At 40.8% G+C, this 576,716-nt stretch overlaps 1 protein-coding gene across 1 annotated transcript; it reads right to left on the bottom strand.

Moving 5' to 3' along the window:
* Positions 1-191,427: 191,427 nt before the first annotated feature.
* LOC130100419 (protein unc-13 homolog C) lies at positions 191,428-455,039 on the bottom strand. Its single transcript, XM_056265875.1, is given in 37 exon segments — positions 191,428-191,717; positions 220,035-220,194; positions 220,882-220,974; positions 226,603-226,750; positions 240,968-241,048; positions 252,425-252,484; positions 254,396-254,519; positions 254,609-254,749; positions 255,470-255,558; positions 273,834-273,911; positions 276,395-276,472; positions 277,930-278,073; positions 281,113-281,209; positions 301,776-301,902; positions 344,538-344,623; positions 352,274-352,364; positions 352,367-352,406; positions 364,658-364,786; positions 370,734-370,823; positions 374,805-374,873; positions 375,562-375,715; positions 386,257-386,420; positions 389,150-389,265; positions 392,088-392,257; positions 407,786-407,927; positions 410,089-410,316; positions 414,549-414,768; positions 427,411-427,482; positions 428,611-428,616; positions 430,331-430,409; positions 431,656-431,705; positions 432,894-432,916; positions 439,872-440,820; positions 440,914-440,951; positions 441,099-443,460; positions 453,860-453,897; positions 454,562-455,039. Coding segments are annotated over 35 exon segments (6,747 nt in total). The 5' UTR covers positions 443,224-443,460; positions 453,860-453,897; positions 454,562-455,039; the 3' UTR covers positions 191,428-191,431.
* Between the last annotated feature and the right edge of the window lie 121,677 nt (positions 455,040-576,716).

Genomic DNA, 576,716 nt, shown 5'->3' with positions numbered 1-576,716 from the left:
CGAGTCCTTCTCCTGAACTGAAACAGAGATACTCAGCCCGAGGGCGAGATTACTCTATTCCAGTTGACCTGAAGACCCAACTGGCTATGGAGCACTCGAAGGGTAGGACTTGTACTGATACTTCGTACCCTCGACGTCAGAACACAGAATGGTCTGTGGAGCGGAAGGATAGAGATCTGAAGTACTGTCCTTCAGGTCGAATGCTGCAGGCCAACCTTGGGGACGGAGCATTTGAAAATGCATCTCTGTGTAGTAATTGAATGGAGGCTTTCGAAAAAGGGCCCGTTTCAATTGACACAGGTCCAAGATGGCCATAACCCACCAACTATCTAGGGTACAATAAAGTACGGGTCTATAGAAACCGGCCTTCATATCGGCTGGAGGAGAGGCCTAGGATTGCGACGTGCGCACACAGGACAGGAGCAGCGCTCAACACGTAGGTGTGATAAATATCACTAATCTTAGGAGCATCTCAGCTCAACACCTAGGTATGATGAATATCACTGAGCCAGGGCGAAGCCAAGCGAAATGAATCGCAAGCCGAGTCTGCTGGTAGTTTCGGGGCCAGCTGGAGCGGTAGGAAGCATCTTCAGGCTTACACACACCGTGCCAGGGGCCAGGGAACCACAGACGTACCCGAGGTGGGGCAGCGAGGTGGAGGACAGGGACCTGGCTCGGAAGGCCCGGAGGCGGCCCGAAGCAGGGTCTGAGTGTGGTGTATGACACTTACCTGTCTCCACGAGACGGCCAGGGATGCGTGAGAAGGCATATGACCGGGTCCTCGAACCGCACCCAGCTGCCGTGCTGGCGAACAAGAGGGGGCTGAGGGGTGCAAGGCTTACAGGGTCGCACACCGCCAGACTCGCCCTCTTGGAACCCAGGAACAGAGAAATTCGCTCTTTCTTTGGAGTGTGGGTACCGCTTGCTCCGCTTCTTTTGGGAGCAGCGGAGGAACAGACACACACACAAACAAAGACTCCACCCGGCCCTCACCCGGGGGGAGGGAGTGGATTGGTGACGAACTCCCAGAGCATCCTCCTCCATCCCTGAGCGGCCCGCTCCGGAATGCTTTCGCTGTGGCTTGCCACCTGGCTTGGCAGCGCCTGGAGCGGGCTGGGCGTCCCTACTGCGGCCGGCTCCATGCTGAGGCCTGGCTGGAGGCTGTTGCGGAGGCCCAGTGGGAGTGGCGGCAGAGGAACGCCCTCGGCGACGAGCAGGCGGAGGAACTGCCACCGGCGGCGGAGTGGAGGCAGCAGCGGGCCGCCGGGGCAGGATGTGCCGGATGGCCTCCGTCTGCACTTGGGCGGCAGAGAACTGTTGGACGTAGTTCTCCGCCGTGTCGCCGACCAGCCCAACCTGGGAAATTGGGGACACCAGGAACCGAACCTTGTCCGCATCCGCCATATCAACCAGGCTGAGCCAACGATGGCGCTCCTGGACCACTAAGGTGGACACCGCCAGACCGATCGCGCATGCCACGACACTCATGCCCAGAGGGCGAGGTCAGATGCAGTGCGATGCTCACCTATGAGCGCACGGTCTTGGCTACCCTCGTGCATGTCCATGGGTGCCCTGGCCTGACAGACCTGTAGCAGCGCCATGGCATGCAAGAGGAGGGGGCTTGCCCACAGGCTCTGTAAGTTCTGCCCGTCGGAACGAACGAGAACTCACAGGCCTTAGGGGGGAGACGAGGATCCCCCCAAAAGGTAGCGGCCGCCGGACACAGGTGCACCTATGTCGCGACAGACCGCTCCACTGGAGGGATAACCTCGCAACCCTTCACCTCTCCTCCATCAAGGGTAGTGAGGGGGGAAAGCTATTCAGGCAGTTTCTGGCAGACAGGAGTGTGTGATGCATTTCACGCACGCCAATTTCATTGGCTCGTTTTAATAGTACTCGAAGATGACAGGCTCTCTAAGCGTGATCCCAATCAGTCGACACGTCGACTACGTCGAACGTGAGCGACTGAAAGGGAACACCTGTTCAATTGCTCATTAATGCAATTATCTAATCAACCAATCACATGGCAGTTGCTTCAATGCATTTAGGGGTGTGGTCCTGGTCAAGACAATCTCCTGAACTCCAAACTGAATGTCAGAATGGGAAAGAAAGGTGATTTAAGCAATTTTGAGCGTGGCATGGTTGTTGGTGCCAGACGGGCCGGTCTGAGTATTTCACAATCTGCTCAGTTACTGGGATTTTCACCCACAACCATTTCTAGGGTTTACAAAGAATGGTGTGAAAAGGGAAAAACATCCAGTATGCGGCAGTCCTGTGGGCGAAAATGCCTTGTTGATGCTAGAGGTCAGAGGAGAATGGGCCGACTGATTCAAGCTGATAGAAGAGCAACTTTGACTGAAATAACCACTCGTTACAACCGAGGTATGCAGCAAAGCATTTGTGAAGCCACAACATGCACAAACTTGAGGCGGATGGGCTACAACAGCAGAAGACCCCACCGGGTAGCACTCATCTCCACTACAAATAGGAAAAAGAGGCTACAATTTGCAAGAGCTCACCAAAATTGGACAGTTGAAGACTGGAAAAATGTTGCCTGGTCTGATGAGTCTCGATTTCTGTTGAGACATTCAGATGGTAGAGTCAGAATTTGGCGTAAACAGAATGAGAACATGGATCCATCATGCCTTGTTACCACTGTGCAGGCTGGTGGTGGTGGTGTAATGGTGTGGGGGATGTTTTCTTGGCACACTGTAGGCCCCTTAGTGCCAATTGGGCATCATTTAAATGCCACGGCCTATCTGAGCATTGTTTCTGACCATGTCCATCCCTTTATGGCCACCATGTACCCATCCTCTATGGATAATGCACCATGTCACAAAGCTCAAATCATTTCAAATTGGTTTCTTGAACATGACAATGAGTTCACTGTACTAAAATGGCCCCCACAGTGACCAGATCTTAACCCAATTGAGCATCTTTGGGATGTGGTGGAACGGGAGCTTCGTGCCCTGGATGTGCATCCCACAAATCTCCATTAACTGCAAGATGCTATCCTATCAGTATGGGCCAACATTTCTAAAGAATGCTTTCAGCACCTTGTTGAATCAATGCCACATAGAATTAAGGCAGTTCTGAAGGCGAAAGGGGGTCAAACACAGTATTAGTATGGTGTTCCTAATAATCCTTTAGGTGAGTGTACACTACTGTTTGAGTAAATGCTTCTGAAAGAAGTCTCTTCTGCTCACCAAGGCTGCATTTATTTGATCAAAAATACAGTAAAACGGTAATATTGTGAAATATTGTTACAATTTAAAATAACCAAAATGTAATTTATTCCTGTGATGGAGAGAAACAATGAAAGAAGGAAATTAAACATCATAATAAAAGTAGCAAAAGTAGCAATCTGCAGGTGGATTTTACTAAAATATCTGATCTTACATCAATTATGCCTAACTAGACACCATGTAAATAAATGTACATTTTTTGAGTTAAAGGTCTTAAAGCAGTTTCATCGAAAGGATACACTACCGTTCATAAGTTTGGGGTCGGTACGATTTATTTTTACGTTTTTTAAAAAAGACTCATGCCCACCAGGGCTTACGGTGGCCCGAGAGAGCTCAGCGCGCTGCAACTTAAGAAAACACGTGCAAATAAAACAACCGCAAATTAAGAAAACATCTTCATCAGTTTTACAACACACGTGTGCTCCAAATACTCACAACACATCCAAATACAGAAACACACTGCAAAAGTTCACAACACATCCAAATACAGAAACACACTGCAAAAGTTCACAACACAACCAAATACAGAAACACACTGCAAAAGTTCACAACACATCCAAATACAGAAACACACTGCAAAAGTTCACAACACATCCAAATACAGAAACACACTGCAAAAGTTCACAACACAACCAAATACAGAAACACACTGCAAAAGTTCACAACACAACCAAATACAGAAACACACTGCAAAAGTTCACAACACAACCAAGTACAGAAACACACTGCAAAAGTTCACAACACATCCAAACATACTGCAAAAGTTCACAACACATCCAAATACAGAAACACACTGCAAAAGTTCACAACACATCCAAATACAGAAACACACTGCAAAAGTTCACAACACATCCAAATACAGAAACGCGCTGCAAAAGAATGCACGGCGCCCATCAGCTGAATAGCTGTTTTTAGGACAGAAACGTCTTATTATTGTTAACATAACTGTTGCAAATAAATACATTTTATACAAAAAGGTTTGTATAATATGCTTTATTTATCTGTGTGTGAGTGTCTCAACTTTAAAAATTGCTGTCTCATCTTTGGACCCTACATTACCTAACATTTCTTACCTATGAAATTTATTTAAACATAACATTACAAAAATGTACAAACATTTTGAAATATAATTACATTTTAAAATGTTTTTACTGCATTTTTGATCAAATAATTGCAAAAATCAAGAAATTTCAGCATCATGATCACATGATTCTTCAGAAATCATTCTAATATGCTGATCTGCTGCTCAAGAAACATTTCTTATCAATGTTGAAAACAGTTTTGCTGCTTCATATTTTTGTGGGAACCATAATAAAAAAGAAATTCAGAATTCTTTAATGAATAGAAAGTTCAATGGAACCATTTAAAATGGAAATCTTTTGTAACATTATAAATATTTTTACTGTCACTTTTGATGAGTTTGAAAATGAGGGAATACTGGACATGGGTTATGAATGAATGGGAGATGAAAGGAGCTTGTGTAAGTGTAGTATGGTAATACTATAGTTCTCTCTCTCTCTCTCTCTCTCTCTCTCTCACACACACACACGCGCACACACATTCTCAGTTTGTGTGCTGTTCAATAATGCTCTATAATTCTGCCTCATTTTTGCAGTAGGGATGAAACTCCCTCTCTCTGGAGAAATGATCGGTTGAACTGCAGACCATGTGGGGCCTTGTGATATTCCTCAGACATGCTTACCGAGCAAGTTCTTCCTCTGCTCTTCTCCTCTTCTTCTTACCTTTTCTTATCAAAAAATGAGATTACACTTTTTTCTCCTCTGTCTTTTCTTCTCCAACACAAGCCTGGCATCCCCTGTGTACCTAAACGTCTTTTTTACAAGATACTTTTTCTTATACAATGTGAAAAATCATGCTTGTGTTCCAGTAAGAATTTCTGGCTTTTCCCTTCCTCTTGAATTTGCAGAGATGTGGGTGTATAATGTGATATGAACATGACAGTTACGCAGTAACTTTTTTTTACTCTAAATTGCCCTTAGGCAAATAAAAACCATCAAATGATTAAAGTTAATACTGTGATATTAAAACTTGATTAGCAAATGTTTTTCAGATGTGTTAACTTGCAAAACAAAAGTCTATACTACCGTTCAAAAGTTTGGGGTTTAGTAAGATTTTGCTTAAAATAATCAAAAGTGACAGTAAAGACACATGTAATGTTACAAAATATTTCAATTTCTAATAAATGCTGTTTTTAACTTTCTATTCATCAAAGAATCCTGAAAAAACAGTATCAGGACTTTCACAAAAATAAGAAGCACAACTGTTTTCAACACTGATAATAATAAGAAATGCTTCTTTAGCCACAAATCAGGATATTAGAATGATTTCTGAAGGATCATGTGTAATTTTTTTATTTTTTTTATTTAACCTTTATTTAACCAGGTAAGCACTTAGAGAACACATTCTCAATTGAAACGGCGACCTGGCCAAGATAAAGCGAAAACATGAGAATGTAAACATGAGTACTGATGCTGAAAATTAAGCTTTGCATCAAAGGAATAAAATACATTTTAAAATATATTCACATAGAAAACAGTTATTTCAAATTGTCAAAATATTGTATACTATTTCTGTTTTTCATTGTATTGTACCTGGTGAGCATAAGAGATTTCTATCAAAAACACACACATCTTACAGACCTCAATCTTCTGAACAGTAGTGTATACTTTTGCTGAAACAAATTTGGGATCTTTAACTCATAAAATAATGTCTGGTTAAGCATAATTTATGTAAGATCATGCATGTTAACATACTTAATGAGTTTTTAGTAAAATCCACATGCAGATTGTTACTCTATTTCTTTCTGTCTATCTCTCTATTCTCTTTGAAATCAGTTGTCTCATGTCCAGATTCTATTGTCTCGACAGTTTCTCCTTCTGTGTGTTTTGTTGAATCCTGTCATGCATCAAGTCATACAGAGTCACATGGACTCAAACCCATCACCGTCATATTCATATTTAATTAGTATTTGTGACTCATTGACCACCTGCCGAGTCACTTTATTGTTAAACACCAATCACGGTTTTAACGTGCACCAAGAGAGCGATATTTGAGGCCTGATGCAGCTTGCACATTAACACTAATGACCTAAAGCACCACACAAACATTTAACTACAGTCATTCAGTGATCGTACTTGATCGCTGCAGTTACAAGACCAAAAATGTAGAGTTGTGTTTGCCTGTGCAAAAAAATTCTGCATAATATAGGATGTCCTGAGTGGTTGCTAGGGCAGAACTATATGCAGTTGCTATGGTGTGGTTGCTGTTCAGTTGCTAGGTGGTTGCTTTGTGGTAAAATGCTGTATGATATAGGACAGTGGTTCTCAACTGGTTTGGCCATGGGACTCACATTTTCCCATGGTCATCAAGCCGTGACCCACTTTTATATATATAGAAATTTGTTTTTAAAAAAACATATCAAATTTATTTCACAAAAACTTTTGACACACACACACGTACCATCCCAATTTACATACTGTACTGTACACATAAATTGTCCCAAATCAGTTTTTGTTAATACAATTAAGGAGGTATGCAATTGAAAACATTTTGTTATGTGAACTTGAAAAATAAAAGTTTATTTACTTAATACTTTTAAAGGAGAACTCCGGCGCAAAATGAACCTTTGGTCTAATTACACATTGTTACCTAGTCAACCGTTATCTGAGATTTGTTTTCATGATTATCGAATGTAAATAGTTTTATCTCTAAAAACAGTTTAGCCTATAAAGCTAGTATAACGCTAGAATATTGGGCATAGAGAAATGACAAATAAAAATCGCTTGTTAATACCACTAACAAGGCTCAAAATAGCCCCACACTAACACGGTAGCATAATGAGGGTCCCTACCTTCAAACCGAAGCATTGAGAACTTTGTCAGTGTCCAGACAGTTTAATAAGAAGATATTTTAAACATACAGTCAACTTCGCGTATACAGACAGGAGCCATCTTTGAAAAACAGTCTCTACCAGTTGATCTACGAACGCCGTTCCAAGTGCGCTGGTGAGATGTGAACGAGCTATAAGTTGTGATAAGGTGAGCGCGAACAGTAGGCTTGGATCGGCGTTCGTATATCGACTGGTAGAGACTGGTTTTCAAAGATGGCTCCTGTCTGTATACGCGAAGTTGACTGTATGTTTAAAATATCTTCTTATTAAACTGTCTGAACACTGACAAAGTTCTCAATGCTTCGGTTTGAAGGTAGGGACCCTCATTATGCTACCGTGTTAGTGTGGGGCTACTTTGAGCCTTGTTAGTGGTATTAACAAGCAATTTTTATTTGTCATTTCTCTATGCCCAATATACTAGCGTTATACTAGATTTATAGGCTAAACTGTTTTTAGAGATAAAACTATTTACATTCGATAATCATGAAAACAAATCTCAGATAACGGTTGACTAGGTAACAATGTGTAATTAGACCAAAGGTTCATTTTGCGCCGGAGTTCTCCTTTAAGGCAACAGGTTTCCTCGCTTTTTTTAAGTTAAGTCAGCTGATCACTTTTTACAGTGTAAGTGATTTACACTTGTGAGGTTTTTTTTTTGGTTTTTTTTGAAAAGCAAATACCATGAAAAGCAATTTAGAACAGAACTGGCAACCTTCGGGTTACAAGTCTGACTCTCTAACCATTTGGTCACAACTGTTTTTGGTGTTATATTTGCTTTTAGGGACAAGCCAATGATTTTCTCCCTGCTAAATTTCAGAGATGTACATTTCAGAGATTGTAGCTGTGGCACAAAGCAGTGATACTGTATGAATCTAATGTCTTGAGCTATTGCAGGGTTCAAATGCCATCATCCTACTGGTTACCAGTCCTAAGCTTTAATCACTAAACCACAACACATACGTACAGAAAGCATTCTCATTTTCTGAGTGACCTTTTAAAAGACATCAGTGTTGTGATCATCGACATCATCGACATGTGCTGTCATTATACTGGGATGGTAATAGCATCCCCCCGTGGAAAAGACAGCGCTGTCATAATGCATTTAAAATGTCTCATCACCATCGTAAACAGAGTAAAACAAACCAATTGTGCCCCTCGCTCTTGTTAGCGATGTAGAGGACAGGCGTCATATTGGTGCCTCTCACAGCGATGATGATGATTTGGGCTGCTATATTTAGATTGTCTCTGTTCAAACTCCCTGCAGGCTTGCTAGTGCCATGTAGCTGCTTTTATGGAGAATCCAAACACAAAATTAGATCTTCAGGTGTGGTCCTGAAACTCAACAGACTGTTTCATCTATGTTTTTGTTCACTCCAAAAACGAGCGTTAAAAAAAAGAACATATTAATGCATTTAGTTTCACCCTCAAAACTTTTATCACCCTTCATAGAACAACAATCAAATCTCAGTCTTCATTCCTCATATTTTAATAAATTTTTTTTTTTTTTAAATATTTAAATGTCCACATCAACACATGTAAGAAGCAGTTCCCTATCGGTCAGTCACTACAACGTAGGTCAGACTGACCAATAGGAATCTCGCTAGAGAGGCCAATCTACTTCGAGTGAAACTAAAACAAGCCAATGCACATTGGCATGCAATCATTTGCATCAGCTGCGCGTCCTCGTCAGCGCGGGTATTTAACAGCAGCTGTTATGATTGCACACTAGCTTTTTGCTTCGGAGCCAAACGCTTCATGGTAATCCTACAGAGTGTGAAACTTGGCAAGCCTTCGTTGGATCTCTCCTTGTTCGGTGCGGGCGTTACAGCACGGCAGCGCGAGCAGTCTTGTGTCCTCTCTCTTCTGTCTGTCTTTTTTGTTTTGTTTTTTTGAGCAAATTCAAAAAAGCTGTTTTAACAGCTGGTAAGGTGCGCAGTTCAGCGCTCAAAGGCTGTTCTCACAGCCGGTAAGACCTGCCAGCGAGAGAGAGAGACAGCGCACAGACGGGTGCACATTCCCGTCTGTGTTCGCAGTGACTGTTCCCCTGCGTGCTTCAGCACCAGTGAGAGTAGTCCCTAAAAGAGCTTACACAGATAGACAGCGTCTTTAAAAAAAAAAAAAAAAAAAGATGACTTTCTATCTGTGTGTTTCTGGATGCGGTCGTTACCTGGGCTCACAGGATGGTCACAAGCGCTGCCTCGTGTGTCTGGGCATTGAACACGCTGAGGCAGCGTTTGTGGATGAGTCATGTACCCATTGTGGGAAGATGACCATCACGGAGCTACGGTCGAGACTCCTGTTCCTGCAAAGGGGCGGAGTCCCCGTGCCTCTGCCTCGTTCCAATCCTCCTCAGAGGGTTGCTTCGGGCGGGGGCGCGGGTGACCTGAGGATCACGGTGAGCGCGTCTCCTTCGGGGAACCAACCCCCTAGGAGCCCTCACCCCTCTCATGCTCCGCAGCCAGTTGAGCTTCCATTGGAGAAAGCTGGACCATCCTCGAGGTGTGTACCGGTTGTCTCCTTTGGGGCTCCCAGTGACCAGATGTCGATCGCTGCATCGGAGGGTGGGTCAGACCTCTCTGCGGACGACGACTCGGCACCGCTGCCTCCTTCGGGGTTGCCAGCGGTGCCTGAGACGGACCCGGAGATGATGACCATGCTCTCCCGGGCCGCCAACGGGGTCGGGCTCGTGTGGAATCCTCCACCGTGTCCCGAACCCTCGAGGTTGGATGATTGGTATCTCGGGGTGGCGCGCGCTGGTTCTCAGCAACCCACCCCAGTGCCTTTCTTCCCGGAAGTGCATGAGGAGCTTACGGGAACGTGGACGGCACCTTTTACTGCCAGAAACCGTTCCGGTGGCTTCTCCTCCCTCACCACCCTTGATGGCGGGGCAGCTAAGGGATACACGCGCATCCCGCCAGTGGAACGGGCCGTTGCTATGCAACTGTGCCCTAACTCCACTCGGCGCGGAGAACCGTGTCTTCCTTCCCGGGCCTGTAGGTACTCGTCGGACCTATTCGACGAGGCTTACAAGGCCTGTGGGGAAGCTGCCTCTGCCATGCACGCCATGGCGTTGCTGCAGGTCCATCAGGCCAAGGCACTGAAGGACCTGCACGAGGGTGGTCATGATCCACAAGTTCTCCAGGAACTTCGTGCCGCAACGGACCTCGCGCTTCGTGCGACGAAGGTCACCGCGCGGTCAGTGGGTCATGCGATGTCCACCTTGGTGGTCCAGGAGCGCCATCTCTGGCTGTGTCTGGCAGACATGAGTGAGGCTGAGAAGCTACGGTTCCTCAACTCCCCCGTGTCCCAGACCGGCCTCTTCGGCGACGCGGTCGAGAACTTCGCCCAGCAGTTCTCGGCTGTACAAAAGCAGACTGAGGCCATCAAGCATATCCTGCCGCGGCGGTCAGCTGCTGCCTCCAACCCACCGCCTGCGGCTCCTCAGTCTGCTCGTCGCCGGGGGCGTCCTCCTGCGTCTGCCCCTGCTCCCGCGCTGCAGCAGCAGCCTCCACCTAAACGGCGCCGTGGAGCCAGTCGCAGGCAGGCCGCCCCGCCCGTCCAGGCCCCCGCCAAGAAGGGTGGCAAAGCCAGAGGTAAGCGGCCCCAGGACGGGCGACCCGGAGATGGAAGGGACTGCTCTCCAGGAGACGATGACCGCATCGCTCCTTCCCCCGGAAGAGGGCCGGGTGGAAAATCCTGTGTTTCGTTTTGTTCCGCCGCTGGCCTTAAAACCAGCGGTACCCAAATTTTCAATAAAAGAGCAGTTTCTACCATCTCTGGGTCCGAAGAGGACCCGGAGAGCAATGGGGGGACAGAATCCTCACCACTCTCATCCGCCTCCTCTGTCGCCAGTGAGCAGCAGTGTGCAGTTCGAGAACGCCACCGAGCCGCCTCCTGCACCTCCTGCCCCGTGGAACCAGGTAAGTGCTGCACAGCACACACAGACCCTGCTACGGGCCGCCTCCCAGAGAGAGCCTCCCGAGCCACGTCCCTGTGTTCCACCTCGCTGCCCCACTCCGGGTACGCCTACAGTCCCTTTGGTCCCGCTTGCACGGTCTCTGAGAGCCTGGTTAGCGCTCCCCAGTCCGTCTCGCTGGCTCATTCGGACCATCAGGCTCGGCTATGCGATTCAGTTCGCCCGGCGTCCCCCCAAGTTTCGGGCCATCCACTCCACTACAGTGAGAGCAGCCGATGCCCATGTCTTGCGTGCGGAGATCGCAGTCCTACTGGCGAAGGACGCGATAGAGCCGGTCCCTCCAGCCGATATGGGGTCAGGGCACTACAGTCCCTACTTCATTGTACCCAAGAAAGGTGGTGGGTTACGACCGATCTTGGATCTGCGAGTTTTGAATCGGAGCCTCCACAAGCTACCGTTCAAAATGCTCACGCAGAGACGCATTTTCGGATGCATCCGTCCCCAAGATTGGTTTGCAGCGATCGACCTGAAGGACGCGTACTTTCATGTCTCGATTCTTCCTCGACACAGGCCGTTTCTGCGCTTTGCGTTCGAGGGTCGAGCATATCAGTACAAGGTCCTGCCCTTCGGGCTGTCCTGGTCTCCCCGTGTATTCACGAAAGTCACGGAGGGGGCCCTTGTTCCCATGAGAGAACAGGGCGTTCGCCTGTTCAACTATCTCGACGACTGGCTTATACTAGCACACTCTCGAGATCAGTTATGCGAACACAGGGACCTCGTGCTCACGCACCTCAGCCAGTTGGGCCTTCAGGTCAACTGGGAAAAGAGCAAACTCGCCCCTGTGCAGAGGATCTCTTTTCTCGGTATGGAGTTGGATTCGGTCGCACAGACAGCGCGCCTCACAGAGCAGCGCGCTCAGTCGGTGCTGAACTGCTTGAACACGTTCAAAGGCAGGACAGCGGTCCCACTGAAATTTTTTCAGAGGCTCCTGGGGCATATGGCAGCGGCAGCAGCGGTAACTCCGCTCGGCTTGCTTCATATGAGACCGCTTCAGCACTGGCTTCACGGCCGAGTCCCGAGATGGGCGTGGCATCATGGCACTCACCGGGTGGCAATCACACCGGCCTGCCGCCAGACCTTCAGCCCGTGGTCAGACCTCTCGTTCCTTCGGGCAGGAGTCCCCTTGGAACAGGTCTCCAGGCATGCTGTGGTTTTCACAGATGCCTCTGCCACCGGCTGGCGTGCCACGTACAACGGGCATGCAGTGTCAGGGGTGTGGACGGCTCCCCAACTGCATTGGCACATCAATTGCCTCAAATTGCTAGCAGTACATCTCGCTCTGAGCCGCCTGAAAAGGCCGCTACGGGGCAGGGACGTGCTGGTCCGTACGGACAACACTGCGACCGTGGCGTACATCAACCGAGAAGGTGGTCTACGCTCCCGTCGCATGTCGCAACTCGCCCGCCATCTCCTCCTCTCGAGTCAGAAGCGTCTGAGGTCGCTTCGAGCCATGTATGTCCCTGGCGTGCTCAACCGTGTGGCCGACGAGCTATCACGAGCTGTGCTTCCGGGAGAATGGCGACTCCACCCCCAGGTGGTTCAGCTGATCTGGAGAGAGTTCGGAGAGGCTCAGGTAGACCTGTTTGCCTCTTCAGAGACCTCCCACTGCCAGCTGTTTTACTCCCTGACCGAGGGAACACTCGGCACGAACGCACTGGCACACAGCTGGCCCCGGGGCCTCCGCAAATATGCGTTTCCCCCAGTGAGCCTACTTGCACAGACACTGTGCAAAGTCAGGGAGGACGAGGAGCAGGTCCTTCTGGTGGCTCCCTATTGGCCCACCCGGACTTGGTTCCCAGAACTCATGCTCCTTGGGACAGTCCCTCCCTGGCCCATTCCTCTGAGGAAGGATCTTCTGACTCAGAGACGGGGCACCCTATGGCACCCGCGTCCAGACCTCTGGAAACTCCATGTCTGGTCCCTGGACGGGACGCGGAGGTTCTAGGTGACTTACCCCCTGAGGTACTTAACACCATCACTTCAGCACGGGCGCCGTCCACGAGACGTGTTTACGCCCTGAAGTGGAACCTGTTCGTCGAGTGGTGTTCTTCTCACCGAGAAGACCCCCGAAGATGTTCGATAGGGTCTGTGCTTTCCTTCTTGCAGCAAGGGTTGAAGCGAAGGCTGTCTCCCTCCACCCTCAAAGTACATGCTGCAGCTATTTCAGCTTATCACGACCACGTAGATGGCAAAACAGTGGGGAAGCACGACCTGGTCGTCAGGTTTCTTAGGGGGGCGAGACGATTAAATCCTCCTCGACCCCCCTCCATACCCTCTTGGGATCTTCCCCTGGTGCTTCGAGCACTTCAGGATGTTCCCTTTGAGCCTCTGCAGTCAGTAGACTTAAAGCTTCTTTCCATGAAGACTTTGCTACTGGTTGCACTGGCCTCTGTCAAGAGGGTAGGAGACCTGCACGCATTTTCGTTCGACGAATCGTGCCTAGAGTTCGGGCCGGGTGACAACCATGTGGTATTAAGACCCCGGCCTGGCTATGTGCCCAAGGTTCCTACCACTCCCTTCAAAAACCAGGCAGTGAACCTGCAAGCGCTGCCTTTGGAGGAGGCAGACCCAGCCCTGGCTTTGCTCTGTCCCGTTCGCGCTCTGCGTATGTACGTGGACAGAACTCAAAGCATCAGGACCTCAGACCAGCTCTTTGTCTGTTATGGAGGCCAGCAGAGGGGAAAGGCTGTCTCCAAGCAGAGGATGGCCCACTGGATAGTGGATGCCATCGCCTTGGCTTACCAAGCTCAAGGCGTGCCCTGCCCGCTCAGGTTGCATGCACACTCCACGAGAGGCGTTGCATCCTCCTGGGCGCTGGCACGTGGCTCCTCGCTAACAGATATCTGTAGAGCTGCGGGCTGGGCGACACCTAACACGTTCGCTAGATATTATAGCCTACGTGTAGAGCCGGTCTCCTCCCGTGTTCTCACCCTAAACGGGTAGAAGCACCGAGAGGCCCGGCTCTGTCGGCTTGCTGCACCCTACTGTGCACCCTTATTGCTCCAGAGTGAAAAACCTGTCGAGTCCTCCAAAAACCCCTCGGCCCGGACATGGCGGAGCGTCCGGTGCCAGGCCTTTATCCGCTGAATCCTTGAGAACCGGATCTGGGCTGGGTTCCATATGTGTGACCCTACGGGGATCCCATATGTGTATATTTTCCACGGCTGCTCCTAACGGAAGCCTGTGTCTTTCCCTTGGGCTAAGTCACCCACTATCTCATATGTAGTACAGCCTTCGGGCTAGTCCATATGTATTCCCCACATAACTCCTTGAAGTAAGTGGCTTCCGCAGCGTCCTCCTTCCTAACTGAAGGGCACGCTTTCCCAGTGTTATCCAATGATCTCACTGTATGGGTTATTACGGAACAACAGTGACAGATACACTCTGTGTGTAGCCTCCTCCTTTCGTCCTTCTAGGCAAGAAGGTGTAGAGGCTTGCATGGGGCGCTGGATGGGGTGCAGCAGCTGTGGCGCTTTGGTAGGGATTCCTATTGGTCAGTCTGACCTACGTTGTAGTGACTGACCGATAGGGAACGTCTCGGTTACATATGGTAACCCTCGTTCCCTGAGGGAGGGAACGGAGACGTAGGTCCCGTCGCCACATCTGCTGCCGCCCGCTGGGGCGGCCAGCTTTTTCAGGTTTGGCTCCTCAGCAAAAAACTAGTGTGCAATCATAACAGCTGCTGTTAAATACCCGCGCTGACGAGGACGCGCAGCTGATGCAAATGATTGCATGCCAATGTGCATTGGCTTGTTTTAGTTTCACTCGAAGTAGATTGGCCTCTCTAGCGAGATTCCTATTGGTCAGTCTGACCTACGTCTCCGTTCCCTCCCTCAGGGAACGAGGGTTACCATATGTAACCGAGACGTTGTGTTTGGTGTCAATAACGCCCAACCTGCCATGACACGTCAGTGTGCACAGTTTCTGAATCTGATTTCAGATGTGAATAAGATTTCAAAGCTTTGTTGGGATGAGTGAATAAAGACTAACTTAAATTTGGGTCTAACCCTTCCTCACATAAATCTACTGTATGATTTGATAAGACTTACAACATACATCATATGGACTACTTGTAACTTACGTTTATGGCCTTTTTATGGTTTTTACTTTTTACAGATGTTTACTATCAACTTTCTTTGCAGTATGAAACAAAGCTGCACAACGATTTCACTTTACGTTTCACATAATAAACAGGAAAAAAACAGAATGCAAGGTTTGAAACAACATAAGGCATTTTTATTTTTGGGTGAATTTGGCTGAAAACATGAAAACCTGTTGATACTTGGGAAAACGCAACTAACAGTTGGGATATTACCTGTAAAAGTTGTATGTCTTAAGTAGGAGATTTTGTCTATTTTAAGCAATTTATTTATTCCCTTCGCACTTTTAATTTTAAAATAATTCATTTGTCAGACTTAGTGCATTTAAGGTCTGAATTTGTGAAATGTTCACCTGTAATTGAACCAATGATTAAAGACATTTGGGATTGTTTGAGGATTTTTTAAAATCGAGCATTTCCAGAATGTATTCAAAGTGAAACTTGATCACACGCAGTATATAGCATGTTTTTTTTATCATTGTATTGAATGCATTGTAACAATAAAAGCTCAAAAGATATTTTCTAAAAATATTATTGATTTACATATTCAAGATACTGCGCATAAACGGTTAAAAAAAACTTCTGAAAATGTTGCTTTTCAAGAGAGACATTTATGTTTGTTTTTCTTACTGAAAAACAACACTAATATAATGTTTAAGAAGAGGATTGTGCAATGCACATGTTGTGTAGTTGAGTGTGTTAGTGTGTGTGTTTGTTTGTGTGTGTGTATTTGTAAAGCACTTATGAACTTGTTAGCCCTCTATGGTTCAGATTAAATATTTGCAGGTAGTTTCATTCAACAGCAGAAAATACGCTGTTGAGACAGATTTGCTTATCGAGTCAAGCCAGCTTGTTTTCAGACTGTAATTGAGGGGCTCTTGTTCTCTGGCATCTCTCCGGCTTCAGTCAGCCGAGACACTGCTGTGGTCTGAATAGAACAGAGAGCAGGGATACAGATTTATAGGAACAAAGTGACTTTTTATTGTTTATTTATTTATTGTTTGTTTTTTTTACATTTGTATGTTGTGCATTTCTTCAATAAAGCTGAAACTCCAGAACTAACAGTTCACTTGATCTAGGTAAGCACTTAAAGTCACCATGAAATCCAAATGTACAATTCTTTTTTTTTTTTATGGAATATTGCAGTATTTATTATCGGCCTAAATGATTTGTGCACATGATTATGTTTGTTTTTTTATTCATGTGCCTTGTAATCTTTTAATCAAAATAACTTCCTCTCCCTCTTGACATATGAGGAAACACCAAGGGGGTAATCCACCAGCCGGAAACTGAAGTCTCCCCGGGGGCCGCCATTGGCTACCAAGCCTTCACCTGCTGTTAGCATTCCATTGACTCCCATTCATTTTGGCATCACTTTGACAGTGAATAACTTTACATCTGAGGCGTTTAAAGACTCCATTTGTCCATTGTTTATTTCTAAAGAAACACGACAATATATAAAAGGCTCCATTACCTTGTATCTTACGTTATGCCCCCGTAGAAGCAGTTTTTGTAAAAATAGGCTAACAATTTCGTCATAACATGCGACTCTCTGTCGCACAGTAGAGAAATTACCGTATAGACAGGAGGAGAAACTCGCGGGCAATCGGGGGGACGTGGAGGCATAAAGTCAAGGGAGAAGCCCATAGAGAGTCATAAAGTTGCTCCTGCTGCTAGCTCATGGACAGCTCTACTCACGCTCTCCGGCTCTGCAAGATTCAGAAGGGAATGATTAAGATTCCTCTTGTTACAGCTACCAGAAGACGTACAACTGTCAGACAGGTTGCTCACGTCACATCTACGTCACATCTACGTCGTCAAGCTCAGTTTGAGCCTGCGCAGTGCGCTTGGCAATCAGGAAGTGAGTGCTTCTAATTGACTTCACTTTTCTCCGTTGAAGTCTATGGGGTCGCTGTGTCCATTTGTTTTAATGTCTATGGGAAACACAAAGGCCAAATTCCCTTAATCAATCATCACAATGAGTAAAACTGGTCTTTTTTTGGTTCATGTTTCATGTCAGTCATGTTTCATGTCTTGTCATGTGATTTCCTCTGTTAGTTGTGTGATCCTGCCATGTGTTCTCCATGTGATTGTGTCATGTTGTCATTGGTTCATTGTTTCATTGTGCACAGGTGTCCCTTGTCTTGTCATTAGTCTTGTGTGTATTTAAGCCCTCATGTTTGCCACGTGTCCTTGTCAAGTATTGTTTTCTGTTACTGCTGTTTGTGAGTTTCATGTTTGAGTGCCATGCCATGCCATTAGTGGTGGGCAGATCGAGGCTTCGTGAAACACTGTAACAGTTGAAGCAAATGTGGCGTATTGTGTAGAGCAGGGGTCTCAAACTCAACTTAACTGGGGGCCGCTGGAGGTAGAGTCTGGGTCAGGCTGGGCCGCATCAAGTATTCCACAAAAAATAGTATTCAAGTATTCCAAAAAAGGAGCACAACTGATCCAATCTTCATGAGCTGTCCTTCTGACAGTTGAAGTTCATTTTCCTTATACACAAAATCTTTGTGATACTTCATTTTACAAACATTCTTTTTCTTTTCCTTATAACACATATTTGTGTACTTGTATACTTATATTTGCTTATGTCCTTTTTATTTTCTTTATACAACACATTAATGATATTGAATGTTTTTTTTTTTGGAAGGCACATTTCCTTTTATTATACTTAGAAAAACGATTATTGTTTTTGAAATACAAATATTTGCAGTCATGTCTGCCCGTCTTAGGACCTGTTTACATATCGCGTCTTTTGCTCGCTCAAGTTCGTTATTTCAAATGTAGGTGCGCGGTATGCGCGCTCATAATGGAAGCGACGCGGTCGTGGTGCCACGCGCTCGTTTTTTCCAAGCGCGTGCGCGCCGCATCGAGATACAAACATCTCAACTTTTCAGAATGCCGCAAGCGCACCGTAGCTTAGCAACGGCAACCGCCCTAGCACTTTGGAAAAAGGAGAACGCGGCGTGCCTAGCGTTTTCTACGCGTTTTTGGGCGCTAAATGTGAATTCAGCCTTATTTAATTATTTCTACACATGTATAGTGTCTCAGGCAAATTACTGACTTTGCACAAATCAAAGCAAACCTTCTTATCAACCTGCTGGACACATATTACAAGCTCAAAATGATTATTCTCACATTGTTTTAGAGCAGGGGTCTCCAACATGTCGCTCGCGAGCTACCAGTAGCTCGTGGCATGTTCACATATCGCGCTCACATATTTTGCTTGCTCAAGTTCGTTATTTCAAATGTAGGCACGCGGCAAGCGCGCTCATAAGTGACGCGCTCATTTTTTCCAGGCGCAGTAAGTTTGTACTTCGCGGTTGTCTATGACAACTATTGTCAACAAACCCACCGTAAGCTGTCATGAGACTATCTATGGTAGCCCATAAGGGATTTTTTTTTTTTTTTTTTTTTTAAACGCGGCACACGCAACGACGGGCCGCACTAACATTAAACTTTAATGTCAAGTAGGGGGCCACAAAATATCACCCCGCGGGCCGCAAATGGCCCGTGGGCCGCGAGTTTGAGACCACTGGTGTAGAGGCTTCGAAAAAATCCAACACCTGTCTCCATGGTGACCCCTAGTGGTCAGACCAGTGTAAATGCAACAAAAACCCGGGCCAAACATGCATAAAACCCCTTTTACAAATCTATTGCAAATGTTTTATTGAAAGTAAAATCTTTCAAATGTAATTATCTAATCATCTAACAAGATTATCAAGTATGTTCTTTTATCAATTGTCAGGGTTTGTTTTTTTAGTTCTATGAATGGCTCAGCTAAACAGGCCAATAAGACTATTAACTTCCATTATTCGTTTTAATTATACTAATGTCTAAATTAGTCTACAAATGTATAAAACTGATCAGAGATCAGGTAAAACCCACAGACACTTATTCAATGGTTCTCAGTGAATCCTCATGATTCTTGGGTTGACAGAGATCATCGCCCCCAGCGGTGAACCATTGAAATTCCGAAGTGTTCCGAAACGTTTCGAAACAGTTATGACGTAATGAAGCCTCATTTACTGAAATCACGTGACTCTGGGAGTTTGATACACGCTCCGAACCATTGATTCTCAACAAACGACTTGTAAAGGCTTCGAAGCTTCATGAAGCAGTGTTTTGAAATTGCCATCACTATCACTATTGCCATTGTTTTATGTTTGATCATGTTTTTGAAGTAAAGCTGCACTTGGGTTCTCACTTCAACTTGCTTCAGTGGACTTCATAACAAAAACCAAAGAATATAGTTCTGATGTGCAGAAAATTATTGTTGAGCTTCACAAAATAGAAAGTGTGAAGAAAGTGTGGCTGTAAGAAAATAGCTAAAGCATTGAAAATACCCATTTCCACCATCAGGGCAATAATTAAGAAGTTCCAACTAAAGATGTTACAAATCTGCCTGGAAGAGGACGTGAGTCTATATCGTTCTAATGCACGGTGAGGAGAGTTCGAGTGGCCAAAGACTATCCAAGTCAAAGTTACTTTATTGTCATTTTTTGCACATTGCATGGCAATTGTTAAAAACGAAACACAGTTCCTTCAGGAAACAACGGTAACATTCATGAAGACTAAGAAAAGACAACAGTAATGTAAACAATAGATATACAAAAAGATGGACAATAAATTATACAAATAAATAAAGCAATATATGTGTATATATATATATATATATTTACACATATATTGCTTATAAATTATAAAATAAAAACTATTATAATGGGGGTATGGTCACAATCTTTTGGTGGGTTGGGGGTGGTTAGGTGCACTCAGGCTTGCGGTTCAGAAGTCTGACCGCTTGCGGGAAGAAACTGTTTTTGAGTCTGGATGTTCTGGCCTGGATGCTTCTTAAGCCCAATTTATACTTCTGCGTCGAACTCACGCCGTAGCTACGTCGTAGGCTGTGTGTAGCGCGCGTACCCTTCGGCGTACCCTGACGTGCACCTCTCCAAAAATGTAACAACGCGTCAATTCTACGCGTACCGCAAGCGCTGTAATTGGTCTGCTAGAACCGGTCCCCGGCTTTCACATGCTCCCTCTGCATGTGTAATTGCGCGTCAACGCGGACAACGACGCAGAAATATAAATGAAAACCAACGCGTAGTCTATAGCGTAGAGGCTCCGGCGTAGGTCCGACGCAGAAGTATAAATCAGCCTTTAGCCTCCTCCCAGATGGGAGGGCCTTGAACCAGATGTGGGAAGGGAAGGGAACCAATGGCAATCTTCTAGATGGAGGTTGCTTTTTTCACACACCTTGTGTTGTAGAGATCTTCAATAGCAAGAAGGCTGGTCCCAGTGATACACTGTGCCGACTTCACTACCCGCTGTAGGGCTTTCCTGTCAGATGTAGAGCGTTTCCATACCAGACCGTGATGCAGCTGGTTAGTACACTTTCAATGACACATCTGTAGAAAGCAGTGAGTATAGAGGGGGTCATGCCTGCTCTCTTCAGCCTTCTTAGAAAATATAGGCGTTGTTGGGCCTTCTTTACTAAGGAGGAGGTGTTCGATGACCATGTGAGGTCACTGGATATGTGCAGGCCCAGGAATTTAAAATTCTGTGTGGTTTCGACTTCTGTGGCTTTGATGGATAAGGGCTGGTGTGGGGCTTTGGTGCGTCTAAAGTCAACAATCATCTCTTTTGTCTTGTTGACATTCAAGGCGAGATTATTGTAGTCACACCAGGCTATGAGTTGGTCCACTTCATCACTGTATGCTACTTCGTCATTGTTGATGATAAGCCCCACCACTGTAGTGTCATCTGCAAACTTCACAATGCTGTTGATTTGGTGTTTTGCAGTGCAGTCATTGGTCAGAAGGGTGTATAACAGTGGACTCCCGTGCTCAATGTGATGGGCTGAGAGGTCTGTGTATTGATTTTGACAACCTGTGGTCTGTTGCTCAGGAAGTCAAGAATCCAGTTGCACATTGATGTGCTTAATCCAAGTGCTGACAGTTTTTCAATTAGTGTCTGTGGGATGATTGAGTTAAATGCTGAGCTAAAGTCAATAAACAGCATTCTAACGTATGAGTCTTTGCTCTCCAGATGTGTGAGGGCCCGATGAATTGTGAATGCGATAGCATCATCTGTGGAGCGGTTATGTTTGTCCGGACATGTCCGCCGAGATGTGGATCCCCAGGAACTTAAAACTGGAGACATGCTCAACAACCATTCCATTGATGTGGATGGTGTCATGTGTTCCTCTTGACTCTTTCCTGAAGTCCACGATGAGCTCCTTCGTTTTGGTGGTGTTGAGGAGCTGGTTATTTTCAGTGCACCATGTGGCCAGGTGCTTGATCTCCTCCCTATAGGCAGTCTCATCGTTGTTGCTGATGAGACCAATCACCGTAGTGTCGTCCGCAAACTTGATGATGGAATTAGATCCATACACAGGCTTGCAGTCAGAGGTGAAGAGGGAGTAGATAAATGGACTTAGCACACAGCCCTGTGGTACACCAGTGTTAAGTGTGATGGACTTGGAGCAGGTGGAGCCGGATCAAACATTCTGGGGTCTATTGGTCAGAAAGTCCAAAATCCAGTTGCACATGGAGGTGTTGATGCCCAGGTCTCCAAGTTTAGCTATTAACTTAGTTGGAATGACAGTGTTGAATGCTGAACTGAAGTCAACAAACAGCATGCGTGCATAAGTGTTCTTATTGTCCAGATGTGTGAGCACAGAGTGCAGTGCCATGGAAACTGCATCCTCTGTGCTCCTATTACTACAGTAGGCAAACTGGTGTGAGTCCAATGTGGATGGTAGAGAGTCTTTTAGGTGTGCCAGGACCAGCCGCTCAAAGCACTTCATAACGATGGGTGTGAGTGCTACAGGGCGGTAGTCATTAACCCTTTGATGCACAACATGGGTCTAAATAGACCCGACTGAGTTTTCATCTTCTATATCTTTGCAAAAAATTCATTTCATCATTCAGTATTCCAGGTATTCCTCAATTAACTTGTTTTAGATCATTACAAATCCTTATTTAAATTTTTCCTTTCTTACTTTTCAAATAAAAATCTTTTTTGTATCACTACCCTTCTAATGCGCAACATGGGTCTAAAAAGACCCGTGTTCATGTTTCTTTGCTGAATATTTGAAAGAAATGTATTTTATCATTTATTAATCCAGGTATTCATTAAATATCTTGTTTTTGATTTCCACAAATCATTATATTTATTTTTCCTTTCTTACTTTATAAACAAACACGTTTTTTGTATTTCTACATCAATTTTACACACATGGGTCAAAAATGACCCATATAGGAACCTTTGATATTTATAAATAGTATAAATATATTTACTGCAGAAAACTATTCATCTGCCACACATTTCACAATTCAACACGGCTGCTTTTGTATATTTCATGCATGTAAGTTTTATTTTATAAAAAAAATTTCACAGAAAATATTTTATATTTTGTGAAAGACATCTAGATATGGCCTAATATTTGAACGTTTTGGCTAAGGTTACCTTGACCTTGAAATCCATTACTAATGCAAAAGAGAAACATGTCCAATACTATTAGCTAGCTTGCGGTCGACATATTCTATTTTATCTAATAGCTAGGTCAACAAAATAAAAGTTGCAATAGAAAGTTATATACAAGTATATATTGTCGCTGTTGGGCAGACACCTTGTACCTCCATATTCATTTTTATTTGTGGTCATAAATCAATGCTATCGGTCACAAAAGCCGTCGTGTGGTGGCGTTCTGGTGCACTATGGCTGCTGTCGCATCATCCGGGTGGATGCTGCACATTGGTGGCGGGGAGATCATTGGTGGTGGGGAGATCCCCCTACAGTTGCACTACAGTTCAATTTCAGTGTTATCGGTTATATGTGTGTTATGTGTGACAAAGTGGCCAATAAACATATTTCAAGTGTTACAGTAAATGTGTTGATCTAAACAACTGTGACATTGGTTATTTTAACAAAAAGCTTTCTTTATTCTTTTGTTTTATCACGCTTGCATAGATGGGTCATTTTAGACCCATGTGTGTAAACTTGATGTATTAACACAAAACATAGGAAATATTAAAATATAATTTTGTGATAATTGAAAACAAGATATTTAGAATATTCATAAATCATGAAATTTATAGATCATGAAATATTAAATGCTCAAATAAAGTGATTTCAAAAGGTGAAACAAAAAAAATGCCAAGCCATGCATGAAATAACATAGGAAATGAATACGGGTCTTTTTAGACCCATGTTGTGCATTAGAGGGGGTATCCATAGCTTGCGCATCAAAGGGTTAAGGCACATCAGACTGGAGTGTTTTGGCACTGGCACAATGGAAGTGCATTTTAAGCATGTTGGTACAGCTGCTTGGGCAAGAGACAGGTTGAAAATGTCTGTAAAAACCCCAGTGAGCTGCTCCGCACATGCCCTGAATACGCGTCCAGGGATGTTGTCTGGTCCAGCAGCCTTGTGCGCGCTGATCCGGCTCAGTGCATTGCAGACATCTGTGAAGGAAAGTGTGATTGGCGGGTGGTCAACTGAGGGTTTGAGCTTGGTGGCAGATTCTCTGTTGTCTCTTTCAAAGCGAGCATAAAAGTCATTTAGCTCATTCAGGAAGTTGACATCAGTGGCTGCGGGGGAGGAGTGAGTGGGTTTGTAGTCACTGATGGCCTGAATGCCCTGCCACATGCGTCGAGGGTCAGAGTTGGAAAAGTGTCCCTCTATCTTTAGCTTGTAGCAGTGCTTGGCCTCTTTGATGCCCCTCTTCAGATTTGCTCTGGATGTACTATAGGCGTGTGCATCACCTGATCTGAAGCCAGTATTGCATGTCTTCAACAGGAGTCGCACTTCCCTGTTCATCCATGGCTTCTGATTTGGGTATGTGGTAATCTGCTTCTGGGTTGTAACACTGTCAATGGTGGTATTGATATAATCCAGTACAGAGGAGGTGTAGCAGTCAATGTCCGTGTGAGAGCCACTAGTGGCTTGAGAACCTAACATACTCCAGTCTGTGTGTAGAAACCTCTCCTGGAGTGTGAAATCTGCCCCCGCAGGCCACACCTTAATGATCTTCACTGATGGCTTCACACGACTGATGAGAGGTGCATATTTGGGGGTGAGGAACAAGGAAAGGTGATCTGACTGTCCCAGGTGGGGTAGGGGTGTCACAACGTAAGCTCCAGCCATGTCTGTGTAAACATGGTCTAAGGTTTTGTTTCCTCTGGTGTGACAGGAAACATGCTGGTGAAATTTCGGTAGCACTGACTTTAAGTTTGAATGATTAAAATCACCCGCAACAATAAACGCAGCTTCAAGGTGAACAGTCTGTTGTTTACTGATGGCTGCGTAAAGTTCTTTCATAGCAAGCTTGGCATCAGCATCCGGGGGAATATAGGCTGCAGTTATAATGGTGGAAGTGAACTCCCGCGGTAGATAAAACGGTCTACATTTGACCATGAGAAACTCAAGGTTAGCTGAACAATGTCTCCCAACAATAGCAGAGTTTGTGCACCAAGCTTTGTTAACCCTCTGGGGTCTGAGGTGTTTTCTGGGTCCTGGAGGTGTTCTGACATGCTCTGACATTTGTGCTTTTTTCTGTTACTTGTGACATTTTCATGGCTAAAGTCTTATTACACTGTATTCAGCACAAACTCTGCTACAATAATATGTCAGCAGCATGTATGTAAAAGTTTGTAGTTTTGAGATAATGACGTTTATGCGTGTGTAACAAGTAGTGCTATGTAGTGCGGTAGCTACTCCGTTTCTGTGTGTATCATCGGTATATCAGGACACACGCTATGGACCAGAACTTTAGGTTCGCTACAGAGGGCAAAAATGAGGTAAAATACATTAACACAAAAACCAGACAGACCAGGAAAATTACTTTTACCAAGATGGTTTCCTTTTACTTTTTGCAGGAAAATTGAAATGAATGAAAATGAAATGAAATAACAATAAACAATAAAATTGTATAAAACAATGGAGTTGTCTCTTTCTCTTTCCCTTTAAAGAAATGTAGGTTGAGCTCCTTTTGTGGTTACTTGATCTAATTAAATCTATTTGTATTATATTTATTTACTTTAGTATTTAAATTGTGTTTTTGTATATGAATTTGTTTTTAACCCTCTGGGGACCAGAGTGTTTTTGGGGCCCTTGGGATGTTTTGACATGCACTGACATTTGTGCTTTTTTCAGTTATTTATAAACATGTTAATGGCAAAGGTGTAAATTCACTCTATATAGCACAAACTTGGCTACCATGAGATCTGAGCAACATGTATGTACATGTTTGTATTTTTAATAGAATAATGTTTATGCGTGGTTATTGAAAAAAATAAAAATGAAAGTTGCTGAAATAAGACCACAAAACACATATTGATTATTTCTTCACAAGACTTTTGAAAATTGTATCACATAGCCTAGAATATTTGCTCCAAAACTATGTGAGAATCATCCTGACTACTCATTCAGATAAGTCAATAAAGTCTTTTACATTTTTAATGACGTGTTTTGTTTGAGAAAGCTTTATGCAGGAGGCTTGATCTCTCATTAATATGTATGGCATTCCACACCTGAGAAAGACAAAGACCCTCCCATAATGGCCCTATTAGGTGCTATCAGGCCATATCATTACAGGAGCCTTGCACAAAGAATGAGGAGATTTAAAAAAGAATGGCTTTTAGATTGTTTGGATATTATAAGGAAAATACAGGGTGCATACGTCTGGACACTTCTATCACACACCCTTCACCATATAGACATGGTTTTATTTCAGTTCAAAGTTAGAGTTGGAAACATCTTGAAAAGAAAATTGTCTTTCTCCATAAATGTCTTAGTTTGATCATACATATTTTAAAGTTGAGGATTCATTATTTTGATATAGCTTGAACAAACACTATAACATCTTAGTTGATTAGTTTATTGACAAAACAAACTATATATTTAACATATGAGCAGAAACTCCAAAAAAAGCTTATTTGATGTCTATTTTAGAGTAAAAACTTTATCCAAAACGAGTCAACGAAATGTTGTCTGTTATTTAGTCTGTAACAGTGCGTATCTGTGCGTTCATTCATTCATTCACACACACACACACAAACTGTGTGACACAAACATGATTCACATTTAACAGTATGCTATTTTTCCGTTTACAGACACTACGTTATTCTATATCGCGATTAGAACAAAGCACTTGCAAAAAACACTTACTTCTCAGCTGAATCTGTTCATCCTCGAAGTGAAAATAACCCAGTGGTAAATGTCCCAGGATTGTTCCACATATAGCCGCGCAAGACGACAGTAGATTAATCTGACTAAAAAATAATGTGTGTTTTCAGAGTTCATGGGCGTTAACGCGTCTCAATGTGTTGCTTCACATATTTGCGTTTGAATAGCGCGTGCTCTCCGTAGGCGTGTCACATTACCACAGATAATCAGCTGAGAGAACGATAATGAGATGGGCTGACACGTCTCTCTTTTTATATAGATGACATAAACGGAGAATAATAATTTTAGTTTTGAATCGGATCATTTAAAAGTACAAACTCAAATGATTTAAAAGATATATTGCTTATGGCTGGGTGAATAGTATTAGCTGAGTTGTGTTGAAGATTAGAGACGTGCTCCAGAAAAAAAGTTCACGGTGACCGAGAGGCAGAACGCACACCCTGTTTATTTTCTTTATTTTACAAAAGCACAATATTTTATTTCGATTGTATGTGGGCACATAAAAAAGTAGACATTTAACAGATTATTTTCTCATATTTCTTAACTCTATATGAACAGAAATGATGGTAGTACTTTAAGTCTATTTTTCTGCTATGTGAAAAAAAACGAGCAAAACGCGCCGGCGCGTTTCTGGTCCCCAGAGGGTTAATAGACTTGAATTCAACTTTAGTTTTATGTAATTTCTCGTGTTCTAATTTATTATAGTTTTTTGGAGCTTTGTTTCTAATTAATTTGGCAGAATTAGAACCTCTAACCCAGAAAAGAAAAATACAATTCAAGTAACAGACTACTTAAAGAAAAATAACAATTTAACTGAAAATAATACACACTTGACAGTAATTCACTGTAGATAAACAGTTCTCAGTCTATGGCACAATTGTGTGTTAGTATGCAAACACAATTAGTCCTTTGAATCCAACGATGAAATCAACAAAGGTGAAAGTCTCTTGGTATGGTTGTAGTGCAAAAATGTATGTAGTGCAACAATCAGTTCTGTACGATACTCAGTGTTGAGGTAATTGCTGAGAAATACCACAAAGGATGAATTCCACTTGTGACATCAGATAAGGCACTTCACTCGATGAATCGCAGGATTTCTTGTCTCTTTTAGGACTTTTCAGCTGGGAGGCTCGCCATCTCAGGATCACAGCTTATTCCCGAATCTCAAAAAAAACCTGACTTGTTTATACAAACAGCGCCATAAACATCATAGGCCATTAGTATGACTTTTAAACTCAATATATCGTTCATATATTAACTCAACTAGGTGAAAAATACTATTTGAGCACTTTTGTTACTCAATGCATTACAAATCATTTTCCTAAATTATGTTACTCTGCTTATTTAGCATTTGTGAGGTCTTCAGAAATACAATACATACAGTTACAACACATTACACACACCATCTGAACAATAAATGCATATAAACCCATATAAAACACTTCAGAACGTGAATATAACTCATAAAACACTTCATTTCAGAGAATTGAATATTATATTATCATGAAACTCACCAAATCCAGGGGATTTCAATACACAATTAATCAGTCACATCGGATTCTACAGGGCTCGCAATCACTCCAAAATCAATCATTTATCACACTAGAATAACCCAAATAAGATTATAATAAGGGTTACAACATCATACAACTTAATATTTAAGTATATTAAACAAGGATGAATGTTATATTTGCCTTTTGATCCACTTTGATTTCACTCGCGATCTGTGAAGCTCGTGCTCTCTCTGCAATTACACGTGTGACGTCATACACAGCGCCCGTCTTATGCCAAACGTATGGAAGTAAAATAATGCCAAATGTTTTTGAAACAAAAAGCCTGTTGAATTGCACTACTTGAAAAAAATATGCATTGCATTAACCCTAGTTGTATTTGAATGCATTGTATTTTTAGGGCTTGCATTTTTATGGGCTGAAATTTAGCATGGTTGAATATTTAAAGCTGCAGTCCGTAGCTTTTTTAAGTTAAAAATAATCCAAAATAATTATATTAAAAAAAACTTATTCTGCCAGTGGTCAAAACTATCTGCTTGCCATAGCTAGATTCAAAACGGTTAGCTTGTAATAATGATTTTAATTCCAGTGGTACTGGTGGGTTTCCGCGGGAAATTCGAGCATGTCTTTGCGTCATTACGTCACACCCGTACACATAAAGAAGGAGTTTCGGCTAGCCGGCTATACTGCGCGTGACGAGATGTTTAGATGTATAGCCGGCTTTTCTCGCAGCACTTTACATAATTAAACTTATGGCATCCAGAAAGATCCAAACAACAATCATCAGTGTCAACTGGAGATTCAGCAGTTATAAAACCCAAAAGACTTCGTACTTCGGATTTAAGGTGGCTAGAGAAAGAGAAAGAAACCGTCTCATGCGAACACAAGGATTTAAACATCGGCGGGGCTTTTGAAAAGTGCGTGAACTCCGTGTTTTGAAGGGGTTCAAAACGGAAGAAGAGACGGCTTTTTTCTGCTGAACAAGTAAGACATTAAGACATTTCAATAGTTCAATCGTGTAACAGTACGTTTTCTTAATTCACACAGTTGTGGAGTTTCCTTTGTTGTGCCTTTCTCGTTTTGCTATTATGGAGAATACGAATTCTGAACTACACAGGTAACCATAAAACACATTAAATTTAACATTAGTCACGCAATGCTGATGTGATGTTGTTAACATGAACAATTTGAGAACAAAGTAGGCTATAATTTGCACGGTTGCTGTAAATCGCGTTCATTAAATCTAACGAAGCTTATCATGTCGAATGCTTTTTCCCCCTTAGTTGGTCAGAACAAAAATGGATGTTACTTGTTCAGAAGACATTTTCTTATGAAAATTCTTATGTTGGTCGAACTTTCAAAAAGTGAATCTGTGATTCTGCATGACAGTATCCACACAGCGCAGGTGACTGACAGCACCACTCGCCTCAAAACACTGTGTTCATCCGCGCTGTTTCATGCCGATTTACAACCCACGTAAAGATGATAATTCCGCGAATCACTGCAGTTACAGATTTCGAACAGAGAGATGGCGACAAAGAGGAAAAGCTACGGACTGCAGCTTTAAGCTGTGAATATTTCAATTCAAAACATTTCAAACACATTTTCATTAGTAAAATTTCAATAATCCATATTCATCTTTCATATTTCACTTCCAAAATATTCAAACTGATTAAAAATACAACCTATAATATTCAACAGGCGGGTTTCAGTCCATTTCATTTCGCTTTGCAAATTCGCTTCCACAAATTTAGTGGTTCAAATTCGACAGTAAATTCAACGTTGACATCCAGGAGCTGCAGGAAAAGCAGTAGATTACCGAGAATAATCTCCATCTGCTGTTAGTCGACCTCACCAGCAGGAGGTGCAAGCGCGTGTTGTTGACGTAGACCAGAGCAACAGTTAGAGCAAGCCATTCATTCATAAAAACTTATTTACAACAATGTAAGTGTATTTGTGATTATTATGACGTCTGTTTTATGTGAAATTCAGTGTCTTCACGATTACTTTTCCTGTGTAGCCTACATGCATCTTTCTCTACCGTGAACGATATTATAATGTTATTCCCCCGATGCGGATGTACAAATCCAGTGTTACATTTGAGTTTGACATATATTTCTCTTGGTTGTTTAGTTGCCTTAACCTTATATTGCGGCGATTGTGCTGCATGCAGTAGCTACTAGGGTTTCCCTCAATACGTCAGGATTCCCCTGCTGGACATATAAAACGTTTAACGTAGCTTAATGGACTAATACAGTGATATAAATTTAAAGACCAAACTCGCAGGCTAGCAGAAGGACTCAGAATATGAACTTAACGCGCAAAGTTTAATGCTGAGCGTTTCTCTGTGATACTGGCATAAATTTGGCTTGACATTGGACATTCGCACATTTAGGGACCGTCTCTAAAGTTACATATGACATTGGTATACACGTTTCTAACTTCAATAGCATTTGAAGAGAACTACTTACAGTCATAAAACCAAATGTAAAGTGTTCATGTAGGTGTCAGGCATAATGCGCAATTTATTAAAATAGATTGAAGTTTGCTATTGAAGTTAGAAACGTTTAGGCCTATAGGACTACCAACGTTACTTTAAAGACGGTCCCTAAATGTGCGAATGTCAAGCCAATTTTACATTTAGTCTTTTAGCAGACACTTTTATCCAAAGCGATTTACAGTTAAACTAACAATATAGGACAACAATATGAAAGTGCTATGACCCTTCCCAGTTTAATCTAATGCAGTACATGTACAATACATACTTCCCCAATAAGGTGCGAGTTTGGTCTTTTATATATCAGTCCTTCCAGAAAAACGCGGAGTTTTTTTGTGATTGTTGCGGGCAAAAATCCTTGATTATGCGGCCCGTTTTCTTTAAAAATGCGATGGAATATGCGGGATATTTATGCAATTTTTTGCGATGAAATTGCGGGAACTTGCAAAAATTGCGGGAACACAACATGACATCATGACTTTGCGTAAACATACACGCCACTTTCAATTCAAGTGGCGTGTTATCTATACGCATTTTGAGATATCCGCGTGTATGTCCACGCCGAAAACTTTTGCGTGTATGTGTACGCCGTTAAATGTCCGAGTGATTCCGCGTGTATGTGTACGCCGTTAAATGTCCGAGCGAAACGAAGCAAAATCTATATCTACATCTGTGGAGCGATATTTCTTTTCCTAGGATGGTAGGAGAACACTCATAAATGGTATTAACCCCAGTGACGGGTAGGTTTAGGGACGGGGTTGGGGTAGGTCATATATTTATATATACATAATACAGTAATATAACGTTAAGTCAAAGGCGTTGATAAACACGCTGAAAAGCGATTATGCGTGTTGATAGCACGCCAAAAATGGAAATACGAATTGGCGTGTCATACATACGCCATTTCATGAGATCAGTCTGGGGAACAATTGCGGGAACTTGCAAAAACTGCGGTTTGATGAAAAAGAGAAAAAAAAGTGATTCCCCCAACACCCTGTTCTCACTAGGCTACTACCTTAATGTAAAGAAGCCTTTCTTATTACTTCCTATGATAAGCAAGCATACTACATCACAGAAAGTGCTGGAAATATTTAATTTCTCATCTTGTTTTATTTCAGACTGTAACGAGTGGAAATAAGGTGTGGCCCCTTTAAGAGCTGCGCGCTCCCTGTTGAACTGTCTGCAGTATTACAGTTTTTTTCAGTCGCTAACAAGCGTTTGTCCAACCAGTAGTCACATTTTCAAAACTCTAAACACAATTAGCACAGCATCGGTCTATTGTGGCCATACCATTCACACATTTCATGTCGTTTTCACACAATATGCAGTCAGTGAACACATTTCCACAATGCTTACATTTTCTTAACAGACAAGTTATACCTCCCAACAAAATTATGGATTGTTTTTGTAGTATTTGCGAATGTTAACACACACCATCCCACAATAGCAAAAACAATATTCCAAACCTTAGATACAGTATAAAAACCTCTGCTCCTGCAATGATATCAGTTCAAAAACAATATATCTCAGCAAAATAATAAACAAACAATTGAATAATTGACACACAGCTGATTTATGTTGGGTAAATTGGGCCAACCCAAAATTACCCATTTTTTTTCTATTACATTGACACTTAATCAGTAAAATTAGGACTTTGAGGAGTGATGTTTTTGGAAACAGAAACAGAAAAAGACAAACACTGTAATGTCTGGACGAGGAATAGTTAGAGCAAGGGGCCCAGGGAGAAGAGCAGGAGCAGTGAGAGATGCAGTGAGAGGTGCAGTGAGAGGTGCAGTGAGAGGTGCAGTGAGAGATGCAGTGAGAGATGCAGTGAGAGGTGCAGTGAGAGATGCAGTGAGAGGTGCAGTGAGAGGTGCAGTGAGAGATGCAGTGAGAGATGCAGTGAGAGGTGCAGTGAGAGATGCAGTGAGAGATGCAGTGAGAGGTGCAGTGAGAGGTGCAGTGAGAGATGCAGTGAGAGATGCAGTGAGAGGTGCAGTGAGAGGTGCAGTGAGAGGTGCAGTGAGAGGTGCAGTGAGAGATGCAGTGAGAGGTGCAGTGAGAGATGCAGTGAGAGGTGCAGTGAGAGGTGCAGTGAGAGATGCAGTGAGAGATGCAGTGAGAGGTGCAGTGAGAGATGCAGTGAGAGGTGCAGTGAGAGGTGCAGTGAGAGATGCAGTGAGAGGTGCAGTGAGAGATGCAGTGAGAGATGCAGTGAGAGGTGCAGTGAGAGATGCAGTGAGAGGTGCAGTGAGAGGTGCAGTGAGAGGTGCAGTGAGAGATGCAGTGAGAGATGCAGTGAGAGATGCAGTGAGAGATGCAGTGAGAGGTGCAGTGAGAGATGCAGTGAGAGATGCAGTGAGAGGTGCAGAAGTGCAATATTTGATGAAAACATGTGGCCTAACCCTGAAGATCGCAGAGATTAGATACAGTAATTTTGTGCTTTTTTGTAAGCAATACTGTAAAACTTTTTCTGTTCTATCATACCGTGTTTCTACTGTACCTCCTGTTGTAAACAGTAAAGGGAAAAAACTGATTTGCTTTTTACTAGAATGCTTTTGAATGTGAACATTACTGTACATGTGGACATACAGTTCCACTAAAGAGATTTAGTGTAAAAAGGTTGGATTGCATGTTTTGCATGCAAATACCTGTAAAACTGAAACATCAAAGTCTATGTAGTTTTTGTAATGTCAACAATAGCCAGTATTTTGAAACCTGGTGTACTTTGATTGACTGCATGTACCGTGTGAAGTGAAAACAAGTGTTATTCTTTGACAGAATAATTTTATTTTGAGACAGATTTCCAGTGTTTTGGTAAAGTTAGTGTGTGCAGAGAAAGATGTGTTCTATTTTGAAATGAAGAGTTAGTATATATTTAACAAAATGTGTTTTTGAGAAGAAAATTAACCATTTGGCCAATTGTGTTTTGTAGGTGTGAGTCTGTGTTAAGAGTTTAGAAAAAGTATCTGAAGTATGGGTAAGTGCTTGTTAGCGATTGAAAAAAACTGTATATGTGACCTGATCCAGCAAAATGAGTCACAGTGACCCAAATTTCAAAATGGAGTTTTTGGTATTAATGGAAAGAGGAGACCATAAGCTTTCAAATGATATCCTAGTCAAAGTCATACCTTGATTGGTTGTGAAGATATACACATTTGAATTATAGTCGTCTGCCCTCTTTTTCCAATTGAAAACATGAGAAAAACGCTTTTAAAGTTTTTTGCCCGTTTTTTGTTGATATCTTTCAAAATCCATTCCATTTAAAGGGATAAACTATTTATTTTACAGCTTAATTTGACCAAAGACATTAATATATATATATAACTGCTATTAAGCCAGGCTGAAACTCAAATTATTAAAAAAAAATTATTTTAATAAATAATTTAAAAGGCACTTTTACAAAAAATTACTAAAATCAGAAAGATTGAACAGAGGTGCTACATTTTTGATTGAGAGAAAGTGTGTGTGTGTGTGTGTGTGTGTGTGTGTCTCTCTCTGTGTGTGTGTGTGTGTGTGTGTGTGTGTGTGTGTGTGTGTGTGTGTGTGTGTGTGTGTGTGTGTGTGTGTGTGTGTGTGTGTGTGTGTCTGTGTGTGTGTGTGTGTGTGTGTGTGTGTGTGTGTGTGTGAGAGAGAGAGAGAGAGAGAGAGAGAGAGAGAGAGAGAGAGAGAGAGAGAGAGAGAGAGAGAGAGAGAGAGAGAGAGAGAGAGAGAGAGAAAGTGAGAGAGGCAGAGAGACAAAGAAACAGAGAAACAGAGAAACAGAGAACAAATAATGCTAGCCTATGCAATCATATCTTTGTGTAGACATCAAACATATTGTAATGGATTCTCCTTGCAGATAAATACACTCACATCACTAATTTCACTCACTCACATCCATACACAATAAATACACTCACTCAGATTCAAATTGGACATTAAATTCACATTTCAGCTCTTTTCTTCTTTGCTGGGCAGGGAGAGGGACAACTTACTTTCTCAACTGGCGGTTTTGGGCATGTAATGTCCTTTGTATTTTCTGTGCAAAACTCACGGATATTTTTGTACAGATAAGTCTTTCTTTTCAAATCCAGGCCAGGAGGCTTGATGACAGGGGGTCTCTGGATTGGTGGTGCGTCCTCTTGGAGCAAGCATATTCCTTGTTCCTCAGAGGTGGCAAAGGCCTTGTAAAATACCCAGCCAGGATGGTCACTGCTCATTCTGAAAAACACAGAAAATTGGGAAAATTAGTTGTAAAAGATCCATTCTCTATTATATGCAGAAACCCATGTAACACAAAAGCACACACCCACACACACAGCACTTGAGCATAATAGACATATGCCATTAGTATTATAGTACCATAAATTACATACCGATAATGCTGGTGTTGGGTTATTCCCGGGAGATGTGGGAAGAATGGCTTCAGGAATGACTGCCAATCACGCTGCTTCACTATGACTTCCCCATCTTCCCGTCCAACCAGTTGCGGGATGTTAACTCCAGTCAGTGTGCTGCTTCGAACAACATCAACAATATCGTCCAGGCATGATACCATCTTTCGGCGATAGCTTTGTTTCACCAAGCCAAATGCCCAATCTGGTGCAAACTTTGTATGGCCCACAATGAGAAAGTTCATTGAAATTGTTTCATGCAATCCATGAAGAACTCTCCATAGCAGGTACTGTAGCACAGTATTGTTCTTGTTCTGGCCTACACAGTTGTCACAATGTAGCTGGACATGCTTTTCACCCATGCCATATTGAGTGAAGAAATTATCAAGGAATGACACCACAGCATTTGGCCCTTTGGTGATGCATACACTCTCAGCGATAAGGTAGTTAACCTGTCTCGGAATAGCCTCACAGTTAATCCCAAACAAGCCACATTTTCGAGGGGTTAAGAAGTACATAGGACCAGGCTGAAGTGGATTGGAGGGAAAATGCACCTGCTGGGCAAAATCAAACGAGTAATGCATTGTGATTTCTCGGGAGCATGGATCACAAGGACCGAGTTCATGAATGCCATGGTCTTTTACAGTGTCCTTGGCTTTCTGAACCATGTCTTGATACAGTGAGCGTTCTAATATCACTTTCATGAGGTGGTCTTCCTGGTTTCTGCATCGCTCGGATTTCTCTGCTTCGGTCAGGTTGGCAGACTTGTAGATGGTCGAGTTGTTTTTTTGGCATTCCCAACACAAGTCAGTCATTGGCTTCGTCCGGACTATGTAGGGCACAAGGGTCTTCCACAGGCGCCGAAAGGTCACAATGTTGACCACCCGATGTTCTGATAAAACAAAGTTTCGGAAGAACTTCCTCAATTTGGTTTTGATGCACTTATTAATGCACTTTAAAATTCACTTTAAAACTTTTCCATCAATTACGGTCTATCATTAACTGACAAGCCTTTCACTAAAGATCACTCATTAACAAATAAAAAAAAATAAAAAAACATTCATTATCACATTGTTAAGTTATTTTTCAGCATAATAGGTTTATCAATTCAGCACTGAAATGCTCATTAATAAAGAATACCTACCTCCTGACCTAACTGCCTGTTCATAGGCACGAAAAAATGTGGCCTTGGTGTAATGAGAGGGCAGCAACTTGATATCAAAACGTTTGTAGCCAGGGACTCGACCTGGAAGAACCAGTCCGTGAAGCTCTGCGAAGTTGACGATGAATGATACCACACGACAGATGTCATCATGCGTGAGCAGGCGCTTGTCTGATTTCTGACGACCACCGGATGCTTTTACACGGGGGGTCAACCCATGTTCTTTGTAATGCTTCAGGAGAGCTGTCAACTTGTTTTGGCTTAAGGCCAATTTATACTTCTGCGTCGGGTGCGCGCAGTAGGTACGGCGTAGCATACGCACAGACGCGTACCATACGCCGTACCCTTCGCCGTAACCTGACGCGCACCTCCTCAAAAATGTAACTACACGTCGCGACGACGCGGACCGCAAGATCTGTGATTGGTCGGCTTGTAGCATCGCGTTTCCTCCTATGCATTTCCGGCGTGTTCTTCTGCACCGCCCGCCATTTTTAAATTCTAAGTACAGCGAAACTGTTAAAAAAAACTAAAAATTTACCTTTTCCACCTCGATAAGCTCCAACTCCAACATGATCTGCTCTCTTTCAGTCGCCATTGCTTGTAGTAACCTAAACTCAAAACAGCCGCGAGGAATCTTCTTCTTCTTGCCGCGAGGAATCTAAACACAGTGGAACATTAAAACCCTCCGCCGCCAACTAGCGTTTCGGCGCTGTACTGCAGAGCAACGCAGACCTAAACGCAGAAGTATAAATGCTCATGACGGCGTCGCCTACGTGCATAGCCTACGCCGTACACTACGGCGTACACTCGACGCAAAAGTATAAATTGGCCTTTAGGCTAAAATAAAAACAAGAACAACCCACTGTCACTAAAATCCAGAGCAATGCATTTCGCCATAATAGCTAGTTCTGAATTAAGAGCTGCTTACATTTTTAAAGTTACTTACCAATGTAAAAACTTGAATGTCTCTCGACAGACTCTCTTGCCATTAACGTAATTGTCTGTCCTTTGGTGCTGACGCTCTTGCTGCACTTTCTTCTTTGAGCATCTTGTCATCTTGGAATTGTGAAAGTGGCAACTCAGTTTCCCCAACAGGACCAGGTCTTTCTCGTATTCGGTGAGAGAGGCCATAGACAGACGTATCTCGTAAACGAAATCTAAATCAAATGACCGAAAACACGGCTCTCCGTCATTGAGTTTACACCCTATGCAGCAAAATGCGCGTATTTTTGCAAACTCGTCATCTCGCTCACTACTCACTACTTCACAATTAGACATGACCCTATTAACTTCCCCGACATCAGTCACAGGCTGTTCAACGTTTTCATCATCATCGTGATCCTCTTCCACAGGGCTGTCACTTTCGCTGTCATCAGAGGATGACACGTCTCCAGATCCAAAAAAATCACTGACAAGCCTTAGCCACTCTTGCTGACCAGCAGCAGAGCTTAGGTTAGAAGCCTCCAGTGAGTTCAATGCTTTGGCGACTTTGCTCTCTTTTGACAGCGACATTTCTCAAATTAATAAATTTAATCTTTCTGAGGAGATCTGCTAGCTTGTTTATACAGAGCACTGCAAGTCTGACAGGAGGATGGCTGGACCAATCGCGTGCCGGTCAGTCGAAACGGGGCTTCCCATTGACAAATGATCAGCGTTTGTGTACATTTCTAAGCTTTTTGATTGGTTCTATACAACGTGTAACACCATATTTGGAGAGCAGTAGTGACGTTTCAGGGGATACCCGGGAAAAGCTCTGAGGTGACGAGAGGAGTTGAGAAAAGCAATGTTTCATTTCCAGCGAATTTAGTAAAACTTTGTAAACTTTAATTGTCATTTAAATACCTTTACTCAATTATCTGGACTACGAAACTTTGGGAGATTATTTTTGAATGTCTGTTCTTTGAAAATAGCACAAAAAAAAAATCTAAATTTTCATTGTTTTTCCACATAATCGACCCATATCTTAAAATGGAACGTTGCGACTTCCGACTCATTTCGCCAGATCGGGTCACATATTGTATGTGCCATGCGCCTCGAACACCCCATGTGTGCGGGTAATTTCTGTTTGATGCTACTTCTTTTATCTTATTTTGTTTATTAAGTAACGATGTGGACGGTAGAACGTGTGACAGACAGTTATACGAGTTATATTTGGGAATAAAGTGCGAGTTGTGAGATGCCAATCGTCTCCGTGAGTCTGTCTGGCCTCTGCAATCACTTCAGCTGTGAGCTATCCCTATTTTTCTTCCCGACACAACGCGTTACAAGACCTTAATAAACACATCAAACTTACAAAACATTGATGAGTCAAACAAGTTCTGTAGCTTTACTAGAGGAATATGCTACAACTTCTGTAAAAATGAATAAATTAAATATTAAAAAATAAAGTGTGCTCCTGTTTTACAGCTTTTCAATGATGTTCACGTCGCGTAATTACATCACTTCATAACGCTCCCATGGCAACAGGGGGAAACGGCTGCTCTTGTGTGAAGCAAACGCAACATTTTCCAACTTTCTGCTAAGATATATGTGACTTTTTTGCGACGAAAATGCGGGGATTATGAAATCATGCAAGCCCCGCATATTTTGCGCGGAAATCAGCAATTTATGCGGCGAAATTGCGGAGTATTTGAAAAAATGCGACCCCCGCATAAATATGCGGACTTTGGCTGATTATGCATTGAATTCAGCGATCGCATAATCGCGTTTTTCTGGAGGGACTGATATATCACTGTAGTCCATTAAAGGATAAGTTCACTTTTAAAAAAACTTTTGCTGATAATTTACTCACCCCCATGTCATCCAAGATGTCCATGTCTTTCTTTCTTCAGTCGAAAAGAAATTAAGGTTTTTGATGAAAACATTCGAGGATTTTTCTCCATATAATAGACTTCCATGGGAACCAGACGGTTCAAGGTCCAAAAGACAGTTTCAGTGCAGCTTCAAAGGGCTTTAAACGACACCAGACGATGAATAAGGGTCTTATCTAGCGAAACGATCGGTCATTTCAAAAATAAATAGAAAAGTTGAAGTTTAAAAAGCACAAATGATACACGTTCGTGACTCTCCTGCTCGAACTCGTTCATCAAAATGAACAAATCTTTTTTCGAGTCATTTCGTTTATTTTTGAAATGGCCGATCGTTTCGCTAGATAAGACCCTTATTCATCGTCTGGTATCGTTTAAAGCCCTTTGAAGCTGCACTGAAACTGTCTTTTGGACCTTGAACCGTCTGGTTCCCATGGAAGTCCATTATATGGAGAAAAATCCTAGAATGTTTTCATCAAAAACCTTAATTTCTTTTCGACTGAAGAAAGAAAGACATGGACATCTTGGATGACATGGGGGTGAGTAAATTATCAGCAAAAGTTTTTTTAAAAGTGAACTTCTCCTTTAAGCTACGTAAAGCGTTTTGTCCTGATGGAAGGGGAATCCTTGAGTATGATGAGGTATTGAGGGAAACCGATTATAATCCCGTTCATGATAGAAAAAGCTGATAACATGTAAGGCTACACAGGGAAAGTAACAATGAATGAAACATAAAAACAGCTTTTGTGCCTTTATCATCTTTTCCGCATATATACTGACCCAGATAATCGTCACAAAAAACTTAATGCATGCTCAATTGTTGTAAATGAGTTCCCTTTCAGGGGAACTCGAGCTGCGTTTGAGACGCGGTGGGAACGCTCTGCGTGATTGCGTCATGAAGCACGTGTAAAATCAGTCCAATGGAAGCCCGATACGTCATAGGTGACGTCATAGACCAGGAAACTATAAAGCACCCCTGAAAACAGACCGCGACAGCTTCTGTTGTCTTCAGCAAGCGCTCGCTGTGATTCTGTCCTTGTCTATTTATTGTTGTTTGTCAAGCCCAATATATATATCACTATCTATCATTATGGCGAGCAAGCAAGATTATAGACGTTGTGTTGTTCCCTGCCCTCATTACATCACGGGTGGGGACACACATCAGCTTTTTGTTGCTGTTTGGGAGTGGAGCTGACTGTGAGCATTGCGAGAAGCTGTCCGTGAGGACGCTCCGCTCCCGCCGGGCGTTCTTCGAGGAGGACGGTTCGGTTCGGTTCGGTTCAGTTCGCGTTCCCCGCGCGGGTCTCTCTGTTGCCGAGGCACGGAGACGGCTCGCATTTCGGGGTTCGCAAACGGATCTGACAGCGGGGGTTGGGACGGGCTCCGCCCTTTCTCAGCTTTCACATGCCAGATCTAGTGTGCTGCGATTTCCAGTTCCGAGGAATTGGTATCGTTAGTGTTTTGTTTAAAAAGGAGAACAAAACAAATACAAATCTTTAGAAAAAGGCAGATGTTTGAGTTTTCAATGAATAAATAAGTCAGCTCATAACTCTGCTGAATAAAGAGGAGCTTTTTTAAAGGAGGTTTTATCTAGTGCTTTTGCCAGTTAAATATTTACTGGCCAGCTGAACATTATGAGATTGAAAATAAAGAAGAGTTTGTTAGATGAACTATCTTAAAACAGGAAAACTCTGTATCTCAGCCTCCTCGTCGGGGACTGCGTTTTTTTCCCTATCTCCACACTGAGGTGTCGAGATCGTGGAATAAACCGGTTTGTATTTTATGTGTTTAATCCCCAGATGTCTAAATAGTAATGTTTGGGTATTAAGTATCATAGTATGACAGTGCCTCGGGTTAAAGAGACGCTTGCGAGCTTTCTCTCTCCCGAGTCGGCGTCATCGTTATTAACCCCGACGTTACCCACCAGCCATCTTAAATAATGAATAAATTTTTATTAGACAGCGCTGGTGGGTAAAGTATATAAGGACATGGATGAATGTGAGGGGCGACTCTCTGAGGAGGGTCGCAGCGCTGCCAGTTCGGTTGTTTCCTGCTGGTGGCCGCAGAGTGATATATATGTATATACATATACGTTTTTTCTGATATAAAGATAAAGGAAAATTAAGATATAATTATGTCTGTTCTTCTGGACGCTCCGCTTTCAAGAAAACTAAGAAATAAACCATTCAGCGGCGTTCCAGAGGTTTCTTCCTCACCACTCTAATGTTCCTGAGACTGCTGGGAGCAGTCTCGGCCTATTAAGCTCCTCTCAGCACAAAGTGCAAAACAGAGCGTCGCCATTCGGGCTCCTCCGCAATTGAGGGGTACCTGGGTGGCGGTCGCAGTCTAGCCAGTTAGAGACATGCAAGATCTGAGGACTGTTTTATCTCTAAAATAGCTTTGACAAAGAAGAAGCCCTGACGCCGAGGCGATCAGGCTTCTAAGGGTGGTCCCCTCTGGGGTAGGGACGGTTTTGAGAAATCGTTTCTCCTCAGCGCCCTTTGGGGTGCGACTCTCTGAGGAGGGTCGCAGCACTGCCAGTTCGGTTTCCCTGCCGGTTCGCCGTTTCAGGGCACCAAGGTGTCAGTGTCCCCAAACGAGCCTTCAAATAAGAAAAAAAGAAGAGCAGTCAGTTCGGTTTCCCTGCCGGTTCGCCGTTTCAGGGCGCCGAAGTGCCTGCTTTTTTCAACGATCCTCCGAGGAGGGTCGTAGGAACTAAGCTAGTTAGTGGTAGGCAAGATCTGAGGACTGTCATCATCTCTAATAAAGCTTAGACAAGAAGTCCTGTCGCAAAAAAAACGAGGCTATCAGGCTTCTGAGGGCTCCTCCGGGGCAGGGACGGTTTTGAGAAATCGTTTCTCCTCGGCGACCTCTGGGGTGCGACTCTCTGAGGAGGGTCGCAGCGCTGCCAGTTCGGTTGTTCCCTGCCGATTCGCCGTTCAGGGCACCGAGGTGTTAGCGTCCGAGGTGTGAGCGGTCAGTTCGGTTGTTCCCTGCCGGTTCGCCGCTTCAGGGCACCGTAGTACTGTTCAACCAAGGGGACGGTTTTGAGAAATCGTTTTTCCTCTGCGCCCTCTGGGGTGCAACTCTCTGAGGAGGGTTGCAACGCTGCCAGTTCGGTTGTTCCCTGCCGGTTCGCCGTTCAGGGCACCGAGGTGTCAGCATCCCCATACGATCCTCCGAGGAGGGTCGTAGAATGGTCAGTTCGGTTGTTCCCTGCCGGTTCGCCGCTTCAGGGCGCCGTAGTGACTGTTCAAACAAATCCAGAGGCCAGTCTTGAGAGACTGGTTCCCCTAGTAAAAATTTCTGGCAGCGTGGAAACTACTGCCACATATTTCTCAGTGGGTCCTGCACACTATAGAAAAGGGTTTCAGAATTCAGTTCGGGTCTCGTTCGCCCAGATTCCTAGGGGTCCTCCTCTCATTGGTGGACCCCGAGCAGGCTTTGGTTATGGAGCAGGAAGTACTGTCACTTCTGCAAAAGGAGCTGTAGAAGGGGTTCCTCCTACCAGCAGACAGCCATTACTTCATTGTTTCCGAAAGAGGATGAGGGAGGTTCCCGAGGTTTGCTTTCGGGGGCGAAGCATACCATTATCGGGTTCTTCCATTCGGCCTAGGTTTATTACCCCACACCTTTACAGTATGCGTGGATGCAGCTCTGGCTCTTCTGAGACTCCAGGGCATTCGCGTATTATATTACATCAATGATTGGTTGATCCTAGCTCAATCTGAGTTTATGGCAGTTCGGCATCGAGATGTCGTTCTGTCTCATTAAGGATGTTGGGGTTGCCTCTCAACGCCAAGAAGAGTGTGCTCTGAGGACCACTTTTCTAGGTGTAGCGATTCTCACAGCCGTATTGGGGTATATCTAGGCCAGTCACTCACTGTGAAACAGTTTCAGACTGGTGGGTCTCATGGCAGCTGTGTCCAACGTAATTACTTTTGGCCTTCTGCACATGTGACCCCTGCAGTGGTGGCTCGGGACCAAGGGGTTTTCTCCGAGGGGAAATATGTTTTCGCATGATCAAGGTTACGCGGCTATGCCTTCGTGCCTCGGTCATGTGGAAGAACCATGGTTCCTCGCCCAGGCCCAGTGTTGGGGGCTTCTTGTCGACGCATATTGCTATCGACGGATGCTTCCCTCACAAGTGGGGGCGATCATGATTGGTCGCTCGGCGAATGGCGGACAACACACTGATGGTCTCGTATATCAGAGCAGATATCCTGTTGAGGCAGGGGCTGAGGCCCAGGGATTGGAGTCTTCACCCCGAGGTGGTGGAGCTTCTTAGGGAGAACTTTGGTCAACTAAAGTCAAGTCGACCTTTCACATCGTTTGTACAACGCTTTGCTCTATTTGGTTCTCCCTCACACATCCAGCTCCGCTTGGACTGGATGTGATGTATTAGGTGTGGTTGACGCTACACCGGTACGCATTTCCCGATATCTTTGCTCCTGGGAGTTCACCCTCATTTGGAGTTTGGATACTGTGGGCTCGGCCTCTGGGGGGCCCGGCTCATAAAATCCGGTCTCTCGACTGAGGTCGTTGAGACCATTCTCCAATCCAGAGCTCCTTCCACGAGAAAACTATATGCATTGAAATGGAAATTATTCTCCACCTGGTGTGGTGATCGTCATTTAGATCCTGTTAACTGCCCTGTTGGTTCAGTTCTTGATTTCTTGCAAGACCGTTTCTCTGCTAGGTCATCTCCTTTTACCCTAGAGGTTTACGTGGCGGCTATATCTGCCTACCACACCCCTCGGGGGGGTACTTCTATCGGGAGAGATCCTCTTATTACTCGTTTTCTCCGTGGTACACTGAGGTTGAGACCTGCACTGCACTCTAGAGCACCGGCTTGGGATTTGGCCATTGTACTTGAGGGTCTGGCTTTGGCTCCTTTCGAGCCCATTGAAGAGGTTTCAGAGGAATTCCTCACTCTAAACTTTATTTCTTTCGGGCAGATGGGGCTCGTCAACCTTGGATGGTAGCTCATCTAGGAGAAGGTAACTCTGATTCCAAACCTCCGCTGCCTTGCGGCATACCCCTTCAGGGGAAAGGCTAAGGGAGTAAACCCTGACAGAAAATCCGGAGCTGGAGTCCCTAAGGCGGCCTGACATAGTATCGTCTTCACCGGCAACTCCTGCGGCGCAGCTGGAGCCAAGCTGTATCGACTCTGTCTTTCCCTTGGATTCTTCAGCTTCGCGGAGAGGGGGGGCCTGCTGCATGGGCAACAGCTGGCCCTCCATATAACCCTGCCCAGGCTCTGTAGCTCCACTGGAGAGGACACTCCAGCGCCATCGCAAGATGTCGACTCAACACGGGAGGGGGCAGTTACCGGTTATAAGCTCATCCGATTGGTGAAGGAAGCGAGCGCCAGGGGTCCCCTTCGATGGTGGGAGAGGTCATCGCGCCTCATTGGACAGCTACCGCCCGCCTCAAGCTGGGCAGCCCCCAGTCAGTAAGGTGCCGTCCCGCCATGGCTCACCTGCCCCACTGGGTGCGTGGGGATTAGAGAGGCATCTCTCGAAAAGTGGGCCACTAAACACTCGCACCAGGCAAGTCAAAGGAAGAACCAAGAAAGAAGCCTCCAGCTCTTCGTTTCGCTAGCTGGAACGTCAGGACCATGTGTCCAGGACTAACCGCAGACCTTCTGCAGATCGACGACGCAAGGAAGACGGCCGTCATTGACAGGGAACTGTCACGACTGAACGTCGACATTGCCGCCCTACAGGAGACCCGGCTGGCTGACAACGGCACCATTAGGGAAACAAACTACACTTTCTACTGGCAGGGGAAGTCCCCAGACCAACCCAGGCAACATGGTGTTGGCTTCGCTGTGAAGAACACACTTCTTCAAGTGTAAAGAGATCCACCAGGTGTCATGGAGGCACCCCCGATCCCACCACTGGCACCAGCTTGACCTAGTCATCACCAGAAGAGCGGACATTGGTTGCGTCCTCCTCACCCGCAGTTACCACAGTGCAGACTGCGATACGGACCACGCCCTCGTAGCAAGCAAGGTGCGCACTACACCCAAAAGGTTGCACCACTCCAAGAAGAAGGGTCGCCCACGCATAAATGCCTGCTGCGCCAGCAATCCTGAGAAAACCCAGCAGTTCATCAGCAGGCTGGAACACGCCCTCAGCGAGGGAGTGTCAGCAGATGACACCATCGACTCCAAGTGGCCCCGCCTCCGCGACGCGGTTTACAACGCCGCCATCACCGCCTACGGGAAGAAGGAGCAGAAAAATGCCGACTGGTACGAGGCCCACTGGGAAGAAATGGAGCCCGTGACTGAGGCAAAGAGGAAAGCCCTTCTGGCCTACAAGGCCAATCCAAGCCCTAGTACCCTACAATCCCTCCGGACTGCCAGGAACAAAGCCCAGCAGACCGCCCGCCACTGCGCCAACACCTACTGGCTAAACCTCTGCAGCAGCATACAGAGAGCTGCCGAGACAGGAAACGCAAGAGGGATGTACGAGGGCATCAAGAAGGCAACAGGCCCAACCCCCTCCAAGACCGCCCCCCTCAAGTCCAAGACGGGCGAGTTCATCACCGACCAGGAAAAGCAGATGAAGCGATGGACGGAGCACTACCTCGAGCTATACGCGACGCTGAACGTGGTGACTGACACGGCTCTCAACGCCATCCCAGACCTACCAGTCATGGAGGAGCTAGATACCCCACCAACCATGGACGAGCTCAGCAAAGCCATCGACTGCCTTGCCTGCAGGAAGGCGCCAGGGAGCGATGGAATCCCTCCAGAGGTTCTAAAGAGCGGGAAACCAGCCCTGCTACAACCACTCCACGACCTCCTCTGTCTCTGCTGGGAACAGGGCTACATCCCCCAGGACATGCGAGACGCTAACATTGTCACCTTGTACAAGAACAAGGGAGACCGTAGTGACTGCAACAACTACCGGGGCATCTCCCTCCTCAGCATTGTAGGCAAAGTGTTCGCCCGCGTCGCTCTGGCCCGCCTGCAGACCCTCGCCTCCCGCGTCTACCCCAAGTCCCAGTGCGGCTTCAGGGATGGCCGATCAACAGTAGACATGATCTTCTCACTACGCCAGCTGCAGGAGAAGTGTCAGGAGCAGCACATGCCACTCTACATCGCCTTCATCGACCTCACAAAGGCGTTTGATCTGGTCAGCAGAAGCGGACTCTTCAGGTTGCTGCAGAAGATTGGTTGCCCCCCACACCTGCTTGCAGTGGTCACGTCCTTCCACGAGAATATGCACAGCACAGTATGCTACAACGGCGCAACATCCGAAGCCTTCCCAGTCAGCAGCGGAGTGAAACAAGGCTGCGTCCTCGCGCCCACACTATTTGGTATCTTCTTCTCCATGCTCCTCCAATACGCCTTCAAAGACTGCAGCGAGGGTGTCTACATCCGCACCAGGTCGGACGGCAAGCTCTACAACATAGCCCGTCTCCGTGCCAAGACCAAAGTCACAGGGGTACTCATCCGTGAGATGCTCTTCGCTGATGACGCAGCCTTGACCTCACACACGGCAGATGGACTTCAGCAGCTTGTCAACCGCCTCTCACACGCCTGCAAGGAGTTTGGATTGACCATCAGCCTGAAGAAGACCAACGTCATGATACAGGGAGCAGAGACCCCTCCAAACACCGCCATCGACGGGTACAGCCTGGACGTTGTTGAGAACTTCACGTACCTTGGGTCCACGATCTCCAGCTCGCTATCCATCGACTCTGAGATCAACAGCAGAATCGCCAAGGCAGCCGCAGTCATGGCCAAGTTGAATCAGCGAGTGTGGAACAACTCCAGCCTCACTGAGACGACCAGACTGCGCGTGTACCAAGCCTGCGTGCTCAGTACGCTCCTCTATGGCAGCGAGTCATGGACCACCTACGCAAAGCACGAGAAGAAACTCAACAGCTTCCACATGCGGTGCCTGCGTCGCATACTGCATATCAAGTGGCAGGACAAGATCCCCAACACCGAGGTGCTGGAACGAGCCAACATGAGCAGTATGCATGCAACGCTCAGCGAAAGACGGCTGCGGTGGCTTGGGCATGTCAGGAGGATGGACGCAGGCCGCATCCCCAAAGACCTCCTCTACGGCGAGCTGGCTGAAGGCACCAGAACCACAGGGCGCCCCAAATTGCGCTTCAAAGACGTCTGCAAAAAGGATTTGAAGCAATGCGGCATTGCCCCCAGCGCATGGGAGAGCCTGGCTGATGATCGCTCCGCTTTGCGACAAGCAGTCCGGCAGGCAACAATCAAAGCAGAAGCGGCACGAAACGACACTGCCGTGGCAAAGAGAGCTAGGCGGAAGCAGCGGCAACAGCAGCCTGACCAGCCATCCCCCTTCTCCTGCGCCCAGTGCGGCAAGGACTGCCACTCTAGAATTGGTCTGCACAGCCATTCCCGGCGGTGCAGATAGACACACCGAGCTACACCATCGTCTCCCGAGACGGACGGCTGCCGACGACGAAACTTTATTTCTCCTTGCTATTTCGTCTATCAAGAGATTTGGAGATTTGCATGCCCTGTCGGTTGCTCCATGTTTGGAATTTGCACCTGGTATGGTGAAGGCATTTCTCTACCCTAGACCGGGTTATATTCCTAAGGTCCCAGTTAATGTTGGGGGCCCAATAGTGCTGCAGGCCTTTTATCCTCCACCTTTTATTAATACCCCAGATCAGGAACAACTGAACCTGTTATGTCCAGTTCGGGCATTAGATGCCTACGTTCACAGGGCTGCCCTGTGGCGTAAGTCTGAACAATTATTTGTCTGCTTTGGGTCACTCAGGAGAGGGTGCCCTGCATCTAAACAGGTGATGAGCAAATGGATAGTCGAGGCTATTTCATTAGCTTATCAAGCGTCCGGTCAGCCTTCACCTATGGCTGTACGGGCCCATTCTACTAGGAGTATGGCGGCCTCTACGGCCTTAATTTCGGGGGTTTCCCTTCTTGACATTTGTAATGCGGCAGGATGGTCCTCTCCGCATACATTTGTTAGGTTTTATGACCTTGACCTCTCCACACCTGGGGCTAGATTGCTTGCTTCTTAGTGTGCGCCAAGGACTTCACACAGAACGGGCATTTGTCACTATGGCGTAGTGGGTATGGGGTTCCCACCGCGTCTCAAACGCAGCTCGAGTTCCCTTGAAAGGGAACGTCTCAGGTTACGTATGTAACCCTGGTTCCCTGATAGGGAACGAGACGCTGCGTTTGCCTGGCATACTTCCTGCATACCCTGATCGAATTGCTTCAGACTTTTCAGAAGCTGTCGCGGTCTGTTTTCAGGGGTGCTTTATAGTTTCCTGGTCTATGACGTCACCTATGACGTATCGGGCTTCCATTGGACTGATTTTACACGTGCTTCATGACGCAATCACGCAGAGCATTCCCACCGCGTCTCAAACGCAGCGTCTCGTTCCCTATCAGGGAACCAGGGTTACATACGTAACCTGAGACGTTTTTACTGGTTTTTATGAATGAATGGCTTGCTCTAACTGTTGCTCTGGTCTTCGTCAACAACACGCGCTTGCACCTCCTGCTGGTGAGGTCCACTAACAGCAGATGGAGATTATGCTCGGTAATCTACTGCTTTTCCTGCAGTTCCTGGATGTCAATGTTGAATTTACTGTCGAATTTGAACCACTGAATTTGTGGAAGCGAATTTGCAAAGCGAAATAAAATGGACCGAAAACCACCTGTCGAATATTATAGGTTGTATTTTTAATCAGTTTGAATATTTTGGAAGTGAAATATGAAAGGTGAATATGGATTATTGAAATTTTACTAATGAAAATGTGTTTGAAATGTTTTGAATTGAAATATTCACAGCTTAAATATTCAACCATGCTAAATTTCAGCCTATAAAAATGCAAGCCCTAAAAATACAATGCATTAAAATACAAGCAGGGTTAATGCAATGCATATATTTTTTCAAGTAGCGCAATTCAACAGGCTTTTTGTTTCAAAAACATTTGGCATTATTTTACTTCCATACAAACGTCACGCTTTAACCTGATAAGGAGTAGTTCACTTTTTAAAAAACTTTTGCTGATAATTTACTCACCCCCATGTCATCCAAGATGTCCATGTCTTTCTTTCTTCAGTCGAAAAGAAATGAATGTTTTTGATGAAAACATTCCAGGATTTTTCTCCATATAATGGACTTCAATGGTAGCCAAACGGTTCAAGGTCTAAATGACCGTTTCAGTGCAGCTTCAAAGGGCTTTAAACGATACCAGACGATGAATAAGGGTCTTATCTAGAGAAACGATCGGTCATTTCAAAAATAAATAAAAAAGTTAAAGTTTTATAGGCACAAAATTTTCGACTCGAAAAAAGATTCGTTCATTTTGATGAACGAGTTCGAACAGGAGAGTTCGCAAGGCGAGCATTTGTGCCTATAAAACTTTAACTTTTTTATTTATTTTTGAAATGACCGATCGTTTCGCTAGATAAGACCTTATTCATCGTCTGGTATCGTTTAAAGCCCTTTGAAGCTGCACTGAAACGGTCATTTAGACCTTGAACCGTTTGGTGCCCATCAAAGTGCATTATATGGAGAAAAATCCTGGAATGTTTTTATCAAAAACATTAATTTCTTTTCGACTGAAGAAAGAAAGACATGGACATCTTGGATGATATGGGGGTGAGTAAATTATCAGCAAAAGTTTTTTTTAAAGTGAACTAATCCTTTAAGCTGCAACCCCACTTTTGAAAAATCCCCAGAAATGGCATTCCCAAACTGAAACAGATGCAGTTCATGAACCCTTTGTACTAAAAGCACAAGTAAGATCTCATTTGAAAGCTGACACTTGGCAGTTTATTGTAAATGTGGAATTAATTAGTCATAATGAAAAAATAATAATTCTAAATGGCTTCAAAGTTTTGTAAAGTTATTAGAAATTTATTTCTATGAAACATCTTCAAGTTGGCATTGTATCAATCTAGAAATGCACTGCAACTAAAGCCACATGTCTGACCATGTTATATTTAAAATTTGAAGATGATAAGTCTAAAACTCTGCATTTAGTTAAATGTTTTTCAAGATCATGTCATATGACTTTATTTTGATTAGACTCTAAAATGCAAACTGGTGTTTATTGTCATCTTCTAGCATCTATTCAGTCTATTGTCTCTGCTGTTTTGTGGTGCAAAACAAGCCCCATTCAGTGTCAGTCTCCCCTGCACACATTCACACCTCTCCAGCCTGGTTATGGCTCTAAATATGCTTTTCTTTTGTCTGCATTATAATCACTAACGACTGGCTATTCACACTGTTTCAATCACTCATTTCTTTTATCAAAGTTATCACTTCACATTTTAAACGGTATCAAATGCCCTTTTTGAAAAAAGAAACATTTCAGTAAGCATTTATATTTAGAAAAAAATCATAAAAAATATCAGCTGTGTGGCAGGTGCACCTAGAGTTAGCTAGCATGTTAGCTTAGCACACCATCAATACACGACAATTTATGAGATTTAAACCATGTTTGTGCTCCAAACTTACTTTATAACGCAAGTCGAGTGTTTTAAATAACCTTCTGTGATCTGATTTGGCTTCAGATAAAAAAAATAAGACAGAAAATATATTATTTTATAGAATTCTGCACAATGATAAAGTCTATATCGATTAGCATTACATTATAAATATAATCTATTATTATGAAAATACCTGACATGGCTTGAAGAACACAGGTAACTCAAATATCATTGCAATCATGTTTATTTTCTTCAAAACGTCTTTATCTGCATGTTACAGCGATCTCTGGAAGCTTTGTTTTTGTGTCAGGACTTCCTGAATGTCACATGGTTATGGCACTTCTTCGTGTGTTCCATATATGGACTAACATGTGCACATGTGCACACAGCGCCCTCAGACTGCCAGTATGGATTGAAAACACAGTACATCAGAGTATCCAGCGCTCATAATGATTACATCGACGCATTTGGGTATAAATTCAATAAATATTATTCCTGTCTATAGAAATCTGATGTAAACCTATGAGAATCTATCAATATTTCTCCAAATCTGCACATGTTTGAGCTAAAAGCCCTGAGGGACGTTGTTTTGTCAAGCTCTATCATGACGATCGCACAGGAGTTTTTTTTCTGAATGGGAGCGGCTGACGCTCATAATTCATATTAAAGGTAACGACTCATTTTTTAATTACATAACTCCTGACACAAATTAAGACATAACTGTCACTACAAGTTTCTCAGAATACAATAGTGGTCAAATACTGAAACTTGAGTCTTATATCTTTTTAATGATGTATAGTTTGTAAAGGTTATAACATTAAATCTGATAGTAACTTTGAACTATTTAAAAAAAAAAACGCTTAAGTGCGCCCGCGCTCTCTGGTGAAGCTTAACAGGTTAATTATTATAGTTAATTTAATTATTTTAATGTTCATGGCACAGCAGAACGACGTTGGCAACACATTATGTTACTTATTTCAGCATTTTGAGTGAGAATATAATTATTACAATTATATTATATATATATAATATAATGCTTCCTCAGATTCATAAGATTCAGCTGACTCCAACCTGCTTCTCTGCAATGGAACATCAGGTACAGTTTCCTCAATTTGCACAGCATGTGTATCATCGTCTTTTCCCTTTTTGTTTCCTCCAGGTACATCCAGTGTCTGCTGTTCGACTTGAGGTGAGTGGTTTCTTTCTATCAGGCTTTCCCTTACAGGTTCTGCATGACCGGATGAAGATTCAGCTTCAGGTAAGTACTGTGTATCAGTTGAGGTTTCGGTACCAGGTAAGTACTCTGCTTCAGGCGGAATCATCGTCTCTGAATCATCATTTGGGACTGATGGTATGTCAGGTGAGATTTTGTTTTCAGGATCAGAGTTAAGAGGAACCTCTACATGCTTCCTTATGACATTGTATTCCCGGATGAATCTTTCTGAGGTAACAGCTGGCACTTCAGAGACCTGGGGTACATAGTACATTTATGCTTTGTCTGGTTGCCCGTTTTCTCTGAGGTTTTGCCACATCAACCTCATCCTCAGCAAGTGAAGACAAAAACCCACAAGGTAGCAATAAATCTCTGTGCAGTGTTCGTGAGGGACCTTCTTGTCTCTCAGGTCTCACTGTGTAGACAGGTAGTTCACCAGCACGTCCCACTACAACATGTACCACCGGATCCCACCTGTCGGCCAGTTTATGTTTCCCACGTAACCTCACGTTTCTGACCAGCACACGGTCACCTTCCTCCAGAGACGACTCAGTCACTCTGCGGTCGAAGCGGATTTTGTTCCTTTCTGCAGTTTTGGCTGCATTCTTCTGAGCTAGCTTGTAGCTTTCCTGAAGATGAGTTTTCAATGACTGCACATACTGTGAATGAAACTTGGGACTTTCATGATTCACTGAGGTGTTATAGGTTAAGTCTACGGGCAGTCTTGGCTGTCGTCCGAACATAAGTTGGTACGGTGTGAATCCTGTAGTCTTGTGTTTTGTACAATTGTAAGCATGTACCAATGGTTTCACAAAGTCTTTCCAACGTGTCTTCTCCTGAGCTTTCAAAGTACCAAGCATTCCTAGCAGAGTGCGGTTGAAACGCTCGACCGGGTTCCCTCTAGGATGGTAAGGTGTAGTTCTGACCTTTTTGATGCCAGCGATTTCACAAAGTTCTTTTATTGTCCTGGACTCAAAATCAGGTCCTTGGTCGCTGTGGAGCTTTTCAGGCACACCATAATGAACTATAAAGTTCTCCCAGAGACTCTTGGCGACTGTTCTGGCTTTTTGGTTTGGGGTGGGAACTGCGACCGCATACTTGGTGAAGAAGTCTGTTATCACCAAGATATCTTTGGTGTTGCTACGGTCGGGTTCCAGTGACAAAAAGTCCATGGACACTAACTCTAGTGGCTGGGTGACGGATGTTCACTAGAGGTGCTGCTCTTTCTGGCAAGGTCTTTCTACATACACAGCGACTGCAGGTCTTAACTTTCTTTTCAACATCAGTAGCCATCCTTGGCCAATAGAATCGGGACTGGATGAGATCAAGAGTCCGTTCTATTCCCATGTGACCCATGTCGTCATGCAGACTCTCCATGGTCATGGCTCTTAAGTCAGGTGGAAGGACAAGTTGGTAAGTTGTGTAGTCTCCAACAGTTCTTTTGCGATAGAGAACGCCATCCCTTAGCTCAAGTTTTCTCCATTCCCTTAACAGGAAAGGAAGTTCTGGAAGCTCACGTCTCAGTGCAGGCAAGACAGTGTCTCCTGATTCTAATTGAATAATTACTTCTCGCATGGCTGGATCTTTTCTCTGTTTTTCTCTTAACTCCTGTTCTGACATACAGGGAACAACTGAAGATCCTTCCATCTGCTCGTAATCTTCTGGAATCGCTTCCGGGCACATAGAGAGTGACTCAACAAGAGTGACACAACTGCTGTTACCAGCTTGACATAATGAATGCTTGTCACAGATTGCTTGTATTACGTCAGTGGAAACCAGGGTGGAATTGGCCGCTTCAGGTGAGTGATACAAGGCAAACTGACGTATTCGATCTTGTTCTTTCTGAGATGTTAAATCATTCACCAGATCACCATGAGGCCGTCTTGAGAGTGCATCTGCGTCGAGATTGTTCTTCCCAGGATGATACTGGAGGGTAAAGGAGAAGGTAGACAAGGCAGACAACCACCTATAGCTAGTCGCATCCAACTTGGCTGTGGTTAAAACATAAGTGAGGGGGTTGCTGTCTGTGATCACCTTGAAACTACTCCCATACAGATAGTCGCAACACTTCTCCGTAACTGCCCATTTCAGGGCTAGGAATTCCAGCTTGTGGGCAGGATACCTGGCCTCGCTCTTTGACAATCCTCGACTGGCATATGCAATCACTCGCAGGACGCCCTCTTGCTCTTGATAGAGCGCTGCACCTAGTCCGGTAGTGCTCGCATCTGTATGGAGCACATACGGCAACCCAGGGTCTGCAAATCCTAATACTGGTGCTTCAGTGAGTTTTTCGATAAGTGTTTCGAATACTTGCTGGCAGTCATTGGTCCATCGCCCTCCAAAAGGCACTTTGGGATCAAGGTAGGCTTTTTCCTTATTTTTCATCTTGCAACTTTTTTGAAGAGGAGGATATCCTACGGTTAGTTCATTCAATGGCTTCACTATTTTCGCATAGTCCTTGATGAATCGACGGTTATAACCGGAGAAACCCAGGAAGGAATGCAACTCTTTCAGATTTCTTGGACTAGGCCAGGTCTTAATGGCTTCTATCTTTTGAGGATCCGTCTCCACACCGTTTTCTGAGACAATGTGACCGAGGTATTTCACTGACGTCTGGAAAAACTTGCATTTTTCCAATGAAAGCTTTAGACCATAGTCTTTCAAGCATCCCAAAACATGAAGAAGGCGTCTCTCGTGCTCGTCTAAACTATCTGAGAAGACAATCAAATCGTCCAAGAAAACTAGGACTTCTGAAAGGTTGATGTCACCCATGCACTTCTCCATCAGCCTTTGGAATGTGCTGGGAGCGTTAGTGATGCCCTGAGGCATCCTATTAAACTCCCAAAAGTTCAATGGGCATACGAAGGCGGTCTTGGGTTTGTCTTTCTCATCTACTTCGATCTGGTAATACCCAGATTTGAGATTGAGCACTGAGAACCATTTTGAACCTCGAAGTGCCGAAAAGGTTTCCTCCAAGTTGGGTAAGGCATACGCATCCTTGATAGTCTGAATATTCAACTTGCGGTAATCAATGCAAAGTCTTATATCGCCATTCTTCTTGCTTACTACAACTATAGGAGAAGAAAATGATGATTCTGACTCACGAATGATTCCTGCTTCAAGCAATTCCTCTAGATGTCGCCGAACAGCTTCAAGATCGTTGGGATGGATTGGTCTTGCTTTATGCTTGAAGGGGGTTTCGTTGTGTAACTTGATACTGTGTTTCACTTTGTCTGTTTGACCAACATCCATGTCATGCAACGCAAAGACTTCGGGCATGGCACGCAGTTTCTGAGTGATTCTCTTCCTCCACTCCTCAGGCAGACAGGAATCACTGAAGTCGAAGCAGAGTTCTTTGTCAGATTTTGCATGGACACTGGACACTGAGCAAACAGATTGCATGACGTTGTGTGACATTACTTTTTGCAAAGCATGAATGTCTGCAATCACACTCTTGCCAGGGATGATAATGTCATGTTCTGTTTCGTTCCTTAACACCACTGGAACCTTGCGTGATGGATACTGTGGTAAGTTTAGTAAACAACTGGCAACTAGCAGTCCTCCAGGAAAGGGTGAACATGAAGGAGGCTCCATCACAGCCCATTTTTCTGTTACTTGTCCTCTTACACTCACCACTCCTTCCAGAACGACATTTTGTCCCGCAGGAACAACAGTAGGAGTAACATCAGGGAGCCTAACGATTCCTATGCTACTGTTTACTTTCTGCTGGCGTCGGTGTTCGATGGTCTGAATCACGGCTCTGTAGCCAAATGGAACAGCTTGACAAACTGAATCATTGGTTTCAAGGTACTCTTCATATATAAGATCCAAAGTGTTTGTGCCTATTAACACCTTTGGCTGGGCAGTGCCACCAGTTTCTGGGATCACCAAAGCAAGAGTTGAAACTTCAACGTCAGACCCAAGGAAATCTCTGGGAAATGCGATTTTCACCTCAACATAACCCAGGTAAGGTACTGCTTGACCATTTGCTGCTTCTATTTCCAGCAGGTTATCCAAAGAAATGATGCTTAATCCAGGCAGATTTTGCTCATAAAAAGACTGGGAAATGGTGGTCACTTGAGACCCTGTGTCAAGTAAACAAGGACAAGGGTTTCCTTCGATGTTCACTTGAGCAGTGCACTTCATGCCGATTAATCCTTTGGGTAGACCAGCTGGACGCCATTTTCCATGGGACTTCAAATTGCTCATATTCGCTGACTTCTTGAGACTAGTTTGACAAGTGACAGCCCTTGTACGTCTCGCTAAAAGGACTGGACGGCGTTTAAAGCTCCTGAGGCTCTTGGACCATATTGACTATCCCATAGGGCTTGGCGCTTTTTCATTATCTTCCTCTTATCGGTCACTAGGGACGGGTTTGGATCATTTTCGCAAATTGAAGCAACATGCCCATCCTCACCACATTGAAAACAATAGCCTGGCCTGGGCCGATGAGGCGGCTTGTGATCAGCTGTAGGAGGGTTCTCTCTGGGAAATTGTATGCTCGTCTGCTTCATTTTGCTTGATGCTTGATTGTTCTTTGGCTCTGGGTGCTTTTGGACTCTGAGCTTTGTCATCTGACTCTGGAGCTCTGTGACTTGTTGCTTTAGCTCAAGAACAGCGTCGGTCGAAGTCAACACACTTCTTCCAGTCTGTTTATTCTTTTGCTTGACAAGCTGACTCTGGAGCTTAGCGACTTGTCTTTTTAAATCATCGACCTCAGTTCCTTCTGACATTTCGTTTTGACCTAGATCAAGAGGATTAGCAGTGACAATATGGGAACTGGCTCTTTGTCTCTGTGCACCTAGATGCTGTCTCATGCGGCTTTCTTTGGAAAAGTGTTTGTTCTCCTCACTGCGCAACTGTAAGAGTAGCTCAGGGAATGGGGGTGGTCTGTTCCTTTTATGCTCAAGCTGAAGGTTGGCTATTAGGGTGTCGTCCCAACAACCCCGACAGAATTGTTTCAGAAGTTGTCGGTCAGCTTCATCAGCAGAAATACTGCCTCTTTTCATCACTTTGAGAAGGTTAGTGTGCAACCGTTGCAAGTACAAGGAAGGCTTTTCACCTGCGTTTTGCAGCGTATTCAGAAATTTTGCGAAAAGGTCATCCCCATCCTCTACGGTATCGAAAGCGGAGTCCAAGATATCGAGGTAAGCAACAGGTAAGGCTTTTGGACCCAACTGCTTGACAATTTCAGATGCTGGCGGCAGTAGGCTGTCTAAGATCCTCCTAGATCGATGTATGTCAGACAGTGAAGGGTCTTGGAGAATTAACTCTACACTGTTCCGCCAGGTGTCATAATCAACTTCGCCAGTAGGGCGAGGAACTTTGCCTGAGAATACTCGTAGCCTGAACGATACACTAGAGGATGAACCTCCATCACTTTTCACAATGTGCTCAACGACCATTCTTTGGACTTCAGGTGGGTTCACATCCTTTGCCTCAAATGTGGGTGAAAGGCATCCTGTAACCACTCTGTGGACTGTATCAGAATTCCGTCTTCCTTCTGAATTTTCAGCTCGCTTGGGTGGAAAAGGAACGTCAGATGAAGAATCAGTCGTTTGAGACGACTCAAGATCGTTTGCATAAGTCAGATTGTCAGCAACGGAGGCAGCACTTGAGTGAAGCTGCTCTTTCAAGAGATCATCGAAAGATCTGCCAGTGAGCTTCGCTATCCTTTTCAGTTCGGCAAAGTACTGGTTTGTTGCATTCTCAGTTACTGCTGACGGATAGACACTTGACAGAAGCCTTATGAGATAAGCAACATTGTGCGGGCTCCTAAAAGTGTAAGGCAACATGGGTTTAAGAGCCACTACTGCAGAACAACTGCTGTACTCTACTATGACTTCCCTATGGTAAGGCGATTTGGGATTATCTATGGAAAGGTGTCTATGGACATGACCATACTTGTTTAGAAAATCAGTCAGATCTTCATCAAGTTCTGTGTTTGTGAGTCCACTAATTATCACTGAGTTTTCAATTATGATGTTTTCAAGATCAACTATCTCCATATTGACACTATTTGCACTATTTCAAATTTTAAAGTTATTCTCCTGGTCTCTTGTGTCTTTAAAGGTTTAAACTTACTTCTTTTTTTTTTTAAATACTACAATGCCCTCCTGGCTGGCTCGCCACTGACTGTAACAAGTAGTGCTATGTAGTGCGTTAGCTACTCCGTTTCTGTGGGTATCATCGGTATATCAGGATACACGCTATGGACCAGAACTTTAGGTTCGCTACAGAGGGCAAAAATGAGGTAAAACACATTAACACAAAAACCAGACAGACCAGGAAAATTACTTTTACCAAGATGGTTTCCTTTTACTTTTTGCAGGAAAATTGAAATGAATGAAAATGAAATGAAATAACAATAAACAATAAAATTGTATAAAACAATGGAGTTGTCTCTTTCTCTTTCCCTTTAAAGAAATGTAGGTTGAGCTCCTTTTGTGGTTACTTGATCTAATTAAATCTATTTGTATTATATTTATTTACTTTAGTATTTAAATTGTGTTTTTGTATATTAATTTGTTTTTAATAGACTTGAATTCAACTTTAGTTTTATGTAATTTCTCGTGTTCTAATTTATTATAGTTTTTTGGAGCTTTGTTTCTTATTAATTTGGCTGAATTAGAACCTCTAACCCAGAAAAGAAAAATACAATTCAAGTAACAGACTACTTAAAGAAAAATAACAATTTAACTGAAAATAATACACACTTGACAGTAATTCACTGTAAACAGTTCTCAGTCTATGGTAGTGCAAAAATGTATGTAGTGCAACAATCAGTTCTGTACGATACTCAGTGTTGAGGTAATTGCTGAGAAATACCACAAAGGATGAATTCCACTTATGACATCAGATAAGGCACTTCACTCGATGAATCGCAGGATTTCTTGTCTCTTTTAGGACTTTTCAGCTGGGAGGCTCGCCATCTCAGGATCACAGCTTATTCCTGAATCTCAAAAAAAACCTGACCTGTTTATACAAACAGCGCCATAAACATCATAGGCCATTAGTATGACTTTTAAACTCAATATCTCGTTCATATATTAACTCAACTAGGTGAAAAATACTATTTGAGCACTTTTGTTACTCAATGCATTACAAATCATTTTCCTAAATTATGTTACTCTGCTTATTTAGCATTTGTATTCAGAAATACAATACATACAGTTACAACACATTACACATACCATCTGAACAATAAATGCATATAAACCCATATAAAACACTTCAGAACGTGAATATAACTCATAAACACTTCATTTCAGAGAATTGAATATTGTATTATCATGAAACTCACCAAATCCGGGGGATTTCAATACACAATTAATCAGTCACATCGGATTCTACAGGGCTCGCAATCGGCTATCTTCCACTCCAAAATCAATCATTTATCACACTAGAATAACCCAAATAAGATTATAATAAGGGTTACAACATCATACAACTTAATATTTAAGTATATTAAAGAAGGATGAATGTTATATTTGCCTTTTGATCCACTTTGATTTCACTCGCGATCTGTGAAGCTCGTGCTCTCTCTGCAATTACGCGTCTCATTTCAGTGACGTCATACACAGCGCCCGTCTTATGCCAAACGTCACGCTTTAATTATTATAGTTAATTTAATTATTTTAATGTTCATGGCACAGCAGAACGACGTTGGCAACACATTATGTTACTTATTTCAGCATTTTGAGTGAGAATATAATTATTACAAATTATATTTATTTTTCTGATCAGCCCAATTTTAACCTGGGTTACACGTGGTTTGTGAAAAAAATAAATAATAGGCTTTATGCCACAGCTTCACTACTTCCTGAACTTCAGCCAGCCCTTTGTTTCCTGTCTGTCATTATTGGACAAACTGATTAATCCAGGTGTGCCTGGCCTCAGTAACAATAATCAGGCACACCTGGATTAATCAGTTTGTCCAATAATGACAGACAGGAAACAAAGGGCTGGCCGAAGTTCAGGAAGTAGTGAAGCTGTGCATGAAGCCTATTGTCACTGAAATAAGATCATGAAACCCATACTGATTATTTCTTCACAAGACTTTTGAAAATTGTATCACATAGCCTAGAGTATTTGCTCGAAAACTATGTGAAAATCATCCTGACTACTCATTCAGATAAGACAATAAAGTCTTTTAAAATTTGTATGACGTGTTTTGTGTAAGATAGCTTTATGCGAAGGGGCGTGATCTCATTAATATTACTGCTTTTCACACCTGAGAAAGACAAAGACCCTCCCATAATGGCCCTATTAGGTGCTATCAGGCCCTATCATTATGAGGAGCCTTGCACAAAGAATGAGATTTAAAAAAGAATGGCTTTTAGATTGTTTGGATTTATTTACAACACAACATAATCCAAAGATACACAACAAAGGACAAATCTAAAGACAGAGGTTTGAACAGTCACACAACTTTGTGCCATTCCTGAAACATAGTACATACCTGTCATTTCCAAGGTGTTTGATTTTTCATTTTACCATGTTCATGTACAGAGACTCATGTGAATGTTGAAGTCAGCAGGACTCATCAGTGGCATCTGGTCCCTGTAAAAAAAAATAAAAAAAAATAAACCTGTGAACAAGCTGATATCAAGAGAAACTATAGGGCTGCACAATTTTGGGAATACATTTTAGATTTTTCTGGTTAAAATTATTATTAAATATATATGAACACCAAGTTTGTTGTGCATTGTTATAGCCTATGTGTAGGGCTGCATAAAATAATAACAGATAGATAGCAGGCAGCCTATACATCGTTAAAAAGGAACACTTCAGTAACACTACACTAGACAAAAATATATGGATTATCATATGTTACTTCAAACGTTTCCATTCGTTATGAAATGAGATGAGTAAAAACATGAAGCCTAATGTTTGGCGTGTTTTGCTTTTCAAACCCACAGCGCGAGTGACTCAAACTCACAGCGCATGCAGAGGACATTTACTGAAGCGATCGAGCCGCTCCAAACTATGAAACATTATTCTTACCATATTATACATATCTACGTGTGAGCAGATATCCACAAACACAGTATTTAACAGTTAACACAGGTCTAAACATTATAATATTCACCATTGAAGAATAAGCCTACTTTATAGCATGCTGTAATTATCGAAGATAAAAACATTCTTGTGTGTACATGTATATTTATTTAGCATTAGGCTTCATGTTTCACTCCAATCTCATTTCATAACATTTTAGTCTGGCACCAGTTTAACTAGTAGCTACAATGTAAAGTATATACAACCATAAGATGCTTATTATGTGTCTTACCTTAAAAATCGTTCTCATAATCAAATCGTGTTCTTCTAATTCTTCAGAGGTAAATCCAAGGTGCACAGACCAAACACTTCCAAACTCGACGAAAAGCAGAGCAGGACTGAACTTGCTGATTCTTTGTTTTGAGGTGATGAGGGCGGTAACAGCTCTGCGTTCCTCCGCGTGGATCATTTGAATTTGAACAGCTCGCGCGTGTGTGGGCGTGGTCACATTAGAGTTAATGAGCTCCGGCTGAAGAAACTGTACATGTCGTTGCTTTCATACGGATTACTTAAACAGAGAATATTTGTTTTTGGTATGATTTACATCATTTAAAAATGGAGACTCAAAGCTTTGTAAAGACATAACTCTCACGTGTGGGTGGCAAGTATTTGCTGAGTTACAGATCATTTTCTATCGCGTTTCAGAATGAACTTCACATTGAGAGAGACGACAGAACGCGCATCATGTTTATTTTCTTTATTTTACGAAAAACACAACATTTTGTTTTTATTATTAGTGTACCCAAATAAAAGTAGACATTTAACAGTTTTGAATTATGTATAACACTTGCCTGTATCACAAAAATCGACAGAGTTATTTGAGTCTCTTTTGCACTGATAAGAAAAAAAGAGAGACAATCACGCCGGCGCGATAGCCGACCCCAGGGGGTTAATATAAATACACAATCCACCACCTCTGGTCTTACCGGAGCCATCTAATGTTCTATATGCCCGGAGTGTATGGCGTCCCGCTAGCTCAATAGCATTGTCCGGAATTCCGCTGTTTAACCATGTTTCCGTGAAGATTAGGATATTACAGTTCAAAAGTCTCTTGCTGTATGTAATACGGAGTCGAATCTCCTCCATTTTATTCACCAGCGACCGTACATTGGCAAGGAAAATGCTGGGTAAAGAGAGCCGGTGTAAAGATAACAGCTCTGATTCTTTTCCTATAATGCCTGATGAGTTTGAACACCTGACAAGAGATCAGAGACCATTCTTTCATAAAGATTCCCAGGTCCATGTTTTCTTCTCTTCAGCTCACCCCACTCATTTTCTATAGGGTTCAGGTCAGGGGACTGGGACGGCCATGGCAAAAGCTTCATTTTATGCTCAGTGACCCATTTTTGTTTTGGATCATTGTCCTGATGGAAGATTCAACCACTGCCCATTATAAGATTTCTAGCAGAGGCCATCCGGTTTTGATTTTATATCTGTTGGTATTTGTTGGCGGATTAATAATGGAGAAATTTGAATGCTTCTCGCAGCGATGTTATTACTTCAGTGGCGAATTCAAATGTTTTCTTCACTGGATCTCTTAGCGCTGTGTAGTAACAGTGTCGCTTGATCAAGATCGGCTCGTGCTGCACAGAATGTTGCTGGTCCGAACTGATAAACGGTCCGTGATGCACAATATAATGAGTAGCGCAGTTTCGTTCCGCTTTCATTACGTTTGCCATTTGATGTTGCGCAACGTTGTGGTGGCCGCGCCGTCGCGCCAGCGCGGATTTTGTCGGCAGGAAAAACGGTCCAAGGAATCGTTCGGTTTGTATGCGTACCGAACCGGAAGCCTCGTACCGAAACGGTTCAATACGATTACATGTACCGTTACACCCCTAATTGTGTGAGTATAATGCATAATACAAGATCTGGCAACTGGTCAACATTAGACAAACATATTGGTCCGATTATTCATAAAGGAGTTTGGGCCATGCAAATTACGTGAGTTTCCCGGGAGAAATAATAAACCGGGAGGGGTCCGGGAGATAGGGCTAAAAAACGGGAGAAACCCGGGAAAAACGGGAGTGTTGACAGGTATGGTCCACACACCTCGCTGATTAATAATTTTACTGCTTTAATTTGCACTAAATAAGCTACAGATATCTTCTTATAATAAATTATCACAGGTGTGTATGAATAACAATAAACTATGTGTATATGTCAACGTGTCAACAGGCTTGAGTCTTAGCAGGCATTTACACAACACAATTTTCAACTAAAAATGAGTATCAAATTGCAAGTTTGTGAAAAAGAGACTGTTATCGTGTAAACGTCTCCAAATTATCGCCTCTGTGTAAACGTACCCTTAATAAACTATTAAAATATGCAATATGTTCATTGACAGTCAGCAAAGAATCGTTAATAATTGATTGGATTTTACTGTGCAATTCTGGGTACAGCCTTTATATGTAAATGAGGTGTAAAGCTTGTGCACAATCAAATAACCTGTGAATGTAATTACAGCAATGTAAGTGCAATAATAAAGTTAGGATGTACGGTAAATTATTTAAGTTGGGTAAGTAATGACTTTGTAGGATGATTACATATGTTTGTGTGAGATTAATTGTTTGTGTTGTGAAGGTGGAAGTACATTAAGGAACTTCCACACTACATTACAATCTTTAATGAAGTTAACTTTAAATCAGAATGAACTATTTTGCAGATCTATGCCCATCTAATCAATTCCCAGTGGAAAAAATCCTGAGGATCAAATCGCTCATGTACCCGCCGAGAACAGCTTTATCTCGACCAGTCCTTCAGGAATTTGCCGCTGACTCTTATGTAGATAGTGTTTAAACATGAGGTAATTCATATTGTGTATATCAAACGGGCAAACTTTGGCCTTAATAATCTATTACTTGTTCTAGAGCAAATAGATTTAGCTAAGGGCAAAGTTTCATAGCTTTATATTTTTATTTAACTGAAATCCTGTACTATAACTAGCGCTGCTGTTATACTTTTGACTGAACTGTTTTCTTGTTTTTATTTCCTATTTTACAAACAACTTATACTTTTTATAATGGCTAATGTTATGTATTTAAAAATTATTTTTCAATAAATATTATTTTTTATAATTAACATGCTGTATTTGGTATTGAGAAAGGGTCCGTTAGTGATTATGATTTTGACTCCAGTGAAAGTGAGCTACATTATTACACCATTAGATGGCAGCAAAGACTGCATTTATGAGTCAGTAGCAAAGACTTTTATATTGAAAGGGACTAAATATGGAGGACCAAACCTATAAAAATTAAAAATGAATAAATAAATACGCGAAGAAATGTAAAAAAAACTAAAATAAATGACTATTTATACTTTTATTTCCCTATTTATGTATAATTATATATTTATTCTCATATTTATTATATATATTCACATTTATTTCTTTTTTCATTTATTTATTTATGCATTTATTTATTTCCACTTTTATTTATGTATATATGCATTTATGTCTACATTTATTTATTTATACATTTATTTATTTATACATTCATTTATTTATTCATTCATTTATTTATACATTTATTGCTCTGTATGCTAATGAGGGGGGCGTGTTTTACCTCAGACATAGCAATCGAGCTCAGAGTGGCAGTGCTGAAGCTTTGAGGCCACATTGACACCTTGTGGTGTGACCAAACACTACGCAAGAGGTTTGTGGACGTGACTTTACAGGTGTCACAGGAAATAAATGACTTAGAGATGGGCAATATGGACAAAATCTTATATCACGGTTTATGTCCATTAACTTTACTTAGCTATTTAGGCCTACCATACATAGGTCAACACTTTATTCCGGACATGGCCGTAAAACATCAACAGGTCGGGATTTCTAAAATGTCTGGGCACGCATGAACAGAATCCGCTGATAACAGACACTTTGACACGGAAGCGCGTCAAATTATCCACTATTAATCACATTTTATGCCATGCATTGTAGATCCGTACACAGAATCTAACTGCATTTTTAATGTATCTTCCAAAAAGAATGTTGACAGCAACCAACTTTTCCATAAAGAGGTGATATTTCCGCTAAATTGATTTCCTGGGGCATTTTTTAAAACCTTATTAAATAGTAGGCTATATCATCATGTAGCCTATAAGTTTTTAAGATTAACTGATCAATTTAGTTAATAAGGCAATAGCCTACTATAGGGCTGTTGCCAGTAAAATAAAATCAGTTTCAACAAAATCCATCTTCGCACTGCAAATGTGGGACTTGCGGACGCTGACTCTGAATGGCAGATATTATTTACACAGACTGTTAATGCAGAGGAGCCATGGATGCATTTACACTGCAATTACATTTGCATAAATAATGTTATGAGATACATTTTTTAATATAACATTTTGAATATTGAAATATGAAATGATAGAATCGGTGAAATTATAAGTTTAAAATATTCTAAAACAGCCAGTAGGTGGTGCCAAGCCATCGTCTTAACGAGTGAGTTCAATCATGAGGAAATTATAAGTTCAGAAATTATTAATTCAGACGATTCGTTCTAGACTACTGATACAGTGCTATTTGCTATTCTTGCAATGCTAGTCTATTTGAACGAATCGTCTGAATTAATGATTGAACTCACTCGTTAAGACGGTGGCTTGGCACCACCTACTGGCTGTTTTAGTTTCATATAAACTTATAATTTCCTCATTCTATCATATCAATAGTGGATAATTTGACGCGCTTCTGTGTCAAAGTGTCTGTTATCAGCGGATTCTGTTCATGTGTTGTGGTGAGATCTGGTATTACTCTCAACTCCTGAAGAGCCCCTGGTATCAAAGTAGCCAGGTAGCCTTTTGCTGTCAGGTCAGAATGCTTGGATAAAGATCCTTACTAGCTCATTTAACATATACCAGTAGATCTAGGTGTACCACAATAATTTACAATAAACAATAATTTATCATCAACAACCATTAATCAAATTCATGCTTACCCTCCTAGAAGAAGAAGCTTCAGTGAAGTCCTGGTCTTGCAAGAATTATTTTAATGCTCTGTCTATTACTTATAGAACTGTCTTTATAAGCTGAAGTAAAAAACTGAACAATATTTGTCTTTATGAAATAAAAATTTATTTGAACAAAAGATAAAGTACTGGTTATACAATGATTAATATTTGTAGCAAAATAATAAAAGGTTACAGGTTATAATACTTCAGCTTATCCAATCTCAACAGGGCAGTCCTGTATGAGTGGAGAAATTACAAAGGCTGTTTACCTTGTATGCAGTTCAAGCAATAAAAAAAAATAACTTGGTCTCATCTTGAGCATTTCAAATTAAAATGATACAGCAGAGCAAATGAATCAAAAAGAGTTTCAGTTAAGAAACTGGACTGAAGAGCAATTCTCTTCAGGGATGCACATAAAATCAAAATCTGAGATGCAACAACTTAACATTGAAAAGCAGTCATATTTATACGGAACTGGGTTACATTGTTCCTTAAGCAATTTGGGTTTTTTCCAGAAGAAGTATATCATGTGAGAATAACCTCTTGCCACATACATCATATGATCAGGTCTCTGTTGCTTCCGATGGGGAGGCTTCCGGAGTAGGCACTATCCTCCATGCGTGTGCATTTTTTCTTCCTTTACGGTTTTTGCGTTGTTTTGGGTTTCTTTTTGAGTGTGTGTGTGTGTGTATATATCTGTACGTGTTTTTGTAAGTTCATTAAAATCCATACAATCTCCTACACCCCCTCTTGAAGTTACAACAACACTTTCATATATATTATTTCTAGGATAAATGACATCAAGTTTATCAAGTTTAATATTAAAAACATAAACGCTGGGCACAACAAAATCCAAACAGCACTCATAGAACCTATATCTCAATTCAGATTCTCTCCGAAAGAAGCCAATCGTCAGTCTTCCGTGCTGTGCCAACAGACTGCCCATCGTTTGCCGATACCATCTCCAGCTCACCGGCATCCACCGGAATGAGTCCCTTTCCCTCGGGGCCTGATCCATTCTCAACAGATCCCTTGGAGACAAGGCCAGTTCGGTACCACTGCCCGTCAGGCTCTCGTCCAACACTCTTGGTTCCCACCGGACCCGTGTCAGACGCTCCAGACAGATCTACATTTGGATCAATGACAAGCACACAGACCACTCGGCCGTTAATACGCGCCTGTCTTGTGCAGAAGCCCAGGACCTCCTTATTATTTCTCAAATAGGTCTGAATGTTAGCACAGCACGCATTCTGAGACATTAGCTCTTCATTGTTAATAAAAAGTCCAAATACGTCATCTAACTCGATGACTATCCATTTCATGTCAAGGAAAAATCTAATTTCCCCATAGGTAAAAGACTGAGTGCGGTCTGGACCTTCTACACTGGTCCCATGTCTACTGAAACAAATACTTTTCATTTCAGCCATTTTATATCCTTTTTTAATTATACATTCTGGACAACAAAATCTAAATTCATTGTAACGTCTTGTGTAAGCTTCGATTCTCATAGTATAACATTTGAACACAAAACATTCATCACAGATCATGAATTGCCCATGTCGTGTTGCAATCCTCCAGTCATCTGGAACCTATCACAATAACACAAAACCATAATGATAAAGCAAATAAAACAATTCTCAGTAAATTCTCGGTCGTTCAAAGTAAATATAATAAGAAAAACAAAAGTCGTTATTACATTATACCGTCTAACCAAAATAAACAAAAACGAAATCCAGACATATTCCTAATGACTTGAAGACATGATCTTTCAAACTGTCATTAGACAGTTGTTGCACATCAGGGGGCCCTCCTGATCCACAACAACCCAACGACTTGATCAGTCACCACACATCAACATGCCACAAACTCTTACAATTTCAAATTAAAAAAAAAACAAAAATAACAGAAAAACTAAAAGTTTTCGTTGATTGATGCAAAGACAAAGAGAGGGACATGAATAAAAAAAAAAAAGAAAAAAAAAACTTTTTTTTCATGTCCTCCTTTGTCTTTTTCTTGCTATTGTACATTTTTTTTCAGTACTTTTCCTTCGATTATCTTACATCAAACATACTGCAATTTATTCCGACAATTGTCAATTATTTTCCACATAAAAGAATAATCATTAATACCAAAAAGAATAGCAATCATAAATAGCTTTGGTTCGTTCACTTGTCTCGAACTGCCGGCTATAAGCAAAACCAAAAAATAAAGGACAGCCAATTTTTTCACCAAAGGCCGCAAAATAGTATTTCTATTTTGTAATAATAGTATTGCAACAATTCCTTTCCTTCCAAACAATTTGACATATCTCGCACTTCTCAGCAGCTGAGACACTAAAATTAACACTAACGAAAAATCATTCAAGAAATTATAAAGGCTAAGGCTTAACCTCTTAACGTTCGCCAGTGCGTCAGCACACTGAAGCGTATTTTTTTTTATTTAGTTCAAATTTACTATCAGATTTTATGTTATACCTTAACAAACTATACATCATTAAACAGATATAAGACTCAAGATTCAGTATTTGACCACTATTGTATTCTGAGAAACTTATAGTGACAGTTATGTCTTAATTTGTGTCAGGAGTTATTAAATGAAAAAATGAGTCGATACCTTTAATATGAATTATGAGCGTCAGCTGGTCCATTCAGGAAAAAACACTCCGTGCTGTCGTAATGAAAGCGATTCACAAAACAACGTCCCTCAGGGCTTTAGCTCAAAAATGTGCAGACTTGGAGAAATATTGATATATTCTCATAGATTCACATCATATTTCTATAGACAGGAATAATATTTATTGAATGTATACCCAAATGCGTCGATGTAATCATTATGATCGCTTCTTATTGAGATGGGCTGTGTTTTCAATTCATACCAAAAGCCTGAGGGCGCTGTATGCACAATAATAGTCCATATATGGATCATGAAGAAGACCCATAGTCATGTGACATTCCAGGACGTCACTGATATAGAAAGTAGCTGACAGAGATCGCTGTAACATGCAGATAAAGATGTTTTGAAGACAATAAACATGATTGCAATGATATTTGAGTTACCTGTGTTCTTCAAGCCATGCCAGGTATTTCATAATAATAGATTATATTTAAAATGTAATGCTAATCGATATAGATTTCATCATCGTGCAGAACACTATAAATAATAAATTTTCTGTCGGATTTTTTTTTTTATCTGAAGCCAAATCAGATCACAGAAGATTATTTAAAACACTCGACTTGCGTTATAAAGTAAGTTTGGTTCTTGGTTCAAACATGGTTTTAATCTCATAAATGGTCGTGTATTGATGGTGTGCTAACCTAACATGCTAGCTAGCCCAGGTGCACCTGCTACCAGCAGTTATTGTTTTATGATTTTTTTTTTCTAAATAGGAATGCTTACTGAAATGTTTCAGTGCATTTGATACCAGTTTCAAATATTTAGTGAGAACTTTGATAAAATAAATTAGGGTTTGAAACCCTATGAATAGCCAGTCGTTAGTAGCTATAATGCAGACAAAAGAAATGCATATTTAGAGCCATAACCAGTCTGGAGAGGTGTAAATGTGTGCAGGGGAGACTGAGACTGAATGGGGCTCGTTTGCACCACAAAACAATAGCTAGACAATAGACTGAATAGATGACTCAGAAGATGACTAAACATCAGTTTGCATTTTAGAGTCTAGGCTCAAAATAAAGTAATTTGACATGATCTTGAAAAACATTTAACTAAATACAGAGTGTTAGACTTATCATTTTCAGATTTTAAATATAAAATGGTCACACATATGGCTTTAGCTGCAGTGCATTTCTAGATTGCTCCAGGGCCAACTTCAATTTTATTTTCATGAAGATGTTTCATAAAAATACATTTCTAATAACTTTACAAAACTTTGAAGCTATTTAAAAAAAAAAAATCATTATGACAATAATTAATTCTACATTTACAATAAACTACCAGGTGTCAGCTTTCAAATGAGATCATACTTGTGCTTTTAGTGCAAAGGGTTCATGAACTGTATCTGTTTCAGTTTGGGAATGCCATTTCTGGGGATTTTTCAAAAGTGGGCTTGCAGCTTAACAGGTTAAACACATCAATACTATTTGTTCTGGCATTCGTTGACTTAGTGCTCCTGTTATCCAATGTAAGGACTGGGCCAGGGTGAATCTGAATAACTAAATACCTTCGTGCTAAAATCCCAAAGCCTTTAGCCCCAAAAGGCCTGGAACTTGAAAAAACACACACAAACACACACACACACACACACACACCTCCCCCACAGCTGACACCCACACTCAGGACAGAGCGTGGTTTCCTGTTACGAGACACTTGTATGACTGACTTGGAATTTGATGTTCAAAGAGAAAGAAACTTCTTTTCTTTAAAAGACATTTAACCCGATATATTCTATGTGTTTTTATGTGTGTCCATTTGCCCATGTCACATTGTAATGACTATAATTTGTCCGTAACTTAAAAGTGAATTATAAATACCCTAGGTGTATTTTTAATGTAAATGTTTACCTATAACAGTCGTGTTTGATATCGTAAAAATGCCCTTGACTTGACTCAGCCAGATATATGTATGAACACACCGTAAAAGGTATGATTATGTGCATAACACATCTCTGCAGTAGAAATGACCCTTCCTAACACAGGTCATAATTTAATTAGACAAGCAGTCTGACAAGACAAAGAGAAATAAAACCCAAAGTCCCGCCTGTAAACTTCCAACCCTCTAATTGGCCAAGCCAACAGGAAGAGGCTGGATTTCTCATAGTGTGATAAATGACGCTTCTCCCCTGCGCTCGCTCTCTTCCTCCCGTGTCATGATGTAACGTCTCGCCTCCGGGCGAGCTCTTCGCCTTTCTTTTATTTGTTTCTAGTTTAGCTGTGTTTTTCATTTGTAGATAAGTCTCTGTGTTTAATTCCAATCGACGATTGAAAAGGAAACCCCGTGACCGTGACATATCTCCTCAGCAAATCCATCTACCAGGGACCTTTAAACGAGCGCGCGCTCTCTTTGAAGGAGAAACACGCGCACGTGACCACGTGACGCGCCGGACCGAGAGACACACACGCTTCTTCAAAAGCCATGGAAAGATGCAACGTTAACTCCGCGTGATTTCCCCGTAGAGATCTTTATTCCCTTTTTGTTAGTCAAAGTTTTGTTTTCCGTAGCCGACTCAGTTCACTTCCACGAAGTGAAACGAACTTAGCCGAACTATTTCCCTTTGGAAATGTTACAACAAAGACTGTAAACCTCCGTTCAACACGCGCGCCACGCAGCCCACGTGACGCTTCCTCACACCCAAAGGACTCAGCTCACGCGGCCAGACAGGGCCGTACAGAAATGTTTCGGCACAGAGAGAAACCATAACATACGTTGATTGCAAGTATAAATCTCTTTATAGAGCTTCTAAGAAGTTTTAAGATGATGTTCCGTGTTGTAATCGGAGAGGTGAATGTCTTCCTGCCAATGAAATTCTCCCAATTTCTCTGTTCTCTCTCTCCCCATCCCCTTTCCTCTCTCTCTTACTCGCTCACGCGTGTACGTTATCCATTGTCCAAACTTTATGCATTTCTCGTTCATTGATGTCTTATTGTATTGTTCATTGTTGTCTATGTGTTTGTAAATACATATATCCCATGTAACCGTAGTAAATACATAAGTAGTCATGCCTTTATTAAATCCATTATATTCATTTTGATTGATGTTACTGTGTCTGCTCATACTCCAGGTCTCTGAAATGAATAGATCAAGCTACGGCTTTGCTTTATAAAATAAAAATACTTTTAAAGAGTATGTGTTTATAGGGCAGAAAACCCAGTTCTTCTGGCCAGAGAATTGCGTTTCCTGAAATCCTATGAAGTAAGATGATATGTGGGATTCCCCCAATATTAATCTGACAATTGAGCTAATTAAATTTTACCTGTCTGTAAAACGTGATCTATGCAATCAACTTGTAGTTAAAATGCAAGGATACACGTATGCATGCAGGTAAAGTGATAGATCCTCCCTTAGAGGGAGAGTAAATTCAATGTAAGATTGATCTAATCCAAACATGTATGAATAATTATTAATTACCAATTATTAATTAATTTATGCAAATTCCCCACGGATTAGATCCGCCCTGAATCCTTACAAATGGTGGAGAAAATGCTAAGCACATTTTAAACTTGTTTTATGAGCAAAATCAGTTTTCAATCTATGTCTATATTGTGATTTAATATTGTACGTGCGCCTCGAGTGAGCGAACGCAATGCGAACTCACCGCTGCAAAATAATGTCTGACATTCCGTTTGCCATTGTTAATAACTAAAAGTAAACTGCAGTTCATAGTATTAAATTTGTCCCACAAAAAAAGAAACCTCTTTTGAACGACGACATTTTTAATGTTAAACTCCCCTGTCCGAACGATGTTCTTCTGTCAGGGTGAAGACAAGATTTAGTGAATCGATGCTCTTTCACTATTCTTAAAAAGGCCTTATTTTATAATCGTTAGATTAATGATAAAAACTCCTGGTTAAAACATTGACTTAGCTACTCAATTGTAAAAAACCGAAAAGCATATTATCACAAGTGCTATTTGATATATGCTTGGAGTCGAAAACAGATGAATAATTCCTGTTTTCTCTCGCACAACGCAGCGACGAATCCTGCTAGATGTGCTTGTAAAACATAGCACCGAGAAAAAAAATCCAACACTGAAAACATTTTTCAATCATAAAATGCTATTCGATAAATGTATGTGTGTCCGAACGACAGACGTGTAATTCCTGTTGTCCCTATGTGTGTGTGTAGGAAAAATCCTGCCACGCCGTTTTGTGAAATATAGAACCGGAAAGAAATCCGTCGATATTTAAATTCCGCACTATTTCGGATTGATGCAGCAATTGAGGCGTGTAATTCTTTGCACGTCCTCTGAGACAGTCACTTGTGAAAGCAGGCGGGTTGCAATGCTACTGCCAAACGCTAGGGCGCGCCCTTGAGTTTCCCAGTATCAGACGGCCTCCACGTCCTGACTTTACCCTCCATGAGCGCAATAGCGCCATCTTGTGGACACTAGCGGTAAAGCGTCTTTTCTTCAATTTTCTCTTCCCACAACTTCAAAGTTTACCAGTGAGATTTTGAACTCGTGTTTCTAACTTTCAATGCATGGCAATTTACAGCCTCGTTTACTAACATGATTTTCCCTGCCTTGACTGTGTGCACTTGTTTTGGATTTTGGTTCAAACCACATTTGAACTTAAAAAAATTCAAAATTATGTCTTAGCAGTTTCTGATGACCGCTCTGTTTTGAAATGGCTTTCTCCCAGTTGATCTTATGTTGGTTACTACCACTGACACCTCACTGTGGTCGTGATCATCAAATATAAGGCCAACCCTTAATTTCCTACACTTATTCAAATTTGGTTTGAAACAAACCGATTTCAAGGTTAATTTGAATTAAGTCTCATTGCCCGTTGGGAATTGTTTTATGGCTTTTTCTATATTTCCCTTTTCAAATTATTTTTAATAATTTTGATTTGATTTTATTACAACTGTCTCCTTGCTGTTCTAGAAGTTACTTAACATCTATGAATACGCTTGATTTGAATCGTATTTAAACCAGTTTGAATGCAATTTAAATCAAGTTCTCTGTCAGCCAGCTTGACCACTAAGAGGAAGTGGCCCAAAACCCTTTGTGGCCCAAACGCGCCACTACAGCCTGCTTCCTCCTGTGCTCTTCCTGCGGCTCTAAAACTCTCCTCCGAAGGGAGACTAGGTTATTCTGATAATTAACATTGTCATAATTCCCTTTGTTTTTACCATAATTTTAGTAAAGCCGTTGCCTTTGATTTTTCTAAAAAAAAAAAAAAGACACTCAATTTGATTTAGATAAAAGAGCTTTAATTCACGTTGAGGTTCAATTGTTCTTCATCCTGTTTTGTGTTTGTAGGTAGAAATCTCTCTCGGGCTGTGGCAATTTGACAGTCAGCTCTGCTCGAGGTCCGGCGGGTGGTTCGTCTGATCTGCGTCACCAGCACTGACTGAGCACGGGTCTCGGACTTTCCTGTATCTTTCCCTTCGTGCGGCCCGCAACACGACATTACCAATTCGGCACCGCCGGTTGTGTTCCAGGTCAAGTTGCTTGAAAGGGCGCACCTAGGTACAGATGCACCGAATGGCCCGGGACACTGCTGCCAAGTGTTTGGGGCGACAGAAGGACCAACCACGATGCTGACTTCGAGCGGAATGACCTCATTTCACCCCAGGCAAACTAGAAAAAGGTATTAAACCCATCCACTTAGTATTGGCCACAGAATCTATGAATTCCCCCGGTCATTGAAGCGTGTGGCTCCCTTCTCCTCTCCGAGCCACAAACCGCAGGCTTAGGCCTCCTCTTCCCTTGTAACACTTCCTGTGTACTATTGACGCCATTTCATTACAGAACTTTCCATCTTTAATGGTTGCATGTTACTTCAAACTTTGCTATCTTGCCACTGCTCTTTTCTGTTATGCTCTGTTCCTTTCAGTTCACCTAGAAGACAGAGCCTATCTGAGACAACAAGGAACGCTGAATAATAGTTTGACAAACCAAGCCGTTAGCATCAACAGGTGACCACTAAGCTACCGCCCTGTTAAATTTTATTCAGGCCCATACCGACCCACCTAAATTGTCCCACCGAATGATTTAACTGTCTGCATCAGTTAACCAAAATTTTCATACACGGCATAGCCGGTATTATAGCTCGTTAGACATAGACGAACTTGCATTGGTCTCTCTGTGTGTGTTGTGTTCCTCTCGCCCACAGTGAAGCCAGTATGTTCCGGTCCTACAGTCCCACAACCCGCTGGGACAACATGGAGACAAAGAGCAAAGAGCAGCTGGACGCAGACGTGGACACGCTAATGTTGCACCAACCCAGCCAAAGCTCCCACGACAAAGACTGGGCCAAACACGTCAAAACCTCGCTTTCCAGCTCACCGCGCAAGCACGCCTCCACAAAGGAGCCGCATCGCCCTGGAGCACAAGGTTGCAACGCCGAGGATGACAACGACCCCGAGCTACAAAAGGAAGTGGAAAGACTTCAAACTGCCCTGGCTAACCTTCATCGACACAGACCGAAGTGAATAGTCAGAGAAAAGAACCAGAGAGGAACTCGACGAGAAACTCCGACAAAGTGAAGCCTCTTGCAAAGAGCAGAGACCGAACTGAAAGAGACTCGAAAGCGCACGGCCTGCGAAAAACTCAAAAGAGGCCCGTGCGACCATCCACAAGCCCGTTCAACAGAGACAAGATCTCGAACACGAACTTGGCACCGATCACACAGAGTCGCCACACTCTGTTAGACTGCAGCATGACCTGAAAAGGGGAAACACACACCACAAGTTTCCCCTGACCGGTCCGCACATTTCAGCCAACGCACAAGAGCTGAAAAGGGGGGGTGAAAAAGCCCGCCTTCCACACATCTCTGACAATCTACAGGACATTGATTTTTCACCTGCAGTCTCCAACCGGTGAACACACGTCACAGACACCCAGCAGCACAGACCTAGAAGAACCTGTGCTACCACCACCGGCTCCGAACGAGTTTGCTGTGGAACTTACAACGAACCTGTGACTGAGGACACAAGTTTCAAGAAACTTTCCCTCCAAAACCCGTTAGCCACCATAGTTCTTCTGCCCCCACGCAATGCCCACTCAACGATGCGTGAAGGTCCCCTCAGTAAGAATTCCTAAAACCCCAAATTCCTGAACTGCAAAACCAGAAGACACACTGCACGAACACCGTGCAAGACTCAGCTAAAAGGTCCTTGATCAACATCGGACATAAACTTTTAAAAGTAGATGAAAGTGTGCTCAAAGAGTTGCAAGACTCTGCGTCTGTAAAATTAGAATTTTACTGATTTAAAGGAATCTTAGACGGACATGTAAGCCTCAACGGCCGACAGACTATGCACGACTCTTTTGAAACAAACGGTTTCTAGATGTTGAGTAAATCGGCACCGCTAAACATTAGGTTCCGTGACAGTGAAGAGTTACATAGAACACCAGCTCCAAATAGGGTATACGTTACCTTGACGCCAGAGTGTAGTAAAATCACCTGAGTTCTAAACTACCGTTAACCCACGGGCGTGCACTTGATCATCGCGATCCAACTAAAACAAAACGTGCAATACGTGTTTCGATCGCTGGCTTGTCTAAATGCCGATAAAACAATAGCTGGAATTGACATCTCTACTTCAAGTAAAAGAGCCTTAGATTCTCAACTGGTATCAGTAACTTCAGCATTAAAGCGTAAGTCTGTGTGAAAAAGGTATCATCTCAGCAGCTTGTAATCTGTACCGATATCCATTCCGCTTTGGTTAAAAGGAAATCCAAATCGCGGTATGACTAAAACCTGTTTCTGACAAAGAAAACTCAGAACAGTGTTATCTATGTAGACCCGGGTGATGCTCCCCTTTCTACGATGTAAAGGCCCTCAGAAAAAAAAAGAAAAATAAATTTGTTGCTAGATTGATGTAATTCACCTAAATTTTGGCTGCATCTACAAGCAGAAAGCTACTAAGCGATCAAACCAAGTCACGTGCTGAAAAATCAGCATTTATGCACGAGAAGGGACGTAACTACATGCGCTTAGACAAGCGTTGACTTGCAGCAATTCTATTTCCTTACTTTGTAAACAAATAGAATAAGTCATGTAAAGTAAAGAGCAAAGTTCCATTAGTACAATTAGCAAATGCCAAAACACATCTGCAGTTTACTAAATGGAACATCAAGTTCTTGAAAAACAAAGTATAGGCGCCTCCTGTTAACCCGTTAAAACGTGTGTGATTCATGTAAAATGTACAGACATTCTTCAAGTACTGTTGAATTGTTCTGACATGCTCTGGTTCCCATGACAACAACTTGCCACAGGAAGTGTTAACTCGTAATGTCACTTTTGTAAACAAACCAGCCTGGGTGGCTAAGCTAAATCTAGCCTAGCATCCAGCTAACTTAACCTAGCTCCCGTACAGCATAGACTAAGCTAAATAACTTCCACAGTTAGCAGCTAGCATCATTTACTTGAACCCTTAATCACCGCCTGTGTTCCACAGGGCAAAGTATTCTAGAATACTTTCCTCAACACCAGTTAGGGTTTCTAATTATCCACTTTCCGTGTTTGCAATTCTTATTAGCTAAAGTTCACCTTCACTGGTTTAGGAATACTCCTTGCTAACCGTTGAAGACTAACTTCGCAGATCCCCTGTTAATTAAACTTAAGTTTAACTACATGTAAACTGCGTAACTAACTACAGAAGAATTTGTATAACCATAGGAAGTTTCATCTGCATGTTGACTAAACCTTTGGAGGGACACACACGATGTGGTTTTGAACATGCAACCGCTACAACCCACTATAAAGTGTTGATCAAAGCAAATCCAAAGTTTAGTCACTAATGCCACTGATTATTCTCGACTTCAGATCATTCCTGTGTTTGATCATTTTATTCCATTTTGCTTTAATTTTTATTTTATTTTCCTCATTAATTATTTCATTCCTTTGACCTTGATAATAATAGCAAGCAGCTATTCCCTGGTCTATTAGGTCATCTATATGATTTAATTTTTTTTTTTTGGCCTCTCTTGTCCGAGTGTGGTTCCATCTCCTATAGGGCCAAGAAAGGAAACAGACCTTCTTATTTGTTATTTTGGCTTAATTTCAACCAGTGCACTCGTTTTGTGACCCTTCAACACCACTACTAGAGTCCTGAGGATTGACAATAAGCAGAATTTAAATAAGAAAGCACCATCGGAACCACACAACACTTAGCCTAACAGTCACAGCTAAGATAAGGACACAAGAGACACTTAGCTTTATGCTAAATGCTTAACGAACCTATTAAGCAGTAGTTCTGAACTTTTAGGGCCACGCATTAATCACTCACAACAAGTGTGCCAGAATGCCACAGAGCCCCTGCCTAACCGCTCATCAGTCACGACACCAGCCCAGACGCCAAGACTTCTGTAAAGCCTAATCAAAAAGGGGGTGGCACGAAAACTCTACCTAACCACCACCAGAGACATTGATTTGAGCCTTGAAGGCCTGCTAGACACTAGCTCGAACACCACGCTAATGTCAGCCCAACTCTCTGAAAGACTCAGTGCTACAGCTGAGCATCAAAACGAACTCTCAAGTCCCAAACATGTGAGCTGAACGTGCAATCCTACAGCCAAAACAACATTTGGCTCAAAACAGGTAGCTTCCGTTCACCCAGTGTACCGATCACGTACCCACTTCCGATTGGCCAAGTTCTGTTAAATCGCTTTGAGCCTTTAATAGACCCTAAACAACTGAATGTCTGAGCTAAAGTTCAAAAACCCCTCCCCCTCCAGTCACACAGGTCAAGAGAACCTAACTGGCAGGTCACAGAGGTCACAAGAACTCCCTCAGCCAGCCATAAAGGCACAGCCTCAGCACCAAATGGAGATGTGAACTTGCTACCCTGCACCTTTCAGCTCACCAAAGACTGTGACTAACCAAATGAACTTTGAGACAACCACCTCTCTACCCCTCCAACCACCCACGACCGCCGTCTGCACCCACCGACAACCGGTGCCTTCAGCCAACCTGCGTCGACAAGCACATGCTGCGTGCACTAAACAACATTCAGCGTTCTGCACCTGATGCCATCACCGCGCCACAGCTTGTGATGCCACAGTGCAAAAGGGGGGTAATGCCAATGTATGCCGCTGCACGCCGCAGCACCAGAGACACTTTTTCCTCCCTTTCTCTCTTTCTCTCTCCCTTTCACTTTTACCAGGATGCTGCTGTGCCTCCAGCCAACCAGAGGGCAACCGCACTCGGACATCTCACCAGGTCTGGCACCAGGACTCCTTTTCTGCCGGACCCGCACTCAGAAAGTGAATGTGCCACCTGATCCTTACAACGCCTACAGAACACACTACCCCAGCGTAACAACACAATACAGCTGGGTAGGTGCCGATGGACAAAGGACTCCCGCACTCACGCTGAGACCGTGGTTGAACACATGCTCAAGCAACTTGAGAAAATGACTGTCACGAGCACTCACAACAGAGTGCATCCCTGCAGACCATCGACAAGACACTAAAGGGAACTGTGGTAACTTTAAACACTCACAGCGTTGAACCCCATGCACTCCAACACTCACTCCATGAAACAGCTGTTTACTGTCTTCCAGAATGACTTTGCCCAAACTCAGCTGATAACAGCCCTGATGACAAACCTGCTGCAGGGGGTGAACTCCTCCATCGACAGCCTCGCCAGGGGTAGAATTCCACCGCACCTGATACCCTTAAGCCTCGTGAAAACCGTGCTGGCGTCCGCCATCACCACGCCAACTGACTCTTTACAAATACACCTTTCCTACTCTCTGGGTAGTGCCATCCCTCTCTGCGTCGACTACAAGCAGAGAAGGGGGGGGGGGGCTTTCTCTCGAACTTGCCCATCATAGAGTCAAGCCGAATCTACCGGCTCAAGAACATTGTCAAGGTCAGATTTTGAAAAATAACATTCACATCAAGATCCACACGCCGGACGGGGTTGACTGCAACGACAGCAACACAAAGCCGTCCTAAGCTCCGAACCCGTACGTGTGCACATTGACCAAAGAAATTCACTATCTCTGCCCTAACAAGCCTTTCCTCAGAGACAACACTGACGGAATCTGCGGGCTGCAGATCAGCGACACCCGCTGCCCTGCCGAAGCCAAGCTACGCACTCAAGGCATCAAGACCCAAGCAGAGAGTGTAAGTGACAGGCGGCTCGCTAACACTCCTGTGCGCACAGCTGCACTCACTTACGACCAGAATGACACTGACACCTGTGTCACCTCGCTCCACTAGAGCCTGTGAATCCAAGCACCGGAAAGTGCCATCCTTCACCTTGACGACCTGGCATGATACCATCTTCCATGCAAAGAGTACAAATTAAAACTGGAAATCCCATCCTTCTCCAGGTACCACACTTTCACCCTAACTCCAGAACGGGAGTTGTGGTTTGCGAAAGGGGGGGTGATCCCAGCTAATTGACATTGCTCCTATCGACACAGCTCTCCAAGCTGTGTCTCTACTACCCATTCTGACTACCTCACCTGTTGTCCAAGCCTGGACCGCAGACGACACTGCACGGTGTACCTCTATGGTAGTCAGACACACCCTGACACTGGGCTTGACCTTCATCCTATACAGGAGACTCAACGAGATACAAACATCTTCAGCCAAGCTCACGAAAGGTTTCGGACGAAACCCGCAAAAAGGGGGTGCCAAGTCAGAGACCAGGCCAGAGGCAGCTTCGAACCTCATAGAGCTGAATCCTCAGCCCTAATAACCACCTGCTGCATGAGTCATGATTCACCTGCCATCCGTCCATTGTGATGATTGTTGTCCGATTAAGTCCACACAGGGACTTCATCAGACAAAAAGGGGGACTGTAAGGACTGGGCCAGGGTGAATCTGAATAACTAAATACCTTCGTGCTAAAATCCCAAAGCCTTTAGCCCCAAAAGGCCTGGAACTTGAAAAAACACACACAAACACACACACACACACACACACACCTCCCCCACAGCTGACACCCACACTCAGGACAGAGCGTGGTTTCCTGTTACGAGACACTTGTATGACTGACTTGGAATTTGATGTTCAAAGAGAAAGAAACTTCTTTTCTTTAAAAGACATTTAACCCGATATATTCTATGTGTTTTTATGTGTGTCCATTTGCCCATGTCACATTGTAATGACTATAATTTGTCCGTAACTTAAAAGTGAATTATAAATACCCTAGGTGTATTTTTAATGTAAATGTTTACCTATAACAGTCGTGTTTGATATCGTAAAAATGCCCTTGACTTGACTCAGCCAGATATATGTATGAACACACCGTAAAAGGTATGATTATGTGCATAACACATCTCTGCAGTAGAAATGACCCTTCCTAACACAGGTCATAATTTAATTAGACAAGCAGTCTGACAAGACAAAGAGAAATAAAACCCAAAGTCCCGCCTGTAAACTTCCAACCCTCTAATTGGCCAAGCCAACAGGAAGAGGCTGGATTTCTCATAGTGTGATAAATGACGCTTCTCCCCTGCGCTCGCTCTCTTCCTCCCGTGTCATGATGTAACGTCTCGCCTCCGGGCGAGCTCTTCGCCTTTCTTTTATTTGTTTCTAGTTTAGCTGTGTTTTTCATTTGTAGATAAGTCTCTGTGTTTAATTCCAATCGACGATTGAAAAGGAAACCCCGTGACCGTGACATATCTCTTCAGCAAATCCATCTACCAGGGACCTTTAAACGAGCGCGCGCTCTCTTTGAAGGAGAAACACGCGCACGTGACCACGTGACGCGCCGGACCGAGAGACACACACGCTTCTTCAAAAGCCATGGAAAGATGCAACGTTAACTCCGCGTGATTTCCCCGTAGAGATCTTTATTCCCTTTTTGTTAGTCAAAGTTTTGTTTTCCGTAGCCGACTCAGTTCACTTCCACGAAGTGAAACGAACTTAGCCGAACTATTTCCCTTTGGAAATGTTACAACAAAGACTGTAAACCTCCGTTCAACACGCGCGCCACGCAGCCCACGTGACGCTTCCTCACACCCAAAGGACTCAGCTCACGCGGCCAGACAGGGCCGTACAGAAATGTTTCGGCACAGAGAGAAACCATAACATACGTTGATTGCAAGTATAAATCTCTTTATAGAGCTTCTAAGAAGTTTTAAGATGATGTTCCGTGTTGTAATCGGAGAGGTGAATGTCTTCCTGCCAATGAAATTCTCCCAATTTCTCTGTTCTCTCTCTCCCCATCCCCTTTCCTCTCTCTCTTACTCGCTCACGCGTGTACGTTATCCATTGTCCAAACTTTATGCATTTCTCGTTCATTGATGTCTTATTGTATTGTTCATTGTTGTCTATGTGTTTGTAAATACATATATCCCATGTAACCGTAGTAAATACATAAGTAGTCATGCCTTTATTAAATCCATTATATTCATTTTGATTGATGTTACTGTGTCTGCTCATACTCCAGGTCTCTGAAATGAATAGATCAAGCTACGGCTTTGCTTTATAAAATAAAAATACTTTTAAAGAGTATGTGTTTATAGGGCAGAAAACCCAGTTCTTCTGGCCAGAGAATTGCGTTTCCTGAAATCCTATGAAGTAAGATGATATGTGGGATTCCCCCAATATTAATCTGACAATTGAGCTAATTAAATTTTACCTGTCTGTAAAACGTGATCTATGCAATCAACTTGTAGTTAAAATGCAAGGATACACGTATGCATGCAGGTAAAGTGATAGATCCTCCCTTAGAGGGAGAGTAAATTCAATGTAAGATTGATCTAATCCAAACATGTATGAATAATTATTAATTACCAATTATTAATTAATTTATGCAAATTCCCCACGGATTAGATCCGCCCTGAATCCTTACACCAATAAACAATTAACCATAAATTTATTGAGAAAATACTCACTATGTTCTTTGGTCTTTCCTCGCAATGCCAAGTAGTATTGCTGTGATTGGCGGCCATTTAGTCTAAGCTGCTGTTGCGAACAGAGGAAAGTAAGAGAGAGAGAGAAGAGAATATCTTGGACCGTCACCAACTGGAGTTCCTTCACCTTGTCACGCTCTTTTTGATCTCTCGCAGCCCACTGTCACTGCGAGCTGTCAAGCCTCCGCCTCCGACTCAGATACATGAGGAACCAAAGCCTTCCTGTCTCCTGCTGAGCCAGGCAATTTCGAAAGTTTTTTGCAGACCAGCCCCAATTTCGAAAATTTAATGAACATGATTATAACGACTATAATCCCAATGACAATAGCCAAGCAGATTATAGCTATTTTTATGTAGAACCAGGATTGTACGATCAAGTCCCAAACTGAGACCGCAAATTCTTTAACGTTATCCACTACCCATAAGATAGCCTTTTTCGGCACCTTCCAATACACGGTAAAAAGATCGCCCCTATTTGGCTTAATTAATTGAGATTCGAAGTCCCAGAAATATAGCCAAGATGGTCCCATGGAAAGGCCTTCAACAAAATCGTCAACTGGATAGAAAAACCCCCCTAACTCAGAGGCGTCATTTATCAAAGATGAAAACGCGCATTTCTTCATGATTTGATTCCGCGCAATCATCATCAAAGGAGCCGCGCTGGTTATCGAGCTTATATCCCCCCAAGGGGTAACGCTACCGACTCGTCCTGCCCCAATCAAATTCAAATTTTTGAAATTACAATAAACATGTTCTTCGTTATGCAACCATGTAATGTTTGGACTAAATAGATTGCCTGGTGTTTTAATTTTCCACGAGTCAAACATTTCTGAGCTACAATACTGTTCCTTTGCTGGAATCCACAAATATTGAACTTTCTCATTGTGTCTGTATACAAATTTTCCGAGACCCATATTCCAGACGTTCGATCTTATGATATCACTGTCTATTACATGATCATCTGTCCTCAAACTGTGTCTGGAAAATGAGTTTGAGGTTTTAATATCGAATTTAGGAGAAGCCATAAGTACTTTATATTCAGTTTTTCCTCCACTCCGCCATTCAGATGGTTTCAACATTGGCAGATAATATTTAGTACTCCAATAGCCATGAGCTAAAGTTCTCGTCTGTAGTCCTATGGTTTTATTATTTCTATGCCAGGTAATTGGGAATATATCTACATTGTTTGGGTGATTATGGAATGACCTCCAACTAATAGTTTTCGTCGTTGTTTTATCCAGTCCCATCACCACTGGAAAAACATCCCAGACTCTGTACAAAAAGTTAGAAAGTCCAATCCATCGTAAATTCCCTTTATTCATCGCATCACTATGATTTCCCCAAATCCCCTGATTTGTATGGGTAATTCTATGAATTCCGTCCCAGCCCATAGTGTACAAGGTAATTGCGGACCTATATTGTTGATCAGTCACATTAATCAAAACATAATCCATAATACCCGAGTAATTAGCTAGTTCTAAGGACAAACCTGGCCTAGGCGCATAGTCTAATGTCAAAGGGTGAAGCCTCTTTCCTCCCACACCATTTGTCCACAAGGTGGTGTTGAAAGACCATGACGAGCGCCTACCCTCTGCTTTCACCATGTCGTTTTCAGGGTCCTGAGAAATCATCCAGTCGTGCCATAGTCTTATGATATTAATGCCATGATGCTCAAATTCTTTATCGTCCCATTTTGAGGTGCTATTCAAGTAACACACCCACGCGGTCGTTTTCCCATAGTCGGCCCTACAATGTCTGTCAATATTGTACCACAACTGGCTTTCCGGTTTACTACTCAGAAACTTGTTTTTGGTCAAAAATGGGCATTTGTTGTGCTTTTCACACATTTCGACTGGCATAACCATGTTTTCGCATGTTACCCAGTTCAACTCTACATAGGCCGGTTTTGGTTCATTTTTAAAAATCCCTATTATTAACACATACGGGTTCAGTCCTTTAGGCCAATAACTCTGCTGTACTGGGTTGAAATTATCTTCATTATTCCATGTTTGGTCCGTAATGTGGTATCTTCTGCCCTCTGGGGCAGATCTACCATTACGGCTCTTGGCGGGTGAGACGTCATCAATTTTAATCTGCACGGACTTTACCTCACCACTTTTTCCCAACCATTTTTTATTGAACACAGGAACCACTTGTTTGGTCAAGCAATCCCAGTCCTGTACTCCTGTTATTTCTAGAATAGGGCTATCCCATATTTTATACACACGTTTGCTAGACGTCAGATTAGTGATATCAGAAAGATTATAGGCCAAGCCCCTTAATTTAACATGTGTCTGGTTATAGCCGTCAAGAATATTCCATCTTAACCTGGTTTTATTTTTTACAACTCTTCCTCCATAAAGAGCTGGTCCCTTGGTAGCACTAACCCTGCTAGAACCAGTACAGTTCCAAAATGATTTATCTATATTTTCTATCATTCCTTTAAACATATCTCTTATCATTTTAGAGCCATATTGTACACCACCGATATTCACCGTTTGTTTGTAACAAATTTTTAGCACTAATTTTTCGACAACAGAACAGGAGGCTACTCCAACCACCTCAGTTTCGTTGTCGACTGATAGTCCAAAACATATTATCAAAACTGTTATCACCAGAACTGCTAGTGATGACAACAGAAACAGCTCCAAGTTGCTCCGATCCCTTCGCAACTTTAGGTACTTCCTTTTCAGATGTTTCCCTTCTTTCGCCATCCTGCTTCTGTAAAACACAAAAGGACACAGAGACATACATCAACCTAAACTTTCCCTATCTTTCTTCTAATCCAGATAGCCACTCTGCCCAGTGAGCTTGGTTTGGCAATGATTGATCTGATGATTTTGACCCCCTCTATGGCTTTCCCAACTCCTAGGAAATCAGTTGTAGTTGTCAAATGAATTTGAAACTGCCATAGTTCACTTCTGTTGTCCGGGCCAATTTTAACTTTCACACTGTCTGTCCCTACAAAATTTTGTTGTGATCTAGCTCTAACAGTTAGAGAGGTTTCCCTGACGTAATGGCTATATTCTCTTGGCATATAAATTGGATATTCTTCCTGAAAAGACATTTTTTCCATCAAGTCAGTAATCACATCCTGCAAAACTGCCTCTTTATATACCCCATTGACTTTATAGCTCATCGAGTAGTCACCCTCATACAATGAATCCCTTATGACCTCTTTCCAGAGGTCCAGGTCACTGTCCCTGGTCAGTGTTTTATCTAACACTCCACCTTTCACTAATGGGTCTGAGTCCATCGGAACCGGGCCTCCTGAACACAACAATCTATCCCACAGGAAGGCCTTTTCTGTGTTAGAGGCCAAGGCCAGAGGATTCACCTCCCATTCCCTCATGATTTTGTCATCGGCTAAGCAACCTAAGCTAGTCTCACTCTTTCTAGTTTGCCACACCCCTTTCTGGCTGGTCACTACCATCCAGCGTTTTTTCAAGAGCAGCTTGCATCTGACACATTTGGCAAGCTGACATTGGTCATTTAATGTACATTTACATTCTTGTCCACGAAGATTGTATTTCAATCTGCAATCTGTGCAGTTTTTACATCCACAATTTCCTGTGGTTAGTTCGTATTGCCACACATTCCAAAGTTGCCTTTGTGTCCGGCATCTCCCGCAAACAGTCACGTCTCCCAACGCACAAGCCCCAATGGACTTATCTGTGCTGAACCATTTCGGTAAAATTGTCAGTTGTGCTCTTAGCCAAGCCTGACTTTCTCTTATCTCTCTTGACCCCTCCCAGAGCAGGCTGCAAACTTCTTGTTTGCTACAGAACACACAGTCGGTAGGCTTTTTCCGGGCTGATGGAGTTCCCTCTCGACAGTCCTTGTGCCATGATTTCACTAGATGTGAATCACTAAAATCTTTACACACCACAACAATGCCTTCTGCTGGGCACATGACACCCTGTTGAAAAGACACTTTGGCTGTGTTAATTTTATTCATAGTCTATTTATCAATCTTTGCTCCCCACGAGATTTCTGATTGACCAAATCCCGTTCGCTTCAAGTCTCACTGTTGTGTTAGATGTTAACTCAACTACCCTGTCTTCAGTTCCTGTTTTAGCCCTGAACCTTTTGTCTTTGTGTTTTAGTAGGATGTAAACTGTCTGTCCTACCTTAAACGGGTTTTTGCTTGTATCAGTTGGTTCGGGCTTTTGGCTAGGTTTGTCGACCCTGTAATTAAGATAATGCGCACAAAGATTAACGAGTGAATCCCAGTCACCTAAGCTTTGATTTTTTTACAAAAAATTATTTTGCCAAACGAACAGCACGTTCCGCCAATCCGTTCGATGCTGGTTGGTATTTAACTGCTTTAACTAAAGTTATTCCATTTTCTCTGCAAAACGTTTCTACTTCAGTCCCAGTCAAATTATGTGCATTGTCCCCACGGACCCGCTCAGGTTTCCCCCGATATTTAATCCATTCTTTGAGACTATTAACAACTACCGCGCTCGTCGCCTGTGAACACGGATATATTTGTATGAAATTGGTACAGTTGTCCACTATCACTAAGAAATAAACATTCTTTTTTCTCGTTTGAGGAAAAATCGGTCCAGCATAGTCTAAGCTTATTTCTTCGTGTTCCCTGTCAGTTTTGATATGTCCAAAATCATGATGTACACTTGACATCACTTTTCTGCAATCAGGACACTTAAGCTTAATTTTCTGATATGTTGTCTTTAAATTCTGCACATGCAGACCCATCTGCTTACAATATTTCACAACATACGCCGTGGAAGGGTGATTCAGTTTGTCATGCAGCTCTTGCAGCAAGTTCCCTTCACTCGCTTTGGTAATCGCACGTATCCTAACATATTGGTCAACTTCCCTGTTCCCAACGGCTGCCGGAGTTTTCTGAATCGTATGGCTTGATTGGTGCAACACTCTCGGTTTCACAATCTTGGCATTTTCGTTTATACTTTTCCACAATTCAGCTTGCGCCAACGGTTTACCTTTAGCATTAAAGAATTCATTCTGTTCCCATGTAGACAGGTTTTGAACAATGCCCAGATACACATATTCGCTATCGGTTACCAATACACACTTTTTTCGGTTATCTTTCATGTGTATTATGGCTTTTGCAACGGCTGTAACCTCAGCTTCTTGCGCACTTTTGTCATTGTCTAGTCTGCCTTTTTCTTTGTGAATAATTTTACCTTTTAATTTGACCATAAATCCCCACCATGTTTCTCCTTTTTCTGAGCTGCCGTCAGTGAAGTAACAAATCTGCTCAGGGTTTATTTCGGTCTTTTTGTCCTTCTTCTGGGTTTTTTCATTTCTAAACTCGAATTGCTTATCGTTGATAATTTTCGTCCATTTCGACCAAGTAAACACATGAACTCGTTTATTTTCATTAATCAAGTTCTTTGCTTCCCTTGCTAAAACGTTGATTCCTTCACCTTTAGCAACAATGATGATTAATTTTTCAGCAGCTAATGATTTAATTGTGAGCAGATTTTTAACAATTGTGGCCAAAATATCTACAGGTGACATATTCACATGCTTTCTTTGGTTAGCTGGCTTTTCGTGTGAAATGAACATCACATGAGATTTTGAATTTCCTTCGTTATATAATATAACTTCCATTTCTTCAGTCGTATTATCAATTTTGACTACAAGGTTTTTATCAGGATTTCTCCTGATAATTCGTCCTGAGCACAAAGCCATGTCAATTATATCACGTTTGATTTTTTCAAGTTTTTCATTCCAATTAAAATCATTTCCTGCTGTAGCTTTATACAGTATTTTTGCTTTAGCACTGTATCCTGGAATTAAATCTCTCACAAAATTTAATCTTCCTAACAGGCTTTGTAACTGTCTCAAGCTTGTTATTTGTTCATTTTTCAATTCTTCTAGCCTATCTTGAGTTGATTTCGCTATGCCCCTGTCTGTTCCTGAAATTTCAAAGCCTAGAAAATCAACTTTTTCTTTTCCTAATTCTAGTTTTTTCAGGTTTAAAAGAAAACCAGCGTCCGCTAATCTTCTAATGGTTTCTGTCAAAACTTTCATGTGTTCGTCTATTGTTTGCGTAGCTATTAACACATCGTCAATGTAAACCGTAATTGGCAATCCTTCCAATATTTCCAGTATGATTGCCTGGAATACATTTGGAGAATTACAAAAGCCTTGTGGTAATCTGTTATAAACATATTGTTTACCTTCAAATGTGAAGGCTGTCCTTGCGCGACTGTCCTTAGCTAATGGCACTGACCAGAATCCATTAGCTAAGTCGATTTTTGATAGTATTTTACCCTCATTCAAACCATTTGTCGCGTCCCTTGCATTAATTAAATATCTCGTGTCAGGCACAGTAAGTTTGTTCAACGATTTAAAATTGCATACGAGACGCCAAGAACCGTCCGGTTTGCATACGGCTTGGATTGGGGAGTTTGTTGGACAATTTTCTTGTACACTTATGACCCCTTTACGAGATAATTCATTTATTGTCTCTTTTATTTCCGTATAAGCAGCTTTATTCAGCGGATACTGCCTTTGTGGCGCTGGGATTCCTCCCATTATTGTGTACTCATATTTTTCGTCTAACTTTCCACAATCATTTTTACTCTTTGCGCAGTTATTGTATTTCTCAAGCAATTTTCGCAATTCATCTTTTGGCAATAGAGTCTCTTTTACGACTCTATTAATCTCATACTCCAGGTCGACCTTTTTAAGCCATCTGATTTGTTTATCATTATCAGGATTTTTGTCATTCATTTCCTTAATATAAATTGCATCTTTTAGACTCATCAAATTTGAACTGTCCACTATACAGTGTAATCCCTCCCAGAGATATCTATCTCTGGATACTGGCTTCATTTCATTACTAAAACCATATACTCTGTATTTACCATTTAATTTAACGGCGCTAGGAGGTAATTTGGTTACCGAGGTTACCGAGGCGCCGGTGTCCAAGAGGAACTTAATACCCTTATAATTTATAAACAAATCTTGTTCTTTGGTTTCTTCAACTAATTCAGAAGCAATGGTCGCTTTTCCTGGAGCTTTTTTGTCCTATTGTTCCGCTTCTCTTTCTGCTTTGTTAGATTTGACTGCGCGAGCTCTCTCTGTTTTTGGTTCCGCTTTTTTGTTCCGCTTTTCTATCTGGGCTTTTCTCTGTTCATCTGACATTTTTGCCCATGTTTCTTTGTCTATGTAGCTATTTTTCTTTTCAGACATTTTTTTCTGTACTGGTCTGGCCTGCTGTTTAGGCTTTTGATATACGGGATTTTTTGAGGGTTCGTTTCTACTTGGCTTCATTCTATCATTATCATTCACTCTGTTTTTTGATGTTTTAAAGCTAGCTTTCTGTTTTAATCTAACCCCCTCTTGCAGTCTATTCCTGCCTTGACCCGAATTTTCTTCCCTTATTCGTTTAGTATCTCTGTCATACCTTACTGCGAATTTTGACATTTCAGACCAGTCAGTTTCTGACCCCCACCTTGCTATTTATTTGCATCCTGGCAGTTCTACGGCCAGCTTTTTTAATTGAGCTAACATTTTTGTTTCAGTCCAACCTTTGTTGGCTCTTTCGGAAAGATATGACCACAATCCTGTAGTTTTCACAACTTCTACTTCTTTTCTCAGTTCTGCTTTTTCGTCTGTTCCTATCACATGTATGTAATGGGATTTTATGGTTTCTAATTTTAATGATATTCCAGTATGATGTCTGATCATTTGCTCTATAAGGCTTGTTGATGCATTTAGGGATTTTCCTAAATCAGCTACCATTTTTGCCTTTTTCATGTTATCTTTTACCCCTGGAAATCTCATGTTTTGTAGCAGCTGAATTGAGGAAACCCTGTCGCCTTTGGCATGTCTCGACGGACCTCGCCTAGGTTGAGGACTGTCTTCTTCCTCTTCTGAATTAGAGTCTCTTCTCCCTTTTCTTGTCTTGCCATTGCGGCTGCAAGAGACAGATCTACCATTTGTTTTACAGGAGAGAGTTTTTCATTACTTCTGTACTCTCTCTCTGCGTCAGAATTCAAATAATCATATTCAGACTGAGAATCTGAAGATTCTCCTTCATTTTCTACACTTTGTCTATATGATTCCCTACCACGCTCCTCGCTATTTCCTCTGACAATTATTTTAGGTGATTTGTTGTTCCGTTTAATTGTTTCTTTGTTTCTCTGAGCTTTACCTCTATTAGGTGTTGGCTCCCTATGCGTGGCCTTTCTCATTTTTCTTACGTCATTAATTGTTGGTTCTTGTTTTTCTTTCTTTTTTTTTCATCTAACAACAAGTAACATAATGACTTTTGCATACAATCTAGCTGTTCGGCCAGCATGTCAACTTTGGCCTTGAAGCTAGTTCCTGGCATATCTAAGATTTCATCTGAGGTTGGTCCACTGGCCAGTTTAGCAATTTTTTGTTGTACCCCGGTAAGAGTTGCTAAATACGAATCTTGCGGATCGAACACCAGACCAGGGCAGGTTAGAAATGTTCTACCTCCTAGGCTGTTATGGTCTCTTTGTAGAGAGCTGCTTCGCCTCTCGCAAGATTGGCTTTTAGATCTCTTATAGTTAATTTTCTTTCTTTTAGGTAACATTTCATCTTCGCTATAGTCTGAACTAGAACTATCACCTGACTCCTCCTTCACCGGTTTTCTATATTTATCTTTTTTCTCGGTGGAAGTCTGACACGGCCTAAACGCTGACTTTTTCGTTCCCCATGATTCTCCTTCCCATTTCAGGGGATAGAACCCGGTTACGAAATTCTGGTGTTTAGGAATTGTTCCTGACTCTATTGGTGTCATTTCACTAGCTCTGTCAATGCGGCTGTATTCACACTCAGCTGCCCCCTCCCTGTCAGTATGAACTGAGGGGGATGGAGATCCAGCTGAGACTCTAGCTCTCTGGTCTGGAATTCCGACTCTAGTTACCCGTATGTCTTTTCCTTGAACTATTGGTATGGTAACATCACTGTCCCCAATTTCTACCGTAATTTTATCACTTTGAGTTTTTTCACTAACAACCTGGACTAGTTTTCCTAATCCTTCAACATTAGCTGTGTACAAAGTGCAATCAATGGCTAGTAGTTCTTCATTCTCTTCTAGCCCCGCTTCTCTCAGTCGCCTAGTCAGTTTATCTTGCGGGAGCAAAGCGATATGAGTTATTTTGTCCATGACTGTGTGTCTGTTTCTTAGAGAGTTTTGGTAATTATCTCTTTGTTTTTGAGGTTCTATAGTTTTGGGTACTCTTGTGGTCCCACCGCGCTGTCCTCAAGATTTATTACCACTTTTCGTGCTTAACAGTATAATTTTTCTCTCCCTGAAGATTTTCTACAGTTAACATGAGGAATTTACCCTCTCAGTAACTTCCTCTCTGCACTATGGAGACACTGTTTTGCGGATTTTAATGGCGTTTCAAGTCTGATAATTATTTTTCACTCGGATTCATTTTATTAAATTAATAATAATGAAATCCCGGACGAGCCCCCATGTGGTGAGATCTGGTATTACTCTCAACTCCTGAAGAGCCCCTGGTATCAAAGTAGCCAGGTAGCCTTTTGCTGTCAGGTCAGAATGCTTGGATAAAGATCCTTACTAGCTCATTTAACATATACCAGTAGATCTAGGTGTACCACAATAATTTACAATAAACAATAATTTATCATCAACAACCATTAATCAAATTCATGCTTACCCTCCTAGAAGAAGAAGCTTCAGTGAAGTCCTGGTCTTGCAAGAATTATTTTAATGCTCTGTCTATTACTTATAGAACTGTCTTTATAAGCTGAAGTAAAAAACTGAACAATATTAGTCTTTATAAAATAAAAATGTATTTTAACAAAAGATAAAGTACTGGTTATACAATGATTAATATTTGTAGCAAAATAATAAAAGGTTACAGGTTATAATACTTCAGCTTATCCAATCTCAACAGGGCAGTCCTGTATGAGTGGAAAAATTACAAAGGCTGTTTACCTTGTATGCAGTTCAAGCAATAAAAAAAATAACTTGGTCTCATCTTGAGCATTTCAAATTAAAATGATACAGCAGAGCAAATGAATCAAAAAGAGTTTCAGTTAAGAAACTGGACTGAAGAGCAATTCTCTTCAGGGATGCACATAAAATCAAAATCTGAGATGCAACAACTTAACATTGAAAAGCAGTCATATTTATACGGAACTGGGTTACATTGTTCCTTAAGCAATTTTTTTTTTTTTTTCCAGAGGAAGTATATCATGTGAGAATAACCTCTTGCCACATACATCATATGATCAGGTCTCTGTTGCTTCCGATGGGGAGGCTTCCTTAGGCACTATCCTCCATGCGTGTGCATTTTTTCTTCCTTTACGGTTTTTGCGTTGTTTTGGGTTTCTTTTTGAGTGTGTGTGTGTGTGTATATATCTGTACGTGTTTTTGTAAGTTCATTAAAATCCATACAATCTCCTACAGTGTGCATTTTAGAAATCCCGACCTGCTGATGTTTTACGGCCATGTCCGGAATAAAGAGTAGGCCTATGTATTGTGGCCATAGACAGTAAAAGAAATGGACACAGCGACCCCATAGACTTCAACGGAGAAAAGTGAAGTCAAATAGAAGCACTCACTTCCTGATTGCCAAGCGCACTGCGCATGCTCAAACTGAGCTTGAAGACGTAGTTGTGACGTGAGCAACCTGACTGACAGTTGTACGTCTTCTAGTAGCGGTGCCAAGAGGAATCTGAATCATTCCCTTCTGAATCTGACAGAGCCGGAGATCGTGAGTATTAGCTGTTCATGAGCTCGCAGCAGGACCAACTTTATGACTCTCTATGGGCTTCTCCCTTGACTTTATGCCTCCACGTCCCCCGATTGCGCGGTGAGCTTCTACATCTGTCTTTACGGTCATTTCTCTTCTATGCGACAGAGAGTCGCGTGTTATGACGCAATCGTTAGCCTATTTTTACAAAAACTGCTTCTACGGGGTCACAACGTAAGATACAAGGTAATGGAGCATTTTATACATTGTCGTGTTTCTTTAGAAATAAATAATGGACAAATGGAGTCTTTAAACGTCTCAGATGTAAAGTTATTCGCTGTCAAAGTGACGCAAAAATGAATGGGAGTCAATGGAATGCTAACAGCAGGTGAAGGCTTGTTAGCCAATGGCGGCGCCCGGGGAGACTTCAGTTTCCGGCTGGTGGATTACCCCCTTGATTGTGGCAGAGGGAAAAATATTTTTCCTGTGCCGCCATATTAAAACGCTAGTATACTTTCTCTTTGTCAATTTCATGACGTAAAGGGAGGCGTGCGTTAATTAATGGGGGAAGCCAATTTAATGGACTAGGCTCACGCACCTGGGAGAAAGAAGAAAAAAAGAGGAGAAAAGAAGTTGGAGTGCCATGTGGAGTGGGGCTCGTGTTTCTGTCGGTTGACGCTTCCAGACGTTCTGTTTTCATTGAGTCGGTGAACTGGCGCAACGCACCTTCACGGATTTCATTCAGCCAGAGGAAAGCGCGATCGGGAAAAGGTTCACCTCAGAGTCCACGGCGGTTCCAGGCACTCATCCGAGACTTTGCGGTCTGCTACATTCGTTTGGGTCAGTGCCATCAAGCTTTGCTTCCGCACAAACATTACCACGCTCTCTCAGAGACGCACATCGTCCGAAATTACACATGCCGGCCGGACACACCCACTAACTATACCAACACACACACACACACACACATACTTCCGAGGAGTCCAGTTGACTGATGTTTATTTTGGTTGTTTTAGTATTTTGTCCCTTTTTCTACTATTAACTGCTGAGTTACGGTGTTTGTGTGCTTGGAAAAAATTGTACTGTTGCGGAAAATCTGTTGTGACGTTTCTGCACTGATTCGCATTTTGTATGTTTTTTTTTTCCCCCTTGCATGTGCGAAAAAAAGAAAAAAAACACCAAAAAAAAAGTAGTGGGGTTTAATATTATGGTACGACTATTGTTATTTTGTTTTATTTGTTTATTTTCCTCTCCATCTGAACCGATTTTGGGAGATAAAGTTGTTGTACGTGTTTCTTATACAGCACTGGAATTGCTCACTAATTTTTGACACTGGAATAAGTTTTGTGGCCATTAAAAAGTGATGGGAAGCAAACCCCAGACTATGTCAATTTTGTATTTTGAAATGTAACAGGTGGTTGATTATGCTATCCTGGGTTAATTTTTGACAGGCATACACCTGTCTGGTGCCCGAACAGCGACTTAGAATATTTATTGTTGTTTTGAACTGTCTTTTGGGGCCACCACCGTTACACTATTTATACTTTTATTTCCCTATTTATGTATAATTATATATTTATTATCATATTTATTATATATATTCACATTTATTTATTTATGCATTTATTTATTTCCACTTTTATTTATGTATATATGCATTTATGTCTACATTTATTTATTTATACATTTATTTATTTATACATTCATTTATTTATTTATTCATTTACATGTTGTCTTTGACACTCTTCATCATTTGACGCGCTTACACAGATTGATACACACGGGAGCGGTTGAAAGCAGCGTCTATTTTAGCGGATATATTAAGCCTGGGACACACCAAACTGATGCCAAAAAACTAGCGCTGATGAAAGCCGACTGTGTTTTCGCCTCGCGTCGGGGGAAAAAAGCTGCACTTGAACACACCGAGAGAACTACAGCCGACTGACTGTCAGCTAGTACGCACGTTCTGCGCCTGCGTGTAAATGAGACAACTTCTATTTCTGAAGATATATTCATCTATATTCATCATTCAAAAAGTGATACCGACGCTCCAGATACACAAACCATAAACAAAGCAGTGCGTGCTTACCGTTTTGAATATCAATCCTGCTAAACAGGGTCTTTATTCCACTCCGCTCGTGTTAATATTGAAATATTCGCCAAGGAACACTAAGGTAAGATGAAGTAACATTAGAACAGCCTTCTATCCGTACCGGTTTGACTTCTTTGCTCGCTGTTTTGCTATTATTCTCATGCACTGACTCGTTCACTAAGCTGAACAGCCAATCAGAGTTCTCTCTCTCACCGGCGGCCCGACACCGATTCAACATGTCGAATCTGCCGAAAAAAAGCAGCCGAGGACCAATTTCAGCCGACTGTGCGGAACCGTGTGGAACACACTGAGAAAACTTAGTCGGCCGACGCACAAAAACTGCCCGACGGCCAACCGTCGGCTTGGTGTGTCCCGGGCTTAAGGGATCCACTGATAGACGCCTGCTTTTAAACGCTCCCGTGTGTATCTATGAAAGCGAGTGCTCGGTGAAGAGCGTCAAAGATGTCTCTGTTGAGCGCGTCCACACAATGGCCAATCAGAGCTGTTTAAGGGCCTGTTCACATATCGCGTCTTTTGCGCACTCAAGTTCGGTATTTCAAATGTAGGCGCGTGGTAAGCGTGCTCATAATGGAAGCGACGCTGTCGCGTTGCGACCATTGACTGTAAGAAAAATGGACAAAGCGTCTGTGTTGTCACCCATAGACTTTCTGAATAATGGTTTTGAGGCCGTTTATGGGGGGTATGGGCGGCACCATTTTTTGAAAATCTTGGGAAATCCTAACCCCGCCCACCCTCTGGCCAATCCATATATGGGTAAAAGGGCGGGCTTTGTGTGAGACTGAGGCAGCCGGTGGACACGCCTCTTCAGCCAAGCAGCCTCAGCTATCTGTAACGTTACAAGATCGACTGGCAGACTAGGCTACTTTTTACAGTCTATGGCTACTACATTCACTGCAAAGCTGCTGAAGAGTACAACTCATCAAAATATATTAACACTCCAATGTGGGACATATCAGTCTATTCTTATGTTACATTTATTACATTTGGCAGACGCATTTACAGTGTTTCAAACGTCAGTTATAACCGGTTTTAACCATAGGTAAAGTACCTCGGACGCTAACTTATCTGAGGCGATTTAATGCTAACTGTTACAGTGCCACTGCCCACAAACATTGATGCTAAATAGTGCCAACTACGTGAAATAGTAGTGGAATGTCACTTACCGGAAAAAAATGGAGCGAAGTACTCCTACAGTGTCGGTTAGTGCAGTTTATAGCAGAGCAACCCATTTTATGTACGATATTCCAATACAAATGTTCAGAAAGGATACAGAGGTGGTATGATGTGTTGTCAGATCATGGCCGAGACGTCAAATTTCAGGAATTCCACTCGGCGCAGCCCGTTATCAGCTGTCAATCAAGCTGTCAATCAAAGTTAACCACACCCTTATTTGTCGTACATTTTATATCTAAATACGATCTAAACTAACGAGTTAGAAAAAAATTCACCCCCCTCACAGTTGCCAGGCACTCGGAACCTATCGAAAAATACAATAAAAGTCCATGGGACTGTCGTGGCAGATTCTCGGTCTTGGTCTCAATTTTCAAAGTCTGGTCCGGTTCTCAGAAGAAATCTTTCAGAGTCGAGGTTTCGGGTCTCAGAAGAAAACAACTTTATTGAGCAGTTCAACAAAGTGAGATGGTAGCTAGTCATCTGAATCTTACAATGGTCAGTACTCAGTTCTTATACATTTTCTTATCTTCAGGTGTCCAATTAGTGCTCTCTCCGTTATCTTTTCCTCTTTGCTCCTCCCTACTATTTCGCCACAATTATGTTTTCATATTGCTGATTCAGCTTTAACTGTGGCCAACCTTTAGCACATATATTTTTTTTTAAATTGCTTACATACATGTTTTTCAGGGATTTCAACAGACATGATCTTTGGACTTATTTTTTATGTACTTCTACAGTCGTACCTTTACATAACCTTTGAGCTTGTTTTTCCATACATGAAAATACACAAGGATTCTGTCCTCTTTTTACATCACCTTACATTCTTCAACAGGCCTACTTTTATTTCTGTGGACAGCAGAATTCTCCAACAGGACCAACCTGTAAAAACATGAATTTATGCTGTGAAAACGGACATTTTAACATGGGGTCTATGGACATTTGCTCCCTTTTGGGACCTGCCCCTAGCGGATTTTCGATGTATTGCAGTTTTTCGCACTTCCGGGTAGGCTTCATTTTTCAGATTAGAACGTTGCCGCTTGGTTGCGACGCGCTCGCGCTCACAATTGCACCGTAGGTCTCGTAGCTGATGGTTGCTTAGCAACGACAGACGCCTCCAGAGCGCAACCGCCCTAGCGCTTTGGAAAAAGGAGAACGCAGTGCGCCTAGCGTTCTCTTACGAGAGTATCTCTCGTACTGCGTAATAGCTTTACGCTAGGGGAAAAACTCTTTTCCACGAGATATTGAAGCCAAAAATTATCCTTAATTTTTTATTAACCCTCTGGGGACCAAGAACGCGCCCGCGCGTTTTGCTGGGTTTTTTTCACATAGCAGCAACATAGACTTAAAATACTCCGTCATTTATGGTCATATAAATAAAATCAATACATGATTATAAACTATAGAGGGTCTTCTTTTTTTGTGTACACTCACATTAACATCACAACCTTGTGTTTTTTTTTAAATAAATAAAATAAACAGGGTGCGCTTTCAGCTCACTCTGTCTCCGCAAAAATCTTTCTGAAACATGTCTGGAAAATGAACGGAAACTCTGCTAATACTTATCACACAAACATGAAACATACGTCTAAAGAACGCTTTAAATTTCTACTTTTAAATAAAACAATTCACATTTAAAACAAATATTCTCCTGCAATGTAATCTGTCTGAAACTAAAGAGAAGTACAGTTTCTCCTGTCTCAGCTCATTATCGTTAATTTGTTCACACCCACTCGCAGAGCGCGCTATTCATAAGATAATGTGTTGAGGCCATTTGCAAAATAGATAAACGCCCCCAGGCAAATGCTGTAAACACACAATATTTTTTAGTCAGATTAAGATTCGTCTTGCGCGGCTATGAGGAATAATCCTGGGACATTTACCACAGAAGGGCTGGTTTATTTTCACTTCGAGGAGGAGCAACAGATTCAGCTGAGAAGTGTAAGTGTTTTGTGCTTTGTTCTAATCGCGATATAGAATAACGTTAGTGTCTGTAAACGGAAAAATAGCATATCCTACTGTTTAAATGTTAATTATGTTTCTCTCTCTCTGTGTGTGTGTGTGTGTGTGTGTGTGTGTGTGTGTGTGCGTGCGTGTGTGTGCGTGTGCGTGCGTGTGTGTGCGTGTGTGCGCGTGTGTGCGTGTGCGTGTGTGTGTGTGTGTGTGTGTGTGTGTGAATGAATGAACGCACAGATACGCACTGTTACAGACGAAATAAAAGAACATTTATTTGACTAGTTTTGGATAAAGTTTTTCAAATCAAATAAGCATCAAATAAGCTTCAAAATAAAGACATCAAATAAGCTTATGTTTTGTCAATAAACTAATCAACTAAGATGTTTGTTCCAATGCAAGCTATATCAAAATAATGAATCCTCAACTTTGAAATATGTATGATCAAACTAAGACATTTATGGAAAAAGACTATTTTCTTTTCAAGATGTTTCCAACTCTAACTTTGAACTGAAATAAAACCATGTCTATATGGTGAAGGGTGTGTGATAGAAGTGTCCAGAGTATGCACCCTGTATTTTAAAGAAGAACATTTAATTATTTGCGATACATTATTCATTCACAAAGAATTCAGGGACATTATTCATTTCCCTAAAGGTTAGAGTTTTCCTCATTTTTTAAATTAAGGCATTAAGATTTTTTATTCCTCTTCTTAGTCAACTTTAGCATGGGTGTTTTCACTTATTCTAAGCAGTGTGTGTGTGTGTATATACACTACCGTTCAAAAGTTTGGGGTCAGTGAGAATTTTATTTTTATTTTTTGGAGGAAAGAAATCAATACTTTTATTTATCAAGGAATAATTAATTTGATCGAAAGTGACAGTAAAGACATTTATAATGTTACAAAAGTCTTTTGAACTTCCTATTCATCAAAGAATCCTAAAAAAAAAAAAAAAAAACTATACAACTGACAGACCAACAACTGTTTCAACATTGATAATAATAATAAATGTTTCTTGAGCATCAAATCCTCATATTATACTGATTTGTGAAGGATCATTTGACACTGAAGACACTGACACTGGTGATGCTGAAAATTCAGCTTTGATCACAGAAATAAATTACACTTTACTATATATTCACACAGAAAACAGCTGATTTACACTGGAATAATATTTAATACTATAACTGATTTTTGTTGTATTTTTAATCAAATAAGCGCAGCCATGGTTAGCAGAAGAGAATTCTTTTAAAAGTATTTAAAATCGTACCGACCCCAAACTTTTGAACGGTAGTGTATATATAATTAAAAAGCAATTTTAACCAGAAACCAGTCCTTTGTTGTGTATCTTTGGATTATGTTGTGTTGTAAATAAATCCAAACAATCTAAAAGCCATTCTTTTTTAAATCTCCTCATTCTTTGTGCAAGGCTCCTCATAAGGGCCTGATAGCACCTAATAGGGCCATTATGGGAGGGTCTTTGTCTTTCTCAGGTGTGAAATGCCATACATATTAATGAGAGATCACACCTCCTTGCATAAAGCTTTCTCACACTAAACACGTCATACACATTATAAAAGACTTTATTGACTTATCTGAATGAGTAGTCAGGATGATTCTCACATAGTTTTGGAGCAAATATTCTAGGCTATGTGATACAATTTTCAAAAGTCTTGTGAAGAAATAATCAATATGTGTTTTGTGGCCTTATTTCAGAAACTTTTATTTTTAAGTTTTTCAATAACCATGCATAAATAATATTCTCTCAAAAATACAAACATGTACATACATGTTGCTCAAATATTATGGTAGCCCCGTTTGTGCTATATAGAGTGAATTAACACCGTTGCCATTAGCATGTTTATAAATAACTGAAAAAAGCACAAATGTCAGTGCATGTCAAAACATCCCAAGGGCCTCAAAAAACCCTTGGTCCCCAGAGGGTTAATGTAAAACGCTTTGCAGCAGCAAGCAGACATAGGCGAAACAGCTCGCGCGCCTATTGGTTGCTCTTGCGGCAAATGCAGCAGCCTATCGAGAGAGACTCTGCGTGACGTAATGACCAATGGGGGCAATTCGCGCCCATATCGTCACGTCCCGCCAGAAAGGGCGTGGTCTCACCCTATAAATATGCTCGTTAGGCTGGTACAAGCTGATTTTTATCTCTTCAGCGACGCACACGCATCGCTGGATCCGGAGTGAGAAGCCGCGCCGTCGAAGCAAGCCTTTCAGCGGGACGAGCTCTGGAGTCGCTGGCCTCGCCGCCTTCAACTGCCGTACCTGCTGCGCTTTCCGGCGTTCTATATCCTTTTTATACTCTGTGTATCTTTACTCTGCTGAGAGTGTTTGCTCGCTTACTTGACGCGACTCACACTTCTCTTCACAAAAGAGCTGCGTCTTTTTAAAGATGCCATCCTGTGGCTCGTGCCGCGCCCCGCTCAGCGACGGAGACCGGCACGTCATCTGTGTTTCCTGCCTGGGTGAGGATCACGGCGGATGCCCTCATTGCGAGCTTTTGCCTATGGTGACTCTGAGGACTCGCCTGGCATCATTCTCCGAGCCTTCACCACAGCCCGCCGTGGTGCCGCGCCGCAAGAAGCGCCGCGCCCAGCGCGCTCCCGAGCTTTCTCCAGCCCGCCAAAGCTCGCCGGTTCGCCCGCCAGCTTCGCCGGCTTCGCTCGAGTCGCTCACTGACGGACAACGGCCGCCGCCTGCCGCCGCGTCCGTCCACGAGTTCGACGAACCCACCGAGGCGTGTTCTCTTCTGGCATCCGATAGCGAGGATTGGGCGAGCTCCGTGGACCTCCCCTCCGCTAGCGTATCCCGCCAGACCACTGGTAAGAGAACCGGCATTGAGACTGAGCTGATGCGTCTGCTCTCTCAGGCCGTGGGAAGCATCGGCCTCGATTGGGAGGCGCCCGCGCAACCGCCGCGCAACAGGCGAGCTCTGTGGACCTCCGCCTTCTGTCCGCGAGTCGTCAAGGAAACGGGCCAGCATCAAGACCGCGAGCCCGAAAAACCGCGGCTAGCTTTCTTTACGTTATAATAAATCTACCCCGCCCCCCATGGGCGTGCGTCACCGGCAAATGAGAAAAGAGTGTGTTTTAGTCCCCGCCGAGGCCGGACTAATCTCCATTTCTCAAACATTTCTCAGCTCCTAGTTTGAGCGGCTGAAATGTCATTATTGCAGCAATGAGCCTGTTGTATAACACGCACACCTGCATACAAACGCCGACACACACAAAACTGTGATGACGCTCTCTTATCTGCTTGTGCTAGTGTAGTTCTCCCTGTGGCCCAGTGGCGGAACCCGAAGCTTTCACGCGAGAGACCCGTGTTCGATCCCGGCTCTCGCAGCAGATAAAAATTTAGTCTCGCCGCGGCCAGACTTCCACCGAAACTTTTCGCTCGTTCAGTTCCAGAAAATGCGACTGTTCCAGTGTATTTTGCAGTAAACAAGCTGGTACCACGGCCCGCTTGCCTGCACATAAAGGCCGTTTCCATGGCGACCCAGAAAAATCATATAATCATTGTATTTCTGGTTTTCCGGCCACAGCCGATGGTGTTATAAGTGTAATAAAATGCTCACAGCCCAGTGTTCATTTCTACACACAAACACAGCCCGCCACGGTACAGGGCTCGCACAAATGAAATCGACGCATGTCAATTGTGCATTAAATGTAGTGAATGTGCCCACAACCCAGTGCCCACAAACACTACCACGGTTTCTGTAAAACGAAACCAACACAAGTCTTCCTAGCCTCCTAGGAAATCGATGGTGTTTCAGTCTCGCCGTGGCCAGACTTCCACTGAAATTTTCGCTCGTTCAGTTCCAGAAAATGTGACTGTTCCAGTGTATTTTGCAGTAAGCAAGCCAGTACCATGCCCGCTTGCCTGCACACAAATGCTGTTCCCACGGCGACCCAGATAAATCACATAAATGGTGTATTTTCTGGTATTCCGGCCACAGCCGATGGTGTTATGAGTGTATTGAAAATGCCTACAACCCAGGGCTCATTTCTACACACAAACACAGCCCGCAAAAATGCAGGGCTCGCACAAACAAAATCGCCTCATGTCGATTGTGCACTAAATGTAGTGAATGTGCCTACGTCTCAGTGCCCACAAACACTACACACCACATGTCCCACGGGTTCTGTGAAAACGAAACCAACACGCATTCAGTCAGCTCAGGCCGACGGTGTTTTTCAGTGCAGTAAATGTGCCCGCTGTCCTGCGCCCACATTCACTCACAGACATGTTAAGCCCCTCGGGGCTCGCCCCGTTCTCTCTCCCTCAGCAAACTGCTATAAGGGTTTTGAGCGCGGCCAGGCTGCCCGCCGCGATCGGCGCGCCCCCCGCCTCACACACTGTAAACACAGTGTCTGCGTTACAGAACGCCGGAGCTCTCTTGCCGTCACTATGTCTCGGCCAGAGCCCAGATCTCATTCTACCCCTAGCTATTCACGCGAAAGTGTGGGCACAGCTTCCTGGGGTATCAGAATGGGTGCTGAACACTATAAAAAGAGGCTATTCGCTACAGTTCGCTCGACGTCCCCGCCGTTATACGGCGCCCGTCGAGACGACGGTGGAAAACGAAGTATCTCATCTACTTCGAGCCGAGATAGCGAAACTACTGAGCAAAGGTGCTATAGAACCTTTATCTCAAGCTCAGAGCAAAGGGGGCCTACACAGCAGATATTTTCTGGTACCGAAAAAAGATGGAGGTCTCAGACCCATTTTAGATCTGCGACAGCTGAACAGAGCGCTTGTGAAGCGCCAGTTCAGAATGCTTACGACCAGGAAAATCCTCGCGCAAGTGCGCCACGGGGACTGGTTTATGTCAATAGATCTGAAAGACGCCTATTTCCAAATACAAATAGCGTCCCATCACAGGCGATTCTTGAGATTCGCTTTCGAGGGCCAGGCATATCAATACACAGTCCTGCCGTTCGGCCTGTCCCTAGCACCTCGTACATTCACGAAGTGCATGGACGCGGCGCTTGCACCCCTGAGACTTCAGGGCATGCGAGTCCTGAACTACTGGGACGATTGGCTGATTCTAGCTCGATCACGATCGGAGCTCATAGAACACAGGGCCGCATTACTCGAGCACCTCGAGGAGCTGGGCATCACAGTCAATTGGGCGAAGAGCTCACTGTCTCCCAGTCAGAAAATTTCCTTTCTGGGAACAGTGTTAGACTCGCTATCCATGACGGCACGCCTGTCACCAGAGCGCGGACTAAATATTCAGCGCGTCGCGAAATCCTTCCGCCACGGCTCGATAGTTCCGCTCAAAAGGTTTCAGAAAATGCTGGGGCTGATGGCCTCAGCGGCCTCTGTACTCCAGTGGGGCTTGCTTCGCATGCGCCCACTGCAGATGTGGCTGAAAGCGCGGGTTCCACCCAGGGCATGGACAGCGGGTCTGTTTCGCCTCAGGGTCAACCTACAGTGTGTTTCAGCTCTGGAACCTTGGAAAATAACCGACTGGTATCAGTCAGGTGTGAGTCTGGGGACCGCTTCGAGTGTGAAGGTGGTGTCTACGGACGCCTCCACCTCGGGGTGGGGAGCGCTGCTCGAGGGCAGACCGCTAGCTGGCCTGTGGTCAGAACGGGAAAAGCTCCTTCACATAAACTGCTTGGAGATGATAGCAGTCGACAAAGCGCTACGGCGTTTTTGTCCCCAGGTAACAGGCCCCAGGTAACAGGCCACCACGTCTTGGTCCGGTCGGACAACATGTCAGTGGTGGCATACATAAATCGCCAGGGCGGCGTCAGGTCACGAAACTTTCACAGGCTGACGGAACGCCTCCTGGTCTGGGCTCAGCACAGCCTGCTCTCACTGAGAGCAGCGCACGTGCCTGGTCACCTGAATGTGGGACCAGACAGACTGTCCAGGAACAATGTTCCAGCAGGGGAATGGTCGCTGCACCCGCAGACGGTCCAGCTGCTGTGGAAAACGTTCGGCAGAGCACCGGTGGACCTATTCGCGTCCCACGAAAACGCTCATTGCCCGGAGTTTTTTTTCGAAAAGCAAGGACGCGCTGGCTCATGTTTGGCCCCGCTGCCCCCTATATGCTTTTCCTCCTGTCTCGCTCCTGCCTCAGGTGTTGGAACGAATCAGGGAGAACGGATGCCCAGTGCTGCTCGTAGCTCCGCTCTGGACAAACCAGACGTGGTTCCCTGCCCTGATGCAGCTGACCAGCACTGCCCCATGGCCTGTACCATTGAGGAGAGACCTCCTCTCTCAGGCGGAGGGCTCGATTTGGCACCCTCGCCCGGAGTTGTGGTCCCTGCACGCATGGGCCATCAACGGGTACCCGCTAGCCTCCCAGAAGGAGTGTTAAACACGATCGCGCAGGCTAGAGCTCCGTCTACCAGGCGGCTCTACTCCTCGAAATGGTCTGTTTTCTCTGCATGGTGTCAAGCCCAGAGCTTTTCACCTGTGGAATGCGGGGTTTCGGAAGTGCTTTCCTTCCTTCAAGAGCTACTGGATAAGGGCAGGACCCCATCCCCGCTCAAAGTATATGTGGCGGCCATAGCAACGTTTGCAAAACCGGTGTCTGGCCAGTCGCTGGGGAAAAACGACTTAGTCGTGCGTTTCCTTAGGGGAGCTCGGAGGCTGAACCCTCCCAGGCCCCCTTCAGTCCCGACGTGGGACCTTTCCACGGTCCTGGAGGCCATGAAAGGCGCCCCGTTCGAGCCAATCCAGCTGGTGGACATGAAACACCTGTCGTTCAAAACAGTGTTTCTCATGGCTCTCGCTTCAGTGAAGCGCATAGGGGACTTGCAGGCGCTTTCAGTAAGCGCGTCGTGTATGGAGTTTGGGCCTAATGACTCGAAGGTCATTCTCAAACCTAAGCACGGGTATGTCCCGAAATCCCTCAATACACCGTTTAGGGCCCAGGTAATTTCCCTGTCCGCCCTTCCGGTTCTCAGTGAGGAGGAGGACGCGAGTCTCCTTTGCCCCGTCAGGGCATTGAGAGCTTATGTGTCACGCTCGTCTGTGACACATAACGGAGACGGAGCAGCTTTTCGTTTTGTTTGGCGGGCGTTCCAAGGGACTCGCCGCCTCAAAACAGAGCCTATCCAGATGGATAGTGGATGCCATTGCGCTCGCTTACTCTGCAAAGGGCCTACAGTGCCCCTTGGGTGTCAGAGCGCACTCCACGAGAGGCGTGGCCTCTTCGTGGACTTGGTCGAGCGGGGTTTCCCTGCAAGATATCTGTACGGCTGCGGGCTGGGCCTCGCCGTCTACATTTATAAAATACTATAACCTGGAGGTACCCGCCTTACAAGCTAAGCTTTTGGCGGTCTAAAATTCAGTGCTATCTGCCCCGCTGTGCGGCCCAGATGCTGAGTTTACTGCAGCCCCATGAGTGTTGACACACGTATGGCCACCCAGATCAGGCTGAAAGCTTTCACCCTGGCTGCGCGTTTTATTGTCATATGATAGCCCCGCTGGGTGCTTTTTTATAGGGAATGACGCTTCCAGCCTCTCTTCCTCCACTCTATGTGAGTTTATGGTGATTATGCACTACATGAGCCCTGGGCTTCGGCCCTTGGGACTTTGGTGTTGGATCCCTGTACGCACGGCGTGTTGCATTGTGTTCCCCTAGCGTAAAGCTATTACGCAGTACGAGAGATACTCTCGTAAGAGAACGTACTCGGTTACTAACGTAACCTCGGTTCTCTCTAGAGAGGGAACGAGTACTGCGTATCTTGCCGTGCTTGGAATACGCTCTGGTTCGCTTCAGCGATAAAAACCAGCTTGTACCAGCCTAACGAGCATATTTATAGGGTGAGACCACGCCCTTTCTGGCGGGACGTGACGATATGGGCGCGAATTGCCCCCATTGGTCATTACGTCACGCAGAGTCTCTCTCGATAGGCTGCTGCATTTGCCGCAAGAGCAACCAATAGGCGCGCGAGCTGTTTCGCCTATGTCTGCTTGCTGCTGCAAAGCGTTTTACATTAATAAAAAATTAAGGATAATTTTTGGCTTCAATATCTCGTGGAAAAGAGTTTTTCCCCTAGCGTAAAGCTATTACGCAGTACTCGTTCCCTCTCTAGAGAGAACCGAGGTTACGTTAGTAACCGAGTACGTTTTCTACGCGTTTTTAGGCGCTATATGTGAATGGCGCCTAAGAATCCGTTCAACGGCGCTCAAAATGCTAGAGGGAAATGCTGGTACCGAAGTCGGTACTTTTTGACTATTCAGAAATAAAGTGGGGCCGAAAAGCTCCATTGTAATAGTTGTAGGCTAGTATATTTTAGTTGTTTTAAAATATTTAGTTCCACTTTCACTTTAACTGTTATGATGATGATAACATAATGATAATATAATTTGTATGGTAAAAAAAGAAAAAAGAAAAAGAATGTATTTTAAAAAAAAGAAGCAAAATACAAGAATATTTACCAAAGTATTTTCAAAATACAAGCACTTTTACAATGGAGCTGGTTTTAGGACAGTTTGAGAAAAGGTTAAAGGTCATCATAGGGTTATGTCTCATCTGATGGGTTATTGGGGTCAAACTGAAGTTGTGTGGGATTTTAAGAAGAGGTTTGTTTTAGCTTGTTCTGCTGTTAAAATAGAGTGAGAAAGTGAATCACTGGCCAAATGTGGGGAGACAGAGACAAAGACCCAGAGTTTTGCCATGTAGTGGTAGCGTGACAGATGGCTTGAGACGCCTGCGCTTCTGTTTTGAACGGAGTAACATACACATGCTTATATTTATCATTCACTCTGCTTCTCACTTCAGCTTGAGCAAGACTCTTACACTCTGGGTCTTTCAATTGAGTTACAGACAAATCTACAGCCTTGAGTTGGTGTTTTGTGTCTAGATTGTCTAATTGTTTAAATGACTCAATGCATCATTATAGACACTACAATTCTTTGTCCCCCTGTGGTGAAAATCAAGCATTTAATGTTGTGTTGTTTTTAATATGCTTTAAGACAAACCATGTGTCTACACCATCTCCTTAAAACTGCAGTGAACCAAAGACAGTCTCAAATCGCTGTTTGAAATCGCTGGTGTTTCTGACATCACAAAGTTTGTAACAATCACGTCAATGTGTGATCGTCAACGAGTGGATCTCTGAGCTGGTGTGAGAGTTAGTGGAGACGGGGCTAATTTGCATATTCATAGAAGCATATACTAAAGGTTGTAGTTACATTCAAGCTATTTTAAGGCATGAAGTTTTTTTTCGCAAGGAAAAAACTTTTAAATATTTATTTTGGTGATCAAAGATGAGTTTTAAGGGATACAATTATTGACTACAGCGGGACCTTAAATTGATTTAAGATTTAAGACTCCAGCTTCGATATTTGATCACTGTTTATGATAAATCTGGTTTGCAGTGACATTAATTTCTTAATTTATGCCAGGAGTGCAAAATTATTCATCTGTAACGTTCGATATTTTGAATAGAATTCATCACTCATAATGCATTCAATCACATTTTCTCCGGTTTATTTGTGTTCACATACATGCAAAATACAGCATCCATCAGGGCTCTTAGTCCAATGGTGTGCATATTTGGAGAAATAATGATTAATCATAACATTTCGTCATACAGAATAACATTTCTATTCATTTTTCACTGAATTATGCCTTTGGCATGACACGGTCCTGTGTACACTTCCTCATTCTGACCTCCGTGACAAACAAAGCTAAAGACACATCTCTTCACCTGAAACAAGAAGCTAATAAATGCACGATTTCGAGTATATGTGGTTTGTGTGTGATTTTTGTGCGATTTGGGGTATTTTCATATGAATAAAGAATACATGCTAAGCAAGGTAGCCATTAGCTGCCTATAAAATGCTAAATATAACATATTTCAACATCCTTTTTTGACTTAAAACCATTTTAAACCGTGACCGGAATATGATACAAATACTCTATGGTGTTATAAAGTGAGCTTTAAGTAAAAGTGTAATATTAATCTTTTAAATTGTGTCATGTAGCTCGATGCTACTTGTTGCTCTAATCCACCTGCTACAGGAGCTTTTCTATTCCATATTTTAATTTGTTAAAAGAATTCACATAAGGTCCCAAGAATAGTTTTTTTTTTTTCTAACACGACTTAAAATAATAGGTGGATTATTCATGTATAGTGACGAAAGAGGTGAAGATGGCCAAGCCATAATGCCAGAATAAAGGGTATAAGGGCTGAATTCAAACAAAAGAATATGGATAAAAGAATAATGAAGATTAAGTCTCATCGTGGCAGAGGTGTGAAAGGTTCATCGATTGACTACAATAAGCATGAATGGGCCAGTTCTCCTCGCCAGACATTAGTCAAAGACTGTAAATGGGTGTATACAGGGCAATAAACTATTTGATAAGCATCTTATCAGATTTTTCTAAAAAAAACCTCCCCTGACATACTCTTAAATCTTCACAGCATGGATAATTTTAGAGATATCATCCTCACATTTGAAATGAAGCATGACCACACTTCTGGCTACACTGTAGTTGTGGTTATAAATTGTTAAACTACATTCATATAATATTTTTATACATTTAATAAATATATTCTTAATATTTTTTGTTCTTATGTTTGAGCTTATATCTCAATATTAATAACAGTCTGATTAATTCTGAGTCTTGAACTGTAAACTCTCAAGGGTTGGCTTTCTAAATATATGTTGGTTATGTGTCTATTCAGAATGACTTATGAGCAGCAACCTTTTTATTTTGGGTATGTCATGTATGCCCCACGTGCCAAAATTGGGTGTGTCTTGTAAGGGGTTAAAGATTTATTATATTACAAAATATTTTAAGTTTCAAATAAATACTGTTCTTGTGAACTTTCTATTCACCAAAGAATCCTGAAAAAAATCACCTTTTCCAGAAAAATATGAAGCAGCATGACATAATCAGAAATGTTTCTTGATTAGCAAATCAGCATATTAGAATGATTTCTGAAGGATCATGTGACACTGAAGACTGGAGTAATGAAAATTCAGCTTTGATAACAGGAATACATTACATTTTAAAATACATTTACATAGTGATAGATTTTGTATTTCAGTCATCAGATTCATTTACATTGTGACTCTGCCTTAGATAGAGTTGATTACATCTAAAGCAAAGTTGATTAAATCTGTGTCTGTAAAGGTGTATGGCCCACAGAAACTGATTGGTGTGAATGACAAAGAAACAGCATTGCACAGAGTAGATTGCAGGGTAGATCTATCTCCTGTGGGAGGCCCTAACACTTTTCTATTGTTTGTAGCCCATCATGTATAAAGTTCTGTCTCACAGACAGAACTTTGGGTTAAGATTGTTGAAGGGCGACATGCGAACATCACTGCTGATGGACTGCTACACTACAAACCTTCAATAAATTATTCTCCCCACAAGAACTCTGGTCAAGCTTACTTATTTTATGTATTGGAGAAATCTAATACATTGGCGAGCCACCCAAACCACTGCTCGGCCAAATACAGCAAAATCTAACAATAGAAAATAGGACAGTTATTTTAAATTGTGAAAATATTTTAAAATATTACTTTTTTATGTAGCCTATATTTGATCCAATAAATACAGCCTTGGTGAGCATGAGACTATATATATAGATCTTACAGACCCTAAACTTTTGAATAGAATTTGGCTAAAGTAGAATAATTCAGAACAAAATAAAGCTCTCCTGAAGGTTTGTATTAAATTTAGCTAGAAAACCTCTAGCTTGTAATAATAACGAACTCACTCCATGGGACAACATGTCCCGCTATAGTATTTTAACCTTAATGTGTCATAAATTATTTTTCAAATATACATATACTCTGAAGTAAAACGTAATAACTAGCCCCGAACTGCTCAATAAGAGTTTTCAATAACCCAAAATCATACATGCACCCAAAATCATACAAGCACCTAGAGTCTCCTCTCGACAGCCGCAATCGGGACAGCTGGCGTCTTCCTCGCAGATGACAGATTTAGCAGAGATTGAACAGGAAGCCGGGAGATCTGTGTGTGATTAAACAGGACATAGATCCAGGCGGCGAGTGCATGAATGGATCAGCGCTTGAATGATCCGACGGTCTCGGGTGCCAAAACCCCTCCGAACGCATCACACCAGGATCAATAGAATGAAGTACAGCTTAAGGGAGCCGTACTTCAGCTGAAACTTGGCCCTTATGCTGATCTACGACAACTGTTAGGCTGTAAATCTGAGTAAACGTCTGTAAATCTACAGTAGCTAGATGAATCTGGGTTTTGTAGTGTAGTTAGGCTACTGTCTGATTCTGCTGATCTTAACTCGCATTATACAATAGGCTATTTTAATGTTTATAGTCTGAGTGACACTCATTATCAATTAATTCAAATATTTAAGAAACACCATTAGTGATTTATCTTTCCTGTGGGAGAGGTTGTGTAACTAATCAAAAGCATCCTGGAGTTATGGCAGGCTGTTTAGTTGATTTTGCATTATTACTGATAAAAGCATCATGATGGTGAATACGACTCCTGACCTGAACAGATTTCTGCTGTCATTTGGTTTCATTGTACCAGCGAGCGAATGTGCGTTTTTTGTCTTTATGTAGTCACAACTTGAATTAGTAATTTATGTCCCGAATACAAAACACAGTTTAGCACTTTAGCTGCTTTATTTTTGCATTCCACGGCACATTGTATTATGTACAATAATGAGCTCACAACAGAAGCTTATTACAGGACATTTTTGGGTCGTAGGATTTCTGGCTTGTTACAGTAAAATAAAGGTTTTCACAGTAATGCCAAAAAAACCTTCTCTTGTAGCCAGTAGAAAAGACTAAACTGACAGAAATAATTAGCTGGAAAGGATGGTCTGAAATGTGTGAAGTCATTAGCTTCTCAAGAAACACAGAGTCTGTAAATAACAGATCTGAAAATAATGCTGTAGGCCTATTTTTCAGTTTGATTATGTATCGCTCTTGTAGAGAGCTGTGGATTTGTTGTTGCATTTTCTGTTCCTCTCAGAGTTGTTCAACGCTTTGTGCTCCTTATCCAGGGAACCGGAACTGTGTGAACATGAGCAGGAAGAGACTGAGGCCTCGTTTACACTGTCAGTGAAATGTTACCCAATTCCGATTTTTTACTCGTATGCGACACAGATCGGATGTGTTCTATGACAGTGTAAACAGGAAAAAAACGCATGCATTCGGATATTTCGAGATCGGTTTCAGGCCTCGTTCATATGTGGAAATAAATCAGATGTAAATCGGATATGTGCCAATGCGACTGTCATGTAAACAGGCAGATCGGATTTTCCGAGGCATTAGGCTCCGCGGTTTAATGACGAGAGAAACCCCGACGCGCATCTGCAAAGGGACGGATGGCCCGACGAAACATTGTGTCATCGTAGGAGAGGAATGTGGACACACGTTGACACAACATATCAAAGGTTGGCTTGCTCATCCTAAAATTTCGGACCCACTGCTCCTCGTTAAAGCCCGCCACGATCTCATGAAAGTGCGTTTATTGCACGATTTTTTTTTACGTGGCATTTACGCCAAAAATAGTTTTTGCGTGCATGATACGCACTTTATGGCGTTTAATACGCACGTTTACAGTGCGTATCATATGCAAGCAATACATATTTTGGGCTTATAAATGGCATGAGAAATAAAATTTGTGCTATAGATACTCACTTTTATGAGATCGTGTTGTATGTTCCCACCTGTCCTGAGATCTCGCTGCGCGTTCGTCCATCTGAGCAAGAGGACCCCTTTAAACATGCGCGATGTTTCAGTCAAGTGTAAACACATGACTCGGATATGGGTCACAATTTAAAGAATGTGTAAACGGACGGTAAAAAAAATCGGATATAGGCAAAAAATCAGAATTGGGCATCAAGACCTGCAGTGTAAACGAGGCCTGAATGTGTCCAGGATCAGAACAATCACAAGCCAAGAGTGAAAATCTTTCAATCTCTGTTTCCACCTCAGGAACTTTCCCCAGGAATTAGGGACTTTGGGGTGGTACTCAGTGTGTTTCCACCGCAGGAACCAGGGTCTAAATTAAGTGCCGGGTAAAAATGTCCCCCTCAGAAAGTCCCTGCTGGCGAGGTAGTATTTTTTTTTTCAAAGTTCAGGAACTTTCGGGGGTGGGTGTTATGAGCCTGAGTCATTTGTTCATTGATTCCATCCTGTCCTGTGTATTATTGTCTCTGTGTATGTGCATGTGCTTGTTTGTGTTACAGGTGGGTGGTATCTGGTGATAATTTGTTGGAGGCTGCGATTGGTTCTCCTCCACACCTGATCCAGATGAAAGGACCGCCCCAAACACTCAACTAGAGGCCACTATTGTGCCATCATTGGTTTTTGGGATTGTAATTTTGGGACCTGTGTTATTCTTGTTAAATTGTATTTGGTTTTCTTTTGTTTTAGGAATTGTAGAGGTTAAACAAAAAGATTGTTTTTGTTTGTTACTTTGGTCTTGTCTGCCCCTGAGCTAAACCCTTTTGGAAATAAACATATTTATTGTTGGTATCTCTTTGGTAGTGAGAGTCATTCCTTTTCCTGTTACGGCTGACCCCTAGCGGTCGTAACAGAAATTGGGGGCTTGTCTTAAAATACATTTTCCAAAAACTAATTGGAGTTTTGTCATCGCGTGACTAATGGTGTGTTCACACCGAACGCGAATTTAATTATTTGCGCGAGTGGATTACATACAAAGTCAATGCAAAGACGCGAATAGACGCATCATTCGCGCCGGGCGTTGCGAATGACGCGAATTGGGCAACGCGTTTGCCCCGAATGTCTTCCGCGCAAGTTGAAAAATTTGAACTCGAGCGAATGTTCAAGCGTCTAACTAGACGCGATAGACGCGTATTTGACGCTCTATTCGCGTTCGGTGTGAACACACCATAAGAACTCCTGAAGATTTGCCAAATCTGAGGAGCTGGTCAGCATAGATCCTGTCGATCTACCTTCTCCGTGAGATCCTTTACTGGCAGTCAAATTGAAAGAGTTAGAGGTGGAGCTGGGCAGGCAACGTTACCAGAGTCAGCTGTAGCTTGTACGCACAGTTGAGCTTGAAACCAAGCAAGATATCAAGCTCAAGGAGCTGGAGATCGAGCTCAAAACTAAATCACCTGTTCACCCCTCAGCTGTTGATGTGCCTGGCGTGAGAGTGACTGTGCCATCACCCATCATTGTTTCCACTCCGAGTCCTGCTCCTGCACCTCGACGCAAACCACGAGTAAGTCAACCTGAATTTGACATTAGTCAAATTGCACTAGTCCCTTTGTTTCGAGAGAGCGACGTTGACACTTATATCACTGTGTTTGAGCAAATTGCCACCACGTTAAAATGGCCTCGGAATGTTTGGCCACTGTTATTGCAATGCAAACTCGTCGGTAAAGCTCAAGAAGGTTGGACTATGATGTGATGAAAAATGCTGTTTTGCACGCTAAAGAGTTAGTCCCCGAAGCATACCGGCAAAAATTCCGTAGTCATGTAAAAAAACTCTAGGCACTCTCGTGAGAGACAAAGCAAATTTGTTTGAAAAATGGTGCGCTGCTAACAAGATGGTCACGTTTGAGCAGCTTAAAGAGCTAATAACGTTGGAGGAATTGTTTACCAGAGTAGATCATGGTATACTTAAACGAGCAGAAAGTTTCCTCTCTTTCTGAGGCTGCTGTTTTTTCTGATGAGTTTGTGCTTACTCATAGAGTAGTGTTTTTGGCCTCAAAGCGTAATTTCCCTGACCGGGTTCGCAGTTCTAAGGATACCGCAGCGGTACCTAAGAGCGTTTCTACTGTAGACGATAGTGAAAGCTGTGAATGTTTTTATTGCCGTGAAGTGGGTCAATTCATTGATACTTGTCCTGTTTTGAAACACAAAGTTAGTAGGAAAGCAAATCCTTCGAAAAGCGTTTCATTGGTTGCACGACAGATTTTGTCACCCGAGCATGTATCTTTGAATACAGTAATTGAGTCTACTTTTGAACCGTTTATTTGTGATGGCGTTGTATCATTGAACGAAGATGAGTCGGAAACGAAGAGTATCCGCATTTTAAGGGATCCCCGCACCCCACAATCGTTTATTTTAGAAAGTGTGTTATCATTCTCAAAACAATCAAGTTGTGATTCCGATGTGCTAGTGCAAAGCATTGATCTTGCAGTAGTTAAAGTTCCTTTGCACAATGTGTTCTTGCGATCTGGAATCGTTTAAGGAAATGTTAAGCTGGCAGTCCGAACTGAACTACCTGTGAAGCGTGTATCGCTCATTCTGGGGAACGATTTGGCAGGTAAAAAAGTTTTCTGTCTACCGGAGGTAATAAATGTTCCTAATGTGAACGAGGAAGATGTGTTGAAGGAAGATTTTCCTGATGTGTTTAGCACGTGTGTTGTGACACGAGTTCAAGCTCACAAATTTAAGGAGACTGTCATTCTTTCTAATTCCTTTGTGTGCTGATGATGCCCAGTCAGAGAAGGAAGCTGAGGCAGTTGAGATAGATGTGTGTGCACTTCCTAATGTTGATCTATCCTTTGGTATGCCACAGTTAATTGAAGCACAACATGTTGATCAAACTTTGAGTCACTGTATCTCAGTTACTGTTGTGCTGTCGGAGCATCCTGTGGTGTACTACCTTGAAGATGGTGTGCTGATGCGTAAGTTGACTCCAAGTTACGCAGATAATGACTGGATCACTGTCTTTCAAGTGGTTGTCCTGAAACCTTACAACATGAAGCACAACATGTTGATCAAACTTTGAGTCACTGTATCTCAGTTACTGTTGTGCTGTCGGAGCATCCTGTGGTGTACTACCTTGAAGATGGTGTACTGATGCGTAAGTTGACTCCAAGTTACGCAGATAATGACTGGATCACTGTTTTTCAAGTGGTTGTCCTGAAACCTTACAGCAGGTAATGAGTGTTGCGCACGATCATTAACTTTCTGATCACGTTGGTATTCGAAAAACTTACGATTATTTATTGAAGCATTTCTTTTGACCTTCGATGAAATCAGATGTAGCCAAATTTTGTAAATCCTGCCACGCTTGTCAAATGGTGGGCAAACCAAATCAAGTGATTCCCCCAGCCCCACTGAAGCCAATACCAGTGCTGGGTAAACCATTTGAAAAACTTCTGATTGACTGTGTTGGTCCATTGCCCAGAACGGGCAATCTTTTAATGCTGATGTGTTGCTTCGGCCAGGTTTCCTGAGGCAATACCGCTACATTCTCTCAAAGCTCCTACGATTGTCAAAGCAATTGTGAAGTTCTGCACTACATTTGGAATGCCAAAATACATTCAGTCTGATCAAGGCACCAATTTTATGTCCAGAGTGTTCGCGAAGGTAATGAAACAGTTAAATATCAAACATTAGGTATCCAGTGCGTACCAACTTCAGTCACAAGGCGCTATCGAACGCTTTCATCAAACATTAAAATCAATGCTTCGAACCTTCTGTGTTGAGTGTGAAAAAAAATGGGATAAAGAGATCCTGCTCTTGTTATTTGCCGTTTGTAATACTACCCAAGCGTCACTCGGGTTCAGTCCCTCTGAGTTCATCTTTGGACACACTGTTCGTGGTCCATTGAAAATTTTGCAAGAGCAAATTCTTTCTTCTAGACATCAAAATACTATTCACCCAGGCATGAGAAATATATCTTTATAATCATTTAATTGTCTGCTTTTAAATGATCTAATTCAAAACTAAAACAAATAGTCTCTGTTTATGTAATCTGTATGAAAAGAGAGAGATGTCAGTCGTTCTCATTACAGCTCGTTGTCTGTTAATGTGATCACGCCCACGGAGAGCGCGCACTATTCAAACACAAATTATCTGAGGCAATACATGCAAACCTGTGAACGCCCACATCAGCTGGATAAAACACATCAAGTTTAATCAGATTCATGTACTTTACGTTGAGACGCTGAGAAATACTATCGTAATAATAATCCTAGAAAATTTACCTCAGAAGTGCTGGTTTATTTTCATTTCGAGGAGCAACGGATCCAGCTGAGGATTGAATAGTAAGTTATTTATTCTTAAGTGCTTTGTTCTAATCGCAATATGGAATAGTGTATGTAAACCGCAAAAAGACTGTTTAAATTTGAATCGCATGTCTGTGAGTGAATGAATTCATTAATGAACAGCTTTTACCAAACTATATTGCTTTACTGAAATGAATAAAAATCGACTGAAATATGTTGAAATAAAATGTCTTTGAATAAGCAACGTATTAAACTGCAAATTAACATTTATATGCCCTAATATATCATAAAAACGATATGTTACAGGTGAAATATGAAAGACAACATTTAGTTGACTAGTTTTGGATAGATTATAAAGTTTTTACTGTAAAATAGACTGCCACATCAAATAAGCTTTTGTTCGCCAATTTGTGCTCATCATTTAAATCTATATATGTTTTGTCAAAAATAAAGTCATCAACTAAGATGTTATTATAGTGTTTGTTCCAATTTAGGCTATATTCAAACTAATGAATCCTTAACTTTGAAATACATATGATAAAAAGTATACTTTATTTTTTACAAAGAAAGATTACACTTGAAATATTGTTAAAGTTGTAACTGTAACCTTTTTAATAAAAAGCAAAACATATATTTACAAGGTAGATGTAAACAAAATCTTAAAAGGTCAATATGAGGCTTTTTATTGTGTTTTATTAGTGACAAATTTGGGGAGAGGATACATATTCCAAAACTTTCTGAAAATACAGTATGAGAATTAACTGCACAATTACTAGAAATGTTTACCTTGCATATTATACAATTTGAAGCATACACAATTTGTGGAAAAGGCAAAAAAAATTCAAGATGTTTCCAACTCTGAACCAATTCTGTAGTATATATATACAGTGCTTTAAGTGGCCCAAAAGAGGTGGCGGTACTCTATTATTATTTATTTATTTATTTTTTGCTGACTCCCCTCCTCCCCTGAGGTAACAACAACAATATTGAAGGGGTTTTATATAAACAGCAGTCAACAGACGACCTTATAAAAAATAATAAATCCTTTTATTAGTTTGTGGATTTGCTTTAGCTAGAAAGAGCTACTGAACATAAATAAAATGTGCAAAATGGTATTGAAAAAAATACCCTTAGAAAGAGCTACAGTAGAAAGAGCTACTGAACATAAATAAAATGTACAAAATGTGGATATGAATCCAACTGGAAAAACTTGTGAAAAGATATATTTTGATTAGTCAAATAGCAAATAGCATATAGTGAAGCTCTATAGCCATCTAGTGGTTAAATTGATTTTTATTTTATTTTAAAACTGCATTTTCCAAAAAATGGCCAAAAATCTTACATTAAACCATGTAAAATTATCCATGTTATCTCCATAAATGAAAGTTAGAAATCTGGGTTTTTTTATAAAGTGAATTTGACATAAAATGCTGTTTTTTTTTTGTTGTAAAAAGCCTTTTTAAATAAATATTTATTTATTTATAGAAATTTAAAAGATATCATAAATCCTCCAAAAACTGCACAAATGTTGAGTAAAAACATTAATAAACAGAGTAAAATTACATTTGTAAAAAAAAAACTTTTATTCTGTTACAAAATTAAATGTTATTGTCTGGGGTATAGAGCATCACAGCAATGATGTTTTCGTCAGTGATGACGATAACGAAATGATTTCGTTGACGCACTTTTTTTATGACGATAACGCGACGATGACTAGCTAAAAATGGCTCTAAGGTGATCAAAACATGATGAGACGTTTTCGTTGACGAGACGAGGCGGAACGAAAATGATAATAAGTCTGACGTTCACAATGCATGTCATTTCTGCCTGTTTTGCGTGCAATCTGTCTGTATTGAGCTAAAAAAAAAAAGTATCAGCAATGCTGCCGTTTCCTATCCTTGTTTTGGGTAACGTTACGCGCAGCACCCGGCCGCAGCGCGCGCGCACACCAGATTCAACACAACAACAACACAGGTTTTATCGTAGTTTAGTCAAGTCAATGGAGTCGGACAAAAACTACGATAAAACCTGCTGGAAAGCATCTTTTGCAGCGATTTTTGTGTGAGCATATCAGTGACCCTGACCACTCGGTGAGTTTCACGTCTTTGTAAACTAAAGTTTAATGCGTTTTATGAATGATTGTTCCAGTGCACATAGACAACCATTGTGTAGGTTCTCGGGACAACAGCATTTGTCCAAATTTCAATCTTAACCGTTCTATTTCATCAGAAACGATCTTAAAACAGGGCTTTAAGTGTAAAATACCGAACTAACCACTTAAAGACGAAATTGTTTACAGTATTCAGGAATTGTCTTATTCATTTTTATGCTCAACACACTTCAAGTGTCATGTTTGTTTCATACTTTATATTCAAGTATGCATTCCTAACAACCTATGTTCAATGCACCGTATTATTTATTTATTTTATTATTTGTGACCCGATCTGGCGAAATGAGTCGGAAGTCGCAACGTTCTATTTTAAGATATGGGCCGATTATGTGGAAAAACAATGAAATAATAGATTTTTTTTTTTTGTGCTAATTTCAAAGAACAGACATTCAAAAATAATCTCCCAAAGTTTCGTAGTCCAGATAATTGAGTAAAGGTATTTAAATTACTATTAAAGTGTACAAAGTTTTACTAAATTCGCTGGAAATGAACATTGCTTTTCTCAACTCCTCTCGTCGCCTCTGAGCATTTCCCGGGTATCCCCTGAAACGTCACTATCTCTGCTCTTTAAATGGTGTTACACGTTGTATAGAACCAATCAAAAAGCTTAGAAATGTACACAAATGCTGATCATTTGTCGATGGGAAGCCGTTTCGACTGACCGGCACGCGATTGGTCCAGCCACCCTCGTGTCAGACTCGCAGCGAGCGCTCTGTGTAATAAACAAGCTAGCAGATCTCCTGGCTCAGAAACATTAAATATTATTAATTTGAGAAATGTCGCTGTCAAAAGTGAGCAAAGTTGCCAAAGCGTCATCAAGCCCCCTGGCCATTGCACACTGAGTCCGCGTTTTTTTCGTATGCGTTTTTTCGTATTGATTCGGTGGCTCCGAATTGTCAAAACACCATTCAAACTGCTTGCTACGGATGCGAAAAACTTAGGCTACGATTGTTTTTATATAACGGATGAAAGTTTCGTAGTGTGCACGCGTGATTGACATAACGTGATTGACAAATGTGAATGAGTGTAGCTATTTATCTGCAAGCAGAATGCATTACAATGTGTTTGATTAACCCAATATTTAACTGTTGGTATCTCCGTTATGAATTTGTTACGCTGTTATTGTCAACTAGCCTACACTAAGATATGATTGCATAGACTAGCATTATTTGATCTCTGTTTCCTTGTCTCTCTGCCTCTCACTTTCTCTTACACACACACACACACACACACACACACCCTCTCCCTCAAGCAAAAATGTAGCACCTCTGTTCAATCTTTCTGATTTTAGTACATTTTTGTAAAAGGTAGGCCTACTGTTAAATTATTTATTCAAATAAAAACTTTTAAAATAATTTGAGCTTCAGCCTGGTTTAATAGCATTTATATATTAATGTCTTTGGTCAAATTAAGCTGTAAAATATAGTTTATCCCTTTAAATGTAATGGATTTTGAAAGATATCAACAAAAAACGGGCAAAAAAACTTTAAAAGCGATTTTCTCAGGTTTTCAATTGGAAAAAGAGGGCAGACGACCATGATTCAAATGTGTATATCTTTACAACCATTCAAGGTATGACTTTGACTAGGATATCAATTGAAAGCTTATGGTCTCCTCTTTCCATTAATACCAAAAGCTCAATTTTTTAATTTGGGTCACTGTGACTCATTTTGCTGGATCAGGTCACATTTTGTTTCAGAATGTTTGCAACTTTGCAGTTTGCACAAGTTAAAGATAGACAGGGTTGTATGATGTTTGTGTTTACAAATAATATGCATCTTGTTGTTGCACTGGCAGACAAGTTGAAGTGCAAGTTGTAGATCATAAGTATGTGTTCCTCAATAGCTTATATGTTGGGCACGTTGTTCATTGCACTTTAGCAATTTCTCAAATAAAGCCACAATTGCCAAAGTAAGAATGTTTTTATTCCTGGCTTTTTTGGAGTAAAACAGTGATTCCAGTCATTCCACTGTTACCACTTTATCTGTGTGTAATGTTGTAGTAGCTCAATTTTTTTTTGCTGTTTAAACTTTAAACCATTCCTTTATTACTGTGATTACTGGTGAAAATAGCATTTAATATTCATGGAAAAACTATAACTTGAAATATGGGGATAAAAGGTTTCTGCCCAATGTGACAATGAAGTACAGCTTGGCAATGGCACTGCATCTCCATCAATGAGAAAGTCTTTATTATGCAAAGGTTAAGGTTAGCTGTTGTTTTATGAATTGCAACACTTGCAACCTGTCAAACCTAAGCCCATTTCCAATACTTTTTAACCTAAATGAATTTGTTAAAGACTAATTTTTTTTTTTTTTTTTACTAAAATTGACTAAAACTTTACTAAAACCTTTTTGTGTTTTCGTCGACTAAAACTTGACTAAAACCTTTTTGTGTTTTCGTCGACTAAAACTTGACTAAAACTATTAAGTTTATAAGTGACTAAAATGTGACTAAAACTTAAAAGCATTTTCGTCCATAAGACTAAGACTAAAACTAAAAGGGCTGCCAAAAACAACACTGCATCACAGTCCCGCCCACAGCCCGAGAGAGCTTCGGTCCCGGAAGTAAATTTCCCATTCATTTCTCCCATTGATGTTTTGGAAAAACCGTATCTAAAGAGTTTTAGAGCATGTCTGAGGATAACCAGCTACGGCTGAACTCATAAGCATACAACATATTATTTCGAGTGAAAAAAACGAAGAGAAAATCCAAATAAAATCAAAGGTACAAGACTGTGTACATATTTTCATTTCCGAGCGAAGGAACTACTCATCCCATAAACCACCGCGCCTCACTGAAGTCGACTGAAGCCACAACCGCTAAAGAGCCTTTTGAGCGACTTCCAAATCTGACGACGGCCACGCAAACTTTTTCCTCCAGTGAATTTTATATAGTGAATGTGCAGGGAAACTCCTTTTCTGATTCTGATTTAACCCTCTGGGGTCTGAGGTGTTTTCGGGGTCCTTGAGATGTTTTGGCATGCTCTGACATTTCTGCTTTTTTCAGTTGCTTATAAACATATTAATGGCACAGGTGAAATTACACTCTATATAGCACACACAGGGCTACCATAATATGTGAGCAACATGTATGTACATGTTTGTATTTTTGAGAGAATATTGTTTATGCGTGGTTATTGAAAAAACTAAAAAATAAAGTTTCTAATATAAGGCCACAAATAACATACTAAATATCTGTCCACAAGACTTTTGACTAGTGGATGTTGTCGCCTAGAGTTTTTGCTTCAAATTGATCTGAAAATCATTCTGCCTAATCATTCACATAAAACAATAGATTGTTTTAAATTGTGAAAAACATTTTTTTGTTTGCAAAGGCAATATGCGGATGGGCGGAACGGCCCAACCCCCTCATGAATAATTAGGCAGTTCTCACCTGAGCAGACTGCATACTAATGAGCCTTTCATTCAGGGGTGTCACACAAGAAAGAATGCAAGGACAATATATATATAAATAAATAAATATTTATACACACACACACACACACACATATATATATATATATACAAACAATCAAAATATAAATGAAAGCCAAAAGCACATTTTTAGTCACACCTTTTAGCCATCCACATACCATTTTTAGCCATCCACCGCGGTAAAAATAAACCAGTCGCATTTCAAAGTCGTTCGCGAAATGACCGCCAGGTGGCGCAAAGGGACATTTAGCAAAACGTAAGTGGGTCTAATGTCTGTAGTCTAAGGATGAAATACTACAAGTTATGGTAATTTCCAAATAAGCCTACAACAAACATTTATAGCCTACTCCGTAATTGTTGGTCATACAGATAAGATATAATCTTTTAAAACTGTAAAAGGCTAAAGTAGGCCTACACTCACAGGCTAAATACAAAACGTTTTCTCGCTCATGTGAGAAACGGACGTTTGGGTATTTCTCAGTGAGAAAATTCATAGCCGAGCGGTAGAACTTATGGTTCATCATCAAGATGACACGGGTTCAAATCCCGCACAAACATGGTCTGTTGTAAGTTTTAGATTTATTTAGATTTGTCTAGCTCTAAAACTCTGTTACACCATACAGTTTTTTTGCTTATATTTATAAAATACACTTATCATGCATTTCCATTTTACACTAAGGAACAAAATAGTATCCAACAGAACGACTTTGCATCTGTATAATAATAGGCTACCAATCGTAATTTCAAAAGCAGTTCTGTAAAAAATAAATATATATATCGCCTATATATATATATATATATATACTATATATTTTTTTTTTCAGGGCTGCCAACTCTCACGCATTGAGCGTGAGACTCACGCAATTGACCCAAATCTCACGCTCTCACGCCACACCCCCGATTTCTCACGCTGAAGTGTCAACCCGGTCGGTCAAATTCCTAAAAGATATAGTTTATCTATAGATCTACCTGTTGAGCCACTCGTGATCGACTAGTTATACCGCAAATTAGTTAAAATATCCCGTAATCTATCTAGAGCGAGCGTGCATGCGAGACAGATATTGTGCTCCAAACCATGCGCGCGCATGGCAGAGAGGTCTGTTCCCTACAACCTAGAGTTTTTAAAAACATGGTTTTAAGTAAAGTGTGATTTGCCAGGGGGGACGGGGATTTCCTTCTGGTCTAAACATCCCTGCTTCTGCTGAATTATTTTAATCCCCACACCCCTCCCTCCACAGCTAATCAATGCTATAGGCTACTTCACCAATATCAAATATATAAAATAGAGATATGCAACAGGCACGTTTAAACGACAAACAATAAGATCAAAACCAGCGTTTCAGTTGTTCATTAGTTCCAGTGGCCCTAATGCATGCACGGCTTTTCAAAATTTCACAAAGCGTGTTGAGATTATTTTGAATGAAATATTGAAGTTTATAATTAAGTGTTTTGGCACACCACGCCGAGTGGCCCTATGCATTTTTCTAAAGTCGGGTTTTATTCTGGCATGGTGAGTTAGTGTTCGACAAACGCGGCGGTGCGTTCATTTAGATTAATTTATTTTTCTCATTATTACAGCTAAAATAACTTAATAGACGACTCCGTAATTTTTTGGTCATACAGATAAGAGTAGAGTAGCTTACATCGTTCAAAACTGTAAACTTGTATTCATATTAGGCTAACGACAAAAACAGTATATCTGTCGTCTCTGTCTCCGGGAACTGCGCGTCACAAAAATGAACCGAAAGCCACTTCAGCTCAGTCACGATAAGAAATCGGCTATGTCTAAAGCCTTTAAATGTCTAAATATTTAGGCTAATAAATGTTATCTGATTATGTAGGCTAATCCATATGAAAACGAGAGGTACAGATGATCTACTCAAACATGTAATGTAAGCGCTTCCCAATGAGAAAATGACAAGACAAGGGTGAAAATCTCGCTCTAATTAAATGTAGGCTAAATCGCCCTGAATTAAAATGTAAAAACAGATCAAATAATGTATTTGTCGAAATGTTGCGATATTGTTTCATTTAAGTTCATAATTATTCTATAAATGTTATTTAATTTAGCAGCATTGGAGGGACAGTTGCTGGACAAAGGTGTTAATGTTCCTCTTTCATATGGAGAGTGTCGGATAGCCAGCCTGATGAGCAGGCAAAATTATTGTAAGGATAAAACTGTGTCCAAATGTAGGCCCCATATCTTATTAAATTATAAATATTGTAGTTTATTTATTGTAGCCTATTTAAAGTTTTTTTCACACAAAATTCCAATTGAAGTTATTGTAAGGTGAATTCAACAAGGCATGCTGTGTCTTTGAAGCAACAATTAAAGGCTAAATAATTTTTTCGTGATTTGTATGGCTGACACGCAGCGACATATACAGTATTATCAGCTGTATGATGTGTTTTTACCCTGAAATGTTTAATTTCGAGAGATACCCGGCGCGCGCAGCGAGGGAGACTAAATAAACTTGTTAAAAAGAGATCCAGCGCGAGAGAGGCAAAGAGAAACGCATGTTTTTAATTTAATTATGTTTCTTTGGACAATTTTCGTTTTGTACTGTTTTAATTGTTTAATTTAGCTGTAATTTCTTTGGCAATACAAATTTAAAATGTCGCAAGAATAAGATTAGCCTAGTGTTTCTTATTTTGCATCGCAAAATAAATAAACTCTAAACCCGATGCAACCCTGTTTTAAATTTAAAAAAACTGTCCCGACACTTTATTTAAACCTTGAAATGTTCGAACTTGGTTTTTAAACTTAAGTAATTTTAGTGTTCTTTTACATTACACAATAATTTAGCAGACTAAAGACAAGCTTCTTCATTTTCATTTTCTGATGCAATCGGCTGACAATCTTCCTTCATCAGTTTTTGTCGTTTGTGCAGCGGCTGCGGTTCTACAGGAATGTAGCAAATTTATGTTGTAGGCCTAATGATAATTAAACAAAACTCTTGACTTTAAATAAGTAAACAGTTATAAACAGTTACCTATTTAAGCATCAAGGTGGTAAAATATAAACGCTGTAGGACAACATCGGTTAACAACATGTAGGCTTATGCTACATTGAGATTCGATCTCGGGTCGCTTGAAGCTCCTCGAAGCTCGTGTTGTTGCGTTGCTCATTGAGCTATCGTCTGTAGGCTGTTAAAGTTGTAAAGCCTCATTGATGTAGCCTAAATGTTTTTATTGCAATGTTTTATGTTGAAATGTTTTCATTATTTATTCAATTACATTTCAGTAGCCTAATTTCAGTATTGTGATTATGAATTATTTTAACTACGTTTCACTTGTTGAATTCATCTGCTACCAGCTTTCAATCGCTCTGAATCAGCCGCGGTGCGGCAGATTACGCATTAGAGAGAATAAACCGGAATAAACGAACACTTTTCAGAGTCTATGATTGTAGCGGTAAAAGGCAGCAAATACACCACACATTTTACCGCCGCGGTGGAACGGCTGATGTGGGCATTGTCATGGCTTGCCTCGACATTTGCATTTGAATAGCGCGCGTCCTCCGTGGGCGTGTCAGATTAACGCGTAATGAAGTGTAATGAGCTGGGGAAAAAAATACTGACAGCACTCTCTTTTCATACAGATTGCATAAACTGAGAATATTTGTTTTTTATATAAATTACTTCATTTAAAAGAAGAGAATTCAAGCTTCATAAAGAAAAATCTCTCGTGCCTGTGTGACAAGTAATCGCGGAGTTACAGTTAATCTTAGGACGCGTTTCAGAATGGACTTCACTGACAGAGAGAACGCAGAACTAGCATCATGTTTGTTTTTCTTTATTTGGTGAAAAGCACAACACTTTGTTTTTATTGTGAGTATCCACAAAAAAAAAATAGAAACTTAACAGAATCTAATGATGTATCACACTTATATGTAAGATCAAAATCAACCGAGTATTTTGAGTCTCTTTTGCACTGATAAGAAATAAAGCGAGACAATCGCGCCGGCGCGATAGCCGACCCCAGGGGGTTAATGAAGCTTATATGTAAAACACATTGAGCATCTGGCTCGCTCATAGGCTGTACTGTGGCAACTGCACATCCAATGGCGCGGGCGCCTCTGACGTGCGACCAATGAGCTAGCCCTACGTCATTACACGATCTTCAGTCTTCACGGACCTTCGCGGGGTTTAACCAGACAGTTACACAGCACGCACTGTGATACTCTATTTGTATTTTAACCGAGCAGCTAACACTGACAGCGGCAAAAGCGACGCATGCGCTTTCACTTGTAAAACTCAGGGTGTATGGGTAATGTAGTCTCTGCTCTCAGTGGGACGAATTAGGAGGCGTGCATTGTGAAGGGAGCTCTGAAAAGCGGCAGTGCAGCCAAATGATTAAAACAGTGCAAATGAGCGTACCGGTACGCTAAAAGCACGTTCTGGGCGCACGGAGAGGTGGCGGTACGCTCAAGAGCTATATTTGGAAGTGGCGGTACTGAGTACCGGTGCGTACCGGCCCACTTAAAGCACTGTATATATATATATATATATATATATATATATATATATATATATATATATATATATATATATATATATATATTATTTAATTTGTCCTTGCATTCTTTCTTGTGGCTCAGTGACACAGCTGAATGAAAGGCTCATTATGCAGCTCATTGTGCAGGTCATTGTCTTCTCAGGTGTGAACCACATCATTATTCATGATCATTCACACCGCCACACATATTGCCTTTCCAAACAAAAAGTGTCTAAAATTTAAATCAATGTATTGTTTTATGTGAATGATTAGGCAGGATTGTTTTCAGATCATTTTGAAGCAAAAACTCTAGGCGACATCCATTAGTCAAAAGTCTTGTGGACACATATTTAGTATGTGTTTTGTGGCCTTATTTCAGAAACTTAAATTTAAAAAAAAAAAAATCAATAACCATGCATAAACATTATTCTCTCAAAAATACAAACATGTACATTCATGTTGCTCACATATTATGTTAGCCCTTTCTGTGCTAAATAGAGTGTAATGACACCTTTGCCATTAATACACGGGTTTCCTGTTTACAAACATTACAGGGTGTGTGCGCATACCAGAGGCAGAAAGCCAGATTGGTGAGCTGGTCCGCTACTGCAACAACCTTAAGTATTGAAGCTTTCCTTATTGTCTGTATTGTTTGTATATAACTGCTGACTCAATAAAACGTCTCGGGTTACGACTGGAACCCTCGTTCCCTGAGAAGGGAACGAGACGCTGCGTCGAGAATCGACACATTGGGGAACGCCTTCGGCATGAAGCGTCTGAAGTCAACTATTCAATCTCGATTGGCGTAGCCTAATCACGTCACTCATGACGTCGCATGTGACGGCGATACGGAAGCTGTAAAAGGACGCCGGATCATAACAGCGTCAGCTTCTGATTGGTCGAAGCAAGTCGTTCTCAGGAGCGCGAAAAGTGTGGCCGAGGGACGCAGCGTCTCGTTCCCTGTTACAGTCGTAACCCGAGACGTTCCCTTTCGAGGGAACTCGCGCTGCGTCGAGAATCGACACATTGGGGAACAAAATGCCCACTGCGCCACACTGAGAGAATACGCCCTGGTGTGAAGCATCTGGCATACTCACGGACGATAGGAATGAGAAGGCAGATCCAACCTAGATTGTCATAAGATTTGGTGTAAGAAGGGGAGGTCTGGAGCCGGTGGCTCAACGGACCCAATGGATTGGAACCCCAGACAGTAAAGAAATATTAGATGAGAGGTGAAGGCAAGAGCGCACCTCGAATATCAGTTATGAGAGGTTTCCGTAGATAACCAACTGTCTAATTGAAAAAAGGGGGATAGCTCCTAGCCCTTGATACATATCTAGATAGATCTAACTCCTACCAGCCCGAGGCCTAACATAGGGGCCTCCAAGGCTACGACCTTGACCATCCGACACATGCGATGGAGGATGGATTACCTGAAGAATCATGATACTGCCTACAGGTACCTCAGTGTCAAGGCAGAAATAAAGTAGAGTGGCTGCCACGTCATCACGTAAGAGGGGGCAGCACCACCACTCTTCCAGGGAGCAGGACGAGCAGGAAGCAGACTCAAATAGATTCTTATATGATGAATACCCGGAGAATCATGATATGCACCTCAGTGTCGAGGCAGAAATAAGATAGAGTGGCTCCCACGCCCTCGAGTAAGAGGGGGCAACGCCACCGCTCTTCCAGGGAGTAGGACGAACAGGAAGCAGACTCAAGATTCTTAAATGTATTCTCATATAACTCATCCACAGGACATGACGGGTGCCAGGGATAACCCGTCAGCCTGATGCCAATAGGCTAGATGACAGGATTCATCCTCCAATCTACAGGAACATGGAGTTTTCTTAGTGGGAATGTCCCTACGAGCTCACCCTTAGAAGCTTGCGGAGGGCACTAAGGCCGCCACAGAGGCCCTAAGCATGAACGGGAGGTCCCGTTAGAGAACAGGATGGAACGCCAGTACTGAAGCCAGTGGGCAGTATTTAACTGGGTTCAATGCCGTACCTAACCTCTTAAAAATATTTAATTCCTAGTAGAGTGGGGTTCTAGAATGGATGACCTAACCACCTCGATGGAAAGGGCAACCTATTTATGGGTTGGTCCCCCTCAGGGGCCAGACCCATAGTCTCCATAACTCCGGCCGTGGATAAAATATTGTACCACCGGCCTGGGAAAGAAGATCTCTCCTAATAGGGACTCGCCAGGGAGGACTCTCCAGGAGACTTATAAGGTCCGAGAACCGAATTCAGGCCGGCCAGTACGGAGCTACAAGGAGTAAACTCACGCCGTACCTCCTGACCCTTTCCAGAACCCCAGGGAGCAGAGCTATCGGGGGAAAAGCGTACAAACGTGACCTCGGCCACATCTGTACCATGGCATCCAGGCCCAAAGGAGCTGGATGTGAGAGAGAGTACCAGAGCGGGCAATGAGTGTTCTCATGAAAAGCGAACAGGTCAACCTCCGCTCGGCCAAACTCCTCTCCATATAAGCTCAACTACTTCAGGGTGGAGCCGCCATTCCCCGGGCCTAAGCCCCTGCCTCGACAGGATATCTGCTCCCACATTATCAACCCCAGGAGTATAAATAGATCTAATAGAGAGAAATTTATCCTGGGACCATAGAAGAATCTGATGTGCCAGTCTAGAAAGAGGGCGTGATTTCAGGCCTCCTTGGCGGTTGATATAAGAGACCACCGACCTATTGTCAGTCCTAATGAGAACATGATGGCCTCTGAGGTCTACAAGGAAGTGCCTCAGGGCAAAGGATACAGCCAACATCTCCAAGCGATTAATATGCCATGAGAGATGATGGTCCTTCCAAGTACCTCGGGTGTAACGGTCCTCCATAACCGCACCCCAGCCCGTGCGAGACGCATCTGTAGTCAAAGTTTTTCTCTGACATGGTGCTCCCGAAGCCGGGCCTTGAGACAGGAACCATGGTTTCTTCCACATGACAAGAGCACGAAGGCATCTGCGCGTAACTCTGATCATGCGAAAGGGGTTCGCCAGCGGAGAAACCCCGTGGTCCTGAGCCACCACTGTAAGGCCCTCATGCAGAGCAGACCAAAAGGAATTACGATGGAAGCTGCAGCCATGAGGCCCAAAAACTCTTTGAAAGTGTTTGACAGCGATGGCCTGGCCTAACCTAATACTCTTTATTGTGGTTAAATTAGTATTTATACGAACAGGAGACAATTGTGCCTGCATCGTGACTGAGTCCCACTCTACTCCCAGGAACGTAGTCCTCTGAAGAGGAGTTAAGGAACTTTTCTTCACATTGAGTGTCAACCCCAATCACCTCAAATGACGCAAAACAACATCTCAATGTTGAATCGCCAGTTCTTCTGACTGAGCCAGAATGAGCCAGTTATCTATATGATTTAGAATACGGATCCCCTGAAGTCTCAATGGAGCAAAGGCAGCATCCATACATTTAGTAAAGGTGCGAGGAGATAAGGCTAGGCCGAAAGGAAGAACCGTATATTGATAAGCTTTTCCCCCCAAAAGCGAATCTCGGAAACTTCCTGTGATGGGGTTAGAAGGGAACGAGGAGTTAAGGAGCTTGTGGATCTATCACGACAGACCAGTCCTCGGAGCTGGTTTGACTGATATTCGGTATCTTGAATCTAAACCCCCTCAGAGGTTGATCCAGTACCCTGAGATCCAAAACCAGGCCTAACTCCCCCTCCCTTCACAGGAACTATGAAGTGCCGGCTGTAGAACCCAGGCTCCCGTAAACAAAGAAGAGCCCACGTTGAGGTCTCCTGTGTTAAGAGGGACTAGACTTCCTGTTCCAAGAACCGACCCTGCTCGGGGCTGGCCAACATGTGAACCACCCCCAGTAGATAATATTTTTTATATTAGTTCCACTATAAGCAGGACCCCCTAGGCTGTATTTTGAAGACCCCTCAGGGTGTCTAGATATGCCATTATGGGGACCAGTCCCTCGAGACTGGTCTCGGCTATAAATTTTCAAACGGCTTCGGTGACCTGAAGCAGCTAACTGGCAGGAACTAACCGAAATATGCTCTCTACAGACCTCCTGAGAGGCGGCGAACTCGATAGGGCCGCAACGTCTCCAGGTGGACACTGCCATTTGTGTTCGCTGGAAGCCGATGTGTCCCGAGGCGGCGGGAACCAAACATCGATTTCCTTAGGGCTGCATAAGGTGGCGAGACTCTTGTACTCGCCCTCCTGGGGGAACGCCCATAAGGGTCCGCGTGTTACGACAAGACCTCTTGGTCAGAACCATCTTAACCCGAGAGACAGTCCTCAGACCTGTCTTCGGTATGGAGGACTTTGTGCGAGAATGTTTCCTCTGGCCCCAAGCCTTATATGGGGGGGGGGGGGGGGGCACGAGAGGCAACCTTCTCAAAAAATATGAGGAGCTGGCTAGGGATGGGAATTGAAAACCGGTTCCACTCGAGAACCGGTTCTAAGTTTTACGATCCATCGATATTGTATGCCCTCGACGTTAACGAGTCCTCTTATCGATGCTCCTGCTCTGAGTCAGCCATAGTATGTAGGCTACAGACCGTGAACTCACAACTGTCCCTTTTGTCCTTTATCAAGCACCATAGCACGGCATCCAAAGCGAATTTTTGTACCGCCAAAGTCTTATTTGATCGGTGAGTAATGTAGATGAAGTGCTGCGCTTGTGACAGGGCGCATGTTTAACTGAACGATCAGAGAGAGAGAGAGACCCAGTCGCGCGCGCAAGCGCGCGCACTCTCTCTCTTCGGAGCAAGGCAGCTACACCGTCTCAAAACTAAGCGCTGTCTTGCTCTCTCTCCCTCGCACATATTAATCAAAATAAACGACACGATGGTAAGGTCGGGAGACTAAAGTTTCATGTGGATCATTCGGAGATTTGTTTTTCCTGAATTACCGCTGGGTGTGAATTGTGCTAAAATACATTGCCTTATCTTCTCTGAAAAGCGTTCCGCACATTCAGCTGACATAATCCACACTTTAAATAAACGAAAAAAACTATCCAGTGATGAAATGGTTTCTGTGATGACACACATCTTGTGGGATGTCCCAACCGCCGGGGATAATCACACAACGCGCACACGACACGAACTAATGACTCATTTGAACTGATTCGTTTTAATGAATGGTTAAAACAACTGATCTTTCCAACACTGAACTCATGGGACGTTTAATCGGTGTATAACTAATCGGTAACAATTTACAATAAGGTTCCATTTATTACATAAATTACATAAAAAAACTTTTTTTGTACAGTTTGCTTACTCAAGTGTAAGCTTTAAAACAAATAAAACCACTTGTTTTTTTTGCCCGAAAAAGCATATGACTACTTTTTTCCACACAGTGCTATCAGGAATCGATAAGAGAATCGTTAAAGAATCGGATCGATAAGCAGAATCGTTAGTGGCATTGATATTGATAAAATCTTATCAATTCCCATCCCTAGAGCTGGCGGCTGTCCCATGAGGTTGCCCCCTGGCAGCAACCCCATGAGACCTGGACTGACAACTGGGGATATCTGCTTGTCGCTCTGCCTTCTGAAGCCTCTCGACAACGGTTCTTGTCGCGTCGCCAAAGAGGCCAGAAGGCGAAAGGGGGGCATCGAGAAGGAAGGCCCTGTCCTTCTCCCCGATCCCCAAGCGATTTACCCATAAATGTCTCTCTGAGACGACTAGTGCTGCCATAGAACGGCCAATGGCACGGGCCGTCTCTTTAATAATACAGAGAGATAAGTCAACCACTCTACGAAATTCAGTAATACCGTTGAGTGAGACCTACCAGTTATCATCCACCTCTTTGAGGAGGTCAGCCTGGTATGCCTGTATTAACCCCATCGTGTGTAGGCATGCACCGGCTTGACCCACCGCCATATATGCTTTCCCTAACAAATTCGAAGTACGAGATTTGGAGGGAAGTGTCTGAGCTATCAGGGGTGACGCAATGTCGGGGAGAAAATATTTTGCAAAATATTCCTCTACCCGAGGCATATCACCTCCTAACCATTCTTATTAGATTCCCTAATAGATGTAAATATATACATGGGGGAAAATAATTAAGATGAACATGGATTTTTCCACGATCTCGACACCTCAGTATGGAGATCAGTGAAAAAGGGAAGGCTCTGACACGAAGATTGTGACTGGGTCTGCAGGAAGCGCTCATTCATTTTATTTTTCTTAGTCGCTTCCTGCTTATTAAATGGCCATTCAACATTTAATTTAGCCACTGCCCTGGTTACAACCTCCAGCAACTCTTTTTTTTTTTTTTTTTTTTTTCATAACGGGAAAATGGCGAACCTGTGTTGAGAATATCTAACTCCTCGGAGCCAGATAAATCAAACCCCGGGTCTTTAACACGGTCGGAAGAAGCCGCAGCGCGGGCTTCCGAACTGTGCGCGAGACCAGTGGAGCTGGTAAATAAACACTGAGAAAGGGTCGCAACCGTCTCAGTATTATATGCCAGCCCACGTGCGAATCCCATGCATACAAGCGGCGCGCTGCCTTGACAGCCGCGAGACCTGATGCACTGGAATCACGAGCCTGATCTATTTGATTGAACAGGCTCAAATGCGAGCGGAGCTCTTTCATATAAAAAACAGTTTGCACAGACAGCGCCCTTGAGCGCTGCTTGTGCATGCTCCACTCCCAGACAAACTACACAGAGTGAGTGTGCGTCACCCTCGCTTAAATAACGCGGGCAAGGGGACGCACACTGACTGAATAGTTTCTCCTTATTGTTCGCCATGATATATATATATTTCAGAGTGGCAGACAACACCAAATAAGACAAACAGGTTGACACAGAAAGCTTGCTGAAGACCAGAAGCTGACGCTGTTATGTTCCGGCGTCCTTTTATAGCTTCCGTATTGCCGTCACATGCGACGTGATTAGGCTACGCCAATCGAGATTGAATAGTTGACTTCAGACGCTTCATGCCGAAGGCGTTCCCCAATGTGTCGATTCTCGATGCAGCGCGAGTTCCCTCGAAAGGGAACGTGATTTTAGTTGGATGTGTTTGTCTGTCTTTAATTTTGCAGTGTTACTGTGATATATGTATGAATTATCATGTTAGGCTAGTAATGTAATAGCCAAAGTTAGTAGTGCAGCATCTACTGGACAGCCCGAATTTGCTTTTATATAAGTTACGTTACGCTTGTTTACGTTACAGACACCACCACTATGCTACTAGCCTACTACACGAAACACGTCTTTTTTCTGCCTCCCGGTTGCGTGCTCAAGCAGTGATGACGTTGCCGAGAAATCCATGTATATGTTTATAAGCAACTGAAAAAAGCACAGGGCATGTCAAATCATCTCAAGGACCCCAAAAACACCTTAGACCCCAGAGGGTTAAGTTAATTCTATTAACTGATCAAAATATTTATAATCAATTATAACAAGTTATGATTGATTATTAATATTTCTTTAGAGCTAATTTGCTACAACACACTGTGCGGGGGTTGGCAAAACGCTCACTTGGTTCAGTGCAAACCCAAATGAAAACTCGCTAAGATCAGAAGGCTGTACAGCGTTCATTTCAGACTGGAGACAAAGTTCTCATTTTACTTCCAGTGCCAGGTTCAGCACTCCATGCTAAATTCGCTCGCCCTTCCCTAGTGAAAAAAAAGTATACTTTATTGTATTTGAAATATATTCCCCTTTTCAATAGTACATTGCAAATATACTAACAAAAATTGTACTATCTCTAGCTAGTCCCAAACTTGAGAAAGCGTCCAAACGGTCCATAGGGCGTGGGTTCGCGGACGGTGGTTGGCGGACGTGCGCCCCGACCCCCCGACACTTTAAAATATTTGCACTTTAGTATATTTTCTAAAAAATACATTTTTTAAAAATATACTTGAAGTGAAAATTCAGTTTAGTTTTTAAAAGTGTATTTATTTGTACGTTATTATGTTATGGGAGACCAGAGTTCGAGACCTGGCTCGTGGACCTTTCCTGATCCTGTCCCTCCTCTCTCTCTCTCTCTCTCTCTCCCACCTCACTTACTGTCCTTACTGTAAAGGCGAAAATGCCCAAAATAGATTTTTTTTAAATAAAAATAAAAAATATACATAAATACACTTATGATATATTGCTTGTATGTCTCGAAGACACTCGTAATGAATTTGTAATGTACTTGTAACACAAATAAAGTACACTTTAATATCACTAATCAAGCATGTAATTAGTCCTTACACTGCCATATACTTAAAGCTGCAGTCCGCAGTTTTTCCTCTTTGACGTTATCAACTTTACGTGAGTTGTACCTCGGCACGGCACAGCGCGGATGAATCTAATGTTTTGAGGAGAATGTGCAGCTGTCAGTCACCGCGCCGGTGTGGATACTGTCATTCGCAATCACAGATTCTACTTTTTGGAAGTATGACCAACATAAGAATTTTCACCCTAAAATGTCATCTGAACCAAGTAAGTAACATCCACTTTTGTTCTTCTGACCAACTAACTAAAAAAAACATTGCAGTAAATCGCACTGATTAAATCTAACGATCGATTATCATATCACGTCAAGACCATGCAAATTATACTTTGTTCTCAAATTGTTAATGTTAACAACATCAGCATTACATGACTACATTTAAAGCCCTTCAGATATTTATGCTTGTTTTCACATGGGCCTGCTTGCAGTCTCTTTTTCCAAACTCTCAGTCTAAAGTCTTTTGCATTTTATAACGGGTGAATCTCCAGTTGTCACTGGTGATTGTCGTTTGAATCTTTCTGGATCCGCCATCAAATTAATACGTTTAATTATATCAAGTGCTGTGAGCAAAGGCTATAAATCTCCACCTCCAAGATCCTCACACGCAATATAGCCTACTAGCCGAGACTCCTTCTTTATGTGTACAGATGTGACGTAATGACGCAAAGACATGCTCGAATTTCCCACGGAAATCCAACAGTACCACTGGAATTAAAAACATTATTACAAGCTTACCGTTTTGAATCGAACTAAGGCAAGCAGATAGTTTTGAATACTGGCTGGTTATGTACTTGCTCAGTGTATTTTGGATAATTTTTAACCCAAAAAAGTTACGGACTGGAGCTTTAAAGTATACTTGAATTTGGTCAATTTAGTACACAAAAGTACAATAAATACACTTAAAGTTATGCTTTACTACAATTTAATTACAACTAAAATATACTTAGTACAAAATTAATTGTTTCAAAATAGCACACTTCAAGTTAACTAATCATTAACACACTTAACCCTCTGGGGACGGCAAACGCACCGGTGCGTTTTGGCAGATTTTTTTCACATAGCAGGAAAATAGACTTAAACTACTCCATCATTTCTGGTCATACAGAGTTAAGACATATTAAAAAATAAACTGTTAAATGTCTACTTTTTTATGTGCCCACCTACAATCGAGATAAAATATTGTGCTTTTGTAAAATAAAGAAAATAAACAGGGTGTGCGTTCTGCTTCTCCGTGTCCGTGAACTTTTTTTCTGGAGCACGTCTCTAAACTTAAACAAAACTCAGCGAATACTATTCACCCAGACATGAGCAATATATGTTTATGATCATTTAAGTTTGTACTTTTAAATTATCTAATTTAAAACTAAAATAAATATTCTCTGTTTATGTAATCTATATAAAAAGAGAGAGGTGTCAGCCGTTCTCATTATCGTTCTCGCATCTCATTATTCCGCTAATGTGACACGCCCATGGAGAGCGCGCGCTATTCAAACGCTAATGATCTGAAGCAACACATTGAGACGTGTAAACGCCCACATAAACTCGGTAAACACACTATATTTAGTCAGATTAATGTACTGTCGTCTTGCGCGGCTGTGAGGAATAATCCTGGGACATTTACCTACCTCAGAACAAGTGCTGGTTTATTTTCACTTCGAGGAGCGAGCTGAGCTGTAAGTGTTTTTATGCTTGTGCTTTGTTCTAATCGCGATATATAATAACGTTAGTGTCTGTAAACGCAAAAATAGCCTACTGTTTAAATTTGAATCATGTTTCTGTGTGTGTGTGTGTGTGTGTGTGTGTGTGTGTGTGACTAGTTTTGGATAGATTATAAAGTTTTAACTCTAAAATAGACATCAAATAAGCTTTTGTTAGCAGTTTCTGCTCATATGTTAAATATATAGTATGTTTTGTCAATAAACTAATCAACTAAGAATAGTGTTTGTTCCAATGCAAGCTATATCAAAATAATGAATCCTGAACTTTGAAATATGTATGATAAAATGTATTGGCCTACTAAGACATTTATGGAAAAAGACCATTTTCTTTTCAAGATGTTTCCAACTCTAATTTTGAACCAATTCTGTAGAATGGCCCATATAACCTATTTGAACAGGATTTGTTTCCAGGTATGACTAAAAATGTGCTTTTGACTTTCATTTATATTTTGATTTTATATATATAACTGGGTGGGGCTTTCTGGGATAGTCCTAAAAGTGTTCAGGTCATACTTAGAAGGGAGAGGTTATTATGTGAGTATAGGAGACCATAAGTCTGAGTGGACATCCATGACATGCGGAGTCCCCCAAGGCTCAATTCTTGCACCACTCCTGTTCAACCTGTATATGCTCCCAATGAGCCAAATAATGAGAAAGAACCGAATCTCTTACCACAGCTATGCAGACGACACACAGCTCTACTTAGCCCTATCGCCTAACGACTACAGCCCATTGACTCCCTGTGCCAATGCATTGATGAAGTAAACGGTTGGATGTGCCAAAACTTTCTTCAGTTAAACAAAGACAAAACTGAAGTCATTGCGTTTGGAAACAAAGATGAAGTTCTCAAGGTGAATGCATACCTTGACTCTAGGGGTCTAACAACTAAAAATCAAGTCAGGAATCTTGGTGTGTCTCTAGAGTCAGACCTTAGTTTCAGTAGTCATGTCAAAGCAATTACTAAATCAGCATACTATCATTTGAAAAATATTGCAAGAATTAGATGCTTTGTTTCCAGTCAAGACTTAGAGAAACTTGTGCATGCTTTCATCACCAGCAGGGTGGATTATTGTAATGGACTCCTCACTGGCCTTCCTGGCCTTCCTAAAAAGACCATAAGACAGTTGCAGCTCATACAGAATGCTGCTGCCAGGATTCTGAGCAGGACCAGAAAATATGAACATATCACACCAGTCCTCAGGTCTTTACACTGGCTCCCAGTTACATTTAGGATTGATTTTAAAGTATTATTACAGGTATATAAATCATTCAATAGCCTAGGACCTCAATATATTGCAGATATGCTCACTGAATATAAACCAAACAGATCACTCAGATCATTAGGATCACATCAGCTAGAAATACCAAGGGTTCACTCTAAGCATGGTGAGTCCACTTTTAGCTATTATGCCAGCCGCAGCTGGAACCAGCTTCCAGAGGAGATCAGATGTGCTCCTACAGTAGTCACATTCAAATCCAGACTCAAAACACATCTGTTTAGCTATGCATTTACTGAATGAGCACTGTGCCACTGTTCGTCCGACTGTTTTTACTGTACTTTATTTTATTTTTTATTCTAAACTGTTTTAATTATTCTTATTTGTTTTGATTATTTTATTTTCTCCTATGTAAAGCACTTTGAATTACCATTGTGTATGAAATGTGCTATATAAATAAACTTGCCTTGCCTATATATATGTATATATATGTATGTGTGTGTGTGTGTGTGTGTGTATATTGTCCTTGCATTCTTTCTTGTGTGACACACCTGAATGAAAGGCTCATTAATATGCGGGTCTTTGTCTTCTCAACCACCTAATTATTCACAATGGGGTTGGGCCGTTCACGCCCATTCGCATATTGCCTTGGCTAACAAAAATGTTTTTCACAATTTAAAAGAATCTATTGTGTTATGTGAATGATTAGACAGGATGATTTTCAGATCATTTTGAAGCAAAAACTCTAGGCCACAACTTCCATTAGTCAAAAGTCTTGTGGACACATATTTAGTATGTGTTTTGTGGCTTTATTTCAGAAACTTTCATTTTTATTTTTTTCAATAACCATGCATAAACAATATTCTCTTTTAAAAATACAAACATGTACATACATGTTGCTCACATATTATGGTAGCCCTGTTTGTGCTAAATAGAGTGTAATTTCACCTGTGCCATTAATATGTTTATAAGCAACTGAAAAAAGCACAAATGTCAGGGCATGTAAAAACATCTCAAGGACCCCAAAAACATCTTGGTCCCCAGAGGGTTAAAGTATACTAGTCTGGCTGAAAGTATAATTAGTAGGGGTGTGACGAGATCTCGTGCCACAAGATCTCGCGAGACTAAATCATGACGAGATTTCTCGTCGAGTGAAAAGCTGTCTCGTGATATCGCCATGACTGAGCGTGAGGGTGAGATTACCATAGAATATTCCACCGCTACACTCACATTCGCCTAAACTATCGTTTTGCTGTTTTTATAAAAAAAATAAAAACCATTATAAAATATTGTAAAAGTCTGCTCTGCTCATCCAGCACGAGTTGCCGTTGCAATCAGTGCAGCACGAATCACAGTTCACTGATCGCGTGAGGATGGCGGAGGATTCGTTGCGCAACATAGACTAACGTCTGATAAATGTATTATTGTAGAATGCACGCTCAGCACAGCTGCTCCCTATACACAGAGTACGCGCGATCACGAAAGTAAAACACAAGCTCCCTAATGTGCATTGCGCACAAATTAGGCCGCGAACATACAATAGTCCCGTCTCCTAATACCCATCTCTGGACTGTTTATTTGCGGCTATGGTCTCAGTTTGCACTTCGAATATATTGAGAGAGTACTGTAATGTCTTAAGGACAACAGACAAGGGAGGCTCTATTTCTGAACTTATAATCGGAACGCAAGAACAACTGTAGAGACAAACACACCAGCCTCGTTTCTCTCTACCCGGCCTTTTCCGAACTTACCGCATTAACCCTATAACTGCCGGTGCAAAATAAAACAGCAATTTGAAAACAATGGGCTATATGCACGCATAACTTCCGCGTTTGATGCAAGGATGCTCTTGCGTTTCCGGTTGGGGAGATTTAAAGCGGAGGAAAACCGAGGAAAACGGGATTATGGCAGAGTCTTCAAAATTTACTGTCCTCTCGTCTTTGAAACGAAACTTTAATACGTTTAGATGTAATTTTATATATAGTTATGTTTATTTAATATAATAAACAAAGAAGCATAAACAAAACGAGGGGTGTCTGTTTTGTCTGTTTTGTCTGTTTTTGTGACTAACGTTTCTTTAGTATAGCAATAGAGTATAACATACATAGCGTGAGCACGGCAGAGAGGGAGAGAGCGAGAGACCTTGCGAGTGTGCCTCACGAAAGCTAGTCAACCCGCCACCCCCCCCCCCCCTCCCGTCAACAATCCAGTCACCAAGATATACCTCCCTGAAATGACTTCTTGCAGGTTGGGATGTCTGCCATTGTTGATTCCAAAGCCGGTGCTGGATAAACAGCGTGCGACAGTAGGCTGCGGTAGGCTAAATTATTTACGACAGCGGTAATGGACAATTCCGCTTCCAACCTGTAGGGCGACCGCTGAGGAAAAGTTCCGTGGTGTTGCTTTAAGGAGAAGCTAGGAGATACTAACTATGTTGTTAATACCCCTGACTGTAAAAGGAAGTCATGAGTTTGTCACGTTAATATCCTTAAGGCATACGTGTCACGTTCTGATTCTAAGGAGGTTAACATACATGTTGCTACTGTTATACCAGATACTGTGCCATTGTCGGAATATTCACCTGAAAGTGATGATTTGAGAATGAATAGTGCCTCATTCTTGTCTGCTCTTTTACCAAATTTTGAAACTTTGTCGAACTTGTCAAAAAAATTGTCACACTTATCTGTATCTGCCCATGCTGATATTACCAATCTTATTAGTAGGTATCCGACCTTGTTTAAAGATTTTCCTTCAACTACCCATGTAATAAAACATGATATAGATGTTGGTCTGCACGTCCCAGTTAAACATAATGCTTATCGTGTCAACCCAGTTAAAAACTATCTAATGAAGCAAGAAACTCAGTACTTGCTAAAACATAATTTAGCAGTTCCTAGTGCCAGCCAGTCCATGGTGTTCACCATGTCTACTTGTCCCTAAGTCAGATGGTACCTCAAGGTTTTGTACCGACTATAGGAGAGTTAATGCTTTAACCAAAGCTGATTCCTTTCAGCTTCCTCGCATGGAAGATTGCGTTGATCGTGTAGGTAACGCTAAATTTATGACTAAACTTGATCTGCTTAAAGGATATTGGCAGGTGCCACTCACAGAGCGAGCATCTGAAATCTCTACTTTTGCCACCTCTGATGTGTTTCTACAGTACAGAGTAATGCCTTTTGGCCTTCGCAATGCTGGAGCTACCTTTCAGCGTTTAATGTCCATAGTGTTGTCTGATGCGTCTAATTGTGAAGCTTATCTTGATGACGTTGTGAGCTATTCAGATACGTGTGAAGACCACCTCAGAACTTTGGACGATGTCTTCAAACATCTGAGTCAGTAATCTCACACTAAACTTGTCAAAATGGATATTTGGTATTGTCACTGTTACGTACCTAGGAAAGGAGGTTGGTAATGGTCAGGTTTGTCCGCTTAACTCAAAAATACAAGCCATACTTGATTTCCCAGTTCCTAAGACTAGGAAAGAGCTCCGTCAATTCCTTGGGATTACTGGATATTACCGCTGTTTTTGCAAGAATTTTTCTGACGTTGCCTGTCCTCTCATTAGATTATTACGTAAATCAGTCCCATTTAAATGGTCTTTGGAATTTCAATTCGCTTTTGAAGCTTTGAAAACTTTGCTTTGTAGCTGCCCCCTGTTTTGAACAGCCGTTCTTCTTAGAAGTTGATGCTAGTGGTACCGGTGTGGGTGCCGTCCTACTTCAGACAGATGCTGCTGGTTTGAATTACCCAATTAGTTTCTTTTTAAAAAAAATCCACAAGCATCAGCTTAAATACAGTACCATCGAAAAAGAAGCTCTTGCCTTAATTCTCGCTCTCCAACATTTTGAGGTCTACATTGGTTCGAAAACAGCCTGTTACTGTTTACACTGACCATAACCCTCTTATATTTCTTCAGCACATTGATGCCATTTTATTTTGTATATCTATCTTTCAACATTGTTTTTGGTTTAGGGTTAGAGTTAGAATTAGCTAGAGTTCTTACAAGAACCAGGAAGTATGACCATATCAGCCCGGTTCTGTCAACACTGCATTGGCTCCCTATTAAACATCATATACATTTTTATATATTGCTGATTACTTACAAAGCACTAAATGGTTTAGCTCCCCAGTATTTGAGCAAGCTCTTAAAGGGTTAGTTCACCCAAAAATGAAAATTCTGTCAGTAATTACTCACCCTCATGTTGTTCCAACCCCGTAAGACCTTCGTTCATCTTCGGAACACGAATTAAGATATTTTTGATGAAATCTGAGAGCTGGATCACTCCTCCATTCTAGTCCATAGGCTTCTTCAGGGATTGAACTTGCCGGCCTCGAAAAGTTATTAAAGACATCGTTAAAATAGTCCAAGTGACTACAGTGGCTCAATCTTAAGTTTATCAAGCGTCGAGAATACTTTTTGTGCGCAAAAAAACAACAAAAATAACGACTTTATTTCAACTATTCATTTCCTTCTCTGTGGGCCTCGAGTCAGTTCACTAGTGTAATAGCGTAAGCTTCTGTTGTTGTACGTCACACGCATCACGCACATGACCAGCGTCGGCCAATAGTGAGCCTACGTGTGACGTAGCTCTACGGAATCACACTACGTTAACTGACTAGAGGCCCAAAGAGAAGGAAATGAATAGTTGAAATAAAGTCGTTATTTTTGTTTGTTTTTGCGCACAAAAAGTATTCTCGTCGCTTGATAAACTTAAGATTGAGCCACTGTAGTCACTTGGACTATTTTAACGATGTCTTTAATAACTTTTCGAGGCCGGCAAGTTCAATCCCTGAAGAAGCCTATGGACTAGTATGGAGGAGTGATCCAGCTCTCAGATTTCATCAAAAATATCTTAATTCGTGTTCCGAAGATGAACGAAGGTCTTACGGGGTTGGAACAACATGAGGGTGAGTAAATACTGACAGAATTTTCATTTTTGGGTGAACTATCCCTTTAACACATTATAGTCCTTCACGTCTATTGCGATCTCAAAATTCCGGCAAGTTGATAATACCTAGAATATCAAAATCGACTGCTGGCGGTAGATCCTTTTCCTATTTAGCACCAAAACTTTGGAACAGTCTTCCTAATGTAACAGGTGTTATATTCATTTAATAATTTCACTCAAAATCTCTCCCTTTGTTATTATCATTTGTTATATTTCTTTCATTATTTTGTATTCTGGAATTATTCTTTTAATACTTCATTTAATTTATTCTTCTAATTTTGATTTCTATTAATTGAGATGTCATATTTCTATGGTTACATGGTCATTTTGCAGTATTGTTAAATACGGTGCGTGGTTCCTTTAAGACTCATGTTCCGGTTACTCTCCTTCAGTTCGCGGTAAATGCGACTGAAGAGAGGTGAGTTGTACTGATGCTCCGTCTAAAAAGTTTGATATGAGTTTTTGTTTATTGCAATACAACATTTTTGTTCTAAAATGCACTTTAATCTTATTCAAACATGTATGAAGTTTGTGTGAATAATGTGATGAGTTATAACATGTATTTTCGGAGAGAATTCATTAAGCATGAGTGTGCAAGCTCTGTTGGCTAAAATAATGCCTTTCACTCACAGGCTGAATTGTGAGAGAAGGCCACAGACTCACTTCTGATCTTTCTTTTTATTCATGCAGGAATGTTCTCTTTCATGCTTCTCTTAATATTGTTTTGAATTTATGTAAAATGCTTTATTTTTTTATGAAATCTTTTGAACAAACAGGATTTGATTATATGAGAAACTGAAATACATGTTTATAAAGATGTCAAAAGTGTCAAATGTCTTTCAGTTCGCGGTAAATGCGACTGAAGAGAGGCTGAATTGTGAGAGAAGGCCACAGACTCGCTTCTGATCTTTCTTTTTATTCATGCAGAATAAAATCTGTCCCGAGTAATTTCTGTTGCCCGGTCTCGTTCATCTACCAACACAACGCAGACGAACTAAACGAAGACCGGTCACACTAACATTGTCCGGGAAGCAGACACACTCTGTCAATTCAAATCTAGACTAAAAACACATCTCTTTGACCTACTGTAGCATACACAACACATTATAGACGTCTATAATTCAATGTTAGGCTGCATAGATTAGGTCAGCCGGAACACTTCCCATAAATCCTGATGTACTTGTTACATCATAAGAAGGATGACGTCATGCTAATATTAGTCTCTCTGTTTATCCCTAGGTTTACCGCAGTCCGCCGGATACAGGCCGTATCCAGATCTGATGAAGGACCTGCGCCTGGACACAACGACAACGCAGTCCTGAAGTGTCAACTAGTCCCTCCCCTGTGAAGGCCTCCCTCCCTTCCCTTTACCTCTGTACAGATAAAACGTTGTCGGGATAATTCCGGTTCACGCGGCTACGCGGAAGCGATAAATAATTCTTTATTATAAATTTTTAAGGCCAGACAAGTAGTTGAGGGTTGGTTTGCAATAAGGACTACACGCTTGTGCACATATATATTCAAATGTGGATACCTATAGACTAAACAGGCATGCGCATGTGCACGCCGTCAGCGTTTTTGCGGGCTTGCGTTTTTGAGATTTGCGGATGAGCGGGCCGGAGCGCGTTGAGTGTTTTTTCTGTTAGAACGGTGTCGTGTTAGCGGCCCCTAAGTTAATAACTAATGATCTTTGCAACGAAAGTGAATCAATCAAAACTAACTTTAGCTGGACAATAACTTTATTCTAGAGCTACTGTAAAGCCAAAACAATCTCTGTAACTGTAATCTCCTATTATCACTGTAAAGCTGCTTTGAAACAATCTATATTGTTAAAAGCGCTATACAAATGAAGGTGACTTGACTTGACTAGGGAGGTAGGTAAGTTTAAATTGTATTTTCTTTTCTTTTGTTTTAGAAATTGTAGAGGTTAAACAAAAATATTGTTTTTGTTTGTTATTTTGGCCTTGTCTGCCCCTGATACTAAACCCTTTTGGAAATACACATATGTATTGTTGGTATCTCTTTGGTAGTGAGACTCATTCCTTTTCCTGTTACGGCTGACCCCTAGTGGTTGTAACAGTGGGACTTGGGACCGCAATTTGATTGGGTGACTCCACGCAGCATTTTATTTCAACCATCATTTTTAAAATCTGTTGCGTTGCGTGCAGTTGTTTGCTATTCGAATGGAGTTTAAAAAATACAACCGCCGACGAGGTTCAGGCTTTGTTAAGCTTAAATTCAGAGGATGAAATCCAGCGGGAACTGGAAAGTAGCGCGCAGTCCCACGTCACCGGACTAATTTGCCTAATCTTTATGGTACTTTAGACCGCAATGGAAATAACAGCAACAGGTCTGGGAGAAAAAAAATTCCTGGGACAAATTGTTCCGGGTAATTTCGGTGGAAATGCGGCTTTAGTGTCAGTTAGGTTGTGTGGTGAGACCAAAATCTTATCACTTTAAAAAATAAAATCATTTGGCAGTTTAGTTTCCAAATATAGTTAAGTTGACACAACTTAAATTTAGTTTCTTATATTTTTAACCAACTTAACGTGCAAAGTTTTCACTATCTCAACTACAGTAGTGGATAAAGTGATGCCTGGCCTAGGAAAATTGACATCTTCACCCTTTATTCAAATATTATTAAAAATTTGTTACAGATTTTGTAAGCATATTGCATAGTTGAGCTTGAAGTTAGTTGCTTTATTTTTGATAACGCAATGAAGCATGCCAAATTGTGCGGACATATTTTTTAGCCAGGCTGTTATACAAATAAATTATGAATACATGAAAAATCAAGAGAGACCAACAAAATATTAATAACTGATTATGTGTTAGTCAATGTATGCTTTTTCCTGAGCGTTTTGTTTTTCTTTTCATAGAAAAATAAAACCTATAGTTGTAGTTTGCCTTTTTTTTTTTGACAAATAATTTCGTCAGATAAATACCTTAACTAAGTTTAGGGTTTTGCTCTTATATAAAATATAAAATATTTTTCTCACATTTTAATGGTTTACTCGAAGTTGTAGGGTCATTATAAACAAAAATCCCATCCAGACATGTCAGGGTTCTTTCACTTCTGTCAAGTTAATTTCTTGGTTTTGTGACAGAGCCCTGACACTCCTGTTTTGTCTTGTCTTTGTTTGAGCGCGCGGTTTCGAGCATGCTCAAGCTGTGCGCTCTTGTCTCTTTTGCCTTGTTTCATGTGCGGGGCGTGGTGTTTGGATCCCGGCACTTCGGTAAGTTTGGCTTCGGTTCTGTGTCGGGATTCGGATGTCTCGTTTTTGTGAGCACATGGCTTGTGATTTGTTTTACTGGCCATGTGCTTGTGTTTTAGTCATGTTTGTTGTGAGCACATGGCTTGTCATGTGTTTCCTTGTGCCATATGCTCTCCTGTCCATTGTCTAGCCCCGTCCATCTTGTTACCTGATTATTAGTTAATTTGCTCCACCTGTCCTCTCTCATTACCTGTTTTGTTTGTCCTCCCTATTTATTAGGGACCAAGCCCTGAAGGGGATAGGCCCTATTGTGTCTGTTAGTTTTCTTCTTATTATTTTTCCCGAATTGGAGTCAATGGCAGCCCTATCAACGGAACATAGAACAATGATGAAATTTTGCACACTTGTAATGATGGTAAATGAATAGTAATTGAACCAATTTTTGAGTCTCTAGGAGCAATTCTATAGCGCCACCACCAGTTCAAAAACTCAACATTGAAATGGTTATAACTTTTGAACCCTTTGATCTAGAAAAATGAAACTTAGTATACCTGATTCCACTCATTATGGTGATCCCAATCAATATCTTACATTAGACTCCGCCCATTACAGTAGTGGCCATTTTGAAAAGTACAGTATTCAGTCTTTTGCTACTCCTCCTTCAAATTTTGTCCAAACATTTGCTCAAATGATCTTTGGACTGAGCCGCAGAATTTCATGACATACTGGTTAAAAAAAACTTATGATGTTGCAAACTTAACGAAGTCGACCCAAAATTGGTTTAGAAGCTGTAGCTCGGCCAAACTTTGATCAATCGAAACGAAAATTGGTACACTTCATTGAAACATGACATGTTCTGAGGGTCCGTGCCAAATTCGTGAACAGCGCCACCTACAGGTCATAACATCTGGAAAATGGCTATTTTGGCCAATGACTTTTGAACAGTTTGTCAGAAAATCATAAATGTGGTATCTATGGATTCCTTGTGTCATGCCAGATCTGTGGATACTGATTGCCAGGATTGGATGTACCACGTGTCCGCCATTTTGAATTTTGTTATAAATTACAATATCTTTTAAACTATTTGGCATATCTTTACAAAATTTGGTAGGGATCATCAACAGCATGTCCTGAAGGTACATGTGAAGTTTGAATAAAGCGCCACCTAGTGTTCCAAAGATATACGTTTTTTTGCAAAAAAAACCTATAACTTTTGAAAACATTGTTCGAAATTTGATTGCTTTATGTCATTGTCCATTGGTTTATGCCGATTCCGGCGATATCTCATTTGTCATTTTCCAACAATGTGACTGTCCGCCATATTGGAGCAAATGATAAACAGTTTTTTCACTACTCCTACAAATTTTGCCCAATTTTGTCCAAACATTCTCAACATCATTTATCACACAAACACAAACTTCAGCTGCTCGTTTAATGCTTCTTGATAGTTATATGTCATGTGAAATAATAGTCTAGCATATATCATACTTTCTCATTACTTAACTGTGACTGGATGGCCCAAGTGTCGGAATATAAAACAAAAGTCTGAAATGTGTTAATTAGCCCAGACAGCGTTTACACTTGGCATTAACATGTGACCTGTATCTGGATGTTGTCCACATACACATTGAAAAGACAAGTGTAAACGCGCTTCTGATCGGAATGTTATCCGATCAGCATGTCTAGGTTCGGAGGTAGTCGAGGACGCATTGTGATCTCAGTGTAATGTAAACGCAATCCAGCCATCGTGTCTGCATTCACAGGTGGACATCACACAAAACCCCGCCCACTGTCATTATTCCCCCTCCTCTCTCCAGGAATTGTTGCACGTAGCGATACAGTCGAGTGCGAAGTACATCGCAAATATACTGAAATGTTTGCTTTCGCACCCTAAAGTTGCAGAACCATTCATTTTCTGTAAAGAACACCCATTTTCCCCACCACAGCTGGCAACGTTCTCAGATACGTTTCTCTGTACCGTTTCCATTACGGAATCTATCCACATTATTAGTACTTGCAGTCTCTTTATCCTCCTCATTTTGCAAGATTTGTAAAATGTACCCCGACTGAAAACTGTTTTTAAAAGAAAACCCACCACTTCAGGTCGACTTTGCACCGGAGCCATCCTTTTTATTTATTTGTATTTTTTTTCGGAAATGCGAGATCCGATCTGTTATACAGAAAATACGTAACCAAGTCGTTCCCTTTCAATTCGGTCACGTTCAACGTACCGACTGATTGGGATCCCCATTAAAACGGCACTAGTGCTGCCACCTTCTAGTGCCTAGACAAAAGCCTCCTAACCGAGACGTTCCCTTTCAGTTTGGTCACGTTCGACATACCGACTGATTGGGATCCCCATTAAAACGCCACTAGTGCTGCCACCTTCTAGTGCCTAGACAAAAGCCTCCTGATCCCCCCGCATTAATGAGGCGGAGATAGAACAGGGCTTAGACCAGGGAAGTCACTGCTGTTCCGCAAGACCCACTCAGTCAGACATGGACAACGCTAGTGTTATGCCCCGTCTAGGGGTAAAGGACGCAACATGAAATGAAAGAGTGGAAGCAGGAAATCTTTTGAGGGTTTATTGAAATCAAACAAAAAGTAACATCAAAATAAATAAATAGGGAACTTTTCTTCGGGAGTTGACCCTGCCAAAACAACAAACAAAACTTTGACCTCTTTCCTAAAACCTAACCAAAATAAAAATAAAATGAAAGTACAATATACTAACTTAACTCCCTAACCAAAAACAGAGATCAAAAGGTTTACAATAAACAATAATGGAGTCAAACTCCTTACTTTCCCAAACCCTCAAACTTTACAATGACATACAAAATGCTTACAAGCTCAAACAAACAGTTTTGAAAGGGAAGTCCAAATTAGTGTCAGTAACAGTCAATAGGGTCGAAATACCAAACAGTTTCCTACTTACAATCTGTAATTATTTTAGAGAACAAAAAATGATCACTCTTAACAGTCAAAATTCATCTAATCACGCTTACACAGCCATCTAAACCAACAGTTCTCTCACAACAACACAATTCCATGTTCATCCTCTTGTAGTAGGACAGCACCCGCACCAGTTCCTCTGGCATCCACTTCGAGTTTAAATAGTTTGGTGAAATCTGGGGCAGCAAGGACAGGAGAACTACACAACAAAGTTTTTAGAGAATCAAAATCAATTTGACAATTAGAATTCCAAACAAAAGAAACATCTTTTCGAAGATTATCAGTAAGAGGCCTTACTACATCTGAGAAGTTTTTACAGAAGTTTCTGTAATACCCGGCCATGCCAAGAAAACGCCGTAATTCTATTTTTGACTCCGGAGAAGGGAAATCAATGATGGCACGAACTTTAGATTCCACTGGTCGAACGGTTCCATGACCGACCTCCTTACCTAAATAGGTGACATGGCAGAAATCACATTTTGTTAAATTGAGGGCGAGATTAGCTTCTTGGAATCTAGAAAATATTTCCCATGTATCAGAGTAACAAACAACATCATCAAGGTAGGCCTCACAATTTTTCACATTAAACAACACCTTACTCATCAAATGCTGGAAAGTGGTAGGAGCATTTTTCAGGCCAAAAGCGAGAACCTTGTATTGCAAGAAAATATCTGGAGTAGCAAAAGCAGAGATTTCGGAGGCACGATCAGTGAGTGACACCTGCCAATACACCTTAAGCAAGTCTAACTTTGTCACAAATTTTGCCTGACCAATGCGGTCAACACAATCGTCTATTCTAGGAAGAGGGAAAGAGTCTGATTTAGTCAACTGATTAACTTTACGATAATCTGTGCAGAAGCGTGACGTTCCATCTGGCTTAGGAACTAAAAGGCAAAATTTGTGACAAAGTTAGACTTGCTTAAGGGGTATTGGCACAGCTAAGCCATGTTGGCACAGCTAAGCCATGCTCAATTAAGTACTGTGTTTCTTTCTTCATAATCTCACGTTTTACTGGGTTGATACGATAAGCATTTTGCTTCACAGGATGATGATCACCAACATCTATATCGTGCTCCAACACATTTGTCACAGTGGGCACGTCTGAAAACAGTGAAGAATACTTCACAATCAACTGAATAAGTTCCTTTTGAGACAAACTAGATAGGTGGGAGAGTTTTAAACTAAACACTGCAAGAGTTTCAGAATTTTTCAGAGAAATGTCAGACAAACAAGCATTTCCAATTCCAAGATCATCTACACTAGGGGAATAATCTGAGGGGCCTGCACTCACAGACAAAACAACAGGAGCTGGAACTGGGCATTTAGGCTTAGGACGAGAAACATACAATTTTAGCATATTAATATGACAGACTCTCGTTTTCCTTTTGGGGTCAGGGGTTTCTACTACATGGTCTGTGTCACTTAACTTGTCCTCAATCCTGTATGGACCTGCAAATTTAGCTTGGAGAGTTAACCCAGGCAAAGGTAATAATACAAAACTTGATCACCAGGCTCAAATGAGCGTTTATCATATCTGCTTTTCATTTGGGACTGTGAACTTTCTAAGTCGTGCTAACTTCCAGACGGAGTGCAATTTTTCATGGAAAGAGCTCACATGATCTAACACATTTTTGCCTGTAACTAAGTGATTTTGAGAAAGAAGTTGTTCTTGCAACATCTTCAACGGACCCCGAGGAGAATGTCCAAAGACCAACTCAACTGGGCTGAATCTAAGAGATTCCTGGACAGTATTTCTGACAGCAAACAACAAAAGAGGAACCTCTTCATCCCAATCCTTCTTATTTTCAAGACAGTAAGTTCTAAGCATAGACTCCACATATAACTCCTTTAGTCGGATTGCAAGCATTTTTCCTTTTGGTGAAGAGGGATTATCGGGATCTATGCGTATGTCTTCCTCAGACTTGAGCTCCGTTTCTAAAGCTTCTAAATCGTCAGAAAACACTGGATTTGTTGCAACACCCGTTACCTCATTTTCACCAGGTAAGATCCTTTGTTTTACCAACTCCTTGTGGAAGGCCTCCTTAATCTCTTTAGTACCTCTTTAGTGCTTTGAGGCACGTCTATATCAAAAAAGTCTGCAATTAACAATAAATCATCTTTCCGACAAGTCTCAAATTGTTCTTCTGTAGGCGCAATCGTAAATTTATTAAGTTCAAATTTTAACGTCATAGTAAACCCTCTACTTCCTCCCTCACTAGATGAAAACCACCAGGCAAACATGAGAAAAAAAAATTCTGCAAAAGCAGTGAGCTCACAAATACACAGTTTCATACCCTGTCACTAAACGTGTCATACATTTAATAGGACGAGCCCGCAATTTCATGTTATGCCCCGTCTAGGGGTAAAGGACGCAACATGAAATGAGAGAGTGGAAGCGGGAAATCTTTTGAGGGTTTATTGAAATCAAACAAAAAGTAACCCCCCCCCAAGGAAGTGACATCAGGACTTTTTAAGGTGTGCCTCGAATCGAATGCACCAATCCCGATGAGCCAGTCATTGGCCTGCAGGAGCCAATCAGCACCATACCTGGACACAAACACTTTCAAAACAAAAGAGAGAATAGAAAACAATTGGTTGTAACACTAGGAAAGCGTGCCCTAGACGCTGCGGAATCCACATCCTGCCCGTAGGGAGGTAACATGTGGAGGATACACATATGGACTGGGCGTTACCTGGCAGTACAACATATGGAATGCCACTGAGGTGGCTCCAGCCTATAACAGGGGGGAGACGCACCCGTCAAAGACAGCAGAGCGGGCTCTGCCAAGGGAAAGACACGGGCTCGCCGCAGGGAGCCGTACCGTGGAAGAATACACATATGGGATCGCCGTAGGGATCACAACATATGGACCCAGCCTATCACAGGTTCCACCAGTGCATACGAGTGTTAGGCCTGGCATCGGACGCTCCGCCACGTCCGTTGCTGAAGAGTGTGGAGGAACTCAACAGGGTTCGGGAAAAGAGGAACTCTACTGGAGCAAGAATGGCGCACCTATCCAGTCCATAGTAGGGGAATGGCGCAGGAAGCCGACACTTCGAACAGGGCTTACAGTGTAACTGGCTTCTATGCCAAGAGAGCACACGGGCAGCAACCGGCTCGACACGTAGGCTATAGAATCTAGTGTGCATGTTTGGTGTTGCCCAGCCTGCAGCTCTACAACATCTGTCAGTGAGGCACACTGTGCCAACGCCCAGGAAGCAGCTACACTCCGAGTGGAGTGGGCTCGCAACCCAGGGGGCATGGTGCATCTTGGGAATGACACGCCAAGATGATGGCATCCACTATCCAGTGGGCCAACCTCTGCTTGGAGACAGCCTTTCCCTTCTGCTGGTCTCCGTAACAGACAAAGAGCTGGTCTGAGGTCCAGAGGCCGCAAAGCAGTTGGGGGCCCGTCCAGGGGTCTCATTTATAAAGCGTGCGTACGCACAAAACGGGGCTGGAAACGTACGTACGCCAGTTTCCACGCAAAGGTTGTGATCTATAAAAAACAAACTTGACGGGAGAATGTGCGCACCTTTAAGCAAACTTTGAGCCATGCGTACGCACGTTTTGGAGATGGAGCAGTTTGGCGACACCGATGGTGAGCTGGAGCTAAATGTCTTTTTGGTCAGCGAGCACGTTGGGCCGTTTATTGAAACTGACGCAGCCTATCTAAAACCGTAAATCTTCATTATAATCATAAATACAGTGTTCTGTGAAATATGTTCACAATAACAGTTTAAATAATTAAAACTATGTTTTACTTCTGATATAAACATTTAGATTAAATATGCCATTCTGATTAATGGAGATAGACACTTAAATTACATGAAATCATTACTGAGAAGTTAAAACATTTTTTTATATTCAATAAATAGAAATATTTGTTGTGGATGCAATGCTTTCAAACACTTTTCCTCTGGCATGCTGTGTTTTAATGTTTTAACTACAGAGATAATTGCTTATCATGATAATAGCAGATTGTCTGAGAAAATAGTTTTGTGCAAATAATGCACTACACGGTCTATCTGTTTCCATTAAAAATATAAATCAATTAAAAATACTCTTTGGCCAGTGGAAAAGATTGAGAAAAACTTTCTCTGAAATGTATTTTACACTATTTGATTTATTTATTCAAAAACAAGGCAAGGATATAGGCTACTAAATTATTTTTTATTAATGTAGCCTAACTAATGTGACGGCACATCCGTATTTCATATTTTCCAAATGTCTTGTACCGTTAAACATGTTATCACGTGGATGAATAATTATATGCAAATGATGTGCAGATGAGGATATGCATAGTAAAACTAGGTGTTATAAGCTCCATATATGGTTGTTTCGGGGAGGAGACGCATGTGCGCACAATCTTCCGCTGACTGGGATTTATAAAGTGAATTCTGCGCAGGTTCTGGCGTACGCACGGTTTTATAAGTCCGAATATTTGTTTGCGTACGCCATTTTTGGCTTTCGGACGCACGTACACTTTTAGTAAGGATTCTACGCACAGTTTTATAAATGAGACCCCCAGATCCCCGTTACTGCATGCCCATTATACGTGGCCCGCCAGCCGGTGTTGGTGGACACTTGTTCTCTGGCCCGGAGAAATGAAGGTCTGATCACGGGCTGAGGGCTTGGCGGCAGGCCGGGGTGATTGTCACACGGAACCTGCCACTCTGCCACGGCCACCTCAGGACTCGGCCGTGAAGCCAGTGCTGAAGCGTATATGGAGCAATCTGAGCAGCGTTACTGCGGCTGCCATATGCCATCTGCTCTTGACAGTATTCAAGCAGTTCAGCACCGACCGGACAAGTTCCTCTGTGAGGCGTGACCGACTGTTGGACCGAGTCGAGCTCCATACCGAGAAAAGAGATCCTCTGCACGGGGGCGAGTTTGCTCTTTTCCCAGTTGACCTGAAGACCCTACTGGCTGTGGAGCAATAAGTCCCTGTGTTCGCAAAACTGCTCTCGAGACTGTGCTAGTATCAGCCAGTCGAGATAGTTGAAGACACGAACACCACGCTCTCTCATGGGAGCAGTGGCCGCTTCCGTGAGCTTTGTAAAGACGCGGGGTGACAGGGCCAGCCCGAAGGGTAGGACGCTGTACTGATATGCACGACCCTCGAATGCAAAGCACAGGCAGGACCTGTGTTGTGGAGGATGGAGACATGAAAGTACGGGTCCTTCAGGTCGATCGCTGCGAACCAATCTCGGGGATGGATGCATTTCTGCGTTAGCAACTTGAACGGAAGCTTGTGAAGGGCCCGATTCAAGAGTCAAGGTCCAAGATTGGCCGTAACCCACCTCCTTTCTCTTGGGTACAATGAAGTACGGGCTGTAGAAACCTTCGCCAGTAGGACTGCGATGTCCGTGCGCATAACAGGGCACCACAGACAGGCACCACAGACATACCCGAGATGGGGCAGCGAGGTGGAGGAACAGGAACAGAGGAATTTGCTCTTTCTTTAAAAATTTGGGTACCGCTGGAACTCCGGAGAACCAGCAGTGGAACAAGAACACAAACAAAACAAAGATTCTCCACCCGGCCCTCCTCTGTGGGGAGGGAGTGGTTCGGTGACCATCTCCCGAAGAGCTCCTTTCTCCATCCCTGGTTTGCCAGTCTTCAGTTACTCTTGCGCTGGTGCTTGCCACCTGGCTTGGCAGCGCCTGAAGCGGGCTGGGCGGGCCGTTCGCGGCCAGCTCCACGCTGAGGCCTAGGTGGAGGCTGCTGTGGTGGCCCAGCGGGAGCAGAGGCGGCGGCAGGCGGATGCCCTCGGCGACGAACAGACGGAGGATCTGCCACCGGCGGAGGATCTGCCACCGGCGGACGGGTGGAGGCAGTAGCGGGCCGCCGGGGTAGGATGTTCTGGATGGTCTCCGTCTGCTTCTGGGCGGCAGAGAACTGTTGGGCGAAGTTCTCCACCGCGTCGCCGAATAGCCCAACCTGGGATATGGGGGAGTCCAGGAACCGAACCTTGTCCGCATCCGTCATGTCGGCCAGGTTGAGCCAGACATGGCGCTCCTGGACCACTAAGGTGGACATCGCCAGACCGATCACGTGAGTCGCAACCTTCTTGCCCCGGAGAGCGAGGTCAGTTGCGGTGCGGAGCTCACCCATGAGCTCACGATCTGGGCTACCCTCGTGCATATCCATGAGTGCCTGGGCCTGGTGGACCTGGAGCAGTGCCATGGCATGCAAAGAGGAAGCGGCTTGCCCACAGGCTTTGTAAGCCTTGCCCGTAAGAACGGATGAGAACTTACAGGCCTTAGAGGGGAGACGAGGATTCCTCTTCCATGAGGTAGCGGTCGCCAGACACAGTTGCATCGTGACAGACCGCTCCACTGGAGGGATAGCCTCATGACCCTTCACCGCTCCCCTGTCAAGGGTAGTGAGGGGGAGGAACTACTTAGGTGGTTTCTGGCAGAGAAAGGTGCCGTCCATGCCCTAGTAAGCTCCTCATGCACTTAAGGGAAGAAAGGCACTGGGGCAGCGGGCTGACAACCAGCCCGCCCCGCCCAGAGAAACCAATCATCCAACCGAGACAGTTCGGGACACGGTGAAAGATTCTACACGAGCCCGACCGCCCCCGGCGGCCCTTTTTAGTATAGCTGCCATCTCTGGATCTGGCTCGGGGCAGCGCAGCCGAGTCGTCATCTCCAGAGCCCAGCTCATCCTCCGATGCTCTGACGGACATCCTGTCCTCTGGAGGGGCCCCGAATGAAACGGCTGGTCGGTCCACTACAGAGGGACCAGCGCACTCAGCGGGGAGCTCCATCGGCAGCAGTGCGAAAGAGGAGTGAGGGACCCACAGGATTTACCGGGCGGGTAACCCCTCACTGTAATCCTCAGATCACCTAACCCACATGGCACTTTAGCTTTCTTCTGGGAAGTTGGCCCAGAAGAAACACTAGAGCGGGGCATGGGAATGGGGACTCCTCCTCCGCGGACGAAGGCAAGTCTTGATTTCAACACCGCGATGGTCATATTCCCGCAGTGGGAACATGACTCATCCACAAAAGCTGCTTCAGCATGCTGTAAGCCTAAACACGTGATGCAACTATTGTGACCGTCAGAGGGGGACAGGGCACGACCGCATCCAGAGAAGCACGGATGGAATGGCATCTTGAAAAAGACGCAAACGCACCCGTGTTGCTCTTTCAGGAAATGGGACCCTTCACCAGTGCCGGAGCACACAGGAGAATGACCGCGGCCACACTGACAGGAGATGGTGCAGCCTGTAACAGTGAAGCACTCACTTCTTTGCCCTTTATATGCTGATTATCTATCAGAGTTAGTACTGGCTGCAGATAAGGTCTTAATTGTTGGTGATTTTAATATATATGTAGATAACGAAAAATATGCATTGGGATTGGCATGTAAAGACATTCTGAACTCTATTGGAGTTAGACAAGACGTGTCAGGACTTACTCATTGTCGTAATCATACTCTAGATCTAATATTATCGCATGGAATCAATGTTGATGCCGTTGAAATTCTGCAGCAGAGCGATGATATCTCAGATCATTATCTAGTCTCGTGTAAACTTCATTTAGCCAAGGCTGCAAAGTCGACTCTGTGTTACAAATATGTTAGACCTATCACTTCTGCCATTAAAGATCGCTTTATTAATAATATTCCTGATCAGTTTCATCTCCTCAGCATCCCAGATAGCTTAGAAGAACTCGATTTTGCAACAGAAACTTTTGACTCTCTCTTTTCCAGCACTTTAGACACAGTTGCTCATTTGCGCTTAAAGAAGATTAAAGAAAATAGTCCAACGCCGTGGTACAACGACCACACTCAGGCCCTTAAGAGAGCAGCCAGAAAAATGGAGCGCAACTGGAAGAACTGCATTTCATGGAAAGAGAGCACGATTGTGTACAGAGAGGCCTTAAAAGCTGCTAGATCTGCTTATTTTTCAACCCTATTTGAAGAAAATAAACAAAACCCTAGGTATTTATTTGAAACAGTGAAAACCGCATTTTTCCATCTTAAAAATATATCTAAATTACGTCATATGCTCTCAATGACAAATGCGGAACAGTTAGTTCAGGCTGTAACGACTGAGACAAATCAGACACAATTGTTTGTTATAGTTGGCAAGTTATGTTTGGAGCTTACTCTGTGATCTGTGTTCCCATCCCCCAACAGGGGCAAGAAGGGTCTTAGTTACCATGACCATGATCAGATAAGTTGGTTTTATTGCTGTTAAAAATGTGGTCACATGTTCAAGACAGAGACGATGGGGAAGACAGAAACAGCCTTTAAAACAGACTTCCCTGCATTAATTTATCGATGAAGGATTTATAAATGAGCATGGATCCCAGAACATTTTTGTGGATGATTTACTGTCTTGTATTTTATGTATATTAAGTATTTGACACTACGGTATGTATTTTATTATACAACCAACGGTCATTGTAACCTCACCTACACCATGTTTGGTCTCTATAAATTGGTACTTTGAAGATCGAAATGACTGTGTACATATGGCGATAACACCAACATCTTTCATCTTTTCATAGAATCTTTCATAGTGTCTTCATCAGCAATCAATCCAGCTGCACATGCAAATGAGCACGCTTGAAACAAAAGATCCATGAATCAAATTCTCCCCCTTGGAAACTCCACCTTTCTTATTGGTCGAGCCAGCCCTGAGAGGCTGGGACCTTTCTCCGTCTTTAAATTGCACCTCCACAAGCCCTTTCCTCTCTTGTTTCCTGCTTCTTGACTGCTGGTTGATGTCTGTGGGGACCCCCACCGGGGCCCATGGGCCCCAGCAGGCTGTGACCAGCCACTCTCCCAACAGAGTCAGACTGTAGTTTCTTCAGTCCAACTCAGAGGAAAACTCCAACTTTGCCATTACTGAATGGGCAACCATCAACTCTTCCGACTTCCTCACTCCTTGGTTGCCTTTGTGGCCTCTCCGGCCCAGGACCGGCAGGTCACAAGCTGCATGTGCCCAGCCATGTGCTCATGGAGAGAAAGAACTTTCAACCAGAACAGGGTCGAAGTAACCTGGCAAATTCATCATATTTTCTCCATCCAACGGAGAAGAAACCGATTGCAACTTCAATGTTTGACACTCTCGGAGCCATCAACATCCCTTTCCAAGAACTTCAAGAATTGTTTTCCACTGCAAATGCCATGCAAGTATCAATTTAATGAGGTGCTCTGAAAATTATAAGCTGATGGTTCTTTTCATTGTTAATTTTCCCATAGTTCCATTTCCTGCTTCCGATTCCATTCTTCCACTCACCCTTTTACCCATGTATGCATATGTTTAGATTAGTTATGTTTGTGATTTAGTTAATAAAACTTGTGCACAATACGTATTTGGTTCTGATTCTCTGCTTGCAACTAAGTTTACTTTACGATTTATATTTTGACTACAGGCTCTTAGTACTGTACAGTAAGAAAGACATTTCCCTTCCCCGGAAATGAATACTTCTTAGAATTAATAAACAATTAACGCTGAGTGTTCACGGGACGAACAGGTGGGTTGATTGTAATATTAATTTTACTACATTAAGTTAATTATATTAACTTATCCAAATATTCATAATCAATTATAACCAGTTATTATTGATTATTAATATTTCACAGAGTTAATTCGCTACAATGCGTTCATGACATCAAGGCTAGATTATTGTAATGCTATTATGGGTGGTTGCCCTGCACGCTTAATAAACAAACTACAGCTGGTCCAAAACACTGCAGCTAGAGTTCTTACCAGAACCAGGAAGTATGACCACATTAACCTGGTTCTGTCAACACTGCATTGGCTCCTGATTAAACTTCGTATACATTTTAAAATATTGCTGATTACTTACAAAGCACTAAATAGTTTAGCTCCCCTGTACTTGAGCGAGCTCTTAACTTATTATAGTCCGTCACGTCTATTGCAATCTCAAAATTCCGGCCAGTTGATAATACCTAGAATACAGTGGCGCGCCGTGCATTTCACACCTAGGCCTTCAGTGGTGTCCTACCCAAATTAATCCACCTCTTAATGCCATCATTATGATGCCACGACTATATAAACCATCAATATTATACAGAAACGCAGTACAACAGGCTGTTGCATCACAGACAGGTATCTCATGCAGCGAGAATGAATGCCATTACTAAAGCAAGAAACCCTAGGGGCCGTTCACATATCGCGTCTAAAAATGCGCCGCTTTCTTTAAAAAGCGCTTCTTTCCACAAGCGCTTGCGCTCCCATGGCGTCTGACATTGATATGCAACCATGAACCGCGCTCTCCATACAAAAATTCAACACGTCTCCTTCACTGCAGCCACAGCAGCGCCACATACATCATCTCTAGCAGAAGCATCCGCTCTCGGTTTTCCGTGCATTTTTTAGTAGCAACCTTTTGAGTACTCCGACCATGAATTTTTTTAAGGGAAATTGTGTGTTTTTTGTGCAAATTCTACAGGAAAGAAAACGCAAAAGCATAAATGGTTCTTAAAAAAGTTTACCAAATGTTTTGAACAATCAAAAGTATAGTACATTTCTTTCAGGTGATACATACAAAGTATTTTTCATTCAAAAAATATTTAAACCCACATTTATTTATTTTTTAAAATCGCGATTTTAATAGTATGAACTTTTTTAAAATAATATAATTTATGAAAATAAAAAAATATATTTTTCGATCATAAATTTACAATAAAAAATAAATCATATTCAGCACAGAAAAAACGGGGCCCGGGTTAGCCAGGGTTGACTCACTGTATAAACAAATGTAGGCTAAATAAAATGCATTATAGCCTACTCACCAAAACTGATTATCTGTACACAAAATCCATTCTCCTTTCTTTTCTCAAGAAGACTTCAATTACACTGTTGTACAGGCTATTTGTACGTTTCAGTTCCAACAATAATTCCCTTTCTATCGCCATGGAGGCTAATGCTAAAAGTCGAGTCTGTCCAGTCTTATTTCAGGCATGCGTTTTAATTCTCTTTAGGGCTGAGAATGTCCGCTCGACAGAAGCAATGGACACAGGGACAGTCAGCGCCAAACATGTCAATGTGTGTAGCTGCCCCATGCTCTCACACAGATTTTTCTGCTGAAGGAAATGAAGGAGATCAGCTGGACTTTTGCCTTCAAAGTCTGTCATGGCATACATTACAGTCAGTTCTGTTTTTAGCCGGGACAGATCGAACAGTGTTCCGTGACTCTGTGTCAAGCTGGTGAAGGCTGCATGCGGGAATTTTTTCCGGTATGTCTGAAACTGCTGGGGGTTGAGGAGGGAGAGAAATATTTATTTTTCGTGGTCTTGAAATCTATTCCGTATCTGGCAAAGAATGTTGTCCAGAACAGTGCTGTGGAGTTGGTGGTAGTGTGCACGAAGGTCTCCTTGTGCTGGGCCTCTCCGTGCGCTCGGAGCGCCTGCGATGCGCGCAGTGGCTTCATAGATCTTCATAGGCCAAATTGGCCCCTCTCTCGCTCAATGGTGTTACAAAACTCATTTACCCTTGCCAGACAGAATTGTACATCCAATGTTTTGCTCTGTAGTATTGCAAAAAGCACATCTGAATACTCAAAAATCCCATTAAATGTGTGAAGCAAAAAACAAAACTCAAAATCATCCAGACGTGCATTAAAGCAACACTAAGTAAGATTTTTTACCTTAAAATAATGTTTCCAAAATCGTTTCAGTGGTTCATTAAGTCGTAACAGGGTGAAAGGCACTTCTGTATTCGCTTTGCGGTCCTATATCTGCTATAACCACGCTATGTAAGATTGCCAGATCGGGTCGCATTTCTGTAGTTCTAATGAGACATAAGAAAACTACAAATTTGACTTGCTTTACGTCAAGCTTTACAATAGTAATTATTTTGTTTTTCTTCGTTTCTGATGTCGCAATACATCATACTTTCATGAAATCATGCAACGTACTCTACCTTGTCTGTGTACATCGTTCATTCCAAAGCCGGTGCTGGATAAACAACGAGCGTGCGTGCGACAGTAGGCTGCGGTAGGCTAAATTATTTACGACAGCGGTAATGGACAATTCCGCTTCCAACCTGTAGGGCGACTGCAGAAAAAATGTTGGTGGCAATACTTGGTGTTGCTTTAAATGCATCAGCACATCGCACAAAGTCCTCGTCATACTCATCATGATGTTCCAGTATGTGGTGAAACAGCTCCTTTAGGGCAACTCTCTTTTCAAAAACTGTACTGACCAATCTTGATGTGTATTGCCACCGTGTTGGTGCCACACGAGGTAGACGCCGCTGGGAAATTTCGTCCAGTAGTTGCGTGCGCGGAGAAAAATGCAGCTATGCCATTTAGGTGGGAAAAAAGATCTTGCATTCCTTAAGCTTTGAGGCCCCTTGAGTCAGTACTAAATTCAGTCGATGTGCATAGCAGTGTATGAATAAGGCCATAGGTGCCCTCTCCTTAACTTTAGCCTGCACCCCATTTAGTCCAGATGACATGACCGCTGCGCCATCAAAACACTGTGCCACAACTTTATCTAGGCATTCGCATTCTTCCAAGAAACTGACAATTAGAGCAGCAATGTCATCGGCTCGCTTGCCACTAGTGACATCTTCAAATCTGACAAAGCGCTCCTTGACACCCATGTCCGTCACATAACGCAAGGACCATTTGACTAGTAAGTCAAAGTCCAAATCACAGTCTTTGCTGTCCCAACTTAATTGATATAAGTAGTGTAGAACATTATATAGAAACTGTGTCTATTCCTCGTCTAGTGAGGCCAAACAATAATAGTGTAGGATCTAGGAAAAATCTTATTGTAATTAAACCAGAAAATCTAAATATCAGTGAACAAAAACAATTTCTAAAACTAGGTATTCTAAACATTAGATCGCTCACACCTAAGGCGGTTATTGTAAATGAAATGGTCACAGATAATAGCTTCGATGTACTTTGCCTTACTGAAACCTGGCTTAAACCAAATGAGTATTTCGGTCTAAATGAGTCTACTCCACCAGGATACTGTTATAAGCATGAGCCCCGTCTGATCGGTCGTGGCGGCGGTGTTGCAACAATCTATAGAGATATTCTTAATTTTACTCAGAAAACAGGTCACAGGTTTAATTCGTTTGAAGTACTTGTGCTAAATGTTACGCTCTTAGATGTAAGAAAGAAATCCCTATTATCTCTAGCCTTGGCGACCGTATATAGACCTCCAGGGCCATATGCTGAATTCCTAAAAGAGTTTGCAGACTTTCTCTCAGATCTATTGGTCAATGCCGATAAAGCAATAATTGTTGGAGATTTTAACATACACGTAGATAACACAAATGATGCGTTAGGGACTGCGTTTACAGATTTATTAAACTCCTTTGGGGTCAAGCAAAACGTCAGTGGTCCCACTCATCGTCTAAATCATACACTAGATTTAATTATATCATACGGAACCAATCCAACCGATATAGATATTATACCGCAAAGTGACGATCTCACTGATTCCTTAAGCTTTGAGGCCCCTTGAGTCAGTACTAAATTCAGTCGATGTGCATAGCAGTGTATGAATAAGGCCATAGGTGCCCTCTCCTTAACTTTAGCCTGCACCCCATTTAGTCCAGATGACATGACCGCTGCGCCATCAAAACACTGTGCCACAACTTTATCTAGGCATTCGCATTCTTCCAAGAAACTGACAATTAGAGCAGCAATGTCATCGGCTCGCTTGCCACTAGTGACATCTTCAAATCTGACAAAGCGCTCCTTGACACCCATGTCCGTCACATAACGCAAGGACCAGTGCAAGCTGCACTGCATGCAGCGCCGCCGCTCCCACCACGCGCATCACGCGCTGTGCGTAGGGCACCAAGTGCTGAGGGGGCACCAAAAATAGCCTAATGAAAAACCAATCATCAAACTTCTTGTTATAATCAGATTCAGCGCGTTCTTCCTCTTCATTCCGCAGCGGCGCCGAGCAGAGACAGAGAGCACGTCAGAAACACAGGACAGGGTGTGTGTGTGTGTGTGTGTGTGTGTTCATGTGTGTGTTCATCTGAGCCTCATTGGTCTGTCACTGCTCGTCAATGTCAGAATATTTGAGATGACCAATCAAACCAAAGTAGGCGGGCTTTATGTTCACAGACGCTGAGCGCGAATTTTAACAGTGCAACTCGACGCTTCAGTGTACGGTCAAGTGCGAGATAAGATGTAAGTAGCTAAACTTAACTTTATTTGACAGTTTTTTTTAGGTCATAAATGTTAAACGAATGACAAAAAATAATTAGGCAAACTAATATAGTTTTGTCTAATTTCGCCATTTTGAACTGAAAATAGGCCTATGTAACATGTAGCCTAGTGTAATAGTTTAGGCTACTGTCATTGTGAGGGGACAAGAAACATGAACAAAGCCGTTTTCATCATGTTAGGCACAGGATTTATAATGAATGTGTACATATTGAGAATAAAATACAAATTGTAACCTTTAGTAAATTAAAAAAGCCAGCTTTAGGAGGGGAAGAGACAGGGCAAGATAAAAACAAAGAGAAAAAGAGTGTGATGCTGATGAGGAGAGAAAAATAATCAGCTGCCCACTGACATGGTTTTAAAGCTGTTGTTATCGAATTATTTTTTTTTTTTTTTGCCTTCACAACATCTTAAAATGCACATCTGTAGTTCAGAAAAATCCAAAATTTCCCCCGAACACCCCTAACTAACCTGCCTCAAATTCGGGATCCCAGTGATTATAAAACCATGCCATTGCATGGTAATGACACTAGTTAATAGTAAGCATTAGACCCTAATCTAAAGTGTTACTTTTTAGCTTTTTAATTTTTTTATAAATCATACCCTCATTGGGGGCTTAGCCCCCCTAAATGAAAATCCTAAATGAAAATGTTTTTTTTTTTAGGGGGGGCGGGGGGGGGGGGGGGGGGGGCATCATAAAGGAATTATGCTTAGGGCACCAAAATGGCTAGCAGCGGCACTGACTGCATTACTCACGTCAGACGTCTCGTCCACCATAACAGCGACAAAGGGTGCTTTTTTACTCTCCCTTTTAATCACTTCAGCAATGGCATTAATCAGGTTGTTTTGTATTTTGCCTGACGTCTCACAAAACACTTTGTTCGTGGACAGGTGGTAATGTAAGTCTGTTGTTTTCAGCGAGAAAAGAAAGAAGCTCCATATCCATCCTCTATTTGTGGATCCAGCGCTTTCATTGTGTCCCCGAACCGAAAGTTCTTGTTTACCCAAAAATATGACACAATCTATCAGTCTTTGGAATATTTCCGTTTTTCTTCACCTCCATTTCCCTGCGCATCTGTTCATTAAGCTGTAGATCCACTCATGTTTCCCCAAAAGTTTTCAAAAGCACCGTTGCTTGTAGATGTCCGGCGGTGCTTTGGTGTCTCCCAAACTGAAAGGGAACTGAATATGAGCAGTAATGGTGATGCTGACTTTATCAAACACAACTAACAACGACTTAATATTCTATCTGTGGCGCTGCATTAAACCTTTGACGTGTTTCAATCATCAAACAGAAAGTCATCAAAGCTCAGCCTGCTGTTGGGAGGGACTCACAGTGTACTTGTCCTTTATTAGATGACATTGAGGAGTTTATCCATATTTCTTAAATGACTGAGACACTCTCTCATTACGGTTTGAGTTCTCATTTCTTGTGCAACAGCTTGTGAGAACTGGACCAGCAGGAGGATGGGCGGATCTTTGTCATTCCTCTAGCACCCTGTGGAGCATCATCATGATACTAACGTCTTTCACACATCCCTGCTTAAGATTTTCTCTGAAAACATGATCTCATTCACTCCGCTTATGCTTTCTGAAGGGAAACCCATCATACAGTAAAACAGTTAATCTTAAAAAGATCATGTACATGCATTTGGAAGGTGCTTTTATTTAAAGCGAGTCACATTTCATTCACGGAATACATTTTATGCCTTTTTATTTAACATTTTTATTTTATTTTCTAATTCACTCCTGCATTTAAATGCATTTGTAACTCCTGAAACTTTGCAGTGTTTACATAGTGACCAAACCTTCTTGCGGGCATCATGTCCTCTGTGAAGACGAGACCTTTATTTCCTGATGGAATGATAAACTCAAACATATTCAGAGGTGTGGCCGTTTCTGTCCTTGAAAGCAATTATTACGATCCATAAATATGCCGCGTGCTGTTCACAAACACTGTCACATTGAACTGTCAAATGAATGTCGACACACACGGACAGATGCAAGTGAAATGACATTTGAAGTCCTTGTCATCTGCACAGATGCTAAAAGACTTTTGTAATGTGAGCATGAGCTTCGGGTCGCAACCGACATTAAGTTCTCTCTCTACTCTTGGTAATGCATCTCTTTCTGTCTTTTTCTCCTTGTGTTTATGAGCAGATTATTATGAGCTGGTGCGAGAATGTGGGTTGAAGGTTAATGTCTTTTGGCTGCTTGTGTATGTACAGTATGTTTCTCCGTGCTTGATGAAGCAGGACAGCTCACTTCCTCGAGACATGTCCAATAAGGACAAACAGCCATCTGAGAATCGCTGCGAGACCAATGACACCGGAGCGTGTTTTTCCCCAAGACGCTTCCTGAATTAGAGAGGTTTGTCTTTGTCTGTTTTCTGAGGCAAATGTCCTAATGGCTAATGCAAGAAAAGCCTCCAGATCCGCTCATCCTTAATATCACTGAAACGACCAAAGACTTCTCCATCTTAGTCTTCTGTCCTTAGATGTCACCAAAATAAATATGAACATCAGAAAAAGTGCTATATACAATAGTGGCCAAAAGTGATGTAGGGGATATTTGTTTTTTAATGACCCTACAAATTTGATTAAACCATAAAAATATGTGGGAAAATATTTGATATTTTTTAAATATTTTAAATGTGAGAGAACAAAATTGACAAAATTATTTGACATAAAAGACAAACTATATACCTACAGGTTCTATTAAAAAAAAAGCATAGAAAAACAAAAAGCTCAGGGGAAAAACTATACATAATCAGTTATTAAAGGAACCGTATGTAAGATTGTGGCCAAAACTGGTACTGCAATCACTTTCAAACGACTGTAGAGCGGTGTATCCCCTCCCCCTCCCTCTCCCTCTCCCTCCTGACTCGAGGTTGCCAGATAGGCTGCAGGATTAGCAACGTTGGATTCTGTCTTCAAATTCTTCTCCATTTTCAGCCGTCTCCATCTTTCAAAGGCATCTCCTACACAAATGAGCTCATCACTAAATCAAATTCTTCTACATCCCACCTGGACCCCATCCCCACCTCCCTTGTGAAGACCTGTTTACCTGCCTTAGCACCACTGATAACCTCCATTATCAAATCATCTTTGTCAACTGGCATAGTCCCTGCATCATTAAAAGCTGCGATAGTCAGACCCACATTGAAAAAAACAGGACTGGACTGTAATAATCTTAATAATTATCGTCCTATATCAAACCTGCCCTTTTTTTTTCTTTTTTTTTCTTTTTTTTTTACCTTTATTTAACCAGGTTAATCGGTTGAGAACAGGTTCTCATTTGCAACCGAGACCTGGCCAAGATAAGGCGCAGGGTACAAGGCGACATAAAATTACACATGACATGACTGTGTTTGTAGCTCCGTCGAATTGATTCATTAATCCTTGATTTTCTTCTTTACCACTCATTTATAAACAAGCACTTTCTATTTTTATATCGTGTGAACTTATCCTCGATACTATTCCCTATAAAAAACAATCGGATTGCTTTGATATCGCTACTTAGATCCAACTTTGCGAATCTCGGCTACTAGCCTTTCAGCCCGCTAGCATTTCACGCGTGGCCTCGCCCCTATCGACCGTCTGATTTTACACCCGTTTCACTGAAAGGATACAGGTTATATCCAGCATTCCAGTCCTAAATTAGTAGTGATATTGGTAGTATCACTACTAATTTACTGTTCATCTGTTATAATGGCGAACATATCGGATGTGTGTCTAACGTTACCTCTGAGTGCAGGTGAGGACACATTCGAGCTGATTTCGGTACGATTGGAGCTGGAATCGGTGGAGAAACAGATCCGTGGTCTGCTGGAGAAACAAGCCGAGCTGCGGGATCGGCGATCAGCGCTTGAAACGTCACCCGCCGATGCTCACAAGTCAGTGGTTAGTAACTTTTTGACTCCAACTTCGTCTACTCCGTGCGTTTCTCTGCCCAGGAGGACGCGATCATCTCTGGCTTCATTCACTCCGGCACCGACACAACACCATGGACCCTGGGTGATCCCACAGCGGAAGACACGAGCCAGGACCAGAGCAAGAACCTCTCCGCCCCTCCCGGTCTTCGAGATCTCCACCCGGAACCGCCTCTCCCCTCTTCGCGAGTTGGAACGCGACGACGCCGTGATCATCGGCACTTCCATGGTCCGTCATGTCCGTGCTACCTCAGGTAAGGGTGAGGTGCGCACTCACTGCTTTCCTGGTGCTCGTGTTCTTGATGTCGCCGCACAGGTTCCCGAGATCCTGAACGGTGAAGAGCGCGTCGGAGCTGTGGTGCTGCACGCGGGAACGAACGACATCAGGCTGCGGCAGACGGAGGTTCTGAAGAAGGACTACAGGAGCCTGATCGAGACGGTACGCAGCACAGCGCCTGAGGCAACGATCATCGTGTCTGGACCGCTTCCCACGTACCGACAAGGACAGGAAAGGTTCAGTAGATTATTTGCACTAAATTAATGGTTAATGTCATTGTGTAATGAACAGAAACTGCTCTTTGTAAATAATTGGAATCTGTTCTGGGAGCGACCTAGGCTCTACCGTGCTGATGGCCTGCACCCCAGCAGAATCGGAGCGGCTGTTCTGTCGGACAACATCTCCAAAACGTTACACACCAACTGACTAGTAAGTCAAAGTCCAAATCACAGTCTTTGCTGTCCCAACTTAATTGATATAAGTAGTGTAGAACATTATATAGAAACTGTGTCTATTCCTCGTCTAGTGAGGCCAAACAATAATAGTGTAGGATCTAGGAAAAATCTTATTGTAATTAAACCAGAAAATCTAAATATCAGTGAACAAAAACAATTTCTAAAACTAGGTCTTCTAAACATTAGATCGCTCACACCTAAGGCGGTTATTGTAAATGAAATGGTCACAGATAATAGCTTCGATGTACTTTGCCTTACTGAAACCTGGCTTAAACCAAATGAGTATTTCGGTCTAAATGAGTCTACTCCACCAGGATACTGTTATAAGCATGAGCCCCGTCTGATCGGTCGTGGCGGCGGTGTTGCAACAATCTATAGAGATATTCTTAATGTTACTCAGAAAACAGGTCACAGGTTTAATTCGTTTGAAGTACTTGTGCTAAATGTTACGCTCTTAGATGTAAGAAAGAAATCCCTATTATCTCTAGCCTTGGCGACCGTATATAGACCTCCAGGGCCATATGCTGAATTCCTAAAAGAGTTTGCAGACTTTCTCTCAGATCTATTGGTCAATGCCGATAAAGCAATAATTGTTGGAGATTTTAACATACACGTAGATAACACAAATGATGCGTTAGGGACTGCGTTTACAGATTTATTAAACTCCTTTGGGGTCAAGCAAAACGTCAGTGGTCCCACTCATCGTCTAAATCATACACTAGATTTAATTATATCATACGGAACCAATCCAACCGATATAGATATTATACCGCAAAGTGACGATCTCACTGATCATTACATGGTAACTTTTATACTACGCACTGCTGAAATTTGTCATGCTGCGCCACGTTATAGACCAGGCAGAACAATCCTTCCGACCACTATAGATAGATTCTCAAATAGCTTACCTGATCTATCTCAGCTGCTAAGTGAACCCAAACAAACAGATGAACTAGAGGAAATGACTAGCAGTTTGAGCACCATTTTCTCTAGTACATTAGATATTGTTGCACCAATTAGATTAAAAAAGGTTAGAGAGAAAACTAAAGCACCATGGTACAATAGTACTACACATGTTATCAAGAGAGAAACTCGTAACTTAGAGCGTAAATGGAAACAAACTAATTTAGAGGTCTTTAGAATCGCGTGGAAAGACAGTATGTCACGTTATAAAAAGGCTCTAAAAACAGCCAGGGCTGAGCATCTCTGCAAACTAATAGAAAATAACCAAAATAATCCAAGGTTTTTATTTAACACCGTGGCTAGACTAACAAATAAACAGACATCACCAGAGCAAAATATTCCGTTACAGTATAGTTGTAATGATTTTATGAATTACTTCAATGAGAAAATAGAAAGCATCCGAAACACAATTGTAAATGTACAATCCTCTATGGTGTCTTATGATTCAGCCTCAATTATGGCCCCTCAAGAACAACTGCACCGCTTTACAACTATAGGACAGGAAAAGCTAAATAAACTTATTATTGCATCTAAACCAACAACATGTTTATTAGATCCAATACCCACTAAACTACTGAAAGAAGTGTTACCTGTAGTGGAAGAGCCTCTTCTCAATATTATTAACTCGTCTTTATTTTTAGGTCATGTTCCAAAAATATTCAAGCTGGCAGTAATAAAACCTCTTATTAAGAAACCGCAATTAGATCCAAATAACTTAGCAAATTACAGACCCATTTCAAATCTTCCATTTATGTCTAAAATACTAGAAAAAACTGTGTGCGCTCAATTGTGCTCTTTCCTGCAAGAAAATGAGATATATGAAAAATTTCAGTCAGGATTCAGACCGCATCATAGCACAGAAACTGCGCTAGTTAAAATTACAAATGATTTACTTTTAGCTTCTGACCAAGGCTGGATCTCAATACTAGTTCTACTCGATCTTAGCGCTGCGTTTGATACTATCGATCATAAAATACTCTTGGATCGACTACAAAACTACACTGGTGTTCAGGGACAGGCATTAAGCTGGTTTAGATCGTACTTATCAGACCGTTACCATTTTGTCTGTTTAAATGGGGAAAAATCGAAGATAACGTCAGTAGACTATGGAGTGCCGCAAGGATCGGTGTTAGGCCCTCTGCTATTCTCAATATATATGCTGCCACTTGGTAATATTATAAGAAAACATGGAATTAATTTCCACTGCTATGCTGATGACACTCAATTATATATTTCATCGCGGCCAGATGAAAACACTAACTTATCTAAATTGACAGAGTGTTTTAAAGATATAAAATGCTGGATGACGTGTAATTTCCTGCTATTAAATCCAGATAAAACGGAGGTATTACTTATTGGTCCAAAAAACTACCCACAAAATCTCTTACAATACAACTTTAATTTAGAAGGATGTCCTGTTACTTTATCCACTACTGTAAAAGACCTGGGTGTTATACTAGACCGCAACTTGTCTTTCGAAAATCATATTTCATATGTTACAAGAACTGCCTTTTTCCACCTTAGAAACATTGCTAAATTACGTAACATGCTATCTGTTTCTGATGCAGAAAAGTTAGTTCATGCATTCATGACCTCGAGACTAGATTACTGTAATGCTTTATTAGCTGGTTGTCCTGCATCCTCAATAAACAAGCTACAGTTAGTGCAAAATGCAGCCGCTAGAGTTCTTACTAGGTCAAGAAAATATGATCATATAACACCAATTTTATCATCTCTACACTGGTTACCTATTAAGTTCCGTATCAATTACAAAGTATTACTACTGACCTATAAAGCCCTAAATGGTCTAGCTCCTGTGTATTTAATGGACCTTCTATCGCCCTACAATCCATCGCGTTCTTTAAGATCCCTAAATTCGAGGCTTCTGGTCATTCCTAGGATATCTAAGTCCACTAAAGGAGGGAGGGCGTTCTCACATTTAGCTCCTAAACTCTGGAATAGCCTTCCTGATACTGTTCGTTGCTCAGACTCGCTCTCCCAGTTCAAAACTAGATTAAAGACGCATCTCTTTAGCCAAGCATTCACATAATGCTTACCTTTTATACCACTGTTGAATCAGATCGAATGCATTAATATTATGAACAGCGGCTACGCTAATTATTTCCCATCTGCTCTTCTGCTGTTATCTCGGGACGCTAGGGGAGGGGAGGGAGGGAGGAAAGGAGGGGAGGGAGGGAGGAAAGGAGGGGAGGGAGGGAGGGAGGGAGGAAAGGAGGGGAGGGAGGGAGGAAAGGAGGGGAGGGAGGGAGGGAGGAAAGGAGGGGAGGGAGGGAGGGAGGAAAGGAGGGGAGGGAGGGAGGGAGGAAAGGGAGGGAGGGAGGGAGGGAGGAAAGGAGGGGGAGGGAGGGAGGGAGGAAAGGAGGGGAGGGAGGGAGGGAGGAAAGGAGGGGGAGGGAGGGAGGGAGGAAAGGAGGGGAGGGAGGGAGGGAGGAAAGGAGGGGAGGGAGGGAGGGAGGAAAGGAGGGGAGGGAGGGAGGAAAGGAGGGGAGGGAGGGAGGAAAGGAGGGGAGGGAGGAAAGGAGGGGAGGGAGGAAAGGAGGGGAGGGAGGAAAGGAGGGGAGGGAGGGAGGGAGGAAAGGGAGGGAGGGAGGGAGGGAGGAAAGGAGGGGAGGGAGGGAGGGAGGAAAGGAGGGGAGGGAGGGAGGGAGGAAAGGAGGGGAGGGAGGGAGGAAAGGAGGGGAGGGAGGGAGGAAAGGAGGGGAGGGAGGGAGGGAGGGAGGAAAGGAGGGGAGGGAGGGAGGAAAGGAGGGGAGGGAGGGAGGGAGGAAAGGAGGGGAGGGAGGGAGGGAGGAAAGGAGGGGAGGGAGGGAGGGAGGAAAGGGAGGGAGGGAGGGAGGGAAGGAAGGAGGGAGGGAGGGAAGGAAGGAGGGAGGGAGGGAAGGAAGGAGGGAGGGAGGGAGGGAGGGAGGGAGGGAAGGAAGGAAGGAGGGAGGGAGGGAGGGAAGGAAGGAAGGAGGGAGGGAAGGAAGGAGGGAGGGAGGGAGGGAAGGAAGGAGGGAGGGAGGGAGGGAGGGAGGGGAGGGGAGGGAAGGAGGAACGAGGGAAGGAAGGAGGGAGGGAGGAGGGAGGGAGGGAGGAGGGAGGGAGGAGGAGGAAGGAAGGAAGGAGGGAGGGAGGGAATGAAGGAAGGAGGGAAGGAAGGAAGGAAGGAAGGAAGGAGGGAGGGAAGGAAGGAGGGAGGGAGGGAGGGAGGGAAGGAAGGAAGGAGGGAAGGAGGGAAGAAGTAGGGAAGGAGGGAGGGAAGAAGTAGGGAAGGAGGGAGGGAGGGAAGGAGGGAAGGAGGGAAGGAGGGAGGGAGGGAGGGAGGGAGGGAGGGAGGGAAGGAAGGAAGGAAGGAAGGAAGGAGGGAGGGAGGGAGGGAGGGAAGGAAGGAAGGAAGGAAGGAGGAAGGAAGGAAGGAAGGAAGGAGGAAGGAAGGAAGGGAGGGAGGGAGGGAGGGAGGGAGGGAGGGAGGGAGGGGAGGAAGGAGGGGGGGAGGAAGGAGGGAGGAAGGAACGAGGGAGGGAAGGAAGGGAGGGAGGAAGGAGGGAAGGAGGGGAGGGGAGGGGAGGAGGGAAGGAGGGGAGGGGAGGGGAGGGAGGAAGGAACGGGGGAGGGGAGGGAGGAAGGAACGAGGGAGGGAAGGAAGGGAGGAAGGAACGAGGGAGGGAAGGAAGGAAGGGAAGGAGGGAGGGAAGGGAAGGAGGGAGGGAAGGAAGGAAGGAGGGAGGGAAGGAAGGAGGGAAGGAGGGAGGGAGGGAAGGAAGGAGGGAGGGAGGGAAGGAAGGAGGGAGGGGAGGGAAGAGGGGAGGGAAGGAGGGAGGGAGGGGAGGAAGGGGGGAGGGAAGGAGGGGAGGGAGGGAGGAAGGGGGGAGGGAAGGAGGGGAGGGAGGAAGGAGGGAGGGAGGAAGGAGGGAAGGGAGGAAGGAACGAGGGAGGGAAGGAAGGGAGGAAGGAACGAGGGAGGGAAGGAAGGGAGGAAGGAACGAGGGAGGGAAGGAAGGCAGGAAGGAACGAGGGAGGGAAGGAAGGAGGGAAGGAAGGAGGGAAGGAGGGAAGGAAGGAAGGAAGGAAGGAAGGAAGGAAGGAGGGAGGGAAGGAAGGAAGGAAGGAGGGAGGGAAGGAAGGAAGGAAGGAGGGAGGGAAGGAAGGAAGGAGGGAAGGAAGGAAGGAGGGAAGGGAGGAAGGAGGGAGGGAGGAAGGAGGGAAGGAGGGAAGGGAGGAAGGAACGAGGGAGGGAAGGAAGGGAGGAAGGAACGAGGGAGGGAAGGAAGGGAGGAAGGAACGAGGGAGGGAAGGAAGGCAGGAAGGAACGAGGGAGGGAAGGAAGGAGGGAAGGAAGGAGGGAAGGAGGGAAGGAAGGAAGGAAGGAAGGAAGGAAGGAAGGAGGGAGGGAAGGAAGGAAGGAAGGAGGGAGGGAAGGAAGGAAGGAAGGAGGGAGGGAAGGAAGGAAGGAGGGAAGGAAGGAAGGAGGGAAGGAGGGAAGGAAGGAGGGAAGGAAGGAAGGAGGGAGGGAGGGAAGGAAGGAAGGAAGGAGGGAGGGAAGGAAGGAAGGAAGGAGGGAGGGAAGGAAGGAAGGAAGGAGGGAGGGAAGGAAGGAAGGAAGGAGGGAGGGAGGGAGGGAAGGAAGGAGGGAAGGAAGGAGGGAGGGAAGGAGGGAGGGAGGGAGGAAGGAGGGGAGGGGAGGGAGGAAGGAGGGGAGGGGAGGAAGGAGGGGAGGGGAGGGAAGGGAGGGAGGAAGGAACGAAGGAAGGAGGGAAGGAAGGAGGGAAGGAGGGAGGGAAGGAGGGAAGGAGGGAGGGAAGGAAGGAAGGAAGGAAGGAAGGAAGGAAGGAGGGAGGGAAGGAAGGAAGGAGGGAAGGAAGGAGGGAAGGAAGGAAGGAGGGAGGGAAGGAAGGAGGGAGGGAAGGAAGGAAGGAGGGAGGAAGGAAGGAAGGAAGGAAGGAAGGAGGGAGGGAGGGAAGGAAGGAAGGAGGGAGGGAGGGAGGGAAGGAAGGAAGGAGGGAGGGAAGGAAGGAAGGAGGGAGGGAGGGAGGGAGGGAGGGAGGGAGGGAGGGAGGGAGGGAGGGGAGGGGAGGGAAGGAGGAACGAGGGAAGGAAGGAGGGAGGGAGGAGGGAGGAAGGAAGGAGGGAGGGAGGGAGGGAGGGAGGGAATGAAGGAAGGAGGGAAGGAAGGAGGGAAGGAAGGAAGGAAGGAAGGAAGGAAGGAAGGAGGGAGGGAGGGAGGGAGGGAGGGAAGGAAGGAAGGAGGGAGGGAGGGGGGGAGGGGAGGGAGGGGGGGAGGGAAGGAAGGAGGGAGGGAGGGGAGGGGGGGAGGGAAGGAAGGAGGGAGGGAGGGAAGGAGGGAGGGAGGGAGGGAAGGAGGGAGGGAGGGAAGGAGGGAGGGAGGGAGGGAGGGAGGGAGGGAAGGAAGGAGGGAGGGAGGGAGGGAGGGAAGGAAGGAGGGAAGGAAGGAAGGAGGGAAGGAGGGGAAGGAAGGAGGGAAGGAAGGAAGGAAGGAGGGAGGGAGGGGAGGGAGGGAGGGAAGGAAGGAGGGAGGGAGGGAGGGAAGGAAGGAGGGAGGGAGGGAGGGAGGGAGGGAAGGAAGGAAGGAGGGAAGGAAGGAAGGAGGGAAGGAGGGGAAGGAAGGAGGGAAGGAGGGAAGGAGGGAGGGAAGGAAGGAAGGAGGGAAGGAAGGAGGGAAGGAAGGAAGGAGGGAAGGAAGGAGGGAAGGAAGGAGGGAGGGAGGGAGGGAAGGAAGGAAGGAGGGAAGGAAGGAGGGAGGGAGGGAGGGAAGGAAGGAGGGAGGGAGGGAGGGAAGGAAGGAGGGAGGGAGGGAAGGAAGGAAGGAGGGAGGGAGGGAGGGAGGGAGGGAAGGAAGGAAGGAAGGAGGGAGGGAGGGAGGGAGGGAAGGAAGGAAGGAAGGAGGGAGGGAGGGAAGGAAGGAAGGAAGGAGGGAGGGAGGGAGGGAGGGAGGGAGGGAGGGAGGAAGGAGGGAGGGAGGGAGGGAAGGAAGGAAGGAGGGAGGGAGGGAGGGAGGGAAGGAAGGAGGGAAGGAGGGAAGGAGGGAGGGAGGGAGGAAGGAAGGAGGGAGGGAGGGAAGGAAGGAAGGAAGGAAGGAAGGAGGGAGGGAGGGAGGGAGGGAGGGAGGGAGGGAGGGAGGGAAGGAAGGAAGGAAGGAAGGAAGGAAGGAAGGAAGGAAGGAAGGAAGGAAGGAAGGAAGGAAGGAAGGAAGGAAGGAAGGAAGGAGGGAGGAAGGAAGGAAGGAAGGAAGGAAGGAAGGAAGGAAGGAAGGAAGGAGGGAGGGAGGGAGGGAGGGTCGAGCTAACCTCTGTTTTGTTTGACAATACTTCGAACATCAACAAGAAGTGACGTCACCCAACATCACTTTTTTTTCAACCTTTTAGGATATGCGCCCCCCCTATATTTCTATCCGTTACGATATTGATATATGAACTGATGTTGTCAAGTAAGCTTCATGCTTTCCCGTTGCGAACGTGCACTCCTCTAAACTGTGGCCTACGGGTGCTGCACTGCTAGTTGACTGCTGCTCATTTCCCCCGAGAATATCATGTTCACAACAACCCTTTAGAAAACGTAACTCCTTTGTGGATCCTCTTGATCTGCTTTCTCCATGTTTCTTTGACTAATCTCAGTGTCTCAGTCTCACGCACGCTGCACGCAGGTTAACCATGTTCGACACATGTAACTGGGAGTGGGGCCGTCCACACTGTTTTATCCATTGTAGGCACCGCTCACGTTGTGTTTTCGGCTTTGGAAACGGAAAGAACACAACTCCTCCAGACAATCTCTCGGGGTACCTAGTGTCCGATTTACAAACGCCGTGGGCGCACCGCTTCACCATCTTGCTTGGAGTCAATGTTTGACGGACCTGCTCACATAGTAACGGTTGCTATGATGTGTGATTGGACAATGGCCGTTTTGGGGGAGGGGCCGGCAAAAGGTCAATTTACCATTGAGTTTTTCAAAAAATTCTCTTCCGGTGCATGTTTTTTCCATTGCTGAGCAAAATAACAGATCTTCAAGAAATTTTCTCTCATGACGGTAGCGAACAAATATAAGTAGTTGCGAGAAGTTTGAGATGTCTGTCGACTCGTCTAATTGCAATGAAAAAAAAATTCCGTCCCATATTCTCTCAATTAGTTGACAATTGATGTCGGTTGCCATTTCAGTAATACGGCGGCTCGTCTGATGGTGGAATTTGTTCAACGTTACTGGCAAACTTATCTCCAAACATATTTCTACAGATGGCCATTGGTCCTGGATGAATGAGGCTCTCTGCAATTGTATGAGGCTTTTTGTCCTTGGCAACTAAATACGCCACCTCATATGATGCTGTAAGCGCTTTGACTGCCACAGTGGTTTGGCTGGTCATAGTTTGTTTTTGATTTTTTAATCCTGATTCTTTACGGCGAAAAAAGTCAACCGGTTTATCTTTTAACGTCGGGTGTTTGGTTTGTAAGTGACGTATTAGTTTCACAGGTTTCAAACTGTCATTTGCAAGCACCTCAGAACATACAACACACTGTGGACGTGGTTCGTGATTAAGTGTGATGCACGTGAATCCGTATTTTATGTACTGTCCGTCATATTTTAGTCATTTTGATGCACCCAGGCCTTTGGTTTTTGCTATTAATCCTCTCTGCGTGGAAAGCCCAGTTGATGTGGAAGGTTCGACATCAATTTGCGGAAGTTGTACGGGTTCAGTCGGACACTCTTCTTCTTTTTTGCCTGACGGTTCACCCGTTTTATCACTGGTATTATTACGTTTAAGCCACCGGTCCATTTTTGTTTTGTTTTAATAATTAGCTTGAACTCGATCCCGTCAACTATGCTCCTCTGCCCTGTAGCCAACTAATATGTAAAGGTCGCCTCACCTGATTAGCTGCGGGACTAATCAGATTGCCCCCTCTAGTGGATGACTAAAGATTTGCTATCTTACATTCACGTTTCACTTAAGCCTCTGAATTCACAGTTTCTCGCGCCCCCCTTAACAGGTGTTGGCGCCCCCCTAGGCCCCACAGGTTGAAAACCCCTGACTTAGAGCACCTTTAAGAGGAATAAAATGGCTAAAACAACATGTAAACCCATTAAGACTCAAATATATATATATATATATATATATATATATATATATAAACCATCTTGATATATATTGAGCGGTATAAAACACGTGTCTTATGTGACAGTAGCCACATTTCCATTACCCTTCAAATTGTGCAAATTGAAATGTTAATTGAAAATACACCCAATGGAGACACGTCAATTTAGCAAAAACTCCCATATATCGCTAAAAAGTTTTTACAAAAGGAATTTTTCGTAAAACTACAATGGAAATTTTACACGTCATCTGACGTAGATGGCACGTTATATTTGACGTAGATGGTGCGAGACAGAGTTCTTTATTAAACTCATAAAAGACAAAAGATTTACGGGAATACTGAATACAAAGAAATGCCACAATCAAGACCTTGAAGCAAATATGAGGGAGAAACACCCAGAAACAACTCATACATGGCCGCTCCCAAGTATGAGGGGCTTTCCTTGCCATTAATGCTTGGATAACACGCCTACGTCTCCTTCGATTAATATAATGGCTGGTGCGGTGGCTGCGATATACGTAAATCTACCAACATCCATTGCCATGGTTTTTGGAATGACTTATCGCGAGAGGAAAAAATGTACGTTTTAGTCGCATAACATCGGTTAATGGAAACGCCGTCATTACGCAATAGTGTTTTATCGACATTTAGAAAATATCACAAAAGTTTTGCGCATATCTGTAATGGAAATGCGGCTAGTGTCACAAGCTGAACTTGATTGCAGATCATCAGAAGTCTTCACATACTTCTGCTTGACTTTTATCCAGAGTTTCAAGATCTGGACTCAAATATTTATGATAAATGTAAATTGTACATTAGGGGATTTGGGGTCGTAAAACTATAGGTAGTGGGGGCCCCTTTTGAAAATTTGCTTTTGGCCCCCAAAATGCTTGGGGTTGGCCCTGATAAGTTACCGGACTTAGGTATCTTTTTGGCTACTTTTTACTTTGACTGAGTATCAAGGATATTAGCAACTTGTACTCTACTCACTTACATTTTAAACTCTTTACTCCAATAGACATAACATTTTGGATGTCATCATGTCACCTAACTTTTTCTGCAGCAGTTTATTTATGCTACAAAAGAAGTAATGTCACCAACTACAGGACATTGTAGGTACCATATCTTCTGTGTTTTGCTCTTACTCACTTAAACTGGTCAACAAGGTTACTTTCCACGAATAAGAGTGCATTAGCAGGTAGTTTCTGAATCTCAGGTGTTTCATATCTGAGGTGAGGACGTGGCGGCAGCCGAAACCAGCACGTCTAGTGCAAGTAGGCTTTGACTTTTTATAGACTTCAATTATAGTTAACATTATTTTATTTATCCATTATATCGAAGAGACCGTTTTAAAGAATATTGGTTTACTTTTGCCCTTTTTTGAGCACTTGAGCTTAACTGATTCTTGAGTGCATATGTTTGTAGACGTCTAAGAGGCTGCTGTGTCGACGGGTACAGGTTTTTTTACTTTAAAAAATAAACGTGATTTGTTCTCCTCACAAATCAGCTGTTTCTTGTTTTTCACTGGCATGTCTCTTAGTTGTTGAGAACTAGAGCATCTTTGAGCCTACATTCAGTCAGAGTAAAGTACTTCAGTACTGTTAAAATCAGTTAAAAACAGATTACCTGGTTTCACAGACAAGGCTTAAGCCTATGGGCTACGTGCACAGGCGAAGGAACGAATTTCCGGTTTGTCTCGAAGTTGGCGTATTCATTTCCGGTCGTTCTATTTACATCCTAGCAACCAAAGCAGAGCCGTCGGCGTTGTTCGCAAAATGAGTGGTGCTGGTGTACGAAAGAAGTACAATGTGCGTGGTACATTTAAACTGATGAAAACTGTGGCCGGCTCAAAGAATCACTGCTGTGTGCCAAGTTGCTCGGCTTCAAGTCGACACAACAGTATATTAAGTTTTCATCGGTTTCCTCAGGAGGCTATCCTATGTGCTAAGTGGCTGCACAGAATACGGAGGGCGGAATTTACAGTCACTCAAAACACGAAGGTATGCAGTCGTCACTTTGAAGAACATTTAATCCGGACGACTGCTAAGGGTAGACGGGTTTTATCACGTAATGCAGTGCCATCGTTGTTCCACTGGAACGACTACTCTGTGAAGAGACATGCCGGGGTTTGGGAACGGCGTACTAAACCCTCGAGTCCAGAGCCTGAGGACATCGAGGATGAGGCCGTCCAGATGGAGCACGAAGCCCGACCCACTGTTTGTGTTGACAGAGAAGAGTACGAGAAGATGAAGGCAGAAATTGAGGCCTTGAGAGAACAAGTCCAAACTCTCCATCTAAACAATTCTTTTGGACTTCAGCGATTTGCCTCATCACCTGAGGACATTAGATTTTACACCAGGTAAGATGTACAATCCCACTTTCTGTTTTCAGTGTTGGACAGTAACTAAGTAAATGTAATCCAGTACCTAAATGTTACTTTTCTTGGGGAGGCTAATTATGTGAATTACTACGTAATTGTTATTGTTTGCTCTGGCCTATCGGTAGTGGATCCTAGTCTGTCATTGCAATGGTCACTATTATACTTGGGCTATTGACTCCTCTGTGCGCAATATTAATGTTATCATAACCAAACTCAACACAGCATCAGTCGAAACATTTTGCATTTACCTTGAAAAATAGAAAACAATGAAGCAAATAAAAAAAAAAACCCAGTGAACAGAATGAGAGGCTAGGCTGTGTAATTTCAACAGCAGTGAATATTAAGTGATTTACTTTCACTGATGTACAGTATTTGTGTACTTTGTCTGCCATTGTCCGTTTCTATGTGTTACTACAATTTTCTCCGTTTTCCCTTTCTCATGAGGATACTATATTTCAGATTCCCATCTTACAAGCACCTAATGGCGTTTTGGAGCCTGATAGAGAGTGCAACATCCAAAATGATCAGGGTGACCAGCAGAGCCAAGAGAGCATCTTCCACCAGCACAGTCACTGAAAGCCCGGTCACCAGACCAACTGTAAGTGTGCCCTTCTCATGGTTTTATACACATGGTTATCTGTGAGGGATTTAATTTTTATGTGGGTGAATGTACACAGAAGTCTCGGTTCGGTTCATACCTAGGTTCAGACAGTTCGGTACAATGGAGGGAAAAGCAAAACAAAAAATGTAGAAGGAAATTTTTTATATTGTTTATGTTTTAGGCTGTACCACCAAAAGAAAATAAATGTCTTAAGCCTTGTATTTTTTTAATATTTTTTATTAGTAAAGTAAAGGCAAAGAACCAGTTTATTTGTAGTGCATTGACAATAGTTTTATATAATTAGTTTATTAATTAAATTAATAAAAAGACAAAGACCTTGAGATATGTTTGGTAATTGTACCTGAATGAATTTAAAATTAATTTGCTATATTTCAGAACACACACACCATATTCCAGCATTGCAATCTTGACATCGCAGCCTGTTCATTATAGCCACAGAACTTCAGAACTAAGGCGGGGCTACAGATTATGTGTCCCTAAAGAACCCGTGTATCTAACAGTAGTTCCGCATTACAGTAATTAATTTGCACGCAAATTTTATTTATTTTTTGTACCGTGTATTCTCCGTGTATATTCATGCACCGAACCATGACGCCCGTACCGTTTCGGTTCAATACAAATACATACTGTTCCACCCCTAGTGTGTATGTAATATAAGCTACTGGATGTCTAAAATGTCCTTCAAGATGAATAAAGTATCTATCTATATATTTCTCCCCAACCCTTAGAAACTGCTGGTGATAGATGAGCTCTTCTTGTTCCTGACATACCTGTCCACTGGCTGCACACAGAGGGAACTGGCTCATCGCTTCAAAATACATAGGACCACAGTAAGTCGCATCATCGTCACCTGGGCCAACTTCCTCTACACTCTGCTGGGCTCAGTCTGTTTTTGGATGTGTCCTGCAGCTGTTAAGGACAATCTTCCACCAGAGTTCAATGCATACAGTGACACACAAGTCATCCTTGACTGCACTGAACTACGGTGCCAGACACCATCTTCCCTGGTTCTACAAAGTGAAGTGTTTTCACACTATAAATCACATTGCACTTTTAAAGCCATGGTTGGTATGTCCCCTCATGGAGCTCTGACATTCATCTCGCCCCTCTTCGAGGGCTCCATGAGCGACAAGGAAATATTCCGTCAGTCTGGGATCAAAAACCTCCTTACCCCTGACACAGCAATTATGGTGGACAAAGGGTTCTTGGTGGACGACCTGGCCCCTGGGACTGTTTACCGCCCAGCCTTTGTCATCCAGAGGGCCCAAATGGCAGAGGCAGATGTGCTGGGAACACAGTCAATTGCTCGCTTGAGGGTACATGTAGAGAGGCTAATCAGAAGAGTGAAGGAAAACAAACTGTTTGAAACCACAATCCCGCTTGCCATATCAGGGAGTATTAATCAAATTTTTACAGTCGCCTGTCTACTCTCTAATTTCCAAAATGGCCCTCTGGTCAAGACCTGGGCAAATGAGGTTTGAAATGTTGACCTTGTGTTGAATGGTGTATGTGCATTCTTAAAATATATGTTATTTATTTATATAAATGTTATTTATTACACTAGGTATATGGACTCGACTTTTATGTGCTGTTTGTCTAAACCAACATTGTAAAAAGTAAATCAGCCAAGTTTGCATGTTTGCATTGTTTATTACGTTGATCAGTTACATGCATTTTCGCATATAAACTTTTAAATAAAATTGGTCAACTTTGTCTCTGATGACCTTGAACACTTCTACGTCTCTGTGTATTCTATCAATCAATGTGTCTTCCTCCGCCGACACAACAAAATCACACCACGTCATACCACTTACCAACAGCTGCCCCTGAATTTGGTAGTAGTACGCATGTGATGTCTTCAGCTCCATTTTGCCTAAGGTCATTTTAACATAGGGACAGTCAACGTAGTTTTTAACATTTGGGCACTTAATTTCTAGAAGACCAAAAGGAGAGGGTTCTGTCGGGTCAAAAACTAGTCCATCCGGAGATGCTCCCAGCCAAGGCGTGTCTGGGTGGATTATAAATCCACAAGGATAGTGGTTGACCCTCTTTATTTGAGTGTACTCCCATATGGCATCAGCCTCCAACTCCAGTCCTCTTCTCATGGCCTTTGTCTGATATGTTCCCTTCAGAATCCTATCAGCCAGACTGTCCTCACATTTGTTGCTGACAAAGCAGATCTCCCTGAAACAGGAGGCAGTGAGTCTTGGTCTCCGCAACTGGTGCCATTCCTCGCAGGAGCTTTGGCTTCTTGTGGCACTTTCCAGTTTATTTGCCATGTCCCAGGTCACCTGTAGGCTCTGTAAGTGCCTGCGCTCTGCCTCAGTGGTGTTAGACATGTAGATTGAGGGCTGTAAGTGGTAACCTTGCAAGGGTAGGGATGGACGAGGTGGGGCAACGTGGAAGGATAGATCTCTATGTGCTGCTGCTGGCTGTTGGTAGGCAATCGGGCTTCCGGCTTGCACCATCCCAAGGGCAGAGTTGACCAATGGAACCTCACAGCTGATGTTCATGCTACACACCATTGGCGACTCCGCTCTGGAGAAGTCGGCATATGTCTCAGTCACCTTGGGATGGAGTAGTGTATAGTTTAGCAATACAACTCAACATCAACTAAGTACAATTTTAGTTCTATGCACACAGTATCTGGCACATTTTGTACAGCTCCACACAACATTACAAATGGTAAGACTGGTTAAATAAGAGGGTAAACTCACCCGAAGGACGGAAAGATCAGGTAGATCCCCACTGAGGCCTTTGTAAAGCGTGCTCCTGCGAAGTGAAGTGTAAAACATGTATAAGTGGAAATGCTCGATGGCTTATAGACCTGAAATCAAAATACACATGTATTGTTACAATATTGCTTTTACCTTATACCCTCTGTTGTTGCTTTAGGACGGCTCTTCGGTTTAGCAGACAGCACAGCCATTTTGTCCACTGGGCCTGGTTTTATACCCTGTAGTGTTTGCAGGACATACTTTAAGCACATCTCCAGTAAAACAACATAACAACTACAAAACAGTAATTAGTTTTATTTTTTTGGTTGACTTACCAAAGTCCTAGGTTTGTGCCACTGCTGTTCTCCCTCAGTACAGCTTAGCACCGGGGGGACTACAGGCACCTTCAGCTGCGAGTAGTGGGCTGACTGGTACAAAAGAGCAACACAGTGGTTGCACAGCGCAGCTCCAGCAATGCAAGAACATTTATGGTGAATCAGCTGCACAGGCTTGCTGTCTTTAAGCACCACCTGCAATGTCAGAATGTCATAGTAAGTCACAATTTATCATAGCCTGGTCAGTCATTCTTTTAGGATACTCATTGCTTACAGATTATTTTAAGATACACAGTCTTGCATTGTGACTCATTTCTTTAGACCAGCAGACCACTCCTGATGTTGAATCCTCTGTCTAACATTTTGAAGTTAGGAGATAAGACAATATTCTAAGCTATGTGTTGGATTAATATGCTGAATATTATGCTCTATAACTCTTATCTCATCTTCTTACATTATCTTATCTTCTTACTAGGGCAGCACAATATATCGAAATATCGCAAATGTATATATCGCGATATGCATATCGCAACAGCTTGCAATAACTGGGGTCATTATCAAAAGACAAAGAGAAAATAACTCACTCTTGGCTGAATAACTTTTGTCGCTTTAAAAAGAATCAGTATATATTTAATTCATACAGTGAAAACTAAGCAGTGTTTATTTTTTACATTTGATTATTCAGTTTCTGTTGTTAAATAATCCTAATGTAAGCCTTCCTGAACCCCTGAACCCTGGGGTTTACACTGATGTTAAAATAACACTTCTTATGCTACAGTAAAACACTCCGTTTACTTTTAGAAGCTGTAGGGATGTTTTCTTGTCACAAGAACAATGTGAAACGTATGTTGGTTATATCATTTTAAATATATTTTTAATATAATTTAAGTTTATTTTACACACTTTAAGCATTATCGTATCGCATATCGAATATCGCATTATTTAATGAGTTATTGCATATCGCATTTTTCTTCAATATCGTGCAGCCCTACTTCTTACATTATCTTCCATTATCTTATCTTATCCATAACTAGCATCACCATACACTCAAGCTGTGAGGTTTCTCTTTTTTCGTCAGCGACCTGTAGCACATTGCCCTGACGACCACCTCTCCTGAATCCTGATCTTTTATGGAAACTGACGGAAGGAGGAGTAACGTTATATCATTTGTGTTGAATAACAACATTAGTATTTGATAACAAGCAAACATTTATATTCATTTATATTAAACATAATACATTTATAGTCACAAACACTATCTGGTACTTTTACTAGGTAGCGTTAGGCAAGCGCTAACGGTAGAAGTCATCAGATACTTACCCTCATAGTTGTGAATGTACGAAGAAATGTACATTTTAAATCCCTTGTCCCTCTTACTAGTCGGGGTGCGGGACAGGGCACCGACGATCCTGTGGATGTCGCTGACGCTCACTGCCGGTAAGTGTCCGAAAGACACCGGGAAAAGGAAGAACTGCTAGCGGCGGCTGCCATTTCTGTGGTAAAATTCTAGTCGTGAAATCGACAGGCTCATAACCGGAAATTGATATGCCAACTCTGAATGAAATCGAACGTTCGCTCCGCCCATTGTGCACAGAGCCTATAGTCCCAGACTAAAATGCATGTTTGAGCTGTTTTAACTGAAAGTAACTTGCACCGAAATACCTGTACCTTAAAATATGCAGTGCCATTGTTTTGTCTCAAGATGCACACCAGTAATGTTTTGTTTTCTAAGGCACATTTAAAAGTTACTTAAATGTCCTGATTTAACTAAGACCTAATCCTGGCTTAATCTAAGCCCTGTCTGTGAAACTGGGCCATAGACTTTTACTCAAGTGGTGAAATTGAAACTGGTGACTTGTAATGGATTAATTTTAGCTGTAAGGTATCTGTCCTTTTGCTCAAGTATGATTTTCATACTCTGTACACCTGTGCATGTCCCATTGTCTCTATTAATAGCTTGTTTTCAAATGACGTCACGCCACTGCGTTGCCATGGCGCGAAATGCAAATGGAGGGCAGGAAGTGATAAGCACTATAACAAACTCAAAATGCCTATGTTTTGCGTCGTTTATGGTTACTTAAATCGATCAAACCACGAGGAGTTTTTATCGTGTACCAAAAGTTGTTGTTCATAAGGGGGGGGGGGGGAAATGCAAGAAATTGACTGAAAAACTCTGGAAAAACAGCTTGCAAACGGTACCTACGTCTGCGGTCGGGAGGAGCCGAATGGGAAAATGTCCGTGTGTGCAGTGATCACTTCGTCAAAGGTGAGTTAATACAACTTAAGTGGCTATGTTTGTGTAACGTTTCCGAACTTTGTAAAGTCAAAGTATGTCTGTAAGACGAGGTAGTTGCTGATATCTACCGCCTCGATGGCAGGAAAATCTTTCAATTCAGTTGAAAAATCGCTCCTCTTCATAACGTAAGGATCACGTCCAACATATGTTTGATTTTTTGTTTATATTTTTCTCTTGTAATAGCGTGTAAAGTAGTACAGTACGGACTTTCCTCCATCTCGTCCATTGCGCTCTTCACTCCCTGCCCTCCATCTGAATTTCGTGCGTCACCATAATCACGTGACTGAAACCCAGCTATTGTTTGAGACAAAGTTGATATTTGTAACCAATGAGAAATCATAAGCTATAAAACAGCAAACTCTTGGCAAACCTGCTTAAGTTATGAAAAATGTGAAGTTGATGTGTAATAGGTCATGAGAATCTTAAGTATATCTTCTTCTGTATGGTCTCATGTCATTATATCAGTCGTTTTAAGATTTTTCATAATAAATGCCCAAACCAGACTGTTAAAGGGCATATGCATATCAGTCTCCGCCTCCTCGTGTGTGTCCTCGGCTCTGAGCAGATTCATGAATCACAGCATGTGCTGTTTTTGACACAGAAAAGGGGCGTTTGATTTGTCTTTGTGTAACGTAGGCCAGTAAAAGCTGTGCGTGTAAACCTCGTTTCGCTGGCCTCAAGAGGCGCTAGAGGCTGTGGTCTTTAGCGTCCTTGTTAGCGCGCCCGCTTCCCACGCCGTTCGTGTCCAGCTCGGAGCAGGTTGAGTATAGGACTGGTTACATTTGTTGCTGTGAACTGAATGAGAGTGAGGTTTAGGGGGTGAGTGTAACAGATGTAGACCAGAAAGAGCTGTGCGTGTCAACCTCTCCCCACGCAAGGCCAAAGAGGAAAACCGAGGGTCAACAAAATTAAACAAACAGTGAGCTGATATTCAGCGGCATTTGTAAAAGATGCAGCAAACACCTTCAACATTACTCTAAGGCCTTCTTAAAGGGGTCATATGTACATGCACTTTTACAAGTTGATTGTACTGAAATGTGTGTTGGCAGTGCCTGTACACAACCATCATATAATGATAAAAATCTATCCAGTGTTTTTGTTTTAATCTCATATGTTTTCCCCTGCCTCAAATTGAGCCGTTCGTTTTTGTGACGTCAATAAAACGGACGCCCCTCCCACGATTGTTGATTGACAGCAGTGTTTCAACACATCCCCGCCCTGAACGAGCTGTCATCATAGTCCGCTATTGTTGATACGCTGGAGCAGAATGACATCTAAGCGATTGTGGTGTTCTTTTCTTGGGTGTAATAACGAACACAGCAGTCATTTTGATGTTCCTAAATCCGAACCGCTGAAGACGCAGTGAGTTTTGTTTTCGAAGGGAATATTCCCCACGAGCAACATCAATGCTTTTATGTTTGCGCGAATCATTTCTCACCAGACTGCTTTATAAACGAGGGTCAGACTCAGTATAAAGCTGGTTTTGCTAAGCTGCTCCTGAAAAAAGAATCGGTACCAACTATTCATGTCCCTGCTGCACCTCCAGAAGAAGTGAGTGTAAAATTGTATATTTTATATTAATCTTTGCAAATCGCTTGCACGCTTCACGATGAATGCGGCTAAGGTTTACACTCAGGGTACATTACGGCATGTTTTCTATACGACGTTCTCAATATAATTCATAATCCCACGTTTATAATGAACAACGCGCAGTGTTGGGGAGTAGTTAACTACAAGTAGCGACGCTACTAACTTTACATTTTTCAGTAGCTTGGCAGTAGCTCAGTTGGTTTTTAAACAGTGTAGCTTTTCCAGTAGCTAACTACATTTTGCAGCAAGTAGCGGTGTAGCGCGAGCAAAAGTTACATTGCGTTTTGTCGAGCCTGCGCAAATCAGCGCGATGCAATGATATTCTTCTTGTTAGATTACAAACTAATTTTTTGCCATTACCGCCACCTGTTGTTTAATCACGCATCTTGCGGCTAACGGTTCACTGACCTACAGAAGTGGGTTGACACACCCCATGATGGAGCAAGACGTGGTGGCAGATTTGGAGGATGGAGAAACAACTAACGTTAATTACCATGGCCTTATTTGTCCAAGTTCATGTCTCTCAAAGAAACGACAAGTAAAGTTTACATTTTTGTATGCAATCTTTGCAAACCAAAGTTTAAAACGCTGTATTCGTTGAAGACCTTAAAGGAGAACTCCGGTCAATTTTAACATTGAGCTCATTTTTTTGTACATTTGGAGTGCTGTCAGTACAGACAAAAACGACAAAAATCGGTGTTGCCTACACCGTGTTATCCTCTTTTTAAAATTTGCACCCTGTTGACTTCAATGGGGCAAGTTCTAAACCTGCTTTTAGCCTCTTAACAACCTTAATATGTCATTACAAGTGCACAGCCATGTGAGTGGTGTTATTAAGAGTGACCACGGTCAATCTGACTGCAGTAGATGTGCAAGATATTAATAAAAATGATGTTAATTCAGCCAGCTCACATACCTGTATTTACTTCCTGTTTTCGTTCGAAGTCCACAGTAGTCAATTGTCGAGTTCGCGCGCGCGATCATTGGTAACTAATATAACTACTGATCGCGCGCGCGAACTCGACAATCGACTACTGTGGACTTCGAACGAAAACAGGAAGTAAATTGACCGTGGTCACTCTTAATAACACCACTCACATGGCTGTGCACTTGTAATGACATATTAAGTTTGTTAAGAGGCTAAAAGCAGGTTTAGAACTTGCCCCATTGAAGTCAACAGGGTGCGAATTTTAAAAAGAGGATAACACGGTGTAGGCAACACCGATTTTTGTCGTTTTTGTCTGTACTGACAGCACTCCAAATGTACAAAAAAATGAGCTCAATGTTAAAATTGACCGGAGTTCTCCTTTAAGCACAAATTTAAGGACGCACATGTGAGTAATGGTCATTTTAAATGTATTAATTATCCTGCTTTATTGCTCTCTATGTTACATCAAGTTTCTATTTCTGATTTAATTACAATGACCCGCCATGATCTGTCCGCCAGTTTGGTAATGAACATAAAAGACCACTTACGTTTGCGCCATCGTGTTTTGACAGACAGTCTGAGGTATTTGAGTGTTGTGTGTAATAAAACAATACTCTTTGAAATCATAATTGTATTGCATTGTTTTAAACACTAAATATTTTACTTAAAACATTCCTCAGACACTTATTCAGTTATTTATAATATACGTTGTTCAAAAAAAGCAAAAGTAGTTTCAATGTAGCTAGCTACTTTTTGATAGTAACTTGTAGTGTAGCTAACTACTTTTCCAAAAGGGTAGCTTGACTGTAGTTTAACTACTTTAACTTACGAGTAGCTCGTAGCTTGTCAAACTACAGTTTCAGAGTAGCTTCCCCAACACTGACAACACGTTATGGTTATTGTGTTATTACAAACTGAGTACGTATACATCAGTAAACACATAGCGTTCGTACATCTCACTAAGTTACTCTGCCCTGCCAGTGCATACAAAGATAGATCAAAGAGACATTATGTTAACCAACCATTCAGAAACGTCCTGTTCGAGCCTTAATTGTCGAACTTCTTCGGGGCCGTCATCTTGTTCCGGGTCCGACTCCGGTTCAAACTGATACGGTTGCACAGATGTGTCCTCAGAGACTCCCGCTGCCATTCTCTCTCTCCAAAATATACCCTCAACTGTTGTCAAGGCAACACTCCACGTGCGTTATGTCAAAACGCCCGCAGAACAGAGGGGTGGAGTGAGAAAATGCACTGAAACGGCGTGCTGAAAACAGAGCCGTTTTTGACCAGGTAAAATTAGTGTTTTCTTACAATACTAATGAGAATTTTTAATTAAAGTATATTACAAACTTTTCATTTAGACCCTAAAGAATCAAATTAACTTGTATGAAAATGGCATAATATGACCCCTTTAAATAGCCCTCTTTCCCCTTTGAGACGCTGCTGAGAGATTGATGACATGGGTCAAAGGATTACTATAAACCCACGGGAAGCGAAATATTGGCTGATTGCTGGTTTGGTGATTATGGTTTTTAAGATGTCAGTTTTTCATGGTGAGACACAAGGAGCATCACCCACAGCACATTAAAGTGTTAACCACTTTCTCTTTAATTTTACAAAATCTGCATTAAACCGAATTGTCTGATGTTTATGAGGAACCAAATGTTTGGAACATGTTTGCTGTCAGAAGCTCGCACCACATCTGTCAGTTTACATGCTTGAGTTTGACCTTTCCAATATGGTGGCAATCTCTGCAAGTAGCTAATGCAGAATCGACATATTTATATTTATTTATATTCATATTTATTGTCGCTTACCATATGCTGAGCGATGAGGATTGTTTTGAATGTAAATGTGGCGGGTCTAATTTCCCTCCTGCTGTCTCAAAAATCAACAGTGTGTTACCACATACTGTGAGGAAATCCGTTGTTGTGTAACCAACAAATATTGTTAAGAGCTGATTGTGGCCATTCAGATGAAGAAGAGAGTCTCATATTGAGGAGCAGTTTTTAAAAATATCATAAAAATAGTGAGAACAACTCAGTGTGAACAACTGAATTATAAGGTAAATGCCATGGCATCAGTCAAGAACATGTCATAATTCACCCCCCCAAATCCTAAAGAAATTATATACAAAGTGTATTACAGCATTTGCATTCTTTAAAAAATTACTAATATAAGTTTGAGTAATGAGAATTTGGAGGGCAGGGTTAATACAGTACACTCCCACTCATACAAGTAGCCAGAGGAACATTTCTCTATTTACAGATATGACGAGACACGCACGTGTGAGTGATGTATGTATGCAATTTGTAGTGAAAACCATCCCGACAGATCTAAAATATAAACACTTATAATAGGCTTAATATTAGTCCCACGTATAGCCAGAACTTCAGACTGACGTCAGAAGTTCTGGACTCCATAGCAGCTTTCATTGGCCAACGACTGCCCAAGACAACGTCTGACCGACATGTAAAGCAAACAATCAGTTTGTTTTGTTCCGTTTCATGTTTAGGGGCGTGAAAAATAACAGACCACTGTGTAAAACTCTTGAACTCTTGGTATTTTAAAGAGTCTATGCCACGAACTTTACTTACTTCACATTCTTTTGAAAATCCAGCATTTAGTTGATCCTGATAAGCGCTCATTGTCACAGTTGTGAACACGACAGCTTTCTTCTTTCATGAGGGGGTTTGGCATCACGGCATCTTTGTTTCCAGGAGAGGAATGCTAAAGAACGTGACACACACGTCTCCCGGAAATTCTGTAGAATTCAACCAATCAGATGACGACTTCTAAACTCCTGAAGTGTTTCCAATTTTGTATGCCATATGCATCAGACGTTCAGCCAGCGGTCTGCGGGCGTGACGTCTGAGGCTGAGATTAGCTTACCATAGTAAATCAGGGTAAAACAAAACACGTTTTGGAAGAAGGATTAATAATGTATTGACTCATTATTTAAATTGTGTTAATTCTGAACAGAAAAAAGTTACATAGTGTACCTTTATATCAGGGGTGACCAGGGCATGTTTTTGTGAAACTCACCCCATAACTCCCTCTGAATGTTCAATGATAAACCATAATGCTAATAATTGAGTGAGTTGATAAAGCTGCTTTCCTAAAAAATGTAAAACAATGAGACATTAATTACAATTTCTCACTAAATATATTTACATGACATACAATTTGCCATCAGTGCAATACATAGGAATGTTGCATAAATACCAAATGTTAAACTTTTTCCTCTGTAAACAAAAATAAATGAGATGACAGCGATCGATATGACTCTTCTTGTAAAGCAACATTTACCACATTCATACCAGATAAAACAACTTCACAGAAATTATCCTGAAAAACTCAGAACCCGGCCCATAAACACAATCAGATATGATTCAGCAATACTATAAACATGATTCATGTACAGTATGTAGCACGTGTACATAGTATATACTGATTTTCATACAGATCATGGATTGCTTTTGTATGAATATTTTCATGTAACTTTGGCAGTTTTTTTTTTTTTTTTTTGGAAATCAAAGTTGTTTCAAAAAATAAAAAGATGATATCAAACAGTCAACAAATGTGATGTAAGCTTGCCTTTCAGAGCCCATGTTCACAGTGATAATTCAGAAAGGCTGAAAGCCTATGGTAAAAAAGAAAAAGGAAACGTACAGGAACTAAACCTACGAAACAAACAAAAATAACATACCACCCCTCCTGCCTGGACCGACAGCACTCAAGGTGGTTTTCATTGTTGTCAACGACTATAAAATTACAAACACGTATGAAGAGATTCGTAGCAGTCATCGCCATTTTAAAAAAAATGGTCTCTTTTTAAAGTCGGCTCAAAATACAAAACGTTGGAGGGGAGAGGGTCCGAGCCGATGCCCACAGTCACTGCGAACACATGGGAGAGACGTCACCAAGAAAACGAGACATGCACCACCAGTGCTGTGTGAGAAAGGGTGTGTTACCAAAAATGCAAAAAACAAACAAACGAACTACAAAAAAATGGTGTGAGAATGAAAAGACGAACAAAACCGTTACACACTTAAAGAGAGGATGATATACACCGGACAAAAGAATCGAGCAAATTTAGAAAGATACCAACTTCACCAATAATTCATATGTGTTTGTTTTTTGTTTGTTTTTTTTGTCCTTTTTTTTTTAAACTCATCAGGTTTGGCACTTTATCTGAACAAATACAGGATCTGTTCAAAAAGACTAATCGTCATACAAAACTGTATTCAACGTCTCTTGAACATAACTTTGTAGAATATAATATTTGATAGAGAGCATACGGTAGGTAAACACTTTTGTACGTACTTGTAGTTTAAAATGAACATTCCAACAGATGTTTTACACACATGCACAAAAACAAACACAACCGTCTTGCGTTGCGATATCCCTCCCGCTCTTTTTTTTTCTTCCCACCGGTTCTTTACGATACTTCCTCGGCTGACCGGGTGTCTGATTTGAGACGTACGAACTCTTTGGCCACTTCGTCGTTGGTCCTTTGCGAGAGTATTCTCATGATGGTCAGACCGGTATCGTCCATCGTTACGCTCCTGGCGAGCGGATAGCAGGCGTTCAGGCTGCCCTTTTCGGCCAGTTCTCTGAGCTGCAGGACTGTCAAGCCGATGATTCGGTCCTCTCGGGCGAAGCAGTAGTCCTTCACAGAGATGTGAAGCTCGTAGGCCTCTGGGCCATGTTCGTTACTCAGCACGCTGGACGGAGAAGGTACAAGAACATTTATATTAATACACATCAATGTATTATACACACGTTCCGGGTGTTAATTGACTGCGACATGCTGTCAATTACAATTCATCTCATCCCTCGGTTTGTAAAAACAAACAAGTGTACACATAATCAGGGCCGGATTTATCTTATATTATGACATAGGAAAAATAAATTTTTGTGCCCCCCATAAAAGATGAAGTGCTACGGACAGGCTATTTAAGACAGTATTGGCTATGACTCAACAACAAAGAAGACCGTATTGGCTATGATGACTCAACAACAAAGAAGACCGTATTGGCTATGACTCAACAACAAAGACGCTCTTCTCCGCTCCTTAGCCTTTATATACAGTATATACAGGTGAAACTCGAAAAATTTGAATATCGTGCAAAAGTTCATTTATTTCAGTAATTCAACTTAAAAGGTGAAACTAAATATTATATAGACTCATTACATGCAAAGTGAAATATTTCAAGCCTTTATTTGTTATAATTTTGATGATTATGGCTTACAGCTTATGAAACCCCCAAATTCAAAATTAGAATATTGTGAAAAGGTTTTCATAGCTGTAAGCCATAATACATACATAACACATGATAACACATAAAGGCTTGAATTATCTCACTTTGCATGTAATGAGTCTATATAATATATTAAATTCACCTTTTAAAGCTGCAGTCCGGCGTTTTTCCTCTTTGTCGCCACCTCTGTTCGAAATCTGCAATTGCAGTCATTCGCGGAATTATCAACTGTTATGGAAGTTTTATATTCTATTTGATTTTTGGCTCCTTATTCCTGAGTTACGAGAACAGAGAATCTTGTTTTTCTGTATCATGTTTATACAGCTGGAAAACCCACGAGAAGACATCTAATAGGGTGAATACAGAGCCCACACCTTCTGCCCCCCAGGGGAGCGGAAGGTAATTTAGGTTGTAAATGAAGACCTTTTGACTTTTCAAGAACAAACGACAATTTGACCTGCCTGGGAAGGAGGGGTCTTTTACAATGCAAAAGACTATATAATGTGCTGCCTGCAAAAACTGGCAGGTCTTGTTCATGCCACGAGGCAGCTGTCGTGGAAAGTTTTTGTGAACAACCTCCTCTAAAAGAATAAACATCTTTTAGAGTACAATTTGACTCTGATGTCTCTTACTATGATGCTCTTTGTTTAATTATTGATTTTGCCATATCAATTGGTGTCAGAAAGTGGAGATCTCACGGCGTTTCCTTTCTGGTCCTGAATACGATTTTGACGACTGATCATCCCAAAGCAACAGGCTCTGGTCTTACCTCGAAAATTGAGAGAGAAGAGCTAAAACGGCTTTCAGGGCCAGAAGGAATCGACTGAAGATCTAAAGAATCCGTTGGCAGTAAGCATCTGGGGTAAGAGACCTAAAATTTATTTTATTTTTGTTTTTTCGTATGGTGTAATTTGATATAACTATTAGGCGAACCATAGTGGCTGAACTATCTGTTTGGTACGGGCAGAGAAGGTTTTCGAGGGGTGAATTGAGGTAGTGACGGGCATTCCGGCTCTTAGAAATAAATAAATTATAAAAAAACTGACACGTAACAAAATTCTTTATTGACACCTGAGGAAGTCGGATCAATTTTTTTTTATGCCGAAAACTGAAATTGACACCTGAGGAAGTCGGATCAGTTTCATACAATCGGAAAGATTTGTTGCTAACTTGTTTTTTGTGAATTACTATACCCGGTAATTGTAACACGTGGACCAGCACGAACGAACCCGTCACTACAAGCCAATTTTATGCCGAAAACTAGCTCGTAAGGCGGATGAAGGAGCCGCCGTGGCTGATTATTGGTTTTTCCTTGAGTAAACCATAATTACCGAGCATATTTGCTAACCTTGCCGGATCGAGGTGACAGAACCGGGTCTGTTGAAGACGTTTGACAGATTTAGACGCGTCGAAATTAAAAATCCAAGACAGTAAGATTCAGCCAACATGGGATCCTCTTTTAGTAGGCCTAAGCAAGACAATTTTTTTACACACCAGTTTTCGGTCAAATGAAAAAGAATTATGGTTGCAAAAGTGTGTTTGTGTTTTCCAAAATGTAACCGAGATTGTGTGGAGCTGAAAACCCGGAAACTGGACCACGATCTCGACTGCTCTCCGGTCCGAAAACGCACAGGAAGCAGAGCGATTGGGAGCGCGAGCAGCGGCAGAAGTAGCAGACCGAAAACAACCCAAAATGGCAATTGTGCTACGTAAAACAAACAAACCTAAACAAAAGACGAGAGGAACGGAGAGCAGGACGGAGAGGGTCTGGTTCGGGGCGAGCGGGTGGCTTTAACCACAAGAACAGATAAGTGATCATTTATTATTAACACGCAAGCACGACAGACACACACACACAGACACTATCCTATACTGATTTAAACTATGCTATCTGAAAGAAAGAATCTGTTGTAAAACCCTGTGTGTTTTGAGATAAGAGTGAGCGAACTATACGGGCTGAAACTGTTTTCTGTGGTGCGAGATCAAGAGATTTAAGGCATAGACTGAGGCAAGAGGTCCTCAACCAAGAAATTGAGACCCTAAACAGGTTAAGAGATTTTCTAAACTGAGGCTGAGTCAAGAAGTTTTGACCGAGAATTGAGCTCTCGCAAAGGTGAGAAATTGAGACCTACGAACAGGTCAAGAGATTTTGCCACATCAGGAGAGATAGATAGCGTTCAGCCAGTAGGCTATAGGATCACCTACAGTTTTACACACCCGTTTTTCTTTGTGTGTGTGTTTTTGAGCAATGTTGTGAATAATGAAACTCTGAGCAGTATTTTCTGATGAATGATTGAAAAATGCACAAAGGCTAAATTTGAGCCACATTGGGCTTATGAAAGGCAGATAAAAGATTGTTAACTGGGCCCAAAGATGATTTGAAATTGGCTATAGATTAAATAACAACAGTTAGAACAGATTTTATGATGCTTGATAGAATGCATTGGAAGTAAAATGAGCATGATTTAGATTGAAGAAACTTGGTTTATTGTGTGTTTGAATAAAACAAAACAAAAACAATTGCAGTGTTATTTAATGACAAGAGACAGTGTTCTTAATTTATCTGTGTCCAGGAAACACGAATTAGCATGTAGAGAGGGATAGCAGAAAGAAAGTGTGGGGGTTTTTCCTGATAGAAGTTGAGTGAATGCACAGCTGGAGGCTGCAGGGTCAAATGCTTTCTAGAAAGATCAATGAGATGATAACAAGTCAGTCAGTAGAGAACCCAGAGAGACCAGTAAAAAGTTGGTTTGATCTATACAGTTTCATATAATATAGTTTATGCAATAACCAGATTGTGATATATATTATATTATAATGACCAGTAATAGCTTTAGTCTGTTGATAGATAAGCATTGGTTTAGAAGAGGAAGGAAAAGAAAGAATCAGAATGTAGAAATAGAATGTAGAAAGATGAGATATGCATGTAGGGGAGCAAGATAGGCAGGAACACTATTAGTGTTGGAAGAAAACACCAGATAAAAAAAGAGAACAGATAAAGAAGGAGCTGGAATGTAAAAGAAAAGAAAAGAAAATAGAATTCATGGAACTATTCATGAACGCCTGTTGAATCAAATTAAGTTGAAATATGAAAAATAAGTTTCAGAATAAAAATAATGATAAAATATGATTGAAATGATATGAATGCGCTTTATTGTATTGATGTTATGAAAACAAGGGTATTGAAGAATAGATTGGCATATTTTTATAACAAAAAATTGAAGATACAAGGAGCTATGAGTTGAAGGTGCAAGCAGCTATGATAGCCGTCTGTGTAATTTAGAAATAATGATAATGTTGAGTTGAATCTGCAGACTTGCCATTTTATAGAAGAATAGCTTTGAAAACAGTGTTGATGAAAAATGACATGCAAAATTTCTTTATGCTGTATGAAGAGTAACTGAACAGTCATGATAGTGAGCTGAAGATGATGTTTAGTTTTAGTTGTTTTGATTGTCTTCAGCAGAGCCATTTAACATATGGCTGTGAAAAGAATACAGAAAATTGCTATTGTGATTGAATTTGCAACTGAGATTGTATTGCTGTTTGCTTTCCTGAATGGGACAGAACTGCAAGTGGGGGTCAGAAGGACCACTATGTTATATTGTTCTAACTTCACAGAGGTGAGAACAATAAAACGCCCACTGTTAAATTGCATTTCTAACCTGTTAGATCGAGTTTCAATGGGGTTGAGAAAAGACAGATAAGAAATGAGTTGCAAAATACTTTTAAAGGTATTTCTAATTGCAGATTGGTAAGCTCTTAGAAAAGAAAACCATGAAAGTCAGATATTAAACTACGATAATTGAGAAACCTGACAACTAAAATTTAGATGAAATTTGAAACATTATTATAATTTTTTTATATTAAGATAAAATAGGCTAAGCAGTGTGAGGGGATTAACAGTTGCTAGATGTAAAAAAAAATAAAAAGGCATTTGTTTAAACAAGAGCTTGTTAGTGTTGACCAAGAAAGAACTAGTAGTTGATATGTTGATTTTAGAAGACAAGCTTGTGGTTTGGCTGAAACAATTTGCATCTGAATCTTGTGTGCTGGGCTGAAGCTGCCAGCAGACAGAGACTCAATCTGAGTTGAAATTTGTAATGTCTAAATTCCCTGCATGGGCAAGAGAAACTATAAAAAAATTATGCTTGTATTGAAAATGTAAAGCATGGAAAACATGCATTAAGCTGGGCTAGAGTTAAAAGATAGTAGATAAAGTCTAAAGTTAGAAGTTATAAGAGTGCAGTGTGCCAGTCCTGAATGCCTAAGCAGTCTCTCTCTCTCATTGAAAGACAGCTAAAAGCTGTTATGTGTGCCTAAGTGTTATAAGTGATAATAAGCTATTTATAGCAAGGCACAGTGTTTCAGTTGAAAATCATAGACACTGAGATGTTAAAAGAAAAAATTGCCATTCAGAGGGCAATTTGTATTTGTAAATGTTTTAGAAGTAAAACTGAATGAAAAAAAAAAAAAAAAAAAGTATTTAAAATAATAATACAGACCTTAAACGATAGAGATGACATTTTGATTAGCTTATTTCAGGACCAGTAACTTCTTTGTCTGATCTTAGTCTCCACCATGAGACAGAGCCGATGGCTTAAGCTACAGAAAATGTACACTGAATTTACGTTTGTGATCTAAATTCAGAGTATAATCTAAGCATTGCGATTTTGCTGAGGATGTTTAATAGATTGATTTGATTAAACACTGTTGTTGATGTTTTAGGACACTCCTAATGACTGTGATGGCTCTTGAATGTCTTTTCACCCACACCCAAGGAAAAGTTTGTATAAAATATTGTCAAATTTTAGAAGAGCTTCTTTGATAATTCTGCCCAATTGGATGGAGCTGTAACCAGTGTGCTGGGTGTCAGCCCGACGACGGGTACGATCTTCCGAGGGCCATAGGGGGACAACCCAAGCCAGGGCTTTCATCACCACTGGGCACCTGCCCACCAGGTTGTGGAGGTGTAATCTGTGCGAAGGGAGTGGATGTGATGCTACTTTGGGCCAAGAGCATCAGAGAGGGGACTATAAGGAACTTTAGTCTGCCTCGACCCAGAGTCCACTCCCAAATATACTTTTAGAATGAACTCATCCTCCAAAATGGCTTAATTATCACAGAGATAAAAGAAGTGGAGTTATTTTGTTTCTTCACCATTGGGATTCAACACATCCTGAGCAAATGATAGTCAATTGTAGAATGGGGCCGGGACTGTGAGACACAGGGAACCTTATCAGAAAATGGGGTGTCTCAACTTCATTAACATACAGACCACAGCTGTTGATATGTTAGTTGCCTGAAGGGCAAGGAAAATGCACAGATGTCAGGGTATCGGGACAAAGGCATGGTGGTGGCTTAAGATGAAGACAACTCAAAAGTCTGAATAACAATGGTCAAAGTTTAAGTGTAAGGAATTTAAACTCTTATCTAAATTACAGCCTTAGGAGGCTGATTGAAAAGATTAATCGTTTAAGGTGAGAGAGACTGCTTGAGGGGAGGAAGGGATGGTATTCTGTCTTTCTGTTTTCATTCAGACAAGGAAGCTGAAGCAATCTAATGATAATGAATCAAAACCAACACAGTTGACTTTTCTAAAATCAAATGAATAATGAATAAATATGTTTTGAAACTAGTTAAGAGGCCATAGAAAATAATTAGATAAAAGCTATAGGAATATGCAGGGTTTAAAATATCATTTAAACTGTAAATCTTTTTAGAGAAAAGATATGAATAAGAAAATACGAACAGTTCATAGATGTATGTATTTGATGGTGATTGCACTTTATATCTTGGTAAGTGCGAGTTTAGAGGAGCTACTCTGTCTGAATAGTGTATGTCATTTAATCGTTAGAAAATATTGTTTTATCGTCACTGATGAGTTAAGGCGAATAACAAATTCAAGAGAGGTTGATAATTTTGAGTCAAATTGATAATCAAGCTTTGTCTGCTGGTCATGAATTTTGGTAATTTATGATGCACAGGTAGATTTGAATTACTTTCTGGATCAGTTTAAGTACTGATGAAAGTTGGAATTGTGAAGTTAAAAGAACATCAGTCATGGGTTGGGATAAACAAAAGGTTATATATTTTATGGCAAGAACAAAGTGACACATTGGCTCAGATATCGAAATTCAAGAGAGCCCTTAACATTTATGATTATTGTAAACAAAGGGAAAATAATGACTGACATTGACAAGTCTGTACAGCACGACCTGACCTGACAGAAACAATTGATGACTTTGGATACACTGTAAGACTGAGGGCTGTTGGCCTTCAAATGCTCTGATAAGAGGGCAAGATTGTGTTAAATTGATGCAAGAGTTAATTCATGCATCAAAAGGGGGATGGTAACAATTGAAAATTTGCTGTAAATTGCTGTATTCTTCTCCATAACAAAATTGCAGGACTGTTTCGACGGGAAGCGCTAGGGCGAAAAGAAACTATGTGTACTTAAACTCAAAATTTGTTTTTCTCTACAGAGCATGCAGATTTTGATACAGGCTGTTGGGTTTGGTTGTTTCCTTGGTGGAAAACTCTGCTATTTTCAATATAGCTAGAGTAAGACCAGATAGAGGAACATAGAATTACCATGTGACTACGATGTGCTTCACAATTGCATTAACCATGAAAATGTTTTTCTCACAACAGGAACTTTGCACCTTTGTCATGCTCCTTAACAAAACATTGGTGTGGGAAGATTTTAAGCCAGATCACATCTCATACTGACGTTCTCATGCTGGCTCCCTGTTAAGTCAACAGGACCAAATTTTGCATCACAATTGTAAAACCCACTCACCGTTGTTTTGGGGCATGATGAATTTACACATAGCCACAGCTAAATACAGCCACATAGATGACATCATTTGATCTTCACACAAAGTCAAATCTGCATCTATCTGATTCTGTCTCACAAAAGTTAATGTTTACAATTTTTAATTAGGTCTTTACATCTAGACTTAATTATAACTGTGAATTTCATACAGTAATTGTTTGTTTTGTTTTTCTTTGGTTTTACTTTATCATTTAAGTGTTTCATTTGTCTCACCAAGTTAAATTTTAAAGTGTATGTCTCATTTTCACCCAAGCTGCTTATTTGGATTTTGTCCATTTTACTTTCAACAATGTTTTTGGACATTAATTCATGAAATGGGGTTTTTAACCAGCATTTGTTGTTTTTGTTGTAATGAAATGTATTTAAATGTTCTCCCTTGACCATATTTTGAAGTACATCAATTTAAGAAATGTTTACAAATTTTAATCTGACCATTCCAAACCTCTGACCAATGAGGAATGATATTATTTTTTATTTTATTTTATTTATTTTTCTCTTTATTCCTACCATGTTTTAAACTATGTCTGAGATGACTGAGGGTCTGATTTTATGTCGGAAGTGCGATAGCAGTGTTTATCCATTTAGCCCGGTCTCAGGTAAAATGTTTACCTATTTTCTACAAACTGTTTACTTTTAAAATTTTGTATCACCTTCAAAATTCTTTCCAAAATTCAAGCAGAGCGATCAGGTACAAAAATCAGATATGAAGAGTACAAGAGCACATTTATGGGTTTGACGTAGTGATGATTTGGATAAATATGATGATTTTATTTGATTGAATCAAATTGGTATTGATATAGATTTAATGATTTGATTGGTTCAAATGTGTACAGGAAAAGTAAAAATCTATTAATCAAAGTGAAGCATAAGTAAAAGTCAAGGTTAATTTTGAACAACTACATTGGTTAGAAGAATGGATAAAATATAAACCCTTTCTCTGATAGATTTTATTGAATATGGTTTTAAATAGCAAACTGTACTGCCAATTTCAATGTTGTAATGTTTGTCATGCATTGTGATGTGTTTCCAGCTCAGTACAGAGACTGATGGGGGGCTGGGATGTCTGTTCAATTGGATGAATGTGACGCAATGAATTGTGTTTATTGAAAATCAAAGAGAATGATAAAAGAAGTGGGAAATTGTTATGGAAGTTTTATATTCTATTTGATTTTTGGCTCCTTATTCCTGAGTTACGAGAACAGAGAATCTTGTTTTTCTGTATCATGTTTATACAGCTGGAAAACCCACGAGAAGACATCTAATAGGGTGAATACAGAGCCCACACCTTCTGCCCCCCAGGGGAGCGGAAGGTAATTTAGGTTGTAAATGAAGACCTTTTGACTTTTCAAGAACAAACGACAATTTGACCTGCCTGGGAAGGAGGGGTCTTTTACAATGCAAAAGACTATATAATGTGCTGCCTGCAAAAACTGGCAGGTCTTGTTCATGCCACGAGGCAGCTGTCGTGGAAAGTTTTTGTGAACAACCTCCTCTAAAAGAATAAACATCTTTTAGAGTACAATTTGACTCTGATGTCTCTTACTATGATGCTCTTTGTTTAATTATTGATTTTGCCATATCATCAACTCTACGTGAGTTGTACTTCAACACCCTCGACACGGCACAGCGCGGATGAACACAATGTTTGAGGAGAGTGTGCAGCTGTCAATCACCGCGCTGATGTGGGTACTGGCATTCAGAATCACAGATTATTCTTTTTGGAAGTGTGACCAACATAAGAATTTTCACCGGAAAATGTCATCTGAACTAGTAAGAAACATCCACTTTTGTTCTGGTTCTGACATTGCAGTAAATCTCGCTGATTAAATCTAACAATCGCTTATAAGTTATCATATCACGCAAAACCCTGCAAATTATACTTTGTTCTCAAATTGTTAATGTTAACAACGTAAGCAAGCATTGCGTGACTACATGTAATGTCCTTCCGATATTATCCTTGTTTTCGCATGGGTCCAGTTGCAGTCTCTTCTTTTCTGTAGTCACTCCGAAGTCCGAACGAAGTCTTTTGCATTTTACAGCGGGTGAATCTGTTGTCACTGGTGATTGTCGTTTGAACCTTTCTAGATCCGCCATCAAATTGATAAGTTTAATCATATCAAGCGCTGTGAGAAAAGGCTATAAATCTCCACCTCCAACATCCTCACACGCAATATAGCCTACTAGCCGAGACTCCTTCTTTATGTGTACAGATGTGACGTAATGACGCAAAGACATGCTCAAATCTCCCGCGGAAATCCACCAGTACCACTGGAATTAAAAACATTATTACAAGCTTACCGCTTTGAATCGAGCTACGGCAAGCAGAGAGTTTTGAACACTGGCTGGTTATGTATTTTCTCAAATATGTATTTTGGATAATTTTTAACCCCAAAAAAGCTACGGACTGCAGCTTTAAGTTGAATTACTGAAATAAATTAACTTTTGCATGATATAAAATTTTTTCGATTTGTAGTGTTTCGCATCTTGAGTAAAGAAAACACTGTACTTATTCAAACAAGCAGTTCTTTATTTTCCCTTGCATTGCAAACAAGCAGAGACGATCTAAAACAGTGTTCTCAAAGTGTGGGGCATACAAAAACCTGAGCTTCTGAGGTAGCCATCAAAAGAGCTCAGTTTTTTTGTTTATTTAAATTATGTGCTGATCTATTTTTCTTTCTCATTGTTATATTTTTCAATGTTTCAACAGCAACACAGATGCCGTCTTTACACCGGGTGCAACTGTTATAGGGTGCAACAGCTAAAAGCCGTCTACACTGGACGCGACAAAGTAACCGCTGCAAATCCATTTGTCCTTAGTGTCAGAAATAGCGTGAGCGCTTGGAGTATGTCATAAATAGAACGGGGCATCAGTTTATTGTCGGGGATTTGTCGTGTCGCATCGCACTGCATCCAATGTAAACAGAATCACTGATTATAATGGGTTTGATTGTATTCTGCCATGTTTGTCCGCTCGTGTCAGGTATAGACACGGTGAAGGTGAAATAAATGCTGGTGCTTTTCATTGCCAATTTTCAATTTCAAGTAAATAATCTTTCATTTGTAAAAATGTTTTAATGGGGGCGGCAGTTTTTTTTTAAAGGTTTAAGGGGGGAGGTTTGAAAACCACTGCTTTAAAATGTGCGTGGCACTTCATTTACGATAGAGGCGAGGTTGAGTAATGCGGTTTGACCGACAGTTTGATGATCCAATGGAATTACAAGGTTTAGTAATAAACTCTTTTTAATACTTTTTCATTGTGGCGGTAGTTGTGACCTAATGTTTAGTGAGTCAGATTGGTATCCTGAAGGTTGCGGGTTCAATTCTCAAAACTAGCGGGAAAGGACTGAGGTGCCCTTGAGCAAGGCACCAAACCGCCAATCGTTCCCTGGGCACCACAGCAAAATGGCTGCCCACTGCTCCGAGTGTGTGTCCACAGTTTGCAGTGTGTGTGTGTGTGTGTGTGTGTGTGTGTGTTCACTACTACTCCTAATGTGTGCACCAACTTGGATGGGCAGAGGACAAGTTCAGAGTATGGGTTACTATACTTGGCCTTCACATAAATATTCGCAAAACCCACAGACCCTTATTTCGCCTCATTGTAATTGGGTCCCGGGGCCCCCCCTGGATGTGCGAGCATAGGCACACATGGTTAGAATGCCTATGCATAAATCCAGCCCTGCACATAATGCATTTCCAATGGAAGTCATTGTAAGCCATTGTAATGGCTTACACACGGAACAAGACATTAAATCGAAATAAACATAAAAACAAAAACTGTTTAGAAAAAATAATGTAGGACTTATACATACTGTATACAGGTAACACTTTTTTCATTCATTAAGATTAGATAACTTCATTAGTTAAAATGAACTAACAATGAACAAAACTTCTACAGCATTTTGGTAATTCTGCAGAATGTTAAATCGAAATTTGTATCTGTTAACATTATGAACTATCATGAACAAACAATTAATAAAGGCATTTTTATTAACTAACATTAAGAAAGGATAATACATTCAGTGAAAATATATTGCTGGTTGTTAGTTCATGTTAATTAATGTAGCCAACTAATGTTAACAAATGAGACCTTATTGTAAAGTGTCACTGATATTTATTGCTTACTTGTTCCATCCAATATTTCAACTCCTGCCATCGCCATGACAAGTTGGTAAACTTGTAACTTTTGCATAATATGCTCAATAATTGTCACGGTGTGGGTTTTGTGTCTAGTTCCTTGTTCTTGTCTGTCATGTGATTCCCTGTTTGTCATGTGATCCTGCCATGTGTCTTGTCATTTGTTAATTGTCTGATGATTGTTCACAGGTGTTCCTTGTCTTGTAATTAGTCAGTGTATTTAATGCCGCGTTCCAGGCAACCTGTAACCCGTGTTTTTCCAACCTTATACCCGTGAAAGTGCACTGGAACGGCAGTCAAACCCGTGACTTCCCACCCGTGAACTCGTACTAGATCGATGTACTCCCAGTTACGAGTTCTGACGTCACATAGCCCGCAAAACCATACAAAACAACAATGGCAGCCCCTACGGATGCAGTGTTTCTGCAGGCGGTACACAGTGAGAATACACTTTAGGACAATATAACGTTGCAGTCAAATTAATAATAATATAATAATAATGATAATAATACACACAAGATTATGTATTACAATGTTATGTGTCTGAAACAATAAGTATGTATATACACACACGATTATGTATTACAATGTTATGTGTCTGAAAAAATAAGTATGTATATTGCGCTCAGATAGTTTGGCGTGACTGGCCTGGAATGCTACAAAGTCGTGAGTCGTGGTTTGAAGTCGTGATTTACATGCTCAAAAACCTGCCTGGAACGCAGCATAAGCCCTCATGTTTGCCCTGTGTCTTTGTCGAGGATTGTATGTTTCTAGTGTTGAATGTTCTCTTACGAGAGTATCTCTCGTACTGCGTAATAGCTTACGCTAGGGGAAAAACTCTTTTCCGCGAGATATTGAAGCCAAAAATTATCCTTAATTTTTTATTAATGTAAAACGCTTTGCAGCAGCAAGCAGACATAGGCGAAACAGCTCGCGCGCCTATTGGTTGCTCTGCAGCAAATGCAGCAGCCTATCGAGAGAGACTCTGCGTGACGTAATGACCAATGGGGGCAATTCGCGCCCATATCGTCACGTCCCGCCAGAAAGGGCGTGGTCTCACCCTATAAATATGCTCGTTAGGCTGATACAAGCTGATTTTTACCTCTTCAGCGAAGCACACGCATCGCTGGATCCGGAGTGAGAAGCCGCGCCGTCGAAGCAAGCCTTTCAGCGGGACGAGCTCTGGAGTCGCTGGCCTCGCCGCCTTCAACTGCCGTACCTGCTGCGCTTTCCGGCGTTCTATATCCTTTCATACTCTGTGTGTATTTACTCTGTTGAGAGTGTTTGCTCGCTTACTTGACGCGACTCACACTTCTCTCACAAAAGAGCTGCGTCTTTTTAAAGATGCCTTCCTGTGGCTCGTGCCGCGCCCCGCTCAGCGATGGAGACCGGCACGTCATCTGTGTTTCCTGCCTGGGTGAGGATCACGCGGCTCTCGCGCTCGCTGACGGCGGATGCCCTCATTGCGAGCTTTTGCCCATGGTGACTCTGAGGACTCGCCTGGCATCATTCTCCGAGCCTTTACCGCAGCCCGCCGTGGTGCCGCGCCGCGCCCAGCGCGCTCCCGAGCTTTCTCCAGCCCGCCAAAGCTCGCCGGTTCGCCCGCCAGCTTCGCCGGCTTCGCTCGAGTCGCTCACTGACGGACAACGGCCGCCGCCTGCCGCCGCGTCCATCCACGAGTTTGACGAACCCACCGAGGCGTGTTCTCTTCTGGCATCCGATAGTGAGGATTGGGCGAGCTCCGTGGATCTCCCCTCCGCTAGCGTTTCCCGCCAGACCACTGGTAAGAGAGCCGGCATTGAGACTGAGCTGATGCGTCTGCTCTCTCAGACCGTGGAAAGCATCGGCCTCGATTGGGAGGCGCCCGCGCAACCGCCGCGCAACAGGCGAGCTCTGTGGACCTCCGCCTTCTGTCCGCGAGTCGTCAAGGTAACGGGCCAGCATCAAGACCGCGAGCCCTAAAAACCGCGGCTAGCTTTCTTTGCGTTATAAGAAATCTACCCCGCCCCCCATGGGCGTGCGTCACCGGCAAATGAGAAAAGAGTGTGTTTTAGTCCCCGCCGAGGCCGGATTAATCTCCATTTCTCAAACATTTCTCAGCTCCTAGTTTGAGCGGCTGAAAATGTCATTATTGCAGCAATGAGCCTGTTGTATAACACGCACACCTGCATACAAACGCCGACACACACAAAACTGTGATGACGCTCTCTTATCTGCTTGCGCTAGTGTAGTTCTCCCTGTGGCCCAGTGGCGGAACCTGAAGCTTTCACGCGAGAGACCTGTGTTCGATCCCGGCTCTCGCAGCAGATAAAAATTTAGTCTCGCCGCGGCCAGACTTCCACCGAAACTTTTCGCTCGTTCAGTTCCAGAAAATGCGACTGTTCCAGTGTATTTTGCAGTAAACAAGCTGGTACCACGGCCCGCTTGCCTGCACATAAAGGCCGTTTCCATGGCGACCCAGAAAAATCATGTCATCATTGTATTTCTGGTTTTCCGGCCACAGCCGATGGTGTTATAAGTGTAATAAAATGCTCACAGCCCAGTGTTCATTTCTACACACAAACACAGCCCGCCACGGTACAGGGCTCGCACAAATGAAATCGACGCATGTCAATTGTGCATTAAATGTAGTGAATGTGCCCACAACCCAGTGCCCACAAACACTACCACGGTTTCTGTAAAACGAAACCAACACAAGTCTTCCTAGCCTCCTAGGAAATCGACGGTGTTTCAGTATCGCCGTGGCCAGACTTCCACTGAAATTTTCGCTCGTTCAGTTCCAGAAAATGTGACTGTTCCAGTGTATTTTGCAGTAAGCAAGCCAGTACCATGCCCGCTTGCCTGCACACAAATGCTGTTCCCACGGCGACCCAGATAAATCACATAAATGGTGTATTTTCTGGTATTCCGGCCGATGGTGTTATGAGTGTATTGAAAATGCCTACAACCCAGGGCTCATTTCTACACACAAACACAGCCCGCAAAAATGCAGGGCTCGCACAAACAATCCGGCCACGGCCGATGGTGTTATGAGTGTTGTAAGAATGCCCACCCAGTGCCCATTCCCACACCCAGACACAGCCCGCCACGGTGCAGGGCTAGCACAAATAAAATCGACTCAGGTCGATTGTGCAAACAATGTAGTAAACGCGCCCATGTCACCATGCCCGCTCACACTACATGCTGCGTGTCCCTTGGTTTCTGTAAAAACGAAACCAACACACATTCAGTCGGCCATGAACGACAGTGTTTTCAGTGTAATAAACGTGCCCGCAGCCCCGCGCCCACATTTTCTCACAGACACGCCGATTCCTACGGGATCTCCCCCGCTCGCTTTTTCTGCACAATCTGCCATAAAAAAGCTGAGCGCGGTCAGGCCGCCCGCCGTGATCAGCGCGCCCCCCGCCTCGAACGCTGTAAACACGGTGTTGTGTTCCCAGTATGCCCGGGTTCTCGAGCTGCCGTTTTGCCGCGACCAGAGCCCGGATTTCATTCTGCCCCTAGCTATTCACGCAGATGCGTGGTCAAAGCTTCCCGGGGTATCAGAATGGGTGCTGAACACTATAAAGAGAGGCTATTCGCTACAATTCGCTCGACGCCCGCGCGTGTCGAAACTACGGTGAAAAACGAGGTGTCTCATCTACTTCGTGCCGAGATAGCGAAACTACTGAGCAAAGGGGCTATCGAACCTTTATCTCAGGCTCAGAGCGAAGGGGGCCTATACAGCAGATATTTTCTGGTGCCGAAAAAGGATGGGGGTCTCAGACCCATTTTAGATCTACGACAGCTGAACAGAGTGCTTGTCAAACGGCAGTTCAGGATGCTTACGACCAGGAAAATCCTCGCGCAATTGCGCCACGGGGACTGGTTTATGTCGATAGATCTGAAAGACGCCTATTTCCAAATACAAATAGCGTCCCATCAAAGGCGATTCTTGAGATTCACCTTCGGGGGCCAGGCATATCAATACACAGTTCTGCCGTTCGGCCTGTCCCTAGCACCTCGTACATTTACGAAGTGCATGGACGCGGCGCTCGCACCCCTGAGACTTCAGGGCATGCGAGTCCTGAACTACTTGGACGATTGGCTGATTCTAGCTCGATCACGATCGGAGCTCATAGAACACAGGGCCGCATTACTCGAGCACCTCGAGGAGCGGGGCCTCACAGTCAATTGGGCGAAGAGCTCACTGTCTCCCAGTCAGAAAATTTCCTTTCTGGGAACCGTGTTGGACTCGCTGTCCATGACAGCACGCCTGTCACCAGAGCGCGTGCTAAATATTCAGCGCGGCGTGAAATCCTTCCGCCACGGCGCGATAGTTCCGCTCAAAAGGTTTCAGAAAATGCTGGGGCTGATGGCCTCAGCAGCCTCTGTACTCTAGTTGGGCTTGCTCCGAATGCGCCCACTGCAGATGTGGCTGAAAGCGCGGGTTCCACCCAGGGCATGGACAGCGGGTCTGTTTCGCCTCAGGGTCGACCTTCAGTGTGTTTCAGCTCTGGAACCTTGGAAAAATACCGACTGGTATCAGTCAGGTGTGAGTCTGGGGACCGCTTCGAGTGTGAAGGTGGTGTCTACGGACGCCTCCACCTCGGGGTGGGGAGCGCTGCTCGAGGGCAGACCGCCTGTGCTGGCCTGTGGTCAGAACGGGAAAAGCTCCTTCACATAAACTGCTTGGAGATGATAGCAGTCGACAAAGCGCTACAGCGTTTTTGTCCCCAGGTAACAGGCCACCACGTCTTGGTCCGGTCGGACAACATGTCAGTGGTGGCATACATAAATCGCCAGGGCGGCGTCAGGTCACGGAACCTTCACAGGCTGACGGAACGCCTCCTGGTCTGGGCTCAGCACAACCTGCTCTCACTGAGAGCAGCGCACGTGCCTGGTCACCTGAATGTGGGACCAGACAGACTGTCCAGGAACAATGTTCCAGCAGGGGAATGGTCGCTGCACCCGCAGACGGTCCAGCTGCTGTGGAAAACGTTCGGCAGAGCACAGGTGGACCTATTCGCGTCCCACGAAAACGCTCATTGCCCGGAGTTTTTCTCGAAAAGCAAGGACGCGCTGGCTCATGTTTGGCCCCGCTGCCCCCTATATGGGTTACTAACGTAACCTCGGTTCTCTCTAGAGAGGGAACGAGTACTGCGTATCTTGCCGTGCTTGGAATACGCTCTGGTTCGCTTCAGTGATAAAAACCAGCTTGTATCAGCCTAACGAGCATATTTATAGGGTGAGACCACGCCCTTTCTGGCGGGACGTGACGATATGGGCGCGAATTGCCCCCATTGGTCATTACGTCACGCAGAGTCTCTCTCGATAGGCTGCTGCATTTGCTGCAGAGCAACCAATAGGCGCGCGAGCTGTTTCGCCTATGTCTGCTTGCTGCTGCAAAGCGTTTTACATTAATAAAAAATTAAGGATAATTTTTGGCTTCAATATCTCGCGGAAAAGAGTTTTTCCCCTAGCGTAAGCTATTACGCAGTACTCGTTCCCTCTCTAGAGAGAACCGAGGTTACGTTAGTAACCGAGTACGTTTTCTGCCGTTGTTCTTGTCTCATGCCTTGCCCTTGTTTTATGTTTTGAAAAGTAAATTTTGCATTTGGGTCCTCACCAGCTTGCCTCCAGTTGATTGTTTCGTAACAATAATACTGCCAAGTAGTTTTAGGACAAGTAGTCCTAAAACTACAATCAATAAATGTATATGATCTCAACAAAATGATCTTCACATGATCTATGATCTATGATCTTCACATTTCAACTCTCCAGAATGTCTTGCCTCATAGACTTCCTTTACAAGTGCATTACTGTTAATTAGATTTTTATTTGGGTGAGGAGAAATATTTTCGGCGTATTATTATATTAACTCTTTCCCCGCCATTGACGGAAATTTCTTTCATTTGTGAGAAAACGCTTCCCCGCCATGGAAGGAAATAAGCATCAAAACATTTTAACGATGAATGAAATGAACGTTAACCCCACCTATAATTGACCACTTTTGTTTTCAAATTCATGGCTGACTGTGAATAGAGCATCTTTACAATGACATAAGTAACTGAAAACCTTTGCATGGTGCTTCATTCAAGTCACTAGTTTTCAGAAAGTCTGAGATGACTAAAGATCAGCCAGCAATAATAATAATAATAATAATGTTTGTCCAATACATGAATGTAAATGCTTCTCTCCAGGCATGTCTTGGATCTGATGAGTCTGTAAAGCACCCTTGACAGTAGTACACAGCAACCAGGTCAGCCATTTTTATCAGCTTAAAGGATTAGTTCACTTTAAAAAAAACTTTTGCTGATAATTTACTCACCCCCATGTCATCCAAGATGTCCATGTCTTTCTTTCTTCAGACGAAAAGAAATTAAGGTTTTTGATGAAAACATTCCAGGATTTTTCTCCATATAATGCACTTTGCTGGGCACCAAACGGTTCAAGGTCCAAAAGACAGTCTCAGTGCAAACTGTTCAAAGGGCTTTAAACGATTCCAGACGATGAATAATGGTCTTATCAAGCGAAACGATCGCTCATCTCAAAAATAAATAACAAAGTTTAATAATGTCAAATGCTCGCCTTGCTCTGTTCTGTGATGCACGTTCGTGACTCTCCTGTTCGAACTCGTTCATCAAAACGAACAAATCTTTTTTCGAGTCATTTGGTTCATTTAACGAACAAAATGAACGAATTGACTCGGAAAAAGATTCGTTCATTTTGAGTCACACAGAACAGAGCAAGGCGAGCATTTGAGCTTATAAAACTTAAACTTTGTTATTTCTATTTTAAATGAGCGATCGTTTCGCTTGATAAGACCCTTATTCATCGTCTGGTGTCGTTTAAAGCCATTTGAACAGTTTGCAGTTTTGCACTGAAACTGTCTTTTGGACCTTGAACCGTTTGGTGCCCAGCAAAGTGCATTATATGGAGACAAATCCTGGAATGTTTTCATCAAAAACCTTAATTTCTTTTCGACTGAAGAAAGAAAGACATGGACATCTTGGATGACATGGGGGTGAGTAAATTATCAGCAAAAGTTTTTTTAAAAGTGAACTAATCCTTTAATGTTTAGCATCTATCAGACACAGAAATCACACTGACAGAGAGAAAAGAGCCACACAGGAGCTCTTTTATGATTCCACACAAAAACGGCTTAAGACTCCATTAGGCTAAAAGGCCCTTAATATCCAAAGGTTGGCTTTGATTTCATGTTTTTTTATGTGCGCTCTAAGTGAGAGGTTAATTCAGAGTGTCTTTGAGTTTGTGCGGGGCTTCCATCATATTTTACGTCGGCTTTGAATGCCATTGAAACGCCAAATGCAGGTCTTTCTTTTGAGCCAACTGTTCTGGAAAGCCTTTCTTAATTATCTTTTCTTCCACAAGGGTATTTTAGACCTAAAATGAGACTGTCAGAAGTAAATCTTCATGTGAAGGGTTGATTTCTGTGCTGTTGTTCAAGTGCAGTTGTGCAGCTTAAAGCCGACAAGTCAATGCCACTGGTGAAAAACCAGGAAGTAGATGAGACAGTTGCTGATGTATAATGCTCTACTTACAGTCAGACATGATTAATTTATTTCACAAGAAAAAGGGACCCAATAACAGGAGGGTTACCAAGATAAAGTGAAAAGTATTCGTCTGGTCCATGAGCTCCATATAAAATACAACAGCTTTTATTAGGGTGCTTTCACACTGGCAGTTTAGTTTGAAAATGTGGAACTGTGTGAATGTGAAAGCAATTGCACATAGTGAGTGCAATCAAAATGGCAAATTTATGGCTTGCAATCCGCAGTCTCCTCTGCAAGCAGCAGAAAGCCACCTTCATGCGATGGACATACAGTAAACCCAAGTCTCTGCTGTGCATTCTGTTTTTTATCATGCACCGTGCACGCTTGTGATGATGTAAGATGAATGCAAATGCACCAGGGTTCGATAGTCAAGTGACTGTGAAACCACACCAACGCCGCGGGAGACACCAGGAACAATCGCACTCGGACTGCAGCAAACGTGCCCAGTGTGAAAGTCCTCTTAGGATTCTGAGTCTTACGTGATCTTTCAAAAGTACGATTCATTTCTTTGTTAAAGTTCAGGACAAAATGACTGAGTGAAATATGTGATTACAGAGGGAATAGTAGTGATCACATATCGAACCATGACTTTATCCAATTACTAGTAGCTGGGATGTCATTTTCAGTAATATGACCCTATGGAATTGCCATCCAGCTCTTAAAAATCAATTCTATGATGGTATCAGAAGGTAATACCATTGTACTTTGATACGTAACTGTTCAAAAGTTCAGGGTCAGTAAGAAAGAAATATTTCTATTCAGCAAGGATGCACTAAAATGATCAAAAGTGACTGTAAAGACATTTATAATCTTACCAAATATTTCTATTTCAAATAAATAATGTTCTTTTGAACTTCCTATTCATAAAAACAGTAGCACTTTATTTTACAGTCCTGTTCCATGTACATACTATGAACTTATTATAGTAATTACAATAACTAGGTACTAACCCTGAACCTACCCCTAAACCTAACCTTAACCCATGTAAGTACACTCTAAGTACATGTCCTGTAAAATAAAGCAACCAAAAAAAAAAAAAAAAAAAGTTTCAGTTTCCATAAGAATGTTAAAGGTGAAGTATGTACGATTTTTATGTTAAAATACATTCACTTAACCCAGTTTATTGTTCATTGACTAATATTAAGTCATTCATGGGTTTATCTCCCCCAAAGGTGTGAACATTGAGCCCCTCAGGCACCACTAAAACCCTGAAAGCGGTCCACTCAGATCCGTCAATCTCTTTCCAGCTCAACCTATAGCATATTAGTTTGGGGTGTGGCTACTGTAGCAGGTAGGTGGAGCCAGAGGATGATTAGCATCTATGGGACCATGACTGACACATCACATGGGAAAAGACAATTCAGCTTCGGTTACAGAAGTGCAAGCCAAAATTCACTGCATTTAGAAAGATTAAAGTGATAGTTCACCAAAAAATGAAAATTAGCACATGATTTACTCACCCTCAAGTCATCCTAGGTGTATATGACATTCTAGGATGACATTCTAGCATTCTAGGATCTAGCTAGTTATTTTACTTTATAAAGTTTTATATATGGATATTTTTCTTACACAAACGCATCACTTCGCTTCAGAAAACCTTTTTTAACCCCCCGGAGCCGTGTGGAGCACTTTTATGATCGATAGATGCACTTTTATGGACGTCAAAACAGAAACAACAATTCACTGCCATTATAAAGCTTGGAAGAGCCAAAAAATGTGTTTTTTTATATATATATAACTCCGATTGTATTCGTCTAAAAAAAGAATGTCATATAGACCTAGGATGACTTGAGAGTGAGTAAATCATGGGCTAATTTTCATTTTTGGGTGAACTATCCCTTTAATCAGGTCATGAACACATTGAAGCGAAAGGAGCATTACGATGCAACGTGCTTCAGTACCATTCAGCATCATCACGCGCCTGATCAGAAGGACCAGTTTACTTTGATGTTTCCAGTGCATAGGTAAGAAGCATGAGTCTCAAGTCTTAAGAACATCAAAGGTTTGTATTTACAACGTGTTTTTGCAGCGTTGAGCAATGTAGCCAATCACAAACATATCTGGTGATTTCTTGAACACAATGCCCGATCAGAGGTGTTTAAGTTAGGATTGAACAAAAACTCTGGCGTTTTGATTCGGAGTTCTGCACGATTTTCAAATCCCCTCATTGTTATAAACAATTATGTAAATAGGAGATTCATTGTGTAGTAGGGCTGGGCGATATGTAATAAATAGGCTTGTTTGAGATGAGCAAAATCTGCGCAGAACCGATCACCGGTGATCACCGCGAGATGCATGCCGGTTAGAAATGTGTACGAGTGCGGTCCGACTTGCTCTGATGTCATGCTGACGTATGTCAAAAAACTCTCGCGACCGCAAGGCGCACGTGTCGGATTCTGCAGTCGCACGCAGTTGCTCTCCACCGACTACGCTGATCAAAACCATGATGGGAAACGACTTGCTGACGACACAGCTTAATGCTAATTGGTTTAAACAACCGTGATGTAGGCTATTGTTCTCTTTTAAAATGTTTGAATTTAACATATTTAACATGTTTTAAGTGTATAAATTATGTGTGAGTATTCCCAAACTCTCTGACAGTGATCTCTATGGGTTATTTGATTGTTGTCATTTTTATAAAAAATATATATATAAAACATGTCTATAATTAAAGTAAAAATTATTGAAAAACACATCTTTGGTATGTAATTAAAAAAGTACTTTGGGTGTCTTGTTCATTATATTAATTTTCATATAAAAGCAACAGAACTTAAATTACATCCAGTTTATTAGGAACACCGTGCACGAGCGTGAATCCCGCAATATCCGCTGTAGAGTATGAATGGAGAATCATGAATTCACTAATTCTGAACGCCATGCACACATTCCTGCGAACGGTTTCTAAACGCCCACAACCTATGACTTCACCCAATCTAAATCACCTAGCGCCAGCGAGTCTGAAGTTTAAATTGATTTCTGACACCTTTACAGCGTAACCGAGTCTCCCCAGATCTCCTCGTGCCAGCCCGATCCATTCGCGAGGCACGATCAAAGAAGACCGTTATCTCCAACACCCCTCCCCGGCGAGGGGGGCGTGCCAGATGTTCAAATGAAGATACACACGCACCCACACAAACACACAAACGGATGCATTCCTGACATTAAAATCCAGAAATTAGTGATTCTGAAATTTATATATACGATGTATTTTTGTATGTTTGAGTTTTATACTGTTGTATCAAGCCTAGCTAGGATTGTTAGTTGTGTAGTTGAACTCTAAGGGCTTCTATAAAGAATCTAAGAATATATATATTTGTATGCATGCCAAACACGAACTTATTGATATCAAACGAAATGTCTCGACTTGCCCGAGCCAAATATATGTAAGAGGTTACTGTAAAACGTAGTCCACTATGTTTTTCCATCTTTGAAGTGAAATGCCCAAGCTTGCGACCTCATAAAACACGCAAATGAGGTCATCAAGGGGAAACAAAAGAACTCCTTGCGCGCCCAAATCTGTGAGGTGCGATTGGTCTGTTTTCCCAGGAGAAGGGGCGTGAACTTTCACTTTAAAAGATCGGGACACTGGCCTCTCTCTCGCTTCTTCGTGTACTCTCCTGTTAGTGTTACTTTAAGCCTTGTCTTATTGTTTTAGTCTTTCGTCTTATTTGTCTTTGTTTTGTTTTTGCGCATAGCTCAGTCTTAATCTTAGTGCTCAGTTCTCGTCTCCGGACCGAACCGCACACTTTACGCTCTAACCGCTCCTCTAACCTCCGGGAAAAGGGACTCTTCCACACAGCGTATCTTTAGGACGTTTTGAACTTCCCGCGAGCAAAACGCGCTCTGCAAGAACCGAAAAGACCGCCTCCATCTCACGAGCACCGAGGACATCCACACACGCACCTTCTTGTTCAGCGACACAAAGGTCCATTTGCAAGTATTGTTCCATCTAAATTTAAATGCGTTAAAGTGTGTATTTTCCTTGTTGTCTCTTAAGGTTCAGCTGTGCTAGCAATTGTGTTTTCCTGTGTTTCCATTTCCCTGTTTCCTGTTTTACTTTCGTTATTCCATTCGTTGTTAAATGTAGTGATATATCCTAGTTCATTTTATTAAACTCCATTATACGCTTGATTGTCTCTGTTTGTTGATCATAGAACAAAGCCTCTTTAATGTGTGATCTTAAGCTACGAGCTGATATTGTTAAGTAAACTAATTTGATTAGTAAAACTTATACTAAGAAGAAACCTTCTTGAGAATTGATAAAGAGTATCAAACAAAACAGTTCGACGGACGAACTGATTGGTTGAAGTACGGTTAATTCTATTAAGGTATTCTGAAAATCAAAATAGCCGATCTGCATATGATGTATATTCTTAATTAATTATAATTCGTTGTGTTTAATTACCTATGTACATCTGAATCAGACGTCTGAATCAGACGCGTGGACTATATAATCCCCTCTTTGGGTGATTTTTATGTATGATTTTTTATGGTTATCTGGTTCACCCGTATCCAATATTTGTTGATTATGAATTAATAAGTATTGCATACATATTCCCCTAAAACCTGAGCTGAATTCCTTACACCGCCTTTGATCTCACAGGTGTCAGATGATTCACTGCGAGAAGCGAGAACTGTCCGGCTTGCCTGCACTTTTTTCACTCCTCCCCTCACTGCAGCCGCCTACTCTCGCATACATTTCAGGCGAGGCAAGGCGCATCTTCTCAAACAAGCCTAATATGTTATCGATAATCACCTTAAACAATATCGCGATATTCGATTATATCGTCTACCCAAAGACCCACCCCCGACACGCCCCGCCGGAGACATCACTGGCGACATACACCATAAACAAAACATGTTGAGTTTGGCTGCACTTTATCTAATTATAGCCTGGAATTCAGCTAGTTTAATTTAATGATTGAAACGTTAAAGGTTTTACTTTGGTTAGTTTGAGCTTGAACGAACATAAGTGTTAGTGTTGCTAATAATTTTCACACTGTTCTTATCGCATATGTGTTTGAAACGAATTTCGTTTCGCGAGGAGAAATGTTGAATACAACTGAACAGAACAGACCCCAGTTTGGTGATTGTAAGAATGGTGAATGCATGTTGATGTCAAGGTGTCTTGCCTATTTGTTTTTCATAATGTCCGATGTTTCTCTTTCTTTTTTTGGCGTTATCGCCTGATTTAATGATGATAAGTTTAATTTCCTAATTATAACGTGTAGCGCTGTTTTTAAACTTGTATTCAAACTATAATATATTTGTTATTTGTCTAAAATTAGGGATTAAAACGAATTGTTTTGTTCTGCATGAGCAAAAACTTTTTTTCCCCCTCCTTTCTGGCTTTAGAGTTCCAAGGTCTCCTTAAACCGCTTACAAAATAAAAAACACTGCTTTATTTATTTAGAAACAGAAGTCATTAATAAATATATTTGGGTATTTTTTTATTTATTTTTGTTCATTTTTTAATCTAAAGCAAAGTACACTCACCTAAAGGATTATTAGGAACACCTATTCAATTTCTCATTAATGCAATTATCTAATCAACCAATCACATGGCAGTTGCTTCAACGCATTTAGGGGTGTGGTCCTGGTCAAGACAATCTCCTGAACTCCAAACTGAATGTCAGAATGGGAAAGAAAGGTGATTTAAGCAATTTTGAGCGTGGCATGGTTGTTGGTGCCAGACGGGCCGGTCTGAGTATTTCACAATCTGCTCAGTTACTGGGATTTTCACGCACAACCATTTCTAGGGTTTACAAAGAATGGTGTGAAAAGGGAAAAACATCCAGTATGCGGCAGTCCTGTGGGTGAAAATGCCTTGTTGATGCTAGAGGTCAGAGGAGAATGGGCCGACTAATTCAAGCTGATAGAAGAGCAACTTTGACTGAAATAACCACTTGTTACAACCGAGGTATGCAGCAAAGCATTTGTGAAGCCACAACACGCACAACCTTGAGGCGGATGGGCTACAACAGCAGAAGACCCCACCGGGTACCACTCATCTCCACTACAAATAGGAAAAAGAGACTACAATTTGCAAGAGCTCACCAAAATTGGACAGTTGAAGACTGGAAAAATGTTGCCTGGTCCGATGAGTCTCGATTTCTGTTGAGACATTCAGATGGTAGAGTCAGAATTTGGCGTAAACAGAATGAGAACATGGATCCATCATGCCTTGTTACCACTGTGCAGGCTGGTGGTGGTGGTGTAATGGTGTGGGGGATGTTTTCTTGGCACACTTTAGGCCCCTTAGTGCCAATTGGGCATCGTTTAAATGCCACGGCCTACCTGAGCATTGTTTCTGACCATGTCCATCCCTTTATGGCCACCATGTACCCATTCTCTGATGGCTACTTCCAGCAGGATAATGCACCATGTCACAAAGCTCGAATCATTTCAAATTGGTTTCTTAAACATGACAATGAGTTCACTGTACTAAAATGGCCCCCACAGTCACCAGATCTCAACCCAATAGAGCATCTTTAGGATGTGGTGGAACGGGAGCTTCGTGCCCTGGATGTGCATCCCACAAATCTCCATCAACTGCAAGATGCTATCCTATCAATATGGGCCAACATTTCTAAAGAATGCTTTCAGCACCTTGTTGAATCAATGCCACGTAGAATTAAGGCAGTTCTGAAGGTGAAAGGGGGTCAAACACAGTATTAGTATGGTGTTCCTAATAATCCTTTAGGTGAGTGTATAACACTCCGATTAGGCCTATTTATTATGTGCAACATTTAAATTAATATTCAGAAATGGGTAAAGTTACTTCTACCATTTTTTTTTCTGATGAACTTTTATTATACTGCAAACCAAAATAAAATATTGGAGATATCTCTGCTATTCTGAATTAACAGGATAGTTTTTTTTTTTTCGTCTGCAGAACAACAACAAAAAAAAGTATAAAAACGAATAGCATACAAATAAAATATTCATAAAAAGATCAAGAAATCCAGAAAAAATGTTTAACAGAATTACGAAAGTAGCCTAAGGATAAATGATGTTTGACGTTGGAGCAGTCAGCGGCGAACAACAGGCAAATAAAATATTAAGCTAATTAAAGTTACAAAGTGATTTTCTTTTTCTTTTGTTCTTTGATCAACATTAAATGTTGTCAGCGAGTATAGGCTGTCAATGCACTGATTCAATAGACATAGGCCTACTGTTCAACCATTTAAGACAAAACCGACGGGGATATTTTGAACTTGAAAAATGGTGTGTACTGACGTCTTTCCGTGGTTGAAACAATTCTTCTGATGTTTATTCATGTTTATTTGATGCTATAAATTAACAAGAAGGATATTTGTGAGATATAATTGTGTGTGTACAAAGTGTTTTCTTTGGCGCGTCTTGCGCTTAAAGAACGCTATCAAGAAGAATCGATTTTCTATTCCTAACCCTACTAACTAGTCTATAGAAAATATTTAATTCATGCTATTGCATGTGAATAAATATGTGTATAACTATAGGGCTATGTGAAATATATGTCTTTTTTTTTTTTTTTTTTACGATTATCGTCTGGAAACAGACATCGCAATACTTGCGAGACATCGTCGATATACGATAATATCGTCATATCGCCCCAGCCCTATTGTGTAGTCAGCTTCATTGATTATAACGGAACTTTTCTATAACTAAGATGAGTAACCGTTTTTGGTTTCACTTTATTTTTAAGGGTCCCTTTAACACATTCTGTTGACTAAGTAACGTTGTATTAGTAGTACAGTATTAGTAGACTGGTAGGGTTAGGTTTAGAATAAGTTGACATGTAGTTGCAAAGTTACTTATAGTCAGTAGAATGTCTGTTGGGGGACCATCATAAAGAGTTAGCAGATATTAAGCAGACAGTCTATTAATACTCTAATGACAGTTAGTTGACAAATGTAGTTGCAAAGTTACTCATAGTCAACAGAATGTTTAAAAGGGACCATCAAAATATACCAAATCCCACATACAGTATACTTGCTTTTCAGTTAAAATTAGCAGTGGTTTGTGAAACCTAGCCACTTTAGTTAAAAATGATTTATCGGGAGCATTTATGCTCAATATGTGGATGTTTCTAATCTTTTCAACTGAATTTCTGAGATTAAGACATGTATCTATTAATTTTTTGTTTAAATAGTTCTAAAACTTAAGTCAAGCCCCTTGGCTCTCCCCAACAACTGTGTAATGCTGGCTCAATAGCTTTCCCTGTTGATAGTGTTTCCTTAAAGGCAGGGTAGGCAGTTTGTTTCTAAAACACTTTTTCCCAAGAACTGTCTTTATATACCAATACATATCTAAAATGTAAGTACTCTGAAAAGGAGAGTATAAAAATCAAGTGTCTGTAGTCCTCTCAGGGCTGCAATAAACACAGCTACTCTGTCCATTCGGAACGAATGCAATGATTGGCTGGGCAACTGTCACTCCCCCTCGCTACCATGGCTACCACCCCTGCTGCTACAGGAGCTGCCCACATGCGCGCACCCGGTTGACTCGCTCATTTTGAAAGAGGAGAGGCACGTACCGGCATGTCCTCCAGCTGAGCGGTCGGCATCACGCGTTCATGTGTTTTGGGGGCGTAGCTTTGGAAGGAGCCCAGAAGGGAGGGGGTGGGAGTTTCTCTGTTGGATACTTTCAAAATCCAGCAGTTTTCTGCTAGTTTCTTAAACTTACCTACCCTGCCTTTAAGTTACAAATAAAAATAAAAATCGAGTCATCTTTGATGCCAGTCTGTCATTCAAGCCTATTGTGCAGAACACTGTTAAGACCTCCCTTGAATAATAAGAAATGTTTCTTGAGCAGCAAAATCAGCATATTAGAATGATTTCTGAAGAATAGTGACACTGAAGACTGGAGTAATGATGCTGAAATACATCACAGAAATAAATTACATTTTAAAATATATTCAAATAGAAAACATTTATTTTAAATTGTAATAATATTTCACAATTACTGTTCTTACTCTATTTTTGATCAAATAAATTCATCATTGATGAGCATAAGAGACTTCTTTAATAAAACATTTTAAAAATCTTACCGACCCCAAACTTTGGAACAGTAGTTTATGTGATACTGAACATGGGCAGCACTTATTGTACTATATTATGCTACAACAACAAAAAAAAAAAAAAAAAATCATGATATTGCCATGGTTCTGTCTCCATAAACATCATACTTGTATATATATTTTTGTAAACACCAACTGTTATGAGTATAAACTATGGAAAGGTTCCAATCCTGTATTAAATGAATACTCACTACTGGAATGTTTCATTGAATTTTGGAGACCAGTTGTTATTCTTGGTTTTGGTGCTAAACTTGCGTTTCTTGTCCGCCAGGTGTGGGCCGATGGCGTTGATCTCCACGAAGGGGCGAAACATAGCATTGGTCTGCCAGTTGATATTGTTCACACCCACAACTGCAGAGAAGAAGAGGATGGTCTCGAGTTAGATCATCAAACACTACAGAGTGGGTCGTCTAGACTCTAAGATTGCAAAGAGAAATCCAACATGGAACTTCCAGACCTGCTCTGTAAAATAGATGCTGTATTATAAAACATCATTATGAATCTAAAATCAGATGAGGCATGTTTGAAGCTTTTGCAAAATTGCAGACAAGAAATGATAGGGAAAATAGACCCATCAGGCCACATGTTTGATAATTTAATTTAATATTAATGTGCAAAGTTGCTTGGCAACAGTAAACAGCCTACAGATTAATAAACTATAGTTTAATTAATGTAATGTATACAATAAATCATGGAGAATAATTCTGAATATTATAATGTCTGTTTTGTGATGGGCCTCAAATTCATACATTAAATTCATAATAACACAATGTCACTGGTATTGGTTTGATTAGAAAAGGTTTTTTTTTTTTTTTTTTACGGGCTAGTTAGCTAGTCTGTTTTATTACGTTGTGGTTGCGGGTCATTAATTGAGCAGCAGCAAACGAATCTCACAATCCAAACACTTTATCAGTGAAATTACACAAACTGATTAAATGGATATAAAGTCAGAGAGGCAAAGAGAAACATGCCAATTCGATTCATTTAGACCTCAGAGTTTCTTAATCATTAATTAATCGCTGTGTGTGTGTGTGTTACCTTTGACGCTGACTTTGTGCTCTCCAGTACCGGGGTGTGAGATCAGGTCCACCTGGATGGCGACCTCCCCGTTGGATGCAGTCGTGGACTGACCTGGAATCAGTGTTGAGTCACATGAATTTCATACTGTACGTCACATAAGAGCAAGCATAACACACTGACCCACACACCAATATACAATAAAACCATAGAAATCAGTGGTCAATTATGATGTTGTAGATTTGTATACACTGTGATCCAAATGAATTATTATGCAAGTGACATATCAGTAGGGTTTCAGTACAATAAACATTCAAAACATTTTTTTTTAAAGAAAGTGTTTGCTTTATTTCTCATATCTTTGTAGATAACTGGTATCACTCCCAGACAGGTTTGTTCAGTAGTTTTCCAGATACTTAAGTGAATGGAAAACCTACTTAAAGAGGTTGTTCCACATCATTAAGCAAGTCACAGTTCTCAAGCAATATGGGGAGGAAGAAAGATCTTTCTGAAGATGAAAAGCATGCAAAGTCTTGCAAAAGACATGAAAACAACTAATATTTTGCGAAAACTGAATAGAGATTATCGAACTTTCAAAAGATTTATTAATGATTTAGAGAACAGAAGAACTCGGTCAGATAAAGGCTTGTAAAGGAAAGTTTCAGTCAAAAACAGGGCTGTCGCAGTGAAGGAATTTCCCTTGTGATAATTTTGAGTGGCTCAATAGCACGATATGTGGTATTATCGCCATTCATTTATATTTATTTATTGCTATATAAATAAGTGTTATGATGTGATCAGTAGGCATGAAAATGAGGACATTTTCAGTAACCAATGAAACCAAAACTAAACAGAGCGTTGAAACAGGAAGTGAAGTAAACAGAAGAGAATGTCAAAATAAGGGTCCACATAAATCTGACAATAAGCTTGTTGGGCTATTGTTATATATGTAAAACAGTTAGTTCCGATCCTCGAATCTGACTGGACAAGAGGCTTTCTGCTGATATTCCACCAGTATCAGCAGCACTACACCTATCTGCCCATTCTAGACAGGCTGTCAGTCAGTGCAGTAACATTGTTACACCACTAAGTTGCGGCAAGGGACTATCTTTGAGCGAGTCATTAAACCCTTAAACCGTTCATTCAACGAACACGCTTAAAAAAGCTGATTCATTTAAAGATCAACATGTAATGAAACAAGCTGTTAATTATTTTAACTTTGAGCTCCACTTTTCAAGGCTCAGCAGACCAGCAATGCGTCGCATGGTAACGCTGAAGCTTCACTTAATAGAGATCATATACGACTTAGTTATATGATATGAATATATATGACTTGACCTCAAAGACAGACGAAGGTAATCGCACGCGCTCAGTCGATCTCTCTCTCTCACTCATTCACTGTCTGTTTAGGCTTGTTAAGTTCAAATCCATGGAGCCTCTGTACAAATAACCATGGTAAACAGTCTTATTATCATTATTAACTTATTTAACATTCAATACGGGAGTGAACTGTCTGAATCTACTCCAGTAGATTACTCTTAAAACAGAAAGAAAACATGTGAATATCGCGGTTGTTTGCATTCCTCTGCGGTTGGCTTGTCAGTATCGCGGTATTACAATATTGCGGTTAAAAGAGAAACGTTAAAAAAAGAAACTCTATCCTGACTGGAGTAAATTCAGACGGATCGCTCCTGAACGTGAGAATAACGGAGGAGTAATTGGTGTGTTCTGTATCTTTGCATTTGCCCTTCAAGGTTTGCAGAAACAGAGAAACTGTCAAGGCCACATTTGCCCAAACTAATTCAAGAACGCATGACATGTGTCGGCTAAATGAACGACTACAGAATGACCTATAGCGTCCACGGCAGACATCAACAATCGATCAATATTGGATTAACCTCGTCTCTGCTTTCATTTGCTCTCTGACCTCGTAACAAACACTGTGTTTCATAAAGAGTCACTTTGGCAGATGCCTGACGGGCCCCTGGATTTATTTTCCAGGCCACAATTAGATAAGGAAATTTAAAAGACTTCTACAATAACGCTACAAATGGTAAACTACGAAAAATGCTGTGATCGCCAGAAATGAATTGCATGAAAAAATCATATCATGAAGAATCGAAATTTCATTGAACTTTTTCCTTTGAATTATTAATCTTTTACAATGCGAATCAGCTTTATAAAATCTTATTATAATGGACCTCATGTAGAAAACTTAAATAATAATAATAAAAGTATGATGTTTTATGCCCACTTAAAAAATTAAAAAAATCTCTCTTCTCCTCTGGTCAGACTGAAAAAAAAAGAAAATCCTGCCCAGAATCATTCACGTTGACTCTGAACTCCAGTGACAGAGTCTCGTAGCATTGCTGGCCCCCACTGGATACATTTTCACAGGCCTTTTCACAGACAAAGAAAACAAACTTGTCTCTGGAGGGGTTTTTAAAGTTAGTCCAGAAACGAGTGAGAGGAAACTGGGGGACTGAGGGAGATTTTCACTCGAATCACGGAAAGTGAATTGATTACTTCCAAAGCTAATTTGAAGGAATCAGAGGTCACAGCAAACAATGGAAGCACTAATTAAACTGCGTTGATATTTCTGCATATAACGGAGTTAGACTTTGAGTTTCTGAGATGAGCACATCATCTAAATCAAGATAAAAATAAACCACTTTACATTTCTCAGTGGGTTTGCACCATTATCACATCACTACTACATTGAAATACAGGACGACGTACCTAAGAAGATGCACACAAAGGCATCTTGACTACTGTAGCTAGATATCTAAACAACAGGTGAATATATGGGTATTTCCCAGAATTCGGGCCTATTTCTGTCCACAGGGCGTAATTCTATTAAAAACGAATTAAATCTAATACATTTTAGCACCACTAATTAGTATAAACAAAAACAAGCCTAGACTTTTTTTATGGCTGTTCTTACTAATGATTTTAACACATTTTATTGGTGTTTTTTGTGGTACAATATCTGTGTTTTGGTGTTGTCCGCCACCAGAGTTTTCACATGTCGTGCCATATCTCAAACATTATTTATCACAAATTAATTTAAAAAAATATGCATATGAATTAAATGTTACCTGAACTAATAAACTACATGCACAGATTAAGCATATATATGCATTTTGTACTTTATTTAGCTTAATTTCTACCTGTCACATGGTTTAGCTGTCATTACCAACACGCTCTGCATAAAGGCACTTTTTAACTTTTTTCATCAAAAGTTTATTTGGTAGCCATGGTAACCTAATAGCATAGTGGAGCACATGGATTTCAGGCTGCAAGACTGATGCCTTGATGTCCAGAAAATTAAGTAAATCTACTCTTTATTTTTTGTGTTGGGCATGTACACTTATTATGCGTCATTACCATATGTGTTGTATTTCTGTTTTTTTCAACATTTTTGGATTATTTTTATCACTTTAATAGTTAAAATGGTGTACATTACATGCAGAAAGCTAGCTACACTTGCTTAGTCATCATCTTTGCTAGCAAGGCTAGTTTTTTGACAAAAATGTCATTACCAGCACAGTCATTACCAGCACATTACAGCTTGTGCTGGTAATGACAGGTTGTGGTGGTGATGACGGCAGATACACACAGTTCCTGTTTGGTCTTTCATAATCAGATTAAACTATGATGTTTAAACCAATTAATAGCTGGTGTGTTTTTTTTTTTTGGTCTGAAGTCACTTAGGCTCTTAAATTACAATAGGTTATGATCAGTGATTTGTCATCACCGCAACAAACTGTCATTACCAGAACGGCAATGTCATCACCATCACCATCACCATACATATTTTTGCCAATAAATTATGTACACATCACAAAAACATCCTACAATTATATATATATGACAATGTTGGACAGTCTAAATTATCACTGTATTAAAAAAGTTTTGATATATGGCATTCACTTAAAATAAGCTTATATTCCAAGCCAGGGTAGATTGATGAATCAGAAATGTAGATTAATGACTATAATTCATCTTACAAGTAAAAATCAACAATCCCATTAAGTTCAAGATAAAATAGATTCCATGTGAAACCACAAAATGTTTTAAAAGCACTGATTTATCATTTAAGTTTAATTTTTTTATATATATTCGATGATGTGATGGTAATGACACATTTACTTGACATAGTTAAAAAAAATGGCAAAAAATCATAAATTCCCTTATCTTATGGTCTCAACCAAGCTCATAACGTTGTTCATGACTTAAGGACTGATAATTTGATGTATACCAATTAGTCAAATTTGGGATTTTAATTTTCAAAATTGCAGCAACCCAATTTGGCCCTTAATCTGAGAAATGCCCATATAATGTATAACTTTTTAAGCGTGACCCAGTGTGACGTGTCTGCTGTGTAAAATCCCCAGAGATTCTCCTTCTGAACCAAGGGAGCCCCAGATATCAATCACCTGTTCCGAAAGAAAATTCCCTAACTGCAATGATGAATAACTCCAAACATGAAGTTTGATAAATTATAAACAGTGTATAGGGAAGTAAACACATCCTCACCTCAAAACACACACACACACACACACACACACACACACACACACACACACACACAGACTGTGTAATAAAGAAATCACATTCTGTACGCAGTCTTTGCCTCAGGAGCTCAGAAAGAAAGAGAGACAGGAACTGAAACTGTGTTAGTACTCTTTACTGAACACAGCACAATATATACTGTATGCTATTAAAAATCAGTGTTTGAAGCAGTATGCACCAATTAATGTTCCAAACAGTAGTGTGGTTGTCACATGACCACATTTAGTTGTATGTTTCTCTCAACTCAAGTGAAATTCATTTACTATCTTGGAAAATAATTAGCTTGCCAAAGCCCTAATTTAACTAAGGCCTAATCCTGGCTTAATCTAAACCCTGTCTGTGAAACCGGGCCTTACTGTCTGTTGGCAGATCAATAAAATAATGATTTAAGAATAAGTAAAAAAAGAAGCACTGCTTAGTTAATTTTTCACAGTGGAAATAGAAAGTCACATCAATCAAGTTGTATTGTGGGATACAGTGGCTCTGTTCCAAAATCTAGTGAGCTGCCTTGCTGTTTACTAAGCAACTGCCTTTCAAACAGTGTTGTTCTTGTTAACTAAAACTAATAAAATTGCTTTTGTTTATTGAAATCAAACTGAAATAAAATTAATATTAGATGAAAAACCATAAAACGTAAAAATGGGAAATGTTGCTGTACCAACTAAAATAAGTTTAAGTACTAAAATTAGTAAAAGTGAAATACAAATAAATTAAAGCTAAATAGAAATATAAAAAAACTCAAAAACTAATAAAAATGACAAAAGCACATTACAAAATAACTACAAATAAATTAAATGAAAATATAAAAATAAAAGCTAATTCAATATTGATAAATATCAATAAATACTATAATAATATATAAATAATATTAAAATAACGCTGCCTCTAAAGCAGCATGCTGACTGAAATGGAACCTAATAAGTAACCAATTTGGAACTTTCTACATAGACATAATGTGTCCGAAAAGTAATGCTTGATCTACACTTGAAGCATGTAAGCTATGCAATGCCATACTATAATAAGCATAAAAATGCACAGCACACACAAATAACTGTTTTACTGTGTGGAAACCTATCTCTCTCTCTTTCTCTCTCACTCTCTCGCTCCCTCCAGTCCTGACAGAGAGATATATGATGAGGTCTGCCAGGAGCACAAACATGGTCTTACCTTGAGAGGTTTGGGTGCATATATATTTCTTGATCAAGGCATCTGTGGGTTGAGTGTAAAGGCTGAGGGCGTATTTCAAGGACTTGAGATCGGGGCTCTTTTCCAGGAAGGTTTTCTTCAGACCGTTTCCACCTGCATGGAAATATTGCTGAACGGAGAAACAAAAGCACTGGTTACTAAAAGAGTCAAACATGCTGCTTGTAGCTACGGATCAGTCATCCATCACAGCCTTAACCTGAAAAATCATCCATTCATTGTGACTGAGCAAAATAATCATATAAAATAAAAGTTTATAGCAGTCACTGTGGGAAGTAATTCGGGGATATTCCCAACAAAGCTACTCCTACTAAGCAGCACATATATGTCATAGAAATCATAGTTAATTTTCTTTTATCTCAATATCACAAATTAGTGAAAATGGGGCAGAGCTGGAAGAAAACAAAACTAGAGGTATTTTGTATTACGTGGAAGGACAGTGTTACTGCAAACAGAAAGGCATTAAAGGGTCATGAAATCCAAAAAACACATCTTTTGAGATGTTAACAGATATGAACAGGTTGCACATCAATAAAAAGAGGTTATTTTATAATTTTTCTGAGCTATTTTATTCTTATGGTTGAACAAACATAAAGTTGAACCAACGTCATGAAAAGTGGTCCAAATTGCAGCAGCTAGAGTTCTTACTAGAACCAGGAAGTAGGTCATCACTGCATTGGCTCCCTATTAAATATTGTATACATTTTAAAATCGTATTACTTTTAAAGCCCTAAATGGTTTAGATCTTTAGCACTTGAGCGAGCTCTTAACGCAATATAGTCCTTCACGTCTATTGGGGTCTCAAAATATCAAAATCGGTCCTTTTCCTATTTAGATCCCAAACTCTGGAACAGTCTTCCTAACGTTATTCAGGGGGCAGACACACTCTGTCCGTTTAAATCTAGATTAAAAACACATCTCTTTAACCTAGCATACACATAACACACTATCACATTTCTATAAATTCAAATCCGTTAAAGGATTTCTGCATAAAGTACGTCAACCGGAACCAGGAACACTTCCCACAACATCCGATATACTCAAGAATAATGGCATCAACACTAATATTAGTCTTGTCTGAACCAGACAAGTCCTCTGCACAGACCCCAATTACCAGCTTTGTCTCCATACAGTGTGATGAATCCAATCTTTAAGCAGAAGGAACTGGATGAAATATTACCAAATGATACGAATCCACAATCTGTTTTCTGACTTGTGATGCAGCCTGGAATGAAACCAAACAATGTTCGTTTGTTGGCCAAAGGAGAACTGGCCCCCAGACTGAGCCTGGTATCTCCCAAGGTTTTTTTCTCCATTTTGTCACCTGATGGAGCTTGGGTTCCTTGCCACTGTCGCATCTAGCTTGCTTAGTTGGGGACCCTTAATATGCAACAATATCTGACTGAACTGACACTATCGGATGAGAACTGAACTCAGCTGAATGATGACATCACTGTTTTCTGCAGAGCTGCTTTATAGTAGAATTGAACTAATTTAATAATTGATAATCTTTATAATGGAACTGAATCAACACAGAACTGACTTAAGCTGAACAATTACACTTTTTCTTTTTAAAGCTGCTTTACAGCCTAATTGAACTGGTCACATCATTGAATCTGTCAGGGTTCTGCCCTGGCAGCCTTGTCTGTGTTGTCTTTGTTTCATGTTTCTATGTTTGTCTTGTGTTTTATCACATGCCTCTGTCTTTCTTTGTGTTTGCCATGTGCTCCTCGTGTCCCGCCTCCTTGTTTCCTGTTACCACGCCCCCTTGTTTAGTCCTGTTTTTTACTAATTGTGCTCACCTGATCCTCATGTGCTCTGGTCCCCTTTATATTGTGCCTCATTCCCTCATGTCTTTGCTGGTTTGGGTGGTGTGTGTACTTTGTGCACTTGAAGTTATCCTAACACTTGCTCTAGTTCTTTTTTAACCTTGGCTGCGTTCGAAACTGCATACTCAATGAGCAGGTACTTAATTTCAACAAGTACTTACTTAACGAGCGCTAAAAGAGTAGGTACTTTATAGCCTGATCTTGTTAAGTATGAATGCGAACCGGACATCTGCCATGTTGACGTTATCATGTGACTTACGATGCGTTATCACAAGCGCAACAACTTAAAAGATTTGAACGACACGTTTAATTCATCTATCTGTAAATATCTTGATATTGATTAAACTTGCTCATTTTGTGGTCCTTTTGAAGAAACTGCTGCCCATTTATTTTGTGAATATATGTAGGGTTGATTTAAGTTCTTATATTTAATCCTACTAATGTGACCCACCATTTTATCCTTAACAATATGATTTATTTTTATTACGAAATCCCAAAATTGTCATCTCTTGAATATCCCAGATAAGTCTATTTGATGTGATGTTTACATCTGGAAGACGTATTTTTAAGAGTGTTTGCTCATCTGCAATACGTCTATAGGACGTTTCCTGTCAGATGTCAAATAGACGTTTAGAAGATGTCTTTAAGATGTAATGATTTAGAATGCATGTTAAACTGACATCTTCTAAACGTCTATTTGATATCTGACAGGAAACGTCCTATAGACGTATTGCAGATGAGCAAACACTCTTAAAAATACGTCTTCCAGATGTAAACATCACATCAAATAGACTTGTGCTATCTGGGTATGTTGTTCATTTCTTTATTTTATATCCAAACATTTTCATCCACAAGCAAAAGTGGCTTACTACTTTGTTTTCCTCTTTTTCTTGTTGAACTTAACTCTCGTTTCATCCCTCAGGGCTATAAATAACAAAAAATGCATTTTTTAAATGTATTATAATGAATTATTTAATCAAATATATATTAAGATATTCAACCTTGTAGGTTCTTTTTTCCTGTGTATAAAATCTCATATTATGTATGCAATATACCTCATTACATCAGTAACTCGACAGCCCTAGAACGGTTTTCCTCAGCGTTTGTAATGTCTGCACAAAGGAGAGGTTGGGCAGCTGTGTAAAGATTCGTCTTTGGAGAAAACTGTTGATTTTATACTCGTATCATTAATATTACACCAGAATGAATTGCATTGCTATCCCACCCCAAAACATACAATAATAACAACGATAAATGCTGACCAATACTTAATTATATTACTTTTTACTGAAAATTATATAATTCAATGAAACAAACAAAATGTAATGTATGTCATATGACATAGCTATGCATGAATACACTCTAGATGTGTATTTAGTGAACATATCTACATTTTCATTCAAACAATTAATTAAAGCATTAATTAAATAATTATATTTTATTTACTGACAACAATGAGAAATATTAATAAATTAGTAAAAGAATGAATGAAAGTCATCATCACACAATAAATAAATGCATATACAAGTCAACACATGAAACAAAGCTTTATTCAAACTACAATCATGTATGTAGGCTACAGGCGCTGAACCACATCCTACTGCCATCTCAACACAGCGGTTCCCATTCTGCGGCTTTATTCTGATGAATCAGCTGACCGCCAGAGGTGAGCCGTTCCTTCGTGCCGGAGGTTGTTGCGTGATGTGTTGTGCTTCACAATCTGAGGCAATAAGGGCAGGTGGAGTGATGGAGGGTATCATCCATGGCACCATTTCCAGGATTCAGCTCTGTGCTCTTCATCCTCAGTGCTCACACCAGTCTGCAGACTTCAGATCCTACAAAAATGCACAAACATAACACATTTTAACAGCACAATGTCATTTGATTTCAGTATTATTTAGAAGACAAAAACGCTTTTTTTTCACAAATGCCACCATCATCTTTCCTTGCAGGTCCTGCTCCACCACAAAAGCTGTGCAGCAAATCCACAGAAATCAAGAATCAGAAAAGTGCTGCAATAGCTCTGTTTGAAATTACAATAATTAAAATAAACTACAACTTAATATTTAAATAGTTGTTGTTATTCATTTCTGTAGTATACTCACTCAAAGCCTTTAATGGCAGCATTCAGCTTCATGAGCCACTCTCCACTGGATAAACACACATTTGTTCATCTGTCCCTGTAACATCCTAACAAGATTCACATAACCTCTGTGATTTATGAGCTCAACACTACATTTACATGTTGAGGTTGTTTTAACTTTTTATCCAACATAAACGTTCCTCAATTTATCAACAGTACTAATGGACAAATAAAATAGAAAACTTATGTTTAGTTACTTTATAGATTTGTTCTACATAATAGCACACATACATCACTCAGATGTCTATTTCATGTTGTGATGTGCTCTTCTTCAATACTTATTGAAGATTTTCCTGTCAGATGTAAATAGACATTTAAAATAAGCGTCTTTAAGATGTATGGTTTATGTAAATCCACTTTAAAGATGTAACTTACGTGTGCTTACTGGAGCTCCCCTGTTAGCTATACATAATAAAACGTGTTTTTACAGCAAAATCACAACTATACTATACTGTCTAACGTCTTTACACCTTCAACAATTCAACAGTTTACTCTCCAGTAGTTCAACACATGCAATTTTAACACAAGGGACCGTGTTTACTCACATTTGAAAACACCCGCGTCGCTGATCTCTGCGATTGTTGATAATGACGTATCCTCTCGCGTGGCCTCCTGGGATAGAAATGTATCCATCTGATGAGCACTCGAAAATCTGGCCGGAAGCAGTAAGCCATGCGGGAACTTCTCGCCTACTCTTTTATGAATACTGATGTTTCGGACATACTTTTTCTTGCACGTACTGTTTTCGCCTACTATATAGTAAGAAAGGCATATTCAAACGCACTATAAGTATACGCACGTCCGAATCTCGCGATAATTAGTACGTCACCCAGGTAATTCTCGCCTACTCTTTTATGAATACAGAGGATTCGTACATACTTTTTCGCTTGCCTACTCTTTTTCCCCTACTATATAGTAGGGAAGTATGTAGTTTCGAACGCAGCCCTTATCTCCAGTATCAGAGTATCCTTGTTGCTATTTTGTTTTTCTCTTGTCCTATCTTGCTAAGCTTTAGCTCTTGTGCATTATAACCTAGTTTGGGTTCTCTTTTAGTTATTTTCTTCAGTTCTTATTTTCCCTGTTAAGTGGAAGTCTTGCTTTTCTTTTTCAATTCCAGTTTTTTCTTTCTAGGATCTTAGTTTTTTGTTTTGTTTTACTTTTTTCATTAGTTTGCTTTAGTTATATTTATTTCTTTACTTTTTGTTTCTCTAGTCTTTTTTATCAGTTTAATTTGGGTTTTCTTTATTGTTGCCATGTCTTGTCTTGATTCTCGTCTTCTATGTTCTTCTGTGCGTTCCTGCCCTGTACCCGGAGTTGCCTGGCCACTGACTCTACTGCCTGGTGCAGCTATCTAACTCCAGTTTCAAGCCTCTGGTTCTGTGAGCCTCTACCTGGCCTAAGACTGGTGCTAAGATCTACATCAAGCTACGAGTTTCTTGTGTTCCTCCCTGGTCCTTCCTTTGGAGCTGCCTCTATTGCACTCACGTCATCGCCATCTTACTGACGGTCAGTGGTCACCCATCCTGCCTGTCGTTGTGTCGTCTGACCTACCCTACTGTTTGAACTGTGATTCATACTTACTCTCCCTGCTGTCTCAAGTCTTCAGTCTTGTTAATAATAACCCCTTGTCTGCTCGTTTGCATCTGGGTCCTATCTCTTGCAGAATTGTGACAGAATCATAATTTTTCCTGTTGATCACCATAAACACTGAGGATAACTCTGAGCAATGATAGTTTGTTTGTCTTGAATATAATATTAAACTTTCATCATGTACAGCAGCGGTTTTCAATAGGTGAGGCGCGCCTCCCCTGGGGGGCGCCAAAGAGGCACAGGGGAGGCGCGACACGCGAAGAAAAAAATAACTCTGTATGCAGCTCTATTAATATCGCAGGGTTTAAAGTATTCCTTTAAATTACTCATGCGATACATTTTTGTATATGATCACGCTCTTATTCACGCAAATGCTTGTAAACCATTAATTCGCGACAAGACAAAAGAGAACGTGCTGTCAGTGAATGCATTCCTTTTGACACACACACACACACACACACACACAGGACGCACAGAAAGACGCGCGCCAGTATCGAGTTCTCTTTCGCGCTTGAACGAACAATAACCCACACATTTATGCCAAAATGTCTGTTTTGTCGAGTATCCTCACAAGAACAGTCTTAAATGAGTTAAATAAAATCTTAAATAGAAGTAAAGAGTAGTGAGAGAATGAGATGCGGCAGATCTTAAAGTGACAGCGGCACTCATTCTCTCTGTCCATAAAGTTAACCAAAGAACAAATGAAACAGAGACAATTACTCACTTCTCTTCATTAAAGAACACTTGTAGCTGTAATAAGGATTAATCTATATTTTATTTATAATTTATGCAGTGCGTACTGTTTTATAACCTTATTCAATTTCTATATATTTCATACCTGTTAGACAGGTAAGGTACAGGTAAATATGACATTTATTATGGGTTTAAGTGAGGATTGTTTTAAGTTAACTTAAATTAAAAGTTGTTATATTTTTTTGAAGCCTAAAAAATTTAAACATTTTTTGGGGAAATCATTTTCATGGAGACATCAGTAGCTATATTAATATCAGTGATACTGGCCTTCATTCATAAAAAGATTGTGTGTGTGTGTGTGAGACTCTCTCACCACAGGCCTGGGCTCGTTGCGCTGTGTGTGTATTAGCTTTAAAATGCATTGTTTCCTTGTCCCAATTCAACAAAAGTCAGTATTAAGGGAGGAGACAGGAAATATGACCCTGAGTAGTTGGGGTCCGCAGCTGCACCTCTGCCGCAGTGTGTGTTCTGCAAGGAGGTGCTAGCAAATGATAGCATGAGACCATGCAAACTTCAGCGTCACATTGAAACTAGGCACACAAATTTAGTGAACAAGCCAGTTGAGTGTTTTGAGAGGAAGCGTGATGATTTGCAGTCACAAAAAAGCATAATACAGTTGTTTGGCACTATTAACATCAAGGCGACAGAAGCATCTTATCGTGTCACGTATAGCGAAGGCAGGCAAACCCCATTACATCGGCGAAGCACTGCTACTCATTGCATTACACATGTTAAGCATGTTTTGTTGACTTGTGGTTAGGCCTACTGATGTTCAGTGATTTTAAAAGTAGCCTCAATTAGGCCTGCATGAAGTTGGAAATGATTTGCTGTTGCAAAAAAAAGTTGTGGAAATAAAATGTCTTCAAATACAATATTAAAAAATATTTACATTTTATCAGTTTTTATTGAAACTCATCATTGCCTGGAACACACAAAAGATGGCATTTACGGGGGGTGGGATTTTGGGGAAGGGGGGGGCTCGGCTGTCCTAACCTACTGTCAGGGGAGGCTCACATTCACCCAATTTGAAAACCCCTGATGTACAGTATTCTGTCAACTTTTCCAAACTCTCAGACCCTCTGAGCATCTACTGTTTAAGTTTAACTGTCTGAGTTTGCTGAAGAGGAGAATTGGCAGCATGTGATGAGGCACACCTGACGAGAATGAAGCCTCATCACCGCCGCTGTTAAATGCTGAGCGCGCCTCTCCCCGAGAGACCGGTCTCTTCCCTGTGCATGCACACTGGTGTCCTTGTGGGTCCAGGAAGGGAGCGTGGAGGGATTCCCGCGCCGACGGAGCTGTGAGTCGCGTGACCCGCGGTCCGAACAGAGAACATGCGTAACGCCGCTGACGGGCTAGGATGCCGGGCCGCTATTCACCTCCGTTGTCGGGGCCTAGAGAGGACAAGCCGCGATGCTGAAGCCGCCGCCCCCTCGCGCCTCAGACCAAGGAGAGAGAGAAGCGCATGTGACCGCCGGACACCGCCCCCTTACCTGGACCCATCCCATCTCTTCACTACCCTTCCTTCACGGTTCCCTGCCACAACGAGGACACCAGATCCCCTTTTGTTTTAACACTTTATTTCCCCCATTTTTCAACATTTTATGTTTATTTAATTTAATAAATGCCTCTCCGAGGTTTGACACCACTCCCACTGTGTCTGTCATTTGCTCCTCCCGCCACAACATGTACTCACAATATTGCATTGCCTTGTTTATACTGTTATGCAACATGCACACACAGAGAAAAATCATTAATTCATTAGAACAAAACGCATGAATTTGAACATAATAAATGATTCTCAGTGGAAAATTGTCATATGGAGAGACTATGGTCTATTTTATTTTATGTGTGTTTTTGTGTGTGTATTTGGCACCGGATGTTTTCTTTATTTTTGTGACACTTGACCATGAAGAGTGTAGGGTAACGCCCCCGTATTTTTCGGGAAGCCTGGATCACAGCTGATTGGCAGATGGACAGCTGTTGTTAATTGCCATGTCAAATCACAGACGGTTAAAAAAAGCGAAGGAACTGAAAACAGCGTGTCTGTGATCCGTGAACCCTGTTGTGCAGCCCTGTTCTCTGTATTTTATTGCTGGACGGTAGTCGCGATTTTTTTTTTATTTCATTGCCCCGACCGTTGCATGGATCATTGTCTGCTCGCGTTGAAGCTGAAGTTTTGTTGAAGTGACGGTCCTGCTGTTAATCAGGTGGCTGCTGGTATCTTCGTCTTTTCTCTGCTGTGCTGGATTTTTGCCGTTCTCTGCTGCGCTGGGATTGCTGCCGTTCTCTGCTGCGGTGGGGTTGCTACCGTTCTCTGCTGCGGTGGGGTTGCTACCGTTCTCTGCTGCGCTGGGATTGCTGCCGTTCTCTGCTGCGCTGGGATTGCTGCCGTTCTCTGCTGCGCTGGGATTGCTGCCGTTCTCTGCTGCGCTGGGATTGCTGCCGTTCTCTGCTGCGCTGGGATTGCTGCCGTTCTCTGCTGCGGTGGGGTTGCTACCGTTCTCTGCTGCGCTGGGATTGCTGCCGTTCTCTGCTGCGCTGGGATTGCTGCCGTTCTCTGCTGCGCTGGGATTGCTGCCGTTCTCTGCTGCGCTGGGATTGCTGCCGTTCTCTGCTGTGCTGGGATTGCTACCGTTCTCTGCTGCGCTGGGATTGCTACCGTTCTCTGCTGCGCTGGGATTGCTACCGTTCTCTGCTGCGCTGGGATTGCTACCGTTCTCTGCTGCGCTGGGATTGCTGCCGTTCTCTGCTGCGCTGGGATTGCTGCCGTTCTCTGCTGTGCTGGGATTGCTGCCGTTCTCTGCTGTGCTGAGATTGCTGCCGTTCTCTGCTGTGCTGGGGTTGCTGCCGTTCTCTGTTGTGCTGGGATTGCTACCGTTCTCTGCTGTGCTGGGATTGCTGCCGTTCTCTGTTGTGCTGGGATTGCTACCGTTCTCTGCTGTGCTGGGATTGCTGCCGTTCTCTGCTGCGCTGGGATTGCTGCCGTTCTCTGCTGTTCTCTGCTGTGCTGGGGTTGCTGCCGTTCTCTGCTGTGCTGGGATTGCTACCGTTCTCTGCTGTGCTGGGATTGCTGCCGTTCTCTGCTGTGCTGGGATTGCTGCCGTTCTCTGCTGTGCTGGGATTGCTGCCGTTCTCTGCTGTGCTGGGATTGCTACTGTTCTCTGGGATTGCTGCCGTTCTCTGCTACGCTGGGATTGCTGCCGTTCTCTGCTGCGCTGGGATTGCTGCCGTTCTCTGCTGCGCTCTGCTGCGCTGGGATTGCTACCGTTCTCTGCTGCGCTGGGATTGCTGCCGTTCTCTGCTGCGCTGGGGTTGCTACCGTTCTCTGCTGCGCTGGGATTGCTGCCGTTCTCTGCTGCGCTGGGGTTGCTACCGTTCTCTGCTGCGCTGGGATTGCTACCGTTCTCTGCTGCGCTGGGGTTGCTGCCGTTCTCTGCTGCGCTGGGGTTGCTGCCGTTCTCTGCTGCGCTGGGATTGCTGCCGTTCTCTGCTGCGCTGGGATTGCTGCCGTTCTCTGCTGCGCTGGGGTTGCTGCCGTTCTCTGCTGCGCTGGGATTGCTGCCGTTCTCTGCTGCGCTGGGATTGCTGCCGTTCTCTGCTGCGTTGGGGTTGCTACCGTTCTCTGCTGCGCTGGGATTGCTGCCGTTCTCTGCTGCGCTGGGGTTGCTACCGTTCTCTTCTGCGCTGGGATTGCTGCCGTTCTCTGCTGTGCTGAGATTGCTGCCGTTCTCTGCTGTGCTGGGATTGCTGCCGTTCTCTGCTGCGCTGGGATTGCTGCCGTTCATTGCTGCCGTTCTCTGCTGCGCTGGGATTGCTGCCGTTCTCTGCTGCGCTGGGATTGCTGCCGTTCTCTGCTGCGCTGGGATTGCTACCGTTCTCTGCTGCGCTGGGATTGCTGCCGTTCTCTGCTGCGCTGGGGTTGCTACCGTTCTCTGCTGCGCTGGGATTGCTACCGTTCTCTGCTGCGCTGGGGTTGCTGCCGTTCTCTGCTGCGCTGGGATTGCTGCCGTTCTCTGCTGCGCTGGGATTGCTGCCGTTCTCTGCTGTGCTGAGATTGCTGCCGTTCTCTGCTGCGCTGGGATTGCTACCGTTCTCTGCTGCGCTGGGATTGCTACCGTTCTCTGCTGCGCTGGGATTGCTGCCGTTCTCTGCTGCGCTGGGATTGCTACCGTTCTCTGCTGCGCTGGGATTGCTACCGTTCTCTGCTGCGCTGGGGTTGCTGCCGTTCTCTGCTGTGCTGGGATTGCTGCCGTTCTCTGCTGCGCTGGGATTGCTACCGTTCTCTGCTGCGCTCTGCTGCGCTGGGATTGCTACCGTTCTCTGCTGCGCTGGGGTTGCTGCCGTTCTCTGCTGTGCTGGGATTGCTGCCGTTCTCTGCTGCGCTGGGATTGCTGCCGTTCTCTGCTGCGCTCTGCTGCGCTGGGATTGCTACCGTTCTCTGCTGCGCTGGGATTGCTGCCGTTCTCTGCTGCGCTGGGGTTGCTACCGTTCTCTGCTGCGCTGGGATTGCTACCGTTCTCTGCTGCGCTGGGGTTGCTGCCGTTCTCTGCTGCGCTGGGGTTGCTGCCGTTCTCTGCTGCGCTGGGATTGCTGCCGTTCTCTGCTGCGCTGGGGTTGCTACCGTTCTCTGCTGCGCTGGGATTGCTGCCGTTCTCTGCTGCGCTGGGATTGCTGCCGTTCTCTGCTGCGCTGGGATTGCTGCCGTTCTCTGCTGCGCTGGGATTGCTACCGTTCTCTGCTGCGCTGGGATTGCTGCCGTTCTCTGCTGCGCTGGGGTTGCTACCGTTCTCTGCTGCGCTGGGATTGCTACCGTTCTCTGCTGCGCTGGGGTTGCTGCCGTTCTCTGCTGCGCTGGGGTTGCTGCCGTTCTCTGCTGCGCTGGGATTGCTGCCGTTCTCTGCTGCGCTGGGATTGCTGCCGTTCTCTGCTGCGCTGGGGTTGCTGCCGTTCTCTGCTGCGCTGGGATTGCTGCCGTTCTCTGCTGCGCTGGGATTGCTGCCGTTCTCTGCTGCGTTGGGGTTGCTACCGTTCTCTGCTGCGCTGGGATTGCTGCCGTTCTCTGCTGCGCTGGGGTTGCTACCGTTCTCTGCTGCGCTGGGATTGCTGCCGTTCTCTGCTGTGCTGAGATTGCTGCCGTTCTCTGCTGCGCTGGGATTGCTGCCGTTCTCTGCTGCGCTGGGATTGCTGCCATTCTCTGCTGCGCTGGGATTGCTGCCGTTCTCTGCTGTGCTGGGATTGCTACCGTTCTCTGCTGCGCTGGGATTGCTACCGTTCTCTGCTGCGCTGGGATTGCTGCCGTTCTCTGCTGTGCTGGGATTGCTACCGTTCTCTGCTGCGCTGGGATTGCTACCGTTCTCTGCTGCGCTGGGGTTGCTGCCGTTCTCTGCTGTGCTGGGATTGCTGCCGTTCTCTGCTGCGCTGGGATTGCTGCCGTTCTCTGCTGCGCTGGGGTTGCTGCCGTTCTCTGCTGCGCTGGGATTGCTGCCGTTCTCTGCTGCGCTGGGGTTGCTGCCGTTCTCTGCTGTGCTGGGATTGCTGCCGTTCTCTGCTGTGCTGGGATTGCTACCGTTCTCTGCTGCGCTGGATTGTTGCCGCCCTCTACTGCGCTACAGATCGCTGCTGTTTTACGCTGTGCTGCCCGGAGCCCTGCTTCGTCTATCCTGGGCTTGTGGTGTTGTGGAGCATTGTCCAACAAGACTGGGAGCTAGATTCATCTACTCCCAGTTTATTGGTGAGTGACGCCCTGTTAAATTGTGTGCCTTGCCTCGTCCGAAACTAAGATCCACGTCTCACCTAAATTGGAGAGTTCCAGTCTGTCTACTGTAGTCATACCGCTATCTATATCGTTTATGCATATTCACGAATTGCAGTGATCTAATTGAGTGTTGCACGATTAATAGCTATCCTAGTGTGGTGTTGTGTTTATGCTGTGTTTATCTGCTGTGGAGATACTGGCTGCTCTTTTTCTGTTTGTGTGAGTGTTGTGTTGATGTGCACGAGTGAGTGACAGGTGGGCTGCTGTGTAGACGCCGCTGTTCGGTGCGAGACAGACTTGGTTAGAGGAACCGCTTACGGACTGTGGGTGCCTAACTACGGACTTCCATTGGATTTGTGAATGTATTTTTCCGATGTCCAGCTTTTAAGTTTGAGTGAGAGAGTGCACGGCGCGCCCTTTCCTTTTATCATTGTAATCATTTTTATATCGAAACTGTTGTTTGGGTAATTCTGTTGTGTTGCTTCCACCAAACTAAAAGAACTTGCAAGCAAAATATAGTTATTTTATTTAATAGAGTCCCATCTCTTCAATTGGGTGGCGTAGTCGGGCTACATTATTTGTATCACAAAATCACCACAGATGCTACAGGAGGCAATTCAGCAATATTCATACCTCCACACTGTTAATTGAGTTAATATCTAAGTTATATTGAGACATAAGACCGATACAGCATCTGTCACAGTCACCTCCATCAGCTGAACACAATCAGATCAGGGTTAAACATGAGCCCAGAGCTTCAGACACTGCCACAGAGTTAATGGCACATGGAGATATCCGACACAACTAGACATTAGTGTGAGGGGAAGGCTGGCATTTGATCAGATCTAGTTTATTATTCTATTAGCATAAAGGGCGATTAGAGAGGGAATGGTGTGGACGGAGCGGTGACGTTTTCATGTCTGATTTGATTGAGATAAATGAGATTTCCACTGAGGAATCAATTGCTCCGGGTCTGTGGAAAGGGCAGGTGTCATTTTCAATGTTTGCATTTAGGTTTTCCCTCACTTAATAAAAAAAAAAAAAAAAAAAAAAAAAAAAAAAAAAAAAAAATCATTTGCAAAGCATCGTGCATGCATAAAAAGCAACTCAAGGTTTCATAATAAACAAGAAAATCAAAATATAGATTTTAAAAATGATGCTGTCTGTCTGTCTGTCTGTCTGTCTGTCTATCGTTGGCTCTTTCTCAATCATTTCACAGTTTGTGTGATGAACAGTAAACAGCTCCTCATTTTCTAGTGATGAGAGCCTCTGGCTGTGTGCTGGATTTTAATTAAGCCGATGATGAACGGCTGATGTAGTTGGTCGGCTGTATTGATTGGTCAGGTAGAGCATCACTTTTTTGGATTTCAAATGCATGCTTTTTTGATCTTCTGGAGGCCCATTATTTTAGCTGCATTATTCATAGAGCTTTCTCTATTGTGCGTTTGAGATCAGTTGGTGTGTGGTGGTCTTCTGAAATAAGGAGGCAAAGTATCTTATTACTGTATCTTAAGAATGTTTAGATATTTCAATGGAAAATGTTGTATTTTGCAGTGCATTGATTCATACATATTTAAAAAGACAGTTGATGACAAAGACATCAGACTGTGTTTGTTCTCCTCTCTTTTCATCTGTCTGTGTATCTTTTTTTTCCACTCAACCATTAATTATTTTTCTCATTCATCTCTTCAGATTTCTTCGCTGTCGTTACTTTGCCACCTCAAGCACAGAATCCTGAGCTCATCACTGTGTGCAGCCGTTTCCATTGTCAAAATTTTACTCAAGGCTTTTGTTAACTTCCCTAATTAGCTTCTGTCCTCAGAATACCAATGAGCATAATTCCCACTCCATGACTGATTCGAACAGGGAGGGGCGCGTGTTTCCAAGGAGACGACTGAATCAATAATATCTCTGATGATGCATGTATCTGCAGCTCACATGCACATTTACACCACAACTAAAGACACACACCATTCTAACCATGTGTGTGTGTATGTATGTATATGTGATGCAGGATAAATAGAGTAAATGCTCTCTTACACCGCCCATCTAATCTGGCTGTGTTCCATATGCTTCAACTGAATAATAATCTGTTTCGGGCGTTTGAAAAATGGACTTCACATCATCTCTTAAACCGTTTATTTGACTAATTTAATTTTAAAGAAACACTTTAGTGACTCTAGTCTAAGCATAAGTTTATGCAACTGTCCCCTGAAATGGGAGAATCAGAGCAGAAGATAAGAGAGAAGCTGATACCTTGATGGTGGGAAGCACTAAATCCATGGCGGCACATTGTCGAGGGGTGAGACTACGAGCTTCCTCCCGTATCACATGCTCCTGAGAGAGAGAGAGAGAGAGAGAGAGAGAGAGACAGAGAGAGGATTATGATTTACTGTTTACATTAAGATTAAAATGTACTTGAAATCTTTTCTACCATCCATTTACATTGGTCAGCTACATAAACTACCTCATGCTAAAGTGCCATGTTATACTCATTAATGAGTTTTTCCCTCTGCCTGAAACACTCTTTTTAGTTTGGTTAAAACCCGCCTTCTGAAAAGTGGTGTCTTCTCTGATTGGTCAGCTGTCCCAGTCTGTTGTGATTGGTCTACCGCTTGTACTGGAAATATAACACCCTTTACCTTAAAAGGGTTTCGGGTTACGAGGGTTCATGACCAGCTGTAAAAATTATTTTATCTATAATAATTAATTTATCAGAATTTAAAGTCCATGTAATATTTTTGCAGTGAAAAAACAAAAACAAAACAAAACAGTGTCTTTGCGACATAGCGAAATCTCTTACCCAACTGTTCTTTAAAGGTGGACCAAAACAGCCAGTAGGCGAGTATTATGCAAATGTATAACATGGTGACGTAGCTAGTCACAAAATTAATGGGACATATTATATATGTATAGGTGTAATAGGTGCCCTTAAAAGTCAACATGAAATAAATTGTTTTATTTTTTATGGAATATTGCAGTATTTATAATAAATGATTTATCCATGCACATCATTATTTTTTTTTTCTATTCATGTGCCCTGGTAATTTGTAAACAACATTTTTGATGAAATACCATGCATAAAATTAGCATTTAGATTTTGCTGTTTGGCTTCTTTTCTTTTTCTAAAATGCCCAACTGTTTTCAAACTTTTACTCCAGCTTCTCCAGTCAGTTGCTTTAACACCAGAACACTGACCGGATTCAGGTAAAACAAAAGCTCAGTATGTTTGTGAATCACTAGTGTGCATCAGTCTTTTAGTGTGAGTTTTTGCATGTATACAACATTCAAAGGGTGAACAGGGCCTTTCCCAGAGAGCTATTTACCGCTCATTAGAATCAAAGGTAACGTACTCGGTTACTAACGTAACCTCGGTTCTCTCTAGAGAGGGAACGAGTACTGCGTAATAGCTTACGCTAGGGGAAAAACTCTTTTCCACGAGATATTGAAGCCAAAAATTATCCTTAATTTTTTATTAATGTAAAACGCTTTGCAGCAGCAAGCAGACATAGGCGAAACAGCTCGCGCGCCTATTGGTTGCTCTGCAGCAAATGCAGCAGCCTATCGAGAGAGACTCTGCGTGACGTAATGACCAATGGGGGCAATTCGCGCCCATATCGTCACGTCCCGCCAGAAGGGGCGTGGTCTCACCCTATAAATATGCTCGTTAGGCTGGTACAAGCTGGTTTTTATCGCTGAAGCGAACCAGAGCGTATTCCAAGCACGGCAAGATACGCAGTACTCGTTCCCTCTCTAGAGAGAACCGAGGTTACGTTAGTAACCGAGTACGTTCTCTTACGAGAGTATCTCTCGTACTGCGTAATAGCTTACGCTAGGGGAACACAATGCAACACGCCGTGCGTACAGGGATCCAACACCAAAGTCCCGGGGGCCGAAGCCCAGGGCTCATGTAGTGCATAATCACCATAAACTCACATAGAGTGGAGGAAGAGAGGCTGGAAGCGTCATTCCCTATAAAAAAGCACCCAGCGGGGCTATCATATGACAATAAAACGCGCAGCCAGGGTGAAAGCTTTCAGCCTGATCTGGGTGGCCATACGTGTGTCAACACTCATGGGGCTGCAGTAAACTCAGCATCTGGGCCGCACAGCGGGGCAGATAGCACTGAATTTTAGACCGCCAAAAGCTTAGCTTGTAAGGCGGGTACCTCCAGGTTATAGTATTTTATAAATGTAGACGGCGAGGCCCAGCCCGCGGCCGTACAGATATCTTGCAGGGAAACCCCGCTCGACCACGCCCACGAAGAGGCCACGCCTCTCGTGGAGTGCGCTCTGACACCCAAGGGGCACTGTAGGCCCTTCGCAGAGTAAGCGAGCGCAATGGCATCCACTATCCATCTGGATAGGCTCTGTTTTGAGGCGGCGAGTCCCTTGGAACGCCCGCCAAACAAAACAAAAAGCTGCTCCGTCTGTCTGAAAACAGACGAGCGTGACACATAAGCTCTCAATGCCCTGACGGGGCAAAGGAGACTCGCATTCTCCTCCTCACTGAGAACCGGAAGGGCGGACAGGGAAATTACCTGGGCCCTGAACGGTGTATTGAGGGATTTCGGGACATACCCGTGCTTTGGTTTGAGAATGACCTTCGAGTCATTAGGCCCAAACTCCATACACGACGCGCTTACTGAAAGCGCCTGTAAGTCCCCTATGCGCTTCACTGAAGCGAGAGCCATGAGAAACACTGTTTTGAACGACAGGTGTTTCATGTCCACCAGCTGGATTGGATCGAACGGGGCGCCTTTCATGGCCTCCAGGACCGTGGAAAGGTCCCACGTCGGGACTGAAGGGGGCCTGGGAGGGTTCAGCCTCCGAGCTCCCCTAAGGAAACGCGCGACTGGCCAGACACCGGTTTTGCAAACGTTGCTATGGCCGCCACATATACTTTGAGCGTGGATGGGGTCCTGCCCTTATCCAGTAGCTCTTGAAGGAAGGAAAGCACTTCCGAAACCCCGCATTCCACAGGTGAAAAGCTCTGGGCTTGACACCATGCAGAGAAAACAGACCATTTCGAGGAGTAGAGCCGCCTGGTAGACGGAGCTCTAGCCTGCGCGATCGTGTTTAACACTCCTTCTGGGAGGCTAGCGGGTACCCGTTGATGGCCCATGCGTGCAGGGACCACAACTCCGGGCGAGGGTGCCAAATCGAGCCCTCCGCCTGAGAGAGGAGGTCTCTCCTCAATGGTACAGGCCATGGGGCAGTGCTGGTCAGCTGCATCAGGGCAGGGAACCACGTCTGGTTTGTCCAGAGCGGAGCTACGAGCAGCACTGGGCATCCGTTCTCCCTGATTCGTTCCAACACCTGAGGCAGGAGCGAGACAGGAGGAAAAGCATATAGGGGGCAGCGGGGCCAAACATGAGCCAGCGCGTCCTTGCTTTTCGAGAAAAACTCCGGGCAATGAGCGTTTTCGTGGGACGCGAATAGGTCCACCTGTGCTCTGCCGAACGTTTTCCACAGCAGCTGGACCGTCTGCGGGTGCAGCGACCATTCCCCTGCTGGAACATTGTTCCTGGACAGTCTGTCTGGTCCCACATTCAGGTGACCAGGCACGTGCGCTGCTCTCAGTGAGAGCAGGTTGTGCTGAGCCCAGACCAGGAGGCGTTCCGTCAGCCTGTGAAGGTTTCGTGACCTGACGCCGCCCTGGCGATTTATGTATGCCACCACTGACATGTTGTCCGACCGGACCAAGACGTGGTGGCCTGTTACCTGGGGACAAAAACGCCGTAGCGCTTTGTCGACTGCTATCATCTCCAAGCAGTTTATGTGAAGGAGCTTTTCCCGTTCTGACCACAGGCCAGCTAGCGGTCTGCCCTCGAGCAGCGCTCCCCACCCCGAGGTGGAGGCGTCCGTAGACACCACCTTCACACTCGAAGCGGTCCCCAGACTCACACCTGACTGATACCAGTCGGTTATTTTCCAAGGTTCCAGAGCTGAAAAACACTGAAGGTCGACCCTGAGGCGAAACAGACCCGCTGTCCATGCCCTGGGTGGAACCCGCGCTTTCAGCCACATCTGCAGTGGGCGCATGCGGAGCAAGCCCAACTGGAGTACAGAGGCTGCTGAGGCCATCAGCCCCAGCATTTTCTGAAACCTTTTGAGCGGAACTATCGCGCCGTGGCGGAAGGATTTCGCGCCGCGCTGAATATTTAGCCCGCGCTCTGGTGACAGGCGTGCTGTCATGGACAGCGAGTCCAACACGGTTCCCAGAAAGGAAATTTTCTGACTGGGAGACAGTGAGCTCTTCGCCCAATTGACTGTGAGGCCCAGCTCCTCGAGGTGCTCGAGTAATGTGCTCGAGTAATGCGGCCCTGTGTTCTATGAGCTCCGATCGTGATCGAGCTAGAATCAGCCAATCGTCCAAGTAGTTCAGGACTCGCATGCCCTGAAGTCTCAGGGGTGCGAGCGCCGCGTCCATGCACTTCGTAAATGTACGAGGTGCTAGGGACAGGCCGAACGGCAGGACTGTGTATTGATATGCCTGGCCCTCGAAGGCGAATCTCAAGAATCGCCTGTGATGGGACGCTATTTGTATTTGGAAATAGGCGTCTTTCAGATCTATCGACATAAACCAGTCCCCGTGGCGCACTTGCGCGAGGATTTTCCTGGTCGTAAGCATTCTGAACTGGCGTTTCACAAGCACTCTGTTCAGCTGTCGTAGATCTAAAATGGGTCTGAGACCCCCATCCTTTTTCGGTACCAGAAAATATCTGCTGTATAGGCCCCCTTCGCTCTGAGCCTGAGATAAAGGTTCTATAGCCCCTTTGCTCAGTAGTTTCGCTATCTCGGCACGAAGTAGATGAGACACTTCGTTTTTCACCGTAGTTTCGACACGCGCCGTATAACGGCGCGGACGTCGAGCGAATTGTAGCGAATAGCCTCTCTTTATAGTGTTCAGCACCCATTCTGATACCCCGGGAAGCTTTGACCACGCATCTGCGTGAATAGCTAGAAATGAAATCCGGGCTCCGGCCGCGACAAAACGGCAGCTCGAGAGCCCGGGCATACTGGGAACACAACACCGTGTTTACAGCGTTCGAGGCGGGGGGCGCGCTGATCACAGCGGGCGGCCTGGCCGCGCTCAGCTTTTTTATGGCAGATTGTGCAGAAAAAGCGAGCGGGGGAGATCCCGTAGGAATCGGCGTGTCTGTGAGAAAATGTGGGCGCGGGGCTGCGGGCACATTTATTACACTGAAAACATTGTCGGTCATGGCCGACTGAATGTGTGTTGGTTTCGTTTTTACAGAAACCAAGGGACACGCAGCATGTAGTGTGAGCGGGCATGGTGACATGGGCGCGTTTACTACATTGTTTGCACAATCGACCTGAGTCGATTTTATTTGTGCTAGCCCTGCACCGTGGCGGGCTGTGTCTGGGTGTGGGAATGGGCACTGGGTGGGCATTCTTACAACACTCATAACACCATCGGCCGTGGCCGGAACACCAGAAAATGCACTCTTTATTGGATTTATCTGGGTAGCCGTAAAAACGGCTTTTGTGCGCAGGCAAACGGGCTGAGACACCGGCTGGCTCACTGCGAAATACACTGGGACAGTCGCGATGTTTGGAACTGACCGAGCGAGAAGTTTTGGTGGAAATCCGGCCGCAGCGGGATCTGAACACTGTCGCTTTCCTAGAATGGCTAGGAAGATTTTGAGGCCTCGGGCTTGATCTCAATCCTCGGCCGGGGCCCGCGCTGAGGGGGGCGGCGTCCAGCAGAGCGAGAGCGCGGTCTTTGGTCTTGGTCCCGCGCTGTGAAGCGGCGGCGGCGGGCGGTGCAGGCTGCGGCTGAGAACTGCGAGCAGACGGCTGTTTTGAGCGGCCTGCAGCGGAGCTCGAGCGCTTCGGAAGGAAGTGCTTCATGGCCTGCGAAGTCTTTTGCACCTCCATGAATCTGTCCGCGAAATCTTTGACGGCAGATCCGAAAAGGCCCGCTTGTGAAATGGGCGCGTCGAGGAACACAGAGCGCTCGGCTTCCGTCATCTCGGACAGCGTCAGCCATAAGTGTCTCTCAGCCACGGTGAGAGAGGCCATGTTTCGTCCTATGGCCTGCGCAGCGGCTTTAGTAGCGCGAAGAGCGAGGTCTGTAGCGCTTCTCAGGTCCGCCACGCAGATCGCTCCGGGTCCTTCCTCGTCCAATTTAAGGAGAAGGTCGGCCTGGAAGATCTGCAGGATAGCCATAGTGTGCAGCGCTGAAACTGCTTGCCCGGCGGCGGTGTAAGCGCGTCCGTGCATGGCTGACGTCACTCGGCAGGCTTTAGATGGTAGCGTCGTGTGAGCGCGCCGTCCAGCGGAGGGCGGGCAGAGATGAGACGCTACAGCTGGTTCCACAGGAGGAACAGAAAGGTATCCTCTGTCCTTCGCGCCATCCACCGAGGAGAAAGCAGCAGAGGCAGAGGTACGCAGCCTGGCGGAGAAGGAGGCGTTCCACGATTTAGTCACTTCCTCGTGAAGTTCCGGGAGGAAGGGCGCGGGCCGCGATTTTGACGGAGCCTCGTCATTTCCGAGAAAGCGTCCGTCCATTCTGTTGCGCGGCGGTTGCGCGGGCGCCTCCCAATCGAGGCCGATGCTTTCCACGGCCTGAGAGAGCAGACGCATCAGCTCAGTCTCAATGCCGGCTCTCTTACCAGTGGTCTGGCAGGAAACGCTAGCGGAGGGGAGGTCCACGGAGCTCGCCCAATCCTCGCTATCGGATGCCAGAAGAGAACACGCCTCGGTGGGTTCGTCAAACTCGTGGATGGACGCGGCAGCAGGCGGCGGCCGTTGTCCGTCAGTGAGTGACTCGAGCGAAGCCGGCGAAGCTGGCGGGCGAACCGGCGAGCTTTGGCGGGCTGGAGAAAGCTCGGGAGCGCGCTGGGCGCGGCGCTTCTTGCGGCGCGGCACCACGGCGGGCTGTGGTGAAGGCTCGGAGAATGATGCCAGGCGAGTCCTCAGAGTCACCATAGGCAAAAGCTCGCAATGAGGGCATCCGCCGTCAGCGAGCGCGAGAGCCGCGTGATCCTCACCCAGGCAGGAAACACAGATGACGTGCCGGTCTCCATCGCTGAGCGGGGCGCGGCACGAGCCACAGGAAGGCATCTTTAAAAAGACGCAGCTCTTTTGTGAGAGAAGTGTGAGTCGCGTCAAGTAAGCGAGCAAACACTCTCAACAGAGTAAATACACACAGAGTATAAAAGGATATAGAACGCCGGAAAGCGCAGCAGGTACGGCAGTTGAAGGCGGCGAGGCCAGCGACTCCAGAGCTCGTCCCGCTGAAAGGCTTGCTTCGACGGCGCGGCTTCTCACTCCGGATCCAGCGATGCGTGTGCGTCGCTGAAGAGATAAAAATCAGCTTGTACCAGCCTAACGAGCATATTTATAGGGTGAGACCACGCCCCTTCTGGCGGGACGTGACGATATGGGCGCGAATTGCCCCCATTGGTCATTACGTCACGCAGAGTCTCTCTCGATAGGCTGCTGCATTTGCTGCAGAGCAACCAATAGGCGCGCGAGCTGTTTCGCCTATGTCTGCTTGCTGCTGCAAAGCGTTTTACATTAATAAAAAATTAAGGATAATTTTTGGCTTCAATATCTCGTGGAAAAGAGTTTTTCCCCTAGCGTAAGCTATTACGCAGTACGAGAGATACTCTCGTAAGAGAACAGCTCCCAGAAGACTTTGTGGCCTCACCATGATGCAAGACAAGAAGTCAGCCAGTTAAACTTTAATTTCATTTAATCGCACAGGTCAATGGTGGTGCAAAGTTTAATACAAATAAGCCTGAGAGTGATATCAGGGTGGTGTGTGAGTGAACATTAATCCCACATCAAATCAGTGTAAGCATCTGTGTGTGTAGGACGAGCTGATTCTGTCCATTGACTTCTTCCAGTTTAAGGCCACCTTTTAAAAGAAGCAGTCACACCTTTAGCACTTCGACCGAGTGTATTGATCAGGTGTTAAGATGATCTGTACGTCCACTGACTACTCTCTTTTCAAGTCAGTACACACTTTCAGACTGACCAATAAATCCACAAATACTGAATGCACATTTTGCACAATGCATACTCATTGTGTTTTAGATGTTACTGCACATTTAAAACTTGTCATATAAAGATTTTAATAAAACAGATAAATCTCACTTGATGCACAATGCAATAAAAGCAACCACAGATAATCACCTTAGCAGCCAAAGGTTATCAGTAGAATTGAAAATGTAGTAAATAGCATGCAGATTCTGTACCATACTATACTAGGGGGCAGATTTACTAAACAGGGCAAAATTAGCGTGAGAGCGCAATTCCAAAACAGCGCCGATGGGAGTGGAAAGTTCTGCGCATGATCAACTGATGACGCACAAATTACAGAACACAGACGCAGTCAGATAATCTCCATACTGACCAACGCAATCTACCAGGTAGCGTCTGGTTAAAGACGTGCTTTTTTGGGCGGTAAATAATGGCGCAAACACCAGTACATTGACGAGTGCCAACCTTAGTATTTAAATTACCGGTTAAATTACTGGAATGAAATTTAATAAAAAAATCATCTACAATTATAATGCCAAGTTTGTTCCGTTTCTTTCATTACATTCTGCAAAATAATAATAATAATAATAATGTATGTTCTTTAACCATTTTATTCCCAAACTGTAATGAATTTTTTTTGTTAATTTTGAAGATTAAAGGGTTAGTTCACCCAAAAATGAAAATTCGGTCATTAATTACTCACTCTCATGTCGTTTCCAAACCCGTAAGACTTTCGTTCATCTTCGATACACAAATGAAGATCTTTTTGATGAAGTCTGAGAGCTTTCTGTTCCTTCAAAAGCTTTCTTTTTATTTATTATTTAAATACTCTCCTCCCATAAATTTTGCACCTGAAAGGGAAACTCCTACAAATGCATGTGCAATATGCAATGCAAAAATAACTGTGTCCACGCCTTTTCAGCACTATTTTTTCACTGCGTGTCTTTAGTAAATCCTGGCAGTAGTTTTTTAACGCCGAAAGAGGGTTTGCGCTGGCGCAAGCTGTTAGTAAATCTGGCACTATATATGTATATATACTAAACTAATCTGTATAAGCCATAGACAATGGCAATGCCCTAGGTTTAGAAACAGAGCAGCTGAATTATACACACAATTACTGCAAGACAGAGAACAGGAGCCATAAAAAGCCTTTTTGAGGTAAAGCTGCAATTGACCAGAGATGTTTCAATGCATATGAAATGAGAGAGAGGGAGGAATGAGATGGAGAGTTTCCGCCACTGGACTGTGGAGACATAATCACGAGAAACCCTCCATCTGCCTGACACCTGCTCAGATCCAAAGTGCCCATCCTTCTCTGGACTTAAACTCCTCAGCAGGGCGGATTTAATTACACCAGCAGATCTCTCGCAACCGGGAACGTTTTCCGGCGTGATTCTAGAGAAACTGTCATGATGTAAGCGGGCAGTGGTGGAAGCTTTTGACGGTCAGCTACAAAGCCTTATCGTAAGCTGGAAACCATTTTCACAGCATACGTAGCAAAACGCGAGCTACATGAAAGCCCCAAGCCCTGCTGTAATTTCTCAAGGAGGATATCTACTTCTGCTCTGTGTCCTCGAGGAGCACTGCCTTCTAAATCTGACAAAACATAAAACTCTCCGTCAGTCGCAGCCTGTTTGCCTTTCCTCCCTCTGTCAGGATGGAAAACAACACTTTAAATTGAACATGCCTCGCTTCTATCTACAATATAATACACAAATATTTTGTACTCAGAGGCTTGATTATTAAACCAAGTATCTCCCATTTTGGGGGTCATGTTCAAACCAAGCGGCAACATTCTGGACTCTCTCTTGAATCCAACACGGAAGTGACTTAAACTGCAATTCATCGACTGGCTGCTAGAGACAGGCTCCAAAAGAGAGTCAATCCCATAGAGCCCCCCATGTTAAAATGCCCAACTTTACAGCAGAAAAATATATGTTTACAGCCTGGTACAAAAGTTTTGGTCTATATAGCTAATTTTGCCCTTCATGAGAACTGTGATGGGGGTGATTTTTTTATATAACTTTTTATATCCGTTTAAATTATATTAAGCCTTGAAGTTGCATAATTAAGGGCGTGGCCACTTGAGTGACAGGTGGATTGTCGCTGCTGTCACTACTAGCCATTTGTCTGCTGTCTGTTAGCGTCACGTCACATCAGCAAATCCTGCCTCTTTGCCCATTTTCATTTATCAGGGAGTGACGCACTGCCAAGATGGTGACGGCCGGCTCCGCCACTTTGGGCTTCAAAAATGCTCTTCCGAAACTTACGGGTGACGTCACGGACACTACGTCCATATTTTTTTTACAGTCTATGTTTTTTTATGGTGCTTTTTGTCATTTTTGAAACTGGGCAGCATTAGTCACGATAAACTAACAATAAACATTATTTTAATTTTTTATTAACTATTTCTTTAAAATGAAGAAATTTTCAAAAATAAGTTAAAACTTCCTGATTTGGTCATACTTTATAGTAGATGTCTTAAAGTAGTTACATTAAAAAAAAAAATACTAGGTACAATGTATTTAATGTGTTGATGTTGCAAAACACATTCGCTGCTATTGAGGTGGGACACGGGTAAGTGTAGGACAGGTTTGGTGGTATGGCTAGGTTTAAGGGTGGGTAAAGGAGTAAGGGAAGGGTCAACAATGTAATTATAGATGTAATTACAGAAATTAATTACAGATGTAATTACAGAAATTAATTACAGATGTAATTACATGCAGGAGCATGTAAGTACAATTTAAAAACATGTATGCACACAAGTGCATTGTATCAAATGATTAATTGAAATGTTAGTACATAGTTGTTAAATACACTTACCGTAATTCCTCAAATAAAGGCCGGGGCCTTTATTTACCTGAACTGCAGATGGTAGCCGGCTTTTATTTGAAGCAGGCTTTTATTAGAGGCAGGCCTTTATTTCTAATTCGCGATCCCCGCCCGCCCGCCAGCCAAGTTTCCATGGTGACGCGTCATGCTTGGCACGTGTTCACCACAGCCAAAATAGCGCTGTATGACAGATGTAGCGCTTTTATTTCTAAATATTAACAAACTTGCTTACCATGTCATCAACTATCTTCTATTCTGACTCTCAAATCCGTGTAAGTGAGTTTGTTTTGTCGTTTAAAACCCTTTATAAATGATCTTGATCTGTAACGTGAGATGGGCACCGCAGTTCGGAGATTCCTGTTGTATTTGTTAAGTTACAGCGCGTGAATTCTTCAGTTTCTCCCGAAATACATGAAAGTAAGTGGCCGGTGAACTGGGAGAAGAATAGAGTAAACTTTATAGTTACTTACACACTGTGTATATGATATGAATAAAACACGTCGCCAAATATATTTGAATGGATTGTTATTGCTGCTTCCATAGACACCATTGTGTATTTTACAAACTATAAATTTATTGTTTTGCTATAAATCATATCTATTTAAATGTCTGAAACCTAAAATAAACATGTGGTTGAAAACACTGAATAGTTGTGATATATGACAAGCGCTGAGCGCGTCCGTCTTTGAGTGTACACTATTTTTTCCCCGGCCTTAATTTGAGACCGGCCTTTATTTGTCCGCGTTGACCACGCCCCCGGCCACTATCAGAGGCCCGGCGTTTATTTGAATACCGGTCTTTATTTGAGGAATTACGGTAATATAAAGTGGGACCCCTACATTTATTTACAAAACAAAATCCTCACCTTGAGCTTGGAGAGCTGACCCAGGTCCTTGGCAGCACTGAAAATCATCTGAGCCCCTTGCTGTTAAACAAAAGTACAAAACAAAGAGTTAAAAAGTAATTCATTCCTTTAGGAATTAACTGTCTCAGGAGACATGTCGTTCAGCGAGTGAAACAGAATTTGTTTAGTGTGATTGGCAGTCAAGTCTTTGGGTGCAGATTCAGCTTTATAAGAAGATGGCCAGGAAGCTCCTGAAGGAAAGTTTTGTTTGTTCCCCTCACTTTCTGGAATATTATTTACAAAAACAATAAGGGCCATTGTGCAAATTTTATATATATATATATATGTATTTATTTTTTTTATAAATGAAAAATATAAGCCCTACACTGAATATTTGATTCAATTATTTTAGCTATAAAGTAAAATACATAAGGCCTCCATTAAACATTATACATATATATATTTATGTATGTGTGTGTGTTTGTATATATACATATACACTCACCGGCCACTTTATTAGGTACACCTGTCCAACTGCTCGTTAACACTTAATTTCTAAGCAGCCAATCACATGGCGGCAACTCAGTGCATTTAGGCATGTAGACATGGTCAAGACAATCTCCTGCAGTTCAAACCGAGCATCAGTATGGGGAAGAAAGGTGATTTGAGTGACTTTGAACGTGGCATGATTGTTGGTGCCAGAAGGGCTGGTCTGAGTATTTCAGAAACTGCTCATCTACTGGGATTTTCACGCACAACCATCTCTAGGGTTTACAGAGAATGGTCCGAAAAAGAAAAAAACATCCAGTGAGCGGCAGTTCTGTGGGCGGAAATGCCTTGTTGATGCCAGAGGTCAGAGGAGAATGGCCAGACTGGTTCGAGCTGATAGAAGGGCAACAGTGACTGAAATAACCACTCGTTACAACCGAGGTATGCAGCAAAGCATTTGTGAAGCCACAACACGCACAACCTTGAGGCGGATGGGCTACAACAGCAGAAGACTCCACCGGGTACCACTCATCTCCACTACAAATAGGAAAAAGAGGCTACAATTTGCAAGAGCTCACCATCATCTCGATTTCTGTTGAGACATTCAGATGTTAGAGTCAGAATTTGGCGTAAACAGAATGAGAACATGGAACCATCATGCCTTGTTACCACTGTGCAGGCTGGTGGTGGTGGTGTAATGGTGTGGGGGATGTTTTCCTGGCACACTTTAGGCCCCTTAGTGCCAATTGGGCATCGTTTAAATGCCACGGCCTACCTGAGCATTGTTTCTGACCATGTCCATCCCTTTATGGCCACCATGTACCCATCCTCTGATGGCTACTTCCACCATGTCACAAAGCTCTAATCATTTCAAATTGGTTTCTTGAACATGACAATGAGTTCACTGTACTAAAATGGCCTCCACAGTCACCAGATCTCAACCCAATAGAGCATCTTTGGGATGTGGTGGAACGGGAGATTCGCATCATGGATGTGCAGCCGACAAATCTGCGGCAACTGTGTGATGCCATCATGTCAATATGGACCAAACTCCCTGAGGAATGCTTCCAGCACCTTGTTGAATCTATGCCACGAAGAATTGAGGCAGTTCTGAAGGCAAAAGGGGGTCCAACCCGTTACTAGCATGGGGTACCTAATAAAGTGGCCGGTGAGTGTATATATAAATATATATATACACTGACACATTTAAAATATTAAATTAAAATTAATTCAGTCAATCAATCAATCAATCAATCAATCAATCAATCAATCAATCAATCAATCAATCAATCAATCAATCAATCAATCAATCACACAAAACAGCTGGTGTTCCTTAGTATTTATGACCAGCATTCATATTTGTAGATCCCTTAACCACTTAATAACACTTTTTAAAGACCAACACCTCTCTTTATATACCCAGCTGATGCCCTGGAATTGTGTCTTGCAGAGGAGACGACATATCGTATGTGTGCGTTTGGCTAAAAGACTTGTTACACTCACTGTCTGGTCTGAGAGCGGCGGAAGAACAATCTGTCGTTCAATGGTGTTAATGACAATTTTCCACAGCTCCTTCAGAACCCGCTTGAGAACTGTCTTCTCACAGATCTTAGCAAACAGAATAAGGCTGGAGAAAAAAAAAAGGGGAATGGAGTGAAAGACAGAAATGCAGCTAGTTACCATGTTTCAAGAAATGTAATCCCGCAGTTCTCTTACTTCTTGTCCAGCAGGTCCATGAGGGGTCGCAGGACCGTCTCTGCGTCCATGGCTGCATTACTCTTGTTCCCTGCGTTTCCTTTAATCTGCACGAGCTCCTGGTTCATTTGTTTGACACAGTCCTCAATCACTGGCTTGAAACTGCGGATGGACGTGTTAAACTCAGTTTGAAAACAACATTCATAATCACACGTACCTTAAGATACTATCATTTCATTTGATAATGAAAACATGTTCAACACATTTTTATCATTTGAGCTAAAATTATTTTTTATCATTTTATCATTAATCGTCTGTATGTCTATTCTTTTTAATCACGGAAGGCAACATGAAACAAACGTAAAATGGATGCTATTTACTTTGTCCATAAATGTCACAGGTCTAATTATGAATGATTCCTAGAATGATTTCCCGTTATTCATTTAAATGCATTAACTTTCTTCATCTTTGCTGACGTACCACAGAAACCGAAATTTCTCGGGACAGCAGCATGTGTCCAAATTTTAATCTTAACCGTTCTATTTCATCAGAAACGATCTTGAAACAGGGCTTTAAGTGTAAAATACCTTGTAACTTATAACTTGTCCTTTAACTATGCCGTGTAATGTGCCTTATAATGAATTGTATGATCTCATGAAAGATTATAACCACAGTTATAATACATTATAATACTTATCTGTTCATTGTTACACCTTCATTAAAACACGACAAACAACTGCAAATATTATAATGCATTTGGTTACAATTATTTATGAAAAGATATAATGCATTATACATTAAGGCTTTAAGTAAAGTGTTACCAAAATATAATTATATTTACACCGGCTCAACAACTTTACCCATTGTTCCCTGATACTTCACCTGGAGCCGAAGACCGCGCTGAGCTCATCCAGCACCGTATTGAGCTTATTCTGAAGTTCTTTGAGCAAACCACTGGCCTCAGCATCCAGCTGTAAGAGACACACAGCATCACTGTCAGTGAACAGGATATGCTGCATATGACAGGAACAGGAAGTACTGAAGACTCAGAATCAACCAGTAATGCCTCTATGAAATATTTAGTTGCATTGCAAATACTAAACTCTTCTGAATTGAAAGTTTATTATACAAAAAATAAATTTATTATTCATATGCAGGGTCAAAAATTCACCAAGCCAACCAACTGCAAATAAAACTCGAGTTTGAGTGAATAAAACAGTCAATATCCATTTAGTCAGTATTAAAAAGTAAGTTGAATTGCAAAGTAAAGAACACATCAGTGACTTGTGTAACTTCTAACAACTTTTACCTTAGTGGAAATTAAAAAGTGCATCTAGGATACCGAAAGTTTTTTTTTTTTCAAGAAAAGAACAAAAATAATGAATAAAATTACAGTGTACTTATGTTTTTGACATTTGCAGATTTACAGAGCGATGGAGACTGACTCATCCTGTACATGATGCAGTACAGATCTTGAGTGACACAATGACCTGTGATGTTTGTCAAAAATACGGTAAAAGAGATAAATAATCCCTGTGTCATAGGGACAAATATTTTGTATTATTTCTGTTAATTAAATAGACACATTTTATGACGTCCAACCCTGAGTAAACTTTTCTCTCATTACATTTTATTTATTATTACATATTATTATTATTTACTAAATTGTTTTATTGGAGTCAATTTATTTTTGATAAGTGTAACGCAATGAAACAAGTCAAATTGTGCGGACATAATTTTTTGTCCAGGCTGTCATACAAATATATTTTTGTATAACAAATTAAAAAAAAAAGAAATTATAACATATTGTCCTCATATTTTGATGGTTTAATTGAACTTGTAGGGTCATTAAAAACAAATATCCCCTCTGAACATCACTTTTGTATACAGTATATATGGTTGTATGTTTTGTGTTTTTAACACAGGTTCACTTGATTTAGAGAACTGACTTGACAGCTTTGTTTTCGTGCCATGGTTGGGTGATTTTATCTGCCATTGCACAGCGAGCTTTCTGTCAAGCGTGCTCAGCCTCTGAAAAGGTCTTGACTGAGGAGTCACTTGACTAATGATGATGGCAAATTCAATACAAGCCTCTCGCCACATCAGAGGCATGAGAGCAGATGAGCCAATGAGATGCAGGTGTTCTGCATTCAAACATTACATAGTCTGCATCACACAGGTGGATTTTACTGATAATGCACGTGAATCTCCGGCCTACTTCTCATTTCACTGTATTCATCATAGTGCAATCAAAAACAATGCTCAATATTTGCAGATTTGCAGTCACACAAAATGTGTCCTTGTGGAAATGACTTTAAAATGCACTTGCTGAAACATTCATGGAAAACGTCTGTCAATTACACGTTCACAACACCCTAAGGGCTGAATTATACAGAAAACCAAAGTAATTCTGCATAAAATTAGTGCTATTTATAACTACTGACAACATGGACCATTTTAAAAGACTTTACAGGGAAATGACAAACCGAAAAAGAAAAAAAAAACCTCTTTAAACTGGACTTGCTCATCTCTAAATATGCTAAAACTGTGAGGCATTCGGCATTATTGACTATGCTTATGTTCCAGAATCTATGGCTGTCCAGTAGATCTAATATGTATAACCTCCATGAGACCAGGAAGAAAGTTGGGTACACTTTATTTCGATGGTCCACTTTAGACATCCTACTAACTATAAGGAAATTTGCAACTACATGTCAACTAACTCTCATTAGAGTATTAGTAGATTGTAGTAGATTGTAGTAGCTGGCTCATCTGTGACCAGGACAATAAGTCTTTGTGGTGTATCGAGAGCTATGGTATCCAGGGTAATGTCGGCATACCACCACGTAGGTCGAACCACATCCAACAGAAGCAACTGTCGAAGCAAAAGGAAGCTGTCTAAAAGGGATGTCCAGGTAATAACCCGGATTGTATCCAAAATCATAGAGCTGCCCAACTCACAGCAAAATTAAATGCGCACATGGACTCTCCTGTTTGCCGAGAGCTCCACAAAGTCAATATTCATGGTCAGGCTGCTATAGCCAAACCTTTGGTCACTTGTGCCAATACCAAATGTCGATTTCATTGGTGCCAACAGTGCAAATCTTGGGCTGTGGACAATGTGAAACGTGTATTGTTCTCTGATGAGTCCACTTTCATTGTCTCTCCCACATCAGTGGGAGAGTTACATTGTGGAGAAGCCACAAAGAGGCTTAACACTCGGACTGTTGCGTGCCCAGAGAGAAGCACAGGGGAGGATCAGTGATAGTTTGGGCTGCACTATCTTGGCATTCCCTACTGTGCTTGATGGGCGCATCTCTGCCAAGTATTACCGAACCATGCTGGAGGACCATGTGCACCTAATGATTCAAACATTGTACCCTGAAGGGGGTGCCGTGTATCAGCATGATAATCCATAAATACACACAGCAAGACTTGCGACAGAATGGTTTGATGAACATGAAAGTGAAGTTGAACATCTCTCATGGCATGCACAGTCACCAGATCTAAATATTTTTGAGCCACTTTGGGGTATTTTGGAGGAGCAAGTCAGAAAACATTTTCCTCTACCAGGATTACCAAGTGACTTGGCCAATGTTCTGGAAGAGAAATGGCTCAAAACCCTCAGGCCATTGTGAAGGACTTGTATCTGTCTGTTCCAAGACCAAGTGATGCTGTATTGGCTGCAAAAGGAGGCCCTACACCATAATAATAAATTATTGTGGTCTAAAAACAGGTGTTTCGGTTTCAGTCCAACCCCTGTAGTTTCAAAGTTACTTACAGTCAGTAGAATGTCTGTTGGGGGACCATAAAAATAAAGAATTAGCAGATATTTAGATTGTCTACTAAAACTCTAATGACTGGTAGTTGATATGTATTTGCAAAGATACTTAGTTGGATGTCTAAAGTGGACCATTGCAATAAAGTGAAAGTTTTCCTTCCTATGTTTATTAGTTGCATTTTAATGGCAATGTTCTTGTATAACACCATAGCTGTGCTTGGGTGAGGCAGCACGTCCATGTAGTCAGGGATGGATGGCTGACTTGTGAATTGTAACAGTGTTTATGGTTCCCGGTAAGCAGAGGGGCGACCATATCAATCAATGATGGCAGCGGGCCAATGCTCGTGCAAGAGACCTCATCAGGTTAATGGAGATCAGAGGAGATGTCGGTCACCGAAGAGGTAATGGAGGTAATTCTGACTGATAACACAAACACAACAAATGCTTTGCAAGTGTGACCCATTAAGAAGGTTTGTTTAAATGAAAAAGAAAAGAAAAAAAAGAAATGATATTGTGCTTGATGAAAAGTCCATTTTTTTGAGAGCAATTCTAATTACTGTGATGCGAATAAATCTCATATGCATTACTGTGATACACTACCATTCAAAAGTTTGGTTTCAGTAAAAAAAATGTTTTTAAAGAAATTTATGCTTTTATTCAGCAAGGATGCTTTAAATAGGTTAAAACTTATAGTAAAGGCATTTATAATGATACAAAAGATATTGATAGTTTTTTTTCTATACACCAAAGAATCCTGATAAAAATCTGAAATGTTTCTTGCAGCAAATCAGCATATAAGAATAATTTCTGAAAAATCATGTGACACTGAAGATTAGACTAATGATGCTAAAAAATCGGATTTGTATCACAGGAATAAATTACATTTTAAAATATATTCAAATAGAAAACAGTTATTTCAAATTGTAATAATATTTCAAAATACTGATATTTTTTACTGTATTTTTGGATTAAGAAATAATCGAAAGCATAAGAGACTTATTTCAAAAAACATTAAAAATTTAATCGATCTTAAACTTTTGAATGAGAGTGTATTACTATATTACATTTAAAAGTATTTTATACTTTTAATATAAATATTATTTAAATAAAATAAATGAAATATTTAAAAAGTATTAAATGATAAATTATGAAATAAAGTCTTAAATAAATTCTGTAAATCTTAGAAAATTATTAGTTGTCACGGTTTGGGTTTTGTTTCTTGTTCCTGGTTCTTGTCTCATGTGATCCCCTGTTCTAGTCATGTGATCTTGCCTTGTGTTCCCTTGTCGGTTGTGCCATATTGTCATTGGTTGATTGTTTAAATGTTCACAGGTGTCCCTTGTCTCGTCGTTAGTCCTGTATGTATTTAAGCCCTGTGTCTAGTTCAGTCTTTGTGAGTTCTTATGGCTCGTTTCCACTGAGGCGTACGGTACGGTACAGTACAGTACGGGTCGGGTCGGGTCGGGTCGGGTCGGGTCGGTACAGCATGATCCGGCTAGCGTTTCCACTGCCAACAGTACCCTTACTTGATAGGCGTGGTGTTTGCCGGAAAAAAGCGATCGACGTCAGAAAGCGACATAGTAAACAACAATGGATCAGACAGCAGATCTTGTTCTTGCTTCTCGGCATGTTTGTCACAAGAAACAAGCGCTGGCATTACGCGTTTCTCAATACCAAGTAGCCACGCAAAGTCCGACTCAGGAGAATGACTCCCGAGGACGCGAGTCCAGTAATTCTGCTGATGGAACAGCGCGTTCTTGAAAGCGCCACTCAGCTCGCTCTGCTACTCCGGTTATGTACATTTTAGGCAACAATAAAACGAAATATGTTATAAAACACCACTCTGCTTCTTTTCGATTTAATTTAAATACATTTTAAACATTATAAGCACACAAATGTGGTTCAGGCAACGCATAGCCTATTGATTATATTCACTGCATGTATGTAACGTTATATTTATAACAAAACTAAATATAAAACACAACCCTGCCTCTTTTCGTTTAAATTTAAAAATATTAAACATATCCCAGGCAATGTCTATTGCATATTGCATCGGTACAAATGTTGCAATAAACAACATTACAGATGATCTTGTAATAAAATAAAATAAATGACAAAACTATCTATTTTTGTTGAATTTCAGTTTTATCAATAATAGCCATTATAAAAGTATAAGTAAAAGGTACAAAAAGATATACAGTAAAGCAGGAGTCACCAACCCGTCGATCGCGATCGACAAGTCGATCTTGGAAGCATTTTAAGTCGATCGCGAAGAGTTTTCAAAATCAGAGAAAAAACACCAATATTTGTATTCATTATTATTTATTAATTAAAAATGCACCAAGTGTGAGCCTACTGTGTGTAGTAAATGGTGTCTAGGGGATGCGGAGGCGCGCGCGCCGTTACAATGACGTCATTTTTGGCTCATGCGGACGCGGCGAGTATAAACAAGGCTTTACGCTTTAATCAGCTCAGCCATTATAAACTTCACACTTCACATCAAGCTCTTCAAGCTAACGATACGCAAGGCAAGCTAACGAAAAGATGGCACAACGGCGAGGGAGTAGGACAAGGCTATTACTAGTTTGAAATCTGCAGGGGTTTTCCTGCATAGACAATTATGAGGCGGCCGCCTCCGTCAAATGTATAGTTAAGAAACAATATAACGTTATAGACTACACACGACCAGAGTGCTGTTTTCCTGAATGCAAGCACGATTGAAACCAAGATATTGATTTCATAACAGTTAATAAACAAATAGTTAAAATTAAGTTACTTACATTTTTAGACGCAATTACTGTTTTTGTTCTGTTTCAGCAGCGAAAATAGTTCCAAACAACAGAACCAGCGCATCTCACAGCAACACTCATCCATTATTCATTACTGAATGATTCAGCGTTTTGACCTAATCGCTCGAGTCAAAGATTCAATTAACGTTACCCATTTTAAACCGCCTCATTCTGAATCAATCAGCCATTTGAACGAATCGTTTGAATGAATGACTCAATGACTCGCTCACTAAGACGGCCGCCTGCCGCTTCTACTGGCGGTTTAGTTTCAAAGTATCATTCTTTTCAACATTCCTTATTTGTATATTCAAAAAATATTCAAAACAATCTCATAATATCATTTAATACAGTTATAATTTTTCAATGTAAATTATTTAATTTGATTGGTAACAGCCTTGTCTTATTATTTTAATTGAATGTATTGATAAAATGTAAGAATTTGAAATGAAATATAGAGCATACCAGTACATTAAATAAAATTAGGGGGAAAATGCCCTTTATAAAGGTACAAAAAATTATTCCGATAAGAGTGTTTTCAAAAATGAAACATTGGCAATTTAAGTTTAAAGGGAGTAGGCTAAAGCCTCTGTTTAGGCTATAAATGAAATGTAATTTTGCCAAAAGAAGAACTTTTAATTTAAATAAATGTTAATTTTAAATCAGCCTACTTCAGTGTGATATGTTACCATATGATCATGCTTAATTGAATAATTGTAATGTGATGATCAGATGCAGATATCTAAATCAAAGAAAATGGGTGGTTGGCGGGTGGATTATTATTATTTTTTTAACAACAGATTTGAGTGACTCAAAGTGCACCAGATTAATGAATTTATCTTAAAAATGTACAAATTTTTCAAAGGTCTGTAATTTGTGTGAAAATATTTTTGAAGAATTGAAGGATGACTGTTGTCATAATATTCTGTATGCTAGTTGCACTTACCATTTTGATTTCAAATAGCCTATGTTTTAAAAGGGAAAATGAAACAGTACATTATTGGCTTAGGCCTGTAATTGACTGATTATTGTGTTTATATATGAGTAATAAGCCTGTGGATATATACTTAACAATGTTATATTACTGTTGAAAATGTTGAATTATAGTTGACAGTTTGTATAGTTATATACTATTTGTATAGTTAAATAAATATTTTGCCAGTGACTGAAACAAAGAATGTCAAAGTAGAACTACATTGTGGCCTTGTTTTTTCATAATTTTCTGCAAGTGGTAGATCTTGGTTTACATTTGGACTTGGGATGTGATCTTAGGCTTGAAAAGGTTGGTGACCACTGCAGTAAAGCTTTAATAACATAAAGCAAACAATTCAGTCAAATATACAAATTCAGCGCTCAAATATATGAAACTTCACTTAGCCTTCTGCCAAAACTATTGGCCAGGGAACGAATTATAGATTCACGAGACAAAAGATCGCCTGTTAGGTCTGTACAAGACGAATTATATCTCATGTTTAACCACTACAGAGACATCAGAGTCAGCGGCAAACATCAGAATGACTAGCCGGGGAAAGGCTGCTCCAGGCGGGGTGCACGAGCGCCGAGCGTCCGGTTGCTTGGAATGGATCTTCAAATTATCATAAATCTATAAATAAACCACAGATTTGAGCTTTAAAAACTACTTTCTCGCCTGAAAAACTCTTAAAACTACATTTCGTGACACAATAACAGTAGTATTATATTTCAACTGTATGTTTCTAATGCCCTTGTAGCACGCGCAAGTGACGACTCTGTCAACCAATCACCGTTCTGCAGTGAGTCTAGCTCCACCTTTTAGTACCGTACCACTGTGCTAGGTACCCCAACGGAAGGGTACCCAAAAAGTGGTACGGTACGGTTCGGCTTTTTGGTACCATTCACAACTTTTGACAGTGGAAACGCAAATAATTGCGTACCGAACCGAACTGTACCGTACCGTACCACTCAGTGGAAACGAGCCAATAATGTTATGTTGTATGTTGGTTGTCCTGTTGCTGAGTCTTATTTCTGAGTCTTATTTCTGAGTTTGTAAAGTCTTGTTTGAGAGTTTTGTTTAATAAAGTGCGCTGCATTTGGATCCTGCTTCCTCCTTGTTTCAACCACCTCTTCATAACATTAGTATTTATTCATGCTATCTTTTGTTGCATCGTCAAATAAAAATGTCACAAAAAAACGAAAAGGGCCGTTTACACGACACTGTTTTCAACTAAAACCGGAAAACTTTTTATGCATTTTGGCCATTCATTTACAACAGCGTTTTGGGGGCCTGGGTTTTTAACCCTCTGGGGTCCAAGGTGTTTTTGGGGTCCTTGAGATGTTTTGACATACTCTGACATTTGTGCTTTTTTCAGTTGCTTATAAACAAATTACTGGCAAAGGTGTAATTACACTCTATTTAGCACAAACAGGGCTACCATAATATGTTATCAACATGTATGTACATGTTTGTATTTTTGAGAGAATATTGTTTATGCGTGGTTATTGAAAAAACTAAAATTTAAAGTTTCTGAAATAAGGCCACAAAACACATACTAAATATGTGTCCACAAGACTTTTGACTAATGGATGTTGTCGCCTAGAGTTTTTTCTTCAAAATGATCTGAAAATCATCCTGCCTTATCATTCACATAAAACAATAGATTGGTTTAAATTTAAAAATGACACTTTTTGTTTGGAAAGGCAATATGCGCAGGGGTGTGACCTGCTGTGATTCACACCTGAGAAGACAATGGGCCCGCATAATGAGCGCATAATGGGGCTGCATACTAATGACCCTTTCATTCTGGTGTGTCACTGAGCCACAAGAATGCAATGACTATATATATATAGGCCTATATAATACAAAATTGGTTCACAGTTCCAATTATTTATTTATTTTGTAAATTGTGCTTGCAAATTGTATAATATCAAATGTAAACATTTCTAGTAATTGTGCAGTTAATTCTCATACTGTTTTTACAGAAAGTTTGGGAATATATCCCAAATGTGTCACTAATAAAACACAATACAAATAATTTAAAGAGGAGGCTTATATTGAGCTTTTAAGATTTACCTAAGATTTATTTATATGTAGCCTACATATATTTTTACTATTTTAATAAAAAGGTTACAATTACAACAACAATTAAAATTAACTATATTTCAAATGTAATCTTTCTTTGTATATACTAAAGTATACATTTTATCATACATATTTCACAGTTGCGGATTAATTAGTTTGAATATAGCCTACAATCGAACAAACACTATAATAACATCTTAGCAATCAAGCTTATTTGATGTGGCAGTATTTTACAGTAAAAACGACATCTTGTCTTTCATATGTAACATATCGTTTTTATGATTAGGACATATAAATGTTAATTTGCAGTTTAATACGTTGCTTATACACAAATATTTTATTTCAACATATTTCAGTCGATTTTTACTCATCTCAGTATTGGAATATAGTTAGGTAAAAGCTGTTCATTCATTCACACACAAAAATGCGATTCATATTCAAACAGTCTTTTTGTTTACAGACACTATTTCATATCGCGATTAGAACAAAGCACTTGAAAATAAAGAATGTACCTATTCCTCAGCTGGATCCGTTGCTCCTCTAAATGAAACTACCTGCACTTCTGAGGTAATTTTTTCCAGGATTATTATTAAGATAGTATTATTCATCACAGCGTCGTAAATATGAGTCTCTTTCGGTGGGTTATCCAGCTGATGTGGGCGTGGATCGCCTCAGAGCATTTGTGTTTGAATAGAGCGCGCTCCGTGGGCGTGGTCAAATTAACTTTAATGACCTGAGACGAGAACGACTATCATCTCTCTCTTTTCGTACAGATTACATAAAATGAGAAAATTTGTTTTTTATATAAATTACTTCATTTAAAAGAAGATAATTCAGGCTTCATGCCTGTGTGCCTGTATACCTGTTTGACTGAGTATTTGCAGAGTTACAGTTCATTTTTCGGACGCGTTTCAGAATGGACTTCACTGACAGAGAGAACGCAGAACGCGCATCATGTTTATTTTTCTTTATTAGGCGAAAAGCACAACACTTTGTTTTTATTATGAGGTTCCACAAAAAAAATACAAACTTAACAGGATCGAATGATGTACAACACTTATTTGTAAGATCAAAATCAACAGAGTAATTTGAGTCTCTTTTGCACTGATAAGGAAAAAAGTGAGCTGGTATCGCCGGCGAGACCGCCGACCCCAGAGGGTTAAAATGCATGTTTTTGAAAATGATACCGTTATTGTGTCAGTGTAAAATTTGCCACAAATTTGTATAATACAGTGTTTTAGTTTTCGCAGATCTGTTTGAATGGGGATTGTTGTCGTCTGGACACAGACCTTTTCAAAAACGCAAAGGAAAAACTTTTTCGTTTTTAAGTACATCTTACATTTAAGTACATTGAATTTCTTTTTTCCCCCACATTGCTTCTATGAGAATTTAGTAGGGATGCACCGAAATTAAAATTCTGAACCGAAAATGCTTTATAAAAATTACTTATATCTAATTGAATTACCTTTTTTTTGTATGATTGTATTAATATAAGACTTTTTAATGAAATTCAATAATTTTGAAGCAACGCCAAGTAACTTTTCCTCTTTGGTCGCCCTACAGGTTGGAAGCGGAATTGTCCATTACCGCTGTCGTAAATAATTTAGCCTACCGCAGCCTACTGTCGCACGCACTCTCGCTGTTTATCCAGCACCGGCTTTGGAATGAACGATGTCCACAGACATCAGTGACCGAGAGGGTAGCGTCATTTTACTAATGTTGCACAGCACGGCTATACACACCATGTAACAACACAGTAGGGCTATTGCAAACAGAAACAAGTCTACTACATAGAAGTCTCATGTTGGCGCGTTATTTGAGCGAACTTTGCTTTTCCGATGAGCATGATTTGCTTTTACATTAGTTGAGCGTTCCCTTGGGCCGTAAGCGACTGAGCTCCGCACGTGCATTGAGGGGAGTGTCACACCATGCAGTGATAATGGCTAGAGTGAGAGTGAAACTTGAGGGGCAGGGCGGGACGAAATATATTTTCGGGCAAAAAACGAAAATGCCATTTTCGGCGGCCGAAATTTCGGTGCATTCCTAGAATTTAGTGTGGGGAAAAATATAACTGATACTGTTTTTAACTTTTGTTTATGACCTGGAAAAGTAGCACCAGAAAAGAAAATCTTTAGTAAGTTTTACCCATGAGACACAGAAAAAGTCAAGGAGTGACCTTATACTTACAAAAATATTGTTATAAGATAAGAAATATGTATCAAAATGTATAAGAACATGAGAATTTAAAACTATCTGAAAACAGGGAGGTCTAACTGACTCAATAGTGGGGACAATAATTAAAAACAGATTTGTGTTAAATAATGGTCTAAAACCACTTTAGGAAGTGAAATGTTAATGTTAAGTTCTAACTAAATTAATTACATTCTAATTTGAATCTTAATTAGGGAATCATGATGTGAAATTGTACAAAAGATTACTCTTGTATACTGCACCTGTGGTCTACCTCATATCGTTAATGAGCAGATAACAGATGCTTGAAGGCGGTCAGTTTTCACCCGAGACCCTGTTTCAGACTGACGGACAGCAGTGGGAACGCTTCCGCTATCGAAGCTAACTTTGACTTCTGCAATTAATTTTTCTTGGACAGTTTGGGATCTTATATTTATAAATCCATGATAACGAGCCAATGTAATTGCATTTTTCTTTCAGTTTGCTAATTGCTTTGGGAACGGTGGCGCTGCCAGAGCATGGCAGGGTTATATTTGGAGCGTTTCGCTTTTGCTCTCTCAGAAGGAGTTGGAGTTTCATGAAGGAAGCAGAATCATATATTAGTCATACTTTCAAACAGCTGCGATCCTTTTTTAAGCACTGTAGCCTGTAGCCTTAATTTCAAGAGAGGTAAGACATATAACCTTAATCTGACAGACCTCTAGCACTCGTACAAATGATCTCACTTTATAAATCTTTAATTTGATTTTGAAGTATTTTATGCCTGCCCAGTGATTTCACCACAATATGGAGCGTCTTTCAACGACTGCTGTTGTGATTATGAAACCATACAGATGTCAATGCAGGGACGGAGCAAAGTTGGGAAAAATGTTTTGCCAACAGGGTAAATTTTGATTAAAGCAAAATAAAATAAAACAAAAACAAACTTTGAGTGCTGGAGAATAGATCAACCCAAACATCAGGACCAAACTAAAACCTCTTGCAGCCTAAACTCTGGTACCCAAATTAACCACAAACATTGCACACGATTAAAAATCAAGTTGGTGGCTGTCGGTAAAGTGTTAGTTTCAGCAAAAAAATGACAATCCTGTCATAATTTACGCTTCATGTCATTTTAAACCTGTCACTTTCTTTTTCCATGGAACACAAAAGAAGTTAGGCAATGCGTTTACGCATCTCTTTTCCAAAGGGAAATGATGCAATGCAATACAAGTGAATTATAATGGTTTTTTTTATGCTCCAAAAAGCACCAGAAAAGTAACATATGTGCTATTTTAATGAATTTTGACCTACATTTATCACAAGAGTTGGAATATGTGCATGGGCATATATGCATGCGCATGAGTATTTATGATACTATTTATAATACTTTTAAGGTGCTGTTGACATTTTTGAAGCTCATTCACAATTTATTATTTTCTTACATTGCATGGGAAAAAAATATCATTCTTATCAAATTTTCTTTCTGTGTTCCACAGGTTTGAAACTGCACACTCAAACAATATTCAGGGCTTTTTTATACGCAATTTAAATACGTAAATATTAAAGGGTTAGTTCACCCAAAAATGAAAATTCTGTTCATTAATTACTCGCTCATGTCGTTCCAAACCCGTAAGACATTCGTTCATCTTCAGAACACAAATGAAGATATTTTAAATAAAGATCTTCATTTGTGTTTTGAAGATGAACAAAGTCTTACGGGTTTGGAACGACATGAGGGTGAGTAATTAAATGACAGAATTTTCATTTTTAGGTGAACTAATCCTTTAATATTTATGTTTTTAAAAAAAATTGTTTGATAGAATTATCTTATTCTCACCAAGGCTTCATTTATTTAATCAGAAATACAGTAATACTGTGAAATATTATTACAATTTAACATAATTGTTTTCTAGTTTAATACATTTAAAAATGTAATTTATTCCTGTTATGTCAAAGCTGAATTTTCAGCATCATTACTTGTCTTCAGTGTCACTTGATCCTTCAGAAATCATTCTAATATGCTAATTTGCTGCTCAAGAAACATGTATTATTAATAATAATAATGTTGAAAACAGTTTTTGCTGCTTAACTTTTTTTTGTGGAAACAATGGTACCGTTCAAACATTTGTGGTAAGATTAAAAAAAGAGAGAAAATAATACTTTTATTCATCAAGGATGCATTAAAGTGATCAAAAGTTACAGTGAAGACATTTAAAATGTTACATACATGCTTTAATAAATTTAATAAATGCAAATAAATGCTGTTCACTGAACTTTCTATTCATCAAAAAATCCTAAAAAAAAGGTTTTTGTTTAAATTAATGCAGCCTTGGTGAGCAAAAGATACTTTTAAAAAAACATTAAACAATTTAAATGTTTCCAAACTTTTCACATGTACTGTAATATAGTTAACTAACGTTAACCGATTGAACCTTATTGTAAAGTGTTACCAACTATTCCATGATTTTTTCTCTCTCCATACATTCATGTAATACTTGCGTTTCATTCATGTATGACTGACAAATATGTATCACTTTAAGTTCATTAGTTAATGTTGAAACTGCGTAAACCACATGGATTGAAATTTAAATGTAATTCAAATACATAGATCTTAAATGTAGGCCTAAATATTTATTTGAGAGCATGAGGGTGAGAACATGATGACAGAATGTTCACTTTTGTCTGAACTGTTGAGGATTAGCAGCCTCTGTTACTGAAGATAATCGTTCTTGTGAGGTTTCATGCCAGGTAACTCGAGCAGGTGCGACATGCTCTTAAGGGGACCGAACAGGAAGTGCGAGTGACAGGAAGTGAGGTGGGTTTCAATGGGTGTGAGAGCACTCGTGCTGCTCAAACCTGGCCAGTAAAACTGATCAACTGGGATGAATTAAGGCCGTACACTACAGCCTGAATTCACAACTGGGAAGCTGCAGAGATCTGGTTCAGTGTCTTCATTCACTGTCATTTAATGTTGCTCCAAACCCGTTTCAATTTTGCACAGAAGACTTGTGTCTTACGGGCTTGGAACGACATGAGCGTGAGTAAATGATGACAGGATTCTACCGATTTCTGCAGCTGGTCTGGCTGTAGAGCACTGGCCTAGAGAGATGTTAGAGGAAACCTGTCCACACACCTTGCAGAAGACCACAGTCCCTTCCTCCTGGTGCAAGAGCCCAGAGGAGACGGGAATGACAAGAAACAAGGATATTGTCATAGTTGGAGAGGTTTATCACATTTACAGAAGAGAGAGAGAAGCATTACAACACGCATGCAAAATTCACAAGGGATGTTAAGTTGCGTTCACATCATGACAGAATTCCCATAATTATGAGGAAATTCATGAGGAGTCATTTATTTCTATGATAACACTGGATGTCAAATGGATCCACGTGTGGCTTTGTTGTTCATGACATCATAATATTTGATCACTACATGAATTAACCTAAATTCTTGTGAAATATCCTGAATAGATTTTTTCCTGATTTTCTGTTAATGGTTCTTGAACTGTCAATGCTAACCAAACATGCAACAGTGTTTCCTGCATCACTATTTAGCGGCATGTTCTGCTAATGGATCTACAATTTTTGCACGTTTGCAGTCTCAATTGAATGTGATTAGAAAAAAAGTCTAGCTTATGCAAAATAATATTAAGACTATAATCAGACAGCATGTGTTTGATCTGGTTGCGAACAACAAAAACATGCAAACAATCAACCAGGTGTTCGTTTCCCAAAAGCATCGTTAGCCAACTATGGTCGCAAGTTCCATCACCCTAGTGAAATTTTTTTTTATTGTATTTGAACTATATTCCCTTTTTCAATAGTACATTGCAAAAAGGGTACTATCTTTAAATATATTAAAAGTTTATTAGCATCATGCTTTTACCTATTTTCACAATACAACTTTTAACACACTTTAAAATAATTGTACTTTAGTATATTTTAGAAAAATATACTTGAAGTGAAAATTCTGTTTATTTTTTAAGTGTATTTATTTGCACTTTATTTAAAATATATTTGAGGTATATTTTAACTGTGTGCTGGAAATGATCATTGTAACAATGCATTGAAAGTATACTTTCAAAATACATTATAGTATACAATAGTATTTGTACAAAGTAAATGGTATGGTTGGCGCCGATAGCCTCGTGGGCAAGTGCAAAGACATATAGCGCCGTTGTGTCGGGAGACCTGAGTTCGATTCCCGGCTCGTGGACCTTTCCTGATCCCGTCCCCCCTCTCTCTCCCACCTCACTTCCTGTCTAGCAACTGTCCTATCCTAATAAAAGGCAAAAATAAATATATATAAATACACTTATGGTATATTGCTTATATGTTTCGAAGACTCGTAATGAATTTGTAATGTACTTGTAACACAAATAAAGTACACTTTAATATCACTATCAAGCATGTAATTAGTCCCTACACAGGCATAGGCTGCGTTTACACTTGGCATTAACATGCGACCTGTATCTGGATGTTGTCCACATACACATTGAAAAGACAAGTGTAAACGCACTTCTGATCGGAATGTTATCCGATCAGCGTGTCTAGGTTCGGAGGTAGTCGAGGACGCATTGCGATCGGATCTCAGTGTAATGTAAACGCAATCCAGCCATCGTGTCTGCATTCACAGGTGGACGTCATATAAATCCCTAGCCTGACTTGGTCATACTCATATTCTAGTCAGAATGTGAGTCTGATACTGCTCCATAGGGCTTTGATTATGAGGCGTGTCTTAACCGAACCAGGGAAAAAAAAAAACTCTGCACTCAATTGGATAGACCTCAGAGCAACGCAGTAAGTCAGCTAGTTGCATAGCATAGTTTCAACAGAACTCAACTACACGCACGCTGGAAGAAGTAGTAAAATAATGAGTGTTGCTTCTTTTACTTGGTCCTCCATGAGTGCGAGTGTGCGACCAAAGGAGAAACCACAACTACCACAGGGTTTTCATTGCGTCCCATCTTCTTAGCGACCATCGGAGCCAGCTGATAAAATAAACTTTTGCCGAATCCCGTAGGAAGGACGGCAAACACATCTTTCCGATCGACAAATGCCTTGATTGCAGTTCTCTGTTCGTCTTTTAAAATGAATGCGCTGTCGATTTCTTTTACAACAGACGCGATAGCGGAATCTATACATCTCAATTCTCCAGCTGCAGTCATCTTTGAGGGAAACCAGTTCAACCCAAGCGCACTTTGATAACGTGATGATTACGTAACTGCAGATCATCTGTCCATCATCGTATAAAGCCCGCCCTGGCAATTTGATTTGCCCGACTAATTCTGAACCGATCATAATTACTCCTCAATGGATCGAGTCCATACCGAACTTCCCAACCAAAAAATGTTGTGGGCGGGGTTCGGGCTGGCATCCAGGCTAATAAATCCCCGCGTGGCTGTCAGAAAATAATGTCCAGACGCAGTTTAGACAAGAAATTAAACTTATTTGAACCTTACAATAAACGTCAATCTTTAAAACAGTTTATTTAGACTTACATGATACTATGCGTGTCATTTTTTCATTTTAATTGTGCAACATTATCTGAACGAGGCGATCGCCTGTACACTCACAGTCAGTCATGAGATCTTAATGAAGAGCTGCGCGGAATAATCAGAATTTTTGAATGTTTTAAATGTTGAATGTTTTTATTGTTTCAGCATGTTTATCAATCTCCCATTTATGTCAATTTAGTCATTGCACGCTATAACCTTAAACCCAGATGATCGATGATGTGACTTGTTTAACATGATCAACCCAGTTATTTTTGTCTGATCAACTCTGGAAGTATTCCTTCGTTCAAAAACCGTAATTTGATCTAAGACTGGAGATTGCACAGGAAAGTAAAGTGAGTGAGTGAAAGCAATTGGTAGCCTACATTGTTTAATTGGTATCATCTTTACTCTTAATCTGGTGTCGTGCCACAGACCTAATTTAAATATTTTGCAGGAAACAGAAATCCGATCGGTTATCCAGATACAGAGGCTACTTAATGTGAACAAATGTAAATGCGCCATGTCCTGATTGGCTAATGATCCGATCTGCTTGATTGGATCACGGTGATCGCATGTTAATGCCAACTGTAAACGCAGCCATATACTTAAAGTATACTTGAAGTTGTTCCAATTTAGTACACAAAAGTACACTTAATACACTTAAAGTTATGCTTTACTACAATTAGTTGTTTCAAAATAGCACACTTCAAGTTAACTAATCATTAACACACTTGAAGTATAGTAAATTAGTCTGTCTGCAAGTATACCTAGCATTTTTTTTTTTTACCAGGGCGTTATCAGCTTAGTTCAACGAGTTTCTGAAACCATAGTTCTAACGAACATTCGCAAACAGCTTTGGAAAGTTGTGTAGTTGGAAAGACAGCTTTCGACCTGTGGTTAGAAGCATAGTTTCTTGTTTGACGTGTACTCGATAAATCCTTATTTTGAGCCGACATTTATCTTTTATTTAGAATACAAATGTCATTTAAGTCTTTTAGTTTGTCGAGAGATTTAAAGCACCATTTTTGAAGAGTGCACATGTGCGTACATGCTCTATTAAGTGAGAACGAGTCTAAGATTGAATCTGGATATAAAGCAAAATGAGAAATAGTCCTCAGATGCCATGGTCGTAATTTATAGCAAAACATCTAGCGTTAATTCGATCTCAAATAGATTAATTAAAAGGAGTTATTACTCCAACACGTGCGTGACATCCTTAGCCAACGTGGTTGAACGACCAATTTGCAACAATACGGTTTCGGTCTTATTAATGAATCAAACTAAAAGAGTCTCAACTCATATTGGTTTGAACCAATTTAACAACTCACTGACTGTATCACTCATTGTTGAAATGACAATTATTGATTGTTACTATATTTTTTGAGAAGAGTGTCATTTCTGACTGGTTGTTCGTACCATATTATGTATAGATAAAGATACACATTCACAGTTTTGTCCCAAATAAATGGTCATTTGTCTTCACAGCATTGTTTTTGTTTAGTATATTTGTTAAGTATATAATTAGGCCTAATTATTCTTGAAATATTGAAATCAATCAATCAAAAGGGAATTATAACTGTTCAGAGGAATCAGAATCGGAACCAGAATCATTCAATTCTAGTCTTAAAAAAAAAAACACACAGAAAGTGCCCCAGGTAACACTGTCTATGCAATGACATTGAAAACAGCAATATGTTGATTATGAATATGAATATGCTATCAACAGAATATGTTGATAGCAGTTACAGGTGGTAACTAACCACCTGTAACTGCTAAAGCCATGAACTTGATGGACCTTCTAATTGCAACTAAACCGACTCATAATTACGGCAATTTGACATGTCATGAACGCAGCTTTCCAGCAAGGGATGTTCTATAACTTAACTCACACAGACAGTTAGTGGGAAAACATTGTTGTGGAGTGTTGCAGTAACAAGGATTAGATTACTGACCTGTTTTCCTCCCATGGACTCAAACATCTTCTCCAGCTGAACTCGGAGCTGCTGGATGTTGTTCAACAGGATACAGGACTGTCAGGAGAAGAAAGATAGACAAGATATTTCATGATTAATCGACTGTCCTCCTTTCCACATGCATTCAGTCATCAAAACCCTCCACCATCCTAATGCAAGGAGATGTTTTTTACTTGAAGACTGAAGACTTGAATATATAAACACGGGCATTGATTCGTATGGATGCTGATGATGATGGTGGTCGCTGACATGAGTTTGCACATCTTACTTTCATCAGTGACAGTAAATCTGAATTTCATTACGTAAAATCTATGTCTCCAACTCTTCAGAGAAATGCCAGAATTACACAATTGAACATTCAATGTGTTCAATTGAAACGCTCATTCCTTTTTGAAAATAACTGAAAATAATGCACAACAAAGGTGTTATTAAAGCATAATGTTTCTTTTATATCTTATAATATTCAGTAGGTTGCCCTAATGCATCAAATATTTTCACTATAAATCTATATATATCAGTGGCGTGCGGGTTCATATAAGCTGCGAATATTTTGCATAACCAACAATTCAAGAGGAAAAATGTGCTGCTGCTGCCAGATCTCGATCAACGAAAATCACATTGTATTTGATGCAAAACAGTGAAAAATAGTCATAACAAACTACTTTCATAGTATTTCGTTTTCTCCATAAGGAAAATTATTTTTAACGAAAACGTATAAACTGTTTTATATATGTATATATATAAATACACACAACAGTTCTTTCTGGTTCTTGAATCTGATTGGCTGAGAGCCTTTCCAGCACACAGTAACAGAACTCTGAAAGTTTCACCATTTGCATCACTCCGCTTCCGACGACAGTCATGGCGGTCGAGCAAATCCAACATATTTTTTAAAAATACTACTGTTGTTGTGTCACGAAATGTAGTTTTATGATGTTTTTAGGTGAGAATTTAGTTATTTAGACCTCAAATATGTGACTAATATATAATCATTGTGTCTATTTTACAATCTGTTGAGACGCTTTCGCAGATGGCCTTCACAGTCACCAGATCTCAATCCAATATAGCCTTTTTGAGATGTGTTGGAACGGGAGATTCGCATCATGGATGTGCAGCCGACAAATCTGCAGCAACTGCGTGATGTTATCATGTCAATATGGACCAAAATCTCTGAGGAATTTCCAGCACCTTGTTGAATCTATGCCACAAAGAATTATGGCAGTTCTGAAGGCAAAAAGGTCTAGCAAGCTGTACCTAAGATATACCCCTACTAGCAAAGTGTGCCTAAAAAAGTGGCCTGTGAGTGTGTATATATAAAATAGTCAATATTATTTCATTATTATTATTTAATTGTTTTATGATTTTGGGGGGAAAAAACTAATTAAACTAATGCATTAGAATGTGCATTAAGAATAAACGAACAACAAAATATACAGTATTGATAGTACATTATTTCATGCGTGTAAAATGACATCTGCAATTGAAAATGTTATAAAAAAAAACAAAAACATTAAACTCAATGACCAGGTTGATGGTGAACTCTTTAAGATGACCATCTAACTCACAAGGATCAGTTACATGTTACAGTGAATGTCAAATAACCATTGACCAGATTTGTGTTGACACACAGATTACCTAGAGATATGGCAGTCAAAACACTTGTGTAAGTGTCCCAGGATTTGACTGGATGGCTAGGAGTGCATAATTAGTGCAGGAGTCTATAAGCTAATTAAAACGGGCTCTTACTGTCTGCACTGGCACACTTCTTAAAGGTCACATGTCAGCCGTGTGACAAATAGGTGTAAAACTCTGAAACGAAAATATGAAGCAGTCGCGCTAATTGAAATGAGGGAACATCGTCTCAATGACAAGAGCTGGTGATTTCACACAGTCGTAAATTTAATTTAAGACAATGTATATAAACTCTGATGTAGCTGATTTGTGGGCATTGGTGCGTTTAAAGATGTAGATATTCTTAGGATGAAGTGTGCTGTCAATTAAGCGATGGATGAGACCCGAGGAGCGGCTCTATCCTCCGAGACAGAACAGAGATATGTCTTTAATTACCGGCCGCATGATTTTCTCTCTGTGGTCCTGTCACTGCACTTAAAAGATACATCTGTCTTTCTTCCCACCACAGACGTCCTGCATGCCAAGCTTTTATAAGCATTACATGAAGACATTGTGAAAAATAAGAGCTAGAACAAAAGCTGCTCTGAGTTAGCTCCGTGAATGCTGTCATTTTACACAAAGAAAGGGAAGTTAAAAGCAAAGAGGAAGGAGACGAGGACGCGAGAAGGTCTCGCTCTTTATTTGTCGTCTACATATTCCCCTCTCACGAAGACATAATGCAGAACGCAGCCAAAGTCAAATTGAATGTCTCACTATGGTCTCCGGGTTGGTTTCCATGGCAATGTCCCCAGTGTAATCTGATCAAGCCATGTTCGGACACTTGCAGGGTCATGACTTTAAAACACGCTGACATTTTATGACGAAGCAGTTTTGAAAGTGTGTGTGTGCAAACCTGTTCATAGACTCACCAAGTTCTCCTTGTTCAGATGGTTGCTAAAGTCTTTGGAGATGATCGCAGCATACTGGAGAAGAACTTTGTTTATGGTCTGGAAAGAGAGTAAAATGTAGATTTAAATATTATAAAAAACAGTACAATTTAACTTTGTGAAAGCAATAAGTTGAGTATGTGGTACTGTTATTATTTACAAACCTAAAACACAAATGTACATAAACTACCATACCAAATGTTGCTGAAAGAAGTCTCTTATGCTGATTAAGACTGCATTTATTTGATAAAAAATACAGTAAAAACAGAAAATATTGTGAAACATTATTACAATTTGAAAGGGAATAAAACTCTTAATATATTCATAAATATGTAAATAAGTAAATGAGGGGAGTAATGATATGCGTCTTCTCAGGCCGCCGTAATAGATTTCTCTTGTCAAGTTTGCATGAAGTAATCAATGCCTCCTACAAGACCCTTTACCCACAATCCCGTGGGTGGAGAGCTGGTATCAATCTTTCTCTGTCTCTCTCTTTTTCTCTCTCAGCTCATTTGCATTCACAGTAGACATTTACAACAAGAAAAAATATATAAGCTGGCCTGAAATCTCTTGGAAATGTCATATAAAATCTGTTATGTATATACACTACTGTATATAGTATAGAATATACATTAAGAAAAACGATCACCATATTGATAAGTTGTCTGAGTAGATGTGTTAATTTGATAAACATCACTATTAGTATTGCTTATAGCTTTAGTGATGTGATCAAAACTCTAACACTGGCAAACATCCTGGCTTCACAGGGCAAAAACTTTCTGCATTTTTCTGCATTCTGCATGTCCCCACAAGGACAATTTTTGATTTTGGATATTGCCGTTTTTGTAAACTAGAGTAAACCTGAACCTCACACACGTTCAAATAAAGCTTTTGAACTTTCTATTCATCAAAGAATCATGTTTTCCACAAAAATATGAGACAGCACAACTGTATTCAACATTGATAATGATCAGAAATGTTTTTAAAGGGTACTGTAGGTTTCCCCTAAAAGTGTAACACTGTAGTGCTTTCAAAACATTGCTCTATTCATTTGATAATCCTAACTAATATTCACAATTCCTTTTGGTGATACTAGTGGGGCAAAAATTATACTACTTGACATTTAAAGAAAATCAAGTAATGGTGCAAAAATACACCCTAAAAAAATTCCCAGCCAGCAAAGGTCTGGATTTATGCCTAGTTTCAAAGCTTTTCTCCATCATTTGTTCTATTCATCATTTTATGCTCTCAGCTGCCAGGCAACCATATGACAACCTACAGTTAGTGTAATATTGCTTGGCGGAAGAACCGCTTTTTTGTGTGTGTGATTATTATTGTTAATTCATGTAATTCTTTATTGAAGATTGGTGTCTTTTATTATACTGCCACTGAGACTATGCAGCTATGATTTTACCACATTTAAGTTTTTTTTTTACTTCGTTTTACATCACAGCAACATGCAAAATCACCAATGTACAGCCTCAAAGGACATACTTTCTATTCTGATGTTGTCTTACCTTTGCAAATCTGCGCATGAAGTGAGCGAGAGCTTGAGGGTTCGGACACTCCAGCTTCTTAATGATCTCAAAGCTTTGGTTCAACTGCGTGAACACATCCACCACCGAGCAAGAAAAGAGAGCATGTTCTGATGTCTGCTGGAACTGTAATGATAACCCCAAAATCAAAACATTAATGATTATGTCCGCCACACAATACAGAGGATGTCATATTTTTTTTATAGCAATTATATATGTTTCTGTTTTTCAGCATTTACTACATAATAGAAGAAATAAAAGAAAATGTTTTACAGCCTGATTCTAACTTTCCATAAAGTTCTAATATGGTTCTTCAATGATCTAGTGATTCAATAACCCCGGAAGGGCGTCATTATTATTATTCTTTGTTTAAAGAATATGTCACTCAAAAATCTAAATTCTGTCAGCTTTAATTCACCATAATGTCATTCCAAACCAATATGACTTTTTTATGCTCTTTTCCACACAATATACAATTCAGTTCAAATGTTTGGTGTCAGTAAGATTTTAATACTTCATAATAATAATACTTTTATTTGGAAAAAAAAATATCAAAAGTGACAATGAAAACATTTATAATGTGAAGTTTTCTACTTCAAATAAATACAGTTCTTTTGACGTTTCTATTCATCAAAGAATCCTGAAAAAAATCTATCAGTGTTTTCACAAAAATATGAAGCAGCACAACTGTTTTCAACATTGATAATAATCAGAAATGTTTCTTGAGCAGCAAATCAGCATATTAGAATGATCATGTGACACTGAAGACTGGAGTAATGATGCTAAAAATTCAGCTTTGGATCAAAGGAAAAAATTACATTATAAAATATATTACAAATAGAAAACAGTTCTTTTAAATTGCAATAATATTTTACAATATTGCAGTATTTTTTACTCTGGCTTGGTCCTTTGTTTTGTAAATAGTAAAAAAAACTTACCAACCTCAAACTTTTGAACGGTTGTGAAAGGGAAAGGGGACTTTTTTGGGGTGAACTATTCAATATTGGTTCTACCTACAACCAATATGCTGAACTGAAGAATCTATAATTAAATATCAAGGAATGATATTGGTTTGTGATGAGAAGATGCTGCCAGCAAGCACTGAAGATGTTTTTAAGAAGACAGCTCTGGTATGATTCAGAGCCTTTGGGAATGCCTGCCAACATAACCTATGACACAATTAACCTGCACTTCTGCCCTTATTCTCCAGGCGCTTCTGCCAACGAGCACAAGCCTAATAATCATTAGACAATTAACTCAAAGTGCTGCTCCATTAGCATCTTAATGTAGAGCTGAATCTCACAAGACTTGAACCCGAGTGCAGCTAAACATCTAAACACAGTTAGCAACCCACTACGCTCATGTAATCTTAGCACTAGCACTGGCTATAAATAAACTCCGGCTCTGCTGTTAACAGTAGGAAGAAAAAAACACACATTTTAACACTGTTTTCATTGCTCTGCAACACTAATCTGCATCTGAAAATGCTCATGTGTAATTATATTTGTCAGTGTCACATATCACATATAATAACGTGGCCGTTCATCACAGTAGTGGATAATGTGCAGGCCAATATTAACAGCACTAAATGGTTTGTGTTTTCACCGCAACCAATTTCAGGTGAAAGAAATTAGCATATGAAACCAATCACGCCAGTGATTTGTTTTCGTCAGCCAGGGGAACATTGAGCAGGATAAATGTGTGTTTTTGTACAGCCTTACAGTAACAGCAGCTCATATTTACATCAGTCCAATCAGAAGCATTTGTTCGGTTTATTTCACGAACACTCATCAGCCTAATGGTGATGATACACAGGGCAACTTTTTGAGCAATGTTGGTGGGCAATATTGCCGTCAACGGGCAACCAGATGAGACACATGGCCCACGACCGACCTAAATTATCCAGATAGAAATGTATTGCCCATTTTCAATGGGAAAGTGCCCAAGCAACAATCGCTCAGCAAGATTGCCCAGCAACATTGCTCAAAAAGTTGCCCTGTGTATCATCACCTTAATGCTTTCAATTTACCAGTTTACCAGCACGTCAGATTCCATTCATCGTGTTTACGTCTGTGCTATGAGAAAAACACATTGCTTAATAAATTCTCAGCGCAAATGCCATAGAAGAAAAAAAAATCTCCTATCCAAAGAGAGAGCTTATTGAATTAAAATTGTTATAAACTTGTTCAAATGACTGGATTTCTGAGATGAACATGAATGCCACTACCCAGCTAACACAATTGTCCAAAACGTTTTGCTAACATTCCTGTTAAGTTATGAAAACGTTATTTCTGAATGTTCAAATGTCCAGTTTTTTTAATGTTTTAAAAACGTTGTTTATTGGTTGTACAAATGTTAAGGGAACATTTAATCATTTTGCAAACATTATGGGAATGTTCAGTTTGAATGTAGCCTACTCTGAAACGAGTAAAAACTTTAGACGACCGAATGTCCAACTGAAACATTAACGATGAATAAATAATGTTTTTGTGCTAACGTTTTGAGAACATTATTGAAGAATTTGAACAAACATTCTATTAACATTACTGGAAGAACATTTGTTCATAACTTTGAGAGAAAGTTTGCCAAGGTTTTGAGGACGTTCTCCTGTTAGCTGGGTACATTATTGTTTTTACCAGTAAAAACTCACGATTTTGAGCCATGACTTCAGTTTGAAGTGTCAAATAAGAAACATGGCAACTGATATTGATCATATTTAAGTTTAGTCTACATGCATTTGTGTACTTATTATGAATAACAGCAAAAAGCTTGCCAGAAAATACTCATTTAAAAGGTTGTGACAGGCTACAAAATCTCATTATTATAAGGACAGAATAAGAATGATTAAGAAAAGAAATCAAGAATTAATCATATACCCAAAGCATATCCTTACTTTGTTGTTGCACTAAAAAGTGTCCCGTCTTTGTCAAAAAAGAGGATGAAATAAACTCATCCTGTGCTTTCATTTTATTCTGACGAATCAATTCAAATAGTAATAGTAAGTAGGAACTTCACAGGAGCACTTTGAAGGCAGCATACAAGCAAAAGAGAAATGCGGCATTTAGCGTTAATGTGACGTTTAGATGGTAACGGCAGCGTTAGACTATTTGCCAATTCACAAATGAAAAGCTCGACTGAAGCAAAGGAACAATACGAAAAACTCACCCCATCTTTTTTATCTCTCTCTAGAGCTCCGTTAACAAAATCCATCGCTACATCTTCATTTTCATCCAACCACTGGATAACAAACGGCTCAAACCACCTGCAGAGAGAGAATAAAGCAGTGTAATAAAGGCTTTGGTTTTCTGATCTTTATATACATGCTTTTTTTCACCCTATTTCATCATCCACGAGATGTGAGAAACAAATTATGTGCCAAAGTTTAATTCCTAATTTTTATATGAACCAGGATTATTTTTGTTAACTAAAACTATTAAAGCATTTTTGTTCATTGAAGCTGAAATAAAATATAAATATTAGATAAAAATATATACATTTAACGAAAATGTTTAATGTTGCTGTCACAGTCATCGTCTGCACCATTCTGTCTTTGTCATCTTCACTACACTTCCCAGCATCCTCTTGTCTCCTCACCTGAATTCACTCCCTCAATCATCCACCTGTTCATCGTCATCATCATCTGTGTCACCTGTCCTCACCTCGTTAGTGGTCGTTTGTATCTGTATTTAGTTCTCTCTCTTCAGTCTGTCTTTGTTGGTTCTTGTAAATGTTACCTTGTATTGTGAGTGTTACACTTCTGCCTGTCTACCTGCCTGTACCAGTTTGTGTTAGTTGACTATAGTAAAAGTTTGAATTGGAGCCTTTGCCTCAGCCTGTCTTCATTCCACACCACACCGTGACAGAAGAACCGACCAAGAAGGTAATGGAGGAGGACGCAATGGATGCGTTTCTGTTCAACCAGAATGGAAGTTCTTTGGAGGAATTAGTGGAAGTTTACCTGCATCTGTATCAGGATGCTTACTGGGAGGAGGAGTTTTTAAAGCAACGGTTTTGGGGAGGACTAGACGATCCACTAACCCAGATACTGCTGCTCAAAGACTTAGACCGACCTTTTCTTGAGTTCTTGGACCGAGCTCTTTTTGTCTGTGGTTCCTCCCTCACTGTAACACCAGCCGATCCTGAGTTTCCAGTACCAGAGCTTCACGTCAGCCACGTCCAGCCAGAGACCGTCCAGCCAGAGCTTCACGTCCAGCCAGAGCTTCACGTCCAGCCAGAGACCGTCCAGCCAGAGACCGTCCAGCCAGAGACCGTCCAGCCAGAGACCGTCCAGCCAGAGACCGTCCAGCCAGAGACCGTCCAGCCAGCTCTGGAGGACGCAGTGCTCCTTGTGGGATCCATGGCTGTTTTGTGTGTGTGGGCAGCACACACATTCGTTACAGCCCATGAACCCAGCCCTGAGCTTCCTTCGCCGCTGGTCCCGTCCAGCCCTGAGCTTCCTTCGCCGCTGGTCCCGTCCAGCCCTGAGCTTCCTTCGCCGCTGGTCCCGTCCAGCCCTGAGCTTCCTTCGCCGCTGGTCCCGTCCAGCCCTGAGCTTCCTTCGCCGCTGGTCCCGTCCAGCCCTGAGCTTCCTTCGCCGCTGGTCCCGTCCAGCCCTGAGCTTCCTTCGCCGCTGGTCCCGTCCAGCCCTGAGCTTCCTTCGCCGCTGGTCCCGTCCAGCCCTGAGCTTCCTTCGCCGCTGGTCCCGTCCAGCCCTGAGCTTCCTTCGCCGCTGGTCCCGCCCAGCTCAAAGCCCTCTTTGCCGCTGGTTCCGCCCAGCTCAAAGCCCTCTTCGCCACTGGTCCTGCCCAGCTCAAGACCTTCGCCACTTGTCCCGTCCAGCAAAAAGCCCTCACCACTTGCCCAGCCAGAGACTGCTCACGTCCCGTCTGCCCAGCCTGGGTCTGCTCACGTCCCGTCTGCCCAGCCTGAGGTGGTTTACGGCACGTCTGCCCAGCCTGTCACTCTCCCCAATAATTATTTTGGGGGGGGGGCATAGGTCACCGCCATGGCCGCCCGAAGGGGTCTCTCCGCCATGGCCGCCCGAAGGGGTCCTCACCACCATGGCCGCCCGAAGGGTCCTCACCACCATGGCCGCCCGAAGGGTCCTCACCACCATGGCCGCCCGAAGGGTCCTCACCACCATGGCCACCCGAAGGGTCACCACCGCCCTGGACGCCCGAGGGTCCGACAGCTCCGCCCTGGACGCCCGAGGGTCCGACAGCTCCGCCCTGGACGCCCGAGGGTCCGACAGCTCCGCCATGGCCACGTCCTGCCCTGGCCACGCCCACGTCCTGCTCCGCCCTGGCCACGTTCGGCTCCTCCCTGAAGGCTTCCCGCTCCTGTGATCAGGCTTCAGGGCGCCCACCTCCCCACCCCTGTTGTTCCACGGCGTGAGGTCACGCCTACCGGGAGGGGAGAGTTATGTCACAGTCATCGTCTGCACCATTCTGTCTTCGTCATCTTCACTACACTTCCCAGCATCCTCTTGTCTCCTCACCTGAATTCACTCCCTCAATCATCCACCTGTTCATCGTCATCATCATCTGTGTCACCTGTCCTCACCTCGTTAGTGGTCGTTTGTATCTGTATTTAGTTCTCTCTCTTCAGTCTGTCTTTGTCGGTTCTTGTAAATGTTACCTTGTATTGTGAGTGTTACACTTCTGCCTGTCTACCTGCCTGTACCAGTTTGTGTTAGTTGATTATAGTAAAAGTTTGAATTGGAGCCTGGACAACATAAGCTTTTACATCGCTTTAACTTATCAAATAAGTTAAGCAATTTTCAACTTTTATAATTTATACAATATTTGACTTAAGTCAATTTAATGTAGTTTAAGTTGATTGTACTTAAAGTTAAGGCAGAAACTTTTTTTTTACAGTGCAGTACTGTATACTGTATAAAAAAACATAACAAAATTATTTTAAAAAGTAACTAAAATTAAAACAAAAAATGGAAATATAAAAATAAAATCTAATTCAAGAATGCTTGGGGGCACGGCACTGTTTACTCAAATAAACAATTAAATGCTTTGGCTCGTACAGATGGGAAAAAGTGTTACAGATAAAGAAATTCAGTAGAGGAGACTCAACATAAATCCGTTTGAGTTGTTCAGCAACAGTATAAGCATTGTCTCATAGTTCTGAAAACAGTTCACTAGCAATAGACAAACAAGTATTTGGTAAGCAGAAATGAGACAAACATATTTTTAAATCAAGTAAAGCGTTGTAGATGGCCTGTGGCAGGCAGAATCACACTAATATCTCTGCTAATGTAATGAACCTGCGCTAGCGGTTTACTCAGATTGAGACGGTTTGCAGTAACTCACTGTTTGCAGTAATTCACTGACAGTAATAAGGGAATTAATATGAAGGCATTTAGCTAGCTATCTTAAATATTGATCTGGATTGCTATATGTGACGGTTTCCTAACCACACATTCACCGATAAGACCCTGATTGCTCAGGAAAGCTGCAGATAGATCTATCTGCTGAGTGTTTTTTCATCTAGGTGTAATTTCTACAGCGATTTCTCATTTGCAGTATGTCCCTGGATATTAGAACGACATTTAGCAGATGTTCTTGCCAACATTTATCGGTTTAAATGTACATGCATTCATTTTTCGCAATTTTATCAGATGCTTGTTCACAAATATGACATTTAAAATTCAATGTTTTCCAGCAGTGCTCTCTCAGACATCTCAGAAACATACGCCGCTTATGATAGGTCCATATTCTATGTGAGACTAGTGCCTAATTGTAAAAAAAAATACATTAAAAAACATGCCCCCAGTAAATAAATAAACAAATAAGCAAGCAAGCATCTGATGAAATTATGTAAAACAGACAATATTCATCTGATCACAATGCCTGTTGCAATTGAGCAGGTGTAGTGTACTTGGGCAGGAAAGCTAACTGAACTCTAGTAAATGAGATATAATAAGAATAATGTAATAATTATAGTTAAAAAGTGAGAAAACTATGATGGGTGTGATGGGAAACACGCTGAGTGGTTTTAACAGCTGAGAGTCAAAAGAAAATCTGAAAGGTGATGAAACTAAGTAGGTGACGAGGACTCCTGTGAGAAGATTTGTCTTTTTAATGATAAATTCACATCGGACAGGCTGTACAGGGATGCTGTTCCAGTGCTGGTTTTTATAGCTACTGTAGGAATCATATTTTTCCTTAAACAACAGTTTATTCGTCCCCTTTCCCTTGGCAAATAATTCAGCTTGAATTGTTTAACCCACAAAATCCATTCAGACTTAATTTAGTAATTCATTTCTGTCAGAGAGGCGTGTCGTCTGATGTGGTTTTGTAAACATTATACTTTGTAAGAAATTTACAATAACATTTTGAAAATCTCCTTCTGACATTTTGTAAGATTAGAATGTTCGCCATTTAAAATCGGCACGATGATGCCATCATAATATTTAGATACTGAAATGCGAATGATTTTCTCTCATCTATTTGCATTGTATTAGTCTATTAAATCTATTTTTTAACCATCTATAGACTCCATTCTAAACCTAAACGCACATAAAACTTCAGTATTATTCCTTTGCTGATTTGCAAACACTGGTATTTCCTTCAGCAAATGCAAATTCACTTCTCGTGTCACTTATGTTATAAATATGATGGGCAGAGCAGCTCTTATGTGCGGTCTCATTCTCATGGCAAAATCAATTCTCCTCGAGGTGGTTTTTGATTGACAGCTGTGTGGCTCTTCCCTGATGTCCTGTCCCGTCTGTCATCCCGCCTCTCCACACTCATAACTCACAGTAATGAATGAGTGACTTTTTGACAACAGACAGCAGCCAATGAGAGGCCAGCGTGCGTCTGCGGATCCAGGACAGATGCATGATGGGTTGTGAATGGATGGATCAACATTCAATGTAAATGTGAACCAGGGGCACTTTCTAAGAGGAAGTACAATTCGGGTTTATTATTTGAAAGCATAAAAAATATAAATAAATGAAATATGATGACATTGTTTCATTAACTTAAACTTAAAAGTGTACATTATTTAATTTCCAATGTTAAAAATGTATAAACCTATAATACATGTAAGGGATAATGTGCATCCAGCCGGTTATTATCACAAAATAAACCCCTACAGAGTGATCAGGACCCCTTATTTAACAAAAACGATTTAACGATTTAATTAAAGATATGTTTAAGATGTGTGTATATATATATATATATATATATATATATATATATATATATAGTTGTGTGTATATATACAGGTGAAACTCGAAAAATTAGAATATTGTGCAAAAGTTCATGTAATTCAGTAATTCAAATTAAAAGGTGAAACTAATATATTTAGTATATATAACTATATACATATGCATGATTATACTTTTCAGAGGGCCGACATTTCTGTATTTAAAATCTTTTTTTGTATTGATTTCATGTAATATTCTAATTTTCTGAGATTTTAAATTTGGGGTTTTCATAATCTGTAAGCCATAATCATCAAAATGATAACTTTTGCACGATATTCGAATTTTCCGAGTTTCACCTGTATGTATGTATATATATATATATATATATATATCAAATATTATAAAATATAATAATTATTTGTCCTATTAACAAAAGATAATATACTACTATTAAAAATGCTTTTCAATTCAATCAAATGTTCAAGCTTTGTTTTAATTTTATTATTAATTTTGTTTAAAGCTTTATTCAATTTATATTGTTCATTTGACACAACAAATGGATAAAGTATAATTTTAACTTTTAAACAACTATTTTGTTAATACTCAACCATTTCACAACTAACATTTTTTTTTCATAGACCAAACAACATAATTCTATGGTGGATTGAAACAAAATTATTAATTAAATACAATTATTTTTTTCCTCTGAAATGGCAAAAGCATCACACACAGATGTACCTGCTCTAAATAAATAATAGTAATTAAATAAAATTAAAAAATCGAACTAAATAAAATAAATTATAAAAAACAAAATCAAACCAAAGAAAATAAAAGCGAGTGTCATGACGAAAGGCGCCTCAGGAATCATCAGGATTAACTCCATGTGTATGGAGTTTTGATCTATTTAGTTTATTTGTCACTTGAGAAGTATTGTTAAATGTGTGCCTGCATAACTTTAATAAGATTTATTTTCTTTGGTTTGATTTTGTTTTATATAATTTATTTATTTTGATTTTATATTTTGATTTAATTACTATTATTTATTTGGAGCAGGTACAGCTAGTGTGTGATGCTTTTGCTATTTCAGAGGGGGAAAAAACACATTTTATTTAAAAATGCTTTTCAATTAAATCAAATGTTCAAATGCTCAAGCTTTGTTTTCGTTTTATTATTTTGTTTGTTTTAAGCTTTGTTCAATTTATATTGTTAATCATTTGACACAAAACAGATGCATAAAGTATCATTTTAACTTAAAAAACACTATTAACATTTGTTAATAGGCTACATTGCCTGTCTTTTGTTAATAGGACAAAACATAGTTATTATACTTTATAATTTTATAAATATTATATTTTATAATATTTGATATATATATATATATATATATATATACACTACCGTTCAAAAGTTTGGGGTCGGTACGATTTTAAATACTTTTAAAAGAATTCTCTTCTGCTAACCATGGCTGCGCTTATTTGATTAAAAATACAACAAAAATCAGTTATAGTATTAAATATTATTCCAGTGTAAATCAGCTGTTTTCTGTGTGAATATATAGTAAAGTGTAATTTATTCCTGTGATCAAAGCTGAATTTTCAGCATCACCAGTGTCAGTGTCTTCAGTGTCAAATGATCCTTCACAAATCAGTTTAATATGAGGATTTGATGCTCAAGAAACATTTATTATTATTATCAATGTTGAAACAGTTGTTGGTCTGTCAGTTGTACAGTTTTTTTTTTTTTTTTTAGGATTCTTTGATGAATAGGAAGTTCAAAAGAACAGCATTTGTTTGAAATAGAATCTTTTGTAACATTATAAATGTCTTTACTGTCCTTGATAAATAAAAGTATTGATTTCTTTCCTCCAAAAAATAAAAATAAAATTCTCACTGACCCCAAACTTTTGAACGGTAGTGTATATATAGGCCTCTTAAATATACATATTTAATGAAATCGTTAAAAAATATATTTATAATAGCATTGTTTTAAACTTTGAAACGTTCTAAAACACAGAAGTAGCGCAATGCCTGGCCACGCCCACTTCCGGCATCAGACGGTTAGGCTGGCGCTGTCATCCTCACACTGCTATGACGTATGGTTCTGCGGTTCTGCAGTCGGTTACTATTGCCTGTCTCAGGTGCACGCCCCCCCTTCGCTGGGCTCTGCCCACTTTTCCAGCGGGTGGAGTCAGGCTCTGACCAGGGGTTTAGTTACCCTTTAAAGGCAAAGCTTCTGCAAAGAAAAACAGATCCTAGCAAACAGCTTTAAACCTAGACGAACAAAGTTCAAAGACATTTAAAATCCCCCTGCAGTCAATAATTGAATACCTTAAAATTCATCTTTGATAATAAAAATGACATATTTAAATGTTTTTTTCCTCTGAAAATAATTAGTCATGCCTTAAAATAGTTTGAATGCAACTCTACACCCTTGCTTCATTTAGTATATGCGGAACCATCAATATGCAAAATAGCCCCGCCTCCACTCACTCACGCCAGGTCAGAATACCTGATCCACTCTGTCAACTGTAGTAAACGCAGCACAATGGCAAGTGGAAATATTGGTTTAATGCAGCAATATATGTTTGAACTAAAAACTAAATCAGAAGAAGAAGAGGATGAGCAAAGTATACAGGCTCGTCTACAAGTCGATGTATCAGAATGGTAATGCGTTTTATATATCGCTCTCTACAACGTCGGACAAATAACGGTAATTCATATGATTAGCCTTTGGCTTGACTATGTTAGCAAACAGCTAATAATGTGTTGCTAATGTTACACAGACCACGTTCACCATCTCAGAGTTAGACAGCTGCCTTCTAGCAATCAGCATCCTCAGAAACACTTTGAACATCATAGAATGTCAGTGGAAAAAAGCTCCGTCCCGCACATTGACGGGATCGGTTATATGTTTGTGACGGTAGGAAACAGGGGCGGTTTCCGACCGCGTTTTTGAGACTGTCTTTGCAGTTTTAAGGAGAAAATACTCAGCAAAGGTGTTGACTGAAGAATTTGCACTTGGTTTGTCTTAAGGCCAATTCACACCGCATAGTCAGACGCCCAAAAAAACTGACAACCAAGTTAGCCGTTGGATTTAGAATTTTATGAAAAATAAGTGTCATGTTCACACTGCCCCAACAGACACCGACAAACTTCGAGTCAGACTGTCTTTACTGTCATTTTTCAACAAAACGAAAGACGTTGTGGGTGAAGCCATAGTTGCTGCGACGGGAAAGACAAGGCTTCTACTTGTATTTATGCAGAGAACTGCAGTTGATCTAGACAAACTGTTTTATTAGAAAGATTAAATCATCCAGTTTCGATATTTGTCCACTGTTTATTATAAAATTCGGTTACAGTGACAGGAATTTCTTAATGTATGTCAGAAGTGCAAAATAATCAGTAACTTGATTAGAATAACAACATACATTCACATTTAGTCATGTCTGCTGCGGTTTATTTATCTTCTCATAGCTGCACTGAACAGTGTCCATTATGGCTTTTAGTCCAAAAGTGCGTATACTTGGAGAAATATTGATACATTTACATGCGCTTACTTAATATTTATTCGACAGAATCATCATTTCTATTCATTATCCACTGATTTATGCGATCTGATGACCATTGGCGGCTTCCTGTGCTGTCTGTCTGGGTTTTCATTTCCCAGAGAAATGTTTCTACACATTAAACATGAAGCTAATAAACACACACTTACAATAGTACAGTAGTCAACATTTGAAGTGGATCAAAAAAGTTAATCAAAGTTGTTCTAAGACAAGAACGGGTATTGTTCAAAATTCATGTATGACTTTGATGAAAGGTTTTGATCCACTTCAAATGTTGACTACTGTTTATGGTTTGTATGTGATTTTCATGAGGTTTGGGGTATTTCCATATCAATAAAGGATGTTTACATTAGAGTACGTCAGAGTTTGTTGGAAAATCACATCGCACTGCTCAGACATTCCAAGACCGATAAATTCCGATTGAACATGTTTAGTCGGTTGACGACAAACCCAGACCAACGCCGACAGGGAAATCCAAACGAACGTGTCTGTTGGTGTTTGTTGGCTTCTGTTTGTGCAATGGCCTTTTAAAGCGTATTAAAACACCACATAGACATATAAACAACGTTAAAAACTTGATTTTCACCAAAGGGGGACTTTAAGGGATAATGCAGTCGTATAACTTATTACACAGCTTTTCAACACATAAATAATGACGTGGGCATGAAATATTGATGTGAGAAGAAACCATTTTCTTACCTGTTTATTATCTGATGTCCTATTAACAGTGTACAAAACACATAAAGGTGCTAAATGTAACTTTTCTTCTAAAATGAATCCTTTTTTTTATTGCCTGTGTGTGAAGGGGTTGTAATCACACATTACAATGATCCACTTGTCGGGTTTTGCTATTACCTCTGAAGGCCAGTATTCCTAGACTGGATGCCAGCCCGAACCCCGCCCACAACATTTTTTGGTCGGGAAGTTCGGTCTGGACTCGATCCATTGAGGAGTAATTATGATCAGTCAAAAAATGTTCCGCCCAATCAAATTGCCAGGGCGGGCTTTATATGATGATGGACAGATGATCTGCAGTTACGTAATCCTCACGTCATCAAAGAGTGCTTGGGTTGAACTGGTTTACCTCAAAGATGACTGTAGCTGGAGAATTGAGATGTATAGATTCCGCTATCGCGTCTGTCGTAGAAGAAATCGACATGGCATTAATTTTAAAAGACGAAAAGAGAACTGCAATAAAGGCATTTGTCGATCGTCAAGATGTGTTTGCCGTCCTTCCTACGGGATTCGGCAAAAGTTTAATTTATCAGCTGGCTCCGATGGTCGCTAAGAATATGGGACGCAATGAAAAGCCTGTTGTCATTGTGGTTTCTCCTTTGGTCGCACTCATGGAGGACCAAGTAAAAGAAGCAACCGAAATGGGCATCAGGGCGATGCAACTCATGTCAAAGCCATCGCTACATCAAACAATGGTGACGCTTTGTTATACTGTACTCGCACACCATACCCATACTGGTAATCACTGTACCCCTTATGAGCGGTTTATTTTTTTTAAATAAATCATTAGATGATGTTACTCAATTCAGTTTATTTGCCAGACTCATGTCCAAAACACCACGCAAGACAGAACAAATAAACAAGACAAAGTACAAGTACAAGAATTGCTCATCATTTTGTATTTAAATCATCATTAAAATATCATTTTGGCTCCCGGTCTCTTTTCTCTGAAGACTCAAATGAACACGCTTATTCAGCCTGGTGTCTTTCGTCGTCTCTCCATTTATTAAAATCAGTCAAGTCGCGCTCCAACCCTGTTATAAAATTGAGACAGGTCAGACAAATGCGAGTAGATTTGTTGGCTTTACTGTCCTAAACGGAGAACTTGTTCGTATATACATTCACATTTTCTATTTCGTTCAAAAATGTTTTTTGAGTTTGCAAGTACTCTGCAAATCCTTAAATTCTTTTTGCAACACCGGCAAAGGTCGTTAACACTCATTTTTCTTTTAAATACTTTTTCCAGAGTGCGTGCATTGCAGTTCAGTTCTGTTGATATGAGTCGCTCAACATACGTCACTTACTGCGTTGCTCTGATTGGTTGTAGGTCTATCCAATTGAGTGCAGAGTTTTTTTTTTCCTGGTTCGATTAAGACACGCCTCATAATCAAAGCCCTTTGGAGCAGTATCAGACTCACATTCTGACTAGAATATGAGTATGACGAAGTCAGGCTACAGTATTCCTATTTCTATGTGAAGTCTCCGGGTCGGATTTTCTGCGAAATCCATCGGATGTGACGTGCATGCGCGCTCCTGAGCCTCTCTCGGAGAGTCTCTCCTTTTTATATACAGTCTATCCGACGGCACTGCAGCTGACGACATGGAGTCTGATAACACCCAAAAACTCCTGCCTCCAGCACAACACAGACTCCAACACAAACTCCACATAAATATAAAAAACAAAACAAAAATGTATCTGCTGAAGCTCGTCAGGCCAAACGTGAATCGGATCGACTTAGGACGAAAACACGGATCAACATCGGCAGAGCGTTTGAATTATGGAGAGACCTCCGCTATTTTTATTGTGATAAATTACAAGTTTTCAGATATGCTGAAATAATGTTAAACTGTAATGAAATAGCAAGGTAAACTACAACATATATGAGACATGAAATGAATACAAAAGACTGTTCCAGGATAACAAAAAGTAGGTGCTTTAGGATGTAACTTTTATTGTATGTAGGCCTAACGTTACTAGATCTAAGTTACTGTCTAACGTCACTCATCCCACTACTATCATATTGTTTATAATACACATTTCCAGACACGTTCAGTACAGTAATGTTACTTCCTACGATCTTACTGTTACACTGAAATTGTTCAGTCTAGTTCACTAACTGTTTTCGTTATCATATTATACATTCACCTATGTTGACATTGCTGATTGTGAAAGATGCACGAATAGTTAGTGAAATGCCTTATGCTTTAACACCACATGTCGGCTAAATGCATTAAGCATTAGTTCAACGTCAAGCTGATAAAAGTAGCCTATTATTGTAACCATGCAGTGGGAGTTTACATGAGTTTCCAGCATGTTGTGTGATGCTTTCTCCGGTGTGTTGAAAGTCTCAGTGTGGCCGTGTACCATGAGTGCTCGCTCTTGTGTTCGAGCACGAGCGCTCTTGTAAAAATTGGTTGCAATCTGAAACATCACCGATAGAGGCCGCTAGAAAATACATATAGCACCTTTAAACAACAATTTTACCATTACATACTATTAATATTGAAATCCTCTGGTTTCATTTTACAGTAAATACAGTTGATAACAAAGGCAATGGCAATGGCTGTATTTGAATGAAACGAGATATGAGAGACATGAAAGAAGCACCGGCCCTCAAATACCTGAATGAGCGGAATTATACAGTGTTGCTATTGACGACGGTCAGTATTGTGGAATATCTGGCTTCAAAATGTCATGAGTGACCAATCAATCAAGCATTTTAGAGTTTAGGGTTACACTTTATTTTAGTGTCCTAGTTACACGTAGTTAATATAGTAACAACTATAAAATGATCCATAATTACATGCAACTAACCCTTAACCAAACCCTAATCCTAACCATAAGTCTACATGTAGTTAATTAATATTACTCAGTATTTAAATGTATAATTACACTGTAAAATGGACACCCTAAAATAAAGTGTAACCAGTTTCATTTGTTAACATTAGTTAATTAACTACATTAGTTAACATGGACTAAGTATGGACAAAATATTTCTACAGCATGTTTTTATTTTTAGTTAAATGTTAATTTCAACATTTACTAATACATTATTAAAATCAAAAGTTGTATTTGTTAACATTATTTTGTTGTATTTGTGAACTAACATGAACAAACAATGAACAGCTGTGTTTTTATTAACTAATTAAAGATTGATAGAAAGATTGATAATTACTGTAACAAATGTATAGCTCATTGTAAGGTGATGTTAGTTAATACATTAACTAATGTTAACAAATGTGACCTTATTGTAAAGTGTTACCAAATATAGTTTTGGTTGTCTAATTGCTAATTTATATACAGGTCCTTCTAAAAAAATTAGCATATTGTGATAAAGTTCATTATTTTCCATAATGTAATGATAAAAATTTAACTTTCATATATTTTAGATTCATTGCACACCAACTGAAATATTTCAGGTCTTTTATTGTTTTAATACTGATGATTTTGGCATACAGCTCATGAAAACCCAAAATTCCTGTCTCACAAAATTAGCATATCATGAAAAGGGTCTCTAAACGAGCTATTAACCTAATCATCTGAATTAACTAATTAACTCTAAACACCTGCAAAAGATTCCGGAGGCTTTTAAAAACTCCCAGCCTGTTTCATTACTCAAAACCGCAATCATGGGTAAGACTGCCGACCTGACTGCTGTCCAGAAGGCCATCATTGACACCCTCAAGCAAGAGGGTAAGACAGAAAGAAATTTCTGAACAAATAGGCTGTTCCCAGAGTGCTGTATCAAGGCACCTCAGTGGGAAGTCTGTGGGAAGGAAAAAGTGTGGCAAAAAACGCTGCACAACGAGAAGAGGTGACCGAACCCCTGAGGAAGATTGTGGAGAAGGACCGATTCCAGACCTTGGGGGACCTGCGGAAGCAGTGGACTGAGTCTGGAGTAGAAACATCCAGAGCCACCATGCACAGGCATGTGCAGGAAATGGGCTACAGGTGCCGCATTCCCCAGGTCAAGCCACTTTTGAACCAGAAACAGCGGCAGAAGCGCCTGACCTGGGCTACAGAGAAGCAGCACTGGACTGTTGCTCAGTTTTGCATGTCATTCGGAAATCAAGGTGCCAGAGTCTGGAGGGAGACTGGGGAGAAGGAAATGCCAAAATGCCTGAAGTCCAGTGTCAAGTACCCACAGTCAGTGATGGTCTGGGGTGCCATGTCAGCTGCTGGTGTTGGTGCACTGTTTTATCAAGGGCAGGGTCAATGCAGCTAGCTATCAGGAGATTTTGGAGCACTTCATGCTTCCATCTGCTGAAAAGCTTTATGGAGATGAAGATTTAATTTTTCAGCACGACCTGGCACCTGCTCACAGTGCCAAAACCACTGGTAAATGGTTTACTGACCATGGTATTACTGTGCTCAATTGGCCTGCCAACTCTCCTGACCTGAACCCCATAGAGAATCTGTGGGATATTGTGAAGAGAAAGTTGAGAGACGCAAGACCCAACACTCTGGATGAGCTTAAGGCCGCTATAGAAGCATCCTGGGCCTCCATAACACCTCAGCAGTGCCACAGGCTGATTGCCTCCATGCCACGCCGCATTAAAGCAGTCATTTCTGCAAAAGGATTCCCGACCAAGTATTGACTATTGAGTGCATAACTGAACATAATTATTTGAAGGTTGACTTTTTTTTTTTGTATTAAAAACACTTCTTTTATTGGTCGGATGAAATATGCTAATTTTTTGAGACAGGAATTTTGGGTTCCCCTTCAGTCGCTCACGTTCGACGTGACGACGTTAGGGGATCACTTCAGGGAGCCCTATCAACTTCGAGTATCTAAGAACAAGCCAATGAACGTTGGCGTGCGTGAACGCGTCACGCGCCCCCGCCCCGCAGCGCGGGTATAAAACAGGAAGCGGGCGCGAGCACCCACCGTCTTTCATTTCGGAGCGCGAGTTTCCTGTGACTTGTGTCTAAAGATTCAACGCCTTTGAAGACTTCAAGGAAGATCTCTCGGTTCCAGTGTTGGTGTGACGGCGCGATCAGCGGTGGCCGCGAGCAGTGCAGCTCTCAACTGCTGTTCTCACAGCACTATTGTTTGTGTGTGTGTGTGTGTGTGTGTCCACACAGTGGCTACCCCTGGGCGCCTCAGCACTGTGAGAGCAATTTCCTTTTTTTTTATTTTACTAAAAGAGCAACACACATTCCGCTTGTGCGTTTCTGGATGCAGTCGTTCCCTGGCGCCAGCAGATGGCCACAATAGCTGCATCTCGTGTTTGGGCATTCGGCACGCTGAAGCAGCTTTTGTGGATAGTTCATGTTCCCATTGCGGGAATATGACTATCACAGCACTTAGATCGAGACTCGCTTACCTCAAGGGAGGTGCAGTCCCCTCGCCTATGCCCCGATCTAGTGCTTATTCTGCCCCGCAGAATAGGCCTACTTCGGCGCATGACCAGGGTGATCTGAGGATTACCGTGAGGGCTTCCCCGCCGAGGCAATCTCCGCGGGCCCCTCACGCCTCTCATGTGCTGTTGCCATCGGCGCCCCTTTGCGAACGGCTCGGTCCTTCTCCGGAACGACCAGTCGTTTCCTTTGGGGCACCAGCTGACGATCAGATGTCGATCGCAGCATCGGAGGGGGAGCGGTCATCTGGAGATGACGACTCGGCTGCGTTGCCCCCTTCGGGGTGTGTAGCGTTGTCCGAGCCGGATCCAGAATGGGCCGCTATGCTCTCCCGGGCCACCGAGAAGGTTGGGCTTGCGTGGAATCCTCCACCACGTCCCGAACCTTCTCGGCTGGACGATTGGTTTCTCGGGGCGGGCCGTGCTGGTTCTCAGTGCGCCGCCCCGGTACCTTTCTTTCCGGAGGTGCATGAGGAGCTTTCTAGGACGTGGAAGGCACCGTATAGTGCCCGAAGCCGTCCTAGTGGCTCCTCTCCCCTCGCCACCCTCGACGGCGGGGCAGCTAAGGGGTATGTGGGGATCCCCCCAGTGGAGCGGGCTGTCGCGATGCAGTTGTGTCCGGCATCCGCCTCCTCCTGGTGGGGTGACCCACGCCTCCCGTCCAAGGCCTGTAAGTTCTCGTCCGGTCTAACGGCGAGGACTTACAAGGCCTGTGGACAGGCTGCTTCCGCTCTTCATGCCATGGCGCTCTTGCAGGTCCACCAGGCCCAGGCGCTCATGGACATGAACGAGGGTGGTTCTGACCCAGAGCTCCTCCGGGAGCTCCGTGTGGCAACCGACCTCGCCCTCCGGGCGACGAAGGAAACCGCACGTTCAGTCGGTCAGGCGATGTCCACCTTGGTGGTCCAGGAGCGCCACCTTTGGCTCAACCTGGCGGACATGAGGGACACCGATAAGTACCGGTTCCTGGATGCCCCTCTCTCCCAGGTTGGGTTGTTCGGCGACGCGGTCGAGAGCTTTGCCCAGCAGTTCTCGGCCGCACAGAAGCAGACGGAGGCCATCCGACACATCCTGCCCCGGCGGACCGCTGCTGCTCCCACCCGCTCGCCGGCCGCAGCTCCTCCGTCTACTCGTCGCCGAGGTCGGCCTCCTGCGGCGTCCTCCGCTCCCGCTAAGCCCCAGCAGCAGCCATCATCCAGGCCTCAGCGTGGAGCAAGCCGCAGGAAGTCGACCCCGCCCGTCCAGGCCGCTGCCAAGCCAGGAGGCAAGCGCCGGTGCAAACATCCCTGAGACGGGCGGCCCAGAGGTGGATCAAGTTGCTCTTCAGGAGATGGCGGACGTGCCACTCCTTCCCCCGGTGGAGGGCCGGGTGGAGAATCCTTTGTTTCCTTTTCTTTTTGTTCCTGTTGTTTGTTCGTTTTGTCCCACCTTTTCAAAGAAAGAGCAATTTCTGAAACCTCTGGGCCCCAAGAGGGCGCGCTTGGCAGTCGACGACGCTATGCCTTGTCACTCCCGAGCCCCTCTTCCATCGCCAGCGGGCAGCAGTGGCTGTGTCCTGGACGCACTGTCGCCTCCGCACACTCACTCTGCCCTCCGGCGGAAGCAGGTACGTCTTGCACCACACGTTCAGACCCCACTCCGGGCCGCTATGCCGCCCGAGTCGGGTCCCTGCATTCCGTCACGCTGCCCCACTCCGGGTACGTCTGTGGTGCCGTTGGTCCCGCTTGCTCGGTCTCTGGGAGCTTGGCTAACGCTTCCCAGTCCGTCTCGCTGGCTCATCCGTACTGTCAGACTCGGCTATGCGATTCAGTTCGCCCGGCGCCCCCCTGTTTTTAGGGGCATCCTGTTCACCCGTGTTCTGGCGGACAGTGCCCCTGTTCTCAGAGCGGAGATTGCAGTCCTACTGGCGAAGGACGCAATCGAGCCGGTCCCTCCAGCCGATATGAAGACCGGCTTCTACAGCCCGTACTTCATTGTACCCAAGAAAGGAGGTGGGTTACGGCCAATCTTGGACCTGCGCGTCCTGAATCGGTCCCTTCACAGGCTGCCATTCAAGATGCTTACGCAGAAACGCATTTTCAAATGCATCCGTCCCCAAGATTGGTTTGCAGCGATCGACCTGAAGGACGCGTACTTTCATGTCTCGATTCTCCCTCGACACAGACCGTTTCTTCGCTTTGCGTTCGAGGGACGGGCATATCAGTACAAAGTCTTACCCTTCGGGCTGGCCCTGTCGCCCCGCGTCTTCACGAAAGTTGCGGAGGCGGCCATTGCTCCCATGTGCGAGCGTGGTGTTCGCATTCTCAACTATCTCGACGACTGGCTTATTCTCGCCCAGTCGAGAGAGCAGTTGTGCGAACACAGGGATATGGTGCTCAGTCACCTCAGCCACCTAGGGCTTCGGGTCAACTGGGAGAAGAGCAAACTCACCCCCGGGCAGAGGATCTCTTTTCTCGGTATGGAGTTGGACTCGATCAACATGACAGCGCGTCTCACCGAGGCCCGCGTCCAGTCAGTGTTGAACTGCGTGAGTACGCTCAGACGCAGAACAGCGGCACCACTGAAACTATTTCAGAGGCTCCTGGGGCATATGGCATCTGCAGCCGCGGTAACGCCGCTCGGATTGCTTCATATGAGACCGCTCCAACACTGGCTTCACGATCGAGTCCCGAGATGGGCATGGCAGAGCGGCTCGTGCCGGGTTCCAGTGACCCCGCACTGTCGCAAAACTCTCAGCTTGTGGTCGGACCCTTCGTTCCTGCGGGCAGGTGTTCCCCTAGAACAAGTGTCCAGGCACTCTGTGGTCTCCACGGATGCCTCTATCACCGGCTGGGGGGCCACGTACAACGGGTATGCAGCTTCAGGTCTGTGGACGGGGCCTCAACTGCATTGGCACATCAACTGCCTCGAGTTGTTAGCAGTACATCTTGCGCTGGGCCGCTTCAAAACGTCGCTACAAGGCAAGCATGTACTGGTCCGTACGGACAACACTGCGACCGTTGCGTACATCAACCGTCAGGGTGGTCTACGCTCCCGCCGCATGTCACAACTCGCCCGCCATCTCCTCCTTTGGAGTCAGAAGCATCTGAGGTCGCTTCGTGCCGTTTACATTCCGGGCCTGCTCAACCGTGCAGCCGACGAGCTCTCACGGCAGCAGGTGCTACCGGGAGAATGACGACTCCATCCCCAGGTGGTCCAGCTGATTTTCAGGCGCTTCAGGACCGCACAGATAGATCTGTTTGCCGCCCCGGACACGTCTCACTGCCAGTTGTTCTATTCCCTGACCGAGGGGACCCTCGGCACGGATGCTCTGGCTCACAGCTGGCCCCAGGCTCTTCGCAAGTATGCGTTTCCCCCAGTGAGCCTTCTGGCACAGACCTTGTGCAAAGTCAGGGAGGACGAGGAGCAGGTCTTGTTAGTTGCGCCGTATTGGCCCAACCGGACCTGGTTCCCGGAACTAGTGCTCCTCGCGACAGCCCCTCCCTGGCCCATCCGTCTGAGAGAGGACCTGCTCTCTCAGAGACGGGGCACCCTGTGGCACCCGCGTCCAGACCTCTGGAAGCTCCATGTTCTCCATGGGGGTAGGTTCTAGGTGACCTACCCCCAGCGGTAGTTGACACCATCACTTCCGCTAGAGCCCCCTCTACGAGGCGCCTCTATGCATTGAAGTGGAACCTATTCGTTGAATGGTGTTCTTCTCACGAGGAGAACCCCCGATCATGCTCGATCAGAGCCGTGCTTTCCTTCCTGCAAGATGGGTTGGAGTGAAGGCTGTCTCCCTCCACCCTTAAAGTGTATGTTGCCGCTATTGCCGCACATCACGATGCTGTTGATGGTAAGTCCTTGGGGAAGCACGACCTGATCGTTAGGTTCCTGAGGGGAGCGAGGAGACTGAATCCTCCTCGCCCACTCTCTATACCCTCTTGGGACTTGTCTCTGGTCCTTTCGGTACTTCAGAGACCACCCTTTGAGCCTCTGCAATCAGCGGAGTTAAAAATCTTGTCCTGTAAGACAGTTCTCCTGGTTGCATTGGCCTCTATCAAGAGGGTAGGGGACCTACATGCATTTTCGGTCGACGAATCGTGCCTGGAATTCGGCCCGGATAACTCTCACGTGATCCTGAGACCCCGGCCCGGATACGTGCCCAAGGTTCCTACCACTCCCTTCCGGGACCAGGTGGTGAACCTGCAAGCGCTGCCTTTGGAGGAGGCAGACCCAGCCCTGGCTTTTCTCTGTCCCGTCCGCGCTCTGCGTTTGTACGTGGACAGAACGCAAAGCCTCAGGACCTCAGACCAGCTCTTCGTCTGTTACGGAGGCCAGCAGAAGGGAAAGGCTGTCTCCAAGCAGAGGATGGCCCACTGGATAGTGGATGCCATCGCCTTGGCTTACGAAGCCCAAGGCGTGCCTTGCCCGCCCGGGTTGAGAGCCCACTCCACTAGGAGTGTCGCTTCTTCTTGGGCGCTGGCACACGGCGCCTCGCTGACAGATATCTGTAGAGCTGCGGGTTGGGCGACACCTAACACGTTCGCTAGGTTCTATAGCCTATGTGTTGAGCCGGTTTCTTCCTGTGTGCTCGCTTCAACCAGCCGGTAACACCGAAGTTCCTGCTCTAGTGTTGACTTGCTGCGCCACTCCCCTCTACGGAGCGGATACGTGTGCTCTTTTGCTCCAGTCGAGTTCCCCACCCAGGCGAACCCTGTGAGTTCCTCCACACCCCTTCGGCAGTTGGACGTTGCGGAGCGTCCGACGCCAGGCCTAGTGCTCGTATGCTTGTGTAACTTGTGCTAGGCTGGGTTCCGTATGTGTAATCCCTGCGGCGATCCCATATGAGTATTTTTCCACGATCAGCTCCCTGCGGTGAGCCCGTGTCTTTCCCTTGGCAGAGCTCGCTCTGCTGTCACTGTCTGGTGTAGCCTCCCCCTCCTTAGGTGGAGCCACCCCAGTGACATTCCATATGTTGCACTGCCCCAACCGGCCAGTCCATATGTGTATTCTCCACATGGTACCTCCCTTCGGGCAGGATGTGGCTCCGCAGCGTCCCTCTCCCCTGGAGAGGCACGCTTCCCAGTGTTATTCAAGAGTTCACTGCGTGGGTATGTGGGACAGCAGGTTCTCCCTCTACGCAGGTCTTCCGCCCCAGCATTTGGGGGTCTGAGAGTCTTGCGTAGGGCACTGGATGTGGCAGCAACCGATGGCGTTTTCCATGGGATCCCCTAACGTCGTCACGTCGAACGTGAGCGACTGAAGGGGAACGTCTCGGTTACTGATGTAACCCTCGTTCCCCGAAGGAGGGAACGGGAGACGTGACGTCCCGCCGCCACAGTTGCTGACCATCGCTGGACGGCCGTCATTAAACTCGGCTCCTCAGTGAAAACGGTGGGTGCTCGCGCACGCTTCCTGTTTTATACCCGCGCTGCGGGGTGGGGGCGCGTGACGCGTTCACGCACGCCAACGTTCATTGGCTTGTTCTTAGATACTCGAAGTTGATAGGGCTCCCTGAAGTGATCCCCTAACGTCGTCACGTCGACGTCACGTCTCCCGTTCCCTCCTTCGGGGAACGAGGGTTACATCAGTAACCGAGATGTTTTCATGAGCTGTATGCCAAAATCATCAGTATTAAACCAATAAAAGACCTGAAATATTTCAGTTGGTGTGCAATGAATCTAAAATATATGAAAGTTCAATTTTTATCATTACATTATGGAAAATAATGAACTTTATCACAATATGCTAATTTTTTTAGAAGGACCTGTATAACAAAAATCAAATAAAAAAATAAATGACTTGTCGTATGCACATAATTAAATGATTAAAAGCATTAAAAGCAATGTGCATGAACATATGATAGGTATAGAGTCCCAGACTGTGTAAACATCAAATGGAATATGATTTTCTTTTTACACGAGAGGGGAACTTGACTCCTCATTTCAGAAGACACAACAAGTCAATGGTTTTAATACTATAAGAGAACGAGAGAGTAGGAAATAAACATGGGATACTTACAGGGAATACTCTGGAGGAATTCCCTTAAAGGCAGGCAGGTCTCGGACGTACTCGTTGTGGAACCATTTTACTTTGAAGTGCAAATTCATGTATTCTGTGCTCTTGCAAAGACGATGCTTGTCATGTTCTGCAAATGAAAGGAAAAAACATGAGACATGAGTCATGCATCTGGTTTGAGACACAGTAACGTGGTAACGTATTGAGCTTTAGTGTCTGAAGACATTCCACAAACATCATCAGTATGTAACAGGGTTATTACACTATAAATAATAACCCTAACATGAACAAAATGAGCTTTACATTTGTTACATATATATGCTGTATATATATATATATATATATATATATATATATATATAATATGAAATATACAAAACATATATAAAACTATAATGTATATAATTAATACTAAAATAGCACTGTAACCAAGAGGACACCACAGGAAAGAAAAAAATCACCACTGAGATGTATTTAATATCTCAACTGTGTATACAAGACAATGAGATTAAATGGAGAGCAAATAGACTCCAAACAAACAAACGTTTCACTTGGAATAAAGTGTTGTGCACAGCTGAATTGTTCACAATAAGAACATACTGTACTGTATATTAAGCAAGTAAATGTGACAGTTTTGATTTCATGTTTACTATAATAACCCCTATCCCCTATGGGGAAAAAAACACATAATTTGAGCAATAAAACTTTCCCCTGAGAGCTTACAGAGCAAAACAGGACATAGGAAAGGTACGCCTGCTTGATTTGTCGGACAGCAACCGGAACGATCTGTACGTTTGCTGCGGTGTTTTGTAAGTGCAAACGGCCACAGCAAGTAGTGCTCATCCCAGACTTGTCAGAAAAAGAAAAAAAAACCTGCCCACCTGTGTGGACACAAGGCGGACAGACGACAGAGTCTCAGCGGCCTGGTGGGATGTTTGGCAGCGGAGCTTTGATATAGACTCTGACATGCCACATAATAAAGGTCAGAGAGGATTGTGGGTAACCTACAGCAGCTAAACAGCGAGTGGATTCAGGACGACAGTCTGGCAGCCATTAGAGGAAGCACAGTGAAGTATAGCTCAGAAATGACAGTAAGGGAGAAGGAGAGTAGTTTACTGTAACTCCTGCAGTTGTCAAGCGCAGGGAATGACATGCAACTACAGTGAGGAGAGATGTCAGCATATATCCACCGTAACCTCTCACTCCCAGTGTAAACATGAGGACATATCACCTCCGACAGACAAGGAGGACTTTAGTGACTTAATCACAGTAGTGCAGCGCAGGGCTGTAACCAAAAATTGACATTAAAGGGGGGGGGGGAGGTCAAATTGACCTCCCCAATTTTTTATATTCTTGATGCTGCTCTGCTGCACTCCATTACGAACCGCTCTGTTTGTGGTTAGGATGACAAAAAGTTTTAAAAGTTAAATACTGTTTTTACCTGTTTTAGTTAAATACCCTAACCAAACAAAAGAAAACGCCGCAAAAAATAAACTATTATGGTCCGATCTTCTGTCACGTAACACTATGTAGTAAGTCGCACAACGAGGGAGAATTCCAAAATATAGTCTTTAAATAAATCCATAGAAGGGTATCACAGGAGACACACATAAGTTACACATAGATGAGATGGGACAAAGGACTGAAAAAGGCCCTGTCCACACGGACACGGGTATTTTTATAACCGTGACTTTTTTTACGCGGTTCGGCCGTTCGTCCACATGAAAACGCACTGAAACCGAACATTTTTGAAAACCCCTGCCAGGGTGAGGATTTTCAGAAACGCCGGTTACAGTGTTGTCGTGTAGACAGTGAAACCGGGGTTTTTGCCTTGCGACGTCAGAGCGTGCGACGTTATCCGCTGTGTTTGACGTCAGATTTGCGCTTCTGATTGGCCAACGTGGCTTTACGGTTAAGGTTTATATCGCCGCCTGCTGGCGTGGCATGCTCTTGACCGCGCTTGATACGTTTTTGCGTTTTCATGTAGACGGAGACCGAGCATGTGTGGACGGGATTTTTTTTTAAAATGCTGTAGGAAAAACTCTGGTTATAAAAATACCTGTGTCCGTGTGGAGAAGGCCAAAGACAGGGAGTATATATACTAGAACTAATGAGATAAGTGATAAACAGGGCACAGGTGAATGACATTGCTAATTAGACAGACTGGGGAAAACTACAGTAGGTCACAAGGGACTGATCCAAAAACACACAAGACAGAGCATACATGTAACAATACCATAATATTGCCGCAATTGACCAATCAGAATCTTATTAAATAGACATGAGCAGTAACATGATATTCTGTCATATAACAGTAATGATTAAGGTTTCATGACATCTCACTTTAACATGCAGTACACAAGACCACCTTCTCAAATATTCACAGTACGATTTAAAATATTCAACCTATCCGACTGTGGTTGTCAACACTTAAATGTAAGTGTCAGTAAATAATTAATTAATGCATTAGATCATCTCATTCATCACTGCACTGTGAAGTTCTGATTTCAAGCCCTTCGGCTGAAGTGATACGCTCACGTTTCTGCCCTCCATCCAGTGCCAGACCTGCAATGAGGGTCACTTGAACCCAAAACCCTGATCCACCTGAGCTTTTAATAGCTTTACCAGGCAAACAATCGCCCCGCTTGCCATGGAAACAACAACCACTGTAGTCTGAAAGCAAAGATAATGATTCAAACTGCTGCTTGCATGCTGATCTTTAATTGTTGCATATGGCTTGAAAAATTTGCTGCATTTATTTCACAGCAGAACTACCATAATTACAAGATTCTACTGAAAACTTCAGACATAATTAAGCTGCTGCTATCACAATGGCCACATGAGACAAATCACATGTATTAAAGTCAAAATTAAACTAGTTAATTTACTTTCCCTAATAAAAGTTTCTGGTTATTTTAAATAAAATTAAATTCAAAGAAACGACCACATTAAATCCTGATAGATAAAATCCATTCCTGTCAGAGTTGTTATCGTTAAATACAGCTAAAACTTAAACTATTCAAAACATTAAATTATAAATATTAGATAAAAAACTTATTAAAAAACTAAATGAAAATGAGAAATGTCCCCTAACTAACTGATTTAAGTTTAAGTACTAAAATTACTGGAAACTGGAAATGAATAAAAAGCTTAAACTGAAATAAAAATAAACCAAATAAATCTTTTGTAAAAAATTCAAAAAAAAATTTTACAGTGTACGTAACACTAAAATAACACTGATACTCTCTCTGCACATTATTTCCACCTGAATATTCTCCTTCACTGTGAAACACATCAAATTATGGAAGATAAATGCGATGAATGCATCTACAAAGTCCCGGCTGACATTATTTCCTGCTGAATATTTCATTCTGAAACTTATGGAAGTCATTGTGGAATGTTGTCATTAACATGTTCTGGAAATGCAGAGCTAAACTCCAAGACTTATGATAGAAGGAGTCTCGGTTGGTTTAGGCAGCTCTGCATTTCCATAATGCTTCATATGTTTTCCAAAACCCCATAATGAACGACATTAATAACACCTGCTTATGAAGCATGTCTGCATGAATTATTAAAATGAATGACTAACTCTTTTGGCAGCTCATTGTTTCTTGCAACCTCTGAGAAGTTGAATTCCTGAATTGTGCCGCTGTTTGCCATACCGTGGAATTGCTCGTTTATCTTGAAGAAACCGTTATTTTTCTCAGGGAACAGTCACCTCGAGGCTAATGTAAGGGATATCAGATAGCGTCACACTGAGTGACTTGCTCTTCAAGGAAAAAATATAACATCCCTCACTTTAACATAAAAGCATTCATAATCCATAGTTCTGGAGTTTTCCACCACAAAGAGCGTCCTGATAAACACCTGGCGCTGCAGCCGTGTGTCACATGCTCTTCTGAATGTTGCATGAAGAATGAAGCTGTAAAAGAGAGTTAGCTGAAACGGAGAATCAGCTATTGGGTAAATCTCACTAAGGCTGCATTTACACTGCAAGTCTTAACCCTCTGGGGTCTGAGGTGTTTTCGGGGTCCTTGAGATGTTTTGGCATGCTCTGACATTTGTGCTTTTTTCAGTTGCTTATAAACATATTAATGGCACAGGTGAAATTACACTCTATATAGCACACACAGGGCTACCATAATATGTGAGCAACATGTATGTACATGTTTGTATTTTTGAGAGAATATTGTTTATGCGTGGTTATTGAAAAAACTAAAAAATAAAGTTTCTAATATAAGGCCACAAATAACATACTAAATATCTGTCCACAAGACTTTTGACTAGTGGATGTTGTCGCCTAGAGTATTTGCTTCAAATTGATCTGAAAATCATTCTGCCTAATCATTCACATAAAACAATAGATTGTTTTAAATTGTGAAAAACATTTTTTTGTTTGCAAAGGCAATATGCGGATGGGCGGATCGGCCCATCCCCCTCATGAATAATTAGGCAGTTCTCACCTGAGCAGACTGCATACTAATGAGCCTTTCATTCAGGGGTGTCACACAAGAAAGAATGCAAGGACAATATATATATAAATAAATAAATATTTATACACACACACACACACACACATATATATATATATATATATATATATATATATGTGTGTGTGTGTGTGTGTGTGTGTGTATATAAATATTTATTTATTTATTTATATATATATTGTCCTTGCATTATTTCTATAATAATAAATAAATATTTATATACACACACACACACACACACACACATATATATATATATATATATATATATATATATGTGTGTGTGTGTGTGTGTGTGTGTGTGTGTATATAAATATTTATTTATTTATATATATATTGTCCTTGCATTCTTTCTTGTGTGACACCCCTGAATGAAAGGCTCATTAGTATATATATATACATATATATATATATATACAAACAATCAAAATATAAATGAAAGCCAAAAGCACATTTTTAGTCACACCTTTTAGCCATCCACATACCATTTTTAGCCATCCACCGCGGTAAAAATAAACCAGTCACATTTCAAAGTCGTACGCGAAATGACCGCCAGGTGGCGCAAAGGGACATTTAGCAAAACGTAAGTGGGCAAATATCTATTAACAGTAGCCTAAGGATGAAATACTACAAGTTATGGTAATTTCCAAATAAGCCTACAACAAATTGTTGGTCATACAGATAAGATATAATCTTTTAAACTGTAAAAGGCTAAAGTAGGCCTACACTCACAGGCTAAAGACAAAACGTTTTCTCGCTCATGTGAGAATCAAACGTTTGGATATTTCTCAGTAACAAAATTCATAGCCGAGCGGTAGAACTTACGGTTCATCATCAGGATGACACAGGTTCAAATCCCGCACAAACATGGTCTGCTGTAAATTTGTCTAGCTCTAAAACTCTGTTACACCATACAGTTTTTTTTTATATAGGCTATATATATATATTTTTTTTTTTATTCCAGGCTCTCACGCCACACCCCCGATTTCTCACGCTGAAGTGTCAACCCGGTCGGTCAAATTCCTGAAAGATATAGTTTATCTATAGATCTACCTGTTGAGCCACTCGTGATCGACTAGTTATACCGCAAATTAGTTAAAATATCCCGTAATCTATCTAGAGCGAGCGTGCATGCAAGACAGATATTGTGCTCCAAACCGTGCGCGCGCATGGCAGAGAGGTCTGTTCCCTACAACCTAGAGTTTTTAAAAACATGGTTTTAAGTAAAGTGTGATTTGCCAGGGGGGACTGGGATTTCCTTCTGGTCTAAACATCCCTACTTCTGCTGAATTATTTTAATCCCCACACCCCTCCCTCCACAGCTAATCAATGCTATAGGCTACTTCACCAATATCAAATATATAAAATAGAGATATGCAACAGGCACGTTTAAACGACAAACAATAAAATCAAAACCAGCGTTTCAGTTGTTCATTAGTTCCAGTGGCCTGAATGCATGCACGGCTTTTCAAAATTTCACAAAGCGTGTTGAGATTATTTTGAATGAAATATTGAAGTTTATAATTAAGTGTTTTGGCACACCACGCCGAGTGGCCCTATGCATTTTTCTAAAGTCGGGTTTTATTCTGGCATGGTGAGTTAGTGTTCGACAAACGCGGCGGCGCGTTCATTTAGATTAATTTATTTATCTCATTATTACAGCTAAAATAACTTAATAGGCGACTCCGTAATTTTTTGGTCATACAGATAAGAGTAGAGTAGCTTACATCGTTCAAAACTGTAAACTTGTATTCATATTAGGCTAACGACAAAAACAGTATATCTGTCCTCTCTGTCTCCGGGAACTGCGCGTCACAAAAATGAACCGAAAGCCACTTCAGCTCAGTCACTATAAGAAATCGGCTATGTCTAAAGAATTTAAATGTCTAAATATTTAGGCTAATAAATGTTATCTGATTATGTAGGCTAATCCATATGAAAACGAGAGGTACAGAGGATCTACTCAAACATGCGCTTCCCAATGAGAAAATGACAAGACAAGGGTGAAAATCTCGCTCTAATTAAATGTAGGCTAAATCGCCCTGAATTAAAATGTAAAAACATAATAATGTATTTGTCGAAATGTTGCGATATTGTTTCATTTAAGTTCATAATTATTCTATAAATGTTATTTAATTTAGCAGCAATACCACGAAGCACCATGTTTCGATATTTATTTGAATAATACAAAATAAAAAATAAACTTAATTCACAAATTGCATGCCTGGTTGTAAGGATCCAAAGATCCCTGTAGACTTTAATATTAAGTTGAACATTTTGTTCATGACAACAAATTAACATGCGTTTTTTCAGATTATATTTAGTTTTGCTTGGAAAAAGCTGCCCCAAACCAGTTTTATTTCATCAATTATTGAAATAATGAAATATTTAGTAATAAACTTTTATGACAGAAATATCACTAGGCTACATGTAACTTAAATCATTTAATTCCTTCATTATCAACACTGTCTAGAATAGCGATTTAAGTTTCTTTGTGTTAAGTCAGCCTCAGACTCCGATAGCCTGTGGGGGGTTGGAGGGACAGTTGCTGGACAAAGGTGTTAATGTTCCTCTTTCATATGGAGAGTGTCGGATAGCCAGCCTGATGAGCAGGCAAAATTATTGTAAGGATAAATCTGTGTCCAAATGTAGGCCCCATATCTTATTAAATTATAAATATTGTAGTTTATTTATTGTAGCCTATTTTAAGTTTTTTTTCACACAAAATTTCAATTGAAGTTTAAAGTTTAAATAAACTTGTTAAAAAGAGATCCAGCTCGAGAGAGGCAAAGAAAAACGCATGTTTTTAATTTAATTATGTTTCTTTGGACAATTTTAGTTTTGTACGGTTTTAATTGTTTAATTTAGCTGTAATTTCTTTGGCAATACAAATTTAAAATGTCGCAAGAATAAGATTAGCCTAGTGTTTCTTATTTTGCATCGCAAAAGAAATAAACTCTAAACCCGATGCAACCCATGTTTTAAATTTAAAAAAACTGTCCCGACACTTTATTTAAACCTTGAAATGTCCGAAATTGGTTTCAAACTTAAGTAATTTTAGTGTTCTTTTACATTACACAATAATTTAGCAGACTAAAGACGAGCTTCTTCATTTTCATTTTCTGATGCAATCGGCTGACAATCTTCCTTCATCAGTTTTTGTCGTTTGTGCAGCGGCTGCGGTTCTACAGGAATGTAGCAAATTTATGTTGTAATGATAATCAAACAAAACTCTTGACTTTAAATAAGTAAACAGTTATAAACAGTTACCTATTTAAGCATGAAGGTGGTAAAATATAGGTTGTAGGACAACATCGGTTAACAACATGTAGGCCTATGCTACATTGAGATTCGATCTCGGGTCGATTGAAGCTCCTCGAAGCTCATGTTGCTGCGTTGATCACTGAGCTACCTTCTGTACGCTGATAAAGTCGTAAAGCCTCTTTGATGTAGCCTAAATGTTTTTATTGGAATGTTTTATGTTGAAATGTTTTCATTATTTATTCAATTACATTTCAGTAGCCTAATTTCAGTATTGTGATTATGAATTATTTTAACTACATTTCACTTGTTGAATTCATCTGCTACCAGCTTTCAATCGCTCTGAATCAGCGCGGTGCGGCAGCAGATTACGCATTAGAGAGAATAAACGAACACTTTTCAGAGTCTATGATTGTAGCGCCTCTTAGCGGTAAAAGGCAGCAAATACACCACACATTTTACCGCCGCGGTGGAACGGCTGATGTGGGCATTGTAATGGCTTGCCTCGACATTTGCGTTTGAATAGCGCGCGTCCTCCGTGGGCGTGTCAGATTAACGCGTAATGAAGTGTAATGAGCTGGGAAAAAAAATACTGACAGCACTCTCTTTTCATACAGATTGCATAAACTGAGAATATTTGTTTTTTATATAAATCACTTCATTTAAAAGAAGAGAATTCAAGCTTCATAAAGAAAAAATCTCTCGTGCCTGTGTGACAAGTAATCGCGGAGTTACAGTTAATCTTAGGACGCGTTTCAGAATGGACTTCACTGACAGAGAGAACGCAGAACTCGCATCATGTTTGTTTTTCTTTATTTGGTGAAAAGCACAACACTTTGTTTTTATTGTGAGTATCCACAAAAAAAATAGAAACTTAACAGGATCTAATGATGTATAACACTTATATGTAAAATCAAAATCAACCGAGTATTTTGAGTCTCTTTTGCACTGATAAGAAAAAAAGCGAGCAGATCACGCCGGCGTGATTGTCGACCCCAGAGGGTTAATGCACAGATCCGATCTTTTGACCATATCCAATTTTTTGGCCCGCCTGTTTACATTCACTTTAGACAGGACTGGAATCCGATATCTGGGTTTACATTAATTCCCGCCCAAAATTATTGTCGGTGATCGTTTTACTATGCACATGGTAGACCCTGGTTTTGAATGCCCGTGCTATTGTATATAGTTATTACTATGCATGCACTACCCGTGCATGTCCGGTGGTCATGATTATTTGCCAGCATGGACAAGATAACAGCTGTCATGACTCATGAATGTTTTGCAGTGCAAAATCTGAAGGAACAGGTATAGTCAGGAAATAATTTCTGTTTATCTACAGCTCAGATCTAGAATTCTGAAGTGAAATAAAGTAGGCCTGTATTATTATTTTTCAATGAATTCTCCTGAATTTGAACGAGCTCCTGAATGTTTCTGTTCGCGCAATTTCGTTTCTTTACAAAGATAAATATAAAGTTCCCACCTCAATAAAAAGCTGTGAGCGGGCGCATACAGACATGCCTGTCTCATAATACAACATTAAAAAGATATATTTGTGAATAAACGTGTTGTCCTCGCCTTGTGGTGGCTTGGAATTAAAAGGGGAATCGGATATGCGTGCTCAGACGTAGGACGGATGTCCAGATATCGGATATATATCTGATTTAAAACCACATTTGGAAGTGCCTCAGATCGGATGCGAAAAAATCGGATCTCGTGTGTTAACACGTGTGCAACAAATTCCGATCTGTGTCAGATGTGAGTAAAAGATCAGAGTTTTTGTGCCAGTGTAAATGCAGCCTAAATCTGTCAATAACAGGTCCAGATTACATTTCACTTCAAAATCAACAGAGATGAAAATTCTACAGTCTCTAACTGTAACTGTACCTATGTGTGGTGTGAGGAGGTGGATGGTTGAGAAGAGGGATGTGATGCGCTCTGACAGTGTCACTTTAATCATTGATCCCGAAGGCTAAAGCGAGTGCTAGTGCGGTGTGGTTCAGGGGCGGCAGGAGATGTGTATGCCAGGCTACCCAGAGTGCCATCGACCCACACTGAGAGCCAGCACACCTCCAGCACATGTCCTCCCTTGAGACAAGCCCTTATTAAGCCAAGAACTTGAACAGCATGGGATATTCAGAACAAATAAAAACATTTAAATATCTGTTTTCTATTTGAATATATTTTAAAATGTATTTTATTCCTGTGATGTCAAAGCTCCATACTCCAGTCTTTAGTGTCACATGATCCTTCAGAAAACATTCTAAGATACTAATTTGCTGCTCAAGAAACATTTCTTATTAGTATCGGTTGAAAACCGTTGTGCTACTTAATTATTAATTATTCCTCGTTTAGTGAGGCCAAATAATAAATCCACTGTAGGATCTAGGAAAAATCTTATTGTAATTAAACCTGAAAATCTAAATATCAGTGAACAAAAACAATTTCTAAAACTAGGTCTTCTAAACATTAGATCGCTCACACCTAAGGCGGTTATTGTAAATGAAATGGTCACAGATAATAGCTTTGATGTACTTTGCCTTACTGAAACCTGGCTTAAACCAAATGAGTATTTCGGTCTAAATGAGTCTACTCCACCAGGATACTGTTATAAACATGAGCCCCGTCTGATCGGTCGTGGCGGCGGTGTTGCAACAATCTATAGAGATATTATTAATGTTACTCAGAAAACAGGTCACAGGTTTAATTCGTTTGAAGTACTGGTGCTAAACGTTACGCTCTTAGATGTAAGGAATAAATCCCTATTATCTCTAGCCTTGGCTACTGTATATAGACCTCCAGGACCATATGCTGATTTCCTAAAAGAGTTTGCAGACTTTCTCTCAGATCTATTGGTCAATGCCGATAAAGCAATAATTGTTGGAGATTTTAACATACACGTAGATAACACAAACGATGCGTTAGGGACTGCGTTTACAGATTTATTAAACTCCTTTGGGGTCAAGCAGAATGTCAGTGGTCCCACTCATCGTCTAAATCATACACTAGATTTAATTATATCATATGGAACCAATCTAACCGATATAGATATTATACCGCAAAGTGACGATCTCACCGATCATCAAATTGGTAACTTGTATAATACGCACTGCTGAAATTTGTCATGTTGCGCCACGTTATAGACCAAGCAGAACAATCCTTCCGACCACTATAGATAGATTCTCAAATAGCTTACCTGATCTATCTCAGCTGCTCAGAGAACCCAAACAAACAGATGAACTAGAGGAAATGACTAGCAGTTTGAGCACCATTTTCTCTAGTACATTAGATATTGTTGCACCAATTAGATCAAAAAAGGTTAGAGAGAAAACTAAAGCACCATGGTACAACAGTGCTACGCATGCTATCAAGAGAGAAACTCGTAACCTAGAGCGTAAATGGAAACAAACTAATTTAGAGGTCTTTAGAATCGCGTGGAAAGACAGTATGTCACGTTATAAAAAAGCTCTAAAAGCAGCCAGGGCTGAGCATCTCCGCAAACTAATAGAAAATAACCAAAATAATCCAAGGTTTTTATTTAACACCGTGGCTAGACTAGGGCTGCAACAAACGATTATTTTGATAATCGATTAATCTAACGATTATTAGAACGATTAATCGACTAATCGTCGATTATTTCGCAGACTAATCAGTAAGTTTGGAACGATTATTCAGCTTTTCCAATTAGTTAAAACATTGAGTTATACATATTCTAACTATAATATAAAAAAAGAAAATCACTTCAGCTTTTGAAATAGTTGTTTTAATGAACTTTGAGCCAACTAAACAGGTCATTCTCTTTAAGTTTTCAGATTTCGGTCCAACTCAAATCACACACAAATGCTCTCTAAGCATTGTTTAATAGGCCCACTGCTTTTCTTAGAACTGAAACAGAAAAAGGGACATTTACTTCAGGACACAAAGAATGGTAAAATATTAATCTGCAAACAATTATTATAATTATAAAATTACAATCTTTTTTTACATGACAATTGAGCTGACAGAGACGTTCTCATTCCCTTTTAATTTATAGTATGATAAAGTGACTGCCGTGATATTCTTCCTATATCATAGGAAGGATATAACATCTCGTTTTGTAAGTCTTCATGATTATTGAACAAAATACAGGCAAGTGATAAGACTATAATAATACCTAATATACTAATAGTGTTACAATAATAAAAACAGCCCTGACTCCTAAGCTCGATCAAGCTTTATTCTATACAAAATAAGTCATCACATTACTGTAATTATATTACTATTGATAATATTATTACTATTATTAGTAGTATTGCATTCTCTAATAAAGAGAGATTTGCCGCTGGTGGTTAGTTAGCTCCAGCTGGAGAACACTCACTTCTCACCGGCTCCTCTTTTGCCGGGATGTTTCCTCTTGCACCCCAACATTGCACACGACAGCATTCTTGATTTGAAGTTTTGTGAAACTTTCCCAAACCTAAACCTTGCTAGTTCGGATTCGTTTGCACTGTCATAATTCGCGCTGTTTTCTCTTCTACCGCAATAGCATTTGTAAGGGCTGCACTACACTCTAGCGCTACAGCGCCGTAGCGTTCAAATCGCGGGATTGCAGGCCGTTACATTAGGTCACGTGAGATCAAACGACTACTCGACAACAAAGATATTTGTCGACAAATTTTTATTGTCGACGTTGTCGACAACGTCGACTAATCGTTGCAGCCCTAGGCTAGACTAACAAATAAACAGACATCACCCGAGCAAATTATTCCGTTACAGTATAGCTGTAATGATTTTATGAACTACTTCAATGAGAAAATAGAAAGCATCCGAAACACAATTGTAAATGTACAATCCTCTATGGTGTCTTATGATTAAGCCTCAACTATGGCCCCTCTGGAACAACTACACCGCTTTACAACTGTAGGACAGGAAGAGCTAAATAAACTTATCATTGCATCTAAACCAACAACATGTTTATTAGATCCAATACCAACTAAATTTCTGAAAGAAGTGTTACCTGTAGTGGAAGAGCCTCTTCTTAATATTATTAACTCGTCTTTATCTTTAGGTCATGTTCCAAAAATATTCAAGCTGGCAGTAATAAAACCTCTCATTAAGAAACCGCAATTAGATCCAAATAACTTAGCAAATTACAGACCCATTTCAAATCTTCCATTTATGTCTAAAATACTAGAAAAGACTGTGTCCGCTCAATTGTGCTCTTTCATGCAAGAAAATGAGATATATGAAAAATTTCAGTCAGGATTCAGACCACATCATAGCACAGAAACTGTGCTAGTTAAAATTACAAATGATTTACTTTTAGCCTCTGACCAAGGCTGTATCTCAATACTAGTTCTACTCGATCTTAGCACTGCGTTCGACACTATCGATCATAAAATACTCTTGGATCGACTACAAATCTACACTGGTGTTCAGGGACAGGCATTAAGCTGGTTCAGATCGTATTTATCAGACCGTTACCATTTTGTTTGTTTAAATGGGGAAAAATCAAAGAGAACGTCAGTAGACTATGGAGTGCCGCAAGGATCGGTGTTAGGCCCTCTGCTATTCTCAATATATATGCTGCCACTTGGTAATATTATAAGAAAACATGGAATTAATTTCCACTGTTATGCTGATGACACTCAATTATATATTTCATCACGGCCAGATGAAAACACTAACTCATCAAAATTGACAGAGTGTCTTAAAGATATAAAATGCTGGATGACGCATAATTTCCTGCTACTAAATCCAGATAAAACGGAGGTATTACTTGTTGGTCCAAAAAACTATCCACAAAACCACTTACAATACAACTTTAATATAGAAGGATGTCCTGTTACTTTATCCTCTACGGTAAAAGACCTGGGAGTTATACTAGACCACAACTTGTCTTTCGAAAATCATATTTCATATGTTACAAGAACAGCCTTTTTCCATCTTAGAAACATTGCTAAATTACGTAACATGCTATCTGTTTCCGATGCAGAAAAGTTAGTTCATGCATTCATGACCTCGAGACTAGATTACTGTAATGCTTTATTAGCCGGTTGTCCTGCATCCTCAATAAACAAGCTACAGTTAGTGCAAAATGCAGCCGCTAGAGTTCTTACTAGGTCAAGAAAATATGATCATATAACACCAATTTTATCATCTCTACACTGGTTACCTATCAAGTTCCGTATCAATTACAAAGTACTATTACTGACCTATAAAGCCCTAAATGGTTTAGCTCCTGTGTATTTAATGGACCTTCTATCGCCCTACAATCCATCGCGTTCTTTAAGATCCCTAAATTCGAGGCTTCTGGTCATTCCTAGGATATCTAAGTCCACTAAAGGAGGGAGGGCATTCTCACATTTAGCTCCTAAACTCTGGAATAGCCTTCCTGATATTGTTCGAGGCTCTGACTCGCTGTCCCAGTTTAAAACTAGATTAAAGACGCATCTTTTTAGCCAAGCATTTAAATGCTTACCTTTTATAATACTGCTGAATCAGATCAAATGCATTTAATACTATAAAACTTGAAGAGACTGTAGGTTATCTGTATAGGTTGCATAGTATTTGCAGTCATTACGTTCCTGTGTATATTGCGTGAATGCCGGGTGGTTGGGCAGATATTGTGTTGCGGTAGGTAGTATGCCATACGGAACCGTTGTCCACTGAAACTGCCTATTCACGCACCAGTGGGGCTCGACAGCCTTAGTCAACGGGTTGGCGCGTATGGTTGGGTTGCGGAGAGATTGTGGTTAGGTCTCAGCAGCAGGAGGGACGTAGAGGTCAGTAAGCTGGGCTGAGTTGAGTGGGGGACGGAGGGGGGTGATTTTGGGACGCAAGAGTCACTGTCTTCATGTTTTGTCATTTACGCCTGTGTTATGGAAATCATCATTATGAACAGCAGTTACGCTAATTATTTTCCCTTTGCTTTTCTGCAGTTATCTCGGGACGCGAGTCCCGAGAAAATGGCGTTCGTCAGCTCCAGTTTGTATCCAGCCTCTCACGGAGACTTCAGATGCTCCAATCACAAAGCCTATGAAGTGACGACTCTACACGGGCGATATGGACTCTCTATGGTGGACGGCACTGATCCTCAACAACTCGTCTTAAGACCGGCGTGCATACTTGGACTTCCAAAAATACTCTAAATGTTCCGATCCAATCTGACTTGTAATGCTGCCCGAATCATGCACTGTTCCTTCGTTGGCCAGAGGAGAACTGGCCCCCCGACTGAGTCTGGTTTCTCCCAAGGTTTTTTCTCCATTCTGTCACCTGATGGAGTTTTGGTTCCTTGCCACTGTTGCCTTGGCTTTTGGCTTGCTTAGTTGGGGACATTTAACATTTAATATTCAATAATATTATTGATCTGCCTTACTTAAGGTGGACGTTGACGCAATTTCTTTTAGAAACAAACTTTGTTATATTGTTTTCATGTTATCACTGTGAAGCGCTTTGATACAATCTGTATTGTAAAAAGCGCTATATAAATAAAGGTGACTTGACTTGACTATTATTTTTTTTTTTTCAGGATTTTTTGATGACCAAAGTTCAAAAGAACAGTATTTATATTAAATAGTTTTTTGTAACAATGTAAAAGCCTTTACTGTCACTGTGATCAATTTAATGCATCCTTGATTAATAAAAGTATTAATCTCCTTTAAAAAAATCCTACTGATGTCAAAACTTTGAACGGCTGTGTACACTTTCAATTTGTTTATTGTGAAATAACTTCCGGTAGTTTCTCTGTCATCTGATAAGCATTGTTCTGGGCTTTGTTTCCCAAACCCATTGTGAGCCTAAGCTGATCGCAGAGACCAGTGGTGGCAATGGTTATTCTTATGCTTATGATGCTTTTGGGAAACGCAGCTCTCTTTAAGCAAGCACTGAGAGAGAAGCGTCAGCAACGAACGCTGTCAGGGTCCTGATTTGTTTCTGTTTAACGTTTCTTCATACGTTAGACTTCATGCAGCACTGCGCAGACCGATCGGTGGCTGACTTGAAGCAGTGCATGCCGGTTATAAATTTTGTCTGACTTGAGCCCCGACGCCACGTCACTGTGACGTATGGCATCAAAATACAGCAAGAGCAATTCGAGAGCAGACGGCTGACTCAGCAGGCACAGCTTGTTGATGGACTCGATCTACTCAATCAATGTTTTGATTATCATTCTAAATCTGATCCAGACCTAGGGCCCTATTTTAACAATCTAAGCACATGGTCTAACATGCACTAACTCCACTTTTGCTAGTTTAACGACGGGAAAAATGGTCGGCACACCCAGAGCATGAACTAAAAGGGTTGTCCCTATTCTCTTAATGAGTAATGGGTGTGTTTTGGGCGTAACGTGCAATAAACCAATCAGAGTCTCATCTCATATTCCCTTTAAAAGCCAGTTGCGCTCGCGCCATGGATGATTCGCTATTTACATGGCGGAATTTGCAAGCGGAAAAACTGAACAGTTCTCTTGCGAGGAAACGGATCTCCTCGTGCTTGAGGTTAGAGCGTGCACGCAGACCATCTACGGGACAAAGTGTACGTGCGTTGTGCGCCTGCCTATAGGCGCACATTACTCACGCGCTATTAATTGTCCATTTAAATAAAAAAAATATTGCGCCATTGACTTCAGACCAGGTTTTTGTTGGTCAATCGCGCAGTCTTTTTCAGTTGCCTCAAAATAGCAATGCGCCTGAACACACCTCGTTTTCAGACCAGCACACCCATGGGCGCACAAATGGGCGCAAATACATTTGCTGTTTAAACAAAGTGGCGCAGGACGTGAAAATGAGAACTGCGTCAGGCTGAAACTAGCAAAAAACACTTGTGTCGCACCTGGCGCTGCATTGCGCTGGGTATATGATAGGGCCCCTATTCTTTGACAAAATCTTGATTTTCTCAGCTTTTTGTTCAAATTATTGCCTTTTTAATGACACTTGCCCACACGTAATAAAACGTAATGTATGAAAAGCTAGAAAAAAAGAGTCCCTGTTCTTTTTTTGATATACAGTATTGTACTGTACGTTTAGATATCCATACAATAAAATATTCTATATGGGCCATGAAAATCAATAGACAAGGAAGTAAATTAATTCAAGCATATGTTGAAAGCAACATTTATGGAAGTTAGAACACCCACCCCCCCCCCCCCCCCCCCCCTCCCCCTAAAAAAACCAAACAACTAAATTATATCACATTAAATTACCACCCTACACTTTAGATCTCATATCGATTTTTACCACTAATTCTAACTCAATTCTAACCTCAAATGCCTCTCAAACAAATGCTATCTGTGTGCTCTGGAGCAGGAGGCATTGTGGGTAAACAATGTGGGCTTCTCTCAAGAGGACAGATGGGGGTCAGAAGGGTTTAAAGGGCTCTAAGAACAGCTGTTCACATCAACGATCGCAGACCCTCATAATAAAACCTCAAGGAGGAAATGCAATAAATGCAAACCATGAATGCTTATCTCCTCTGGTATGGTTATCAATTATAAATACATTAGGACGTGTCATCTATTCCTGATGGTAGGCACAATTACTCAAGCGAAATGAAAAGTACAGCAATAATAAGATGTGATAATGAAATAATAAAGTGAACAGAGCTCATCAGCAGCTCAAACTCATTCGCTTTATAATACTGCTTCACTGGTCTCTCCTTAGTAATGATGCACATGCACACTCAGCAAACCTCGCAATCATCTTCAAAATGAAGTCACACATCCCCAGAGTATGTGAATACATAAGATAATTTGGTATCACTTTAGAATACGGTTCAGTCATTAATAAATAACTACACGGAATTAAGATATTTTTAATAAAATCATGTGCGATTTCTGTTCCTCCATTGACAGCTACGCAACGCAACTACCACTTTGATGCTTCAAAATGTTCATAAAGAGATCCATATGAATTGAGCAGTTTAGTCCAAATTCTCTGAAGAGAATTTCCTGAAGTTGGATTTCCTGTATGGTATTGATGAAACAGTTGCAACGCCAAGGTCATGGGTTCGATTCCCAGGGATAGCAAGAACTGATAAAATGTAAATGTGTAGGTTAGTATGTGAGGAAGTTTTTTGTCCAATAGAATTTAGTAGGAAATTACTAGTCATCCAGTTATTTATATCAGCTATGCATTCCGTTAATTTTGTGAATTGGTAAGTTTCGTCAGGGCATGAAGAACTATAGAGCTGAGTATCATCAGCATAACAGTGAAAACTAATGCCATGCTTCCTAATGATATCTCCTAAGGGTAGCATGTACAGAGTGAACAGCAACAGTCCTAGTACTGAGCCTTGTGGTACGCGGCACGCCATACTGAACTTTTGAAACTGATGACGATCACATAAGTATGATTTAAACTATGCTAACGCAATTCCACTAATGCCAACATCATTTTCAATTTGAAATTTATTTGAAGGATAGCCCCTTGAGATGTACCATCTCGTTTTCGAGGGGATCCTAGGAACAAACATGAATACAGACAACGGGTTACATTGTATAACACATAATACTTCACATTATACCAACATTTAGCTCTCCATAACTATCCCCTCACATACAAGCCCTCTAAGTACATTGATACATTAAGTATACATTTATCACAAATAACATAACATGCAGGTTCAGTATATAGAAAATAATAAAAAATAAAAGTCTATTTTCAAGTCTATTTAAAAGAATGTTGTGGTCAATAGTATCAAATGCAGCACTAAGATCGAGTAACACTAATAGAGAGATACAACCACGATCGGATGATAAGAGCAAATCATTTGTAACTCTGATGAGAGCTGTCTCAGTACTATGGTACGGTCTAAATCCTGACTGAAAATCCTCGCAGATACCATTTCTTTCTAAAAAGGAACATAGTTGTGAGGATAGTTGTGACCACTGTAGAGGTCTGAAGGATCTCATTATCTACTCTTCATCATTTCAGTTCAGTGCCTCATAAAGATGAAGCTGCAGTGTCGATCAGGACTTTCTCTGAGAGGAATGTATTGATGAGGTGAGGCAGTGATATTAAACACCAAAGTAAATCACTGCTTTAATCCATTCGAGCCCAATCCCTGCACGGCTATGTTTGTTTTAATGCAAATATCTTGTAGGTGTATTCATGTCATGTGCCTCATTTCCACTTATTCCAGATTTGAATTCAATTCCACACTGGACGCACACTCGTTGAACTGCTATCTTTATATTAAAGTTTGTTTTCTAATCATTCATAACCACAAGAGAATGTTCAAGAAATTCCAGGCTTGTCTTTGACATACACTGACAGATGGGGACGGGGGCTGACGAGCTAAAAAACAAAACAACAAAAAATGTCTCCTTACTAACGCAATATTCTAATAGGCATAAAAAAAAAAAAAAACATAATCAAATACAGTGATTAAATAATAATAATAATTAATAAATGCATATAAAATAAATATAACATAATAAATTTAAAAAAAATGAATAGTTCATCATTAATAAAAATCAGAATAAAATAAAATAGAATTTAAAGGGGTAATGATTTGAGAAATCAAATTTTCCTTGATTTTTAGACATATAAGAGGTCATTGTTATATAAAAATATTCTGTAAGTTTCAGAACTCAAAACTTCCTTGTTAGTCCAAATACAGCTTTTATTGATACCAAGTTCAGAAAACGACTCTTTTGTCACATTATTACATTATTTCTTTTTTAAACAAGACACAATTCGATGCAGGCTTTTCAGAGAGACTGAAAATAAAAGATGATGCAGTGCCGACTGTATTAGATCCGACAGTAATGTTGCAACAAAGAAGTGTGAGAAACAATGGGTCTCATTCAATAAGCATTTTACAAACAAATCAAACTTTCATACTAATAAATTCTAAATGTACGGAAAAATGTAACCACACGTACGCAAAAATAACTTTGTGCGGCCATATAATCGTGTTAAGAAGTTGTATTTCATCTCAACACGACTATTATATTATATTATTTTTATATTATATTATATTATTTTTATATAAATTATATATATAAAAAAAATAATACAATTTAATTTAATCTTAAATATATCTCATTACATATAGTGAAAGGGTAAGAAAAGCTGCATTATAGCTTCAGCTGCGATGTTTCTCTGAATAAATATATCTCTCATGAATAGCCTATATTACAAAAAAAAAAAAAAAAAAAAAAAAAAAAAAAAAACTGTAAGTCATCCTTTGTCAATTATAAATGTGGTAACTACAAATACTTATTTTAATATGCAAAAACTGTTACCCATAGCAGTGGGCGTTTACTTTCAAGTCCTGAATGCGGCACGCCTGATATATCAAAACGGAGTGTTCGAAAGAGAGGGCCAAAAACAGGATAGAAAATAGCTTAATATTATAAATGGACCTCATAGAACATTATATATATATATATATATATTTGTAAACAGCTCATGACTCCTTTAAAATTAAAAACAAAAGCATATTGAATAAATAAAATAATAATTTTATTAGTAGTAGTAGTAGTATTAATACTAGTTAATAATAATAATAATAATAATAGTATTATTAGTAGTATTATTATAGTGCCTTTAAGCATTACATATTTTAAAGACTTAAACCTCAGCTGTTTAACCAAATATGTGCAATTTTTCGGATATTCAATTTATTTTTTGACAGATGAGGCATTTCAAACACACACACACACAACCCTGATGAGTGATGATTGACTCCAATCATGTTTCACAAAGACTCCCTGGAGTGTTTTCAACACAACAAACCTATTTATTTACATTGATTACACAGACTCACAGACTCTCTCACACACACACACGCGCGCACAGATGTTTGTAATTGACAGGCAAACACACTCCCATCACTGGTTAACACTAATCACCCCCTGCAGATGATCTCTGAATCTTCAAGTTCGGGTGCCAAACAACTAAAACCAATCGGACACAGCCGGCATCACACTGTCAACAGATTTCATTTCGTTTGGAGAACAGGTCGTATTTTTCCCTCCAGATGCAACTTACAAAATGTCACACTCTGATACTGAAAACAAAATTGATTAAAAAGTGTTGAAACTCTTAAAGGAAAAGTTCAACCAAAAATGAACTTCTGTCATCATTCACTCAGGTCTCATATCTCATTTGAGATTGCAGACAAACCATTGAGTGGCCGTTCTGAGTAACTCAGTTGTTGTGTCAACCCAGAGGCTGATAATTCACACAACCAGAAACAGCACATCACCCTCTTCTGAATAGTAAAAGCTGCTTTTCTGCTGTTCATGGAACATCAATCCCTGAGGTACTGAAAACAAGTAAAAACTGAACTAATTTTCTTTAAGAGACTCTACAGTGTCCTCAACTAACACCCAAACCTATAAACTCACTCATATTGAAAGAGTGCAATAAATAAATAAATAAGAACAAAAACACATTGACACATTGCGGCTCTTTTTTGAGTATTTTTTAACATATCGCCCAGCCCTCTCAATCCAGGACCTCAACCATATCCTGCAGGTTTTCCCTCTTTTTTTCTCTGCACAAATTGCACTGCAAATAAGTAGCGGCAGCTTTCTGTGACATTCACTGACACACTCTCTGACTGTCAAAGACTACAATCTGCTCCAATCAATGGAAACAGTCTTTCTGTCTGTTGAGTTCAGTTTTGATGTTTCAACAGTTGTTCAGGGTGTCCCCAGCTTAAGGGGATAATGCCACCGAAATCGAAATATAATCATCATTTATCACATACAGCAATCTGGGACTCAAACAGAAAAGAAGTTAAGTCAGTCTCATGAGGGTTAACTTTTCATATTTTCCAGAGGCCTTAAAATGTTTTCGTATTTTTCAAAAGCAAAAGGAGAATATGTAGTCATTAGTTGTTCCTGTGCAAAAATAAACACCCCCATAAAAAAACCCGGAGAGCTAGAGGTTCTCGGTCAAGAATCACACCGACATCCTCACAGGAAAGTGTCACGGCTCTATTGAGATTTCATTGAGATTAACAGTGAATCGATACAAGCAAGCACCAGAAAAGATTTACGCAGTGTCGCAGGGTCCAGCTTTGTTAAAAGAAAGTCTTACAGATTAAGGTTGCTAAACATGAAGATTAACTCCAGGCTGATGTGAGACACCTGTGAAACACTGACCTCTTCATTAATAGCTTTGACCAGTTTAATGTTGATGTTCACAAAAATCAAAGCATTTTTCCTCTGTAACGTCCTATCTGCAAGGTCACGGTCGGGCCGAGCTGACATACTGCCGCCCCGTTCGCCCATCTTATCGGGACGGGAGATCATGGAATTAGAAAAGAGACAGTGCAGAGAAAAACTGAGACGCAAGCTGTCACCGTCACACCCATCCATTCCCGATCCTGACAACAAAACCTCAGGTTCTGCAGTGGCCACAAGCATTTGGGTACTTAAAGTCACCATGAAATCCAAATAAATAATTTTATTTGAATATTGCAATATTTATTATTAATTATTTATCCTTACACATCATTATTTATTCATTTTTTATTCACATGCATCATTATCTAATCAAAATAATTGCAGCGCCATCTCTTCTCTTCTCTGATGATGTGTTTACTGGCGCAAAGGCGGGACAACCTGTCACTCACATGAGATCGACCAGTAGCAAACCAAAACCATCTAACCATCCAATGAACCATCTACATTTTTGGAATCTGAATTGAGCTGAATAATGACACTATTTTCTTCTGAAGAGCCGCTTTACAGCTGAAATTTAAGTTGTTTCATAATGGATTAATTTTGTAACATTAACACTGTTCTTTTCCTGTTTATTGCTGTAAAGCGGCTTTGAAACAAGCTATATAAAAAGTGTTCAAATACTATCTGGACCCGCACTGTGTTTCTAACCACTCTACAAACATCTCCATAGTTCACCGATCTCCTATTCTGTCCTTATCGACCTTGTACGTTGGACTGCAACTACTGTTTCGGATTTTTCTCTATTTCAGTGGTCTTGAACTTGTGGCCTAGACAACACACACAAACTAGACCACCTTTGAGGACTCTAAGCTTTCAACTGTGAACAATTTCACAGCTCAATGAACAATTTTCACAACAATGGTCTCCCTCATGCCCCAGAAAATAAAATTCTTCCTAGATATCACTCCCTGATCGACTTGAGTTGTGTGTCATGAAACAAGCCCATTGAGGAGCCAGATGACACTTCAGATGAGCGCTGTCCTGGTTTACAAAATAAAATAAATGTTTAATTAAAGGAATTGAAAATTCTGCCACCATTTATTCATCCTGATGTGGTCCGTATGACTTACTTTCTTCTGCAGAACAAAAAAAGACTTTATGCAGAATGTTTGCATTACTCTTTCCTATATAACGGACAGACGTAGCAAAGGTTTTTGTGCACAACGATCTAAATTGTGCTGTTTTCTTACACAAATCTATTGTATGACTTCATAAGACTTGGAATAGAGCACATATGTCATATGGACTACTTTTATGATACTTTCATGGTGCTTTTTTTTGCATGAAAAAGAGCAGTTTGAACAATCTGCTAAACATCTCCTTTGGTGTTCCACAAGAAAAAAATACATATGGGTTAAAGTATAACGGTGCATTCACATGGGGCGTTGGCGTTAACACTTCTCATTTACTTTGAATGGGTGACGTCATGAGTTGCCCAACTGAATTCTCGGTTCCGTTGCGTCGCATCACTGGCGTTGCTCGCAGCAGAAGTTGAAAATGTTTGAACTTTTCAAGTGCCAACGCAGGCGTCAGCCAAGCATTTCATCTATGCAAATACCCTAGCGCAGACACTAGCCAATTGCATACATGCCAAACCGAAAAAGTAATGTGATTGGCTGTTGTCACTATGACGGTAGCACCAGCACCAAGCATCAGACATGCCCTCCATCAAGCGTTGATGCCCCATGTGAATGCAGCGTAAAATAATTTTGATGACAGAATTGTCATCATTGGAGAAAATATTCATTTTTAAGAGGTAAAATGTAAAAAATCATATACATGTACTGTGACCTCTTTAAGTCTGCAATTAGCAATAGATTAAGCTCATCTCCAATCCTGCATTCAACGAGTCTCTCGCTCAGTAAAATTAGCCACCTTCATCTTCCAGCCGACTGGCTTCAGGGCACCGAACAGGAAGTACATCAAAGTCTCTATTAGGCATGAAACACAAAATATTTGGTGACAAACCACTCTTGCGCTTCTAAGTGCTTCTGGGTAAGAGTTTATAAATGAAATAGACGCTCTGAGCCACAATGAATTAAACAGGTCAGAGAAAGTTAGTTCCGTCCATTTGGAACAAGTGACCCCTGGAGGATGATGGGCCAGCTTTATAACTCTACAATCTCGACTTCATTATGTCCTTTTAGCAAGAGACACACTATATGCACACGAGTCGGTAAATGTTAGCAAAAGGACACAGCTGATACTGTAGGGCAGGGGTATTCAATTAAAGTTCCAGAGGTCCGGCCTCTATATTTTTCCTTCCCAGCGGAGGTCAGGGCAATACTTTTTTGGAACAGTTATTTCCATTGAGGCAGCCGTATTACTTTGCAAAAGAAAAGAAAAAAAACAAAAGACTCAAAATAGTCATCAAAGATGAGAATCTTGGGCTCAGAGAGCCAAAACAGTAGTGTCTATGAATCGTTACCAAAAATGTACCAAAAAAAGTAAATATTTCTCCCAACTGGATATGAATAAAGTTAAGATCAGTTGTTTTAACAGGCTATTTTGTTTTATTTGACGTTTAGACACCTTTGTGCATGGCACATAGAAGGCCTTGGGACTGAGAAAACTGGGGGTACAGGGTTTACCTCTTAAGAAAAATATGGACCATTTATTATATTTTGTAATAAATTACTAAAAACAACATAACCTAATAATCAAAACTCTCATTATGAGGACAAAACAAAGTTAGCTATTAATTAAAAAAAAGATTTGTCTTCCCTTGCCATCTCTAAATAATTTTCCAAAATCTAACATTGTTTATTATGAAATGCTCTTTATATGTTGATTCATAATGCTAAATGTATGAAAAAAACGTCTAAAGACACTACACATTAACTTGCCTCAAACCTGGTTTAGTTAAACGGTCAGTCATCTGTACGACAGATAAAAATAATTCCATTAGCAGCATTCTCGTTTTCTGCAGTGTTTTAGAGAAAGTATCTATTTTGCTGCTCAACGTGTTTCTGCTACCGTTGTTAAAATAACCGCGTCATCTCCAGCTCTTAATGTGGTGCTTTACGTTTTCAGCTAGGGAGAGAGAGAAGCAATTCGCACGGAGCGGAAAGGGCTTGAATGAAGCACTTTTGGCTCTCTAGATAAAATATTATAGATATAGCTCCGAAAGATCATTACCATAAACAACCCTGAGTGCTTGTGGTGTGAACCGCTCCGTTGTTTTGACGCGCTGCTCACTTTAGTCTGCAGAAACGGTAAAATGGCGCAATTATGTCCGGTCTGCCATTTGAATAACACTGCTGCAGGGTATGCTATATGAAAAGGAAAGTTCTGGACAAGTAAGCGATTTGTATGCTGAGAGGGGTTTGACATAATACAGCTGTAATGAGAGTTTCCTGAAAAACAGATTAAAATTTTAAACACAATTTACGTGACTTCAGAAAACAGTTTTCATCAGTTAGATTAAATGAAACTAATTAAAACTGTAACGCAGCCCTTATTTAGCCAATTAAGCTGCCACTCAAGTTTGTCACGACATATTTACAAATATTTCAACTCAGGCAGGAGTTTTCTGATATTAAAACTGATGAGTGTACAATACCGAACAAAAGTTTGTTGTTTTAAAGAAATTAATACTTTTATTCAGCAAGGATGCATTAAATTGATCAAAAATAGCCAAAAGACATTTATAATGTTACAAAAGATGTATATTTCAAATAAATGCTGTTCTTCTGAACATCCTTTTCATCAAAGAATCCTGACAAAAAAAATGTACCCCGGTGTCCACAAAAATATGAAGCACCACAACTGTTTTCAACATTGATAGTAATAAGAAATGTTTCTGGAGAGAATGATTTCTGAAGGATCATGTGACACTGAAGGCTGGAGTAATGATTTGCATCACATGAATAAACTGCATCTTAAAATATTAATTAATATTAAAATAAAACTAAAAACAGCAATACTGTTTAAAACAGTATTTTAAATTGTAATAATATTACTTTTTTAAATTGTATTTATGAACAAATAAATGCAGCCTTGGTGAGCATAAGAGACTTAATAAAAAGAGACATAAAAAAAAAACAATTTGAAAGGTACAGTATTTTTTTCCCTGAATATGCCTACATACACCAATGTTATGCGCAGTGTTAACTATAAATAATTCATTGGTAGATTGACTTCCTGAATCACTAAGAATTAATAGCACCGACTGATAGTGATTGACTAAAGGAGTTATGCAAATCAGGTAATGACACAAGCAAATAAAATCAGTGCATGAAACCAATTTGCATGGAGCAATTCCCCATCTTGCAGGTCGGTTCTGAGTGCTAGGTTACTTTACAGCATCAGTCCGCCACTGCTATCCAAACAAATGGCTCTTTTAAATGCCAAAAAATGTTCATCTACACTGCATACACAGATACATAGTTAGTTAAAATTTTTCTCCATCATTTGATCATTTTTTGATGAATTTCTACTCCCCTGATCAACAGAAATGTACACACAGACATCTCCTTTTTGTGGATGCCAACAGTGCAATCTATAATACATTTACAGTATATAGAAAGAAGGCGTTTTTGCAATGAATGACAACAACTTAACATACATATTCATGGCATATTCCTTTTTTTTTTTGCTGAATTCATCCTCTGGTTGAAGTAGATTGCTGGTGCAAGATTATTGAATAGGACTGTACTGAATTTCTTAGAATGTATGCCGATGACTTAGTGCTGATAAGCCCTTATAGTGCAGGCTTGCAGAAGCTTCTGAATATCTGCTCCTCTTATGGTGATGCATTTGATATTAAGTATAATGCCCTAAAAAGTCACATACTGATTACTAAAACAAAGGAGGATCAGAAGCTGAGGTTTCCAGATTTTTACCTTTGTGGAAATATACTACAGGACACAGATGAGGTTAAATATCTTGGACACTATATTACAGATGACCTCTCGGACGATAGAGACATGTTTAGGCAGAGGTGTAAACTATATGGACAGGCTAATGTATTGGCTCGTAAGTTTCACATGTGTTCCACCAATGTCAAAATTGTACTGTTTAAAAGTTTCTGCTCACCTTTATATACTGCACACCTTTGGATGGTGGCATACAATGATTCTCTGCGAATGCTATTGAAAGTACCGCGGCACAGTAGTGCAAGTGAGATGTTTGTTAATAGTGGAATAAGAACTTGTGCAGCTGGCATTAGGCACTGTATCTATACATTTATGAGTAGAGTCCTGAATCAGTCAAACTGTATTGTACAAGCTTTGGTCTGTCTGAGGAAAAGCTCGGTCAGGTTTACTTCAAGAATTTGGAAGCACTGGCGCTCTTGCTTATATGGGTAAATAATGTATTATGTGTTTTTTGGTTGTTTGTTTGTTTTGTTATTGTCTTTTAATACTATGGACCGGGATTCTGTGTCCTTAATAAAGATTAATAATAATAATAATTAGCCTTATGTCAGATCGTAATCGTCCACAACATAACCGACCTGCGAGATGGGGAAATTCACCATCCTAATTGTGGTCAGCACACATTTTGTGCTGCTACCTGATTTGCATAATTCCTTTAGTGAATCAGGTACTAAAATAGAAAGCACATGCAAATATTCTGGAGGGGATTCCCTCAGTATTTCTGTTTGGTGCTGCAGAAATTACACACTTCACCTTTAAAGCTCTGTAGAAGGATTCACACACACATACTTATACTCCACACTATCGGGATGAGCCTGATGCCATATGTAAATCACTCTGGGATGAGTAGATAGGTGCTCTCAGAGGTTTTATCTTAAGGGTTCATTGCCTGACCAGATTAAGCGAGAGAGTGACTATACGAGTCTGGGTGAGAAATAGTTCACATGCAACCATCTCCCGGAGATGATCAAACACCTCAGCTTGATCTGTTACAGAGAACGTTTAATGCTTATGCTCCTTGTTTTGTTTTTACAGTTGTTGGTTTTTCTGTATGCATCTTATTTGTCATGCAGATAAAACAAATTCAAACTGAAAGCTAAAACTGAAGCCAGTCAGGGGTTTTATCTAAGAGAAGATGAGTTTGTCATGTGGCAGTTTGCTTTGCACAACTTGTAGGGTTTTCTTTTGAAGCATTCTTCTGCTGCAGGGCAAAAGCATCTGTACACACACACACACACACACACACACACAAACACACTCCTGATGTGTTGCTGGTGCGTTTCTGATGCGCTTTTTCTTTAAAGGCTCCAGACATCATTTGTCCAGCAGACGCTTGTCCTACTGAAATCTTCCAGCTGTGTGGATCAGTATCTCATTAACATCAGCGATCTACAGCACACTAGGACACACAAGTTGATATATAGTGCTGTTGACTAAGTCATCACTATTACTAATGCTCATATTTAGTAAGTGATTTTAAAGTGCCCCTATTATGCTATTAAAAAGTGTGTTTTAGAGGACTCCTACAATGGGATTACATGCATCCAAGGTAAAAAAAAAAAAAACTCACTCATTTTCTCATTATATACATTGCAGCATCCGCTCTTTTCTCACAGTGTCTGAAAAAGTTCTATAAAAGATGGGTCTCTCTAAATCCCTCTTTTACGAGACTGGCTTCTGCATCTGCTCTACAAACTCTACCAAACTCTTCAAGGCCTCAGCTACAACTACAGTGTTTGAGGACAGGTCAAAGTAGACGTTGTTCACAATGAAGACCATAGGCATGTATTTTGCTAATTTGTTACAAACCTGCGTAGGTTCAAGCAGGAAGTTAGACTGGAATTACTGACAACTTTTTTCAGGCAGTTCAGAATCGGTTCTTTCTTTTGGGACAATAACTGCATTTATCTGCACTTTGATCTTTGAATCTTTGCAGACCTTTTACAATCACAAACAGCTATATAACACACTACATGAAACAGGTAATATCGAAAAAAGCATAATATGGGCACTTTAAAAACCCAAAACGATAAATGGTGAACAACCTGAAAAATCCCATATACTTACATTTAAAGGAGGGACCCGTGCCATAACCAGAAACATGTACTAACAAGCAACCAGCCAGAACACTGTAGCATATAGTAATCCTCTAGTCTAGCAAATCACACAGAACAATCTAACACTGTGAGGGCATGTTTTGCACAGGATTTTTTTCTTAAAAAAACGTATGTAGCCGGTTGTTGTTCAGCTACTGGAGCACCTAAGCGGAGTTGTACAGCTGTTCACCTGATGTCTTTTACATAAATGAACAATATGTCACACCCTATCAGAGAGAAAGATATACAATATAAACAGAGAGACAGGGATTGCTGGTATATGCAATCGTTTCATATGCATGTTTACCAGATATGAATAAATCATGGAAAATATGTAAAACACATTCCAGATATTCATTTATAGACTTCATGGTCAGTTCTGACATGTCAATGTGTGAAATTATTTTACTCTGAATATGCTGGTCTGAATATGCATCACAGTATGTATGTATATGCATTACAGAGAGACACTTATGCTTAAACACGCGCCAGGCCGTATGCATACGATCTTGTTCTTTAATCTCTGGAGTGCCAGAGCTTGTCTGTTTGGGCAGGTGGCGGCTACGGGCTGCTAGAGCAGATTTGCTGTAATCCATAAGTCAGTTTTTCCACTGTAACAACCACAATAAAAAGACCCCCACCATATCTGCTGAAATATAAAGGATATTATAAAGCAGAGTTATATTTTGACCTGTTGGGCAATAAAATAGATGATAAAACCCACAGGCTTACAATGAAAGAGGAACTTTAAAGGGCCAGTTCCCCCAAAAATGAAAATTGTCATAATTTACTCTCTCAAGTTTTTTAACCCCGAATAAGTTTCTTTCTTTTGTTGAAAATAAAAGTTATTTTGAAGAATGTGGGTAACCAAACAGTTGCTGGTTGCTGGTCCCACATTCTTCAAAAAAAATCTTCTTTTGTGTTCAGCACAAGAAAGAAATGAATACAGGTTTGGAACAACATTAGAGTGAGTAGATAATGAAAAAAATTCCAGTTTTTGGTGAACTATCCCTTTAAGGACAAGCGACAGCATGTTTATTATTAGGCTACTGTCGCTTTAAGACCGGCACGCGACGCATCTAATATACACGCATATGACACACGCACCAGATTTTCTCTCAAATGTTTGCTTTCACTTTAGACATAACCAACTCTGTTTGTGAAACCTTGTGTGTATTTTTTTTTTTTATTTAAACCTTTCTTTAACCAGGAAAGTCCCATTGAGGTTAAAAACCTCTTTTTCAAGGGAGTCCTGGCCAAGAGGCAGCAAAAACACAATCAATTACATTTATAAAGGTTTATACAACACAAATAATTAAAAACATTTACAATTTAAACAGGTCATTTCAGGTTCTCTCAATCTGGACTTAAAAGCATTTAAGGAAATAAGTTCAGATAATTTCAAGTCTTTTTGCAAAAAATTCCATGCAGAAGGAGCGGAGTAAACAAAAGCCCTTTTTCCCAGTTCTGTACGGGCAAATGGAACAGAGAGCAGCAAGTGATCATTTGATCGCAATGAATAAGAACCAACACTTCTCCATGTGATTAAACTACTAATGTAGGATGGCAACAGACCAAGCATGGCCTTATAGATAAAAATATGCCAATGCCCTGATCTCCTGTTGGACAACGATGGCCATCCCACTCTGGAATATAATTCACAATGATGGGTCAAATTTTTACAATTCGTAATAAATCTCAGAGACGCATGATAAACAGTGTCAATCTTATGCAGACATTGTACTGAAGCAGTCCTATATACCAGGTCACTATAATCTATGACAGATAACAATGTTGCAGAGATTAGCTGCTTTTTTGCTTTAAAAGAAAAACAAAATTTATTTCGAAAGAAAAAAGACAGCTTAAGTTTGAGTTTCTTCACAAGGTTATCTATATGAGGTTTAAAAGTGAGAGCATCATCAAGCCAAATGCCAAGGTATTTATAAGAATGAACCATCTCTATTACACTTCCAGTCAAAGTGAACACAGAAGGAGGAACTTGAGAAACCTTCTTAGTATTACTAAACAGCATCAGTTTGGTCTTATCAGTATTGAGAACCAGTTTAAGCTGCATAAGCGTGTGTTGAACCACATCAAAAGCTTTCTGCACAGACGCAACCGCTTTAGTTGGGGACGATCCAAAACAATAAATAATCGTGTCATCAGCATAGAAATGCATATTAGCATCCAACACATTGTGGCCCAGTTCATTAATATACATAATAAACAAGAGAGGACCCAATATTGAGCCTTGTGGCACCCCCTTGTGGACCTTCACTAATGCAGAACATAAACCATCACATTTAATACACTGAGTCCTGTCACTCAGATAATTCATGAACCAGGAAACTGCACAATCAGACAATCCCAGACAAAGTAGCCTATGCTTTAAAACAGCATGGATTACAAATCCATCCAGAAGTCCAGGTTCCAACAAAAGTGTAATGGTTCCTGGTGCATATCAATACTGGTTTTTGTGCCACTATAGTAGGTTTCCTGTATGCCCACCATATTATTAAAACAACTCACCCTAGGATCAGTGCCCGGTTTCAAATTCCAAGTGACCAACAGGGATAAGAAAATTAAATTTAATAAAGATGCCATCGTCATTATTTTACTAATAGTAAAGATGCCTAATAAAGATGCCTAATAACAGTACCAGTTTATCTTGGAGAGTATGGCCCAGCTTCCAAAATGATGTTACTGGCTTAGGCTTGTTAACCCAAGCTCCAGGAGAATGTAGTAGGCCAGGCCCGTTAGCCTAGCCTCCAGGATGATAGGTGAGACCCAGGCTGGTTTGCCCAAGCTCCAAAAAAATGAAGCAAGCCAGGCCCGCTAGCCTAACTCCAGGAGTATGTAGCAGACTCAGGCTGGTTTGCCCAGGCTCCAAAAGAATGTAACAAGCTCAGGCTGGTTAGCCCAAGCTCCAATGAGGATGTAGCAAGCTCAAGCTGGTTAGCCCAAGCTCCAGGAAGATGTAGCAGGCTCAAGCTGGTTAGCCCGAGCTCCAGGAAGATGTAGCAGGCTCAAGCTGGTTAGCCCAAGCTCCAGGAAGTTGTAGCAGGCTCAAGCTGGTTAGCCCAAGCTCCAGGAAGATGTAGCAGGCTCAAGCTGGTTAGCCCAAGCTCCAGGAAGATGTAGCAGGCTCAAGCTGGTTAGCCCAAGCTCCAGGAAGTTGTAGCAGGCTCAAGCTGGTTAGCCCAAGCTCCAGGAAGATGTAGCAGGCTCAAGCTGGTTAGCCCAAGCTCCAGGAAGTTGTAGCAGGCTCAGGCTGGTTATCCCAATCTCCAGGAGAATGTAGCAGGTTCAAGCCCGTTTGCCTAGCTCTGTTTAGCCTGGGCTAATAGGATCAGTTGGATCAGGCTCAGGTTAGCAAAATTAGCTCAGAGCAGAGGTATAGTGTCATTTTTAAACTCATAGTAGTCCACAATCTTCTTAAAAGTTCAAGATGAAATTTCCATATAAATGACTTGTACAACTTAAAAACTACAGCTTAAAATAAATATAATACTATAAAATCCATTTAAATGAAATCAATCCAGAGAGAAACACTGAGCAGACCTTGGACTAGCTGCCATCTTGGATTCAACACAGTATTAGTATTTGACAGTTTTTGACAGTATTAGCGCAATGAGAGTCTAAAGATAACTTAGTCCAGTAACCAGGCGCCGTTTGGCGGGCTGTTAGTTCCTGTGCTGCGGGTGTACGCGCTAAAAAAAGCACACGTTAGAACAGCGCATCAGCACGCGAATGAAATGTTTAACCAGCAAGGCTTCAAAGCACATGCAAATAATGAACTTTTGTGAATTGCAGTGTCCCGTACCTCATGTGTATGTACGTCGCGTTGTACAGTATACAACATAATTTCTTAATTTATCTTTGTAAAGAAACCTCATTGCTTGGCTACTCTCTGCGGTCTCAGACGTCATCTTTTCCTGTCGGCCACCGTCACTTCTGTTGCTTGTAATTCGCAACCTCACCACTAGATGCCGCTAAAATTTACACACTGCACCTTTAAGTCATATCCTATTTATTAGATTTTTTTAGACTTAAACTTTAATGTCTCTCACCTCAAATTATTTCTATTTTAATGTAGGTACTTTGACATTATTGTAATAATTTACAGTAGTGCCAGTGAAGCTTTGCTGGTTATGAGGATATGAGTACTATATAACTCTAATGACTGATGCAATAAAGTTTATTGCTCAATACTGCATGACACTTATTTTTGATCTGAGTACAGCAGCTGTGACCACCAAGTGTTGAATCTGTGCTTTTTTTGGTGTGGATCCATGTTGAGTCCAGCTATTCTATTCATAACACTGAAGAATAACATTCTTCGATCTGAGTGAGATCTGAAAGTGTGATTGTAAGTGCCAGGTTTGCTCCTAGCTTACATTTCTGTAACATTTCTTTATTATATCAGCACACAGTAGTGAACGCATGCTGGGATTTCACTGTAGAATTGATAATATTATTCTGTTGAGCAGAAACTGTCAATATTTTATGACCCAGTGCAGAATGAGATCTATACAATGTGATTTTTTTATATTGTATACGGTGTGGCTACAACACAAATGGAATCAGTATTTTTCGTATCTACTGTTATTATAGATTGTAATGAGAAAATCTAAAGTATGAAAATATAGGAATCGCCAGATGAGGAGATGTAGATTGTATTTATTTTACTGTACACACACACACACACACACACGCACACGCGCGCACACACACGCACACACACACACACACACACACACACACACAAACCTGTATTTAAATACAGGTTTAAATACAGGTTTGTGTGTGTGTGTGTGTGTGTGTGTGTGTGTGTGTACAGTAAAATAAATACAATCTACATCTCCTCATCTGGCGATTCCTATATTTTCATACTATCCAGCATAACTCCAAAAATGACCTTTTCCTAAGCAGGTTTCCAAATGTTGAGCCAGAAGTTGACTTTAGGCAGCTCAAACAAACAGATGAATGTGTGTGTGTGTGTGTGTGTGTGTGTGTGTGTGTGTGTGTGTGTGTGTGTGTGTGTGTGTGTGTGTGTGTGTGTGTGTGTGTGTTTGTTTTTATGTGCCTTAAAGCGAATGCTTTTTGCCTCACATCAATGTCAACGTGTCAACACAAACTAATCTGGATTATATTCAAATGAAAGAGAGATTTCTGAATGTGCCCTCAAGAAAAACACAAATGAAAAGAAAATGAAACTGCACAAAGGTTTGTGCTTTCTTTTCTGTCACATCTCATGGCAACATGTCAATCCATATTAAAAAGAAATGACAGCAAAGGCTGGGAGGTGTGCAGCATGTGTGTGTGTGTGTGTGTGTGTGTACAGGTTTAACCTACATATAGGTTAGTAAAACCTGAGATCACCTACGTTGTGGGGACCACGAGGGAAATGGATTAATACTAAATGCTTATTTGAAAAAGTAAAAATTCTGAAAGTTTTCTGAGATGGGTAAGTTTAGTGTAGGGAGATATAATATAGGGTTTGTACGGTAAAAAAATAAATCATTATGTCTATGGAAAGTCCCCACAAAGATAGCAAAACATGTGTGTCTGTGTGTGTATGTGGGGGTGGGGGTGAAATCCTTAGATTATCTTGACACCTTGTTCCTATGGCAACCTAAAGATGGTTCAGTAACCTGTGAAAGACTGAAGGATTGTGTGAACCAGCATATGGTCTGCTGTCAAAGGCTGTGACACACACACACACACACACACACACACCCCTCCATTAAGAACATATTAAACGGTGTGTGTGAATGTGCAGACACAATATCATTGCAATTCACTGTGTGAAACAGATTGATATTGAGCTTTTTTTTTTTTAAATCGTTATTTAATTACGAAAAAACACCAAACACCAAACTTATGTCAAAACATACTGGATAATGGAGCATCAAAATGACCCGCTATATTTCAAAAGACAATAAAAAGTTGATCACAAAAAAACAGTTATTACAGTGAAAAATATGATTCTATAAAAAAATATATAGAGAATATAATGGAAATGAATATGTGATCTTAACAGTTCTGGAAAAACATAAATTTGAAAATTGCAATTCCAAATTAAATAATCAAATCAAAATGTAAACAACAACAGCAAAATACCTTACACAAAAACACCCAAAAAAAAAAAAAGTTTAATAAAATTATACTAAATATCGCGTCTTGCGCGCTCAAGTTCGTTATTTCAAATGTAGCCGCGCAGTATGCGCTCGTTTCTTCCAAGCGCGTCCCGTCCGCGCCGCATCGAGATAAAAACATCTCAACTTTTCAGAATGCCGCAAGCGCACCATAAGCGCACAGTAGGTCACGTGACAAGAACCAACCGGAGCGCAACCGCCCTAGCGCTTTGGAAAAAGGAGAATGCGGCGCGCCCAGCGTTTTCTACGCGTTTTTAGGCGCTATATGTGAATCCGGCTGTTGTGCACGCTCACGCGCATTCCGCCAGAGTTTTAGTTTACTTTCAGTTTCGTCTCTGCCACCATCTTCTACGAGTGGTAAATGTGCGTGCATGAATGTAAGTTCATTTATCCTTATATTTAGCTGTTATATTGTGATATATTAACACTTTCATGTCGCAGCTGCATATCCGATTGTTGTTATTCTGTTCATATCGTGATGAATGTGTTTAGAGGCGAGTGATGCCAGTGTAATTCCCGCGCATATGTTTAGCGCCATTTACCGCGCTGTGGACAATATAAACATATAGATGATGTATACTGAGGTGAATCTTTATTTTTACTGTATTCAGACATATTCTGATATATTTATTTGTTTATTTCAGACTAAACCACCTCAATTCTGACTAATGCTGTATATAGCCTAATGCTGGATATGTATACCGACACACACATCTGAAGAGATAAACAGTTAAATTATCTTCTGTCTCCTGTCACACTTCTTGCCGGAGTTCCGTAGTGGACTAGCCTTCCACCTAACTTAACAAAATAGAGTCCTTTACAAAAATGTTTAATAATTATTCAACCCCCAAATGTCGAATTTTGTGCAGAATCTTTTATTCTTTTTCACCTCCAATAAACGCTGCCTGTAAGTGCTTAGAAGCTTCTGTCACCTCTCTACTGCAATCTTGGCCCATCCCTCACTTAAAAAAAAGCTTCCAGATCACTGATAATCTTTGGTTTTCACGTTACCACTGCTTTCTTCAAATTCCACCAAATATTTTCAATGAGATTTAAATCTGAAGACTGTATAGGCCACTCAAGAACATTCTACGACTGATCCCTGAACCAAGCTTAAAGGGGTCCTATTATGCCCTTTTACGAAGTCTTGATTTTGCTTTTGGGGTGTAATAGAATATCCTTTCATGCTTGATTGTTCAAAAAATATTTTTCACATATTTTACATTATTACAGCTCCTCTCTCCCGAGTCTGTCCTGAACACGTCGTTTAGTTGCGGCTTCGATGAAGCCCCTCCTTCCGAAATACAAAATGTGCTGTGATTGGTTAGCTGGCCCAGGATGTTGCGATTGGCACCACTTACACGCGTGTTCGTGAAATGTTACACCCCTTTACCATAACCGTGAGTTCACACCGCCGCTGGCGAGAGCGTCAATGTGGCCGGAACCCATTCATTTTCAATGAGAGCCGGCGGCGAGCTCCAGCGAGGGTGGCGCGTCTTGGACGGTGAGAGCGGCGAGGAAGTCATGTCAACTTTATGGTAATGAGCTATGACGCGGTTTGGCGGCAACCAATCGGAATTTAGAAGTGCTCCGTTTGAGAGGATTCCAGGGAACGCAGTCCTGTAAACTTTGGTTCCGACCACATTAGTTCCCAAGCAAAATAGAGGAGAGGATGATCATTTGAATTTGATAAGAAGGCACGCAACACTATTTATAGGCAAGATTTTCGCGCTAGAACGCTTGTTTTTCAGCGGGAATGCAAATTAAATTAGCACTTAACCATGAACACAAAAGCCACACCACACAAATGGCTTTTAATTGGTTTATTTAGTTAGCAAACATGTCACTATAATTGTTAAGTTCTTTCCATTGATCAATTTATTACTTTCACATTTAAAAGATTCCATGAGGTTAACTTATACCCTACTTGGTCAGTCTGCAAACATAACGATCGACATGCTTGTTTGCTTTGCGGCCCCTTTAAATAAAGTTTTAAAAAAGACCAAGCATTCGATCTACGTCAGAGCGTCCACGGATATTTCCACGGCGTCGTTGGCAGGGCGGCGAGAGCGAATTTTGCCGCTCTCGCCGCCGGTGTGAACGCACAGTAACCACAAGCTCTGGGTGGCATCAATTTCAAACCAATTCAAGCCTGATTCAGACTCAAAGTGTTGTTTATATGTCTATGTGGTGTTTTTAATATGCTTTAAGACAAACCATGTGCAAATTCATAAGTCAACACCATTGCTGAGTATTTTCTCCTTAAAACTGCAGTGAATTAAAGACAAAACGTCTCAAAAACGCGGTTTGAAATCGCTGGTGTTTCTGACATCACAAACTACCTTGTAACTAACCAATTAGGGCAATGTGTGATCCTCAATGAGTGGATCTCTGAGCTGGTGTCTGGTGTAAGTGAGTGGAGGCGGGGCTAATTTGCATATTCATAGAACTACGAATACTAAATGAGGCAAGGGTGTAGAGTTACATTCAAGCTATTTTAGAGCATGAAAGATTTTTCAAGGAAAAAAAAACGTTTAAATATGTCGTTTTGGTGATCAAAGGTGAGTATTAAGGGATACAATTATTGACTACAGGGGGACTTTAAGAATGTTAACAAACAAGAGGATAGTCCAGAACGGATTTCAAGCAAGCACAGATTTCGCAGGATGTTTCAGAGTGGTATGTTTGTTTTTTATAATTTTCTTATACATTTTAGATACAATGTTATACACCATTTAATCATGATATTTGAAAACTATAGTAATACAAACAGTAATTGATCACAAAACCAAGGTACATTTTCCTAAGGGGTGGTGAACATCCTTCCAAAAGCTACAGTAAACAATACAGTTGGTAGTCAACCAGATTGCCTATTACTGCCGCGTTTACCGCTGCAGCAAAGCCATAGCGGAAAAAATAAACCAGTCGCATTTCAAAATCGTTTGCGAAATGACCGCCAGGTGGCGCTAAGGGACATTTTGCAAAACAGCTGCAATTGCCGAAATGTAAGTGGAGCTGAAGTCATAAATTAACAATAAGAATGAAATACTATACAATGATGGTAATTTCCTACAACAAACATGAAAAATCAAAACAAGAGCTATTGACATTTACTGTACAACAATGAAACAAACAAAGATTTGGTGGAGTTGAAACTGCAGGGTGAGATTATAAAGTAATAAATTTCATTATTAAATAAAGTCCCATCAATACGCTCACCGCGCTCTCCCAGCTAATTAGGTGCTGAGACCTATATATCAAATAAAAAATGCAAAGGTCTGCACTCTAAATTTTTTATATTCTTGACAGGAGATATTGACAAACGTTTCGGCTCTTTGCCTTCGTCAGTGTGACAGTTTCACTTATTCTCAATGACTATATAGAAAGCACGCTGCAGATCTTCAGGTGATCGTAATCATGATTGAACAATCAAATGATTAGTCCTCAGACTTCAGTTTTGTTCATCAGAAACAGTGAACAATTACTCACTGAACAGGTCTTTAAAAAAATGTATTATGATTATTTCGACAAGAATGAGACTGGTTAAATATATATATATAAAAAACCGAATAGAACAAACTTTTAGAACATAAAAAGAATTAAACTTTTTTTTTAAATATTACAACAAAATTGGTTAAATTTAACGAAAGCTAAAATTTGTAAAAGTAAATTTTAAACAATAAAAAAGTTAGAAAACTTATAATTATAAATGTTAAAGTCCCTGTAAAGGCAATTTAAAAAAAAAATTCTAAACACATTATAAATGTTAGAAATGTATTGCTAAAACACATTACAAAGACTGTGAACTGTGAAGTACTGAATTGTGGAGTTAGACCGTTAAACAGTTTTTCACCATTGATATTTTACGGATTTTTTGGGCGGGGCTAAAAGGGTACTCGATGACGCACTGGAGCCCCTGAGCTCCTGGCCCCGCCCCTACCTGATGACGCACTGGAGCCCCTGAGGCTGGCCGCTCCCCTAACAATATAAATAGAGCACATTCGCATCAGTTTGCCGCTCAATCGCGAGTTACTGTCAGTATTATTAGTTACTACAGCTTACAGTTTGCTAGTTAGCTATGTCTTTGTCACGGAAATGCGTACTACCTGGATGCGATCACGTACAAAACAGATCGGTGTCCTTATTTAAATTTCCTAAATACGATCACATCAAGAAGGGGTGGATTAATTTTGTGAAGAGCCACCTTGATGGAGAGCTGAGGATCACCACCAAAACCCGCCTCTGTAGTGATCATTTTACACGGGATAGTTTTATAAACTTTCGTCAGGGAGACAACGGATTCACTGATAATCCGCTGTTACTGGTGAATGAGGCCGAAACGACTATCTCCCGCCTCGGCCTTCATCCTCCCGTCGCGCCGACAACTGGTGACATCATCGGCAGTGCGTGCCCACCAATGAGTGTAAGTTGCTTTGTGCGCTTATGTTATAATTAACCTAATAAGCTGCTAGGAGCATCCATTCCGGCTGTAGCGGGTGACAGTTGATTGTGGCGACGGCAGCTTTACCACGAGTGGGCGTGGTTTCAGCGCAGCCAACGGACACGCCCCCAGCGTTTGAGAGCAGAGACTACTGCTCATTTTTTCAAGATTTTGATAGCTTATTTTATGTACTTGCCGGATTTTTTTATCATTCAAATTTGGCTGGGTGTCTAATAAGTTAATAACACATTTTTCTGTGATATGACAAACTCAGAACACATAGTTCATTCTGACTTTACAGGGACTTTAATAGAAAGCACAACTACAAATAATAAAACATACTTACAAGTTGTCTTAGTTTGCAAGACATACAACAGATTGTCCCGATAAAGTGGGAACTGCTTAATTTCAGAAGAAGCTTTGGTGCGTAGCTGGCATTGTGGTTCTGGAAGCTGTTCTCCGTCAAATGTGCAGCACACAGATAAACGTGTGGTTTATAATGTTTAGGAAGAGTGTTAAAAATAAATGTAATCCACTTTTAAGTTTGTCAGCCTTAGGAAGGTCAAGCAAATGAGTTTTGGAAACGGGGTGGACAAAACAGCGTCTCTTTGAGATAGAAACAACAATGTCTTCTCTAGCGCAGCTCAACCAGGCCTAGCACCTTTTTTGCGTATTCAGTGGGTGGAGATTATTTAAATGAGTAACATTATGACTTCACAAAGCCCGGAAAAAAACATGTTGTAGTCCAAACGAGTCGTTAAGTAGATGGAGATGGCTGTTCTGCAGGAAGATGATCCATTGATCATCAAGCTTCAGTTTCTGCACCGAAGCCGAAGGCATCACCTTCTTTACTTATATATATTGTTCAAACATGGAGGTGGTCCAGTCATGTTATGCGGGTGATTTGCTGTATATATATTGTGCATAGCAGGAGGCCTCTCTGTGTGGAGTTTGCATGTTCTCCCTGTGTAAGTGTGTATGTGTGGGTTTCTTCCGATTTCCCCCACAATACAAAAACATGCAGTATAGGTACAGTACATTTAAATTGGGCCTCGTTTACACTGTCAGTGAAATGTGACCCAATTCCGATTTTTTACTCGTATGTGACACAGATCGGTTGTGTTCTATGACAGTGTAAACAGGGAAAAAACGCATGCATTCGGATATTTCGAGATCGGTTTCAGGCCTCGTTCATATGTGGAAATAAATCAGATGTAAATCAGATATGTGCCAATGCGACTGTCATGTAAACAGGCAGATCGGATTTTCCGAGGCATTAGGCTGCGTCTCCGCGGTTTAATGACGAGAGAAACCCCGACGCGCATCTGCAAAGGGACGGATGGCCCGACGAAACATTGTGTCGTCGTAGGAGAGGAATGTGGACACACATTGACACAACATATCAAAGGTTGGCTTGCTCATCCTAAAATTTCGGACCCACTGCTCCTCGTTAAAGCCCGCCACGATCTCACGAAAGTGCGTTTATTGCACGATTTTTTTTCACGTGCCATTTACGCCAAAAATAGTTTTTGCGTGCATGATACGCACTTTATGGCGTTTAATACGCACGTTTACAGTGCGTATCATATGCAAGCAAAAACTATTTTTGGCGTATAAATGGCATGAGAAATAAAATTTGTGCTATAGATACTCACTTTTATGAGATCGTGTTGTATGTTCCCACCTGTCCTGAGATCTCGCTGCGCGTTCGTCCATCTGAGCAAGAAGACCCCTTTAAACATGCGCGATGTTTCAGTCAAGTGTAAACACATGACTCAGATATGGGTCACAATTTAAAGATCGTGTAAACGGACGGTAAAAAAAATCGGATATAGGCAACAAATCAGAATTGGGCATCAAGACCTGCAGTGTAAACGAGGCCTTGGAGATGCTAAATCGTCCATGTGTATGTGTCTGAGCCCCAAGTCATGTAAAGGGGAGGGTTGGGGAATAATAAACAGCAAGAAAATGAGAGAGATGGCCCATAGAATCACCAAGAGTCAGATATGACTGAAATGGTTAATAAATGAATGAATGTAAATAATTTATGAAAAGAAACAGATGATTCCAAAGGTGCATTATAAAGCATTGAGAATATGTATTCTATATACAGGCTTCACGAAAGTCTAAACATTTAAAAGGTTGACTATGGTTTTGGGTTAGGTTGTTCGCTTAGCTTTATTTTAAAAACAATATCCTCACTGAGATGCTCAGAAAATGTGTGAGATTCAATCAGAGCGAATGACCTTTAAATGCTCAATCGTCAAGTGTGTGTCTGTGTGTGTGCGTGCGTGCGTGTGTGTGTGTGTAGGACAGGATAACCTTGTTATTCATTAATCTTTCACTTTTAAGAACAGTTTTGTGTGTGTTGTTTTTGTTTTTGTGTCACAGACTTTGACAGCAGACCATCTGTGGTTCAAATTTCACAGGTGAATCTGAATCCTGGAGAGTTTGTTCCAAATATATCTATGAAACACAGATGCCACACTGTTCTACTGCTGTCAGAGTCACAAACAACATCCATAAAACACAAATTCAAACCTTCCCATGATCCAATCACATTTATGTCCCCCAGACTCTCACCTGCGTCCTCTAAAACACTGAACTCCATCAAGACATCGTCGTATCATGACTTTCAAATATACTGTAAGTTTGATGAAGTATGCATACATACTCTAATGTTTACAATAGAAAGCTTCCTTTTTATTCCACCCAGATCATTTATAGAACTCATTGATTATGACATAACAACAACTCATTAACATACAACCACCCACATTTGGATATCAACACTAGATCATAGAGATTAGTCAATCCTAACCAAAAGATTATTGGCATATTAAAATCAGAAGCCAAAACACCAGAGAGACTGGGCGAACAATGGTCACAAAAAACTAAATTACGATGTTTTGGTAAAAAAAAAAAAAAAAAAAAAAAACCTTTATACATATTATTTGTAGACATACATGTAGACTGCATGACAAAATTAAAACCATTTTCAACCAAACCAAACAATTGTTCTCTTTAAAAATATGAAAGAGCCTCCAGAAAGAACAGAAACACCAGCATCACTTAAGATGTTTCTCAGACACTCAGTCCAACCATGATGTAAAAAGCCATATTGAGTTTTGCTCAAAAATAATCGATATACGAAGTGAGTTGGATCTCAGATCCAAACAGACCCAGCTGAAACCACATCAGAACAAAAACCATGCCACCAACCCCATAAAGAGATAGTAAAAACTGGAGCAGGAGTTACTCACCATCCATTGCGTACTTCATATCCATGGCGAAGAGGTTCCACATGATTTCAGCACTAATTCTACCCATATTCAACTCTTGCGGGAACCTAAAATGACATAAAAACAGACATTGTTACAACCATGCAGCAATCTGCTCAGCAATTCATTCGTCCATCAGAGTCCTGATCTTGTGGTCCGAGTCTTCAGAGATCTCAAGACCACAAATAAATAAATAAATACATAAATAATGTACTTTTTCTTTATTTCAGTTCTTGGATAACATGTTTTGGTCTGGATCTGAAACTCGAGAGGTCTAGTATTGTTTTATGTCTTGGAGTGGTTGTAAAAGCGTCCTGTCCTATTTTAGATGCATGCATTTCACATGTGAGCACATTCTGTTTATGGGCACCAATTTCACACAGGCTGTTTCCATGGCAACCACCACCATACCATATCACTGAGTGAAGTGATCAGTTCTCTACTCTCCCCCACTGCTCAAAAGCAATCTCAGATCAATCTAGACTAGGCTCAACTCTATTTAGACGTGGTTTAATTGCTTAGGATGGACAGAAGGAGCTATCAGAGATGGACACATATGGATGCAGATGAACACAGAATGATCATGAAGTAGAGAAAGCCTCTCTGTCCTCTTTCTTTCTTTCTTTCTTTCTCTCTCTCTCTCTTTCTAATAGTGATGAAAGGGACGTGCTCCTAACTGAAGTCATTTACTACGTTTCATTGAAGCGTCTCTCTCGGTGGCTCTTTGCTCTGAGAGATTCAGTTCTGTAAAAGATGAATTTAAGACTTTATTCACAATGCACAAAATTCCAATTTAATTTTCACATTTTTAGGACTGGCTGTCATTTTTTGATCCATCTGTTCAGATAATGTAGTCATCTGCTGTATGACTTAAATTCAGCATGAAATGTCGTTTACAGCCCATTTTACGTGATTTATTGTGCTAACGTGATTTTATCTGTGGTGGGGAATAAGCCAGAGGATGTCATTATTATTCTGATGAAAGGTTATGAAGACAAACGTAGTTTCTTACTGTATAACAGCACACAGCGATGAATAGCTTATAATAAGACAGGGAACTTGTATGAAGGAAGTAAACAGGGTCACGTTGACTTTAAGGAGTTAGCATGCTGTCAGTGTGGAAAGAGAGGATGGAACATCAGAAATTTCACATCTGCTCATGACCATCACAAATTCTCTCTGTTCTGAACTCATGAGGTTCAGTTCACTACCATTCAAAAGTGTGGTCAGGAAGATTTTCTTTAAAGAAATAAATACTTTTATTCACAAAGGATGCATTCAATTGATCAAAGGTGACGTTAAGGGCCTTTATAATGTTACACAATATTTATTTTTCAAATAAAACCTGTTCTTTTGAACTTTCTATTAATCAAAGAATCCTGACAAAAATCTATCACTGTTTCCACAAAAATATGAAGCAGCACAGCCGTTTTCAAAATTGATAATAATCAGAAATGCTTCTTGAGAGAATGATTTCTGAAGGATCATGTGACATTCAAGACTGGAGTAATGATGCTGAAAATTCAGCTTTGATATCATTTGATATATTTTTACATTTTGAAATATCTTGTTTCTATTGTAGTATATTTTAAAATGTAATTGGTTTCTGTGTCACAGAAACAAATTACATTTTAAAATATAGTACAATAGAAAATATTTTAGAATGTTACTGTTTTTACTGTATTTTTGATCAAATAAATGCAGCCCTTGGTGACATCTTTCACAAATATTTTAAAAATCTAACCAACCTCAAACTTTTGAACAATAGTGTCAGCTTTAGAGGCTTTACTGTAATTTACATATTAATGCATACGCACATTATTATAATTACATTGGGAAAGAGTCAATTCAGATGCAGCTTGATATTTCTAACGTGTTTCATTTTTAATAAAGAAAACCTGAAATCCAATCCATTTCCAAAAACCTGATTTAGTTCAAGCTATGTGGTTTGGATTGGACTTCTAAAAAATTTAATTTCATGTGTTCTGTTTGGACTACAGCAAACTAATAAATCAGTTTTTGCTGCCTGTTGAAACAAAGCAACGCTGTATTGATATTCCTTCAACACTCTTGCTCACTGCTTCCTCAGAGCTTGTTCTAAACCTCTAACCTTCTGTATTACTTCTGAAAATAACTTATTCAACTTTATTCATACTTTATTTTCTAGAATAAGTGTCAATGTACCTTCTGATTTTGGATTTTGTAAACCGTATATCTTAAGAAATGTTAAGATATCATCAATCAAAATATGATGTCATTGTAATATAACTGTGATTGGTTTGTTGTTGCAACATAATGTTGCAATATGTGTTGATTCTTGCATGCAGCAAAGTGACTCTGATGCTGAATTTCATCCTAAATATTAAAGATACCTAAAACACTGCTCTGCCCTATATAAAGACAAATCACAGGAACAACATATTTTGTCAAAACTGAGTTTGTTTCTTAGACTGTGATTCGTCCCTTGACAGACAGGTTTGGCTCAACTGTTCTCAGATTCAGGGAAAACAAAGTGTGAATACTGACATTAAATCAATTAAATTAAATCAAAACACTCAAAGTCATTTTTTCTCAGATTTTAGTGTTACTGTGTTTTGCCTTTTAAGGCAGTGTGAATCCTATCAGTTTTCATTTTCATTGTGTTAAAGGGTTAGTTCACTCAAAAATGAAAATTATCCCATGATTTACTCACCATCAAGTCATCCTGTATATCACTATCTTATTTTAGCCAAACACAATCTGAGTTATATATTTTTTTTAAATACCCTGAATGGTTCCATACATTTTGAAGTCCAAAAAATCCAAATCCATCCATCATAAAAGTAATCCATATGGCACCAGGGGGTTAATAAAGGCCTTCTAATGCGAAGCGAAATCGCAGGCGCTACTCAGTCCCATTATAAAGCTTGAAAGAGCCAGGACTTTTTTATATATATCTCCAATTGTGTTTGGCTGAAAGAAGAAAGTCATATATTTCAAGGATGGATTGAGGGTGAGCCAATTGACCCTTCGCAGGGAGCTTGATTGACAGGTGATCTGACCAATCATACTTCGCCATCCGCCATTTTGTCCGACAAAGCAGTCAGGAGAGTTAGTAGATTACCATGGGAGGATTTGAACTTGAAAAACGGAATGTACTGATGCCTTTCTGCGGTTAAAACAACATTCCTTCTTATGTTCATTCATGTTTATTTGATGCTATAAATGAACTAGAAGGAAGAGATGATCGGATCACGAGCAGCTTTAACTGATGCTCTACTACAGCGATCTGTCACGACACATTAAAGAGCCACAAAACGGTATTTAATGTTTAAATTTCTTTTTTTTTTAAATGACCAAATTTGAAAGGTGAGACTTTGTTTGATATGTTTAATATCAAAAGTAACCGAAAAGTAACCTGGTCTGTCCTGTCTGTCAGCGTGTTGTCAGTCTGCGATGTATTTTTCACTGCGCGAGAACATGGTGTGTGTGTGTGTGTGTGTGTGTGTGTGTGTGTGTGTGTGTGTGAGAGCAGCGTAGCTTGTCGGACATAGGGACAGTAACTAAGGGGGGCGGGTCTTTGCGAACGGTCAATTATGGGATAATTTTAATTTTTGGGTGAACTAACCCTTTAAGTCTTCTGAACAGGAACAAACAAACAAACACACACACACACAAACACAAAAACAAACACAAACACAAACAGACACACACACACCTACATATAAATACACACTGCAGTTGCTCTAGTTGTGTAGAGATCATTAGTCCAAACACAGTATGTGCTATTTTTCTTCACTCCACATGAATCGAGAGACGAGACCAGAACTAATGACACTATAAGTCCAGTAACATCTTCCTTACACACACAGACTTCTGCAAAAGGTGTGATAAAAGATAAGAGAGTGTTGAATAAACAGAAACGCTTGAAGCAAAAGAGAAATAAATTGAGGGATGGACGATTCTTCTCTGGGTTTGTCCAGGATGCTGAATTATTCAAGTCTACTGCCTGCCTGTGAATTTCTGAACAGAATCTACCACACACACACACACACACACACCACACATATTGCGTTTCATTGCAATGTATAAACATGTTCAGAACATCCCGAAATCATCTGTCCTTTACAGAGGAAAACCTTTATTGCTAAGACGTTTCTCTTTCATATCTCAGTCGATTTTCCAAAGGAATATTTGTTATGTTTAATTGAAGTACCAACTTGTCTCAGAGGTTTGTCCTAAAATGAAAGTGCCCCTATAATGCTATTTTAAAAGTTCCTAATTGTGTTTTGTATATCTCCTAATGGCACGGTTCTGTTATGTTTGGACTTTAAGGCACTGTCCACACGAACACGGGTATTTCCAAAACCGCAGCTTTTCCTATGAGGTTTGGCCGTTCGTCCACACACAAACACAGTATCCGGTCACTAAAACCGAACTTTTTTGAAAACTCCTGCCAGGGTGAAGATTATTAGAAACTCCGGTTGTAGTGTTGTCACGTAGATGGTGAAACCGGAGAATTTGGCTTGTGACGTCAGTAACCAAACAGTTGATGGACCCCATTGACTTCCATAGTATTTTTTTTCCTCCTATGGAAGTCAATGGGGTCCATCAACTGTCTGGTTACCAACTTTCTTCAAAATATCTTCCTTTGTGTTCAGCAGAAGAAAGAAATTCATACAGGTTTAAACAAACTTGAGGGTGAGTAAATGATGACAGCATTTTCATTTATATTCCTTTAATCAATACGATTGGGCTCGATCCGAATGAAACTTCGATTGGATTGGAAGGGGTGGTTTATTCCTTTTCTAATCCTATTGAGAGCATGTAAACACTTGATCGGATTAAAAAAAAAAAACTGGAAAGGGCTGCACATGTGCAATGACGTAGAAATGGCGCGTGGAACTAGCTGCAGTTGTTGTTAAATATAATGTCATTAATGACTGTTGTGTTATTCTAGAATTCCCAAACCACTCATCGTCTGTGAAGTTGAGCAGAACTACTTCCCACCAGTCCTCACTTCATACTCTCATCCACAGACGCTTTGTTTTGGGTGCGGGAATGAGGCGTTTTTTTTACGGTGGCCCAGTAGTGCACAACACAACGAAAATGAGCCAGAACACCATGAAATAAAGCCACAACACAACGAAACACAACGAAATAAAGCCGCAACACAACAAACACAGTGAAATAAAGCCACAACACAACGAAATAAAGCCACAACACAACGAAATAAAGCCACAACACAACGAAATAAAGACACAACACAACGAAATAAAGACACAACACAACGAAATAAAGACACAACACAACGAAATAAAGACACAACACAACGAAATAAAGACACAACACAATGAAATAAAGCCACAACACAACGAAATAAAGACACAACACAACGAAATAAAGACACAACACAACGAAATAAAGACACAACACAATGAAATAAAGCCACAACACAATGAAATAAAGCCACAACACAATGAAATAAAGACACAACACAACGAAATAAAGCCACAACACAATGAAATAAAGCCACAACACAATGAAATAAAGCCACAACACAACGAAATAAAGCCACAACACAATGAAATAAAGCCACAACACAATGAAATAAAGACACAACACAACGAAATAAAGACACAACACAATGAAATAAAGCCACAACACAACGAAATAAAGACACAACACAACGAAATAAAGACACAACACAACGAAATAAAGACACAACACAATGAAATAAAGCCACAACACAATGAAATAAAGCCACAACACAATGAAATAAAGACACAACACAACGAAATAAAGCCACAACACAATGAAATAAAGCCACAACACAATGAAATAAAGACACAACACAACGAAATAAAGCCGCAACACAAGGAAATAAAGACACAACACAACGAAATAAAGCCACAACACAATGAAATAAAGACACAACACAACGAAATAAAGCCACAACACAATGAACTAAAGACACAACCTGAACGAAATAAAGCCACAACACAACGAAATAAAGACACAACACAACGAAATAAAGCCACAACCACAACACAATAAAGCCACAACACAACGAAAAATGTACAACACAACGGAATAAAGCAGCAACACAACGGAAATAAGCCACAACAACACAACAAAATAAAGCCACAACACAACGAAAATGTACAACACAATGGAAATAAGCCACAACACAACGGAATAAAGCCACAAAACAACAAACACAAGGAAATAAAGCCACAACACAACGAAATAAAGCCACAACACAATGAAATAAAGACACAACACAACGAAATAAAGCCACAACACAACGAAATAAAGACACAACCTGAACGAAATAAAGCCACAACACAACGAAATAAAGACACAACACAACGAAATAAAGCCACAACCACAACACAATGAAATAAAGCCACAACACAATGAAATAAAGCCACACAACACAATGAAATAAAGCCGCAACACAACGAAATAAAGACACAACACAATGAAATAAAGACACAACCACAACACAATGAAATAAAGCCACAACACAATGAAATAAAGCCACAACACAATGAAATAAAGCCACAACACAATGAAATAAAGCCACAACACAATGAAATAAAGACACAACACAATGAAATAAAGCCACAACACAACGAAATAAAGCCGCAACACAACGAAATAAAGCCGCAACACAACGAAATAAAGCCGCAACACAACGAAATAAAGCCGCAACACAACGGAAATGCTCCCAACGATTAGAGGGCTCTCGGAGCGCGATAAAGTTAGTTTTCCATGCCACTGTTCTATAGAGTCAGCAGCAGTCTAAAAAATATATCAACACCACGATTAGTTTTAACAGTATGTAGCTAACCATTGTATATATTTTTTAAATTAATATATAATTTATGATCCCTAAGGGAACGTCTGCCAATTCCTCCAAGTTGTTAAAACGTTTTTTTTAAATTAATTTGTATTAATTCTAAATTACTTTTTAACAATTGCCAGGAAAACTAACTTTATCGCGCTCTGAGAGCCCTCTAGTGGTCGGGAGCATTTCAATTGTGTTGCGGCTTTATTTCGTTGTGTTTCGTTGCGTTGTGGCTTTATTTTGTTGTGTTGTGGCTTATTTCTGTTGTGTTGTGGCTTAATTTCGTTGTGTTGTGAACTTATGTGCTTTTTAAATTTCGTTGTGTTGTGCACTACTGGGCCACCGTCGTTTTTACTGCTTGACAAAAATAGCAACACGGCACAGTGGTTTGTGTGCTCGTCATCCTAATCAAGACCTGAAATAGATAAATATGAATTCTGCTCTTTAAAAAAAGTAAAGAAGCAATGTAGGAGAATAGTATACGCAAACAGCAGGAAACGCTATTCCTGCAGTATAAGCATAAGCATGTCTACAAAATCAATTCTGATTAGAAGCTTGTGACATAAAAACGCACACATCAACCCGATCGCTTTAATTATACATTCATGTAAACACTACGGTCGGATTCATCAATCGGCATGAATTCATTCCGTCAGATCATTTGACATTTGAAGAAATTAATGAAAAATGGTTGATACTTTTGTTTGCAAAGGTGTCTTGAAAATTCCAAGCACAGATTGAGATATTTCTGAGCTCTTTATTGAAATTATCTTTATTAATTTCATTGCTCTCTAGGAGAAACAACTGAGATATCAAAGATACAAGAAAAAACAGCAAAATATGATACAATCGGATGGCTTCACAATGTGTGTGTTGTGATACGCACTGGTTAATGATGGGTGTGTAGGCCATTCTGTCCTCATCTATAACAGACACCATCAGCGTGATCAGTTTGGGCCAGAAGTCCAGGTTCTTGATGACGGACCCTGTTCCTCACGCGGCAGATCCTGCTTCTTAGCCTGGAAAGACAGAGAAACAGAAGTTTATTACAGATAATGACACAATTTCTCCGTCTTCCACGCGTTAAAGTTTGAATAATTTAGTCCGGTTAACTGATGTACTGAATCTGAGTACTCGCGCACTCTGGTTAAGTGTTTTTGCTTCATAAGACTTTTTATTAGGTGGTGCGAACACACACACAGAGAGAGAGAGAGAGAGAGAGAGAGAGAGAGAGAGAGAGAGAGAGAGAGAGAGAGAGAGAGAGAGAGAGAGAGAGAGAGAGAGTGAGAGAGAGAGAGTGAGAGAGAGAGAGAGAGAGAGAGAGAGAGAGAGAGAGAGAGAGAGAGGAAGAGAGAGAGAGAGAGAGAGAGAGAGAGAGAGAGAGAGAGAGAGAGAGAGAGAGAGAAAGAGACTGGACTCTGGTCTCTGATTAAAATCATTTATACTCAACACATTCGTATTTAGTGTTTCCTGCCCTTTAAGCTCATTAATGTCTTCATTAATTATGCAAATCCTGAGTTCTGCAAACAATTCCAGACAAACCATTAACTAAAGCTGCACTCAAACAGTCAATTTTTGAGATCTAGGACAACAGCATTTTCTAACATGTGTAGAAATACATGCAATAGTAGACTAGTCTAGTACAATAGATTACTGTCTGTTTGCACTGGTAACCAATCATCAAATTCTCTAACTAAGTGGTTCTTACCAGGGGCCTCAAGATGGCTTAATATTATTTAAAATAAGACACAACAAGCTTCAAAATAAGCTAAAACAACTGGAAATCTAAATATTTCTATTTATTTATTTTTGCCATGATCTAAAATATTTTATTAGAAATTGTGAGAAAAAATATTTTTCTTATACCGTAAATCATGAACGACTCGAAAAGTAAATGTAAATTAATTTGGTTAATAAGAGTGTGATCCTTGAAAAACATTTGAAAAATCAGGAATCCTGAAATTGAATTATTTATATTTTTATTAATTTAGTTACTTATTTTAATCCAAAAAAAGTTTTGGAAACAAAACTGTGTCATTACTGTAGATGTACCAGAGGAAACCTATTAGCCTATTAATCAAAATGACATGGCAGCCAAGTGGTGCAGGATGTTTTACGAATAAAAATATAAATAAATAAACAAAAAAACTAAATGGCCATCACATACAAGGAAGGAGTCAGACCTGAATTCAAGGTTACTAAAATGCTGCTTAAAAAGCTATTTGGCTAAGGTCATTTCAAAGGTGGAACAATTGAATGTTGATGAAGGATTGCAAAAACAAAGAAAAAGAGAAAAATTATAATAGACTGTTCTCAAGGTCAAAGTGCGTTCACTCAAAAAGGCTACAAATCTAAGGTCACAAAAAGATTCATGAATTGTGCATAATAAGACCAGGAATGTGTACTACGAAAGTAAGTGTTTCATTATTATTTTTTTGTTTCCTTGACATTTTTGTTCAAGTTAGCCCCCCTATTCCTCCTCAAACACTTAACAGGGGTTTTGTCTTGCTCTATGATCGCATTTCTGCCATTTCTCATAACCTCAGAGAGATTGACAGCTACAACAATATTGTTTAACAGCAAATAACCTGTGAAACATGCACTTCATGTTTTCGACTGCATGTTCATTCAAAAAGCATATATCTACTGAACTTGCTCTCAAAATTTTCAACACCAAGCAAAATTACCAAGCAAAATAACCAAAATTAGCAACACCAAGGTCATGGGTTCGATTCCCGAGTGTTACGTGCTATGGACTTAGTCAATTTTTTCAAATCTGACTCCAGAGTCAAGCCCAAAGGCAAACTCTCCATGGCATTGGGCTTTATTTGTGGCCAGGAGAACCGCACCCTGCCTGGGATGCACTTTTCAGAAAAATCAGGCCGTCTTTTCCTGGAGGTTTGATGTATTTCAGAGCTCCACCACTGTGGAGATTGAACTCACTTCCCCAGCCAGAGTGCAACCTCTCTGGCATGGCTAACTGCCTTGAAGACCCTGGAGCTCCGAACCCACAGCATTTTTGTTCCCTCCCCTTTTCTTATTGGTTGCTGCATTTCTCCCCTCTGCTGTTGGTTTCTTTCTGTTTTCCCGCTCTCTGCTATCTTCAAGTTTGTTGGTGCTGCTATTGGTCGGAGACCACCAATCATCGGCTGTGGTTCAGGATATAAGGCACTCTGAAGAACGGAAGAGGAGGAGTTTGGAGTGTTTGTTGCCTTGTGCTACTGTTGTTGAAAAGTACAGACTTTGTGGTGGTTCGCTTGCGTGATTGTATTTGCTTACTCAGAGGACTTCTTGCCTGATCTAAAACCAGCGCCATCCCGGAGAGAAGAGAAAAGGAAAGTGCGTCACGTGACACATCTTACATGCACGTAGACTTACCATTGTTAGACACACTAGGGAAGGAGCGTGTGCAACTGTGTAGTTTTTTGTTTGGTTAGTTAGTGAAGTTTTAGTTATGGCGTGTTAAGCGCTGAAGAATTCTTTATTTTCTGTTTTTTGCTTTGGTTTTGTTATTTTGTTTGTTTAGCACCGCTCATCTTCTTTCTCTCTGTGGCTTATTTCAATTATCATTTTTCAATTCTTTTAAGTTGTGTGTATATAGCTGTAATTAAGTTTATTTGTTGGTTTTCATTTATGTAAATTATAACGTTCGTGTTGTAAATAAAGCGAACCACCTGCTTGCAGTAATTTGTTGTCTTGGCGTCATTCACCCACAGTACTCCCCAGAGACTAAAACTATAGGAGTGTGTTTCACTTGTATTATGCACGTCTTCCTCATACCTCTATGCCATCAGGGGACGTAACACCAAGAAATGCATGAACTCATAAAATACAAATCTTAAATGTAAGTCGTTTGGATAAAAGTGTCTACTAAATGCATAAATGGTAATTTCAACTTTTTTTAAAACATTAAAAAGTATTGAACTAACAGAAAAATCACATTCATCATCCCAAACAGGACTGGCAACTGTGCTGCTATATGAATGTAGCCCAAATCCAAAGGAATCATCATGCATCCTAACATCCTGATTCAATGTGCATCTTGAGTTCTCACATAGCTGTAAAGACATCAGCTATTACACTGTAAGTGTGATCGCTGGAATTACAGCATCTCTTGGCACACAGGTCAGAGTTTATTCTGGGGGGAATCTTTGTTTATCATGGATCTGGATGGTAAAATTAGCACTCTCACTTCCCTCCTCTTGATTCTCCACAATGCACCTCTGTCTAACATCAGTCCAGGCTTATTTGATGGACAACTGGGCATTATGCCAGGCTATTTTGGGCATCTCTCTGGGCTGTTTTCCACGACAAGACAGTAAATGCGAGATGCTTTAGAGTTCACCGGTCACTCTGCATCTAGAATTAGATTCCAGTAGAACTATGGGAAGTGTGTTAGCTGTCCATGGTGCTGAACCATTATTCATGGTGCTGAAATTGGCTGCATCGAGTGTTACAAATCTTCAGTAGCTCTCAGTGGCATTAAAGCAAAAAAATCATAATTGAATACATATAATAAACTAAAGTTTGTCAGGACAGTAAGCTTTTTTAAATAACTTTAATTACATTGACATACATACAAAAATTCTGCTTTGCCATCTCTGAAATAAATTAAATTGTAAAACATTAAAATATAAAACAGTTCACTTAAATAATAATAATATTTCAAAATATTAGTGTTTTTACTGTATTTTTTATCAAATAAATGAAGCCTTGGTGAGCATAAGAGACTTAACTCAAAATCTGAAATCTGATTACTTTGTATCTGTCCTTGTAAGGGCTAGTTTATATAAACATTAAACAGCAATTACTAAAAACTGTAATTAGCTTATGTAACATGCACTAAACATGCTCTATCATGCTCAACCGTGTGTTTCTGTACAAGAGTTTTCCTCCTTTTCTCCATGACTCTTCCTGTCAGGCCACAGCAGTGAGTGTGTCAACTTAACTTGATTCAACATGCCAAGACTTGCTTAATATATGTGTCTCTACATTTATAGTAAATCCTACAATAATGCATGCACATATTCTAAAAACCTAGTTGGAGCCTAAAAAGTGACTCATAAGCGAGTTTCACTGGAGATCATGCTGACGTCTGTGTTGTGTTTATGTGTGTATGTGGCATGTGAGAGAAACAGGTTTAGTGAAGGGAAAAGGAGCTCCTTGGGGGCGTTGAGTAATATGTGCTGAATTAGATAAAGTAACAGCGGGACAACTGCGATCAGGACACAACGCCGGCTCACGCTCCTCTACTGCTCTGTCTTTAGAATGAAATAAAAGTATGTCCTTGCTTCACATTTACATATGAAAGATGAGGAGTAACATTTATAGTGCTAAAACACAAGAGAACTGACTCTTGTAACTGCAGCAACCCCAGCAACTACATATCAACGCCCTAGTAACTCCATAACAACCTTAGAAACCATAATTACTGTACATGCCAGAGAATCTGCATTACAGCCACATAACAATGCTCTAATAACTGCTTAGCACCCCCTAACAACCACACAGCAACACCCTAGTAACTGCATAGCAATTGTTAGAAAACATCTATAAATGTCATAGCAATTGCATAGAATTCACATAGCAATGCACTAGTAACTGCATAGCAGCAATTGTTATAAACCATTAGGGGTGTAACAATATATCGTGTCACAATATATCGCAATACAAAAATGCAACAATATGTTTCATTAATAGTAACAATATGTATTGTGCATAGGTCACCCAAAAAAATTCATGTTTTCAGTGTTTTAGTGTCAGTACTACTAATAAACTGCTATATATAATGTTGAATATAATGTATAATAATGCAATGGGGGGATATTTGTGGGTCCAAATGTCTTGCGTTACCAATAAAAAGTGGCCTACATTATTTTAAATATATCTAGTCTGTGACAGAGTGCAAGCATTCGTTTAAAATAATTCTGTATTTTCAGCTTCAGAATCATGAATATTTTTATTCTGGTGTCACCATTGTCTTGTGCAGTGGGCTATCAGCACCAAGTCCAAGCCTATTCATTTCCACACCCAATGTAATACCAAATTTAGCATTTTAATCAACAGTATATTTTTTGTTAACCTTTTACTATTGGAGTATCGCAATAATATCGTATTGTGAGTTCAGAATCGTGACATGTATCGAATCGTGACATTAGGGTATCGTTACACCCCTATAGACCATATATAATGCCCTAGTAACTGCAGAGCAACCCCTACCAACCACACAGCAATACCCATAATACCTTAGGAGATGCATAGAAACTGTCACCCTGGCAACCACCCACAAAATCCTAGAATTACAACAGTGTGTTTTACACAAGCAAACACAAATCACATGTTCTTCAGAAAATGTAAAAGTCTAGTTATTGAATTCATTCCTCCTGATGACTTGTTTGGATCATTTAACTTTACTTAACTTTACTTTGATCGTGATCTTTATTTGCCTTTTCACTGTGTCTGTGTGTCACATCTCTTATGCAAGTTCACAGCAACAATGACAAGAAATAGCACCCACATCTACTGAGACAGGAGTGAGGTCATCACTACGAGACAATGGACGACACACACACACACACACACACGATGACACCCTCTCTACACAAAGACTATTGCTGAATTCTGTACCACATACTAACATACCACTCTTACTATTTTTGCCATAGAAAGATGTAGGAAAATAGTAAGAGTAGTATGCTATAGTATGCGGTTCTGATTTCAGCTAATTGCTCTTGCAGCTGAGTCACTCCACCTAAATGTGAGATTAAATGAGGGATGGATATTCCTCAGGGCATGTGAGTGAGCATATGTGTGTGTGAGTGCTAGCATCTGATGTTGTAAGAGAACTGATTGTTGTGAAACTGAGGATCAAATTCCAGGGCAGAAGAATAAGAAGGAAAGATGCATATTTTATTCTAATTTATTGGGCATGTGTGTCTGTGGGTTATATATTTTGAATTAAAGATGAGATGCACTAATAACTATAATTTTAGTGCCGTCAACTGATTAAAAAGGAAACACGGATTGCAACCGGATAATTTAGAACAGGATTTTTCTAGATGGTGAAAAGTGGGCGGTCCGGAAGTAGGAGTTTGACGCCCATTGGCTGAGGTGACATCAACTGCAAAAGAAAGCTGTTTCAGAGCAAATGATTATGCATTAATGATTACAAAAGGCAAACCTCTGTCTCTGAATAGTGAGCACTCATAAATCACACACAAAAAGACAAGGAAAGAAAAAGAACAGTAAAACATTATTTATCCGGTTGCAATCCGTGTTTCACGTCGGATAGCTATGAGAAACTAATCCTCCTCCACACAAAAGAGAAAAAAAAACATCACTTAGTATGATTTATAAGCTATTTTCTCATGGGGACCAAAAAAAATGTGCCCACATGGACAAGGATTTTGGATATTTTGTCCGCATAATGTAGAGTATACCTGAACCTCTCTCTCTCTCTCTCTCTCTCCACACACACACACAAGTTTGGTGCCTCAGTGTGCTGATCCTCCTGAGAGATTCACCATTCACTGACACATAATGGACCCCTGCCCCCCGCTGAAGATGGACCACTCCAAACGCTCTGTCTTTTCTGTGTGGTTATTTTCTGCCTTCAATAAAATCAGTGTTTGGTGATTCTCTCTAAAATGAGGCCCTGCAGCGGGTTTGGACTCATTTTTATCCTGAGATCTTACATCAACCCTTATTTTACTGCTCAGAGGTTGCTTTTTCATTGCTCATGAGACTAAATTCAAGACAAAATAGCAATTTTACAATCCTTGCAGACTTTGGTATCTTTGCAAATCTGAGCACAGTTTGAGACATTGTTGAGATGTATTTTGAAACTTTAGAGAAAACACACGAAGACATACTGTACCATACACCTCTACTAAGAAGACAATCTGCATTTAGCATAAAAACAAAACATTCCTTACTTAAATGTATGAATTTGTTGTTGGTATGTTTTTTGACAAATGAGCCCGTCCCCGTAGGAAGGTTTTGTCTAATTTATATGGTTATAGAAAAGTAAACATATAGAGACACTCTGCTCAAAGTAGTTAGATGTAAACTATCTCTCTATAATCATCTAGACCTCTGCATATCACTGTAATTAACTCTTAGCTCTAATTAAAAGGTGCTGTGAGGGCTTCACTTTATTGTGGGTTTCTGGTGGTGTTCTTTTAGCTGTGAGTTTAAAGTACACCGTGTAAATCACAGCTACCTGTCCTGCTAATTGCTACTTATGCAATATGTGCAATTTATTTCTACATCACTTTGGTAGGAAAGTGCCTTAAATAAGGACATAAATGAAAATGTAAAGAGGTTAATCTCTCTCTTTCTTTGGTAGCCTAGATTGGTGAATCTCATGAAAACAACACGTCATCACAAAAATTGTAATATATATATTGCATAAAGAAAGATGCATCCTTTTGGTCCCGGTTTTTTTATTTAAAATTGACATTTTCATGACAATTAAATACATTCTCATTGCTCTAATGCTTTCAGAATTTTACTTTTGCATTTTTTTTTTCTTAATGGTTCACAACTGTAATAAATAAATATAATTTTTTTATTTAAATCAGCATTAAAACCGTAAAATGAATATACTTTGTTTGAATGAATATTACAATACAATTACAATAAAATAATAAGTATTAGTTTTATCATTAAAACATAATTTAATATCATTAATTAAATATTATGAAATGTAATTTATTTTATAGTATTAAAAAAATGGTGGTTAATTGTCAGAAAAAAAATCAAATAGACTGATACAATAAGCTTAATTTCTTTGTGCAAAATCTAATTTATTTTTCTTCGTTTTTTGGAAAGTCAAATAGTTAATACAGTGCCTCACATACCCGAATCATTCATAGATGGTTGGATAAAAGTAAAAAAAAAAAAAAAAATTGTTTTAATTCAATCTTACTACTCAAACTTGGCATTTCTCTTGCCATAGTCAATCAATATTTTCTGTCAGTTTCTGCATCTTTTTATCACTCGGAATATTCTCCCAGTTGTTCTGACTCAGTGTGTCTCATTTGATTTCCACCAACCTTGTTTCTTTGTTCTTTTTCAGCCTCCCTCTTTCTCTCCCTCTCTCTCTGTCTCTTCTATGGATCTCCTTCATTCACATCACACTAACAGGATTTGGTTGTTTCCGACCCCCCCTGCACGTGTCTTAAGAGCTTTTTGACATGATTATATAACATACCAACCCACCTCTTAGTGATGCCGCTATATTTAATATATAAGACATCCAGAGGAAGAACATTCAATGTGCCCATTCCTGTAGCACCAAATAAAAACCTATTTTCCTCTTCATGGGGCCGTTGCCTCAGTTAAAGAAGATGGGTCAGTTCTGCAACTAAAAATAAGCCTCTTCACTAAAAATAAGCCTCTTCACTAGCGAGAGTGAAACTCTGGCTCGTAATTTTAGCTGCGTTGTGTTCGGGGAATCCGAGCTGTTATTTAGGGCTGATGTAAGTTCTCTGGGCGCTGCTGCTGTCTGCTAGCAGATGAGTTACACGTTTTAGTTCAGTCGCTGTGGACGAATGTGTGTTTTCCAGTCCTGCCATCGAGAGCTCGATGAACGTATAAACACAGAAACACTCCTATTTCTGCAGGATCAGTGTTATTGTTTACTATTGTTAAAAAAATCATTTATGGTTAAAAATAGCTTTTGTTCACTAAAAGAAAGCAGAAATAAAAATAAATAAGTAAAATAAAATATGAATATTCTTAAAATATTATATTTTTAAATATACTTCATTGGCAACTAACTGAAATAAAAGATGAAGTACTAAAATTAAGTTAAAGCTAAATGGAAATATAATAAACTAAAAAAAAAACTAATAAAACTGACAAAAGCAAAAAAACTAAATTACAACAAAAAAACTTAAAAATGTAAATGAAAACTGAAAATATAATGTATTTAATATAATAAATAATAAATATTAACATTTTATATAAATATTACTAAAATAACACATGGATGGTATTGTTTCTTTTTCTATATAATGGCGATCCCAGAGAACATAAATAAAGTGGAAAAACTGTGCTTAACTGTAACTTAACTGTATAAAAATAATCACATTGCAAAAAATTTGAATGGTCCTAAAAACAGGATAAATTTTCTGTAAGCAAAAAAAAAAATCGATAAAGCTTAAATAATCTCTTTTTTTTTTCCTCCAGAAGAAAGAAACTATTCTGTTTCTTTGCAATCTATCAAAAGAAACAGGATGATTTAGCTAAACCTACCATACTGATTGAATACAAGAATGAACTGATTATTTGTAGATGAAAACGTATTTGACGCAGGAGAACAAAGTGAGACGTCTCTCTTTTGCAAACAAACAGAAACTGATATGAATAAACTGAATCCCTCAGTTTAGAGATCTGAGTCATCTGCCATCGCCAAGGGAATACCTTCAGGAAGACACAGCCCAGCAAATACTCATTTCCAAACAATTTCCTTTTCCTGAAATTTCCTTAAAGGGATACTCCACTTTTTTTGGAAATAGGCTCATTTTACAACTCCCCCAGAGTTAAACTGTTGAGTTTTACCGTTTTTGAATCCATTCAGCCGATCTCCGGTTCTGGCGGTACCACTTTTAGCATAGCTTAGCATACATCATTGGAGTGGACAAGTCCATTAGCATTTCTAAAAATGCAGCGCCTGAAAATAGGCCACCTTCCGTCAACACAACGGAACTATTTTCAGGCGCTGCGTCATATCATTACGCCTGCTGCACTCATGGTACGGCAGTGACGTTTCTTGATTACTACGCAGGAATGAGAGTATAGTTCCTAGCCATATCAGCCTAGAAAATCACAACTTTACATTTTCCGTCGGTCTTAGTGCACGATGTAACTACAGAAGAGTCAAGTTTTTTGAATAATCAGATGGATAGTGAAAGCTATTTTTTTAAAGAAACCTGCAAAAGGTCCTTTTCCAAATTTTAGTTGGAAACAGGACACGGTTATAATGTGAAAGCTGTCATACAGACCAGGGAGGGCTGAACCCGAGACTACCTGTAGGAGGTGATCTGAGTTCAGTTGCACTGGAACTGTTGCGTGATTCGTGTGAATGTGAAGGCTTGGACTCGGGTGCGTACTTGTTCAGGAAGTAAAGCAACCTAGGAAAACATTTTAGCCAATGGCGATGCCATTAGGTCAACAAAACACATGTAAGGGATGACAGTGGTGATGTGATGATTTACCTTGGATACGAGCGAGAGTGAGAGTGGACTGTCATCGTGCAGAGTGAGTGCAATCAGAGTGGAAAAAATGAATGGCTTTTTAAATACATCAGCTAAACTTTTCTTTAAAGGTGACATATCATGAAAATCGGACTTTTTCCGCGTTTAAGTGCTATAATCGGCTCTCCGGTGCATCTACCAACCCAGAAAACGTGAAAAGTGACAACCAGTAACTTTGTTTTGGTAAGCCTTTCTCTGCAAGCATGTCAAAAAATAAGCCGATCAGATTTCACTCCCCTTAATCTGCACGTTTCCACCCACGGCGCCGCCATTTTGTTTTCTTAAGTGACAACAGTGTAACCAGTTCTAACGCAATGGCAGAAGTTCGAGCAAAGCACAGTTCGTTGCTGCACAGACAAGCACAGAACAGTATTGGACCAAAAAATGTCACAGCTGTCTTATAAAGACCTCAGGAAACTTTGTCAACTTGTGTAAAAGTTAAACATGACGGTAAATGCAAGTCAACGACATGAATCAATGTAACTCCACAACAGCTACATAAATGTATCCACTAACCATTCAGAAACGCCCAGGTGCTTTTAAAAGTTGCAACCTCTTCCTGAGTCTCTCTGTAAGGCTTCACTCGCTACTGGTTATTTCTGGGATTTTGGATGATTTTGCTCACACCCAAAAAGGGAGATTTATAGACACCATAGATTTATATTACATCTTGTGAAAAGGGTCATAATATGTCACCTCTAAATAAAACCATTTATTGTGGGTGTTCAAAAACAACACAAAGCTAGCATATGGCTTCAGAAGACTTAGTGGCTTATTGGAATATAGCACATAAGTCATATTTTAATCACAATTGTTTTTGTGCTTTTAGGGGTTGACAAACTCTGGTCAAGATCTAGAAAAGAGCAACATGCATATTAGTCATAAATACATAATAATAGTGATATAATGTAGATGGGTTTGTAACATCATGAGGGTTAGTAAATGATGACTGACTTTACATTTGTGGTGAACTATCTCTCTATATACACTAAAAATCAATGAAATACGGACACAGGAAACAGTCTGAAGCACATCTGGGGTGTTTCAGGCACTGAAAACGCCACATCTAGAGAAAACAACCAGATTTTAATGACACTTTGAGCGAGCGTGACATCGGTCCTCACAGCATATCCCTGTGACGGAGGATTCTGGGGTCAACGAATCAGATCATGTTGTGTGTGAATGCGTGAATGCCTCTGCCCTGGTGTGTGTGTAATGTGGATGGACCATGAGAAATTTCATTGTCGTGTCTGACTGGAGGGATCAGATCGAAGTGACATTGTAATGAGAGACTCGCTATACACACATTCACATCAACAGCATCAGAAATAGTGTCATAACACTGCATGTAGTTTACAACAGGGGTGAGAAGAAACGCTCTCTTCCAGCGAGGAAAGACTGTTCTCTCGTTCTGCACACTAACGCTATCTATGTGACACACACACACACACAATTTGTCCAGAAACACCACACATCACAGATGTTATTTCTAAGAAAATGCATTGCAAGAGTGTCGTCTAGTTGTACATATTTAACAGATCTCAATTCTCAAGGCGCAGATTGAGTTTTCTTCAACAGCATGTGTTATTATTCAGGTCGCCGCTAAACACTTCAACACCAGGGCTCGACAATAAGGTCGAACAGACGTTCTTCTGATACTTAACAGATTGCCAATGGACCGATCGGGCCAGTGCCACACGTTTTTTCATTTACACATTTTTTGTAAGTCCTGCCAATTTCTATCCATCTATCCACCCACCCATCATTATTTATTTAGCAAAAATCTAAACCACTAGCCTAACCAGGCCATTAGAAACATCCTTAGTGTTGAGCACTGATCACATGAAGCCTAAAAGAGAAAACTGACCATAGAAGATGACAGTTTGTGTCAATGTCCACTAAAGCGCACCTTGTGGAAACATTATCTGCATTCATGTACTTGAGTATGTTTGTGGTCTTACTGATCTTAGATCCTTTCTTAACCCTGATTGGTTAGTCTCTGCTCTTACCTGGTCCAGTAGCTGGTTGTAGAGCTCATGACAGTTGTCAAAGATGTATTTGTAGGTGGAGTCCAGACAGGCCTTCACACAGTCTTTAACTACCATACTGGCTCTGGGAGGATTCTGCAGCTCCTGCACCTAGAACACACACACACACACACACACACACACACACACACACACACACAAACACCTCAGAATTAGTCAAATACTAATACACAGATGCTTAAAATGGTTCATCACAACTTATATAATCAGTAATCATGATGTATGCAGTATGCCGTTTCTAAGGTATTCTGTGTAATAGTTTCTATGGCTTCCTGAAAAGTTTTCAGTGTTGCCATGTGAATGCTATGGTTGATAGTGATGTGGTTGCTAAGGTGTTTTGTACTATTATGGTGTAAATTAGAATCCACACAGAATACTAGAATCTACAACCATTCAGGGTCCGGTTGCAAAAACATAGCCATTATGTTAAGACAACTGGTGTGTACCAATTCGCAATTCTCAATCCAAATTCTATGTCGTTTTGTAGTATAAATGGCACGAGTGGTGTTCACACTGAATTACAAAATGAAAAACTGCACTTTAAATACCCGGATGATGGACTTATTTAACCAAAAAAAAAAAACGAAGCGTGGAACTTTTTACACTTTTTTTTTTTTTTTTTGGTTGAACACTTCATGCACTCATAGCTTTAATTACGTAGCTTTAATTACATAGCGGAGGGGAGGGGCTATCAGTCTCTAATGTTGAAAGATAAACAACCTTATAGTTCATTAACTACACGATTGATAAGTACATAGTGTATAGTGCGTCATTTGGGACACAACTTGTGTCTTTAGATCTAGTATTACCAATACTCAGACAGCAACATAGCGTCGGCCCAGATTCGGCCCACATCTGGTACACGTGGATTCCACACGGCCCAGATGTGGGCCGGATCTGGTACACGTGGATTCCACACGGCCCAGATGTGGGCCGGATCTGGTACACGTGGATTCCACACGGCCCAGATGTGGGCCGGATCTGGTACACGTGGACTCCACACGGCCCAGATGTGGGCCGGATCTGGGCCGACACTATGTTGCTGTCTGGGTACCAGTTAGTCAAGAGGAAGTCAGTCTAACTTTTCGGTATCAAATTAGGCCAATCTACGTTTTTATGTAACTGATTAAAAAAGTTATGAACAGTCATAAAGAAAACAATTTGATGTCTAACTTGTAAGACTAGCCTTAGCGGTTTATGCAACCGGCTCCAGAACTCTGTAGCAACTGCATAGCCAAATAGCATAGCAACTCAGACTTACTAATTACTTAGCAACCATATAATAATGCCCTGGCAACCACCAACAACACTTCTGCAAACACATAGTAACTTGCTATGTGGTTACTAAGGTGTTGCATACTGCTTCAAGAGTCCAAGTCTCTGTGATATTATTATTTTTTTATGTTTTTGTTCCCCATCACATACGTCTGATCACTTAGTAAAATACCAGTACAGCTTTTTTCTCTGCTTTTCTAGTATATTTTGGACTTATTTCTTTCCTTGTACAGAAGCCGAAGAAGATACTGAAAATACTCCCTCAGAATATGTAAATGAATAACATCAGAATATACATTAGAATGCACTTCTTTTGCCTTATGTAACTGACTAATGTGTCCCACTCATCTGCCTGTGCCGTGTTGGTGTTTCTGAATGCGGACGCTAAGGGGAGAAATAAACATCACCCCGGCATGGGCACTCTTCCATTACCCATAATGCATTGTGACAGTTGGAGTTTTCATTCTCTGCCTAGCGGTGTTCTCTCGGTGGGCGGGGCTTCCTCTGCCTCTTTAGCCGTGCTTCACTGATTTGCCTGCTCAGACCACTCTAGCTGTCAGTCATTAAAATGACGAAGCGCTTTTTATCAGACGCAAGGCCTGGCTAATGAACTGACAGCGCTAGGTGTGTATGTGTGTGTGTGTGGATGTGACATCATCTCCTCATGCCTCAGTCTACTCTGTACGACTCATCCAAACACACTCCTTAATTCTCGCAGTTCACAGGCAATCAAATCTAAATCAGGAGATGATGACAATTCTTATAAAAATACAAGCCAAGTAGTTAGATTATTTAAATATATTTTTTTATATAAATTAAGAAACTTTAAGATAAGAAACCTAAAATCCTGAAAATAGTTTTCTTGTCATATAAAAACAAAATGGCTTCCACCAAGTCAGCTACATAAATTATCAGTAAAAAAAATAATTTAATTTCTATAATAAAATATAACATTAATACAAAAATATAATCTATATTATTAAAATAAATGTATTATATTTATATTTATATATGTACAGTAGTACATATAAAAAGCGCTATATAAATGCCTCATTCATTCATTCATTCATTTATTCATTAATATCTGTTCTTATAAACTATAAAATAATATTTTCTTAAATATTAATACAAAAAACACTTCAGTACAGTCCTCGTTTTTAAGAATTGCATTTTTAATGTAGCTTTTAATACATTCATTGATCCAGACCAAAATAAAAATTAACATCATCATTGACCCACATACAGTTTTGAATAAAACATTATCTATCTACATCAAAGACCCAAAACATATTCCACGCAAGTACACAAACGCTTCTAGCTACATAAGCTTGATTCATGCCATTGCATTCTGAAATGTGTCAGGATGATATTAATAATTCAACAAGAGCACAGTTTATGGGTTAATAATATAACATGTGGTTTAATGGCACAGACATTTGAAGGAAACTTCAAATTCGTATCTGTGTTTGCATAGTTGCATGCTGTACTGTATGTTTGTGGCCAATGGCTGTCAATGTCTCAGCAAGGACTACATTTGACAAAACGAAATAGCAAATGTGTGCACGTCTGTGTAAATGAACTATAATAGCCTGGGAGGAGAAAGGAAGGGAAAAAAATCAATCACTGTTTATTATTTGTATTGGATTTGATGTCTTTTTTACAACTCATATTGAACTGCAATTACAATAGTCCGTCATATATTAAAATGCCTGCAAACGGCACAACAGAGAATCAAGCTCAGTGAACTAACAGCAGGGGCCAATCGTGGCTGTGATCTCATTTAAAGTATGTCTACTAAATAAAATAGTCTGGTTGGTTGCCCTTAAGCAACCTAAAGCTCTGAGTAGTGTGATTTTACAAGCACTTTTGCTCTGAATACATTTCCAGACGCGGCTCCCCAACAGCGAGAAATCAGTATATTCTTTATGACTTATCAAAAAAGGCTGTATTGTCTCACTCAGAGCTGAGCTATAAGTCAAAGACGTTTTTATTGCCACGAGACCCCCAGAACAAGTGGTTCTTGTTATTGTGCTCAAATAAATTTGACTCAAGTACATATTTCAAGAGCCAAAAGATTTTTTTATTTCGTGCAAACAAATGAGAAATCATTGAAACCCTGCAGCGCCGGTGAAAAATATTTCATTACAGACTGCAAAAGTGCAGCTTTATATTCGCAGCTGATGAAGCAGAACATAGATGAAAACAATCAGAGAGTATATTCACTTTATCTGTGCTCACTGAAGTGAAACACATCAGAACTCCTTCAATGCAGGACTCTTATCAGGAAAGCTGTGATTAGCAGCTCATTACCTCGAGACAATCAACACGAGATCTGTATCAGAACGGCTGTGAATGAATGAGTGAAATATAGCCTATCAGAAATTCACAATCGGACAAGTCAAAAACTTGGCAGGGTCATATTTCAGCCCCAAAATATATAAGCATAAAGAAAATGAAACTGGCTATTCAGAGATCTTTTTTTATTGTGGCATTATTTTCCAAGACAATTACACCCTAAATTACCATTACCGTAATTAGGGCTGGACGATTAATCAAAGTCATAACATCTAACCGGTTATTTTGTTTTCTTTGTTAATAATTTCCCCTTAAAAACATACTACTGCGTGTGTAGTCACGTGACTTCGCACCATCCAGTCAGCGGCATAGAAGCAACATGGAGGAAAACTCAAACCTCACAAAAGTTTGTCAATTGTATGTGTGTTAACATTGCCAGTTTGAACATTCAAGCGATTCAGGCGACCCGAGTTCGAGTCCCGGTTCAAGGTTTGGGCTTTCTCAAGCTAACATCAAAGTTTGTTTCCTTTAAATATTGTAAAATAAAATAAAATATCCCACATTTAATAGTTGAGCATATTTACAGTACAAATCGAGGTAAAATGTTCAATTAATAGAGATTTTGACTTTAGGTCATATCTGGGAACTCCAACGAAAACATCATATCCGTTTATGCCGTGGGGGAAAACAAACTATTCGAATTAACACGTGTAGACCTTGTTAGGCGCTTGATCTTTACTCTTTATAAAGATTACGACTGAAGTTAAAAAACCCGATCTAAAGTTTTATATCCTGCCGAATAAATAGACGCTCCATGTTACAGTTTAACTGGTTACCGTGTTAAGTTGTGACCTTACGCCAGACGTGAAGCCTGTGCAATACGGCCATTACAATTAAACATTTGCACTACATGATGCTATATTATTGTAGAGATTAAAAAACAAGGAATTTCATTGCTTGTAATGGCAAAAGTTTGTTTAACAAAAACGCCAATAAACTCATGATACAGGATTCGAACTGTGTCAAGAAAAGCAGTCAGCTTAACGTTAAAGCATCTTATCATGTACAAATTGATGTAGGAAAAATTCAAAAGTCTTCTTTGTTTCATTATGGGAAGAGCTGGACTCATGTTAACTTGTGCCTCAAGCTGATATATAGTCACATTACATTGTATGACACTTGAATGACATTTTCTCATCAAAATGCATGCTGCTCCCCCAAATATTACACGACATAATAGCCTACTTAATAAATCACCCAGTCTTTCGATAAAGACGTTTATTCAGTGTTTGTGAGTTTGATGGATTTAGAGATGAATTACATGCATTTAACGTTTTAGAACAGAATCTTGAGCTATGAAATGGATATTTTTCTGAATTACCGTGAGCAATGCAAAGGGCCTTTGTTTATGTATAAGTTTGTTTGGGCTAGAATAGAAACACGAAATAGTATATTATTTCCATTGCAAAGTATTTACAGTATACATCATGATATATATATCATATATATATTTGGTAGTGAATTCACGCTGGTGTACTGAGAATTAGAAATGGGGACGAATTTTAAGAGATAATGTGCTTAATTGTCATGAAATTAATAATAATAATAATGCAAAAAAACTACATTTCTTTTTTTTCTTATTGGTTTTGGAGCAATATATAATATATAAAATATAACTTTGTGGGATTCATTCAAAATTATGATGTGAAAGGAAGTTTGTTGAACAGGATTTTATTTTTCATTTAATATATTTGACTACTTAATGCAGGAAATAATTAGAAAGTCCTTCACACTGAATAACAACTGCAATAATGTTTTGACTGCCCATGAAAGTCGCAAAACCCCCTGATAGTTTCATTCATATTTTTATTTGAAAGAATTCTCTTTCATGAAATGCATGAGTATCTCTTGTGTGTGTGTGTGTGTGTGTGTGTGTGTGTGTGTGTGAGAGAGAGAGAGAGGGAGAGGGAGAGGGAGAGGGGAGAGGGAGAGGGAGAGAGAGAGAGAGAGAGAGGGAGAGGAGAGGGAGAGGGAGAGGGAGAGAGAGAGAGAGAGAGAGAGAGAGAGATGAGAGAGAGAGAGAGAGAGAGAGGGAGAGGAGAGAGAGAGAGAGAGAGAGAGGGAGAGGGAGAGAGAGAGAGAGAGAGAGAGAGAGAGAGAGGAGAGAGAGGGAGAGAGGGAGAGAGAGAGAGAGAGGGAGAGGGAGAGGGAGAGGAGAGGGAGAGGGAGAGGGAGAGAGAGAGAGAGAGAGAGAGAGAGAGAGAGAGAGAGAGAGAGAGAGAGAGAGAGAGGGAGAGAGAGAGAGAGAGAGAGAGGGAGAGGGAGAGAGAGAGAGAGAGAGAGAGAGAGAGAGAGAGAGAGAGAGAGAGAGAGAGAGAGAGAGAGAGAGAGAGGGAGAGGGAGAGGGAGAGGGAGAGGGAGAGGGAGAGGGAGAGAGAGAGAGAGAGAGAGAGTTTAAGTGTCGTACCTTCATCCTGAAAAAGGTGATGCTCGTCAGCAGGTCAACGGTTGATTTTAAATCCTGGAGTCTCTCTGGATTTCCAGCAGGGAAGTTATCCTGCAAACACAGAATAAAAATCAGATTATATTTGAAGGGTGAAGATAAATAGATTAAGATTACAGTTGTGGCTATATATTTGATGAAAAGAGGCAAGTGAAAAGACTCAGAAAGATGGACTATATAGGTCTATATTTTGGCATAACAGAAAAACATGTAGTTTGTACTTGCACAAAGATCCCAAATAAACACAGATTATCAAAATGTATATGATAGATGTGGCTATAGACTGATTTCAGTTTATCGCATGAGACTTTGATGTTACCAGTTGCTAAATTAACAACAATTAAAAATCCCAGTATAGGTAGGTTTAGGATTAGGGGGTGGGGTTAGGATTAGGCAATCAGTTAGCAGCTTCAACAAGGGAGGGGGAAATAATTCGCCAAGGAATAAAAATTCGGAAAAATACTGGTTCCAAATGTCCAAGAACCATGGATTCGATAAGACATGTACATTTCAATTCTGCTTATTGATTCCTGTGTGATTTTAAATCATTCAAGGGCAAGAAGAACGCGAAAGAGAACAAAATGTTGTACTCGCACACTGTTTTCTGTGCTCCAAACTGAAGTGCGCGCACAAAAAGCCGCCTCTCAGATAGTGTGCGAATGCTGAATTGAGTTATCATTCGCGTCTTGTTGCGCTTGAACGGAAAAAAATACAAACAAAATTATGTCAAAGGGCCTATTTACACCAGGTCACCTGGTCAGCAGTTAACTGAAGAAATACTCAGCTGCTCATCTGCGGCGATGCGTGCTGCAGTAGTGCTGTCATATCTGAATGTAACATGACATACACAGCCTATAACCGGCTCTCACGCGTTTGTTTTTTTAGCATTGTTGGGAGGAGTCAAATTTACAAATGTAGTTTCAACAACAGATGCATTTAGACTTGTTCAGTTTTGGACTGGAATGTGTCTCAGACCACCTCCTGAAGTGGTTTGAGTGATCGGATTTAAATCTGTCTCTAATGCGCTTCGGAGGAAATTTACACCTGGTCTTTTCACGATCGGATAGCTATCGAGAAAAAGCATGAAGTGACCAGGTGTAAACAGGCCCAAAATGTCATCGTAAACAGTCAGTTTTATCTCAAGTGAACGTAAACCGTTGAGGAAGAAAACGTGCAACAGTATATTTGATCTGTGCATTTGGTCTTAGTGACATCAGCCAAATATACCTGCTGCCGTCAGTCATTAATGTTAATAAAAGAACAAAAGATTTATTTATGCTATTGCTAATACATTTATTTGTTCTTATTTTATTACTAAGTGTTTACTTGTCTTTAATAGTGTTTGAAATGTATATCAGTTAGGCAAGATGTTTTTGCTCTGGTTCCTGTGTAAGTGTTCTTAGGCTACAGATTTTTATTCATACCTTATTGGAATCAAAACTGGAATAAAAAGAATCATAATCGGACTAGATACAATTCAAACAATATCCAACCTTAAACACAATCCTCTAATGAGGATTCTAGCAAACATAAATATGAGGTAAAACATAAGATCGGTTTGCATATGAGTAAGATCTGACTGAATAGCTGTTTCTTCTGAAACATTATGATAAACATCTCTAGATGGTGGATGTTTCACCTGTTAATATTTCAAATGGCCTTTTACTCTAGTTGAGGAGCTTTGGCAGAGATGGATGGTTAAAAACATGTCAACATGAGTCATCTTCATTCACCTAGCAGCATTATGCAGCAATATTAATAACCAAAACGTATTCCATCGTCATGAGCACCAATGACAAAATATATCATAATATAGCAGCATGAGCAAAATCCGCAACAGGCAGAGAAAATGTGTTCTTGGGCTGTAAAGCTATCAGCCTGCCCGCTCTAGCATGAAGGAACACAGTATATTTACACTGTGAGAGGAAGAGGCCATGCATGTGCGGACAGTCCCGAACACAAAACGAGCTTGGAGAAAACCAATGCCGTGGGAACCTCTGCATCTTTGCATTGTGTTCTGTCGGATTGCGCTGATGGCAGCTAAAACAAGTTATAAAATGTCACTGAGTTTTGTGACGGCATGGTTATGCAATAGTAATGACTTGGTTTTGTAAGAATGAGAAGAGACTCCTGTGGTCTGAGGTATACGCTTTTCGGCACTTTTATCAATGCCAGAGCGTGAGACCTTTCTGTACTTCTTGGCTGGTGTTTCACCGCAGCTTTCTAATTATTCAGAGCGAGTAATGGAGTGCTGGAGCTGTTTGTCAACAACCAGCACCAAAAAACTAAGACAAATCAATTTAGGCTGTTTTCACACTTGCTTTGATTCCACATCCCTCCCTCTGTTGCCGCAGGTCTTTCCTCACAGTATTTTTGGGTTTGAATTGCGGTAGTCCTAGCAGCAGCTGTTTATCAATGCAGCTAGTAGCAAACAATATTTTTTGGTGAATTTTTGTGAACAGAGAATTAACTAATGTTAACAGATTTATAGGGAAATATAGACATTAACCTTAACTAAGATGAATGAGTACATAGAAGTATTGTTAATTGATTGAATACAAATTCTATGCCATCAATATTTCTTTACAACTGCAAATAAACAGTTCACATGAGTTCACATGAACTGCCCACCATACAAACTGAAATCTCAGACTTTGGTCTACTTCAAAATCTCTAGAGTGAAAAAAATTGCCATGAGGTGTCTGAAATCAGTGTCAGGAAAAAATCCATCACGGTTTCCACAAAAACATGGAGAGCAACCGTTTTCAACATTGATAATAATAATAAATGTTTCTTGAGCATCAAATCAATTTCTGAAGGATCATGTGACACTGAAGACTGAAGTAATGATGCTGAAAATTCAGCTTTAAATCCCAGGAATAAATTACATTCAGATCAAATAAATGCAGCATTGGTGAGCATAAGAGACATATTTCAAAAAACAAAAAAAAATCTTACCGACCCCGGAATTTTGAAAGGCTAGTGTATGATATTTGTGAACAAACTAATTTGATTTCTGACAGATGGCTAAAATAAACTTGCAACACATTGGGCACATGGAGTATTGTGCGATCAATCTTTTCCATGATAAAGTTATTGTTTTGAAAGCACATGGAATGGCGCCAGATTGAGCAGAAAGCTTCTAGTGTTTTCTGGAGTTCAGTGTGATTTCAAGGCTTTTGGAGAAACGTATAATCCTGTGCAAGTGTAAAGGAGATAAGTCTGCCTGAGGTTTATTGAACACAACTATGATGTAGACAAAACAGACGCAAATGGTTTAAATTCATCTAATAAAGCAGAGGCGTTAAAGCACTCTGGAGGAACAAAACCTGCATCGACCAAATCCACACGAGCAACCGAAAAACCAAACTCACTTTTTCTCAGAATTTCATTACAGTCAAATCCACAGAGCGCTGCAGATCTGGAGTGTATTACTGCCAGGACATGTTGCCTGGAAGCTGACGGCCGGATAGCAGCAGGTAACGGGCACTGAATTCCCTGGATGCATGCCAGGAGAGTGTGTGTGTGTGTATGTGTGTGTGTGAGCTTCCTGTCAATGCTTTCTAGCTCACACACAGATATAGACGGACTGCACATCAACGAGAAAGTCACAGACTTAAATATGTGACCTGACTGTGAAAGCGTCCTTTCAGAAGAAACAAACTGTTGGACTGAGAGACATTTTCCCTCATGACATATTTAGAGACACAATTAGTATAAAAGCAAGAAGGTCAGCACGAGTCAAGAACAATCTTTGATTTTCAGAGACACTTTCTCAAATCGTTGCTTTGTGCGTGTATAAATGGACCTTCTGTTCTGTGAAGATCTTGTATAGGCGTTTGAATGTCTTTGTAAATTAAGGTAGGGGATCACTAAAAGTGATGGAGGGGTCAAATTATCTCCACGGCGATGAATAATAGATAAGTGTTTTTCTTTCTGATGTCTCTGAAATAGAAAATCCATCTGGAGCAGCGTAGCGTCTGAGAGATGCATGTGTGCTAAGATCTTCGGTTTGACGGTTGTGCTTTAACTCACCCGATACTTGGAGAGGTCGATCCTTAGAGAGTTGTGAAGCTGATCCAAGAGTTTGACAAACTTTTCTCTCTGCAGAAAACCAAAGTCACATAAAGCAGATCGGTAATGCATCCTGTTATCCATCTATTCCTTTTGTTTGTGCATTCATCAATTCAATCATCAACATATCATCCATTCATTCAATCATTTATCTATCTATCTGTCCATCCATCCATCCATACAACAATCCATTGTCTGTCCATCCTTCCAACCATCCATCCATCCATCCATCCATCCATACATCCATCGATCTGTCTCTCCGTATATTCATCAATCCAACCTTCCATATATCTATCAGTCCGTCCGTTCATTCATTCATTCATCCATCAATCCATCAGTCTGTCTATCTATCCATCCATCCATCCATCCATCCAAACATCCATCCATATATCCATACAGTCGGTGTATGAATGAGTGAGTGAATGGGTGAATGAGAGGTCAAATGTAAAGCGCTTTGGTGGCCATTGGGTCTGTGAAAGCGCTATATAAATGCAGTCCATTTACATCCATCCATCCATCTGTACATCCATCAATACATTCATTCATTCATTCATCCATCTTTCTGTCTGTATATTCATCCATCCAACCACCCATCTAGCTATCCTTCAGTCAGTCTGTCTGTCCATCCATCTGTCCATTTGTTGGTCTGTTTTTCTGTCTATCTATTTATCTATCCCATGTATCATTCACCCATCCAAAAGCAGTGAGACTGACAAACCCCAAAGTTGGACGCTGCGAATCGGTCGGAGGCCGAGATGTTAGTGGTTGCTGTTGTTGTGTGAGCGAAGTAGGCATTGATGTTGGCAAGCAGGTTACTCATCACCGCGGGAACACCGGGACACATGTACTTGGATGAGAGACAAGAGAAATGACTGAAAGAGAGAGAGAGAAACAGATGTTAGATTCCGGTTTTAAACATACTCATGAGCAGTTTACCATCCATAATAATGTATATTTCACATCAGATTCCTGTGAATTTACTTCCCTTGAGCATTGAAACAACAACAAAAAGTTACTCCTGAAAACAGACTGTTTCCTAAATGCCCCATAGATGACTTCTGTACTGCACAGAAATAATATTACTGAAATACTGATTAAGAACATGATTTTTTTGCAACTGAAAATTTTAATTTTTAGTACATTTTACTAACTAAGTAGTAGTAGTAGTAAACATGACACACATGTAAATGATTATTTGAGGTATGCACACATGAAATGAACTGCATGATCCATCTTATCATGTCAGAATTAACAGACAGCGCAACACAGATCTGCTCATGTGTCGAGCCGCAGGGCAGTGCAGGAAATTGCACAGCAATGTCAGCCACTGTTAGAGGAGATTCATTAAAGAAAGATATAAAAGCGAAAACGAGATACTGTAGGAGAAGAAAGAAGAGAGACATTGACTAAAAATAGCAGCAGGCCTGCAGGGCTTATACACACACACACACAGTGCAATACAGCATCTCACATGTGCACTGCTCTCACACACTCACTCACATAATACAGTACTATTTGTTTTGTTGAACATTTCACATAAACAAATGGTCCATATAAACACATTGTTCTCTTTCTCCTATATAATAATGTATGAATGTAAATAATTTATGTAAGCTTAATAAAGCACACATGTATAATAAATAAATAAATTTGATAAAGCAACAAACTAAAAATATTCTGGATTAAATTACTGTCAAACGGCTCTAAACAAATGATTCAACTGGATCTTAAGCACCAAACAGACCACAAGCCAGCCATTTGTTCAGGATATACACTAAATGAAAAAGAACACAGAAATCTGTCCATGTGAAAGTTCATATGTACACACTTGCATACACAAATGTTGAACATACATAAAAAAAAAATAATAATAATAATAATAAAATAAAAAAGTTAAGTTATTAAAAAGTTGAAGAACTAAACTTATTAAAACTAAAACTTAAATGAAAATATATGTAAAGCTACGTCACATTACAGTGTAATTATATCTTAAGAACTGAGTAATATTAATTAACAACATTACTTACTACAGTGTTAGGATTAGGGTTTGGTTTAGGGTTAGTTACATGAAATTATGCACAATTTATAGTTACCGGTATTACTATAGTAACTACATATGACATGTGTAACAAGGACATTGTAAAATAAATTGTTACTGATTTTTTTTTTTTTTTTTAATGCAGCAATATTTTTTCATAACTGAAAATATAATGAAAACTGAACATATAAAAAGCTAATTCAAAATATGAATAAAAACTACAATAGTATATAGGCCTATAAATGCCGGTAATATTAAAATAACATGTTTACTGTGGATAGACCACTATAATTTCCACTCCCTGAAGCCACACCCACTTAAAACAACCCACATATTAAAGCCACGCCTACTTAAAACAACCCACATATTAAAGCCACGCCTACTTAAAACAACCCACATATTAGAGCCACGCCTACTTAAAACAACCCACAGACTGAAACTGTAAAATGAATGCTGGTTTTACCTTGTTTCTTTGTGTTTTTGGTTCTGCCCTGTTTTACCCGTGTGCCCTGTCAGCTGACCTATTTTTCCTAGTCTGTGTCTGTTTGATTTATTACACCTGTCGTCCAATTAATTAGCTTATTATTTCCCTCATTTGTTCTAGTATTTATACTCCGTGTTCCCTCAGTATTTTGGAATTAAAGACTGTTTCTTGGATCATTCCTGTCATGTGCTTTGTTCAGAACAACTACCCGTGACAGAAACCACACTCACTGAATTTTTTATTTCTTAAGTTTGACAGCCTCCTCATTCGCTTTTCTTGAATAATGATTTGACCAAACTCCTATAAGCATGAGTAAGAATGGTGATGTTTGCTTTAGTAAACACCCCTGATAATATTACATCTCTGTTCTTTACAGTAAGTCTGCAAGAAGAAGCCGTAGGCCGTAAAGACGTAACACCGTACATTAGTACCTGCAGACATTGATTTGGACCTCATTAGTTCTGATAGCGTGACCTCTGAGCCCGAACGGCCCATCATGACACGCACGGGAATAAAGAATTATTGTGCCTCCAAGAAAAGGTGAAGATTCATCCCTTCCTCCATCCATATTCCCTTCTCCCTATTTCAGATGTGATTGAAAGATGCTCACGGCTAAATCAGAATAAATTATATTTGATGGAGAGTGTTGACGTCCTGTTGCCTGGTAACCGCTTGCTTTCCTTTCAGCCTATGACCATTTGCTCTTTCCTCATTTCTAAAATCCTTGTCTTGCTGCTCCAGTGGTCCGCAGAGCTTCACTGTAAATCAGAGAAATAAAACTTGCCAGCAAGTATTGACTCGTCTTCTCTCTCACTCTATCTGCTGTCCTCTTTAACCTCTGCGCACCTCCTTCCAATCCAGGTCTTAAATTCCCACGTGATGTCAATATCTGGGATATCATCTGGTAATGAGTTGTGATCTGTGTTTTCATTATGGTTGAGAATCTTGGATTGTTCTTATTAAAGTTAGTTTAACCCTTAAATTTATGAATGTTTCACCAATCATTATTACACATTCGGGTCTTTAGCGACCCGGATCTATATCTAACACGGATGGATCTCTACCTGACGCGATAATATAAAACTCTCCTGATATTAGAGTAACAATTACAGAAGAATACAATAAAGCATATTTTGTTCTCTTTTGGAGCTTGGAAGGGTTCAGTTTGAGCAGATGTTTTATACCATCATCACTGTTCTCGTCAGAGCTCATTTTCCAGAACATTCAGCATCTGGCTCATATTCGCCATCTCAAACATATTCTCAAAACTATCATTTTCAACATCTTCAAAATCCGTATTTTGATCACAGACAGCTTCTTCACCAGATCCACCATCAGACAGTGACACTAATATTTGACTGCGTTCCACACTCCCTCTGCAGTAAATTGCTGCGCCATTTCAAGTTTTGCTGATGATACTTCTATTTAGGGTTGGGCGATGTCTACCAATTTGGCATCAGACGAAGTCTACAGTGAAACATCGCGATGGAGGGGGGGGGGGGGGGGGGGGGTATTTTCGTAATATTCACATTTTCCACTAGATATTTTCCTCTATATCTCATCAGCAATTTCGATTTCGGCCCGCTCTGCAGCAGCTGAGCACTAAGAGCGAATGTACAGTGACGTGTCATCACTACCAGATTCAAACTGTGTGCTATCGCTCTATGGCTGGCGCTGAGCCAAAGACGGACACGCTCAGCGCTTGTCATAGGCTATCTGTTCAGTGTTTTTAACCACATAATGTTTATTTTAGGTTTCAGACATTTAAATACATATAATTTATAGCAAAACAATACATTTACAGTTTGTAAAATACACAATGGTGTCTATGGAAGCAGCAATAACAACCCATTCAAATATATTTGACGACGCTTTTTATTCATATCAGAGAGACACAGTGTAAATAACTATAAAGTCAACTCTATTTTTCTCCCAGTTCACCGGCCACTTACTTTCATGTATTTCGGGAAAAACTGATGAATTCACGCGCTGTAATAAATCCAACAGACAGAAATCTCTGAACTGCGGCCCAAACACGGCGCCCATCTCACGTGCAGATCAAGATAATTTATAGTTTTTTTAAACGACAAAACAAACTCACTTACACATATTTGAGAATCGGAATAGAAGATAGTTCATGACAAGTAAGCAAGTTTGTTCATATTTAGAAATAAAAGCGCTAAATCTGTCATATTTTGGCTGTGGTGAATCACGTGCCAAGCATGACGCGTCACCATGGAAACGGGACGGGGGGGGGACATCACGACGTCTAAACATCGTGATGTCTGTCAGCCATCACGATGGACGATGATATCGTCCATCGGCCCAACCCTACTCCTATTCTTTTGTTTTCTGCCTGCGGTAACTATGAGTGAAATGTCACTTCATCATTGCCACCTAGTGGAATAAAGGTGAATTGCACTTATTCAGTCATCAAAGATTAAATTATAGTCGTGCAGAAAAAAATAATAATTACACTGTTACACCTTGGGTCGTTAGCGACCCTATACAATTTTTACAAAAAATTAATGGAAAAACAGGCATTCTTTAATAAAAAAAAAAAAAATGTGTTACATTGTTTATAATGAATTGATTGAGGAATACTAAGAAGGTTGATGTCTAACTTTAAAAAATGAATGATGAGGAGGGTAGTGAAAGACTTCCCGGGCCACCAAAGACCCGAGGTATGTGTTTAAGGGTTAAAAAACAGTATAGGACTCAAATTATGTTTGTTTTTTTGTTCTGTTAGTAGTTCTTCAAAGTCTGGGAAGCAACTAAATCCATAGCACCACAGCAAAAGAAATTATATTTTATCTGATTTTACAGTCTGAATTAAATGCAATAAAAGAGCAAGTGTGCCAGAAAATAATGCAAAAACACAATGAGCATCCTACTATAGCATGATCTTCACTGGTTGCATGCAACAACAATGTCCGAGTTGCAGAAAAATGTCTCTGATGTGTTATTAGTTTGAATCAGTCTAATGACTCACTGAATTAATTCTTGACTTTTCAATGAACTTTAGTCATTATTATTTCTGATATGTTAAGGGTAAATCAGACTCTGAACCAGAATTGTTCAGTTCCTTATGACAACTTGCAGTTCAAGGTACAACATTTATAGTTTTGATGTAAAATAATAAATAAAATAATAATAATAAAAAATAATAATAATATAATAAACATAACTTATATACTTATTTTGAATTAAAAAAAATTTTTTTTTTTAGTTTTTCAATGTTTGTGGCCTTTTTGGAGATTTCTTAAAACTCATCCCTAATCTTCATCTCCTTCCAGAAAGCTCTCAACAGGCTCATTTGTGATGCATGTTCTGTAAACCTACGGACCAACATGCTGCTGATGGCAGAGGATTTCACCCTGAAATCATTATCCCCCTTCAGCAATAAAAAGTGCTGAATGGTAAAAAAATATGGGCTGCATCTCTAATAACATCAGGAACATGTCACATGACTTTGTTAATGATTACAGGGCTGAGGAAAGGTCATCAGGGCAAACATAAGCATCCCTAGAAACTGTGTGAGTAGATTCACTAAAAGACCCTGAGCCATTCCGGGCAGGATAATCTCCATACATCGTCCATCAGATTTAAAGTTTAACCTGAAGAAGTGACCTGACCTCACTCATATGCAGCAGAAATACATGCAAAAAAAAGAGTTTGCATTAACTTTAGTAGGTTCATTAAAACACACAATTTCTCATACATAAACAAACTAGAACACTATCTACAAGGTGGTGCTGAATGATTTCCTGAGTTGTATAAATAATTCTACATCTAATCATTTAGGCCAGTTCCCCTGATTCAGTACCGAACACTCATTGCTGGAAGACTATCATTTATTGAATTAATCAATATCCATTATCCTAAAACAGAAGCACAAATCAGCAGATGCTTTAAAAGTCAGAAATCGACCAAACAGCAGAACCTGACGTTTCTCTGGATCAACAAGAAATACTCTAGATGTAGGATCCAAAATTTACACTCAGCAAGTGCCAAAATGTATTTGGAGTCATTTGCCAGTTAGCCAGTAACTTTATTTATGCATTTAATTAATTATTGCCTGCAGAAAGGCTGTCTCCATGGCATAAAGAAAGTGAATAACAATTACAGTCGTACAATTAACAAAAATATATATAAAACATTTCAGATTCATGACAAAAAAAAAAAAAAACATTAAGGTGATATTTTTTCCAAATACACCAGTTAAACATATCTTTGAGTAAAAAGATCTGTTTACCTTAAAAAGATGATTAAAAAAAGATGTTTAACCCAGGAGTTTGAAAAGAAAGGCATGATGGAATAAATAAATTACCATTTGTATATCTTGAATGATCTAAATGTAATACATTTATTCAAAACTGCAATATTACATTGAACTGTTAAAAATCTAACCTGACACTTGCTGATGTACGAGATGTGCACAATTAATGATATTAACAATAAATTAACAATAAAAATGGCTACTTAATCAATTCTGTTTAAATCAAATGATTTGCAGTGGAAATTATGTGCTATTATAATTATTTAACACTTATTTCCCCCTTAGAAATCCATGAAACCATACGTATGTGCAATATTCCTCACATTAAGCCACCAAAACAACAACACGAGGAACAAAATCACAGTGTGTTCTCACATGTCATGTGCATTTTCACATGATGCAAAACAACAGCTAAATAATACCATCTGAATGACCCCATAAAAAAAATTTATATATATATATATATATATATACAGCAACTATATTCTTCAATAAAAATAATGCAAAAATAATACATTTTTATGGCCAGTAATTTATCTCAATTCACCCACCGTTGGCAGGTGCAGCGAAAAAAAATAAATGCTGGTCCCTGCTTTAAAGTCTGTTTAAAATGTGCAAAGCAGGGTAAAGATATATTGTTTGTATGCAAAATGAAATTACAATGTGAAGTTAGAGCTTCTTTATGCATTACAATCATCTAAACTGGAGCTGTCAGCATTTAGAGGCTTTGCTGAAACATGAAGAGAATAACTGCAATGGCCAAGTCAAACACGACACACTTTAAAGCTGCAGTCCGGCGTTTTTCCTCTTTGTCGCCACCTCTGTTCGAAATCTGCAATTGCAGTCATTCGCGGAATTACTTTACGTGAGTTGTACTTCAAAACACTCGACACGGCACAGCGCGGATGAAGACAGTGTTTAAGGAGAGTGTGTGTGTCAGTCACCGCCGGTGTGGATAATGGCATTCAGAATCACAGATTATTCTTTTTGGACATATGACCAACATAAGAATTTTCACTGGAAAATGTCATCTGAACTAGTAAGAAACATCCACTTTTGTTCTGGTTCTGACATTGCACTAAATCGCGCTGATTAAATCTAACAATCGCTTATAAGTTATCATATCACGCAAAACCGTGCAAATTATACTTTGTTCTCAAATTGTTAATGTTAACAACGTAAGCAAGCATTGCGTGACTACATGTAATGTCCTTCTGATATTATCCTTGTTTTCGCATGGGTCCAGTTGCAGTCTCTTCTTTTCTGTAGCCACTCCGAAGTCCGAACGAAGTCTTTTGCATTTTACAGCGGGTGAGTCTCCAGTTGTCACTGGTGATCGTTGTTTGAACCTTTCTGGATCTGCCATCAAATTGATAAGTTTAATTATATCAAGTGCTGTGAGAAAAGGCTATAAATCTCCACCTCCAACATCCTCACACACAATATAGCTTCAGACCTGCAAACTCCTCAGAGTAAAAAAGGTGACAGTGTGGCGGGGGGGGGGGGGGGGTGCTAGGGTGTGGTTACAGTTACATGGTTACAGTTACAGTTATGTTGTTCTGGATGAACACTATACTGTATATATAATTATCATAGGATTGGCAAAGGACAAAAAAGGCAGTTAAATATAAATGAACCATGATGAGCAACACATTTGTTACTGTATTTATTATTCTTTGTTAATAAAAATACAGCTGTTCGTTGTTTGTTCATATTACTTCACAGTGCATTAGGCTAACTAATGTTAACAAATATAACTTTTAATTGTAATAAGGCTACTAGTAAATAGTGAAATTAACATTACCAAAGATTAATAAATGCTATTTATATATAAAGATTAAGAAGTGCAGTTTATGAATAGTTAATATTAACTAGTTTGTTGTTATAGATTTGTTATACACCGATTCAGATCTCTTTTGAAGAGACAGATGTTGGACAGATCAGTTATTTTAACCATTCATAAAAGTAAATCGGTTCAAATGAGTCATTAGTTCGCGAATCGGACGTGCCATTAGCTGACACACACGGCACGCGTTGTGTGATTATCCCAGCAGATAAGGACATCGCACAAGATTTGTCTCAACTCTCAACACAGAAAACATTTAATCACTGGATAGGTTTTTTGTTTATTGAAAATGTGGTTTATGTCAGCTGAATGTGCGGAAAGCTTTTCAGAGAGGATAGGGCAATTTTAGTAGGCTGCAATTCACACCCAGCGGTAATTCAGGAAAAAAAATCTCCACGTGAAACTTTGGTCTTTTGATCTTTTACTATCGTGTCACTTCTCAATAGATTTTGATTAATATGCGCGATAGAGGGAGAGCAAGGCAGTTTGAATACAGTGAGAGTGCGCGCGCGCGCGACCGGCTCTCTCTCTCTCTATATATATATATATATATATATATATGCTCGACTTCTTTCAGCGCCCTGTCACGAGCGCAGCATAACAAAGCGGTAGCTAACCTTAATTGAATCAAGCAAACAACTAGATGTTGTTTTTGCTCCAAAAAAGCTTGATTTACCTCGAATTTCAAATAAGATTCCTTCAAGTTCTGAGTTTCCATCAGACTCGCGTGGTAGCCAGGTGTCTCATCCAATGGCGATTCTGACGCAAGTGCTAAGATTCCGATTGGCCAAGAGAAAAAGTACTAAGATTCCGATTGGCCCAGAGAAATGTCAATTATAAGAATTATCCAATAATGTTTCGCAATTCTAGCCTGCGTGCAGATTAAGGGCAGCCTACACCCCCCCACCCCACCCCCCAAAAAACTCTCCGGTTCTACGCGATTCACGTGAATGACCCAAATGACCAAGAAAACGGCGATTATCGCCGAAAAGCGACAAGTTTGCAGGTCTGAGCTTATACTAGCCGAGACTCCTTCTTTATGTGTACAGATGTGACGTAATGACGCAAAGACATGCTCGAATCTCCCGCGGAAATACACCAGTACCACTGGAATTAAAAACATTATTACAAGCTTACCGCTTTGAATCGAGCTACGGCAAGCAGAGAGTTTTGAACACTGGCTGGTTATGTATTTTCTCAAATATGTATTTTGGATCATTTTTAACCCCAAAAAAGCTACGGACTGCAGCTTTAAGGCTACTTACAATCCAGAGAGACCATTTGTTATTTTCTGCTCAAACCTGACCTTTTTGTGAGATTGTCACATGACCTGTTAAATGTGGCCCAGGTCTGAACATGTGAAGCTCCTGAACTGACCTGAATGTAAAACCCCCTGACATGTTCATTAGCAGTAAACTACAGTAACGATAATCAATACTAGAAAAACTGCAATGAGTCTAACATCTAACTGCATGTCATTTATATATGGCTTAAACCTTTATATATTTGGACTGTAAATAGACAACAGTTCAAAAGTTTGTGGTCTGTAATATTTCTTTTTTTTTTTATGAAAGAAATGACTTTTCTTTTGTTCAGGAAGTATGCATTAAATTGAACAAAAGTGACAGTAAAGACATTTGTAATGTTACAAAGGATTTCTATTTCAAATAACTGCTGTTCTTTTAATCATTCTATTCATCAATGAATCCTGAAAAAAAGTATCAATGTTTTTACAAAAATATGAAGCAGCACAACTGTTTTTAACATTGCTAATAAAACATGAAAACAATTATGACGAAGGCAGCAGGGATTCATACACGATTTTCTTGTCTCTTATACTGCAATGCTACAGTGCATCAAACTCAGATTTAAAAAAAATGAGAGCGTGAGACAGAGAGATAGGGGACATAAACTCCAGATGCAATTACGAGAGTAAGGGCCCTCAGAGAAGAGTGGATACACATCGGGGGACCACATTAATTACAGCGTTCCAAACGGCCAAAAGAGAGAAAGACAAAGTGTGTGTTAAGGGTGAGAGGTTTTCACTGGGAGCCTGAGCAATTCTAGTAAACAGTGTGATTTATAAAGCTATCGTGTGCATGTATGACCATAAGTCATCGAAAGACTCAGAGTGATCCAACACGAAACAAGCCTTTCATAAATTCCTGTTCAAGCACAATCAGCACCAGTCATGAAAAATGCCAAGCGTCATCTTTCAAAAGCACTAAAGACGGACAAAATAAATACAGCGAATACAGCAAATGCAGTGAGCTATTGGCTGCTTTCTGTTAAATACTATCCAGTGCATCACATGTCAGACTTATTATTCAGTAAAACACTTAATATCCAATAATAATATGGATTTGACAGCACTGACACTATTGGATGAGAACAAAACTTAAATAATATTATACAATATAGAACAAAACTGAACTGAACTGAGCTGAATAAAAACACTATTGTCTTCTATTGACCTGCTTTATAGCTGAATCAAATTTTCATAACTGTTTCATAATTGATTCACTTTTCAGAGTTATTGAACTGATCCAACACTACATTGGCTATCTATTGTCTTTTAAAGCTGCAGAATTTGAATTTATCTCATATTTGATGAAGTTAGCATCACTGATTCTGAAAATTCCTATTAATTACTATGAAGCTGCTTTGAAACATCAAATTGTGCTATATAAATAAAGGTGACTTGACTGACTTGCAATCTCCAAAAAACAAATGAAGCATTAGAAACTGGAAGGGTTCTTCACTCACGTCATAGCCTGGTAGATGGACTCCACACCAAAACGCATGGCAAACTCATCCACGATCTCCTGCGACACGTCGTCAAAATAAACCTTCCAGGCATCGTCGCCTTTGACTTCTGGGATCTTCACGACTCCACTGTTCTTCACCTCCGTCAGGTAGTGGAAGAGATTCTGCACAGGAACATAAGAATCATGAAGAACCATGTTATTTCAAGAGATAAACAGAAACAGGAAACCCGTTTAGGGGCCAGGCACTGTGCGTGAAACTGCAACAACATTGATATGGAATAGATGTCGAGAAATATCAACAGCACAGCCAACTTGGAAAGGTTAACATTTCAGGGTGCCAACCTACTGTCATCACACCGACAAAAATGCCACAACACTGTGCAGGCAATGGTGGTATAACACCAGCGAGACATGGGCCAGATTCTACACAAACATGTGTAGCTGAAAGAGTTTGCATTCATAAGATCGTTGGATTCTGAATAGCAATTCATAATGCAAGACAAATGTGTGTTTTGGCGGATCTTTAACTTTCCAATATGGTGGGTATACGTTTAGTAGAAATCAACTACTGTTGTTAATTTATTTTATGTTGTAAAAGTTCATAGACCAAATTTTAATATAATATAATATAATATAGGCGTGAGTGCTAATGAGCATCATCTAAGCGCCACACCGGTCTCAGGTCCCACGGAGGAGCTCTGGAAGGATAAAAGGAGTGATGTTTGTTGTTTTAGTTTATGCAGTAGTCATCCGTGAGGGGCAGCTGGTTTATTTTTCGTTTTGTTGTTTGTTTATTTGGTGATTTAAGTTTTACGTTGAACGTTTGCCGGTTCCTGCCTCCTTCCCTGAACACAAATCGTGTTACAGTAATATAGTATAATATAATATAATATGTAAGGGATAATCCACGGCTAGCCATGCATTAAAGAATTTTAATGCACGACGTAGAGGCGAAGAACGACCTAGAGGTTGCCTCTAGGTCGTGCATTAAAATTCTTTAATGCATGGCTAGCCGTGGATTATCCCGCTTATACCTCGGTTATTTGCCAAGTTAATAAGAAGTTAAAGCTGTAACTGATGTTTACAATGTAATTTTTTAACAGACGTGTAAAAATGACGGTTATTTTCTTAAGTTACGGCTCGTTAGTTCTAGCACTCCGTCCGCTTTAAATAAAGTAGAGCCATCGGATTGCTTTTATTTGAATGAATTATCACATTTATTTAAATTCATTATTAAAAGAGAGAGACAGAGAACTGAAAGAGAAGAGAGAGAGAGAGAGAGAGAGAGAGAGAGAGAGAGAGAGAGAGAGAGAGAGAGAGAGAGAGAGAGAGAGAGAGAGAGAGAGAGAAAGAGAGAGAGAGAGAGAGAGAGAGAGAGAGAGAGAGAGAGAGAGAGATGCGTGCGCGAGTTACCTATGCGTCTCTTCTTTAAAGTCTACAGTCCCCTCGTTGCTTAAGCATAGGCCTATATAGCTAACTTAATGATTCATGGATTTATTAAAATTATTTATGAATGATAGGCAACACTGACAGTGACAAGGAAAGCTTTATTTGAACTAATCATGTCATTTATTTAAATGAATTAGCTGTATGTCAAACCAAACTTTTCTTACGCGGATGATGAACGCTGGTGTCTTTTCCATTTTTCCTGTAGCGCTTTAAAACTGATTTAAAGACGGCATTGCTTGACTTGAAGTCTTTATCCCTTATGATGTTGTATTTTGTAATGTGACGGTTTATACCTGCTCTGAGACGCATCAAACTTGCAACACTGTATTCGCGTCCAGCGGTAGACTGAACAGAGGCATAAAACTCCCGAAATGTCTAATTTAAAAGAGAAGCAGAGTAACGTTAGGTCTCGAAATCACAATTGTTCTGTCTTTGGCGCAACAAGTCACTGAAAGTGTTAACTGCCCATTTAGTTGTCTTTTTCGTATTGACCTCATTTTTGTCGTCTTAGATCTTATCTAGCTCTGTCTTTTCCCTCAAAAAAAAAAAAAAAACCCTAAAAGGTATCTAAGTAATATACAGTAGTAGGCTATTTCGTTGTCACCCTGCCTCTCCAAATGCATAACTAGTGCAATAATGCAGTAACAGCTGAAAAAGTACTTGGGTGTGTGTTTTATTTTATATTTACCGGTCAATAATGCAATCGCTGCTGTCTGTCCCATAGAAGAACATGACAGCCCGCGTATGTTTTGGAACTTGGGGCTTACATGAACCACGTGACAGCCATCGCGAGCGATTAAAGAGCGTCGCAACTCTTTCTCTCTATGGCTCTGAGCCTATAACGTTTTCATATGTGTCTCTCTCTCTCACTCTTTTGCAAGTGTAACTCTGTTACTATGGTTACCAATGTTTATAGTAGCGGATTAATTTCGAACTGTAATCAAACTGACTGGAACTACCTGTGCATTAAACGGTTTTACTGCACACCTTCCAGCCAATCAGAATCGAGTATTTAAACAGGCCGTGGTATAAAATATAATATAATATAATATAATATAATATAATATAATATAATATAATATAATATAATATAATATGGGAACACTTAAAAAATAATGAAATATGGTTTATGTAATGACTAAATCTATCACATTTTGTGAAATTAATGTATTTTAATTATAAAATAAATAAATAAAAGTATAAAAAAAAATTGTTTTTATTTATAGTTTTTATCGTGTTTTACAGTAAAAATATCATTCTAAATTTAAACAATCTAAAAGTACATTTAATTTGCAAAAATTGTACTCGTAGAAAAATACAGAGAAAGGTTATTTATCCCATTGGTTTTTGCTATATTAAGCACAAATCTACCAATATTTTATGAGTATTAAAGATATTTATGTATTGTGTGCAGTGTTTTGTAAAATGCAGTTTACACATACCTCGTGTAAACATGTGTACTGCCCATGAGGCGGAGCCACCTTCTCTTCTCCTTTCATCTCAACGCTGATCTTCAGCCTGATGGCCCCTGACACCATCGACTTATCCGTACGCTTCTCTGCAGGGAGAGACGACAACAAGAGCAAGAAAGGTGAATTGAGCATGTGAACAGAATAGACAAGATAGATAAGACAAGAAGAAATAGAAATAAGACGAGTGAAACATTTAAGAGTGCTGGAGCTGCAGAATTCCCCTCCTCTCTGACCCTGTCAATAGCACATGTGTAATGCAGCTGACCTCAGAACAGTGACCTGCAGACAGACACACACCAAATCTCATCAGCGTACGGCCATGTTCCTTTATAAATCTGACCCCAGGTCAAACTGCAAATGTAAGCAGGCCAATGAGCACTGAAACACTAGAACAGATGCCAAATTTAGACCATTAACCTAAGCTAAAAGTTTAACGTCAACCATTGTACTTTTGTAACGTGAGACTTTATCTTTGGTATATTATGCAAGATGATGAATCGTGCTTCAGAAACGCTTTCCCGCCACCACAGAATTTTCTGTAATTTATGATAACTATGGAAGCTTGTTTCCGCCACAGAATAAAAAATAAAAAAGTAATTGCAACTTTCTATCTCACAATTCTGACTTTTTTTTCTCACAATTGCGAGTTTACATCTCGATATAATGTATATCTATATATATAAAGAGATATAAAGTCGCAATTGTGAGTTATAAAGTCAGAATTGAGTGATATAAAGTCGCAATTTAGTTATAAATCAGAATTGCATGTTATAAAGTGAGAAATAAAGTTTTTTTTTAATTCAGGTTTTTTTTTACTCAGAATTGCATGTTTACATTCTCGCAATTCTGACTTTATAACACGCAATTGGGAGATATAAAGTCGCAATTCTGAGGAAAAAAGACAGTCTTTATTTCTCACAATTCTGACTTTATAATACGAAATTGTGAGTTTATATCTCGCAATTCTGACTTTATAACACGCAGTTGTGGTTTTATATCTTGTTAAAAAAATGTATTCTGTGGTGGAAACAAGCTTCCATTGATAACACTTTCCAGCCATTGACGGAAATTTCTGGCTTTCCGCGTATTCACTGTTATACGGAAGGGGGCACTATTACGAATCTTTAGAAAGAGTACAGAATCTCTGGTTCAAAACAAAGGTAAAAAAGAAGCAGAAACAAGCGATAAAAGCATTGCTTATGCAAGTTATAGTCTTTGACAAAAACGCAAATTTTGCAGGTTTTTGTTCTAAATGTTGCATTTTTTACCACTTGGAAACTTACCCACATCCAAGTGGTGATAAAAAAATGAATTTGTTGTTTAAAAGCAGAGGATCTGTTCTTTCTTTTGAAATATTGCATGCTCAGATATTGCTGGCGGTGATTTGCAATTCACTTTAATTTAATGTTGACTTGAAATTTGATATTCGGCAGCTGCTATTAAAATAATAAAGGAAAAATGGCACTTTGCCGATAATACTCCTCACATCTTGTTTTGTCACTTAATTGCTCTAATTGATGTCTGGTCCGTGGCCGCAGCGGCCAGACAAACTCCCATCTGGAACTTTCTCACATCTCGATGTGGACAGATGGAGAAGGACAGTTTAGCCAGAGTCACGGCTCTAAAAACACATGCTTCTGCTCCAAGCCAAGGAAAACAATCCAACACACAAACCATCAACAAAATCAGAAATGATTCTCTGCGGAACAATGAGGCCATTTGCAACTTTATTTAAGGGACAGTTCATCATTAGCGAAGCTACAATACCTGATATAAAGCACAGGATGAACTTCTTTTATGGTGTGTCTTTGTAATTTTTTGGAGCCACTATGGATAAATCTCACAAAGTAAGGGATCACATTTCAACCTAAAATCAAAAGATTATATTATATTTAAAATAATAGTTTTTTTAGTCTTCCTCTGACAACATATTTTCGACAATTAAACATTTTTAATGTAAAATAGCAACCTAATTGTCATAGATTTTTAGGAAAACTAAAAAGTGTTTAAATAAAAAACAAATTCTCATTAATTATATATACAGATTATAAATAGCTAAATAAATAAACAAACAAACAAATAAATAAATAAATATTATTATTATTATAAATTCATTTATTTATTTATGGGGTAAAGAATTACCTGAAGAGAAAAGCATAAATATATTATTTTGGGAAGAAAAAAAAAGTCATAAAGGTTTAGCTAGTTTAGGTGAGTGAATGGTGATTATTTTTTGTTTGTTTGTTTGTTTTTTGTTAATGATTCCTTTCAATTTTGGTGAGATTTTCAGTAGCACCTCATTGCAGTACATGAGATCCAGGGGATGGAGTTGGATCCAGATCTAAGGGGTGGAAATGGGTAGGATTAGGGATCAGGGGGTTAGGGTTAGGGATCAGGGGGCGGAGATGGGTAGGATTAAGGGTGGGGTTAGGGATCAGGGGGTGGAGATGGGTAGGATTAGGGGTGGGGTTAGGGATCAGGGGGTGGAGATGGGTAGGATTAGGGGTGGGGTTAGGGATCAGGGGGTGGAGATGGGTAGGATTAAGGGTGGGGTTAGGGATCAGGGGGTGGAGATGGGTAGGATTAGGGGTGGGGTTAGGGATCAGGGGGTGGAGATGGGTAGGATTAGGGGTGGGGTTAGGGATCAGGGGGTGGAGATGGGTAGGATTAGGGGTGGGGTTAGGGATCAGGGAGCGGAGATGGGTAGGTTTAGGGGTGGGGTTAGGGATCAGGGGGTGGAGATGGGTAGGATTAGGGGTGGGGTTAGGGATCAGGGGGTGGAGATGGGTAGGTTTAGGTATATGTAAGGTGGGAGGAGTTGGATCTGCATCCAACTCCTCCACCTGGATTTCGTGTTCTGTAGTGAGGACCATCTCGAGATTTTTGATCGAAGAGCCCCATAACATACCGAGATTATACCAGACGTCCATCTCCCCGCTCAGCATCCGCACCTCGATGATAGTCTGACCCAGAAAGTCATCAGATTCCTTCTTAAAGTGCTGCTTCACTCTGGACTTTATGTCGTCGTCTTCATCCCACACACGAACTTTTATACGGTCTGTGGCGTTATGGCATTCACTAAGAATAGAGAGAAAGGAGTGTAAGAAACATTTATCCTACAATTTCAATGTTTGAGCTCGAGATCTTTTGATTGCAATCCATTGGTATCTTGGAAAATCTGAGCATAGATCTCTTCTGAAAGATGCTTTTTTTTCAGAATCTGACAACCAGGAGACTTAAAAATCTTTTTGCTCACCATATAATATCATTGCTGCTTTCTAAGAAAAACAAATCCGATATTAAAGAGATCTCATTTGAGATTTTTCTTTCTCTAGACAGAACACTATTGATTTTATTTAAGAGTCAATTTTCCTTTGAGGATGTCCCCAAAGGGAAGTCTTTTGTAATTTAGCTGACATCAAGGGACAGTTTTGTCCCTAAAGTATAGCCAAGAAAATCCACACACACACACACACAGAAGAGTCGCGAGCTGCTTGCCGAACTGCTTTTAAAGGTCATATGCTCCACTGAATCTCCAAACAGGGCACTTAGCCTCCTGTGGTCCATCTCTATGTCTTTCTCTCCGGTGGAGGGTTGATGTGAGAGACAGACGGGCTCACAGACAGACGTTACGCCTGCAGACAGACGCTCCACAGATGCAGTCAACGCACCACAGCCTCACAGCACTACAGAACACAGCACAGCCCCGAAACACTTCCAATCACATCAAATCATACTGACTGACATGATCCTAAGGAGAAAATATAAATATCATAATATTACAAGAACGGTAAGAGTTTTGTACAATGATCGCTGTGAGGGCCAGACAAATCCTGACACCATTTCTTTATAATGGAAGAATCTGGTCTGATCGTTTACCTGTCCTTTTAATCAGTTCATTCTTGATGACATGAACTGATGTATTAGAATTCATACAGTACCGTTCAGTAAGTTTGGTGTCAGTAAGTAAGGGGTCAGTTCATTAAAAAAAAATTAAAACTAAGTGACAGTAAAGACTTTTATAAAAGTACAAAAGATTTCTATTTCAAATAAAATGCTGTTATTCTGAACTATACAGGTATATTCATCAAAAAATCTGAAAAAAATGTCAGTAAGATTTTCATTAAGAAATTAATACTTCGATTTTGCAAAGAAGCATTAAATTGATCAAAAAAGAGAGTAAAGTAATTTATGATGTTACAAAAGATTTATATTTCAAAAAAGGCTGTTCTTTTGAACTTACTATTCATCAAAGAATCCTGAAGAAGAACAAAATCACATAAAAATCACAATTGTTTTCAACTTTGATAATAATAAGAAATGTTTCTTAACCCTCTGGGGACCAAGAACGCGCCCGTGCGTTTTGCTGTTTTTTTTTTCACATAGCAGCAACATAGACTTAAAATACTCCGTCATTTATGGTCATATAAATAAAATCAATACATGATTATAAACTATAGAGGGTCTTCTTTTTTGTGTACACTCACATTAAAATCAAAACCTTGTTGTTTTTTTAAAAATAAATAAAATAAACAGGGTGCGCTTTCAGCTCACTCTGTCTCCGCAAAAATCTTTCTGAAACATGTCTGGAAAATGAACGGAAACTCCGCTAATACTTATCACACAAACATGAAACATACGTCTAAAGAACGCTTTAAATTTCTACTTTTAAATAAAACAATTCACATTTAAAACAAATATTCTCCTGCAGTGTAATCTGTATGAAACTAAAGAGAAGTACAGTTTCTCCTGTCTCAGCTCATTATCGTTAATTTGTTCACACCCACTCGCAGAGCGCGCTATTCATAAGATAATGTGTTGAGGCCATTTGCAAAATAGATAAACGCCCCCAGGCAAATGCTGTAAACACACAATATTTTTTAGTCAGATTAAGATTCGTCTTGCGCGGCTATGAGGAATAATCCTAGGACATTTAATACAGAAGTGCTGGTTTATTTTCACTTCGAGGAGGAACAACAGATTCAGCTGAGAACTGTAAGTGTTTTATGGCTGTGCTTTGTTCTAATCGCGATATAGAATACCGTTAGTGTCTGTAAACGGAAAAATAGCATACTGTTTAAATGTGAATCATGTTTCTCTCTGTGTGTGTGTGTGTGTAAATGAATGAATGAACGCACATATACGCACTGTTACAGACGAAATAAAAGACAAAATTTCGTTGATTAGTTTTGGATAAAGTCTTTCAAATCAAATAAGCATCAAATAAGCTTCAAAATAAAGACATCAGCTTTTGTTAGGAGTTTCTGGGGATAGAAGTGTCCAGACGTATGCACCCTGTATTTTAAAGAAGAACATTTAATTATTTGCGATACATTATTCAATCACAAAGAATTCAGGGACATTATTCACGTCCCTAAAGGTTAGAGTTTTCCTCATTTTTTAATTAAGGCATTAAGATTTTTTATTCCTCTTTTTAGTCAACTTTAGCATGGGTGTGTTCACTTCTAGTTCTAAGCAGTGTGTGTGTGTGTGTGTGTGTGTGTGTGTATATGTATATATATATATATATAGCCTATAATTAAAAAGCTATTTTAACCAGAAAAATCTACAATGCATGCCCAAAGTCGTGCAGCCATATAGTTTCTCTTGATATCAGTCCTGCTGACTTCAACATTCACAGGAGACTGTGATGAAAAATCAAACACCTTGGAAATGACAGGTATGTACTATGTTTCAGGAATGGGACAATGCTGTGCGACTGTGCAAGCCTCTGTTTTTAGATCAGTGTGTTTACTAATGTGCTTTTTTGTCCTTTGTTGTGTATCTTTGGATTATGTTGTGTTGTTAATAAATCCAAACAATCTAAAAGCCATTCTTTTTTAAATCTCCTCATTCTTTGTGCAAGGCTCCTCATAATGGGGCCTGATAGCACCTAATAGGGCCATTATGGGAGGGTCTTTGTCTTTATCAGGTGTGAAATGCCAAACATATTAATGAGAGATCACGCCTCCTTGCATAAAGCTTTCTCAAACAAAACACGTCATACATATTCGAAAAGACTTTATTGACTTATCTGAATGAGTAGTCAGGAGGATTCTCACATAGTTTTGGAGCAAATATTCTAGACTATGTGATACAATTTTCAAAAGTCTTGTGAAGAAATAATCAATATGTGTTTTGTGGCCTTATTTCAGAAACTTTTATTTTTAAGTTTTTCAATAACCATGTATAAATAATATTCTCTCAAAAATACAAACATGTACATACATGTTGCTCACAGATTATAATAGCCCTGTTTGTGCTATATAGAGTGAATTTACACCTTTGCCATTAACATGTTTATAAATAACTGAAAAAAGCACAAATGTCAGTGCATGTCAAAACATCCCAAGGGCCCCAAAAAACCCTTGGTCCCCAGAGGGTTAAGCAGTAAATCAGCATAATAGAATGATTTCTAAGCAGATGAGACTTCTTTCAAAAACATTAAAAAAAAAAAAAAAAAACTCCAAACTTTTGAACATGCACTGAAAGAAAAAAGATAAATTGATTTTTTTAAGCTTTTGAAAGTCAAAGATAGACATCTCTTCACAAGAACAAATTACCATAGGAAATTACACTGAAATGGATTCAAACTGTGCAGGAAAAAGCTGAGTAAAAAAATGCACAGAAGCACAAAGATTTTTGCACAATTTGCACTTTACAATATGAAGGTGACATAATTAATTATTACATACAAATAAGTACATTTTTTGCTGTGAAAATATACAAATTCTCTCAAAATCCTCAAGTGTGTAGAAATTAAGCACCTACTCCACCCCATGTGTGCCCATTAACAGTCTCTGCAACTAAATCTGAAATGTATACATTTTATAAATTAGAGAAATGATCCCAGTTTGTGCTTTTCTTTAAAGTTTCTTTGAAGCACTAGAAAGTTTTAGTTTAAAGCTAATCCAGAAAGTGTGCTAAAATGCAAATGAGACTAGCCACATGGTGCAACTTTGGGGTGGAGAAGCTGCTAAAGAGAACTGGATCAATGTCACAGATTTACTTCTATGTGCCATCGTGTTTTACAGCACATGCCGCACGCTAAAACACTAGGACTTCTCAACGTGGCGTTAGAAGAGAAAATACACCACAACAGAAGCTCAAGATCAGAGAAATTTATAATGACTCTTCATCAGCAGTTATAAAAAGACATACTGTGAAGACTGTTTGATGAATTTAATTTGCTATTATGACAGAGAAAGACTATCAACCTGAGAAAACAAATGCAAGGTCTTCCACTATCTCTCAAATGCTTTTCTCTCAATGAAAAAGTTTAAACAGGTGAGAGGAACTGAGAAATCATCTCATAATAAGTATTTCCCCATAATCCTACTTAAATCGTTCCAAATCAACAGATCCAGCATCTTCTGAAGCCCTGGAGTCTCTCATCATCCTATAGATATTTATCATGAGATTTAGATGAAGAAATGCACACACTGAAAGTGACAGTGTTTTCCCACACACTCTCTCATTCACATAGTGCTGAAACTGCAATGCTACTGCATGAAAATCCACATCTTACTGTCTTTGGAAGGGTTCAAAATTTAACCATTTGGTCAGACTCCTCAGAAAAGTGTAAACACTGTGAATCCTTCAAAAGATGTCTCTATTTGTTGAAGCATCCCGACCGACAGACACAGCATTACTATTTCAACCAATAGCAGAGTTTGGTGTGGAACTATGTTTATTCAACCAATGGCAGAAGGAGGACGTGTTCTAAAACAGTGCACAGGTGCCCACCCCCTCTTTCAGCGGCGTTGGTTCCGGAAGTATTTTTCCCATAAGGATCTTAAAATGTCTTCTTTAAAGCATTATAAGCTAAGAACCAAACCAACCAGCTATGTGGTGAATCACAACATTACAGACTTTGATTTGAAGAAAAATAAATATTTGAAAATTGGACAATAATGGTACAAGACTGTGTACTGTGTAATGACTGTAATGGCTTTACTGTGGGAAAGAACTACAATCCCATGAAGCACAGAGTAGACAATTAAATGTATATATTTATATGTATGAATAAATATACTGTATATAAGTTTATGTAATTTGCAGTGCTTCATCATGGGAGAGGCCGTTCCCTGCAAGCTCTTTTGGCTCTTTTTGATTTGAGGCCTGCAACTCTCTGATTGGTGGAATATTTGTACAGCATTATGAGTACTGTCATTTTTTACCAAAAATTCACTGTTAAACAAAAAATAAGTTGAAATAATGTGAATATATGGCTTCAAGAAAAGCATATATCATCAATTAACAACCTCATAGCTCACAAGAGGTCAGTAAGTTATCGTTAGAAAACTATTTCCCAATGGAGAAAATCAAGGGAATTTTTAATTCCGGAACCCGACTGTGGCACTATATAAAGGCGGTTTTATAATGAATACAGTCACGACTGAAGGGGTTACAGGCCCTTTGCTGCTTGTTGTGTCTTAACAGCACCCTTAGTGTGCAACTATATTCACAATACAGCCAGGCCTCTCATTCATTATTGCTCAAGGAAGTCACAGACAGTAATTACCTGTCATATTTCTCATTTCTCATACCAGTGCGAGGTCGACCACTTACACTGTACAACAGCAAGAGAGTGTGATCTCTTCTTTAATGTTCTCTGAACTGTTTTTACTCAGCTTCAGCTCTATATTCTTACACCACACTCTTCTCCTTTTCTTGTACACCAGAGGTGTCAAAGACACATCCCAGGGACCAGTCAAAGTCTATGGACGAGCTCAATTCAACCCACAGGATGATTAAAAGTTACATATAAAAATATAAAATAAAATATAATAATAAAATATATCAATTATATACCACACTTTGTTCAGTTAAGTTCAGTTCAGTAATACTTGTTCAGTAATACTTACAGTAATACTCAGTGCTGTGATTGATCAGCTAGAATCCCTCCCTCGGGTTTCACATGTTCACATGTGTGATTGCACGTCAACGCAGACAACAACGCAGAAGTATAAATGAAAACCGGCGCGTAGCCTACAGCGTAGAGGCTACGGCATAGGTCCGACGCAGAAGTATAAATCAGCCTTTATGTGTGCTCTTGAGTGCTGATTAGGCTATGTAAAGACAATTAAAGGCTCATAATTATGATTATTATTATAGGCTCTATACCTACACGTTCGATTAGTCGACTAATCGCTTAAATTAACGACTAATAGTCGACTAGACAGACAGACAGACAGACAGACAGACAGACAGACAGACAGACAGACAGACAGACAGACAGACAGACAGACAGACAGACAGACAGACAGACAGACAGACAGACAGACAGACAGACAGACAGACAGACAGACAGACAGATAGATAGATAGATAGATAGATAGATAGATAGATAGATAGATAGATAGATAGATAGATAGATAGATAGATAGATAAATAGATAGATAGATGTAGCCATTGACTTTAAAAGGGGTTTGATACTGCTATTTTCGGCCACTCTCATTTTCTCTTTCTAAACAGCTTCACTGTTCATCTTTCATCTCATCATCTTCTTGGTTGGCTCCCATGGGACTTTTAACGATTGGTGCAGAAAGCTGTGGGGGCAGGGAAGGGTGAACGAGGGGTTGGCAGACCAAACCCTTTAGAAAGGTTTCCTAAAGAAGCTTTCATACCAACATCAACATAAACTTCCCATAATGCTTAGAGGCAATCTCCTCAAGCACCCCAGCACTGTCAGATTTCGACATGTCACAGCACGCGTGCACTGGCCGGTCATGTAGCCTTTAGAATCAGTGCAGAACTTCCTCTTTAAATGCATGACATCAGTGGAGGAAGTAAAGCATGCATTACTCAGAGGGGATTTATGATGGTACATCACTCTCAGAGCAGCCATCAACACCCATTAACATTGTCATACAGTACATAAGAGTGGTTTGGGTGAAATGACCATGAAACACCCCTAATGGATCCCACCCAACAACACTACAGAATCAGCAACATATCTACTGGTGTTTACTAAGACAAGACTCACTATTACTGCAGCTCATAATTAGCCTTTAAACAGTGATTTAAACAAATGCATGACTAGGGATGACAAAAGCACAGCTCCTTTATTATTAAGTATAAAAAATGTGAATATGTGTCAAAATATTTTATCCATGCATTAGACCTTGCAGTGTAAACGCAGCCTAACAAACCTACCACTGTTATAATTGACCTACCACTTATGATAATTAATTTCAATTGAACAACATTACAGACAAGAAACAGAAAAACCCTCACTGCTTACTCCTTTGTTCCTGTGTGTATACACAATATTAAATAATATATATATATATATATATATATATATTAGGGCTGTCAAATGATTAATCATGATTAATCACATCCAAAATAAAAGTTTTTTTTACATAATATATGTGGGTGCACTGTGTATAATTATTTTATATATATAAATACAGACACATGCTTGTATATATTTAAGAAATATTTTCATGTATATACTGTATATAGATTTATATATAATTTATATTATATATAAATATAAATATTTTATATATAAATAATATTTTTTTCTTAAATATACATGCGCGTGTGTGTGTTTATATATATACAAAATAATTATACACAGTGCACCCACATATATTATGTAAAAAAAACTTTTATTTTGGATGTGATTAATCACGATTAATCATTTGACAGCCCTAATATATATATATATATATATATATATATATATATATATATAGTTTTTGCTGTGGCATAAAATTGTTAATCATAAAATTTTAAAAATCATAAAAAACTAAGAACCTAGCAACAACCAAGAACTCTCTAACAACCATATAGAGGCACATTTAAAGCCACTCATATATCTCAATAACTGCATAGTAACACCCTGCCAACTATGTTTGTGAACATCTTTTGTCACCTAAAATATAAGCAAAAAATCTAGTCTAGAATTTTGTTCACGAAGCCGATTTGAAATATGCCCTATATAGCCACAGTGTAAAAACATACAAGCATATGAGAGGGATCTGTGTGGCCTTTAGCATACAGAACACTCCATTAAAGATCCCAAACCCTCTTCCATAGGTGGAGGCTGATGATTCTCTCAGGATTAAGATCGCAAGCTTGGATTGAAATGGAAAATTAAAGTGGGCGATGGGGATTAGGGGTCACGTATAAGACAAGTAGACATACAAGCTGCAACTCTAATCACTGTCTATAGTAATCTAGCAATCCTCCCTTACGGCAACAACACATCCACACATTCAAGCTAAAGTTCAATACAACAGCAAGGAGAAGCAGATCGCTCCAGTGGCGATATCTGCCGACAGGATTCAGCAGTTTAATATTCAAGGCATCAGCAGTGTTCTCTCGTATGTAATACAGGCTGAAAATCGGAGTTACTTGGTTTCACTTGGTTCACCGCATCTGTGCTGTTCGCTCACCATATGGTATGAAAAAGGGCTGGGCAGTTTAACAGTAGATAAAGTAACATGGAGGAATACAAAAAATATAGGGCAGGATGCGGAGTAGCAGTATACAGAATATAGTATCCAAATATATGACTGTAACACAGCTATTCAACATATTGTTTATTTGGTTTATTTCAGACAGACAACTTAGTTTCAACACAGTTCAGCTGACAAACAACAGCATATTTACTTCAGTCTGAAACAGGTGTAGGCTGAAGCTCTTGCTTATAATGCCTACCCTTTTTGAAAAACATCTCATATTTTAAACAAATAAAATAAAAATAAGTATTGTCTTACATCAATTTGTTTAATTTGTTTACATCAAGTTTAATTGAATTTTCAGTACAAATACTTATATTGTGATATACCATTACAGTCATGTAAAATTACTTTTTTTGCAAAACAGAAAAACTGTGAAGAACGGGCTCCCTTTCAATTCTATCTATCTATCTATCTATAGGTTTGCTACATTCTGATTGGGTCTTGGTGGACTAACACAAACAAACTGTCCAACGCCGTCAGATAAAGATGCTATGACAACAGCCAGACAGCTCTTAGAGGGCAAGAAGACCACCTCTGGAACCAATCCCAGAAAGGACAGGACTTCTCATTGGTCCACATGCAGTTTCTGCCCTTTACCCATCTAGAGACTAATTCCTAAGGTTTTGGCCTCTGACCGCCATAAAATTCATCAGGACCTCCGGATGCAGCTGTAGTGGCTGAAACAAAGTGAGGCCACAATGATCCATCCAAATCCATTCATAACCATGCTTGGAAACTTTAAAACTGATGTAAACTACACACATCCATTTCATACTTATTCAGAGAAATACGTTTTCTCAGTGACAGCTATTTGTAGAGCAACATCTTACACAAATTCAGCTGTAAATATACAAATGAATTAATGAATTACAGTTCGATCTTTTTCCAGCTTCTTTGGACTCTATTTGTTTAGAATATTGTCAAAGGTATTCTGGTGGTCGTTTGGAAAGTGAGAAATGTATTGGTAAAACTTTAAAGACACTTTAAAGACTTCTAACTGTGTGCTTTAAACAAATGAGTTCCACAGGGGAAAGAACTGGTGCCAGCAGTCAATCACAGCACTGGAATGGAAAAGTGCCAAATTGCAATCTCCTCCTCATCGGAAAGGGATAAAGGTACGCTTTCAACAGACACTCTTTGTTCTGGGTCTCAGTTCTGCAAAAGTGAGGCAGCAACAGATACATTCAAGTTCTGAGTCTCCTATCCAGTGGGACATCAATAGCTACAACCACATTCTGAGTCGCGGCCTGCAAGGGTGAGACTGTAACATATCAACCATGTACTGAGCCTGCGGCCTGTTACAGGTGTAGTGTTACAAATTTATTAAATGTTTAATATAGGTTCCAGTACAATAGTATATAAACTGAGAAAGTGTAGTAGACTGAATTTAGCATTTGAGGTATAACTGAGCGAGAGATTCTGCCAGTCCTGGTCAGATTACTGAGACTCTTTGTCTTTAATGGCTCTGGGAGCCCCTGGCTCAGTTTGAATAGTTATGCTGATTGGATTAGGATTGGTATCACTCTCAGTCTAAGAGCAGGTTCCTAAACCTGTATATTTCATTTACATGCTTTGTTTCAGAGTGTCTCCCCCTCAATGTAACTCCTCGCCATTAAGCTCTATGATAATGTGAAGGTATGGGTGATACAATCAGGCTGATTGGATTACCATCTATACATGGCACTGTTATGCTGATGAGATCAGGGCTGGGGAATTTCCGGTAACGAGCTGAATCCTGTGCTTCATTTACATGCTTTGTTTCAGAGTGTCTCCACCTTTATGTAACTCCTCCCCCTTGTAAGGTATATGAACAGTCTGTATTTTAGTTTAGTCAGACTTGGCTAAGATTTTTGGACGAAGCAGACTTGGAAATACTACAGCAATGCAACAGCAATAAAGAATCCTGCTTAAAAAGATACACCTGAGTCTCCTGGTCTTCGCTTCTGAGTTTCCTACACTTTAGAAGAAAAAAGTTCACAACACAGGGAAGGCAGCAAAAGCTCACTTTTTTCCTTATCAGTGCAAAAGAGACTCAAATTACTCTGTTAATTTTGATCTTACATATAAGTGTTGTACATCATTCGATCCTGTTAAGTTTGTATTTTTTTTGTGGAACCTCATAATAAAAACAAAGTGTTGTGCTTTTCGCCTAATAAAGAAAAATAAACATGATGCGCGTTCTGCGTTCTCTCTGTCAGTGAAGTCCATTCTGAAACGCGTCCGAAAAATCATCTGTAACTCTGCAAATACTCAGTCAAACAGGTATACAGGCACACAGGCATGAAGCCTGAATTATCTTCTTTTACATAAAGTAATTTATATAAAAAAAAAAATTTCTCATTTTATGTAATCTGTACGAAAAGAGAGAGATGATAGTCCTTCTCGTCTCAGCTCATTAAAGTTAATTTGACCACGCCCACGGAGCGCGCGCTCTATTCAAACACAAATGCTCTGAGGCGATCCACGCCCACACATCAGCTGGATAACCCACCGAAAGAGACTCAGATTTACGACGCTGTGAGGAATAATAGTACTATCTTAATAATAATCCTGGAAAAAATTACCTCAGAAGTAGGCTACAGGTAGTTTCATTTGGAGGAGCAACGGATCCAGCCGAGGAAATAGGTACATTCTTTATTTTCAAGTGCTTTGTGCTAATCGCGATATGGAATGGTGTCTGTAAACAAAAAGACTGTTTGAATCGCGTTTTTGTGTGTGAATAAATGAACAGCTTTTACCTAACTATATTCCAATACTGAGATGAGTAAAAATCGACTGAAATATGTTGAAATAAAATATTTGTGTATAAGCAACGTATTAAACTGCAAATTAACATTTATATGTCCTAATCATAAAAACGATATGTTACATATGAAAGACAAGATGTCGTTTTTACTGTAAAATACTGCCACATCAAATAAGCTTGTTTGCTAAGATGTTATTATAGTATTTGTTCGATTGTAAGCTATATTCAAACTAATTAATCCGCAACTGTGAAATATGTATGATAAAATGTATACTTTAGTTTATAATACAAAGAAAGATTACATTTGAAATATAGTTAAAATTTTAATTGTTGTTGTAATTGTAACCTTTTTATTAAAATAGCAAAAATATATGTAGGCTACATATAAATAAATCTTAGGTAAATCTTAAAAGCTCAATATAAGCCTCCTCTTTAAATTATTTGTATTGTGTTTTATTAGTGACACATTTGGGATACATTCCCAAACTTTCTGTAAAAACAGTATGATAATTAACTGCACAATTACTATAAATTTTTACATTTGATATTATACAATTTGCAAGCACAATTTGAAAAATAAATAAATAATTGGAACTGTGAACCAATTTTGTATTATATAGGCATATATACAGTGGTGTGAATAAGTTATTACCCCCATGCTAAAGTTGCCTAAAAAGAGGAATAAAAAATCATCTTTTGGAAATTGATCTTAATGCCTTAATTAGAAAAATGAGGAAAAATCCAACCTTTAAGGACACCAATTTTCTTTGTGTATGAATAATGTATCATAAATAAATAAATGTTCTTCCTTAAAATACAGGGTGCATAAGTCAGGATTGGCATGGTGTTATTTCAGTTAGCCTAATAGCTGGTTTGATTTGCATTGAAAGATGATCTTATGGAAAGTACCCCATGCCAATCTCTAGGTATGGTGAAGGGAATGTGATGATGTGGGTCTATTTTAATTCCAAAGGCCAAGGGAACTTTATCAGGATGCATATTATCCTGGATCCATGAAATAACTGGCCTTTAAAAATAAAAATCTGCCTGACTCTATGGGAATTTAACATAGGGGGGGCCTGACTTATGCACCCTGTATTTTAAGGAAGAACATTTATTTATTTATGATACATTATTCATACACAAAGAAAATTGGTGTCCTTAAAGGTTGGATTTTTCCTCATTTTTCTAATTAAGGCATTAAGATCAATTTCCAAAAGATGATTTTTTATTCCTCTTTTTAGGCAACTTTAGCATGGGGGTAATAACTTATTCACACCACTGTATATATATATTGTCATTGCATTCTTGTGGCTCAGTGACACACCTGAATGAAAGGGTCATTAGTATGCAGCCCCATTATGCGCTCATTATGCGGGCCCATTGTCTTCTCAGGTGTGAATCACAGCAGGTCACACCCCTGCGCATATTGCCTTTCCAAACAAAAAGTGTCATTTTTTAATTTAAACCAATCTATTGTTTTATGTGAATGATAAGGCAGGATGATTTTCAGATCATTTTGAAGAAAAAACTCTAGGCGACAACATCCATTAGTCAAAAGTCTTGTGGACAGATATTTAGTATGTGTTTTGTGGCCTTATTTCAGAAACTTTAAGTTTTAGTTTTTTCAATAACCACGCATAAACAATATTCTCTCAAAAATACAAAAATGTACATACATGTTGATAACATATTATGGTAGCCCTGTTTGTGCTAAATAGAGTGTAATTACACCTTTGCCAGTAATATGTTTATAAGCAACTGAAAAAAGCACAAATGTCAGAGTATGTCAAAACATCTCAAGGACCCCAAAAACACCTTGGACCCCAGAGGGTTAAGGACCTTCCGCACCTACTTCAGGGCCTCATCTGCGTTTTCCAGATTTTAGGACCCTTTTGGTGTTCCTAAAAGCTGTTGAAATGGATTCTGACTCCTTTCCCCACTGCATTGTCACCCAGCACAACCAGTGGAAGACGTCACCGCCATTGAACTGCTCATTCGACCATGAGGAATGTAAATATCAATTAAACAAACCTCTTTCCAGAGACCTTGGGAGTGTTGTATATTATCAGTATATGATGTTCTAATTCACATAAGAGTAATGTAGCTGATGTTAGTTAAAAGCAAATAATCTTTCATTTATATGTTTGATGCATAAGGCTTTTCACCTTATTAGTTTCAGAGAAACAACAGTTTATGTAGAAAAGAAAAAATCCAAGGCACTCTTCTTTAAAAGCCTTTATTTACTGGCTATTTTATGATAGAAAATTGTTTCTATAATGAAATAGCTAGTAAATATAGGGCTTTATAAATAATTTTGAAGAAGAGTGCCTTGGATTTTTTCTTTTCTACATTTATTTGAATTCCCGGCCCCAAAGAGCACCTTCAAACATCTGACTGAACACCCTTAGCACCCTGGACACTTTTTTTGTCTTTCTAAACAACAGTTTATCTTTCCATAAGATAATGTAACTTCCATAGATACACTTAACTTAATCACTTGTATTTTATGTGTCTGATGCACTTTATTCCTTTATAATTCATGGTATTCATTCAGTAGTTGTGTTAGTTATTCTTGTTTATCTTTTTGGTAATAAAATCTATTTTATTACACCTTTGTGCTGATAATAGAGAAGAGGTTTTACAAGTTAACGATATCAATCACCAATCTTTCAGATAAATCAGCTGACCAACTACCTCCAGTTTACATTAATTCTCTCACACTGCCCAGGAACAAGAACTTGACTGGTTCCCTGACCAAAGAGAGGGGGGAAGTAGTTATCTGATATACTCATTACCACACCTTAAGTGATGCGTGATCCAAGAATTACAACGTCAGCTCTGACGTGAGTACCAATTACAGTATCCAATCCATCCATCCATCCATCCTTCCATAATTGTGTCTGTCCACAAGTCAAATTTCAAAGCTTGTTTTTCAAAACGTTTAAACGTTTGGTTTGTTTCGACAAGCTTTGCTTTTCTAGTTAAGAATTTATGGTTAAGAATTTATTTGAAATTTTGCTTCCTGTTTGCTACCTCAATTCAATTATTGAATTGGAATTTAAAAGGCATTCTCAGTTCAATTCTGAATGATGAATGATCCATGTTGGTCACACCTGAAGTGAACACACCACAGCTTGCAATCCATGTGAACACACCACAGCTTGCAAAATACAGCAGTGTGATGAACAAGTGCATTGATCTCATAAAGATGACCTCAGCAAAACCTTAATGAAAAAAGCAACTAATAATCAGGAACAACCATAAATACACAAATGGCACAAGATATAAGGTCTCTGTCCGGATTGTACAACATTTCCACAGTCAGGGTGCTGCTGTAGATATTAGGGTTCTGATTTATTGGCTTTGTGCATCATCAGAAACATCAAATCCTAACAAAGGTTTATGAATGGAGCAGGGCAGTTGTCACTATAATGTGACACCCATGATTGCAGAAGCCTCAAGGATACACCATCAGGAATATGAAAAGAAATGGTCCCATGAGAGAATGACAAAGCCAACGGGAATACAAATGATTTCCATTACTCATCATTTATGACCCTTTTCAAACAAACTAAAAAGCTCCTTTGAGTATCAGCAAAAAAAGGCAAAGATACAGACTCGTAATGGAAGGGCTCTACAGAAACTGTCAAATTAATGAAAGGCTACTTTGAATAATTCATATGCCATTTGAAATTTCGTTTGTGATTGAGTGGCAGAAATGTTGTGAAATGGAAACTATGTCTCTGCCCTTTGAGTTCAACCTAATATTAAAAAGCTTCATTGCATAAGAATAATCGCATAAAACCATTTTCATCTCTAGCAGCTCATGCAGAGAGCCTGATATTCTAGAGCAGTGGATATGAACTGATGGGTCACGCCCTAAAAATGTGCCTCCTCAGGTCTGTTCTGATGGGTCGTGAAAGGCAAGGGAAAAAACAATGTTGAATGCCAATATAAAACAGCAACAAACCATATAATCATGCATCTAAATTCTCTATATTTTAGTGCAAATTAATACCAACATAAAAATGGTCACGATAAACGATAAAAGTTTTTGCTGAACAATTCATGTGTTACACTGTTGCCAGCAGAGATTGAAATGATTTTGATGATTGAATTATTATTTGTATTTTTTATTATTATTTATTTGTATGATTATTATTTTATATTAACATTAAATCTCAATGTCTTAAGGATATTTTTTTGTATGATACATCAGTATTGATTGCTCTGCAAATTGATTTCCAGTGTAGAAATCTGGATCCTGAAGCAAAACCAGTTGAGAACAATTGATAGAGCATCAGCACAATGTTAGCTAGTCTCGTTTATAAGACAGAAGGAAGATAAACAGAAAACACATCTGTTTTCTGTGAGACTCACAAGAAAAACTTCTCATCCCAGATGGGGTTGAGATTGCCGAAAACAGTTTTGGTCCTGCGTTTGGTCTTTCCCACTTGTACTGTGACGTAGGGGTCGCTGGAGCCCGTCTTGTCTTTGGCTTGCAAACCTTGAGCACACAAAACTAGAGAAGGGAGACAGAAAAAAAGACAATTTTTGCAAATTGTGTATTCTAAATGAAAGCAAAAACATTTGCATTGGAGATAAAATGCTATTGTCTGAAGGATTTTCTATTGTCAGTTTTTTGTTTTGTTTTTAGTTTTATAAATCTGCGATTTTTAGTCATAATTTTGAGATATGAAAACAAAGGTTTAAAGATTTCAAGTTACGCTGGTGCCAGACACTTCGTAGGACCACAATCCATCCTTGAACATCACTCATGTCCTATCTGAATGTGCGTATACATATGGCACCCTAACTAATAACTGCAATAATGCAACACAAAAACAGTGTGTAGCCTGACTGTGGCACTAAAATCAGTCAATGGGGATACCATTCGTCACAGAGCCAATAGTAGTTCACAGGAAGCTCTTGCCTCATTAATTATGAACGAGCAGGGTGCTAAATTATTCAGGGAACATATATCCTTGGGCTTGGAGACAGACAGACATTGGTGCAATGTCACCGGGCTGGTTGAAGAGGGTAATATAGTCCGAATAGTTTAGCTAGAATGAAAGAGCGATGGCATGTTTGTGCTTCCAGAGGTGTGTTCACACATTGATGTCATGTTAGAGTGTCTGACAGTGACGGTCATATTGGTTTTGGGGTCATGGCACAACACTCTCTCACTGAACGATAGAATGCTTAAAAAAATGCTGTCTAGGTGGACGGCTCACTAGATTTGCAACATAGCAGGCATTTTCTTTCATGAACACTGAACAGAATAATGCATATTCTGAAACATTCTTCATTTTTACATCAAATAAAGAAAGCTATATTCTGAATGTTAAAAAAAATATGAAAGCATGAATAAATTAATTAATTAATTATAATAAAATATAAAAAAAACTTCAAATACATAAAATAAAATATTAAATAGATAGATAGATAGATAGATAGATAGATAGATAGATAGATAGATAGATAGATAGATAGATAGATAGATAGATAGATAGATAGATAGATAGATAGATAGATAGATAGATCAGTGTATGTTGCAGTCAAACTAAATCAGAATGCACAGAGGCTAGTGTTGAAACTCAAGATAAATAAATCATTGCATGAATACTTTCTAAAATGGGAGTTTCGACCGTACGCCAGGATAAATTAAAGCAGAGAGCTGTTTTTCTCTCTTTGTTCTATTGACACTCTGGCAGTGTTGCAAGCTTGGCAATAATTCACAGCCTCTGTTGACCCTCAAAGTCAGGTGAAGGAGCAACACTGATACGGACACATATAGGAGCAAACTTCACCTGGCACTGGCTGAACTAATACAGTGGCTTCTGGAAGATAAAATATGACCGAAACATAGCAATGTGAGGATATACGTCATGCAGACGGACAGAAACTGTTCTTTATGACTCAGAGAGACGGATGCGACTGCCTATGTTTCTGTCCACAGCAGATGGTTGTTGTCGTCTGGCGGTTTAAGCTGTCAGAAAACAAGCAAAACTCTCGGCACATTTCCCAAACTAAACTGAGCAGCATTTCCTCCCTGTAGGGTCTGATCCAGCCACAGACGCAGAGATGCACAAATAGACTTTAAGGGTGAATCTCATGAAATTTGTCTAGAACATGCTCGGCCAAAACCTTTTTATTTTTATTTATTTATAATTGTATAACTTTAAATTTATATTGTATAACTTTATAGTAATACTTCTATATAAACTTAAATTAAACAAGAACATGCCAAATTTAACTGCAAAAATAATAATAAAACAAATTGTTTATTTGACATATTTTGTATACATTTTTATAGAAAATTAATTAAATGTAATAGTAATAATTTATAATTAAAATCTTGCTATTTTATTTATTACATTTGCAATACAAATTTTGGTTATTTTAACATTATTACAATACATAATTAAGATAGTAAGTAAGTAAGACATTATAAACCAACAGCAATTCAATTCTGAATCACATTTTGAATCAATCAATCTATTTGAAACTTGTACATGCATTTTTTTTATCTATTTTATATGACAGTGAAGCCTACTTTTGGACCACTAACATTTGCATGCACTTTGACTTTATCATGGCATTTAAGCAAATTCTCATTTTAAATTTTGCATGAAATATGACCACGTTCTTGTTAGGTTATGTAAGATTTGCTCATTGCTTACCCGTGATGGTGATTTTGGCAGACCACTTGGACGTCCCCTCCAGCACGGCCTGTTTGGCTGTCTTCAGCTGGGTGATGAAGTCTTCCTTCGTGAGCAGAAACATCTCCTGAATCAACTCGAACACCTCGGGTCGGTTCTTCTCCCTGATTTTCATCCGTTCCTTCATGGCCATGATGATGTTTTGGGTTTTGTCCTCGGCTCCATGTTTCGAGCTCTTCTCTACTGCACCTATAGAGGACGATGAGATTTACATGTCATCTTGCATAATCTCTGATAATATGAGCAGCAGCAATTCCGATTTCTATACTGTCCGGCCTAAACGGTATATAAGATAAAGTGAAATGCATCCTAAATTATAGTACACTAAAAATAGCATGTTAAAGGTGCCTAGATGGTGTATTATTTCTGCAGGTTTTTGAGTCAATATTTCTCACCAAAAAAAAAAAAAGCATTTGGAAAAATGTATGATAACGATTGCCATTTTCAGCAGTATAAAAATGGCAAGGGATTTGAGAACAAGTTTATAAATGTGTGAATCTAAGGAATGGAATTATGCATGTATATAATCTAGTGTTGCACGGTGCACCGATACTTCAAAAGTATCGCGATACTCGGAAATTAAAAACTTCACGATACCTAAATTTATTAGTATCGATACTTCTAAGAATGACCGCGTTCCAGATTTGTAAGAGAGTATTGCATGTTGGTGTGTGCAACGCACGCTTCCAGTGCCTCCCTATGGACGTCTGCGTTTTTCTCCTCATGCGCGTGTGACAGGGCGCGTGAACTGAACGAGCAGAGAGAGAGAGAGAGAGTGAGCGAGCCCCGGTCGCGCGCGCGCACTCTCTCTCTCTCTGCGGAGCCAGGCGAAAGTATAAACAAGGCTTCACCGTCTCAAAACTAAGCGCTGTCTTGCTCTCTCTCTCTCCCTCGCACATATTAATCAAAATAATTCGACACGATGGTAAGGTCGGGAGACTAAAGTTTCATGTGGAGCATTCGGAGTTTTTTTTGTTTTTTTTTCTGAATTACCGCTGGGTGTAAATTGTGGTAAAATACGTTGCCTTATCTTCTCTGAATCGTTCCGCACATTCAGCTGACATAAACCACACTTTAAATAAACGAAAAAAACTATCCAGTCATGAAATGTTTTCTGTGATGACAGTGGGATGTAACCGCCTGGATAATCACACAACGCGCACACGTCCGATAATGACACGTCCAATTCGCGAACTAATGACTCATTTGAACCGATTCGTTTTAATGAATGGTTAAAACAACTGATCTGTCTGAATCGGTGTATAACTAATCGTTAACACTTTGTAATAAGGTTTCATTTATTACATAAAACAAATAAAAACACTTGTTTTTTCCCCCCGAAAAAGCATATGACTACTTTTTTCCACACAATGCTATCATGAATCGATAAGAGAATCGTTAAAGAATCGGATCGATAAGCAGAATCGTCAGTGGCATTGCTATTGATAAAATCTTATGTTTCTTATGATAACTGAGATAATGCTGCTAAATTTATTTATTTTTTTACCTTGAATGTCATTGCTCTAATTTATTTTTTATATTTTTCATATTTCATATTTTGTTCAAATGGTTATTATAGCCTATCTGCTGTTCAAATGTTCATTTATTAGTGTGTTATGATTGGAATGTTGTCCCAGTTTTAAAATAAAGCACAGCAATGATATTTGAGAGTGTTTCTCCCTTTTCAGGAAAAGTATCGAAAAAGTATCGAAATCGCAATTCTTGACTTGGTATCGGTATCGAAACAATAATTTTGGTATCGTGACAACACTAATATAATCAGTATGCAATTATGCATATAATCAAATCCTGAATAATTTAACACAATGCTTTGTGAATGATGGACATTCCATGGACATAAAAATCTATGGAATTTTCGTAATGAAGATTTTATGATGATGTAGTTTGTCTCAATACTGGCGTACTATCTTACTCAACATGTGCTTTCCCATCATCAGTAAAGTACAGACTTCAAGTGCTTAGTATAGTATGCAAATTTACTACCATGTCAACATGCATATAAAAAGTGGATATAGTATTTGCACATCCCTAGTGTGCAGCCCCGAAACAGATGATTATAGATGATTCACTGCCGCTTGAAAAACGTATCTCTCTGCACCCTATTAAAATGAATCATTCATTCAGATGCATGATACATACCTTGCAAATGCTTTATAAGAGTGTTCAAGAGGTGCTGGATGTGGGAAATAAAACCGTGTGTCTCTGAGAGAGACGGTTTACTGGTGTCTCGCCCTAGATGTCTTTCCTTTCATGAACCATGCAGAGAGAAGTGATGCACTAGTCAAACCAAACGCTCATATACACTCACATTCAAACACACACATTCTAAATATGATGAGTTTGGTGGCTCGTTTAATAAATCTCTTTCTGTACAGGCCCATTTGCGTCTCTGGCAGACAGCCACGTCTGTGAGGTTTACTAGGGAACTACATACTGTATATCTCACGCACTTTACCACTCATCTGAGAGCTTATACTAGTGTAGATGGTTATTCTGTTAGTGTCGAACAATAAAATGAACAGCTGCCAAACGCTAAATGTCAGAGATGAGAGCTGCCATGCTATGTGACAGACAGACAATGGCGTTACACAATGGCGAACATTGCTCATGCAGTGTGATAACTTTAACATTTTCAGAAGAAAAAATTAGAATAAACTCGCCATCACAATGCAAAAGTGTCTCTATGGAGTGTTATAAGCATTTACATCTATAACACCCATTTTAATGCAAAAGTAATAGTGATGTTTGACTTAGCAAACACCTTAGTGGTTTTAATGGTGATTAAACAAACTCTGCATTGTCTATATATGAATTCGCCTCAAAAATCATAGGGACAAGTCAGAAACAATTAAGTTCCATGTACGAGGAAGCTCTCAGGAAAAAAGCTTTTGGAATAGCAAACGATCCCTCTCATCCACTCAATAGGGAGTTTGAACTTCTTCCCTCTGCCAGATGTTACAAAGTACCTAGGGCAAATCGTAATATTTTTAAAAATTATTTTATTCCTAATGCAATTCTGAACAACACGATGATGTATTGTAACGTAATTGCTATTGCTGTGCTGCATTTTGCCCCGAAGATGTCTGTGTGTTAGTCCTGTTGTTCTTGTTGTTTTTGTTGTTGTTGGTTTGATTGTTGTTCTTATGAGACCGAAGGCAAATTTCCACATTGTGGACAATAAAATAAAATGAATGAATGAATGAATGAATGAATGAATGAATGAATGAATGAATGAATGAATGAATGAATGAATGAATGAATGAATGAATGAATGAATGAATGAATGAATGAATGAATGAATGAATGAATGAATGAATGAATGAATGAATTAGACAGGGTGAGTGAAATCATCTTTCTCTAAGAAAGATGTGTGCGAACTGTAAAATGTATTTAGTAGCATGCGTGCGAGGGAAAAAATTGTCTTGTTTTCCAGTACAAATATCTAAACATTCTAGAAACAAGAAAATGTTACTTGGGAAAAACGAAATAATGACTGTTGTAACGCTTGACGTAAAGCAAGTCAAATTTGTAGTTTTCTTATGTCTCATTAGAACTACAGAAACGCGACCTGATCTGGCAATCTTGCATAGCGTGGTTATAGCAGATATAGGACCACAAAGCGAATCCAGATGTGCCTTTCACCCTGTTACGACTTAATGAACCACTGAAACGATTTTAGACACATTATTTTAAGGTAAAAAATGTTCTTTAGTGTTGCTTTAAATTTGGCTATGGAAAAACAGATCTACTGTTAATGAATTATGACAATGTTCACTTTATGGTGTTTATGTTTTAATGTGTTGTAGATTGTTGCAAGATGGCATATTTTATCTCCATCTTTTTGAATGAATAGCCGGCAAAAGTAAATCATAGACATTGCAAAATAAGAGTCCCGGTGTACTTCGGGTTTGTTTAAAATGAAAAGAACCGCCTTATGCATAAAGGCTTAGCTGTTTTTTCCTGGTTATTATTGGTATTATGGTTACACAATACACCGTATCTGTGTTATGACTTTTGTTTCACTTCCTGTCTTGTATGCCATGTTTGTAGTCTTTTGTAGTTTTTAACGTTGATTTGTTCCTTTATTGAATCGACAGGTGATCCTAGGCATCGTTAACAACTATTTTATCTAGTAAAATGTGTGATCAGTACCACCGCTCCCTATACACAGAGTATGTGTGATCGCGATTTGGAAAGTGAAAGTAAACGCATTGAAAAGCGATTTCATAGCGATATATAAAGTAATTACCCAACTATATAATTGAAAGAGAACGCAAAAGCATTGAAATATTTATCCCTCCCATCTCATATTTTTTTTCCATCACCATGTCCCTTTAGGGGGCCCGTAGAATGTGTCATTTCCTTTCTGAAGTGGGCTGTATTTTTAATCATGGACTCACGTTGGAGACAGTCTGCATTCAGGAGGTCCTGGCATTTCTCGTGGCATTTCACCCCGCATTCACTGCAGCGCATGCCCTGTCGGGCGATGCCCCAGAGCAGACCCTCACACTCGTGACAGTAGGTGGGTGCAGTGGCCGTCCACACCTCAAAATTATGGGGTGTCGTGGAGGAGATGGGATAGATCAACGCTTGGAGAGTCTTTCTGAGCACATGCAGTTTCTGAGAAAAAAAGAGAAAGTTTACAGCAAAAGGTAACAAAGATACACAATGTTTTTGTTTTGTTTTTCAAATCAATGGAGGCCGTAGAAGAAGAAAAAAAGAGCATTTGCACTGATCACAGGACTCGATATGCACATTATTGCTGTGAACAAGCATGGTCTGGAAATCTACAGTTTATTATTGCAGCTTTCAGGATAACCTGTGTTCAATAGATTGCTGAGTAAAGGGCCGGTTACTCTACATACGAATGCTGGATACTGGAAAAGCAAGCTCATGCAAAGAAGTTTCGCATTTTGGTGCCAGAGACGGTCTTATTATTGGGAGATGTGAGGGTCCGTGACTCTACCATTGGAAAAAGCTTAAGGGCTAACTTGGATCACGTGTGCCTTGATAACCAATCACGTTACAGCCTTGGCGTCATTGACTTTCATTCAGAGTTGTGTGACAGTCAATCACTGTTTGTGAAAACTATTGAAATTAATAAGAAGTGCCGTAAACTGAATCATACCTGTCGCGCAATTTTTCTTGACTTCTCTTATAAAACAGCATTTTTTCGGTGTAAACTCTAAAAATAGATCAATCCAAAATTAATGTTTAAGAGCAAACATGTTGAAGATTAGCCGATGGGCTGTCAATTCATTAAATGATAAGCTATTTCCTCACAAAAACGTTTTTTATTTCAGCGTAATGAAGCCTCTCTCCTCCACATTGATATCCATTAAAAAAAGGCCTCTTGTCTCTTTCCCTGCATACCGCAGCGTTAGTAGGTGTTAACCTTTTTTTGGCTACGGTTGTAGGCTTTCCTTCAAGTGGCTTTGTTGGCGCGTTCCAAAGTTAGGGACTGTATTGGGGTCCCGTATTACTGTATTGTATTCGGGACTGGGATTGTATTGGGTGCATCAAGTTTCATCAATCCCTATCACCAGCAATTTCACTGTAAATATTGTAAATATTCAATATATCACCCAGCCCTAGGAAAGATCTAATTTTTGCAATGTAATAAAATAAAATGTAATAAAATATTAGTCAAGGACTAAGAGATGACATTCAGATTCATCTACATGATCTGTAGGTCAAGATCTCCACTCCTCTTACAAAACACTCACTGGTGTTCAGAAAAATCATAATATCGTTTTTTTTTAAGATGTCATGCTGATATTAATTTCCGTAATTATAGAGCACATATTTAAGCCCATAGTGTTTTCAATCTGTCCCTGTTCATACTAAAAAGGTCTCTTAAAACCTGTCAAGAACATGTCATATTTCCCCCCAAAATTAAGAGTTGTTGAATACAACACACAATTATGTTTATTTAATATTTTGCATAAATACAAAGATACATTACAATTACTTGCATTTAGAATTAAACAATATATTGGGGGTTTTTTTTCACATTACAATAATAAAAATAGTGGAAGAAATTTTTTTTTAAACCCAGGTGGTTATAGTTAATAACAACTAAAACCATAAAAAAACATTTTCGTTATAATTAAAATTATTAGTTATCTTAAGGTCACCAAGAAATCAAAATCGACCCTATATCTACTTTGTTAGTGCACTAGTCACTACTAGCGCATTACTAGTCTTGTGGTAAACAATTCATCCATGAAACTTTCTTGAATTTTGTCTTCATAATCTTTAATCAAAATCTAAAAAAAAAGTACTTCCCCTCTGGAATTGCCTTCATTCTCTAATGACATCAGTTTGACAGCTTGGGTAGAACATCCCTTCCGCTTGCTGCAAGCTTTTGACAGCAAGCTGAATGGAACGCCTACTTTTCTAGATCCAATCAATTCCCAGTGGGAAAAAAACAAGCCAAGCCATCCATTTTTCTCATTCAGTATTCAGTTTCACTCGGAAAATATGTCAATACTGAAGTAAAGTCGGTCACAACTTCCGCTTCATGTGGACCACGGAAATAAAAGTTAATAAAAACTATACAGACGTTTAAAAAATAAAAAATAATTAAAATAATAATAATAATAATAATGACAAAAATTAAAATAAAAACAAAAATATTAAAATATCCAAAAAATCACAATGAAACGAAAACTACTAATAAACAACATCACAATGCAAAAAAAAAGAGAGAAAAAAATAGGAATGGTCCATAAAATAAGCTTAATTTTCTGTAAGCAAAAAATTCCATCTATCTTTCTTTAGATTTCGAGGTCATGTTCTTGACAGGTTTCATGTGATTTAACTATTTTGTCAATAGTTTGCATTCACGGGCAAAAGTGGTGGAGAGTATCATAGGAATCCTTTTGAAAGAGCAGAATCAATGTGTGTGTCCTTTTACAGCTGGATAAGACAAAGAGAGAGTGGGAATGAAGGAGAGGTGAGCTGGTGATGCACAGGGCTCTAAACTGATGTTTTCTTGTTTCCCATGGAGCACTTTTGCTGATGTGTGTTCTCTGCTCTCCACCCACAGAGTCATTACGTTAAGAGCTGCTGAGAACTTCAGCCATGTCCAAATGGTGTAAACGTAGGAAAAAAAGACAGTATAAAAGTAATTGTAACTGCAGAGTGAAAATCCAGGCTAATTAGCAAAGTAAACCTAAAAATAGATAAAGGGAGAAACTTCCTTCACCGATCTCGGAGGGGAAATTTAGACACGAAACAGCAACAGCATCCAATGTGAAGTGAAAAAATAACTGAATGCAAAATTGAAACTGCACCGAATGATTAATTGCAGTTGTCCTAGTTATATAAAACACTTAAAGGGGCCACATTATACATTTACAAATTATTTTTTATCCATGAGGTCCACTTATGATGTTAGTCAAGGTTTGCACCTTCATTTATTTTTTCATGACTATTTTCCACCAGGTCTCAAACATTTAGAATAATACAGGTTGTTTTTTAGGAATAAGATTTCTGTCTTTGAAGTGTATATAAAATGTACATCCATTTGGATTACACAGTTTTAACATAAACTAATACATTTTGTGTATTATATACATTATGTATTTATACATTTTACATTTTATGTATATTTGTCAGTCATGCAAAAAAATGGTAAGAAACAGTTTTTTTATGCAATAAAAAAAAATCAAGGAATAGTTTAACTGTTTAACTGGATCTATTTTATTTTATTTGAATAATCATTTTTAAAATGGATTTATTTCAATTGCTTAAAGTGTGAACATGGTTAAAATATGGTCTGATCGCTGCTGGCCGCCACGTGCTCGACTCCTGCTTGACTGACGGCTGATTTCAGGCCAGCGGCGGTAATGTTACGCAAACGAGGAGGATTAACAGCTGGCAGAAACGGAAAAGGACTTTCCAATTTAATCTAGCAACTCCAGAGCAACTAGATGAGTTACCCTCAGAATTAAACACTGGGCTATCAGCCAGAGAGAGAGGGAATATTCATGAAGTAATCGCTCACGCTGAACAAAGCGGTCAGCACTGTCACAAACTCCAGCAGAAATGAGGGACGGAGGAATTAAACCATCTGTCAAACACACAGCCGCTGACCCACAAGCCTCACAGCATCTTAAACAGAAAATGAAATTACTAACAGCATATGCACTTTAAAAAAAAGGTTCGATAGGGGGGGTGGGTTTCACAACGATGCAATAGAAGATCTATTTCTGTTTCCCTAAAGAACCAACAATAACCTATTTTTTTTAGTTTAAAAGAATCTTAGAATCTTTTCCACTTTAAAGAACCTTTTGTGGAATGGAAAGTGTCCATAGATGTTCTTCATGGAATGGTCAATGCCAATAAAGAACCTTTATATTTTAAAATGGTTTTGGAATGACTTGAATGTGGATAAATAATGACAACATTTTCTTATTCTCTTCTTGTCCTTTAAGAAGCATCAGCCAATTAAACATTTGGAAGAGTCCTAAACACCCGGAGCTCTCAGCTTCCAGACCCACTGTGGTGACGTCTTTGGTTGGGATCTGTTTCTGTGCTGGAGGCCACAGCTGGTGTTGGAAATGCTGTGATTTCACATGATCGCTGTGTCCGGAGACATTTGTACGGATCATGTACATAACCATTGAGGTCAGTAAGTTTTTTGTTTGTTAGTTTGTTTGGAAAGAAATTAACACTTTTATTCAGCAAGGATGCAGTAATTTGATCAAACGTGACAGTAAAGACGTTTGTAAAGCAACAAAAGATTTCTGTTTTCAATGAATGATGTTTCCTTTGACTTCTATTCATAAAAGAATCCTGAGAAAAATGTATCACGGTTTCCACAGAAATATGAAGCAGCACAACTGTTTTCAACATTGGTAATAATAAGAAATGTTTCTTGAGCAGCAAATCATCATATTAGAATGAATTCTGAAGGATCATGTGACACCGAAGACTGGAGTAATGATGCTGAAAATTCAGCTTTGCATCACAGGAATAAATGACGTTTTATGATATATTCAAGTAGAAAACAGTTATCTTAAATTGTAATCATATTTTACAATATTTCCATTTTTACTGTATTTCTGATCAAATAAATGCCGATTTGGTGACCATAAGCTTTCAAAGACATTACTTTTCAAAAGCTTGGGGTCGGTAAGATTTTTTAGTGTATATGTCAGCTACTAGAGGTATAGAAACATAAGGAACTACACAGGTTATCACAAGAAAAAAATGCTTGCAAGAAAATACTATTCCAAAGCAGCAGAACCAACGATAGTAAAATGTGGTAACGTGTGTCAAAGCTCACACTACACTTTACATTCCATTCACTTCCATTCATTCACATGGAAATGCATGTGTAGAGTAGACGTTTATATAGTGAGACATTATGAGACATTTAAGACATTATGATATTAGTGAATATAAACTTTACAGATTGACCTTTTGATACAATGCAAAGAATGCATTGCATGGTTGCAATATAGTATATTTTAACATTTTAACAACTTATAACTTGTTGTTTACAATTTATTATTAATTAAAACCCTAAGCCCTACAGTATGACATCATCATGTTACTCATATGCCCGGATCAAAAAAATATGACATGCAAAGAGGCCATTTACATAGAAGAAACTATAAGTCAAAGACAATTTAAAAACTAAATTATGAATGTTTTTTGGCACAAAAACCCTTGACTAACATAAGTGGATTATAGGGGAAAGCTGACTAAGGTGTTTCGCTGAATAATGTCACAGACCGAATGCAAACACTCTCTGTTGATTATTCTCCTCCTTTCCGTGAATGTTGAGGAGAGTTCTCGTGATATAACAGTTTCTGTCCTTGTTTTAAAGTGTCTTTTCAAGCATATGGACGCATGGGCTGTTTTGGGCACGCTTTTCTCGAAGGAATTGTGTTTCTTTTATAATTTCTCCCTCAGCCCCCTCACTTCATGTTTCTTTCTCTCTCTCTCGTTTTTTTTTACTTTGTTCTCGCTTTTGCTGGCATATTTAAACCATTTGAAAAGCCTCGGACATCTGTTCGACCTACTTAGTAATCTGCTGGCTAGCTACAGCCTCTGCTCTCTATATCTGACCTTCCTCCTTTTTAAGTCTTTGAGACCCGTCGAAGGCTCTTTGGAAATAGGTGCATCTAAAAGAGTAATTGCAGTGCTGCTATTCTTTAGAGGACTGCTAGTGTTGGATTAAGGTCGATTGGACTGTCCCGCTGAACCCCAACTTTGACCTGTCCATTTATCACTCGCTAACGGTACCTTCAATAACGTATGTACCTGTATAATATGTAACATAGTGTATGACCTTCATTCTATGGGCAGAAAATCAATGAGACATTCTTTAAAATATCTTCTTTTGAGTTCAACAGAAGAAACTCAGACAGATTTGGAACGACATAGGGGTCAGTAAATCAGTCACTTTGGGTGAACTACCTGTTTAAGCTTTCTAGAAAATATGACTTTTCAGCTGTTTTATGAGGCAACAGCCTTCTGTGACCAAACTACATTTCCCATCATTCTCTACAGCCTAAACCCATGAAGCACTGCGAATGACAATCTTCCGATGTTCTTAAATATTTGTGTGCGAGTATATATATATATATATATACACATACAGTTGTATGCAAAAGTTTGGGCACAGAATGGTTGGCTGCATAATAAATTGCTGTCGTTTTAAGAAAAAAGATAGTAGTGGTATGCCATTCAGTTTATACAGAAAGCTGGATAATGTTTTTCCGACAAAAGTGTTTTGCAACCTTTTTTAATTGCATTGATTTGAATATATATGTAGTCCCTTATGTTGATTGATTGTGACACAAAATTGATTTGATTGGCTCAATGAACATTATTTGCGGTTTTTACGTGTATCGGAATCGGCCGATACGCGGCTGCTGCGTTCGCCGATAGTTTTTTCCCGGCATTATTTATAGACAGGCGTCCACAGGCAGCTCTGTGCTGCTGGAGACGCTGCAGTTCCATAGACAGTAAAAGAAATGGACAGAGCGATCTCATTGGAACTCAGTTGAGACAGTTGAAGCCCACTTTTAGCGATTTTTGAGAACTTCCGTTCCTGACGCGCAGACTCAGACCGACTCAAACTAAGCTTGATGACGTGAGCAACCTGTCTGACAGACGTGAATCTTCTAGTAGCTGTGCGTGAAAATTGCCAACGTTAATCTTGCAGAGACGGGGAACTTGAGCAAAGAGTCCTTTATCGTGAGTGAGCAGGAGTAAGTATTCCGTTGCTTTTATGGACTCATTATCTATGGGCTTCTCTCTTGATGGGACGTCCCCCCGATTGCCTGCGAGCTTCTCCTGCTGTCTGTACGGTAATTTCTGTACAGCGCGACAGAGAGTCGAGTGGTTATGACGCAATCGTTAGCCTATTTTTACTAAAACTGTTTCTACGGGGCCATAATGTAACATAGAAGGTAATGGAGCCATTTATACATTGTCGTGTTTCTTTAGAAATAAATAATGGACAAATGGAGTCTTTAAACGCCTCAGATGTAAAGTTATTCGCTGTCAAAGTGACGCCAAAATGAATGGTAGTCAATGGAAATGCTAACGCAAGTGAAGTTCTGCTACAAGATGGCGGCACCCGGCCGGCTTCAACTTCCGGTCGATGGATTACCCCCTTGTGCAGTTCACGTGCAGACCCTGCACTGTCCCTCCCCCACTAGCAGAGTGCAACCTGCGCTTCAAGATAACGGTAACTTTTAAACTTTCAAAGCATCTTTTAACTGTTTGACTGCTGAAATATTGTCAAACACTTTGAAAATGGAAACACGTTGCTCTATAACTGTTATGTGGTTGCAACTATATAGCTAAGCAAGTTTGTGGGTCCAAATGGAAAACGCGAATGACTCGTCTATAAAACTGCTTGCTTGCCATTGTAGGGAGCTGCAAATAGCTGTAGGCTATCCGTTCAGTATGCATTAGGGCTGTCAATGAATATTCTAAATACGAATATATATTCGAATAGTTAAAAAAAAAACTGAATTTTGAAGGTGAAAATTAATATTCGAATGTGGAAAAACACGCCCGCGGTAGCAGACTAATGTTACCACAGCACAGCTCGCTCGGAGCGCTCAGTGTCGGTTCTATGTACTGTGAAACTTCAATTAATGTATTTGTTTCAATCACTGAATGAAGCCTGCTATATACCTTAAATTGCTTGCACAAAACTCTTGATCAGCACTCAACATTTGTTTGTTGTTGTTCATTTAAACCGGTATGCGCGGAGAGCGTGAGGGTGAGAGCGAGAGAGAGAGAGAGAGTGCGCCTGCGAGTCCGGGCGAGCCAGAGTGAGCTCTGCGGTCTTGGCCATTAGTTGATTTACTCGTTTTTTTGTAGTAGTAATACGTTGTCAAATATGTTTAAACTCAAATAAGCAACTTAATACTAGTAGTTATGTCTCTTTGTATTAATGTGTCCTGTTATTGACGTAATGCGCGTCATTGACCAAATGCACGACGATATGTTCAAATATGTTTTTTAGAGGGAATATACAAACGCCATTTGAGCAATTTTGACAGCCCTAGTATGCGTACGGTAGCTGTTACGAACACTGGTCATAGGATTAAGTAATACCAACGTTGTTCCGTGCTTTTTGTGGGAGATTTATTCAGCGACCACCTGGCTGAGGTTTGGACGCGTGTGGTGTGTGTCTCCCTCGCCATCGCAGTGATATTAGAGACTAGACATGCTCATTTTATTTTATGTAGAAAAATTTAAACCATGGCAGTAAATAGTTTGTTACTTTTAAAATGAAGTACAGTGTGCACTGTGCACTTTATTATGCTGGTTGCTACTGTGTGCAATAGTGTAATTATTTTATTTATGCTTAAATATTTATTTTCAGCAGGGAACTTTTTTTTGTTCTACCTCATGTTTTTAATATTTGTTAAATATTGTTTATCTACTTGTTCTTGTTCTACCTCACATGTTTTTACTATTTGTTAAATATTGATTTTTTTACGTTAAATAAATGTTACTTTTATTAAATTGAGACCTGTAACATTTGTTAACATCATGTCATTTTTATGATGTAAATTGAGGGAGCAAAATGTATCGGCTCCAAATATCGGCTGAAGAAAATCGGCAGCCCGTATCGGTCATCGGCTAAGGCTGATGGGAAAAAAATCGGTATCAGTATCGGCACTAAAAAATTCATATCGGTCAATCCCTACATTAGACTGAATACACAGGTGCAACCAATCATGAAAAAGGATATTCAAGGAAGCTAATTGCTAGTTGTCCTTATCTTTGATTCTCTACTGGAAAGTAGCAACATGGGAACCTCAAAGAACTCCCTAAAGACTTAAAAACTAGGATAATTCATCAATATGAATTAGGATAAGGATACAACAAGTTATCACAAAGGTTTGACGTCTATATCTCCAAAATCAGAAATTTAGTTATAAAATGGAAGGCTACAGGAACAGTCCTTGTGAAGGAAAGATGTGGTAGGCCGTGAAAAATATCTGAAAGTCAAAGGCAATGAATGGCCAAAGAATGCTTTGAATGGTCGCAGACAAATCACAGACCACCTCCAAAGAGCTCGAAGACCATCTTACTTCTGGTGGTGTCGTTAAACATCATTCCTCAGTCTAGCGCACTCTGAACAAGGAACAGCCTTTTCTGCGTACGGCCAACAAGCAGAATCATTTGAGGTATGCAAAGACTCATCTGGACAAGCCAGAATTATTTTGGAATAATGTCCTGTGGACAGATGAAACTAAGAAAGAGTTATTTGGTCACAACCAGAAGAGCTTTGCATGGCGTAAAAAGAACACAGCGTTCCAGGAGAAGAACCTGCTCCCTACTGTAAAATTTGGAGGAGGGTCCATCATGTTATGGGGCTGTGTTGCAAGCAAAGGTACTGGAAACCTTATCAAAGTTGGTTGTCGCATGGGTTTTACCCAGTATCAGCAGATTCTTAAGAACAATGTTCAAGAACCAGTCAAGAGGTTGAAGTTACACCGGGGTTGGTTGGTTGATTTAAGCAGGACAATGATCCAAAGCATTGTTCCAAATAAAGGAAAACCACAGACACAGATAGAATGTTCTAGAATAGCAATCCCAGTCCCCAGACTTGAATATAATCGAAAATCTATGGAATGATTTGAAGTGGGCTGTCCACGATCAGCAGCCATCAAACCTTACTGAAATGGAGACATTTTGTAAGGAAGAATGGTCCAAAATACCTGCAGTCAGAAATCAGGGACTTATCAGTGGCTATAAGCGTCTACAGGCTGTTATTTCAGCAAAAGGAGGCTCTACTAAATATTGATATGATTATTCCATTGGGGTGCCCAAATTTCTGCACCTGTCTGTTTTTGTTGTGACTCATATCGCTTTGTATCTGTTGATTCAATAAATGTTATTTCAGAACTGAAATGTTACTGTTTCCATAAGGTATATATTATAAATAATAACAAATGAAGTTGCTGCGTCGAAAGCCCAGCAGATTATAAACTGAAATTATGATAATTATCAGGGGTGCCCAAACTTATTTGCACATTTCGCAATAAACATAAAACAGTTTAATTCTATATATTTAATCAATATATTTACCGTAAATCAATGGTTTTATATTTCTCCAGTGATTTTATTTAGAATATGTAATTTGCAGTTCCCTATTTTAAGCAATTAATTTCACAGGCTTGTAACTTTGCCTTTTTGTCTGATTTCCAAATATTTTTAGATAAAAGGTTGTGATAATAATGTTGTGATTTACCTCATAGCTGGGTGGTTTGGTTTACGGCTTATAACTCTTTAACGAAGACATTTTAAAATCCCTATGAGGAAAATGAATAGGAAAAATACACGGATGCATCATCAATTACACACCTAATGCACATCCAGGTAATTTTGTTGGTAGATAAAAACAGAAATAAATAAATAGGAAATTCCCCAGCATGTCCAGTTTGTGCCTGAATGCACATAGTGTTATAATTAAAATGATATACTCTCCAGCTGAAATACAATCAGGTTTGTCGAGTAACTTCCTGCATCTCAGTGTCACAACAGAGTGCTAAACATCACATCACACCGTGTGAATCTGGGCTGTTTATTCAGTGGATCAATTAATGGGAGGGAAGAAGGTCTGGATAAAAAGAAGAGTAATTCTTCTTTATTGATTAAGACGTTCTTTCCTCTCTCAGGTTTTTGGTCCCTCCGTCAAACAAAAGTACGAAAATACAATTAAAACTAGAATCATCGATCAACACCCAAATAATCAGAAAGCATCTTAATGCTTTAAACACAAATACAACAGCAACATCCTCATCACGGCCACACTGAATGAATCTTCTATTCATCAGAGAGAAAGCTAATGAAATGTATCACGGTTTCCACAAAAAATATGAAGCAGCACTACTGTTTTCAACATTGATAATAATAATAAATGTTTCTTGAGCAGCAAATCAGCATATCAAAATGATTTCTGAAGGATAATGTGACACCGAAGAGTGGAGTAATGATGCTGAAAATTCAGCTTTGCATCACAGGAATAATTGAATTACATTTTAAAATATATTCAAAGAGAAAATAGTTATTTTAAATTTTAATAATAATTCACAATATTACTGATTTTACTGAATTTTGATCAAAGAAATCCAGCCTTGGTGAGCAGAAGAAACTAAACTAAACTTTCTTAAAGGGGTCATATAATGCCATTTTTATACAAGTTAATATGATTCTTTAGGGTCTAAATGAAAAGTTTGTAATATACTTTAATTAAAAATTCTAAGTATTGTAAGAAATACCTCCATTTAAGTGCACGTGTCTTTAAATGATAATGAGCTACGTCACCCTGCCCCTCTGTTCTGTGGGGCGTTTTGACACAACACACGTGGAGTGTTGCCTTGACAACAGTTGAGGGTATATTTTGGGGAAAGAATGGCAGCGGGAGTCTCTGAGGACACATCTGTGCAACCGTATCAATTTGAACCGGAGTCGGAGGCGGAACATGATGACGGGGGACGGCCCGAAGAAGTTCGACAATTAAGGCTCGAACAGAACGTTTCTGAATGGTTGGTTAACGTAATGTCACTTTGATCTATCTTTGTATGTACTGGCAGGGTAGAGTAGTGAGATACGAATGCTATGTGTTTACTGATGTAACTTATACGTACACAGTTTGTAATAACACAATAACCATAACACGTTGTTCATTATAAACGAAAAAATTATGAATTATATTGAGAATGACGTACATGGAAACATGCCGTAATGTACCCTGAGTGTAAACCTTAGCAGCATTCATCGTGAAGCGTGCAAGCAATTTGCAAAGATTAATATAAAGGTTAATAAAACTTTACACTCACTTCTTCTGGAGGTTCAGCAGGAACACGAATAGTTGGTACCGATTCTTTTTTCAGGAGCAGCTTCTTAGCAAAACCAGCTTAACACTGATCATCGTTTATAAAGCAGTCTGGTGAGAAATGATTCGCGCAAACATAAAAGCATTGACGTTGATCGTGGGGAATATTCCCTTCGAAAACAAAACTCAGCCACTGCGTCTTCAGCGGTTCGGATTTAGGAACATTAAAATGACTGCTGTGTTCGTTATTACACCCAAGAACAGAACACCACAATCGCTTAGACACCATTCTGCTCCAGCGTATCAACAATGACGGACTATGATGACAGCTCGCTCAGGGCGGGTCTGTGTTGAAACGCTGCTGTCAATCAACAATCGTGGGAGGGGCGTCCGACCGTATGACGTCACACGGTTGAACGGCTCGATTTGAGACAGGGGAAAACATACAAGGAGATTAAAACAAAAACACTGGATGGATTTTTATCATTATATGATGGTTGTGTACAGGCACTGCCAACACACATTTCAGTACAATCAACTTGTAAAAGTGCATGTACATATGACCCCTTTTAAGTATTAAAATAATCTTGCTAACCCCAATATTTTGAATAGCTTTGCTTTGAATCTGCTTTGCATCAGGCTCCTGATCTCACTGTCAGGGTTTATTTTGTGACAATGATCAAATAGTCAAGAATATCATTAGAGATATTGAATAGTCATTTTTTGTCTTGTATGAATTGTTCTTGCCTCTGGGTCTTGTGTATAGACGTGCATGTGTATTAGTTGTGACTTTATGCATGAACGTTACATTTGTGCCACATGATCGCTCCTCATTAGACGCTGACTAGCTGCTTACAGATTTATTTGTACATGAATCTGTATGGTAAAACCGCTGTGCATGTGCTGTACACATCTGTGTGTTTAAAACTCACCAGCTCCTCGTTGTTTAGAGTCGTTCTGTTCACGAGCCCAAACGCAATGCCTGCCTTTCGAGCAGCCAATGTCTGAAAGGAAAAAGGATATATTGAGAAAGAGCCAGAGTGAGGGAGAATGATAAAGACAACGCTCAGGAACTGAGTCAAACGCTACAGGCTAAAAATCTGTTGTGTTAGGCTGAATGTTATCATGTGGGATAAGACAAAACCTGATTACTCAGGCTGGGAAACCACTTTCACCTTCAAGCAGATATTCACCTGTTACATAGAACGCACCTCTCAGAAAGCTTTTCATTTTAGATTGAATAGAAGAACTATATGAACATGTAGGCTGTATTCTGCTCTGTGTAATTTGCTTTCATTTCATTAGGTGTACTGTGATTTTAAGAGATTTCAGGAAGCAGGAATTACTTTCACAATAACAAAACAGACAGACAAGACCCATTGCTCACATTTCAGGAGTGCAAATAAATAACTACTGAAAGCCACATACACAAATATTAGGTAAAATAGCCCATTTTAACATGACAGACTGTTTTTCTACTGCTATACATTTCTGGGATTATATTGTTGTCTTTGAAGGATGCATGCAATGCTGCCTTAGAATTTGACAATACCAAAATATTATCGAAGTCTTCACATCAATAAAAATGCTGTCTAGGTGGACGGCTCACTAGATTTGGAACATAGCAGGCATTTTCTTTCATGAACACTGAACAGAATTATGCATATTCTGAAACATTCTTCATTTTTACATCAAATAAAGAAAGCTATATTCTGAATGTTAAAAAAAATATATGAAAGCGTGAATAAATAAATTATAATAAAATATAAAAAACATCAAATACATAAAATAAAATATTAAATAATAAGATAGATAGATAGATAGATACTGCACCATAACTTCATATCTAATGAGCTAGAACAAATTAAAGTGAAACTTAAACAGTGAGTAATTTGTAATGTAATTTGTATTCTTTCCAAACACAGACACACACATACACACACACACACACACACACACACACACACACACACACACACACACACACACACACACACACACAGGGTCTCTTAGGCAGATAATGATACATCTGCTGCCTTCAGCTGACTACTGTAGATGAAGCTATTTAAGCAGACAAACACTGGATTCAGACGTGCATTCATTAAATGTCATTAAAAATGCAAGAAACTTACCAAAGCCTAGAGTGTCCAGGTGCAGGGAAAAGCAGACAGAACACAAAATTAGACATTTAGTGAAGGTGAGCTGTCGTTCACATACAGTAAAGCACATCTCTTTACGTCATACCTGCCGTCATGCAGAAAATCAGATCGAGAGTCTGTCTAAAGCGCAGAGAGAAAGCTGCAGAGGTGAGGCTCAATCCTTAAATAACTCACCTCTGACATGCAGCAGAAATTTACAGTTCACTCATGCATTTGCTGTGCAAATGTTTGGTAAAGATACTGAAATGTGCCCTGACATAGTCCTACTGCCTGTGAGTAGTGTTGCCATTACTGCTACAAACAGACAAGACAGCATGTGTTAAAGCCAGCTAAAAAACACGATCCAAAGAGTTCAGGACAGAGAACGAGAGAAAGAAAGAGCCAATGCGGGGGAAATGGGACACTACAGAGCCGGTCAAAAGTCAAAAAGCCACGATTAGCCATATCGAGATCAGCAGGCTTGGACAGCGGACCATACTGGACTCGTCTTTACCATCTGACCCTGAACCTGAAGGTGGTAAAGACCAAGCGGGCTGCTAACGCCCCCTTAAAGCAGGGGTGCGTAGGAAAAGAGGATAGATTTGACCTCTACATGAACGTCAAGTGTTGATGTAAGTCTCAACATGCACTTGAATTGCTGAGGGTTGCTGCAGGCAATGGAATTGTAGTCTGAATTTTGGAGGAATTTTTCTCTGAGGTCACGTGACCGACTGTCGTTGCCCTGAAGCAATCACACAGCCAACAAGGGGACAGAAACAGACGACAGAGGCATGATGGGATAGACCAGATCGGACCCGGTACAGCACTGACTTCATCCACGCTGTAAAAGGCTTAGTGGCGCACGTCACTTTTACATGGATTTAAAAAGGCACACAGTTAAATCAGAAGTCAATGAAGTCCTCAGATATATTTTTGGGTAGAGTTGTCAACATTTCGGTTTCGAATGCATCTGCTGTCGATTGACTGAAAACAACCGTTTTGAAGGGAAATCTGACAACTCACGGAAAAATATCACCCATAATCAATATGGGCCCAAGTGGGAATGGACCACAGGACACGCCAAAAAAACAAAATAACAAACTGAACGATGACCCGTACTTACCAAAATAGGGTTGGTTTTTAATTTCATGCAAAATATGGACAGATACAGCATCAACATTTGTCCTTCAGAAGCAGAACATTTGCACAAAACTCAATGTAAGAATCGGTTAAGAAAATTTGCTCTAACAAAAATCAAGAAGAAATGGAGACAAAGACATGTAGACGGACTGCAAGAAAAGAAATCCTTTGAAATGTTAACAAATGCAAAAGTATGAATAGAAACATACGACATACTACATAGATGCTGTGGATCAATCATTCGCCGCCTAGAGTCTCGTAAATTAAATAGAACTTCATTATTAATATAAGAGCACTACACATTTAAAGACAAGACAGATGATTTGAACTCTGCAGATATTGTGGAGAACACCAGGTGAGTGACCTACTTTTACTCTGGTGGAGCGTAAAACCCTTAAAATAGCATCAAAACATAAACACGTGACGTGTGCGCCTCTATCTTGCATGTGCCCTGCTGACAGTGTTGGATTGTAAATTCGGACTAGTGACCGTGTGCACGGTGGGTCTGATTGGCTAATACAGTCTTCTACAGCTCCATCAGTCAAACATAACCGTGCCGGGCATGATTACTCACCAGGTCTCGGACAATAGGCATGGTCCTCTTGCGACGTAAATCTGGCATGCTGTCAATGCCATAAAGTATACTGCCAACCCTGGGGATGGAGGCAGATTTAGAGTCTATTAATACCATAATCACGCTGTACGCTATGAAACATTACCCGGATAAAAAGCAGTCGGCTGATTTACAGCACTGGCAAATGACATGGGATGGGCAGAGGGGGGTGGGAGGAACAGGAAGTCCATCATAATTGCTCTTGCCTCACACAGACCCATTCTATTCATGCATAGAATACTTGGTCAAATTGGGCCGTACAACCAAAGCACACTCCACTGGGTACTGTATTCCACAATGCAATATGCTTAACTTATTCATATACATCATCTTCTTCCCTAATTATTTGATCCGATTTAAAAAAATACATATTTTCAATTTCCAATATGATACCTATATGCTCAGATAAATAATGCTTTGGTTTTTAATGTCTCCATATAGAGTTTTTATTTGATTGGACTACCAAATATTAAAGAGTAATAAAATGTAAAAATGTAAAATAAATATTTTCAACATAAAATTTGGATGAATGCAATGCAATGACAATTTAGCATGGAACTGTTTAAAACGTTTTTCGTTGCATAATGTATGCCGTTTCACATGGTATTTTTAAAAATCGAAGGTGGTACACACATACTGCAGAGAATACAGTATGCTTGTATTGTATGAACATAGGCGAAATAGATCTGGAGAATAACTCTGCAGCATGTCAATAATTCTAAAATACACACATACACATATGAGAGTTTAGATTAGGTCAGGATGTTCTTATACTGCACATGTCTATAAACAGGTCTTTTTCAATCATGCAGAGCCCAAAGAAACACGTTTGTCTTTGTTAGGAAGACAGTGACATCATCAATGCTTAATGAGAACGGCCTTTAATAAGCATAAATGCCAACAGTGCAGGGTATATTTATTTATTTTTGACTGCTCATTACCAGAAATTAAATTCATCCCCACTACATTCATTAACCTGGAGACATATTAACACTAGAAACACAGGTCCCAAGAAAATCCACAAATAACATTCCATGCACATTCCTGCTCTTCTGCCTGCGGTCTATCAGAGAAAAATAATATCAGCGAGTGTGTGTCAGTGATAAATGGAAGACGAGGAGACCCAACGGCTCGAGAGTCGGAGGCACCAACACGCACACGCGCACACACACACATTATTATGTATCTAACACCTGTAAGAGTGTAACTCTAGACAGTGTATAAGGTACAGATCAGCTGTCTTTATTTCCCCTGTGTGTTTTGCAGTTGAGTATGTCTGTACTCACCCTCCGCCAGTCAGCCCCAGTTTGGCTGGGTCCAGGATATTGGCACAACCCTGTCAAACAAGAAAACAGCCTGCTGATGACTTACACAGATCAATAAGACACTGTACTTAAGTACAGTAAGACACTGTACTTACTGTATATAATTTACCTGTACAGTAAATATAAAACATGGTCACAAAGACACAGACAAACAGTGACAAACATGTGTAAATATACAGACAAATACATTACAAAAAATAAGATCAGATATTACAGATCTACCTATCCATCTGTCTGTCTATCTATCTATTCATCCATCCATCTCTGTCGTGTCTGTCTCTCTACCTGTATACCAGTGGAAATATCAGTGGTGTTCTTATATATATATAAATCAAATGTAAATTCATTACAACCAAGTATAAATCTCATCAAGTTAGTTTTTTTAAGCATTTTTGCATTTCTTTTCCTTTTTGCATGTGATTTTGACATGACAAAGCAGTGTTAAGTGGGCGAGTTTACTTATTTTTTCATTAGTCTTCCCATCAACGCCATCATTTTGTTCATTCAGACTGATTCGTGAACGTGCACGAAAACAAGAGGTGGGATTTATCGTACGAACCAAACGTATCCAATCATGTCCAATCATAGCTCGATGGAGGCATTGCCTCCTCTCATGTGACTTTCCCTCATTCATTCTCAAATACCCCCCCACCAAACCAACTGCACGCTTTAGTGGGTCTGTTAAATCTCAATAGGCTCAGGGGAGGCAAAAAAGATGCGGCGTCCCACTGTAACTTTACGTGCTGGTATTGCTGTTGAACAGTGTTACTTAAGAAAAACGAGTGATTTATAATTTTTAATGTCATATTTTGTAATATTTGCATTATTTTATTTTTGTAAGATGGATTATATTCTCATCCAATTTTTTAAAGAGGCACTGCCTCCCTTGCATCCTCAGAGGAAACGCCCCTGTTGTATACATCTACCAATCTATCTATACATCAATCTGTATATCCATCCATCCATTAGTTTATCCATCTATCGAGCCATTTACTCTTCTATTTATCTGTCTATATATGTTTTTCTATCTATCTGTCTATTTGCCTATGTCTCATTGCATACTGCTTATTAACATCACCACCAAGCAATTAAAGAGAACACTGGAAAAACATGCAGCATATATTATGTAAATTCAGAAATGAACAAACACACACAGAAATGGGTGAACAATTATATAAGTAAAGAAAACACAAGAAGACCTCCATGTCCAGAGCAGTGCTGTCTGCAGAAGAGAAGCAGAAAGACAGAGAAGAACATTAGAAATAACAGCATATATCAACATCTTTATCTATAAATAACTGCAGACACTTATAATGACTTGTGCCTAATGGAGCCAAACAAATAGTGCCAGCACAGCTCATTTACGATATCTCAGTCAGAGTAATCTCTGATACACACACACACACACACACAACCTTGAGCCAATATATCATGTTTCTCTCATACTACACTGGCCATATAGTGCTGTAAAAGCCTGCGGTGCCCGGCACAGAGAGACCGCTTATGTTTATTTAAATACACTTTCAGACAATCAATATCCAAACACGATTTCTGCCAAATTATGGGCAGATTCAAACCTCAGAGATGAGGTTACACTGATGACCATTACTGACCCTGATTTCTCATATTATAGTAGATAATCTATAAACTCCTTCCCCTCTTTCAATTCGTCTCATTCTTCCTCAAAGTTCACCTCAGACGCTTTAATGTCACTCAAGTGTTTAAATGTAATGGTGATGATTAGTTCAGCTTTAGTGTGATGGCTTCACAGCTCACTGGACCACGAACAATAAAAGTGAGGCTTCAGAGACGTCAGAGGTCAATAAACGCACAAAGACGCCTAAAGAACAGCCTTGAAGCTGAAATCTAGCTGGTTAATAAAGTGAACACGAGCATGGTCGACAGAGTATCGATCAAATCTTTCCTGTTGGGCTTGTGGAGGGTTACTCGTCCTTTTTGTAGTGTAGTGTGAAAACACTAAACCGAGGGCCAACCAATATATATTTGGGTGTTTAAATGGCCTGTTCATTCCAAATCGATTTTATAGCAGCAAAACATCCAACTTTAACTACTAATTAGGTTTACGGGTCTTATATTTGATTTAAAAAAATTATGTTGATATGAAATTAAGAATTCTTTGGTCAATCTTACATCATGTCCAAGTAACAAACAAAGTACCCCAAAAAATAATAATACATTTATTTTTTTTATATATATATATATATATATACGTATATATATATATATATATATATATATATATATATATATATATATATATATATATATATGATATTTCTTAGTTATTTCTTTTGATATGGGGGCATGTTTTCATTTGATTTAACATTTTAAAAATATATATTTAAAAAATCAAAAAGTTCAGCATCAACGCATTTTTGAAGTCAACATATTTTTTTACGGCTATTAAGACCTGTAATCCTATTTTGAAAATGAAAAATACTATATTACAATAATCAGAATCTTCATTAAGAATAATGAGAATGACACTAATATTTTCAATTCCTTTTAATGGTAATGCTGATTGCTGTCATATACATTTTATTATTTTTAAGTCAACAACAATCAAACTCACATTTAGGTCTGGAACAAACACTTTTCATGATTCATGATCCATTCCTGACAGATAAAACAAGTCATATCACACATTTTATCTTGCAGAATATCCTGTTTCACTCAGAAATATGACACATTACAGAAATAAGTTGGATTTTAAATGAAAAATAACATTTTGACATTAAGAGAACATTAAGTTTGGTAACACTTTACAATAAGGTTTCATTAGTTAAACTTTAGTTAACTAAGCTACTTTAGTTAACATGAACTAAGAATGAACAATACTATAGCATTTATTAATCTTAGTTAATGTTAATTTTACTAATACATTATTAAAATCAAAAGTTGTATTTGTTAACATTAGTTAATGCACTGTGAACTAACATGAACAAACTATTAACAGCAGTATTTTTAGCATTGATTAATAAATACTGTAACAAATGTATTGCTCATTGTTAGTTCATGTTAGTTAATACATTAACTAATCTTAACGAATGAGACCTTATTGTAAAGTATTACCAAGTTCTTATTCTAATTGATTTTAAATATGAAATATTCTTTACAGGTCTCATGAGGTTGACCCTTAAAAAAGATCACACACTGGATGTCCAATGTCTGCAGAATATATATGCACTGAGGGATTTCTCAGATGAATTACATTTCCTTTTAGATTTCTTGGTCAGTGACAAATGAAATGAAATGAATATTTTGGCTGGGGTTCTCAAGAGGCTAAAACATATCGGTATGTGGGAGAGGTGACAGAAAACCTCTTTCACTCATTTGGATCAATGGTCTGTTTCCACTGAGCTCTGGCTAAATGCATTACTTTCATTAATAGTGGCTTTCAGAAAACTAACTGCAGGTAGAAAATATTATTTTAAAGACATACAATGTCATTCACCATTTAAATGATCATATTGTCATATTTCCTAGTTAAACAGAAGTCTCATATACGTTATACATATACTCAGAAGTCGTTACATTTCTGATGAAAGATAATGAAAAACATTTTTCCTTTTTCCTTAGGCACTGTTGAATAGTGCACAACAAGACCAAGAACATTTATTTGGATTAATGTTCATGTCGTCTCAACACAATATGAAAAGTCATTTGTAATGCACTTTAATTATGCATTCCATAATTTGATGTATTTCTGAGTTAAACAAGCTTAGGTGAAGTGATGGAGCAAGTTGTTACATTTTGATTAAATAAAAAAACAAACAAACTTTTACATTTGAATAGCATGCGCTGATTAATCGTTCACAATAAGACCAGCTACAAGTATGAATAAAGTAAACGTGAGTAAAAGTGAGTCAAATTAGATTTTTCTTGACTTTCATGTCCATCTCTATGAAGAATATTCCTAATACAGTCATAATCCTCGATTACTGAAATGCAGTACAAATGTAAAGCATTGAAAATCTGGAGCAGAACTATATTTTTCTGGGTTTGAAATTACAATCTTAAAATATGAATTCCTAAAAACAGCGAGGAAATTAGACCTTTTCTACTGCAGATTGAGTAAAAGAAAAGCTTCACACATCTGCAAGTGGCAAAAAGTAATTTAAATATCCACATGTTTTTAAGTCAGTTCTCTGGGAGTGCTGTGATCTAAATACAAAATACAAAATAGCAGAACTGGCTTACAAACAGCATCAGCTGACCTCGATGGGTCATAGCGGAAGAAATAAAATTGATATAATAAACACGTGAAGTGTGGACTGCAGGCTCGCACGGCTAGCCTCCGAACAAGACTCATATAAGAGTCCCAACAACACTGACCTGGTTAGCAAGCGCCCTTGGGAGGAGGAATTAGCATGTGAATGCAGTTCAGGCTAGAACTAAATGAAGATTGGTTTGGCAGAAAGAACAAATCCTAAGAGAGCGCACTGTAAAAGACTCCTAAAAACGTGCAGCCTGAAGAAGACTAAACCGAAACAGCGATGATACTCGGAGACACTCCATGACAGTTCCTCATTTTATGCAAATGATTTCTGATCAGCACTCTTTAATTAGTCGAGGAGAAAATGAGAGCTGAGGAATTAAATTGGCTGTGTGAAAACAAAGAGCTAAACACCAGCACCACTGAACTGAAGAATATTTCTGTGCACAGTTTTCATCAAGGAGGATAAACCTGGAGAAAGCTAATCATTAGCATTCCCATTTTAAGACCTATCAACAGAAAATCATTAAAAACATTTTTAAAAAACTAAATTATATTAAAATTATACCATGGTCTGTCTGAATACTTGGTAGTTCCAAGTCAGTTTAATCACCGTTCTATGAATGCCCTGCTTTCATTAAAGCACACACACATACGTCACTCACTCACACAGATTGGAGATCGCCCTGCGCACACACAGAAACAGGAGCACAGAAACTTCTTGTCAACACTGCCCTGCCACTTTTATTAATAAATTAACTTTGCTACATTATATTACTCAGCAAGAAGGTTGTAACATTTCTGTTTTTATAATCACAAAACACAATCTTGTAATCACAATCTTGCTCATCCTGATAAATATCAAACATGTTTGATATGATCGGGGCGAGCCCGATTTGTGTAAGAGCAGATCAGGAGGTGCAAGATTCGATCTGTGAATGCCTCACATTACCAGATAATCTGTGCCGAACATCGGAACCGATCGAGGTCCTCGACAAGATTTTTTCTCCGATTCTCGGGAGGGGAAAATCGGGCATAAATCGGCCTAAAACTCCTGTAGTGTGAGCCAGGCTTAAGGGATAATGTACATCCAGCCGGTGGTTCTCTCAAAATAACCCCCGACAGGATGATGAGGGTCTTGATCAGCCTGAAGGGGGTTATTATTATGATTCCCGCTTATTACACAGCTACTTGCCACATAGGCCTAAGTAAATAATTATACACGAAATATTGATCTGTATTGAAATATTTTATTAGGTCTTTAAACGCAAAGCTTCCGCAGAGAGAGCAGTTGTAGAATGTTCAACTAAACTGACATTTAAGAGATACGGTATACAGTCATTCATATCACTTATTACACAGCATTTCGCCACATAGGCTAAATGATTATGGGGATAAGATATATTGATTTCAGATTAAACTGTTTTAAAATAGTACCTGTTTGTATCTCATAATCCAACAGTGTACAAAACAATAGTCACAAAATGGCAGCAGCTGCGTTTGTATGAAACAAGAGAGAGCGAGTCCACGATACTGGGTGGCATAATTAAATAACTGTACACAAAATATTGATTCGACTGAGTTTTAATATTTTATTAGCTCAACAAACGCAAAACTTTCACCAAGAAAAACCGTTCCTAGCAGGCGTATAGCACTGGTAACTAGTGATCTGCTTTGAGCGGTTGTTATCTGGGAAAACTTACCGCTGGATGGCGCTATTGACCAATCAGAATCAAGTATTCCACAGACAGAGCCGCGTAATAAACCAAAATAACTAACAAGTAGGAGCTCAGGAGAATACAAAAAATGCAGTAAAATAAAAACCGCTAAACAAAGACAAGAACGGACAAATCAGAACACAAACTGAGGGCTATAAATACACAATGAAACCAAACGGCTTAACATGGAGCAGGTAATACAAATCAATTAAACAATGAGTCACCATAGAAACAACTGGGAACATTTTTTAAACCATAGGAAACAGAGCTACAAACTAAAACTCCAGGAACACTAAACTGAAACTAAACCTATGAGTGACAATATAATATTAATAAAATATCTAAAACCTGAATATAGTACGTACATTACCGGTCAACAAGTGCCTAGTCATAAAAGGGAAAGCCATAAGAAATTAGCACTCTCTTTATAGGGTGAAGGTTTTTTTTTATTCTTTTTTTATTATTATTAAATGCAACCTGTCCTGCGCACATCTTTTTGCAAGCATATCTTGCAAAAAGAAATGAGAGGTGATGAATCTTGTTTAGTAGTCTCAACTGACTTAAGCTTATTATTCTTTTCGTATCAATATAAAACACGACTCTGTTGTTATTCAATCACAATCGATTACAGTGTATCAAACAAATCCATTGCACTGTAGCCTATTCAAGTTCCTAAGTTTTGAATGCGATTTATTCTGTTTTTGATCAATTTACTACTTTTACTTCAATAGAGACTGTTGTGTTAACTTAAACACTTGTTGTATTTGTATTTTATTTTATATGTAATGTAAGTGAAGAAAAAAATCCAGTATTCAGCATATTCTAGTGCACACATATTTGTTCCTGACTTAAAATATGCATTATATCAATTTTGAAAAGATATTTTTATCCTTTTTTTAAACCCATTAACCCATTTGCATCATTATCTGAATAGCATAATTCCATTGGTGAATCCGACTCTAAAATAACACAAAGAGCACTGCACCCTACATGCATTTATTCGATGTAAAACATCAAAATGCAATCATTTCTGAAATCCATGAGTTGAATTGTGTGCCAGTGTCAAATCTCATTGTAATGCCTAAAAAATGAACTGATTTGGTTTGTGATTTGTGGCTTGTGTTTTAAGGGAATCAGAATCCCCTTAAGTACACAGAGCATCTGGCTGTTAGCGTGCAGCATGAATGAGCAGCCTAAATACAGTATCCCAACAGTACTCAGCAGTGCAGCGTTGGGTTTGCCGTGTGCTGTGACTGTGATTTTCACATCTAGGTCAAGAGCGTTTTCAGTGTGAGTAAGACTGGGTGGAAATTCCCTTGATTCCTGACTGACTGTAAAATAAACTCTGCTTTTGTGGGGTAAATTTTAGAATAGTGTAGAGACATACAGTTGACACAATTTCAGCTGTTTATGTTCATATTAGCATGTATTGTGTTAACTGACTATGAAAACAAATGTTTGAGAAACTACCACTGGAAATAAAATAAAATGCTAAAACTGCTAATAAAACATGCTTGCGCTTATTTAAGGAATATTTCACCCTAGATGAAATTATACATATGCGCATATTCAAATGTGGTGCATCACATTACAAGACTTCCAAGAAGAACCACTGCAGTTTGTTGTCATTGACATCAACCCTGGCCTGATCTGAAAATGCACATGAACAAATTGGATTGGAGAGAGCCATCAAATTGTAAACATCCATCAAATTGTCTTTTTATGTTCTAAGCTAGAAGAAAAAAAAAAAACTAATCCGGGTGTGGAACCACATGAGTGAGATTAAATAATGAGAAGAACATTATTATATGGATGAACTATTCCTTTAAAAAAATGAATGCTTAAATATAAATAACCACCTTGCGATTATTGAAGGCCACAAAATTTGAAGTACACTTTCACCTGTACACTGATATGCTGGACAACCACACACACAAACACAAAATCAATCGCCAATTCTAACCACTCAACATCAAAAACTAGTAATCATCATCCTGTCCATCAGAACAACCCTTCAATAGTGTCAGGGTACTCAGGAACCAAGACCTGAGAAAGACATCATTTATGGACAATGGTGGATCTCAAATGACTCAATCAATGGCTCACTGACCGAAACCTAGACTAGATTTTTTTTTTCAACAATTTCAAATTTAAACAACTATAATGTATAAGCAATTCTGTACAGTTAGCATATAAAATACAAATAACTGGTTGGATCGTACCTCCTGCCAGGATCTGCTGTTCCAGCTCAGCCATCTGCTTCCTGTAAGCTCTCAGTGCTGCTTCTTTGAAGGTGGGACGTATCCTTTTTTTGGGTGGTGCTTCCTGCACAGGAACCTCTGTAACGTTTTTGTTCTCATCCTCATGTTCTACAGCCTTTTCTACCTCATCTGCTCCCTTCGTTTCTGATGTTTCTTGAACCTCCTGCACCTCCTTTTTGCCTTCCTCCTGTTCTTCAATCTCTGCTTCTGGTTCCCCGGTTTCTTCCACATAATCCACCAGACTCACCTCATATTCTGCTGTGTCTTCAGTCATGGGATTGTCGTCATACTCCTCACTAAATTCCTCATCATATTGTTCATCAAGGCTGCAGTCATATTCCAACACAAGGTTACCATCTTGAGAGATGTCATATTCTTGCGAGACATTGTATTCCTCTTCTTGGTACTGTTCCTCAGCCTCGTTGGCATTTGTTCTGTTTTCCAAATTGGCTAGCACTTGTTCCATCACCTCAACATAATGTGTCTCATTGTCCACAGGTTGTTCAGTAGATTGATCTTCATCTTCTGCCTTGTAATAGAAAGGTTCTGTGTAGACGTCAGAGTCAATGGTTGTGCTGGAGCTGTTCGCTGTGGACTGGGACATGGTTCTAAACCTGCCCATGAATGAGGTGTTGCTTGGTTCTTCAACCGGGGCGCTGGTGCTTTGGGGGCCTTTATTCCATACAAAATCCAAAGCTGACTTTGCTCTTTGCAGGGTGGATCCAAAACCTCCAAAGCCAAAGGATTTTTCACCGAGGTCTATGCTAAGCCTGCTACTCCATGATTTGGGGACATCCTCCACCTTCTCATTTCTGATCTCACTCTGGCTCCGGTACATGGCTGAAGATTTCTGGCCCTGCTGGAGGTGGTTCACATCTTGCCGCTGCAAAGTTTGTGGAGCTGATTCAGGCTTAGCTTGGATCTTCTTGGTCTTGGGCTTCTTTTCAGGTTGCGGTTCAGCAACAGGTCTAGGTACTGGTTTTGCTATGGGTTCAATTACAACCTCTGGCTCTGGCTCTAATTCTGGCTCTGGTTCAGGTTCTGGTTCTGGTTCAGGTTCTCGCTGTGCCATTTGTTCCTGTTCTGGCTCTGGCTCTGGCTCTGGCTCTGGTTCTGGCTCTGGTTCTGGCTCAAGATCTAGCTCAGGTTCTAAAAATTCAGGTTCAAAATCTATATCTTGGTATTGGCCTGTCTCAGGAGTGCTATCTAGTGTCAGAAAGGTCTCACCTTCAAATTGTAAATCAACCTCAAGGCATTTAGTAATTTTCTCAGGGAAACCAGGGTTGGCTGCAGGGTCAAAGGGACTACTGATCTCAGAGATTATGTTCTGCTCAGTTGAAGCGTCCAAACCTGAATCAGTACCTTGTTCAAGGTGATGCCAATCTTTCCATGGTGAGAGGTCACCCTGCAGCGACAGCTGAGAGCCACTGTAATGGCTCCTGTCCCCTGATATACAAACAAGACCATTACTCACACCACTGTCAATTGTCTCAGTGGTTTCAACTTCATTATGCTCCACATAAGGTCGTTCTTGGCTCAGAGTTTGACTGGGAGGAGTAGCGTACCAGGAGGATGCCATGTCTTCTTGCTTCCGTTGCCAAAGTTCCTGATCTGAGGAGGAAAGCAAGGAGCAGCCATTGACTCTGCTGAAATACTGACTCTCTGAGAAATCCTCAGAGTAAGACTGGCAAAGTTTAGAGCAGTCAGATTCAGACCGACTGAGTTTGGGAGTGGAGTAGTCGCTTTGAGAAAGCCATCCAGGTGTTATATCAGAATAGTAGGACTTACTTTGCTTGTCGTGGTCATCGTAGTCTGTATTATCCGCATAGTGCACAGAGTAGGCCGAGTCATCGGCCATCCTTCTGTGATCGTGAGACTTTTTCTTATCAGACTTACTTTTTGGGGGTGGTTTGGACACAATTGCATATTTGTTCTTGTTTAATTCATCAAGCTCTTTGTCACTTTCCATGGAGTCCCAGTCATCACTTTCAGCCTTGTCTTTGGCTGAGACCTTGATGTCCATGCTTTCATACGTCTGAGAGGAAGCCATTGGCTTGTCTCTCTTTTCTTTTGAATCATGTACTAGACTATCAGTCGAGATGGATATTCCAGTTCCTTTAAGCTTATAACACTTTTTCAAAACTAAATCCCTGTCTTGTGGGCTTGAAAATATAACTACAATTGGTCGAGGTTTAGCATTGTAACATTCTCTTTGTTGCCCTAGTCGATGGGCCAGTTCAATTTTAAATGTCTTGCGTGCTTCGGCAAACCCCATTTTCTCTTTCAGGATTTGATAAATAAGCTCTTCTGTTTTTTCATACTTCTCCTCAGGCACATTTAGAAATCTCAGAGCAGCTTTGTTGGTCTGTTGGCTAATCTGCTTGATGTAATCATGGATGTCTCGAGTCTCACGTCTGGACTGCACAAAACCTGTTCGGAGCTGCTCGATTTCACTCTGCACCACCTCCACGCTGCTGGAGATCTCATCAATGGAGCTTTTGAGGGCGTTAACATGCCCACGCAGCTCTGAGAGCTCAGACTCAATCTGACTGATTCCCTGAAGTTCTTTGAAGATCATCTCCATCACATCCTGAGTCTGACTGATACATCCCGTCGAGCTGGATCCCGGCTCTAGGGTAGTGGTTTTCTGCTGTCGGCCAGCCCGGTCTAGAGATTTGCTTCTGATGCCAAGAGTCTTTCTCCAGTTGCTGGCCTCTGAATCTGAGGACACACATTCTTGGCTCTTCTTCCATTTCCTCAGCTTTTTCAGAGCGCCCAATCGAAGAGTTTGGAGACTGCTGCGCTCTCCCCGTTCTCCCTCCGAGCTGCCATCAGAGGGCGCTAAACTAATCAAACTCTTCCTGTTCCTTCTTACTGGCATTGTATAAGCTTTTTGTTCATCGAATCTATGGACAAGTTTTGCCTCGTTTAGAGAGTCAGAGTAATCACTATCAATTGACAAGACCTCATGAAATTCATTATTGTTCAGAAAGAGGGCATTTTTTGGCAGACCATTGGCAATTGCTACACGGTAACTGAATGTTGGCGAGAGAGAAGAACAGTCGTTTTTTCCATCATCCTCCTCAAGAGATATATTGCGTGCCGACGAGCATTTGGAGATTTTTTTAACTGTGCTTTTCAGTGTGGTTGAGAATGTTGGGTTCCTTGCTTGCAGGTCAGGGGACGTTTTTGGTTCTTTTTTGTTTTCGCTGCTCTCTTTCTTCTTTGTGGCAGTTGCCAGTTTCTTTGTAAACATTCCTTTGCAAATCTTTACGATGTAAGACGATAGCTTCTTGAAATGGGCAGAAACCATGGAGGGCGATGTTTCAGCAGTTTTGCACTCTGGATGCAGTGAAGCAAAACTGGTCTCAAACCAAGCGGTGCTCAGCGGGAAACACGCAGACACTTATGAATTTTGAAAGTCAACCCTGAGGTATAAGAGGGTCTAGAGAAGAAGTGACCTCAGATGTGGTTGTGCTGAGCAGAAATTGTTGCACATCCTCAGTGAGGGAAATATTCAACGGTGTTCTTCAGAAGAGGCCTCATATCTCTGAAAAAAGAAAAAGAAAAACATCTTTTCAGTTAGTTTGCACTGAAGGTCAACATCTAAAATGCATAAGAATCACAGAACAATTCATCTAGAGCCCCAATTTAATAGGCCATTTCTCATGAGACTGTCAAATCCAATTCAGCTGAGCTAGACATGTCACGTTTTGTGAGTATTGAGGGAACCTTCTTATTTACACAAAAACCAGAGCAGACTCTGGGCCACAATAGCAGGGCTCTAGAGTGCGACCAAAATTTGTAAGGGTGCGACTAAAATTTTTCCTAGGTCGCACCGGTGCACCTAACGTCCTCGCATCCGCTGCCTATCCACGAACGAAGCGCTTGTTCACGAACGAAGCGACCTGAGCACCAGAGAATCAGTCCTCGTTTAAACTCTCAGTGAAATGTGACCTAATTCCGATTTTTTTCTCATATGTGACAGATCGGATGTGTTGACCGTGAAAAAAACTGGGGAAAAAAGCATGCATTCGGACATTTCAAGATCAGTTTCAGGCCTCGTTCATATGTGGAAATAAGTCAGATTATATAAATCAGATATGTGCCAATGCGACTGTCATGTAAACAGGCAGATCAGATTTTCTGAGGCATTAAGCCGCCTTTCCACTGCACACGACAAACGGCAGCCGTTGGACCGGAAGTCATTCATTTCCAATGGAGAGTCGTACGGGAGCTGCGGGCAGTTCCGATCATATGCGTATGCGGAAAATTCGTATCCGATTTGAGCTTTGGATCCGTTGAAATATCTGAACTTCTGCGGCTAGACCGTATGCGACCGGCCGACCGGATATGATGTATTCTAATCAAAACTATGAGCGTGAGGCTAGAATTACCAATATTTCAACTCTTTAATGTTATTCTGTAAACGCTATTTCTGTAAAATGTCGGTTATTAATAATTATGGCAGAAAAAAATATTTTATAATTATTAAATCAATATTTATATTAATTAGCTCTGTAAAATCTATTGTTTTTATTGTAGATGTATTGAGGGTCATTTGTTTTGTGTGGATATATTCATGCATGCATTACTTTCATCATTCATTTTACCATTGTGAATAGCCGAGGGTTGCTTCACGACCAATTTCCATGCGACTGACACAAGGGGGCGAAATGCGACAATCGTATGTGAATGTCGCGTGCAGTGGAAAGGCGGCTTTAGGCTACGTCTCCGCGGTTTAATGACGAGACGAGAGCAACCCCGAATGCGCATCTGCAAAGGGACGGATGGCCCGACGAAACGTTGTGTCGTCGTAGGAGAGGAATGTGGACAAACGTTGACACAACATATCAAAGGTTGGCTTGCTCAACCCACTGCTCCTCGTAAAGCCCGCCACGATCTCATGAAAGTGGGTCTATTGCACAAATTTTATTTATCGTGCCATTTATGTCAAAAATAGTTTTTGCGTGGATATGATACGCACTTAATGGTGTTTAATATGCACGTTTACAGTGCGTATCATATGCACGCAAAAACTATTTTTGGCGTATAAATGGCACGAGAAATAAAATTTGTGCTAGATACGCACTTCCATGAGATCGTGTTGTTTGTTCCCACCAGTCCTGAGATATCTCTCGCTTGCGCGTTCGTCCATCTGTGCAAGAAGAACCCCCTTTAAACATGCGCAATGTTTCAGATCTATGTCAAGTGTAAACACATGAATCGGATATGGGTCACAATTTAAAGAACGTGTAAACGGACGGTCAAAAAAAAATCGGATATAGGCAACAAATCAGAATTGGGCATCAAGACCTCCAGTGTAAACGAGGCCACGGCAATCAGCATCAGCAAAATAAGCGCAAGAAAACAGACGACGAACAATGAAAAGAAATAGACACAGTTTTTTCTTTAAGAAAAGTAGGCCTGTTCCCCCCCAACACTCTCCCCGGTCAATGCTCCGATAACAGCCCAGACATGGAGCTACTTCAGCCATCAGTTCAGAGCAGCACTTTTAAACAGTAGCACTTTCTATTTCTATTTCTATTTTGAAATGTTTTATTTTGCTTAAAATGTTTTAGTTTGGCAGCTCAGTGAAGCACTTTAAACATTTTTTTATTTTTAAAAAAAGTTTTTTATATACAGTATAATTGTGCTTCAAAAAAAAAAAAAAGTATTTACCTACCCTTATTCTTGTTTAAAATAATTTACATAATATATATGATTGTATATGGAGCGTGATAAAAAGGTGACCTTGAAATTGTAGTGTTAAAGGTGACGCAAGCCGAGGAAAAATTTGGGTGCACCTAAATTTTGTGCTGGTGCACCTAAATAAAAATGTTAGGCGCACCAGTGCAACCAAGGCAAAAAGCTAGTCTGGAGACCTGAATAGTATTGTTTTGGAGAGCCAATAATCCCCTAAACATCCTAACATGAATGCCTGTGTTTATATTATTTTACAAATCTATGCATTCCTAACAACAAGCTTCAAAATTAGAAGAACGCAGTTTGTCAGCTGTATCATGATCAATGATGTGTCTGTTTGGTATGGCAATATAACCATTAATCATCAAGTTAAAGGGATACTCCACTTTTTTTGGAAATAGGCTCATTTTACAACTCCCCCAGAGTTAAACTGTTGAGTTTTACCGTTTTTGAATCCATTCAGCCGATCTCCGGTTCTGGCGGTACCACTTTTAGCATAGCTTAGCATTCATCATTGAAGTGGACAAGACCATTAGCATTTCTCATTAAAAAATGACCAAAGTGTTTCGATATTTTTCCTATTTAAAACTTGACTCTTCTGTAGTTATATCGTGCACTAAGACCGACGGAAAATGTAAAGTTGCGATTTTCTAGGCTGATATGGCTGGGAACTATACTCTCATTCCTGCGTAATAATCAAGAAACTTTACTGCCGTACCATGAGTGCAGCAGGCGTAATGATATGACGCAGCGCCTGAAAATAGTCCCCAGCTGTGTCATATCATTACGCCTGCTGCACTCATGGTACGGCAGTGAAGTTTCTTGATTATTACGCAGGATTGATAGTATAGTTCCTAGCCATATCAGCCTAGAAAATCGCAACTTTACATTTTCCGTCGGTCTTAGTGCACGATGTAACTACAGAAGAGTCAAGTTTTAAATAGGAAAAATATCGAAACACTTTGGTCATTTTTTAATGAGAAATGCTAATGGTCTTGTCCACTTCAATGATGTATGCTAAGCTATGCTAAAAGTGGTACCGCCAGAACCGGAGATCGGCTGAATGGATTCAAAAACGGTAAAACTCAACAGTTTAACTCTGGGGGAGTTGTAAAATGAGCCTATTTCCAAAAAAAGTGGAGAATCCCTTTAAGCCTGGAACACACCAAGCCGACACCGACGAACTAGCGCTGATGAAAGCCGACTGTGTTGTCGCCTCTCGTCGGGGTAAAAAGCTGCACTTGAACACACCGAGAGAACTACAGCCGACTGTCAGCTAGAATGCGCGTTCTGCGCCTGCGTGTAAATGAGACAACTGTCTATTTCTGCAGATATATCAGTCTATATTCGTTATTCAAAAAGGGAAACCGACGCTGCCGGCTGCAGATACACATACCGTAACAAAAAGCAGTGCGTGCTTATCGTTTTGAATATCAATCCTGCTAAACACTTTCTTTATTCCACTCCGCTCGTGTTAATATTGAAATATTCGCCAAGGAACACTCAGGTAAGATGACGTAACATAAGAACAGCCTTCTATCTGTAGAGTTTTAACTTTGTTGTTTTGCTATTATTCTCGTGCATTGACTCTTTCACTAAGCTGAGCAGCCAATCAGAGTTCCCTCTTTCACCAACATGTCGAAACGAGGACAAATTTCAGCCGACGGCACGGAACCGTGCGGAACACACCGAGGAAACTTAGTCGGCCGACACACAAAAACTGCCCGACGGCCGACAGTCGGCTTGGTGTGTTCCAGGCTTTACACCGCTGTAAACTGTCTTTTGCCACATGTAGTATCCCAATAATCCCTACTACAGGCAAGGTACCTACATAATGAGCACATGATTATTAACCTGAACAATAAACTCAATTGTAAAGGACAAGACCCTCTATGCAATGGGAAAGAACTGGCATATGTTTGAAAATCAATAATTCAGACAAGAATGGTTTTGTCTGAAAGCTCATGTTGTTCATAAATGGAGCAGGGCTTGACACATTAACTTTTTTGCCCACCAGCGACTGTGGCTAGTGGTTTTCCAAAGTTACTAGCCACTCAGCATTTTCACTGGCCACAATTTGGATCTCATAATTTGGCAGCCGGTATATTAGGCTACTGTCACTTTAAGACCTGACGCACGGACCCATTATGTTTTATCAACCTGGTCTCACAGAATTCCGTGAAATGAACACGGCCCCTTAACTCAAAATCTGTGGCAGTTTCACGGAATCGCCGAAAATTCCTTGATGGGTCCACGGAAGTGATGCCTATGTAAGTCAATGACAGGCAGCATCCGTGGTCCACACATGGATTCCCTGTTCCAACACATGCGCTCCCCCAATTTACATCGTTTTATAATTTGGAAACATATCGCTTTATTATGGGTTTACTTTAAAAGGTACTTCACTTTAAATAATTATTTTTAAAGTGATTTTAACTTGATATTGCATTGTTCTGGCGTCGTTTGATCGCTATATAACTTCTGGTCACCCTGTTCCGTAACGGTAACACCACGTAATATTTCGTTAGACACATTTATTTAGTTATTTTTGTGATATCAGCACGTTTTTTAAACTAATGTATTTCAAAGTGGGTAGTAGGAGTGACTGCGTTACATGCCAACGCTGAAATCCACCCGCATTTGGCGGGTTGACGGGTGTTAATGTCAAGCCCTAAATGGAGGTAAAAGGTGAGTAATAAAGTCATTATGCATCACTCCACTAAAGGATCCACTTGTTGCATCTAATTAGATAGTTTAAAAAAATCTATAGTTATAGATGCTATTTTCACTGATAGATATTTATAAATTAACAACACAAACACAGCAATAGTCCACTGTAAGGAATTAGATAGCACATTTGACCTATAATACAGAACAGACCAGGTGACAGCCCACGTGTGTGCGTGTGCGTGTGTTGATGACAGTGTTGTGAGTCAGGCACCTTGGTGTTTACAGACCTCTCTCTCTCTCTCTCTCTCTCTCACACACACACACACACACACACACACACACTAGAGCCTGACCGATATGGATTTTTAGGGGCCGATGCCGATAGCGATTAAAAAAAGCCAGATACTGATATATCGGCCGATATTATTTATGTGTATATTATAATACAGTAGCAATATTATGTATGTGTATTATAGTACAGTACCAGTCAAAAGTTTGGACACACTTTCCTATTGGTGTGTACAAACTTTTGATGGGTACTGTATATAGAATACACAGTATAAACAGAATAAATATATAAACGTTTTGCAATGATCACTCAAATGTGGTAATCAAACACTTGTGTGACAAAGATATGTAATGGAGACAGGGTGAATGATAGATTGAGAATGATACATTTGAGCTGTAACCAAACTAGTTTGCATTGCATGTTATATTATATTCTAAATACTGTTGCATAATCTTCACTAACGACTTTGTCTTTTAATTTAGTCACGTTATATAAAACATAACATATCAATAAATATATCAAAAGTGTCACTGACAAAACCTTATTATTCAATTCAATTCAAATGTATTTGTATAGCGCTTTTCACAATGCATATTGTTTCAAAGCAGCTTTACAGAAAGTGCATTTCAGAAATGTACATAGAAAAAATACAGTTAGTTAATCATGTATTAATTTAATGTAAAATATTATCTTCTATTTTTAGTCTTAATTCCTCTAATCTCTACCAGTGGAGATCTTTTTACTAAAGTAAAATTAATAATATCATAATGAAAATGTTTTTAATTACATATGTACAGTACTTTTATACTATTTTTAAATAAGTAGTAAGCAAAATGTACTAAACGTGAAACATAGTGTTATAATTATATAAAGTATTGCTTGTGTAACGTAGCGTTAGGCAGAATGAGCTTTAACACTGTCTACACCGGACGCGGCCGTTACTGCTCGCCTCGCAACAGCTGTTTACCCGAGACGCGAAGAAGCGCCCGTTACAAAGCAGAATGGGGCATCAGTTTACTGTCGGAGATATGACGCTCGCGCAACGCATTTTAATCAATGTTTCATCAACCAATTGCCTGGATTTAATACATAAGAAGTAAATATAGCAGACAATATAATCAGGACTTCTCAGCTGCGCGCTTTCCCTAGTCATCATCACAAGCTCACACAATACGTGACAGAGGCTGGTAGCAGAGAAATCAATTCTGTGAATTACACTGCGCAAATCAAAAGTAATAGGCTACTACCCACCGGATGAAGAAGGGTTGGCTCTCAACAGAACATAAAATATTCATTTTATTTTATTTTTCGTGTTCGCATTTATGAGGAAAAAACAACGGATGTGACAATTCTGAAAGCGGCACTAAACGACTTTAAAACTCTCACAGAGCCCTAAAAACAGAAAGCACAAAGCCTTTCATTAAAGTGAATTTCGTTTTGTATTAATTGTATCTTTAATCAATGTTTCATCAACCAATTGCCTGGATTTAATGTAAATATAGCAGACAATAGATCATCTCGACACGGAGGTGCCGGCCGGCGCGTGAACTGCAACTCGTCTTATAAATTAACCAAAACTCAGCAGAAATATATCTATATTAAATTGTCTACTTTTAAACAGAACAATTCAAAACGAAAGACAGACTGCTCTCTGCTGTAATCCGTATGAAATGTGTATTTCTCTCTGGCCTGTTCACTGAAGATCGCGAGTCAGCGTCGTCAACTTTGCAGCGACACTGACTGAAAACATTTGTTTATTAATAAAAAATTAAAATGTCTCCTTGCTATATTTGATGTATTCACAATCATTACTTTTGCCAGTTCTTTGTGACAGCTTTTATGTGCTTTATTGGCAGCGCCACCTTTACATGAATCACCGCACCCGCATTTTTAAAAATATTAAAGCTGCAGTCCGTAGCTTTTCCTCTTTGTCGCCATCTCTGTTTGAAGTCTGCAATTGCAGTCATTCGCGGAATTATTAATTTTACGTGAGTTGTACATCGGCATGAAACAGCGCGGATGAACACAATGTTGTGAGGAGAGTGCGCGTCGAGGCTGTCGGTCACAGCGCCGGTGTGGATACTGGCATTCAGAATCACACATTCTACTTTTTGGAAGTACAGGATGACCAACATAAGAATTTTCACCAGAAAATGTCATCTGAACAAGTAAGTAACATTCACTTTTGTTCAGATCAACTACGGGGAAAATGCATTGATTGCACTGCAGTAAATCGCGCTGATTAAATCTAACGATCGCTTATCATGTCGAACCGTGCAAATTATACTTTGTTCTCAAATTGTTAATGTTAACAACATCAGCTTTGCGTGACTACATTTAATGTGTTTTATGGTTACCTGTAGTTCAGAATTCATATTCTCCATAATAGCTAAACGAGAAAGGCACAACAAAGGAAACTCCATAACTGTGTGAATTAAGCAAACAATTGTGGTACTGTTACACGATTGAACTATTGAAATGTCTTACTTGTCCAGCAGAAAAAAGCGTCTCTTCTTCCGTTTTGAACCCCTTCAAAACACGGAGTTAACGCACCAAACGCCCTGCCTATGTTCCTTGTGTTCACATGAGACGCTTGCTGTCTTTCTCTAGCCACTTTAAATCCGAAGAACGAAGTCTTTTGGGTTTTATAACTGGTGAATCTCCAGTTGACACTGATGATTGTCGTTTGGATCTTTCTGGATCCGCCATAAGTTCGATTATGTAAAGTGCTGCGAGAAAAGGCATCTCTACTCTCCCCAACGTCAACATCCTCACGCGCAGTATAGCTAGCCGAAACTCCTTCTTTATGTGTACGGATGTGACGTAATGACGCAAAGACATGCTCGAATTTCCCGCGGAAACCCACCAGTACCACTGGAATTAAAATCATTATTACAAGCTAACCGTTTTGAATCGAGCTACGGCAAGCAGATAGTTTTGACCACTGGCAGAATATGTTTTTTTTTTAATAATTATTTTGGATTATTTTTAATTTGAAAAAAGTTACGGACAGCAGCTTTAATTTATCGGCCATTATAAAGGCCGATACCGTTAGTTAGGAAAATGCCTAATATCGGCCGATAATATCGGCGCGCCGATATATCGTTCGGGCTCTAACACACACACACACACATATACACATACACCTTCTAAAGAAGCTTTCATTTCACTAATGTAATTATAACCAAACAAAGCTTGTACACTCACTCAAACATTATTGACCCCATTACACATAATTTGACCATCTAGGCCTACTTTTGTCTTTTTTTTTACTCAAAATATCTAAACATCCTTACAACAAGATATGTATGCTTATCAGGTAAAATTATGTAAATAAGATTTTAAAAAGGCTTATTTTTGGGAGAATTTTGAATCTTCAATTAGGTTTAATTTGTCCCCCGCTGGTGAAAACAATCCCGTTTTTTCTTCTTGTTTTAATCATAAATCTCAATATATTTTCTTGGATTTTATGCATAGGCTAGCCCAAGAAACAAAACTGCAAAACATTTTATTTTCAAGATCATTTCAAGATCAAAATTCTTTGAAAACATCTGATCTGATCTGTAATGTTTCTAAAAACAAGACGCAAAATATTTTCTGTAGTGCTCAATCCTAACACTATATAATTACCTTTTTCATTTAAATAAAATTAAAGATTTTTTGCATAATTTTTCATGAAAATAAATACAGTCTTTCAGTTAAAAAAAACTGAGGACCTTAATTGTATTGAAAATGTCACAATTTAAAACAAACTCTAAATTTTTAAAAACTATAGGAAAAAATTCACTCATCTGCCACACATAGGCTACTGTCTATTCAACACAACCAAACCACTCAATAACAGAAGCTAGAACATGGAAGCCAAATGTCACAATCACCAGACTCTCTGATACTTTTAATTAAACTAAGTATTTGGCTGGTAAAACTCCAGCATCCGGCATGATTAAGACTTTGGACCTAATGACATTTGTCAAGTTCATTTCTGAAAAAGTTTAAACTGGGCAGTGGAAGCAAATGCTGAGACCAGAGGTTTCTAACTTCCTTTTCCAATTAATTTATTAGCTCTTCTGTGATTAATGGCTAAAATCACTGTCTCTTTATTAAGCTATTACAGCATTACAGAGCTCAATCAATCAATCAATCTACTGAAAAATACAGATGAGACGATTAAATCTGGTTAGAGTAACTGCAGTATTTCCACCACAACCCCAACAGGTAATCAACTTCTAATTTACAGTGCTAAATGCTAATCAAATTTCACTGGATATGGTGTAAATGAAAAATATGTTTTTGAAACATGAACTGAAATTCATGTTGATTCAGAGTCACATTATTTGGATAGGTAATGACAAATAAGTGTTTCTGCCTAACGAACCTATCTGCATACCCTAATTGACCAAATGTATGTGACACAACCTACAAATGAATGAACACATCTTGCTATTTGAGCTACACCATAAAATAAAGCATACAGCCATGCAATTATTTCAAAATGACTTTGTGCACAAAGCGAAGTCTATAAAGATATGGTTTACTGAACTGATTCGGTAATGCTCTCATGTCTGAATTCTGAAAGGGAGCAAAACCCTGCATACATGATCCAAGATCTTGTGGAAAGAAGAGTTAAGAAGAGTTAAGCTCTTAGAGATGACCAACACCCTACTTATGCCAATGGTTTTGATCGTTGATCAACTCAACAATTTCTCAACAAATGCTGCTATCGACATTCATTTTATAGCTCTATATGATTCTTATTAACTAATTTGTATCTATTTTTATTTCATCTAAGCAGTTTAACAAGGTTTTTTTTAAGTTCTGAATTACGAAAGAGCAACCTCTGAGCAGTAACATTTTACTTTCCAGTTCCACAAGTTAGAATACAAATTCATGTGAATTGCAAACTGTGCTATTCACAACAACCAAACCTCAAACCAACTTTATGCAGATCCACGTGTGGAAAATGGGTTTCAGAAAACTGATTTCACTATCCAAATGGAACTACAAAGTGAAACTGACTCGGGTGGTTGCCCGAGGTATACGTGCATTTATTTATCATTAATTTTTTCAGTCATTTATTAGTTTAGTTCATGTATTATGTAGCTGCTCCCAATCATTGCGCTTGACAGCGTGTTGTGGAATGCTTCATAAAGACAGGCAGCTCATTAGCTACTCTCGCTTTCTCTCTCCCGAGGAAAGACGATCTCATGTGTGGCCGGCGGTGAGCTTGAGATGCAAAAGACATGGATTATCGATCCGATGTAGACGCAGGGCTCTGACCCCATACCTCACATACAGACACTCCTCTGACAACCTCAGCCCCTCCTGATGCATATTTAAGATAGAGAGAGAGAGGGACGAGAGACAGCGAGAGAGTGAGTAAGAGCCCCACCCACTAACACAATTACAATCCGTTGCTCATCTCACATTCAGTCATTATCCCGCTAAACCTCGGCATGCACAGATCCCTGTCTACATACGCTCTTTAAACCTTAAAAATCGCATTCATTTTAAACATGAGCACGGCTGACTTTGGTGCCCCTTGACCGAGAACATGCTGGATATCACTTCACATCAGGGCTTCTGTCCCGGCATGCATTCATGCATGCATACATTAAACAAATGCTGAGCGCGATGCATGCCCTTATTGCAAGCTTTAGCCGAGAAACGCAACAAATCAGAGCTGCAGGAATTTGAAAGCTCTCGATGATAATCCAGCGAGTGATTCAATCATCCCTCTCTGCCTGCGAGACCATGCCACCAGATGTTGATCAGAGAGAAATGCGCTGATAGCAACAACGGGCTGAAAGCATCGGACTTACCCCCGCCCCCTCTTCCCAGAACAACGCACAAAGTCTAATGACAGAATGTTAAAAAGTGATCCACGGATGCATGCACACACGATGCAGCAAGCAAATGCATGATCCGTTCAAGTGCATTTTAAGGTTCAAGATGCAACAGCTTAACTTAGTGAAGTAGACATACATACCCTCTCCGATAGCGTGTAAAATCCATCCGCTACAGCACAGGAGCATCCAACGAACTCTTAAACGTCCTGCCGTGAAGCACAGAGCATCCTCTGACAACGGAAAAGCCCTCAGTTCCACGTTCTGCTCTCTCCACGATCCATTCCTCCCTCGTCGCCTGCTGCAGCGGCTGTGCTCAACTCAACCTTGGAATGAAGTCTGGCACGGCGGGGCTCATGCTGTTGCAAATCACGGAAGAATCCTGGGTAAAAAATCCCCTCCTCTCCGCCAGGCTCTCGCAGACGGAAGTCGCAGTGCTCCGCTGGGCAGCAGACGGTGTGTCTGGGATGGTGAAAGCCCCCTGTCTGGATGAACGCGTGTGCGTGTGTGAATGTGTGCTGAGAGAGAGTACGAGAAGCCCTTAGAGGAGTGCAGCCCTGAGCCTCTCTCTCGCTCACACAGAAAGAAACGCACAAAGCCGCTGCTGCGATTCACAGACCTGCACACGTGACACGAGAGAGAGAGAGAGAGAGAGAGAGAGAGAGAGAGAGAGAGAGAGAGAGAGAGAGAGAGAGAGAGAGAGAGAGAGAGAGAGAGAGAGAGAGAGAGGGAGGATGGGAAGGGATGAGACCATGGATGAGACGCACAACAGGAAGGCGGGTTGAATGTGTGTGTGTGTGTGTGTGTAACAGAATCTAAGATTGACTTCCAGCTATTAAACCTGCACTCAACATCTTGCACTCTTTCTCTCATTCAGTTCATTTCATTCATCCTTTAACTTGTCATGTTTTCTAAGGTAAGCATCCTAGTGCTGGTGCTCATAGGGATTTGAACAAACCTAACATTTAACATATTAAAGTTGAGTGTGTGTCGTCCCGCAGTTTTTGTGCTCCAGACATAGGCTAAATTATTGCTCAAATCGTGTGTTGTTGAGGATTTTTCCGGGCACTTTACTCTAGGGGTGTAACGATACCCTAATGTCACGATTTGATACATATCATGATACTGAACTCACGATATATTATTGCGATACTCCAAGACATATAGTAAAAGGTTAACAAAAAATATACTTTTTTTTTTTTTTGTGGAATTTGCATCTAATGCATACAATATGTAATGTTTAGTTCTGTTACGTAATTATTATTCAGAATATTGTATTGACCTTTGTGGATTCTATAATAAGAAGGAAGAGGTCAGGATTGTGCCTGATATTTTCAATGTCCAATGTCCTGCTCTGTGTTCTGTTATGCGGATCTCTGTGGATATCATAATGATGGAGGAAGGATGGACGGGTGGCAATGGGAAAGGGTTGAGGTGTATGTGTGTGTGAGTGTTGAGGTTTTTTTTTTTTTTTTTTTTTTTCTGCTCAATACCTTGAGCGAATCTAGTTAAGGGTTGGAGGGTGGGTTTGGGCTGGGTAGGATATGGGGAGGAGAAGAGAAACTGGCATCAGAATAAGCAACATTTTGTGCCTCTGTTATATAATGATGGCGTAATCAGTCTATTTCTCTCTTGTGAAGACGTTTCCTCTCCAATGTGTAAATGATGATTGTAAGAAAACAAATAAATAATTGATCACAAAAAAAAATATATATATATATATATATATATATATATATATATATACTGTTGATTAAAATGCTAAATTTGGTATTACATTGGGTGTAGACATGTGCCGGTATTCGGTAATGCGATAAATCGCGGTAATGAATATGCACGATATTGTTATCGCGGGGACTTCGAAATACCGTGAAAAATAATAGATCCGAATATAGATTTTTAGAACGCGCATCAGCTTATTTTCCATCAACCGCTTAAAAAACAATGCGTATATGCTGCGCAAAACACATGTGCACTTTGATGTAAACAATCCCCACATCACATGTATAAGCACTGTGTGCATGCAGTGCGCACTCTAGTCTAATGTAAACAATCCTCACATGGAGAAGAAGCACGGCGGAAGGAGGAACGCTGCCGACTATTTATCCCCCGCATGGCTGCCAACTCTCACGCATTCAGCTTGAGACTCACGCAATTGACACTTTCACACGGTCTCGCGCCACACATCCATTTTCTCACCCAGAGAAAAATCGCGGAGCAAAGAGGACACTGACACCGACAGACTAGACAGAGCAGGTTACTTTTGATATGAAAAAAATATCAGCTCTCAGGTTTTATAACGAAATTCAGACAATAAATACTGTTTTGGTGCTTGTAAATGTGACGTGACAGATCGCGCGCCTCAGTTCAAGTAAACCGATCATCTGTTACTTTTTATTAAAGATACAGTACAACCCACCGAAAGGTACGTACTTTCGATCAATCAGTGTTTTTCAACCACGGAAAGAGGTCAATAACACTGCAGGAGAACAATTATGTCACAGAACGTTACATTTACCTCAGGAAAGCCATTTAATGTTAGTTGACTATAAGAAAATAGCTATAGAGAGGAGTGTTTTGCTAAATATGTGCACTATATTACATATTTTAATATATGTTTACTTGTCATTATATAATTGTTATTATAATGAAAATTACGGCATATTACATTTTTATATTTATATTATTATTATATTTATATTGTATGCATTATATTTAATTTCTCTCTGTATGTTTACAGCATTATGTGAGATATATTTTTTCTTGAGAAACATTTAAATGCAGGCTATCTACTGTAGCCTACCTAATATTTATCCAAATGAGTCAATATTGAATCAAGATTGAAATTAAATCCAAGAATTTAATTGAAATCATGAAAATTGTGTTAAGCAATACAGTTTTTCTCAAATGCTAAAACACAAAAGCCAATCCTCTAAATCAAATGACCAGTTGTCTAAACACATTTACAAAATCTAGCCATCATTTTCCAATATCATAAACACATTTCACATGAAGACACAATTCACAAAACACAATCCTCCGTTCTCATAAATCTTAACACATTTTTCCTTGCTAAAACACAAGTTGCAAAAGAACTCTGCTCATATTCTCAAATGAAAGCTCATGTGATGCAAAATGCTTGCCACAGTCAGCAATATTTGAACACAATGAACACACCTGGCGTCATTCATTACACACAACGACTCAAAATTGAAGACACTTGTTGCTAATGCTGTGACCACATGTATAAAAGCAAGTTCAGAGTGCACAGTTTGCTGAAGATTACAAACAAACACAATGGATGAAGGCAGAGTCAGGGGAAGAGGAATTCGAGTCAGAGGAGGGAGAAGAGCTGGCCATGGAAGAAGAGGAGCAGGCCAACGAGGAAGAGGAGAAGGTCCAGGAGGGAGAGCAAGACAACCTCGCACCATCATTACGGACGAGATGCGAGCAACAGTCATTGACCATGTCATTGTCCATGGCATGACAATGGCTGAAGCAGGACTAAGAGTCCGTCCAAACCTGAGTAGGTTCACCGTGGCCACCATTATCAGGGCATTCAGACAACACAACAGGTATTGTCAACACATGTTTCTTTCTTTAGAGTTGAAAGAATGCCACATAGAGGTGGGAGGGTTGCCATATTTACAGTGGCACAAGAAACCCTCATTGTGGATATGGTTCGTGAGAACAACCTCATTAGACTCCGGGAGATCAGAGACAAAGTCATTGCCGATAATGTCAACTTTGAGAGCATTGATGATGTCAGCTTGGCCACAATAGACCGAGTTCTCCAGCGCCAAAAGATGCGGATGAAACAGGTCTATAGGGTTCCCTTTGAGCGCAACTCTGCGCGACACAAAGACCTACGTTACAAGTATGTGCAAGTAAGTATACATCCATGTTCACAGTACAGTTAGTGGACATACTGTGTTGCTCAGTGGCCTACAGTACTTCTGGACAATACTGTGCTACCTGATTGACTGTTGTTCTGAACACCTGTGCACTTTCACATTTTCACAGAGGATATTACAGTTGGACGCGATGGCTAGACCTCATCAGTACTCTTCCTGGATTAGGCTGGCTTCAACCTGCAGAAACGAAGGCAAAGAGGCCGTAACATCATTGGCCAAAGAGCCATCACTGAGGTTCCTGGCCAACGGGGGGGGGTAATATTACTCTTTGTGCGGCCATGGGTTTGGAGGGGCTTGTCCACCGGCATGCTGTCCTTGGGTCTTACAACACCCAACGTCTCCTCACCTTCCTAGAGGAGCATTTATGTGATCATTTGGGACAATGTACGCTTTCACAGAACAAACCAAATCAGAGAGTGGTTCACCACCAACAGTAACCACTTTTTAAACGTCTGTCTGCCACCCTACTCCCCTTTCCTGAACCCTATAGAGGAGTTCTTCTCATCGTGGAGATGGAAGGTTTATGACAGACAACCATACACTAGAGAGAACCTCCTAAGGGCAATGGAGCTGGCCTGTGTTGACATCCCAGTGGAGGCCTTCGAAGGATGGATTCGCCATTCCAGGGCGTTTTTCCCACGGTGCCTGGCAAGAGACAATATAGCCTGTGATGTGGCCCGATGCCGCACAGTGATTGTGGTGTGTGTGTGGTGTGAATAAAGTAAATAAAAAACTTCACACCCTGATCATGTTTTCAAGAGTACTGTTGTGTGCAATAGATTCTGTTTTTGCATTGAGTTGTGTTACAGTAGTGTACATGCAGAATTTATACTCTTCATATGAAACTCACAAATCTAAATGCCTAATCCTCTGCAGAGATCTAAGAAGATCCATTACTGTAAAGTTTCTAAAAATATGCATTGGCAGTTATGAAACAAAGAACCTTCTCACAAATTGAGCATTGTGTTTTCAATTGTTTTGCTGTAGTGTGTAATGATGTGTATAGTGTTTACATTTTTGAAAGCTTCGAGCTGCTCTTTTGGTGTGAAAGTTTGAGTTTTGAAGTGAGAAGGTGTGGTTGTGTTTATGTAGCTTTAGAAAAGGGTGTTGTGTTTAGACATTGGGGAACATGGAGGAAACGTTTGTGAAATGTGTTTTAGCATTTGAGAAAAACTGTAATACAAACAGTAGCCTCAGTAACCATGTAAACATTATAACATGTTGTCACTAAAAAATAAAATTAATGTTTTGACAATCACAATTACACATTGTGATGCAAGTTTTTTTTAGATACCCCCAATCCGTCTGTTTCTCTTGTGCAATTAAAATATCGTGATAATACCGTATACCGTGATAAAAGCTCAATCAATTAATCGCAGCATGAAAATTTGATACCGGCACATGCCTAATTGGGTGTGGAAATGAATAGGCTTGGACTTGGTGCTGATAGCCCACTGCACAAGACAATGGTGACACCAGAATAAAAATATTCATGATTCTGAAGCTGAAAATACAGAATTATTTTAAACGAATGCTTGCACTCTGTCACTGACTAGATATATTTAAAATAATGTAGGCCACTTCTTACTGGTAACATAAGACATTTGGACCCACAAATATCCCCCCATTGCATTATTATACATTATATTCAACATATATAGCAGTTTTAATGTAGTACTGACACTAAAACTCTGAAAACTTGAATTTGAAATGTTATATTGGGTGAACTATATTGTTGGATTTTTGTATTGCGATATATTGTGACATGATATATTGTTACACCCCTATACTTTCAGATGCACCATTTTCATTTGCTGAACCATAAAACAGGTGGAAAACACAGCAGACGCACACAGAAGGAGGATCAATCGTCTATAATCTACTAGCAACCACCTAACAATGCCCTAGCAACCCAGAACACCCTAAGCAACCATCTAGTAATCACAAATAACACTGTAGCAATCCTAGTATACTCCTACTAGCAATAACCTAGTACACCCTAGAAACGTTATAGACCGTATGCGCCAGAGAAACAAGCATGCAGTCATCTTTAAAATTTTGTGTTTGAACTTGTTTTTGCGGTAGCTCTATACATTTGTATGACATCGCTGTCGAAGAGTAATTAGCTGGTGATGAAGTGGATTTACTTATTGTAGAATTAACGAAAGTTGTCATGAGCATTGTAATGTTTGAAGCGGATGTCATAACTAATGTCAGTAGACTGGGAAGATTTTAAATTGAGCAGTTCATTCTTAAAATCCGTAAGATCTTACCTTCATGTTGTGGAAATACAAACCAGGAGACGGAACACAACGAGCGCAGCGCTGAAAAGGGGCGATTGTGCTAGACTTTAAATCAACCCTCAAGAAGACCATATCAACTGAAAAAAAACAACAACATTCAGAATGCATTAGCAATCACATCGCCCTAGTAACTACATAGCAACCACCCAAAACTCTAGGTGATGACCCAGAACAACCTAAAACAGCCTATATATTATATTATTTAAAATCATATTATATAATATATAATTTATAATAAATAAAACTATTAAAAACATTTGTGTTAATTAAAATAGAGTTGAAATAAGGTAAAATACAAATATTAGATTAAAAACTAAATTAAATGTTGCCTTGGCAAATGACTTCAATAAGTTTCATTTTTCAGCACCATCCACCTAAAAATCATGCAGAACAGTGAACGCCACAGAAAACACTTAACAACACCCTAGCAAGCACCTAGAATATATGTGCACAGGCAAAAACACCCCCCACATTTTCTTAAGAAAACAAAATATACCATTATATCATACTGCATATATGGTAAATGGACTGCATTTATATAGCGCTTTCACAGACCCAATGGCCACCAAAGCGCTTTACATTTTGCCTCACATTCACTCACTCATTCATACACTGACGGCGGTGTCAGCCATGCAAGGCGCCATCCAGCTCGTCGGGAGTAGCTGGGGTTAGGTGTCTTGCTTATGGATACCTCGACACTTGGTCAGGTGGAACCAGGGATTGAACCACCAACCTTTTGGTTTGCAGACAACCTACATGAACCACTGAGCCACTGCCGCCCACCATATATCTCACTCACAACTTGCATGAGTAAAAATGCAATGATACCCTAATACTCTAAGACTTACGGAAGGTCCAGATGGTGAGTTTCAAATATTGTGTAGTGTATAGTTAGTGATCTTTTACATTCTCTCTCATTTGTTGTGTCCTCGTAGAATATGATTATCATTTCTGATTCGTTTAGAGCCGATAGCTGAGAGCTCTGCTCACTTAATTTAGCCTCCGCGCTATTTCCAAAGCTTTTATTATGATTTCTGTATCACTCAGGAAACAGGGGATGTGTCATGTAATCCCACAAATAGCCACTAATTTGTCTCGCCTCCCAGCTAAATTGCCTTCCAGACTATTTTTCCCTGTGTTTCAACAGAAAATGGGTGTGTGAGAGAGAGGGAGAAAACCATAGGAGAAAACAGAAAGAAAATGAACTGGAGCCAGAGGGAAGCATGAAGGGAGACTGAATTTGGGATGTTAATGCAAAACACGGCTCTTTGTCGCCCCCTAGTCTAGACACAACTAATAGTCAAACATAGGGCAGAACTAATCCACAGCTGTTCGTCTACCAAAGGTTCTTTTCCTGGCACAAAAATAGCAAATTGTTTAGGCTAATGCTCTGCTTTACTATAAAGGTGATGTTCGATCAGTAATAATATCTGGGTGTGGCATATGGACATACCCATAAAATAGCCTACACAATTTCATAATCCTGTTCATAAAGTCAACATGAAATTCCATTTGCAAACCATTTTTACCATTTGTCAGAAAATTGATTGGACCATGAGAAGTGTTTCACTATAATAAATGGTTGACAAATAACAAGAACTGATAACAGATCTTTTTTCCCCTTTAGAATAACATGCACAGATGAATAATTTCAAATAAGACCAGAAATGCACATTAGGAAAGTACATCAAGTCCATTTTGATTTGATTTTCTGTCCCACCAAGTGCAAATATTCAGCGCAAACAAGACTTTAAACTTAAAAGAATCCGTACGAACCTATTCACACCAGGAACGAAATTCAGTTGACAAGCGCAGAGGACCTGTAGGTCTTTTTTCCCCCCTGTGTTTGATTTAAAAAACTTAAACACGAGAAAGATACAAGCTTCTGGGTCATGTCTCCAGTGTGGATCTGACAGCTTTTCACGTTGCTAGACTCCATTTACAAGGACCATAAAGAAGTGATATTAAAATCAATTTCATCATTTCATTACATCAACTGTACAACTCTATTATTATCATTATACTGCAATATGTTCTTATATCGCTATCATCAAGTCTGTTTTTGTCAGACAGGTCATTTTAATGGAAATTAAATTTGTATTATCAAATGGGTTGTATTTTGTCATTCCAAACCTTTCCATGCAGTTACACTAAACAGGGAGCTTCAAGCTTCAAAAAAGGATGCAAAAGCACCATAAATTGAGTGTTCTGCAGTTATTTGATAGCTTAGTGTGAAGAGAAGAAATAAATTTAAGCCATTATTCATTGATAAGCAGCTGTTGACCTGTGGATGAGTGAGTCTGTGAGTTCAATTTGATTTGTGAATGAATTTAATTTAGACCCATTTTGTGAATGTTGCATTGAAAATAATTATTTGTTTACGCATAATTTCACTCTCTTTAGGGCCTATTCCTCATACAAAGCCATCGTATTACTTAAAAAAAATCATATGGACCACTTTTAAAGGGGTCCAATTATACTTTTTCACTTTTTCAACTTTAGTTAGTGTGTAATGTTGCTCTTTGAGCATAAAAAATATCTTCAAGATTACAAAGCTCAAAGTGCACTCCAAAGGAAGATATTTTATTTAATAGAATCCACTTTTCAAGAACTACAAAGAACAGCTCATTTGGACTACAATGCATTTTTTCCGGATCTTTTGAAGTCACAATGTTACTCATTTTAATAATCTCCGCCCACGAAATATGCAAAAAAGGGGGTGAGGCCGGTTGAGCTGCGCTAGTGAAGATGAAGGGTGTTGTCGCTGTTTTTTCCACCCAGGAAAAAGATTGTCCTGAGGAGGACAAACTTAGAGTCCTTAAAATGTATTTTTAACACTGTTCCTAAACATTATAACCCTAAGCGTTGTCTGTACGCTGCACATTTTATAGAGGAGAGCTTCCAGAACCTAAGAGAGTACAATGCCAGCTACGCACCAAAGCTTCTACTGAAAGATGGAGCAGTTTCCACTTCTGGTTGTTTATGGATCACAACTTGTAAGTATGTCTTATTATTTGTAGTTGTGTTCTCTATTAACAGTTCCAATTATAAGTTTTATGTAGCTATGATGTAAACAAAGGGCAAAGCTTTGCCTCCGCTAGCCTGCTAACTAACATTACAGTATTGATGTAATGTTTACTGTAGCGTTTGTAAGCTCTCACTTTTGTAAGACTGTTCACCACCTCTTAGGGAAATTATCCATGATTTTTGTGATTGATTACTGTTTGTACTACCACAGTTTTCTGACAAATATGAATAAATGGTGGATAACATTGTAATCTATCAGAAAATTACAAAAAAGCATACCACTCGGAAACATCCTGTGAAATCCGTGCTTGCAAAGTCCGTGCTTGAAATTCATTCAGCACGATCCTCTTGTTCGTTAACATTGTCAGGGTCTGAATCGGGCTCGAATTGGTTTGAAATTGATGGCATCCTTAAAGGGTTAGTTCACCCAAAAATGAAAATTAGCCCATGATTTAGGCTACTCACCCTCAAGCCATCGGTGTATATAACTTTCTTCTTTCAGACGAATACAATCGGAGGAAGGGGTAATAAAGGCCTTCTGAAGTGAAGCGATGCGTTCGTGTAAGAAAAATATCCATATTTAAAACTTTATCGACTAAAATAACTAGCTTCCGGCAGACAACGGTAGGCATTGATTTACGGCGAAAGAGTAACTGAGTGGGGGTTCAATCTTCAGCTGGCTGGCAGGAGCCGCCACTAGCATGTCACGTGACCTGTCAGTGGCTGGCTAGTTGTCTGGCAGTCTGCCTTTGCCAAGTTTCAGAAACCATTGGTTTTTGCAGTTTTTGTGTTTTGTGTTCCTCCCTTTCTAGCTCATTTATTATGCAACTGTTGATATGATTATGTTCTTTAGTATGATTGATGTTTTGGGCACTGTTATCCCAATTAAACCAGTCAAATGGCCATGATCAGACTGGCAGCTTACAGACGCTTGCTGGACGCTCATCCAGTCAGTCGCGGCTCATAGTGCGAGTGCGTCGCCATACACTCTCGCTACAAGGAAATAAATTGTTTTCTTATTATGAATATAATGTCATGCCTTTATTCTTGTGTACGATTGATGTTTTGGGGACTGTTATCCCAATATAACCAGTCAAATGGCCGTGATCAGACTGGCAGCTTACAGACGCTTGCTCGACGCTCATCCAGTCAGTCGCGGCTGATAGTGCGAGTATAACGCGTTGCCTGTCACTCTCGCTACAAGGAAATAAATTGTTTTCTTATAATCTACATAATCTAATTTCTAATATAATCTCATGCATCTATTCTTTTGTATAATTGATGATTTGACTGGTTTAATAGGGATAACAGTCCCCAAAACATAAACTATAGGCTACTAAAGAATAGATGCATGATATTATATTCTAAATAAGAAAACAATTTATTTCCTTGTAGCGAGAGTGTCAGGCAACGCGTTATACTCGCACTATCAGCCGCGACTGACTGGATGAGCGTCGAGCAAGCGTCTGTAAGCTGCCAGTCTGATCACGGCCATTTGACTGGTTATATTGGGATAACAGTCCCCAAAATATCAATCATACATAAGAATAAAGGCAAGACATTATATATTCATAATAAGAAAACAATTTATTTCCTTGTAGCGAGAGTGTCAGGCAACGCGTTATACTCGCACTATGAGCCGCGACTGACTGGATGAGCGTCCAGCAAGCGTCTGTAAGCTGCCAGTCTGATCACGGCCATTTGACTGGTTTAATTGGGATAACAGTCCCCAAAACATCAATCATACTAAAGAACATAATCATATCAACAGATGCATAATAAATGAGCTAGAAAGGGAGGAACACAAAACACAAAAACTGTCAAAAATCAATGGTTTCTGAAACTTGCCAAAGGCAGACTGCCAGACAACTAGCCAGCCACTGACAGGTCACGTGACATGCCAGTGGCGGCTCCTGCCAGCCAGCTGAAGATTGAACCCCTACTGGAGTAACCCTTGACATACAACGTAATGACGAACGCGGAAGTGCAGAGGATAGAGCAAAACAAAACACCAGTCACGAATTAGAAGTCTAAAACAACAATTTTTAAAGAGAAATGTCGGAGGAGCTTGAGTTTGTTGCCCAGCCCTGTTTGTTTGAACAGCGAGAGGCATCAAAGCTTTCGCAACTCCTACGTCATACATCGTCAAGTGTTACTCTTTTGGCGTAAGTCGACTTGCATAGGCAGTCTGCCGGAAGCTAGTTATTTTAGTCAATAAAGTTTTAAATATGGATATATTTTTTTATCCATATTTAAGATAAAAAAAGATATTTTTCTTACACAAATGCATCGCTTCACTTCAGAAGGCCTTTATTAACCCCCCAGAGCCGTGTGGATTTTCTTCCCAATAACATAAGGGCAAAATACTTTGATATTTGCTTACAAAAGCCATTTTGATTTTTTTTTTTTAAATAGCATACCACATGATTTAATAACTCTGGCATCATATGTTTTCCAGTCAGGTCCAGGTTCCAGGTTAAATATTCAAGCGCACGTAGACGCGAAAGTACCCGCCTCTAGTTTGATACTCCACTTTGGTGGAGAATTTATTTGTCATGATGTAAACAAAAATAGACTCAAACTAGTATACCAGAACAGTGTTAAATGCTGTAGTGTGGACCTGTGTCAGTATTTGACAAAATAGCTGGCTAAATCAAGTTTGAAACAGTATTTAATCTTACTTTACTCAGATGTTCGGAAAAGATGAAACTCCAAAAACAAACTGGTGGCACTTGAACGAACTGTAAGCTGCAACAGAACACACACACACACACAGTATCTTAATGTGATATGAAATAATTATCTGAAACAGCATTACATGGGGAGGTGGTGGATAATATATTTGTCATGATGTAAACAAAAATGGACTCAAACTAACCAAACCAGAACAGTGTTAAATGCTGTAGTGTGGATCAGTAAAATAGCTGGCTAAATCAAGTTTGAAACAGTTTTTAATTTTACTTTACTCAGATGTCCGGAGAAGATGAAACTCCAAAAACAGACTGGTGGCAATTGAACGAACAGTAAGCTGCAACAGAACACACACACACACACATGTACAGTATCATGATTTAATATGATATGAATTAATTTTCTGGGGTAACTTAACATAACATGGGGTGGTGGAACTGTCAAAATGTAAACAAAAAAGGACTCAAATTCAGTGAAAAAAGTAGGTAGCTGCTAATGTTAGGCCTAACATTATCCTTTCTCGCCTGGCATTTTACTGGAAAGGGGAGAAAATATCCACTCAGGGTTTGATAAAAATCCGGACAGCTAACGTTAATTAAATCACCATTTCCCAGAGAGAAAGAATTCCATCCAAATAGTTTTTTACTCAAAGTTATAATTGCCAAATATATTTTTACTCAAATCTACGCTAATGACTATTTGCTAACTTGGTTTGCCACAATCATTTCAGAAATAAAAACATTCATTGGTATGTTGAACGGTATGAACGGTAATGTTACAGGCTAAGTAACTGTACAAATAAAGCATATTTTAACTATTCTTACCGTGTTCCGTCCTCGCCGAACTGCCGGGTGCAGCTTTTTCACTGTGCGGAGAATGATTCAGTGATGGCGACAGTTGAAATAGGCGCGTTCGGTCAGCGAATCCGCGAGTTGACAGTGCGGATATTATGAAGCTGCAGACTCGGAGCCTGCATCTACAGTCCCACACCGAGAGTCCCGCATTCTCAGACCCCTCGTTTTTCGAACACAGCGCCTCCTGCTGTTCGAAAGATCGTATAACACCCGCACACAGAGTACAGCGCAGGCTTATCCAAATGCAATTAAAAACGACTCGGTTACTAACGTAACCTCGGTTCCCTGAGAAGAGGGAACGAGTATTGCGTAAGTAGCTTACGCTATGGGAAAACTCCTTTTCTCGAGAAATATTGAAGTCTTTATGTAAAACGCATTGCAGCTGCACAACATACAGCAATGAGCGAGGGAGCTCGGTCATTGGCTGTGCTGCGGCAACTGCACGAACCAATGACAGGGCGACTCTGAACCCGCTTCCAATGAGCGTGCTTCGCGCCCGCGCGCGTCAGAGCCCGCCAAGATGGGCGTGGCCAAGGGCTATATATTGAGCGCCCGGTCGTTCTGAGTTCTTTAGGTTCAATCGACTGAAGCGAACTGACCAAGCACAAGCACGGCAGCTTACGCAATACTCGTTCCCTCTTCTCAGGGAACCGAGGTTACGTTAGTAACCGAGTCGTTCCCTTTCGAGAGGTTCCTCTTATTGCGTAAGTAGCTTACGCTATGGGAACGCCATGTAAAACGCCGTGCTGACTTCGCTCTATTAAGCCGGAGGCAGATGCCTGAGCCTTTAAGCAAAGTAATTATCCACGAGCCGGCCGAAGGCGGGTTTTATAAGGGACAATGTGGAACGGCCCAATGGGCGCCCAGAGAAACACACATAAGCACAATTTCATGTACTGATATGTATGAAAAATCCTCTAAGTCAGTCAGAGACGGACCCTATAAGGGAGGAGATAATGTACACACTCCAGCCTATGCACAGCTAGACCGACAGTATGTTGGAGTGTAATGAGGGGACCTGTAGGTTATAAAACCTGATAAATGTTGACGGCGAGGCCCAGCCTGCCGCTGCACAAATATCTTGAATGGGTATCCCACTCGACCACGCCCACGAGGAGGCCATGCCTCTCGTAGAGTGAGCTCTGATGCCCAAGGGGTACTGAAGGCCCTTGGCCTCATAAGCCAGCGCTATAGCATCAACTATCCAGCGCGATATTCTCTGCTTTGAAACAGCGAGACCTTTGGTGCGGCCGCCAAAGCATACGAACAATTGCTCTGTCTGTCTGAACAGGGCAGAACGTTCCAAATATACTCTGAGCGCCCTGACCGGGCAGAGTAAATTAGCGTCGGTTTCGTCTGCTGGAGACGATAGCGCGGCCAAAGATATCACCTGTGCTCTGAAAGGTGTAGAGAGCACCTTAGGAATATACCCGTGTTTTGGCCTGAGGACAACCCTGCTGTCGTTAGGTCCAAACTCCAGGCAGGTAGCGCTTGATGACAGCGCGTGCAGGTCGCCCACTCTCTTGACTGAGGCGAGAGCCAGCAAGAGAGCAGTTTTGAGCGAGAGCTGTTTGAGATGCACGGTTCGGAGGGGTTCGAACGGGGCACTTTTGAGTGCTTCCAGGACCGTGGCCAGGTCCCAGATCGGCACCGAGGGGGGGCGTGGGGGATTTATCCTCCTGGCGCCCCTCAGGAAACGAACAACTAGCTAGTTTTTCCCTAGTGTGCGTCCTTCTACAGGGTCGTGTGATGCCGCTATGGCAGCTACATATACCTTGAGCGTGGAGGGGGTTCGGCCTGCCTCCAACAGCTCTTGTAAGAAAACGAGCACACTCGGTACTTCGCATGTCTCAGGGTTCAGGTTCCTGGGTTTACACCAGTCACTGAACACCTTCCATTTCTGGGCATATAAGCGCCTCGTAGAGGGCGCTCGCGCCTCAGTGATGGTTCTCAACACTCCACTGGGGAGGTTCTCGGGAACCCGTTGAGGGGCCACGCATGGAGGGCCCACAGATCGGGGCGGGGATGGAGGATCATCCCGTTGGCCTGCCTGAGGAGGTCTAGCCTCAGTGGAATCGGCCATGGGGCAGATTGCATCATCTGCATCAGTTCTGGAAACCACGTCTGGTTCTTCCAGAGTGGGGCTACCAGGAGCACTGCACATTTCTCCTCCCTGATCCGACTGATGACCTGAGGTAGCATCGCGACCGGAGGGAAGGCATACAGCGGGCGGCTCGGCCAGATTTGGGCGAGCGCGTCTGTGCTCTTCGAAAAGAAGAGAGGGCAGTGCGCATTTTCCTTGGAGGCAAAGAGGTCGACCTCTGCTCTGCCAAAGGTTTGCCATAACCACTGAATCGTCAGGGGGTGGAGAGACCATTCTCCTGGGAGAACTTTGTCTCTGGACAGCATGTCCGCTCCCTGGTTCAGAACACCTGGCACATGCGCTGCTCTCAGCGAGCGCAGGTTGTGCTGGGACCATAGGAGGAGCTCCCTGGCCATCGAGTGCAGGGAGCTCGATCTGAGTCCACCCTGACGATTTATATGCGAAACTACCGTCATGTTGTCCGTTCGGACTAAGACGTGCTCGTCCTTCAAGTACGGGAGCAGGGCTCTGAGAGCCAAAGCGACCGCTTTCAATTCCAGACAGTTTATATGTAGGCGCTTCTCCGGGTTTGACCACAAGCCGGAGACAGGCCTGCCCTCGTAAAGGGCCCCCCAGCCTATTTTGGAGGCATCTGTCGTGATCATTTTTTTCCTTGTGTTCAAGCCCAAACTCACGCCGGACTGATACCAGTCGACAGCTTTCCAGGGTGTCAGGGCTTTTATGCAGCCGTGATTTGCTCTGATTAAAAAGTGGCCCGAGCGCCATGCGTGAGTGGGGACACGGCTTTTGAGCCAGCGTTGGAGAGGACGCATGTGCAACAATCCTAGCTGGAGTACAGCTGATGCTGAGGCCATGAGACCGAGCATCCTTTGAAATCGCTTGACGGGGGCGCGCGCACCCGCTCTGAACGATGTTGCAAGGCGCCGGATAGTGAGCGCACGCTCTGATGAGAGACGCGCCGTCATCTGCACTGAGTCTAGCACTATTCCCAGAAAAGAAATATTCTGGCTGGGGGATAGCATGCTTTTTGCCAAATTGATTCTTAGACCCAGGCAATCTAGATGACTGATAATCCAAGACCTGTGTGTCACTAACTGGCTCTCTGATTGTGCTAGGATTAGCCAATCGTCGAGATAATTCAGTATTCGCACTCCCCGCTGTCTCAGGGGGGAAAGTGCTGCATCCATACATTTCGTAAATGTACGGGGTGCCAGTGACAGGCCGAATGGTAGTACTGTGTACTGGTATGACTGTCCCTCGAAAGCGAATCTCAGAAAAGGCCTGTGATGAGGCGCTATCGGAATGTGAAAGTAAGTGTCACAGGTCGGGGGGGCCAAGCCAGACTGCGCCCACCCCTCAAAACCCAGGACCACCTCGAGGAGCGTACCAGAGACCAGACAGACAAGAAGATTTTCTAAAAGTAACAATCTTTATTTAAATAAAAGCAGGAATTAAAAGTCTTAATATAGGCTTCGTCTCTCTTTCCAGGGAGGAGGAGACCGAGGGGTGCGCTGCGAGGGCCCGGACTACTGGCAGCCACTGAGGAGGAGGGAGCCGAACGCCCGTCTGGCGTGCAGGTAAGTAACGTGGTAAGAAGGCTCTTTTCGGCGAATTACAAGCGGACAACGGTCTGGGCAGACCCGGGCCGGGACCACGGGCCAGGCGAGGACTCTCTCCACAGGACAGGTGGGTAGCAGGTAAGTTTTCTCAAGCGTCAGCTATTCGACAGGTGCGAGGTCCTCCGGGTGCCTTTCCGCCCTTGACGACTCCAGCCAGAGACGAGGGTACCCTGTATCATCCAGGACAGAGACAAGTGTGCAGGTTTAATTCTATTTCGGTGAAGGGTGGACTTACGGCTGGAGCGGGTGGTTGGGGACGAGCAACGCTGCTGCTGGGGTGTGTCTCTCCTCTGAGCAGGCAGCACACAAGAAGGCCGAGGCAGAAGAATCTTCTGTCTAGATAGGCAAAGCCTCTGATACAAGAACGAACAGGATCCTTTCATATAGTGGGGGAATCAGGCTTACGGCTGGGCTGGGTGGCTCCCACGGTAACACGAAGGCTGGGGCGTGTCTTTCCTCCGAACAGGCAGCACACAAGCCGGCGGTGGCAGAGGAACGTTCTATTTAAATAGACAGAACAAGTTAAACAAGGCAATCACCCTCCTCTCCCATATCACAGGACCTGGTGGCGAAAGTGGAACATACACGTCCAGCCTGAGGGCTTCGTTCCGCAAACACTGGCGAGAATGTAAACTGGAGAACACTGGCGGTTAAATAAACAGGTATATCCACACACTGCAACTTCACGTCAAGTCCAATACTGTGTGACACTTCAATTCAGGCACCGCAATCCACTCTCAAATCTTAGTGCAATAAGGGCAGCACTCACCCAATGTTCAATCCCTCCACTGTTGCGCTGATTCGCCACTCAGAAGCTGGTGAGATGCAGAGGATTTCGCACCGCATGGAACACAGCGTCTTCAACACTCTTTCATACTCAGAAGAAGATATCAGGGGTTCAAAGATGAATCAGTTCACACTCTTAGTGGTAATTATATTTGTGGTCAATACACTTCACAATTCCTTATCCAATTCAGTGCAAGACATGCATTCACACGGATCCGGTGTTTCATTACTTATCTTTTTCCCTCGAGTGATGACATTCTCCAATCTTGACTCAATCTCCACAATTCACTCACTTCACATCCAATTCACGTTCCAGCTTGCACTCCTTCAATCACCGTTGCACCCCTTTCCAGTCAGATCCTCACAGCCGCTCCAAAGATCCCAGCAACCCCAAGCCACTGCCAAAGGAATCGATCTCTCCCGGGGGAGTACCACCCTCGAATGCCTTTTCCTTTTCCTTTTAACTGCTTCTCTGGGCCGTGTTTCCCAATCACAGATCCCCACACCAAACACCCACACCTGGTACCGCTTAGCTAATCAGCTGCCGCTGTCATGGCAACTGACAACAGCAAACCAGCACGGTGTGCCGGTGAAATCGTCCCGGGGGAAACACACTCCTAGCGGAAATTAGTTCCGCTAGATTTGTCACCTTGTGACATAAGCGTCTTTCAGATCCACTGATAGAAACCAATCCCCCGGGCGAACTTGCGCGAGGATATGCTTGGTTGTTAACATTCTGAACGAGCGAATCATTAAAGCTTTGTTCAGATGTCTGAGATCTAGAATGGGGCGGAGACCGCCATCCTTTTTCGGGACGAGAAAATAGCAGCTGTAAAAACCTGCCTCGCTCATAGAGGGAGGAACTGTCTCTATAGCGCCTTTCTCTATCAGTTTGAGCATCTCGGTGCGTAGAACATGTGAAACATCTTTTCTCACTTTCGTCTCGACCACTGCTGTGAAGCGGGGCGGTCTGCGAGCGAATTGAAGCGAGTAACCGTGTTTTATTATGTTCAAAACCCATTTCGGCATGTCAGGGATATTTTTCCAAGCTTTCGCTCGCACAGATATGGGCTGAATGCTGGTTGGGGGCGTGTCGCAGTGACGTATGGCTCCCGCCAGCGAATCGCCCTGTGCTAATACCGAGCTTACAGCTCTCAGCGGCGCGCGCGCGCGCTGAGCAGCTTTGTTGAATGCCGAGTGCAGGGGTGCGTGTGAGATTACAGGCGCGCTCGCCGTAAAGCTCATAGAGTGAGATGGGGAAATGTTTAACACTGTATGGATAGTGCTTATGGGTGGGGGTGCATAGACTGTGGTAGGCACGGGGATGTTTTTGGCCATATAAACAGTGTTTGTGAGTTGGGGTGCGTGTATAACAGCGGGCACACGCGCTACTCTTATAGAACTTCCCGCTTTTACTGGGGAAGTGCTTATAACTGTGGGAACAGTGCTTATGTGTAGTGGTGCATACGTGACAGTTGGCACACAATCTACATTCATGGGGCGTCCAGCCTGAGCTGGGAAAACATTTGGCACTGCGTTGACAGTTTTGACATGTGGGAATGCGCACTTTGGTGTGGACACGTGACCCTTTAATGACACAGGCAGAAAATGGCTCTTTATGTGATTTCTGTGTGTCGCCGTAAAAACGGCGTTTGTTTGCAGGTGGGCGAGCTGTGTGGCTGGCACATTGGCTGCTGTATAGACATTTCCAGGCGCCTGTAAGGGGACTGGGTAATGTAGAAACGTTAGAAACGGCCTTAGAAACGTTACTTGACGTTTAAACGTTTAAACTGTGTCTTGCGAGACACGCGCTCTCCCTTTTTCTCCCTGTAGCTAGGAGGACTTACGAGGCTCTGGGTTCAGCACAATCTTGGGCCGAGGTCCCCGTCGCTCGGGCGGTTGCTTCCTGTTGGCAGAGCGCGAGCGGCGTCGAAAATCCGTTTCAGGTCTGGGCTGAGAGACGGGAGGCGCCGTCTTAGCTCGCTGCTGCTGAGGCGGCCTTTGGCGGCTCTGCAATGAGCTAGATCGCTTGGGCAGGAAGTGACGCATAGCCTGTGAATCCTTACGGGGTTCGGTGAAGCGCTCGGCGAACTCCTTCACCGCTGGTCCAAACAGGCCGCTTTGGGAGATAGGCGCGTCGAGAAATGACGCCTTATCTGCATCCTTCATCTCTGTTAGCGTTAGCCACAGATCGCGCTCAAGGACAGTCAGGTTAGCCATAGCACGGCCGATGGATTGGGCGGTGGCTTTTGTAGCTCGCAGTGCTATGTCAGTGGCGCTGCGCAGGTCCTTGAATGCCTCAGGATCGGGTCCAGACTCGTCCATACTGCGGAGAAGTTTAGCTTGGAACACCTGGAGGACAGCCATAGAGTGAAGCGATGATGCAGCTTGGCCGGCGGCGGCGTATGCGCGACCGGCGAGAGCTGAAGTAGACCGGCAAGGCTTCGAGGGATGAGAAGCTTTAGCTTTCCATCCAGCGTTGGAGGGTGGACACAGACGATTGGCCACAGCCTCCTCGAGGGGCGGAGTCCCCTCATAGCCTCTTTCTTTCGCGCCGTCCACAGAGGAGAGCGACAAAGAAAAAGAAGGCTTTAGGCGAGCGGAGTGCGGGGCTTTCCACGACTTCGTGAGTTCGTCGTGAACTTCCGGGAAGAAGGGGGAGGGCCTTTGTCGAGGGGCCTGCCGGCGCCCCTGCAGGAACCACTCGTCCAGTCGGCTGCGGGCGGGTTCTTTTCGGGGAAGACCAATCGAGCCCGAGGTCTTCCACGGCCTTAGAAAGGATGCGGACGATCTCCGAGTCCATGCTGGAGCCCGCGCTCGTGCCCGCTAATGTCGATGGCGCGGGGTCGAAGGACGAACCTTCTGTCGTCCTTCGTCGTCTGATGCAGCATCACAGGAAAAGCTGTCATCCTTGTCATCGTCATCCCCTGACGCGCCAAACGAGACGAGCCCCATCGCTCCGCTGGAGGGGTGCTGGTCCGCCTGTGTGAACTGGACTGGCGGCGGGGAGTCTTCGGGTGGTGGTGAAGCACGTGGGGATTGGCCCGGCGTGACATCACTGCAAACCGCGTGCTCTGGCGGCCTCTGTGAGCGGCGCTTTTTCTTGCGCGGCTCGACCAGAGGGGATGGCAGCACGGAGGAGGTGGGCTCTTTCGCGGTGAAAACAGCGAAGCGAGCGCGCAGCTCGGTGAGGCCCAGGGCGTCACACTCGGGACATCCGCCTCGAGTAAGGGCAGCCTCTGCGTGGTCCGGTCCCAAGCAGCGGGCGCAAATGATGTGACGATCCCCGTCCTGAAGAGGGCCTCGACACGAGGCGCAGGAAGGCATTTGAAACAACGCCTTGTTAATTTGCTCTTTTAGAAGTGTCGCGGGGGCGAACACTGAAAGCTTTGTAAAAAGGATATGAGATGATGCGCGCCGGATGGCTTAGCAGAAGGCGATCGAAGGCGGCTGAAGGCGCCGGCGTCCTCGAAGCAGTCCTGCTGTAGGCTTGTCGACGGCGGCGGCGAAAAGACTCCAAGAAATCCGGAGGATCCAGCGAAGAGAAGGTCTTTGCTGAAGGAGATTAAAACTAAAGAACTCAGAACGACGGGGCGCTCAATATATAGCCCTTGGCCACGCCCATCTTGGCGGGCTCTGATGCGCGCGGGCGCGAAGCACGCTCATTGGAAGCGGGTTCAGAGTCGCCCCGTCATTGGTTTGTGCAGTTGCCGCAGCACAGCCAATGACCGAGCTCCCTCGCTCATTGCTGTATGCTGTGCAGCTGCAATGCGTTTTACATAAAGACTTCAATATTTCTCGAGAAAAAGAGTTTTCCCATAGCGTAAGCTACTTACGCAATAAGAGGAACCTTTCGAAAGGGAACAATAGGATGCAATATTACGGTCTCCAAATAAATGATCCAATAAATATTTGCGTTCCCTGCTTAATGCATGTGCCAAAAAAAAACTCATTGCGATGGAAGGGATACAATTACAGATTGAACTATCTTCTGAAAAATAGTATGTGATATTATATTTCTACAATGTTTTTTTATTTATTTTTTATTCAAATTCCAATTTTTCTTTCAGTTCAACCTATAATGGTCTAATTAACATAACCATGCTAACATTACAAAATCTGTTTTTTGATATTTTGAATGCGAAGCAAAACAAATCAGAATAGACAAAACACCAATAATAAACAATTCTGTACTTTATTTAATGATCACCTAAACATCATCTTGCTGTAAAGAAAAAAGGAAGAAAAAACTGTGTTCGTGACTTTACTTTTCGTCTTCAATTGCATTAAAAAAACTAATTTATAAGTCGCTTTGCATAATCATAAAATGATATGTTGCTGGGTTCGGCAGGGGCGACTCCATCGATGTATGGTGTACCCTGGAATAGCCTACAACAGTATAGGCCCGATAGCACATGTCTTATGATGTTTCAAATAGAAAGAAAAAAAAAGAAAAAAGATGTTTGCAAATGTTACCTTCATGTTGCACTGCTCTGTTGAAGTGTCCCTTGAGATGTTTTTGAACTTTGGACAACTTTGTGGGTTTGAAATATATGGGGGCACAAAATGGGCAGTGAAAATCACTGCAGCATTTATGACATATCTACAAAAAGTCCAAGGTTAAAGGCTAACGTTAGCTATCAAAATATTTTCGGGGGGAAGAGGGCGAAAAAACATACATTACGGCTCAAATCTTGTTACAAACTATCTTTACAAATATTAAATGGACTATTCATATGTTGTATCGATGAGCTAAATTAGTTTTATTAAAAAATAAATCAAACGAGTAGGCTACTACGATTCGCTAAATAAAATTGAAGATAGCCTATACTCACGTTTTGGCTTAAGTTCTTCACATGTTCTTCACATGTTTATCCGATACAATTTGATAGGAGGCGCTGTCTCGAAAAACGAGGGGTCTGAGAATGCGGGACTCTGGGTGCAGGGGGACTGTAGATGCAGGTCTCCGAGTTTGCAGCTTCATACTACTAGAAAATTTAGTCTGACTCATTTTTTACAGTCTATGGTCTGACTACAGCGGACTTGGCGGTTTGAGGGCGGATTCGCCCCGGAGTCTTGCTATCAGGGACTGAAGCTGATTAATTAAATGCATTGACCAGCAGCTAACGCCATTCATGGTAAATACCCTTAAACATTAAAAGGATGATACTACAAATATTTCGCTTTCCTTGGACAGGCAGCCTTTTCACGAATATATAATTTACCTCAAAGACAGACGCAGGTAATCACACGCGTTCAGTCGATCTCTCTCATTCAGTGTCTGTTGGCTTGTTAAGTGCAAATCCATGAAGCCTCTGTACAAATAACCATGATAAATGGTCTGCCTTGTTATCATTGTTATCACAGCCTTATCATTATTAACTTATTTAACATACACATGCACGTACGAAGTTCAAAACAAGAAGGGTAACGTTGTAGCCTTATGAAAAAAGACAACACAAATATTGCGGTTGCTGCGTTTGGCTTGTCAGTAGCTTGGTAGCCTAATTGTGGTTTTCGCCACAGCCCTACTTCAAAAAATATACAGCCGATCACTGCCATTATAAAGCTTGGAAGAGCCAGGACATTTTTAATATAAATTCGATTGTATTCATCTGAAAGAAGAATGTCATACACCTATGATGACTTGAGGGTGAGTAAATCATGGGCTAATTTTCATTTTTGGGTGAACTATCCCTTTAACTTACAAGTGACCAGAGCAAAACTCGCTGTTATGAAGGAATTTGCCGAACACGCGCTAAGCAGTAAGAAGTGCATATCACAAAGCACTGGGCCAGATAACCAATCACAGCACATTTTGTATTTTGGAGCATCATAGAAACAGAAACTAAGCGCTGCGTTCAAGACACACTGGGGAGTGAGAAGCTGTAATAATGTAAAATATGTGAAAAATAATGTGTTTTTCAAACAATCAAGCATGAAAGCGTATTTTAGTACACCCCAAAAACAAAATCAAGACTTTGTAAAAAGTGTATAATAGGACCCCTTTAAGATATTTTGTCTTTTTGAAGCTTGACTTTATTTGACTTTTCTTCCACAGAAGAAAGAATTGGATGGACAGAGTTGTCCTTTTCGTGTGAACTGTACCTTTAAGAACGTCTCAGGTTACGTATGTAACCCTGGTTCCCTGATAGGGAACGAGACGCTGCGTTTGAGACGCGGTGGGAACGCTCTGCGTGATTGCGTCATGAAGCACGTGTAAAATCAGTCCAATGGAAGCCCGATACGTCATAGGTGACGTCATAGACCAGGAAACTATAAAGCACCCCTGAAAACAGACCGCGACAGCTTCTGAAAAGTCTGAAGCAAGTCGATCAGGGCATGCAGGAAGTATGGCAGACGAACACAGCGTCTCGTTCCCTATCAGGGAACCAGGGTTACATACGTAACCTGAGACGTTCCTTTTCAAGGGAACTCGAGCTGCATTTGAGACGCGGTGGGAACCCCATACCCACTACGCCATAGTGACAAATGCCCGTTCTGTGTGAAGTCCTAGGTGCACACTAAGAAGCAAGCAACCTAGCCCCAGGTGTGGAGAGGTCAAGGTCATAAAACCTAACAAATGTATGCGGAGAGGACCATCCTGCCGCATTACAAATATCAGGAAGGGAAACACCCGAAATTAAGGCCGTAGAGGCCGCCATACTCCTTGTAGAATGGGCCCGTACAGCCATAGGTGAAGGCTGACCGGCCGCTTCATAAGCCAATGATATAGCCTCGACTATCCATTTGCTCATCACCTGTTTAGATGCAGGGCACCCTCTCCTGAGTGACCCAAAGCAGACAAATAATTGTTCAGACTAACGCCACAGGGCAGCCCTGTGAACGTAGGCATCTAATGCCCGAACTGGACATAACAGGTTCAGTTGTTCCTGATCTGGGGTATTAAAAGGTGGAGGATAAAAGGCCTGCAGCACTATTGGGCCCCCAACATTAACTGGGACCTTAGGAATGTAACCCGGTCTAGGGTAGAGAAATGCCTTCACCATACCAGGTGCAAATTCCAAACATGGAGCAACCGACAGGGCATGCAAATCTCCAAATCTCTTGATAGACGAAATAGCAAGGAGAAATAAAGTTTAGAGTGAGGAATTCCTCTGAAACCTCTTCAATGGGCTCGAAACGGTCTTGCAAGAAATCAAGAACTGAACCAACAGGGCAGTTAACAGTTTCTAAATGACGTTCACCACACCAGGTGGAGAATAATTTCCATTTCAATGCATATAGTTTTCTCGTGGAAGGAGCTCTGGATTGGAGAATGGTCTCAACGACCTCAGTCGAGAGATCGGATTTTATGGCCGGGCCCCCTCAGAGGCCGAGCCCACAGTATCCAAACTCCAAATGAGGGTGAACTCCCAGGAGCAAAGATATCGGGAAATGCGTACCGGTGTAGCGTCAACCACACCTAATACATCACATCCAGTCCAAGCGGAGTCCAATCCAGTCCATGTGTGAGGGAGAACCAAATAGAGCAAAGCGTTGTACAAACGATGTGAAAGGTCGACTTGACTTTAGTTGACCAAAGTTCTCCCTAAGAAGCTCCACCACCTCGGGGTGAAGACTCCAATCCCTGGGCCTCAGCCCCTGCCTCAATAGGATATCTGCTCTGATATACGAGACCATCAGTGTGTTGTCCGCCATTCGCCGAGCGACCACTCATGATCGCCCCCACTTGTGAGGGAAGCATCCGTCGATAGCAATATGCGTCAACAAGAAGCCCCCAACACTGGGCCTGGGCGAGGAACCAAGGTTCATCCACATGACCGAGGCACGAAGGCATAGCCGCGTGACCTTGATCATGCGAAAATATATTTCCCCTCGGAGAAAACCCCTTGGTCCCGAGCCACCACTGCAGGGGTCTCATGTGCAGAAGGCCAAAAGTAATTACGTTGGACACAGCTGCCATGAGACCCACCAGTCTGAAACTGTTTCACAGTGAGTGACTGGCCTAGATATACCCCAATACGGCTGTGAGAATCGCTACACCTAGAAAAGTGGTCCTCAGAGCACACTCTTCTTGGCGTTGAGAGGCAACCCCAACATCCTTAATGAGACAGAACAACATCTCGATGCCGAACTGCCATAAACTCAGATTGAGCTAGGATCAACCAATCATTGATGTAGTATAATACGCGAATGCCCTGGAGTCTCAGAAGAGCCAGAGCTGTATCCACGCATACTGTAAAGGTGTGGGGTAATAAACCTAGGCCGAATGGAAGAACCCGATAATGGTATGCTTTGCCCCTGAAAGCAAACCTCGGGAACCTTCCTCATCCTCTTTCGGAAACAATGAAGTAATGGCTGTCTGCTGGGAGGAGGAACCCCTTCTACAGCTCCTTTTGCAGAAGTGACAGTACTTCCTGCTCCATAACCAAAGCCTGCTCGGGGTCCACCAATGAGAGGAGGACCCCTAGAAATCTGGGCGAACGAGAACCGAACTGAATTCTGAAACCCTTTTCTATAGAGTGCAGGACCCACTGAGAAATATGTGGCAGTAGTTTCCACGCTGCCAGAAATTTACTAGGGGAATCAGTCTCTCAAGACTGGCCTCTGGATTTGTTTGAACAGTCACTACGGCGCCCTGAAGCGGCGAACCGGCAGGGAACAACCAAACTGACCATTCTACGACCCTCCTCGGAGGATCGTATGGGGATGCTGACACCTCGGTGCCCTGAACGGCGAACCGGCAGGGAACAACCGAACTGGCAGCGCTGCAACCCTCCTCAGAGAGTTGCACCCCAGAGGGCGCAGAGGAAAAACGATTTCTCAAAACCGTCCCTTGGTTGAACAGTCACTACGGTGCCCTGAAGCGGCGAACCGGCAGGGAACAACCGAACTGACCGCTCTACGATCCTTCTCGGAGGATCGTATGGGGACGCTGACACCTCGGTGCCCTGAACGGCGAACCGGCAGGGAACAACCGAACTGGCAGCGCTGCGACCCTCCTCAGAGAGTCGCACCCCAGAGGTCGCCGAGGAGAAACGATTTCTCAAAACCGTCCCTGCCCCGGAGGAGCCCTCAGAAGCCTGATAGCCTCGTTTTTTGCGACAGGACTTCTTGTCTAAGCTTTATTAGAGATGATGACAGTCCTCAGATCTTGCCTACCTCTTATTAGCTTAGTTTCTACGACCCTCCTCGGAGGATCGTTGAAAAAAGCAGGCACTTCGGCGCCCTGAAACGGCGAACCGGCAGGGAAACCGAACTGACTGCTCTTCTTTTTTCTTATTTGAAGGCTCGTTTGGGGACACTGACACCTTGGTGCCCTGAAACGGCGAACCGGCAGGGAAACCGAACTGGCAGTGCTGCGACCCTCCTCAGAGAGTCGCACCCCAAAGGGCGCTGAGGAGAAACGATTTCTCAAAACCGTCCCTACCCCAGAGGGGACCACCCTTAGAAGCCTGATCGCCTCGGCGTCAGGGCTTCTTCTTTGTCAAAGCTATTTTAGAGATAAAACAGTCCTCAGATCTTGCATGTCTCTAACTGGCTAGACTGCAACCGCCACCCAGGTACCCCTCAAATGCGGAGGAGCCCGAATGGCGACGCTCTGTTTTGCACTTTGTGCTGAGAGGAGCTTAATAGGCCGAGACTGCTCCTGCCCAGCAGTCTCGGGAACATTAGATTGGTGAGGAAGAAACCTCTGGAACGCCGCTGAATGGTTTATTTCTTAGTTTTCTTGAAAGCGGAGCGTCCAGAAGAACAGACATAATTATATCTTTATTTTCCTTTATCTTTATATCAGAAAAAACATATATGTATATATATACATATATATATCACTCTGCGGCCACCAGCAGGAAACAACCGAACTGGCAGCGCTGCGACCCTCCTCAGAGAGTCGCCCCTCACATTCATCCATGTCCTTATATACTTTACCCACCAACACTGCCTAATAAAAAATTATTCATTATTTAAGATGGCTGGTGGGTAACGTCGGGGTTAATAACGATGACGCCGACTCGGGAGAGAGAAAGCTCGCAAGCGTCTCTTTAACCCGAGGCACTGTCATACTATGATACTTAATACCCAAACATTACTATTTAGACATCTGGGGATTAAACACATAAAATACAAACCGGTTTATTCCACGATCTCGACACCTCAGTGTGGAGATAGGGAAAAAACCGCAGTCCCCGACGAGGAGGCTGAGATACAGAATTTTCCTGTTTTAAGATAGTTCATCTAACAAACTCTTCTTTATTTTCAATATCATAATATTCAGCAGGCCAGTAAATATTTAACTGGCAACAGTTAGATAAAACCTCCTTTTTTTTTTAAAAGCTCCTCTTTATTCAGCAGAGTTATGAGCTGACTTATTTATTCACTGAAAACTCAAACATCTGCCTTTTTCTTAAGATTTGTATTTGTTTTGTTCTCTTTCTTTTTAAACAAAACACTAACGATACCAATTCCTCGGAACTGGAAATCGCAGCACACTAGATCTGGCATGTGAAAGCTGAGAAAGGGCGGAGCCCGTCCCAACCCCCGCTGTCAGATCCGTTTGCGAACCCCGAAATGCGAGCCGTCTCCGTGCCTCGGCAACAGAGAGACCCGCGCGGGGAACCGAACCGTCCTCCTCGAAGAACGCCCGGCGGGAGCGGAGCGTCCTCACGGACAGCTTCTCGCAATGCTCACAGTCAGCTCCCTCGAGAACTGACTGTTGGCATGCTCCACTCCCAAACAGCAACAAAAAGCTGATGTGTGTCCCCACCCGTGATGTAACGAGGGCAGGGAACAACACAACGTCTATAATCTTGACAAACAACAATAAATAGACAAGGACAGAATCACAGAGAGCGCTTGCTGAAGACAACAGAAGGTCTGTTTTCAGGGGTGCTTTATAGTTTCCTGGTCTATGACGTCACCTATGACGTATCGGGCTTCCATTGGACTGATTTTACACGTGCTTCATGACGCAATCACGCAGAGCGTTCCCACCGCGTCTCAAACGCAGCTCGAGTTCCCTTGAAAGGGAACTGTAACAATTTGCTCTTGGTGTGAATAGACTTTTCATCTGCAGGTTGTTTTGTTCTTGTGAACAGGCCTTAAAAGAAGGGAAGGAGAAAGTTCAACAAGTAAAACAACGTTTCCACAACAAAAAGTGTGCCAAACCAATTAAACTGTACATTTGTTTAGGAAAATTGGACAGTTGCTCTCACAGCTGTTTAACTGTAAAGTGGACCTTATGGTCTCTCTCTCTTTCTCTCCTGTGATATAGCCCATCATCAGTCTTCCTGTGCCTCTTGCCCGGTCATGTATCTTTGCTCTAGATGAGTCAGAGACATTTAGGCATCAATCCTGGTTCACAGTGAGTCCCTCTATAACCTACATATATATGCCACACAGGAGAATGGCCACTGCATGCCGCATGACCTACACACACATGTGTAGTAGTCATAGATCATTCAGTACATATCATACAGTCTCTCCACAGTAGGAAATTTAAATTAACGAGGCGATTCATCACGAGTGCTGTGATGCTCAGAAATATCATAATATTCTTAACAACATAATAGAAGCTTGCCACCAAGGGAATATTCAATGGAGTATGTTGTTTGACAGTAAATGACAATCGTTTAAGATAATTTCTTGTCTTTCCTCCTCCAGTGAATGCAGGTTCCATTAAAGGCTGTGATGTCTCATTTCATTCTATAATTTTTCAGTAAACGAAGTTAACCTGTTACTCGCCAAACGCATGAGCATGGGTTACACATGGAACATAAATTGCATCATATTCATATCTCAGTAATTTGAAATAAATATTTATATTACATTTTTTCAATGTTTTGTTTAATGATGTTTTTCCATGACTGATGCATTGACATGTTCCTCAAACATGCCTGCATGTAAAACGGAGAAATGCATCTCTTTGGCATTTGAGAAAATTGTTTTAAAGGTCAAAGCAGAGCAGAATGATATGAGACACCTGAGATTTCATCCGCACATTACTGGAAACATTAAGAGGAAACTATATAATAATGCAGGAAATATGCATTCAGACAAACAAAGTGTTTTGACGGGACACAGGTGTCATTGGAATAGATCAGTCAGAAATGAAAATTCTCTCTTTATTTATTCTCATGTCGCTAAAAACACATGTGACTTTTTTGTCTGTAGAACACAGAAGGTGAATTTTGAAAGAATATTCTACCATCTTTATTGTATATAAAGTAAAAAAAGACTGGGGCTTTTAGTTCTCAAAATGACAAAAATGTTTGGGTCAGTATTTATTTATTAGTTTATTTTTAAAGAAATTAATAATTATATTCAGGAAAGATGCATTAAATTGCCAAGAGTGTCAGTAAAGACATTTATAATGTTACAAAATATTTATTTTTCTAATAAATGCAATTTCTATGCAATAATCCCGAACAAAATGTATATCCGTCTCCGCAAAAATATGAAGCAGCACACCGGTTTTCAACATAGATAATAAGAAGAAATGTTTCTTGCAGCAAATCAGCATATTAGAATGATTTCTGAAGGATGACACTGAAGACTGGAGTAATGATGCTGAATATTCAGCTTTGCATCACAGGAATAAATTACATTTTAAAGTATATACAAATAAAAAAACACTTATTTTAAATATGTAATTGTTCACAACATTACTCTTTTTAGCGTATTTTTGATAAAAAAAACTGCAGCCTTGGTGAGCATAAGAGACTTTCTTTCAAAAACAAAAAAGTTTTACCAACCCCAAACTTTTGAATGTTAGTGTATATTTTTCAACCCGATCTCACGGCAATTCGTACTAATTTTACGAGGTGGCTAATTTGTACGAATTCGTACGATTTTTGCTAATTCATACATATTTTACGAGTTACCAAATTCGTATGAATTCGTACGAATTACCTACCCCTGACCCCACCCCTAAACCTAGCATCACGTGGGTTTAGACAAATCGTACAAATTCGTACGAGTGAGGTCGTACGAATTAGCCACCTTTTAATCACTCGTACGAATTGGTCGTGAAATAGCGTTGATATTTTTATATATAAAAGTATATTTTGGCATACCGAGTCATTTTTTGTGGTGAAAAAAACAAAATATAAGCCATTATACATTGAAAATCTGTAGTTCTCAAATCAAATATGACATATTGGTAGACAGGTTTGATGCTCATGAAGTCAAGGTGCCATGTTTTTGTGCCACTTTTGAAGACCATTTCAGAGCTTCAGTAAAGGGAATAACAAAGATTTATTCATCACACAAAGCTATCATATGGCATCATCATACCATATAGTACTTGATTCCATGGAAGAGAGAAAATCATATGGGTTCGGAATGACACTAGGGCTTGTAATGGATGACAAAATTTCGTTTTGGGATGAACTCCTTTAAAAAATGATGAATTCATTTTTATTTAAGTCCCCCTGTGGTGAATAATTTTATCCCTTTAAACTCATCTTTGATCACCAAAATGACATATTTAAATGTTTTTTCCTTGAAAAAAAATCTTCATGCCTTTAAATAGCTTGAATGTAACTCTACACACTAGCCACATTAAGTATACAAGATTTTATGATTACACCTCCACACACTCGCACCAGAGATCCACTCGTTGATGATCCCACGTTGACCTGATTGGTTAAAAGGTAGTTTGTGACGTCAGAAACACCAGCGATTTCCAAACTCGTTTTTGAGACTGTCTTTGGTTCACTGCAGTTTTAAGGAGAAAATGGTGTTGGCTTATGAATTTGTACATGATTTGTCTTAAAGCATTAAAAACAACACATAACCATATAAACAACATTAAAAGCTTTATTTTTTCCACAGGGGGACTTTAAATAAACAGCAGTTTTGTTCCACCAAGAGGTTAAACACTTGCATATATCTTTGAACATCTGATGGTGCCGTTTGAGCAGCAGGATGTTGCAGAAGCACAAGATGGATGGAGGAGGATGAAATTTGGGGATTTCCCTTGTGTCACTCACAGCAGTCAGTACATCACATGCCGGTCTGGACTGCTGCATTGCAGTTGAGAGATGATGTACCACACAGCCCATCAAACCCTGAATCTAAAATGCTGAGGAAGAGAAAGACAGAGGAGAAAATACTCAAAACACATCATTTCTCACTTAATAAAAAGAACAATATATCTGCCCCTGGAATCCCCTCATAACTTTTTTACAAATTCAACAGTTAATGTAAACCACGTGCTTTCCCTTTTACCCCCTCTCCACCCCTCCCCCTCAATTACTCTACCCTTACAATCTTTTCTAACCCCCCCCCCCCCCCCCAAAAAATATATTAGCTTTATCTGTTTGTCCGTCTGGCCGTGTGTCTATCTGACCGTTTGTATGTGTCCCTCCCTGTCTCTATATTATGACTCTACGTTATATATCCCTCTACGTTGACATTTTCTCTAAAACCATTATATGAATAAAAATAAAGTTGACCTCCGAAGACGGTGGTCGGGCAAAAAAAAACAAAAAAACTTTGGATTCATCCACGCTGTGCCGTGCCGAGGTACAACTCACGTAAAGTTGATAATTCCGCGAATGACTGCAATTGCAGATTTCGAACAGAGATGGCGACAAAGAGGAAAAACTGCGGACTGCAGCTTTAACTGTATAAAAATCCTATATTTACAGAAAAGAGAATCATAAAAAAAAAAACTAATATTTTATAGTTATACAGTCAGGAAACCATTGCCAAAATATTAACATTTTCATGAGCTTGACCCAACTGTCTAAATCAAAACTCTTGATTACCTTGAATACTCAAAGATTTGCTACAAACAAGTTGTAGCATCAGTCTGCTAAACATTAACACAATAGTGACTGATATAAACCTGTAGTTCCTCGACTCCCAAAAATTGCATATAGCCAATCAAATTGGAACAGGTGATTCCAGCTTGCCATTTTAGTGTGCAGTATGCATCAGTGTGCAATATGTGATGGTTCGTGAGCGTGCCGAGACGAGCCGTTCATTACCATCATGACATTTAGGACACCTATTAGCATGCAGTCTCATGCACACACAAACACACACACCTCAGTCATTGTGCTCTAGTTCCCCTATCAGGGCCCCTAGAGAATTACGGTGAACAAGCACTGAATCTTTAACTTTTTTTTGCACGGCAGCTCTCTTCTGTAAAAACAACACCGGAAAAACTCCCATAAGATCCTCAGAACAAACTCAGAAGCACTTTGCTAAACTCTCCTGGCTCCGGCAGACACCATCCTCTGTAGAAGTAACTCTTTTAATCTCACCGTAGACGACAGGGTCCTTTCAGGGCCGCTGAGACCTTTCAACAGCACAATTGTCTGGCGAGTTCAGGAAGAACCCCTGTGGATTTGTGTTTGAAGAGGACATGATAGTTCGTTCCTGAAAGCCCGTGAAATCAGCAAACCAGCATTTGAGCATAATTACTCTAGCATTCTCTTTACACGCCCGCAGCTCACAACAAAACCTCAGAAGAAAGAACATTTAAAGTCACCGAAACCCAGAAAAGAACTGAACAGAACATGAGCTGGACGTGCTGCTGCTATCAATATTGCTCAGACTTACAACGACGCAGTTAACCAGATGAAATATCCTCAAAACAGATTGTGTTTTGAACACTTGCACTTTTATAATTAAACTGTATTTTTGTTGTTTCAATTGTTCAAATATCGTGAGTTCTATAATGAGAACTAGTCAACGACTAATCTGTCATGTTATTCTTCGCAGTTAATCATTAATATTACTGCTTTCAACCTCCCTATAAAATATGACAGAAAATAGACTAAAGTTGACTACAGTAAAGGACATAGTGTGGACCGAATAGGAAAACCAGAACGGGAGTTTTTGGTAACACTTTATTTTACAGTGTCATTGTTACACATGTGACATGTAGTTACTGTAGTAGTGACTATAAATTATGCATAATTACATGCAATTAACCCTAAACCAAACCCTTATCCTAGCTCTAACCCTATAGTAAGTGATTATTATTATTCAGTAATTAAAAGTATAATTACACTGTTATAGTGACAACTTAAAATAAAGTGTAACCGAGTTTTTAACCACATCTCTAAGAGGATTACATTTACGAGAGTAGACGAAATCTTAAACAAATTTAGAATATAACTGAAAATAAAATGTTTTTGCTTGATAGCAGTGAAGTTTTATTATCCTGACTTTTAATTTTTAACAAATATGATATTCGAGCATCTCTGTCTCACAGGTGCACAACGGTTTTGAGGCAGTGCTTGAGTAATTGCCAGTGAAAAGCTAAATTCTTTTTGAATTGCCACAGTAATTGCCAGTGAAAAGCAAAATTTAATTACCTCAAATAGCCATTTACGCCACAAGTATCTTTTATTTGTTGTCACAATGGAATTAAAAGCAATTTTTCACATTTAAGCGCCAATTTTCCCTCTAACAAGACGCTGCTTGTCAGTAATCCATCAATGGGACAGATACAAGCGGCTACTCTCGTACTGCCTTCATCCGTCTGTTACCCAGCATGACAGCACAACACAATGACCGGTGCTTTGCGTCGGTATTGATCCGACCGGCACAGTATTCCGGGATAAAGGACTAAACAGGAAGCGCTGGTACACTGATTAGTGATCAGGATAAATTTTTCTGTTGAAATGCTGAAACGCTGTTCACACAGCTTGGTGAGCATGCACAAGATATGTAAAATTTGAAGTGCTTTGTGCTTCAATCCACTCTTAGAGAAAAAGGTTCAATGGGGTTCTTGACTAAATTTCAAAGAACCCATTATGCCAAAAAGGATGTCTTAAAGGTGCTGTAAGTGATTTATTTACCTTCCTTCGCCTTTGTCGCCATTGGCTTTTGGCTTGCTTAATTGGGGACATTTAATTTTATATTTAACAATATTATTACAACATTATTTTCCTGTTATCTCTGTAAAGCTGCTTTGAAACAATCTGTATTGTAAAAAGCGCTATATAAATAAAGGTGACATGACATGACAATTGTGACAACTGTGTTTTGGGGGCCTGAAAACGCAAACTTTAGAAAACGGGTTTCAAAGTTTTTGAAGACGATAGGTTACCATTATTGTCTCTGTGTATACTACAAAAATGCGAATTTGAAAACGATGACGTCATGCCCATGCGTATCACATGTTCAGACTGTATGCATGCAGTTTTTCTTTACAAAGTGAACTCGCCAACAACTACTGACCTAGCCTGCATAATACAGCATTATAATCATTCAGATCCATGTGAATGGGGATCGTTTTGACCAGAAAAGGAAAATCTTTTCCATTTTTAGTACATCGTTGTCGTGTAAATGTGCCCTAAGATATTTACAATAAAGAAAAGGTCAGAGGAATACATTATAATTAGGAAAAGAAAGGTTACGATCAGGCAAGGACCCACATTAATATTGGAAAAGCTTTCCAGTGATGGAGAGATGTTAGAGAGTGAGGCCTAAAAACGGACGCTGAGGTTGCTTTCTAGGTGTTCGATTAGCCATTTGTGGAAAAACCTGAAAAGAGATAGGGCTTTTTTTTCCCTCAGCCATCTTTCTATTTTTTTCACACACACACACACACACACACACACACACACACACACACACACACACACACACACACACACACACACACACACACACACACACACACACACACACACACACACACACACACACACACACACACACACACACAAAAGTGTTCAGCTCCATTTATTTAATTTATTTCAAAACAGGGTCAGGAATAATACAAGATAGCAGTCATTACACACTTAATTTATTTTTTCCCTGACATGAAGCCTTAAAGTCCCCTTATTAAAACAACTCATTCAGGGCGAGCATTTTCTACGAGCGACTTCTTAGGCTGACGATGCTTTTGGGAAATGCAGCCCAGATTGGTCAAATTTAAAGATGACATTACCTTGACTTGTAGCTGTCAATGTTGTTAACTAGCTGTTGCCAACATCTATTTACAGAGCGAAATGTCACAAGAAACAGCTGTGGTTGAATATTATGTCAGAATTAAATAAACAAGAAATAAGTATTTTTTAATGAATTCTCATTATAATAGTCGCGGTGATGGCGCTAAACGCACATGATCATTGTCTTAAAAGGTTATTGGACACGAGAGATATTAAAAATAAATACATTTTGTTTGACAATTTGTTTGGATGTCTATTTCAAATATCAACAATGTTTCTCAGAAATCTGCACCTTTATTTATAAGGATGTTATTTAAAAAAAATTTCTGTTGATAAAGTATGTTTATGAGCTGTTTAAGGCGAGACACTACAGGTGAATAGGCTAAAAAATTTAACTTACAGATATCACCATGAAACTTTACCAGTTGATTACTCACATGAATTGGAGAAAAAAATGTATTGCAAGTTTTTTGTAATTTTTTGTTTAAATATGCTAATCAGGCTATATCTAATTAAATATGCGCTAATTTGCCTATATTTTTAAGTGACGTTTTTTGAAGATGAAAAAAACAAGGTTCAAAATTATTGTTGCATTTTGTTGATATATTCAAGGAAAAGACATTTTCAGAGGGGATTATGAATATCTCCTTTTGTTACCCTGTAAATCAGAAAATACTGCCAATAGTCTTAAAAAATTGATTTCCGCCCTATTTTTAGGCATAAAATGTCATATAAATCAGGCCAAAAATTATATATCAACAAATCCCTCTGAACAAACCTTCACAATATAGTTAGGAATAGGACTGTAAAGTTTGGTGTATGTAGGTGCTACTGAAGTGGAAAATCGTCACTAGGAGTGTGAGAAAAAACTCATTTTGAGAAAACGGCCTTTAAAGATTTGTATGGCAAAATTCCACTAATTTCTATTGAAAGCCATGAATTACAGACAAAATATGCTTTAGGTCCAAGTAAAATCAATGTATCACACTGTTTAACATCCAAAACTCATCATTGCTTCATCCATCACTGATCATAACATCCAAAACAACACTTCAACAGTCCATCACACAGGTGAATATGTTTCTGCCTGAGGAACTCACAACCACTTTAGGATCCCACAATTACAGATTTGGTAAGTATTATATAGTAATTATATTATACAAAAACTGAAATGTGTTGTGTAATGTAATTGTTTTGTATATATAGCGTGTAAAGTATAGTATTATGTGATGCATGTATATAATGTCAGAGCGCGTCACGTGATGATTCTGAACGAATCACGTTGTCAGAAATTGACATCAGCCAATGAGATGTGCATTTCGAGTTAAATCGCTGGTTTTACTTTCAAGATTGGTTGCTGATAAACAGGAAATGACCATATTTGGATCAGATAGCGTTGCAAAGGAGAGAGAGAGCTTTCTAACGGTGCGTGTGATGACAGGGTGCAGATCGCGACCGCGGAGCAGAGGGATGATTTAGAACGCCAACTTTTGATGAATTTATGTGAAATCTACACACGCAAACAGACAAAGTGTAGTAAAATAAATACCTAAATGTGTATTTTGGACTTTTTTTCAGCACAAGTCTGACAAGTCAAAATTGACCAATGAAAAAAAAACGATGTTTTTGCCTGCCGTGTCTCGCCTTAATTCATACAATTCAATAAAAATAAAAATTAATCAAACAAAATTAATTAATTAAAACTAAATCTATAAAAGGATCCCATGATGGGAACCCCTAACATGTTCTGTATGAAGCGCCTGACAGAACTTTTTAACCTTTTCTTCTTAGAGGGTTAAATTAGGGTTAGGGGTTTGTGTAAATCACTTCCACTAAAAAAAACTTTCCCCTGCATTAGCACAATTCATCTTGTGTGGTTTCATCCTCTTCCAGAGATCCTCTGGCATGTTGTTATTGTGCGTGGGTCGAGACACAGAGTAGGTGGATCCAGCCTACAGCCGCATGAAAGACTGCATTTATGCATCAGAGTCAATGTGGCAGCCGAACAGCCCCAAGATTCACTGGTGCTCACTAACTCCCTCAAACATACATCACCCTATAGCTGAATATGGCTGTTTTCTCAATCTTATGCAGCAGAGAAGAGAAACTGTATTGTGGGAATAATTGTCTAAGAGTGGGGAGATGGACTCAGTTCAGTGTACCACATGAAACATAAAAACAAACAAATTTAATCTGCTAGATTGTTTATATTATCACAAAAAAATATATTTATCGCCCAGCTCTTTATAAGTATACATATACTCATGTAAAGCTATACTATATAGCAAATCTCAACTGCTTGATTGCTTGTGTCGTTGCAAAATATAAACTATATGATCACTTAGCCCTAATCTGCTAAATGCAACCAAGACATGAAGATATAAGGATGTTTAAACATAAATACCATCATGTTTTTCTGTGAAGCTGCTTTGAAACAATGAGTGTTGTGAAAAGTGCTTCACAAATAATTTGACTTGACACAAAGGAATCATTCAACTGAAAACGTCTTGGTTACTGATGTAACCCCCGTTCCCTGATAGAAGGATTGGGGACGTTATGTTGGCTGACAAATGGGGTCTCACTTGGAAGCCCTAATCACCTCTGAGTTTAAAAAAAAATGGCCAATGGAATTGATGAGTGGAATTTGCATGAAAAACCACTCCCCGCACATATGGGTATATAAGATGGCTGCACACATCCACTCATTCAGGTTTTATGCTGAGGGGCCGAGATTGCATCCTGGCCATTTAGCAGTGGGGTGGTTCAGGTTTGTGGCAGGAGGGACAGAACACCTCCGTTCCCTCCATCAGGGAACGAGGGTTACATCAGTAACCAAGACGTTCCCTATCTGTCAGTCATTTCAACGTTATCGACGTTGACAGATGGGGACTCTATGGAAAGTGCCACAACCACTGAACTGAGTTACGAGTGTTGGAGACACAGAGGGTGGCAAGTTGTAGCATGCCCTATTGACAACTGCTCCCGTTAAGTAGTAACCTACCCAACGCACCGGGCAGTACTGGGCCTGGCATTAGAAGCCTCCGCCATGTCTGGCTGCCCAAGGATGCTCGGAGGAACTCAATCCAAGGTTCGCCTGGAGAGCAAGAAGGTGCTCATATTTTAATTTCAACTGATTCGAGTGGTTCAAAGGGAACCTCTCTAGACTAGAGAGATCCCAGGAGGGGATGAGGCGCAGGCTGGGAGGATTTAGCCTCCTGGCGCCGCTCAGGAACCTGATGATCAGGTCGTGCTTTCCCAGTGATCTACCGTGAACTGCAACGTGATATCCCGCGATGGCGGCAACATACACCGTCAAGGTGAAGGGGGACAGCCTCCAACCTCTCTTGCAGGAAGGAAAGCACAGAGCTGATCGGGCATTTCCAGGGGGCTTCCCGCAGAGAGGAGTACCACTCAGCGAACAGACTTGAGCTTGACATAAGCTTGCCTCTTAGAAGAAGCTCTGGCTTGAGTGACAGTGTCTACCACCGCCGTTAGTAGGCCAATTAAGTCAGCCGCGTCCCATCCAGAAGCCACGGACGCATATGATGCCACTGCCTCGTCCCTGAGAAAGAAGGTCCTTCCTCAGGGAAATCAACCAGTGTGGTGCCAACAGCAAGAGAATGTTTATTTAGCTAAAAAAAGTGTAGGCCACTCCCTTGATAATTTTCTGCCATTTAAATGCCGGTGTGATTTCTCACTTATTTTAGAGAAATATGTCAAGTATTATGCATGTCATTGTATGCATGGGGTTGACAAATAATATAGAACCATTCAATTTGGGTCTCCTCAAAAAAACTTTAGCTTTAGAAGACTTGAATTATAATGAAGTATACATAGTTCCCACAGGCCAATTAATGTCACGTGACCTCCCCGGAGATGCCATCTTTGATGGCATAAGCTGCTGTGTTTACAAAGTTTTACCAGAGAACGTCGTTCTACGTTTTACAAGCAAATTTAGAATATTTCTTTCTGTTTATAATGCAGGGTTCTCAAGTCTCACGCATTGGCCGTGAGACACACGCAATTCAACCAGTTCACACGCTCACACGCCACAGCGTGTATATCTCACGCTGAAAAGGCAATGCCAACCAAGTTGTCCTGCAAGCTTTATATATAACGTTGTATACGAGGCGCATGCACACAAAGACAAGTTTCCTGCCGCCAGCGCGTCCGCATCTCGGCCAGATTGCGTTCGTTACTAGGCGAAGTCCGCGAACACACACGGAAGTTCGGCCACCGCGACATCGCGCGAACACACGTCGTGATGGAGAAAGTAAGTTGGAAGAAAGCTCGCCTAACATTTTTAGACTAGAAGTTCTAGAACATTTAATATATAGCCCATCGTATACATTATTGATGCAGTCAAAAACTCTACAACTGCTTTGCAACCAGGCCAAAAGCTTTGGCTCAGTTTGGCTAAGGAAATGTTATTGGGTATGGGAAGGAATGAAGATGTATTTCTTCAGTTTATTTTAACTTCTATATTATACTGTATTAATAGTATTTCTAGTTACATTAAGGCTAAACCAGAGTGCTCTTGGTAATATTGTATATCCTGTCAAAACATACAATTTAGCCTAATCATTGCCATTGCATTTGTATTTTTCAAAGATGTCAGGGAAAAATGCAAAAATATTGTTTTTCCAAACATTTTGGAGCAATTTGTTATATATTTGTAGCCTAATTTTGAAATATAACATTAAAGAGTAGGCCTATATTTGATGTGATGAATTGCTCTGTCATTTATCAGATTTACCAATTGTTATAATTTCAATTTTTGCTGGTTAATTATGAACAATGGGTAAAATTGGGGGCGGGGATAGGCGGGGGCGGGGCTCCATTTAGGCCCCTCCCCTAACCGCATGTGATCTCACTCCAAGCTTTTGATAAAACTTGAGAACCCTGATAATGTTACGCAAATCATGAAGAGACAAAGTGAAAGAGATTATAAAGAGACTCTATTAACACAAGACAGAGAGAGGTACAATGCGAAAATCTCATTCATAAATGGTGTGGATCCGTATGCGCTAACGAAGGAAGCACTGAGCACTGATTATGCAGCTTTGCCTCAGATACAGTATTTTCATGTGTACCATTATCTGGCATTGGCTAGGAGTTTTTACACATGTGAGCAATTCCGAGCCTGGAAATCACTGTACAATCAGTTTGCCGAGAGTTGGGTTAGTGACGTTTGCTCAAGTGCAATCAATGGAAAAGTAATTTAACGTAGTCATCATAGCGAAGGTATAGCATGATGCTAGACTATCTGTCTATTAAAAAGCCATAGCCTGCACAACTTAATTAATATGTTCCCCTTAAAACAGTCCCCGGTGCTTTCTGTAATATGCATGTACTTATTTGTACACTGAAGAATAGGGGTGGAACCAGGGATGTAGTGGAGGCTAAACGCACGTAAACGCTGTTTACGCACCTCCCAATATTCGGAAATAGCGTTTACCCACCTCCAAAGTGCGTTTATCCACCTCTAAATAGCGTTTATCCACCTCTAAATAGCCCGTAGTTCCTAAGACATTTTAAATTAAGCGTATGTCGTTTTAGTTTCATATTGTTCATTATTAGTTTCATAGGTTGTTAAAGGGGTCATATAATGCCATTTTTGTACAAGCTAATATGATTATTTAGGGTCTAAATTAAAAGTTTGTAATATACTTTAATTAAAAATTCTCATTAGTATTGTAAGAAAACACTTATTTTACCTGGTCAAAAACAGCTCTGTTTTCAGCACGCCGTTTCAGTGCATATGCCTTTAAATGATCATGAGCTTTGCTGACTCCGCCTCTCTGTTCTATGCGTACACGTTTGTAACACAATAACCATAACGTGTTGTTCATTATAAACGTGGGATTATGAATTATATGGAGAACGTCGTACATAGAAAACATGCAGTAATGTACCCTGAGTGTAAACCTTAGACTCATTCATCGTGAAGCGATTTGCAAAGATATAAATATTAATATAAAGTTTAATAAAACGTTACACTCACTTCAGTTGTTCTAGAGGTTCAGCAGGAACACGAATATCTGGTACCGATTCTTTATTCAGGAGCAGCTGCTTTATACTGATCCTCGTTTATAAAGCAGTCTGGTGAGAAATGATTCGCGCAAACATGAGAGCATTGACGTTGCTCGTGGGGAATATTCCCTTCGAAAACAAAACTCAACCACTGCGTCTTCAGCGGTTCGGATTTAGGAACATTAAAATGACTGCTGTGTTCGTTATTACACCCAAGAACAGAACACCACAATCGCTTAGACGCCATTCTGCTCATAGACACTGCTCCAGCATATCAACAATGACCGCGCCGGTCCGCGCATACTATGATTGACAGCTCTCACGAGCGAGGGCGGGTCTGTGTTGAAACGCGCCTATCAATCAACAATCGCGGGAGGGGCGTCCGACCGTGTGACGTCACACGGTCGAACGGCTCGATTTGAGGCAGGGGAAAACATATTGAGAGTGAGGAGTCACGTGCCGATTTGGGCGGGGTCTGAGCCGGTCGGCCATGATGGTAGGAGACGCTATCGGTTGCCAGGGGCAACGCCTTCAGAACTTCACTGAGGCGCGACTAAACATTCATCCAGAAATAGCGAAAGAGAGACAGCGCAGCTTAGTATTTGTTTACATTTTACCGATACGCCGCAGTTTCTTTGGAAGATATGGAGAAGGAAGAGAAATGAAAGGGGTTCTATCGGGAGAGAGTAAATAACAATGCTAGCCAGCTTAGAGAAACTGCTTGTCAATAAACTGACAGCAGCAAAAGCGAGCAAAGCCTGCTTTCAAAAGCAACACATTTCAGCACAGTTCGCCTTTTATTTAACACAAACGAACGAAATTAATACTCTGTTATTCAACTAGAGTTGTTTCATTTGTTATAGACATATCTGTACCGCGAAATGTTTTAAAAATACACTTTTTTTAATGACGTACGATTCGCATTGACAGTGGAATGTCCGATCTGTTCGCTTAACGTTGCACGGCAGGTGCAAATGCACGTATCTGATTCATATCAGATTTATTTCCACATATGAATGAGGCCTGAATGAAACATCAAGTATGACTGAACTCTCGCAGTTTAACGTTACAGGTTTGGGGGTTTCTAAGTCTTGCACCCGCAGCCGCAACAGACTTGTTCAGCTTCTAATCCTCTTGCATTGTGTAGGCAGTAACGTTAGTCACTGATACCATAAACAAACCAGGTAATTAACTTTGTCAGCGTATGTAAAAGGTGGTAGTGCTTTGGTCTTTCGTCCATTCTGTAGCAGGTCGTACGGGTCCATGTTGATGTCAAGTAGTTTCTCTAAATAACGCTGCTTTGTGTTGTTATTTAGTCTCTCCCGATAGAGCCCCTTTCCTTTTGCTTCCCCCTTCTTCATTTATTCCCAAGAAACTGTGCCTTATCGCAAAAATGCAAACAAATATCAAGCTGCTCTCTCTCTCTGTCGCTATTTCTCTCGGTCTCACGGTCGAAGTAACCATGACAACGGATAGCGTATCCTTCCAAGATGGCGAATCCTTCCCACAATGCAACACGGAGTGATACGCGTGACGTCACCTTCTCATTCTCAATAAGGAGATTAAAACAAAACCACTGGATGGATTTTTATCATTATATGATGGTTGTGTACAGGCACTGCCAAAACACATTTCAGTACAATCAACTTAAAAAAGTGCATGTACCATTATATGACCCCTTTAAAACTAAGACGAACTCTTTCATATTGCGCTGCATTACTGTCAGTGTTGTTGACTTTTACTGACGGACGGTAAGGTTGCGCTGTTGACGCTCGCTCAGCCTCTCGAGGAGAAATCTACACAAATGAGCGCACACACACACACACACACTCAGTTAACCAGTTAACAACATACTGCTGCCTATAAAAAATATAAATGTGGAGTTTTTATATTTTTAACATATGTTAAGCAACCTCAATTATTTTTCCTGAACACCATCACGATTGAAAATGTGACATTTCCTACAACAGTTCAATAAACAGTTAAAATTAAGTCACTTACATTTTAGATGCAATATTGGCTGTTTTTGTTCTGTTTCAGCAGCGAAAATAGTTCCAAACAAAAATCACAGCAGAACCACGGCGCATCTCACAGGAACACTCAACCTGTTTTCATTACTGAATGATTCAGCATTTTGAACGAATCGATTGAGTCAAAGATTCAATGACCCATTCATAAACATCTGTCTCATTCTTGAATGAATCAGCCGTTTGAACGAATCGTTTGTTTGTTTGAATGAATGAATCAATAACTCACTCATTAAGACGGTCGCCTGCCGCCACCTACTGGCGGTTTAGTGTTATGTTTAAAAGTAGTATCATTCTTTCCAATGTTTCTTATATGTAAATTTAAATAAATTTCATAACATTATTTTACACAATTGTAATTTTTCAGTGTAAATTATTTAATTTGATCAGCCCCTAGGGTAACAGCCCTAGAGTGTCTTATTATTCTAAATAATTGAATTTATTGACCAAATTTATGAATTTAAAATGAAAGATGAAGCATACATTTAATAATATTGGGGGAGGGGATGCCCTTTAAAGGTGCAGATATTACAATATGCCGATTTAAATATCAAAGCTGATTGAACACTGATGAGAATAATCAGAATAAATGAGAATATTGTTTCAGACTAAATTAACACACACACCAAAAAAAAAAAAATCTGGACGAGCAATTTTTTTACTCAGACAAGTGAATGACAGATTTACTTGTCCGAAGGATGTCGAGCTTAATGTCGAGCAATGTTAGCAATGTCATCAGGTAGGCAGTGGCCCACCTTACCGGGTGACCACGTCGTGGTCCACCAGAATTTATAGTTTACCAACCTCTTTTTTTACCACTACACCTCTGGGTGGAACGGTACATGTATTCGTATTGAACCCGAAACGGTACGGGCGTCATGGTTCGGTGCATGAATATAAAAATAAATAAAACTCGCATGCAAATTAATTACAGTTTTTCTCAAATGCTAAAACACAAAAGCCAATCCTCTAAACCAAATGACCAGTTGTCTAAACACATTTACTAAATCTAGCCATCATTTTCCAATATCATAAACACATTTCACATGAAGACACAATTCACAAAACACAATCCTCCGTTCTCATAAATCTTAACACATTTTTCCTTGCTAAAACACAAGTTGCAAAAGAACTCTGCTCATATTCTCAAATGAAAGCTCATGTGATGCAAAATGCTTGCCACAGTCAGCAATATTTGAACACAATGAACACACCTGGCGTCATTCATTACACACAACGACTCAAAATTGAAGACACTTGTTGCTAATGCTGTGACCACATGTATAAAAGCAAGTTCGAAGTGCACAGTTTGCTGAAGATTCCAAACAAACACAATGGATGAAGGCAGAGTCAGGGGAAGAGGAATTCGAGTCAGAGGAGGGAGAAGAGCTGGCCATGGAAGAAGAGGAGCAGGCCAACGAGGAAGAGGAGGCGGCCAACAAGGGAGAGGATGAGGCCAACAAGGGAGAGGATGAGGCCAACAAGGGAGAGGAGGAGGCCAACAAGGGAGAGGAGGAGGCCAACAAGGGAGTGTCACAATGATGAGTCTCAAAATCCAAGTGCAAGTGAAACAGTTTATTGACGACGGACAAGACAGGGAAACTCAAAACACCACGTTTACAGGCGGGCGACCTGGAAGACACAACACAAGAGGAGAGGAACTGGACTGGAGATCAGCAAGGACACAGGGCAGCGACAGGAACAATCTCCCGGATGATCCCTCAGCAAACTGGATGTTCCGTGGAAAACAGGAAGAGCCCGCAAGGAACTAGGACACAGGTACTGGGTGACAGAATACAAAAACATGAACAACGAACCGACACCCTTCATGAAAACCTCCAGCTAGATAAAGGGAGCTAACAAGTAGTAGATTAGTTGCAGCTGACGGCAGTTAGCGTAATCAGCCGGTGCTAAGCAACAAACAAGCACTACACACACAACCCCACACCCAAAAACACACCAACAGATATACAAAACGAACACATGGATCGATGAACCGTGACAGTACCCCCTCCCCTAAGAGTGCCTCCTGGCACTCCCAAGAGAGCCTACCTGACGATTGTAATCATCGATAAGGGAGTGATCCAGTATGTCCCTAGCAGGAACCCAACTCCTCTCCTCCGGACCGTAACCCTCCCAGTCCACCAGGTACTGGAATCCGCGTCCCCTCCGTCTCGAGTCCAGAATACGATTAACTGAATACGTAGGCTCCCCGTCTACGAGTCGCAGCGGTGGGGGAACCGGAACCGGCGGATTAAGGTTAGAACGAAAAACAGGTTTCAATTTGGAGACATGAAAGGCGGGGTGAATTCTCCTGTACGCTGGAGGAAGTTTGAGACGGACAGTTACCGGACTAATGACTTTGGTGACCGTGAACGGGCCGATAAATTTAGGAGCTAGCTTATTAGACACGGAACGGAGCGGAATATTCTTAGTAGAAAGCCACACTTTTTGACCCACAACGTACACGGGAGGCTTTGACCGGTGGCGATCGGCCTTAGCCTTAGTGCGCGCCCCCACCTGGAGCAGAGTCTCTCGGGCCCTGGTCCATGTGCGGTGGCACCTCTGGACGAAGGCGTGAGCAGAGGGGACCGCGACTTCAGATTCCAGACTGGGAAAAATAGGTGGCTGGTACCCTACGCTACACTCAAAAGGAGATAGGCCCGTGGATGACACTGGTAACGAGTTATGTGCGTACTCAACCCATGAGAGTTTTTGGCTCCAGGAGGAAGGATTCTGAGAAACCAAACATTGCAACACTCTCTCTAAGTCTTGGTTGGCACGCTCGGTCTGCCCGTTGCTCTGAGGATGAAACCCAGAAGAAAGACTGACACTCGCCCCCAATAAACGACAAAACTCTCTCCAAAATTTGGAAATAAATTGGGGACCCCTGTCAGATACCACGTCCATCGGGAGGCCATGTAACCGAAAGACGTGATCTATAACAGCAACCGCTGTCTCCTTGGCAGATGGTAATTTGGGCAAGGGAATGAAATGAGCCGCCTTCGAGAACCGGTCCACTACGGTCAAAACGACCGTCTTGCCCTGGGAGGGCGGGAGGGCAGTGACAAAATCTAGCGCGATGTGGGACCAAGGTCTCAAAGGGACAGACAGCGGTTGGAGTAACCCATCCGGTGGGCGATTGGAAGTCTTACCACGAGCACAGACCGAACATGCCAATACAAAACTCCGAATGTCGCGAGCCATAGAGGACCACCAGAATCGTTGCCTGACCAAAAAACTGGTGCGATTAACTCCTGGGTGACATGCTACGTTGGAACAATGACCCCACCGAATTACGTCGGACCTTGACCCCTCCGGTACAAATAAACGACTCGGTGGACAACCGGGCGGAGGCGTTACCCCTTCTAAGGCCGCAAGGACCTTCGACTCGATCTCCCAAACAAATGTGGAGATGAATAGAGTCTCCGGTAAAATGCACTCGGGAGTAGACGGGCGTTCGGAACGATCAAAAATGCGCGATAAAGAATCGGGTTTGATGTTTTTAGAACCCGGGCGGTACGAGAGAGTAAAATCAAAACGACCGAAAAAAAGTGCCCACCGAGCCTGCCTGGAGTTGAGTCGTTTTGCTGATCTGATATATTCAAGGTTCTTATGATCAGTCCAGACAATAAAGGGTACCCCTGAACCCTCTAACCAATGACGCCATTGCTCCAACGCTAGCTTGACTGCCAGCAACTCTCTGTTACCAATGTCATAATTACATTCCGCAGGAGACAAACGATGAGAAAAAAACGCGCAAGGGTGTACCTTGTCATCCGCGGGAGAGCGCTGGGAAAGAACCGCTCCTACCCCCACCTCTGACGCGTCGACCTCCACCACAAACTGACGTGAAGGATCAGGGGCTATAAGAATGGGAGCTGAAACAAAGCGGCTCTTGAGGTTGGTAAATGCAGCTTCAGCTACACCACACCACCTGAACGTCGTCTTGGAGGAGGTCAAGGCAGTCAGAGGAGCGGCTAGTTGGCTGAAATTGCGAATGAAACGCCGGTAAAAATTGGCAAACCCCAGAAACCTCTGTAGGGCCTTACGGGAATCTGGAGTTGGCCAATCCACCACAGCCTTAACCTTGTCGGGATCCATGCGCGTCCCCTCGGAGGAGATGATATAACCCAGAAATGGAACCGACTGTGCATGGAACGAACATTTCTCCGCCTTGACAAAAAGCCCATTCTCTAACAGTCTCTGGAGCACTCGTCTGACGTGCTGAACGTGTTCCTGGAGAGAAGAAGAAAATATCAGTATGTCATCCAGGTAGACATATATGAACTGATCTACCATATCTCTCAGCACGTCATTAACGAGTGCCTGGAAAACCGCAGGGGAGTTTGACAGACCAAAAGGCATGACCAAGTATTCAAAGTGTCCCCTGGGGGTATTAAAAGCAGTTTTCCATTCATCCCCCTTCCTTATGCGGACCAAATGATAAGCTTTGCGTAAATCCAATTTTGTGAAGATGGATGCTCCCTGCAACCTCTCGAAAGCCGAAGACATCAACGGCAAAGGATAAGTATTCTTTACCGTGATGTTGTTCAACCCTCGGTATTCAATACAAGGTCGCAGGGAACCATCCTTCTTCCCCACAAAAAAGAACCCTGCCCCCGCTGGAGAAGAGGAAGGACGGATGAACCCAGAGGCTAGAGAATCAGAAATATATTTCTCCATGGCCTCCCTTTCAGGAACGGAAAGTGAGTATAACTTGCCTTTCGGCGGAGACATACCTGCCAGTAAATCTATGGCACAGTCATAGGGACGATGCGGAGGGAGAGAAGCAGCCCGAGACTTACTGAACACTTCCCTCAGGTCAAGATACTCACGTGGCACGTTAGATAGATCCGCGTGTTCATCCTGAAACACAACACAAGACACTGGAGAACACGCAGACATTAAACAAGAAGCATGACAATATTCACCCCAAGACAAAACTGAATTCCTGCACCAATTAATATGTGGGTTGTGGAGTACCAGCCAGGGATGGCCAAGTACCACAGGAGCAGAAGGGGAGTGAATTAAAAGAAACTCAATCTCTTCAGAATGGTTACCAGAGGTAACGAGTCTAATTAGGGCCGTGGAATGAGTGACAGAGGGTAACCGTTGGCCGTTAAGCGCTACTACAGAGATGAGTTGAGTCAGTGTCACCATCGGTATCATGAGTCTCTGAGCGAGGTCAAAGTCTAAAAAATTTCCCTCTGATCCCGAGTCAATCAGAGCCTCACAGTGAAAGCTCTGAGCAGGAAGTTTTAAACTGACAGTGAGATGAGTAGCAGAAAAAGAGGATTTAGTCAGTGTAGATCCACCCGTCAGTAACCTCTTACCTACTGGCGGGCGCTGGCTTTTACCGGACACTGGAGGGCAATGTGGCCAACGGCTCCACAGTACAAGCACAATCCCTTCTCTCTCCTTCTCTGCTTCTCCTGTTGCGATAGATGAGATCTGCCCATCTGCATAGGCTCCGGACCTGGAAAAGACTCTGCAGTTTCCACAGCAGGAAAGGATACATTAGACTGTGCAGTGGCCAGCCATCCTCGCTGTGTTCGCGGTCCCCGTCGTCGTAGTCTCGAATCCACCAAAATGGCTAGGTCGATGAGTCTATCCACCCCCGTGGGTAAATCCATGGCATAGATTTCATCCTTGATATTATCGGAAAGTCCATGTAAAAACATGTCCCATTGAGCCTCCGAATTCCAGCCACACACCGCAGCCAAAGTGCGGAACTCAATAGAATAGTCCGTCACTGGACGATCTCCTTGACGCAACTCCGCAAGAATTCGCGCTGCGTCCCTACCGGAAGCTGCGCGATCAAAGACCTTTCTGAGCTCGTGTGAGAATTCATCAAAAGAGTCACAACAAGGAAGTCGCTGTTCCCACACAGTAGTTCCCCAAGTCGCGGCTCTCCCCGATAAAAGTGTGATGACAAAAGCCACTTTAGCCTCCTCAGTGGGAAATGATTAAGGTTGAAGAGAGATATGCAGGGAACACTTAGCCAAAAATGAACGACATAATTTAGGCTCACCAGAATAGAACGCTGGAGGCGGAAGACGAGGCTCAGTAGCACGAATGGTCTGCGCGACCGAAACGGAAGCGCTTGTAGTCACTTGACGTTGCACTGAAGCCGTCTCGGTTCTTAGCTGTTGCAACTGGGTAGTTAATTCGGAGACCTGGGTCACCAATGCCTGGACAGCACGACCCGTGGCCGTCGCCTGTTCCTCCTGTTGTTGCATGCGCACCTCACTCTTCGATAGAATCTCCGTCAATTCGGCCACACTTGCTGGATCCATCTTGGGTCGGTTTGTTCTGTCACAATGATGAGTCTCAAAATCCAAGTGCAAGTGAAACAGTTTATTGACGACGGACAAGACAGGGAAACTCAAAACACCACGTTTACAGGCGGGCGACCTGGAAGACACAACACAAGAGGAGAGGAACTGGACTGGAGATCAGCAAGGACACAGGGCAGCGACAGGAACAATCTCCCGGATGATCCCTCAGCAAACTGGATGTTCCGTGGAAAACAGGAAGAGCCCGCAAGGAACTAGGACACAGGTACTGGGTGACAGAATACAAAAACATGAACAACGAACCGACACCCTGCATGAAAACCTCCAGCTAGATAAAGGCAGCTAACAAGTAGTAGATTAGTTGCAGCTGACGGCAGTTAGCGTAATCAGCCGGTGCTAAGCAACAAACAAGCACTACACACACAACCCCACACCCAAAAACACACCAACAGATATACAAAACGAACACATGGATCGATGAACCGTGACAGTGAGAGGAGGAGGCCAACAAGGGAGAGGAGGAGGCCAACAAGGGAGAGGAGAAGGTCCAGGAGGGAGAGCAAGACAACCTGGCACCATCATTACGGACGAGATGCGAGCAACAGTCATTGACCATGTCATTGTCCATGGCATGGCAATGGCTGAAGCAGGACTAAGAGTCCGCCCAAACCTGAGTAGGTTCACCGTGGCCACCATTATCAGGGCATTCAGACAACACAACAGGTATTGTATTCTATTGCTTTCTTTGTCACAATACAATTTTACAAGCCTGTGAAAGTAGTCTATTGGTTTCAAATCAGTTGTTACTGTATTGTAAAACATGTCAATTGACAACACATGTTTCTTTCTTTAGAGTTGAAAGAATGCCACATAGAGGTGGGAGGGTTGTCATATTTACAGCGGCACAAGAAACCCTCATTGTGGATATGGTTTGTGAGAACAACCTCCTCAGACTCCGGGAGATCAGAGACAAAGTCATTACCGATAATGTCAAATTTGAGAGCATTGATGATGTCAGCTTGGCCACAATAGACCGAGTTCTCCGGCGCCAAAAGATGCGGATGAAACAGGTCTATAGGGTTCCCTTTGAGCGCAACTCTGCGCGACACAAAGACCTACGTTACGAGTATGTGCAATTAAGTATACATCCATGTTCACAGTAAAGTTAGTGGACATACTGTGTTGCTCAGTGGCCTACATTACTTCTGGACAATACTGTGCTACCTGATTGACTGTTGTTCTGAACACCTGTGCACTTTCACATTTTCACAGATGATATTACAGTTGGACGCGATGGCCAGACCTCATCAGTACTCTTCCTGGATGAGGCTGGCTTCAACCTGCAGAAACGAAGGCAAAGAGGCCGTAACATCATTGGCCAAAGAGCCATCACTGAGGTTCCTGGCCAACGGGGGGGTAATATTACTCTTTGTTCGCCCATGGGTTTGGAGGGGCTTGTCCACCGGCATGCTGTCCTTGGGTCTTACAACACCCAACGTCTCCTCACCTTCCTAGAGGAGCTAAAAGACATCCTCCTAGACCGCCAACAACACCATCCTGGGCCCGCATATCACATTTATGTGATCATTTGGGACAATGTACGCTTCCACAGAACAAACCAAATCAGAGAGTGGTTCACCACCAACAGTAACCACTTTTTAAACGTCTGTCTGCCACCCTACTCCCCTTTCCTGAACCCTATAAAGGAGTTCTTCTCATCGTGGAGATGGAAGGTTTATGACAGACAACCATACACTAGATAGAACCTCCTAAGGGCAATGGAGCTGGCCTGTGTTGACATCCCAGTGGAGGCCTTCCAAGGATGGATTCGCCATTCCAGGGCGTTTTTCCCACGGTGCCTGACAAGAGACAATATAGCCTGCGATGTGGATGAGGTGATGTGGCCCGATGCAGCTCAGCGACATGATGGCGCACAGTGATTGTGGTGTGTGTGTGGTGTGAATAAAGTAAATAAAAAACTTCACACCCTGATCATGTTTTCAAGAGTACTGTTGTGTGCAATAGATTCTGTTTTTGCATTGAGTTGTGTTACAGTAGTGTACATGCAGAATTTACTATAGATTTATACTCTTCATATGAAACTCACAAATCTAAATGCCTAATCCTCTGCAGAGATCTAAGAAGATCCATTACTGTAAAGTTTCTAAAAATATGTATTGGCAGTTATGAAACAAAGAACCTTCTCACTAATTGAGCATTGTGTTTTCAATTATTTTGCTGTAGTGTGTAATGATGTGTATAGTGTTTACATTTTTGAAAGCTTCGAGCTGCTCTTTTGGTGTGAAAGTTTGAGTTTTGAAGTGAGAAGGTGTGGTTGTGTTTATGTAGCTTTAGAAAAGGATGTTGTGTTTAGACATTGGGGAACATGGAGGAAACGTTTGTGAAATGTGTTTTAGCATTTGAGAACAACTGTAATGTAATGCGGAGCTACTTTATACGTGGGTGCTTTAGGGACATAATCTGAGATTGCAATGCTGGAATGTGTGTGTGTGTGAGTGAGTGAGAGCGAGGCGTGGGCGCGATCGAACAGTGGAAACAATTTTGTTTTGTATGTTTTTAATACCTCGTCATTTTGTTTATACAGGACATCATTCAAACTGCAAAGTATTAACTTATATTTGTGTACACTCGCAATAAAACACAACATTGTGCAAGATAGTACTGAGTAAATTATGTCTGTCAACACATTATAAGATACGCATCTGACACAAAGTGCTCTGAGCAAATTCTTGCGTGTTTTGCGAGTTTCTTTCCTGTTATGGTTGATCCTCGCCAGCCATAACCTCCGTCGTTGTTCTGACAAAAGCTTAGTCTTCTCACATTCATGAAGTCTAATGACGGGTATACTGTAAAATCCAAATTTAACTGAACCTCCGGCACGTTTTGAACATCCATTGACCCAGCAGGAGATGACCATTTTCACTTTTTAACACGAAACTCATTTCACTTTGTTTAACTCGTTTCAGCTTCTTCTAATGTTCTGCCCACAGCAATGGCGCCAGGTCGACAAATGCCCATATGTTGTGACGTCATGTAGGAACTATGTATACACCGTATGGACTACTTTATGGTCCTTTTTGGAGATTAGCCGTCAGTCCTCAAATATATCACAGAAGGAAATCATAAAGGTGTTGAACAATATGCAGGTGATTAAATTATTACATTTTAATTTTTTGTATAAACTATTCAAATTTGACTATTTCTCTCTTCCACCCAATTAACCCTTTCACACGTAAGTTTAAAATATTCTAACTGACCCCCAGCGTGAGTTTTTCAAGGCGACCGTTATTTAGAACTTGTCACTTCAATGTTTCCATGGTGACGCGTCATTGCTTGTCACGTGACACAGCGCAACCACAACACAGCGCTGAATGAATGATGATCTGCTTTTATGTCATTTTTCCTTTTTTATTAAAAATATTCACAAATGTATTAGCTATAGCATGAAACAGTGATATTCCGATTGTCAAATATGTGCAAGTGTATGGGTTTTGTTGTTTAAACATCTTTATAACGATCGCGTTAGTTGAGCTGTATGCACAATGGGCGGCGCCATTTTAGTTTGTTTTACAGTTCAGAGAATCGGATCTGTTGGATTTACAACACGTCAATTCCTCCACTTCTCACGAAATACATGAAAGTAAGTGGCCGGTGAACTGGGAGAAGAATAGGGTCAAATGTAAAGCTACTTACACAATGTGTATCTGATATGAATAAAACGTGTCATCTTATTATAATGGAAAGGATTATTATTGCCGCTTCCATAGACATCAGTGTGTATTTTACAAACTCAAAATCATTGTTTTGCTAGTACTTATGTGTATTTAAATGTCTGAAACCTAAAATAAACATTATGTGGTTGAAAACACTAGTTGTGATATATGACAGGACTGAGTGCGTCCTTCTCTGGCTCAGCGCCAGCCAACGCGCGAAAGCACGTTTGAATTTAGCAGTTGATCATGTGATGCACTGACCATTCTAATCACACCGGTGTGATCGTACGCTCCAGGGACCAGCCAAGACTGATCACACCGGTGTGATCGTACACGTGAAAGGGTTAACACATTGGCCTCCTCCACTCTGCCTCCTTGCATGCAACAGTGCATAACCACAGGCAGCCCCCTGACTGTGAACCCCCTGTGTTTCATCTAGCTGCTATACTCAGCTACACACACAGTGTGTTTCCCCTCACTGCATCATCTCCTAAAACTGAAAGCAGGAATTGCACATGGTTCGTCTTGAAAAACACCATGTCAAAATCAAATGTGCAGCGTTGTCACGTGGGTTGCAGGAAGGCAGAAATAAATGAGGATAATCTTCCAAAACGAGGGTTTAATTGAAATTAAACACAGGACGGCAGAACAGGTAGCAACACACACTAAATAAGACAGAGATCGAACCAACACTGACTGAACAGATGGAACTTAAATACAAACACATATGACACTGATTAACAGAACACAGGGGATACAGATGATAATGATGATGATTAACTAAACACAGGTGATACAGATTAACTGATAATGACAGTGAAGATGACACGTGACGTGATGACAGGCAGACAAGTCTAATGAAAACAAACTAAACAGAACACAACTGTCCCGTCCTTGCGCCGTAACGAGAGAGATGAAGGTGGGGGTTTGGGAGGAGGAAGAGGAGCAGGCGGAGGGCTGGAGAAGGCAGGCAAAATATCTGGAGAACAAGGGCAGACAGAAGGCAGGAGGGACCAGGGCGGAGCAGACGGTGCAGGCGGCCAGGGTGGAGCAGGCTGTGCAGGCGGCCAGGGCAGAGCTGATGGAGGGAGGAGCCATGGTGGAGAAAGGGCTGACGACTCCAGGGGGCAGACTAACGGAGACGGAGCAGGTGGAAGTGGAGACCCGGATGAAGCCGGAGAGCCGACGAGCCAGGGCGATGCAGAGGATCCCGAGGGACATGGCGATGCCGCCGGCTCAGGCGACCGAGGCGCAGGCAGGGATCCAGAAGGCCGCAGTGGAGCCGGAGCGACAGAGGACCGAGGTGGAGCTGGAGGGAGTAAGGAGCCCAATGGAGCTAGAGGGACAAAGCGACGAGGCGAAGCCAGAGGAGTGTAGTCCTGAGGGCGAGGACAGGCCTACGAACGACCAAGGCGGAGCCGGAGGGACAAGGGAGCCCGGCGGAGCTGGTGGACTGATGGGCCACGGTGGAGATAGGAGCCAAGATTGAGCTGATGGATCGACGGGCCGAGGTGGAGTTCTGGTCGCGGTGGTGCGAGCTTGGGGATCAGGGATTCACTGACCATGCTGGAGCTAAACACTGGTAGACCCGTGTAAAGCTCACCTCACTGAAGGTGGAATGTGGGTGACTGTGGGGCTAGCAGGGGGTGGTGACAGCCTGGTTGAGGAATGGATGATGGGAGGAGGTGGGAGAGGGAGGCTGGGTGGGAGTTCGGGAAAAGACTCAGGCTCGGGCTCGGGAACAGACTCGGGAACGGTCTCGGGAAAGGGCTCAGGCTTGGGAACAGACTTGGGCTCGGGAACGGGCTCGGGAAAGGGCTCGGGCTTGGGAACAGACTCGGGCTCGGGAACAGACTCGGGAACGGGCTCGGGAACAGGCTCGGGAAAGGGCTTGGGAACGGGCTCGGGAATGGGCTCGGGAACAGGCTCAGGAATGGGCTCGGGCTCGGGAACAGGCTCGGAAATGGGCTCGGGCTCGGGAACAGAACATTCTTTGTGGACGCTTTTCTGCAAGGGGACAGGACAACTGCACCGTATTGAGGGGAGGATGGATGGGGCCATGTATCGCGAGATCTTGGCCAACAACCTCCTTCCCTCAGTAAGAGCATTGAAGATGGGTCGTGGCTGGGTCTTCCAGCATGACAACGACCCGAAACATACAGCCAGGGCAACTAAGGAGTGGCTCCGTAAGTAGCATCTCAAGGTCCTGGAGTGGCCTAGCCAGTCTCCAGACCTGAACCCAATAGAAAATCTTTGGAGGGAGCTGAAAGTCCGTATTGCCCAGCGACAGCCCCGAAACCTGAAGGATCTGGAGAAGGTCTGTATGGAGGAGTGGGCCAAAATCCCCTCTGCAGTGTGTGCAAACCTGGTCAAGAACTACAGGAAACGTATGAACTCTGTAATTGCAAACAAAGGTTTCTGTACCAAATATTAAAGCTGCAGTCCGCAGTTTTTCCTCTTTGTCGCCATCTCTGTTCGAAATCTGCAATTGTAGTCATTCGCTGAATTATCAACTTTACGTGAGTTGTACTTCGACACGGCACAAAAATGTCATCTGAACAAGTAACATCCACTTTTGTTCTGGTTCTGACATTGCAGTAAATCGCAGATTAAATCTAAAAATCGCTTATCATATCACGCAAACCGGTGCAAATTATACTTTGTTCTCAAAGACATGCTCGAATCTCCCGCGGAAATCCACCAGTACCACTGGAATTAAAAACATTATTACAAGCTTATCGCTTTGAATCGAGCTAAGGCAAGCAGATAGTTTTGAACACTGGCTGGTTATGTATTTTCTCAAAAATGTATTTTGGATCATTTTTAACCCAAAAAAAGCTACAGACTGCAGCTATATGTCATGCAATAAAATGCAAATGAATTACTTAAAAATCATACAGTGTGATTTTCTGGATTTTTGTTTTAGATTCCGTCACTCACAGTTGAAGAGTACCTATGATAAAAATTACAGACTTCTACATGCTTTATAAGGGTGGTCTGGGCGGGACGAGACTCTGGAAGGGCGGTCTCGGCGGGACAAGACTCTTGAAGGGTGGTCTCGGCGGCTGCTGGTGATGGTGGTTGTTCTCTGGATCGGGACGCGATGTTCACCAAACACCTGGCGATGGCTTCCCTCCAGCTTTGTCCATTGGTGTTTGGGAGGTCGATGGCCCTGATCCAGAAAAGCAGCTTGAGGGTTTCATCATCGATGGGGCTAGTGATGGCTCGATGAACAAAGTTCTCCACAAAGGAGAAATATTCCGTGCTCTCATGAGCTATAGCAACAAACCCTGTCGTCCATACGGGCTGGTCCGATCTTCTGTCACGGTGGGTTGTTACGGACTTCTGCAGTTTAAAAAAATCTCAACCCCCTGAATAGAATCCCTCACAACAGTACAAATCTGAAAAACATATTGTCTCAAGCACACCTGATGCAACTAATCATGGGCTTTACTAGTTGCACCAGGTGTGCTTGAGTTAGAACACAAGAAATACCTGAGCTGGCTAGGTTTTTTTAGTGTCATGTGTGACTGCAAGTTAGAAAAATGGCTAAGTCAAAAGAATGGTCCAAAAAGTTAAGAGAAGATATCATCGCCCTTCACAAACAAGGAACAGGATAAAAAAAGATAGCGAAGGCACTAAATGTTCCTAGAGAGACAGTTGGAAGCATAGTTTGTAAGTTCAATGTTAAAGGAACAGTGGTTACACTACCTGGATGGGGCAGAAAAAGAAAGCTATCAACATCTGCAACCGGATTTCTGAGAAGGCAGGTTCAGAAAAACCCTTGAGTGACTGCAAAAAACCTGCAGCAAGACTTGGTGGCAACAAGCACTGAGGTTTCAGCTCCACAGTAAGGAAACTAAACACATGCCAGAACTCCCAAGATGTACACTACTGACCAAAAAGCACAAGTAACGTTGGCTCAAATTTGCTCAAATTCATATAAATAAGCCACAGAAGTTTTGGGATTCTGTTCTGTGGAGCGAAGAAACAAAACTGGAACTTTTCGGCCCTATAGATCATCGGTATGTCTGGAGGAAGAAGAATGAAGCATGTGCTGAAAAGAACACTCTTCCTACAGTTAAGCATGGTGGTGCTCGGTCATGCTCTGGGGCTGCTTTGCATCCTCTGGCACTGGAAACCTGCAGTGTGTGGAAGGCAAGATGGATTTATTGACGTATCAGGAAATCCAAGGAGAAAACGTCATGCAGTCAGTGAGGAAGCTGAAGCTTGGGCGTCATTGGACCTTCCAACAGGACAATGATCCCAAGCATACCTAAAATTCCACCAAGTCTTGGTTTCAGAAGAAGTCCTGAATATTCTACAGTGGTTACAGTAACCTGACTTGAACCCTATAGAAAATCCCTGGTGGGATATTGAAGAAGGCAGTTGCAGCACGCAAACCCAAGAAGCTGGTGTCTGGTTATACATCTCGTTTGCAGCAGGTCATAAGAGAAAAAGGGTGTTCTACTAAGTACTAAAGATGTTTGCCATGAAGGGGTTGAAGACTGCCGAAGTCATTAAAAGTTGCATTTTCAGTTAAATTTGGGGAAACCACTTGAAACATTTGTTGTGTTGAGCTATTTCAATTACTTTTGTTTGATTTGTTCATTGCAAACAGCTGAAAGTCTGTCAATTTTGCCAGTAAACCTGATTTGCAATGGGGGTTGAATTTCGATTGCCACTGTATATATACATACAGTATGTATTAACTGTATAATATTCTACATGAATACAGAGACTACATGAATACTGAGTCTAGTATGACTTATTTAACCTCAGGATGTTCTCTTGTTAAACTCACAGTCTAATGGAACCATGTACTACTCAGAGGAATTTTCCTCTTGCTGTCGCCATGTATAGAACAAGCTCATCTGAAGTCATGAGATTCATGATAGTTGACACAGGATATTTTAGTATGTCAATGCTGTTAGCTAAATCTAATATGCCGTATGACAGAGGGTGAGGGTGCTCAGCTTTGGCTCTAATCTCTTCAAATATATTGAGAGCAAATGCATGTTAGAGCAAACATACACACACACACACACACACAGATACTGTACAATGCATTTGTTTTTTATACTGCCATTATTTATATATGGAGCTCTGCTCTTTCCTTTCCTTTGAACACACATATTCAAACTCATGCACAAAAACACACATGGGCTTGGAAGCCAGACGAACCGAGCAGTAATTAACAAACATCAATCCCACAGTCCATTCACTGATCGTCTGGTCCATACTGCACACAAACGTGTCAACATCACATCATCCAGTTGGATATACCAGACCTAAAAACAGAATAAACAGCATATAAGCCTTAACAATGTTTTATTGGTCACTTTAAAATGGTAAAATTTTTGAATGTTTTTAAAATAAGTATCTTATGCTCACCAGGGCTGCATTTTTTTAATAAAAAAAAAATACAGTAAAAAAACAGTAATATTGTGAAATATTATTACAATTTAAAATAACTGTTTTGTATTTGAATACGGTACATTTCAAAATGTAATTTATTCCTGTGATTAAACCTGATTTTTTAGCATCATTGCTCCAGGCTTCAGTCACATGATCCTTCAGAAATCATTCTAATATGCTGATTTGCTGCTAAAAAAACAACAACAACAAAAAAACATTTATTATTATAAATGTTGAAAACAGTGGTGCTGCTTCATGTTTTTTTGGAAATAGAAATGTTTTGTAATATTATAAATGTATTACCTATCACTTTTGATCAATTTAATGCATCCTTGCTAGTTTCTTTCACAAAACATTTGATCTGTAGTGTAAAAAAATACTTATGATCAATTTTGATTAAGGTTTTTTTTTTTTTTTTTTTTTTTGGAGCTTGACAGCATTTAGTTTAAATTCCATTTTGTTTACTGGATTAAGAGCAGCTTGGACATTACTCATGCAGATTTTAAAATGATTATTTTTTTCCTTGAAGCTCAGCACTGCAGAGCCCTGAGGATCAGCCGTGCTTGTTCATTCATAGGGAAGCCCATAAATAAATGGAAGACTAGCTGCTGCTTAGATCATGAACATTTCCCACATCACTATGATGCAATTGCAGTGTGAATTCCCCGCTCTGGAAGGTCCTGTCAAACTAGGCAACACCCCTGGGCATTGAACTGCCTCGCTAATCGCACTCCTGCGGGCGAACTGAAATGAGCTTGGCCGTTTCTCCATTCTGAACGTGTGCTTTCTAATCTTTGGGCAGATTAAAATACGACCCACGTCTGAAACAAAACACTGGAGGCAGGCGGGGACAAAAAGACTTTGTTCCGGCTGTTAGCATGGACAGGGAGTGAAATGTCAAGGGAATGAGCTAAATTGTTTCCAGAGCAGAATCATTATTGGCTTGCTCACAATATCAATGACACAAAGAGATATGCTTTTTCTTAATACTAAAACGCTGTTTAAAAGCTAAACCAGTTTACTATATTCACTTTTTAGCATCAAACACAAATGTATGTACATGAAAAAAAAACAAAAAAACTGTGTAGTTTGAAAGTTTTAACTTCCAATTAACTCTGAACAGAAATTGTTTGTGTTCCTCCACGAAAGTGCAACAACTTAATTATGACTTTGCTGTGAGACAGTGATAAATGTGACCTATCATTATTTGCCTATAGAGCCAACAAAGCTAACATCCCTCAGGCACCCGTGGAGTCCAGATATACAGTATAATACACAGTAAAGTCCTAATTACTGCAGTACACAGGGCTCTAATGACAGAGGCGCTGCTGTTAACACCGCAGGCGTTTGGAGATGCTTGTCCCATAACAGCCTGCGGCCGGAGCACAGAAAGCCAACATTAAAACTGAACGAATCTTTTTGCACTTTTGAGTAAAATACTCGTCTATATAAATGGTCCTAACTAAAATGAGAATTTTATACAAAAATGTAGCCTGGTTAAAACCAGACCATTCTCAGTTGTAACTGAGTTATGGTCTGGCAAAGCGTCATAGACAAATCATTTCCAGAGGGGCGTCACCAATGGACGTCGCGGATAGACCTAAAACCAATCAGAGCGATGAAGGAGATGACGTATGCAGAGCGGCGGAGAAACATCTCTGAGTGTTGTTCTTTGCTCCGTTTTAACTAAAAGGAAACGTTCAAATCGCTTAAAACAGACGCGATAGCTAATTCGAACGAGTGATGTTCGACGGCGGCATCCATCTTTGTAATGTAGGCTACAAAATCTGCTTCAAAATCCCAGCGCTGTCGTCATCGTGTAAAGCCCGCCCCAACGTTTCTGATTGGTGCCGCGATTTCGACGGATTGGAAATGGGCTTGAATGAGCTCTTTGCCAGACTAACTTTCAGAGCAAATCTAAATTTGCCGGAAGTTGTCTGGGTTTTCCCAGGCTAACAAAAATGGGGACTTAAACAATTTTACAGGTTAAATAATACACACGTTTTAACAAAAATGAATGTATATATATAAAAAAAAGTATATATCTCAGAGTTGTCGGCTGTAAGTATATATCACAGATTTGTCGGCTGCAATTAATCTTCCTTTCCTGCACATCCCAAAGGTGCTGTATTGGATTGAGATCTGGTGACTGTGGAGGACATTTGAGTATAGTCAACTCATTGTCATGTTCAAGAAACCAGTTTGAGATTATTTGAGCTTTGTGACATGGAGTGTTATCCTGCTGGAGGTAACCATCAGACGGTTCTTATCTGACAGGAGTGTCACCGGTGAGTTCTTCTTCTGCTGTCCGTCTGCTTCAAGGTTGGACGTGTTGTGCATTTAGAGATGCTCTTCTGCAAACCTTGGTTGTATCGAGTGTTTATTTGAGTCACTGTTGCCTTTCTATCAGCTGAACCAGTCTGACCATTCTCCTCTGACCTCTGTCATCAACAAGGCATTTTCACCCACAGAACTGCCACTCACTGGATATTTTCTCTTTTTAGACCATCCTCTGTAAACCCTAGAGATGGTTGTGTGTGAAAATCCCAGTAGATCATCAGTTTCTGAAACACTCAGACCAGCCCGTCTGGCACCAACAACCATGCAACGTTCAAAAACACTTAAATCCCCTTTCTTCCTCATTCTGATGCTCAGTTTGAACTTCAGCAGATCGTATTGGCCATGTCTACTAAATGCATTGAGTTGCTACCATGTGTTTGGCTAATTAGATATGTGCGTTAAAGAGCAGGTGATATAGTAGTAAAGCAATATACAAAAGTTTTGGGTCAGTACGTTTTTTTCTGTTCATTCTTTACTCAGCAAGATGGCATGATCAAAAGTGATTTTGAAAACATTTGAAATCTTAAAAAAGATTTATATTTCAAATAAATGCTGTTCCTTTGAACTTTCATTAAAGAATCCAGCAAAAGAATGTATCAGTTTCCACAAAAATATGACGCAGCACAACTGTTTTCAAAATTGATAATAAGAAAAGTTTCTTGAGCAGCAAATCAGCATATTAGAATGATTTCTGAAATCATGTGACACTGAAGACTCGAGTTGTGATGCTGAGAATTCAGATTTGATCAAATATATAAATTACATTTTAAAATGTATTCAAAAAGAAAACAGGTATTTTAAATTGTAATAATATTTCACAACGTTACTGTATTATTGATCAAATAAATGCAGCCTTGGTGAGACTAAGAGATTTTAAAAAATGTTTTAAAATCTTACCAACCCAAAACCTGAAAAGAATTTCAGCATTAAGGAAAATCATCTTCATCACCTGCTCCATGGTCTTCTTCATCATTGGCAACTTTTACACCTTTAAGAACTAACATTCATTCATCAAACAATCAAAACAATTAGAACTGCTAAGTGCTAATTAAATATGGTTAATGACGAAAATGGCTTTTTCGTTTTTGATTAAGCTCAGCAAAGCATGCAAACACAGGAAACACTATTTCTGCAGAAGAGATATCTGTAATAATTATCACTAAGAAAAATAAATTGCTGTTGTCATATTTTCCCCACAAAACCATTTTTCTTTCACCGGAATTAGGAAGTTATTTAAGAAACACTCACTAGTAAATTGGCTCGTGGCATTATCAGCGCTGCTCCTCTAAAGGCATCTGAAACAAACATGTGACACAGGAATTGACACAAGAAAACAACTGAATTGTGACGTTATAATCAGTGCAAATAAAATGCAAACATAATTGAGTGATAAATCTAGCAGTTTTATCTCGTGAACACACAAATTAAAACAGGTTTTTTTTTTTTAAAGCTGCCAAGGCTGACACACTATCAGAGCGAGCAATCCTTCATTTCACCTCCATCCCAGCTGTGACACACACCACACAGGAAATGAACTGATCCCTAATATCACCCCTTCTTTTCATTTCGTTTTTCACCCAGGGAACATCGACTGTGTGCGGAATAGCATACTAGCATACTGCTCTGACGGTTTCTGCAGTATGCATATTGTTCACAGTGTGCTACAGAATAAGCCAAATGTGCAGTATAAACTAGAGTAAAATAGGATAAGAAAACCTCCCAATACCTTTCAGAGATGATGCTATTCTTCTTCTGACATTTTCAGAAAGTTCATGCACTGAGACACACACACAAACTTGTTTTAATATCATTATTTAGACTTTCCAGACATGACATGACAGACTTTCCAGACTAGACATGATTTTTATACTGTACAAAATAATTACTCATTTAAAAAGACAGTATTTTCTTTATTATGATTTATTCCCAGGGTGGAATTATAGGTAACTAAAACTAAAACCTTAAAAAAGATTTTCATAATTAGAAATAAAATTAACGTTGACTTAAAGTCCCCCTGTGGTGAAAATCAAGTTTTTAATGTTGTTTATATGTCTGTGTGTTGTTTTGTAATATGCTTTAACACAAACCATGTGTACATTTATAAGTCTACACCATTGCTGAGTAATCGCTGGTGTTTCTGACAAACTACCTTTTAACCAATCACGTCAATATGTGATCGTCAACGAGTGGATCTCTAAGATGGTGTGAGTGAGTGGATATTCATAGAATATGCAAATATCCACATATACTAAATAAGGCAATGGTGTAGAGTTACTGTCAGGGTTCTGCCCTGACAGCCTTGTCTGTCTTGTCTTTGTTTCATGTCTCTATGTGTTTTGTGTGTCAGCACATGGCTTTGTCTTTGTTTGTGTTTGCCATGTCCTCCTCTTGTCACGCCTTTTTGTTTCCTGTTACCACACCCCCTCGTTTAGTCCTTGTGGTCCTCGTTTGCTTGATTGTTTTCACCTGATTCTCATGTGCTGTCCCCTTTATATTGTGCCTCTTTCCCTCATGTCTTTGCTGGTTTGTTATGTGCATGATTTGCGTGTGTTTATATTTTATTTAGTTTCTTTCTAGCTTGCCTTCAAGGTTGGAGTTTTGTTTTGTTTCTTTGTTTACTAGTTCCAGTTATTCATTTATAGAAATTATTTCATTTTTCCTTTGTTATAGCTCCAGTTATATTAAGTTTCTTATTGTTTTCTGGTGTTGTAGTTTTTGCCAGTTTCTATTTTTGCTCTCTCTTTTTTTCTATTTTTTATTTTTTTTATCTCTTGTCTTGAGTCTTGTCTTGTGTTGGTTCCTGTCTGCTCCCCGAGATTCCCTGCTTGCTGGTTCCTTCTGCCTGGCCGTTAGACTGGTTCAGGGTCTGTGTGCAACAAGTGCCAGATCTCTGCTTCATGGTTCCATAGCCCTGTATTCACCACATCATCTGCCTGGCCTGGTCACGTCCTCGGTAGTTCTTCGACCTGTTGTCCTCTGGACTTGGTTCCAGCAGTCACCCTCATCTGTCCTGTCGTTGGTTCCTGTTGATCCTTCTGTTTGGACCGTTCCTGCCTCACCTTATGTTGTACTGTCTCCTGTTAATAAATGTCACTCCCCTGCTCATTCTGTGTCTGGGTCTCCCCTATCTGAACCCTGACAGTTACATTCAAGCTATTTTGAGGAAAACTTTTAAATATGTCATTTTGGTGATCAAAGATTAGTTTTAAGGGAGAAAATTGACTACAGAGGACTTTAAAAAAAAAACAGAAATATAAAAAAACTTAATCTTGCTTTATTTTTCGTTTTTATTTAGTTTAAATTGATATATTAAAATAACTTAAACCAAAATATAAATGAAAACTAAACAGACATTTAAAAAAAATCATAAAAAACAAGACAATTACTAAAATTTTGTAACTAAAATAAAAATGAAAACTGAAATATATATATATAAAATGTTAATAACAAATATAATAGTTTCTCAAAAACACCAAAATAACACTGAGTCCCAGACCGTGCGACCCCAGATGTCACAAAGCGGGTTTATATCATATTTAGCTGACTTCTAGAGTTCTTTTGTCCCTATAGTTTAGCTATAGTACAGTAAACCTCCACACACATGCAAAGTCACTCTTTGTGCTCAAACAAGGCTCTTGAAGGGCACATTAACTTTTAGTTCTGCATTGTTTCAGGGGGAAATAGGTTTTTGTGCTGACTATGAGAATATTATGACCTTCCTGTTTGATCAGCTCAACAAATATTTCTCTTTGTGTCCTGTGATCAATGACACCTTCACACACACACACACACACACGGGCAGGGGGCTTCACTATTTCTCTCTTTTCTCTCCTCTCCTCTCTGTCTCTTCTTTCATCTGCTCTGGTTAATGCCAGATTGCTGTTTCTTCTCACACCTCTCCATCTCTTTCTCTCTATCCAACTAGCTAGTCATGGATGACTCTGATATGTCCAAACACAACGCCTTCATCAACCAGGGCTGAGCAGATGGTAGAACCATTGCCACCAATGGTCTCTACGATCAATGTAGCTCACAATGCTTTTAAGAAAAGCAGCTTAGGGTGGTTTGGTCTGTGTTTTTAATATTGAAAAAAAAGCCATGCTTGTAATCTTACAATGTACACAAACATTTTTCACTGATAATAAGATGTTAAGGTCATTTTAGTGCTTAAAAATTTGTGTTTTTAAAGCCTGAGAAACTATAAATGTTAATAAATAATACACTTTAAAAATGAAAATAATCAAATAAAACATAAAAATATAGACTTTATTCTATTTTGTCTGAATAAATAAAATAAAAACTAGTGAACTATGACAGCATTATCATGCACATGCAGTTTAAAAATGCATTTGAACTCACTTCTCCATAATGTATTCGTGTGTGTCTAAATGACGTCTTTCAATTTAGCCGTGAAAAAAACCCTTAGTAATAGATTAAAAATAAATTAATAAAATTGTGTCTTCTAGACCAGGAAAATTTCATGAAATTAAATAAAGTGAATATACATTTTTCTAATTATGCTCTGATGTAAAATATTTCATTGGTTAAACTTTGCTCATAATATGCTCATGTGTCAATGAATCATTTTTTGAATCGGTTCATCGACTAACTGTTTCATAACTTAGGCAGAATAATTTGTTATCAGATTCATCTACATCATAAAATTATTAATCTTGAGATCTCTTAAAAACTCATGTAAAAGTAATTAAATTAAATGGTTTGACGTTTGCAGACCAGTGGCAGAATGGGAGAGTTCGAAAAAAACTGTTTAAATTGTTTTTGCAATTCTGCATACTGTAAATTACACACTTCAGTTTTACAATGGGATTTTACAAATCTACATTGTGAAATATTCAAACCGAACTACCCAGGATCAGTGTGAAACATAGGACAATATAATGGATCCAGAGATAAAAATGACTCTGGATAAGCTATTTCAAATATAAAAAATGGTTCTATGGGCTGCCATAGACACCCAGTCGGAAAAAGAAGAAGAAGAAGAAGAAGGAATAATAATAATAATAATAGGAATCCGAACAGATACAATAGGTGCCTCCGCACCTTCGGTGCTTTGCACCTAAAAACTCAATATCGTGTCCTAAATTATGACAGTTCTGAGGAAGGCAAATGTTTATGATACTAACACGATCGGCTATGAGAGTTGTGTATGAGGGCATTATCAGTGGCAGATGGTATCACTGGCGGACGATGGCACACAGATGGTCCAGGTATCGGGTCGGGTGCCAGGGGCCCGCTGGGGAACAGGTCCATAAGATGGATCAGGCTGTCTGGGGCCAGACAAAGGCATAAAACAGGGTCAATACAAATGCTCTCCCTCTTATTCTATCCCTCCATATCCATTCTCCACGATTCTTATAAGAGCTTTTTTGGGGGGAAGGACCTGCGGGAGGAGGCAACACCTCTCTAATGTATCTTTGGAAAGCACCAAGTCTATTTTCTTTGGAACTGTCATACCCATTACAAGCCCAAGACAAATGAACTTTTCTGCTCCACGGAACTTCTCAGAGCATTTCTTTATTTAGGACACGGAGAAACTTTAAACAGTGTTGAATTATGCTCAATATTTTTGAAAAGCTTATAAAATAAAATAAATAGTCAACAATGATTAAAATAAAATAAAAATTGGTCAACAATGATAATATATTAAATATATGCTTTATTTTTTCTGTGTAAATAAATAAAAAGTAGTGAATTTCCACAGCATTATAATCCACAGAATGAAAAATAAAATAAAAATTAAACTAAAACCATTTCTCTTCTCCATAATTTAGTCATGTGTGTCTTTTAGTTGTGCTCTGATGTAAAATACTTCCTTGGTTAGATATTGCTCTTGTTTGGAGTAAAATATACTCACACGACATACAGTAGTGATGTCATTGCGATTTGTCAACAAATCCTTTTCTGAGTCAGCTCATTTGAATCAATCAAATTGGTTTGTAACTTGGTCAGAATGATTCATTACCAAATCCTTCTTCATCAAATTAATTTAAATAATATTTATTCTATTGCAAGTGACTGAAAGGCTCATGGAGATCAATGGTAACCTTGATCCAATAGTGTGTGAATGATGACAGGTAAAGCTTCCTAACTAGTTTTCAGGAGCTGGGATAAACAAAACAAACACAATAAATGTCTCCTCTGTCAAATGCACAGCTTCAATGATTTAATGCAAAGCTATTTTTCCATTAAAGCAATTAATTACGCTTTTCCATTTATAAAGATGAGAATGTTTCCCTTTTCAAATATTGCTTAAGCTGAGATACATATATGAAAACAATGTACTTTTCGAAACGGACAAAGACTTTGTGCATTAAATCTAGAGAAAATAGAGGGCAAATGACGCACGAAAGACATTAATCTCCTGCTGTTTGTCCGTGAGGGTTATAAAGGCCCGTACGGACCTATAGATCGAGGGAATATTGCTGTCCGTAGCAGAAATCAGATTTGCTCCGGTACTTTATCCCCTGAACGTGTCGTGGCCACAGTGAAGCTCTTTATAATGTTCTTAGAGAGATGGTGATTAAATATTCCAGTGTGTGCTCTAAATGGTTTGTGACATTTCAACAGTAGACTAGATGAGCAGCATCTATGGTTTTTATCATGTAAATCCTCTGGAGAACTGCATAATCCAACTATCTACCAACAGCCTGATTTGATGCAACACAATGAGCGATATTAATTTTGGCTAACAATGCTAAGAACAGAATTATTTTAATTTTATGTCTAAAAAAACCTATAAATGTTAATAAATAGTCAAAAATAATAATTCAATAAAATATTTAAAAGAAAAAAAAATGCAAGTGAAGTAGTGAATTATCACAGAATTTTAATGCAGAACAAAAATTAATTGCTTGCCTAAATTATGTATTTCGATTTAGTTTAAAATAAAGGAAAATTTATGGAAAAGTATATAAAATAAAATAAAAATTCTAGTTATGCTCTGATTTAAAATCATTGGTTAGATATTGCTCTTCAAACTGGTTCATAACTTGGTCAGAACAATTCATTATCAAATACATTTGCTTCAAAATTAATTTAGAAAATATTTATGATGTGATTGCAAGCAACTGAAAAGGTCACGGAAAAGTTGCAAGCAACTGAAAAGGTCACAGAAAAGTAATAGGAATACCTTGATCAAATAGTGTGTGAATGATGGCAGTAAAGCTTCTCAACATTTTCAGGTGCTACAAAAACAAAACAAGCACAATAAATGTCATAATTCAACTGCGTAATCCAACCGCAAGCCAACAACTTTATTCAATGCAACACAATGAAGGAGGTTGGAGAGAGAATGGTTTGTTGTGTGGCAAACACACACACACACACACACACACACACACACACACACACACACACACACACACACACACACACACACACACACACACACACACACACACACACACACACACACACACACACACACACACACACACACACACACACACACACACACACACAGCTGTGTTTTTGTGATATATGAGGACATTCCATAGGCGTAATGACTTTTATACTGGACAAACTGTATGTTCTATCCCCCTACACTGCCCCTATCCCTGAACCTACCCATCACAGGAGACATGCTGCATTTTTACATTTAAAAAAACACATTGTTTTTTATGTTGTTTAAGCTATTTGAAATATGAGGACTCATGCAATGTCCTCATATATCACGTGTAAGTTGTAATACCAGTGTAATATGCATGTCATTATACACATTTGTGTCCTCATATATCACAAAACAAAAGCACACACACACAGTCTTAGCTTTAATCAAGCTTGCATCTGGTGACCTGTGTGTGTCACTGCCTCCTGTGCCGGTGGATATTAAACACTCTCTTCTGACCAGCCACAGCTGGCAGGGAAAAGGAGGTCACACAGGGGTCACCGTCTGTAAACTTTGACCTCACATAACGTCCTCCCTCTGCACAAAAATAGTTATATCTGGCTCGGAACTCTCCTTCCCATTGTTTTGCCTGTTTTATCAAAAGACCATGCATCTGATCAATAAAGTAGCAGCGCAGCTCTCCTCAACAAGACATTATTTAAGAAATCATTCATGTCTGGAGCACAAATGCTGCAAGGTGTTTCTCACTTTTGAAAAATTTGAATGCATTAAACAAAACTACAAAATACAGAAGACACATCTTCCCTAGCACTGCCCACAGAAATGCAGAAAAAGAGTGTGTTTGTTTATCCTCTGGAGATCATGAAAGTCAAAGGGCCGCTCATCTTTGTGCTCTGTATAATCCTTTTGCACATTCAAGGTTGTTTAGCATTATAATAGAACTATATTTAATATGCAAATTACTTGGAGGATGAAGTATTCTCTCAGAGGACATTAGGAATTTCCACATCTGCATAACATTACTGTTACTAAGAGGCTTTCAAGGTAAAGGGTGCAATTTCTGCACAACTAGTGGCACCAAACTACAAAAATAATGACTGTCTTCAAACAGGTTTGCAAAGCACTCCTTCTGCCCCCTATCTGTTACTGTTGAGATAAACAAGTAGTCCAGACCCAAACGTATTTACATTTATGCATTTGCCAGATACTTTTATCCAAACTGGCAGCTCCAGTAGTAATGCAAATATTTATATTGAACTCTGTCATGGAAACTATAAACCTTAATTAAACAATTTAATAATCAATTAAAAATGAATTTTATACCTCTATGATATTACGCTGTACCCACGTTGGACAAGGAGTTTGTAAAAAATATGGATGGATGATTCAGCTGAGGGTGCCATCTTCTGGACACGGGAATTCATTGGGCGCGACCCTCACAATGCATTATGGGCCGTTGAGTAAACGACTGCGTCCTAAATTTAAAAAATGCTGCCTTCAGAGGACGCATTCCATGGTAGGAAGGCATCAACGCACATCCGAATCCAATGTTGGGCAATGTTGTGCACTTGTTATTTCGGTGCATTATTGGATTGAATGAGTGCCCTTGATAACGTCCACTATGGTTTCGGACTCCACAACAAATGGCTGTTCCCTCAAATAATGCCCTATCTAGGGGGCGATTTCAAACACAGCCAGAGCCCCACTAATGTATGTTTCTGTTGATAGATACGCATGTGTTTCACGTGAGAGTGTCTGTCCAATCAACTGTTGGTATGGAAATCAGTTGCTGACATCACAGTTCCTCACGTGTTGGTTTGTTGCAGTTCAGCATGTCAAGTGAAGGAGAAAAGCTGCTAATAGAGCCTCTTCCTGCATCATATAAACCTCCTTATTAATTCTCTTTTATGTCTTGCGCTTGAACTGACAAATTCACACAAAAATTATGTCCATAACATGCCCGTCTTGGTGAGTATCCTTGTCGGTTATATCTTAACTGAATGTAAACAGTTGAGAAAGACAACGCATGTGTACAGTAACGCATGTTGGATCCGTGCGTTGTCTTAAAGTGACAGCAGCCTAATATTCTGCTGCTGTTTTTGTTTTTGTTAATCAAACAACAAATGACAAAGAAATCACTCACTGCTATTGGCTGAATAACTTTTGTAACTTTAATAAGGATTAATCTTTATTTAATTAATAAGTAAAGGTTCTATGCAGTGTTATTTTACATTTGATTACTTTATTTAATTTCTGCACCTGAAAATTACCTACCTAAAAAACCTGAAAAGCACTGTTTATTTTATTTGCTCTATTGTATTTATTTTTGCTATAAATACAATTTATTTTCTTTATTTTTATTTGACAGTAGTCATTTTTTTCCAGAACATATAGCACATACCAAAACTGTGACCCTAAAGGCGTGATACAAAATGAAGCATGAGTAATTTGAACCATTACACCCCTAGTACTTACATGGCTGCTTGCTCTAACGTTAACCTAGATAAATATGAGCTATTATTAGTGGAAGCTAAATTAGTCACAATCAGAATCAGCTTTATTGCCAAGTACAGTGGGTTTACATGTACTTGGAATTTGCATTGGTGTACAGGTGCTTAGAATTAGTAAGAAAACAAGGGGAAATTAATTATATTAATTATAGACATCTGTAAGGTAAGATGAGGGTGCAGCATAGCAGTCTGAGTGTGCGTTAATGTAACGCATATGAAACAGTGTTTTTTTGTGTATAATGTCCATGAAGGCAGATAAAAAAATGTGGTGGGTTTTAAGTATTGTTGATGAGGCCAGATGCAGATGGAAAGAAACTGTTTTTGTGGCGTGAGGTTTTAGTCTTAATGGACCGCAGCCTCCTGCCCAAAGGGAGTGCCTCAAAAAGTTTTTTTGTCCAGAGTGAGAGGGATCAGCCACAATCTTAAATGCCCGCTTTGGTGTCCTGGAAGTGTACAGGGCAGGCCCTGAAGAGATGGCAGATTGCAGGCCAATAACCTTCTCAGCAGACTGAATGACACACAGTCTCCTTTTATCTTTGGCAGTGGCAACAGTGTACCAGATGGTGATGGAGGAGATGAGTATGGACTCGATGATGGAAGTGCTGAAGTGCACCATCATTGTCTTCAGTAGGTTAAACTTCTTCAACTGCCACAGGAAGTGCATCCGCTGGTGAGCTCTTTTGATCAGAGAGTTGATGTACAGCATCCACTTGAGGTCCTGGGTGATGATGGTTCCCAGGAAGCGGAAAGAGTCCACAGTATAGACTGGGGAGTCACGTAGTATGATGGGGCTTGGTTTATCTGAAGTCTACCACCATTTCCACTGTTTTCACAGCATTGGGTAGGTTGTTCTGACTGCACTAGTACTGTGTAATGCAATTACCACATGCTCAGGCACATATTGTGGAGATGACGAGTCAGCATCATCAACATCATCTTAACATGGCTTAACTAGGAAAATCTTTGTCTGTGGGCAGCTACTAGATATCTCAATGATGACAACACATCTAGCACTAAGTTTTGCCAGGCAGTGTTTTTTGCTAGTTTCAACATGACGCAGTTCTCATTTTCACATCCTGCGCCACGTTGTTTAAATGCATTTGCGCCCATTTGTGCGTCCATGGACGTGCTGGTCTGAAACAAGGTGTGTTCAGGTACATTGTTGGTGCGTTGCTATTTTGAGGCAACTGAAATTGAAATCGCAGTATTTTTATTTTTATTTTAAGGGCGCATTAGTAATATGAGCCTATGGACAACGCGTACACTCTGCTTATTACACACACAGGGATGCGCATAAGCACACAAACATGCCAAATATTAAAAATAAAAGGATTACAATGTAAAAGATTATTATTGTGTACATAAAGATGAATGGATGAGGCATTTATATGTGAATGAATGAATGAGGCATTTATATAGCGCTTTCATTTGTACTACTGTACACCCAAAGCGCTTTACAATCATGTCAGGGGATCTTCTCCTCAACCACCACCAGTGTGCTGTGCAGCATCCACTTGGATGATGCAACAGCAGCCACAGTACAACGGCGCCAGATATGGTAGAATCCGGCTTGTCCCGTAGATGATTTGCTCGCACACGAGCAGATCCATTTCCTCTCTGGAGACGCGTTCAGTCTTTCCGCTTGCAAATTACGCCATTTAAATAGTCCGAATCCACCATGGCGCAAGCGCAACTGGCTTTTAAGGGAATGGGAGATGAGACTCTGATTGGTTTCTTGCATGTTACGCCCAAAACACGGCCATTCCTCATTAAGAGAATAGGGACAACTCTTTTAGAACATGCGCGAGCGCGCCGACCATTTTTCCCGTCGTTAAACTAGCAAAAGTGGATTCGGACACGCTCAGGGGCGGACTTAACCATTAGGCAAAGGTCGGCAATTGCCTTGGGCCCCGAGCTACCTAGGGGCCCCCAAAATGCCCCATTAAATTATGCTTACGTTTTTGTTTTTGTTTTACTTTTCGCAAATTATATATTTCTAAAAACATTTGCGAAAAAAGGCATCAAATCATTAGTCGCAGACAGGAGGGGCCCCCCACCTCACTAGATTGGACTATTCCATTATCTCACTTTCTGCGTGCGAAAGTGACAAGGCTGTAATGCGCCAAAAAAAAAAGGACGGAGAAAAAGAAGTGATTAACAGACAGTGTACAGAAAAACCAGGAAGCGGGAGGAAAGCAAAACGTTTTTAGCAAAATTGCAGAAGGTAACAAACTTTTTTGTGATGCCCGCTGACAATGACAACAATGCTAACGATATGTTACTAGTCCATGGCCGTAGCCAGCTATGAGGTCACCGAGGTCCGGAACTCTGTCATTTTTTTACATTCAAAAATAAAATGTCAAGCTCTCTGAATGATTAATTAGCCGTTTAAACCACCTCATATGAGTGTTTGCAATTCATGTTGCTGCGAGAAGCTGGCGCAGTGAACGGGGCTTGAGAGCGCGTGAGTGAGGGCGCGGGTGCAGCCTCCGTGTTGCCAGATCCACTAATGGAAAGGTGGCAGTAGTCTTCTGGACCTGTTTTTCTGATTTAATGTGACACTTTAGGAAGTTATTAAAGTGGAAAGTTGCATGTTAGGGTTAGTGATATATTAATCTTATTTCCAAAACACAAGCTTTGAACTTATTTCGGATTATTATTATTATTTTGTTTTGTTTGTCTTGTTCCTCGTAGCAATATCTGGCAACATTTTACTGTCGGCATTAATAAAAATAGACAAACTGTAATTGCATAAAGCTACCACATTCGGTAAGACAAACGCAATGATCATCGTGATTATCTGTAAGAAATGTATAACACTATCAAAAACTATAGCATAATACAGATCTGTATGAATGAAATTTGCCAAATAACTTACTGGCCAGCTGGAAGACGGCTCATGCTGTTTAGTTAACCTTTCACAAAGTCATCATAAAAACATTAATTAAAGCAGTGTTTCTCAACTAGCAATCTATTCAGTCAGCATATTTGTGTTTGATCTGTGTGAATTACAGAAATATAAGACTTGCTAGACCTACTTTTTTTCTATATTTCTTTGCACAAAACTCCCCAGAAAGTGCCATTTAATGGTTTATTAAAAAAAAAAAAAAATCGGACATTTTAAAGATCGGATGGGAGGCCCCATACTGCCTTCGCCTTGGGCCCCCAATTTGCTAAATCCGCCACTGGACACGCTCTAAGTGCAATTGCACCGTGCACTTTAGACCATGCGCTTAGATCTTTAAAATAGGGCCCTATGCATCTTTACTACGTAAAATGAGGCCATGTGTTAACCAAGCATTCATGCATTTGCATACTACTGTAGCTTGGAGCATGCTTACATCCTTACAATTTTCAGGAAATCTGCCTCTACAGAACTGAAAAACACAAACAAACACTTCTGCTTGAGGTTCTCATTTACAATTCAAATGTGAACGTGATGATCTGGCAGGGTTGGATACTTGGGAGTGTCAATGTGTTCCTGAATCAATCAGAAGGAAAGTAAATGAAAATCTTCAAGCCTGCATTCAAAGCCAAAGTTTCTACACATTCCCACCTAGATGCACCTGCAGAGATTTCCAGAGGGGAAATCTGACAGCATTCCAGGCATCTTCATCTAAGTGAGAGACATCCGCCATTCAAACCCTCTCTGACACCTTATGACATCAGAAATGCTAAAAAATGTATGGCGTCACTGCACTGTGCACACACAACATGACACACACACACATTTCAAGTGACATAGCCATGATATATTTCATCTTAAATGCACGCCTTTAAATGCAAAAATAATCTGGGTGGGAAACTGAAAGTAATATATTTAAAGAATAAAAACAAGAAGTGTTTGATAAGCTGTCACTGTGTTGCCCACTGGCTGCAGGAAATTGTTAGCGTGGAGAGATGTCATGTGCCTTGCATCATCAAAGAGCCACGGGACAGTTACATAAACACACATGACACAAATCAACATGTCATGTTTACATTACTCACATAAACACACCCACGCAGTCTCAAATGTGCTGTGTATAATATGAAAAGAATAATATTAGAACACTGAAACGTTTATCAGAACACCGATGACATCGCCCATTTAAATATGAACATACTACTACTAACATTGGTCATTTGTTTTATATCATTGTGAGTCGGTTTGTGATCGAGCGGCAACCTTCCAGTCTCTCTTGTGAAGCCAACACAGAAGTGAATTAAACTGCAATGTAAGGCCGTCTAATTTGATCCAATGGCGGCATTCAAATTAGCGGTGAAGGTCTCACACGTGTTCAGTCTCTTCCCATGAGTAAAGAGATTTTTAATTAAATGCAATACATTTTATCTTATGTATTAACTCGTTTCATCTGACTCCATAAAATGAAAGTTTTTCAATGATATCTGTGCATCATTAAATATACGTTAATGTTTGACTATTCCTTTTAACTCCAATGGAAATGAAGTCAAAGTCTGTTAGAATAATCAAATATAACAATTTATTATGTCAGGTAAAAGTATTGTGCCAATTTCATAATCAGTTCAAAGATCATCAATACAAAACATCAAATGCTTTAGGATAAGAGAAATAGATGCAAACCCAACATTTAAGAACTACATGAGCTAATCCTCACGGGCTATCTGAAATACAGAAAGAGCCCTGATCTTCTAGCTGCATTCCATTAAATAGCCAGAACTTCTTTACAATGGTAATTTGTATTCAGGTTACACCTTATTTTGGGGGTAGGGGAGAAAGGCCATTTGCTTAGAGTCCACCTTCCTTTGTGTGTCATCTCTAAACTTCTAAAAAACCTTATTAGCTTTTGTTTTACCAATTTGGAAATGAGACATCTGTACCACTCACCCTGCAGTTTAAATTATACTAAACACAATACTCAATGATAATCATTCACATTAAACCATATTCTTATGTGAGTTTTTATGCGTCACTGAGAGAGAATGAAATGTAGATGAGGTGAGACTTTTGTCTCCGGGGAAGAGGGGGGAAGCCAAATGTTAATTTCCAGCTTCAACCAGTTTTCTTCAGTCTTACAATCGACTGGCACTAGAGACAGGGTCAATTCCATATATCCCCCATGTTAAAATGCCCAACTTCACAGCAGAAAAAAATATGTTTACAGCCTGGTACAAAAATTGCTTTTGGTCTATATAGCTAATTTTGCCCTTCATGGCAACTCTGAGGGGGGTGAATTTTTTTACTACTCATCCGTTTAAATTATATTAAGCCTTAAAGTTCTGCATAATTAAGGGTGTGGCCACTTGAGTGACAGGTGGATAGCCGCTTTCACAACTAGCCTTTTGTCTGCTGTTAGCCGTCACTTCACCTCAGATAATTCCAGCCGCTAAATTTGGCATCTCTGCCGTGTTTGTGCTTTGTTCGGGATTATTTCATACAATTTAGTAAGCGCATTATACCTACGCCAACGCCGTTGGATTCTGTCATTGTCGAATATCGAGAGAGAACAACCAGCGCTGTTTTCCAGTTGTTTTCCTCTGTGAACATGCACTAATGGATGTCTGACAATTTCGTTGCTTTTTGGAGAACCATCTTTTCAGATTTAAAAACTCACGGAACAGATAGACTATATGCTTATTTAACTTTTTAGTGTTAAATATAAAGTACCGTCAGATGAAATCGTGCAAGTGTCAGTGCTTTCTCCGTCCATGCAATAAATGCACATCCTTGAATGAGCGCGGATTTCTAGCACATTTACTTAAACTGCTTAGGTAATATCTATGGTTTGACTCATTTGAGAGGCGGCCATTGGCCAAAATCTGAATTTAAAATGGACTGAATAAAGCTCTATATGAACTTGACGTGCGATGCGGCGCTGACATGTATGCGCATGAATCACTGTCACGCACACACGCGCATGCTCAGTATTGTAAGTTAGCCTACTGCATAATACATTTTTAACTAGCAGAATAATACAGCATCATGACACACAAAAGTCTCACTTTTAGCTATGTCTTTTAATTATTATAGTATTTCTGAGGGCAAAAGCATGATTTTTAACCATTGGCTTTACATCATCAAGTCAGCTGTCACTTTAGCGCGAGGCCCTGTGCGGTCGCACAGTTGGCACCAAGGGGATAATCCACCAGCCGGAAACTGAAGCTTCGTCTGGGGGCCGCCATTGTAGCAGACCATCACCTGCTGTTAACATTCCATTGACGTCATTTTGGCGTCACTTTGACAGCGAATAACTTTACATCTGAGGCGTCCAAAGACTCCATTTGTCCATTATTTATTTCTTAAGAAACAGGACAATGGATAAAAGGCTCCATTACTTTGTTTCTTACGTTATGGCCTTGTAGAAACCTTTTTTTAGTAAAAATAGGCTAACGATTGCGTCATAACCACGGGACTCTCTGTCGCACAGTAGAGAAATTACCGTATAGACAGAAGGAGAAGCTCGTAGGCAATCGTTTACTGTCTATGAGGCAATCGGGTGGACATGGAGGTATAAAGTAAAGGGAGAAGCCCATATAGAGAGAAAGCAACGGGACAAAATATTTCAACAACAGATTTGTTTCAGATTTTAATTCAGATTTGTCTCGGCACAGCTACTAAAAGGTCAGAACAGTTGCTCACGTCACATCTCCATCGTCAAGCTCAGTTTGAGCCTGCGCAGTGCGCTTGGCTATCAGGAAGTGAGTGCTTCTAATGGGCTTCAACTTTCTCCGTTGAAATCTATGGGGACGCTGTGTCCATTTCTTTTACTGTCTATGGTTGGCACAGCACTAGCGACTTAGCCTGAGCTAACATGATCACGTCGAGCTAGTTGGGCATGGTTTCAGCAACCAGGCTCTTCAGCTCCACCCACGTCCTGCCTCTTTGCCCATTTTCTGTTATCCGGGAGTGACGCGCGGTGATGCGCTGCCAAGATGGCTACGGCCGGCTTCGCCCACTTTAGGCTTCAAAATGCTCTTCAGAAACCTACGGGTGATGTCACTGACACTACGTCCATATTTTTTACAGTCTAGGTGTGTTCGACATCGGCTGCGGCTGGATGTAACCGATCGGCATGAGTTGCCGCGTGAAGACGGGGAGGAGCTGAAAACGGAGACCATGGCTTCTCAATATCCCTCCTCATCTCCTCTCTCCTCCGTCCTCCATCCTGGGAACCGATCGAGCTCAGAAACCGGGAACCGATCGAGCTCAGCCATCTTGAAGGACATCTCAATTATCTAATTGCACCGCGAGGAGGCGAGGATCGAGGAGTGAGGAGGCTTCCAGAGGAACTATGAGCGAGGATGCACAGGTGTATCCTTTGCGGAAGTGTTTTATCGACTAAACATGACGCACGTATACATTCTCCTCCCCCTTCACATCGGTCAAAATCATTTTAATTTATACTTTACCTTTGCAGTTTATATAAACCACACATCTCACATATTTCAACAGGGTATCTTGCTTTATTATTATTTATAATGAATTTCTTAAAGGGTCACTTCACCCATTTGCATTAAGGTTTGTATTGTTAGAAACCCTGTCATATATTATAATGATGGTGGAATTTTGCTTGTTTTTTTTCTGAGATGGGAGAAAAAAGGAATTAAGTGTTTTACTTCCGTCCTATCGTGACGTAAATATCGTCATTTTGCGTCACGATAGGACGGAAGATAAATTTCATTGCATATTAAGAAAACTACAGCCTTTAGCTCATTATTATTCAAGGGCGTGGGACCCACTCACCCCACCGGCCTATTACAGATCAGTGGGTGGGACTAAACCTGAAGAAACTAAACTATTAATCCGCCATCTTGCTTGGAAGACAGCAAGCTAAGCTAACAAGCGCTCAAGGAGTTAGATTTACCATAATGCCTGAATTTACGACACACGATATGGAAGACGAGGATTTTGAAAATCTTTTGCTCGAAACTGATGTTCGTGGCTATTTATACGAGCCACAATATAGTGAAGAGCAGCTGAGGCTGATGGAGGAACAAGAGGCGGCGGCGTCGGCTGCGGCAGCGGCCGCCACAGGAGACCAGCCCGGCGCAGACGAGAAGCCCGGGGTGCTCGTGCTGTAGCGAATTGGTGGTGCTCGTGCTGTAACTGTGCGCCTATGGACACCGAGCTAGAGTCTGTCTGCTGCAAAGAATCTCTAAAATGCCAATTCCTTCTAGAAGAAATGTCAGAGGCAGACACGGACATGGAGTTTTGTGCACACGGACGTTTGTGTTGTGATGTGAACCATCCTAGTGTCGCACCCCATATGCAGATTCCAGGTATCATGCAATAATTCACCATATAGAAAGAAATACAAACGAGGAGTAGCTGCTAATTCGCTAATGAGTTTGCCAATGTAACGGGGTTCGTTGTTGTGGGAAGAATGAGACGGGAATCGGCGAACATTTAAACATTTTAATAGTAAAATAAACAAATACAAAACAAAAGTATAAGCCAGCGGCCCCTCAATGCTGGCCACACACAACAGAAACAAAACACACCATAAAATCAGGCCTGTTCCTCTCTCGATCTGCCCTGTCGCTCCTCGTTTTATGCGTCCGCTCCTCGGTGAGAGACGCGAGAGAGACCAGTGCGTCTCACAGGTGTCGTTCATTATCCCTCACGCCACCGGCCTCGCGCCGCTCTCACGTCCCTTGTCCTGCTCGCCACAGCCAACTAACTATACATTTTGTGTGAAATGAATTTCTAACTCTGTTGGCAGCTAACGTTAGCCCCGTAGAGTAGACGGAAAAGTGATTTCTCTGATGTTTGCGACTTTGCGCTGTTCTGGATTAGTGGGAGTGGCTTGCGGAGCTGTGCAACGTGGTGCATTCTGGGAGTTGTGGTCTTACACACAAATGCGCCCTAAAGTTATTTTCTGTCTTTTCTCGGTCAAGAGGGCACCAAATTCAAAATTTCTTTTACATTTCGACTACATATATGACCCACTTTCAATAAAGATTAATGTTGAAATGGGTGAAGTGCTCCTTTAAATAAACAAACTTCAACAACATAAGGGTTCCTTTGAGAGCAGCTGATGACGCTGTCAAGTGACGCTCGAGTGATCAAGTATTCCAATGTATTTAAAAAAGCCTTTTCTTTCTTTGCATCCTTTCCTCGCATCCTATAGGGGGTGAAGCTGAGACACGAGGAAAGGAAGCGAGGAAAGGTAACGAGGATGCACAAATAAGAAATGAGGAGCACCCCTGAAGTCGGACACTTTCTGCTTCCCGTAGCTATAGTGACCGCTCACGTGGTGTTTGTATACTTTACCACAGCTGAAGTGAAATAAATGCAATGTTTGTCAAATACACACGTTTCAGATACGTTTCCATTTAATACTTTATGCTTAATACAGCATCTGTTTGTACCGGAATAAGTTCAACATAAGCCTACTATTTAAATAATGTAGTGAGGTCTATGTTTTGAAGTCGAACAAGCCTTCTACGTTTGTGACACATATCCCTATGAAAGAACAAATTAGAGCACTTATTTTTTGTCAACAAAGGTACACTACCATGGTGTCAGTAGCTTTTAAGAAATGAAAACTTAAACTCAGCAAGGACGTATTAAAAATGAGAAGGTAAAGACATTTACAATGTTACAAAAGATTTCTAGATAAAAAAAATGCTGTTCCTTTGAACTTTCTATTCATTAAAGAATCATGAAAAAAATTATCACGGTTCCCACAAAAATAAGAAGCAGCACTGATTTCGGCATCGATAATAATAAGATTTTTTTCTAGAGCAGCAAATCAGCATATTAATATGATTTCTGAAGGATCATGTGACACTGAAGACTGGAGTAATGATGCTGAAAATTCAGCTTAACATCACAGGAATAAATTACACAAGCAGACACACACACACACACACACACACACATCAGTATATATCACATAGGTTATATAATGTACTTTATATTAAAAAAAAATTATATATAATTTCACAATATTTTTTATTTATTTATTATTATTAATTTTATTTTAAATAAATGCAGCCTTGGTGAGGTTAAGACACTTCTTTCAAAAACATTAAAAATCTTACAGATCCCAAACATTTGAACTGTAACAACAACAACAACAACAATAATAATAATAATAATAATAATAATGCTATAAGCCACAATAATGCAACAATTTTATGCTGTTTGCAGTTACCAAAATTAGGGTAAAGGGTTTTAGAGTGTTCTTTGAAACTTGGCTCACCAAAACATAATTTAATAGTCAAAATAACGATCTGCCTTACAAAAATAATTTATAAAATAATTTATAAAAAATTATATGTATTATTTTATTAGGAATAAAGTAATAAAATGATCTTCTTACCAATGAGGAATCACAGATTAGCTTTTCAAGTGTTCCCGAGGAGGAAAAGAAAGGTATCTCTCATTTCCTGCTTCTGTGTCTCTCATCTCACTCAGATGGGTTTCTAGGGTTACAGGAAGGAAATGTGTCTCAGAATGTTAAATAATGGCTTTCAGAATCAAACAAATCAATTATTTTTCTCTCTGTGACCTCAGGGCAGACGTGCTGGATGTATTTCAGTGTGTCAGAGCTGTGAGATTATGATGATGATGATGATGATGATAAGAGAATGAATCATGAGATCAGAGGCTCTGACCCCATTCAGCACCCGCTAATATTGAGAACCATTACTGTCCGTTATTACCAGCATTATCTCATGTTATCCAATATGTTATGACAATTATTATATTTCTATAACTAGATTTTCACATTTGTCAAAGAAAGCGTGCGCGATATGACTGATTTTTAGCATGTTGCTGTACGGTTTCTATAGGGTGTTCTGGGTGGTTACTAGGTGGTTGCCGGTATCTTACAATGTAAAAAAAAATACTTTTCAAAGTTGTAAATAAATCAATTATAGTATGTTTTACAAGAAAATAAATTTTCAATTATTAATTAGAAATTACTTTTCTAATTCAGTTGTCATGTCTTAATTGCTGTTTCTTTCATTTTTATTTATGAAATTTACTAGCAATTTTCCAGTGTAGACTTTTTTCACCTGTTCAGGAAAAAAAAATGTGTGCTTGATAGTTCAGACAGCAACATAGTGTCGGGCCAGATCCGGCCCACATCTGGTACGGGTCGAATCCATATGTACCAGATGTGGCCCGTATCTGGGCCGACACTATGTTGCTGTCTGGAATAGCACCCCTCTCTTCATCAAGACCCAATTTTGAAGTTTGAAGTTTAAAACCAATAGTAATACTGATGCAAAAACACTAATAATGAACGTTTTAATGGTGCTTTTGCGAGTGTGTGGATCAAGCACACACAGTAACAAAATCTTCTTTCTGTCCAGAAAGGAGTCCCATCAGACTTGTGACCTTGTGCCACAAAACATATAGTATATTCTGAGCCATATCTGCCAACGTGCATTAGATATTTCACTTTGATCACACAGATCAGGATCTGCTCGTCACAGTACACACAAAAACAGAGGCAATCTGAACATTTACATAATCTGTTGTGAATGGTTCAGCTCACACAATCTTTACCTCTGAGTGACTTTCACCTCGTCTCTGTTGTTTTCTTCTCACTTTCATGTGGCCTGACATGCTTCTACAATCATCAGGGACAAACGCTTGCGCCGCCTCTCTGAAAAGGAGATACTCTGCGTCTATCTCAAGATCTGTCATTACAAATTCTGTCTAATAATCAAAGGGGCAAGATAGATCTGGACGTCAGGTTGCATGTATGTTTGGATATAGTTTAACATGTCAAAAAACTGATTGATGTGGTGGTTGTGCTGTTGAAGCCTGTCAAGAACACATCAACATGGCCTTGATCAGGTGGTCGATGTGTTAGTCTGTCAGTTTACAGCACACTGGAGCTTTTGGTTTTGGTCTTCACCAATGTTGTGGGTAAATAATGGGGCCTTAAATAATCAGATTACTTTTTGATGTAACAAGTAAAGTAATGCATTACAAATTTACACATTCATATTTGAGTTACTTTTTTTAAAAGTAAAGAACGTTATTTTTCTGTTTAATCAATTTGCTTAAACATTTTCTACCAAATTACAATTCTCAGTTACACTATTTCGATTGTAGACATTGTACCAATTATAAGTAACTTTGCAACTACGTACATGTGTACATACATACTCTCATTAGAGTTTTATTAGATGGTTAGGGTTAATAAGTAAAGCTTTATTTACATACACATACACTACATACACATAAAACTAAGATAATAAAATTAAATACAATAAAAAGAATAAAATAAATAAAATATGAATGTGCGCATTCACAGAAAAGAAAACCATATATCTTATTTAGCTAAAATAGCTAAAATAGCTAAAATATAATGCATGTAAGAGGGCTCGGGTTAGTACAATAAGTTGACATGTACTTGAAAAGTTACTTTAGTCAGTAGAATGTCTGTTGAGGGACCATTAAAATAAAGTGTTGGCAGATATTAACCGGACTGTCTAATACTCTAATGACTAGTACTTTACATGTTGCAAATTTACTTATGGTCAGTGTTATTACTTTTAGTCTCAAGTGGTCTATTGAAATAAAGTGTTACCATATTCTGTCTCTTCTCCATAACGCTATAATATTATCTAGGCTATGTTGCTGAAAGCATTACTGCCTTAAAAAATAATAGAAAAAAACCCTGCACGGCCTGGAAGAGAGTGAGCCTCAGCCAGGTGAGATATAATGCAAAAGTAACGAAAAGCTTTACTTTCCGAAAAAAAGAAACTTAGCAACGTATTAGTTACTTTTATAGGGAGTAACGCAATATTGTAACTCATTACTTCTTTAAAAATTATCTTTCCCCAACACTGGTCTTGACTGCAGTAAAAACATGATGTTTGATGTCGTGAGCTGGATTGCTGCAGTAGGCAAACACATCTGTTAGACAGCACCATTGATCACTCTCAGACTGATTCATTGACGGAAACAGACACAAACCCGATGCTGATGGAAGGAATTGGTCTGAAAAGGAACACACTTGGTTATTTGTTTTAGCGTGTCTGTATTTGTTTGCAAACGTGAACTTTGTCAGCATGTTTGAAAATCTTCGCCTGAGATATTTGATTTTCCATCATCAATTTCTTCATCCCTTTGCATTTTGTTCTCTCCTCACCTGAAAAATGAAGAGAGGATGTTAGAATGCTTTGGTGGTGCATAAGACTGACATGACACCTTCATAATCATGACATGACACATGTCATGAATATGAAGAAGGTTTTATGCATGTTTATGACAAATGTCATTAAGTGTCATTCGCTCAAACAATGACATTTTTAATGCAAATATGACACTGTTTGAGATGTCTTTGTTATAACAACTTGACATAAACCAATACATCATAACCTGTCAGTGTCTTTGTCATGACAACTTGACATTACCAAGACAACATAAATTGTCATGAACATGACATAGCAGATTAATTATCAAACTTAAGAAACCACTTAGCTTTATGGGTTAACATTACATGAAACTGTCATGTGGTTGGTTTTGACATTGGCTGTCGTGAGGCCATTATAACTGTCTCATGAATATTTTCCTGACCTCAACTACAGTGGTACAAATTGAATTTGTCATTAAAAGTTATAATGGCCTCATGACAGCCAATGTCAAAACCAACTACCTGACAGTTTAATGTAATGTTAACCCATAAAGCTAAGTGGTTTCTTAAGTTTGATAATTAATCTGCAATGTCATGTTTATGACATATTTATGACAGGTTGTGTTGTCTTAGTAATGTCAAGTTGTCATGACAAAGACACTGCAGGTTATGATGTATTGGTTTATGTCAAGTTGTCATGACAAAGACACAGACAGGTTATGATGTATTGGTTTGCATGAAACCTCCTTCATATTCATGACAGGTGTTATGTCAGTCTTATGCACACCCCTTCAAGTAAAGTGTTACCAAAGCATTATTTGCATTCTTTTGCAAAGATGCACTGTCTCATAATCTGATGTATTGTGCCGTTCTTATAAACATCCTTCTTACAGAACAAATCAAATGTTTTTTTTTAAAGTAAAATAAGAATAATAATGGGATTTTGTGGTAACACTCAGCAGGGGTCTCAGGATTAACGGCAGAGCAGCACAGGCATGCGTCTAATAAATAAAAAGCCCTTATCTAATTGAATTCAGCACGACTGGTCGATGTATTGATGTTGATTAAAGTCTTTACACTGATTAATGATCGTCTTTACTGTGACTGAGCGTTCTGGGCATTAGCCTTTGAATCAAAGTTTTTGAAGAGAACATTGCTTAACAGACAATCCTCAGGTGTAGCTCAAATAGTGCTCCAAAAACAAATAAAAATCATTCATTTTAGTGTCTTAATTCTCTCAAGTAAGTGGAGATGTTGTAAGTCTCCAGTGCAAAAGAAATACAGCTTAAAAAATACATTTAGTGAGGTCCAAAACAAGTAAAGGAATTGTTTGTATGATTATATTTAACATAAATTCACTAGTCACAATTAATAAAGTTGGCATGACATCAACATTCACCATATTATTTTCTTAATGCATATTTTAATATTTTTTTTTGGGACTTTTCTGACTTTTAAAAAAAATCAGAATGTCATAAATCCAAGGCTGCATTTATTTGATCAATAATAACATTTTAAATAATGTAATTTATCCCTTTGATGCAAAGTTAAATTGTCAGCTTTACTCCAGTCTTTAGGGTCAATTGAATCCTGATTCATTCTAATATGCTGATTTGGTGCTCAAGAAACGTTTCTTATTATTATCAATTTTGAAAACAATTGTGCCCGCTTCATATTTTGAAGGAAACCACAGTAATTTTTTTAATGAACAAAAAAGTCGAAAAGAAATATAAATCTTTTGTAACAATGTAAAAGCCTTGCTGAATAAAAATAAAATTAATTTCTTTCAAAAAAAGAATAAAAATCTTACTGCGTCCAAACCTCTGATTAACAGTATGTCATATTATGGTAGTAAAGTCACTGTCACAGATTCTGTTTCCTGCCAACTTTAACCCTCTGTGGTTTAAGGTGTTTTTGGGGTCCTTGAGATGTTTTGAAATGCCCTGACATTTGTGCTTTTTTCAGTTGCTTATAAACATATTAATGGCACAGGTGAAATTACACTCGATTTAGCACAAACAGGGCTACCATTATGTGAGCAACATGTATGTACATGTTTGTATTTTTGAGAGAATGTTGTTTATGCATGGTTATTGAAAAAACTAAAAATTTAAGTTTCTGAAATAAGGCCACAAAACACATACTAAATATCTGTCCACAAGACTTTTGACTAATGGATGTTGTCGCCTAGAGTTTTTGCTTCAAAATGATCTGAAAATCATCCTGCCTAATCATTCACATAAAACAATAGATTGTTTTAAATTGTGAAAAACATTTTTTTGTTTGGAAAGGCAATATGCATGCAGGCGTGAATGGCCCGACCCCCTCATGTATAATTAGGTGGTTCTCACTTGAGAAGACAAAGACCCGCATAATGAGCCTATCATTCAGGTGTGTCACACAAGAAAGAATGCAATGACAATATATATATATATAATCAAAATATAAATGAAAGTCAAAAGCACATTTTTAGTCATACCTGGAAACTAATCCTGTTCAAATAGGCTATATGGGCCATTCTATAGAATTGGTTCAAAGTTAGAGTTGGAAACATCTTGAAAAGAAAATTGTACTATAACAGTTGATTAGTTTATTTTTGACAAAACATTTTTGACAAACACTATACTAACTATAAAAACAAATTTGTTGTGGCTGTAGTCTATTTTACAGTAAAAAGTTTATAATAAAAACTAGTCAACGAAATGTTGTCTTTCATAATTCGTCTGTAACATAGGTATATCGTTGCGATCTCATGAAAGTGTGTATCTATAGCACAAATTTAACCAAAAATAGATTTTGCGTGCATATGATGCAGTTTACGCGTGCATATGTTACGCACTTTATGGCGTGTAATACACACGCACTCCACACATCTAATCCTACCCAAGGGGTTTACAGTGCATATCATTTGCACGCAAAAACTATTTTTGGCGTAGGATGGTACGAGAAATTAAATTCGTGCTATAGATACGCACTTTCATGAGATCGTGTTGTTTTTATGATATATTAGGGCATATAAATGTTAATTTGCAGTTTAAGTTGCTTATACAAAGACATTTTATTTCAGCATATTTCAGTCGATTTTTACTCATCTCAGTATAGCAATATAGTTTGGTAAAAGCTGTTCATTCATTCACACACAGAAAGCGAGTCTTTTTGCGGTTTACATAGGCTATTCCATATCGCGATTACAACAAAGCACTTAATAATAAAAAACTTACTACATCAGCTTGATCCGTCGCTCCTCAAAATGAATTTAAACCAGCAGTTCTGATGTATCCCAGGATTATTCCTTACAGCCTCGCAAGACGACGTAAAGTAGCCTACTGTAATCTGATTAAACTTGTTGTGTTTTATCGAGTTGATGTGGGGGCGTTGTCACGTTTGCATGTATCGCCTCAGATCATTTGCGTTTGAATAGTGCGCGCTCTCCGTGGTGGGTGTGATCAAATGAAAAGATAATGAGCTGAAATGAGAACGACTGACATCTCTCTCTTTTCATATAGATTACATAAACAGAGAATATTTGTTTTTGTTATGAATTAGACCATTTAAAAGTACACACTTAAATGATTATAAAAATATATAGCTCAAGCCTAGGAGAATAGTATTCACTGAGTTTTGTTTAAGTTTAGAGATGTGCTCCAAAAAAAAAGTTCACGGTGACGGAGAGCCAGAAAGCACACCCTGTTTATTTTCTTTATTTTACAAAAGCACAATGTTTTGTTTCGATTGTAAGTGGACACATAAAAAAGAAGACATTCAACTGTTTATTTTTTAAAATTTCTTAAGTTTGTATGACCAAAAATGACGGAGTATTTTAAGTCTATTTTGCTGCTATGTGAAAGAAATCAAGCTCGTTGCGCCGGCGCGATAGCTGACCCCAGAGGGTTAAGCAATTTTGTTTCTCTGGGAAATGTATCTTGTTCCCTTTCGAAAGGGAACTCTTACTGCGTCGAAACTCATTGGGGAACACCTCAGGCATGACAGGTGTCTGAAACTGCTATCGAATCATGGCAATATTGACCTGCGATAGCCCATGATGTCACCATCGTGCGACCCAGAAGTATAAAAGGGGCGCCTTGCAAACATGACATTCATCTTTTCGTCTTCAGGGACTGTTCTGTTTATAAACGCTGAAGGATTACAGTAAGAGAAATTTAAAAATGAAACGCATGGGGAAGGCTGATTGTTTTTAGAAGTGTGCTGACCCGTGCCCAAGATATTTGACACCGAGTGACACACATGAACTGTGTGTTTTCTGTCTGGGTGAAGAGCAAGCACAGGCGGTTCTCGAGGGAGCTGCCTGTGCAAACTATGAGCGTTTTTCTTTGAGAACGCTCTGCTCTCGTCTGGCCCTCTTCTCGAGTGAGGAGGTGGACCTTGTGGTTCAGGTCCCGCTCGTGATGAGACAGAGTGGCAACTTGCATCATGGGGTTCCCAGAAGGACCGCGCCAATCACCTTGAGAGGGGTGTAAACCTCTCAGATGATTCGGCGGCTGACGAGGGAGAGTTGCAGGTAGATGAGGAAAACTATTCTTCTACTGTTCCTGCAGCGAGTGCTCTTCAGGATGAGCATGAGATGGATGATGAGGGTGATAATCAGGTAGATCCTGAACCCTCTCAGCCACCCTGCCCCATGTATGCTGAGCTGGTGGATGTTATGGAGCGCGTTAGGGGAGAGACCGCTTGCGGCAGGCTTGAAGATCGGTTTCTCCCCGGCCATAGACCACCAGCTCAGGTGAGCCTTCTATTCCTTCCTGATCTTCACACGGAGATCGAGAGGGTATGGAAGAACCCATACTCTGCCCGGATCCACCGACATCAGCGGGTTAGTTTCGCTGATGTTAAGGGGATCGGAGAGCATGGGTATGTGTCAATGCTGCCTATTGATGAGACGTTTGCGAACTATCTTGTATCTGGACGGGCGTCGACACTGAGAGCTCCAACCCTGCCATCCAACCGCTGAAGACTACAGCATGTTTGAATGGCAGAGCATACACAGCAGCGGGTCAGGTCGGTGCTGCCCTGCACACCATGGCGGTGTTGCAGGCGTACCAGGCCGACCTGCTGGGGGATCTTGACCAGGGGATAGGGATGTCCCCTGAGCCGCTTGCTGAGCTGCGCCGCACCACAGATCTTGCTCTCCAGGCCACTAAACATAAGATCGGTCGGTCGATGGTGGCGATGGTGGCCACGGAGAGGCATCTGTGATTAAACCTGGCTGACATCGGGGAGAAAGAGAAGGCCTTTCTCCTCGACTCGTCGGGATGTAAAGTGGTAGACCCCATGTTCATATAGAACCGTCTGGTGAGCTGAGTGGTCTTCTCTAAGAAACATATTTTTGTGTACAACTAACACTAAAATATATTTCTCTACAGACCTTTTGTTCCCTGTGTAGAGTTATGGGGTCATGTTATTGTACATTAAGGTAAGGTAAGGTAAACTTGGATTTTAGGGCCCTGAAAGTCCCCCTGTTAAATGGCTAGAACGATAAAAAGAAGCACCAATTATATGGGCGTCTTTTGTGAGTATGTGATCGCTTCCTTTTAGTGTATTCCAACATGACATCATGACTTTGCGTAAACATACACGCCACTTTCAATTCAAGTGGCGTGTTATCTATACGCATTTTGAGCTATCCGCGTGTATGTCCACGCCGAAATCTTTTGCGTGTATGTCTACGCCATTAAATGTCCGAGTGATTCCGCGTGTATGTGTACGCCGTTAAATGTCCGAGCGAAACGAAGCAAAATCTATATCTACATCTGTGGAGCGATATTTCTTTTCCTAGGATGGTAGGAGAAGACTCATAAATGGTATTAACCCCAGTGACGGGTAGGTTTAGGGACGGGGTTGGGGTAGGTCATATATTTATATATACATAATACAGTAATATAACGTTAAGTCAAAGGCGTTGATAAACACGCTGAAAAGCGATTATGCGTGTTGATAGCACGTCAAAAATGGAAATACGAATTGGCGTGTCATACATACGCCATTTCATGAGATCAGTCTGTGTATTCACGGGGTGTGCCACCGCTCATTCTAGTTGTAAGGATCTATGTTAATAGCTTAGGCTTCCTCTCATGATGAGAGCTTTTTGAGGCTGCTGCTCTAAAAGCGGAGCGCTAAGTGGCAGAACCCCATTCTAGAAAGAATGGAAGTGTTTTATGCTGCCGCTTGTTTTATTTCTGAGACACATCTGTGTTAGCCCTTGGGCCATTAGCCACCTCGGGGTAGAGTAGTTCGTCTCCTTTCAAAAAAAAAGAGCTTTTGGTTTTGGAGGTTTGGAGTGTAGACTGACGCTGGAGCTTCAGATAGATCTTATGTCCAGCCCACGGGGCCGTCTGACATGTTTGGTCCTGAGTACATCGCTCCCCTGAGCTCTGTTTGGATTTTCATACAGGCTGAGCATTTTTTTGCAGCCCTCATATGAGACATCTCTGCCTTGAGGCTGTGGCTCCTCTGAGCCCTCAGGCAGATCTATGCTTACAGGCTGGCCCTCACCAGGCTGGCCGCCGTAGTAGCTGACCTAGGCTATACTAGGGATACTGGAGGTGTTCTGCTAAAGCATTTCTGCCTCTGGGCCTTCACTATGTGAATGTAGGCTTTTTAAACATCCCTATAGACAGTCTCCTCCCATGGTGGGAGTTGTTCGGCCAATGCCTGCCCCCTTCTCTGCATTCGGGGGTGAGAAAAGTAATGCAGGCTGGTGCAGAGGCATGAGTAGTAAAGACCTAGGGTTAGGCCTTCAATAAGGCCTCCCCGGTAAAATACGTATTTTTTGAGCAGGGTTTAGGCCGTCTTTCGCCTCATGAAGGGACTGGTTTGTTGTTTGCCCGACCCCGCCGAGCAGAACTAGTATATGGACCCAGGCCACCAGAATAGGCTCCACTCAGCTCGCTGAGCTACCTGCTCGAGCGATGGGTTGTGGGTCGGTGGCTTCTAATCAAGCCCCACTTCCCTAGGCTGGGCGCAGAAAAGGTTCTGTTACCCCTAGAGCCACTGGTAGGCCCGAACCCAGTTGAATCTCAGGGTTAGGTGGTGGTACTCCCCTGTTGATACAGGGTAGGTAGTGAGTACTCCACTCTCAGTTCTGTATTATTCTACCTCACACCACTATGGCTCGGGTCGAGCGTGAAGTTCTAACCTTCACTTCCTTTTTGGGTTTCTAAGTACGCTCCCGTGAAGCCAGAGCATTGCCATGAGCTGACGCCCATGCGTACAGATGGTAGGCCCCTGACTCTGGGGCCTCCATTGAGGCAGAATGGCGTATGTTGTACTCCCCTTGCTTAAAGGGTGTTGCTTTGTTGCACTGCCTTTGGCAATGTGATTAGGTACCAGGATGCTGTAGGCGCTGTATAAACAGCTTATCTGCCAACAAAGGCTGTGCGGTTAGGTGGTAGGCCTCAGCAGGCTTCTTTGACCAGGCAGCCCCCGAGAGGGCTCTTGAGGCCAGCTTACCTCTGGTGGTTGGCCTTAGTAGTTTGGGCAGTAGACTCACCGATTGGTAGTAGGCCTTAACAGGCCTCCTCGGAGGTGAGTCCCAACATTGTGGGACATACATTATAGCCGCGACCAGGTAGCTAGCCGTATTAGGCCTCCTGTGGGTGGGCCCAATAGTTATGTTGGTGTAGTATGGTTCCAGACAGTGTATGTTTGTAGCAGAATAGACTTGCTATCAGCTAGTAGGCCCGACCAGGCCTCCCTGATAGGTGAGTCCCCAGCAGTGTGAAGATGGCTGACAGCATTGACTTGCTTCAGGCCTAGTAGGCCTCTTTAATCCTCTAAGTGAGTCTCGAGTGATGGGTATACAAACAGCAGTGTTGATGGTCAGGCTCTGACCTTAGCAGGCCTTCCTGACCCTGAGCCCCATCATGAGGTGATCGACTGTTATTTCACTGGCCAATCAGACAATTGGCCTCAGTGGGCCTCCCTGGAGGCGAGCCCCGATTACGATCAGCCAAATAGGTCTGACCACTGTCATTTATTAGGCCACCATGTAGCTCAGTCCCCAACCTCTCTGTTTTGTGGCAGTTAGTTTCTTACATAAGAAGACTCTCAGGAGGCCAGCTTTAACAGACCCCTCCGAGACTGAGCCCCAGGACTGGCTGACCTTAGTAGGCCGCCCTGGGACTGACACCTGGATTCAGGGTTCATAGCAACCAGTTGTTTAGCTTACTATCAGGTAGTAGGCATCTTCAGGCCTCCCTGAAGGCGAGTTTCCACACAGGGTGGTTATCAGGTAGTAGGCCTCACTAGGCCTCCTAGAAGGCGAATTCCCACATATGATGGCAATCAGGTAGTAGGCCTCACCAGGCCTCCCTGAGGGCTAAGTCCCAAGGACAGGCAACTGGACAGCTAGCCTGACTAGCTATCAGGTAGTAGGCCTCACTGAAGGTGAAGTTTTCACATGTGGTGGTTGTCAGGTAGTAGGCCTCACCAGGCCTCCCTGTAAGTGGTTTCCCAGCGATACTGGGTTCGGGACGCTAGTGGTCGCTTGCTATCAGTTAAACTGGCCTTAGCAGGCAGCTTCTGAAGGCGAGCTTGAGCCCTGGCTCGACTAAAGTATTCATTATCTGCTTCTGGTTCCCTCCCGGAACCTCTTTTTATCCTGCCTACAGCCTGGTTTGCCTACCAGGTGGACCATGTGGTGGTCACATGGTCACTATGAGTACGTGGACTCCTGAGTCTGGTCAGACGGTCGTAGGCCTCTCATGAGGCCTCCTAGTTAGATAGGCCTTCTCAGGCCTCCTCAGTGTTCTGAAACACAAACGCTGGGTATATCCGTGGATCGAGCAGAGAAACTCCCCTCACTGGCAAGGGTTGTAAGCGCTATGCTGAGTCATGCTCTCCGGGATACCCTGTCTCTGAGATCTGGGCCGAGTGGTTAACTGTCAGCTTTGCAGTCCCTCGGGTTGGATGCCTTATCTAAAGTCAAGTGTCCAGAGGCTCTGTCTTCGGACAGACAGGAAGTTGGCCAGGCTGAAGTATCAAATGTAAGTAAAAACACCAGGTAAGGCCTTCCTGGTGGAATTTCGGGTGAGTATGTTCCCCTGAATAGTGATTGGCTGGTGCTCCTTGGGATTAACTAGCCACATTCCTTAGAAGTGACCCCTTCTAATTTGAAGCTGTGGTTGCAGGCCCTTGAGCAGGCCCAGGTAGGCCTTTCGGTAAACTATGTTTACGGGGGTTTTCCTGTGAGGCTTATAACTTGGGCTATGACCGTAGGGAATGCTGTCACTAGTGCGACCTGAGGGTGAGTGGTTCTAGCGTTTCATTTGAATTTGCTGGTTCTGACAGTTGTCACTGCCACTTGGGCATGCACTCCCCTTAGCGTTGGTATATCGTTCCCCAATGCGTTCCAACGCAGTGCGAGTTCCCTTTCGAAAGGGAACGTCTAGGTTACGACTGTAAACTCTGTTCCCTGAGAACAGGGAACGAGACACTGCTCCTTGGCATGCCTTGGGGCCTGCCTACCAAACAGTCTCTTCAGACGATAAGGTGAATGTCATGTTTGCAAGGCGCCCTTTTTATACTTCCAGTTCACACGATGAGGGCATCATGGGCTGTCGCAGGTCAATAGGATTGCCGTGATTCAATAGCAGAGGAACAGAGGTTACAGTCGTAACCTAGACGTTTTCAAGCCACTATGAAATTTAAATCGACCCTATTTATTTTCTTAATACACATTCCTGGTAAAATACAAATAGTATCAGTAAGAAATATATTTGTCATTCAGAATTCTTCATAATGCAATTTTTTCTCACCTCTAACCGTGTATGAAACTTTTCACCATCCAGGTCCGCATCGTACATAATTTCTCCCTGAATATCCTGTTTCACTGGCAAATATGACAAAACACTAATTAAGAAATGGAAACGTCTTTTTTTGCTTGCGTTGTTATCAAAATCAGTAATTTGTGAAAAGTGAGCAAGTGTTCAGTGCCTCTTGTGTTTAATGATATGCAAATACTGCATTTAATAACCTGAGACTTATTAAAACAGCGTCAAGAGAGATCTGGACACACAAGACAATGCCTGAGGCTTCAAAAATCAGAGCTGATTTACATACAATATATATTTAAAACACACCACTCATATGCAATCACAACACCCTGAAGGTAGACACTAATTTGGAGAACTCTTGTGGTTTAGACAGATTTACGACTGCAAACATCATTCCCACCGCAGGAAGAGGATCTCCAGACAGCTAAAGGTGAGAGATGCACACATATGAATCTTTGCATATGAAGACGAAACCCACGCTAACTGACCTTGAGCAGAGATTCTAACATATAAATTTTGTTTCATGGATGAGGGAATAACTGGTGTATTGACGTTTATCTTAACATATGAAAGTGCCAGGAAACAATAATATCTCTGGCGCTGCAGGGCTCCGGCAGTAAACAATGCATGAAAACTCCCACAGTGGTGCCGCTGCGCTTGCATTGTGAATGCATGCAGTTCTGGAATGAGCAGGTGGCTCATAAGATCATCAACAAGTTTCTAATCGACAGGGCTGAAGAGAAAAAGAAACATATGAATAATATCAGTAAAATGCAACACCTTTACTTCTATAAAAATCCTTTCACTGTTAACCAGTTAGTGGTGTGACTGTAGAGCAGCTGTTTTCAAAATAATAAGAAGACGATGACTAGCAGTGTGACAAAATACTACATTACTGTTGTTCCTGTCATACTGTTTTGCACAGCCTAAGGTAACCAAACAAGGTTCAACCCTGTTCTCAGACTCTCTACGCAACATTTTTACATCTTTTATAGTAAAATAAAATATTTATATTGTTTTATTCATATTAACAGTATAGCAGTGGGTAGGCTACTGCATATTACCCTGCAATCACTTTAATACACAGATCTAATACAAATTACTCATGCAATTTCTTTACTTGCTGTTTATGTTCACAGACATAACCGACTATGTTTATGTGAACTTTGTTGTGTTTTTGACAGAACCTTGTGTGTGTTTGATAGTTTAAGCTAAATAACACGAGAAAGAGAACTTAGTTTAATACTCACGGGATGCGCCATCTGACATACAGCTCTCTGTGTGCATGCTTCAGGTGATATGAAACTTTCATGATGATAAAGAACTACAATGTCACGTGAGTGTGACTGCGATGATAATCAAAAGCAAACAGATGTTTTAGTTTTTGGCAGAGTATCTGAGGCAGCCCTCTTCTGGAAAGCGGGGTGGGGAGCAACAGCTCGTTTGCATTTAAAGATATATGAACGAAAACAACATGTTTTTGCTTCCACTCAAAAATGCATTTACAACATGGTACAATAAAAATGGAAGCTTGTTTCTGCCACAGAATAAAAAATAAAAAATGTAATTACGACTTTTTATCTCAGAATTCTGTGATATAAAGTGGTAATTGTGTGTTATAAACTCAAAATTGTGTGATATAAACATACTCAGTTACTAACGTAACCTCGGTTCTCTCTAGAAGAGGGAACGAGTACTACGTAATATCTTACGCTAGGGGAAAACCTCTTTTCCACGAGATATTGAAGCCAAAAATTATCCTTAATTTTGAATTAATGTAAAACGCGTTGCGGCGGGGGCGCTAGTGCGCACGCGTAGGATGTAAACGTGTTTAGCTTGTGCTCTCCACTACAACTTATGCAAAATCACCAAATACCACGATAAAACTGTCCAAGGACTGATATTTTTGCTCGCCCGTCTATCTCATCCGTTAAACTTCGCTAATTTGAAAATGTCGCGGCAGAGAAACCCTCCTGGGAGGCATAAGACCATCGATGGATACATCGGCAGTGCTAATGCTAGTGGGGCTAGTTCTAACGATAGCCGCTCTAGCGAGCCCTCTGCTAAATCCCCGGCTACCGTTTCAGAGACTATGTCCACAGACAAAATTCACATGTACGAGATGTGCAAGGAAATCTGTAAGGAAATGTCAGAGACGATTCTGGGGAGACTTGATGAACGGTTTGATGCTTTTGACACCAAGTTTCAGTCTGTGTTTTCAGTGCAAACCGACCTGCAAAACCGCATGGTCAACCAAGAGCAAACAACCAGTGCACTTGAAGAGCGCGTGGAAGTGCTTGAAGCGAAATGTGAGGATTTCACAAAATACACCAGTCAGCTTCAAGCCAAATTGCTGGATTTAGAAGCTCGGTCCCGTAGACACAACATCAAGATTGTTGGTATAAAAGAAAATGCAGAAGAGGGAAAACCAACTGATTTTGTTTCCAAACTTATACCTGAACTGCTGGGGAAACAGCACTTTCCACATCCGGTGAAAGTTGATCGTGCACATCGCTCTCTGCAACCCAAACCAGCGTCGGATGGCAAGCCGCGCACCATTATGGCTCGTATTCATCATTTTCAAGTGAAGGAGCAAATTCTACGCCTCAGCAGGACACAATCAATGGAGTACAAGGGAAACAAAGTTCTGATCTTCCCTGATTATACCAACGAAGTGATGAGCCAGCGCCGTGCCTTCCGAGACGTGATGAAAGCCTTGAGAGACGGGGGAGTTAAGCATCATCTGCGCTATCCGGCCAGACTTTATGTTTACTGGGATGAGGAGGAGAATAATCCGGAGGTCTTCAATGATCCAGCAGCAGCTGAAGCCGCTCGTTTGTTGAAGGAACGTAGCGTTTCGGCGGAGGGTTCAAATGTGATGATCACTTTTTGCTTTCTATTCAAGGTGAGCGTGTTCGTTTATCAGTAATAAATGCGCCGCACTGCTGGCCAGCCTTCGAACTGTTCGCCAATAAGAGACTGTCCGGACGCATGGCAATTATTAATACATCAGGGCGCGGGATAATTTCTTTTACAGGCGTATTTTATTTTGTTTTCAAATGTGGTACTAAATTTCATTTTTCAACGCATTTACGTTGTGGTTGGGGGCTATTTGAGTCGGGCCTACTATTTGTCCAGCAGCTCCTGTTTTGACCAAGATGGGAAGATACGCGTCATGTTCGGGGGACGCGGAGATGTGGGGGGGAGGGTGGTTATCGGACTGTGTTGTTGTTTTTGTTCGGCTCAGATGCACGTGTTTTATTCAATTGTATTCGATATTGCAACAGCATTTGTGTTTTCTTACATTTTTCCAAAATGACTCAAGTGCAGGGTAGAATGGATGTTGGAGGCAGAGATTTACAACTAATTTCATGGAACGTGAAAGGGCTTGGTAGTGTAGTCAAAAGGGGGAAAGTTTTCAAGCACCTGAAATCTCTTTCTGCAGATATAATTTTTCTACAAGAGACCCACATCAAAACAGCAATGCAGCATAGGTTGAAATGTAACTGGGTATCTCAGATATATCAGTCGCCATTTACCTCACATGCCCGTGGTGTGGCAATATTGTTTCGAAAAAATATCCCATTTCAGGTAACCTCTGTTAACAATGACCCTCTTGGTAGATATTTACTGGTCTCTGGTACAATAAACTCACTCCCAATAACCCTGGTTAATATATATGGTCCAAACACGGACGAGCCTAATTTTTTCAGAAAGGTTTTCGACCTGCTTCCAGACGAGAGTGACTCAAACATAATAATAGCCGGGGATTTTAACTGCTATCTAGATCCCTTTTTAGATAGATTATCTACACGACCAGCTCCTGAAATTGCATCTGTAAAGCTCTTAAACAACCTTTTGAAAGTTAGGAATCTAGTAGATATTTGGAGGATTCAGCATCCTACAAGCAAAGAGTATTCATTCTACTCAAATGTCCACAAATCTTACAGCAGGATTGACTTTTTTTTGATTAGCTCTAACCTCATTTCTCAAATCACTAATTCCAAATATCATAATATTTTGATTTCTGATCACAGCCCTTTAGCAATATCATTAAATATTTCTCTCCCAAAACAGACTTATTCCTGGCGTTTTAACCCAAATCTTTTAAGTGATGACAACTTTGTTAAGAATATAAACTCCAAATTGAAAGATTTTATAGATTTAAATGATAATGGCGAAGTGTCTGACCTAACATTATGGGAAACACTAAAAGTTGTTTTGCGTGGTGATGTAATCTCTTACACTTCAGCCATTAAAAAGAAGAGAGAGATGAGACTACTTGAAATTAACAGCACTCTTTCTATTTTGGAAAGAGCCTACCAAAATTCTAAATCACCAGATCACTACAAAGAGATATTGAAGCTTAAATATGAATATAATGATATTAGGAGTAGCCAAATTAAGAACTTGCTTCTAAAACTAAGGCAGAAGCACTTTGAGCTTGGAGATAAACCAGGTAAATTACTAGCACAACAACTTAAAGGTGCCCAGGCTTCAAGAGCAATTCGTGCTATTAAGTCTAAAACAGGCATTCTTCTAACCAATCCTGCTGACATAAATCATCGTTTCAGGGAATTCTATTCTGAGCTTTACTCCTCCAAACACAATGTTTCACAATCTAATTTGAATGATTTCTTTGACTCTATATCGTTGCCCAAACTGAATGATGTTGCTATGAAATGTCTTGATTCAGACTTTACACTGCAGGAAGTCATCAATGCCATCAAGTCGTTTCCGTCGGGCAAGGCTGCCGGGCCTGATGGTTATTGCGCAGAATTCTACAAGAGATTCTGTGATATTCTTGCACCACTTATGCTCAGAATGATGCATAATTCTAAAATTGATGGGGAATTGCCAAGAACCCTTTATGAAGCAAACATTTCTTTAATTTTAAAAAAGGGCAGAGATGAAACAGACCCTGCAAGCTTCAGACCAATTGCGCTTCAAAATTTTGATCGCAAAGTACTAACTAAAATTTTGGCTACTAGGCTGAAGAAATATTTGGCTTCTATCATCCATCCTGACCAGACAGGGTTTATTCCTGGCAGACTCTCCTTTTCTAATGTCAGGCGGCTGCTCAACACTATTTATTCAGATTTTAGTGGTACTAAGGGAGCTTCTATTTTGTCTCTCGACGCACACAAAGCTTTTGATCAGGTCGAATGGCCTTATTTGTTTGAGTCACTACGCAGGTTTGGGTTTGGAGAAATCTTCATCTCTTGGGTGAAATTGATATATGCAAAACCGTGCTGTTCTATTTTGACGAATGGTGATCAGTCAGCCCCCTTTTTTTGCAACGCTCGGTTCAGCAAGGCTGTCCATTGTCTCCGGCACTCTTTGCTATTGCACTGAAGCCGCTTGCTGTCGTAATAAGAGAGCACCCACAGGTGAAGGGGCTTCAGATTAGAGGTGCGGAAACACTTATCAGTTTATACGCTGACGATGTAATACTGTATTTGGATAATGCTGAAAAATCAGTTCCCCCTCTTCTTGAGTTGATCGAGTCTTTTGGTAGAATATCGGGGTACACGATCAACTGGACAAAGAGTGAGTTTGTGCCTTTATCCAGTACTTATTCACCAGGTTTTTTACAAGGTATTCCATTCAAAATAGTTAATGATCATTTTACTTACCTTGGTCTGGCTATACCTAAAGATCCAAAGCTAATATTCAAATTAAACTTCGCAGAATTTATTTCAAAATTAAAACAAAATATTGAATGCTGGAAAATTCTTCCCTTATCAAAGATTGGACGAATACACTCAATTAAAATGGTCTCCCTTCCAAAATTTTTATACATATGTCAAAATCTCCCCATTTATCTCACCGCAGCCTTTTTTAAAGACTTGGATTCAATTATTTCGTCCTATATTTGGAATGGCAAAAATGCCAGAATCTCCAAGGCCCACTTGCAGAAGTCTAGATCAGAGGGAGGGTTGGGCCTGCCTGTATTTAAACATTATTACTGGGCTGCCAATGTAAGGGCATTAGTGTTCTGGCAGCAGGGATCCCTGGATAATCAGACGCCTACAACCCCTTTGTGGCTTAAGATGGAGGCCAATTCTGTAAAAAACTCTTCATTACCAGCTATGTTATTTTCCAAGCTTGAAAAGCTAGAGTCCAATAAAAACTTATGTTTTGTGGTAAAGCAGTCAGTTAGAATTTTAAATCAGGTTAGGTGCTTTCTAAAACTACCAAACACATCAGTACAAACACCCATATGTTTCAATCATTGTTTTCTACCTCCCTGGCATGACATATTGTACCATGACTGGAGAAAGAAGGGCTTGGTCTCAGTTAATAATCTGTACATTGATGGTAAATTTGCATCATTCAACCAACTGAAAGGAAAATATAATCTTCCTAACTCCCATTTCTTTCGGTACTTGCAGGTTAGGCATTACACCCAATCAAGAATTGAAGACTTTCAAAATCTACCCCAGGAACATGAAATCTTTGATATTTGTAAGAGCCCTCCTTTCTCCAAGCGTCTTATTTCGAGAATTGTACGTTTATTTGATGACTGTATAACGGCGCACACTTTGAAAACTAGAGATACTTGGAAAGAAGAGCTAGGTGTGGAATTATCTGAATCCATGTGGAACACCTGTCTGTCTAATATTCATTCCTGCTCTATAAACAGCAGGCACCAATTAATTCAATTTAAGATTGTACATCGCTTGCATTATGCCAAAGTCAGATTACATAGAATGTATCCGTCAGTTTCTCCAATGTGTGACAGATGTAATATGACGGAGGGTACACTGTCCCATGCTTTTTGGACTTGCTCCTCATTAGCAAACTTCTGGTCCAAAATATTTGACTGGTACTCCAAAGCATATCAGAGGCCCATCCAACCCGAGGCTGGACTTGCCATTTTCGGCTGCTCTCAAGCAACGAGGACAATTCCAACTATAATGCGGCAACCATTGGAACTGGGAATGATAGTTGCCAAGAGACTGATATTGAGGGAATGGAAGTCCCCCACCCCTCCTTCCTTTCAGACATGGGTCATTGACATGCTATCCATAATACAAATGGAAAAACTCTGCACTAGTCAAATGGACACATTTTTCCGTTCTTGGAACCCATTCCTAACTCATTTTGAAAGAGTAAAATTACAGTAAACTAACTGTGTTCCTGTGTTAACAACTTTTCCTGCTACCGCTGTGTTAAACATGACTGTAACAACTGGCAATTGCTGCATCTGAGCCCTGTTTGTTTGTTTTTGTTTGTTTGTCTGTCTGTTTAAAAAATAAAATAAAAATAATATATATAAAAAAAAAAAAAAACGCGTTGCGGCAGCATGCAGACATAGGCAAGGCGGCCCGCGTGCCTATTTGCTGTCCTGCGGCAACTGCAGCAGCCTATCGAGAGAGGCCCTTGGTGACGTCAGATCCAATGGGGGCGCTTTGCACCCACTACGTCACCTCCCGCCAAAGCGGGCGTGGCCTGGGCCTATAAATATAGCTCGATGGGCTAATATAATCTGTTTTTTCTTCGCCGAAGCGAACCAGAGCGTGTTGCAGGCACGGCAAAGATACGCAGTACTCGTTCCCTCTTCTAGAGAGAACCGAGGTTCCGTTAGTAACCGAGTACGTTCTCTTACGAGAGGTTCTCTCGTACTGCGTAATTTCTTACGCTAGGGGAACACAGTGTAAAACACCGTGCGTGCTGGGATCCAACACCAAAGTCCCAAGGCCAGGTGCCCGGGGCTCATATAGTGCATAATCACCAGGGACTCTCAAAGAGTCTGAGAAGAGAGGCTAGAAGCGTCATTCCCAATAAGTTAGCATCCTAAGGGAGCTAATCACATTAACAGTGTTCCACACAGTCAGGGTGAAAATGTTCGGCCTGAACTGTGTAACAGTCTGGGTCTTACTTTTGCCCATTGAGTAATTGTATTGATCAGCGAGCGGTGCTCAAGTGGTTGTAGTATTCTGAGCCGAAGCAACGGGGCAGACAATACATATTTTAGACCGAAAGTAGTTTAGCCTGTAAGGCGGGAACCTCTAGGTTATAAAACCTTATAAATGTAGACGGGGAGGCCCAGCCTGCCGCCATACAGATATCCTGCAAGGTAATCCCGCTAGACCAAGCCCACGACGAGGCCATGCCTCTTGTGGAGTGTGCTCTAACACCTAAAGGACACTTCAAGCCTTTAGACGTGTATGCTAGCGCTATGGCATCAACTATCCATCTGGATAGGCTCTGTTTCGATGCGACTAGTCCCTTAGCACATCCGCTGATTGAAATGAAGAGCTGCTCAGTCTGTCTGAAAACAGACGAGCGAGACACATAAGCTCTTAATGCCCTGACTAGGCAAAGGAAGCTCGCGTCCTTTTCCTCGTTGTAAACCGGCAGGGCAGACAGGGAAATAACCTGAGCCCTGAACGGTGTGTTGAGGGATTTAGGCACGTATCCGTGTCTTGGTTTGAGTATGACTTTCGAGTCATTTGGCCCAAATTCCATACACGTCGACGTCGCGCTTACTGAGAGCGCTTGTAAATCCCCTATGCGCTTCAGTGAAGCAAGAGCCATAAGAAACGCTGTCTTGAATGACAGATATTTCATGTCCGACAAGTGGATTGGCTCGAACGGGAAACCTTTCATGGCTTCCAAAACCGTGGAAAGGTCCCACATGGGGACTGAGGGGGGTCTGGGAGGATTCAGCCTCTTAGCTCCTTTAAGGAAGCTGATGACCAGATCGTTCTTCCCCAGTGACTGGCCAGTCGCGGGTTTTGTAAACGCTGCTATGGCCTCCACGTAAACTTTGAGCGTGGATGGGGTTCTGCCCTTATCCAGTAGCTCTTGAAGGAAGGTGAGAACTTCCGTAACCCCGCAGTCTAGGGGTGAAAAACCTCGGGCTTTGCACCAGCCAGAAAACACAGACCATTTTGGGGAATAGAGTCGTCTAGTAGACGGCGCTCTAGCCTGCGTGATCGTGTTTAACACTCTCTCCGGGAGGTTTGCGGGTACCCGTTGATGGCCCATGCGTGCAGGGACCACAGCTCCGGGCGAGGATGCCAAATCGAGCCCTTGGCCTGAGAGAGGAGGTCTTTCCTCGTCGGTATTGGCCATGGGGCAGTGCTTGTCAGCTGCATCAGAACTGGGAACCAAGCCTGGTTTTTCCAGAGCGGAGCCACAAGTAGCACTGAGCATCTGTCTTCCCTGATTCGTTCCAATACCTGAGGCAGGAGCGAGATGGGGGGAAAAGCATAGAGCGGGCAGCGGGGCCAGACGTGGGCCAGCGCATCCCTGCTCTTGGAGAAAAAGTTCAGACAGTGAGCGTTTTCTTGGGACCCAAACAGGTCTACCTGCGCTCTGCCGAATATCTCCCAAAGCAGTAGGACCGTCTGCGGGTGCAGAGACCATTCTCCTGCTGGAACATTGTTTCTGGACAGTCTGTCTGGTCCCAAATTCAGGTGACCAGGCACATGTGCTGCTCTCAATGAGCGCAGATTGTGCTGAGCCCAGACCAGGAGGCGTTCCGTCAGCCTGTAAAGGTTTCGGGACCTGACGCCACCCTGCCGATTTATGTAGGCCACCACTGACATGTTGTCCGAGCGGACCAAGACGTGGTGACCATTTATTCGGGGACAAAAACGCCTCAGCGCGTTGTCGACTCCCATCATTTCTAGACAGTTTATGTGTAGGAGTTTCTCCCGTTCTGACCACTGGCCAAAGAACGGTCTTCCCTCGAGCAGCGCTCTCCATCCCCAAACTTTTTGCCCAATTGACTCTGAGACCTAGATTCTCGAGATGTTCGAGTAATATGGTCCTGTGTTCTATGAGCTCTGAGTGTGATCGAGCTAGAATCAGCCAATCGTCCAAGTAGTTCAAAACTCGCATGCCCCGAAGTTTCAGGGGTGCGAGAGCCGCGTCCATGCACATTGTAAATGTACGGCAGGGGTGGGGAACGTCCGGCCCCCGGGCCGTAACCGGCCCGCAAAACAGTTTGATGCGGCCCGCGAGTCAAATCCCCCCCCCCCCCAAAAAAAGAACTTCAGAACCTAAAATCTCAGCAATTACTTTTCCTGTGACAGAAAACACAAAATAGGCAAAGTGGCAAGCAGGGCGAGGCCAGTAGCGCGAGTGTTAATGAGTCACCTGCGCACCGGTTTCAAGTTTCTCACGGATGAGCTTCGGGGGCGCGCGCGCCGCACCGGTTACAAGTTTCTCACCGCGCCCCGCACCGGTTTCAAGTTTCTCACTGATCAGCTTCGGGGCGCGTAAAAGGATCGGAACGAAGACAGCGGAGGACCAGGCATGGACTTTACTTTATGTGTGTGTGGTCGTCGTCCACGAGGAGCTACTGCTTTTACTTTCGTTTTATCATTTGCGTATTAATGTATTAAAGTGGTTTAAACGTTTGCCGGTTCCCGCCTCCTTCTTCCCTGAACAAACCAACCACGTTAACTTACATTTAATATAATAGATAATATACAATATTATAAAATAACATAATATATTATAAAATAACATAAGAGAGTCGACGTTTCCGGGTGGTGCTTCCGACTGTGTCCGGGTCACAGTCAGAATGAACGCAACAGACACGTAACGTTAGCGGTTGTCATCGCTGATATGCATCATGGCGACTCTCAAAAAAAAGAAAGGTAGATTCGCCGACAGCAAGTGGAATGAGTGGCCAACTAAAAGAGGAATGAGTCTGTGCTGATTTAGTGGAAAGAGTTGAGCCCAAGCTGTGGAAAGAGTATTATATTATGTGACTGTTTTTGTGCTTTTATCCACCTCTAAATAGCTATAAATTAAGCTTATGTCGTTTTAGTTTCATATTGTTAATTATTATTAGTTTCATAGGTTGTTAAACCTGAGACGAACTCTTTCATATTGCGCTGCATTACTGTCAGTGTTGTTGACTATTACCAGAGACTATTACTGACGGTTGCGCTGTTGACGCTCGCGCAGCCTCTCGAGCAGAAATCTACACAAATGAGCGCACACACACACTCAGTTAACAACATAGTCAGGGTTCTAAATTAACTTTTTTGATCACCAGCCAATGTGGCTGGTAACTTTCTAAAGTTACCAGCCATTTAGAATTTCCACTAGCCAAATTTTTTCCGGTGAAAATAAGAGAAATTATGAGTGCCACTTAATGCATTTGATAATTTTATTAACATTGTTGGCATGAAAAACACATATAAAGTACAATACAAGACAGAAAGTGCAAACATTTCATTTCAAGTTTGGGATCTATCTCTATTAGGGATGTGCACGAATATTCGAATTTTCGCTCTGTAATTATTATTAAAAAAATAAAATACTAATACTAATACTTTTTTTCTTCAATTTTTTTTCGCAGTTATAATTAAATGCACTGGGTGGAGCATTTAACAAGTGGATTGTGTTTTTGATCACATGTCGTTGTCTGCCTCGCGAAGTTTGGAATTACTTAGATGAAAATGATAGCCTATTACAAAATGGAATTACGTTTAATCAATTATTAATTATTATTATTATCATAATATCACCACCACAATGAGAAATCACATGAAATCCAAAGAAACAGCAGTCGACTGAGGAAGCAGCTGTCCATCACTGCATTAACGACTGCAGGTCAGCAGCTGTACCCCGATATCTTCTGGTAGCAAAATGATTTTGACATATGGTTCCTTTAAGTTTCGTTGAGGGAGACAGGTTTAAGAACAGAAAACGCAAAGTGCTGTTACTTCACTTTGCACACACACACACACACGCACGCGCGTCTCTGCAACGCCTGTGTGTCAGCGCAGCGCGTTTTCTCACTCGAGCATGTGGATATTATTGTTTTTCTCAACATGAACGTGAAACAATATAAACACGATAATCATATGCTGACTCGAGTATGTAGGCTACGTTCTGTACGATAATGACGCTTGTCCTTCGGACAAGTAATCTGTCATTCACTTGTCCGAGTAAAAAAGTTTCTCGTCCGGATTTTTTTGTTGTTGTTGTTAATTTATTCTGAAACAATATTCTCATCAGTGTTCACTTAGCTTTGATATTTAAATCGGCATATTGTAATATTTGCACCTTTAAAGGGCATCCCCTCCCCCAATATTATTAAATGTATGCTTCATCTTTCATTTTAAATTCCTAAATTTGATCAATAAATTAAATTATTTCGAATAATAAGACACTTCGTGGTCCACCAGAATTTATAGTTTACCCTCCTCTTTTTTTACCACTACACCTCTGAATAAAACGTACGAGTCCCAGTCATGCCGACCCTCTCTTCTTCCTTCCAAACACTGAACCTCATTACAATGGTCCTTAAAGAATGTTAAAAAATTGTAAATGGCCCTTGATAGGAAAAAGGTTCCCCACCCCTGATGTACGGGGTGCTAGGGACAGGCCGAACGGTAGAACTGTGTATTGATATGCCTGGCCCTCGAAGGTGAATCTCAAGAATCGCCTGTGATGTGACGCTATTTGTATTTGGAAATACGCGTCCTTCAGATCTATTGACATAAACCAGTCCCCTTGGCAAATCTGCGTGAGGATTTTCCTGGTTGTGAGCATTCTGAACTGGCATTTCACAAGCACTTTGTTCAGCTGTCTTAGATCTAGAATGGGTCTGAGACCCCCGTCTTTTTTCGGTACCAGAAAATATCTGCTGTATAGCCCCCCTTCGCTCTGTGCTTGAGATAAAGGCTTTATTGCCCCTCTGCTCAATAGTTTCGCTATTTCGGCTCAAAGTAGATGGGCTACTTCGGTTTTTACCGTAGTTTCGACCCGCGCCGTGTAGCGGCGGGGACGTCGAGCGAACTGCAGCGAATAGCCTCTTTTTATAATGTTCAGCACCCATTCTGATACCCCGGGAAGCTTTGCCCACGCATTTGCATGAATAGCTAGGGGTAGAATGAGATCTGGGCTCTCGCCGCAACGTAGTGGCGACAGGAGAGCTTTGGTGTGCTGTAACGTAAACACTGAGCTTGCAGCGTTCGAGGCGGGGGGCACGCCGATCACGGCGGGCAGACTGGCCGTGCTCATTTCCCTTACAGCAGTTTGCTGAGAGAGAGCGAGCGGGGCGAGCCCCCTGGGGCTTAACATGTCTGTGAGTGAATGTGGGCGCGGGACAGCGGGCACATTTACTGCACTGAAAACATCGTCGGCCTGAGCTGACTGCATGTGTGTTGGTTTCGTTTTTACAGAAACCATGGGACATGCAGTGTGTAGTGTTTGTGGGCACTGGGTTGTGGGCATATTCACTACATTTAATGCACAATCGACATGAGTCGATTTTATTTGTGCGAGCCCTGTACTGTGGCGGGCTGTGTTTGTGTGTAGAAATGAACACTGAGCTGTGGGCATTTTTATTACACTCATAACACCATCGGCCGTGGCTGGAACACCATAAATTACACTCTTTATGTGATTCATCTGGGTCGCCATAAAAACGGTGTTTGTGTGCAGGCAAGCGGGCCGTGGTACCGGCTTGTTTACTGCAGAATACACTGGAACAGTCACATTTTCTGGAACTGAACGAGCGAAAAGTTTTGGTGGAAGTCTGGCCGTGGCGAGACCTGAAGGAGGGCTAGGAAGACTTTGAGGCCTCGGGCTTTATCTCAATCTTCGGCCGGGGCCCACGCGGAGGGGGGCGGCGGCCGGCAGTGGCCTCTGATCCCGGGCTTGACGGCGCTGTGAAGCGGCGGCGGCGGGCGGAGGCGGTGGCTGGGAGCTTCGAGCAGACGGCTGTTTTGAGCGACCTGCTGCGGAGCTAGAGCGCTTCGGGAGAAAGTGCTTCATAGCCTGTACGTCTTCTGAACCTCGGTGAATCTATCCGCGAAACCCTTGACTGATGATCCAAAGAGGCCAGCTGGGGAGATGGGCGCGTCGAGCAACACAGAGCGCTCCGAGTCCGGCATCTCAGATAGCGTCAGCCAAAGGTGTCTCTCAGCGACGGTGAGAGAAGCCATGGTCCGCCCAATGGCCTTTGCAGCGCGAAGAGCCAGGTCCGTAGCGCTCCTTAAATCCGCCACCCTGATAGCTTCCGGTCCTTCCTCATCCATTTTTTCGGAGAAGGTCGGCCTGGAGTATCTGCAGTATGGCCATCGAATGCAATGCCGACACAACCTGCCCAGCGGCGGAATAAGCGCGGGTGTGCATGGCGGAAGTAGTACGGCAAGCTTTGGAAGGTAACGCTGTCTTAGCTCGTCGTCCAGCAGAGGGCGGGCAAAGATGGGCCGCTACAGCTTCTTCCACTGGATGAAGAGATAGGTATCCTCTGTCTTTCGCACCGTCCACCACAGAGAATGCTGCTGAAACAGAGGTGCACACTCTGGCTGAAAAGGGTGCGTTCCAGGACTTTGCGACTTTTTCATGGAGCTCAGGAAGAAAAGGCGCGGGCCTAGAAGGCGGTGGGACACGGTCCTTTTACAGGAAACATCCGTTCAGCCGATTGCGCGCGGGCTGCGCGGGCGCCTCCCACTCTAGGCCGAGGCTCGCCACGGCCTGTGAGAGCAGACGCATCAGTTCTGACTCGATGCTGGCCCGTTTCCCTGACGACTCGCGGGCAGAGGGGGGGAGGTCCACAGAGCTCGCCCACTCCTCACTGTCCGACGCCAGGATAGAGCAGCAGCCCTCCTCCACAGATGCAGCTGTCTCGTCATCGTCAATGGCGGAAGCAGTGGCGGATGGCGGCCGTTGTCCGTCGGTGAGCGAACCGAGTGAAGCTGGCGAAGCTGGCAGGCGAACCGGCGAGCTGTCGCGGGTTGGAGAAGGCTCGGGGACCCGTTGAGTACGGCGGAAGTGCAGTCTCGGTGAAGGATGCCAGGCGAGTTCTCAGAGTCACCATGGGCAATAGCTCGCAGTGAAGGCAGCCGCCATCAGCGAGCGCGAGAGCTGCATGATCCTCTCCCAGGCAGGAAACGCAGATGACATGGCGTTCCCCGTCGCTGAGTGCGGCTCGGCACGAGCGGCAGGAAAAAGGCATCTTTAAAAAGACGCTAGCTCTTTTAGAAAGGATAGAGAGGGACAGAGTGTGTGAGTCGAGGCAGCGAACACACACACTATGCAGAATAAAAGGATATAACGCCGGAAAGCGTAGCAGGTACGGCGACTGAAGGTGGCGAGATGAAGGCCAGCGGCTTCAGATGCACAGGCTCGTCCCGCAGAAGGCTTTTCTCAGACGGTGAAGAGATGAAAAATCAGATTATATTATCAGCCCATCGAGCTATATTTATAGGCCCAGGCCACGCCCGCAGGCCACCAAGGGCCTCTCTCGATAGGCTGCTGCAGTTGCCTCAGGACAGCCAATAGGCACGCGAGCCGCCTTGCCTATGTCTGCATGCTGCCGCAACGCGTTTTACATTAATTCAAAATTAAAGATAATTTTTGGCTTCAATATCTTGTGGAAAAGAGGTTTTCCCCTAGCGTAAGATATTACGCAGTACGAGAGAACCTCTCGTAAGAGAACTAGTGGTGTGTATCACAATAACTCTATATATTGTTATATTGAGTGTATATTTGTTGTCAAATCAAGTTAATTTAGAGAGATTTTAATAATTCTGCTCAGAATTAATAAGATGCATAATTAAAAAATATCTTGGCTCCATAAATTGCTTCAATTAGCAGTAAGCTATTTGCTTGTTGGTAGCTTGTAGTGAAGTGAACTACTTTTTCAGAAGTGTAGCTGTACTGTATTGAACTTTTTAACTGCATTAAGTTATTAGTGCCTTTATAGTTTGTCCATAGAGAAGGTGCAGCTTGAAAGTACTTCTGCTTGATGGGAATCTTACAGTGCTGAGAGAGAGAGAGAGAGAGAGAGAGAGAGAGAGAGAGAGAGAGAGAGAGAGAGAGAGAGAGAGAGAGAGAGAGAGAGAGAGAGAGGGGTAAAAAAACAGGAAACCAATACAGCCAAGGCAAGCCGAGAGCAGATGGAGTAACACACTCACACTCACAGTATCACATTGAGGCATGAAAATAAAATAAATGCGAAGTCATTCATGCGTATGTTCGCTCACACACACGACGGCATCCACAATCTTCATCCTTATCACCAGCTGGACCTGTTCACCTGCCAGAGCAAAGACCGCACCTATCCGAGGAGACTAAAAAATAGGAAAGGCACAGTATTTATATGGTCAGCATCAGAATATAATGCATGTTCTGCTTCATGTCCATCATGTCGGATCCGTGTACCACTGACGGATCGTCTGTGAGGTGCCAATGGAAGCACAGGGCACAGCTGCCCCATGGATGATAACGTTAATCGTCTCACCTCCGGGACAGCAGCAAGCACGTCGTATGAAAGCACATGTTTGAGCATGTCTGCATAATCCAGCAGTTTAAATGACATGTACTGGGATAAAAGAATGAATTAAAGCTGGTATAGAGTTTGGTGTTAAAATACAGTTTAATATGACAACTATAAGCTGCTCCTGGAATAAATGATTCACTGGTTGAGGACAGGTTTGTTGTTACTTTACTAAGTGATCAGGCAATTTAAATTTAGTAGACTGAAATCTCTTAGGTCGGGGGCCTGACACGGTAAAAGATTAAGGATGGATGAGGGGTGAGAGACTAAATGACTGACTCGATCCCAATTCCCCATCGAATAGCCTATTACAAAAGCCCATTTTGGCAGCATATCAATGCGTGCCGAAATGAGAACAGGAGTGCCGAGAACATAAATGATTGAAATAGACTAAATCAGGATGTAATTCATGCAGTAACTTTAGCATGTGAATGTGTGCGATTGTGCATCTGGTCCTATGGGATAAATTATATGCTCATATATGGTTTCAGTGGGAAAACAGCGACGTTAACATTGAAAAGACACAGAAGCAACACGTGGGATTTAAAAAAAAGATAATATTGAGGATGAAAAAAGATTGACTTCATTTGATGTTATTGTAAAACACAAATCATTTATACTAGGCTTATATATATATATATATATATATATATATATATATATATATATATATATATATATATATAATAAATTCACTGAGCTTTGACTGGGTCAGATGAAATTATAAAAAAATAATAATCTTAAAGTAATATAAAAATATGACAGTTATATTTATACATTTTTGATAATGGTTATTTTTACACAAACATAAAATGTTTCTCCAAACATAAAAATGTCAAATCAATCTCATCAGAATATAATGGCTAAGAACTATTAACTAAACTTGATAGTCTTGAAATCAAATTTACATGAGGATGGGCTTCACATTTACATAAATCTGCACAGAAGGCAACCCAGACACCTAACTGGAGATCTAAGCTGCTTAAAATCATTTAAATTCTGAACAGAAAGTGTTCGCGCGTCTCTCGCTGTGTATCAATTGTATTAATTATTGAAATGATCAAGTCATTAAACAAAAGTAGTTTGAGTAGTTCACTCCATCCTTAAGCAGCAATAAACAGGTTTTATATTTCACTTTCAATGTGTTTTCTTCTTCCACTAAGTTCTTAGTTTGCTTCTGGTATTGCAGCATTCTCTATTTGGGTGTGAACTTTGCAATAGTACAATCGGTCAAAGGGTGCTAAAATTCCACTTATAAGTGTGTGTTATACAACAGGCCTGAGGCTACAACCTGTGAAAAAGACCAACACAAGATGTTAAAGCCCCTGAGTATCTCAAAATTAATTTAGAGGATCCAGCATGTGCTTTCTCGAGTATATGAGTGTGTAACAGTGGGTGTCTCACTGTTTGTGTGCAAATAAATGAGTGTGTGTCCTTCCTCAGTCCATGCCGTCTCTAGGGATCCTCCTGTAGAGGTCAGTGACAGCGGTGTGTGCTGATCCCGCTATCAATCACACTTAAAGAAAAACTCTCTGAGCAGAGACAGGGAAGCAGTTTTTGCAATGAGTGAGTCGTACCAGAGAGTGAAGGAAAAGCATCACTGAGTGTCCATTGTACATGTTCTTCCTTCAGAAATGTTCAAAGGCATCACAGGATGAAGTTGGTTAATTAAAGGTGCCCTAGAATGTGAAATTGAATTTATTTTGGCATAGTTAAATAACAAGAGTTCAGTACATGGACATGACATACAGTGAGTCTCAAACACCATTGTTTTCTCCTTCTTACTTAAATCTCGTTTTTGAAAAACACCCCTGAAAAATAGGCGAATCTCCACATAACACCGACTGTGACGCAACAGTCGGGATCATTAATATGTACGACTCCAAAAATTTGCATATGCCAGCCCATGTTCAATGCCAGGCGGAACTGTGCAGCCGAAGCACATAGACAGTAAAAGAAATGGACACAGCGACCCCATAGACTTCAACGGAGAAAAGTGAAGTCAAATAGAAGCACTCACTTCCTGATTGCCAAGCGCACTGCGCAGGCTCAAACTGAGCTTGATGACGTAGTTGTGACGTGAGCAACCTGACTGACAGTTGTACGTCTTCTAGTAGCGGTGCCAAGAGGAATCTGAATCATTCCCTTCTGAATCTTGCAGAGCCGGAGATCGTGAGTATTAGCTGTTCATGAGCTAGCAGCAGGACCAACTTTATGACTCTCTATGGGCTTCTCCCTTGACTTTATGCCTCCACGTCCCCCGATTGCTCGTGAGCTTCTACATCTGTCTTTACGGTCATTTATCTTCTATGCGACAGAGAGTCGCGTGTTATGACGCAATCGTTAGCCTATTTTTACAAAAACTGCTTCTACGGGGCCACAACGTAAGATACAAGGTAATGGAGCATTTTATACATTCTCGTGTTTCTTTAGAAATAAATAATGGACAAATGGAGTCTTTAAACGTCTCAGATGTAAAGTTATTCGCTGTCAAAGTGACGCAAAAATTAATGGGAGTCAATGGAATGCTAACAGCAGGTGAAGGCTTGTTAGCCAATGGCGGCGCCCGGGGAGACTTCAGTTTCCGGCTGGTGGATTACCCCCTTGCCGAAGCATGGCAGTTGCTCAGTGTTTGGATGTACACATGAACACAAAAGTATTTTTTAGTTCCTTCATCCGAGCCTCTGAAGAAACAATGGGTTAATTTTATTTTCTCTGGAAATTTCCAAACATTTCACCGACGACTGTTTCCTCAACTTGGGCCAATACAGAGCTGGCCTCGGATCGAGCTACCAAGCAACACTTTCTGATGTGTAATTGTTCAAGTTCAGACAGGTAATCTTTCTCTCAAAATCGTTCAATACTGTTTATGCATCAGTAAGCCAAGCCAGTGACTAAAATATCAACTTCACATCGTTTCTTTTAGTAGGATGAAAAAAAACGTATTTAAATTGTGAATAAATTATATACAGAAAGCGATCAAAGAACAATCTTTCCACAGCGCGAATTTATATGGACACTTGCCAAACTCGTTATGAAATCAATTACGCACGTTACACTGCACAACGAAGCTCTTACTGTATGTACATCACCGTGTTTGCATTGGTGAAAGCATTAGAGAGACCAGAAACTGCGTTGCAATAATAAGATCTTCATTCTCGCGATCAACAGACTGTCCTCTGCTTGCTCAATGCTAATCACGGCAACATTTTATGTGATGGGAATAGATCTAAATACTTTAAAAACATCTCACGATTCGTTAATCTCGATAGCTGTAATAGTAAAAACGTATAATAGCTGTAGTAAAATTATTCGAGAGAGTTTCACATGTAATACATAGCTATTTCATATGCAAGCATGTCAGCCAATCACAGCAGAGGCCGGTTACACACAGCAGACCAGCCCCTTCAAACAGAGCGTTCAAATCAAGAGGCTAAAATCAGGCTAGGAAAAATGCCTTTTATTTCTAAATTATGACCATTTTTGATCTAAAAAAAACATACTAACATTATAAGGGCAACCCAGGAAACATTATAAAATAATAAAAGAAACCATTCTAGGGCACCTTTAATGTCTAGACTGAGTAGAGCTGCATAATGCATGAAAATTATTTTCTTATTTAGTATTTTTTCCCCCTTGTTTTCCAGTACAAACAACTAAAGATTCTAAAATGACTGAAGATGTTAAAGAGGATATGATTTTTTATGCTTTCAACTTTCCTTAGTGTGTAATGTTGCTGTTTGAGTAAGTTCTGCAAAGTTACAAAGCACAGTCACTCCTCCAAAGAGAGTTATTCTCTCTATAACACTGTTTATACACACTGTTTCTTAACTCCCTGAAATGGCGTGCCTTAAAAAAAGTCACACCTTATTTAAATAATTCCCACCCAAGGCATACGGAAAATAAATGGGGGAGGGCTGGTTGAGTTGCGTTAGACCTGAGAGAGCTGCTTCACTGTATATATTATACAAGATCTTCAACTCCCTGTTTTTTATGAAAATCATAGACTGTGGGCCTCGGTGATTGACATGATATTATTGATGTATATTTGGATAATGCTTTGACGTCTTTAAATTAACCCAAGAGAGAAGCAAGTTGTTTATTGATGCCATTGTTAATAGCAGTTTGTCTTTCTTTAATCTACCACAGTGATTCCCAAGAGATCTGTATTTAAAAAAAATCTTATTATAAATTAAATACATGACATGCACGTCAGTGCTTTATTAATGTTTCATGTAGATGTCATAGATGGTCACTAATCTGAGCTCAACAACTTTTTACTTGCTGTACCAACAATTTTCAAATTTTAGTTTTTAGCAATGAATTTTCATACTAAGTACTTATATTTTGTATTAAATTTTAAGTTTTGTTTGCAAAAACATTTTATTTTTATTTTTTGTGTTTTAGTTTTGTGCAGGAAATCTACTTGTCGTTTAGTTTTTTCCTCTGCAGATAACGCAGGTGCGAGACCTTCACTGAAGAACACTGTGAATCTCTGGTGCTTTGATATCGTGAGACTCAGTAAACTTCATCTCTGTGATTGGAATAGTAATGATTGTCTGTGTTTCTCTTGCTGATCTCACTTTAAAGCGCTGCAGAGCCATGTTACTGTATTATTTGGCATCGCAGGCCTCGTCCCAAAGAAGTGTGTGATTATTATGTATTGTTTAAAAGTCAACCTAGTCTTTCAATATTTCTAGCATTACTTTACAACAAGGTCTCATTTATTAACATTAGTTAATACATTATGATCATGCTGCATGAACTATCAATGTAATGTATACAATATTTACATTATATTATATATATTTTAATAAATCTTTCTTTTAAAATGCAATGGTTCATTGTTTTTCATGTTCGTTCACATTTCATTATCTAATTTTAACAGATATACAGTTGAAATAAACATTAAGATTAATAAATGCTGTGTCATTCTGTCATGATTCCTGTCTTGTGTTCCCCTTGTCTTCTGTGGACTTTTATGTTAATTCCTGTTCTGTGCCATGTTTTGTAGTCCTTTGTAGTTTTTCTTGTTGATTAGATTGTTCCCAGGTGTGTCTTGTTAGCCAATCTCCCCTTGAGTTTATATATACACCCAAGTGTTTCTCATGTTCTTTGTCTTGTCTTGTCCTTCTATGGATGTTATGTGTGTGCTTGTGGTCAGTTTGGTTTGCCTTCCTTGCCCGTTTCTGCATTTATCAGTTTTGCCTGAATTTACTTTTATTATGTTTGTTTGAATAAATGTTTGCTGCATCTGAATCCCACTCTCGTTCCTCTGAAACAGCCACCATTACACATTCATAGTTCATGTTAACAAATGAAATGTAAGTGTTACCTATATTTCTCACTCAGCATGAAGAAGTTCATTTGGATGAATTATTTTGTTGAATTTATCACTTTTCTTTGAGTATTGCATTCCACTTTTGTTAATTGTGTAAATTAAATTTCATGATGTTAGTTCACATCTGCCCGCTCCTTAAAAACATTTTATGCCCATTATATGAAATGAATACTGAATAGCATCATGGTTTTGAAGCAGAAACGCAGATACGCTGCTGCAGCTTTCACATGCTGCAAATGCAAGTAGTGTTGAAACTGACTAAAATCTTACGGCAGATTTAAACCAATTCTCATGAGACGTTTACGAGTGCTTTTCTTCCAAAACGAGACTTTCAAGGAAAAGCACAGTTAAATTCAGGAGTCTGTCGTGGTGAAGCAGCTCAGACTGTCAAAAGTTTTTGACGGGTAAAAGGATGTTTCCTGCACATTGAGACGTCGTCTTCTCCCTGTGGGAAAGCCCAGGTTTGGATTTTTGAGTCAGAGACGTTGGCGTGCCGCCATTCCCGGCAGTCTCCGCTCTGGGAGCTGCTTTCAGTGCGGAAAAAGCCCAGGAGGCCGTATCGCTGGCAGAGGGAGAGGAGGAGAGCAGAGTCTTGTTAGGCACACTCCTCTCCGACACTGTTCCTCTACCTCCAGGGAGGCCCGTATCAATCCCATCATGCTGTGGCCCTGCGCTCTGAGGCATGACCAGGTGCTGCTGACATTCGGCAGGATGAAGCTTCGCCGCGGAATACTAATCATGTTCTCCACACACACTTTATGGCCTTTTGCCATCTTTCATTCTCTAAGTCATTTTGGTAAGAAAGTATTTTCCAGTAAGATAAAGAACAAATGTAATTACAAAAGCACAGGATTTCCAGTGGGACATTGCAGAACATCTTTTGAATGCTGTAATATTGTGTTTTCTTACCTCACGGACAGATATTTTTTTCTTGTTTTAAAGTAACACTATGTAGTTTTTCAACCTTCATAATATATTTCCAAGACCCTTGTGATGGTACATCGACTTACAATAAGTTAAATGACACGTCTGCCATAGCCTGACGTGGTCTGTATCGCTTTTACTGGCACTATGTAACTTCGGGTTTCGGTAGGAACCCGTGCACAAAAAGAACTACAAAATTCGACTGCTTTACGGCATACGTCACTTCCCCCACCACTTCCTCAAATTGTCTGTGGCCATTGCAGACATCCCAAGTCTCCCGGGAGTCTCCCGCATATTGATAGCATCTCCCTGATGCCTGAAAATTAGTTCAAATCTCCCGGAATCTAGAGCGCGCATGGAGGGACAAAACATACTGCGCGCATAACATACATAGCGCGAGGACGGCAGAGAGGGAGAGAGCGAGAGACCTTGCGAGTGTGCCTCACGAAAGCTAGTCAACCCGTCACCCGCCGCCCCCCCCCGTCAACAATCCAGTCACCAAGATATACCTCCCTGAAATGACTTCTTGCAGGTTGGGATGTCTGCCATTGTTGATTCCAAAGCCGGTGCTGGATAAACAGCGAGCGTGCGCGTGCGACACTAGGCTGCGGTAGGCTAAATTATTTACGACAGCGGTAATGGACAATTCCGCTTCCAACCTGTAGGGCGACTGCAGAGGAATAGTTACTTGGTGTTACTTTAAGCAAAAATTCACTTAATTTTGAGGCTTTTTTCCCCAGAAAGCAAGACTTACCGGTAATATCTTAAATCATTTTACGTCTCAAGTAAATGTATCTTGCTTTAAAGTGCACCTATTTTGCTTTTTTAAAGGTTCCTAATGTTGTTTTCGGGGTCTCCTACAACAGGTTTACATGAATCCGAGGTTGAAAAAGCACTTTCCTTTTCTCATAATATACATTTAATATCACCTAACTTCTCAAAGAGTCTGAAACAATTCATTCGATGCAGTTCAAAGATTCAGTCTGTCTAAACCCCTCCTTTTCGTGAGCCTACTCTGCTCTGATTGGTCAGATGGCCCAGTCTGTTGTGATTGGTCTACCGCTTACAGGTTGTGTTGGAAACTAAACGCCTATTACCATAACAGAATTTCATCTCCTGAGGCTCTCTCAAGATGTCAACTTGTCTTATTTATTAAAAGAAAATGCAGTACACCCAGAAATACGTCCTCACCATTTACTCATCTTTTACCCTCATGCCATCCAAGATGTATACAACTTTCCTTCTTGAGATTAACACAAATTAATGTTTTTAGAAAAATAAAGAAATCTCTGGGGATACATATGATGCAAGTTTCAACTTGTTTCTAGCATCATACAGCATATACTGCAATAACTGTAGTAATCCATATGCAGTGTTGGGGAGTAGTTAACTACAAGTAGCGACGCTACTAACTTAACTACATTTTTCAGTAGCTTGGCAGTAGCTCAGTTGCTTTTTAAACAGTGTAGCTTTTCCAGTAGCTAACTACTTTTTGCAGCAAGTAGCAGTGTAGCGCGAGCAAAAGCTACATTGCGTTTTGTCGAGCCTGCGCGAATCAGCGCGATGCAAGGATATTCTTCTTCTTGTTAGATTACAAACTAATTTTTTGCCATTACCGCCACCTGTTGTTTAATCACGCATCTTGCGGCTAACGGTTCACTGACGTACAGAAGTGGGTTGACACACCCCATGATGGAGCAAGACGTGGCGGCAGATTTGGAGGATGGAGAAACAACTAACGTTAATTACCCATGGCCTTATTTCTCCAGTGGTATAACAATAACAGTGACTAACTATGCCAGTTCAACTAAAATACTTAACATTTTCCAAGCGTTGTTACTCTTCAGTTGAGGCTTTTGTAACATTACAAATTATAACATTTTGACCCTTTGGAGGTTAATGTTTTGGATGAGGTTATCCAAATAGTACACCAGATAGTTCTTTCCCTGCCAGTGCCACATTTGAGCGGTTGTTCAATGTATTTTCTTGCCAAAATGCAACCATCTCACAATCGGTATTTTTGAGAAAATGTTCTACATGCAATTTACGTTGGATGTATATTTTGTTCTTGCAATGTTGTATTTGTTGCAATTTTACACTTTTGACAAACAGTCTGAGATATTTGAGTGTTGTGTGTAATAAAACAATACTCTTTGAAATCATAATTGTATTGCATTGTTTTAAACACTAAATATTTTCACTAATTAAATAAGCTTTACTTGCCTTGAAACATGAAAAAAAGTAAGATCGTTGTATCATAATAGTAGAATAAGTACCCCTTAGTTCTATAATACTTACAGTATAAATAATTTCTTAATTCTCCTGGTTGTTTCCCCTTTATTCCCCAAACTTTACATATTGTTCCCTTATACTTACATGTAAGTACTTTATATGTACCCTATAATTACCAAAAGTTACGTTGTAAATTCGTTTAATTATATAGCGCTTTATACAATGTTGTTTCAAAGCAGCTTTACAGGAAAATAATGATCAATGATGCAAACAGAGTGAAATTCTGCTGTAAAGCAGCTCTAAAAAGACAATATTTGGTTTGTTCAGCTGAAGTCAGTTCATTGTTGATTCAGTTTGGTTCAATAACTGTGTTATTCACAGTTCATCAAATATGAAACGAGTTCAATACAGCTCTAAAGCAGCTCTGCAGATAACAGTGATGTCATCATCCAGCTTAGTTGAGTTCTCGTCCAATAGTGTCATTGCAGTGAGATCAATAATATTGCTGAATATTAAGTGTTGTGGTCGTCTTAGGGTGCAGGTCCTCCATCTGATCAGGATATGAACCGGATCTAGCGGACTACGGTAACCCCGGGATAAGTATGACAGACAGATGCCATTCCTCTTACGATGTAACAAGTACATTGGGTGTTTCTGGTTCCGGTTGACCTATTTATGCAGCCTAACAAACATTTAAGGGTTTTGAATTATAGAATTATTATATGTGTTATGTGTATGCTAAATTAAAGAGATGGGTCTTTAATAGCCTATAGATTTAACCTGACTGTCTTCCTCTCGATGGCTGCCAGCTGGAGCCATCTCTTCATGGTTCCCTTGACCCCCATTTCAGCAGCATTAGCCGTGAGAGTTTCTCCGAACTGAATCTTTTAAATAAAGGAAGACATATTGTAAGGTCATGATTACATTTTTGAGTGCCTATATAATTGACAATTGTTGTTGCCAGAGTTCATGCAGCAGTTTAAAATATCTGTAAAAAGTTTTGGTGTCAGATTTCAACAGTGCATTCAAACTTTAGTTTATGTTTGCCCCAATGCAGTAAAATATGTAAAATAAAATGTAAAAACAGTAAAATACCGCAATTTTAATCATATTATATATACAGTGTTGCAACAAAATAAATTTTATTCTTAATATCAGACAAATTCTTATTGAGTAATACAACAACAGCGTTCTCAGTGTAGTCCGCTTAAAAAACAAATGAATCAAAAGTTAGTGAATGAAATCAGACCACCCATATAGATATCTATGGCTCCACCAGCGTAGCCCGACTCCTATGATTCATAAACTAATCACTCCTAGAAAAAGATGAATTGACTGACTTAATTTTAGCAAACAAAATGGAATATAACTCAATAACATTTTATTAGCCAACATTACAATTCTCTGGATACAGCTCAGTTCTTCTAATAATTTTTTTTACAAAGCCTAATTTTATCCCAAAGAGACCGTGGGCCTTCATCGATGTCATCATCGCAAACCATAGATATAAAAAAACTATTTTCTTCTTGACAATTACAACATCAGACAACACTAGAACAATAAATCAATTAAATTACTTACCTTTTTGCAGTTGAAAATATTCAAGATCCTCCTCAGGATTTAACCACCAAAACTTTTTTTCAGGCTGCTTTTCACCAATGCCGACATTGAGCCGACAGCAGGGGCGGACTTAAAGGGGTCATATAATGCCATTTTTGTACAAGCTAATATGATTCTTTAGGGTCTAAATTAAAAGTTTGTAATATACTTTAATTAAAAATTCTCATTAGTATTGTAAGAAAACACTTATTTTACTTGGTCAAAAACAGCTCTGTTTTCAGCACGCCATTTCAGTGGATATGACTTTAAATGATAATGAGCTTCGCTGACTCCGCCTCTCTGTTCTGTGCGTACACCGTTTGTAACACAATAACCATAACGCGTTGTTCAGTATAAACGTGGGATTATGAATTATATTGAGAACGTCATACATAGAAAACATGCCGTAATGTACCCTGAGTGTAAACCTTAGCCGCATTCATTGTGAAGCGTGCAGCTAGCGATTTGCAAAGATTAATATAAATATTAATATAAAGTTTAATAAAACGTTACACTTATTTCAGTTGTTCTAATCTAGAGGTGCAGCAGGAACACGAATATCTGGTACCGATCCTTTTTTCATGAGCAGCTTCTTAGCAAAACCAGCTTTATACTGACCCTCGTTTATAAAGCAGTCTGGTGTGTGAAATGATTCGCGCAAACATGAGAGCATTGACGTTGCTCGTGGGGAATATTCCCTTCGAAAACAAACACAGCCACTGCGTCTTCAGCGGTTTGGATTTAGGAACATTAAAATGACTGCTGTGTTCGTTATTACACTCAAGAACAGAACACCACAATCGCTTAGACGCCATTCTGCTCATAGACAGTGCTCCAGCGTATCAACAATGACCGCGCCGGTCCGCGCAGACTATGATTGACAGCTCCCTCATGAGTGAGGGCGGGTCTGTGTTGAAACGCGGCTGTCAATCAACAATCGTGGGAGGGGCGTGCGAGCTTGTGACGTCACAGGCTCGAACGGCTCGATTTGAGGGAGGGGAAAACATATAAGGAGATAAAAACAAAACCACTGGATGGATTTTTATCATTATATGATGGTTGTGTACAGGCACTGCCAACACACATTTCAGTACAATCAACTTGTAAAAGTGCATGTACCATTATATGACCCCTTTAACCATTAGGCAAAGGTCGGCAATTGCCTTGGGCCTCGAGCTAACTAGGGGCCCCCAAAATGCCCCATTAAATTATGCTTAAGTTTTTTTCTTCTTTTTTTTTCGCAAATTATATATTTCTAAAAAACTTTGCGAAAAAAGGCGTCAAATCATTAGTGTCACAGACAGGAGGGGCCCCCCACCTCACTACATTGGACTATTCCATTATCTCACTTTCTGCGTGCGAAAGTGACAAGGCTGTAATGCGCCAAAAAAACTGACGGAGAAAAAGAAATGATTGACAGACAATGTACAGAGTGACAGACAGAGAGTGTACAGAGTAGTAGACAGAGTAAAAATGAAGCGAAGCTACCCAAGCGGTGCTGAAAAAGCAGGAAGCGGGAGGAAAGCAATAAGTTTTTAGCAAAATTGCAGAAGGTAACAAACTTTTTTGTGATGCCCGCTGACAATGACAACAATGCTAACGATATGTTACAAGTCCATGGCCGTAGCCAGCTATGAGGTCACCGAGGTCCGGACCTCTGTCATATTTTTACATTAAAAAATAAAATGTCAAGCTCTCTGAATGATTAATTAGCCGTTTAAACCACCTCATATGAGTGTTTTAAATTCATGTTGCTGCGAGAAGCTAGCGCAGTGAACGGGGCTTGAGAGCGCGTGAGTGAGGGCGCGGGTGCAGCCTCCGTGTTGCCAGATCCACCTAATGGAAAGGTGGCAGTAGTCTTCTGGACCTGTTTTTCTGATTTAATGTGACACTTTAGGAAGTTATTAAAGTGGAAAGTTGCATGTTAGGGTTAGTGATATATTAATCTTATTTCAAAAACACAAGCTTTGAACTTATTTCGGATTATTATTATGTTTTTCGTAGCAATATCTGGCAACATTTTACTGTCGGCATTAATAAAAAAAAAAGCTTATAGACAAACTGTAATTGCATAAAGCTACCACATTCGGTAAGACAAATGGAATGATCATCATGATTATCTGTAAGAAATGTATAACATTATCAAAAACTATAGCATAATACAGATCTGTACGAA

The sequence above is a fragment of the Rhinichthys klamathensis genome, unplaced genomic scaffold (genome assembly GCF_029890125.1).
Source record: "Rhinichthys klamathensis goyatoka isolate OS25496 unplaced genomic scaffold, OSU_Roscu_1.1 h1tg000242l_1, whole genome shotgun sequence".
NCBI classification, from domain to species: Eukaryota; Metazoa; Chordata; class Actinopteri; order Cypriniformes; family Leuciscidae; genus Rhinichthys; species Rhinichthys klamathensis.
This window is presented reverse-complemented; position numbering and strand designations above follow the sequence as displayed.